Below are 565,231 nucleotides of genomic sequence, written 5' to 3' on the forward strand. Positions count from 1 at the left end.
GTTGTGGGAGGTGCCATCCCTGGGTTTGTGGTCCTGGGTTCTATAAGAAAGCAGGTTGAGCAAGCCAGTAAGTAGCACTCCTCCATGGTCTCTGCATCAGCTCCTGCCCCCAGGTTGTTGTCCTGTGTAGTTCCTGTCCTGACTTCCTTCAGAGATGGACTACAATATGGAAATAGAAGCCAAACGAAGCCTTTGTTATTCTGCTGACCTTTCCTGTCACCTGGGTACCCACCTGGTCCCATTAAGAGACAAGCTCCACTCACCCCCAATCTCCCCCTACCTTCCCGCCTAGGCAAGCTAATCTCATGCTTTCTCTCCTCCCTCTCTGTCTGTTCTTCTGAAGAGGCAGTCTCTGCTTCTCCCCCTCTCTTTCCTCTTCCTCTGTTTCCCTGTCTGTCTCTTACCCACTGAGGTCTCAGGTCACCAGTGCCATGAAGGATAACACCCTTCCTCCCCAACTTGCTTTTTGGTCATGGTGTTTTATCTCAGCTGTAGAAACCCTAGGACAATGTTTAACAATAATAAAAGTTCTATTTTTAGAAAGATTGAGAACTTTCTTTCCTTCTTCCTTTCTTGGCAAGGTTTTACTATATACGTCGGGCTGGGCTTGAGACTTCGCTTTTGTCTCAGCTTCCTGAATACTGGAATTACAGGTGTGTGCCACCCTCCCACCAAAAGATTTGTTTGCCTTAACATCAAGGCTGAAAACCATGACAAAGAACTTACTTGTTTGGGAACTTACTGTTTTTCAACTATGAGAAATGATTTGAAAAGGAAAATTAGGCATTGTTTTGTTGTTTTGCTTTTGTTTTTGTTTTCTTCCCACCCTGTCTTGTGTCTTGGTCCTAGAGGTCAGATGGTCAGTTTGTGTACGAATATTTACAGCTGTTTCCTTTTCCTTTCTTCTCCCACATCTGTTTGCAGTCAGTCCATGGGGGAATGCACAGGCCTCAGCCTTCTGACACTGTCCAGCATTTGGGATCCTGCCTCAGCTGAGAGGGAGGCTGAGTACAGGGATCCGTGATGCAACAGCCACCTGAGCGCTGGGGGCTGAGTCTCTAATGATAATCTCCACTATCTGCAGCCACTGAGAGCTGGGACCCGAGACTCTGATCAGCTCCATTGTGTGACCTCAGATGCGCACCTTTCCTCTCTCTGGGCCTCTGTTTACAAAGTGGGAGAATTGGGTCACAGTAGGTGTCCCCAGACAGTTGACCTGAGTGTGATTTGGCCCAGCATGGCTGACCACATAGTTTCTATGGCGGTAACAGAGATGGGCAGGTGGAGGATAGGTAGACATTCTTTAGTCCCCACCTCCCCTGCACACCCACCACTTCCTGTTCCCCTGCTGTGGAGCTTTGGGTCAGATCTCCAAAGTGTCCCAGCGCCCTGTTAGGCTGCAGCAGCAGAAGGGAGTTCAGTGCCCTCGGCATTACTCTTTCTGCCTTCGGGTAACAAAATGCTTCACATCATTACATTTTTTTAAAAGACTTTAATTGTTATTTTTAACTATGTGTATGTACGAATATGGCTGTGTGCCGTGTGCGTTTGCATAGCAGCGCAGGTATCATCAGAAGCTAGAGTGAAGAATCACCGGAACTGAAGTTACAGGTTAAACTAGCTGCCTGATAAAGACTGTTGGGGACCAAACTTGGGTCCTCTGGAAGAGCGATACATGCTCTCAACTATGGAGCCGTCCCATCAGCCCTACTTACTACGTTTTAGGGCCAGGGGTATTGTCCCTGATCAATGCTTTTGTTGACGCTTTTGTTTTGATGCTCCCATAGGGAGGCGACTCCAGCTCTAGCCACGGGTGCAGGAGCTTTCATTACCCCCCTCCCCGCACCTCTCCCCACACCCCTAGTTCACTGCTCCACTAAGTAGCTCTCTATTCCCCCTTGGCAAGTTAGTGGCACCTTCCTTCAGCTCCCAGACAGATTTCTTGTGACTTTGAAGTAAGTACAGTCCACTCTCCACCCTGTAAACCTGCCACTTCCCTGGTACGAGGCTTTGGGCCTCATCAGCCCGTGGAGAGTCCCATTAAGAACTGAATTCCCATTCCGGTTCCGGCACCTGCCTGACTGCTCCAGTGTGGTCAGGCTGACATGGGTTTCACAGAAATGAGAACTGGTGGAATGTTCCAGAAGCCCCACCTGGCTGGGAAGCCCCTACAGCAGATGCAAAGCAGTCAGATTGACCTCACACAGCTCAGGCAAGCAGCAAGCAGCGCTTCTGCTGTGTTCACAGAGCAAGGAAGCGAGGAAGCCTAGACACCAGCCCGACTGCTAATAACCCAACTTGCGGGGAGTCTAATCTTGTGACTGAAGGCACGCGTGCCAAGGAAGGGCCCTGCTTCCTGAAACACACCATAGCAATTCACTTCCTGAAAACACAAAGAGAGCCACTGGCTGGGAGGCCTGCCAACGGAAGTCCTCTGGGTAAAGGACAGTGTTGAGGGGTTAAATAAAACGCAAGTGCTTCTGAGAGTCGCCAAGAAAATGTTCTGGTGGCAAAAGATACAGGAGCGTTTTTGCTAACAAAGCCAAGCAAATCCCTGTGGAGGGCATTACACTGTAAAGAGCCTTGGAGAGATGAGTGTGTTAGTCCATGCTGCAATCCCAGCTCTTGGGAGGTTGAAGCAGGAGAATTGCCGAGTCTAAAGCCAACCAGTACTCCCACCCCCAAAGTCTTGAAAAATGGGCCGGATTCAACAGAAGGAGCTGGGGTTGGGAGGAGCATGCTAGCAGGAGAAAAACTTGATCAAGGGCCAGCAAAAGAACAACTGTAGATGTGCTGGTAGAGCCAGAATTAACCGGTTTTCCTAGGGCAGGAGAAATGTACACGTGGGAGAATAAGAAGGCCAGCATGTACAGGCTCCAGGTATAACGCTGTCACTTGGTTGACAGTGTATGCCTGTAATATCAGCAGAGGCTGCGGCAGGATTGTGAGTTCAAGACCGGCCTGGGACACGGAGAAGACCCTGTCTTAAACTTTGCAAAGTGAGGAAGGGTGAGCTTCCAGATAACCCAGAGGAGCTCACTAGGGTAGAGCCGATCTTCAGATCATGGTGAAGGTGGGGAGAAAATCCAGGAGGATCCTGGGGAATCTGAGGGGAATCCTGAAGAGAATTAACTTCTAAGCAAGTCCAGTGGAAGAGAGAAGAGAAAGGACACAGACGACCCGAGGAAGAAGTGGAAGTGGGGATTGCCTGGATGCAGACGTGAATAGAGACAGGTCCCAGACGCTGAATGGGGCAGTTCTGAGAATGAGGGACATTGGGAACACAGGCGGGGCACTGCACAGATTTGGCTAGGCTCTTGTATTGGTGGCTTCTCTCAGCAATGTGACAAAATGTCTGATAAAAGCAATGAAGAAAGGCAATGTTTATTTTGGCTCTCTGAGTGTATAGTCCATCGTGGCCAGGAGGGTGTGTTAGCAGGAGCCTCGTCAGGAAGCAGAGAGATAAATGCCGGGGCTTGCTTTCTTCTTAGTTAATCTGGGAGCCCAGCCCACCCACGGAAGAGAGCAGCCCACACACCTAGTGGGTCCTCCTGCTTCAGTTAAACATCTCTGGAAAACCCTCGGACCTGCCCAGAGCTTTGTCTCAATTCTTAGTCACATCAGACAGATGGTTAAGAGGAGCCATTCCAGGTATATTATGTGTGAGCACGAACAGATCCATCAGGATTATAACCCAAGAGCTCTGGGGGAAGCTTAGGGCATCTCGCCACTGGCTGGAAGCTCTTGGCAACAGTCAGCAGAAACAGACTCGAGAGATACACTCATGCTCAGGATTCCGAAAGCATAGTCAGGCAGGTAAGTCACATCTTAAATGAGATTAGGAGAAAACATGGGGAACAGAGAGAGCAGAGGCCAGACCCTGGAAAGGGCTCCATTCAACAGGCAGGGGGAAAGGGAGGCAGCAGTCGCAGGAGCCTTCAGAAGAGCCTTAGAGGGGCTGGAGAGTTGCCTCGGTGGTTAAGAGCTCTTGCTGCTCTTCCATAGGACCCGAGCTGGGTTTCCAGCACTGACACCATTGTCTGTAACTCCAGTTTCAGGAGATTTGACACCCAAGACATGCCATGATACACACACACACATGCAGGCAGTCCTACATACTTAAAATTTTGTAAATGGTTAGTAAATTTTAAAAACAAAAACCCAAAGAGTTCTGGTAGGACAAGGAAGCCAGTTGCTTCAGGAGGCTTCAAAGAAGAAGGAGAAGGGCTGGGGAGGCCCACAGCACAGCTGCCTGCTGAAGCCACAGATAGTGCTGCTCGCCTGGGCTCCCTTGATGCCCTATAGAGAATGGTTTGGCTAGGTGGCAGGCCCGGCGGGGACTGAGGAATGGAGATGCCTGTCTTCCATGCCCACTTTGCCAGTTGAGTGGCTGGAGAGTGTATCATTGTGGCCCTCACATTTGCCTTCTTATGTGGTATTCAGGAACCCTACCAGGTAGGTCCCTCGAGACTGACCTGGATGCTTTGTGACTTTGAACTACACATGTCACCCCTGCCTTTCCCAAAGTCACCTTTTTGGCTCTCCAGTCCCCTTCTCTTCCTGGATTCAGCCTCTTAGCGCCTCTGTTGTGCCCTTGTATCTCGACTCCCTCCCTTCTGACTTCAACAACTCAGTTCCTACAACAACTCAGAGACCTGCGGTTTAGTGGCTATTTGTCTGCTCCCCCAGACTATCCCAGTCCCCCTCTAGTTGGGTGGGGCCACATGGCCTACTCAGTTAATGGACTCTGAGAAAAAGCACATCACTCCAGGCTGCAGCATCAAACACCAAGAGCACACAGCTCTCTAACTCTCACCTTTTCCAGGGAGCAGGAAGCTGCTGGTTAAGCTGGACCTACAAAATGAGAACTGCTTCGATCATGGAGCCTGAAGGGGTCTGGAGAGCTGCCTGACCAATGTAAAAATACTCGGAAAAGAGAAATCAGTGTTGTGCAGACCGCAAACACTTGGTGGGCCGTTTGTTACTGCAGCAGAGCCCACCATCATCCTAACTACTATACTCCCTAAGACAGCAGCAACCCAGACACTTCCCTGGGAAGGGAGAAGCTCTTTTGAGTTTCTACATCAGTTTCCCCAATCTCTCCATTGCTGGCTTACTAGAATATGAAGTTGCACCCGTATCTTCTGTTTTTCTTTTCGTCTCCACGCGTTCACTTCCCCAACACAGGTAGACTTTCAATAAATATTCGTGCAGTGAATCAGTGAATGAGGAAATGAACAATGAGTGGATTTCACTTGTCGGGGTGGGGGCAGATGTCAACGGAGCAGTGCGTTGTGGGAGAAAATGAGTGGGTCCCTAGAAAAGCGTCCTGGAGGTTAATAGAGCAAACCTGTAGAAGGTAAACCTTCGGGGAAGACACACAGCACCAGCTGAGAGGCGGCCACAGGGAGGGTGTGTAGGTGCGTGGCGCCTCCTTTAGCGAAGAATGCTCAAGGGTCTTTTCTTGAAGGGAAGCATGGTTGGTTCAGGTGGAGAGGTTTGGGGTAAGAGCTCAAATGTCCCAGTCAGCTTTCATCACCGACAAAACACCTGAGGCGATGAACTTAGAAAGGAGAAAGGTTTGTTTTGACTCATGGTTTTAGAGGTTCCAGTCCATGGTCACTTGGTCCCATTGCTTCTGGGCCTACGGAGAAGTAGGAACGTGGTGGGGAGTGTGGTGCAGCAGAGCTGGGAAGCCAAGAAGACTGAGTAGGGGGTCACACCTTCAGTGACCCCACTTCCTCTCACTAGGCCCCACATCCTAAAGGATGCACCACCCAGAATGGCACATGACCGAGTTTTTTGTGTGGGCTCTTTGAGGAACATTTACGACCCAAACCATAACAGCAAGGTACAGAGGGAGGGAAGCTAAGCCTGTTCACGAAGAGCTAGACCCAGGGTTAATTCCTGAGGATCGAGGTCTGAAAAGAAAAAGAACCTGCCCTGACCAGACCAGCAGTTGAAAAGCAGGTGGAGGCCTTTGCTGGAGCTGGGATGGCAGGAGGGAGAGTCCCCGGCTGAGAGGGAGAGTCCAGCAAGCGGAAGTAGACCCAGGGAGCGTTCTGAAAGGTCCTACCATTTTAACAAGAGTGGTGGCTGTGTGAGCTATTTCTGGCTTGCTAGTCTTTGCTGAAGTGCTGGGTCTAGTGTTAAACTCATTTCAGGAAGGTAAGGTATCTTCCTTGTGTGTGTGCATACCACACACACTAAAGCGTACGTTCTATCAGTGGGCTCCAGTCCTAGCTGGAAACGGGATTCTGCTGGGGTAGAGGTGGGTTGGGAGAAGGAGACCAACGTGTGAACTTCCAGTGGGGTACAGAAAAGGCGGCCCTGGAAAAGATGCACGGCACTTCAAACAAACGACTTTTGTTTCTGTCTATGTAAAGTAAAATGCTGAGCGGCAACCAAATATTTAAACAAGGGATGGATGGGTGGTGTGATAGGGTGAAAGGTCAACTCTGAATGGTTGCCTGGGGTTGGTGCTCCCTGTCTTCCCTGGATACTGGCTGGAAGGCAGTGTCCACATGACACTTATGTGTCCTGGAGCCAAATGAACGCAGCTAGGGAGAACCATAAACCTGGACCTGGACATTCCTGCAGCCTGAGCTGGGCCAATGGCTACTCTGAGGGACAGACAGTCTGATCAGGCAGACTGCGCTCCTTCCCCCAGTCCCTGTGATCCAGTCTTCTGCAGGGGGAATCCATAGGCATTTGCTAGGTGGCAGCTGTTGTTTAATTTGTCTTCCTCCCTCCGCTGGAATGGTTGGGGACTCAAGTTCATCAGAACAGTCTAAGGAGTTTCGTCTTGTTTTTCCACTGTGGTTAAAAAAAAAGAAAAAGAAAAATTCCCATTTCCATTACTTCCCAGTGGGCTCAAGGGGTTCACTATCCTTAAAAAGGAGTCCTGGAAGGGTGAGGCCCTTGCCACTCCCTGGCAACCACCAATCTGCTCTCCGTCTGTGGATTGGCCTATTGTGAATATTTCACCATCAGTAGGTGTGACTTGTGCCTTTCGTGTCTTACTCCACGGTTCCCCAGGGTCACCCAAGTCACAGCAGGCGTTCACTCCCGCTGATGGCTGGTTAGCGTTGCCTTGTGTGGGCCGATCCCATTTCACCCACTCGGCAGCTGACAGATACACAAGTTGTTTCCACTTTGGGAGCTATCGGAAATCATGCTGTCATGAATATTCATGAGCCTGTTTTTTTCTTTAATTAAACTGTTCCGAGTTTTTTGGATGTAGACCTAAGAGTGAAATTTGTTAGGTCAGATGGCAATGTTATGTTTGACTTAAAGGGAATAATTGGTACCTTTTTAAATAATGTAAGGGTGGAGGGTTCTTTTGGGGGCTGCTTAGCATGTGTGTATTCATTTATGTGTGTGTGTGTTGTGTAGGTCAGAGGTCAACATCAGAATCATTCCTCAAAAGCTGCATACCTTAGCAGGGTGGTGGTGGCGCACGCCTTTAATCCCAGCACTCGGGAGGCAGAGGCAGGCAGATCTCTGTGAGTTCGAGGCCAGCCTGGTCTACAAAGGGAGTTCCAGGACAGGCTCCAAAGCTACAGAGAAACCCTGTCTCAAAAAAACCAAAAAAAAAAAAAAAGCTGCATACCTTGATTTTTTTTTGAGGCAAGGTCTCTTGTTGGGGTCTGGGGCTCTCCAATCAGGTTATGCTGCCTGACCACCGAGACCCAGGGAGCTGCCTGTGTCTGCTTCCCTGCTGGGACTCTATGTGTGCCCCATGCCTAGCTAGCGATATGGATGCTAGGGAAGCAATGCAGGTCTTCACGATTGCTTAGCTAGCCCTTTGCTGCCTGAACTACCTCTCAGTGCATTTTACAGGCATTATTTTACAGGCATTTGTGAGTTATCTCATGTGGGTCCTGGAATTTGAACCCTGGTCCTCATGATGGAGCAGCAAGTGCCCTTTAACCACTAAGCCATACTTCCTCTCTCTCAAGTGGAACAGTTGCTTAGCACTGGCCATAGTTAAGTTAAGGGCAGTTTCTGGTGAGACAAAAAAACATGCTCTAGTTATGCGTGGGCAGGAGGGCTCCGGACAGATGGATTTCAAGAGTAGGGAACTTGACACCCTCTTCCTGGGCTACGAAAATGGCTTTTGCATATGGCTCTGCTGACCTCTGAGATGGCCGTAAAAGGCAAAGATCTCGGTGCTGGATTAATTGGGGGATTTCTAGAAGCCAAAATAAAACAAGAGTTCCAAAAATGAAATGCAGAAGTTCAACCAAACCTGTGACGCCAGATGGTTTGAAATAAAGCACGCGCGTGCTCAGTCATTTTCTTCCGGCTCTGGTTTTGTGACGATCTCGTCTCAGTCTCCGACCTGATTGTGAGTGAGACAGCTCTAGGTTCCTTGATGCTTTCCATGTACGTTCAGAATATAAACCAGAATTAGTTCTCAGCCCAAAGAGAGCAAGTGTCATAGCAGAGCCCCCCGTGGTCTCAGCACAGAGAGAGCATCATAGCAGAGTCCCGTGGTGGAATTCTAACTGGCCGCAGCCCTTTCCTTTGCACAGACACCATCAAAAAACGTGGGTTTCTCCTCAGCTCTCTGACTTTCTTCCTTGATCCAGTTGAACTGCCATTTCTCGGGGGGGGGGGGGGGTCAGAGGAACACAGACTGCATGATTTCATTGGTACATATTCAACTGGAGTAGCCAGAAACCAACCAATAGTGACTGATAGGGGAAGTGGCAGGAGCCCAGAGGTCGACTGGGAAGGGACAATGGAGAGTTTGGGTGTGGTCGGAATGTTCTGTGTTACCAGAGCGTGTGAGTTACAAAGGCAAATGTATTTGCCACAGAGTACATCAGTCACACCTCAGCCCTAGTGAAATCCTGAGTTTAGAAGAGCTGCTGGCGTTCTCAGAGCTTCAGTCTGCCTAGCTGTAGGGTGGGAATGCTAACACCGTATTCCCTAAGGCAGTGGTGGGAGACTGAATGCTGAGGTCATGCGTGGTCCTGAGGCTGTGCTATGTTGCCAACCCTTGTGCACGGCAGCGGTTATCTTTACAGTTTCTCTGCGAAAGGCAGGCTTCGGCTGTCAAGCCTTGTTCCTCCTACCTCCGTTTTGCAGGGTCTCTCCTCCCTCTATGGTGTGACTCTCTCTCCACCCTCAAGTCAGTTCCCCTCTGTAATGGCTTTGATCCCTAGCACCCCAAACTTCCCACTGCTCACATATCCTAAGAGGACCAAAGTCTTCGCTGAGCTGGTCCTGAGACGTCGTTCCAACCCTGTTCTCGCTGATAGTAGCATGGCTGTTATTATTATCTAAAAATAGACCCCGTGCTTGTCACACTTGGCCAGTGGGGCCTTTGAATGTCTATACAGTTGAATGTATCAGGCCCTACTTGGTAGGTCTTGGATGTTTCACAAACACTTGCCCCTTAGGGGGCGGCACGCAGGGTCTCATCATGTAGCCCAGGCTGACCTACACTTAGCATCGTGTGTAGGCCCCCTGAGTTCAGTGTGCCACTATGCCCAACTCATCTGTCCTTTGCAAAGTCCGTACACTTTTAAACCGAAGTTGCATATAAATGCAGTAAAATACACAATTTTTTTCTTTAATAAAATTTATGGGTTCCTCTACAGCAGAAATGGGGAAGTGGAATAAGTCTATTCAAAGCGGATGTCTGTAAAGCGAATCTCATAGCACATCCTTTCTGATGCAGGCTTGTTGTTACAACCTTACTCCCAGGTTTTCCAAATCCAGCAGAAATACTTCGTTCCTGTTTGGGCCTTCATAGCTGCCTCCTTTCTTAAGTAGGTGTTCCTTTCTAGGTCCAAGCTGGTTAAAGACTCGTGTGTTTTCGCAGCCTTCTTGCCCTCAGTAACCATAGAGATGCATCCAGCCACGGGCAGGGCAGTCATTAAATAGTTGGCCTTCACCCAGATCTTGTTTTTTTGCAGCATTGAGCATCTCAAAGGAGATTGTCTCCAGGATTTCTTCCTCCTTTATGAAGCGCCTTGACCACAACAGTATTTTCTTGAAGTCTGCATGTTTGTGCACTGGCACTCTGTGTCTAAGAGTGGGAGGAGCTTTCCTGTGGCCTGGTGCAAGATCCACGGATCCTTTTCAAGTCGGTGTTTCTGCAGACCCCAGAGATGTGGAAGCATTTCTTTTGAATAACCTAAAACCAGGTCCAGCCGCCAGATGCAGGCTGCAGATGCTCCCATGGCCCCCTGCTCTGAGGTACAGCATCCCTCGGTGGCCATGGCACTGGCTTTCAATTAAAAAACACAAATCTTAAGCACACAGTTTGATTGATTTTTTTTTGTTTGTTTGTTTGCAGCACTAGGGGTGTTGTCAGGTAAACGTTCTACCACTGAGCTACACCCCCAGCCCCAGTTTGGTTAGTTTTGGCAAACTTAGATGCCAGTGTAAGCTGCATTCTGACCAAGGCAGAGGGATGTGTCCTCCCCTAGACGGGTCCCTGGTGCCTCGTAGCATGCCGGCAGAATCATCGCACAGGCTCCTTGGAGAAACACCATGGTGATCTCCAGGGCTTGTTGACCACCCTTGAACTCATGCTCTGCCTTGGTCAATCTCCAGCTACCAGTGTGGAATTTGAGTTGGAACTGGGCAGAAAGACAGTGAGTCTCTTGAGCCAGGACAATTGGGACCATACTGTGCCCCACCCAAGTTCTTCTCTGCTGTCCCGTTCTCCCCAGGCAGCTACTGTTTCTTCCGGATGGAAAGACGTAGTAGCATACATGGGGGCCCTACGTTATCCATTGGTACCCATGGGGAATTTGTTCCAGGGTCCTCTGTGTGATATCTGTAGATGTTCAAGTCCTTTACACAAATTGATAAATATCCTCACAGAACCTGCACACATCCTCCTGAGTGGCAGCCTTCTCTATATTAGTCAACATCAACATGTGTGGTCACAGCAATTGTTTAGGAATGACAACAAAAAATTCGGTACAGTTCAGTACAGATACAAGATATTTTGATTTTGTTTTTATTTTGGAAACAAAGTATTATTTTGTAGCCAAATTGGCCTTGGATGTGTGAATCCCTCTGCTTCTCAAACCCTGGGATTACAGGCAGGTATTATATGCTTGACCCCAGACACAACTTTTTTTAAAAGACGTTTTTGCTGGTCACTCCTGGCCCCTCTGTCCAGTGACCTGCTGCCCCACACTAAGACGGGCCAGTCCAGTCTTAATGTCGCTTGGGCCATCTCTGGTTGCCCTGGTGTCGTAACGTCTCTGCTGTGAGAAGGGTGGTTTGGCAGCTCCAGCTGGCGTTTTCCTAGGTTGCTGCAGGCTTGAGACAGCCCTGTCTTCTGAAGGCTCAGCATGCCACTCTGCTGACTGGGGTGTCTTCAAGCACTGGTCCCCCAGATCTCAGGAAGGCTGCTCATTTTGGCAGTCACATCTTTCAGAGGTTTCTCAAGACACTTTTCATAGAGCAGTGGATATTCAAGGGGAACTAAATTTGAAGCCGGTATAAAAGCTTTCCCTATAACATATGTGGTGTGAAACATAATCTGTCCGTCCTTAGCCTTTTGGGATTTTCATGGATTTCTGGTTCACGAGACTGAACTTTTTGTTTTGTTTTGTTTTGTTTTTCGAGACAGGGTTTCTCTGTGGCTTTGGAGCCTGTCCTGAAATTAGCTTTTGTAGACTAAGCTGGCCTCAAATTTACAGAGATCTGCCTGCCTCTGCCCCCCGAGTGCTGGGATTAAAGGCGTGCGCCACCACCACCCTACTGAGATTGAACTGTTTTATACACACTGGCTGTAGCATTCAAAACAATGTAGCATACAAAAAGGCATAAAAAGTGCTTTTGCGGAAGTTGGTTGGATCTATGAATGCAAAATTCATAAAATCTAAGGGCCGAGCAGATTCCTTGTCTGATTCTTTCATTCAGCATGGTTTATGGTTCATGTTGCTGGTTGTGTGTCATCCATTCTTTTTTGTTACTGAGTAATATTATATTTATGAAAATATTGTAATTTATTTGGCTTTCTGGGACTGTTCCCAGTGCTGTAAAACAAACTGTCAAAATATTCTTGGGCAAGTCTCAGTAGAGACATTAAGTGTTTCTTTCCCCTGGGTCAGTTCCTGCTACTATAATGGCTGGATCTGAGAGAGGTGTGTGTGTGTGTGTGTGTGTGTGTGTGTGTGTGTGTGACTTTATGAGAAAATTGCTAGGCCAAATTCCACAGGACTGTACCATTTTGTACTTTTACTAGCTGCAGGTGAGTATTCTGTTTGCTCCATATCCTTTGCCCTCAAAGGATCTTCGTGTGGTGGTCCATTTATGCCGCCACTAGAACAAACACATCACAGTCAGATCGGTTTATAATGAACACAAGTTTATTGGCTCACAGTTCTGGGAACTAGCAAGTCCAATATCAAGGCAACAGTACCTGGCGAGAGTCTTCTCTTGGTATCATAAGCCTCACATGGTAGAAGAGGAGAGAGAAGAATGGAGCATGAGCACGGGAGGGTGTGAGCCCACAGAGATGAGGAATCCACTCTGCGATCATCACATTGGCCAGTTCTTCCCATCGCTGCCCAACCAGCTCTTATGGGCCCCACCTCTCAATAGTCTCCCGTGGCAATTAAGTTTCAAGGAGGAGGCAAACTTTTGAATCCCGCCACTTTGCTTTGAGGAAGAGTCCATTGGGTGACCTTGGTTTTGGAGCCCGTGGGCGGGAGTCACTGTTGGTCTCCAAATGTTGATGGCTATTATTTATAGAGCACACATTAAATGTCTGGCTTTGTCTTTAGAGCTTTAGAAATATCATCCTGCTTGAGCCTCACAATAATGCTATGAAATATTAATGTGTTATGTTTTAACAACTGAAATTAATAGAGCTAAAGAAAACTAGGTAGAGGTTATGTAACTTTCTGAGGTCATACACTTAAGAGGTGTCAAAAGCCAGGGGTGAAGACAGGCAGTTTGGCTCATTAGTTTAACCACAGAGCTATACAGCACCCCCCCCCCCCCCACACACACACAAATTCTGTCTACAAAGTTAACTGGCCCTGCCATTGTTAATCCCTAATCTCATCATTCTTTTCATTCAGATACACTTTTCTTTATCTCTCCTGCCTTCATCTCGTGGATTCATACCCCCTCCAAAAATGAGCTGAGGTGTTGTAGAATATCTTTTTAAAGTGTGTGACTTTTGTTTATGCTGCATTTGTGTAACTCTGTGAAGCTGTGATTCTTTGCCTGTCTGAAACACCTGATGGCCTAATAAAGAGCTGAACAGCAGGAACAATAATAGGTAGGGCTAGCAGGTAGAGCAGAGAGTATAAATAGGAGACATTGGGATGGAAAGAAGAAAGAACAATAAACAACAACAACAAGAGGAAGACATCAGAGGTCAGCCATTCAGCTGCACAGCAAGCCATGGAGAAAGAAGTAAAGAAAGGTATACAGAAATAAAGAAAGACAAAAGCCCAGAGGCCAAAGGTAGACAGGTTAACATAAGAAAAGCTGGCAAGAAAGAAGCCAAGCTAAGGCTGAGCATCCATAACTAAGAATAAACCTGTGTGTGATTTATTTGGGAGCTGGGTGGTGGGTCCCTTAAAAATCCAAAAGAACAAAAACAACAACAAAAACAACACTCATTTTGGCGTTTCAACGTGAGGCTTGAATATCCATCTAGAGCCTGAGAAAGCTGGAGAAAAAGAATATGGCTCCTTTAAGAGTTTGTGTCTGCTGGTGAGCCCTTGAGCAGTCAGTTTGTTAAGTAGGAACAAAAAATGAAGTAAAAATGCCTGCCCTAATGTAAGCATCAGCATTCTAGAGCTCCTGGAAGGTTCAGTGCAGTTCCTGGTCACGAACCTCCGGGCTGTAAGCTTTCGGTCTGGCTTTCAGGACCCGACCTGAGAGTAGGCGGAGCCAGCTGCTAGAGCACAAGGAGGATCCAGGTGTAGCTTAACAGTCTAATGTTAGCTGGTGAGGTCAAAAAAGGTTAAAAGATACGCAGTGAAAGAGATCCAGATGGAAGAAAAAAACCAAACCTCTAAACAGGTTCCAGTGTGTTTTACAATGTATGAAGGCGTAAGAAAGAAAGAAGATGGGTATAGGCAGAAATAGAAATAAATAGATTAAAAATAATAAGTAAATTCTTTAAAGGGACAGTAAAAGTAATGTAAAAGAAAAAAAGCCATGTAAAGATGGGAAGCACAGGGAGTCTGGATCCTGTGTTGATTTTGAATTTTTTGATGGCTGAAAAGTGAAGGACAGCTGCTAAGAGACCTGGGATTGAAAGAGGAACTGTGGAAATAAACCAGCCTAGATATTTTAAGAATGCCTTAAGTTTAAAAAAGTTAAAAGATGTATTTGTTAAATGGAAATCAAAAACGCTTTGGAGAAGAGGTTTTGCTTTTGTTTCCATAAGAAACAAGGCTGTGGGTTCGTTCCACATAGATATGGATCTGGTTTGATCAGGGGAAACCGCCTGAAACTTGACAGGTGGTATCTATCAACAAAGGTTATAACTGGTCTCCCCAGGACTTGGCCAATATCTCAAATTTTCTCTCTGGCACCCTAAAAATACTTTGCCTACATTCAGCAAGAAGCAGTCTAGAGAAGACAATGTCTACCTTCCCAGTGAATAGGGGGTGTGGGTGGTCTTTGACTATTTTGTGGGTCATGGAAGTTTGTTATATTTAGGGGAATATAGGATAAAAAGACAACTATTAACCTCAGATTTTGGTATATGGTACAAATTCAAAGTCAGTTTTGTTACACTGTGTATATGTTTCTCCTCTTGTTTAAAGGATTTTGTATATTGATACAAATTTAAGGTTATTTTTGTTACAACATATTGTATATATGTTCTCCTCCTGTTTAAGGTATTGTACCTATGTAGTTCATTTAAAAAGTATGGTAAAATTCTAGTTTTTGAAAACTATTATTAAGAATTATTTAGGATAATCAAGAAACACAGGTCAGTAGTTAGCAATCTATAACAATCAAATTTGTAGCTATGCTAGGTATGTTTTCTAGATCATATAGAGATAGATTTTAGATAGATAGGATGGTCTTCAAATCCTTCAAAGACCTATAGGATGTGGTGTTTAAAATGTTTTGTTAATTTAAAGTTTTTCATGACAGTGAGACACATCTGCTTCTGGCAGAGCCAATTTACTCTCAGAGAAGATAGAGTTTGAAGAAACTCCTTATAGAGCTTTCTTTGTGGCAAGGTTAGCCACTGAGCAAAGAAGCTGCTCTTGCCTTTGACTGCTGACTATGTACTATGCAGACTAGACATGGCAGGAACCACAGGAAAGTGACTGCTGCAATCTTTGCCCAAAACAAGGCAGGTTGGTCCTTCAGGGTTCCTGCTTCACAAAAGAAACTGCCAGACATTCTTCAGGACACAGAGGAAAGTGACTGACAAACTGCCAATATAGGTGGAACAGTCTTTCAAATTTCCTGCTTCATGGAAAAGTCTGCCAGATACTATGGGCCTGTAGGCTGAAGATAGATGCCCCAATGTTACAAAGGAACTCTGGGTGACTGTTTAAGTAGTCAGATGTCTCTGTCAATTCTAGAGTTTTTTGGGAGTTGTCTTGGAAGTTGTTTGCAATGCACTTTTTGTTTATTTAAATAATATTCTATTCTTCTTTGGTGGAGTTGAAGACTAGACAGTTATAGTTGCATTTTTCCTTAGACATGACAGAAAGTAAGTTAGGTATAAAATTTTGGATTTACTAAGATAGGATAGATTATAGAGTAATTTCCTTAAATTTATCAGACACAAATTAACTGAAATTCAGTACACTGTGAATGTAATCTTTACTCCATAATTGTTCTTATTGTGTACAGTCTTACTATGTTAAAAGCTAAAACTTCACTCTGTTTAGAAAGAAAAAAAGGGGAAATGTTGGGGACTATGATTTTTAAGGTGTGTGACTTTTGTTTCTGCTGTATTTGCTTAACTCTGTGAAGCTGTGATTCTTTGCCTGTCTAAAAAAACTGAGGGTCCTAATAAGGAGATGAACGGCCAATAGCAAGGCAGAAGCAAGGATAGGTGAGACTGGCAGGCAGAGAGAATAAATAGAAGGAGAAATCTGGAAGGAAAGCAAGAAAGAGGAACAAAACAAGGAAGAGGAGGACATCAGGGGCCAACCACCCAGCTACACAGCAAGCCACAGAGAAATAAGTAAAGGTATACAGAAATAAAGAAAGATCAAAGCCCAGAAGATAAAGGTAGACAGGTTAACATAAGAAAAGCTGGCAAGAAACAAGCCAAGCTAAGTTTGGTCATTCGTAACTAAGAATAAAACCTTTGGGAACTAGGTGGTGGGCCCCTCAAAAAGCCAAAAAAGCAAAACACACATGCACGCAAAAACTGGTAATGATGGTGGCACATACTTTTAAACCTTAAGAAGCTGAGACTCAAGGATCACAAGTTCAAGACCAGCCTCGACTACACGGCAAGTCCTGCATTCAAAACAAAAAGTATGCAGTGTTTGCATTTCCTTTTGTGTTTCTGTTATCACTGCCCCACAGCTGCTGCCCTTTAGATTTGTGGAGTCGGGAAGAGCAGGGTCACATTGTGTTTATCTTCCTATCCTTGACAATTTATTGAGCTAAATTCAGTGTTTTTCTAAACATAAGAGAAGCAAAATCACCAAAGTCCTTCAATGGGGGCTATTTCATAGAAAGATAATTCAAGACAAATTGCATGTGTTTTTCTCCTTGGAGAGAGGAAGGCAAAGTCAACAATACAGATACCCCACTACCACCACCACCACCACCAATGATCAAACCAAGAACCTCATGCATTTTAGGCAAGCAATGTTATCATCAAAGGGGCATCCCCAGCCCACCCTTTCCTCATGTAGTATTGAGTGAAAATGGACAAGATGTCTTAGGGACCCCAAGGTTTGTCCCTGAAAGTGAGAAGACAGTCTTCATTTGCCAATGAGAGGCCCTTATCTCTTGCCTGGTTATGTCTCCCCAAGGTATCTGCTTGTTTTATCTGCTCTTACCTCACTGGTAGTTTCTAGCTAGCAAGCCTGCTGCCTCATAATCAGTTATGTTTTCCCATCCAGAAGAGGTAGAAAAAGCACATAATTTGTGGGGCTGTGCAGAATAAAACTATAATGCTTATGAAGAAGCCTAAGAGGGTGAGCCTGGAGAGATGGCTCGGAGATTAAGATCACTTCTTCAAAATCACGAGGATCAGAGTTCAGATCCCAGTACCCACACAAGCTGAGTGTCCCTTGCAAAGGTCCAGAACTCCAACTCTGAGCAGTGGAGAGACACAAGGGTTGCTGATGCTTGCTGGATTCCAGCCTCGCTGAGAAAACACGAGCCCCATGTTCAGGGAGAGACCCTGTCTCAAAGGAAAAGGTGGGGAGTAACAGAGGAAACCCTGTGACACTCTCTGGTCTCTTCACAGTCACAGTTACACACATGCACAGATACATGTGTGCCTGAAATAAAGCTTTAAAAAATAATTCTAAGGAACAAGAGGGTGTTAAGTCTTTTGTGAGGCACACAATGGCAGAGATCACACGCTCTTGGCTGCGGTCTTTAAAGAAGACAGAACCCTCCCAGCTGTCCTCCAGTTTCTGAAGATCTGCCTGCTTCTGCCTCCAGAGGGCTGGGATTAACATTGTACCACCATTGACCTCAACGATTCTTCTTTCCTTTCTCCATTCCTCTCTTTTCTTTTCTGTTATGGTTTTTTGAGACAGGGCTTCACTGTTGTGTAGCCCTGGCTGTCCTGTATCTCACTCTGTAGAACAGGCTGGCCTCCAGAGTGCTGGGATTAATGTGGCCCCACCACACCTGGCTTCAATGATCCTTAGCCCAAAAACGGAGAAGGAAAGCATCTAGTGTTCTGTGGCATGTTTCCGGTGGGTCCCTGGCATCTGTGGTGAGATACAGTGCATCCTCCAGAGAGGCACTGTTGTCTCTCAGCCCCAGGCATGTGATGGCATGAAGGAATACAGTCTTTGTGGAAGATATCTAAGATAAGGTCATTAGCCACAACGAGACGACTGGCAGCCACTACAATACGACCGGTATCCTTATAAAAGGGGAAAATTGAACAGATACGCATGAAGATGATGGATACATTCACCCACGTGTATGTGCACGCACACACACAGAATGCCATGTAAACAGGTCGAAATTGGAACAATACACCCGGAAGCCAGTAAGTACCAACGACAGCTGGCAAACCTGCAGAAGTTAAGAGTGACACAAACAGAAAACAATACTGCCCTACCCCCTGGTCTGAGACGTCTACCCTCTACAGCTGCGAAATAAATTTCAGTGGCTTGAGCCCCAGTTTACGTGCCTGCCTTCTGGTTGTGCAGCAAACTCACATCACCATCCCTACCAAGCCTCTCCTGTTACTCCTCTGACCTCCTGACACAGCTGAAAGTCCAGGTGTCCCAAAAGGATTGGAACCGAGATGGATGGGATCAGGGCAATGCCAGTTGTGTTTTTCATGTTACAGGAAACAGTGGAGCGCAGACAACACAGAGGCCTCTTTCAGATTCCAGGAATCGACGATCACTCCTGTCCTTGTCTCAACCCCAATTTAAAAGCCATTAACAGCAAGGGGCAAGTCCCACACTTGGTGCAATGTTAAAGCCCAGGAGTGCGGGCAAATTGGCAGGTGCCTGAATCCACCTCCTCCTCTCAGCTCAGGGCGACGCGAGTCTGCTTTCTTTTTGCCTCTAAGGCGCCAGCTCAGGCAGGCTAGTCCGGGAGGAAAGGCTTCCCTGGATGCCAGGCTGCGGAGCCACCGGGGGAAAATGCAAGCGGACGTGTGCCCGGTGCCTGGGGTCAGAAAGGGAGGAGGGCCGCTTTGTGAGGAAACAATTTGCAGAGCCGGCTAAAGTGGGAGTCGGGCGGGCCGTCCGGACTCAGGCACGCATGCACCCCGCGGTAGGGCAGCCGAACAGGACCAGCGCCCCGGAGCGCACCCCGACACGGCCGCCGAAGCCAGGCTCCCGAGCCGCAGCCGTGACTCGGGATGACGCAACCGCGGCGGGTTGCATCAGCCCGCACCCTCGCGCTCAGCCCGCCCCATCGTCGCCCTGCTCCGAGCGCTGATTGGGCCACGTTGGGCACTGACCTCTGTCTCAGCCAATGGGCTGCAGCCACAGAGAGCGCTGTTTGTCGGGCCCTGGTGCGCAGCTCCCATAAAAGGTACCCGAGACGGGGGCGCGCGTCCCAAAGACGCCAAGTGTCGTTGTGCAGCCTCCGACGGCCTCGTCGCCTCCCGCTCGGCATCCTTGAGCGCAGCCGAGCCGCAGACGCCGCAGGCATGGAACCCGAGCCGCAGCCCGAGCCACAGCCCGAACAGGTCACGCTGCTGGTGAAGAGCCCCAACCAGCGCCATCGCGACTTGGAACTGAGCGGCGACCGCAGTTGGAGTGTGAGCCACCTTAAGGCCCACCTGAGCCGAGTCTACCCCGAGCGTCCGGTGAGTGGGGGGTACCGTGGTGCCACGCCCGGCGGGGCTGCCTGAACTCACTTGTCACGCACTGCAGGGCGCAGGGCTCCTTCCTGCCTGACCGTCTCCGGTACCCCTCTGCTTGCCCCAGGATCTGTCATCTCTTCCGGGCCTCCACCCCTCCGCGCCTGCTTCCTGCTAGCTCCTTGTCACTTTGCCTCCCTGTATCTCCTCACTCCCGAGGATGTCACACGTCAGCTCCACGTCCCTATACCTCTTCCTCGTCCTCCCAGGTAGCACACAGCCTTCGCCAAGTCAGGGAGACAGTAATTTGACCTTGGATGAGTCATTTCCCCATCTAAGCCACAGTGACACCCCCCACCCCAAAGACAACTCGGTGACTAGGTGTTCCCAATTCGACTTGCATCCATAAGAAATGTGAATGCTGCCAAACAAGACTTCTGGGTGCAGCGAGGACAGAAGAGTGCTTGTGCCAGCTTGGGACAGAGGGCGGGGGTGCGTGCCCAGTCACCAACTTCTGAAGGTCCGCGCCCAGACGCTAGACGTGGCTTTTCTCCTGCCACCTTCCGTTGGCTGCCCCTTCCTGTAGCTCAGCGTTCTAGAGGCTTTCCTTAGTCCGGGGGAGGAGCCCCCTTAACTTTCTAGCAAAGGGTGATTGAGAAAGGAAGCCCTGGAGTCGCCCCGAGTCTGGTTTGACGACTTCCGTGGGTCAGTTAGGAGGCTTTCTTTTTTAGTTGACACATCTGTCAACAGCTCCCTTAGCCCCGCCCACCCCTCCGGTCCCTGCCACGTGACGGAGACTGTGCTGGACCTTCCTGTATTTACTTTGTACTCTGATGTTATGTAAGTGTCCACGAGTGCAGTTCTGGATCAAACGGGAGAGGGCAATCGGGTGGCTGTAGACGGGGACTTGGAGCGGTTGGTTGCCTTCGAGCTCCAACCGGCGGTGGTGACGCGTGGGTTTCAGTTTTTGTTCCGTACTGTGGGGAATGTAGACCAGACTTTTCCCTTTGAGTTGTTAGGAACTTTCTTACTCTGGATGTAAGCTTCCAGTCCCATGCCCTCTGGAATTTGTCTGGGCGGTCTGTAATATCTCCAAGGCTGTTTCCACGAGACCAGGTGTCCTTGTTGGGAGGTGGCAGTTAGGCACGTATGATGCTCGTGGGATCTCTGGTTGCATCATTTGTAGAACGCTGTGTTTTGAGGCTTGTTTTTCTCAGGCAAGGAACATTGGGCCTCTTGGATTTGAAAACCTAAGGGGGTAAATACAGGTCTCCTGGGTATACCAATCTGTGCCTTAAAAATTACCAGGAATGGGGTACCGGGAAGTGCAGCGGGGCACTTCTGTACTGCAGTATTGGGAAGGCCAACACAGGGGGGTCATGGCCTCCTGGGCTATACTAGTGAGCGCCTCTCTCAGAAATTAAGGGAGAAAGCATGCTCATAATTTCTGGAGTAGTGCTGCCGTCGGGTGGGAACCCCGACTTTATAGTCATTATTTGCTTAGCATTTTATTTTCAAATTGGCCTTGAGGACAGAGTGTCAGTTTGAACCTTTAAAGGAAGAGAACAGTTCACATACACAGGCAACTGTGGTTTGGTTCAGCCTTTGCTGGTGGTTGGCTTCACATTTAGAAGAATATTTTGCAAATTGACATGTATAGCATTTACCAGCAAAGCAAGTCAGAGCAAAGCAAACACAACTTCCAGTACGGTTTTTGTTTTAGGTACAGTGTCAGAAAGCCCTTATAGATGCTGATTAGTAAATGCAGATTGTTTTGGTTTTGAGGCAAGGCTTCTTAGCCCAGACAGCCTGAGTTGTTCTGTATCTGAGGCTAGCCTTCATCTTGATCTTTCTGCCACTACTTCCCAAGTACTGGGCTTATAGGCATGTACCACCATGCCTAGGTGGGTACAGTTTTCCTGGTCTTTTGGGGGGCAGTATTTTGAGATAAGAGCTGTCTAAGTACATACTTTTGTAAGTATGGTTAAAGAGAAATTTAAAAATAGAATTTAGAAATGAGAATCATATAAAAGTGTGTGAACTCTTGTCTTTGATGTCACTGGTGTGGAGGAGAACATGGCTTGGAATCTTGGTCCTAGCAGTAGGCCACCTCAGGTGCTATGGGCGAAGACTGACCATAGGTACACTGAGTTTTCACTGGAGCCAAACCAGGTTTTAAAGTTTGTTGCTGTTGAGGCCCTAAATGCAGTTTGTGTTTTTTTTGTAGCAGGAAGCAAGTCTCCTGCTGAGTAAGAAGTAAGGGGTGTGACCACAGTTCTTATGGACTACGGGATCATTTGCCTCACGAATTTATTTACATATATATTTGAGATTAAAATTAATTACGTTCTAATAAAAGTTTTGCATATGAGAACTTAAAAAAGTCTTGTGTGGTGTTGCAGCAAACGCTGGGATCTGTGCTGACTTTGCTTTTCCTTCTGTTGTGCTCAGCGCCCAGAGGACCAGAGGTTAATTTATTCCGGGAAGCTGCTGTTGGATCACCAGTGTCTCCGAGACTTGCTTCCAAAGGTACTTTGTGGCACTTAGCATCAGCTTTGGGGTGTTGTCAAGCACTCGCGGGTTGAGTCCCGTTCCTAAGGTGTCTCTTATTACACTCTGCAGCAGGAAAAGCGACATGTTTTGCATCTGGTATGCAATGTGAAGAGTCCCTCAAAAATGCCAGAAGCCAGCACAAAGGTACGTGACCCTTTTGTGATAATAACTATTTGTGTCTTCGATTCTCATGGGAGGGAGAAAGGAAGTTGAGTGAAACTTGAGAGATGTTCTAGTGTTCCCCGCCCCGTCCTAGCAGGACTTAGATAGAGGCTGTGTTCTCAGCGCAGTGAAGGCTGGGTGTAGGGGCAGAATACCTGCTGTGTGCAAAAGCAAAGTCACACCTCTGGCCTGAGGTCACTGTGTGTCCCTGAGGTCACTGTGTGTCCGGAATACAGCACCAGGACGGCTCTTGAAAGTGGGGTTTACAGAAATGAGCACATTTCTCTAAGGAACATTTTGCTTTTGTTTTTTGAGATAGGATTTCTCTATGTAGCCATGGCTGACCTGGAACTCACTCTGTAGACCGGGCTGTCCTGGAACTCACAGAGCTCCACATGCCTCTGCCTCCCGAGCTGGGATTAATGGCGTGTGTCCCTGCAGCCAAGCTAGAAACATTACTTTTTATAAAGAGTATTTTATATTTCCTGTAGAAATTTCTGTCATGATTATTTGGACAGGAAAAAGCCACAGTCTTCCTTGTATCTTCTCTAAAGACTTAAATTTGACAAACTCATTTGTGTTTCCACTCCACGATGCTTGCTTAAGTATACACTAAAATCTTCTAGTGTGTTAATGGACTTCCATTTGCATTCCAGTTGCATTTCCTGCAACATCTGAATATCACATATGCTGCCTCGTTGTATGTATCATCTCGTGGGTCCCATTTAACTTCGAGGCTTTGTGGTTTAGCACTGTACATCATCAGGAAGCTTTCTCACCAATGACAATTGAGTTTGGAAGATTTTCCTGAGACTACAGTAGTTATTCTTAGGGAAACAGAAATGTGAATAATCCTTTTATTTTTAGTGCATATGTGTGTGTAGATATTAGATATTGGTATCTATATAGAGAGGTGTTTTTGCCGGGGCTTGAACCCAGGGCCTCATGAAGGCAAGGCGAGAGCTCTACCGCTGAGCTGCATTCAGCCCTAGTATCTGTATGTTGAAAATCATTGCAATGAACAAATAGAGATTTTCTTTGCATTACATTGTACTTAATGTGTGCAGTTGAGGGCGGGGATCAGGATAGGCACTGGTAGCAAGGCAGCTCTCTTCTCTTGATTGCACACAGTTGCATCAGGCCCTGTGCTCTGACCTTTGTGTTACTCAGGGCGCTGAATCCACAGAGCAGCCAGCGAACACTAATCAGGCACAGCATCCTGGGGATTCCTCAAGCGATGGTCTAAGGCAAAGGGAAGTTCTTCGAAACCTTTCTCCCTCTGGATGGGAGAACATCTCCCGGTGAGTGTTGATGAAGAACGTGATTGTGCTCCATTTGTGTCAGGATGAGGTGTGTTCGCACAGGTGCAGTCGGAGCTTCAGGATGTACAAGATGGCTTCATCTTAAAGGCCTCATGGGTCCGTTTTTCTTAATATTAGTCTCTCAATATATATTTTAGAAAGTAGGCCCATGAAATGAAAACACAGGCCTTTTAGCCCCTAAATTGCTGTGCTTCCCAATGGCTGCCACCTCCCTGCAGCCCTATCCTTATGACTTCTTAAGTGACCCTGCTCAAATGACAGAATTGATGGCAAGATTGAAAGATAAAAGTGAAGCAAAGTGCCAGGTGGTGGTGGCGCACGCTTTTAATCCCAGCACTTGGGGCAGAGACAGGCAGTGTGAGTTCGAGGCCAGCCTGGTCTACAGAGTGAGTTCTGGGACAGGCTCCAAAGCTACAGAGAAACCCTGTCTCAAAAAACGAAAACAAAAAACAAAAAGATGGAGCAGAGTTTAAAAATGAAGTGAAAATACACCAGTGTCGCGCCCCACCTCGTCCAGCAAGGAAAAACGCAACACCCGGAGCTCTTCTTGCAGCAGTTTTCAGGACTTTATTCACTTTCTCACTTTTCCTCTCCGGGCAAACCTCTCCCAGCCATTAAGTAGGCATGGGCTGCCAACCCCGAACTACCAGGTGGGCACTGCCCATAGGCCCACACATATGCAAGCAGCTGATGATCATTGCATGATTAGGCATAAGTCAGACTTTAGCCATCTCAGGAGTTGATTATACATCTCCATCAGGTGTGACACCATGCAGCTCGCTACACACCAGTTGTTTTATTTTTTTCTCTTGGAGAATTTCCTTTCGTAAATGAAGTAAGTAGTAAGTTTTTTGAGGTACGTTGCTAGATTTAGGGATAGGAGGGGAGTCCTGATAAGCTAAACTCCAGGTCGGGAACCTTCTGGCCCTAAGGAAGATGCTTTATTGTTCTGGACATCTTGTTTGGGATGTCTTTTTAGGAACAGAAGCATTTATCGCTTCGCCATTTTTATTTTTTCTGTTGTATTGATTTATCGCTATTCAATTTTTATCAGTTGTGTTGAGGTTTCTTGACTCCTACCCAACAAGGCATGTAACAGTTATGGAAGGGGGGCTTCCTCCCCTCGTGTGTATAAGAAGCACACAGCCCTGAGCCTCTCATGTGCTTGCTTTGGGCAAGGGAAGGCTGTTGCATGCCGGAAGAAGCGAGTCTGGCATGGCACAAACCATGTCTAAAAGTCAGGGCCTGCCTGATCTTTTAGCTCAGGAGCTTGTGCGAGTCCCTGACTTTCTGAGCTGCACTGGGCTTTCTGTAATTAGGGTGGACTCTCTCTACAAGGTTGTCAGGTAGTTATCCAGCTGTGTGGGATACCAGGTGACCAGTCAGCACACAGGGAGGGTGTCACCTGCGCTCACTGGGGTCAGGGAAGAGGAACGATCTTTCTCAGGAAGGGCTTGGGGATATGGCCGGGATACTCCCCTGTAAAGCCTGATCAGTGGTTCCAGTCCTGGGTTAGACTCATGAGGAAGAGCATCAGCCTGTCTGCATGGCTGTGCAGCTCTCCCTTGCCAACATGATGGGAACCAGAGCGGGCAGGGCTCTTGTTTCCCATGGGATCTGGTGAACCACCGCGGGAACCTGTCTTCAGGGCTGCTGTGCTCGGTGTCCAGGGTGCACCATACAGTTGGCATGGTGGGAGCCGTCCTGTCTCTCTGACTTTAACTGCTGATTATAACTTATTATTTAGCTCTTTATCCCAAACCCACTCAAAATGCCCTTCTGTTTGAATCTGCATACAGGCCTGAAGCTGTCCAGCAGGCATTCCAAGGTCTCGGGCCTGGCTTCTCCGGCTACACAACCTATGGGTGGCTGCAGCTCTCCTGGTTTCAGCAGATCTATGCAAGACAGTACTACATGCAATAGTGAGTCCCGCTGTGCTGGGTGTGGCCAGGGCTCCTTGGGATGGAGAGAAATCCCATCTGTGCTATAAAGTGCCGAAGGGAGAGAGGGCAGTGGCTTTCTGTCTGCCAGAGTCCTGTTCTTTGTGGTCTGGTGTAGTAGAGTGGAAACAACAGCTTCCTGATTTGTGTATTGATGTAGAATTAGTTCCAGATAAGCTTTTTGCCATGTGGCTCCTCTCAGACATTCTAAAGACATTTGTTTCATAGACATGGTGCTCAGTACCTTTAGTGGCTCTTAGTTCCTCACTTGAATCCCAGCATCTGGGAGCCAGAGGCAGGTAGGTTTCTGTGAGTTCGAGGCCACCCTGGTCTACATAACAAGTTCCAGGCCAGCCAGAGATCAGAGATATATAATGAGTTTCAAAATGTGTGTGCGTGCGCACACACACTAACACACACACACATAATCTAAAAAAGATTCTTCTCTAAAATGAAGACAAGCTAGGCATATGCGTTCCTAGTAATACTGTTAGCCGTGGAAGCCCCACAGGGCCGAGAGCACCCTTTGCTTACGACGCCCTGCCTTCAGCAGTGTCTGTTTCTGTTGTTTTTGTTTTAGCTTGGCTGCCACTGCTGCATCAGGAGCTTTTGTCCCAACACCAAGGGCACAAGAAATACCTGTGGTCTCTACACCGGCTCCAGCTCCTATTCACAATCAGTTTCCGGCAGAAAACCAGCCAGCCAATCAGAATGCAGCTGCTCAAGTGGTCGTTAATCCTGGAGCCAACCAGAACTTGCGGATGAATGCGCAGGGTGGCCCTCTTGTGGAAGAAGATGACGAGATTAACAGAGACTGGCTGGACTGGACCTACTCGGCAGCCACCTTTTCTGTTTTCCTCAGCATTCTCTACTTCTACTCCTCGCTGAGCAGGTTCCTCATGGTCATGGGCGCCACCGTGGTTATGTACCTGTAAGCAGGCTGTTCTTTCTTCTCCTTACTGAAAACGACACTGTATTGTGGCTTGAGTACAGGCGTCTTGTTTCAGTCTGTGGTCCTAGAAGGAGGTTTACTTCAATCCTGTCGTTCTGGCATTTCCAGTGCGAGGAGTCCATGGCTTGGCTATGTGTCAGTCAGAGTGCAGAAACCCCATGTTAGTGCCAGAGGAATAGTCTTATTCTCCAATAAGTGGATAAATGACCTTTCAGGCTGGTGGGCTTGGGAGGCACAGGACAGAGCCACACTGCAGCACAAGAGGGACAGGACAGAGTGGTGTTTATCAGGCTGTGGCCGCTTTGCAGGACAAAGGTCAGACAGTGACTGTTGTCACAGCCATGAAAGGCCAGTGACCCTTTACACAGCTGCTGCTTGCTTCAGCTGTTCTTGTGTAGAGCAATGGCTGCCAACTGGAGATAACTCTGCATCCTCTCCCGGGGGACATTGGCAGTGTCTGGAGGATGTCACAGCTAGAGGGCTGGTCTGTGGTTGAGTGAGTGGCAGCAAGGGCTGCTTCTACGTTTCCGGCAGTGTACAGGAGAGTTGACACTGTGAGGATCCGGCCCGTGAAAGCTTGGCCTACAGGAAAGGTCTCTGGTTACAATGGATGGAAGGAAGTTTTTTTTTTATAGTTAAAACGGGTTTTTATTTTAAGTTTTAAAAAGGTAAGAAGTACAACAAACAATATGTTGTCTTGAAAGTTGAACTTTGTTAGATTTTCCAATTAGAGTCTTTTATCAAATATTTTTGTAGTTCTTAGAATCAAATATTTATGTGAACAAACTTAGATTATTATTACATTATGTATATATTACATTATATATGTGTGTATAGTTTTATGCACGAATGCATTTCCACTTCTGTCAAGTTTGGTTTGTTTTCATTCCTGTGGTGCCAGGTGTAGGACCCTGGTCCTCCTCCATCCAGGCAAGCAAGCACACTTTCTTATAGTCTCAGCTTGTTCCTTTTTTTTTTTTTTTTTTAATTTTGAGACAGGGTCTTGCTGACCATACTGGCATCGAGCTCACTCTGTAGCCAAGGCAGGCTTTGAACTTTGAATCCTTCTGTAACCTCAGGATGACTAGGCTCATGCACTGCATGCTGGCTCTGTCGAGGTTTGCAAGGGCCAGGTTTAGTTCCTATTAACAAGCATTTTTAACACACACTGCATGCCAGCTGTTAACTTATTGCTGGTGAATAAAAGGCAGCTCCTCCCTTTAAGGACCAGAGGCCTGAGAAAATGTAGGAGACAACAAGCCGACTGAGGTGGCATCGCACGAGCTTCGGTGCCTTAGCCTCTCGCGTGGCTGCCACGTGGCTTAACTGGGGGTATCTATCTGTGCTTTCCTCAAAGGCATCACGTCGGGTGGTTTCCCTTCAGACAGAGGCCAGCTCAGAACTTCCCGGGTGATGGTCCTCCTCCTCAGGAAGCTGCAAACCAGGACCCCAACAATAACCTCCAGGTACAGGACTCCCTACCCTGCCACACTCCCCAGTCCTTTCAGACTCACGGTCTGCCATGTTTTAAGGCTAAGTATTTCATGGTTTCAAAAATAAATTATTCTTACAGCATCTATTTTTAAGACTTTGACTATTCTATATAGGCATATGGCAGCTGGAATTTTTGCATATGTTATGATCGGGGATCAGGGTGTTGGCCCACGTTTTGAGAATAAGAGCTTTGTGACAGTGCATTGAACTATGGAAAGTGCTGATGATAGTCATTCTGATCGATTAGGTACATAAGCACATCTCAGAATAGACTTCCTGAAGAGTAATGTAGAAGCAGAATCTTCATGAGGCATATTAGTGCATAACCCTAAAGGATAGACTTTCTAACAAAAATTGCCTCTGTAGTCTGGCTACACTGACCATGGCCTTGGTTGGTTTTCTAGCCCAGGGCGCTGACCAGATTGGAGGACTGGTTAGTGTGTGGCCAAGTTCATTACTGTTTGACAGTAGCAAAAGGTCAGGGTTCTTCTGTCAAGAGCAGTTTCAGCTGCAGATGTGCTGTAGACACCGAGGGGTGCCTCCTGCCACAAAGGGCTCATCCCCCAGGACCGGTTGGCCTGCCAGGCTTTGCCCTGACCTGTCCTCAGGATAGTGCCCTCTGGACCCTAATTGGTTTCCCCGTTGTGGTTTTGCCTGTAGGAAGGCACAGATCCTGAGACGGAAGACCCCAACCGCCTCCCCGCAGACCGTGGCGTGCTGGACCCTGCGCAGGCCAGCCCATCGTTTATGAGCACCGCGTGGCTAGTCTTCAAGACTTTCTTTGCCTCGCTGCTTCCTGAAGGCCCGCCAGCTATACCAAACTGATGGTACTTGTGCTGTTGCTGGCGGCTTTGACAGCTTGGACTGGATCGTCTGGCTCCAGCTCATTGTCCTCACCTGGCGTGACTCAGCAGAGTCATTGACAACCCACAGGGTGGCGGTGTGCTTTTGTGCCAAGCAGAAGCACAAACTAAGACATGAAGCCGTGACACAAACTAAACAGGGCCCCTCATGTCTTTATTCTGAAGAGCTTTAATGTATACTGTATGTAGTTTCATAGGCACTGTAAGCAGAAGGCCCGGGTCGCATGTTCTGCCTGAGCACCTCCCAGATGTGTGTGCATGTGTGCTGTACATGGAAGTCATAGATGTGTGTGCATGTGTGCTGTACATGGAAGTCATAGATGCAGAAGTGGTTCTGCTGGTTCGATTTGATTCCTGTTGGAATGTTCAAATTACACTAAGTGTACTACTTTATATAATCAGTGAATTGCTAGACATGTTAGCAGGACTTTTCTAGGAGAGACTTATGTATAATTGCTTTTTAAAATGCAGTGCTTTACTTTAAACCGAGGGCGACTTGGCAGAGGAGAAACCTTTGCTGGGTTTTCTGTTCAATAATAAAGTTTTGCTATGAATGACTGTGGCAGAGACTCCCATTGTCCTGGCAGTTTGCTGTGTCCCTTGTCACTGGAGAATCAAGAGTTCAGCTGCTGATTCTTAAATAACCCCAATACTTCTTCTCCTAAAGGGCTGTTTGTACCAGTGAGGGAGGAGAAGAGGCTACGGAAGCTCCTGTTAACGAGGGCCGTGCCTGTGTATGTCCACATTTCCTACCTATATATCACTGGCTTATGTAGGAACCCACCAAGGTTACCCCCAAATTCAAGGCCAGTGGCGTTAAGTGCCGGGCCTGGTTATTACTTCCCCTGGAAACCTCAATTTCAGTTGAGAAAGGAATAGAATTTCTCATTCACCTACCCTGGTTCCTCATGAGTACTTAGAGGCTGTGTTTGCCCTGAAAACAGTCCTTATGTCTGGGTAGCTATAGTCAGAGCCTGCCAAGCCAAGTCTCATCTTGGAAGTGCGTGAGTTACAATGCATCGTGGTTTCTGGATGGGAAAGAGATGGGTTGTGATGGCAGGAATACCAAGGAGTTGAGCTGGGGTTTTTTGGTGTGAGCCCACTAAGATTTGGATTCAGTGCTCTGGCAAAAGGCGTGAGGAAGGGCCCAAAACTGGCCTCTACCAAATAAACAGAAATGCTGGGGCTGCCTTAGTATATTACAGAGGAAGGGACCCAAAACATATAAACTTACAGTGTTAGGACTTTTCAAGTATTACTCCATCATCAAAGGGAAGTGATAAGTATAAAATGTCCCATGCCCGTGGTCCTCAACTCTGATAAATTGCCCTTTTTCTCGTGCAAATTCCCTGTGATTGGCTGACAGAGGTAGAGACCACAGATGGGCTTCAAAGATAGTTCTGCATGAGATATACGCAGCACCTGGAAAAGGGCAGCTTGCAGCATTCTGTGCTTTCTGAGACATCCAAAGAGCAGTGGTACAGGGAACTCTTCCCTCTGGGCAGAACGTTGTGATGGCATCGTTTGCTTATGGAGAGAAATCTAGAACCACATAATCAGTGTATACTGATTAGACCATGTTCATAATTATACTGTGGTGTATACTGATTATACTACGGTGTGTGCCGATTTATGAATCTGCATATACTGCTTATGGGTTGTGGCCAGCGGTTTAGCTGGGACTTGGGAGAAACAAGATTGAGAAGCTGGTCAAGAGGCTTTGGGGAAAGGCATGTAGGTAGACCTCTGAACAGACCAAGATCCAAAGGTATTCCCTGTGAATTCTCACTAAGGGGTGGATAGGACCCATTTGTAGATAGCAGCCTGTCTCCTTCCCTTGCCACACACATCCTTGACCCATAGGCTCATGGATAAAGTGTCAGGGTGACAGGGATGAGGTCTTGTAAAGCCCAGCTCTACGGGACAGTACGTGCTACAGTCTGCGAGCCAGGAACTAGGCTGGAGATTTAAACACAAAGACACACGGAGTCATCCTTGATACAAGAATGCCAACTTTATTGTGCTCCAGGGAAGCTTATGCAGGGATCCTTAACTGATAGCTTTTCCCCAGCTCTTGGGATTTTCAGCTGTAAAACCCACCAGAATTCACTCCCCTGTCATCAGGAACTCATGAGGATCTCGTGCTCAGAGCAGGTGCAGGCACAGGAGAACAAGCTGTTTTGCTCAGTTCACTCCAGCAGGCAAAGGGTCTGAGGCAGGCAAAGAAAGTCAAGGGGCCAGGAGTCTGCAGCCCCCAACAAGGTCTGGCCTAAGATTCAGCAGCATGGACTTCCACTCATGACGAACCTGCTTGTAGCATAAGACATTAATAGTTGTACTTTATGTCCCAGTATGTAAGCCACAAGTTCTTGGGGAGCACAGTGGTCATTTCCAGGGACTGCGCATCCCCTGCTGGGGAGAAGATCTGCGTGTTCCCACTGCATGAGGAAGAACTGTCATTCTCGATGGAAGTGTGATTTTTTTTTTTGCGTTTTTTTGGAGGTTGAGGGTGAACTGAAAAGGTGCCAAGTTGACAGAAGTAAACTACAATGCTCCAACCCAGCCTGACTGAGTTAGGTTCTCTAAACATACACATAGTGTGGTCTGACTTGCTGTACCTTCAAGAAATCAAGGTAACCAAGGCCCCACTCAATCAGCTCACAGACCTGAGGTCTGTCTCCTCAGAGAGAAGTTAGGTGCAGCCTTAGCTCCTGCCTGAGGTCCAGCCAAGATCACATGAGCCCATGGCACCAATACATACACATCCCAGCTGCTTCCACCTCTCTGGCAGAACGTGGGCTACTACAGACTCTCAGCTCCTTGTCCCTGTGTGTCATGTTGGCCAAAATGGGTTACTTGGGCGGGCTAGCACTCTTGTTGAGTCAGGGGCTTCTTCCCTTGCTGTGTCTGAGAACAAAGCATGTGAGGTATCTCTAGCAAAGTCCGAGATTTCCCAGTCTAGGAGAGGGCTGGGATCTGTAGAAAGAGGCAGGCCTCATCCCAAAGGATTTGAGGAGTCCAGAAGTGATGGGATTTTAATGGTGATGACACCCTGTATGTCAGGTTGGGTGGCTGTAGAGGAGGCATGTCAATCAGCCTGTGACAAAATACCCAAGGAACCCCAGCTTTGCAGAAGAAAATTCTTTGGCTTCAGGGGTTGAAGATCACAGTTGCTTAGCTCCGTTGTCTCCAGGCCTATGGTGAAATGGGAAAGAATGGCAGAGGGTGTGGGGGGCAGAAATGCTCACTTTGTGGAGTCCCAAGAAGTGGAGAGAGAGATGGGGGCAGGGAATCGGGGGGAGGAAGAGGGTGTTATTAGAATGAAGAGAGAAGAGGGACAGAGGGAGGGAGGAAGAAAGGGAGGAGTAGAGAGAGAGGGAGGGAGGAATGGGGGAGGGAAGAGAAAAAGAAGAGAGAAAATAGAAAGAGGCCAAGGATAAAATATATCCAGCCACCAAAGGTTCACTGCTCTGGGATCAGCTTCCTCCACGCAAGTCCACCTCCTAAAGTTCATGCCACCACGCAGACGCCAGGAAGCTCAGTCCACCAGCAAGGCCAGTGCCCTCATGAGTCAGTCACTCCCCAAGGACTCAACTCTAAACACATCTGCACTGGGGACCAAGCCTTCAAGGTAAGCCTTTTGGTGAGGCACTTAGGAACCAAATGTAATATTTGACCTTTCTGGTGTGTACCCTGTATGCATTGAAAAAGTGTGTGCTCCTGAGGACAGAGGTGCTTACCAATGTCAAGGCGTGGGAGGCCATCTTACAACTGGCTGACCAGAGCGTAACCATGTGTACAGTGTTACTACTCAGTGGGCAGCACTGGCAAACCCACTTGGGGTTTACATCTTGGTAGGTCAATAGAGATTGCACTAGGGTGCAAATGCATATAAAATGTCAAGAGTTAAGGGGAAAATCATGGAAGAGGAATTATGGGTTAGTGAATAGTTGTGGCTTATTGGCTAAAGTTCCAGTGTCTGTCTCCAGCGGGGCAACATGGCCTCTCTCTTATTCTTACTCCACCTTTCTTTCTCCCAGCATTCACTTTAGTTTTCCCCGCCTACCTAAGCTCTGCCCTATCAACAGGCTGAGGCAGTTTCTTTATTCATTAACCAATAACATAGAGAGAAGGACCTCCCACATCACATGTATCCATCCATTGGGATGCTTGCTGTGGGGCTGCCTGTGTACTAATGGGTACGGGTATTTCACAGTCAGATGTCTCTGGGTATCTATGTATAGGTGACATGTGCAGATCTGCACATGCACACACAGGTACATGAGGCTACATGCATGCAAATGTCTATCAGGACAGGTATGGGGGCAAAGTACATCAGGTGTGTGCATGTCTTAAGTGGCTGCTGTTAACAGAGCCATAGGGGTGGCAAGTAGAGTAATTTTCTCCCAACATTCAGTATTACAGTAAGGGATTAGGCTGGGCTGGAAGCCAGGATGGCCTGCCACCAGCGGGCAGAAAATGCCTAGGTGGATGCTGATGCAGCCAGTCCCAACCCTTTTCTTGGGTCTCCATTAGGCAAGATCAGGTTGGAGCCTGATGCCAAAATTTTGGCATCTTTCTGCCTTATCACCATCTCTCCTGACCTCTTTCATGCCTCTACCTTATCCAGTGACCCCTGGCCCAGGGCTTAGAAAGCAGACTGTTTGTTACATAGTGGATTAGTACCCAGAGGTAACCCAGGACCCTTTGGGATCCCAGGAAGTGTGCTCCTGACCGGGCCAACATGAATTCCTGAAGTGCCAATGCCCAGACGTCCAGGAGCAGGGCTGGCCTGGTTCTTCTGGCTCCTGCACAGTTTGGACTCGGTTGGGAGATCTGTACTGGGCACTGTGGAGCCATCTGCCACTCTTGTTTCAGGCCTGGGCCCCGATCAGAACGTCGCCAGACCCAGCCTTGGCCCTGGCTTGTGTGGGGTGGGTCCCTCTGGGGCTTCATGGTAGGGCTTATGCATGGGCAGAAACATCCCAAGACCAGTCTGTTGGTTGCAGCAGTGATCAGCAGGAAGCTCTGGTCTCCTTCAGTTTAGGAAGTTTTCTGAACCTCTGCTCTGTGACGAGCTAGCCTTCCATGATGGGTGGGTTGTCTATGGGAGGCTCTCAATGTCTCACTGATGCATGGGCACTGTGGGCAGGTGCCCCCCTTCCAGTCAGAAAGGATAGTTGTACACACTGGGGAAAGGGCAGTGAGCTGTGGTCCAAGCCCTCATCCTTCCCATTCTCACTCCCTTTGAAAGGAAGACCCTAAGGGTCCAAGAGATTCCACAGCTGCCAGGCATGTAGCTGTTGAGTGGCCGAAGCTGGGCTCCCATAAGACTCCATGCCATCTGGTAATTCTGCTGTTTATTTAAAGACCCTTCACGTCTGTGGCCTTCTGTGTCTATGCTCAAATGTGGAGGAGATGGCAGACCTGTGGGTCTCAAGGGTAACAATAGCCTTGCTCAAGTTTTCCAACTTAATAATTTTGGTGTCTGTCCTTTCAGGAAATTCTCTACAGATAGCACCTGCACACCCAGGGCTGAGAGTGAAATCACGTGGTCCTTACCAGAAGGAAGCAGAGGGAGATCTGACACACGGCCCAGAAAAAGACAGGGTGAGAGATCACAGAGGTTAAGATGAGTGGTGTGTGTAGTTGGAGCTGGGGGCCTCTTCCCACAGCCAGGCTCCTGGCTGCCTGGCTAGCTTATACCCCGAAATAACAACACACAAATTGTATTCATTTAAACACTGCCTGGCCCATTAGCTCTAGCTTCTTACTGGCTAATTCTTACATCTTGATTACACATTTCTATTAATGTGTGTAGCACCCCAAGGTGCACTTACCGGGAAGATTCTAGCCTACGTCCATCCTGGGTCGGAGCTTCATCGCATCTGCCCCAGAGAGCAGCGGCCTGGCATCTGAGCTCACTTACTCTTCCTCCTAGCATTCTGTTCTGTTTACTCCACCCACCTAAAGGCTGGCCTATCAAATGGGTCAAGGCAGTTTCTTTATTAGCCAATGACCTTCCTCCATTAGTTGTGGCCACTCACCAAGGAGCTCTGGCAGCCACCAGGTGAAGGGCAAGACCAGGAATGGATCAGTCCATGCCCAGTGCCTCCAGAAAGCTGGCCCAGTTTGCCCTCAGTCCCAGCCCCATGCTATCGGCTATAGACTTAAAATATGTTAAAATGCATACACTCTGACCTCATAACCGCATGCTTCTGTCATTCTACGCACTGAGTAGGAATAATTTGTTATAGCAACCAAAGGAATCTCTTACTCGCTCCTGCAAGAGCTTGTCAGAATACAATAGCAAAACCATAACTTCAGATAGTAGGACTCAGAATAGCTTATGTGGCATGAGATCACTTTTGCAAAAGGCACTCACAAGCACACATGCGTGTGTGTATGCATACACACACAATACTGGGTGAGAAAACCATCTATTACTGTTTACTCAATATAGGTCTTCCTGGCAAAGGCCTGCTTACAAGGACAGACGGCCTCACTGGCAAACTGTTGAGACATTATAGACATTCACTTGGGAGCTCATTTGATACAATGGAATACTGCGAAAGAATAAATAATCAAAAAGAAAAGGATATTATTAAGGAGTAGGAGGGAGGGGCTAGAGAGATGGTTCACCTGTTAAGAGAACTGGCTGGTTTTTTTGTTTTTGTTTTTTTTTTATTTTCGAGACAGGGTTTCTCTGTAGCTTTTGGTCCTGTCCTGGAACTAGCGCAGGCTGACCTCGAACTCACAGAGATCTGCCTACCTCTGCCTCCCGAGTGCTGGGATTAAAGGCGTGCGCCACCACCGCCCAGCTTAGAACTGGCTGGTTTTTTTTCAGAGGACCTGGATTCAGTTCCCAGCACCCACCCACATGGCAGCTCACAACTATCTGTATATCCAGTTCCAGGGGATCCAACACTCGTACACAGACGCATAAGCAGGCAAAACACTAATAATAAAATACAAATAAATAAGTAAATAGATAATTTCTAAAAAGAGTAGAAGGAATTCTGCAAATATGCAAATAATAAATCTGAATGTTGCTACTGAGCAGAACACTACACAATCATAAAACAAGTCTCCTTTCTGCACTCACTGTCTTAGTCTTGGTTACTTTTCTATTTCTGTGACCAAGGAAACTTAAAAAGAAGGAATTTAACTGGGGGTTCACAGTTCTAGAGAGTTAGAGCCTATGACCTTCATGGTGGGGCGTATTGCAACAGGCAGGCGGACATAGCAGCAGCTGAGAGCTTACGTATTATTGATCCACAGGCATGAAGCAGAGGGGTTGGGGGGAGAGACAGAGAAAGCTAACTGGGAACGACATGGACTTTTGAAACCTCAAAGCCCACCCAGTGACACACCTCCTCCCAGAAGGCCACACCTCCTAATCCTTCCCAAATAGTTTCACCAATTGGAAGCTAATCATTCAACTATGGGGGCCTCTCACTCAAACCACATTCTTATAGAGAGATTGTGACGATATGATAAGGAAATAAAAGAGTTTCTAGGGACTTGAAAGTCACTCCTATGGGGCACAGGGCAGCCTGGTCACACATGGGGCCTGGGCCACACACGGCAGGCAGCATCAGGTCCTAGGAAAAGCTATAAAGTGACACCACCCAGGGAGGACCAGCATTAGATAAGACCACTGGGTGTCCCTGAGACCAGGACTCACCTGTTCCCCTTTTGCCAAGACCCCTAGACAAATGTCAGCCAATCATGGTCCTAAACCCTGGAAGTCCGCTCACCCCAACCTCTACTATGATAAAACCTCAATCCTATCCCAACTGGGCTTGGCACTCTCTGCTCTCAACCTTTGCTTTGGACAGATAGAGGCTCCAAGCTTAAGCTTTAATAAAGGCTCTTTGATTTTATATATGAGTGTGAACTATAGGGTGGGTTTTGCAGGACCCTGCAATCTGGGCATAACAGCTCCATAGTTGGGTAGTGCTCTTTCAGAGGACTGAGTCCAGTTCCCAGCATCTACACCAGGGGGCTCACAACTGCCTGTAACTCTAGCTCTAGCCCTTTTCTTGCCTCCATTAGCAACTTCACTTACACGTATCTTTCACACACACCCCAACACACTCAAGAACACATAATAAAAAATACATCTGTGGTGAAGTGCTGGTGAAGGCAGGGACCAGGACTCAGCCTTCTCTGATGGCTGTCGTGTGAATTTCCAACTAACCAGTGACATTACTGAGTGCAGAGGTCAGAGACTCAGGGTCTCACCTACCACTCAGTCCTTTCCACTCTGATGTAATACATACCAGCCACCTTGAGAGCCCCGATGGCAAGAGGCTGGAATAAAGTAACACGAAAGAGGTCAGCTTTGAGCATTAACTAGACAGCATTCTGCTGTAATTTGCATAATCTAACTTTTAGTGGCTGATAATCGGCTTGCAAAATGCCTGGGAAGCTCACGATTGACTGCCTCAATTGACCAGGCTCCTGCTGCGCTCCCCGGTCTTGCCGGACATCAAGCCTGAGACCCGGGGGCTTGAGCTGTGACAATGACCTGAAGCATGGGTGTCCCTAAGTCACTGACCCTCTGTCGGAATGCTGGTATCTCCTTCAGCCTTCGTTACAAACAGGAGGCCACAGCTCCAGGGTGTCCTTGCAGGCAGGAGTGAGGTCTTCCTGTCCTAGCTGGCTAACCCCTTGTCCTGTTACTCTTAGTTCCAGTCTCCTGCTGCTAGCGAACACCATGTACTGGAGACACTGTCAAGAAAACAGGTTTGGTTTGGCTCATATCCGGGTCTAAAGGCAAGGCGCTTGTCTGCTGACAGAGTCCCGAGGCAACGCAGGAACAAGGAGCACATGAGCGTGTGTGTGTATACAAATATGTAGGGCCTCATCATGACCACAGCCACCTCTCCCGTCTCTCCTCTTCACTCTGTGTGTGTGTGTGTGTGTGTGTGTGTGTGCACGTGCACGCCCGTGTGTGTCAGAGTCCAGCCACAGATGTCTTCCTCAGTTGCTTTGCACTTTCGTTTTTTACCTGTAGTTCCTCAACTCGGCTAGCCCAGCCAGTCCAGTGAGCCCCAGGGATCCAGCTGTTCCCACCTCCCCAGTGCTGGGATTACAAATCCATACTGCTACCCTTGGCTGTTCCCACCCCACCCCCTTTATTTGTATGTATGTGTGGGGGTGCTTTGCCTTCATGGATATCTACCACATGCATGCAGTACTCCTGGAGGCCAGAAGAGGGCACCAGATCCTCCTGGGAATGAGTTCCTGTTAGTTGTAAGGCCCCGTGTGGGTGCGGGGAATTGAACACCTGTCCTAAGGAAGAGCGACCAGTGCTCTTAACCACCGAGGCACCGCTCCAGCGCCACTAGCTGTCACACCTGAATTCTGACTTAGCGACCTCCCCAGGCTCCTCTCTTTCTTCTTCTAAAGCCACCAGGATTCAGTCATATGGGTTCTATAATACTGATGAGTAGATTCTGCGAAGCCCCACCTTGCTGTCTTAAGAGTCCATGCTGGGGGTTAGACCCTAACATGGTTTCAGAGGGAACAGACTTTATTCAAACCTCTATGGCTATCCCTGTAAGATATTCATGACTCCCAGCAGACCTCATTAAGACAGTCTCCTAGAATGGGACTTCAAACATCACCCACTTCAGGATACTACTACTTTTAATCCAAGCTCCTTCCAGTAATGGGGCACAGGCCTGGCATCCCAGGTCACTGGAACAAAGCTCCACCCCCATAAACAATGGCATCCTTTTTTCCCCATTGTCCTGGTTTATTTTCCTCCTGATACCTGTTCTTCCTCCTCCTGATGCCCACTCTTCTTCCTCCCTGACACCCGCTCTCCCTTCTCCCTGATTCCCATTCTCCCTCCTCCCTGATGCCTGCTCTCCCTCCTCCCTGACACCCGCTCTTCATCCTCCCTGATGCCTGCTCTCCCTTCTCCCTGATTCCCACGCTCCCTCCTCTCTGACATCGCTCTCCCTTCTCCCTGATTCCCACTCTCCCTCCTCCCTGATACCTGCTCTCCCTCCCTCCTGATGCCCATTCTCCCTGATGCCTGCTCTCCCTCCTCCCTAATGCCCGCTGACACGATTTAGAGCACAGAGCAAGTTGCTGTACTCTCAGCCCAGGTATCTTTTTAACTCTAAAAAATGTTTATTTATTTATCATGATTATTTCTAATGTTTTAAATTTATTTTGTGACCGCTTTGTATATGTACTAAGGCATTCTGATTACTTTGCCCACACACTGTCTCTTACCCTTCTACGAGCCCTACCAACCCCCTACCTCCTTCCTAAGTCCCTTCCTAGGAACGTGTCTTCTTTATCTATGAGATATGCTTTAACCAAGGCCATCTGCTGAGTATTGATTTGAAGTTCATCAGGGGACTCTGGTAGTTGTTGTGCCCAGATTAAGACCACCAGAGACGCCCAGACTGTAGTAAGCAAGGTTTAATCAGCATAATACAAACATGTTTGGAACTCATCTCCATCCCCATTACAGTGAGGTAGAGAGAGGAGTTGTATCTCCTCTGTGGGGTAAGCTTTTAAAGGCATAACTACAAAGAGAATCTTTGAAACTGCTTTGGCACGGGTACAAGGACTTTTGCTCCCTCCCATTTTGCTAAGTCAGCTTTCTCCTTGTTCTTAGAGCAAGGCCACTGTTCTTGAGTTAGGCCATCTTTATCAGCCTGTACCAGGCGGCTGGCTGGGCTGAGCTAAGTGATCTTGTGCTCGGAATCTTCCTGGTGGGAGAGGGGAAGGCCACTATCTTCCTGGAAAAACATTCTGCTAGGAAATTTCTTCTCGTCCCTTTGAGAATAAGGGGTGAGGGTCCCACAGTAGACTCACTGCTGTGGGAAGACAACTTAGACAACAACTCCCTGCCTCCCAGATTCTATCATAGCCAGAAGTTCAGGCAGGGATGAGGACCCCGAGCCTCTTCCTTATCCAAAATCTGACTATCGACAGGCCCGTTCTCATATAGATCTAATGCAGGCAGCCCCAGCTGGTTTGCGCTTTGATTACAATTGTGTCTTAGAAGATGGCATTTTGTAGTGCCCCTCCTTATTCCAGCTCTTACACTTTCTTCTGTCCCCATCCCTCAGTGTTATCTGAACTTTAGGTGGATGTCATGAATGCCTTGTTTGGGGCTAAGCAATCAGCCATCACTACCAACGCTTTAAGGAGCGATCGTCTCTGTATTCGTTATTACCCACTGCAAAGGGGATTCTCTGACGAAGGGTGAAAGTGACATTTGTCAGCTGGCCTTGTGACCTTGTCAGCTCTCTTGTCAGTCAGTGAGGTGTCCTGGGCTTGGAAGATTCCCAAGGGAATCCTGCATGGGCTTTGAAGTGATGCAGAAGCCTTTGAGTCATTCATGCTCCTGTAAGTAAACCCCTTCCTCCTCCCCAACACATTGGTTCCATAGTCTAGACTTGGGTAGAATCGTTTCTTTGGCCCTATCAAGCGGGAATAGACATCTTCTCACATCTTCCCAGGGAAAGTCCTGTAACATCATAGCTGATGCTGTGGCTGCAGCTGTCTGGTGCTGATCCTGAAGGACCCCTGGTGAGAATCAGCAGGACTAACCTCAGGGGAGAGGAGTAAGGGCCCTGGGGACCCAGCAGGAGTCCCAGACTACTGCAGGTGACCATGATGTCAAGGGAGCCATTGTGCAGACCCTGAACCTTGTGTTCAAAGGTCACAAGAAAGCTAAATAAACAGCTGAAGTAGGGATGTTTGATTCAGCTTGGTTTATTTTATTTTATTTTTGCTTTGTTTTAGTTTTGGTTTTTCGACCCTCAGCTGCCATGCCTGACCCTCAGTTTTAAGAACGGAGACAGTCTCCCAAGCTTGAAAGGTGGGCTTTTATGGGTTTGTCTGGTTTGTTTTGTTTTTAATCCATTACCCTCCCCCACCATACTGCTTCCCTGGTGTGAGGCCCTTGCACTAGAGTGTGGATGTTATCTCTCTGTATAGTCCGGTGACCGCTAGTACCCTACTAGGGCTACCCTGGGTCATTGTCCTCTGTTGCCCTGGAGTTGAACACAAGGAGTTGAACACAAACAACAGCTAGGACAATAGCCCCAGGAAGTCCTCATGATCCTAACACTGGAGGCCCCTGTGTGGTGTGGGTGGGATACCCAGGAAGGGATTTCTGGGCTAAAGGCTTCCTTCCACTCACCCACTCTCTCAGCTGACGGGGGAGGGGGGCTCACCATGACTGTGGGTTTGAACCTTGAGGTCAGTGTGCCCAGAAAGCTTAGCTTGCTCCTGCTCCTGAGCAGGTTTGAACCCTTGACGCTGGAATGACTCGAGGCAATGTCAAGTGAATCTGCTCTTGCCTTCCATTTCTTATGAGCTCTTCTGCCCTAGTACCTGCATCCCTGGCTCCTTCCCAGGGGCTGTGAGCGGCAGCAATTGGTGAGACGGTCCCAGTGAAAACATGACAGTTGTTGGCCCCTGTGGATCAGATGTCATCTGTTGTAACTTTTGGAAAGCTAACACACCCACAGGACTTGAAATTTAAACATTCCAGAGGCTGTCTGTTGGGCTCTTCACAGAGGCCTGCCCTTTGGTCCTTCCTGTAGAGCAGAAAGCAGGGAAGGCCACATCTTCCCATTTGACAGAGGAAACTGAAGCTCTCAGTGGCCACACAGACCCTGTCGCTAGTGCCTCTAATCGCCCGGTTTTTGGTGTCAGAGACTTTCGGAGGCCAGTGCTGGAGAGGATGTGGCAGTATGTGATCAGAAGACTCTGCTAATGTCGCAGCCTTGCCTGTCCCCAGGGAAAGCTGGATGGGAATGTGAGGGGGTGTGGGAAGCCTATCTCACTGCCCACAGGGTCAGAGACCTTTTGCCCCGTGGCTGCTCATGGAAGATGAGGATGACTGTCTCTGGCCCTTTATAGACGACTGCAGAATGCGACCTTTGGGGTTTAAAGCCCTGGATTGTCCCTCCGCTGTGCCACCTGGAGGAATCTTCCTGAGCTCAGACTATTGGATGGGATGGAGAATCAGAAGTAATAACGACCCACAGGGTGATCATGAGAATGGAATGAGACACGCCTGAGGAGGGAGTTACCATGCTTGCCAGTTCACGCCCAGCCTAACCAGCATTTACTACAGGAGCCTACTGTGTGGGGACACAGCTCAGCTATGGTCTCAGATGCACATGCTGAGCACTTAGTAGGGGCTTTTTAGCCAGATCTCTCAGAGCAGTGGGGGGCAGGGGGTTATGCAGTCAGCATCCTCGTGACTGCCTGGATCTGAGGAGTGGAAACAGGACCTCTGCATGTGAACCTCAGGGTCCAGGAGAAGATGAGCTGTCGTGTTTCCCATTTCCGCGTCCTGGACCTGCTTACAGTGGGTGGTTAGGAATATTTATCCACTGAATAAATATGCAGAGGTGCTAAAAGCTTGTTACAAACACCTCTACCAAATAAGTTTGTTTTGGAATGGAAGAATTAACAAATGAATTGATCTCTTTTTTTTAAAAAAAAAGATTATTTTTAAATTTGTGTGTGTCTGTGTATTTATCTGTGTGTGTCCATGTGTGTATATCTGTATATCTGACTCTACCACACAAGTGTATGTCTATGTCCATGTATGTCTGTGTGTGTATCTGTGAGCATGTCTGTGCATGTGTGTGTATCTGTGTGTGTATTTATTTGTCCCCATGTGTGTGTCCCCGTGTCCTAAACTTGCTCCACAGCCTCCAAACAGCCATGAGCATCTAATCATCCTGACTACCACACGTGTGTCAAGATTCAAGCATGTGCCATAGCAACAGGTTTTATGCAGTCCTGGGAATCAAACCCTGAGCTACATTTGCAGACTCCCACCATATAGATAGTGGTTTTTTTGAGGCAGGATTTCTCTGTGTAGCCCTGGTTGTCCTGGAACTTGTTCTGTAGACGAGACAGGTCTGGCATTCACAGAGATTCACCTACCTCTGCCTCCCAAGTGCTGGGATTAAAGGCGTGTGCCACCACCCAGCTCCCATTTTATAGGTTTAAAAAATATGATGGAGATGAAATTTTCAGAAGGTACTGGTACTCATCCAAGGTGAACGATGCTGTGCCGAGTGACTGGCAAAGGAGGGAGGGTGGCCAGGGTGGGCCCTGACCAGAAGAAACAAAGCTGCAATTGCTGAGGTCTGGTCACTCTCATCCCTCACTGTAGCTGGTAGGCGCCTGCTACTGTCCCACAGCATGTGGAACAGAGTTTAAATGGGCAGGCAGGCAGACACTGAACCATGGATTCCTTGGCGTAGGCCCCTTAATGCTATGTTCCACTGGGCATAGACTTCTTCTTTGCCTCGTAGGGCTCTTTGGGGTTTCTAGGACAGTTGGCATGGGCCTGGGTCTGGTGATGTTCCCTCTTGTTCTTTCTCTGGCACCTGGAGCTAAGGACATGAAAGCCTCACAGCCCTAGTGATTGAGAATCCAGAAGATGTTGATCCCAGGAATGGTAATGGTGAGGATATCTTGAGTGGAGACCAGCATGGGGGCCTAGGGTATGCTCTAACCCCTCTGGGATGGGTAGTGGGGGTTCTCAAAACCCTTAAAGATGTGGACCCAGGACCTGAATGCCTAGAAAAAGCTGTCACCAACTGCCATGTGACCTGTGCCAGCTCCCCTCCCTCTCTGGGCCTTATCCTTTTCCTCAAGACTATCAGGGTATAAGGAACTGAACTCCAAGTTCACTCACTGGAGCATCCCAAAGAGCAGGCTATACAAGCGTCTGGGGGGTGGAAGGTGGTGTGAGGTACTGAGGTACACTTTGAGTAGTCCAGGAAGCTACTGCCACACTCCCACAGGTTCTTGATCTTTCAGAAGACAGTAAAGGAGAGAGAGATTGGGACTCAGGTCCCTACCAGGCAAGAAGCCCATCTGCCTCTTTGACGTGCAGCAGCAAACCTCCAGCTTAGGTCACTGTGGACAGCAGGCTCCAGCAAGAGCTTGAAGCCACTATTTAATGGCCACTGTGTTCTGGCTTCTCTATTTATGATAAGTGAGAGACAAAGTTTAGATGAACTTATCTGAGGCTGGAGGGGGATAAATGAAAGGAAGTATTATCATAGGAGGGTGCGGGTGCTCAAGGGCGGATGAGCAAAGGGTAGGGAGCCCTGGTCAAAGACCCAGAGCTGACCCCAGAGGAGGTCAGAGGTGCTAGGCAGGAAAGAGGTGGACCCTTGAAGCCAGAAAACCGCTGCTTCCTGGAAGCTCACGGGGGCTGGGCAAACACATATATAGGCGTGCAGGCTGTCCAGCCAGGCCACTGGCCACTGCTGCCGGGGCATCATGCTAGCTGTCACGCTCCTGAGCCTGGCCCTGCTAGGAAATGCCTGTGCTTGCTCTACCAGCACCTCGTATGAGGCGGGCATTGTGTGCCGCATCACCAAGTCTGCCCTTCTGGTGTGTAAGTGCCTGCCTATCTCTGTCCTGTAGGGACGTCTGCTGGGATCAGAAGCCAGTACTGGAGTAGGGCTGTACCCTGGCAGCTTGGGGGTGAGGGCAGAGAGGGACGGGGAGAAGAGAGGGAGAAGGAAAGGGATGAGCTGTGACGAGGGCTCGCCTTTCTCCTCTGACTGCACACTCAAGATCAAAGTTGTTGGTCCCTGCTAGACTTCAAGGAGCCAAATGCATGGTTTTCTGAGGACCCTGAGTCAGTCTGCAGTCGAGAGAACCTGGGGGAATCAGGTTCGGGGCAAAGCTGGGGATTATGTGTCCTTGGTGATAGTAGGCCAACTATGGCCAGAGTCAGGCACCTGTCCTCAACTGCCGTGTGACCTCAGCTCTCCTGTGTTCTCTGGGACTCAGCCTGGTGAGGATGTAGGGAGCTTAAGTTGTGTTCTCTACACAGAATATTCCATATTAATCGTATTGGGAGCCAGGGGTCTGGGACCGCTGGAGCTAGACCAGAATCACGCAGCTCCTACATGTTGGGAAGTCTAGCCCTGGGGTAAGAACAGGATCTGGGAAAAAGTTCTGTGTTTCCTGAGTACTGCCCCACCTCAGTTCCCACCCAGAGGCCTGTCTCGGGGACATGGGCCTCTCCCAGAGAGGCCAGACAGTGGTCTGGGCTCAGCTGATGGGAGGTGAGGCGTGCCCAGCTCGCAGCCCTTCACTCAGCTCTCCTTCCAGTGAACCAGGAGACAGCCAAGGTCCTCCAGACAGCCTTCCAGAGGGCCTCCTACCCAGACATCAAGGGGGAGAGGTCCATGATGCTCCTTGGCCGAGTCACGTATGGTCTGAACAAGTGAGTGGCGGGGCTGGGGCTGAAGGGGAAGGACTTGGGACACCCTGTGGACCCAGGGAGGAAAAACGGCACGATTGATGATGCTCCGACCTGATGTGCCCTCCCCTGCTTTCAATTTGTCCAAGTGTAGGGGATCCCAGAGCAACTGGCTTGAACTCACCTCCACAGCAGCCCCTGTGGGAGTCGGGCCTCGAAAACCTCTTTCAGCTGGGCTAGAGGGATAAGGCAGAGAGATAGCACACTGAGGTTTCTTGGCCAGACTGTTCTGACTTGACTGGGATCATAGTCAGGCCCGAGATCAGGCTGTGGACTTGATTTTTTTTTTAACAATCTTTTCTCATTTTACATACCAATCCCAGTTCCCCCTACCTCCCCTCCTTCCTCTCTTCCCACCTTCCCTCCACGTCCCCCCCCTTGCAACCCACTCCTCAGAGAGGGTAAGGATTTCCATGGGGAGTCAACAAAGTCTGACACATCACTTTGAGGCAGGACCAAGGCCCTCACCCCTCACTCTATTTAGGCTGAGCAAGGTATCCCTCCATAGAGAATGGGCTCCAAAAAGCCAGTTCATACACTAGGGATAAATCCTGGTCCCACTGCCAGTGGCCCCACAGACTGCTCAAGCCACACAACTGTCAAAAAGCAGCAGTTAGGTGCCACGAAGGAGGTGGCAGTGCCTTAACCGAATGTGCGTTGTTAGGCCCAAGGGCCTCTTCCGTCCTTGTCAAGGGGAGTGCTAACCTTCTCTCCTTCCATACAACTCAGTCCTGATGCTTTTTAAGCTGTGTTTTACATTTTCATGATTGCATCTCCCTAAGAGCCCCCCTTTAACAAATAAGAAAAAGCAGACAGGGGTTAGGCTACACACACTGCAGCAGGCACAACTGAGCCGTAAGCTCAGCTCCTCGGACTCAGCTTTCAATGTGTCTAAGGCCCCAAACCTAGGAAGACACTGTTCTTGGACCTTATCTTTATTTTAAAACCAACCAACGTTCTCTTCCCCAGACCCCTAAAACAGACCCAGTACAATGATCAGTCCTATGCTGGAACAGGAACCTGCCCCTCTTTAGAGCCACTAGGGGGTGCTGGCCGTGCTGGAATGACACTCTGAGGACACCTACAGGTGGAATGAGAGGGACACAGAGGCAGGCAGGGCTCTGTTTGACCTGGAGTGTCAGTTTGTCTTTCTGTATAATGAGGACAATGACACCCGTGTCCTGTGTCACAGCAAGCAGTGTCCTGGGAATTGTTAAAAGAGGTACAACCTTACCTGGGCGGTGGTGGCACATGCCTTTAATACCAGCACTCAAGAGGCTGAGGCAGGATAATCTCTGTGAATTGGAGGTCACCCTGGTCTACATTGCAAGTTCCAGGACAGCCAGGGCTACACAAAGAAACCCTGTTGAGAGAGACAGAGACAGACGACAGACAGACAGACAGGCAGAGAGAGGCTTTAACACATTAGCTGCAGTCTAGACCAGATTGCCCGAGAATAGATTTCATTTCTATGTAAGTGTTGCCCACACAAGCAAGGCTAGATAATGGGGGATCGGGGACTAGGGATTGGCTGTGGCTGAAATCACTGTGTTCAATGGGATTCTTCACCCTGTTGTCTGTGAAGGGAGCAGAATAAAATGTAATGGGGAAGGAAAGGTCTGGGGAGATGGCTCAGTTTGTAAAATGCCTACCACACACGGAAGAGGATGAGTTCAGATCTCCAGCACCCATGGAAAAAGCGAATACAGGGGCATGGCATGCACCTGTGTCTTAGTTAGGGATACCATTGCTAAGACGAAACACAATGACCAAAAGCACTTGGGGAGGAAAGGGTTTATTTTGCTTAATTTCCACATAATAGTCCATTAATGAAGAAAGTCAGGGCAGGAACCTAGAGGCAGGAGCTGATGCAGAAGCCATGGAGGGGTGCTGCTTACAGACTTGCTCCTCATGACTTGCTCAGCCTGCTTTCTAATAGAATCCAGGACCACCAGCCCAAGGATAGCATCACCCACAATGGCCTGGGCCCTCCCTCATCAATCACTAATTAAGAAAATGCCCTATGGGCTTACATACAGTCTTTTTGTTTGTTTGTTTTGTTTTTCTAGACAGGGTTTCTTTGCATAGCCTTGGCTGCAATCTTATGGAGGCATTTTCTCAGTTGAGGCTCCCTTCTCTCTGATGACTCTAGCCTGTGTTAAGTTAGCATAAAACTATCCAACACAACCTGTCAGAAAGATCCCTGGAGCTCACTGGCCAACTAGTCTAGACAATTGGTGAGTTCCAGGTTTAGTGAGAGACCCTTGTCTTCTAAACAATGTTGAGAAGATACCTGACATTGATCTCTGGTTTCCGCATATGCATATACATATGCATGCACCCACGCGAACACACACACCAGATGTGGTGGCACACACTTGGAATCCCAGTACTGGGGAACTGAAGACAGGAAGATCCCTGAGGCACAGTGGCTGGCCAGCCTAACCTAGGTGGTAAGTCCAAGGCCAGTGAGAGACTCTGTCGAAAACCAACAAACAAAAAAGGCAGATGGCACCAGAGGTTGTCCTCCGGCCTCCACATTCATACGCATGTCCACATGAACCTGAATACACAGGAACACACAGAGAGACACACACACTCTCTCTGTGTCTCTGTCTCTGTCTCTGTCTCTCTCTCTCTCTCTCTCTCTCACACACACACACACACACACACACCAGAGAGAGAAAAAAAAAATAACAAAAGGCCAAGCAGTAATACCTGGCTTTTCACTGCTAACATCTATCCCAGAGGTCTGTATAATGCAGGCTTTGAGGTAGGGCAGGCCTAACATGAAATTGCAGCTCCACAGAAGCCTCTGAAGTCACGCAAACTCTCTGGGCCACTCTACTTCAGATCGGCACTGCCGCAGTGACCATGTCCTGGCGTGGCTATGAGGATGAAGCCAGGACACACGCACAGATACTCGACAGTTCTTCCCCTCAGAGCACACTTCACATCTGTGGCAGTAGGTGGTTCACAAGGTCTCCCCAACAAGGACAAGGTCCCCCTCATCCATTCACTAGTGTTACCTCCAGGAAGCTTCTGTGTCATTTCTTACTTGCTATCATAATAAGCAGTGTACATTTGGTGGCTTTAAGCTTATCTTGCAGTTGTAGGACAGGTGTCATTGAGCTAGGTTTGAAGTGCTGGCATGAGCGTTTCTGAGGTCATAAGGACGTGCGGTACTCTGCCCTGTGCAGTTTCTAGAGGCCACCCCAGCCTAGGCTTCTGACACCTCGCTCTCTAAGAACATCAGGGCTGCATCCTTGCCCATCTTCCCTGGTCACATGTCTGCTCTTGCCTCCCCTTCCCACTGTCTAACAGTGGGACTTGTGATTAACTTACATCCACCCGGGAGACTTAGAGTCCTTCACACTTTAATGTCCCCACACCTGCATGATCCCCTCTGTGGATTAGGACGTAATTTTTGAGTGGGGGTCTTTTTCCAGTCTTATACCCTCCCCAGCCTCTTAGGCAAAGTGAGGAGCACCTTTGGGTGCTTTTCTGGAGACCCAGGTTCCTGGGAGTTGACTCCAGGGTGCATTTAGCACCAGGACAGTAGGACGGGGCAGGGCCTATTGAGCTTGTGGCGAGGCAGGGACAGCCCCTTCCTGCCCACAGTGCCCCTCCTTACTATCATCTATCTTCATAGCATCCAGATCAGCCACCTGGCCATTGCCAGCAGCCAGGTTGAGCTGGTGGAGGCCAGATCTGTTGATGTCTCCATTCAGAATGCCTCCGCGACCTTCAAGGGGACCCTGAACTACGGCTACAAGGGCGCCTGGGGGTGAGCATTCCCAGTAGCTGTTGAACCACTTGCTGGCTTCTCTGTGACAATAAAGGAGCACAGGGACATTTTAGTGAGGGTGTTGGGCCCTGGTTTTTTGCAGGTTGAACATTGAGCAGTCCGTCGACTTTGAGATTGAGTCGGCCATCGACCTCCAGATCAACACACAGCTGAGTATGCTGGCTCCTCTGGGAAGGTGGGAGGGACCAGGCTCAGGGATGGACAACCAAAGAGATGGGTGCTCTGAGGCCTCTGGAGGGACAAGCTGGGAAAGCTTGCGGGACAGGAAGCCCAGAGCTGGCCCAGCTTCTGGCTCCCTGACTGCCCATGGGTGCTGGCCGGGTAGCCCAGGCTGCCTTCATGGGTGTTGGGTTCTCTGCAGCCTGTGATTCTGGCAGTGTGAGGACTAATGCCCCCGACTGCTCCATCTCCTTCCATAAGCTGCTCCTGCACCTCCAAGGCGAGCGCGAGTAAGTCACCATCTCCGGGAACCCCTTCTTATTCCCCAGTGCTGTCAGTGCGTCCCCTCCTCAGAGATGTCATTTCCAGTCCCTTCCCATTAGTGGGCCCTTAAAACTCAACAACAGCCACAGCTCCATTGCTGAGAATGCTTTATGGGATAAAGAGCGTTCTAAGCTCATTGCACAGAGAGGATCGCAAGGTTCAGAGAAGCCCAATCAATAACAAGTGTGGATAACGGAGGGGAGCTGGTGTCTGGGCACTGGAGAGAGCCATCTCTCAGCCCTTCAGCAAATGGGTTCATGCATGGATGCAGACTCCAGCATGCCCACATGCAGGGAAGGTAAAGGTGTGATAGACAGGAAGTGGGCCCTCCAGGGAAAGCCTACTCTAGCAGTGGGGTTGACACTTGGGTTCCAGGCCTTCTGAGTCCAGTGTTCTCCTCTGTGAAGTGGGGATGCTCATGTCTACTTCCTGAGCTCTCTTGGAGGACTCCGAGGGCAGGGCAGCCCTGGATGCTGCTCAGCATACAGTAGGTGCCCAAAGCATGCACGTAACTACGTGGAGACTCACTGTAATGGTTGGTCCCCTCAGGCCTGGGTGGATCAAGCAGCTGTTCACAAATATCATCTCCTTCACCCTGAAGCTGGTCCTGAAGGCACAGGTAGGTGAAGCCAGACCAGTGTTGAGCCTGGGAACCTGCCTCCCGACTCATTCCCAGTGCATCCGCTCAGACACAGCTAGAAAGAGGTACTGCCTGCCTCTTCTCTGGCCTCTTCGCCTGCCTGATAAACAGCTTGAGCTGTCTACTCCAGGTCTGCAAGGAAATCAACGTCATATCCAACATCATGGCTGACTTTGTCCAGACCAGGGCTGGTGAGTTCTGTCCTCGTGGTTTATTGTGGGGCATCGGGACAGACACTCCTTTATGTGACTTTTGTTGTCCTGAGGGGCACTTCCTTTTGGAGGTGCAACTTTTTAAGCTGACCTTGTGTAAGACACTGAATCTCTGAGACTCAGTTTCCCTGTTGGTAATAGAGAGGTGATAACAGCATCTTACCCCACAGGGTAGCAAGGAAATTGACTGAAAAACAAATGGGAATTCAAAAAATACAAGACAACAGCTGGGCCGTTGCCAATGCTTATTGTCACAATTAGATTTATCAGCCTCCCGTTCTCCCAAGGCTAAGCGCAGCAGCAACTACGCATTCAGCAGAAAATAATGAATGGTGAGAAGGAGATCTCACCGAGGGGATTGCAATCTCACCTTACCTTCCCACCAGGCCTAGAGCCATGGGGGAGCTCCCACGAGGCTGTATAACATGGAAGGAACCATTGGAACTGTGGTGTCCTGTAAGGACATTCCTATGTCACTGGAAGGAACACAGAGAGAGGACTGGATACTGTAAGGATTGGGCAGTCCTGTCCTGTCTGGTACCAACAGACAGAGAGCCACGGTTAGTGACCTACTTCTCACCAACAGTCGGCTTCTAGCTAAGCAGTCCTCCTAGCCCTGTTTTACTAACGATGACTGGTTTATAAGCCAACAGGACACTCCCCACACTCCAAGCAAGAAATGGAGGAGAGGATTCGAACAGCTGGTCCTTTAGCAATTGATCACTGGGCCTGGCCACGCAGTCCTTGCTCCCTGAATAAGGGCAATAAATGCAGCGAAGCTCCAGGTCAAGTGGGGACCTCTGAAGGATGAGTTAGGAGGGGAGACCTCCACACAGCCCCAGGTGTCCTGGGCAGCATCCTAGCCTTCTGTCCAGGATGCAGAGTAGCCACACAGTGTGGGTGGGCCGGCTGCCTTCCCCACCACGGGGCAAACCTGGATTAGGAGCCTTCCTGCTTCTGTGAAACACGGGATGGTCCTGTCCGTCAGGGAGAAGTGGAGGTGGGACAGAGACACAGAGCTCAGCTGGGCTGGGAGGCCAGGGTTCCATACTGACTAGCGGGGACCAGTGGCTATAGAGCCCCTGGGGACTGCAGATGCATCAGTGGTTTTTGTCAGCTGTAGCCCCCTCTAGGATGTGGGAGAAGATTAAGAAGAAAGATTAGAATCGTTCACAGTGTTGCAAGCTAGCTCGCTCACACGTTGGCACAAATGAATTAAATGAACACAGCCCTGAAACAGGTGCCATCCTCAGAGGTGAGGACAAGGGTCCCTAAGAGGGTTAGGTCATCATCAGCTGTTGCCACGCCCAGTTTGAGTTTGGGGTTACAGCCTGCGCCTGAACTCTGAACCCTTCTGCCCCAAGGCCTTCCTCAGCGTGAAGCTGCCCAGACAGATAGTCGCTGAGAGAAAAGAGTAGAATAGGGTCCACCCTTGGTTCTGGGACTGTTCCACAGAGGGGAGCTTCTCTCTGAAGCACTTAGGAGCAAAGAACCCCTTAACCAGGGCCAGCCCCATCCACAGGTCCATCTGACCCCTGCTTCCCCACAGCCAACATCCTCTCAGATGGAGACATCGGGGTGGACATTTCCTTGACGAGATCACCCGTCATCACGGCCACCTACCTTGAGTCCCATCATAAGGTAGGCACATTAAAGGGGGCAGGACTTCTCCTGTTGTACTCTTGGGTCCATGTGCCCCATACCCTGATCAGCACTGACTCCATTGCAAAATGTTTATTTGCCTTCTGGCCTTCCAAACACTAGCCACTGCCCCCATAGGATCTGACGAAAACCCTGGGCTCCTATGACCTGAGACATGGGTCGTACTATTATAACAGAGACCCAAGAGAACAGCTTGACGCTCACAGCTAATCAGCCTCCTCGGGGAGCGGCCTGGGGGTTCTGGCCGATGCAGATGTGTCTGGCCGATGTGTCGGTGTGCACAACACAGCTATATTGTGACTGAATACTACACCCACTCTTTTAACACCCTATGGGTGTGAAAGATGGTCACCTAGCTGAGAAGGTCATTCCATGGAACTGTGAACCTGACTAAGGCCTGGGTGTTACAGAACTCTGAGAAAGTGACCAAAAGGAACACCTCAGGAGGGTGTGGATGCCCATGAAGACCCTCCACCACATGTGGTTGGCTGTTGTCAGTGGGCACGAACTGCTAGTGGCTCGTCTTCCTCACTCTGTTGGCTGGGGCTAGTGGCCATGGACTGTCAGCTCCCTGAAGGCACAGGGGTGGTAGCCAGGGTAGGAACATAGAGACCACGGTCCAGCTGCTCTGACTATCATCTTTGGTGGAGTGCCAGCCTGGGAAGTGGTGACCAAGCCCACCTGACACCTCACCCTGTGCTATGAGCCTATCGGGCACTTTAGCTGCAGTCACTGAGTGCAGGTGTTCCTCAGTTTCCCCATCTGTCTTCGACTAGACGCTTTGCCTTCCAAAGCTCCGCTCTACTCCCTGAGCCCGGCTCCTGAGCCTGGCAGGGCTCAGGAGAAGAGCACCAAGTATACCAGTTTCTTCCAGGGCCATTTCATCTACAAGAACATCTCCGAGGTGCGCCCCCTCCCTTCCTTCTCGCCCACGCTGCTGGGGGACACCCGAATGCTCTACTTCTGGTTCTCTGAGCAAGTCCTTGACTCCCTAGCCAAAGTCGCCTTCCAGGATGGTCGTCTCCAACTCAACCTGGCAGAGGCAGAGCTCAGGGTAAGGGGCAGGTTGGACAGCTGGGACAACCATGTGTGTGAGGGTCTATATGCATTCATCCCCACCCAGGGTTGGGGAGAGCCTAAAGGGAACTTTGGGTATCGGTCAGAGGAGCCATGAACCACCGAAGCTACAGCCATAATATATATTCTAGCATTTTTTGGTGCCCACTATGTGTGGTGTAAAAGAGTCACTGATCAATGAGACAGTAGACAGGCAGATGTAATTACAGATATTTTTGGCACATTGTGGTTATGCAAATTACCTGCTGTTAGCATCGCTGCTGCTGCCATTTTTGTTGCACTGGCTGCAGGTGAGCAGGGTTGCCGCTCTGTGTATGCAAAAGCGTTCAGCCAAAAATAAGAAATCCAAAGAAGCCCGAGAGGATAGGTAGCTTATCCTCGACAGCTCAAGAGGTGACTCACAAGCCAGCACCTTCCACGGCTGCTTAGCTGGCTTACAGCCCACACCTGCCTGTGAATTAATGGGGCGGGGGGGGGGGGACTGGGCTCTTACAGGGAAGACAGCAAGGCCCTGCAGCCTGGGTGTCACAAGCCTCCAGCTAGGTCAGGATTTCTTATACTATACCCTTCCCTGATCTAATCTGGGGGTTGAGTTTCAGGAGGGGTCCAATCCAGGACGTTGCACCCCAACTCTGAAGTGTCTTTCTGAGGAGTAACCCCACCCTCAATCACCTTTCTCTTGTAGGCAGTGCTAGAGACTTGGCACTTCAACCCTAACCGGGAAATTGTTCCGGAGGTAAGTTCTTGTTACTTGGGGTTTGGCTTATGCACCCCGATCCTGCCCCTACTTCAGGAGCTCCCCTATCCCCAACCAGTCTCAGCAATGGGGACACACATATGAGCAAGGACAAGCTCCTGGGTGTCCAGTCTGAGCTAAGGCTGTCTACCTATCATCTCATTTGGAACTTCATAGAGCCCTGAGAGCCCGACACTGTTCTGAGCGCCATTCTCCCACTGGACAGCCTAGTGAATGACAGGGCAGCCTGCGAGCCATGATGACTCTAAAGATTATACCCCGTACCCCTGCTCCATACCGAGTCCACAGGGTGGAGGGTGGAGGGTGGAACCCAGGATTAGCTCCAGGCTCTCTCAGGGGGCCTGGACATTAGGCTGTGACTACTCACTACTGACTCTGGACCCAGCCTCAGAGTGTGCTCTCTGAACAGCACAGCTTTCCCTCTGCTGAGCGGTGATGTCTAATAAACCCGTTTCTCAAGGCAAGGCCCTAATCTTGAAGGGACCAAAGCCCTGTCTGGGTAAACTCCTCCAGCCTTCTCATGGACTCACTCCCCACCTGTTGGAGGGAGGCCACTTGTTCGTTCTGGCCGCCCAGAACTGAAATAATCACACAGAAACTGTAATAATTAAATCACTGTTTGGCCCATTAGCTCTAACTTCTTATTGGCTAACTCTTACATATTAATCTAACCCATTTCTATTAATCTGTGTATCGCTATGTAGCAGTGGCTTACTGGGTAAAGTTCTGTCCTGCTCCGGTGGGGCTACATGGCTTCTCCCTGACTCCACCCTTCTTTCTCCCAGCATTCAGTTTAGTTTTCCCCACCTAGCTAAGTTCTGCCCTGCTATAGGTCCAAAGCAGTTTCTTTATTCATTAATGGTAATCACAGCGTGCATACTGAGGGAAATCCCACTTCATCCACCCGCTGTGGTGGTTGCTTGGGTATTTTCACACCACCCTAAATTTTCCAGGTGCTCTCCCAGCTTCCCGCCCCCTCCCTTTCCACAAACTCAGTAACTCTCTGTAACTGCTTCTCCCAGAGTGGCCCCAACAGAGCTCCCTTCTGCTGCTGTCCCAACTCACCCCCTCCTGCTCCACCTTGGGTGTCTTCCAGGCCTAGCAGTGACAGCCCTTCCTTTCTGAAATTCCTGTCTTTCGTTCCCAGCCTAGGCTGCTTCTTCCTTCCAGAGATGCAACTCAGAACACAGGCAAACCTCTGATTTGTCCTCCCTCATCCCCACCCCAAGCGCCATCATGACATCCACGCTACTGTAGAGTTAGTCTGTCCACTTCTCTTGGTTCCCATTTCCAACCCCGGGCCCAGCTACTGTGGGGGTCTCTGCAACCTCAACAGGAACAGGCTGCAGAGAGATGAGCCTCGGGAGGCAAGAAGACAGTTCAGTTCAACACAACTCAGTAGCCATTGTTGGTACAAACTTCTGGAGTCTGTCCCTGAGGGTTTATTTTAGGCATCTTCAAGAGTAGCACAATCTAGTGGAAACTATTCTGCTGCTAATTAACTCAATTCCACGCGCACAACAAAGCATACATAAATCTCCTTGAGCGAAGTAAGTTAAACCCAGGCCAGAAGAGGCTTGGTTCTGTAAATTGAGGGGGAAAGCACGATGCGGTACGTATTTATGTTAAATGTTCAGCTCAGGAAGTCCTGCGCCTTGCCAGACAGAATCACAAATGCATCCTTCAGTCCTGGCTTTCATGGATTGCGCTTTGCTCTGTTTACTTCCGGTGTGGCTACTATCGTCGCTGCTGTTGTCTGAGGACAGGGCTTCACCATATGGAAGACTCGTGCTAGCCTCAAATTTTGCATGTAGCCGAGGCTGCTCTCCGGTTTTTGACCTTGCTGTCGCTGGGATTGCAAGTGTTCACCACCATGCTTGGGCCCTCCTCGTCTGCACCTCTACGCCACTTGAACCTCCATGTGGTTTCCTCCATGTGGTTTCCTTTGGCGAGGGTAGTCTCAGTATTTCTCCCACAGACAGGAAATGGCTTGCTCCCAGCTGTACACCTTACCAATTTCAGAGAACACCAAAGCTCAGGGACGCGCACCTCAGTGCCATACCCTCTACGGTGTCCCGGGGCTTCGCTGCGTACAGCTTCACCACTCAGCTGAGTCCCAGCTTCACTTCTCAGCTGGGTCCCCGGAAAGCCTGTCTCCAGAACCTAGGATTGAGTTCAGCTTTGTGTTAGGTAAAGCTTCTTATTTGGGGCACTCACTGGCCTAGTGGAGCATTTGGGAGAAGCTGCTGGCCCAGTCCCATTGGCTGCCGGTTCTGCAGCTCTGCTCAGCAGACCTGCCCCCTGCCTTCCTTGCGTGAGCAAAGCTCCACCCACAGGGCCTTTGCCGGCTCTTCCGTCCCCCCTCCCTCCCTCCCCCACCTGATTCTTTTCTGTCTATGGGGTGGGCCTCTCCCACCTCCTGGTCTAAGTCAGATCCTTTGTCCAAGACTCTTGTACCCTGGGCCTGGTCCCTCTCCCCTTTCACATACTCTAATTGTAATTGTATGCTTCGTTTGGGGATTCTAGAACGAGTGCTGGGCTTTGCTGGTAGAGACCCGGTGTGTTTGGCTCTCTGCTTGAATCCAGTTCCTGATCAGAGCTGAAGTTAGTAAGGTTCCCACAAATATCATTAGAAACAACAGCAAGCTGTTAAAATCTCTCCCTCCCTCTCTCTCTTTCTCTCTTTCTCTCTCTCTGTCTCTGTCTCTCTGTGTCTCTCTCTGTCTCTCTCTGTCTCTGTCTCTCTCTCTGTCTCTCTCTCTCTCTCTCTCTCTCTCTCTCTCTCTCTCTCTCTCGTGTGTGTGTGTGTGTGTGTGTGTGTGTGTGTGTGTGTGTTGTGTTTTCTAGACAGGGTTTCCCTGTGTAGCTCTGACTGTCCTGGAACTCGTTCTGTAGACCAGGCTGGCCTCTAACTCAGACTCACCTGCCTCTGCCTTCTGAGTGCTGGGATTACGAGCATGTGCCACCATATCAGGCTTAAAAAAAGGCAACCCTCCCCCCCCCAAAAACACCTCTTTATTCTTGTCGTCACCTCTACTGGGTCCCCAGTAGGACCAGCTCTCGGCTCTGTATGTTGGCGATCTTATTTATTCCCCACTGTTGTCACCCCTATTTCACAGATCAGGAAAAGTGAGGCCCACAAAGCTAAGTGACTGTGTCCCTCTCATGCCCCTGGAGGTGGCAGAGAAGCAGCAGTATTTTCTGTCCCCCATACAGATAACAAAACCGAGAGCCTGAGGAGGGGCAAAAGTCTTAACTTACTCTAATTTTTAATGTAAACTTACTTCCATGTATGTGAGTGTTTTCCCTGCATGTTTGTATGTCTGCCACATATGTGCCTGGTGCCCACAGATTTCAGAAGAGGGAGTGAGATCCCCTGGAATGGAATTACAGACTGATGTGAGCCCATGTAGGTGCTAGGAATCAGGTCAGGGTCCTCTGGAAGAGCAGCCAGCTCTTAACTGCTGAGCTGGTCTCTCCAGGCAAACGCTAATGTCTTGCCGTGTTACTGTTAAGTGAGTATTGAGGTGCAGCTCAGAGCCTGAGCCACTGCCCCAAGCTGTTTATACTCACCCGGGACTCCAGCCAGTCTGATCCCTCCAGCCTCTGAGGGCAGTAGCCACAGCCCTTCTGATGGTTTCTTCTGTTCCATGGGATCCCCGTCTCTCCACAGCTGTTCAGTGGCTTCCTCACTAGCCCCGGCCGAGTCACCGTCCACTGCCCGAGGAGGCCCACAATCTCCTGCCAGAACAAAGGTGTCGTGGTCAGTTCTCCTGTAGTGATGGAATTTATCTTCCCACACAAGGATGGGCAAGATTCCGTAGCTCACACTTTTGAAGAGGTGAGATGGGTGCAGGGGTTTGGAGCACCGGCCCTCGTCTAAATCTATCGATTCTTTCCACCACCTCTGCCGGGATTCACTGTTTCCTACCCATGGCTCATGTTCATCGAAACTGTGGGACCTGAGCCAGGAGGTGTTCGACAAGATGTTCCGGCTTTACTGGTCCTCCCCTAAGCGGAGCACTGGCACACAGATATTTGTCATTTAGATCTCAGACTGTCACCATCTGCCTCTGTCCACATCCTCTCAGATCATATGGATTTCCACTTTCCCATGTTGTGGGTTTTAGGAAAAAAGCATAGTGTGTGTACATGCTGGCCTTGTCGCTGAGATTCCCATATAAGGCCAGGGTGGCACCACAATCAAGGACACACTGGCATTTCTCCTTATATCACAGCCACATAAAACAAGGCCAGGACTGGTGACCAAGCCCCCTCTGAGTGGCTACATTTCATAAACTCAGAAACGTGAGCGTGGATGCTAGGATAGTTGTAATGAAGGCGCTGAGGGTTAGTCTGGTTTCCTCAGTGTTTTCTAGTAGCTCAGTCTCTAAAGATAGCAGGCAGGATGTCTACTCCTATAATCTCACTGTTGGAAGGCTAGGCTAGGACTGTGCATTAAAGATAATCCTGGGCTAACAGGGGACCCTGACTGGGAAAAAAAACACACCCCCAAATCAAAAAATACCCCCCCCCCAATCCTAAAGGCAAAAGTAGTGAAGCCCATCACAGAAATGCTGACATTTGAAAGAAGAAGCTCAATGACACACAGGCCCAGGGCCCAGGACCGCACCCCATCTCCATGGAGACAGATGGTTTCCTTCTGACAAGTTCCTCAAAAACAGCAACAAACTAACTCCTTAGTTATATGCTTTAATCTTATAAAAGTACTTCAATTAGGCCAAAGAGACGACTCAGTTCAGTTCTTGGGACCCACACAGTGGAAGGAGAAAATCAGCGGGTGGGGGTTACTCTCTGGCCTGCCACGTTCATAATGTCCTACACACGGACGAACACGCACCAAATAAACAAAAACGAGATGAAATTTTAAACGTTTGGTGCACTTGTGCACACATACACACACGCAGACACACAGACATGGACACAAACACACACACACACAGACATACAGAGAAATACACACACACAAAGACACACAGAGAAATATGCACACACACAGACATGCACACAGACATACACAGACATGCACACACACAGGCACACAGAGAAATATGCGCACACACACATAGACTGACAGACATACATACAGATACACAGAGACACACAGAAATACACACACAGCGACACAGAGAAATACGCACACAGAGACACACACAGACACACAGAGAAATAAACACACATGCATTTCCAACTCACTCCTTGTTCTTAATGCTGGAGCTCCTGACCAAGGGAACCTTCCTGGAGATGCAGCTATCCAGGGTCCTGGATCTCCAGAGTGTGAAAATGCAAACACATTGGCTGCTTGCAGAGGATGCCTCAGTTCTCCTGAAGGATGGCTATGCTTTGGAGGTGGGGGATGGAAGCGGTTTGCGAAAGTCTTGGTGATTGGTCATTTCAGACCTACCAGGAAGAAGCAGTTGGGTGTGTGAACAGGACCAGGGTCCTACATCCAAAGCCACAGGTGCTGGGCAACTTTCTTCAGTTTTGCCTTTTCAATCCCCTCCTCTGCTGTGGAACTCAGGATCTGTGCGTCCTTGGCAGATGCTCCCTGACAGAACTCCTCCAGCCTTATCCCCACCCCACCCCAGCCCCGCTTCATCTGTGTTTATGTGGTACATTCATATGTATGTGCTCCTGTGTGTACACGTGTGTGCACACCCAGATGCTGGAGGTGACACTGGGTATTTTCTCTACAGCTCTGCGCCATTTTCTTCCTTTTCTTTTGGTGGTTTGTTTTGGTTTTTTTGAGAAAAGAGTCATACTATATGGCTCTGGCTGGCCTAGAACCCAGAGATCTGCCTGCCTCTGTCTCCAGAGCACTAGAGTTAAAAGTGTATGCCACCACACCTGGCTTGTATCTTATTTTTTTGAAGCAGGGTCTCTCACTGAATCTAGAGCTTGCAAAGATAGCAGGCCCCAGAGATTCTCTTAGCTCTGTCCTCCCAGGTGCTGGGATTAAAGGCGCATGCTACCACCACCCAGCTCCAGGCCCTGCTTTGAATGTGGGAGCTAAGGATCAAACTCTGCTCCTCATGTTTGCTCTCCAAGCACTTCACCAACTGAGTCACCTCCCCAACAGCATCCCCAACTTTTTGTTTTGTTTTGTTTTTAGAGACAGGGTTTCTCTGTTGCTTTGGAGCCTGTCCTGGAACTAGCTCTTGTAGACCAGGCTGGCCTCAACCTCACAGAGACCTGCCTGCCTCTGCCTCCTGAGTGCTGGGGATTAAAGTCATGTGTCACCACCTCCTGGCTTTTTCCTGTTTTGTTTTGTTTTTTTAAATGCCATTGCTTTTATAGGATGTATTTGATGCAAAAATGTCTCATATTGCCATCTTAGTTAACTCTCTATAATAGTTTCTTTTAGTTCTTCTCTTTGAAGTCCTTTTCTGCTCTCCAGACACCACAGAGGCTATTGCTGGCTTTTTATCCTGTAAATTTATGTTTTCTTTCGTCATTCATGTTTGTGTTTTATCTCCATATGCAGTGCTGAGGATGGAATCTGGGGCAGGCCAGGCAAGCCGTCTATCACTAAGCTATGTTTCCAGCCTTCCATTAGTTTTCAGAAGACCAGCGGCTCAGCCTGCTCCCATTGTTCCTCAGGACCCCTGCTCCTCATGCCTCTCTGTGCAGGGCAGAGAGTAGAGAGCTCTGCTTCCAGGAGGGTCTGACTCAGAGCTTCTTCTTTCTCTCCCCAGGATATTGTTGCTACCGTTCAGGCCTCCTACTCCAAGAAAAAGCTCTCCTTAAGCCTTGTGGATTTTCAGTATGTCTTCTGGCTCAGGGGAAAAGGGTGGACTCAGCAAGCATGTCTTGACCCTGTGATGTCAAGCCCAGGGCTAGGACCTGGGTGGGGTGGTGGGGGTCTGTGGCTGGTTCCTTTGAGAACTTAGGAGCCCTCCCTAGTGTCAGCATCGGAAGGAAGAAGAATCACTGTGGAGAGAGGGCCTGGCCTGGCCTGGCCCGTGAGAAGGCTGGGTGGCTGGGAGGCAAATAGAGAGCGAGGGTTCTGAAGGGTAGAGGCCTTGGACATAAGAGAGGAGCACAGAGAAAGGAAGATGCTGTGGTTCCAGTCCGAAGCAGGACTAGATTTCCACCCCCTCCTTTTCTCTTTGTGTCTGTGGTTGGGTGCTGAGGATGAAGCTGGAGGCCTTGGTGTGCTAAGCAAGTGTTCCACAGATGAGTTATGCTTCACGCCATTGCTTTTTTGAGACAGGATCTTGTTGTATATCCCAGGCTGTCTAGGAAAGAGTGCTACGATATGGGTATATGTCAACATGTTCTACTAATATGAAGTCGTTCTAACTTTCCGTTTCCTCCTCCTTTCTCTTGTTTCAGGATTAAACCAAAGACTACCTCCAACATGGCTGAGGTAGGTAGTCTTGGAAGAAATAAGTTCTGGAGGAAAGCAGGTGGAGGATGTAAAAAAAAAAAATGGGCAATATAACTCTTCTGGGTCTCTTGTGTAACTTTTCTCCTGCTCTCTGCCAGAAGGAACATTGTTTTTACAGAAATGGGATTGATCAGGGGAGACTTAAATTAGAAGGCAGGGGAATGCTGGATAGGTAGCCTCTCCTGGAGGCCAGTTTCCCTTCTGTGGAATGGGATAACAGCCACAGCCTAGAAGGGGCCTCTGGGAAGGAGCCAAGTGTCTGGGTTCAGATGTACATTCTTATGGGCTGTGAATGAGTGCATGTTGAGGCTTTGTGGCCATCTGCCTCATGGTCACTTCTGTGATCTGAAGAGCATTCACCGTGGGCCTCTGATCGACAGAGCTCCAAGTCCATCCAGAACTTCCTGCAGTTGGTGGTCTCTACAGTAGGCGTCCCCGAGGTCATGTCTCGTAAGTGTGGGGCCCAGGAAAGGAGGGGTGGGTGTCTGGCTTTACCTTGTTCCCACTTCTAGATTGTTCATTGCAGAGAGCCCTCCCAAACAGAGCCTGAAGTACTTCTCTCAAACCATTGGGTGTCCGCAGTCTCTTCCCAGGTGGCACTGTGTAATGCGATCAGATCCACAGACCCCTGATTCTGGCTCTCACTGACAGCATTGTCTCTGCCTCCTCACTGTTGGCTAAATCCACTTTAGGAACCCAGTTCTCAGCCAGGTGTGTTGGTGCACACCTTTAATCTCAGCGCTTGGAAGGTAGAAGCATGTAGATCTTCTTGGGCTTGAGGTCAGCCTGGTCTGAATAATGAGTCCCAGGACACTCAGGACTATGTAGAGAGACCTTATCTCAAAAGAGCAAAAGATAAAACAAAAATAAGAACACAGGTCTCCCAGTGGCAACTGGATATTTCAGGGAAAAAAAAAATCCTGACAGCTGGAGGTAGCCACTTAGTGGGAGCCCAGGGTAAACCTCAGTTTCCCTTCCTATAAAATGAGATTTACTGATCCCCAGATTACCTGCAAACCCTGACATTGTAAGATCTCTGTTCATTTGTAGTGACTCCAGTGGTAGCCTCTCACACAGGGGTGTGTAGAAGGCACCTTAAAGGAGGCCCTGTGAGAAACTGTGTTCTCGTCCACACAAGGAGGCATAGTCGGCTACACGCTCACTCTGAATATCTGCTGATCTACACGTCTTTGGTAGACACAGAAAGAAGAGAAACTATGTGTCTGGTCTCTTTCTCAGCCTCAGTTTCCCCCACCAATATGGTTATGCTAAAGCTATAGGAACACTGGATATGATGGTGCAGGCCTGTCGTGACATCTATCTGGGAGGCCGAGGCAGGAGGAGGATTGCAAAAGGAGCAAACCCCTGTCTGAGTTATGGAGCAAGTTCAGGCATTGCCTGAGCAACTTAGTGTGACCTAGGAGAGAGAGGGAGACCAGTACTGTGAGGCCCCAGGTTCAATCCCAGTACTCTAGAAACTAGAAAATAAATGAATCACAGACAGTGGAATAGATGGAGAGATTTTCTGTGTGGCTGCAAAGTACTGAGAAGCTCCGGGTATGAGGAGTGACGACTAGGGAGAGGCATCTGCAGCAGGGTGACTGAGAGGGGCTCACAGAACACCATCAGTGCCAGCCTTTCCCTCTGGGGCTACCTAGATGCTCCAACCTGGGCCTGGGGCTGGGTCCTGCTTCCCCAAAAGAGCTGACTTGGCTCCCTCCCCTGCCTAGGGCTGGAGGTGGCCTTGACAACCCTCATAAACAGCAAAGGCCTGGACCTTTTCGACATCATCAACCCTGAGATCATCACTCGTGATGTGCGTATGGAGTCGTCCATAGCCCCATCTCTTGGACAGACAGTCAGATAATGTTCACATTTGATTTCTATTGCTGGGATAAAACACTGGCCAAAAGCAGCTCGGAGGAGGAGAGCTTGATTCCAGTTTACAGCCCATCACAGGGGGACGTCAGGGCAGGGACTTGAGGCAGAAACCCTGGAGGGATGCTGTTTGCTGGGTCACTCAAGCCCATGCTTAGGTAACTGTTTTACATAGCCTGGAACTACCTACCCAGTGCTGAGCCAACTTACATCAATTAACCATCAAGACAGTGCCCCACCCCCTACCCAGACATGTCCACATGCTAACCTGATCTAGGCCAGTCCTGGGTGAGATTTCTCTCAGATGACTCTAGACTCAGAGTGTTTGGTAGCTACTAGAAAGCATCTCTCTCCTGGTGGCTCAGGAGCCAGCACAGCCTGCCCCTGTCTCCTGCAGGGCTTCCTGCTGCTGCAGATGGACTTCGGCTTCCCAGAGCACCTGCTGGTGGACTTCCTGCAGAGCCTGAGCTAGGAGGCGTGGCGGGGCTGGGATCAGAAGCGTGTGCCCAGCTTACAATGGGACCAGAACATCCGAATGCTGGCATCTCTCGTGTGTGGCTCAGAGAGGGCAAGGAGATGGGGACTGGATCCCTGCTTCCCCAGTTATTAAGGCTGCTGCCATTAAATGCTCTGTGCAGGATCTGAGAATGTCCTTCTTGGGAAGAGGAACAAGGGGGCAGAGGATGGGAGGGACATATCTTACCAATTATGCCCATGTGTCGAGCCAATCTGTGACAATGCCCTGTGGTAGGTGCCCCTGCTTGCAGCTCTCCAGAGCCAGCCTCTGTGGAGTATGTTGACATCGCCCCCACCCTCTAGCAACTACTTTCCTAGCTCACATGGTGTGCGTGCACTGCGTGTACCACCCTTGATTCAGACTGGAAGCCCGAGGGACACCAAGTGGCCAAGGCATATATAACACACCCATCCATTTCCACAGCATCAAGGCGCATACTCCATCTGGATACGGGGTAGGGAAGGAAACATGCTGGCGGATGTGAGGAGTTCAGAGCCTGGCTGGGCAGAATGCCACAATGACAGACTTGTCACATTGATACCCCGGGGTGCCACAAAGGTAGGAGGGACCCCACCCGAGATATCATCAGGGTCCGAAGAGGAAGCACTCCATTCTAGCCGGTGTCCACTCCTCCTACAGGGTACAAAGAAAGTTCTGATTGGCTAAGCACTCAAGCCCTGACTGAGTTACTTTGTAGCAGGCTTTCATACCAGGGAAGATCACACCCAGGGTGGAAGCCATACCTGAACATACACCTTCATCTTCTAGGAGTCAGGGACAGAGAGGCTACTTAAGTCACATCTTAAGGGCTGAGCAGGAATTTAACTAAGGAGCCACATGAAAAAGGGTGCTAGAGCCAGAGGGGTCATGAGGGGTCTAGAAGCATTCATTCACTCCCTAACTTAGCGACAGACACAGCAATCGCTTCGTTCCCTGGCCTCATCATTGTTGTCATGCTGATTGCTCTGCAGAAGCCTACGACTGGACTTAGATCCCTGGGCACATGCGTCCCAAAGCCACACGCTGGTCAGGGAAGAGAATCTCCCATCATGGCCCCCCCCACCCCCCCAAGTATGAGGGTTGACAACCTTTTGTTCCCCACCATCAAAGCTCCCATGCTCTTCTCTGACTAGCTTCCTTCCTGAGTCCAAATGGAGCTCCTGACTCATCCCCTGTGCCATGTGGTTCCCACACGGCAGGGTGGGGGAGGTGGAAAGCCAAGTGGATGGGAGAATCCAAGGTGGTAGGGAGCAAAGGCCTTTGCAGAGGTCTGGCTTCCCACAGAAGAGGAAGATAGGGCCTCCGGATAGGTAAATCAATTCAACTTTAATGCCAAAGAGAAGGTTCCCTGGGCAGACTTCTAGCCTCCCCATCCTCCCTGCCCCTAAGCTCTAGTACAGAGGGTTCTTCCATCTCCATCGTGGAAGGTTTTCTCTGGGCATGGCCACTACCCTGACCCAGGGGGATGGTTTGTCCTACCGTCTCACACCCCTCAGAACACACATATTGAAAAGTGGAGCCTTTGGGAAGCAATTGGCCACTTAAGAGAGATTTGTGCATTTTTCAAGAGTCTCGGCTGAAGGGTCATGTGCTCCTGATCAATCGGGAATGGACTGGTGACCCCCAGAACAGACCGTTAGAAAGCTGGGCCACCCTTGTCTTCTGTCCCCTGCATTTGTGCCTCTTATGCCTGTTTTTTTTCTACAGGGAGTTGATGTAGTGTGATACCCTTTCTGATACCACAGTCTAAGACAACTGTGCTCAACCTGTGGGTCATGATCATCGGGAAATGCATATTTCCAATGGTCTTTGGAACTGAGACACTGCTCAGTAGCAAGCTGCAATTACGTAGGAGCAACAAAATAATTTTATGGCTGGGGGTCACCACAGCATGAGGAACTGTGTTAAAGGGTCACGGCATTAGGAAGGTTGAGAATCACTGGTCTTTCCAGCCTCTAGAAAATGCTATGAAGTTTACGGTGAGACAAGTAAACTTGACTTCTTGAGAATGCATGTGTGTATGCACTTGTGACTCGATGTGTGTGGGTGTGTATGTGTGTTTGTACCTGCATGTAGAGGGAATTCCAGGCTTTACAACGTTGTCCTCTAGGGCAGAAACACCAGTTAGAAGCCAGTGAAACAAACTTCTCCCTTAAGGGGCTCCCAAAAGCCTAAGGCCTTCCCTTAAAGCCATGGAGCAAAACCAGGAGAGCTTGCCACCTAGGCAGATCCCCTCCCCTGCTCAGAACTCCTTGCATTGCTAAGGGCATTTTGAAAAGTCCCTTAGAATGTCACTCTTGCAAGCCCCACCCTTGCTGGAACCCTGGAAAGCATCCTTGAGCCATGGGGGCAGATGTAGCCCCCAGTATCCTCTGTCATTGCCGAACAAGTCTCCAGGTCTGTTCTGGGGGCTGGGGGCCACTTACAGCTCACCAAAAGGTGCCAAGAGATCATGTAGCAGTATCAATGGTAGCCTAGAGAGCAGATGCTTGTCAGAGCAGAAGAAAACAGCCAGACTTTCTCACAAAACTACCCCCTCACCCCACGCCCAGTCCAGAAGCTCTGCATGGGCTGACCGCTAAAGATCTGAACAGCAGTGGCCCAGGCTGGACCCAAGGGACCCTTCTTACCTCCTTGGTGTGTGGGGACCCATTTGCCTTACAGTCACCCGAGGAATATTTTTTTTAAAAGAAGTATTATATATATTTATGCCAGAAGAGGGCATCAGATCCCACTAGAGATGGTTGGGTGCCACTATGTGGTTGCTGGGAATTGAACTCAGGATCTCTGGAGGAGCAGCCAGTGCTCTTAACCTCTGAGCCATCTCTCCAACCCCCCCAAGAAATACTTTTATCTGTAAGTCTCCAGTAAACTGTATTCTGTCCACGCTTGGGTCTGTTCACCTTTCTCCATTTTCCTATCACCTTGGGCCAGTTCTCATATACAGAATATAGCCATGTAAGTTTCGCCACAGAAGGACCGTGTACACTTTGGCCAAAGGAATCTGGTATTGATGGAGGTCTCAGGCTATTGGTTGGAGTGTTGCGAGAACTCTTTCCCTGGGGAGATATGAACAACACCTATCCCTTCCTCCTGAACTCCCAACACAAACCAAAGTCCTGTTTTGTCACATTCACCATGCAGAACCGACGAGTTTATTGGGTTTACTTACAGAGCACTGGTGACCCCAAAGCGGCACTGCAAAAGTCTTTACCCAGGATGGACGATGGCTTCCCCATAGCTGCACAGAAAAAGCCTTCTCTCCTAGTTCTCCCCAGTCTTTCCCCTTTTAGAGACCTCAAGCAATTAGGGTAGAATTTCCTGCAAGTGGCTGGGAGGAGTGACCAGAATCTCAGGTAAAGGTTCAATGACCTTCCCTGTATCTTTCTGGTCTCATAAAGATGGCAGCACTTTGGCTCATAGGATAAAGGCTTATAACACAAGCGGAACAGAGGGAGTCTGGGAAAACAGTTTTTCCCAAACCCTCCTTAGTAGACCTCGTTCCACAGTAGTGGAAAGGGTACTAGGTTCAAGATCCAGTTCTCACATGACCTCTCTGGATCTTCTCCTTGTGGTTAACAAGATGTTAATCTCTGTCCTGCCCCGCCCCCCCCATGGGGCTTTGTGGGTTTAAGTGCATCTAAATACGGCCTGAGTTTGTCTCTCTGGGTCGCGGCTAATTGTCTGTGTCCATGACACCCCTCTGTCAGCACGGAAAGGTAACAGGGAACGGCTGGAGAAATAGGAGCTGCGTCCTACTGTTGATGGTAGTTCCTTTCACACACACAGCAGACATCCTGCCATGTACCACAGGTCGGGACAACCTCTCCCATCTGACAACAGGAAACAGAGGCTCACTAAAATCAAGGCGTTAGAGGTACACCAGGCAGGGGTGGGAAAGTTGGGAGTGACATCCAGGTAATCACTGAAAAATAACGATACCTGCTCTGCCCATCAAACACTTTTCTACATTTCTGGCTTGGAAGGGAGGAGGTTAGAGGTCACAAGAATTCAAGACCCAAAGGAGGAGCTAGAAATAGAAGGGCTTCTTAAGTTTCAGGTACAGGTTACACTTGCTGTAACTTCTGGTCCTCCATTCTCACGGAGGAATGGGAAGGTGCTACTGTCATTGTCTGCCACCAGGCAGGTACCAGAGCTGAGACTCAGGAGTTAGGGTTTTTGGTCTGCGGCAGTGGTTCTCAACCTATGGGTCGCGACCCCTTTCGCAGGGGTTATATATATATATATATGATATCCTACATATCATATATTTACATGTGATTCATAACAGTAGCAAAATTACAGTTATAAAATAGCAATGAAAATAATTTTATGGTGGGGTCACTACAACATGAGGAACTCACTGTCTTCAAGGGTCGCAGCCTTAGGAAGGTTGAGAACCACTGGCCTTGGGTGATGTAGCAAGCACTAAAAAAGGACTTGAGCCTGAGGGGTTAGGGTCATGGTTGTTCTCCTGACCCTGCCGTCAGTGTTCACTTGACATCCTTGTCTGGCCACTCCTCCTCAGAACAGGACAAGAGGCAGGGCAGGAGAATCTGGATGGAGGGGGGAGGGCCTTGGACTTCCCACAAGTCAGGGCACCCTGACTTCTCTTAGGACTGGAGAGGGAGGGGGAGTGGGGGGAGTGGAAAGGAAATGGGAGGATGGGAGGAGGTGGAAATATTTAATAAATAAAACATAAAAAAACAATATTAATAAAAAAATATAAAAAGAGAGGCAGGGCAGGATGTAGAACTTGGAACAGAGCAAAGGCCAGCAGCTTTCCAGCACGGACCCTGGCCCTGTAATCCCTTCCTCACAGCCCACCTCTTCCCATCCCCCCCTCCGCTCTGCTCCCCAGCTTTCTTCTGTGGATTAATTAAGCAACCCTTGCATCTTTGACTTGGGGCTCTTCAAGGCCTGGCGGACACAGCTGGAGACCTTGCTTGTCCAGGCCAGGTCTCCCGTGATGAATAGCTGTCATCCTGCAGCGCACTGGAGCCAGAAGTCAGGACTCTGGACCCAACTCCACGAAGTTTTGCTCAGTGGCTTCTCTTGCCTTCCTCCTTTAAAGTCTCAGGGAGGCGAGGAAAGGACTGTGCGGGTCCTGCGGCGCCCTGGCCCCACCCACAGCCCGGCAGATGCCCACCTTACCCCGTCTTGCTGGCAGGCACAGTGGCACGCCCCAGCATCTCAGCGGCGATTGCCAAGCTGCGGCGGTTTCCGGGCACCCTCCCCGAGTGCTTCGGGACTGGCACTTTTAATCCACGTGATTTCTCGGCAGCCGCGGCGGGTTCCATGAACTGGCGAACAGCGCTAAGAGGCCACTTTCAGTTTCGCACAGAGCGCGGTGGAGCAGGCGTCGAGTTGGTGAGTTACCTGCCCAGATGGGGGCGCGGATGGAGATTATGGGTTCGGATTCCTTGCCAAGAGGGAGGAGGGGGTGCCAGAGACCCGGTGGGGGACACATGGACAGATGCGTGGGTGGGCACTGGTGGCTTAGCAAAATGCAGTCAGTCATTGCAGTTTGGGGGCAATAGAAAGTGACAAATTGGGGAGTCACTCAGTCTGGGGAATATGCTATATGTCTGTACGCCCCTTCTCCAGGGCTACACCCGGCATCCACTGGAACCATCCTTCCTTGCTTTTTTTTTTTCCTTTTCAATTTCCATTGCTTTATTAATAATCACAGAAGTCCACCTGTTTGTTACGATTCCGAAATTTCAGCCTAAAATAAAACAAAACAAAAATGAAAATCCTTTCTTAATACATTTGTAGAATAGAGTTTGGCTGAGCCATAAAAGCTTGCCGTAAAAGCCTCCTGTCATTCTCCAACAGTCGCCAACCTCAGGTTTCCCCATCAGCTATGTTTTCTGACGAATGTCCGATAGAGAATCTCAACAGAAATAGCTCAGAGTGTCCAAAAAGACAGGAATCTTTTTTTAAAAAATAGAATATTCCATTAAAAAAAACCCTCAACTATTATTTAAGGTCTTCATCTCTTTTTTAATGATCACTAAAACTTACCAGGTGCAAGAGTAGGTCTTGGTAGTCTTTTGTTCCTGGTCTGCCACATTGCCATGTGGGTTTCACTCAGAAAAGTTGGAGTTGGGAGTTGCGGAAGTGGCCACTTGGGAGGGTCCTGCAGAGCCCCCGGTCTTCCGTACTGTTTGCATGTCTTGTTGGGATTCTTTTAAAAAGATGGTGTGGGGGGCTTTGCGTGTAAAAGGTATTTTGAAAATTGACTCCCGTGATTGGGAAAAAGGCCAGGGAATGGCAAAGATGGGTGTGTGTAGCCGAGCCATACCCAGAGCTTCCTCTTTCCCCGTCACTTTCTTTCTCTCTAAGGGACAAGGAAACCTGGAAAACCACCGGGTTCTAGCTCGGTGGTAGATCAGACCCTGTGTTGAGTCCTGGGCACCACGGAAATAACGCAGGAAGCCTGATCTCCCATCAGAGAACAGAGCAGCGTGATAGCTGATGATTGGGGTTCATAAGCCCCCCCCTCCCCCGTACTTCCTTCAGCTCAGTCCCCAGAGTTTACTCCTGGGGGCTCTCAGCCCTGTGCCCTTGCTGAGTGATCATGAGCTAACAGTTGCGTCTCTGGGAAGTTTGATTTCCCATCTATAATACAGGCATAATGGATAGTTCAAAATTTGTCCCATGGATTGACCAAGCAAAAGTAGAAATAGTGCTTGGCCCCAAGAACAAGGAACCTTGGGTCCTGATGGGACAATTCCAGAAGCTTAGGAAATGCCACAGTCTGCTTAGCCCAGGGTCGGCCTGCTTTCAGAAGCTAAGTGTGATCAGGTCTAGAACTTGGATGGGACCATCTGCTTAGGCTTGACCCCTGACTAGCTGGAGATCAGCAGGGCCTGACCAGTGTCCTTGCACCCCAGCACACCTCCCTCCTTCCTCTGAAGAGAACCCAGCAAAATGTCTTCTCCCCTCTGTTATGCTGTGTGTTGGGTCCCCTAAGGAAGACATGAAGTCCTGACTTCCACGGCCTCTGAATGTGACCTTATTTGGGCAGAAGGTGGCTGCAGAGAGTTAAGATGAGGTTGTAGGTTAGGCCCAGTGTGACTACTGCCTGGTCATAGAAAAGATCAGCATGTCAAAACAGACACCTTGGGGTGGGCGGTCACGGTGGGGAGGCCAAGACTGCAGCCACAAGCTGAGAAAAAAAAAATTCCAGCAACCGCCCCAACTGGAAGAAGGAGGGCTCCTTTCTAATGCCTGCGGAAGGGCCTCTGCCCACTCCTGGGTGCAAACGTGCAATCTGCAGCCAGCCGAGAGCAAAGCACTGCTCTTTCCATCAGTGCTTGATGGGGCTTGGTTACCACGTCATCTCAGCATCTCACCTGTATCACCAGCAGAGAACTGGGCAAGTGCAGACACTTAACGAAATTTTAGGGGAGGGGTGTGGCTCAAGAGTTTGCCTGGCTTGCAGAAGAGTTGGGTTCTCTGCTTGCCACAGATGACAAACAAAAACAAGTCTTTGTAGGTGTTTTCAGGATGCAAAACATGGTCTCTTTTCACCAGATCTGTTTCTGTGAGTGCGGGCTGACAGCCTCCACCCTGTTTGGCTGGGACTAATTCTGCAGAAGAAACATAAGTTAGAAGCAAAAGAGAACAGATCTTCCTGGCTGCTGGGGCAAGGGGCTCAGAGAGCAGGAGCAGGATCTGTGGAGTTTACAGGCCCTCAGAGCACCTGCGTAAAACAGGCAGAAGGGGAGGCAAGTGTCCCTGACTGCTTGTGGAACTTGTCACCCTTAAACGGATGTGATTGTAAAGCTGGCACGTTAGCTCCAGTTTCTAGGTCCCTGGAAGCTGGTAGAGTTGACGTGGCCCCCAATCTTCTCATTATGGGAACCCCGAGTCTTCCATTCTGAGGATCTCAGAAATGGGGGCAGAGGATTCAGTTTTTCTGGTCACCTCTGACTGCAGATTCTTCCTCCTCTCTGTCATCGTCTCAAACCAAGACTTGGACAGACCCGGTTCTCTGGGTTGGGAGACCAGAGGAGACCTGATTTAACTGGTTCTTCCTGTTGGTGCTGCTTCCAATACCTCTTCTGTAACTCCTCCCAGGGGAATCTTTTTCCACAGAAGCTTTGGCCACCCTCTGTCTGGCACTGATGATGGGGTGAAAGGGAATTAATTACATGGAGCTGATAGACACAGGCCCTCTAGCACCAGGTTTTTCCATGTGTGTATCATATTGTATTTTTTATTTTTAAAACAATCTTATCTTACACACCAATCCCAGTTCCCTCTCCCTCCCATCCTCCCGCACCACCCACCTTCTCTCCACCCCACCCCCATCCACTCCTCAGAGAGGGTGAGGCCTCCCATGGGTAGTCAACAAAGTCTGTCTCATCACTTAAGGCAGAGCCAAGGCCCTCCCCACTATATCTAGGCTGAGCAAGGTATCCCTAGTTTATGCCCTAGGGATAAATCCTAGGGAAATCCCCAGGAATCCACAAGGATGACCCCAGCTAAGACCCTAAGCAAGAGTGCCCTTAACTGCCCTTCCCGTATAATCAGATTGATGACTACCTTAATTGCCATCATGGAACCTTCATCCAGTAACTGATGGGGAAGCAGATGCAGAAAACCACAGCTGAGCACTGGGCCAAACTCCGCGAGTCCAGTCATAGAGAGGGAGGAGCAATAATATGAGCAAAGGGCCAAGACCGTGATGGGGAAACCCACACTAACAGCTGACCCGAGCAAGTGGGAAATCACGGACTCCTGACTAACAAGTGGGGAACCTGAATAAGACCTAACTAGGCCCTCCGAGTGTGAGTGACAGTTGTGTGGAATGGGCAGTTTGTGGGGCCGCTAGCAGTGTATCCATACTTTAATGGACTCAGATTTTAAAAAAAATGAGATATCAGTTGTTAAACTAAATAATACGAACAACTTGGTGACACACACCCAGTATTTAGGAGGCTGAGGCGGAAGCTTTAACAGAGGTAAGGCCGAGCCTGTCCTATGCAGTGAGATCCTGTCTCCAACTTTTTTTTTAAATAAGTAATTTAATTTAATTAAGTAACAAATACATTCATAGGTAAAAATCCAGTGACCCAGATACTTTCTTTGAAGACAGTTGGTGTCACTGGTTTCTATGATGCCTTCTTCCAGAGTCTAATTGGGCTTTTGCAGACAGGTGCATCCAGGGTTTCCCTGCACAGTCAGCTTCATTAAATAGACTTTAGATTATACACCTATATAATATACAAATACACAGACATGTACGTATGTGATTCCACACCTGTGCACACATGTACACACCTGTACACACCTGTATTCCCTCTCTCATAATGATAGTGTACTGTATGGAGTGTGCACACGGTTTTTTTTTTATTCATTTAATGTGATAAGTAATCTTTATTTCCTCTCTATATACTTTTTATTTTGGTGCTAGGGACAAATGCAGGGCCTTGGGCATGGCAAAGGAGTGATTTTCCACTGAGTCCCGTTTCCAGCCCTCTTTATGGCTGTATGCTCTTTGCGAATAGAGAGCCCTATTTCTGCAACTATATCCTGTACTTTGACCATATCTACATAATAAATGCATAAAATAATATGATTATGGTGTATATGTCTATTATTTTAGGCAGCTATATAAAAATCCAGGGTCCACAAATGAAGAAAAACATTCAATATTTGTCTTTCCGAGTTCATCTTGTGCTCACTTAATCTGGTGCTTTCCAGTATTGTCTATTTTCTTGCAAACACCATCACTTGCTTTTCTTTTTTGGTGAACAAAATACCATTTTGTATGTGTATGTGTGTATGTTTGTTGGGCCTGTGTGTGTGTCTGTGTGTGTACGTGTGCATGCCACATTTTCTTTATCCATTCTTTCGTTGATGGAACACCCAGGCTGACTCTACAGCTTGCCTCTTGTGATGCGGTGCACTAAACACAGATATGCAAGCATCTCTGGGGTGTGTGGATTGGGAGTCCTTGAGGTATACAGGAAGTGGTAGGAAGTGGTACAGCTGGGTCATACAGTAACTCTATTTTTAGGGTTTCTTTGAAGTGCCTCTGTATTAATCTTTATGCTGGCTAAACTAATTTACACTCCCAGCCACTATACATGTATATATTTTTGTATGTATATGTTGATATATTCCTTTATTCTTGAAACCACTCAATGCTTTCTGATTGACAGTCATTCTGTCTGGGATGAGAGGGGATTCATTGCTGTTTCAGTTTGAATTCTGACGGCTAAGGAAGTGAACCTTTTTACGTCCACTTGTCTTTTATCCTTCAGCTTCTGAAACTGATCGTCTTGTTTGGTTTTCTAGTATTTAGGGTTTTTAGATTTTTGAGTTCTTTACATGTTCTATTAATCACCTGCCACATGTACAAGTGAGAAAGCTTGTCTCCTGTTCTGTTAGTTCTGGTTTGTTTGTTTTTACTTGTTTCTTTGGCTGCACGGAAGCTTTTATTTCATATGGTTCTATTTCTCAGTTCCTGATGTTGTTTCCCATGCTATCGGGATTCCTTTCAGAAGATCTTTGCCTAAAGCTGTCTCTTAAAGTGTTTGGTTGTGTTTTCTCTAATCTTTTCAGAGGTCAGGTCTTACATTAAAGTCTTTGTTCCAATTTTAATTTATTTTTGCGCGAGAGAAGAGAGAACTATCCAGAGAGCTATCAGGGAGCTGTTGTTGTATGGGTTCCTTTCTATATCCCTCCATTCATTTCAATCACTGGTGTGTGTGTGTGTGTGTGTGTGTGTGTGTGTGTGTGTGTGTGTATACCAGCACCATACTGTTTTTGTTACTGTGGCTCTGTAGTATATATTAAAATCAAGTATATGCCTTTAGCTCATTCTTTTTGCTCAGGATAACTTTGGCTTTTGTTCTTCCAAAATTGTATATATATATAAGTTCTGTGAAGAATGTTAAAAGAATTCTGATGAGGATTGAATTGACTGTATAGATTATTCCCAGTAATATTGCCATTTTCCAGTATTAATTCTACCATTCCATGAGCATAGAGGTCTTTGATTTCTTTTTTTGGTATTTTAAAATTATCAGTGTAGACGTCTTCATTCCACTGTCTTGGTTAGATTTGTTCTAAAGTTTTATCTTTAAAGCTATTGTGAATACGACTTTTTAAAATTTCTTTCTCAGTGTGTTCATTATTGAATACAAAATCGACTGGCTTCTGTGGCATTTGCATCCTGCCACCACCTCGTCCAGTATTTGTCAGTTCTAAGAGTTCTCTGGTGCATTTGGTAGGACTCCTATGCCGGAGACCCTGTCATCTTCAGATTGGGATAATTTTACTTCTTCTTTCTCATTTGCATCCTTTTTTCTTTCTCTTCTGCTACTGTTCCAGCTAAAATTTTCAGTACGATATAGATTAAGTGTGGAGAAAGTGGACACCCTATTCTGTTCCTGGTTTTAGCAGCAATAGTTCGGATTTGTCATACAATGTTGGCTGTAGGTTTGTCATATCTAGTCTTTATTATGCTCAGATACATTACTTGTCTTCCTAACTTCTTCAGTGTTTTGATTTTTGGGTTTTTTTTTTTTTGTCATGAAGTGATGTTAGATCTGTTAAAAAGCCTTTTCTCTGTGTATTGATAGAATCCTGCAATTCTGTCCTTGAGACTATGGCATTTGTTGATTGTCTTTGTTGAACCGTCACTGCATATTTGAGTGAAGACAGTTTGATCATGGTGAATGTTCTCTTTGATGTGTCTCTAACTGTGGTTTGCTTGTATTTGTTGAGAAATTTTGCACCTATGTTCGTTAGAGAGATTAGCCCATAATTTTCTTCTTTGTTCTGTGCAGTAAACGTTGCTGGTTTTTAAACAAAATTCTTTTAGCTCTTTTGGGGAGAGGGGGTCCACCACCCAGCTCCCAAATTATCACATTATTCTTACTTACTTATGAATGCCCAACCTTAGCTTGACTAATTTCTAGCCAGCTTTTCTTAAATTAATCTTTTAAGTTTAATTATCTTTTGCCTCTGGACTTTTATCTTTATCTATTTCTGTGTTTCTTTGCTTCTTACTCTGTGGCTTGCTGTGTAGCTGGGTGGCTTGTTCCTGATGTCCTTCTCTTCTCTTTCTTGCTTCTCTATCTTTTCTCCTCCGAATTCTCCTTCTATTTATCCTCCCTGCCTATCAGCCCCATCTATCCTTTCTCCTGCCTTGATATTGGCCATTTAGCTCTTTATTAGACCAGTCACGTGTTTTAGGCAGGCACAGTAACGCAGCTTCACAGAGTTAAAGAATGCAGCATGAAAGAATGCAACACATCTTTGCATCATTAGATGCTCCACAGCATAAACAAATGTAACGCATCTTAAAATAATATTCTACAACAGTTCCGTGTTTATAGAGATTTGGTACTCAAGTATTACTGACTTTTGGTTTTATATTTCAAAACAGGGTCTAAGGTTTCTGTTTGTTTGTTTCTTTTTTGTTTGGGTACTGGGAATTGAATATAGGTCCTCATCTATGCTAGATAGGTTCTCTACTGCTGATCTACAGCCCAACCTCATGCATTATTTTGTTTTGATGTGTGTGTGTGTGTGTCTGTGTGTCTTTTTTGTCTGTTTGTGTGTGTGTTGATACTGGCTTTTGAAAATGAGTTGAAAGTGTGCTTCCCTTTGCTGTTTTATGGAGTATTTTGAGGAGTGTTGATGTTTGTCCTTCTTTAAAGGTCTAGTGGACTCCAGCAGTAAATCCCTCTTAGTCTGTGGGGTTTTTTTCAGTTGAGCAACTTTAAAAAATATTTTATTTCATACTTTCTTTGTGTATTTAATTTTTATGACTCTTTGGTGGACAGACTATTTTTATTGTTGTTATAATTTTGTGTGTGCATGCATGTGCAAACACATGCACCCATGTCCATACCACATGAGCACAGGTGCCCTTGGGATCCAGAAGAAGCCATGAGATCTCTTAGAGCTAGGGTTCCAGGCAGTTGTGAGACACCCCGTAGGGTGCTGGGAGCTGAACTAAATTCCTCAAGTGTCCTCTGTACTGTTTGTATGGTGTTTGTAAATTCCTTCAGTGTCTGCTGCCCCAAGGTTTTCTTTGTATTTCTCCATCAATTTTGAAGGCTAGCTTTGCAGGATATAATAATCTGGGTTGGTAGTAATTGTCTTACAAAGCTTGAACTACATCTGTCCATGTCCTCCTGGCTTTTAGAGTTTCTGTCCAGGAATCTGCTGCTGTTCTCGTTGTCTGAATTTTTATATAGCTTGATGATGTTCTCTGTGGCTTTCAATGTGTTAATTTTTGTTGCTGTTGTTGTTTTGGTTTTGGTCTCTCCGCTCACTGTTTTAACTATGCTTTGATGTGGGGAGGTTTCTCTACCTGAATGAACATTTAGATTTCTAGATTTTCTGCTTTGACTTTTCTGCACATATTTTCTTTCTTTTTTAAAAAAATCCTTTATTTATTACAATTATGTGTGCATATGTTGCATGTGTGAGTGCTTGTCATAGCATGTATGTAGCATGCATGTCATAGCATGTGTAGCATGCATGTGTGTAACATGCATGTCATAGCATGTATGTAGAGGTCAGAGGACAGCTTGGTGGAATTGGTTCTTTCCTTCTACATTAAGTGGATTTTTGAGAATCAAACTCAGATCATCAGAATAGAACTGTGCAGCAAGAGCCTCTCAGCCATCTTGTTGGCTCTATTTTCTTTTAAAATATTTTATTAGCCTATAAGTAATTATACATAATAATAAGTCTTATTAGGATATATCATACACTTAAATAATATATTCGGGTCATATACATACACTCACTTTATCTTTTATCTCCCTTCCACCCATTAATTACTTTCCTCTTCCCAATTAGCCCTTCTACGTGTGTGTGTGTGTGTGTGTGTGTGTGTGTGTGTGTCCTGGTGAGTTTCATTAGGGTTGTTTGCAGGAGCGCTGTGATGGCTGATACACAGCAGTACTTATCAGTGCCTATGCCTCTGAAGAAAGTGTCTTCCCCACCCCACCACCCTCAGCACCAATGAGGGCTGGGGCCACATCAGCACCAATCCTCCACCCCCTACTTCCTCTCACACTCGCCATCTCTTCTTTCACAATACACACTAAGCCTTCCAGCGCAAGTATAGATGCCCTATTTATGGTTGGGCCCTCAGCATCTGCTTATTCTCAGTGCTTTGACAGGTGAATGAGTCTCTGCAGTCACCACTGACCACTGGGGGGAAAAAGAGTTCCTTTGACCCAAGCTGACAGCAGCATTAATCTGACTCTGGGCTTTCATCTGGACTCTTGTTCCGTCCCCAGCTTCTAGAATGTTCCATTTTTTAATGAGTGTATTTCCTATGTTCTTAGATTGTGAATCTAATTTTTTAATTGCTGAAAAGCCTGAGGCGGTTTGTATTTGAGTGAAAGGCTGGCTATAACCTTCTCGTGAGAGACACATGTAACATTTGAGAGAAGAAAGGCAGGGGACTGTGAACCCTGGTGAATGGAGGTTGGGAGAAGGAGGCAAAGCCAATGGCAAAAATGAGAGGCAGGGAGGGGAAGAGGGATGAAGAGAAGGAGGAGGAGGAGGAGAAAGAAGGGGAGGAGGAGGAGGAGGAGGAGGAGGAGGAGGAGGAGGAGGAGGAGGAAGAGGAGGAGGAGGAGGAGGAAGAGGAGGAGGAGGAGGAGGAGGAAGATGAGGAGGAGGAGGAGGAGGAAGATGAGGAGGAGGAGGAGGAGGAAGAGGAGGAGGAAGAGGAGGAGGAAGAGGAGGAGGAGGAAGAGGAGGAGGAGGAAGAGGAGGAAGAAGAGGAGGAAGAAGAGGAGGAGGAGGAAGAGGAGGAGGAAGAAGAGGAGGAGGAGGAAGAAGGGGGAGGAGAAAGAGGAGGAAGAGGAGGAGGAGGAGGAGGAGGAGGAGGAGGAAGACTGTCAAGTTGGCTTTTGTGCTCATAACTGCTTCTGCTCTGTGGATTTTTTGCATGTGACTTTACTCAGGAGCAGAATCCTGGGCAGTGTAACCACCCCTCCCGCATGAGTTTCAGAACCCTGTGGGGGAGACTGTGCCTCCTCAGAGTGCTAGTGGGGGGGGGTGGCTTGGTAACATCCAGACACACACGTGACTGCTGACAGAGCTCCACTCCAGTCCGTGCTGGGATTGCTTCCGCAGGCTCATTCTTTTTCTTTTTTCTTATTTTATTTGTAGTTTTTCACAACAGGGTTTCTTTATGTAGCTCTGGCGGTCCTGGAATTCACTTTGTAGACCAGGCTGGCCTTGAACTCAACAGAGGTACACCTGCCTCTGCCTCCAGAGTGTTGTAATTAAAGCCCATTCTTAAGATAGACTTCTCAAGGTAGAGGTTGGCCTTTATTTGAAAATGTTTGAAACCAAGTTGCTAAATCCTGAAGATTGTATCAGTGGAGGGCTGCTGTGAGCCGCCCAGAGGTCCATCACATGGGCAGAGGGGTGGAGCCAAACCCATCCCTGTCAGCCTTAGTGGTCTCTGGGTCTTGTGCTGGGAAAGAAACCACCAGCTGTTTTATGTCCTCTCACTGTGATGGGCGGGTCAGCGATCCTCTAGCTAAGGCCTCATCCAAGTGGTGTCTTCCCAGTGAGCTTAGGAGGCTCATAAAGAAAAGAATTGTTCTCTTTTCAGTTCCTGTGTCCCATACCCTTATTAGTCACGGAGAAACTTCTCGGCCAGGTGTCAGGGCCTCTGTGAAGCACAGCATTCAGAAGACTTAGCTCAGTCATCAGACTGGTCAGACCTCAGGTCAGAGCTGGGATCAGCAGCAACACCCACTCCATTTACAATGCTTCTGGCTTTTTTTTTTTTTAATTACTTCAGTCCCCGGTGAATAATACTTTTAAAAAATAAAGTTAAAAGTGAGATGCTTCCCAGAACCTGGAGAAGTGGTGCTCTGGCTGTCGTATATGGTAGTCTTAGTATAAGATATGGGTTAAAAAAAAAAAAAACTCTAGGAAATTGCACACATCCTTGAAGGCAGACTATGGGGATGAGCCTGCTAGTTATTTCTGCAATTCATAGAACTTTCCAAATGATCGCGGCTATGCCTGTGGGCAGAAAGTAAAGTAAATCTGCTGAAACAATCATTTAGTTTTAAGAGAAGATCATTGTGTTTCCATCTGGGCACGGTTCCAGGTTCATGGTTCATCCCAGGCTTATGTGCTATTATTTATTTTTTAATGATGCTAGAGATTGAACCTGGAGCTGGCTGGCATGCCTGCAGGTGTAGACTATGTGTGCTTTTATACCGCATAGCTCATTTGGTGGGGGCATTCTAAAGATATGGCTGTGTCTATCCGTAATCCATCACCTTCACACCCAGAATGCCATAACATTGTAACAATCTTATTGTGTATGTCTGGCTTGCTCAAACATGGCTGCAGGAATCTCCCTAGGCCAGAATCAGGTGCCTGCATTTATTTGGACTACTGTGACAAGGTGCCATAGCCCGGGTGGCTTTATATGCTGCAAAAATGTATTTATCACTGTCCAAGAGGCAATGGTTGCGATGTCCAAAGTCTACGGTTGCAATGCCAACATGGTGTGTTCGAGGAGTCCCTTCCCTGGGCTGCAGACTGCCCACGTATTCTTTTGTATGCTTGTATTGGGGAAAGAGCATTGTAGAGCACACCGAGCATTTCAATAAGGAACAAATCCTACTCCTCAGCACCTCCTTGTGAACTAATTGCCTCCCCCATATCCACCCCAAACCACTGGGGCCTGAGGTTTCAACATAATGACTTGGGGGATGACAGAAATAGTGCGTCCGTAGTCACGTGTGCTCTAGCTGTTTGGTACTGCCTTGCTCTCTGCCAAGGTGGGCGGTGAGGTCCAAGAATGGACATGACCCTAGATGTAAAAGTGAGCAAGCGATCCTGCAGGTGAACCTCACCTGAGAATTTACTCCTTCTCTCTCATCTGAACTGTTTCTTGCTCTCTGCCTAACCTCCCACACCAGGACTGGATTCTTCTGGTCAAACTAACTCCCCACCCTGGGAGATAAGGAGGGGATTTCCAAATTCTAGTTTCGTTTTTGTTTGTGTATGGCATTCTGGGCCCTGGCTGCAGAATAGAACTTGACAGAACCACCCTGTGGGGACCCAAAGTGTGAAAGAAGAGAGGCTAAGGCAGGCATCTCCCTTGGAGACAATTTCTGCTGCCCATATGACCTTCCAGTCCCCGGGGCCTTTGGAGCCACACAGAAGGTTGGCATAACCAGGACCTGGATTGCTGGAGGAAGATGCTAGGTATCGGGACAAGGAGTCAGTCTCGTCACTCCTGCCGTGCAGAACTGATGCCATCCTCACCTGTAATGGTTCTGAGATGTGTCGGTGTAGCGGCCACCTGGGAACTTTCCACTGCTTGAACTCCACCCTTGAGACTGTGCTGACTGACAGCTCGCCCTGCCCCCATGTAATTCGAAGGTGCAGACAAGTATAGGTCTCTGGTCTGGAGGGACCAGGGAGACGGTAACAGCACCCAGACACGTGTGGTGTCTCTCTGACCCCAGCCACTTCCTCTGCATGGTGGGCCCAAGAACTGGGGCTGAGTTCTTAGCTCCAGGGCTCTCTGCTGTGCCAATCAGGCTGAAACCAGGACCCTGGTCCCAAAGGAAGGTCCATCTGGATTCCCTAGGGGTCTCAGTGGAGAGTCTGATCCCCGAGGAGGAAGCAGCTGAATGGCATGTGCTGAGCTGGAAGCCAGATTCCCAGGGCTTCATTGATGGAAATGGTAGGTTGTGGCCCAGGGCTGGCGTGATGCAGAGCCTTTTTCTAGATGGCAATAGCCATACAGAGGGCTGTGAGGTGAGAAATGTCCCTTGCTTGTAGCTCTGAGGCTCAAGCCCAAGAGGTTCCCTTCTTTGGTGATGGGGCTTCCATTCCCTCCTCAGTAAAGTGCCATGATCTTACAAGTTTTGTTTTTGTGTGTATATGTGTCTGTGTGCATGCATACGCATGTGTGTGTGTATGTGTGTGTGTGTGTGTGTGTGTGTTTGGTTGTTTGGTTTTGGTTTTATTTATATAGTGTATTACTATGTAGTTAAGATTATTCTTTCTCCCTCCCTCTCTTCCCGCCTCCTTTCCTCCCACGCCCTAAGAACTGAACCCAAGGCCTCGTGTATCCTAGGCAAGCACTCAATAGCAGCTATACCTCCAGCCCTGTCTTCAAACTCATTTTTCTGCCTCGGGCTCCTTGCCTGGCTCGAGGTAATGTTTCTACAGGGAACGTTCTCACACCTACACTCTACCAAAGTGTATGGAGCGAAAGGTGTGTCTTACCTGCTCTTCATGCCTCTGTGGATAAAGGGAAAGAATTGCTGGCATCCCCCACTCCAGACACACAAGGCACACTTCACCATAGGGACCACGAAGGGGGGAAATGGTAGGTTGCAGCCCAGGCCTGGCCTCACTATTGCAATAGCGCCTTCCCCTCTCAGGACCTCACTTTCCGACCTATGCACCTTACTGCCAGGGCACTTCCAGCTCTGTCAGCCTTTGATTCTTCAGTCTCCACAGCATTAGCCACCCTTGGGGAAGGTGGAAGCCCTGGGTTCTCTGTCTTTGCTCTCTGTGGTCTGAGCTTGATGTCAAGAGTTCTGAGGGGACTGGCCGGCCTCTGTGGTGTGAGTTCGTGTGACTTGTCTACCCAAGCTTGAGAAACTAACCCCAGCAACACTTACTCTGCTGAGGTACTTCTGTCCAAGTGACCGTAGCCGTGACTAGAGGTGGCTTTTTGGCCACCCCAGATCCACATTCTTCCTGTTCCTGAGTTAGTGTTCGATTCCCTTTTATTTCTACCCTTGAGTCACCACAGGGTCAGAGCTTCTCATCTTGAGCCTCCTAGCTGGCCCTTAGCAGAAGGAAGGAAGATAGAAACACCCTTAATCAAATGAGGACACAAGGTCCTGTGTTTCCCAACCCCGCAACTCATGCACCCTTACACAACCCTGGGGCCTGGGGCAAGAGAGGAGCCAGTGGGGCAGTAGCCAGAAGCCTGCGGTGCACACTTATCCCCTCTCACATCCCCCTTTCCTTCTTTGAACCCAGCACTGGGCTGGGCATGGGGTGATGCAGAGGAAATAACAGCAATGATAAACAGTTATTCTCGTACAACAGGGTGTCAGACTGGGCAGACCTCACAGCAGCCTGACCAAGGGCCTGGAATTGTGACCCAATGATAGGCACCACTGCCCACGCCTGCCACATTCATGGCACTGGGCTACTGACATTTGAATCTGTCTTCAGCTTAGCTGATGGTCTCACCTCCCTGGAGAGGCCTGATGCCTTGCCTTCCCTTAACGAGACCGTCACAGAAGCAGTGACTGGCAGGGATGTCCCCAAGACTGTGTCTTCTCCTGGCATCCCGATATAGAGTCAGGCCTTCTCACGAACCACTCTTTTGTCTCTTCTGTGACTACCCCATCCTGTTTGCCTGACCTCTTAATAAACAACCCCATAAAGACTGCTTCTAGGAATCTGACCTAGGACATCCCCAGTTTGCAGACTGAGACTCCAGGAAGCTGAGTAACCCATGGAGTCACACAGATGGTGCCTAAGATACAAAATTCCAGGCCAGTATCAAATGATCAAATTGTGTACTGTAACATGTATAATCAAAATAGTAACTGAAAGATTATTGTGATATTCATAAGAAATAGCAAATACCACCATATGAGAAAAGGACACGGTCAAGTAGGCCGCATGAAATATGAAGTCCTTAAGTGACTCAGCCTTCCAAGAGCCAGGCGTGGGCCCATGCCTATGATCTCAGCCAAGAAGGCTGAGGCAGGAGGATCTTGAGTGTGAGGATAGCCTGGCCTTTTTAATGAGAATGCCTCAAACAAAACAAAACTAAACTAAATAAATAAAAGAAAAAGCAAAAGTTCAAGAAAATATCACACACAACTTGTACTATAATAATTTAAAAATTTTGAGAAAATGAGAAATTACTTAAAAGAGAAATTGCTAGACATTAGTTAAAAATGAGTGGAAAACAATTAATACAATGAGAAACATTTTAAAAAAGATTTGTGTGTGTATTGTGTTGTGTGTATGTATGTGTGTCTGAGTGGTACACACACATCCTGATAAGAGGGTGCCGAATCAACAGAAACTGGGGTTACAGGTGATTGTGAGCCACCTGCAGCGGGTGCTGGGAATTGACCCTGGGTCCTCTGAAAGAGAAACCAGTGCTCTTAACCACTGAACCATCTCTCCAACCCTACAATGAAAACCACTTTAAAGTTATCAAGTTAGCTTTTGAAAGTGTGCCTATAATCCAGGTACTCAGGAGGCCAAGGCAAGAGCATCATGAGGCCAAAAAGATCCTGTCTCAAAACAAACTCTAAAAAGATGACTTGGGCCGGTCGGTGGTAGTGCACACCTTTAATCCCAGCACTCGGGAGGCAGAGACAGGTGGATCTCTGTGAGTCCGAGGCCAGCCTGGTCTACAGGAGCTAGTTCCAGGACAGGCTCCAAAGCTACACAGGGAAACCCTGTCTCCAAAAACAAAAACAAACAAAAGAGATGGCTTTGTCATTTTGGAAGGATTTTTTGCTTGTTGGAGTCAGGCAGAATGGAAGCTAGGTATGGTGGCATAGATCATCAGGTGACAAATAGGGGTGCCAAGTTTAGGCAAAGGCTGTGGAGAACACCAGATTCTGGAGTGTACTTGGATAATTAAACCACGTGGGCTGTGAGGCTTGCCGCTTCCCTTACCTGAAGGAGGGAGCATGGTGGACTGGTTTAGAAGGGTGGGCATGAGCATGGTCTGGGACCTGGAAATATTGAAACCCGTAGAAGGCATCAAAATGAGTGTGAGGACTCTCCGTTCATTTGCTGGCAGGACACCAAGGCTGATCCCACGGCTTGGATGTTTCAATGAGCACAGATGTGTGACTGTCTCTGTGGTGTGTTGGTTAGTGTCCTTTGAATAGATGCACGGGAGTGGTATCACCTCCCTGCTGGTTACCATGGTTGCTACATCACTCTACACTCGCACAGCAGGTAATCAGCTTCCCTGTCACTGTACATATGGCTGTCTGTTTGCTGATGATAGCCATTCTGACTAGGGCCAGACAGAATCTCAGTGTAGGTTTTTGTTGTTGTTGTTGTTGTTTTTAAAGATGTATTTATGTGCGTCGTTTTTCTTCTTTTTCTTTCTTTCTTTCTTTCTTTTGCCTGCATGTATGCTTCTCTGAGGGTTCTAGATACTCTGGAACTGGAGTTACAGACGGTTGTGAGCTGCCATGCAGGTGTTGGGAATTGGACCCCGGTCTTCTGGAAGACCTACTGGTGTTCTTAATCACTGAGCTGTCTGTCCAGTCCTCAGTGTAGGGTTTTGTTTTGTTTTGGTTTTTGGTTTGTTTTGTTTTTCTTTTTTGTCTTTTTGTTTTTTGAGACTGGGTCACTCTGTATGGCCCTGACTGTCCTGGAACTCACCCTGTAGAGCACGCGGGCCTCAAACTCCGAGAGATCCACCTGCCTCTGCCTCTGCTGGGATTAAAGGTGTGTGCCACCTGACTTCGGTGTAATTTTTTTTTTAATTGAGAAATGCACCTTTATTGCCATGCAGACTCTCAAGCAACAAAAACACTCATTATAGGAGCATGAAAGAAATCAGAAGACCCAGAGCTGTCTACCTCACTCAACATGATGTTTTCTAGATCTATCCATTTGCCTGCAAATTTCAAGATGTCATTTTTTTTCTCTGTGTATACTCCATTGTGTAATTGTACCACATCGTCTTTATCCATTCTTCAGTTGAGGGGCATTTAGGTTGTTTCCAGGTTCTGGCAATGACAAATAATGCTGCTATGAACATAGTTGAGCACATATCCTTGTGGCACGATTGAGCATCCTTTGGGTATATACTCAAAAGTGGTATTGCTGGGTCTTGAGGAAGGTTGTTTCCTAATTTTCCTTGTGTAGTTTCAATTAGCATTTCTCTGCTGGTTAAGGATGTTGAACAGTTTTTCACGTGCTTATTGGACATCTGAACTTCATCTCTTGGTCAAAGTTCATGATAGACTCAATAAATTACCTTCATGAGAAATAAACAATTTTGAATAGAATATTGAGAATTAAAAGAGGTAACCCCATAGGGTATTTGCGTAGAGTCCAGCAAATATTCACCATACTGTTTATGCACACTTGCCAACCTCATTTCCAAAGAAAATGCAGTGTATTTTGTCTCTCTCTTTCACACACACACACACACACACACACACACACACACACACACACACGTTACAAGTAAAATAAAGTGTTTTCTCTATTGAATTATTTTTTGGTTTAAATAGTCATTCCTAGTCAGTCCAAATTCTTATCTTCACCACTGCCTACATATTTCCATTTTAGGATGTCAGTGTTTAGTGGACTTTCATTTTTTATAAGCATCAGCAATCATTTCCTGTGCTTACCATCATTCCCGTCTTTATGCATTCTTTTGTTTCTGTGTGTTGTTTGTCCTTTGTCCTGGAACTCACTATGTAGACCAGGCTGTACTCGAACTCATAGAGATCCACCTGCTTCCGCCTCATGAGTGCTCGGATTAAAGGGGTCAGTCACCACTCCTGGCTGATTTCCTAGTTTTTTTAAAGTTGATGATTATATGATTTTAAAGTCAAGATGTACATATTAAAATGTATATGATTTCAGGGCTGACTATCTAGTATTGGATAATGGATAACCAGTTGTGGGGTTCATCCCTAATTCACTCTGTCATACTTAGGGTTTTATTGTTGTGAAGAGACACAATGACCACAACAACTCTTATGAAGAAGCTGGGACTGGTTTACAATTCAGAGGTTTAGGCCATTAGCATCATGGCAGGAAACATGATGGCATATAAGCAGACATGGTGCTGGAGAGGTAGCTGAGAGTTCTACATCTGGATCCATAGGCAGCAGGAAGAAAGAGTGACAGTGGGCCTGGCTTGATCATTTGAAACTTTAAAGCCCACCCCCAGTGACACACTTCCTCAAACAAGGCCACACCTCCTCCAACAAGGCCCCGCCCACTAATAATGCTACTCCCTATGAGCCTATGGAGGCATTTTCATTCAAACCACCAGACTCCACTCTCGGCATTTCTTCATTGCCCACAGGTCTTTGTCTATGTCCCTGTGAGATTCCCCACTTCCATGTTGTCATGTCTGTTGGTGCCGTAACTTGTTTAGGTCTTGTTTAGCAGTCATGTTGTCGAGGTATCACGGGTGTCATTTCTAGGGGACACAGTCTCTTACAGTCTTTCTTCCCCTCTTAGTCACTGCTCTACTGCTGTGAGGACACACTGTAAGCAAGGCAATTCTTACAAAGGAAAGCATTTAATTGGAGGCTTGTTTACAGTTCTAGAGGGTTAGTCCACGGTTATCATGATGGGAAGTGGGCCAGCATGCCACTGTAGCTGGAGTTGAAAACCTATGTCCTGATCTACTGGGTGGGTGGGGACTGGGGTTGGTATAGGCTTTTGAAACCTCAAAGCCCACCCCCAATGTCACACACACCCCAACAACAATGCACCTTGCAATCCTTTTAAAACAATTCCACTAACTGGGAACCAAACACTCAAGCTCTTCTCATTCAAACCACCACAGCCTTCTTATACACACACACACACACACACACACACACACACACACACACTAGTGTATCTCACAGCGACAGAGCTACAAAGCACAGGCTAAGAGGAAGAGCATTTGGCTAAGGAATTATATCCTTGACCTCCAGCCAAGGCACATGTGTAGGTAGTCAGGTGTGAACCAAAGTACATAAAGGTGAAGCTGGGGACTGGGAGGGGCCACCAGGCTTTTATGGCATCCTCCAAAAGAAAAAGGAACCCCAGACTCACCCATCAACGGAGGACAGGTAAGTTTATTTCTCAGCCATCCACTTCAGGGAGTAGCACTAACCCTTGGGGTCTATGGCCATGTGACTTGGGAGTGTGGTAATTTACTTGTAATAATAATTTACAGAGCTTTTCCCTGGAGCTCTTTTAATAGCCCTCTATTCACAAATATAAAACACACCCAAACATGTGTTTGCTTTCCCCTAAATACTGTCATTGCTTGTCCTTGGCTGTATTATGGGTGTAGCTCCAGGGGATCTGATACCCTCTTCTGATATCCAAGAGCACCCCATGTGCATGTGCACGCGCGCACGTACACACACACACACACACATATGTACCACATACATGTAAATAAAAAGCAAAATAAATTTTTAGTAGTTGTTCTTTACTTGGCTGTGTGGCAAATCCCATTGATTAGTGAGTTTTAAGTAAACATGAAGCTCATTTGGATTCTACTCCATTCCTTTGGTCAATTTTTTCTGTTTTTAACCCAAGTTCCTTACAGTGGCAGCCACTATAGAAGATATTTAACTGTGTTTAAAAGCTTTCCCCACATAACTGCCTGCCTATCCGTGAAACGGTCTTTTGATAAAATTGCCTTCAGTTTTTCTGTTTTGTGTGTTCCCGTGCATTGACCCCGGGTCTTGTGTTTGCTAAATACATGCGTACGTGCTGTACACTGAACTGCCGCTGAGCGCTTAACTACCCAGCTCTAACTGAAAATGCCTGCTGCTGTTGTATTTACATCCTATAGCCACACATCTGTTTGCTTTTTTTTTTTTATCCAAATGACTCTTCTTGCCCTCTCATCAAGGACTCTGGGGTGTCCTGATGGACTTCAAGCGGCATTGCCTTCTGCCTGATCTCACTGTAGAGATTTTTTTCCCTTCTGCTTTCTGTGGTTACAGGCAGGTGTGTCTTAGACTGTGATTGTAACAGAATATCACAGTCTGGGTCTCAACTGTTGCTCACACTCTCGGAAGCTGGAAAGACCCAGATCTGAGAGCCAGCACATCTGTTGTCTGGCGATGGCTCCCAGCCACCTGCTATGTTTCCATGGGGGAGAAAGAGACAGTGGCTTCCTGCATCTTCTTATAGGGACACTGGAAGCTCCACCTCACAGCATCGGTGCATCTGAGTAGCCCCATCTCTGAGCCTGCCCGCTGGTGTTTCCATGGCACCACGTGCACTCGGGAGAACATTAACTTGGTACCACAGTAAGATGTACTACCATGCTCAGGCTTCACCGCCTGCTCTTCTTTTAGACAGGGTCTACGCAGCCCAGGCCGATCTTGAACTCACTCTGTAACTGAGGATAGTCTTGAACTCCTGACCCTGCTGCGTTCACCTTGCAAGTGCTAGATTACACACGCCCATGCATCACCATGCCCAGCCCTTTCTGAAGATTAAAAATGAGAAAGTACAGCTTTAAAGTAATGAGAAAGAGTACAAAGCTGACCTCCTGGGGACTTTGTGAGAGAGGGCGGAGGCTGGCGATTGTGGTGAGGATTATTCCACTGTTGTGCAAATCAATGAGCCGGATTTAGCTGTGGAATCGTTATGACACCCAGGCTCTGAGTTTAGGAGGACGTGTGTGTGTGTGTGTGTGTGTGTGTGTGTGTACATCCTCCGTTCTTGATCCGGGAGGATGGCACCAGGAAGGCTGTGCCAACTCTAGCAACATATAGAAACTTGGTTGGGAAGAACTCAATTGGTTTGTGAGGGTGGAGGACTTCTGTGGGCCGTGTCCTCAGAGATATCTCTCAGGCAGGGGCAGGGGCAGGGGCAGGGGCAGGAACCAGAGTTCTTGACATAGCAGTGTTCCTCTCGGCCCTGGAAGAGGAGGAGAGCATCATGTCTTCTCTCCCTTTAGCACCTGCACTATGGAAACAGGACACAAACTGAAGGGCTTCAGACAAGGCCCAGACACTCCAGAGAGCCTCTGTGTGGGAATGCTGGACCATCTATCATGATCCAAGAAGCCAGGTAGGTGTTTTTTTTCCTCTCCTCTCTTTTCCTTTCTCCTCCCGTCCATTCCTCCTCATCCGTCCTATGGCCACGACTGTCAACCCCCACACCCCTGTGCCACCAGTCAGCTGTACCCTTTCGCTGCCATACATGGTAACCAGGAGTGGCCTACAAGTTCTAGTGGTGTGGGCAGTCTAGACTCTAGAGTGCCAAAGATCTCTGGGCAGGTCTGACAGACATAGCACTTATAGCTCCACGCCCTGAGAACTAGAGCATCAGAAGCCAGAGACTTAGAATTCTATGTATTCTGGGTAGAGGCTTTGACTCTGGGCTTGGTCACTGGGTGCTAGGCAGGATCTGATGGGCTGTTCTTGCACTGATGAGGGCACCTACCATGGAATCAGAAATTTGGCTGTGTTCATAAAGCATAGCACAAGGAGGAGAGGTTAGCTAGTCTTAATGGGAGGTCACTGTGGGGGCGCTCTCTCTAACATCCAGGAGGAAACTGTGGCCCATGTTTTTCACCCTGTTCATACTGCCATCAGGAGGGAAGGTTTTGCCATTTCACAGGTCTCAGGTTGGGGTGCTTGCCATGTCCATGCCAATAACACACGTTCACCCAAGATTGCCTCCACTCCCCACAACAGACAGAGAAGACCCTAGCTCAAAGTCACACTGTGAGTGTATCAGCCCGGTCCCGCTGCGGTAACAAATAGCTTGCCCCAAAACAGCGTTTTCCCCCTTCCTTTCTGGCTGTTGTGAATGGAGGGGAGCTCTGGCCCACAAAATTGTCCTTTGGCCCACACTCAGGTTAAAGGAGTAGCCATGATCTGAAAAGGCACAGGGTGAGTCACATACTGGCTCGTGAAACATCTGCACAAATGTGACCTGTGTAATTTTTAACAGTTTACCAGATAAACAGAGCTTCACAGCCACACCCAAATGCAAAGGATGGTTCCTTATTGATACCATCAAGGGCCCAGAAAGGGGGAAGCAGGGTGTCTGTAAATGTCCCCGAGACCTACCACAGAGAATTAGTATTAAACTGTGCCAGAAATTATCTCCTAGCTCTGGGCCGTGAATCATTTTGCCAAAACCATGTCCCAGAGGTTGTTTCCACAGAAGTCACAATGTCTCTTATGCTGAGATGTGCCCCATCTGCCAGCGTTGGTTGTTTAAAGAGTTTGTTTTGCCTTATGGCAAAACAAAGGCTCCATGTCAGGCTGACGTGAGGACACGGATAAGGAACTGCCCAGCATCATCTGTCCAGACCTCCTTCTCGCCCTGGGCGATTCTTTCCCAAGCAGTGTAGCTGCCGGACAGCCTAGCCCAGTAAGGAAGCCATGCCCTTGTTCTCGGGACATCCTTTGAACAAAATCACACAAAGCTCTTATCTCATGCTACCCAAGGCTCTAAGGCTTTAGAAGTTCACTGGCCTGGGAACCAAAAAAAAATCTTTGTTCTGATCCTGCCTCTGTCACGAACTTGGTATGTGACCTTGGGTGCTTCCTTCTCTCTTCCTTGGCCTGAATCTCCTCCAGAGACAATGGTCCCTGCCTAAGGATCATGTATGTGAGCACATTACGTGACTTGTAAGCTCTGGGGCAAGTCTTAGATGTCTGATGGAGGAGAGGAGCCTGGAAGGAGCCTCCACTGAGTACCCAGGATATTCAATGGGGGTAGCAAGGCCAGGTCCCGGGTGGGCCTCCCACTCTTTCTAGAGTTAGAGGTGTTAGCTCTGCAAATTGAGGGTTAGCTAATCTATGATAATATACTCAGAGAATACCATGCCTAACACAGTATGTACTTCATTAGTGTTGATGGAGAAATATACCCCATTTTATTCCATCATATAGACCACCATTTAATTAGCTCATCCTCCAACTGTTTGCGATTCATGTTGCTTCTGACTTTTAATTATTATTAATAATCGTGCCATGAACCATTTTATAATTTAAAAAGTTGTGTATCCATGATGGCTTCCAACTCATATGGATTTACTAGATAGAAACCATGGCTCATTATTTTAGGCTTCTGCTTTGTGAATGCCCTTTGGTGATGTGGGATTCCCCTTTGTATGCTGTGAATACGGTTGGTTAATGAATAAAAAAAAAACTGACTTGGCCTGATAGGGTAGAACAGAGATAGGTGGGGAAAACTAAACTAAATGCAGGGAGAAGGAGAGCAGATTCAGAGAGAAGCCGTGTAGCCCCACCAGAGACAGACGCTGGTTGAAATCTTGCCGGTAAGTCACAGCCACATGGTGATACACGGATTACTAGAAATGGGTTAAATTAAGGTGTACGAGTTAGCCAATAAGAAGTTAGAGCTAATGGGCTGAGCAGCGTTTTAAATAATATAGTTTCTGTGTGGTTATTTTGGTTCTGGGCTGCCAGGACAAACAAGCGGCCTCCTTACTACACTTGCCATCTATGGGAACTCTTCCTGGCAGGCTCTTTGAAGCTTCCATCTAAAGGTGGAGAGCGGGCTGGAGAGATGGCTCAGCAGTTAAGAGTTCTTGCTGCTTTTCTAGAAGTCCCAGGGTTAGATCCCAACACCCACAGCATGTAGCTAGGAACTGCTTGTAATTCCAGGGAACACAGTGACCTCTTCTGGACTATACAGGTCACATAGACACATACACATAAATATAAATTAAAACTCCATCTTTGGAAAGAGAGAACTAGCTGAGAGAGAGAGAGACAGAGACAGAGACAGAGAGACAGAGAGAGAACGCAGATGGTTTGTAGTAGCTAAGACCCGGGTCCACTTTATGCAGAACTTCTTGAGTGACAGGATTTTGAACCACATAAAAATGTACTTCTCAGGCACATAATAGAGGGCTAAAGGCACAGAGTCCAGGGAAGCTGAGCAATTTCACTCACGTGTTCCTCAGCACTGACCTTGACCCCATTACCCAACAGGACTGCCCAAGGTCTAGGCATCCTGTTAACATTCCAGCCACCAGAAAGAAGCAAAGGAAAGCAGATAACATTCCTCTTGCATCCCACTGACCAACCCCACCCACATCATGTGGCTGTGTCTAACTATTAAGGAGCCTGGGGGGTCGAGTCTATTCTGGATAATCAGGGAACAGTTGGGAGTTATAGTTCTAAGAAAGAACAGTATTAGTAGGTGGCTAGACGTCTCTGTCGTGAGATGAACCCAGACTGAAGCAGCACAGGTGGCCCATGGAAACAGCATCCTCAGAGCCTGGTATACTTCGAAGAACTGGTAAACTGTTCTGCTTAGCATCTGTGTGTGTGTGTGTGTGTGTGTGTGTGTTTATAGATCAGGGGAGGGTACAGAAGCAGACCTGTCTCTGAAGCTGATTGTGAGCAGACACATCAGGCTACTTTCTGTTGCTATGATACAATACACTGACGATAGCGAAAGCTGCTCAAGAGTACAGTCCATTATTACTTGGGAGGTCAGGGCGGCAAGAGTGTGATGCCCAAGGGTAGAGTCCATTACACTGGGAGGTCAGGGCAACAGGAGTGTGATGCCCAAGGGTAGAGTCCATTACACTGGGAGGTCAGGGGGCAGGAGTGTGATGCCCAAGGGTAGAGTCCATTACACTGGGAGGTCAGGGGGGCAGGAGTGTGATGCCCAAGGGTAGAGTCCATTACACTGGGAGGTCAGGGCGGCAGGAGTGTGATGCCCAAGGGTAGAGTCCATTACTGGGAGGTCAGGGCAACAGGAGTGTGATGCCCAAGGGCCCAGTCCATTACACTGGGAGGTCAGGGCAACAGAAGTGTGATTCCCAAGGGTCCAGTCCATTACATTGGGAGGTCAGGACGGCAGGAGTGTGATGCTGTTGGTCTTATCCACGATCAGCAAGCAGAGTGATTAACGCCAGTGCTCGGTTCCCTCCCTGCCCTCTAGACAGTCCAGCATTCCCTGCCCAGGGAATTATTCCATCCACATCAAGATGGGGCCTCCCATATCAATTCATGTAGTGCAGACAATCCTCCACATGTATAGCCAGAGGCCCATCTTCCAGATTGATAGTTAACAGAAATCACCATAGACCACATACCCCAGCCTGCCTGCCCCCCACTCACCCACCCCCAAGCTCACCCGTTTCCCCTCATCTCCACAGGGCCAGCCTCTGATGGACTCTGAGAGTCTCCGACTGAACACTGAGAACCTGTGGACCAGGCTTGTGAGTCTGCTGAGTAAAAACTCAGAATGGCTGAGCGCCAAGGTTAGGTTCTACCTCCCTACCGTGGACCCGGATGGCAGCAAGGCCCTTGACCCCGAGAGCATTGATGTTCAGCTCAGGAGGCTGCACACCCAGAGCCTGGCCACCTGGGAGTCTTTCATCCATAGTCTGTGCATGGAGCTTGACGTGCCTCTAGAGCTGGAGGTACCACTGCGGAGCATCTGGGGCCCAAAAGATGGTAAGGGTCCACACGGGAGGTGCGAGGCTGCCAGCACAGCCTTGTGACCCGCAGAGCTTCAGCCTCCCCGTCCCTGCCCCCACTGACCCATCTGGTCACACAGAGAGGACATAGAATAGCCGTACATTCCTAGTGCCTGCAGTGACCAAGAGACTTCCTTCTGCGGTGCAGTCAGAAGACCTCAGTGCCTACTAATAAGCAGGGAGGTTGACTATCCCATTTGGTACCATCTTGAGCGTCGCACTGAGGAGGAGCATGAGATACTGAGCATGAGTCCTTGGATAGAAAGTGAGACCCCCACCCGTGAGCTCTATTAGTGTGGAGGCGGGGACACATACTCACATACGCATGAACAGACAGCTCACACAGGCATGTGAGCACGTACACACATATATGTGTGCAGACATGCATCCTCACTGAGATGCACATGTGCACATATACATGTACACTTCTGCATGTTGTTGCATGCAGAGTGTACCACCTGCTTCCCTGAAAGATGACTGGGTGTCAATTTTTAATCTATGGAACCTATGGCTGCTCCCAGAACAGATACCACTCAGAGCTATCCGGGCAACCTATATCCTCTTGACACTGTATCCTCTGTATCTATCCTGCATCCCCGGTGACATGTGTTCTGCTCTGCTTTACAGAATCCTCTAAGCAGTTAGGAGCTGGTGAGGACAGCCATCCTGAACCCCCGCTTCACCATGGTGAGATCTGGGGTTAGGGTTCAGGGTGCCAACTGTTATGCTCAGTCTTCACCTTAAGCTAGTGGCAGCTAGTGGCCACCATTTCGTCTGCGGCACATGGACTGAGCCCCGCTTCCTCCCTCTCTGTGACTTTGAAGGCCTGCCCCCACTGCCTTTTACCAGGAATCTAATTTGGGTCCCCAGGAGAGACTCTGAGTGTGGCTAGCCTCAGCCTTCTAGATCCCCTGTCAGGTATTACCCAGAGAGCCTGTTCTCATGTCCTTGCCCCCTTGTGGAATTCTAGGAAGGCAGGTATCATGTCATGGTGTTGATGTGTATTCTCAAGGACCAGTTACAGGCTCAAACAGGAAACTGAAAGATTCTCAGAGCCTGGCCCTTCCCTGGTGGGCATGGCACTTAGAATGCCCTGCTGTGGGCCTGCTTGCTTTATCCTGGCCCCGAGCCTGAAGCTTCTGGTGAAACCATGGAAATGGCCTTCTCATAATTCCCAGGTGTCCCATACTTCTCTTCCTGGGCCGACGTGTGGAATAGAGCACCCCAAAGCTGCTGCCTGGGTTCCCCTTCTCTCCCCTATGCCCTCATTCCTCTCTTTCCAGGTGTCAAGCGCCCTTTTCAGAGCTATGGGTCCTCACCCCGCCGGAAGCACTGCAGGAAGCAGCAGCTAGGTGAGTTATGGGAGTAGAGACCCCTACATAAGACTGGGTTTCCCTGAGGTTGATCACAGACATGTGCTGGGCCTTGTTCCTGGCTGAAAAGCTTCTGAGGTCCAGGGGCTTGTTTTCCAAAACTCCAGGAGAGATACTGAAGGTCCTGAATGAGCAGAGGAGGAGACAGGGTACCTCAAGGGACAGATTTGTCACCTAGGCTCTTCCAGACAGTCCTCAAGGTTATGGGAAAATCAGGTGGTAACCAGTGTAACCTCAGGCCTGGGCCTTCAGTGGCCATGTTGGAGGGTGAGTGAGGATGGAGGTGATGAAGGTGCCTTGGCGAACCCCCAGATAGGAGCTCCTTGGAGACACAGAGTATCTAGGGTAGTCATGGGGAAGAGGAGAGGGGAAACTTCCTTCATCCTCTGCCAGTAGTCCAGAATAATCCTTGGCCCAACCCTCACATGCATATATACTTTACCAACTATGGGCATAACTAGAAAATTTATGTCTTTGCAAAACAGACCACTACTGCAGTCCTTTCTGGGGCAGAGGTGGGGGCTGCATCTTCCCAATGACCCAGGAAGGAAGGAAGTAACACTTGGCATAGCAGAAGCCCAGTTCCCATGGTCTAATTGACTAGTAGAAAGCCTGTCGTTTGTTGGTGCCCACTCTCAAAGGAAGGATGCAGGTGCCTTTGCCATCTTAGAGCTGGTCCCCATAGATGTTGCAAAGCAAGCAACCTCCCCCGGTTTACTGAAAACGGCATCACCTGTATTGCCCTGGAAGAGAGAGTTGTGACCCAAGGGCCCATACCCACCTCCCTGAGTAAGAGGCTTCGGAGCCCATGCTGCTCTGCAGCCCATTCCCTCTGGAGCTATGTGTGACCTAAGATCATCCATTGTGCCCTTAACGATTGCCCCAATACCCCCAATAGATGGGACTAAAGACAGTAGCAGCCTGATCAAGGGGTCCCAGGACGTGTATCGAGTGTGAGAACTCCTGCCTTCATGCCACTGCCGTGCCCCTTGCAGAGCTCGCTGAGAAGTATCTGAAGCTCCTGAAGACCTCTGCCCAGCAGTACCATGGCGGTGAATGCCCAGGAGCAAGGCGTACTCATGCCTCCCCACAAGTCTACATCCCCCCAATTCTACAGTGGAGCCGGGGTACAGCACCCTTGGACGTTCAGGAGGGAACCACTAAAGAAGACCCCGAGGCCACAGATGACACTGACGTGAGCTTCCAGGATCTCTTCAATTTCAAGGCCCCCAAGGGACCTCGAGTGACAGTCCTGCTGGGAAAGGCTGGGATGGGCAAGACCACGCTGGCACGTCGGCTCTGCTGGAGGTGGGCTAACGGTCAGCTGGACTGCTTCCGGGCTCTGTTCCTTTTTGAGTTCCGCCAGCTCAACATGATCACACATTCGCTGACACTGCCCCAGCTCCTTTTTAATCAGTACCTGAGCCCCGAGTCAGACCCTGACGCTGTTTTTCAGTACCTGGAGGAGAATGCCCATCAAGTCCTGCTGATCTTTGATGGGCTGGACGAGACCCTCCATGCTAGTTCCCCGGGTGCTGACAACACAGGCTCGGCCCTCGCCCTCTTCTCCGACCTCTGCCGTGGGACCCTCCTGCCAGGCTGCTGGGTGCTGGCCACCTCTCGTCCTGGGAAACTGCCTGCCTGTGTGCCCACAGAGGCCGCAATGGTGTACATGTGGGGCTTTGATGGGCAGCGGATAGAGAAGTACGTCAGCCACTTCTTCAGTGACCTGCTGTTACAGGAGCTGGCCCTGGCGGAAATGAGAGCCAATGAGCGCCTCCGGGGAATGTGTGCAGTACCTGCACTGTGCAGGGTGGCCTGCTTCTGCCTCGGCCGCCTGCTTCCTAGAAGCCCTCCAGGGCAGTCCACGGCTCTCCTGCCCACCGTAACCCAGTTGTTCCTGCAGATGGTGGAAACATTTAGCCCCCATGGGACTCTGCCTGCCACATCCTTGTTGGGCCTTGGAAAGGTGGCCCTTAGTAGACTGGACATTGGGAAGGTCATTTTCTCTGTGGAAAAAGACATTAGTCCTTCCCTGATGGCTTTTGGAGCTGCCCACAGCCTCCTGACCTCCTTCTGTATTCGTACCAGCCATGAGCACCAAGAAATAGGCTATGCCTTTGCCCACCTTAGCCTGCAAGAGTTCTTTGCCGCTCTGTATCTGATGGCCAGTGACACGGTAGACAAAGAAACGCTCACCTACTATGTCACACTCAATTCCCACTGGGTGCTGCGGACCAAAGCTAGGCTGGGCCTCTCCGACCATCTCTCTACCTTCCTGGCAGGCCTGGCATCCCACAACTGCCGGGCATTCCTTTGCCACCTGGCTCAACAAGAGGAAGCCTGGGTGAGCTCCAGGCAGGCTGCTGTTGTTCAGGTGCTGAGGAAGCTGGCTAGCCGGAAGCTTACAGGACCAAAGATGATAGAACTGTATCACTGTGTGGCTGAGACCCAGGATCTGGAGCTGGCGCAGTTCACTGCCCAAAACCTCCCCGTCCAGCTCTCCTTCCACAATCTCCCACTGACCCGTGCAGACCTGGCTGCACTGGCCAACATTTTGGAGCACAGGGTTGCCCCCATTCACCTGGATTTTGATGGCTGCCCGCTGGAGCCCCATTGCCCAGAGGCTCTGGTAGGATGTGGGCAAGTTGAGAATCTCAGGTGAGTCAAATTAGAAGAGAGGCAGGGGAGGGCGGGGAGGGCACTGTGCTTTTAGAAAGCGGGAGGTCAACCAGTCGGCCAGAGAGACTGGATTCAAGTGTTGACCATCCGAAAAGCATGCTCTATCATCATTTAGTGTGTAACATGGTGGGGCAGCCATGCACCTTGACCCAGCCCCTGGAGTCCAGGTGCCTGTGGCTTCCTGACTCTCACGTCTCTCTGGCAGTCAGGGACTGGAGTGCTGGATCTGGGCTACGTTGCTCAAGGCTGCTTGGCCTTGAACAAGTTATATGTTACCTCCCTCGAGGGTGTTTCTCCATACGTGCAGTGAGTATTCAAGTCAGACAGGCTTCTCAACCTGGCACCTGGTCCAGAACCGAGGCTCCGTTTCTATCGGTTAGAAAGAGCAAAGGTGTAGTCCCAGTGTGAGCCTCTCCAGATACAGCGGGGGAAGTCCTGTTGGAGTCATGGACAAGTCAGAAGTAGGTGGTTCAAGTGGGTGGTAGTTTGCTCTGCCCCATGTGGCCATGCAGGGACCCTGGTCCTTGCTCCAGCATCCCTCAGACATCCTAGCTATAGGATCAGTGCTGAGCCATGGGTGTCTTTGTGCCCTGACTTGGAGGAAGGGAAAAGGTGACTTTAGAGGAATGTTTAAAGGTCACCGTGGAAGTGGAACACGTCCCTTCCAGTCACGTTGCATCGCTGAGAACCTAGCCACACAGCCACTCCGGGCTGCAAGGGAAGCTGGAAATGTCACTGCTGGCTGGTGAACTACTTCCAGCTAGAGCGCCATTTCTTGTTCTCCCCCTTGACATCAACACCAGGTTTCATTTACAAACTTGTTATCAGTGTCAATATACTGAAAACACCTCACAGATTTTAGTATATTATTAGCATTGTAACAAGGCAGTCCAGCCTACTGAGTTACAGTTTTATCACTTAAAATCCTTTTTAGACCGATTTGCGAAGTGAAATCGTACCTCTGCTAAAGTCTCTGCCCATTTTGATCGTTAGCACTTCATTGCTGCTTCTGGTTCTAAGGGAGTGTCTTGAGTCTGGGTAGATAGCTCGGTGTCTGCAAGGGCTTGCTGTAAAAGCAACAGGACCTGAGTTCAAGTCCCCAGCGCTTATGTAAAAAGTAAGCATAGCCTCTCATGCCTGTAGCAGAAGAGGTGAGGGACAGAGACAGGTGGATCCCCAGAGCTCACTGTCAGCCAGTCCAACCTAAGCTAGAGTGAGTTTCAGGACTAGTGGGAGAAAAACAAACAAACGGAAAAGTGATAAAGACCTCTGGCCGCTACGTGAGCAGTAAGCTTGCACGCATGCATGATCCTTGCTTGTCATGATTTAAACTCTATGTGACTGTATTTCTACGGATGAAGGGGAGAACCGATTTGGCAGATAAAGAAGCCATTGCTGTGAGCTGTACTTCTTGCTACCCCAGCAGCTACAATGATAACTCGTGCTACTATGATGCCCCATCTCTCCCCATGGACACTGCCAGTGGTGTATTGCCAGTTTCTAAGCCCTGCCTGCCCCGCACTGACTCATTTTGCTTCTTTCCTGCAGCTTTAAAAGCAGAAAGTGTGGGGACGCCTTTGCAGAAGCCCTGGGCAGGAGCTTGCCTACTATGGGGAGCCTGAAGATACTAGGGTGAGCCAAGGCTTGCAAGCGAGATACGCGAGGAAGGATATCTGGCATACTTTTCCCTGCTTAGTCCTGCACAGACAGATTCCTGGCCAGCCCCCTTCTCTGCCCCCATTCCTCTGCCGTCTTTGTTTGCCCTGTAGGTTAACAAGAAGTAAGATCACAGCCCAAGGCATCAGGCACCTGGTACAGGCTTTGCCCCTCTGTTTCCAGCTGGAGGAGGTCAGGTGAGTGGCCTCTAAAAGGGCTCTTTTGCTTTGGGGAAGGGCCACTTTCCAGCTTTTAGGACACCCTTGGGGCCTGCATATTCATTCCATCCAGGATGACCAGAGAGTGAGAGCCATCAGTCTAAGAATGAGGTGGGTCAGATCTGTAAGAATGCCTCTGAGATTCCAGCGGTGCACATATTTGGGACCACCTTGGAGGATCATGAGTTTTGGGCTCCCTCCCCTCATTCTGTGGCCCTAGGAAAAGGGATTACAGTATCTAGGCAGAAGGCAGGTACCGTGGGGAACACATAAATGCATACAATGTACGACTTCACATTCTGCACTTGGGTACACACTCGAGCTCAAGGGTGTGTCACATACCTATTCATAGATGAGTACATGTGTGTGGCACCCACAGGCACACTGAGACTCAGCACACACTGACTGAGCATATCTGCACAATATACCTCTTGCTTGTGTCTGGAATTGTTTCAGAGAAAGGTGGAACCGGGGACCCTCTGCTACAGTCTTTTTTTTTTTTTAAAAAAATACTTCCTTTTAATTTTATTCATTTCTTTTTGAGATTATAGTATAATTACATCATTTCTCTCTTCCCTTTCTGTAGTGATGAGGCGAGCAGGCCTGCTTTTCGTCCCGCCCAGCTCCTGCCCGGCTATCTTTACACCCGAAATAACAGCACACAAATTGTATTCATTTAAACACTGCCTGGCCCATTAGCTCTAGCCTCTTACTGGCTAACTCTCACATCTTGGTAACCCATTTCTATTAATGTATGTAGCACCACGAGGTGGTGGCTTACTGGGAAGATTCTAATCTACGTCCATCTTGGGCCGGAGCTTCATCACATCTGCCTCACTGCCTTCTTCCTCCCAGCATTCTGTTCTGTCTACTCCACCTACCTATGTTCTGACCTATCAGGCCAAGCAGTTTTCTTTATTAATTAACCAATGAAAGCAACAGATAGATAGATGACCCACCTACATCACCTTTCCTCCCTCCAAGCCCTCCTATATACCTCTCCTTGATCTCTTTCAGATTCATGGCCTCTTTTTTCATTGTTATTGCATCCATATACATAAATGTATATACATACATATTCCTAAATATAACCCTCTCTGCCTGTAAATGTTACTTGTTGCTTGTATGTATGTTTCCAGGGCCAGCCATTTGGTATTGGATAACCAACTGGGAAGACTGTTTCTCCCACTCTTAGCATTCAGTTGCCTATAGTTATTTGTGTAGGGTAGAGGTGTCACGGACTTTCTCCCATCCACGTTAACCTGTGTGTTAATGCTGTCCTGGTTAGGCTCATGTTTAGGCAGTCATATTGGTGAATCTGTATGAGTATAGCTTCTAACATTGCTAGGAGACACAATCTCAGCAAAATCCTTGGTCTTCTACAGCCTTATACAGCTCCTTCCTGAAGTTCAGAAAGGCAACCCCTGAATCTAAGCAGGCTGGCCCAGGAAGAAGTATAGAATACAACACTTACAGACTGGAACACAAGCTGGCCAGTCTCTGCTGTTCCCTCTGATGCCTTTGTTCAGTGGTCACTATGGTTTGAATGAAGATTTAAACCATTGATCTTATCAAAACTCTCTCTTTTGGTTATTGAGTGGCCTTAATCTTGGCACCCATCACCCATTTATTTATTTATTTTCAATGTCCCCTGTTGCTCTCAATCATTCTCATACCATTTATCCATCTGCCCCTCCAGCTGGGATTTCAGAAAGAGATAGTGAGGTTGGAGCGGTTGTCCTGGATTCTGGGGAGCTGTGGCCAGAGCTGACACCAGGAGTAGAGTCTTTAGTCCCCCAGAGAGACTTCAGTAGTCCCCTAGGATGTTGGCGAACTCAGGACTCAGGCACACTGTACACCTAAGGCCTGGATCACCATATCTCACTTTATAAGCCCACCGCCTGGGGCTTCCTAGCGCCCATCCTCCTCCCCCCCCTCCCCGCCACCTGAGGGATTAGGTCTTGGTCTCTCTGCAGCTTGCACGACAACCAGCTGAAGGACCCAGAGGTGGTGAGCCTTGTGGAGCTGCTCCCTTGCCTACCAAAGCTCCAGAAACTTGAGTAAGTGATCTCGACCCTCAGCCAATCCCTTTTCCTGGGCCAAGTCACTCTTTCCTTTGTCGACCATGTCAAGGGCATCCAGCTCTGACACTTTGCCACGATTGTGCAGCCTGAGCAGAAACAGCGTCTCCGTGTCAGCACTGCTGTCCGCGGTGAAGGTGGCCGTCACGTGTCCTACTGTCAGAAAGCTGCAGGTCGGGTGAGCAGATTTTCAAGGTCTTGGGAAAAAAGGAAAGGGACAGAGGGAGCGAGGGATGGGAAAAGAGGAGGTCCCCCTAGCTTACAAGATCTGTGTGTGCATGCCAGAATCAGCTTAATTCAGAGTGTGGCTTGGGTCTGGCGCTTTATTAATAGCAATTGGGTGGAAAGGTGCTTGGACGGATGGATGAACAACATTGCGGAGCCAAATGAATAGTTAGGGCCCTGTCGCTCTCCGTGGTACTGAAACAGTATTACCTCATTGGCTCACAGGTTAGACGTCAGGCTTCTTAATCTGAATACAAATGTAATTCTCATTTTTAAAAGCTCTCAGAGGACATGGTGATACACGGTGGCAATACCAGGACTCAGGAGGATTAGGAGTCCAAGGCTAGCCTCAACTACTAGTGAATTCAGGGCCAGCCTGGTTTACATGATACCTTGTCTTAAAAAAAAAAAAGAACCAAAACAAAACTAAACAAAGACCCCTCCAACATCATCTTTCTGACCTTTCAAAAGCAGACTGGCGGGTGGCAGAGAACTTAGAACCTGTGCTAAGGCACTCTTTCGCATTCCCTGGTTTCTCTGTGGGCCAGGAAATAAACTTTCCCTGGATGGTTGGGGCGGGGGTGGATGACAGCTGGGCAGTGGTGACTTCCTGTTCCTAGATATCATGGCTTTGTGTCTGACCCTCTAGGAAGTCCGACTTCATCTTCTTTCTGTCCCCGATCACAGAGACAGCTGTGCAGCAATCAGGGTAAGTAACCCAGGAGACATGGCCCCAGCTAGTCCTGAGAAGGTGAGGGTGGGAACCTAGAGCGGAAGTGGAAAGACTCTCCCTACTGCCGCGTGAATTCCTGCTCAGGGCTGGCAAGGCAGTGCTCCCCCTCCCTCCCATGTGTCTGGAGTACATCTGACCCCTGGCTAGAGAGCATGCCCAGGGTCTCAGAGTGAGCCAGGCCTGTAGGGAGAAGGTGAAGAAACTGAAGCTGAAACATTCTTCAAACTGGAGAAGTTAGTGAGCCACACCTTAGAGCTGCCTGGGGAATGGAAGGACCGAATGTGTCTAACATGTTCCAGACACTGGCCCGCCACCAGCGTTCAGATGCTGGCCACACGTGGATCTCCACATGCTCCCCCCCCCCCACTGGGTGGGTGAAGACATGTAAGGTTCTCCCTCTGGGGGAACACTCCTCCCAAGTTCCCCACACTCCTCCCTGACTATCCCAGCTTCAATCTCCCCATCTGCACCATGAGCCAGTTGTGCCACTGTTCCTCCCTACACCCCTCCAGATGTCTAAATCTCTGACACCCAGTGTAGCCATTGCCAGCCACTGTGACAATGGAAATGAAGTAACTTCAGTCTATCAGTTGCATGTACCACCCTCCCAGGGCTCAATAATGGCCACAGGTCCCTCCCGTGGCAGATGACACAGCGGGAGAACAGTTCTGTTATTGTAAAAGGGTTCTGTAGACATTTCAAATCTCTAAGTTATGGAAATGGCCCAAGATTCTCTGCAGTCCCTGGCACTCTCCTCTTCCTGTTTGAGAGTCTGGAAGCTCCCCTCTGCCTGGACCTGCCTGTCGCAGTGCGTGATCCCTGTCTTCTGAGCCAAAGATCACATCAAAGGGATGCTAGCGTGGCGACTTTAGGAAATAGAAACCAAAAAGTCTGATGGGTTATGTGACTTGCCAAAACCTGCACAGCCTCATATGGGAGAGAGCACATTGGAATGAAGACCTCAAGCCTTTTGCTACTGTGGCTTCTCCTTGAGTGCCTTCCAGCTCTGTCTTTGGGACTAACTCACCCTGGGAGGTGCTGCAGGCTCTTCAGACCCTAGATGTCAAGCAAAGAGGTTCAGTTCATCAGGTCTGGCTCCTGAGCCCAAGCTAGTATGTAATTTTTTCTTTATAGAGCATCAAGCCTACAGGACAAAGACAGCCTGAAGAAAGAAAGACAGAGCCTGGAACTCAGGTACCTCAGCAGGGCCCGCTGCCCTCAGAAAATGATAATGGAGGGATGGCCCTTTCCCAGGGGAAGGAGGATAGGCAGGGAGGAGCACAAGGAAAGCAGATGCAATGACAAAGAAAGGGCATGCATATGTCAACAAGAGCTCCAGCTGAATGGGCCCTTGCTATATGTGGGGCACTGTGCTCAGAGGTGGCTGGTACTTTGTGGAAAGTCTTTTAGGAACCTCATGAATGACATGTATTACTCTAGTTTGGTAGAGGAAGAAACTGAGTTACAGGCAGACGAAGTGCCTTGAATAAGATCACTCCTCTACTAGAGGTACACAGACCCCTAGGTCTGCACCCTCGGGACTTGTCTGACTCAGGACAGGAAGGACCAGAGTTTTCCCCTAAACTCCTCTCTTCCTATCCCAGGCTTCAGAGATGTCAGCTCAGGGTCCATGATGCAGAAACCCTTGTGGAGCTACTTCAGAAAGGTCCCTGCCTGGAAGAAGTGGAGTGAGTACCCTGGAAAGTGGGAGACCTGGGGCAGGAATTAGGGGAGCTTGGCAGAGCAGCCAAGGCCTCACCTTCATGTGGGGGATGTGGTGTGGGTGGCTGACTTCTCAAGAGTCCGGGGACATCCCCTGTCAGAAAACCTGTCAGAACACCTGTCAGAACATCTGTCAGAACATCTGTTCGAGCACCTGTCAGAACACCTGTCAGAACACCTGTCAGAACACCTGTCAGAACACCAGTCACCGTGTAGCACTGTCCTATGCCAAGTGCTGAGCTAGGAACTGTCAGACACGTGTGTTAGCGTCTCCTCATGGTGATGGAACCACGTTTTATAGAGCAGGAAATGAAGGCACAGAGGGAAATTCACTCAAGATCAAATGTAGGAAGCATCTGGTCTGAAGTTCTCAGCCCATCCTCGTGAGTCCTGCCACCACTTCCATGGCCATCAGTAGAGGGGGCACTTAGGATGACCAATTAATTCTTCACAGGCTAAAGAAGTTCCCATGATGCCTGGTTCCTGAGCGGGGCTTAAGAACTGGTGGTGATTATTTCTTAGTGATAGAAAGGGGGCCCCACCAACAATCCCAGGAAGTCCTCTAAGGGATGTGAGGCAGAATGGTGGGGTGCACCAGGTGGTGATGGTGCACACCTTTAATCCCAGCATTTGAATCTCTGAGTTCAAGGCCAGTTTGGTCTACAGAGCAAGTTACAGGACAACCAGGGATACACAGAGAAACCCTCTCCTGAAAAACCAAAAAAACAAAAAACTCACAAACAAACAAAAAAAATAGTGGGGTGCTGTGAAGTATTTAGGGGTGAGTTGGCTCACTTCAGGGTGTGCTACATAAGGGGCGGGTTACTTGAACGATCAACTCCTGATCTCTTACCTTGTTTCATTGGAAGACTCAGGACAAGATTTAAACATAGCGAATGAGGGCCAGTAAGACGCCTCAGCAGCTAAGCGCACCTGTCACCAAGCCTGGCCATCCGACTTCAAAGTCCAGGCCCCACATGATAGAAAGAGCAAATCAACCCCTGCAAGTTGTCCTTTCGCCTCCGTGTGCACGACCCCCACTACAAAATATAAACATAATTTAAAAAATGATTAAAAGATCTGGAGAGATGGTTTAGGGGCTGAGTGCCTGTTGCCCTCCCGGGGGACCTGACTTCAGTTTCCAGCACCCATGTTGGCAGTTCGCAATTTCATGTAACTCCAGTTCGAGGGATCTAGAACACCTTCACGCGCATGGCAGACACTCAGGTTTACAGAACAAAATTTAAAAAGAAGACATGGGATGTTTCTGGCCTGCTTGCCGTCACTGAACCTACCCCTCCCCAGTCCCTCACTTGCAACACAACCCTACCCCACCTAACTAGATGAGTAACACCTTCCCAGCCACCCTATTGCCAATCCAACTTAGATGGTCTCAAACCCGTCTCTTCTACAGGTTCTTCATCCACTTCCTCTGTTAGAACCTCTCACCTAGTGACCCCATTAGCTCTGGCTCATGGTTTTCCCACCTTCCACCATGGCAGGGTAGACTGTATTTCACCACTGCCCTTCACTCCCTCTCTCTTTACCCTCAGAGTAAATAAAGCCCAAATCCTCACATCCTGTGAGACCCAGAAAGCCTCCCCCAAACTCTCCAAACCCTTTACCCTACTACCCTAACTCAGTTTCCAATCTAAACACACTGGCTTCCCCTGGATGCTGATATGCGCTATGTCATGGGATCTTTGAATGTGCTGTTCCCACTACTAGGGACAATCTTTATAAATCTCTCCCCATCACTCACCTATAGAACTCCTGGAATTTCCAGCGAGTACTTAAATAAATCAAGAAAGCCTCCCCCCACCCCGGCCCTACACCAGGTCAGATATCCTGGAATTAGGGAGGTTATCACAAGAAGCAGTTATGCATATTGCAACGTACAGGAATAGGTACAGGTGGAACCTTCCAGTCAGGCTGTCTGGGTTGAGTCCAAGCCCACCCTTGAGCGGGTCCCTTAAGGACTCTGCCTTGCTTTACCCGGCAGGAAGATGAAGAAGATATGAGTCCCTGCTTCTTCATAGATTGTATGAAATGTGGCATACGTGTAGAAGCGCCACGTGTGGAGCTGGCGGCCTGTCCCCTTAAATTATTATAAAGTTCACTTATGGGAACGATGCTCCGACTGAAGCAAGAGGGAGGCTGTGCGTGTCTCCATGGTGCCTCTATCTTAGTCTTTCAGAGAACCATCTGGAAGACGAAGGCTGTCGACTTGTGGCAGAGGCTGCTTCCCAGCTGCGAATTGCCCAGAAACTGGAGTGAGTTGCACACCCCGCCGCTGGGTGACAAGAGGAACAATGGAGAGTCCCATCTGGTCCCTGCCTGCCCCTGTTCTCCACACCCACAGTCAGCAAGGATCTGCCCAGTGTCCCCTCTCTCCAGCTAAGTTGGCCTCTTGACTACACCTTGCTCTTGCCTCTGCCCTGAGCCACTAGTAGCCTCGCCATCTAACTCCTTGCACACAGACAGCATGTTGCATGTCCATGGCACATCTGGCCTGCATGCATGCCAGGTTGTCCTGGCCACAGATCTGGGAGGCAGGAGTCTTGCACTGGGCCAGAGCTAAGGTACTGAATGGGTGGGTACTCGGCCGCTGGGCCAAGACTCCGGGGGACAATGTAGTATGTTTGGTTAGGGTGTAGGCATAAGTTGTTGGAGTGGTGACCCAAGAAAGCAGGCTGTCTAATGGTGCAGGACGGGGGCAAAGATGGTGTCTAAGTGGGTTGTGTTATGCCTCCTGGTCGTTTGCGTTGAGTAAGGAGTAGTGATGTTGGGGAAAGTGATTTGGGCTTCAGCCTTCACTATGTCACTCCATAACTTTAAAATCCTGGGAAAGTAATTGAATGTCTCTGGGCCTCAGTTTCTCCATCTGTAAAATGGAATTAAATGAGACCATGCACACCTAAAACCCTTGGTACAGAGTCTGCTGGTCAGTCCTGCATGGTCAGCAGTTACTCTGCAAACCACAAAACCAAGGCTCAGAGAGAGGAGAACCAGGGGTAGTGCTATGGGTTAAGCCAGAGAACTTGAAGAATTCTTTGAGAGACCCTGCTTGGGGACCCATGACAGACAACAATTTTTAAGCCACAATGAGGGGGCAGGAGCTGTCTGCCTGCTGACACTGCCTCCCTCTCGTCTCCACAGCCTCAGTGACAATGGCCTCTCTAAGACTGGGGTGACCTATGTGTTGAGAGCCATGAGAACATGTGGGACCCTGAAGGAGATGCATATCAGGTGGGTGCCACACAGGGCATCGTCACTGCCCTTTAAACTCTGAGTTCAGGGCCAGGTCACCATACTTTCTGAAATTCCCCATATTATTTCTGGCCTCATACCTCAGGGACCCCCAAAAGGTGTTGCCTGAGCCCTGCCCAGCTAGCACAGCAGCACAGTCACCGCCAGTGCTGTGACGCTCCTCTCTGCAGCCGGTGGAGCCAGCTGGAAGTGGCAGGATCAGAAAATGAGGAAACAGCCCTCTAGCTCCTTGCTTCAGTTGGTACAAACTGTGCAGTGCCCACTGTGTCCCCAGCTCCTGTGGGATCAGGCTGGGCCCTGCCCCTTCCAGCTCCCATCAGTTCCTGCCCAGTTTCTCCTGAGAACAGTCTCCATGTGACATATCAGCCTCCTGTCCCTCTGGTCCAATCTCAGTTCTATCTCTACCAATGTGGGGACCAAGCATATGTGTAAATGGATAAAAGTGCAGCTCCCACCTTGTTGCAAGCCTCCTTCTTGGTTCTCAGTTGCCTGGAGGGTCTCTATTTTGTGCACACCTCCCCCAAAGGGCTGGAGGGAAACCAGATCTCTCACAAGGTAGATTAGGGTCCTCATTCACTGTGGCCACTGAGATGTACTGCGTGTCATGAGAGACAGCACCCATATTCTAAGTGCTCCAAGCATCAGAGGAAACCCCCACCCTACTCCACCTGGGCAGGCAGAAGGAGCATGCTACAGACTGAGGTACAAACCAGAGCTGGAAGAATCTGAAGTCTGTGTAGCAGGAAGGCCTCACACCTCAAAGTCTCAGAGAAAGTCACAGGAAGGGGCTTAGCTTGGACAGGTGTGGTGTCTTGGTGGTCCTACCTGGTCAAGGTAAGACAAGGACCATAATCCTGTCTCTTGCTCCTCTCTTGTCCACAGCCTGCTGACCAATACCGTGGTACTCATATTTTCCCGAGAGCCAAGGGAGCAAGAGGGGAGCTGCAAGACGTAAGGACCAGCATCCCTACATTCCTCTCTGGGATGGGGCTGTGCTTTCCCTGAACCAGGGCGACCTCGACAAGAACTCACAAAGTAGGGCTGGAGATGCATCTCAGATTGTAGTGTTTGTCTAATACTGCATGAGACCCTGGACTCAGTTCCCAGGGCTGTAGAAATGACCCACGGTGGTGCCTAAGACACACGAGACCCTGTCTCAAAAGTGAAAGGGAATTCACCAAGGGTCAGGCCTTCAGCAGCCTTGGCTGGAGACATGGCTCTGATGAGGAAGGAGCAGATTACTGGGAACTCAGTGATGTAGGATCTGGGTAGTATGCCAGGCCAGGCTGGGATAGTTAGACAATTATTCATGGGAAACTTGGTGGTTTAGCCTAAATATGGAGAGTAGCCTGGCCCGGAGCTCTGATTTGGCCAGAACTTCTGTCTTCCTTTGGCACAGGACCATTCAAAGAGATGTCTGTCTTCCTCCTTCAAGTGACTTCCAGGACATGGCTAGGGGCTTAGCTCTGTGTCATGTGTGACTCCCCACAAGCTATAGCACAGAGTCTGAGTCTGGAAGACTGGTAGGAGAAAAGTGCCATCTCTACCATCTCCGATGATGATAATGACAATGATATTAATGGTGACAGCAACCAGGGTGAATTGGGCATTTCCTTATGTGTGCGGCTAGTGTTAGACAGAGAGAGCTCATTCATGCCAAATGAGGCCAGTCCCAGGTCACACCAGGCTAAAGTCCCACTGACCCTGGTTGAGGGCAGAGAGTCAAAGCTAGACAGTGAGTTTGGCAAGACGCTCAGCCTGGCCTTGCTGTGTGTCCTCAGGGGAGCACCACTTACCAGCTTTGCATCTTCTGTGACCTCGGAGATGTCCGGGAGCTCTCGAAGAATCAGGTACAGTAATAATTCTCCTACCTTGTCCCCAAGCCTCAAACCTGTCTCACAGGGCTTGCTGTGTCAAGGAGTTATAGCCTGGCGACTTCCTGTTCCCTGCATATCCCACCCCTCAGCCACCTCCCACTGTCTAGGCAATCCCACCCCATAGCCTTCTAACCCTGGGTTGGGGAGACTGAACAAAGAAATGAAAGCAGTGAACTTCCAACCCCCAATTCTGGGCCTCAGCCTGGGCTCCTCAGCCCTGCATGTTCCCACCAATACCATCTTCCTTTTGTTTCTCTGCCTGCCTGCCTGTCCATCCGCCTGTCTGTCTGCCTGTCTGTCTGTCCGCCTGCCTGTCTGCCTGTCTCATTCAGAGGTGGTTTCTTTCTCTACAGCACTTAGTCTTATTTCTCATTTGACTTTTTGCTTTTCTGTCTCTGTCACTGTTTCTCTTTATCTGTGCCCCTCTGTCTCTCAGTGTCTCCATCTCCACTGCTATCTCTACTTGTCTATCTCTATATTTATTGTCTTTATGGCTATCTCTACTTATTTCTATCCCTTTCCCTCTCAGCCCCAGCCCCAGGCCTTTCTGTGCTGTTTCAGGCGGCTGTGTGTCGGTCCTCCTGTCCCTCTCCACGTCACAAACCACAACCCCTACCTGTGGGCTTCTCTGCCTGGCTCTGGGGCTGTGGGCAGCTTTCCCCTGTCCAATGTCTAGTGGTCACTGAAGAGCTGTGGTCTGGCTCCTTGCAGGCTGACACAATGTGGCTTCCTGGCCAAGCACGTAGAGAGGCTCTGCGGGGCGCTGAGAGCCAACTGCGAGCTCCACCACTTGGATCACCTTGAGTGAGTATCTGCATCCAGGGGGGGCTAGGCGGGGACAGTACAGGCTGCTCGGTGATAGAACATAGATGTCCTGTTCTGTTTCAAAGCATTAGGTCCTTAGTCTTCTTTCTCCACTGACGTTAGAGACCTCAGGGAGTGGGGGAGTGACTTTCCTTCCTGACGTCAGGGGTGGGTGGAGTGACTTTCCTTCCAAATATACATCCCACACCGGTACCCTTTGCAGCCATCCCAGAAGACCACAAATTTTGGAAAGAATACTGGGAAGAGGGATGTGGCCCATGTGTGATGTGCAAAGATTTAACCTAGTGCTTAGATTGGAGTTCCTGGTCCCAGAAGCAGCTGGGTGACGACACTGATAAGAAAGCAGAACTCACTCCATGGTCCACTAACCTCTTTTTCTTTTCCAGCCTATCAAACAACTCTCTGGGGGATGAAGGCGTGGCCCTGCTAGCCCAGCTGCTCCCAGGACTAGGCCCCCTGCAGTCCTTGAAGTAAGCCACTAACTATCCCCCAGGCCTCTGTGGGAGGGTTTGTTCTATGTCCAGTGACAATGTAACCCCGTAGTACATATGAAGCCCCTTCCTCCAGCACCACACAGGCAAATGCTTAACAAGGGCCCGACTGGGGCTCTGCTCACCCTGGCTGGACTGGGCAGAGCTCTGCCCTAGCTTCTGCTTCAGGTCTTCTCCAAGCAGACCCTGTGTCTCTCCGTGGGCTCCCACGGCGCCTGGGCTGTGCAGATGCATGCAGTACGAGGGGATCATGGGAAGCATGATAGACGCATGAGGATATTAAGCGATAAACTACTGACAGCAGTCATTCTAGTCCCTGGTTACAGAAAGAGGGCCGCTTGATGCAACTCCACCTAGGTGGACAGGGAGGATTCATGCTGGAGAAGACACCACACAGCGTGTCTAGAGAAGCCCAAGTATTCTGTTGACCTGATAGAGAGGTGGGAGGCACTCGGGGTGGGAGGAAGACCTTGGTGAACAAGATCCCCCACACTCTGCCTGCACTCAGCCACATTCCTGAGCTCTCAAAGGCCTCGGATGTTCTCGGCTCTCTCAGTACCCTCCTGTTCCCAAGCTTCCATGAACAGAAATAAGAGGATCTCGCGAATGAAGCTGAAGGCCCTGGGTTCTGGCTGCCTCTGCTGCCTGTGCTCTGTATGGCCTTGGGAAGTCACGGCAGAAGCTGAAGCTTCTGGGTGCCTCAGTAAATGCAGAAGGATCAGGTGTAGCCAGGCTGGAGTGGCGCACGCCTTTAATCCCAGCACTCAGGAGGCAGAGGCCGCTGGATCTCTGTGAGTTCGAGGCCAGCCTGATCTGCAGCGTGAGTTCCAGGACAGGCTCCAAAGCTGCACAGAGAAACCCCGTCTTGGAAAACAGAAACAAAACAAACAAAAAAGAATTGGGTGTAGTCTCCACCTGTGGCTGTAATGAAGGAGCACTGTGACCCAGGGCCTTTCTTGCTACAATACTATGTTACCAGGAGACTGGCTGATCCTGGAGGTAGGGGCACTGGGGGTGCTTACAGGCAGGAAAGGGGCCTTTCTTTCGCAGACAATGGCATGCAGATTGAGTTTGCTGGCAGATTCTTGCAGGTATTCTTCACAAGGTGACAAGGTACCTGTGAGGAAGACCCTGGGTCCCAGCAGGACCTTACATGGCAAATGAAAACCCCATGATAGGTGGACAGAGACTATGAGAGAAGAGAAATCTTTGTTCTTGCTTCAGGATGGCAGCCCCCTCCCCTGCTTTTAACCCTGAACCCTAGCCCCCCCCTTTATCTCTGGGTTCCAGTCTTAGCTCTGTCACCGACACAGCTTATCCCTGGAGCAAGCTCCTACCTGATCATCTCAGCTGTGTGGTGCAGTTGGAGGGTTACCCGCTGGTCATCAGGGTCTGCCATCTGCTAGCAAAGACACTCCCATCCCTAAGCTCTGATGTACAGAGAGCATGTCTGAGTCCTTGGTGGTTTCACCATTGTCTCCTGTGCGATCTCTAGCCTTAACAGGAACGGTGTGTCCCTGGATACTGTGTTTGGCTTGATCGCATGCATGTCTTCCGGGCAGTGGGTGTTCCACCTAGATGTCAGGTGAGCGGCTGCCCTGTCCCCTCTCATCTCCCTCCCATCATCAGTTCCTGCTGAGGCTCCTCTTTTACACGTCACCCTGTGTCATCCTCGGGGTCTTAGGTGCAGTGAGCTTGCGCTTGGAGTTCGTGGAATGAATGAATGAATGAATGAATGAGAGGGAGATTTCTCCACGTTCTCCTTGGAACAAAAGTCTTTCAACTCTCCCTTACTCTCCAGATTGTCCTAGATACTCCCAAGCAAGCTGGGAGCTGGCTGGTGGCCTTTGGGGCTCAGGGACTAGCCTAGCTGTGGCATCTCCACTACGACACTAGAAGGGAAGGCAGCAGCCACCTAGGTCTCTGAATCCCTCCATGTAGAAATCCTGTCGTCTTAGGAGCGCTTTGTCCCATTCATCCCTCCCCGAGAACCCTAAGAATAAAGGTGTGGTGGCAGGTGGGCAAAGCGGAGAAGCTTGGTGCGAGTTCTTGGACAGAGCCCCGGAGCCAGCCTCCTCTCCCAGTTCACCACAAGAGGGCGCTGAAATAACGGGCCACAAGTCCTGCAAAGGTCTTAGATAATCATAGCTGTCGTTTGATCCATTGTTATTATATTCCCTGGGTGTCGGGCCACTCCAGGTTCCTAAGCCCTTCAGGGAATGGGACCCTTCTGCTATTCCCAACCCACTGCTTCCTTTTCACTTCCAGCCTTGAGAATGACCACGTTCTCCTTCGAGGAGCTGGAACTAGCAGGTGAGGAGGGGAGATCTGGGCGATCTGGCTTGCCTGTGGCTCTGATTCCCGCTTTCTGTGGATGCCCCATCTCTATCCATGCCCAAGAATTGAACCCCGGGCCTGGTGTGGTCTCTGGGACAGCTGCACTGTCTAATCTGCAAGGCCCTGAGAAGCCTGGCTAGCTCTTTAAAATAAACCAATTTAGCACTTCTACAGGTGCTCCCAGCTGCTCCCTAGTGGCAACAGGCGTCAAGGCCTTGAGCCCTGGAAGCTGTCCTCAGAGACAGGTGGGGAGTAGGGAAGGGCCAGCTGGACAGTGACCTCACCAAGGCTAATGTGCCAGGCAATCTGAAGCCAGGCTAGGTCTAGGCTAGATGCTCTTGGTTCCCCAAACAGAGCAGAAGAATTGAGAAATAGGGAGGCTAATGTATGGTCCTGTCAAGTGAATGGTCAGGGGAAGCCCTCTATTCTGTCTCCGCTTACCGGCTTAGGGGTTGACCTGGATAGGTGTGACCTGCTGATTTTCCTCGTTCTAGCTTCCCTTTCTTGAGTCTCAGTTTCCCCACCTGAGTAATAAGGGACCTGACTGGGGTCAAATCCTCAGGTTCCCATCCAGGTGTTCTGCCTCCAGGTGTGAAAGTCCTGAGGGTGTGAGAGCCCCACAGGTGTGACTCAAGCTATCCTTTTGCTATGCTTTCCCCCCTCCAAGGGACGCACTAGCTGGCAGATGTGGACAAGAGCTCCCAGCTGGAGCCCCGTTACTGGCAGGCAGTCAGCGTTGCACCTCCAGGAGCTTCAGGTACTGTTTTCCACTTTTGTTCAGGGGTTAGGGAATGAGCAGAGCCGGGGGTCAGGGCTTCGAATTAAAGTAGAGGGAAGAGAGTTTGAGAGATGGGAAAGGAAAGAGGCATGGTACAGAGGCCAGCGCTGGGGGCTGCGGGGCCCCTCTGGGTCACCTCGGTGGAGCTAAGGCCTGACGATCTTTTTAGAGAAGATGTCATATCTGGGAAACACACTGGAAACCCAGCTGTCGCCTGCCCTGGCTTGCCATCTGCTTTTGAGACTTCCTTTTTAGAAAGAGGTTTACTTCATACCCTAGAAAAGTCTGGCCTGGGTAATTTCTAACTGTGCCACAGGGGGCTATAAAACCCTGCCGAGCCCTGGCATTCTCCTCCAAGAGATGCTTAAGCTGGCATCAACAGAGCTACTCACAGAAAAGTTGCCATGCCCGGGCGGGAGAGACAAGGAGCGAAAGCCAGGGTGAAGGCATGTTTGGAAGCACGGCAGTGTAGCTGAGAGCATGGCAGGAGAACCTGGGCAGGGCGTTTGTTTTATACTTAAAGAGAATAGGGAGCCCCTGAAGGTTTGAAGCAGTTGGAGAGGCCCCTTTAGATGGGCAGTGTTGAAAAACGAGACATGGACTGGAGAAACAAATCGACGGTTCAAAGCGTGTGCTGTTCTTACAGAGGGCCTGGGTCCAGTTCCCAGTGCCCCTGTGGCAGCTCACAACCATCTATAATTGCAGTTCTAGGGAATCTGACACACTCTTCCATGGGCCTCTAAGAGCACCAGGCATGCACTTGGTGCGTGTACATGCATACGGGCAAAACACATTTTAACAAATTAAAAAGATGAGGCACTTGGAGGGTGATGGAGGGCTGTGAGATGAAGGCTGGAAGCCAGCGGGCAGTAAGTGGTCCAAGCGAGTGAAGATGGCATCCGGGGTCAGGGAGGGTGGTGGGTGGAAAGGCCTTGCACCACATGGCTATAGGAGAGCTATAGGGAGTGTGCCCTGCAGGGTATAAGAGAGGAGCCTGAGGCCTGCAGTTCAGTATCTGTTGGAAGAAGGAAACAGGGGCCCTGTGTCCACTCTGATCCTCTACCCTGTCTCCTGTCCCTTTTCAGCCTTCAGGGGTGTCAACTGGAACCCCGGAGTCTTGCCTGCCTCTGTGCCGCTCTGGAGAAGTGCCCAGGGCCTCTGGAAGTCAAGTAAGTGGCAAGACAAATCCCTGAGGACACAGTGTAGGTGGCGTGCAGAAACCTGGGAGAGGGCTTGTAGGGGAGACTTGATGACTCTCCCCTGGCCTTCTTCCACCAGACCTGTCAGCCCCACTCCAGGAGTTATGAGACCCGCTGGTAGGAGGTCAGTCATTTCCCAGGAACCCTAGCCTCAAGTACTGAGATGCATGGGGTCTTGTACCAGAGCCCCACACAGGTCTCTCCCTCATTCTGCCTCCAGGGCTAAATCATCACCTTTGAGCCCTTTGTCCCTGAACTACCTCACCCACTTCAGAACAACCAGTTCTGTGAGCAGAGACCAACCCCATGACAAGGAGTTGCTCAGCCACTGGAAGCTGGCTGGGTTTTGAGTCCTTGGGCCTCAGTTTCTGCTTCTGTGGAACAGACAGTGATCCCTTTATTTGGGAGTCAGTGTTGTGATTCTTATATAAAAATAGCCTTTAAAAGACTCCAGGCTGGAGCCCCCTCAAGCCTACCCTTCCCTCCCACTGAACCATGGTGCTGTTTGTCACAGCCCTGTCCACTTCTTGCTCACTGTATGTCCCCTTTTTACTTTCTGATTGCTTAGTTTTTATCCAAGATGCTCAGGACTGGAAGTGTTTGAGATTTTGGAATTTTCTTTAGGGTTTGGAATGTTTGCATATGCAGAATGAGATACCTTGGCAAAAGGAATCAGCTCTAAACACAAAGTTCATTTGTTTCGGGTAAGCCCTATGCCATAACCCGAAAGTCATATCCAGTGTCTAAAGTGAGCCTGTACTTGGGGGCTGGGACCTGTCAGGACTGGAATTTTCCACTTGCAGTGTGATGTCAGTGCTCAAACTATGTCAAATTTTGGATCTTTCTGATTACTGCCACTCCGCCGCCGTTTGCAGTCTTAGGCCAGGTGCAGCCTACAGCCTCACCTGGCTCACACCTGCTTTCCTAGTTTGTGGCAGTCTCGTGCTCTGACTTCTGGCTCCACCGCAGATTGGTATCAGCCTTTGGACAGGGTAATCCACGTGGGCCCTCAGTGTATGTTTCCCAATCACTTCTCCGTAGTGAACACACCCAGAAGGAGAGGTTTGCATTGTTTGGCAGGATGGGATCTGGCCATGCGCAATCTCCCTGCATTTAGACGGTGTGGCTTTCCCTGAGGGTCACGTCATGAGTCATTAAAAACATTTTATTTCATTTTGCTCATGTGTTGTTTGCGGAGGGGTGGTAATGTATGTCCATGCTTCGGCATGCGTGTGGAGGTCAGAGGAGGCATTTCTGGAGTCGGTTCCCAGGAATTGATTTCAGGTTGTCAGGCTTGGCAGCAAGTGCCTTTACCCTCCGAGCCATCTCACAAGTCCTCGATTCACTTTTTAAAAGCTTATTAGATTTATTTTGTGAGCATATGTAGGTGTGCATGTCATGAAACTTGTATGGAAGTCGGAGGAACTCACAGTTATTGGTTCTTGCTTCCCACCGTGTAGATCCCAGGGAACCGTCTCAAATCACACTGGCCCTCAGTTCAGCTTTGAAAAACTCCTTTAGAACACTTTTAGACAATGTTTCAAAAAAGTTGCAGAGGAGTGCAGAGAGCTGGCATCTCTTGTTACATAGCGTGTTTGTCACAGTGAAGAAACACCTGTGACAGACAGCTGTTGACTCAAGCTTTAGCGCTCTTTCCATGGAGACAGATCTCTGCATTCTGGATAGCCGTGCACCGGCATTGCATTCAAGTGTTTCTTCTCAGCCTCCCGTCTTCCCGGAAGCTTGCGGTTCTTTCTTTGTTTTCCATGTCCTCCTTGGTTTTGAGGGCCCTAGGCGGGTATTTTGTAAGCTGTCTCCTGGTTGAGTTTGGCTGGTTTCTCCCCAGGTTAAACTAGGGTCTAGACTTGGGGGCATCCCCTAGCCTAACTACCCCACGGTATTTCTTTAGGGCATGCTCTCAGGCTTACACTGACGTTGACTACCGGGCCAAGGCTGTGTCTGCCACGCTTCCTCACTGTGAGGTTACTTTGTCATTTAAGTAGCTCTTTTGTCTTAGCCCCTCTCCTCCAGGAGTGATGGACTCATAACACACCCCACCCCCTCTCTGTATACTATAGCACACAGCTAAGCACAGTGGCACCTTCCCGCAATCCCAACACTCAAAACTGAGGCAGGAGTATCAGGAGTGTAAGGCCAGACTGGACCACACAGCTGGCTCCAGACCAGTTGGGATTACACAATGACACCCTGTCCCAAAACAAAACAACAAAAACTCCCATGCACACACATGTATGCATACATATATAAACACATGCATACATGCTCAATGATTTTGAAGTAGTTGTCAGACAGTTTATACTTTTTTGGGGGGCATTGAGACAGGTTTCTCTGTAGCTTTGGAGCCTGTCCTGGGACTAGCTCTTGTAGAACAGGCTGGCCTCGAACTCACAGAGATCTGCCTACCTCTGCCTCCCAAGTGCTGGGATTAAAGGTGCACACTGCCACTGCCTGGCTTGACACTTTATACTTTTATTTGTAAATATTTTGGTATGAAAAGCTATACATATTCTTTTATATTTATTTATTACTTACTTAAGTTTTTTTTAAAAGACAAAGTCTTCCTGTGTCGCTCTGGCTGGCCTGGAACTCACTTTGTAGACCAGGATGGCCTTGAAATCACTCTCAAATGCTAGGATTAAAGGCATGCTCCACCATGCTCTGTACTCTCATTTTTAATGTAACCACAAAAATATTATCAAACTTCAAATATTAACAATAATGTCCTGCAATCATCAACCACATTATCCAGTATATTCAGTGGCCCTGCCTGGGGTGTTTTTGCAGAGTGCTTGCATTTCCATGCCTTTGAACCTAGGCTGTCTGCAGCAGGATGCTGCAAACCCACCTAGATTTGTGCAGACAGGCTATACCAGGCATTCCTGTGGTGTCACAGCAATGTTTCCCAAAGCACTTCAGCACTGTGTACCTGTTAAGCACTCACTGAATACCAGGCCGTGGGTTACACAGGGCTTGGAGCTACAGGTCCTGCTCATGCTTTATAAGAAAGACAGGCAGAGTGGGGGTTCGGAGAATAAGTAGTATCTCGGGGTCCCCGCCCCCAACATCACTGTCTGTCCTGGGACTCCCTTAGAGATCAGGAAAGATGGTCAGTTGCCCTGCTGCAGGCCTACTTACTGGTGGACCAGTGATAAGTCGGAAGGAGTCATGTGTCTATTGCTTTAAAAGTGTGTAGAGACCCAGAGACCATGGAGCTGTGGACTAGGGATGTGGGGAAGCCCCACAAGGGAAGGTGCTGTGCAAAGGCCTTGCTCGGTGAAGGCCCCACCCAGATACTGCCTCGGATCCAGGCTAGATGGGGGCAGAAAGAGTGAGTCTGAGCCTGAAGCTGAGCTCCATTAGCTTAGCTCCATTAGAGGTACTCAGCTTCAGACCGCAGCCTGCTCCTGCCCCTCCACTCCTCACCCACACCAATGCTGTCCTACCCTCTCCTTCCAACCAGCTAATGAAAACAGCAGGACTGGGGCCAGTGGCCTTCAGGCACAACAGTCAAGGGATAGAGGAGAAAGTGCAGGATGGGTAAAGGGGGGGGGGAGGGGTGAAGGCAGGAGGGAAAAACAGCCTAAGGGGCTCTGGGGACAGCAAGTGACTCCTAGTGGAGGGCAATGGGATTCTCCAGATATTCAGGGCACACAGTGGCCCAAGGGTAGGTCTCCTGTGTGTGGTTCTGTGACTTTATCTGTACCTGCTGTGCGGTGATTGGTGGGTTTGGATGAGTCATAGAAACCCATGTTTCTCCAGTGGGACAACAGCCCCCAGTCCCATCTGCTTCCTCCCTGCTGGGGTGGAGGTAGCTGATGACCCTCTACTCACAATTCTGCTAGCCTGTGGAGTTTGTAGAGAGAGTCTCCTAGACCAGGAGTCCCTTGGAAACCTAAGATGTCCAACAGCTTGTGAAAGACGCACAGAATAAAGCAACTTCATTTGCTCCATGCAGTGCTTCCAAGATGTGTCTGACTTAACCCAGTCTTGAGAGGGGATCCTGTCAGCAGCATGCCTCGCCTCATCTCCTGAGGGCTCTGGCTGGAAAGCTATGCTGCCCACTTTCTAGAGGGTTCCCCCACCTCATTCAAATCGTTTGCTTCACAGCTTGTCCTGCAAGACCCTGTGTGATGAGAGCCTGAAGACCCTGCTGCAGTGTCTGCCCCAGCTGCCCCAGCTCAGCCTGCTGCAGTAAGTCCAGGCTTCCAGTCCTTTTGCCCGGCTGACCGTGTCCCCAGCTCCATGGGGCAGGGTTGTCCTTATTCCCTCCTCCTCTCCATTCTCCCATCCCTCACCTCTGAGACTCAGGTCACTCAGCATCACCCTGATTGTTTCCTGTGGACCTCAGTTTTGCATTCTGACAGTGGGGTTCATATTCCAGGTCTTGCTCTGGGTTTGTGCTCAAATAGGCCATGTGCTCAGAAGCTCATGAAGGATGGGAGGAGTGTGGCCAAGAGTCGGTCACGTGTCTGTTGCCTATGGGAAGGTCACCTACCCCTACGAAGGGCCTAAGCAGATGTAGGCCATGTATATGTCACATGCCATGTTTCTAAAGGTCACCCCTCTAACTCTGTCAAAGGGGAGGAATTTAAGCAGCATTCGTCAAAGTATTTAAAACTCTGTTTTCTAATTTCAGTGCAGACTGGTTAGAATTTAAAAAGGATTTACTTTAAATATGCTTCTAGAAGAGGGGGCTGGGGAGAAACATCCACAGCTGAGATGGAAAAAAAAATACAACAGGAAATTAAATCATAGCATTAATAGTGGCAGCAAGAGCACCGAGACTGAGCTCTGGACGTATCCGAGACTGCTTACATTGCCTCTGGACCTGTGCTTCTCTTCTGAGCCTATGGGTAGTGGGGAGGGGGGTGTGCAGATGTCAGATGGCCAGAGACAGGATGGTCAGACACACCGCATCTGTGTGATGATTTGCATCTGTCTCTGGGCCCTTGTTTGGCCTTTTACTCACCCTTGCTGCTGTTGACCAGGCACCGTCTGGGGTGCTATGGGCACGGGAATGAAATCAAATGACCAGGACTTTGCCTTCTTGGTGTTTGCCTCATAGTACAGTGAGCCAAGCAAGGAGCACAGAGACAGCGAATGATACAGCCAGGTGGCGTCAAGCAGGACCCAAGCCTTTTGGGAAGGCTGAGGCAGGAGGATCTCAAGTTCTTGGTTAGCCTGGCTACAGAGTGAAATCCACAGGGGAGAGGGAGAGAGAGAAGCCTAAACCAAACGATCAATATGTGACTATAACCAATAACAAGATACAAGATAGTCTTCTTTAGTAGGAAGTATCTGGAGAGGGGATACAGATGATAGCTGGCAATGGTAGGTGTCTCAGGGATTCTATTGCTGTGAAGAGACACCATGACCATGGCCACTCTTATAAGGAAAGCATTTAATTGGGGTGTCTTCCTTACAGTTTCAAGGCTCAATCCATTTTCACCATGATGGGGAGTATGACAGTGTGCGGGCAGTAGTCACTGAGAACCCTACATCTTGCAGGCAACAGGAAGTCAACTGAGACACTGGGAAGTGTCCTGAGCATAGGAAACCTCAAAGTCTGCCCCCACAGTGACACACTTTCTCCAACAAGGCCACACCCCCTGACAGTGCCACTCTGTATGAGATTCTGGAGACCAGTTACGTTTAGACTCCCACAGGAGGCGTGAGCAGGAAAGCTACAGGAAGGACAGCAGGAATCTGGCTTTGTGAGCTTGTGAAGGGCAGGGAACTGCATTCCAGGAAGGGATCAGCAAGTCTGCTGCCTGGAAGCACAGCTAGCTTGAGGGGTTACAGGAACAGCCTTGATCCGCAGGAGAGCAGAGTCTCTGGCTGGCAGGAAGAAGCCAGAAGATAACAGGAAGGAGTTGTCAGGGCTGGTCACGGGACCTGGGAGCCGGGGAGAGGCTTTGGGTTTTCACTCCCAAGAATTTGAAAGACAGATGAGTAGTTTGAATTTTCCAAAGCTAAGGTAGACTGCTGACTAGAGGAAAGACTCAGGGTCAAGAGCAGCAATGGAAAGAGAGGGAGCTGTGCCCCAGGCAAGATGTACCCACATCCAGGTGTTTGAGGCCCAAGTTTGCAGCTGGTGGTAATTTACCCCTTCGGGTATCACTAGGATGTCTGTCTCTCCTCACTTCTTGTGGCTTGTGATCTTTGTGGAAAGAATTCAACTGATCAAGCTGACTGGTCAGAACAGCTGAATTGGCGTATACAGGCTGCAATGGAGACACTCTGCCTCAAAGAATACTGTGGAAGATAGAGATCAAGGAAGATCCGTGATAGCAACCTTAGGATGCTCACACACACACACACACACACACACACACACACACACACACCTGTACCCACACACAACAGCATGCCCATATATGTGCATGAACAGCAGACACAGAAAAGAAGAAATAAATGTAAGGTGCTAGAGATGGCTCCATGGCTAAGAGAACTTCTTGCTCTTGTGAGTTTGATGGCTAACAACCACCTCTAACTCCAGCTCCAGAGGATCCGATGCCTTCTTCTACACTCTTTGGGTACGCTGCCTCTTCCATATACACAGGTAACATACACCCACACAGACACATATAAACACAAATAAATCTTTAAAAGAAAACTTAAACCGTAGCAATAATCTTGCATGACCAGGCAAGGTGCCTACTGGAGAGAAAAGAGTACCACAATTAGTCCCGTTTGCCCCATAAGGAGACTGAGACTCAGAGGCTTCCTCCAGGTCACACAGCAAAGAGAACTGGAACTCAAAGCCCTGTTATATTGCCCCCCTTGACTCCCTGTTGTCTTTTGTATTAACTTGCTGAGCTGGCAGCCAAGATGTACCCCTCTTCCTATCGCTCCAGCATAGCTGTTTTCTTGGCCAGTGACCCTGCTTGGCCCCGCCCGTTTCCTTTTCAGGCTGAACCACACTGTCCTATCTTCAAAAAGCCCCTTCCTGCTAGCCGACATCTTCAACCTGTGCCCACGGGTTCAGAAGGTCACTCTCAGGTGGGTATCGTGCTGGGAGCCCTAGGGCTAGTCTTGGAGGGTGAAGCCTGGTGTTTGGAGGGTGTGAGTGCCCAGAAGTACCCAAGCCAAAGTCTGGGGGCACCCTGGGGCAATGGCCAAGAGTGACTGAGTGTTTACTGTCACTACAGGTCCCTATGCGATGCTGCCCTGCACTTTGGCTCCAAGGAAGAGCAAGAGGGTATGTGCTTTAGGTAAGTCCCCTGAGCCATCCTGGACATCCAGGGAGATTAGGGACAAGCAGACCTAAATCCTAGGGCCAGAGGAGCATGCAGGATGCCTGCGGCCAAATGTGAGCTAGTTCCTCCAGCAGGGAGAATCAAAGGCCCAGTGAGGGCTGGGCTGGGCTGGGCCCAGAGACTAACAGAGAGTCTGTGTCCAAATAGACTAGGTCCACAGAAGGGGCTTCATGACCTGCTCACCGATCGGGCTATCCTACCCAGTGGCACCAGGGCCCCCAGGGGCCTTGGGCGAGCTGCTTACCCTTCTACTGTTGGCTTCCTCAGATACAATAGGGAGCTAAGGAACATGGGCAAACAGAATAGCAGAACATTGGCAAAGCTGCACAAGCCAATATCTAAGGCACCAGGCCTATACAGTGGCGAGTGACCCTGCCCTCTTGGCCCTGACAGTGCTGGAGGGCAAGAGGATAGTCTTTGAATGCAGAGGCAGCTGAATGCCACTCATTCCCTGTGGGACCCTGGAGCTACCCCTCTGGGTTGTCCCCTCTTCTGGGAAATGACAGTCAATGACTAGCCAGTACCTGCTGAGCGCTACAGTGAGGTCATAGAATGGGAAGAAGGGCGTGGACTCTGAGCTCTGATTGCTGACTGCTTCAGACCCAGGGGCAGAAACAGTCTTTCTGCGAAGGGTTAGATAGCAAATAATGAGGTCATGTGTGGTGGCACACACCTGTAATCCTAGCACGTGGGAGACTGAGGCGGGGAGAACCTGAGTTCAAGGCCACCCTGGGCTATGCAGAAAATTCATATCCTAAAAAAAAAAAAAGAATTTTTAAAAATTAAGGAAAGTAATAATGATTTTTTTCAAATTAGTAACAATGATTTTTTTCAAATTAGCTAGCAATTTTATAAATTCTCTGACTTAAGGGTTTGTTTTTTGTTTTGTTTTGTTGTTTTTTTATTTGTTTGTTTCTAAAGATGGCTGGCTGGCCATGGCCCTTTCATGCAACTGACTATGAGATTTCACTGTAAGGCCTTTTAAAACACAGATTTATTCTCCCTCTTCAGTCTGAATTTTCTTACTGAAGGGAGAGAGTCCAGTTACTGACTCTCCAGTTACTGGAGGTCTTTGCGCTTGAGTTCGAGTCTCCTGACCTTGGTCTGGAGTTTCTGACTGGCAGGTTTGGTGGGGACCCAGGATTCACGTTCCAAGTTCCCAAGTGATTCTGATGTAACTGGTTAGGGACCACACTGAGAAGCACCCTTCTCAGAGGGAGTCCATAGACACCAAAAGGGGCCTGCAGGGAGCTGTGGGTGACTGGTGTTCTCAAAGGGTCCCAGCTTTGGTAAGGACGCCTGGAGCTCAGGGGCTGAATGCAGGAAAAGTTGATCTAGAAGTGGTCTGAGTATCTGAATGCTTAATCTCTTTCTTGTCTCCGACTGGACCCCACAGCTTTCCAGGGTGCAGCCTTGGCCGGGAGCAGGTGGAGTCACTGTGTTGTGCACTGAGCAGCTGCAAAGGCCTCATCCAGCTTGAGTAAGTTGGGAGGAGGAGGAGGGAGTGGAGCACACCTGGATGGGGCTGGGCAGGTACAAGAGTTTCCTTAAGAGCAGGCATCCTGTGTGTCCCTCTTCAGCGCTCAGGACCAATTGTGGGGGGGAGGGGAGAGAGACGCTGGCTTTCATCTTTAAGTCTTCCCAGCCTGTGCTTCCTCTCCTCCCCTACTCCCACCATGGCCAAATTAGTCTCTTCTCTCATCCCTGTACGACAAACACTTAACTGAGGTGACTTAAGGAAGGGAGGGGTTTATTTAGACTTACGGGCTATTTGGTTGATTGGCTTGGGGGGTTTTAAGACAGAGTCACAGAGTCTAACGTAGCCCAGATTGGCCTCAAACTTTCTATGTAGCCAAGGATGGATGGAGAACTTGGATCCACCTGCCACCACCTTCAGGATGGTAGGATGACAGGTGGGCATTACTCCACCTGGCCTCAGCTCCTGGTTTGAGTGAGCTACGTTCCACCATGATGAAGAAGGCACAGTGGTGTGATGGAAGCATGAGGAAGCTTCTCTCCTCAGTCAAACCTCTCTGGAAATGCCCAGGGGTGCGACTCCTAGGTGACTCCAAATCCAGTCAGGTTGGCAGTAAAGATCGACCATCACATCCTGTAGCTTGGGCAGCTCTTCAGAGAAGGTGCCTGCAGCCCCTCAGCCTTGAGATGGCCCAGTACATCTAAGCCTGTAGGTAGATGTTAGGGAGCAGGGTGTCTAATAGGAGGCATATTCTCTTGCCTAGCAGGTGGTAAAAAGGACCAAATGGCTAGGCTGAAGAAGAACCTGGAGCCAGCCAGGGTGGGGACTTATGAAGTGGCATGCCTGTGGCTTGTGTTGAGTGCTCAAACAGCATAGCCCTCGTCCCCCAGAACGAAGACAGCAGCAGTGCACCATGGAGATTCTCCACATTGTAAATGCCTCGTGTGTTCTCGTTACTCTCTCAGAAGCCTAGGTCCTATGATTGTCCTGTGCACAGATAAGACATTCAGAGCCCAGAGTTCCAGAGCCTGGCCAGCATCACAGAGCTACTTACAGGTGGCGGTCCAACCGAGACTCACTGGGAAATAAAGGAGCCTTGTGAAAATAATAATAACATAGATAGTTTACATTTCTCTTGTGGCCAGATATATCATCTCAGCATTTTGGAGCTGAAGCAGGGGGATTCCAAGTTCCAAGCCAGCCTGGGCTCCTTAGCAAGTTTAAGGCATCACATAGTGAGACCCTATCTCAACTTCAAAAATTTTTCAGTGAAGGTGTCATCATCAAGAGGAGAACTGTGGCTGATTGAAAGCCTATGTTTTAGGAAAGAAGAATGTTTCGTGGTAGAGGGAAACTTGCCTTGTTTTAAAGACCATAAGAGCTGGCAGTGTAGCTTAGTGGTTAGAGCACTAGCCTAAACACAGCTCTAGGCTCACACTCCAGTGTTACAGAAATCAAATGCAAGTCATTCTATTAATTGACTTCGTGACACAAGGTGATTTTTAACATCTATCACACACATACGCTTGTTCACATACACTCCTTCATTTCACGCAATGAATATCCAGAGACCAGAAGGAAGGGGTTGTTGGATCTCCTGGAGCTGGAGTTATGAGTAGTTGGACCATCCTGTGCAGGTGCTAGGAACCAAGCTCTGGTCCTCTGCAAAAGCAACAAACACTCTTAACGGCTGGACCATCTCTGCAACCTCTATAAAGCAATTTTTAAAGGAACATTCTCAGAAAATTCCAAATAAACAAGTGTCAGGGCCATAGGACTGGAGAGATGATTGCTCAATAGTTGTAAACAGCACTTGCTGCTCTTGCAGAGAACCCAGATTCTGTTACCAGAACCCACATGGTAGCTGTCACTTAGCTGGAACTGCAGTTTCAGGGCATCTGGCCCCCCTGTAGACACCAAGCACACATGTAGTAGGCATACAGACATGGAAACAAACACCCATACACATAAAATAAAGAGAAAATAATCTTTTTTTTTAACTGTCAGAAATATAGTTCAGAAGACCATGGCTCCGTTTCTAAAGTTGTGACTGAGACCAGGGTTGCTATCAGGAGGGAGAAGGGAAGGTATTGAGGTAGTTTCTGGTGGTTTCTGGCGTCAGATTCCTAAACCGCAGGAGGGAATCTATGAGGTAATTATATCCTCCAAACATTTGTCCCTTCCTTGGATCATTCTTGTTGGGAAATTGCAGATTCTAGCTGGCCATGGGCAGGGGAAAACTCATCCGCTTTTTTCTAACTCACAAAAACCTGCTAGAGGAACCTGAGCCACAGATAACAGAGGAAGACACAGTAAACACAGGTTTACTGAGGTGCCCATAAGGGGGTCAGTGGCGGTTGTACAGCTGTCGGCGGCTATGCCCGCAGTGGGGTGATGGGCTTGGTAGCTCAGACCGGTGCTGGTGCTTCCCTTGTGGGGGGGCTGTTTTTGCCGAGGTGATGATAAGGAGCAGTGGCAGCCAATTCAGTGGCCTCGGGGACCATGAGGAGAAGGCGGAGCTAGAGCTTGGCTCACTAACATTGTCCCTTCCTTCTTGCAGCCTCAGGGACAACCTGCTGGGTGACAGTGGGCTCAGGTGCCTTCTGGAATGCCTGCCACAGTTACCCATCTCTGGGTGGCTCGAGTAAGTAAGAGCAGCCTCGAGACAGCCAGGGGACCCCCCCCCACGCATCGACAAGAGCCTTGTGGGTCCCTTTAGAGAACACCTCAAGAGAACTTGAAAACAGTCAGTGATGGGAAAGAGTGACGCTTACCTGGCCCTATCTCTCACAACCTCCTCTCTTATCCCCACCGAGGGCAGATCCTGTGTCAGACACTCAAGATAAGTTAGACCTTCCCCTCCGTCATGTACCCTGCACCGAGATAGCAACATTCCATCCCTACCAAGTGCTATGAGGCTGCAGCAGCCAGCTCCTGGTTGATCCCATTTCTGAAAACCCTCTGACGGCGTCTGTGGGACCCAAGTTTGGAAAAGGACTTGCAGCAAGGGAGAGTTCTCAGGAATCTTCCACTCTCTCACTCCATCGCCTCATACAGCCTGTTGCTAGGCAACTGAACTTGGTACTCTGGGAGTCCCTGGCCCTGCTAGGGATGGAGTTGCCTGATCAGACTCCTCAGTGTCTCACACCATAGAACTGCAGGCTTGCAGGCTCATTAGGGGCAGCTCTGAGGACTCAGGGCCAGGTACCCTTCTCTCTCTCTCTCTCTCTCTCTCTCTCTCTCTCTCTCTCTCTCTCTCTCTCTCCCTGGAGAATGAAATGGGAGGGGGAGTCAAGGGGCAGGAACCCAGCTGAGCTGAACTTCTCTCCTAGCCTCAGCCACAATGGCATCTCTCAGGAAGGGGTCCTGTGCCTGCTGGAGACCCTGCCTTCCTGCCCTCGTGTCTGTGAGGTCTCTGTGAGGTAAGCTGCCAACCACTGACTGATGGAGGAGTGCAAGACCCCCACATTGCAGCTTTATGTTGTGATTTTGAGTCTCCCTGATGGGTGCCACTAGGGTGGAGAAGGCCAGGTGTGCAGACTTATTCCTCATAGGCTGTGTGGCTAAGACCTGCCCTGCTTCCTGTGCCTCAGCCTGTCTCTTCTGCACCTACTCAGTGCCCTGGGTGCCCAGAGTGCAGGCTGATGCCTTCCTGCCCTCTTTTCTCACAGTCTGGACTCTGAGCAGGACTTCCGGATACGCATGTCCAAAGAGGAAGAAGCTGGGACAATACTGAGGTAATCCTAGTGGGGTGTTGAGCAGAAAAAAAAAAGGTAGGGATTCAGATCTTTGAGGAACCCATGCCTTCCTCACCGGTTCTCTCCTAAGATGAACTTCTGACAACCCAGGTTTGGTTTCCTGATGAACACTGATGTCTTTATTCCATCCCCAACATCACACAAACTACATTATACCATATTATACAATACACAAAGTACACACATGTACTAGTACACAAAATGCACACACCCTACACATACTATCACACATAGACTATACACACAAAATATACACTAATACATATACGCTCTCATAAACATACAGTGCATGAGAGAGCGCACGCGCGCACGCGCGCGCGCGCGCACGCACACACACATACACACACACACACACACACACACATACACGGCCTTTGCTCTCCATCTACCAGCACTCCCTGCCTGATGAGGTCCTTCCCGCACTGCTCACCATGGGCCCTGAGTCTAGCATTCTTTTCTCTTGCTGTTTCTCAGAGAAAATTCTCTCAACCCTTTAAGGCCAGCTTCTATGGCAGCCCCTCCTGGAGGCACGAGAAGCACCAGTGGCCCTGATATCAGAGTGAACCTTTTTGGGGTCCTGCAGCCCCTTTTCAGGGACAAAAGACTTAGCTTACCTGTAGGCAGTGGAGGGCAAGGCCATAACCGTTGCCCAGGCTCACCCTCCACACAGGGAGCCTGAACTACCCGGTTAGCCACAGAGTCAGGCATAGCAGGCAGGCTCCCTGTGCCCTACCCGTGTGGTAAACGCTCCACAGGGGACTGACTCCCAGCTCCTAAGGCAGTCCCAGCACCCGTCAGTTTGCATAGGCCTATGTCCTCTGGGAAGCATGGGAGGAGAGGCTGGCAGCATAAGCCTCAGGTTCTGCCCTGCTTTCTCCCCTCAGGCTATGCGAGTGCAGCTTCAGTCCAGAACACATATCCAGACTGGCTCCCAGCCTGAGCCAGGCCCAACAGCTGACAGAGCTCTGGTGAGTGACAGGCCCAGCCTGTGGGGACACTGAGAAGTGGGGCTCCCTGCCTGCCTGAGCCATACCAGTAACTGATCTCTGTCCCCAGGTTGACCAGGTGCCACTTGGACCTGCCACAGCTGACCAACCTCCTGAGTCTGGTGAATCGACCAGCAGGGTTGCTGGGCCTCAGGTACCCTCCTTCACCTGGGAGGGGGAGTGGGGAAGCTGAGGAAGATGGGGTCCCCACGGTCACAGCCTGGCCATTCCCTGTGCTCAAGAACCCACTTCTATGCCCCAGAGCCATCCCAGGCACACAGAGAAACTGTCCCTGAGGAGAGGAAGGCTATGCTTTGGGGTTTAAAAAAAATAAATCATGCTTTGTTTATAGTCAGTTGGCAGAGTGCTTGTCGAGCATATATGAAGTCCTGGGTTTCATCTCAAACACCACAAAGGAAATAATAATTAAAATCAATTTAAAAATAACCAAAAAAGTTCTGAAGGACGCCTAATGGAACACAAAAAAAATATGCTTATATTCTCACCATAATGTAAAAGTGTTCAGAAAAAGAACACACTAAAATGGAGAGAGAGAGTAATCTTTTTAAAACCCATATTCCATTTCCTGTGTTTGATAATTGTTCATTTTCTTCCTAATTTACTTCACATTCATTTAGCTAAAGTATTTTACAGTAAAACACAGACCTCATAAAAATACCTCTTCTAAACATCTCACCATGAATCTCTTTAAAAGCAAGGATTGGGAGCTGGAGATGGCTCAGTCAGTGAAATGCTTGCCTTGCCACACAAAGACCTGAGTTCAGCCCCAGAACTGAAAGCCCATGAAAGAAAGGAGGAGTGCAATCCCAACACTGAGGAGATGGAGATGGGGAGGACCTTTGGGGCTCCTTGGCCAGCCAGCCTAAGCCTACATGGCAAGCTTCAGCCCGTGAGACCCTGACTCTCATAACAAGATGGAGGGTCCTGAGGGACAACATCTGAGGTTGTCTGTCCCCTGACCTCCAAATGCAAGTATGCAGATGTGCAAATGCACTCACACACACGTGCAAATAGGCACACACTGGGATATGAGCACATATGCATGAGTTACTTTTCCTGTTGCTGTGATAAACGTGACCAAAGGCTGTAGTCAGAGACTACATTCATTGCCTGGCTGTCCAGACCCGGATAATAGCTTAGGCATATTCCTGGCTAACTCTTATATCTTAAATTAACCCATTTTTATTAATCTGTGTACCACCATGAGGCTGTGGCCTACAGTTAAGGTTCCGGCATTCTGGCGTCTTTCTCCTTCAGCCGTACAAGGTGTCTCTCTGACTCCACCTACTCTCTCTCTATAGATAGATAGATAGATAGATAGATAGATAGATAGATAGATAGATAGATAGATAGATATGTTCGGATTTCTTGCCTGGCTTTAATCTGTCCTGCCATAGGTAGAAGCAGTTTCTTTATTAGCCAATGGTAATAAAACATATTCACAGTAAACAGAGGGGAATCCCACATCAAAAGGGAACTCTGAAGAAAGAATCTATTTTGGGTACAGTTCCAGAGGGATAAGAGTTCATCATGAGCCGGGTGGTGGTGGTGGTGGCGTACGCCTTTAATTCCAGCACTCGGGAGGCAGAGGCAGGTGGATCTCTGTGAGTTTGAGGCCAGCCTGGTCTACAGAGTGAGTTCCAGGACAGCCAGGGCTACACAGAGAAACCCTGTCTCAAAAAACAAAATCAAAGCAAAAAAGAAAAAAAAAGACCCCATCATGGCAGGAACACATGGCAGCCAGCTGCAGATGTGGTAGTTCCAGGAGACAAAGATATCACATCTTTAACCACAAGTACAAAGCAGAGAATGAGAACTTGACCTGGGGTGAGGCTATGACTTCTCAAAGCCTACCTCCAATGACATCCTCTAACAAGGCCGTACCTCTTAAACTTTCCCAGACAGTCACAGCTGGAGACCAAGAGTTCAAACGCCTGAGTCTATGGGAAACATTTCTCAACATAGGAGCATAAACCCATATACACAAATAAATACGGATTGCAGTTCAGCCAGGACACCTAAGGAATCTACTGGCAATCCTTAGGGCCATACATTTTCTGGTTTAATATGAAATTCTCACATGGTCCTTACATGGAAGAGCTGGCTGTGGGGTCCATGTCCATACAGGCTCCTGGGCACTCCTGGCCCATGGCTCTGAGCTGTGACTACACATCACAGGCAGGACTGTGCTTGTTCATGTCCTCATGTGCCCTGGAGCTAACCACTTACTATCCTAAAGTGGTAGTTATGTCAAAAGGCTCCATGAGATGAGCTAACAAGTTTGTACCCCAAAACTTGGCTTCATGGGCAGCACTGCACATCACTATAGCCCAGAGAAAGGCACATGAGGGCTGATTATTCTCTTTACCATTTATTTATTTATTTATTTATTTATTTATTTATTTATTTATTTATTTATTTTGTATGCAGTATTCTGCCAGCATGTATCCCTGCAGGCCAGAAGAGGGCACCATATCTCATTACAGATGGTTGTGAGCCACCATGTAGTTGCTGGGAATTGAACTCAGGACCTCTGGAAGAGCAGCCAGTGCTCTTAACCTCTGAGCCATCTTTCCAGTCCTTTACCTTTTTTTTTTTAAGATTTAAGAATTCACATTTCTTAAAATTATAGTAAAATCAGCCATGAGTACTGTCGGGAGCCTGTAATTCCTGGATCAGGAGATCAGGGACAGCCTTGACTACCTAGAGTGTTTGAAGCTAGCCTGGTCTACATGAGACCCTGTCTCAAAGTAAATAGGTAGATAGAAAAATAGATAGATAGATAGATAGATAGATAGATAGATAGATAGATAGATAGACAGACAGACAGATAGATGATGGATGGATAGATAGGTAGATGGACGGATGGATGGATGGACGGACGGATGGGTAGGCAGGTAGGCAGACAGACAGACAGACAGATACAAAAAGTGAAATAACGAAAAAGGTAAAACTATAAAAGAAATTAACCACCATAACACACTTAAGTGTACAGCTCAGAAGTATTAAAGACTTTCACCCTGGCATCCTGCAAAGCTGAAGTTCTATCTCCAGTGAACAGTTCCTCACGTCCCACTTTCCCCAGCCTCTGGCATGAGCAATCCCTGAACCAGACTCCTCGAGTTCCGTCCTGTCCATAGAATCATGCTGTATTGACCCTTTTGTGACTGCGTGTTTCACAGAGCCTGCTGGAGATGTGAGAACTTCCGTTTCAGGCCAAGCCCAGCAGATGGGTCTCCACAGTTTACTCCTTCATCTGCTGATGGGCACTTGGGGTGCTTCCGGCTTCCAGCCCCGCGCTGTGAATGTGGGTGTGCAAATGTGACTCTGTCCCCGCGTTCAGTTCTTTCCTAGATCACCCAACTCATGCCTTAAAATAAAACTTTCCAGCCGGGCGGTGGTGGCGCACGCCTTTAATCCCAGCACTCGGGCGGATCTCTGTGAGTTCGAGACCAGCCTGGTCTACAAGAGCTAGTTCCAGGACAGGCTCCAAAACCACAGAGAAACCCTGTCTCGAAAAACCAAAAAAAATAAATAAATAAATAAAACTTTCCAAGCCCCAAAGTAACATTTTAAAACTTGGCAGAAAATCCAGACGAGCATAAAGGAAAACAATGTTTAAAAAAAATAATGCAACTGAACTGTAAAGCAGGAATGTTTTAAGTAGCTCTTTTCCATGCTACTCTATTCATTTGTGCATTTTGTACAAAGTTTAGAAAATGAGCCAGGCAGTGGTGGTGCATGCCTTTAAAATCCCAGCACTCAGGAGGCAGAGGCAGGCGGATCTCGGAGTTCAAAGCCAGCCTGGTCTACAAAGTGATTCTAGGACAGTCAGGGCTACACCAGGAAACCTTGTCTCAAGCAAACAAACAAAGTTTAGAAAATGTAAAAAACCAAAATCAAGGGCTGGAGAGATGGTTCATTGGTTAAGAGCACTGACTGCTCTTCCATGGGACCTGGGTTCAATTCCCAGCACCCACAGGGCACCTCCAGTTCTAGGAAACCCAGTGCCGTCACACAGACATTCATGTAAGCAAAACACCAATGCACATAAAATAAAGATAAATAAATCATTTTTAAAAAAGAAAAGAAGAGCCAGATGGTGGTGGTGCATGCCTTTAATCCCAGCACTCAGGAGGCAAAGGCAGGCGGGTCTCTGTGAGTTCGAGGCTAGCCTGGTCTACAAAGCAAGTGTCAGGACAGGCTTCAAAACTACTCTGAGAAACCCTGTCTCGAAAAACAAAACAAAAACAAAAAAAGAAAGAAAAGAAAATCAAAATAAAATCACTCATGAAAATTTCACTTTCTCACCAGTGCCCAGGATAGTCTACATTTTCCTTGCATCTCACTCCACCTCTTTCTTCATACACATCTTCCTTCCTTTAAATAAAAAAAATGGAGTTATAGTTAGGTATGCTTTGGTTTCATTACCTATACCACATAACAACTTGTGTTAAACCTGACAAATATTGTTTAAAAACAATACGCTCGGACCAGGGAGATGGGTGCAAACATGAGGGCCTGCATTCAGAGCTCCAGATCTGTGTAAAGCTGATCACAGTGGGCATCGGCAATCCCTGCATCCCTTCCTAAGGAGGGCGGGAGCTGGGAACAGTGGCGTTCCTGAACACTCTGCTCGGCTAGCCTGGCTTATGGAGTGGAGAACAGAGACCCTGTGTCAAATATAGACAATGAGGTTGAGTCCAGCCTGGCTTACAAAGCAAGACCATGTCTCAAAAAAAATTAATTAAAAAAGAATTTTTTAAAAACATTAATCTCCCTTTTAATGCAGATGACAATGGCAGAGCAGTGCAGTAGAAGCATACAGGGCCCATAACACATATGACTAAATGCATAAATTATTTTATGTTGTATTAGCATATGTTAATTATTATAACAATGGGTTTCATTATAACATGTTCACACGTGTTTAAAATGTTTTTTATTCCCAGCAACCACATGGTGGCTCACAACTATCTGTAATGAGGTTTGGTGCCCTCTTCTGGCCTGCAGGCATACACACAGACAGAACATTGTATACATAATAAATAAATAAATATTTTAAAAAAGAGATTTACTTTAAAATAAAATGTTTTTTATTATATCTATACCCCCATTATATGGGTTGTTTGTTTTGTTTTCTGAGACAAGATGTATATATCCCAGGATAACCTTTAACTCCTGATCCTCCTGTCTCCGGCACCTGAGTGGTGAGATTACAGGTGTGCACCACCACACCTGGTTTTTGTGGTGCCGGGAATGGAACCCAAGGCTGCATGTACTCTAAGTAGATACTATACCAACTGAGTACATCCTCAGTCCTGATTTTATAATTTAAAAATCTCTCTCTTCCACACACAGACACGTAGATACACATACAGACACATGTACACACAAATGCACACACAGACATACACACATACATAGACACACACACAGATGTACACACACAGGCACACACACAGATACACACACGTAGGCACACACAGACACATACATACAGATACACAAACAGACACACACATACACAGACACACACAGATACACACACATACACACACGCATACACACACACACACACACATAGACACACACAGACACACATAGACACACACACAGACGCACACACACATAGACACACACACAGACGCACACACACATAGACACACATACAGAAACATGCACACACACACATACACAGACACACACACAATCCTCCAGGCTCCCCATGGCACTATCCCTCCTCCAGGTGTTGCTCAGGTCTAGGTTGATGCTCACCTCAGGGGTCCTTGTTTGTATCCTTCCATGACAGGTTGGAAGAGCCCTGGGTGGGCCACATCAGCTTACCAGCTGTGATGGAAGTCTGTGCCCAGGCCTCAGGATGCCTCACTGAGTTAAGGTGAGATCAGGGAAGAGCCCCTGGGAATTCACCACTCTATGACTATTGCAGCCTTACCTTACCCTCAGTCCTCCAGACATTGGTGTTTTATCCCGTAGGTTAACAGCCTTGTCACTGGTAGAGACTTCTGGCTACGCCTAAAGAGCTATACACATTTATATACTATATACTTATTTGTATAGTCTTGTGCAGTAGGCAGGCCACATTGTCAGAGGAAGGAAACTCAGGATTCGAGGTCCAGGCAGGCATGGCTGAGGGTCCATGCTGGCTACCCAGAAGTGGCACTGGGGTGCAGTAAGATATTCAATGACGGGAGCAAGGTTTCGGTTGGATCACGTGTGGTAACGGGTTTCACCACGGTGCTGGCTGCTCTCGGCATCGTCTGCCATTTTTGAAGTGTCTTTGCCCTTGTTTGAGGCTGGAGGATCCATTGTACCATCCCAGTCAGAGAGCAGGCAGACTCAGACCTAGTCAACCTGCCCAAACAAGCGGCCATGCATCTCACCATACCTCTTCTTTCCCTCAGCCTCTCCGAGACCCAGCTGTGGCTCTGGCTGGAATTTCCTCACCAGGAAGACAATTCCGAGGTCATGGCAAACAGGTGGGACCCAGCAGCAGGAGCCTCCAGGGAGTGGCTGGTGGCAAGGCTCAGGAGGTGGCCCTGCTTGGGGCCAGTATTTCCCATAGCCCCTGCTCAGCATCTTGTGCTGTTTGGTCGCTCCACATCCTGGGAGGTCTGCTCCGTCACTCCCCATCCCGCTCCAACCCGACAGCCCCATTCCTTCTCAGCAGTTTTCAATTATCAAACACCACCTTGCCCTTTCTGGCCTCAGGCCCTTTGCACAGGCTCTTGCTTCTGTCCAGAATGTCTTTTCCTTGTCTTCTTCTTCCTTTTATATCTGGTTCTACTTTTTCATATTCCAAGTCTCATCTTAAATGCCCCATCTCAACCATAACTCCTGACAGCCAAGACTTGGCCAAGTCCTCCCCCTCTTCACCCTCATAGATGCCTAGATTGATGGCCTCTCAATTCAAATGTCATATTTTGGAAATTGAAATGTTCCCTCTTTTGAGTGGATACAGCTCTGCATGCATACATTCTGGGGACGTGGAGCATGGAACGTGACTGGATCTCAGCCCCAACTTATCTCCTTGTCTGTATGCCCACCCTTGTGTAGTCAATGATCTGCCTGGGCATGCCAGCTGGACCATCCTTCCCAGTGATGCTTGTAACTGGGTAGTAAACTCAAGACTTCCTTTAACTGACATGTGTTTACCATCTATCATGAGTGTGAAGGCAGGGACGGGACCCCCTGTGGAAACTGTGGCTTTTTCTCTCTACTTCCAGGTTGGCTCACTGTGACCTGGGAACTGACCACAGTCTTCTTATGAGACAGTTGATGGAGACATGTGCCAGACTGCAACAGCTCAGGTTGGCACTTCCAACACTAGAGGTGGCTTCAAGTTCATTGGTTACCCCAGTGTCTTCTTCACCCCATATTCTCACTTCCCTGGGAGTGGGACTCATACTTAGGCCAAGGGTCATAGACTCAGGGATACCCAGGAAAGCTCTTAGAGGGTCCTTCTCTCATGGGGATCCCCAAAGTGTGTCCAACCTGCAGTTTTCTGGAAGATTCTTGGCCCTTTGCAGCTTGTCTCAGGTTAACTTCAGTGACGATGACACCACCAAGTCCAGGCTGCTGCAGAACCTCCTGCTGTCTAGCTGTGAACTCAAAACCTTCCGGTATGTGGACTTGCATTTTCACTCAGGGCCCCTTGCCTGCTCACCTGACCTGATCCTAACCTCTGGGCCCAGAGGATGCTGCTCCTTCCCTGTGCTAGGTTCCCAGAGTCCTGGAGACGATGCTAAGGCTACAGGATCCTAAATGTGATCTTAGAGACACAGCCATACAACTAAAAAAGTATTCCCAGAGTCGGGCGGAGGTGGTGCATGCCTTTAATCCCAACACTTGGTAGGCAGGGGCAGGCAGATCTACAAGATCTAGTTCCAGGACAATTAGGACTGTTACACAGAAAAAAAGCAAAAAACAAAAACAACAAAAAACTGCAGACACTAATTGTGTCACTTGGTAAATGTGGTGTCTGCCATGCTCTTTCACTTGCAAAATTATTGTTTCTCTTTATGATTGGCACGTGTATTGTAGGAAGATCACTTCAGACTGTCGATAACCAGGATATCCAGACTTTCATCCACAAATTTTAGCATCCATTGGTATATCTTGCCTGAATTAATTATCAGAACGAAGACTACAAAATGGAGTTTAGTTGGGTTTGGTTTGATTTTGAGGCAGGGTCTCAATATGTAATCCAGACTAGCCTCGAACTCTCCACCCTGGTGTCCTAGCCTCTGACTGCTAAGGTTACTAGAATGAGCCCCCATGCCCAACTCAATTGGAGGCATTTGACGTTCAGTGCAACTTAGTACATCAAGAAACTCTTGGCTGGTGAGATGGGTTAGCAAGTAAAGGTTCTTGCTTCCAAGCCTGAGAACCTGAGTTTAGTCCCCAGAAGCCACATGGAGGAAGGAAAGAACCCCCCAAAATTGCCCTCTGACCTCCATATGCACACACCATGGCATGCGCATGCATACACACAGACACACCCGCACACCAAATAAATGAACAAAATCATAGTCTTTAAATAGTAGAGAACTTGGTATTCTTGGAGCCTCCCACTCTCAGGGGTTTTCCTTACTTTCCTATAATAATTTTTTATAAATAAATAAGTAGAATAACATGAAAAAATTTAAGCGGAGAGAAATTCTAAAACAAGTAAAAAAAACTCATGATCATGAACTGGAGCTTGGTGTTGTGGCTCATTCCCTTAATCCTAGCACTTGGGAGCAGCAGCGAGTGGATCTTTGTGACTTAAAGGCTAGCCTGGTCTACATGTGAGTTCAGGACAGTCAGGGCCACATTGGGAGACCCTGACTCAGAAAAGAAAATGAGAAGCAAACAAACAAACAAAGCCTCTTGGAGCTATCAGATTTTGACCCCGGAAGGTGCAGAGCTGGAAGGTGTCAGCTGGATATTCCCACAGCATCCAACCATGGCTAAGGGGGACTCGAGGACCCCCAGCTTCCGCCTCCAGCACATCTTGACTTAATTAGTTCAGGGCGGGGAGGTTTATGGAAGACAGGTGTCCCCTGCCCACTGTCCCCAAGCTCCACTCCCAGCTTCTGTCATCAGCTTCAGACCTCCCGGAGGCCTGGGCTCTGCCTGACCTGCCACTCTTTGGTCCCCAACAGACTGACCTTCAGCTGTGTAAGCACAGAGAGCCTGGTCCACCTGGCATCTGGTCTGGGATACTGCCACCATCTGGAAGAGCTGGAGTAAGTCGGGGTGGCTGGCGAGGACAGTGCTGGGAGGACAACCATGCCTCTGGGAGGGTGACAGAGATGCTTCCACCTGTCTCTGTTCTCCCCGACCAAGAGTAGCAGTCCCCAGACTGAACACCGTGTTCCTGAGCTTGCCTTTACCCTGGACTCATGGGGTGTCTCTGGCTAGATTTGTCTTTCTCCCTGGGTTGGGATGGCACATTTGTCAAAATGGGACTTGAATCCGCCTCTGCCTCAGCTGGTGGTGAGTGCCAGGGTGCAGAAAGCACAAAGGGACAGCACAGTCATCATAGCCTTGTATGTCCCTCAAGCTATACGAAGCCTTCACCTGGCATGTCCTTATCTGATACAGCTGTGACTGTCACCTCTCCTGTAGGAACCCTAGAGCTTGGCCCTTGGGGCCAGGAACGCCCTTGGGGTAGAGGCTCCACAGAAAGTCTAGACTATTATCCTCAGCTCCAGTCAGCCTCCCCAGGGTCAGGGGCCAAGGGCCAGGTAGGACAGTGCCTCTCCAGGGCCTGGGGAAAGGGGCTGTCCAGGGCACTTGCCTGAATGGAGCCTTCTGCTTTGTCTCTACAGTTTCTCTAACAACCATCTCTGTGAGGAGAACATAGAGCTACTGATGGGAGCCCTTCAGGGGACCTGCAGGCTAAAGAGGTTGCAGTAAGTGAGGGGAAGCTAATGCGGACGGGTGAGTGAGGAGGTTCATGGGAAAGGGATGAGTGAGGAGGTTCATTGGGAGGGGGTGAGTGAGGAGGTTCATGGGGAGGGGAGTGAGGAGGTCAGTTGGGAGGAGAGTTAGTGGGAATTAATGGGGGAATGAGTGGGGTCCATGCAGGGGAGTACATGAAACACACTCAGGATCCACTGTCTCCCCGTCTCCTCTCTGGATGTACCTTTGAGACTCTGGATGGCGTCCCCCACCTTTTATTCCCCTGCTGAGCTGAGCCTTATCAGGATGCTTGGTCTCTGGACACATAATCCCCAAACCAAAGCATCCTAGGCAGAACTTAGAGGCTTCCTTCTTTTAAAAAACAAAACAACAAAACCAAGACAACAAACTCCAGCATGCCTGGATCCAGGGGTCAGCTACTGGTCTGTGTTGTCCCACCCAGCACCTCCACATCTTTCTTTCCTCTTAGCGGAAGGAAGCACATTTCTCCCCGTGCTCAGTTGGAGACATTGCCTGAGCTCAGGTCACAGACCTGAATGAGAGCTAAGGCCTGCACTGTCCTCTGGACTTAGAGAGGGTGATGATTAAGATGCTGTTACAGAAGAGAGGACACAGATGCTAGGCAGAACCCTTTCTATGCTTCTGGCACCAGCACAGTGCTCCCTCCCCCTCCCTCCCTCCCTCTCCCCCTCCTTCCCTCCCTCCCTCCTACATCATGTGCACATGCCAGCATGCATGTTTGCACGGCCTTGGTGAACACCCAGAGATCAGAGAGCAACTTTAGGGAGTAGCTCTTTCTTTCCACCGTGGGATTCAGGGATCAGATTCAGGTCCTCAGTTTTGGCACCAAGCACCTTTACCTACTGAGCCACCCTGCCAGCCAACAGGTGTCTCTCAGTAACTCTACTTCTACTCTCCCTAGTAATTTGCAGTCATCAAGTTCACAGAGGTGCCAGGAACAGCCCAATCCAAAACGCAGTCCCATCCTGCATAGACCCAGCTTAGGCAATATCTTGTGAGCACATTTAACTTCATCTTCGGCTTTGAATCTGTTTTTCTGATGACCCAAAATACACCCTGGCTATAAAAAGCTCCATAATTTCAAAACTATGCAACAAAGAGAGTGAAATCCCCTGGAGATGAGCTCCTTCAGGAAACTTCCCGAAACAGTCAGTCTTGTGAACTGTTTGCCAGACTTTTCTCCACATATGTGCCGCACGTAGTTGAAAAACAGCCCGTCTTTCATCCCATAGCTATGACAGGCCCCTGGTCTATCTCTCTTAGCTCATCTAGGGGAACTCACTGAGGATGGGAGACATTAGGAAACCTTGGGCCACTAGGAAACCAAGCCCCACCCCACTTCTCCACCCCAGTCTTTCCACAGAGCTGTTGCTTGGACTTTCCCCAGCTGCTCACTGCTTTCTTAGTCTTCTGGAATCTTCCAGAAGCTTTATGAGAGGTTAAAGACCCAAGAAGATCACTCATTGGCTCATTCATCTGTGTGATCCCGAAGCCTTGGCCAGGGCTAGGGGTCGGTGATCCTGTAGGTTGGATCATCGTGCCCATCACCCTCAGTCTTAAGTCCCAGACACTCAGGCTGCTCCTTACTACTTCCTTCCTTGTTGTCTGGAAGAAGCAGATGGGTCCTCAGTGTACAGAAGCCAGATTGGTCAATTCCCTGTCTTCTGCCACTGACAGCTCCCCTCAAACTGAGCCAGCTTCTTCCAGCGGTCCTCACAGGATAGGGAGTGGACCCTGCGTAGAGTTGTGCCATCCAGGTACAGTGGACCCTGCTCAGAGCCACGCCATCCAGGTGTGGTGGATAGGCTCTACATGGACCCTGCTCAGAGCTACGCCATCCAGGTGTGGTGGATAGGCTCTACATGGACCCTGCTCAGAGCCACGCCATCCCCGTATGATGGATAGGCTCTAAGTGGACCCTGCTCAGAGCCACGCCATCCCGGTGTGGTGGATAGGCTCTACATGGACCCTGCTCAGAGCCACGCCATCCCCGTATGATGGATAGGCTCTAAGTGGACCCTGCTCAGAGCCACGCCATCCCCGTATGATGGATAGGCTCTAAGTGGACCCTGCTCAGAGCCACGCCATCCCCGTATGATGGATAGGCTCTAAGTGGACCCTGCTCAGAGCCACGCCATCCCGGTGCGGTAGATAGGCTCCTGACAGACTTGCCTGTCTTCGTGGGCTGAGGTTTTGTCAGTCTCAGCACTGATTACGTGTCCTTAAGAACCCTAGCTCTAGGAAATCAAGGCAGTTGGCCAAGTCCTGCTGCCACATTGCCATGCTGGTGCGGGCACGCTCTTCACCTCTCTAGGCTAAGTCTTCTCTCCAAGCTTTGATTTTCTGGGATTATGAGGATTAAGTGAAATGATGCATGGTACGTGCCGAGAGCAGAGGCTGCGGCATCCCCTCGGTAGAAGCCTGGCTAATACTGTCATTCTTCCCTTTGGGGCTCAGGCTGGAGGCCTTGGAATCACCAGCCAGTGGGTAACACATGGCTGGGGCCCTAGAAAGGGGTCCTGAGGTTTCAGGTTCTATTCTTGCTGCTGCTGCTGCTGCTGCTGCTTTCTCTTGTGACCCTGAGTACGCCCCCTTCCTCTCTGGGCCTCAGTGCTCCTCATCTGTAGAATGGAGATAGCAGTGTGCCCACCTTTCAGCATGGCCCCAGCCCAGTCTTTGGTCACTGTTATGTGATCTCTGTTATTGCTCAGTCTAAGCTTGTGGTGGAGAACACAGAGTCATTATTGGGCCATGTGACTCTAATCCTTGTACACTTTCTGGGTGCCCTTTTCTTTTCACACTTCACCTCGGAGGGCTGTGGGAGTGCTAAGTGCAGAGCCCTCACGAGTCCGTCAAGAAGGGGCTTCCGGCTGCATCCCAGGCATGCAAATTTCACCTGACCCCCTCTCTCTAGCCTCAGTCACGTTCCACTGGAAGTCTCCTCCCTGGCCTTGCTCATTCAAGGACTAAGTCACATGACCCTACTGCAGCACCTTAGGTGAGTAATCAGTGACCCCTGGGAAAGAGTGAGAGGACCACTGGTCAGCTCTGTCTGGAAATCCTGGGCACACCTCCTTTATAACCCGGGTTGACTCCTTCTGGGGTCCTCCCTGGGCTTTCATTGTCCTTGCCTCCTAGTGCCAGCAGCTTCCTCCTGGCTACAAAGGTGACCTGGCAAGGTGGGCTCACTTTGGGAGCCCCATAAAAGCCCTGCCCAATGCCTAGAACTCTCTGTAGATTTGTGTTAAGATGAGAGTCGTTTCTGTGCAGGTCCAGGTGCCGATTGTGTTTCCCATGAGCACCTCAGTGGTGACCGTTTTCAGGGCCAGAGGCCACGCTTTGTGAAGTGAGGGACACCACTCCCTGCCGAGCTGACAAGAGAATGCCACGGGCATTTGGTTCTGTCATAGGCCCACATGGCTCTGGCAGGGTCTGTGGTCAGCATGTGGCACATAGGATCCAAAATCAATCCACTGCAAGGCAGTTGGCTAAACGTCAACGTGAAGGAATAAACAACCCTGGGCAGTTTAGTTTACTTTGAGTTTAGCTTAGCTCTTGGCTCTCATACAAGCAAGACCAATCCAGATGCAGAAAAGGCAGAGGGGGTGATGGTGGTAGTGAGGGGTGGGGGTGGGGTGGGGCCTACTGCTGGTGGTGGTGATGGTGGTGGGGGTAGGTAGGGGGTGGGGTGAGAGCTACTGGTGGTGGTGGTGGTAGTGTCCATGATATCAGAGAAAGCCCCCTTTCGGTTAAGATGCCTTTAAGTGAGGAACCCACAAGAGCTTGCCATCCTGCCAGACTCCCCTGGGAACTCAGTTCATGGGGTCCAGGCAAACAAGGCCAAGCTGAGGATCGTAGTGTCTGCTGCAGGCCCAGGAGCTTTAAGCTTCACCACTTTGCCTGCCAGTCACTGTGAGACTCCGGCAATTCAGTTTTCTTACCCGGGACACTGAGAGCCGTCATTGCCACCAGCTCCCTTTCCTCCAAAGGCTTTTATGAGTGGCATATGAATTTCTGGACAGATACAAGTTCGGCAGTCTGAAGAGTTCTCCATACTGTGCCTGCAAAGCCCCTGTGCCCCTCGGGGGCCTGTATTATGTGTCTCCAGGCTGAGCAGGAATGGCATCATGTGATGATGGCTGATGTCTTCCCAACGCTCTTCAGAGCTGCCGACAGCGTGGAGGAGCTGGGGAAAGTTGCCTGCCCTTCCCCCAGATTCCAAACAACTTTGTCAGGATAAAATGATGGGGAAGAGGGGTGGGTATCTCTTCAAGTAAGCCCTTCACTTCTTAGTGTCCTCCTTCACACACTTCCACCCTGCCTAGGCAACTCCAGGGGAGAGCTTTGGACCCCCAAAGATGGCATGCAAGGTATCAGGAAAGATTTTAGGATGGCAGCAGGGAGACTACCCTAAACAGATACCATGAATTAGGAATCTCATCCAAACGCGAGATGATGAAACTCTCGTACGAGCTGAGGCCTTTCTCTGTGTGTCATAACCAGGAGGGCTATGGCAAGAGATGGGTGGCAAGCTGATGTTCCTTCATCTTTGTTTTCCTCCCCAAGCTTGAGACACGACCAGCTCGGAGACGCGGGTACCCAGAACTTAGCGGCCATCTTGCCAAGGCTTCCAGGGCTCAGGAAGTTAGAGTGAGTCACAGCCCTTCTGAAAAGAGCCCGCAGGGACAACAACACCATGCTCCTGGGAGATACTGGACCCTGACCCAGGCCAGCACTGGAAAGGGGACTCTCTCCCAGCCTTGTTGCTAGGGAGGGGGAGTTCGTGATCTCCTAGGCCCTGTTCTCTGGGTCTTTGTGTTTCATCAGGATGCAGGCATGGCTGCATCTCTAGTACAGATGTAGTGGGGAGGGATGCAGGAGGAGAGGGTCCAATAACCTTGCCTTCCACAGCCTCTCAGGGAACAGCATTGGCCCAGCGGGGGGAGTGCCGTTGGCAAAGTCTCTCATCCATTGCGGGTGCTTGGAGGAGATCATGTGAGTGTCCATCCAGGTGGGGTATCCCACAGGCCCGCTGGCCCCCTTGTCCCTTCAGAGCAGGGCCCAGTGGGGCTTCTGAGCAGGCTGCCCATACTCATTCCTTCACCCCTTTCTTCTTTCAGACTGGGCAACAATGCTCTGGGGGACCCCACGGCCCTGGGGCTGGCTCAGAGATTGCCCCCACAACTGAGGGTCCTGTGGTAAGTGTCTTCCTGCCAACTGTGCATACAGAGCAGTAGAGAGGGGACCCAGGAGAAGTGGGATCCAAGCAACCCATAGTTTGAGTAGCCTAGCCTGAGGTTGGAATGACCGCTTCTCTGCTGCCGCTTCCCAGTCCCCAGACTAAGATTAATGTTGACCTTACCCATTGTCGCTGTGAGCTCCTAGCCAAACTTCTGCCCCTTCTGAGTCTCAGTTTCCTCATTTGTAAAAGGATGTTACCAATCTAAGCTTTTCTACCTAAGAGCAAGTCTCTGATGGTGTTTGAATTAATGTTGGCAAAAGGCTACATGAAAAAGCTACAAGGGCATTGTTCCATCCTCTATAGGTCAAAACCAGGGCTTCCTGAGTTCCAGGCAGCCCTGGGGCTGTGATTCTTGTATGTACCATTTTCTAGGAAAGGTCTCAGACTAGAAACAGGATGGAAAGCTTTACTTCCTAATACACGAAGAAGCCAAGGCTTGGACTTAGCATCTCAGACCCCTAGGTTAGGGAGGGACCTTGGCATTCACTGGGTTCTTTGTGGGTAGGGACAGGGTCAAAGGCCAGCTAAGGTTGTTGCTACAGTCAGAGGCTTAGGGAAGGCTCCCAACCCCAGAGTTGGCTGCAGGCTCCTCTTACCTTTTCCTTTCCAGTCTGCCATCCAGCCATCTGGGTCCTGAGGGGGCCCTGTGCCTAGCCCAGGCCCTGGAGCAATGCCTACACATAGAAAAGTTCAGGTGAGGTGGGCCCTACCTGGGCTGAGAGACAGGTGGGGGGGGGGTCTGGGGCAGTTCTGACTCCTGTCTACCCTGCCCCACAGCTTGGCAGAGAATAACCTGGCCGGGTCTGTTCCACATTTCCGCAAGAGTCTTCCACTGCTCAAACAAATTGAGTAAGGAGCCTTCCCTGGTTGTCTGGAGCCCTGCAGGAGGGCCATTGATGAGATGGGACTTAGAGCTGGGGGTGGGGGAAAAGAGGATTTTCTTAACCTCCTGGCCCTGGCCAGGCCACTCTGGTCCCTCCTGTTCTCACTATGGGAAAGGGAGTCCTGCTAGCTGTGGCCCCTGTCTCAGAGGGCCATCACCATTTCATCCCAGCCTGATTTCCTGCAAAATTGATGACCAAGTTGCCAAGCACCTTGCCGCCAGCCTCATGCTCTGCCCAGCTCTGGAAGAAATCTTGTAAGTGCTTGCCAGGGCCCTGAGTTGTGAAGAGCAGCTGCCTCGGGGGCTGGCCCTGCCTACTGTGTGCTGGAGTTGGCCCTGCTACTGTGTCCTGGAGTTGCCCTTGCCTACTGTGTGCTGGAGCTGGCCCTGCCTACTGTGTGCTGAAGTTGGCCCTGCCTACTGTGTCCTGGAGTTGGCCTTGCCTACTGTGTGCTGGAGCTGGCCCTGCCTACTGTATGCTGGAGTTGGCCCTGCTACTGTGTCCTGGAGTTGGCCTTGCCTACTGTGTGCTGGAGCTGGCCCTGCCTACTGTGTGCTGGAGTTGGCCCTGCCTACTGTGTGCTGGAGTTGGCCCTGCCTACTGTGTGCTGGAGCTGGCCTTGCCTACTGTGTGCTGGAGTTGGCCCTGCCTCTCAGCTGGTTCTCCACTCTGGAGATGGGAAGCCCTATCTTGCCCCCCAGTCTTACCCCATGTACTCCAGCAACACAGGGCAGAGTCACTGGACTGCTCCTGCCAGTTTCTCTCCCTGTGTTGTGGGGAGGGTGTTGGGCCACATGATCTGCAAAGAGTTTTTGTCTTTGACTTTCCCTTTGGGGTGCTTCTCATGGTTTATGGAGACTCTACTTGTGAATAGCTATTGGTAATGCAGAAAGTAAAAGCTGGTAGACAGACAAACAGACACACAGACACACCAACACACCAGCTGTGACCTCTTTGGTCATCCCACTGCCTCAGACCTCAGACTCTGGCAGCACTGCGGAAAGTGTCAGACCTGACTACTGTGACTTGAGGCCCTGAGTGTTGAGCAGAAGAAAGTTCTAACTCCCAAAATACAGGGCACAGAGCGCAAGAGGACTTCTGGGTCTGTATCCTAACGAGTTTGGGAAGATTTGTTTTTTCTGTCTTGGGGATAGAACTCATGCATGTCAGGTGAGGATTATACATTGAGCTACACACTCAGTCCTCAGCGCTCTTAGTTCTCAATCCTCCTCCATATGCCACACGTCAGCACTTTGCTGACTTTGAACTCAGTTACCAGTGACTCTTCCCTTTTAACCAGTGGAAACAGAGTAAGGAACTGAGGACCCTGGGAAGGACCTGGGCCCCCGCTGGAAGCTCCATCCTCAGTAACGCTGTATTCAATCTCTTCAATACTTTCCCTTCCATCACATGGAGCTTCCACGGACCGTAGAGACATACGCTTCCATTGAAGATTAACTCCTTAAAGCAAAAACACTGTGGGGGAGGTTCAAAAAAATATGACACGCACTATCACGTGGGAAGCAGACATTGCAGCGAGGTGCTTGCTTGGCGTGCATTGTGTCATCTTGTGGGTTCTGAGGAACATGTTGCTCCGGAATTGGGATAGGGTGGGGCAGGTAGGGAGGAAGAACGACCTGTGCCCTGAGAATTCTTTAGGGGTAGGTGCTGAGGCGGCTGGCTGAGGAACCCCTCTTGTGCCTGATCCTGCTGGCACCTAGGGCTCCCCACTGCCTTCCTTTTACCTCAGTGCCCTCCTGCCTCTGAGCTTGCCCCTCCTCCACTCTGCAGGCTGTCCTGGAACTTCCTGGGTGATGAGGTGGCTGCTGAGTTGGCCCAGGTCCTGCCACAGATGGGGCAGCTCAAGAGAGTGGAGTATGACCCCCTTGGGTGGGGGGGTACAGAGGGGACCCCCATCCTAATAAGCCCAGGGATTACTGGGCTATCCCTTCCTCCCTAAAATCTATGCAGTATCTCTGGAGACTCTGGCTGATCCCAAGTCCCTGCCAATCTTAGTTCTTCCCATGCTCAAGATGTCAGCCTTTCTACTGCCCCACAGGGAGCCAGAGTCCACTGCTTGATGCTGGCAGTGTGGGAGGGGGTGGCCTTGGCTTGCCTGGGGTGGGACGTAGAGGAGGAAACCCCACCCCTAGCCTCATGCTTGCCTCTCTTTTCCTCTTCCCCTGCCCGTCAACTGCAAAGCTTGGAAAAGAACCGGATCACAGCATGCGGAGCCCAACTCCTGGCTCAAGGACTGGTCCAGGGCTCCCGTGTGCCAATCATTCGGTAATGAAGGGCTGGGCCTTGTGGTAGAAGACCACAGAGACCCTACAATTTGGATCAACCCCCTGTGGGGAGAGGGAGGGCCTGGGCGGAGAATAATCTAGGGAGACTTGGACTATCCCATTAGGAATTTGGCAGCCAGCAGACCTGAATCAAATCCCAGCTCTGCTGTTTGCCAACTGTGGTAACTTTGCGTCTATAACTTCAGGCCCCTGAATGTCAACTTCCCGACCTGGGAGGGTGGTAAGGACTAAAGAATGGATAGGGCGGAGCCCGGGACATGGCCAGCTCTCAGGGGGCAGCACCATGCTCAGGTGACTGCCTCCACTGGGTGGCATGGATGGAATGGCTATTCTGCTTTAGGCCTTGATCTTTAACCCTGTAGGTAGGTTAGGAGCAGAGCCCAGAGGATGAGGGAGCAGCTCTGGAGCTGAGGCCCATGTCTATGCCCACAGCCTCTGGAACAACCCCATTCCTGCCGAGGTGGCCCAGCGTCTACAGAGCCTGGAGCCCAGGTTGAACTTTGCCTTCTTTGACCAGCAGCCCCAGGCTCTTTGAGGAATCGATGGACCTCTCGAGACTCTTGGGACCAGCCCAGTGACAACCACATCGCCCACTAGGAAAAGGGGCTCAGGAGAAGAGCCTCAGTTGGTGCCCAGCATTCTATGAATGCCCCAGCGGGGGAAGAGTGCGTTTGTTTTATCACGATCCTTAGGGAGAACTTTCTTGGGAACTGAGAGCTTTGACTAAAAGAGGACCATACATCATACATGACATATGTTCCCAGTGGGACACTGGCACAATGAGAGTACTATGATGTCATATATGACAGGGAAGGCTTTGTATGTTGCACTATGACCAAGACACGGAAGGTCATACTCACGACAGAGTAGGTCATATATGTGGCATTACATGGAACTTATAGTGAGTGTGGTATCTGGTCAGTGGCTCTTAGCACCGTAAATGGTGGTGTATGTGAGCAGGGATCCACCTATGACATGTTGTCTATATCACATAACACTCAGCTTGCCAGGAGACCACAGGCAAGTCCAAGACCTAATTTATTACTATTTAAAAAACATAAAACTAGGCGAATAGTATAGGCCTCATAGCTGTTCAGGAATCTGAGGCAGAGGGGTTGCAAATCAAATTTAATACGCTCCTGTCTCAAAAGGTTAAAAAGGACTGGGATTCAGCTTAGTGGGAGAGTGCTTGCCTAGCATGTGTGAAAGCCTAAGCTGAATACTCAGTATCTTTTCTCTTTCTTTCTTTCTTTTTTTTTTTTTTTGGTTTGATTTTTCGAGACAGGGTTTCTCTGTAGCTTTGGAGCCTGTCCTGGAACTAGCTCTTGTAGACCAGGCTGGCCTCAAACTCACAGGGATCCACCTGCCTCTGCCACCTAAGTACTGGGATAAAAGGTGTGCACCACCACTGCACAGCTCAGTATTATTTCTTGAAAAGTATTTATAAGTGAATCTTGAGCAGCTAAGTGATAGCATTTCTGCCCTGGGCTGGGAGGGAGAGAACTGACTGGCTCAACAGCCTATAGTCAGGGCTCTGGGCATGCCGAGGACTCAGCATGAAGTCTCCTCCTGCCAGAGCTCGGTTCTCCCTTCTGTTCATTGGTAGCCCTCCCTTCCAAGGATTTTTCAGCCCAGGCTTAGGAGCTAGTTTGATCTTGGGACAGTTCAAACTCACCTGTTCTTTCCTGGTATAAGGAACAAAGCCAAACATAAGGGTCCAGGGATGGGTACTTTTAGGACATTAGGTAAGGCCACTGGGCCCACCCACTACCTCAGCAGGATTCTGAAACCCCTTGAAGCTCTGTGGTTTTTGTAACTTCCAAGAGGGGGAAAGATAGCCTTGTTACACTCCAAGTTAAACGATCAATAAATGCAGACAGTCCTCCTACCTGTGGCTGGTGTCTGATACGTGTCTCGCTACCCTGCTGCAGCCAGAAGTGCACCCCCCTCCCCCGCGCTGTGGACTGCAGAATTGGAGAGATGGCCCAGGTGCGCTAGGATGGGCAGGGGTGGAAGAAGTTACCAGTCATGTGACCACGGTAACTCACCATGCCTCACCCGGCACACGAGGCTGTTATCAAAGTTCAGGTGATAGAAATGGGTTTGTTTGACCGACATAATCCTTAAAACTCTTTTCTGGATTGATGATCAGTATTTAAATTTGGGGACTTGTATGTAAAAATCTCAACTCTGGCTTCTCAGGAGACGTTAAGAGCTGATTACATGACATCTCTCTTTCTCGTTTAGGGTTGAGTGCCATAAAGGGTGAAAAGATGTCAAAAAGGGTACAGAGACAGAATAGCCCCTACTCTGAGTGCGTGAGTCCCTCCTTCCACCACATTGTGAAAACCCAGGCCAGGAGGGTGCAGTTATATTTTGGTGCCACTAGAGGGCAGGCTGACCCACCAGTGATTTCCCTATGGCCCTCACCAGGAAGGCAATGGAACCCACAGGAGGTTAGTGGATGCCAGAGGCTGTTCCCATGTGACACTTGGGATGTCAGAGCATACTTGTGGCTTGCCAGAATGACTTGGCCCTTCACGTTGTCTCCGGCATCCCACCAGGCTGAGGAGAAAGTCCTCCGGCCAAGTGCCAAACACATATCTATCATACCAGGACAGAACACCCCTATTGAGCCAGAAACGGGGCACACCTGTTGCCACCCATCGCAATCATGGGCGGGAAGTTAGCGGGAGTAGAGGATTCACAAAGTTCACTAGGAAATCCTGGGTCTAAATTCTTGGGAAGCTGCCAGGTCAGCTAGCAGGAGTGTTGTCTGGCCCAGACTGAAGACAAGAGTCGTCAAATTTGACAAAGAGTCAGGAACATCCACCAAAAGCACCCGGGCAAGGGACATGCACAGGGTAGTTCCCAAGGACAAGGAGCCCAGAACACAGGACACTCTTTCCAGTTCACCCTTTTCCACTTGGCCTTTCCTCTCTGATTCTGCTCAAGTTCTAAACTCCAACCATCTCACAACAGTGGCTCCAGAACACACCACGGACGGCTGGCAATGCAGAGCTGGTTAGGTCCACCGCAAGTCGGGGTGCCAATTCCTTGTCCTTTTCCTTGAGAAACTTCTTTCCTACCGCCTACCTGCTTGGGAACCTTGGCAGGTTTCCGTCTAAAGCTAGTGGGGTCCAGTGTCCCTGGTGGCTTCTTCCCAGGGTAGGCTCAGTTTAAAAATGTAGAGAGAAACAAATGAAATCCAAAGAGGTGGTAGGCCCGCGAAAGGTGCTTTCTCTAAGAGGTAAGGATTGTGGCTCAGCCTGGGAGCACCCACGTCTGCCTGCAGGACTGGGATAGCCTCACGCTGCTGGTCACTTGCTCATCATCCTAGGTGTGCAGATGGAATCATAGCTACTCTTTCTGTCTCGGACCCGAGAAAGAAAGCCTTCCTGCTTTGTTGTCCTGTCCCCCAGCACACACAGCTGTCTGGGAGCCACTGTTTCAAACTGCCTTGGGGAAGTGATGAGAAAGCTCCCTAAACGGGTCCAGTTATAAAATACCTCTGTGTGCAACAAATGTGAAGGTCCAGCTTCAGCAAGCCTGGACCTGGTGTTCTGCATTTCTGAGAAGCCAAAAGAGAACCTGGGAATGGGAATTCAAGGAGCCTGCAGGTCCGGGTGTGCTGCAGACAAGGAAGTGAAGTGGTCCTCCACCCCTGATGGGTTCTGTTTTGACCAGCCAGAGCAGGCCTCATCCAGAGTTTACAGGAAAGACTTCTCAGTGGCCAGCTTGCTGAAGATGACCAGGCAGCCTAGGTCCTATGGCCTGGTCACCAGTAGGTCACACCTCCATCACCAGTGGGTGGAAAGTTATCAACAGTGGAAGAAAGCCCTCCTTTGTCTGCGGCCACACCACCCTACACGTTCCTGATCTTATCTGAGCTCGAGAAACTTTCCCTGTGACTCCAGCAACGCTACCCAGGCCAAAAAACAAACAAACAAAAAAAACCAAAAACCTCACTGAGCCCAGGTGATCTCAGACCCAGGAGACTGAGGTAGTGGTACACACATTATAATCACAGCTCCCTCTGTTCCCTCCCCTCCCACAGACCTGAGGCCCACCCAGGTCCTGGAAAGGGGATGCCTTTGACTCACGAGCATAGGGAAGGATGTGAGCAATCTGGGTTACTCTGAGCAGTTTGTCCAAACAACCAGCACCCAGGAAACAAAGCCTAGGAGCAAGTGCTGTGTCAGGCATCCCGCAGGGGCCTCTTAAGGGGCTCAGGCCTCCAACCGCACAGAAGATTCTTTGGGTTCCCAATGCAAGGCAAGTCTTCACCACCACTTTTCACCTTGCATCTTGCTTGCCGCGTATGATACTAACCCGTGGCAAACCCCTGACTTTTGTTTACCAACCTCTGCCCTTGGCTCTAAGGTAGCCTTATTGAGATATAAACCAACGCCTGACACTTGGGTTTATCGAGTAGTACAACTATTGATCATCATGACAAGATATTTGAGACCCGCGCCGACAAGGACTTCCTCTGGCTTGGGGTTTTGGCTCACAGCATGCTTGCTCCATTCCTACTGGATATTCCGGAAAGTAGAACATCACACCTCAAGGTGGTGAGAGGACAGAGACTTGGTAGAAAGCTATTGCACCACGGACAGAGGGAGAAGACACCCTCAAAGGCGTGACTTGGGTGACCTTCCTCAAAACCAGGCCCCCCCTCCTGAAGTTTCTATCACTTCCCAATAGGGAGTTATGTAGTACCTGGTCTTTATGATGGGCTTCCTTTGAGGCCACCTCTACCATAAAGTTTGAGTACTTTCTCCGGTTGAGCAATATTCCACCGTGTGGACTGTATACTGAACTTCCCCTTAACAACAGTTAATACATACGGAATCCTTCCCACATTTTGGCTCTTGTGAGTCATGCTGCTACAAACATTCATGCTCAACTCTTTGTGTAGATTTGCATTTTCATTTCTCTTGGGTAAGTCGGTACCTAGGAGAGGAATTGCTGTGACCCCTGCCCTTGACACTCTGTCCTCCACACCAGGGCCTAGTGACATCTCTCTCTCTCCCCTCCCCCACAGACACTCCAGTCACTTCAATCTTCTGGGCTTAAAAGAGTGCTGGTTTTAAATGGCATGGGTGAGTTGGGTCTCTATACTAATTGTCTTTAACCCTGGACTTTTCATTTCATATCTCTCTCTCTCTCTCTCTCTCTCTCTCTCTCTCTCTCTCTCTCTCTCTCTCTCTCTCTCGTCTGTCTGTCTACCTGGACCTGGCACTGCTCCCCAGAGACCAGCAGCGTGAGAAGACTATCCGCTCCCCACTTTCTACCCCAGTGTCTGAAGGGCAGTGAGATCAAGGAAGGCTTCCTGGAGGGAGTACAGCTGGAGTCAGCTTTAAGAGGTCCCGCAAGTTGTTTTGTCACAGAGCTGAGCAGAGGGCATCAAGGACTTTTGGTGCAAGAAGATTAAGGAGAATCTGGAGAAAGGCAGGATGCTCCCGGGACAGACAAGCAGAGAAAAAAGCTCTATGCCCTGGGGCTGCTTGGTGGGGGCCCCTCGAAGGCAGCAAAGTGACTCAGACTTAGAGGGAGTTCGTAGCTGCAGCGTGAGCCTCCACGTTAACCCTCATCTGTCTGGAACAGAAAACCTACAACCCAAGCGCCAGGCTTTAACCCTTACTCGGGCAGTCCGTGCACACCAGGACCAAGGGCTTTACCCATGCCTATGAGATCGCTGAACAGCCATGCCCCCACCTCCCCATGGAATCTGGTTAAAAGAGCTTTGGTCCTGATGTTCAGTGGTTAACGTGCTCGAAGGGTACAAAATACCACTGAGTGGCCACCAGCTGCCCAGTGACAGAATAGTCCCTTAAGAACTGGTGTCTCTTCTGGGTCAAAAGCGAACTGAACAGAGGAGAGGCATCGGCTCCGCGAAACTGCTCTCCCGTTGAGCCCAATCCCCACTCCAAACGTCTTTATCTCGTCTTTGTCACGGGAATATGTGTCATCTTCCCAGTCTCTGGCAGCAAGAAAACGCTATTGAAAGAAAATAAATAATAAAATAAAAAAAGAAGAAAAAACACTGCGATTCTAGTGCCGCCCCAACAGCTTGGGGAAGCAAGCCCTGGGCGTCTCCCCGAGGGCTCTGCGCTACACCCCACACTCTTTGGGGTGAAAGCCGCGGGCGGTGCCCCGGGGTCCAGGGAGCCTGGCGATCGCACCCCGGGTTCCCAAGTCTTCAGTCCAAGAGCAGCGCGCGGAGCTCCGCGGAGCCTGACGCCTAGAGCGGCGGGCCCGGGGTTGGAAGCGAACCCGCGGCGTCGCACCGAGTGGCAGCCTGCTGCGTCCAGGTCCTCGCGGGCCACCAGCCGGGAGCAGGACAGGCTCCCGTGCAGCCGGGAGAGCCGCCCCTCCAGGAAGCGCCCGCCTCGCGCCCGCTTCCCGCCCACATCCTCCCTCGACAGGAGGGAGGAGCCCGCGCCGCAACCGCGGCCCGAGGAGGGCCGGCCCCAGCCCAGGCGAGCGTACGAGTGGGCACGGCCGCGCGGGCAGCGCCCTGAGCCTGTCCCGCGTCGCCGCCCGGCCGACAGCACAGCGCGCGGGGATGCCCCGGCGGCCCGGAGCACGCTGAGGCTGCGGGACACGCGGTGAGTGGGGCCCGTGGCGGGCGCGGCGAGGGTGGGCCGGGTACTGCGCGCGCCCAAGTTCGGCCTGGGGCTCCTAGGGGAGCGGGTTCTGCCGGAGGGACTCCGACGTCCGTGGTCGCCGCCCCCTGCAGCACGCCCGGGTGACTCAGCTACCACCCGACCACGCGGGGGCGCTCGTCTGCGGGGGGTCGGTGGCTGGGTGGCCTCAGGGACACTGGCTAGCTGTTTGGGAGGGGGGACACTGTCTTCCTCCCTTAGATGTCTAAAGAGCGTCCGGGGGATGGCGCCCCATTGCCACCAGCACAACCGCAGGAGGCAGGAGGCAAGCGGGCCGCGGGACTCTAGAAGGGGGCACCCCTTGACCCCACCCTGACCCCAACCCGGCCCTGCTCAGATGGGCCCTAGGGCCGACTGCCTAGGCTCCAGCCGGTGAGAAAAGATGGGGAATAGTGCCGGGCAGCTTTCCAGAAGTCGGAGTGTGTTTGCAAACTAGTTTTTGCGCAAAAGCTGTCTGGCACCTGTGTGTTTCAAGGGTTGGAGGAGGAAGCGAGAAGCCCTTCTTCCTTCCTTCCCATCCCTGCAGCGATGCTCCTGGGAAAAATAAAGGAAACTAATGTTCTTCTTTCCTTCTCCCGTCCCCTCCCGAATCCTCACCCTAGCTTTGGTAGGCAAGCTAGTCTTTGGATAAGGGGCTACCTCAAAAGGGTGGCGGGAAGTGCCCAAGGTCACAGGTGCCATAGCAGTCCGGACTCAGTGGCCCTTCTAAGGGTCTGCCTTGCGCTCTGATTCTTCCTGCCCCATGCTATTCTGGGGAAGTAGCAAAGGTATAAAGGTCTTTGAGGATTAGCCCAGCTGCCCTTTGTTTTGTCTGACCGTAGATCTCCATCATGTCGGGGTGTGGAGCTGTCGCCCAGAGGTGGGAAGGGGTGTTATTCTGCCCTTTGAGGCACCTACAGCTTCTGTGGTTGGTAGGTAGCGATGTTGCTGGCAGGGTTCCAGCTGAGAAGCCCCTAGTCCGGGGCCAGGGTCCTGCCTTCCTGCCTAAGGAATGCTGGATCCCTCTGCCTTTTTCCAGGTTGCTGAGGCAATAGCATAACTTTCAGAATACAGCTTCCTCGCCTTGGAGAGCATGACCTGAGAGGGGACTTGGTGTGGGCTCGGCAAAGCGGAAGGGCCTGGTCATCCTGCCATCTTGACAGGGCAGCTGGAAAGGGTAACCATCCAGACATACGCTGTCCAGGAGAGACATGTAAGGTCTCCAGTGCTTGAGGGTTGAGCCAGGGCCAGAGGTGCCTCCTGGCTCCTAGTCCTGTGTTCTCTGACCTCTGGTCACCTGGCGGCGACTCCCCTGGTGAGCTCAAGAACACCGCTCTCTAAATTGGAAGAGAGTCCTTCTCCCACAGGAAGAGATGCATTTTGATTGTCATTTCTGGTGGCCTATGAACAGCTCCCCTCAGGGAGCTGTGAAAGACCTGGCCTTGAACACCTTGTTGTGACTGGAAGTGAGATGGTGGCCTCAACTGTGCACCTCCAGTTCATCTCCAGGCCCACTTGGAAACTGACTAGGCACCAACACGAAGGAGTGAATTTGTTGCCACCTGGCAGGGGGCCCAGTGAGCTCTGTCTGGGGCTGTCCCGAGATGGTGATCCAGCCTGCCGGAGTGGGAGGGCTCATCAGATGCATTTCTGCATGGAAAAACCAGGACAAAGACTCTGGGTGCTCAAGTGCTCCTGGCCTCTGGTGCTTCCTGCCTTCATGTCTTGACACACACACACCTTTAGGCCTGGGTGTTTATCCATCTGTGAGAGGTGGTAATAGCAGCACATTTGCAGAGCTGTAAGGGGCTAGGGCCAGGAAATGGCACAGGTGTTCTTACAAGTGGGGAACTCTTGCTGAGGGTCCCTGATTATATTTCAAACCCTCTCCCAACAGGTCTACATGAAGAAGAGGGTCAAAGTGGAACCTCAGTTTCTCTATCTGTATAATGGTGAGGTGTGCACCCTCTGTTCCCTATTCTTTCCAGATAATTGTGCATTTCCTTAAAGAGAGTTGTGAGGATCGATTTAGATGACAGAGGTGCTGTGTGCCAGCACTGTGACTGGTGCGGGAGGCACTTGGGAACTGCTGTCATCCCCATTGTTCTCGGGAATATTAGCACACTTGATTCACATAACTGCACTCAGGATCCCTTCTGGGATTTGGGGGGGGGGCGCTTAACCACCTCTCTATGCAGAGATAAGTCCTGGAATCCAGACATTGGTCCTTCCAGGCTGTTCTGGGAGCAGAGGCCTGGGTAAGAAGGTTTCGCCCTTCCAACGTGTGAAGAACACTATTTGAGGTGGCCCATTCCATGTGGGTTCCCTGCTCCCACCTGGAACTGGCCTCACTGGGCTCTGAGGCCTGAACAGAAGACAGAAAGGCACTCTCTGGTAATTGCACTCCTATCAAGAGAGAGAGCGCGAGCATCTTGGCCTGCTGAGAAGCTCCTGCCTTCCGCAGGAAGTATCTTACCCCTCCCCTTCCCGACAGGCTGGGGCCACAGAGGTAGGAGCAGAACACCTCTAGAAAACAGACATCCCCCGTTTGCAGCCAGCACATGGCTTCAGAAAGGTCAGTGTGGACTCTGTAGAAGCAGGAGGCTGGGTCACCCTGCCATCCAGACAAGACAGCTGGAGACGGAGACTATCCAATCATGTTCCACCCCTCGCCATCCAGGAGAGACAATTTAAGGTTCCCAGTGCTTGAAGACTGAACCAGGACTAGGGGTGCCTTCCGTGTCCCTTGCCCTCCTTTGCCTCCCGAATCCGACTTCTGTGGAGGTCAAGGAGACTCCTGTTTGGTGTGTCACCTGCAGCCACACTGTTGTCTCCTGGAATCTGAAAGGAAGAGACAGGAGGGAGAAGGCAGTATATCCCTGTCCCTTTACCTTACTTTGTTTTCCCCAGGGTGTTTGTCCTTTGTCTGCATCAGCTCCTTCCCTTCCCTTCCTCCAGTGAGCGCTGGGCAGGCTGCGCCTTCATACTTGCACAGTGCCTGCAACAGAGTCGGTGCCCAGGAAAATTCCCTGTGAGGAGTGGGAGTCTACCCTTCGTCCCAAATGAGGCCCTGAGTGTTAGGTGACAACCTGGAAGGATTGCGAGCTTGCCGCTCTTGAGTCCCTGGAGGGACACGGGTTTCACGGTCCTGTGTGCCAGGGATTTGATGTGGAGGAGGGGGTGTGGAAAGGTGTTTGTCAGAACAGGGCAGGGTTTCCTGGCACAGAAAGCTGGGAATTGTGGGTAGCCACTGGTACTGCTTGCTGCCATTGCCTGCCCACTAGTGGACTGAGGAATGCTGGGAAGTGGCCCCCACTCCCCACTTACCCTAGACCGTTTCTTAATCTCTCTGGCCTCAGTTCATTCATCAGCTCACTTGCTCCCCTCTTCCTTCCTATAATTGATTGGCTCATTGACCATTTGTTTGTATTGCTGAGCCTCAAGCATGCTCAGCCAACTGCCCTACCACTGAATTCTAGCCCCAGCCCCTGACCTCAATTTCTTTATCTAAGAAATGGGCAACCTAAGAGCAGACACACTCTCTCTCCTGCACACAGTTAGCTGTTCAGCTACTTAGCAGATGTGTCCCAGGCAGCTCCTCTGGGTCAGGGAGTACCCTATGTCAGTGGTGTAACTGTGGTCAAGGCAGGCTTTGCCCTTTGGGCTGGAGAACTTAGGAAGGACAGAGGGAATCTGTAGCCACACCCTCAAGACTCAAAGGAGACTTGGCTGTACCTCACTTCACAGTCAGAGAAACAGATGCAGAGGGGAGATTCACACTTAATCAGGCAGTGCCTAGTTGCCTATGACACACACACACACACACACACACACACACACACCGTGGGTGCGAGCACCATAATGGGGGCCCAAAAGTCGAGCCCAATCTCGGAGTGAAGCTCTCCATTAGTTAAGGTCCTGCCTCTGGCCAGACTTACTTCTGAGATCCCCTAAGTGCCCAGGGCACTCAGCAGCTTAGAGAACTCTGTGTCCATCCATCCCACAGCTTCCAGAGAGGCAGGAGAGAGGCATGGTACCCAAGCTGACTTTGTAGATGATGTGCAGAGACCTAGAAGGGAGGTGTGGTAAGAGAAGGGCCTGACAGGAAAGGCTACGGCAGTTTGCTACCTAATGACCACTTGGCCAGCCCCTGTAGTAACACCAGGAAAACCCTAGGTGGCTGAGCTGCACGTGGAGCCTGCGGGTGGCCTCCCCCAAGAGCTGGAGCTTAGGTGAGACTTAGCTAGCCTCCTTCCCAGGATGGCCTGGCCCGGTATAGGGCCCCAGGAGAGCATCAGAGCCAACCCCTGCCGCAGCCCTCGCCTGACTGTCTACATCTATATTTATCCCTATAATGGCCCGGTTGCCTGGCAGAGTGTGCTGTCTTTTAAGCACAGCACCCGGTGCCATAGCTAAAGTAGAAAGTGGTTTGTGTGCAGAGCTTCCCAACCCTGACGCCTTACCCAGAATGAGAGCCAGTCTACTCCTGGGGCTCCATGCCACTTGGCAGGAGCCACACTGCCACACTGTACAAGAAGGGTCCCTGAGAGTAGAACTCTTGGCTCTGAACCTCTCTGTCCCCAACAAGCAGGGATGTGGTGGTGGTGGAACTGAGGTTGGGGTTCTTACACGGCTGGAAGGTGAGAGACGCTTTTAGCCCAAAGTGTCAAAGAACTTACTACTCTAAAATCCCAGAGTTCAGTTAGGTGTGGTGACACACACCTTTGAGCTCAACTCTCAAGAGACAGAGGCAGGGTGGATCTCTGGAGTTCCAGGCCAGCATGAGTTAGACCAGCCAGAGTTGAATAGTGAGACACTGTCTCAAAAGACCAAAAGTGGGGCTGGAGAGATGGCTCAGCAGCTAAGAGCACCTGTTGCTCTTGCAGAAGACTTGGGTTCAGTTCCCAGCAGCTCAGAGCCATCCTTAATTGTAGTTCTACAGGATCTGATACATTTATTTGACCCCTGTGGATACCACATACACACACACACACATTGTGCACATATATATACATGCAGGCAAAACATCCATATACATAAATAAGTAAGAAAATGAAATTCCAGGCCCAAGAACTTTGTGAATCTGTGATCTTGGGCTTCTGTAAGTCCTTTTTTTCCTCTCCCAATCATGTTCTTTAATTTGTTCAGTTCCCATTCTATACATGTCAGTGTTGGGAACAGCAGAGATGAAAACAAGGCTGCATATGGTGGCATATACCTGTATTCCCAATCCTGGAGTAAACGGATTGCCAAAAGTTTACAGTCAGCCTTGTCTACACAGCAAGACCCACTGCAAAACTCCAAAACAGAGAAGAAAATGGTATCATTGGCTGCTCAAGCCAGTGGTTTCAATTTGGTGATATTGGACTGGTTCTCCTTAGTGACCGGGAGAGCAGCGAGGCCGTGAGGAGGGGTGTGTGGGTTACCGTGTCACCTCCCTTACCCCACCCCTGCTTAAACATTGTAGTGTACGTTCATAGTCATCCTGGTTTATATAGCAAGGCTCTGTCTCAAAACCAAGAGGGCTGAGTGTGTGGCATGGTGTCAGTGCACATGGGCCCTCAGTTTAGCCCCCAGCAACTCAAAAGAGAAAGAGAATCACCCCCAACATAGGATACCATGACAAAGCTGTGTGTCTGGGATAACAGCAGCTGGGTCCAGAAATGGGAGCAGCTGCTGTGAGCATCCTCATGTATGTCTTTTGGTGAACGCTCGTGTCGGAAGTTAGCTTGCAGGCCGTGGCGAATATTTCTCTTGAATGGTTTGCATCAAACACCACTGCCTCTTGCCAAGCTGTGATGTGTCAGCTTTCTACAAGTTTGACCATCCTAAGGATTGTGACGGGCCTGGTGCACAGTGATGTCGCTTTTGGCTTTACTGAGCTGAATGTAAAAAATAAAAGGAGTCAAGTGGAGAAGGAGAAAGTGCATTCCAGGCAGCTGGAATGCAGCTGCAATATTAGAGATACACAAGACAGTGTCCTTGGAGCGTACATGGTGAAGAGCACAGAATAGCCCTGGGGACGAGGGACAGGACCACAGGAGCCCTTCCCTGAGGACTAGGTGTTGTCCTGAGAGGGGAAGGGAGCCTCTGAGAGACTTTTATCATTGTGATTCAGAGCTCTCAGTGTGTCCTGGCATTTCTGTGAGTAAGAAAGCAGATGCAGGGGTCTGGGGATACGGCTCAGCCAGTATAGTGCTTACATGGCAAGCACCAGGACCGGAGTTCAGTTCCTAGAAACCATGTAACAGTAACACCAGCTGGGAAGCCAGATAGGTGAATCCATCCCTGGGGCTCAAGGACAGCCAGCCTAGTCTTACTTGGGACATTCCGGGCCAATAAGAAACCCTGATGAGCCCAGTGGTGGTGGTGCATGCCTTTAATCCCAGCACTTAGGAGGCAGAAGCCGGTGAATATCAGTGAGTTCGAGGCCAACCTGGGCTACATAGTAAGTTGCAGGATAGCCAGAGCTGTTACACAGAAAACCCCTCTCTTTAAAAACAAACAAAACAGAAACCTAAGGAATGACATCAGAGGTTGCCTTCTGTGAAGGTATGTTTAAGATGTGATTAACATTTAAATCAGGCTTGGGGCAAAGCCGATTACCCTCATGCATGGGCTCCATCCAGTTGATAGACAGCCTCAGCCAGAGACTGAACTCCCTACAAGATGTGTTCTTAGACCTCAAGACCACAACATAGAAAGACCCTTCTTGTTTCCAGCCCATGCTGCCCTCCAAACTTCAAGTTTACCCTTCTCATTTTCCTATGAGCAGATTCTTTAAAAAACAAAACAACACTCCTTAAAGATTTATTTTTATTTTATGCGCACCGTTTTGCCTGCATGTATGTCTGTGTGAGTCTGTCAGAAGCTCTGGAACTGGAGTTACAGACAAGTATGAGCTGCAGTGTGGGTACTGGGAACTGAACCTGGGTTTACCTAAAAGAACAACCATGCTCTTAGCCGCTGAGCCATCTCTCAACAGCCAGTCCTCTGCAACAGATTCCTTAAAACCAGCCACTAGCATCTCAGTTTCTTCGTAAAGTTCTGATGATGTCTTTGCTCTCTGTGTTCCTGGACTTTGTCATCGGGTCAGTGGGGTGACAATGCCCTTCAAGACCCATCCCAAACCTCCTGAGAGCCTTGAGAACGTAGCAGCCATCAGGGACAGTGGGTAAGGGTTGACTGACGGGTTAGTTGAGGGTTCTAGTTAGCAGAGAATTACTATCTAACCAGGCATGGTAGGGCTTATATGGAAACCAAGTGTCATGTCCGCTTAACTAGGCTACAAGCAGACCAAGCTAGAGCCATCCCCATGGTGTGGTATCAGCCTCAGGTGTCTGCCTCCTTACTCCCATCATGGTTGCTGGTGGGCAGCTTCAAGCTTCCTCTGGGGAGCGTGTTAGAAACCGCACCTGCCTGCCAAACCCATGGTTTGTGTGTACTTGGCCTCCTCCACCTTGCCTGCAGGGCTTGTTCATACACGGGTTGTTGGGTGCCTCCCTAGGGCTTCTGATGGAGCAGGTCTGGGTGGGGCTAGATGGTAAATTTCTGGTACTTTCTGGGAACCATGCATGGAGTAGGAAAGCCCCAAGCTTAAAGCTGCACTCCTTCGAAGATGGTACCCATTCAGATCCTGTGACTTCTGGGACATTTGGGGTCTCAAGACCAGAGTTAACTGGAAATCTCTAGGACTGTCCCCACGTCCCAGTCCTGTTATCTACTTCTTGGCCCCCACCCTCCACCCTTGGCGTAACTGTCATGGTGTGCTGTGCCCAAAGCAGAAAAAGATAATAGGGGACTATGTGTCTCAGCAAGTTTTAGTCCCTTGCCCTCTTTGGTCACACGTTCCCCTGTTTTTCAGTCTGCTGTCTCCACCCCAGAGATTAAGAACCACTGGTAATAGCAAGTTTGCTTTATCTTAATCCTCACAATGACCCGGGAACATACTTTATTGCCTTCTTTTTACAGAGGGCAAACTGAGCGAAGAGAGAGAGAAGTTAAGTAATATGCCTGAGGTCTCACAGAAGAGAAATGGCAGAAACAGTGGACACTACATCCTGAGTCTGTGCATTTAACCGCCACTGATACTGGCCAGAGGGCTAAGCGTCTATGCGACTGTCACTAGCAAGACTTTGTAATGCTTTGCTCCTTATAGTTTGCATTGAAAACAGAATTTTTCTTTTCATTTTCTAAATATCAGTTTGGACACACCATTGTATGGAGGTCAGAGGACACCCTCAGGTGATGATCCTCCCTTCTGCCTTGCGGGAGGCAAGGCCTTTCTGTTGTCTGCCACTGAATACACCCGGCTAGCTGGCCTGTGAGCTGCTGGAAATGCTCCAGGCTCTGCCCACCATCTCACCACGGAAACCCTGGGCTTACAATCACCGCTGCCACCCTTGACTTCACGTGGGCTCTGGCGATTCAAACTCAGGCCTCATGCTTGTGGAGTGAGCCCTTAAACCACTGAGCCATCTCCCCAGCCTTGGGCATGCTGTTTTGACAGTACCTAATCTTCCTACTAGGAGTCCTTATTGGTAGTTCCACAGGCCTCCTGTCCCTAGAGTGGCCACAACTGAGAATCTTGGGGCCGAGCTGCTGGGCCACTTTAGATCTGCCTTTGCCCACTTTCCACTCTGTGTCTGGGTCCTCAGAGCCTCCTGCAACCCATCATCTCCTGGGCCTGTTTCACTTGGTATCTCCTCTTATGACCACCTCAAAGTTGGGGTCCTGCCATCTGGCTCAGCTCCAGAGTCCCCTCAACTTCATCAGGCTCCTACACCCAGAGTCCGTAGGCCTTGGCTTCATCTATCCCTTGCTCCTTCTTGGGCCTCAGCTTCCTCCCTGTTATGTAGGACCCTTGTTTCTCTTTCTAATCTTTCAGAGGGTTATGAGAAGTGGCTTTCACTCTTTAGCGATGCAAACGAGCAACCTGCAGCTGGGTCCCTGGCTCTTCGTGCATTTAATGCTTTTGCTGGGTATTCACAATCTGCAGCTCTGCATTCGTGCTTGAGCGGGAGTCAGTATAGGTCCCCCTCCTTGAGAACTATCATTACGGAAGGATTGTGGCGGAGTATGTGAAACGGTTGTAGTGATCCGAAGGAAACAGAGTGGAGTAGACACAGATCACGCTGGCTCTGAGAATGTTGACAACCGGGACCCTTCACGAGCCGAGACGCCGTTCCGGGAAACAGGACAGCAAGTGCCAAAGGGCCCAGTACAGGCGAAAGGTGGGCAGGTTTGAAGTCAGAAGGGGAAGCCTGGGAAGCTTGGCAGAGAACCGGGGAGGATGGCATGAAGAGGCTCAACTTAGCCTGGCTCCCTCAGCCTGGGGTGGTGAGGGAGTTGTGTGATTTGGAAGGAGAAGACATTAACAGATTCTGTGGTAGCTTTTGACTTCCATGACTAAAGAGTCCCTCTGGCAGGGTAGGGGAGAGCTGCATGGGCTAGGCATTGCTGAGCAGGAGACTTTGCAGCTTGCCTGGCCATGGCAGGGGACATGGAGGAATGGGGCTGATGCTGGCCGCAAGTGGGACGAGGCTGCCCCATGGGACGTGGGAGAGGGGGGCAGGGAGTCGCCAGCCATGAATTAAGAGAGTTCTTGTCAAAGCCATAATACTGTAAGTGTGTAGCTTAGTTTTAATGTCTTCAAAGTCCATCCTTCTATCAAGAGCAAGATGCCTGGCCCTGGTGGCAATGGCTGCAATTCTGTATCATTCTTTCTGTTTAAATAGGGTCTCGCTGTATAGCCCAGGCTGAACTTGAACTCGCAATCCTCTTGTTTCTACTCCTGAGTGCTGTGCCACCACTACCTGCTCTTCAGCCTTGTTCCTGCAGCCCTAGGCTACAAGGAATGTTTGTTGAAGGAATGTGTGACCAGCGGCAGGTCATTTCCAAGTCATTTCGGTTTGCCTCAGTTAGCTCATCCGTAAACGGGACTACTGGTTTTGCATCCCTGACTCCAAGCTCTTTGCCAGGGGCCTGTGCCCACCTGCACCAGGTGTCAGGATCAACCTTGGAACAGGTTCTCACTGCCCGCACCCCCTCTTCCAGCCCCAAACCCCAAATTACCTGCAGATGGTGCTGTCCTGGAGCTTTTCCATCTTGCCCAATGCACTCACAGACCCAACCCCCCCCTTAATGACACCTTGCTGCCTTCTGCTGAGGGAGGGGAGGGGGCTGGCCCAACCAGGCTGTAGTTTCTTTTTCCATTGCGTCAGGCCTCAGGGTCCGGATCCCTGCCCCGCTGTGGCACTGGCACCAACGGCTACTCTGATCCCCTGCCTGTCCCAACCTCAGACACCATGTGCTCCCCGTTTCGGGGATCCAGGAGCTTCCTGCCAGAGGGTGAGTTGGAGATGGGAGCCCTGCCCCTGGTTGGGGAGGAGTCCACTTCCCCGCCCACCATTCATGGAGCTCTGTTTTTCTTCAGCGGGAGCTGGAGCTGACCCAGGTGGAGTTGTAGTGGGCTTCCCTGGACCAGGCCCTCCTGGCTATGCCCTCAGTTAGATATGGGATGTTAGTGCTGTAACAAAGGCAAGATTGTGGGTACGTGGCCAGGCCGGTGACTATCATGAGGGTGTGTCCTCAGAGTGGTCATGTGAGCATACAAATACCTTGGTATTTGTCCGTTTGAGCGTGTGCGTGTGTGCGTGCATGTGTATGTTGCATACATGTGAGCTCATGTATGCTGCACCAGAAAGTGTGCCTGACCCATTCTAGGTAGGAACAGAACTCTGGGCTGTAGGGGTCCATGGCTAGGATAATAAAATCCATTACAGAGGAGCCAATGTTGCAAATAAGAGGTGGGTGAAGCCCACGTGTCAGTGATGGGGGTGGGTAGGGTGACGCCGGAGGAGCTGAAGACCTAGGTTCTGTGTCCTTGATAAAATGGGGAGTGGGACCAGCTCATGGGCGCAGTCTTGCTATTCCTCCTACTTGGGAGACTGAGGCAGGGAATGGCAAATCCGAGGTCTGCGTAACTTACTGAGGCCACTGTCTCAATATGTATTTATTTGTTTGTTGGTCGGTTTTTTTTTTTTTTGACAAGGTTTCTTTGTGTAGCCCTGGCTGTCTTGGCACTCGCTCTTGGCACTCGGTCTCTGACCAGAGTGACCTCAAACTCAGAGGTCTGTCTGCCTCTGCTTCCTGAGTCTGTCTCAAAATTATAAAAAATGTTAAAAGAAAGAGGTGGGCAAAGACTAGTGATATAGTTCAGTAAAGCACTTAGCTTGCATATATGAAACCCCAGTTTCAAACTCCTATCAGTACAACATATATGCATGCATGCATACATACATACATAAAACAAGCTTGTCCCTGACTTGCCTGTTCTTGGTCCCAGGCTCCCTGGTCTCATGGGTTCCCAAACTGTTCCCACTTTGCCCTACTATTCCCTTCTGAGGCATAGGTAGATGGTCTCACAAACAGCCTCTGCTGCTTCCTAGATGGTGGCCCTGGTGGTGCCTGATCGGCTTCCACTTCCTGTTCTTCCATTTCCTGTCTGTAAAGTAGGGTGATGATCCTGCCCGTGCCCACCGCAGGCAGAGCAGGGGCCATGTGGACACCCTTGATGCCCACTAACCTGCTAAGGCTGTGCTCTCTATCCCCATCCGCTGGCTTACACCACAAGCGTGGCTCCTCAGCCATTTCTGCAGAAACTGATTTTTCCTGACAAGAATAAATCCTGCCAGCAAATTGCAGAGCTGTCCTGCTGCTTCGAGAAGTGCGACTGTAATGAGGGTCTAGGGACAGCTGTAGGAGGGGGGTGCTGAGGACTGGCTCCTTCACTCCCCACATCCCCTCCCTGCCAGGAGGTCCTGTGTGCAGTGTCCCGAAGGAAGTTGGTATTGGGGAGGGGCTGTGGGACAGCGGCTGCTGCTTCTTAACAAGACAGTCAGCTGTCTCAGACAAAGTGAGCGTTTGAGAAGACCAGAGGACAAATACTTTGGTACCCATAACTCCAGCATGCAGCAAACAGAAACAAGGAGTATAAATTCAAGGACAGCCTGGGCTACATAGTGAGATCCTACCTCAGAAGGAGAGGTGGGGCTGATGGTGCAGTGGGTGAAGTTACCACTGAGCACAAGACCTTCATTAGTTCAGTCCTGGGCTTATCCTCCCCTGGGAGGAGGGGACTGGTTTACAAGTTGTTCTCTGATCCCCATGTACCTAAGGATGCACACCTACCCATACCCCGCACAATAAACAGACGAATAGATACAAAAATTTAAAGGTCTGGGAGACGGCCTGTGTGCATGCGTGAGGACCAGAGTTCAGTTCCCCAATCGCCGTACAGAAGGCAGGCCTGATGATGCGCACATAGAATCCCAGTGCTTAGGGGGGCAGAGCAGGCAGAGCTCTGCAACTAGCTGACCAGCCAGTGTAGCCAGATAGCCAGTGAGTTCCACCCTCAATAAGAGACCCTGTCTCAAAAACTCAAGGAGGCGGCTAAGTAGGTAAGGGTGCTTGTCCTGTAAGTGTGCGGTTCCGAGGACTTGAGTTTGAGGACCCAGAGTCTGTGTTAAAAGATCAGGCATGACTGTGGGTGCCTATAGCCCCAACTTCAAGGTGCAGAGGGAGTTAGAGTCACAGAGTGTTACAGGAAGACACCTGGCATCTTGTTCTGGCCTCTGCCTGTGTGGCCACGGTACGCACCTCGCGTTCACGCACACGGCACACACAGCGAAGTGGAGAACTACTGAGGAAGCGCCAGTGTCAACCCCTGTCCTTCACAAATGTACAGGAAGTGAGGCACGCACATAGGGCAAACAAAATTATGCCAACCCTACTTCTGGCTTGCCACCACTCTCACTGTGAAGTCCAGCTACCCATAGGGAACTAGGCTTATACAGACCCTGTCCTACACCCTCACTGTGTTTCAGCTAGACCAGGCTAGGGGGCTCCGTAGGAACTCTAGCCCCAGAGTTGACCAGAACTAGAACGTGCTCAGCAGGCTGCTGGCAGGTCTCGGGGTGAAGTACATACTCAACAAACATAGAGGAAATACATGGGCCTCGGTTTCCTCGCCTGGAAAATGGGATAGTACTACTATGTACTCCACAAGACTGAGGTATGAAGCAGTGGGGGCCCATCATGTTCTAAGGCGCAAGGGCATAAGCCCCCTCCTGGGGGAGGTGCAGGTCAGTAACTGATTGAGCAGTGAGGGGACTGAATATCAGTGAAGCCTTTTGAGGTGTTTGGGAACTAGGGTTATCGCCCGTGTTAATGTGCATGCATTTGTGAGCTAGACTCTGCCCCTGGGAATCTCAAAGAACCAAGGTAAGACAGTGTGTTGGCAGATAGGAAGTAGGTCCAGAGAACTTTAGGTTCGTCTATAGGGCCAGTGACAAAGGGGGTCCCACAACTCCCTTACCCCGTGGAGCTAGTCCCTCCACTCCTTGTCCTCTGAGGGAAACAGGGCCACCGACAGTTGGCAGCATACACTGCTCAGCTGCCTGGGAGTGTCAGTTTTGTGCTGAATCAGCTCGAGCAGGACCAGGGTGGGGTAGGAGGATGTGTTTGTTTACTTATTTGGGCACGCACCCTTCATATATGCTCTAAAGCCTTCTGTATTCCAGTCATGAGCTTGGGCTAGAGGTGCGGGAGGGAACATAACAGGCAGCGAACAAGGTCCAGTTTGAGTAAGTTACCAGAAGCTCACTTCCTAGTGTCCAGAGCAACAGGGAAAACCCAAGCCATCATATACTCCACCTGATGCGTTGCTCAGGAGAAGCCCAGGTTTTCTGGCACAATGCATGTAGGATACCCGTGTCCACTATGATGTCCTGTGATCTTACATGGACAACATGGATCCATGCATGGTAAGGATGGACTAAGGCAAAGAACAGGTACCAAGGCAAACCATATACCTCTCGGAGACTCCTCATTCCTTCCGGTGGGTGTTTTGCATTCTCTCTCCAACAAGCCTTTGCCTGTGTCTTACACACACATCACCTGCCATCTCACCACCTACTTCTTTGTTTTAGTTGAAATGGAGGCTTGCCCTGTAACCCAGGCTAGCCCTGAACTCAAGAACCTCCGCCCCAGCCTCCTGCATGCAGGGATTACAGGCTTGTCCCGGTGTCCCCAGTCTATACCCAGCTCTTGAAGGGCAAATGCTGAGGTCTCCTGGTGATAGGTTAGCACGTGAAGAATATCCGTCCTCTCCTAATGCGTACTCTTCTTCTCCAGACTGCCAAGAACTGCTGCTGCTGCCGTCACCGACCCCCATGGCCTACATTCCAGATGGGGGTGCCCCCGCCCCAGGGGCCATCCCATTGGGCTCTCAGTGCTGTGTGTGCAAAGTGGAGCTGTCAGTGAGTGGCCAGAACCTGCTGGACCGGGACGTCACCTCCAAGTCTGACCCCTTCTGTGTCCTCTTTACCGAGGACAACGGCAGGTGGATGGAGGTGAGGCCAGCCGCGGTGTCTGTGATGGGCAAGGGCTGGCTGGGCGGCAGAGGGGGCACCTCCTGGATCCAGGGAATGCTGGGGTCCTGCCCTTGGGGCGGACGCTGGGGGTGGAAGACCACTTAGGGAACTGTCACTTTTCACAAGTAAACTTTAAGCATACTTAAAATATTACTTAAGCCAGGTGTGGCGGTACACACCTGTAATTCCAACACTGAAGCGGGAGGACTGCAAGTTCCAGGTCAGTCAGGCTACATAATAAGTAAGTTTCAGTTTCAAAAAACCTAAATATTTTCCTGGCTGGGTGTGGTACTGTGGGGGCACATGCCTTTAGTAGCAATACAAGCAAAGACAGGTGGGCCTCTGTGAGTTTCAGGCCAGCCAAGGCTACATAATAAGACCTTGTCTCCAAAAAAAAAATCCCCACCTATATATAGATATAGATTTATAGCTAGACTTCTATCTAAATTATCACCCACAGATATATAATTATCATATTTATTATATCCTAATAGTTTATATGGCTATAGTTAGGAAAAGTTTTATAGTTCTGTACGGACTTGCTTTCTGCAAGGAACCTTCCTCTTTTGTTTCTAACAATCACCCTTTTGGCTAGAAGCAAAGAGAAATAAGTTGTTCAAACTTGAGCCCCGGAGATAGACTCATGCCCAGCAATGCTACTCCTGCTGTGCGATCTCAGGTGAACCCCTGTCCCTTTCTGGTCCTGTCTCTTTATTGAAAGGGCTTTTCTCTTTCCCTTACCTACAGTGACTAGCTTCAGCATGGGGGCCTTCTGGGCTGGAAGCCTCTGGCCTGAGGGTTGGGAAAGGCTGTGGTTTAGGAAGATTACCGAGAAACTTGAACTGCTCACATACTAGCTTTGACACCTATTACAAAGGAAGTTATGATTGTCATTTGTCAGATTTAGATTAACTTGAGGAAGACAATCTGGAGGACTGTAGACCTGCCTGCCAAGGAGAATCCCTAATCCCAGCCCAGTGTCTCCTCTTCCATATCATTCTGCATGCATGCATAGTTCCAAGCGTATATACTAGCATTTTGTTTTGGGTAGCAGAAGCTAACCTAGAACTCCTGGTCCTTCTTCTTCCTCCTGAGTGCTGGGATGGCGGGTGTGTGGCCACACTGAGTTCCTGTTTGAGCTGAACGAGTGATTGGCGCTTACTGAACATGCTTCGGTTTCTGGGCCTCACAGATGTTGGCTTCTTGTAATGAAAAATACTTCTTTTAAAAGAAGTTGGGATTGCTGGCCAATTTACAGAAGGGGACAGCGGGGCTTGGAGTATGCAAGGTTCCTGTATTTCCAGTGTTTTGGTGGCATAGCCAACAGAGGGAGGTGTGACACCAGGTCAGTCCGGGGGTCAGGGTAGTCCAGGCCTGCAGGTACTAATCCCCTCTGAGATGTCTCCCCAACTCATGACACCCCCAATCTCTACTACCCCCAGATTGTCCACACAGGCTAAAAATAGTCTTAGTCAAGGCCTCTTCCGATCCCTGCTGCTCTTGCCCTTGGAAGCCTGGGTGGAAGGAAAAACCAACATAGCCTGGGTCTCAAAATAGACTCACTTGGGCTCTGCTGTGTGTGTTCTGAGGCCAGGAGGTGATTCCTGCCCAAACTACCATGTACCTACAGTGCCCAGCCCTGGCCCACCAAGGCTTTGGTGTCCAAAGGAGGTGGGCATGCTAGACTGGACAAGTCCAGAATTTTGTGCAAGTTACAAACTGAAGCCCTTGACCCGGCCTCCTTCTGTGATCTCCTTCCTCTCTTAGCACGCATGTACAGTGTGATTTTTGAGAAAAGGGTTTTCCCAAAGTAAAACATAGGAAAGCCACATGGTCAAAGGCCTTTGTTTTACAGAGGTAAAAGCAGGCCCAGATGGGGACAGGGATTTGTGCTCTGTCACTTACCCAGTCGGGGTTGTGGCCTGAGCTCTGTCCCTTGTCCCTGGGAATGGAAAGGCTCTGTAGAGTCAAGAGGGAGGTCCCTGGAATCAAGACTGGGCTCGGATCTTGCACCTGCCTCCCTTGAACTTAGCATCTCAGAGCTTTGGTGTTCTCATCTGTGAGCTGGGGCTCACAGGCTGTGAGCGCTGGCTAGAGGTGATCCGTAGGAAGGTTGACAGGCGCTAGCTAGAGAGGGAACCTGGCCGCCATGACTCTGCCTCCCGTTACCATGTCTCTCCGCCAGTATGACAGAACAGAGACGGCCATCAACAACCTCAACCCAGCCTTCTCCAAGAAGTTCGTGCTGGACTACCACTTCGAGGAGGTGCAGAAACTTAAGTTCGCCCTGTTCGACCAGGACAAGTCCAGCGCGCAGCTGGATGAGCATGACTTCCTGGGTCAGTTCTCCTGCAGCCTTGGCACGGTGAGCCTGGGGCTCCCAAGCGGAGTGGGGTACACACAGGCCTTGGAGTCAACCTCTGCCCTTGGGGTCGGACAGCCCTTAGACAGAATTTCCCATGCTCTCCTTTCCCTAACCAATCCTCCTGGCAGACTCTCCCATCTACCATACAGACATCCCAGGAGCCAACAGGCCCCAAAGTGGTGTAGCTCAGTGAGTCTGGGGCTGGGCAGAAAGCTTCCACGGAAGGAGTAACCAAACCCAGTGCCTGCCACCTGCACCCACAGAGAAGAGGGGGCAGTGTGATACATGGTGCCGTCCTGTTGTTGACCCATCCCCAAGAGCCCCTGCTGCCTCCCTGAACTCTCCTCCCTGTCTCTCCCATCCCAGATTGTCTCCAGCAAGAAGATCACCAGGCCTCTGCTGCTGCTGAATGACAAGCCTGCGGGGAAGGGCTTGATCACGGTATCTGCCCCCCTCCCTGCCCTTCACATCCCTTCTCTGTCTCCGCCACCCTCCCCCATCAATGGACTGCTTCTCCAGCAGATAATCACCAGCTTTGTTGGGAGTAAAAAGGCCCAACTTACAACTTAGCAACAGGTCTCTTAGCAACGGGCTTCTGGCTCTACAGATGATGCACTGGGGGTTGTCTGGCTGAGAGACTGTCAGAAGGCCCTATACGATGATACGATGATGCGGCTCAGGGCCAGGGGCCTTTTAATCATCGGGAGGAGGGGTGTCCAGAGCCTTCACAGTATCCCCCCAATACTAGTCCCTGAAGCTCCCCCGCCCCCGGGAAGCATTTAACAGGCTCCTGATGCATATAACACAGTCTCTCAGTGATTCCAGCAACGGCAATGGTTCCCCCAACACCTTGCAGTGATTCCAGCCATGGGCAGGCTCTTCCTGTGGATGGGCTTCTCTGTCCTCAGAGGCCTAGAAGGCAGGGCAAACCCCATCTCATAGATGAGGGAAATGAAGCCCAAGAGAAACGAGAGTTCCTCAAGCGAGATTTCCTCATCTGGCCTGTGATGTGCTGCCGAAAGCAGCTCATACTTCTGTGTGCGCTTGGGCCCCTCACTCCCACCCATGGCTCCCTACTGCCGGTGGAGTCTTTCCTTCAAGCTGTGAGAACCCTCAGTCCCTGCTTTGCTTCCCCGCCTCAATAATTTCTCCTTTCCCCAAGTTCAGGGTAAGCCAAATCCATAACATGTCTCAAAAACCCCCAAGATGGTTCCTAGGTTGTTGTTGCAGCCTGGAAGGCACCCCTCCGCAGCCCTGCCCATCCCCCTCAGAGCTCACAGTCAGCTCTCAGGGAAGCTTCCTGGCACTCAGATGCCAGCAGGGGGACCCCACTCAGTGTTTGTCCAGGATCCCTGTGGCCCCATGCTAGGCCTGGGTTCCTTCCTCTGGGAGATGGGATGATAGGCACCATCCTATAATCTAGGTGAAGAACAGGAAGGCAGAAAGGGCCCCAGGGCCTTGGTCTGTCGAGCAGGGGTGGTCAGTCTCAAGCAAGACTGTTCTCAGGTAAGCCCCCTTAGAGGCAGGACCATGAGTCCGTCGGTGGGGAGAGGCCACAGTGGACTTTCGCAGTTGCGCTGAGGTCTGTAGCTATGGAGACGACGTGAATAGATGATGATTAGTGTGCATCCCCCATCCTCCCCGGACCTCAGTGTACTCAGCTGTGTGTAGCTCTCAGGTTGGCGACCAAACTCGAGGCTTGTGCTCCCCGAGGAGGGCTGTGCTCCCTGAGGAGGGCTGTGCTCCCTGTGGAGGGCTGTGCTCCCTGGTGTGGAGCCTCTCCCCCTGGTTCGTGACCACCTCCCCTGACTAGTCCCCATATTATATGCCCCTCTCCTGAGCCAAGGGACTCACTCTCTGAATCTTCATAACCAGTCTGGATTGTTACCCCATTTTCCAGAAAATGGAAACCAAGGTGTAGAAGTCAAGGGGATGGTCCAGGCTCACCTAGCGCTCACGCTTGCTCCCCTCTGCCCTGCACCTAGCCCTGCAGAGATGGGTCCTGGCAGGGTGCAGAAGGGGAGGAGCAGACCCCACTCTCACAGCCCCAACCTTTCAGATCGCAGCCCAGGAACTGTCAGACAACCGCGTCATCACGCTGAGCCTGGCCGGCAGGAAGCTGGATAAGAAGGTAAGCCAGGGAGGGAGGCCTTCCAGCAATAGAAATTCTCCCACCGTGAGACAGCGCACTGCCATGGGGAAGGAGGAGAATTGTGACTGGACATCCTCTCGTTGTGGCCTCCTTTTCACAACTCCCCAACTCCGCTGTGGCCCTCCAGGGTCCAGATTCTTGCCCTTCACCCTCCTCTCCTTAGGCCACCTGGTTAGACCAGACCCTTTGCTTTCCTCGGCTTTATGAATTTTCTCCTTTTCCAGTGCTGAGGATGGGACCCAGGACCTCACATCTGCTAGCCTTGGGTACCCAGGTTAAACCACGCCCCCTCCGTCTCAGGCCCTTCATGGTCTCTTCCCTCCACCTGAGACCCTCTTTATTGAACACTGCCCTGGTGCCCCTCCTGTATCCTAACTGTCCTTCTATAGCCCCCTCCTTGAGCCCCCTCCAGACGTGACAGTGGCCTCCAGGTGCCTGTCTCCCGATGCACACTGTTGTCCTGTACATTCTTACTCGATTTTCACTCTGTCCCCTCCACTCCTGTGTAACTTCTTCAGAGTGCCATTCTTTTTAACTTACATGAATGGGTTTCTAGATGCCTTCATGCCCTTCGGTGACAGGCATTGTGGGTTTATTTATTACATTTGGAGGGGTCCACAGAGCTATGGAACACACGGTCCGAGAACAGCTTGCAGAGTGAGCTCTCCTCCGTCCACCATGTGAATTCTAGTCACCAGGCTTGATGGCAAGCGCCGTTTGCCAAACCGTGACACTAGCCTGCCCTGTAGTTTTAGGGCTGTGGTCTCTAATGTCCTTGTGCCTGGTCTTATGACAGGCATGGCCTTCTTGGAGCCCTGTGCTGCTGTAACTTCTCCACCTAAGGCGTGGTGTCTCTAGAACACAGAACCCTTGCCTCACTGTGGGGGTTTCTCATTTTTCAGGTGGTAGCACCAGGCCTCTGGCTGAACCCCAGAGAGGTTGGGGGAAGAGAAAGGGACAGACTGGCTGCACTGTAGCTCCCTCCAATCCCGAATCAGGGAGGTGGCTGGGCTACACTCCAGCCCCCCTGAATCTGCTAGGGCCATTCCTCTCACACATGTCCTGCTTCCCCCCAGGACCTCTTCGGGAAGTCAGACCCGTTTCTTGAATTTTACAAGCCAGGGGATGATGGCAAATGGATGCTAGTCCATAGGACAGAGGTAGGTAAAAGGAGCCGTTGGGGTTGGGGTGGGGGCATCTCAAGACTTTTTGATTCATCAAGCTGACAGTAGGGGGCGGCCTGTGCTGCCCCAGCCATGTAGATCCCACCAAAAGGACCTCAGGAACATTGGCTTCCAAAGTTGGAAGCAAGGCTAAGGGTTTGCCCATCTTCACATCCGTCTCTAGTGGGCGCTAATGAGTCTGTGCGCGTTCTGCTCCTCCCTGCCTCCCAGGTGATCAAGTACACTCTGGACCCTGTGTGGAAGCCCTTCACTGTGCCATTGGTGTCCTTGTGTGATGGGGACATGGAGAAGCCCATCCAGGTTAGTGACTCTGGGGCCATGTTCCCCACCCCGCCAGCCCCACTTTTGGTTCCACCCCAACGGGGCTCCTGGTATACATGTTGAAACTGGGAAGAGCCCCTTCTTATGAGAAGGTAGGGGCCCTAGGGTCAAGACCTGGATCTGCCTAACCCTCAGGACTTGGGTAGGATCCCCACCCCCAAGATCCCTGCTATGTAAGGACTGCAGAGTTGCTGGATAGCATTGCAGAGGGTCCTGGCCTGGCCAGAGGGGGAACAGATGCCAGGTGGGTAGCGTAACCAGCACAGCCTTCATCCTCGGGTAACTTCAACCTGCTTTCCCGGCAACCCTGGAAAGTTTCCTGTAGGAGGCAGCTCAGGAACCCCAGAGAGACCAGACGGCAGGAGGGAATGCCCACACAATAGACATGATGTTTGCTCGTGGGAGCAGGCTGAGAGCGCACCCTGGGACAGCTCTGGGGTGACCATGATGCACCTGTCCCAGGTTATGTGCTACGACTACGACAGTAACGGAGGCCACGACTTCATCGGCGAGTTCCAAACCTCTGTGCTGCAGATGAATGAGGCTCGGGATGGCGTCCCGGTAAGATGGGTGTATGTGCTGAGATCACCGGGTCCCAGCAGCAACTGCAGAGAAGTACAGGACGTTGACCCCAGCACGTACATGCTCCCCTTCTGCCTCTGTGACCTCCCTCTGTCTATGGGGTAGAGGTTCAGGGTGTGGGTGAAGCGAGAACAGCCCCCAAAACCTGGGCATCCAGAAAGTAGTCTGGAGGAGGCCACCCAGAGAACCACTCAGGGGAGGCATCTGACCCTGGGTCTAGATTGTAGAGGACATTCTGGGGCTCTGGGAGAATGGGGTCTTGAGATCCCCCAGCTGAGCTTCCCTTCCTTCCCACCGTGCCAGCTGGAGATGGAATGCATCAACCCCAAAAAGCAGAGGAAGAAGAAGAGCTACAAGAACTCGGGTGTCATTATCCTGAGATCATGCAAGGTGAGCTGAGGGTACACAGAAGCCCTGGTCTCCTTGTCTGAAGAATGGGTGTGTGGAAAGGCAGAGCATGCTGCGGCTTCGTCTCCTATTCCCTTCCTGTGCAGAGCCAGGAAGGGTGTGAGCTGATTTCCCAGGTGATTTTTCTAGCTGGGAACCACGCCTGCCTACCCTGGAGGCTTATCTCCGTACACTTGGGGCAGAGGCTGGGACTGAGCGCCTTGGCTTCTGGCATCAGTGAGGACCCTGGCAGCTATGGTTTCCCTGGTAGAAATGAGGTCATTAAGACTCAGAACACTGTGGTCAAGCCACGTTGGCAGACAGGACAGTAAGGAAGGCAGCGTGAGTGGACAAGTGTACCCGGCTCGGCCTGAGATGCAGGAGAACATGGCCTGCTGAGGCCTCCCCATCCTGGTCACATTCTAGCCCAGATTGTCACAGGGTCACGGGGGCCTTTGGTGGCAGCACCACAGACAGTGCCCTGTCAATGCCAAGCATGATTTTGGATCCATTTCCGAAACACCTGCCACTCAACATATTTTGGCGCCCGCCTGGCTGTTTCTTCCAGTCTAGCCCGATTCTAAGATGGTCTGCCTGTGCAGTCCAGGCTGGCCTCAAACTTGTCATCTTTCCAAGCGCAGGCCATGACAGGTGTGGGAGGGGCATGCCCCTTTAAAAATTTTTGCTTAATTGCATTTATCTTGGAGAGATCCCTGATGCCCCTGACCTGGAAACATGCTCTGCTGGCAGAGGCCTTGACAGCAGACATGGCATCTCCTAGCTGTTACCCTGCTCAGGAGGCCTTGGACGGGCATCTGCACTTGGAGTGTGTTAGCAAGGGAGGCAGCGAGGCTTCGGGGAGGTGGCTGCCCAGCGCCCAGTGAGTGTTGAATGCAGGCTTCCTCCATTGGATGACTGATTGGCAGGCGTGACTGGCTCTGGGAGCTGGTCCCTGCCTAGAATGGCACCCTTGCTCTGGGTTCCTCATCCGCTCATGGCCTTTACTAGAGAGGTCTGGAGTCTGTTGTGATCAGATCAGGCTCAGCTGCTGCCTCTGGCCTTCTGAGGCTCCAGGGCACAAGCACCAACTCCTACAGGGACATCCATAGCCCAACCAGGACCCACTGACTCACCATTTCTTCCAGATACACCGGAACTACTCTTTCCTGGACTACATCCTGGGAGGCTGCCAGCTCATGTTCACCGTAAGCCCCCTCCCTGTCACCAGCCTACCCATGGTCTTCCCTCAGGGCTCAGGCCTCTGCCACAGCATCAGGGTCGAGTGATAGACTTTAGTTAGGACTTCCTTGGGGCAAGGGATGCAACTGACTTCAGAGGAGAGGGCGTAGGGAGTGTGTCCTGGTTGGCGGGCTGAGTCAGGCTTGGCTGGGGGCAGAACGGGGACCCAGGCCCGTCCACTCCCCTCACCAACCCCTCCCCCAGGAGAAAGGTCAGCTCCTCCCACTGGCTCGGAGGGTTCCACTGTCCCTTTGCTCCTGCCTTCTCTTCCATTCACTCAGGCCACACCTCTGCTCCTGGCAGTTCTCTGCCCACCCCAGGGCTTTGCAGGGTTCCCTCTGTCGCCTTTGCCAACCTCCCCTGGTGCTTTCTGCCCTCTGACACATCTGGCATTCATTGTCTTGTCTGAAAGCATCTGAGGAATTTTCCACTCATCCGCTTTTGTCCCTCTCCTGGGCTGGAAGGGCCATGAACTTGAACCCTCTCTATTTTCCTTCTCCTCCTTCCTCAGCTTGTCCCATAGTCCCTGGCATATAGTGAGCACTGGACTGTCACTTGCTTATAAGGTGAAAGAAAGGCTCCTTTGCCTGTTTCTGTAGTGCAAGCTCCAAATGGCCTCACAGCCCAGTTCCTGCTCCTCACCCCAGGGGGCTGCCAGCCTTCCCTGCCATGGGCGGCACGGGAGCAGAAGAGTAACAACCAAACAGTTCGCAGGTCCCAGCCGTTATCCCAGAAGGTGTAGACTTTCTGTGTCCACTAGGCCCTCCTCGTCCCTGAGGCTGTGCTGGGGATCTGGAGTGGTTGGCCACACTGCTTGGCCATTTTCCCTCCTTCTGCAGGTTGGAATAGACTTCACAGCCTCCAATGGGAATCCCCTCGACCCTTCTTCTCTGCACTACATCAATCCCATGGGCACCAACGAATACCTGTCAGCCATCTGGGCGGTGGGACAGATCATCCAGGACTATGACAGGTACACTTGGAGATGACTCTGAAGGTCAGCTGGTGTCCCTTTAGACTGGGATGCTCAGCTTGTCTGAGCTAGAAGGGACCCAGGGATCTGCAAACCTAGAAATGGCAGGCAAGAGGCATATACGCAGTTATTGTCCCTTCCGGTCCCCCGGCAGACTTTGCCCATCGATTCCTGTACTTGCCTGCCAAGCCCGGGTTCAAACTGGACTCTTCCTATACGTGATGTACCCATTATCTAGTAAGCAGATGAGTTAGGATGGAAGATGAAGCTAAGTTGCTACAGTGCAGTTACTGCTTTCACAGCTGTTGGGTACTTGTGGGACAGAGGCAGGCTGACCTATGTAAGTTCAAGGTCAACTGGGTGCTACTGAAGTGAGTTTTAGGCCAGCCAGGGCTACATAGTGAGACCCTGGTTTTTGTTTGCTTGTTTGTTTTGTTTTGCTTTTTGAGAATGTTGTCTGAGTGAACATAGCCGAGGACTAGGGCCTAGATGGTCCAGTTTCAGGGTATCGGGCTTACAGGGTGGCTGTGCTTCCAGGCCACACACAACATGCAGAGTAAGGAAGGCTTCATGTTCAGTGGAAGACCCTGATACCCACCAGGTCACCCATGGCCTCCATTGGCCCCCAGGCTCAGCAGAACCCCAGGGGCGTGGCTGGGAATCTGCCTCCCTTTCACCACCTCCTTTAACTGGTTTCCCTGCTCTGTCCTGGGCTCCATCAGTTCTTGTTCTGCACAGCAGCCAGAGTGTCTTTGATATAAATGTTAAACAAGTAAACAAACAAGACACTGTCCTTGCCCGGAAGCTCATCAGAAGAATCATTGGGATTTGGAGACATCTGTTTACATGTGAGGCAGAAGTCATGGGAGCACCAAAGAGAGGCATTATGGGGTCTCAGGGACCTGTCAATGGCCCTTAAAGAGAAGTAGCCATTTTGGTTGGGCCTTGGAGGATGAGGAGGAGTTTGTTAAGGAAAACAGATTTAGGGAGGGCTACCTCAAATGGAGCATAGTGGCTGACGTTGAGACAGGGTGTCCCATAGGTGTGAGGAACTGTGAGAGGCCAGGTGTGGGCGTGGCTTTCAGGCACAGGAGGAAGGTGAAACCAGGCTCTGTGGCTAATGAAGGTAGGTCATGGTTATCATTTTAGGAGTACCCCCCCAACTGTCAACTAGGCTCTGGGGCTAATGAAGGTAGGTCATGGTTATCATTTTAGGAGTACCCCCCCCCAACTGTAAACTAGGCTCTGGGGCTAATGAAGGTAGGTCATGGTTATCATTTTAGGAGTACCCCCCCCAACTGTAAACTAGGCTCTGGGGCTAATGAAGGTAGGTCATGGTTATCATTTTAGGAGTACCCCCCCAACTGTAAACTAGGCTCTGGGGCTAATGAAGGTAGGTCATGGTTATCATTTTAGGAGTACCCCTCAACTATAAACAGGAAGTTGGAAGCACCCTTTTGCTTCCACTGTGATCTTAGGGTGCTTCTAGGACCACTGCTTAAAATTTAGCAATGTCTGCTGTGTCAAGCCATGTTCCACTGTCACCCAAAGGTGAACTTAGGCTTGGGCTTAGAAGGGAATAACTCTGGACAGGGAATTTCTACTCTCTGTTCCTGGAGTGTATAAGGTACACAAGACTGTGGACCAGAGGAGGAGGGTGTGGCGTGGGGGCGGGTGTGTGTGTGTGTGTGTGTGTGTGTGTGTGTGTGTGTCTGCCCAAATGTCTCACATGTTCTCTCTGTCTTCTCAGTGATAAGATGTTCCCTGCTCTGGGGTTTGGGGCCCAGTTACCTCCAGACTGGAAGGTGAGTGACATGAACGCTCCCTCCTTTGGTGGAGATGGGGCTGGGGCTGGGGCTGGGGCAGAATGGAGTGGAGGGCTCCGGGTTCTCTCTGCCGTGCACTTAGCCCAGACTACACCTGTGTCTTAGTCCTGCACCTCTGTGAGTGAGGCTAAGAACCCAGCAGAGGATGGTCTGGCACGCAAGGCAGAGAGAGGGGTAGACACGTGCTGCAGGGCCAAGATCCACTCTGGGTGAAATGGAGAGGCCAGGCACACAGAGTTGGTCAGGGCCGAGCTGGGGTGGAGAGGGGTGGAATGGGGGGAGCAGATCAGGGAGAAGTCACAGCACGGACATCAGGAAAGGCAAAAGGTCAGGGAGCAGTGCTTGTTGGCTCGTGGAGCGCTTTGCAGGCAACTCTACCTGATGGCTAGCTTCATTGTATTCTTACCCCAAGCTGCAGAGGTCAGCTGTGGTCCCTCTTTCACTGTGGAGGAGGCTGGCAAAGGGGATTCAGGGAGAATAGAGTACCCAGCGGTTTGAGTCACAGGGCAGGGAGAAGGGGCCCTCAGCCTCCCTGACTCCAGTGGATGGAAATAGTGGGAGACTTGGTTAGACATGGGGTGAGCAATAGAATTTACGAAGTACCAGGGAGAGAGGAGGGCCAAGGCAGGCAGGTCTTGGGTGCTGGAAAGGAGACAGAGGAGGAGAAAGAGAGCCTAGATGCCCATGGAGTGGCCTGGGTGGAGGGCAGATAAGGACCTCACATATGGCAGGAGGAAACTCTGGGTGGCTCAGCTTGGGAAGTCACTGAGAGCACAGGCCACAGAGCTGGAGAGCTTCTGCAGCCAGAGCCATAGAACACTATCCCATTTCACAGATGGAACAGCCAAGGCTCAGGGCTTTAATATGGCTTGCCTGAGGTTATCTTCACCCTGGGGGCCTGTGCTCCAGGTGGGCAGGTGGACTCTAGGATCATGCCCAAACCCGTTGCTTCCTAGAGGAGCAGCCTGTGGGGATGGCAGGCATGCCAGCTCAGCCAGTTCCCCTTCTAGTCTGCCCTGCTGTGCTACACACCTGTAGAACGAGCATGGCCTCCCATCGTCTCAGATCACCTCAGGGCTCACCTAGGGCAGCCGAGTGACTCTGGTTCTGACACAGGAACAGTGGGCATCCTAGCCCTGAACTGTGTGAATGCTTGCCCAGGGATCCAGGCTGGGGCTCTGGGCAAACACAGATGCCACAGTCGGGGAAGGAGGAGCCAGTGGCCAGGCCCAGCAAGAGCTTGTTGCTAGGACAACAGCCAGCTTCCAAAGAACTCAGCCGAATGAGATGTTTCTTGAGCAAAAGCCTTGGAAATGTCACAGGGTAATACCGGGGGGTGCTGGGCCTTGGTCAGGCTAAGCACCCAGTGGTGCTAACACAGTGGACTCTAAGCGGCCAGGCGCACTGCCTGAGTATACCAGACCTGGCCCTCCTGGGCCCTCATTCTGTCATTCTGCCACCTGACCCGTCCTATGAAGCTGCCTTGCTCTCTTCCTTTCCCGTGTGCCTTTTATCTTTGACTACTTCTCCTTGGCTCCTTCCTGCTACCGTGTCCCACCTGGTGCTCCTGCTCCCTGGGAGCCCTGGCCTACATCGTCCACACTCGCGTGGGGGGTTGGCTGTCTGCCCTGGCGCTGTCCTCACAGCACCCAGGCATTTACTCGTGCTGTCTGTGTGGAGGCACCTGGTTCTCTCCTGCCGTGCTAGTCCCTGGAATACAGTTGGTGTGAAGCCATTGTTTGTGACAGAGTGGCTCTGGGACCCAGCCTAGTGGCTCAGCAGGTGCTGGAGCAGACGTGGCTTGGCTCCAGAGCTTGAGAGGCCAGCTATTTTTTTTAAAAAAGATTTACTTTATTTTTAATTATGTATGCGTGTCAGAGGGGAAGTCTGTACATGTGATTGCAGAGGCCAAAGGCATTAGTTCATCTACAGCTGGAGTTATAGGTGTTTGTGAGCCCCTAGATATAGGTGCTGGGAACTGTACTCGGGTCCTCTGCAAGAGCAGAGTGTGCTCTTTACCTCTAAGCCCAGTCTCCGACCCCAGGCTGGGAGCCAGGACTTGTGACAGGGATGCAGGATCAGGCCTTGGGTTGCTGCATAACTTATGTGTGACCCACTCGGCCCCATTGCAAGGTCTGATTCCCTAGTTTAGCCATGAGTAGTGGTCAGCCAATCCCAGTTGTGTGAGGTGTGAGGTAGACTTCTGTTTAACACCTTGCCTGGTGCTGAGATTGGAAAAGCCTTCAATGCCCAAACAAGTGGCTCCCCAAATGGAAAGAGCGAACAGGGGTGTTCCTAGTGTTCCAGGGTCCCACTGCTGTTGGGGCCATCTCTGTCCCATTCAGGTCTCTTGGCAAGGGAGGTACACAGCATCCTGGACACCCGCAGCCCAGTGAATGAACTGGCATGTAAGGTCTCAGTTTCACCATTATGAAGTAAGGGAGGCAGATGTGGGATCAGTAACCTAGATATGGCAGAGTAAGGGAGTAAAACCCCAGAGGTGCTGTGGGCACTCCTTCAGCCAATCGCCTTTAAGAGACCATGCAAATAAGAGACCACATGCAAATAAGAGAGTGGGCTGGTATCTTAGAGGCTATTGGTTGGAGGTGTTCCCACAGCACAGAGGGGGCTGGCCTCGACGTGGGCAGGATGCTGCCTCTCAGCCTGTCTTCTGCTTTCTAGGTGTCCCATGAGTTTGCCATCAACTTCAACCCCACCAACCCTTTCTGCTCAGGTGAGTGTGGGCCCTGCCTGCAGAAGAAGTGGGCAGAGGGACGGGGACAGGATTCCAGTGTCTGTTCTTCCCATATCCTCCCTGTCCTGCTTACTCAGAGGGACAGGTGAGAGGAGTGTGGAGTCCTACAGTCCTAAGTTCAAGGACGACTGCCACCTGTGCCTGGCGAAGCTTTGTAGAAGTTGCTGCACCTCTCTGGGCCTAGAGAGGTGTGCTACCTGCTTAGCTCATTTCTCGGGTGCATGGGGAAATAGATGAGAATTGGGACAGGTAGCAGAGCAGTTTGTCGTCTAGGAAGGGCATCATTACACTCCTGCCTGCCCCTCTCCCCTGATGGCCAAAGATGAACGGTGGCCTGGCAGGGAGGGAACAGGAAGCGATGGAAGTTCAGCTCCACCCCTTCCCCACATGTTGCTCAAGACAGTTCAGAAACCGAGAGGAGAGAAGATGCTGGAGGGGATGAAAGGGTATCTTCTCCCTTTGGGGGATCCCAAGGCTGGACCAGGATGAACTCCACAGAGAAGGAAGTTCCCCATGTCACTAGGGCTGTAGCTATGATTTGGGAATAGAGGGTGTCCCTTGGCCATAAGTGATGGCCAGTTCTCCCTGGGCTCTGGTTTAGTACAAGTCCTCAAAGACATGCGTAAATTTAGGTTGGTCCATGTCATCCCTGGGCCAGGAGCATAGCATTGTGAAGTGTTGGCTGGTCATGATTGTAAGGAGCTGTTCAAGCCCATCCCCCACCAAAGCAGCTGCCAGGAATGTCCAGAGTGGACCTCCAGATAGTTCCCCGTGTCACCTGCTTGCCTGGCCCCTTTGTCATTCACCCACTAAGAGAGGCTCAGAAAGCTTAAACAGGTCACCCCAGGCCTACACTCAGGCCTGTCTGAGTTTCATAGCCAGGCACTCTAGGACCTTAGCCCTGCCCTTGAGAGTTTCCTGTTTCAAGACCACGCTGACCATGGCAGGGATGTTCTGGGGGAGCATGGAGTAGATGCTCTGTCAGCAGCAGGGTGAGGACGGGAGCCCAGAGGCACTGGGCTGACCCGGGTCATCTTCTGCAGGTGTGGATGGCATTGCCCAGGCGTACTCAGCTTGCCTGCCCCATATCCGCTTCTATGGTCCCACAAACTTCTCCCCTATCGTCAACCACGTGGCCCGGTTTGCAGCCCAGGCCACACAGCAGCAGACGGCAACGGTAAGTAGGCAGCAAGGGCGTGTGCACGCCAGGGTGAGGCTAGCAGTGGCTGGCACCCTGCCCAACAGGAGGGAGATCCGATTGGGATGTGTGCTCTTATCTTCCTGCCAGGATGGGGCTAGAGAGGAAGATGTTTCACTTCTCCTGGTTCCCTGGCCAGGTGAGATGCAGACTCTTTCTAGGTGGCTATCCATCTGGTCCTGTGGCTGAAGAAGCCCAGTGTGATGGGCCTTGCTTCCTGGAGCCCTGCTCGGGAAAGCAGTGCCATTGGAGCATTGCAGGAAGTCAGATTTGTGACCCCCTGCTCATCTCGTCCCTTCCCCCAGGGCCAGATGCCAGTGCTCCCACACGGGCTCTTCCCCACACTGCATGGCGACTCACTAGCACCGCATGGCCATCTCCTTTTGGTCTGACTCCGCCGTGCCATTCTTGCCTCTGTTGCAACTTAGCAGCCTCTTGGCCACGGGTTCCACACCTGTCGGTTCTAGATTCGGCCACGTGGGCCAGGGCTCTGTACACTCAATTCACTATAGACTCTAAGCCTGGCACAGTGCCTGGCGGGTGACAGGAACACAGTGCTCTGTAGATAGATGGGATTGGGTCTGTGAGACCATGCCGCTAGCCTATCCCAAAGGGAAGACTCTCCACCATGAAGGAGGGGCCCGCTGTGGGACTGTTCAGAGGAAGGAGGCACCTGTCACTGGGGAAGCAGAGGTTGGCTTTCCTGAAGTAGAAGCAGAGAGAAAAGGGAGGTAAGAGCCGAGAAGAGGACACAGGGCTGGCTCTGGGAAGAACTGGGACTGTCCTAACTGTCTTGGAGGCAGATAAGGCTCTGGGGAGGAAGCCTGTCTCAGTCATGTGCTCTGCGCCTCTTTCCATGCGCCTAGAGCAGATCAATGTCCTGTTTGTGCCACAGAGGGTCATGCCAGGCTGCCCAGGGAGGTCAGCATTTGATAATTCTGGAGTACCCCATGCAAGGCGTTGAATGAGTGGAGTACGGTAACCACGTCTCAGGAAAGCACAAAAGTGCTGAGGGAGGGACAGCCAAGAAGGGGCTAGTGGCCTGTACCATGCATTAGATGAGTCTCTCAGTTTAGCCCCATCTGTGGCAGCTGAGAACTCAGATTCCTGCTTCTCTTTAAGCCCATTTCCTCTGATACATTGGGGGTGCTGACCCCTGTGATGATGTAAGATGGGGTGACCAGAATGGACAGTAACTCTGTGAGGCCTGGCGGGGACATTGTTGTTGTTCTTTAGTTGCTGGGGGTTCTGAGATACAATAGCTTGGATAGGGCAGAATAGGGGCAGCCTTCAGCTTCACTACCCTCTTGTGAGGGTGCCAAGCTTGGTGCCAACAAGGCTACATGAGTCTTGGAAAGGAATGAAGACAGGCCTGCTTTCTTCTTTAGGAAAAACCATCTGGGCAGGGAACATGAGCACATTCCAGCACTGTGCCCGGCCTCTGCCTCCTGCCGTACCTGCTGCCAGCCAGGAGTCAGCTGGGCAGGAGGTGGGGTTTGGAGACGTGCGGCTTCATGACTGAGGGGCTCCAGGTCTGCTGGGGTCTTGTCCACTCCTCTTCACCTGTGAGAGGCTTACCTTTGTTTTGTGTCTGCGCTCAGACACCTGCTCTGGCCTCTCTGGAATCAGTCCCATTTGGTCTTACTTGCTATTGCAAGGCACCCTTGGCTTCCTGGGGTAAGCTGTTACCCCTCAGGCCTTGTGACTTCAGATGGTGCCTAAGCATCTCTAACTGAGAGAATAGGGCCCGGAGTCTCTACTGCTCCTCCCGCTCTGAGGCCCAGGAGTAGATGCAAACTTCTCCACCACTTGCCTCCACCCTCTCCACCAAAGGAGGTGAGTAGGGATGTGGGGTGGCTCGAGCTCAAGGGGAAAGAACCTAGTTCGAGCCTCATCTCCCCCCACTTCCTGGTTGTGCTACTAGGCAGGTTGCTGAAGCTCTCTGAGCTTTGGTTTTTCTCATCCAGCGCTTTCCTTCTGTAAGTACCATAGGGATTCAGTCAAATGCACCTGTGCATTGTTCAGCCTAGAGCCTGGCACACGCATGTGTTGGTTATGGGAATGTCTGAGGGCACTGCTCAGGCTAGCATTTGGTAATGCTGTGCACCTTGAGGCCCACGGCATTGGAAGTAACTGGTGGGCTAGCTGCTGCTTCTGTTTAGCCATGTTTTGGCGCTGGGGAAGCTGATGTGACGTCACCCCCGTTCCCTCACATCTGCACACACAGCACACCCACGTGCAGGAAATGCAGGGCAGGTGGTGGTGTCTCCAGCGGGCTTCGCTCTTCCATTCATTTGGTCCTCATGTCTTTTCTGGGCATTGCTGTGCAACCTCAAGGACACCTGGACAAGTGAGGTCCAGCTTATAGGCTAGCAGGAGTTAGCTGGGAGGCCACAGCAATGATGCAGTGTGGCCACGCCTCTGATGGCTGCAGTACAGGACCATCCAGATGGTCCTAACTGACAGCGGACACAGGAAAGGTTGGTGCTTAGAAGGAGATGTCCAGACTTAGACTTGAGAGACTCTTTAGAGTTAGCTTCCTGGGGTTATATCTGTGCATGTATACGTGTGTGTGTGTGTATAATGGCCCAGCAAGGGGAACAGCATGCGCAAAGGCATGTGTGTGCATATTGTGGATAGGAGACTGTGACAGCGCAGGCAAGGTTGAGAAGGCTGGCTGTCTCCCATAGGACCTTGGAAGCCATCAGGCACTCTGTGTGGTTTCCTCCTGAGGGCAATGGGGAGCCACTGGAGGGTAATGGGCAGGTTTGAGTGGCCTGAAAGTGGCCTCTGCTTTGGTCAGGAAGGCCTTGTCTTTTGTGGCCCATTCCTGGTTGCTGGCCTAGGCATCCAGTGTCGGATAGAGTACAGGCAGTAGCCAGCCCCCTAAGAATGTCTCTTACTCCCATCCAAGGGCCTTTGGCAGAAACTACCAGCCTCCCCAGGCTTTGCCTGGAACTGTTGTGGTCATGTCTGTTTTTCATGAACCCAGTCATCGGGGCATTAGGAGAAGCAGCTGTGCACAGTCCTGGCCCCGATGCATGCCTGGAATCTTTGAATGTACTGAGTTGGCTCGGGGACTCTCTTTGATGACATGCTGGAGGCCTGCATTGGATTCCAGGCCCCTGACATGCAGTGTGTGCTGGGTTGTCAGGGGCACCTAGGGTGCAGGGAAGGAGTGTGTGGAGGGACCTCCTGTGAAATCATCCCTGGCCGTGGGAGCAGAGGACACATTTACTTGGGACAGAGGATTCGACACTCTTCTGTGTGGCCAGGAAGGGGATTAGAAGGGACTGGCACAGTAGGGACACCAGGACTTCAGAGTCCCTTTCCACCACTTCTATCCATTCTCTCCCTCCACAACCCTTCTGATTTGCTCTGGGGACCTCTGGAGGTGGTAGTAGACCTCTGAAGCTCCCGTTTATGACCCTGGCTTTGTCCCGGCTGGCTTTGGCACCCAGGAATGAAGGTTTATAGCCAGGCTTCTGGTCTTTGCCCTAGGTTACTGTCCCAATCACTCACTCTCCAATCCCAGGTTAATGGGTGACAAGATAGCTTTTCCTGGCAGGCTCACAGTGCCCACCTACCAATGCAGTGTGTGGCGGAGGACAGCATGGAAGGAGCCCCAGCTTTGTGGTCAGGTAGATTTGGGCATACACCTAGAACCTGCCGGTTACCTGTTAAGGGGGCCGTAACAAGCCATTGAATCCCTCTGAGCCTTCTGGTGGTCTCTAAGCCAGACTCAGTTAGGTTGTCTGTTAACGGTCCTACGTTGTCGGGAACCTCTTACCCAGCCTACTGTACCCACAGTCTAGCAGGAGCCCAGGCCCTGCCTTTCTGCACTCAGATCCTTGGGGCACATGTCAGAGTTGGATGAGGCTTGATGACAAGTGCTACCTTTGACTGAGCAGCCAATCAGACCTTTGTCAGGCCTCTTCCTAAGTATCCCAAGACTATAGCCCTGAACTGCCTGGGAGGCAAGGTTAATGTGGATGAAAAGCCAGCTAGGGAAGAGACCCCGAAGCAGCCATTGGCAGCAGCAGGGAAAGGGTCTAGATGGACTGATAAAACCAGGCCTAGGGGCTGGCAGCCGCAGCTGTCTGCTGTGCTGTTCAGGCTACTATCTCCATGGCAACAACTATCCCCAGCCTGGGGATTGGTCTCTTAAAGGCACAGCAGTGGAGCTGGGGTGAGGAGGGCAGGGCCAGTGTCTGCACCAGCCCAACACACCCTGACCCGTAGTTTGTACTTTGGAACAGAAGAAGAAGCAGGCTTGTGTCATCTGTAAGCTGGTAGGTACGAAGGTGGCTCTGTGCCCACCTGGGTCACCTCTGCCTTCCCTGAGCATCATGGCTTTCCCTTCTGGTAATCAGGAGTCAGACTAGAGGACAGAAGTCCCCAGCAGTGAATCAGGATACTGTTCCTCTGTTTATCTCATGGGCAGGGCAGAACACTGTTAGGAAACAGGGCTCCAAGATGGCCAGGACAGGGCTGAGCAGAAAGGAAGGTACCAGCCAACTCCAAGTCCGAGGCCCATTGGTTGGATTGTCCTGTGAATTTTCAGAATGTCATCTGTCCTTTCCATACTAAGTCATCCTTTGTGTATTCTATTCTCAGATTACCCATGTTCACTATTTAATATATTCTTTTTCTTTCTTTTTCTTTTCTTTTCTTTTCTTTCTTTCTTTCTTTCTTTCTTTCTTTCTTTCTTTCTTTCTTTCTTTCTTTCTTTTTTTTTTTTTTGAGCCAGAGTTTTGCTGTAATTTTAGAGCCTGTCCTGGAACTAGCTCTTGTAGACCAGCTGGCCTCGAACTCACAGAGATCCACCTGCCTCTGCCTCTGCCTCCCGAGTGCTGGGATTAAAAGCATGTGCCACCACTTCCTGGCTTTAATATATTCTAACTGAAATCATTTATAAAAACACACCTCGCTATATGAAAGTTTGGTGTCACCATAAACAGAAGGTAGCAGGGAGACTCAGAGCAAACTGTACAATGGTGTCAGGGTCTGCCTGGAGCCCATGCTGCCTAAAGCCCTGAGCGTCTTACCCTCTGTCGAAGAGGGTCTGTGAAAGCCAGAGGCCTAAGACATCAGTCTGCCCCAAGGCTGCCTCCTGGGCACTGTGTATAGAACAGGGTGACTGCTTTACACCTGCTCCTCCTGACCCAGTTCCAGCAATACTACAACCTCAACGTGACCCTGATCCACATCCCAGAAGTGATGGCCCAAATAACCTGTGCTTAGCCCCTGCGGGTGTCTCCATCCGTGCTAAGTATTGAGTTAACAGAGTACACGTATTCCTGCCCAGAAAGACAAGAGGAGGGAGGCCAGCCCCAGAGGCTTGTAGGCTAGCATGTGTTCCTTTGCAAGCCTGGGCCTGCCGGGCAGCTGACAGGCCAGCTCTGAGCAGTAATTCTCAGCTTAGAGATGATGAAACTGAAGTGCAGCGGATTAAGCCTCAGTGGCCCGGAGCTATACTGCATAGCAACTGGCAAAGGGTCAGAGCAGGGAGTGTCCCACTGAGTGGGTCATTTGCCTTCTTCAGGCCTCGGGGATTCGGAAAGGAGGGGTGCCGGGGCCTCACTCATCACCTGGCTGACTCTTCCTTACAGCAGTACTTCATCCTCCTCATCATCACTGACGGGGTCATCAGCGACATGGAGGAGACACGGCATGCCGTGGTGCAGGCCTCCAAGCTGCCCATGTCCATCATTATCGTGGGGGTGGGCAACGCTGACTTCGCAGCCATGGAATTTCTGGATGGGGACAACCGGAGACTGCGCTCACACACAGGCGAGGAGGCCGCCCGCGACATCGTGCAGTTTGTGCCCTTCCGAGAGTTCCGCAATGTGAGTGTGGGCTCCCGGGCTGGGAAGGGCAGTGGCAGGGTCCGCCACAGAGCTCATGGTCCATGACAGGTCAGCCTCAGGTTCCTCCCCCTATACTGTTGGCTTCTGAGGGCCCATGATGAGCCAGGTGCTACTGTGTCACCCTTGGCCCAGAGGAGGCCATTGTGACACTCATTTCCACAAACCAAAGGAACCCAGGAGTGGAACCTAATTCCCATTATGGCTCTAGGCAGTGTCCTGGGTAAGAACTAGCCTGATGGACAGACCACTGTGGCCTGGTGAGGTGAGAGCCAAGGCCCAGAGCTGGGGCTTCCTGCGCTTTTTTCAACCAGCCCTTATTCTGCAGGTGGGAAGCCCCTCCTCCTGTTAGCTTGGCTTTCTTTTCCAAAATATGGGGGAGATTTAGTGATAGTGGTGGTAGTCAGCCTCTTCCTGAAAGTGGCGCTGGCCTTATTCAGATGACCCGTGAGGAGGCCAGGGCTGGCAGAAGGCTCTTGAGATGCTTTGTCTTTTGGTTGGATCTTTGGGTGACATTGCGCAAGGCCAGCCTAGGTTCTAACTGGGACGGATAATGCATCACATGGTGTTGGGTATGCCATGATCTTACTGAGCCTCAGTCCCCTCAGCTAAAGCCTGAGAACCAGGCTCAGCAAGTGGTGGCCCAGTGGTCATCATACATCTGCCTAGGATGACTGTGTGCCTTTCTCTGGCTTCCTAGGACAAATGTGGGGCATAGGTCAACCGTTGCTATATGGGGCAGTGACTGGACATTGGCTGTGCCTGGCTGCTCAGTAGTGGCCATTCAGTGCTGCTTCCCATAGTCGAAATGCTTCCAGCTGAGTAGAAACGAGACTGGGGCGAACCATTTCTTTCCCCTAAATTCATCCTCTGAGGTCTTTCCCCAAACACCTCCAGCCTGTGAAGGAAGAGCACTTCCTCAGTGAGGAAGTCACTGCTAGTGGTGGGGTTAGTCTGGGCTGCGCCTAGGGCCACTCATTTCAGATGGCCCTGACCCTCAGCCCTAAGGTTCTCCTCGACCCCCTGCTATCACAGCTCTAGGGCACAGCTCTAGCGAATCTCCCAACTTCTGCTCCTTAATCCTCCTCCTCTTTCCTTTTTTCTCCCCACCTGGACTCCACAGGCAGCAAAAGAAACTCTGGCCAAAGCGGTGTTGGCGGAGCTGCCTCAGCAAGTAGTGCAGTATTTCAAGCATAAAAACCTACCCCCCACCAACTCGGAGCCTGCCTGAGCCCATGCCCAGCAGCAGCATGCCAGCTGAGCCCCCAGCCTCCCCCAGGAACATGCACGTTCACCCTGCTTCCTCGTGGGTGGCCTTTTCTACCAGTCCACATTTTTATTTTTTACAACCGGACCTCCACCCCCAACTTCCCCCAGCCCAGCTGGGCTTCCTTTGTCAGAGTCAACTGATGATGCTTCCAGGACAAACCGGCTTCCTCTCCCCACCCTCCTGCCACTCCAAGTATTGAATGTACTTTGTATAATTTTAGTGGGATTATTGTTATTAAAGAGAATAAAATTTTTACAATCATAACTGGCTTTCCCTAAGTCACCAGCTGCGATGAGGAACTTGTCCCTAGCACACCTTGTATGGTGGCCTCCTCTGGTTCTACACTGTGAATGTGTTCCACTTGTTACACTCAGGTACCAGAGGAGTATCAGATGTCGCCTTCAGCCTCTTCCGTAGTGAGGGTCAGTGGGCATGCACCCATCTAGAAAAGGAAGCCCTCCCTCTTCAAGAGTCAGTGTCATACTGCTACATGGGGACATGCATTCCCTGTCAGCAGTAGCGATCCGATGAGACTGGCACAGGACATGGCACTGCACACACGGTACAGACGTGGGGAGACACCACACAGCACCTGTCCTCTTGAGAAGTTCTAGCCTTTTGACAGGCTGATGTGACTGTAGTAGAGATGTCTCTACCGAGCACCATGTTTCTAGCTCCCTGTACCAGCACTGTTCACGGACCTTTTACAGCCCAACCATGACCCTGCAGAAACAGAAACACACCGTACCTACTAGACAGGTGGATGTGGATGGAAGTGTGGCTGACCTGGGCATGTGTATTCTACTACACCCAGCATCTCCCTTAGCTCTGCAAGGGGCTTTCCCACTCAAGCTGCTAATGACCTTACCCTGACACGAAAGGCAGGTGTCTCTGCCTTCTCCCCAGCCAGGCCTTCCTAGCTACTGGAACTGGGCAGCACTAGGCAGGTCCCAATCTCGGAAGCCATGGTGTACTTGGTGGGAGGAACAAACTTCTGTGGCCACCAGATGCTCGTTTGTTTTGAGACAGGGTCTCACTATGTAGCTCAGGCTGTCCGGGAACTCATTGTGTAAACCAGGCTGGCCTTGAACTCACAAAGATCATTCTACTTCTGTCTCCTGGAAGCTAGGACTAAAGATGTGTGCCACCACACCCAGCTACTAACTGCTCATTTACCTCTGGCTTGGCCAACTAGGGAGTCTAGTGGTTTTAGCTCCCAGAGCTGTGTACTGAACAAGCTAAAGTCTCACGAGAACACAGGAAGCCAGCCTTCAGGCATACATAAAAATTTTGGTTCTGTCACACAGCAGGCAGGCAGTCGCTGGGCCTCTGGGAGGTTGGGGTTCCTCTATAGAGTGTATAGAAGGGCTGGCTTCAAAGTGCTTTTCCAGAATGAAAACCGTAGGTCTAGCAGCTTCAGTGGGGTCGCAGAAGCAGACTAGCAGTCTCCCATGAGGCCTTTCTGTGTCTCCGCCACAGCTGGGGCCAGGGCTGCCTGTTAAAGCTGTTCCAATTCCCTCTGAAACCATTCCTCTAGCAGGTGAGGGAACAATGCCAGCCCACAGCAGAGTCCTTAAGGTGTGACTTCAGAGGTGTTGACAAGACTCCAGCTGAGCACCAAGCACCAAAAGTACCTGCATTCCCTTCTAGCGTGTCTAAGTTGACTGGGCATGCCAGGATGCTAGGAAACCACCCAAGTCCAACCAGATGACTGCACTGCTACTGAGCGACTTGTTTTCCTGAAGGGGCCTAAGATGACAGCTTAGTCACATACCCACAGCAAGGACATTAGAGCCAGGGAACCCGGTGTGCCTAAGAAATTAACATTTAGCTAACTGGAGTAACGAACGCAGAAGCTGGTGGAGCTGGCAACCAGATCTGACCCTTCCAACATGTTACAACTGGAGACTGCCAGAGTCATGCAAAACTATGCTGCACACTGATACCCTCTGGACCCCTCCCCAGGCACGAGAGGCATCTAATCTAGATAATCAGTTATCCCATAGGAAGCTGGTGAAGGGCCTTGTCCGCCTCTATGCTGTTCACTGTGGCTTATCTGTGGAGGGTGGAAAGAGGCTGCTCTCAAGCTTTTCTCTTAGGTGAGGAGGCCAACAGGGGGAGAATTCAGGAGCTGGGAAGTAATAAGGACTGAAGACAAACTCTGATAAGGCTCCTGAGGAGAGGGTGTTCCTGGGGATACCTCAGCCTGAGGAACGAGCTTTCTACCCGGTCCTGGGACCTCTGGAAGCTGTACAGGCAGGGAGTCAGCTACCTGTCGAGGTCCAGTCACATGAGGTGACTCAGACTTCAAGTCTCTTTCCCCCATTCCAAGTGGGCAGCAGGCCTCAGGACAAACGACAGGAAGTGACTGCAGTACAGTACCACTGCAAGTCGGACAGCAACCGAGCACTGCGGGCCCTCCAAGTGGTCTCAGAACTAAGAACTGTGCCCCCTGATAGAATGTACAAGGCTTAGAGAAACCAACCATGTTTCATACTTTCTTACCTAACTGTAAAATCCCTATTCAGGCGCAGTACATCTGGTGGGCCTGGTCCCTAGACCCTCCTCAGAAGCTCAAGTCCTGACTGTAAAATGGCCTGTTTGCACAGAAGCTACTCATGCCCTCACGTACACTTTCAGTCATTCCTAGCTTACTTACATCAACTCAGGACACCTACTGCAATGTAATATTCTAGACGTTGTTACACTCTCTCGCTTAGGGAATGAGAAAAGGATGCACATGTTCTGTGCGGAGGGAATCATCTGGTTCCCGGGTGAGGCCTGCCAGGGCACAAGGCTGACTGTCCTGAAGGCTAAAGTGAGGTTTCCTTCCACATCTGCTCATTCTGTTCTTCTGTGGAGCCCACTGTTGGTCTGCCCTGGCTGCTTCCCGTTGGTTGGCCTGCTTTGCCACAGAACTGGTGTTTCAATTATAGCTTCTACACCATTAGGCACAATGAACTACTGTAAAAAAAAAAAAAAGCCACCGGTGTGACTCAAGCTTGCCTGAGACACCAAAAGCAGAGGCCAGTCTACAGTAGGCCACAGTGGCACTCATCAGTAATCCCAGCATTCAGGAAGCCAGCTAGGGCTACACGGCAGACTGGGAAAAGAAACCTGGGTCTGTAGACCGTGCAGCGCAGCCAGCTGCAAACGATGGGGGAGCTGGAAGCATGAGATGTGGTACGGAGCGACAGCTTGCTCCGACAGGTTTGAAAATTGAAGTTAGGGGACAGTTTTAAACCTCACAGCCCTGTCACCTTTTCTCAACATCAATAGCGACCATGAGACACTCGGTGGCCTCTGAGAAATCAAGCCACACGAAACTGATGACTTTGATGTCTTGGTCTGCATCCTGAAATGGTTCAGGGTTCTGTGGGTGCAAGAACACGCTGCAGGAGTCACAGGAACAAAGAGGCAGAAGGTGCTTGCAGTTTTACCTAAACGTCTTCTCAGGATGGAGCTGACGCTCCCGCACTGACAGAAAAGATTAGCACTGGGAGGCTCTGCAAAGGGTGGCAGCAATCACAGGCACCCACGATGGGTGAAGGAAAACCACCATCTGCTGGTGGGCACCAGTGTCAATACACTGAAAGGGGAAAGGAAGGGCTGGATGAGATCCAGGGCCCTCTCTGCCCACGTTAAAACTGAGGAGCTTCCTCTGCCTGCCAGTATGTCAGTGCCAACACATTCGGTGTCTCACTCGTCTCACACCCATAGGAAGGAAGAAACAATGGATACTGGAACCAGGGACTGAGAACTCGGGCTCATTCTGGAGCAGGCGCACAGACCGTCAGATGTATCTGTCTTCCAACCTGAGTCCTGCACACCTCTCCCTCCTCCATGAGACAGAATCAGACAAGACCTGTGGCTCATGGTCCAGGAGCTGTTGTTGGGGAAGCCGGGGACAGTGTGGGGCAGAGGCGGGGGGAGGTGGAGGCGTGGATAAAGGAAAAGCACTGAGGCAGCATCTCAGGCTGGAAATACCTTCACCGTCAAAAGCTGCAGCGCTGTATGTGCAAACAGCGGGGCCTTGGTGGAGTAGAGGACAGCCGTAACAGGCACGTCCCACTAGTTTGCAGCAGGATTCCAGAAACAGCGAGGCATTAGTCATCTCTTTAACACGGCTATCAGCAGTTATAGTTTCTGGCTATGATTCAGTAAATTTGCTTCTCTAATGTTTAGAATCTTAAACTAAATTCTTTATTTCAAAAACAAAATCAAAACAGTTTTCCAGGGAGAGAAGGTGGGCAGAAGATGGACATGTCATCCTTACCAGCTCCTTCCTACCTCCGCAGGCTGGAGAGGGGGGAATAACAACATGGAAGAACATCACCTCAAGGGCTGTGGTTGACTCATGGCCTTGTGGGTGTGGTTTGCAATCTTTAGTCACATAACATCCAGGAAGGGTCAGACCTAGGGCAGAACTCAGGTCAGCAGCTAATCTGCCCTTCTCTATGCCACACACAACATGGCAGAACCAAGCAGCCCCTTCACCTACAATAGTGTATCAAGATAATGCTTCCTGTGCTACTAGGAAAGGAGAAAAACAAGAAAACAAGGTACGGTGAACCCTTGCACCACCAGTGGCATTTCTGAGACTTGCCTGAACCCCAACTCCTATCGCTGGGACAGGTTTGGTCATCTGCACTGGAGCACAAAGAGAAACCAAGCAGAGTCTGAGCCACAAGCAGACTCTGGCACAATTCTAGGTTAGGTTAGAATGTCACATGTGCACAGGAAGCAGGTGAAGAAGTTTTCTGAGGGAGGTGATGCTGAGTCAGAACAGGCATTTAACCCTCTGGGGAGACGCTCCCTATGGTGATGTCAGGAGCTAGGGTGCTTCGAGGAAGGTGTTGGTTCGGAAGATGGAGGAGACGATCTTCCCTGTAGCGTTGATGGTGCCTTCGCTGTCTGAACTGGACTCGGAGTCACTGCTCCCGGAGTAGGCACCCAGGCCCGGGAGGATGCCGATGCAGACAGCAGCGGATGGGCAGTGGATGGAGGGGCCGCTCAGAGAAGAGCTTCCAAGAGACACGCAGGACGGAGCTTCTGCAAAAGGGAGGGCAGGAAGTCAGTCATAGCGCTCCCTAATGGTGAAGGGTCATCCCCAGGTCCTGGACACCGTGCCAGGGTTTTCTACAAAGAGCCCCGATGCTGCAGAACAACTCTGCAGTCATAGGAGGCTCTAGACATCTTTGGGCTACAGGTGAGGAAGCTGACAGAGAAGAGAAAACACAGAGTTGGGACTCAGAGTCTGCCCACACTCTCTTGCCACCCACCAGTTCTGAGGCTGAGGAACAGACTATATAGAGTCACCTATCTTAGTCTGATGTCTTCAGCGATGCTGTGGCCCTCAACTGGAAGCTAGATTAAGAGACCAACTGTGGGCGGTACAAACAACACTGCCATACATAGAGAGCAGTCTACTGACTAGCAGGAATCAGCCATACAGTTTTGCTCTTTATGGAGCATTTTCCCAGGATGGGGAGATGGGTACCTCAAAAACTGATTTATCACTTTTGTACTGAGAATCACTGAAGAAAAAATTTATTTTTTTTACTTATTTATTTAACATTATTTTATGTGCATTGGTGTGACGGTATCAGATCCCTTAGAACTGAAGTAACAGATAGCTGTAAGCTGTCATATGGGTGCAGGGAACTGAACCTGGGTTCTTTAGAAGAGCAACCAGGATTCTTAACCACTGAGCCACCTCTTCAGCCCAGAAACATTTTAAAGCCAGGTACAATATCACCATGTATCTGGGCTCTTCTTTCCAGAATATGCATAGTGATTCTGCTATTCTAATGACAAAGGCCTGGATCTACAACATGCAGAACTTGACAATTACAGAGAACGTTAGGGGTCTGGAGAGACGGCTAAGATTAAAAAGCACATATTGTATTCTCGAAGAGGACCTGAGTTCAGTTCCCAGCACTCAAAAGCAAAACAATCCTACATTGAGAATGGCGCTCCATTCTTTCTTCCCTGTTTCCAGCCTCATGCAGTCACTGTAACAACTGTATGTAGGGCTTCTCCCTGCTGACTGATGAGGGAAGTCAAGTAAGCTGGTAAGTACACAGACTAGAGTATAAAACACTAGACCTGCGCCCGAAGATTCTGGACTCAAGTGAAGCCAAAGCTCACTGGAGCAGAAGGCCAGTAAGCAGCACCCTCCATGGCCTCCAAATCAGCTCCTGCCTCCGAGTTCCTGCCCTCACTGCTTTTGATGATGAACTGATATGTGGAAGTATAAATCAAATAAACCCTTTCCTCCCCAAGTTGCTTTTGGTCATGGTGTTTCATCACAGCAATAGAAACCCTAAAAGATAGTAATGCACGCCTATTATCCCAGTAGTTGGGAAGTAGAGGCAGGAATATTAGAGGCTAAAGATTATCCTTAGCTACATAGTAAGTCTGAGGCCAGCTTGGTCTACATGAGACCTTGCCTTAAAATAAAAAAAAAAATAAAAATAAAGGACACAGATAATACAAGTAGTTCACAGAACAATGAAACGTGAGTTTTAAACACAGGAAAAGAAACAATTATTAGGAAGGAATGTGTGAGTAACAGCTCAAGACAATTTGACAATGACCTCCAAACTTAACCAACTATTGTGGATCATGGTCCTCAGAACAAAATAACCACTATCTTCCTCAGATCATCTGTAGCTTCTTGCAAGAGACGATTCCAATCAGGCCTGCTGACTGTTGACATTCCCTCAGAGGAGGAGAGGATAGGGAGGATCATTGGACCTGGGCACAGTGCCAAGGCTTTCCCTGAAGAAGCCCCAACACAACAAAACAACCCAGATAACCAGAGGGCAACTGTGGTTATCCTTGTGTTACAAAAGGAGATCCCAGCCCCCGTCTCAGCCATCTATAACTCTGCCCTAGTCACACCTGGGGTAGAGTACAGGGGTATCGTGTAAGGAGATAGAGCACACAGGCTGGGGAGGGTAGCTGAGGAGAGCCCCCTCCATGCAGCTAAGGGAAGCAAGCCACCATCCATGCTAGGTGAGGACTCCTCAGAATGGCTGCTGCTCTGGGGATCTCCCAGGCTCCTGCAGTAACCTCTCACCCGTGCTCTGTAGCCCAATAACATGGATTCTCCAGGGTGAATGCTGGTGGACTCTTACTTTTAAGAAAGGGGCAGATGTTTATATCTCTACAGGGAAGGACTTCTCACAACATCGATGGTGTTTCCGGAAACTGTCCACAGCAGCAAAAGGAGGTGTTTACAGAGGCTGTGCTGTCAGTGTCTGCCAACCTGGGACAAGCTGAATCACCTGAGAGGGAACCTCACCTGAGGCACTGTGGGCATTTTCTTAATTAATGATAGATGCAGGAGGGCCAAGTCCAGTTTAGGCAGTACCACCCCTGGGCAAGTGGCCCTAGGTTGTATAAGAAAACAGGCAGAGCAGGTCATGGCCATCCAGCCAGTAAGTAGTATTCCTCCATGGCTCCTGCTGAGTTCCTGCCCTGACTTCCTATAGTGATGGACTGTGAACTGGAAGTATACAATAAACCTTCTCCTACCCCCAGGTTGTTTTGCTTGGGGGTTTATCACAGCAACAGAGAAGCAAAGGAGGCCAGCAGGTAAGTGGCTGAGAATAAAGGTGCTGGGGCTGGGGCTGCAGCTCAGCATACTCACAGAGACTGCTGCCCGAGTATGCACAAGGCTCTGGGTTCCATTAACAGGACTGTGGGGGAAGAGGGAAGGAAACAAGTCTGTCCTCAATGGAAATGAATGGTCTCCAAGATGGACTCAATGGAAAAGGAGAGAAGCAGAACACAATGTAATTTAGGGAGAATCAGAAACATGCCCATGCACAAATACAACAAAGCCAAAAAACCAAAACCACGAACAACTGGTGGCAGTGTGTGGCTTAGGAAGACACCGGCGTCGACCGAGCCGTGGAGACTTACTTTTCCGACTGTACTCTTCTTATCCCTTTCTAAATTATTACCTCATTTAGACATTGTTTTTAAAAGGCAAATAAAAAATCCAAAGAGCATTTCAATCAAAGCAGAATATCCCATCAATGCTATAACCCTCCAGGATATCCTTCCAATAAAGGAGGGGGAATGCAGAAGCCTCAATGCCTGCTGAAGGGGCAGGACGTTTGTCTATACTCCCACTGAATAGAGGACCCTTGAAAGGGGTGCCCGCCCCACCACTACCCTGACACACACCCTGGTATGGCACGAAGTAGGCCAGAAGTTCCCTTGCAGATGGCTAATTTGGGGGAGGGTGGAGTAATGGTAAAAATCTGATCGTTTTAATATTTGGGACATTACAATAAGTTGTATAATTCATTCCTTGAGCGTTTGTTGTATTATTATGCGCCACACAGAACGCTTTCAAAGCTGAGAATAAAAGAATCCAGTTCAGAGTGCCTAGGAGGGCTGGAGCTGCCTGTGGAAGGATGGAGCCGAGCAGAGCTGCAACAGGAATCTGGACTGTTGTGACACTGGAGTCGCTTAAGTGAAAGGACAGACCCTCCAATTATCTAGGAAGTATCAAGAGAGAAAAGAGACTGCAACTCTGACAAATTTCATTCCAAAAGCAGTTAACTGCCCAGAGAGAACAAAATGGTGCCCTCTGATCTCACCATTTGGGGACGTTTCCTGCCAACGCCTGCCTCTGCCGGACCACATTGTCATATCGAGTTAGCAGAGAAAATGATGAATAAAGAATGTTCTTGGAATGCAGGCAGATGGAGAGAGTACAGAGGCCACCTTGCATGTTTGTTGGCTCTGCATGAGATAATTTTCAGTGGGAGAGCTCGGTTTCTGTCAGGGTCGGAGTCACCTTCTGTAGGACCAAGGCAAAGCCTGCCCCAGCAGAGGACAAGATTGAAGCAAGCTTCAAGGACAGTAGGTCGCTTCTGGGGTCCTTTCTCCTAGCAAAGGAAGGTTATTTCTCGTCTAGCTTGTACAAGAATCAGGAATAGGAAGAAGGCACTTAGAATGACAAATATAACTGCGTATACATACAGAGAACAGGCCTGGATGGAGACACAAAAATGTACACTGGTGTTTCCCGTGGAAATCAAAGGGATGGAAGAGGGTGTGGGAGAAAGAGACAGACTGATATTTTTAAAGGTACAGGTACCATCCCCGGTACTGTGGAGAAACAACTGAGTAAGCATCCACTATCTGAGAAAGAAATAAACGTAAGCCCTGTTTTTATAGATGGCCAACTGAATTGGATTTAGAACCCTCAATCCCACAGGTGGAACTAAAAACAAACTCTTGAATTCCTCATCCAGGCCCAAGAACACTCCCTTTTACTTATAATTTCCTGCTACCTAATACAGAGGCAGATTTCATCACATAAAAAGTCACTGTCTTCAAGGAAAATAGAGTCCTGAATACCATTCTAGGCTCAATCCAATCCAACCACTAGCAGAAGCTTGGTATTGTCTCCCACAGGTGAAATAAGAAACCTGACATTTGGCAAGAGAGAGAAAAACCTGTGGTGAGCAGAGGTCACCTGACCAGGGTTTATAAGCACTCCCGGGAGAACACGACTGTTACTTATCAGCTCCACTGGTTCACTACACACTACTTTTGTAGGGCAGCTGTCACATTCGTGGTAGGAATTCCTGCTTAATATAAAACGGTTTGGCAAATTAGATTAATTTAAGGCTGGCTTAAAGACACATAATGCACCCTTCACAAAAGATGCAGTGAGTCCTGTCCTTCCTATAGTTCTCGTCTACAATGAGGGAAAGGAAGAAATTAAGGGACCACACCCACCTTGAGCCTTGTCATCTGGGCCAGGGTCTGGTTTCAGTCTTTTCACACTATTGCCACTCTCTGAGCTGTAACAGAAAACATGGTGATTTGAGCTATGTTGACCGAGGGAATGGGAGCAGCAGAGATACTTATGAGAGTCTGGGCTGTCTCAAGGCTGTGATGACTGAAATGAAAAGATAACATTTCACTTCCAAGCCTCTGCCCAAACATAAAATCTACCTTCTGAAAAATCCAATGACACAGCATGCCAATTTTGGCTTTCTGTTATCTTTACCATTCAACTTGGGTAGAACCACGGATGGAGTTCAAGAGCATTTACACATTTTCACAATGACAAAACTTAAATTATTAAAGGAAACATTTCTGATGACATGTAGAGTCACCCAAAAGATTTTCACTAAAAGAGTAGATAAAGAATACGTTTCAGCGGAGAAAGACATTATACTGAAGAGATGGTGATGTAAGTTTAAACGTATATCTCATATATATGGGCCATAGTCTAATTTGTGGCATGAAACACAACAGTCCTGGGCAATAGTAGAACACAGAAGAGAGTGAATGTAGCATGAGATCTGATGGTCCCTCTGGTGGGAGGAGGGTTATGCTGGGGAGATTGTACCCACGGCCTCTCAATAGTAGGTAAGTGCTTAGCACAGAACTGCAGTCCCAGCCCAAGGGCTTCTGTTTGCATCATTTTTTTTTTTATTTTTCATTTTTCGAGACAGGGTTTCTCTGTAGCTTTTTTGGTTCCTGTCCTGGAACTAGCTCTTGTAGACCAGGCTGGCCTCGAACTCACAGAGATCCGCCTGCCTCTGCCTCCCGAGTGCTGGGATTAAAGGCATGCGCCACCACCGCCCGGCTTGTTTGTATCATTTTTAAGAAGGTAAGATAGCTATTCATATGCTTGCCTGGTAAATTTCAAGGCCCTATCACTAAAAGGGTACAAATAAGTATATATAATAGAAAGAAAAAATATTTTAAGGCCTTATTCATTTCTCCTCCTAAAAGCAAGACAATAAGGAAAAATATTTTAAAAAGTAAAAGGGAGGATGGGGATGAAGCTCAGTCAGGTAGACTGTAACCAATGCCCTGGGAAAGCTATGGGTTCAATCCCCAAACAGCATAAACTGGGCATGCTGGCACATCTGTAATCCCAGTTCTTAGGTGGAACAGGAGGGTCAGAAGTCCAAGGCCATCTTTGGCTATACACTGAGTTTGAAATCAGATTGGAATATATACACCTTGCTCTATAAGTAATAAACAAATGAATACAGATAAATAAGTAAATATAAATGAAATTTAAAAAGTACAAAAGACAGCACTAAGATGTTAGAAATTATATTTTAAGATCTGAATAAATATAGACTACACAAACTAGTAAAAAACAGATTGAGTACATTTTGAAACAATCATTTAAAGGTGCTTATCTAAAAAAACTTAAAAAAAAGAAAAACATACTCCAAAAAACTTAATACCCAAAAAGATTAAAAGTGGAAGCATGGATCAACAGAGAATCAAGGCAAATACTAGCATGAAAAAGGCTGGGTGGTGGCTATTCCTCACTGTCAACTTGACTACATCTGGGACTAACTAAAACCCTGGGGTTTTATCACTGTTCTACTGCTGTGAAGAGACACCATGACTAAAGCATTTAACTCAGGCCTTGCTCGCAGTTTCAGAGGTTTCCTTCATTATCATCAATCATGGCAGGGCATGTAAGAGAAAGACAGACAAAGACAGAAAAACAATTTTCTTTAAAATCACTTAGAACATTAATACCAGGAACAGGTGACAGCCTAAAGTCCTACCAAAAGAATTAGGATTTCCAGGGACAGTGGAGCACACCTGTAATACCAGCACTCAGGAGATGAGGTAGGAATAGTGAGTAGCCTGGTCTATACAATAAATTCCAGGCCACCCAGGGCTACACAAACAAAAACAAAAACAAACAAACAAAAAAAACCCCCAAAACTATGATATATAAACCACAATACTACAATATAATTAAGTTAGAAATTAGTAAGGAAAAAATAAAGACAGAATTTCATAGCCTCTAAGATACTAGGATTATAAGGGTTAGTAGTGTGTGTATGGGGAGGGTTACATTAGAACCAAGTATGGAAAAGTTACCTCAATATTGAAAATTTTAAATGTTTCAATATTATTTCTGAGACAAAGAAGAAATTGCAGTGGCAATTTTAAATACACAGTAGGAATTATAAAACTACTTGATGAGAGCTGAAAGAAGTAAACAGAATTGAGTGCCTCTAATTGAAAAGACTGAAAATAAATGAGTGTGGGTATCCCACAGGACTTTATAACAATAAGTATAAGAAAAAACTGAAAAACAGCAAAAATGATCTCTTTAAAGATAAGAAGCAGGTTTGTTTTTGTTTTGTGATACTTCACACATCTGGAGGCTTCCAGATTTTCACCAGGGATCTGAATTGTACATGCACCTTCTAACAACGATGACTCTCACGCTTTAAATTTATTAAACCAGAATTAGCATGAAGCCCAGGACAAACTCTCAGGTTATTTTGAATAAACTAGGGCAGGGGAGATCAGAAACTCCTGCCCCAAGAGGCTAATGTGTCACCTTGCTACAAAAGCAACATTAAATGATATACTTTGAAAACCCAAGAGAGTCTCTATACAGATTAACAGATAAGCTAACAGAGCCCTTCCTAAATATGATATAAAGACTAATCAAGGGAGACAGTTGAAATACCCACTTGGCAACAGCAAGAGTACCCAGGAGGTAACTGCCCACCTGGAGAGCTCATCAAACTGGTCCAGGTCTGATTCCTGAGAGCCAATGAGCTTTGAAAAGCTTATATAGGATGTTAAAAGATTCATGGCTTTTTAAGGTTCCTTCTTAGACCACTGATCCTCCCCCTATGCTGCTGTACCATGATGACATTTTTACATGTGCTCAGTGTTCCTAGGAACATCTGCAGCAGATAGATGTTGTGCCAAACCGCAAGACTGCATCAATACACTCCATTCAAAACATGTGGCTGGTTGCCAATACACCATATTGATTTTCCTAATAGACTGCACTTAACATCGTTTCACCCACAGTCTGGTTGGTCAAGCTGATTCAATCATTCTGGTGCCATTTCTGAATTTGAAAAGGGAAGAGCCAATATGACAAAGAACTCATCAGAATCTGTGGTAGTGCTTGTACCCCCGCATCAGTCAAAATGAGCTGTAGCCAGGTCTATAACCCTGTCACAGCTGCCGCATTCTCTCAATGCTTTCGCAGCAGCTGTTCTCTGGCTGCTTTCTCCCTCGCCTGCCTGCCTGCCTGTCAGAGCCCTGGTGCCCTAGCCCGTCAGCATCTTTCTAAGCCCTTTTCTAACTCCTCCTCCATGCTGTCACAGCTCACCAGCAGCACTCCTGAAGCACTTGCTGCCTCATATGCCTAGAAATACAAAAGCTCAAACACCGCACTCTTGCTTACTGTATGACCGTGGACAAAAGTTTTTCATCTACCAAGTAGTCTTTCCATCTGTAAAATCACTAGAGGAAACGTGACATGCAGCAGATGCTCAATGAAGAAGCACTACATGGCAGTGAATGAGTGATCCAGTCAGTCTAGGGTCAAAGGCTACAGGGGCTCTAAATCTGGAAGGGGGGCGAAATGCAAGCACACTGACAGTTTTGTCACAGCAGCATGCTGGATTTGCACTGGCTCCCATTACCAGCGGCATTTCAGAGGATGGGGCCAGAGGGAGATTTACACCGTGTTCACACTGGCTGACCTCTTATGCTTCACAGCTCCTGCCAACAGCTTCGCCTGGGAGAACTTGCTCTTGGTTTCTATGGGTTTCACAGCCAGCTTCTTCTCTACTTCTTTATTTTCTGCAGAAATTCCAACCTTGTTGAGATTACTGTGAGTTACAAGTTAAGGATCAGATTCAACAAAAGAAATATACAAAGCAAAGGTAGATATAGAGAACAAACATACCCCAAAATCCCCTTGGCAGAACTTAATGAGACCTTCCTGCCTTGACAAGGCCTAAACCACCAGATCCTGAGTGTATGTGCACAAATGTGTACATGAATGCAGGCATGTCTGTGTCACTGCATGCATGTGTGGAGGACAGGAAAACCCCAGGATTTGGTTTTGAGACTTGTTTCATTAAGTAATCTCCTGCCTCATACTCCTGAATGTGGCTAGCCTGCCTAGGCTTTTGGGCTCTTGTGTTACATCTGCAAAAACCTCATTTAAAATCTTCTTAGTAGAAGTACTCTAAGGTACCAGCAGAACAAGCGGTCCTCACGTCTCACAACTAAATGCCACTGATAGTCATGAAGCCATTCTGCAAAACTCAATTTTGCTCTTGGGAGATGAGACTTATTTCTAAGGAAGTCATACATAATTTTTCAATTTCCTTTATATTCCTAAAGATCTTTGTTTTATGGCTGGCAAGATGACTAAGGAGTAAAGGCACAATCCCTAGAACTCACATGGCAGAAGGGAGAATAGACTCCTACAAGCTGTCCTCTAGCTTTCCACATGTACCCACACACATGTGTGTGTGCACACACACACATACACACGGGGGGAGGGAGGAGGCAGGCAGGCAGGCAGACTGGAACTGATGATGCAGGACTCTTCTACAGCTACTTGAGAGAGTTAAGCTCTACCCTGGGTTACAGACTAATCAAGCCAGCCTGGGAAAGTTAGAAAGATCCTGTCTCTGACTAAAAAGTAGAATAAAAAGGCTGGAATGTCACTTAGTGGTAGAGAGATCATCTAGCATATGCAAGGTCCTAGGTTCACCCCCCAGTACCACAAACATGAAGAAAAGGCCTAAGAAGAGCACTTGTCAGTCCATGTCACTGCTAGCTCACAAGGTCTGTCACCCTGCTGCTCTCCCCACTAGCACCAGGCTCCTTCCAGTCTATGCTCTTCTTCAAAGTTACTAAGCAAGTTGCTAGGATGCAGGAGTGCCTTGCTGGACAACAGTGACATCTAGTGCCCAAGAAATCTAAGAAGCAGCCTTAGAAAAATGGAGAGCTACATATCAGACATAGGTCATCCGGCTAGGCGGCAAATGTCTTTATTGACTGAGCTACTTTAACAGTCCTAAATCTTTATTTTCTTAAAATTATGTTTAAGTGCATACACGTGTACACACACACCACGCACACATAACACACACACACACACACACACACACACACAATGCACATTTCCAGGCAGTGAACAGCAGTCAGAGGGTAACTTTCAGTAGTCAGTTCTCTCTTTCTACCATATGGATCTCAGGAATCAAACTTGGGCCATCAAGCTTTAACCACTGAGCTCATCCTGTCAGTCCTAAAAGTTCATTTTTATAATTTTTCATTTTTATAAAAGAAACAAAAGAAAACCCTTAATTTTCCTAGGATTAAAATGTCAAAACCATTAGCACATTGTGGTTTTTAATCTGTAACTCTGTCACTAAGGCTCAGAAGATCAAAAAGAAAAAGAACAAAACCTACTCAATAACACACATCTCAAAATTTTCAGTCTTTATTAGATGAGACACTCTGTGTGTATGGGGACGGGGCACGCACATATATGTGGAGGCCAGGAGAGAACAGCAGTTATCTTTCTCTACCATTTTCCACCTTGCTCCTTTGAGATAGGGTCTCTCACTGAATGTCGTCTCATGCCAAAGGTAGTTTTAGCCAGATTGGCTGGCCAGCAAGCCCAGGTATTCTCTGGTCTCACTCTTCCAAGACAGCCATACCTGTTTTGTTTCACATGGGTGTTGGGGAGTAGAACTCAAGCCTTCGTCCCTGTACAGCAAGCACATAGTACACCACCCAGTGAACCATTTCCCCAGGCCCAGATAGGGCCTTTTAAAAAAAAGTTTATTTTATTTCATGTGTATTGTTTGTTTGTCTGCATATATGTATGTGCACCACATGTGTACAGCATCTGTGGAGACCAGAAGAGGGCGTCAGATCCCCTGGAACTGGAAACAGATGATTGTGAACTGTCACATGGGTGCTGGAAACGGAACTTGGGTCCTCTGCAAGAGCAAGACAACAACTGAACCATCTCTCCATCTTCCAGATTTTTAATTATACAATTTTAGATATGCATAATTTGTTAAAAACTAGCATAATCTGAGTGGGATCAACTAGAGTACTACAATTTACATAAAACAAATCATAGCTCATTTGTATTCACAAGTGTTGCATTATAAAATATACCATGTTAAAGAGCAAAGCCAAGAGTCAGCATCTAATATAGAGTGTCCATAAATAAATATCTAATCCCTCCAATCCTGTCTTCCCGTATCTGGTTACTTGGGTGTTTGGGATCAGATATCTGCAACAAAGGGCCTGCTTTTCTTCAGTTTTGTAAGATATCTATCAAAACCTGCCCAGTTTCCATCTAAAGCCAACACCCTGAAGTCTTTCCAGCTCTCTACTCCAGTGTCATCGCAGAAAGTTCCTGGTTCTTTCCTTGAAGTTGAAAATGAAAGAGTATTTTATATTCCTAGCACTCTCTCTAGAATGTTCCTCTGGTGGACATTTATCTGTTAGTCTATCAACCTAAAACAAAACAATTTATGTGGAAAGTATACCACTACTTCCTTAGAGGATAAAAGCCTGGTGTCTGAAACATGACACAAAAAGATCTGCCCATCTTCACAAATGTGTCAACTCATAATAGTATTCTAGAGTCCTCAGGGTAGAGGTGGAGATTCAGAAGAGTCAATCTTAGGTTTATAGTTCAAACTGAGGGGTAACTTTGTATCAACTCCCACAGCCTCAGACAATACCTAAATGCTACTAACAGAACTAAGACTGGCAGCCAGTACTTATGCTCCCAGTTCTGACTGACTTTAGGCCCAGTGCATCTGCCCACATTTCCTCCTACAGGTTAACTCTTTAATGAACTTACTGTACACTCTCTGCAGGAAAACGCTAGCATAAATATAAAATCTTATCATCAAGATGGGCATAGTGGCTCACACCTTTAAGCACTGGGGAGACAGAAGCAGATAGACTTCTGTGTGTTAGGAGCCAGTCTGGTCTATATGGTGAATTCCAAGCCAGCTAGACTGCACACTGACAATGTCCTACCATCAATTATCAATTCACAGATAATTGAACTTACACACTTGAAAAAGACAAATAAGCTTCCGTACTGGAGGGGAAAAGTTAGAACGGCCTACCAATAGCTCCTACAGGTTATTCACGCATTTACTACAGTCCAGGCACTGGGAAAAATTAGTCATTCTGGTTGTGATAGAATTTATTTTACATTCTAGAAGTGAAAAGATAAAATGAGCCAAAGCAAACAAATGAAAATTTCCCCTATTTAAAACAAAATTATGGGGCTTGGGACAGAGCATGTGCTTAGAATGTATAAATGCCTGGATGCCACTTCAAGCACCACCAAATGGGATTACAGACGGTAATCAGAAGCTGCAACTATACAGGTTCACAGGAAGAGGAGTGTAGAACTGAGACCTCAGCCATGAAATGCTAACTGTGGGCAATCTGAAGGAAGAACATCTCAGATTAAAGAAATTATGAATTTGAGGCCTTGAAATGGAATCCATATGATGAAAGAGAAACCTAGGGGCCAGAGGCTAGGGTACAGTGGACATGAAGAGTAGTTACGGAGCACAGAGGCAGGTGATCTGCTCCAAGTCATGGAGAGTCTTGTGGAGTCTGACTAAAGAATGCTGAAGGAAGCCAGGCATGGCGGTGCACATCTTTAGTCCTAGCACTCAGAAGGCAAGGCAGATCTCTCTGAGTTCTTTGCAGCCAGGTCTACAAAGTGAGTTCTAGGTCAGTCACAGCTACATAGTGAGATCTTGTCTCAAAAGAGAGAGAAAAAAAAAAGGTTGGGGATAAGAGTAGAAATGGAAACCAATTAGTTGTGACCCTAGCAATACAGGAAGTCCAGAGTGGAAAGAGAGATGGCAAGATTAAGACAGGTCTGAGTACACTTGGTAAGTCGTTTTGGCAATTGTAGAGTAGAGAAGACCGGGAAGAAAAAAAAAAAAAGAAAAGAAAAAACAAACAAAAACTCTACTGTGGCATGAACTGAGAGTTCATCATCAGCTAAGTTAGATTTGGAGGTGCCCATTAAGACATTCAAAGGCATATGGTATACGTAATCCCAGCACTCAAGACCCAGGAGGAACACAAGTTTGAGGCCATCTCAGGAAAAGGGGGAAAAAGTTGGATAAGTAGATGCTTCCAACAAGGTAATATTAAGTCAAAAAAAAAAAAAAAAGAATGATCTTCGTTGTTCCCTGACCCCACTGTAGGAATAGTTCTCAGGGTATGGGAGGGCTGCCTACCTTTGCTAAAAACAGAAGACTAAGAGGAATCTTTCTAAACACGCCTTTTTAGGTCTGGGGAGATGCTTAAGAGTAAAAGCACTGTTTGGCAAGCACGAGGACCCAAGTTCAAATCCCCAGCACTCATGTAAACTCCAGGCATGGTGCAGACAAGCAGACCCTAGGTATTTACTGGCCTGCCAGCTTAGCTAGTGCAGCAGGACTCAGGTTCAGAGAGCGGTCCCATCTCAAGGGAACAGAGCAGGACACTGGACGTGATCGTCTTTGGTTTCAGTAGGTATGTACTGTACACACACAGGCATATAAAAGGCCATAAACATGCCCTTTTAAATCTCAGGAGGCAATTTCTCCCCAGAGAGGCTGGCTACATCGTCCATCTGTCTAAGCCTAATCCTACAAGGCAAGAATATCCTGCTACAGACTATGAGAATTTATGCCTGGTTGATCCTGGAAAATGTGGACTTCTGATCACAACAGACGTGCACATGCAGCAGGCCCACTGACCACAGCCAGTCAGCCATCAGTCATAGGACATCAGTGCTGACACTTTCTATCTGTGAGGACAGCGAGTCATCTCTCTCCAAGCACAAAGGATATTCTGTACTCCTTCAGCTCCTCCAGTTCTTCTTCTCGTCGCTGCTTTTCTATCAGTTCCTGCTGACGAGAAACCTCATCAAGGAAGTTGGTCTCATCTTCATCTAAACCTCTTACCATATTTTCTGAGGAAACAATTGAATAAGGGATACTGAGAAGACTAAGAGAAAAACGGTCATCTTTGACTTTTCCTTTCCTACATTAAAAGAAAAAGATTATTATGGTGTGTGTGCACGCGTGCCATGGTACACACATGAAGGCCAGGGGACAGCCCTCAGGAGTCAACTCTCTCCTTCCAGCTGTGGGACCCAGGGATCAACTGGCACAGCTAGCACTTGTACCACTGGCAACACTGCCCCTTTCCTTTTTAAATAAGCAGCAGATTCTTCAGACAATTAAAAGAAATAACTGTTGGGGGCTGGAGAGATGGCTCAGAGGTTAAGAGCACTGACTGCTCTTCCAGAGGTCCTGAGTTCAATCCCCAGCAACCACATGGTGGCTCACAGCCGTCTGTAATGACATCTGGTGCCCTCTTCTGGCCAGCAAGCATGCAGACAAACAGAACACTGTATACATAATAAATAAATCTTAAAAATAAATAAACAAATAAACAAATAAATAAATAAATAAATGGATACCTTTGTAAAAAAAAAAAAGAAATAACTGTTAAACACCATGGCTTTTCTTTTTATAAATAGCATGGCATAAAGTCAAAGCATTTCTCCCATTACTAGATATTAGCACAGAATTCAAATGGTATCTTAAACTCTAAGTAAAAATGTTCAATGTGGTTTAGAAGGCAGAAGATGGTCTTTTTTCTACTGGACAAGCTTCTGAAGGCTGGATGATTAAGATAATTCTTTTGCTAGTAATAAAGACAGTTTCATGAGGTCAAAGTACATCAGAAGGCCCAGTGAATCCCTCAGAATGTGAACTGTATGAAGCTTACTGAATTTGAACTGTTCCTCATACTCCTGCTGCTTCCTGTCTTTCTGCTCCTGGAGCCGTTCATACAGAGACCGGGGGTCATAAGCCTCCTCTGGACATTCTGAAAGGAAGATGCATAAAGGAGACACAGAATTTAGGCTGTTTCATATTATTTTGGAATCACAAAGAGCTGGAAAAATAGCTAAGTCTCTATATTGTCTGAAGGTGAAAATATCAAAAATAGCAAAGTCTACAGCATCTTTTGCCCCTCACTCAGAAAGCGGCAGGTGGTTTGCAAAGGCAGCTATTAATGTCACACTGCTAACTGGATGAGCAGCTGGTCAAACCTATTAGCAGCATCCTCAGTTCAAACTGTGCCTCCTCCGCCTGTGACAATGGAAGAGACTTAGCAGACTCTCCTGGAAGGCACTGTGGAGGGGAGAAGAGGGCAAACATGGAGTACTCTAGTCCTGCTGTGGAGACTTCACATGGGTAACTTCACCCTGTCCCTAAACTCTAACAAGGACAATTAGCACCTTCTTGGCAGAGTTTTATGAGGATTAAAGAATTAAATGAGGAGCTGGAGAATTGGTTCAGCAGTTAAGAGCACTGGCTGCTCTTCCAGAGGACCTCGGTTCAATTCCCAGCACCCACATGGTAGCTCACAATTGCTAACTCCAGTTCCAGGGGACCCAGCATCTTCATCCAGACATATATGTAGGCAAAACACCAATGCACATAAAAACAAACAAACAAATCGTTAGAAAAAAGTTAAATGAGTGTCCAGCTCTAGGTCTATATACCTTGTGGATCTTCTGGTTTTCGAACCTTTTCCCACTCTTCTTGCCTCCTTTTGCGCCGCTCATCTAGCTCTGCCTCGGACACAAACCTCTTTTTGATGACAAGGTTACCATCATCTCCTCCATCCATAATGGAACAGTCTGCAGGGGGAAAAATCTACAATATTTTGAAGAATTACAACTAAAATTCTGAAGAGAAGGGCTGGGGGTATAGCTTAGTTGGTGGAGTGCTTGCCTATTATGCATGAAGTGTAGGGTTAAGACAGCCCCCTTAGGGGGCGGGGTTTGCCTCGGGCGAATGCCTGCCAATAAATGGGCGTGGGGGAGGCGGCTCGGCCCTTTTTCCTTCCTACCTCCTGTTCTACGCTGGAACTTCGGTTCTGTAAGTTTATCATTAAAGTGGTAAATATTCTTTAATATCTGCATTGCATTTATTTACGCCGATACAATGAAGCCCTGGGCTTAATCCTAACACCTCATGTCCTGGGTGTAGTGGAACACGTCTGTACTCCTCATGTCCTGGTGTAGTGGAACACGTCTGTACTCCTCATGTCCTGGTGTAGTGGAACACGTCTGTACTCCTCATGTCCTGGTGTAGTGGAACACGTCTGTACTCCTCATGTCCTGGTGTAGTGGAACACGTCTGTACTCCTCATGTCCTGGTGTAGTGGAACACGTCTGTACTCCTCATGTCCTGGTGTAGTGGAACACGTCTGTACTCCTCATGTCCTGGTGTAGTGGAACACGTCTGTACTCCTCATGTCCTGGTGTAGTGGAACACGTCTGTACTCCTCATGTCCTGGTGTAGTGGAACACGTCTGTACTCCTCATGTCCTGGTGTAGTGGAACACGTCTGTACTCCTCATGTCCTAGGTGTAGTGGAACACGTCTGTACTCCTCATGTCCTGGTGTAGTGGAACACGTCTGTACTCCTCACGTACTGGGTATAGTAATACATGTCTGTACTCCTTGCACATGAGACGTGCAGTTTTTTAGGTAGAGGCTATCCTGGCTTACCAGGCAGAAAACATCTGTGTTTTCCAGTCTGTGAGCAGTTCTGGAATCACTCTTTTGCCACAGTGTTCCACAATGTGTCACAGTGAAGGTCTTTCTCTGTGCCACTACTCCGGACAAAGGTGGGCACCCACCTGTTCTCAGCACCCACCCTCCTTTCTAGCTGTAGTATTTGTCACCACGCCCTCTTTCAGCTGCTACTTCAAGAGCACAACACTACCTTGGTCTGCCTGTTCTTACCTCCAACACAGATTCTAACGGAGAATCTCAGGGCCTCAAGGAGTCTTAGTCAAGTCCAGTCTGTACAGCAGGGAGGTGACAGACCTAGGCACAAAAACCATGAGGGTAAGGAGTAAGACCAGAAGACCAGGCTCCCCTAACTCTCAGCTCAACATTCTCTGCTGTCTACCCTGCCCTTCCTCCCTGTAAATTAGTGGCCACATCTGTGACACTCAGGACTCTGACTTCAGGTTTCTCTCTCTCTCTTTTTTTGTTTTGTTTTTTTGAGACAGGGTTTCTCTGTGCAGTCCTGGCTGTCCTAGAACTTGCTCTGTAAACCAGGCTGGCCTCAAACTCAGAGGTGTGCCAGCCTCTGCCTCCTAAGTGCTGGGACTAAAAGCGTGCACCACTGAACAGGCAACAGCAGGTCTTTTAGACTCCTACAACACAAGCCCTTTATGCATATTCTGGTGTAGACTATATCACACTTCCTTTCTACTCTTTCCTGAACTCTTTGGAGAAGGAAATAAAGATAGGAAAGTCTTATTCCTTTTCAAAGTCAACATTTTAAAACTGGGATGTAGCTCAGTGGTACAGAACTTGCCTAGCATGTGCACGCCTTGGTTTTTTCTTTTCCTTGAGGGATTATGGTAATTAACCATCTACTCTGACATGTTTTGTGTTAATACGACACAACTGTCTACCAAAGATGCACAAACTCAACCCAGTGTCTATTCCAAGATGACCTTTGACAACAACCAAATAATAGTTCACTGGAAAATAAGTCTGGGCCCAAAGAGATGACGCAATAATTAAGAGTACTGACTGCTGTTCCAGAGGTTCAGGGTTCAATTCCCAGGCTCTACATTTTGGCTTACAACTGTCTGTTCCAGGGGATCTGACACCTTCTTATGGCTTTTTTGAGAATCAGGTATACATGTAGAACACAGACATATACGTAGGCAAACACCCATACATATAAAATAAATAAAAACTTAGAAACTAAGTCTACTGCTATGGTATAATTCTTTTGTATACTGTAAAAATTTGTGCCAGGCAGTGGTGGTGCATGTTTTTAATCCCAGCACTCGGGAAGCAGAGGCAGGCCTGGTCTATAAGAGCTAGTTCTAAGACAGGCTTCAAAACTACAGAGAAACCCTGTCTTGGGAAAAAAAAAAAAGATTTGTCATTTGTATTTGTATTGATTTAATAAAACACTGATTGGCCAATAGCCAGGCATGAGGTATAGGTGGGACTGCAGAGGAGGCAAGATGAGAAGGCCTTACTAATAAAAGGTACCAAGCCACATGGCTAAACATAGACAAGAATTATGGGTTAATTTAAATTGTAAGAGCTAGTTAATAAGCCTGAGCTAATAGGCCAATCAATTTACATATTAATATAAATCTCTGTGTGCTTCTTTGGGACAGTATGGCTGGGCTGCAAGACCGGGCAGGACAAAAATTTCCATCTACACTCTGAAAACAGCAACAATTTTGCAGCTTTTACCACGTGTTATACGCTTTTGATGTGCATTACCAAATTTATATGCACACAGAACCTATGAGAAATACTCTCTTTATAGATAAAAGTTGAAGCCCAAGTTCTGTCATTTCTTCAAAGTATACACACAGCACACAATAGAGCTGAGAATCAGATCCAAGCCTGACATCTTTTTATATTCTAATGTATGGGGTGGCACATGATTGTAACCCCAATACTCAAGAAGACTGAGGCAGGAGGATCATGAGTTTAAGATGAGCCTGGAATACACAGCAAGGCCAGCCTGAGCTATCTAAGGACCTGTCACAAAAAATTTTTTTTTTCTCATCGTTACCTACTTCATCATACTCTTCCCCAGAAACCACATAATCTCGGTTAAAACAAAGACATGGTGGACATGCTGACCAATACCTGTAATCTCAACACTCAAAGGTAAGGGCAGAAAGATGGGCTAGAGGTCAATCTGAGACCTTGTTTCAAAAAACTAAGGGCTGGTATCTTAGTTACAATTCTATTGTTGTGAAACAAACAAACAAACAAACAAAAAACCAAAACACCATGATCAAACAACTGATAGAAAAGGTTTTCATTTGGGACACAAGATTCCTGAGGGTGAGAGGGCATGGCCATTAGGACAGGGACCATGGCAACAGGCAGGCAGCAATGGTGCTGAGGCAGCAGCTAGAGAACTTACATCTCGAAGCACAAGAACAAGGCAGAAAGAGAGCTAACTGGGAATGGAGAGGGGCTTTTAAAACCTCAATGCTCAATCCTGGTCACCCACCTCCTAATCCTTCCCAAACAGTTACCAACTGGGGACCAAGCGTTAAAATATATGAGTCTGTGGAAACCATTCTCAAACCACCGCAGCTGGGAATGCAGCTCAGTGTACTAGGCGCTAGGTTCATTCATCGGCATTGGGGGACATGAGAAAGAAGGGCATGTTCATTTCATTTTTTCTATATCAAATCTGAGTGCTGAGAACGCAATGTTTTTGTTTAGTAAAGATAAAAATTGGAATCTGGGCAATAAATCCAAACATTCAAAACAGGAGAAATCATCTCAGCTTGAATCCTACTGTTGGGGTTTAGTTCGATGCAAAAATGAGAATTGTGAAAATTACTAGAAAGAAAACTGAGTCAGCTGAGGGAAACTTTGACCCCCACCTGGCCCACAATGCAGCTTTTTCTGATGCAGCAGCACTCAAAGCCTCCACTCAGATGCTTAGGACAATAGCAGGACTGCCCTGTCTCTGTGACGTTACAAATTTCCTCAAGCTTTTCGGAGCAATCTCTTAGGAAACAAGAGCCAAAAGCTTACAAAATGTCCCCAGCAGAGACTGTCCCAGCAGGCACTGGTGGAATGGGAGTCATGCTGGGCCCTGGCTTCCCTCTGCTTCCCCCTCTCTACTGTTTGCTGTGGCTCCCCTCCCCACCCTGTATTAGCTGACTACTTTCCCCCCTGCTCCTGTTTCCTAGAGAGTAACTCACCACAGAAATGGTTCTTCCAGCCTTCACTTGGCATCAGAATCCATCACACACACCAAGGAAAGAAGCAGCAATTCCTATTTTCAACCTTCAAGGTGGGCTACTGCACACCCTTTCCAGGCAGCCAACTCCCTCTCAACCTTACAGTCTTGCTCTAAAATCTATTCTATGAGTTCCACACATAAATTTAACCCATCAAGATGAATCTTTCAACAGGACAATGCTTCAATTATAGGAAGGTAACTCCTATTCTCCCCTTACCTTGCTACTTTTCCAAGGCAAATGCCCAGTATTTTAATCCTACAAGACAGACAGTGAACTTGCCTGGCCTGGTGGCACATATGCCTGTAATCCCAGCACTTGAGGCAGATACAAGATCAAGAGTTCAAGGCCAGGCTAGGATACGTGAGTCGTAGCTCAAAATCCAGGTTAGTCAAATGCCTCAGAGAGTAAAGGTGTCTGCTGCCAAGCCTGATGACCTGAGTTCAATTCCTAAAATCCATAGGGTGGAACAAAAATTGGGCTCCACGTGAGTGTGTGTACACAGACACACATTAAAAAAATAATGAATGAGTAGCCAAATTCTACATACTCTGTATAATAGTCAGAATATTTCTTCTCCAAAAGAACATTCAGCTCTCTCAAGGATTACAACCGTCTTACAGTCAATAACTACAACCACGTAGGTTGGGTGTGGTAGCTCACACCTGTAATTCCAGCACTGGGGGGCTGAAGCAGGAAGATCATAAGTTCCAGGTTTAATACTGCAAGGCAAGCCACTTAAGTTTAGACAGTTTTCAATATAACCTACTCAATTCCAACCAATCAACAGCAAGAGCCTTCTGCTGTGCTCTTCTTATCAAAGTGACACAGGCAATGACAAAGACCATGGACTCTGACAGCAGGAGACTTAAGTTCAAACCTTGGCTCTGCCAGGATGAGAACCTGGGATGACACTGAGTCAGTCACTGAACTCCGTTGAGCCTTGACGTCCTTATCTCCATGTCACACTCACCAAAGGTGACACATAAAGTCTGGGTGGGAAAACCAGACAACTCATGCAAAGACCTCTGGCACATTTCAAGATGATTTGAAAGGTTTCCTGTTACCAAAAAGAATTGTGTCAAGCTCTGGGCAAGGCACAATAGTGAGAGAAACTGTGTGTACTCAAGAATGGGAAGAAATTAGTCATAAACAAATATGACCTTTACATGGAAAAGGAGCTCCATCAAACCGAGAAAACATGGAACTTTAATGTGCACAGATCCAATTCTCTCCACATGTAAGCTTTTGCTATTTGTCCAACACTAGACTAGACTTTATGAAGTACACAAAAAGAAGTTAAGGTCAATAATCTTGCACTTAAACTGTATAATATGGTATATAATAAACCACCAACGTGAAGAATACAGGGCACAATTAGGTACTTCAGGACACATATGAATGGATGGTTTCCCAGGCTCAAGCCTTGGACATGCATCTTGATTCTTTTCCATTCTTTATACCCTTATATCCCACTTGTCACCTAGTTCTGTTTTTACCTCATAATAATCTCATCTCAATCCATTCTATCCTTTATATGGGAGGTGGGCCCCTTCCTTTCTAATTCTTTTCCAGGGCTCCATCTTGCATGGACTACTTTCCAAGTATTCCATAGGTCGTTTCTATTCTAGCCTCCTTTCAATTCATTCTTCCCATTATCAATCTAATGGCTCTTCTAAAAGGTAAACTTGCCTGTTACTACTGTCCGCCTGAAATGCGGACACCATTCATCATATCATTACCACCAGCCCCATACACACCAGCATGAAAATAAAATGTTAAATGACATTGCCACAAATAACTCCTGTGGGTGAAATTACCTTGTAGTGGAAAAGCACTTATATCAGAGTAGAGTCCATTTTCATTTGTGTGATCCCCTCAACTATCTCACCTCCCCATCTTCCTAACTTAATTACAATAATCCCTGCACATAGGGCACAGAGCACTCTGTACATCTCCCAACCCGTCTTCTCTCCAAACTTTGCCCAGGCTGTTGCCTCTACCCTGCTTTATCTTTGAACCTCACGTGAACTTCTCTGCTCAGATCAGAATGAAGATCCCCACCTCTAAGAAGCTTCCCGTGTCCTTCTAGAGTAGTGGATGCATATTTCTTTCCAGAGTCCCTACCATATACACTTAAAACTCTAGATAGCACCCATTAACTATGCTTTACCACTGCTGACCGTTCCAACAGCTCGTTACCCACTGCCTATCAGCACAGTGTGGAGCAAGTCAGGTGTATAATAAATATTTTCTGAATAAACCAACCACTAGGAGGAGCTAAAGGATCTGAGCATGGAAAAAAATGCATTCGACAAATATTCCCAAATACTGTTCAATGTTAACGTAGGCAACAGTGGCCATTACTCAAGGACTTACTGCAGTTCAGTGTCTCAAGGAATTCTGCTCAAATATCAGTCAACTTTGAACAACAGGAAACACAAAACCAAAACTGCTGAAACAACTTTCTTTGTTACACAATTGAGACATTTTAAAAAAAATAACTCTTGCTAGCTTCCTTTTACTCAGTGGTTTTCAACCTGTGGGTTATCTCCCCTTTGGCAAACTTGTCTCCAAAAATATTTACATTATAGTTCCTAACAGTAGCAAAATTACAGTTATAAAGTGGTAACAAAAATCATTTTATGGTGGGGGGATTACCAGAATTTGAGGAACTGTATTAAAAGGCTGCACCATTAGGAAGGTTGAGAACCACTGCATCTGATTAAAAATACTTGTATTGAGCCCAGTGAGATGGCTTAGTGGGTAGAAGAGCTCGATGTGCAAGCCTGGTAACCTGAGCTTGACTCCTGGAGCTGTCTCCTGACCACCACACAAGTTCAATGGCATCTGCGTCCTTACACTCACACATGTCTCTCTCCCTTTCTCTCCCCTCCACACACAATTAATTGACAATATTTAAAGTTTCTTTTTTTTTTTTAAATAAAAAGCTTGCACTGAGAAATGGACCTTTTTCTTCAGATTTCACACTAGCCATTGATTCTGCAGTATGGAAGTGGTCCATACCCACACTGTCCTGACCCTCTGCTGAACTACAGAATTTAGGGATTTAGACTACACTGACTTCTAATTCCTATTCTTTAGCCAAATTTCCACAAGTTATACTTTCCCCCTTTTGCTTGCTAAAATAAATAAAGGTAAAATACAAGCAGACAAGAGCCCAGGATTATGGAGACCTAACTATCAAGATCAACATAGGAATGCAGAGGATTTACTGGAAGGGCTTATTTTGTTGAGCCTTCTGTATTTAGTTTTAGGAATACTAAATAAACCTTTAATGTCAGTGTGCACTCAGAAGGCAGAAGGATCTCTGTGAGTTCCAGGTTAGCCTTGTCTACATGATGAATTATTCTAGGACCGTCAAGGCTATCCAGTGAGACCCTATCTCAAGGAAAAAGAGACTGACTGATTAAATATGGTCAACTTTCCTTACTCAGCTTTTGTTTTTCAAGGTAATTGAAGTTAAACTATGAAATTAAATATTTTTCCCAGTGCGGATTAAACCTAGAACATCTTACAAGCTAGGCAAGTGCACCACCACTGAACTACAGACTCAGCCCAACATTATTTATAAAAGAAATATTCAATGTTCTTCAATATGGATTTTGTAAAAAACCAAAATCACTTTGTTTAATCTTTTAAAAAAAAATAGAGGATTGAAATATTTGAGGCCAACCTGGTTTGTTATATAGTGAGACTTCTATCTCCAAAAACAGCCATGCCTTACAAATTTGTTTAACAGCCAAAAAACAAAGATGTCTCAAGGCAGGGTAACTGTTACACACTGCACTACTGTGTTTCTACTGGAGACATATTTAATTTCCAGGCTGGGGAGACAAAATAGGTGGTGTCTTAAATAGCATATTCTGCAAGTTCTAAAATACACAACTGCTATCCTAGAACCGAAAAATTAGTCTGTTTAACTAGTGCCATGATGCAAGTTAATGAGATTTATTTTCCTATGGAATTAAATTTTGTGATGGCAGACTAAGTTTACAACTGGCTGACCAATCACACCCTTCTAAAATTAAACCCTGCATGTAGAAATATACTCAGGGAGCCAGGCAGTGGTGGCGCACGCCTTTAATCTTAGCACTCAGGAGGCAGAGGCCGGCGGATCCCTGTGAGTTCGAGGCCAGCCTGGTCTATAAGAGCTAGTCCCAGGGCAGGCTCCAAAACTTCGGAGAAACCTTGTCTCAAAAAGCCCCCCCTCCCCCAAAAAAAGAAAGGAAAGAAAAAAAAAAGAAATAAATATACTCAGGGAATCAGAATTCTGTCTTATAAGGCTTTAGTTAAGGTAGCAAAAATAAGCCAACCCATTTTCTTTTGTCAGTTGACTGCTTTCCATAACATGTTAGTCTTCCTATGCCTCAAAACATCAAGGAGATAGAGGAGATGACTCGGTGGCTGGGAGCATTTGTGCGGTCATCAGGACCACAGTTTGGATCCCATCTTTCAAGTAACAAGCTTCATGAATCAGGCATACTCATACTCATATATCATACTTATGCTGTATGATTCAAGCTCTGACAGGGTGGAGACAAAAGGGCTAGCTGAGATTTGCTGGTTTGCAACCAATCTGCAAACACCTGAAGTCCCAGGTTCAGAGAGACTCTGCCTCAAAGGAATAGACAAGAAAGCAACAGATGATACCCAGAACACTCTTGTACCCTTCACGTTCATGGAAAGACAAGAATGAGGGCCTGAGCGAGCATGTGTGTACATGCTTTTTTTTTTTTTTTAAAGAAAAACACACGGTGGATCTAAGAGCAAGTTACTTGCAGAGACAGCCCAACTAAACTGCTGAAAAGACTACTCTCTGGCCAGAAGACCAAGCAATAGTAATTTAGATCAGGCCAACTTTTCCTTATTATAAAACTTCTTTAGAGAATGACAATTACTTAACAAAGAACTCTGCTAATACCTATTACTGGACAAACCAATCAGTGGGGAAGTAACACCAATCTTCTAACATCTAAGCTTATAATATACTACAGTAGCAAGAGATCTAATGAGTCAAAATGAGATTACAGCATAAGCATTTTAATCTATATTTAAGATATATATTATACAGGGCAGTTTGTAATAAATTTTGAGGCAAAGAAACGTGCAATTATATGTCAAATATTTAATGTAGTTACATATGCACACAGAATCTTTCAGCAGCACAAGGTCGCAATCTCCTCTTATATACATCTAATTCATCTCCTTACACTCAAGGAAAAAGGAAAACTAATGGAATATTTGCCCTTTAGCTGGTGTTCAGCACTCTACTTCACACTTAACTCTCAGAATAAAAACAATCCCATGTGTGAGTCTCATTTTTCATGATTTAGCTACATGCAAAGCGACCGCTCCTCTGGAACTCAGGGAAATCAAAACACCAGTACCTTTTGGTCCTGACACCCCAGCCCAGCCCCACCTCCCACATTGGGAAGAAGACACAACTACATTAAAACTTTTCAGCATTAGTCTTCAACATGGTGCCTTTCTAAGAAATGGTCAAGGGTAGCTTTTTTTTTTCTAAACTATTTTGGCATCTGGGTTGTCTTTAGACCAAAGCCAACCCCATCTTCTGCACACCCATCCTTAAAACTACAATCAAACTAAAAAAAGGAATTGGCCTGTGCGATACTAATGGCAAAAGCTAACCAAGTCAGCTTTTAAGGGTTGTTTTGTGTTTTGTTTTGTTTTGTTTGAGACAGAGTCTCACTATGTAACTTTGGCTGGCTTGGAACTTGATAAACAATACAAACTGGCTTCAAACTCAGAGATCTCCCTATCTCTGAATAAAGCCCACCACTCTCCGTGCAAGCCGGCTTTTTCCTAATGGAAGATCTTCTCAAGGCACTAATGTAACAAATGTGGCACACAACAACGTAAGGAGAAGTAGGACACAGTTACTGCCATAGGAGAAGCTAAGCACTAGGTATTCCCCTCCCCTTTGCTGCTTTGAGACAGGGTTTCTCTGTGCAGCCCTGGTTGTCCTGGAACTCATTCTGTAGAACAAGCTGGTCTCGAACTCTCAGATCCGCCTGCCTCTGCCTCCTGAGTACTGGGATCAAAGGAGTGAGCCACCATGCCGAGCTTAAGCACTAAGCTCTCAGGCAGACTAGAATGAGGTACCAGGGAAGCCTAACTCAGAGCTGCTGTGACACTGAGTAGTGAAAATACTGAACATTTTACGTAGAATAGCATCTTTCACTTAAGAGGAAATCACAAACTTCTCATTCCAATATGAGATCCAGTCAGTGAAAAAGGATTTCATCTCTGGAGAAGATGGACTAAATATTATTACCTGTCCTCTACTTTATACTTAAAACACTGGGAATGCAATAATAATAATAATAGGGGCTGAAAGATGAAAGATGGTTCAATGGATAAAATGTTTGTCAAGTAAGCATGAAAATTAAAGTTTGAAGCTCCAGAACCCCCATAAACGCAGGACACTCCTACAATCCCAATGCTCCTTCCTGGATATATGAAGCAGAGACAGGAAAATCCCCGGGAGCTATGGGCCAGCAAGCCAGATAAATGCAGTAGTAAACAACTAGAGACCACGTAGCCAACAAGATGGAAGTCAAGGTCAGGAGAGATGGCTCAGCAGTTAATAGTGCGTGCTGCTGCTTTTCCACAGGATGAGTTCAGTTCCAGGCACAACACAGGCTCATGATTGTTATAACACGAGCACTAGGGGATCTCATGCCCCCTCTTCTGGCTTTCCTCATGCACCTGCACACACATGGTACACATACATACATAACTATACACACATACACACAAATCTAAAATAAATCTTAGAATCAAAATAAAAGGTAGAAGGACCAACACTCAAAGTTGCCCTTTAACATGCAATGTGGCGTGTAAATCAACACATACACAAATACATGTACACACATACATATCAAACACATCACATACAAAAGTAAACTAAACAATAGTTAAATCAAAAAGACAAAAATAAGCCGGGTGGTGGTGGCTCACACCTTTAATCCCAGCACTCAGGAGGCAGAGGCAGGCAGATCTCTGTGAGTTCGAGGCCAGCCTGGTCTACAAGAGCTAGTTCCAGGACAGGAACCAAAAAGCTACAGAGAAACCCTGCCTCGAAAACCAAAAAAAAAAAAAAAAAAAAAAAAAAAAAATGGCAAAGACTTTGGACAAAATCTGTAAGGTGAAAACCAGAAATTAAATCCAAGACTCAAGTAGTTCCTTCAGTCTGAGGATTTCTCTGACCTCAATGACTGACTACAGTCGTACTGTGATGAGGCAACAGAACAGCCAAAGCCTGCTCCTGGGTCTGTTGATAACCATTTCCCGCCCCATCTTAATCCGGTACCCAAAGAACTACACCTTGAAAGGAAAGGGAAAGAGGAAAGAAAACAGCAAGAGAAACAGATCCATGGGAATTAAATACACGAATCACACAACAAACATGCTTATAATATTTAAAATAAAAATCATGCGGGGCGGTGATGGCGCACACCTTTAATCCCAGCACTTAGGAGACAGAGGCAGGCGGATCTCTGTGAGTTCGAGGCCAGCCTGGTGTACAGAGCAAGTTCCAGGACAGGCTCCAAAGCTACACAGAAAAACCCTGTCTTGAAAGCTCCCCCCCCCCCCCCCCCGCCAAAATCAAGCCTTGAAATGAATAACAAAAAAATATGGAACTTTCTTTAAAGTAACAAAACAAAAACTTCAGGAACTAAAAACAGCAATAGGGCTGGAGAGGTGGCTCAGCGGTCAAGAGCACTGACTGCTCTTCCAGAGGTCCTGAGTTCAATTCCCAGCAACCATATTGTGGCTTACAAGCACCTGTTATGAGGTCTGGTACCATCTTCCAGCCTGCAAGGACACATGCAGGCAGAACACTGTATACATAATACATAAGTAAATCTTTAAAAACTGCAATAATGGAATTTAGTGTGTAAGAGGGGCACAGTCGTGCACTCTTTTATTCCCAGCGGGAGGGAGGGGCAGGCAGGGGAATCTCTGAGTGTCTGGCCCGCTTGGTTTATATAGCCAGTTACAGGACAGCTTGGACTGAATAACGAGACCCTGTTTCAAAAACCAAAAACAAACAAACAAAACAAATGAAAAGGATACTAGTGCTTAGCAAAAGTGTAGGAACAGAAGAGACTCAATGAAGAAATTACCCCTCTAGAAGGAGAATCAGGCAGAAAGATCTTGAGTTCTGGGCCAGCCCGGGGGCAACAGAGCAAGAGACCCTGACTTTAAAAAAAAAGCAAACAAAGACTGCTTCATGGGGATATAGGGTGAAAATGACTAGAACTTTACAGACTAAGTAAGGTCAAAGGCCTACTTAACACTGCCAGATGTAAAAGCATACACCTGTAATTTCAACACTTGACAGATAAAAATCAGGAGATCAAGATCATTTTTTCCATCCATTTCAAATCCAAGCCTGGGTACATGACTGTCTAAAAACAACAATCAAAAAAGTCAAATACGTTCTTTGGTTCTAAAACTGGGGGGAAAAAAAAGCCAAATAGGAAGACAAGTGAAAGTACACAACTCGCAGTTTGAAACATTATACCTGAAAACACAAAACAAAGGCAAACAGTCTTAAGAGCACTTCTGGGTGAAAGTGATCACACTTAAGAGTGAAGACAAGTATGTCAAAAAGATGAACACACTAAAACTGCTTAAGCTTACTGCCCTAAAGGCACGTTACACTGTAACCAAGCTTACAGTTGAACCATGCTGTTAAATTACTTCACTGTCAAAATATGGGTGGCTTTCAATTTCTGAGGCAGAAGACTGCCTCTAAGCAAACTTTCAGATCCCTGGATGGTCACAATGAAGGGTGACAGCCAGGTAAATGGTTTTCACATAATTCTTCCGTTTTAGAAACCAGAATTTTGGCCAGGCGGTGGTGGCGCCAGCACTAGGGAGGCAGAGACAGGTGGATCTCTGTGAGTTCAAGGCCAGCCTGGTCTACTACAAGAGCTAGTTTCAGGACAGCCAGGACAGTTACACAGAGCAACCCTGTCTTGAAAAAACAAAAACAAACAAAAAAGAAACCAGAATTTCCTCTTAAAGGCATTAAGACTTCAACTTCAAACGGTAATTGGGCTGTCCTACTTTCAAACACGTAGGCATTATTCACAGCTCATCTTAGGATCAAATCGAAATACACTAGCTGCCTTTATTTCAACTCAATCCCTTCTAACATGGAGAGCTAACCAGATTCCTTTCAAATATTTCAGAAGCAGTATCCTCCAAACCATTTTATTAGTTTGTTCGTTTATCCTGCTTTGGTTCCTGACAGTCTTGATGTAGGCCAGGCTAGACACCAACTGACAGACCCCCAACCCCGACCCTCCTCCCCCAACCTCCATGGACATTGGATTTCAGGATTGCCATGTTGAGCTCCTCCAAATGGTGTTTCTGGGGACACATCAATAAATCAATTAATGTAACCAACGAAACCTGTCTCACAGGTTTACATACAAGAAGTCGCCGTAAATCCTAAACCACAGATTCATATTAGCCTTTCGTGGCTCCTACTCTATAGACTTAACCAATCAGACTAAGGGGTGAGGTACAAGACCTGTATTTTAAAATCGTGTTTTCCTCTAAGAAGCACTTCCACGAACAATAGGTCGCCCCTTCCCTCTCCGTGGACTGACATTCCAAAGGGCACCGACTCTCAAATAAGACATCCCAACTATCGGTCGTAGTTCTAATAGGCACACCGCCTTGTTTCCTATCCGAAGAGAATGTGCGGGGCACAGCGATTGGGACATGGCAACAACACCTAACAAATGTGCTTCCCATCCCGCAACTACACTCTGGGATTCAACGACTCTCAATCGGGCATGCCACGTTTTCTAAGGAGCGTGGAGCGGTTCCGAGTGCAACACAGGAGGCTGCTTACTTGAGGCCTGGATAACTTCAGCCAGCAGAAAAGGGCTGAAAGCAGCAAGAGGCCCGGCGAGCAAGAGAGAGAGAGGGTCGGAACCTCCCACCTCGATCCCCACGCCGCCCGCAGGCTCTCGCGGCTCCGCTCAGGGTGGCCACCGCAAACTCCCAGCCCAGGAGCCTCAGGATACCGGGCACGGGCAAGAACGCGGACTGAAGACGAGTCTGGGCCCTAACCCTAACTCCGGCCGTAGTTCACCCTCGCCTCGGCTAAGAAGCCTGGTTTCGCCTCCCGGCGCAGACCCAGGCCACACTCACCTCCCAGAGCGCGGGAGGAGAGTCTCCCTCACCTCCGTGGCGTCTAACTCAAACCGCCGCCGCCAAGGCCGCTCGCTCTTAAAAAAATAGGTCAGAAAGCCTGAAAGAACAACGGTTTAAAGCAAGCGAGCAGACTTTGCTTTTGTATTCCTTTTGACCCTTCGGGGCTTCCTCTTCCTCACCGCCACAACAAATTTCCTCCCCGCTTCCGGCGGCGCAGACCAATCAACGGCGGCCTCCCGCCCCCGAGCGCCTCGTGGAAATCCGGTGCTCCAACACCGGATGGAGAGATTTGATTGGGCCGTTCGCCCTTCGGCAAGGAGATTAGCCGGTTCATTCCAGGGTGGCGGGCCGAACCGCGGGCTCACGTGACACGTGCCGTGGGCGATGATTGGCTCCCGGAGAGAGATGGCTTGCCACCGAGGAAGGGGCGTTTCCTAGGGGACTGAGGGAGGGCCCGGGCGGTGCGAAGCGGGGGTGGGCCCTGCGCGTAATGGCTGTGCCGTGTCCTCGCGTCCATCTTTACCGCTCTCTTGGACCTGTCACAAAGGAGTCGCGCCGCTGTCGCTGTTCCCTCCCTCCGGTGGGCCCGGGAGCTAGTGGAAGTCAGTGCCACAGCCCAACCTCGCTGCTCTGGGAAGGCCTTGGGGGACGTGGCCGGGAAGGGAGCCTACAGGCTAGGGACGTCTGTGAGGGAAGGGAGCAGCCGCTAGAGCCTGGGTCGGAGAGAGCGGACTGGGGCCGCGGCCAGCTCCGGGCAGGGGTCTGGGAGAGGGTGGCGCTTGGCAGAGCCTGGGAAGCAGCCGGCACGTTCTCCGCCGAGGCCCGCGCTGGAGGCGCCTGAAGCCGTTCCTGGAAGAGGGTGTTTCCCTTTGGGGGAGATCTTGCCTGGAGGAGGTCCTGGGGTCACCCTTCCGACGAGACTGCGGCTAAGCGGGCCCAGGTGAGAGGCAGGTACCCCCTGGGGAGGCTCCCGACGTGGGGGGAACGCTCCGTCCAGACTGCTCAGAGCGGAAGGGGTCGAGGGGCGCACGCCGTGGGCGGGGGATCCCTTTTAGGGAGTTTGCGTTTCAGCGGGGAGCAGACTTCCCCTGGGGAGGTCTGGTGGTGCCAGGGGTGGAGGATTCGACGTGGTGGAGAGAGGCTGAGGAGAGTTCCACGCCGTACCGAGAGGCTGGAGGCAGAAGCCAGACCTAGCGGATTCTCCTGTTCTCGAGGCCTGAGCTAAAATTTGGGTAAAAGCCCGGGGAGGCAAGATTTCTGGGCAGCTCTTTCCATTGGAAAGCCTGAGTTCGGGATAGTAAGCGGAAACGGGAATAGGCAGGGCTCTTCCCTCTCTCTGGAGACTGACCAGGTGTCCTAGACGAAGGATTCTGCTGCCTCTGGGCTCAGCGCCAGAGTGGGACGCGGGAGTCGTCCACCAGCACCCCCAGCGAGCCTCCAGATTTGGCATCGCTTCCTGCCTGCTGTCTGCCTCGCTCTCCCCGTTCTCACAGGAGACCTAGGTAGAGTTGCCGGGCTGAACCGCTGAGGAAGTCTTGTGTAGACGTCTGAGTGAGGCTGTGTCCCCTGGAGTGTTGTACTTTGAACTTTTCAAAGTTGGCAGTGTCTGTTATCGCCTGGAGTAGTGTCCCGTAGTCTCCCAGGTCCCTCACTTATCATCTGCTTGCCCTTGGTTGAAGTGACTTAACAGCTTAAATAATCAACGCTGTGTGTGAAAGTCTGGTAATGCAGACGGATTGCTGTTGCGAAATAAAGTGTTTTCTAATCTGTAAGATAGTTGATGTGAGAGATTAGCATAAATGCAGGTGCCGACTTCCTACAGTGCTCTGAGAACCACACCTTACTGAATGCTTCAAGGGTTACAGCTTCTTAGGTGATGTTAGTCTAAATCCTGATTTCAAGCCCTGCTTCCTTGACATGAAGAGGTTTCCAGGTTTTGTTTGCGGAGTTTTAATTTACTTCCAACTTCTCTTGGTGCTGGTAGGAGCTAGCACTTCCTTCGGGAAGTTTTTCTCCAAGAAATTTGTTCTCGATATTGTAGGCCCACTTCTTGTCTGTATTCCTGGCCTTAGGATGGCTACAGGTAGTTAACGCTCTGCTGGCTCCCTGGATTGTAATTTGTAAATAAGCCTGTGGTTTGCCTTCCACGAATTCTGCCTGTGGTACCCACGGAGTATAGATTACAAGGCACTTCTTTTGATTTTTCACTTTCTGTAGAGTTTGCACTTCTTGGGATGATAACTTGCTTTGTAGATCCCTGTTATTATGGGTTACAATAAGATAAGAGCCTATGTCAGTACGTGACACTTCACTAACCTTGGTTTTAGTGGTACTTGTTAGAGCTGTTTTGTTAGGGCCGGTGTCCCAGAATTTAGGAATTTATTTGTGTTTTGTTGTTGTTGTTGCCTTTTAAAAATAGGCTTTAAAAGAAAAGTTGGCCTGGATTTCCTGCCTTTAATCTCACATTTCACATTTGCTGTTTTGTTTTGTTTACTGTGGTGACTTTGTGAGCATCCTGATTTCCCAGATACATAGTGTGTGGGGCTTCTGCTTAAATATCTTTGTAAGTTCTGCTTTTTGCTTTTTTTTTTTTTACAGGACTTTCATTTTTTTTCTAGACTCAATGTTTTTAAGCTATTGATTATATAAAGTATTCCGTCATGGCCTATGTAGATTTTTATGCTTAGTCAGCTAAATAGCTTCTTTTAGTATCAAGGGGAACAAAAAGCTTTAGCATTGTACATAATAGTGTGTTTTTCTGTACTGAATAGGGAACAAGCAATTCTCTCAGCTCTGAAGTATGATTAGCAAGGTTAGTAACAGTAGCTGTGTTTCTGAAGTGTACTTACAACAATCTGTTTAAACTCATGGAGATTAAATTCGTGTTCAAGGATTATATAATATTTTTTGATAAAATGAATTTTTTTTTTGAGACAAGGTCTTACTACGTATTCTTAAACTGACCTGAAACCGGTGGTCCTCCTGCCTAAGCCTCCTGAGTGCTGGGATTGCAGGTGTGTACCATACCTAGGTTTGTTTTTTGGTTTGGGGTTTTTTTGGGTTTTTTTTTTTTTTTTGAGACAAGGTCTCCTTATGTAACTCTGGCTGGCCTGGAACTCAAAAAGATCACCTGCCTCTGCCTCCAGAGTGCTGGGATTAAAGGTGTGCAATACCTTATCCAGTGAAATTGAATTTATGATGGAGAATCACCTTGAAGGTTTTAGAATACAACTTTCTTTGATACTCTAAAATCTGTGCAGCTTTAAAATATTATTAAGAATCGCTTAGAAAATTTGGTAAACAAATTTTAAAAGGATTTTATTTTTAATGTTTGTAATTATGTGTATGTGGAAGGTATGAGGGTGCCTCTGGAGCTACAGGTGCTGATCCTCTGGAGTTTTATTAGGCAATTGTGAGCCTGTCGCTGCTAGGAACAAAACTTGGGTGCTCTTAGGCACTGAACTATCTCTCCAGGCCTATTAGGAATTCTTGAAAATGGTGATCTCTATTACAAAATAGTAAATGGGAATTTTTCTGTATTTTAGGGTCAGATCCTTGTAAAGTAAAACTTAATATTCATCATGAGATTCTAAGTGTAAGGCGGGCACCACCAATGACCAACTGAACCAGTAATCAATTAATCAATTTCAGTCATTTGGGGGGGGGGGTGGTGCTGCTGCTGCTGCTGCTTCTTCTTCTTCTTCCTCCTCCTCCTCTTCCTCCTCCTCCTCCTCCTTCTCCTCTTCCTTCCTCCTTCTCCTCTTCCTCCTCCTCTTCTTCTCCTCTTCCTCCTCCTCTTCTCCTCCTTTTCCTCTTCCTTCCTCCTTCTCCTTCCTCTTCTTCCTTCCTTCTCCTCTTCTTCCTCCTTCCTCCTCCTCCTTGCTTTTGGCATTTTCAAGGCATTTGCCATTGAGTTGGATGGATTTTTTTTTCTGGTATTCAAATTTAAAAATTGAAAAGCTGAATAGTCAGGAAGTAGTGAATGCCAAAACCTGGGCCACAGCCCTTAGGAAATTTTTAGTGGAGCAAAAGAGTGTGTATTTTCCTCCTAGAGCTGGAGTTACAGGCACTGGTGAGCCAAGCAACATGGGTGCTGGGGCTTCTGCAAGAGCAGTGTGTGATCTGCTGCGGAGCCACCTCTCCACACCCTGCTTACCTGCCTTTTTTGTCTGAGCTTTTGAGAAATAGAAAATATTTAAATAGCAAAAAGTTGATGTAAGAATTCAGTAAGGAATGACTTCTGCATGAAGCTTTCCCCCTGCTTGAAATTAGAGCATCCAGGCATAATTTCACAGGTCCTGTACACTTCAATTAGAAGGTTTAACATTTCTTACTCAGCAAGTGTATTATTACTCTGCAGTTTATGTTTCAGAGTTGGTTTTTTTCTTACTTCTACCTCCTAAAGAATTGTTTCCTCTCCTTTGTTCACTGAATGCAGTATTCTCAAAATATGACCCCAACTCCACCCTTCCTCACGAGAAATAGAGCTCCTTTATTCAGTCCTTACTGCTTTGTCATTGTTCGTAGCTACAGATGTCTATGAATTTCATATTAATAACCTTCCAAGTCAAGTTTTTTTGGGGGGGTGTTGTTGGGGTTTTTGTTTGTTTGTTTGTTTTTGGTTTTTTGAGACAGGGTTTCTCTGTGTAACAGTGTGGGCTGTCCTGGAACTTGTTTTGTAGACCAGGCTGGCCTCAAACTCACTGAGATCCGCCTGTCTCTGCTTCCGAAGTGCTGGGTGTGCACCACCATTGCCGGGCTCCAAGTCTGTTTTTAAGGCTCGCTAAGATACTGTATTTGTTACCTCAGACTAAAGCAATTAGAATTTACTGCAATTGGACTGGGGATATGATTCAGTGGGCAAAAGCATTTGCCATAGAAACTTGAGGACCTAAATTCAACTCTCCATAGCCCATATAAAGCCATGTGAAGTGGGGTGAATCTATAATCCCAGTGCTCTTACGTGGAGGTAGGAGGCAGAATTGGTAGGATTTCCAGAAGCTGGCAAACTTGGTGTTCATGGCAAAATAAGAGACTGCCTCAAACAAGATAAGAGGCAAGGACCAAGGCCTAAGGTTGTCCTGATGTCCACATATATTCTGTGGCGCATGTGCCTCTAATCACATGTGAACATTAACACAGATTTTTTTTTCAAAAGATTTTTATTGTAGTCTCTAGTACCTTTTTTCCCTTAGGTGGTCTGTCCTGGGACATTTGGCACCAATAGAAAACTTCTCACCTATCAGGTATATAATGTGGATTCCTACAGAGGATTCCTTCAGAAAGGATATTGGGGTACAACATCTTTTGTCTCAAAAATAATTTGATTTTCCATTGGATTTCTGATCCTTGTTGTTTTCATTAAACTTCAATTTAATTTTTAAACTCTGTTAACCTTTCACTGTGTGGTTTCTAATTTCTGAATTTTTTAAAAATTTATTTTTTGCTGGGTGGTGGTGGTGCACGCCTTTAATCCCAGCACTTGGGAGGCAGAGGCAGGCGGGTCTCTGTGAGTTCGAGGCCACCCTGGTCTACAAGAGCTAGTTCCAGAACAGGCTCCAAAGTTACAACGAAACCTTGTCTCAAAAAACCAAAATAAAAAATTTATTTTTGTTCTCTGAGTGTGCATATATGTGTGGGGATCAGAGAACGACTTTGTTTTCTCTTTCCACTCTTACATGGATTCCAGGGATTGAATTCAGGTGACCAGGCCTGTGTGGGAAAGTGTGCATCTTTAGCCACTGAGCCACCATCTCACTGTTCTGCACGGGGATCCTGTGTGAGAGTGTTGCAATGTAGTTGCTAATGCTGTTTTATAGTCTTCTAAGAACTTGCCTGTACAGAGATACTTCAGTGTGATTAAGTTCCTTTTCAACTAGAAAACTAGTGGGACCAACAGTCTATCCATAGGCTTTGTTAGGGTGGTAAGTGTATTGTGTATTGCTGTCCTTCGTCCCTAACCCCGGCTCCCTTTGACAAGAGTATACAGACATTTTTCATCTTTGTTCAATACCTGGTATATTGAATGGTGACATCACAATTTTTAAAACTTTAAACATTTTGTAAATGTTTTCTGTTTTTTTAAATATTTTACCACTTTCTAGTTTTATAAATTTTAGAATAAATTCACCTAGGTATTTATGACTCCACCTATTAGATCTGCTGGGTATACAACTGTGTGTACAGTCAGGTGTTTTAGACACTATTTTAAACAGGTATTATTATAAAAATTTTTGCCACTTGTGCCAGTTATATCTTTATTTACTTTTCTTAATAGCATTGAGGTTTTTTTCAATAAAAATGTTTTTCCTTAAAACTTTGGATAGGCCGGGCGATGGTGGCGCATGCCTTTAATCCCAGCACTCGGGAGGCAGAGGCAGGTGGATCTCTGTGAGTTCGAGACCAGCCTGGTCTACAGAGCTAGTTCCAGGACAGGCTCCAAAGCCACAGAGAAACCCTGTCTCGAAAAAAAAAGAAAAAGAAAAAAAAACTTTGGATAAAATAGCAATGTTCTTCCTATTATTAGGTCTTCTGTGGTGAAACCTTCAAGTAATCAAGAATATTAAATTTGAGCCGGGCACTGGTAGGTAGCACATGCCTTTAATCTCAGCTCTTGGGAGGCAGAGGGAGGCAGATCTTTGTTTGAGGCCAGCCTGAGCTACAGAGTAAATTCTAGAACAGACTCCAAATCTACACAGAGACACCCTGTCTCTAAAAACCAAAAAGAAAAGAATATTAAATTTGTTTTTCTTCCTTCTTCTGCAGCCATCATTAGCACTTACCTCAGCTTTCACTTGGAATTTCCTTTTTGCATTTAAGGCAGATTTTTTTCATCCTTAAGACTTAATCGAAGGATATTTCCTGTTTGTTTTCTCTATTCTGAAAAGTCCTTGCTCTAGTCAAGACCTAAATTTTATTTTTATTATTTATTTAAATGTTCTTTTGCCTGTGTATATGTGTGTAGTGTGCATGCATATGTGTATTATGTATTGCCATGTATCTGGCCATGTGTGTTTGCACATGCGTGTGGAAACCAGAGGTTGACATTGTCTTAATTATTTAAGGCAGAGTCTCTGGCTGAGCCCAGAGCTCATCTCTTCAGCTTGTCTAGCTAGCCAGCTTGCTGTGGGGATCCCATCCACCTCCCAAGTGCTGGTGGTCCGCCCTGCCTGCCCAGCATTTATGTGGGTCTTCGGAATTCAACTCCAGTCTTCACAACAAGGTTTCTACCCATTGAGCCACCTTCCCAGCCAATTTGTTGTTTTTTTATTCATTTTTTGATTTTTCAAGATAAGGTGTCTCTTGGTAGCCCTGGCTATCCTAGAACTCGCTCTAGAGACCAAGCTGACCTCAAACTCAGAGATCTGCCTGCCTCTGCCTCCCAAGTGCTGGGATTAAAGGCGTGCACCACTACACCCAGCCAGTTTTCTTTTCTTTCTTTTTTTTTTTTTTTTTTTTTTTTTGGTTTTTCGAGACAGGGTTTCTTTGTGGTTTTGGAGCCTGTCCTGGAACTAGCTCTTGTAGACCAGGCTGGTCTCGAACTCACAGAGATCCGCCTGCCTCTGCCTCCCGAGTGCTGGGATTAAAGGCGTGCGCCACCACCGCCCGGCTTTCTTTCTTTTTTATTTATTTATTTATTTATTTATTTTGGCAGTTTTCTTTTTTAACTCATGTTTTGCATGCTAAAAGGTTTTGTCCTTTTTCCTTTGTGATGGGTCAGGCCAGGATTGTGCTCTATCATTCTTTCTGCCATAGTCTCACCCTTCTCATACAAGTTTTTGACACCAAATGTTACTGCCATTGGATTAGACACTTTCCATATTTTAGCTGAAAAATTTTCCAGGTACTCCTTCAATTCAACCAGAGAGATGACCTGCTTTTCTCCAAAGATGTCCTTTCTTAAATCAACCTCAGCACACAAGAGAAGAATCATCTCGTGCATGTCCCAGCCTCTTGAAGGTTACAGTCTATGGGATAATAGTCCCCTGTGTAACCCAAGCCTCAGATGCTCTCATCAGCACTACTGCTGACATAGTTTTGGATACTTGAGTGACATATAAAAGTACTTTATCGAGGCTGCCTTTCCCATTGGGTGTAAAGTGAAATTCCAACAAAATTCAATCTACAGCTCTTGATATTCAAGGGAGATTGGCTCCCCAGGTCTCCTATAGATACCAGAATTTATAAATATTAAAACTCCCCTATCTAAGATGACATAATGTTTGCATATAGCCTACATGTCCCCTCCTCTCTACTTTAAGCCATGTCCATATTACTTATAATACCTCATAAAATACATATGCTGCATAAATAGTTGTTAATCACATATTGTTTAGGGAATAATAGCCCATGAGCAACCTATATATTTGAAAATCACATTTGATTGTTAGATTTAATTGTCAGTTCAATATAACCTAGAACCACTCCAGTGTCAATGAGGGATTGTCCAGATCAAGTAAGGTCAGTGGGAATGACTATAGGGTAGTGACTTTGTTATGTTGATTGACTTATGTGGGAAGACCCAGCCTAAAAGTGGGTGACACCATTCCCGGGGCTTGGGGGAGCTGATCATGCTATCCATGCATCATTGCTCTATGCTCCTGGTTATCGATGTCTCTGTGACGTCCTTACTATGATGAACTCCAGCCTGTGAGCCTAAAGAAACCCCCCTCACGGTTTGCTTTTGTTGGGGTCCTTTTTATCACAGCAACAGAAAAGAAATTCAATCCTTTTCAAATGTCTATAGTTAGTGGAAACTGTGGAGAAGGAGGACTATTTCAGACTTCCCTTTTCGCCTCCAACAACATAACAAATGCTCTAGAGCTTTAATACTTTAAGTAATTTTTTTTTAAAAAAATCTTTAGGAGACCTGGAGAAATAGCCCAGTGGTTAAGAGCATCATTGATTGCTCTTGCAGAGGCTATGGGTTCAATTCCCAGCGCCCCCTTAGTGGCTCACAGCCATCTGGAACTCCAGTTCTAAGGGATCTGACTCCTTCTGGGCACAGACACATGCAGGCAAAATACCCTTACACGTAAAACAAAGCAATAAAAAACAAAAACTTTGGGTACTTTCTATTTCAACTGGCATGTGTGGTCTTAAAATATATCTGCACTTATCTTATTGCAGTACTAAATTTGTTTTCCTCCGTCTAACCTCAATAATTAAAGAAATTATGCTCTTTGGGTATCCTAAAAGATTTTCAAAGGAAACTTATTTCTGTGTAATGTATCCTGTATTTTTCTTTTCTTTCTCTGTGGTGTCTGCAAGTGCCCTACTGGAGATGTACCCTATCTTGATAGGTTCTGAAGACACAGATATTTGTTCAACAAAACTCAGCATTGAAATAGTATAAATTTAGCTCCTAAAAATATTGAGGTTTGACTAGTGATAGATGTGCTGAATTATTGGGGGTTTTCTAAAGTATGTAGTTTTCTTCAAAACATTCTTAAAAATGTAGTGTGGTGGATATGATGATGGACAAATTTGTGGTAAAGCAAACACAAAACGTTACTGGTAGACTATGTGGTAAGTATATAGGTGCTGTTTACAGTGCACTAGTCCCCCTTTGCTGTATGCTTGAAAGTGTTCGTCATAAAATAAGATGTTGCCAGAAGCCATTGCTTGAGACACACTATACTGAGAGAATCTAAAAACATCTTCTAATGAGAGAAAATTGCTGAAGCAGCATACAATATGGCCTTTCATGCTGCTTGGTTTAGCCTTGAGGGGTGAAGGGCTGGAAAACATCCTGTGTCTTGTAACACTGTTTTGGAATGGTAGGGTAAAGATCACATTAGTTGGCATTTTGTTTTCTGTCCTTATGATCATTCATTTAACCAGCATCTCCATTCTGGACAGTATTGGAAAAGTTCTTTCTGTCGTGTGCTTAATAACTAAATGCAAGCAAATATTTGAAAAGATGAATCACTAATTCCTGGACCATTTGTTAGAGAGGGTTAGACCAGCTGGCCAAAACTTCTGTGGTGAGCTGGCTTTGAGGGTAGAGTCTTATGTTTCTTACTGACTGTGGGACAGAACCTCACTGAATTAACACGAAATTTACGATTTATTAAGATCTACTGAGCTTGTTGGGTTTTTTCTCCTCATAGGAATATTGAATACCTTAACTATATAAATGTAATAAAAAATCTTCACTTTAAAGATATGCATTTAGAAATGCCATATTGTCTATAATTATCGTCTTGCAGCAAAATGGTATAAAATGGTATAATGTCATTAAGATGGTTAGAAAAATATACTAAGCATTGATACTCAGTGATAAGAAGCCTCTCTGATTCAGTTGAGCATTGCCCAGTCACAATTATAATAGTTGTGCATACTTAAATGACCAGGGTTTTGTCCTTATTTTTTGTTTATGTTTGGTCTTAAAATTGACTTTTTGAGCTAATGGTGAAAAGGTAATGTTGTCCGGGTGGTGGTGATGCACGCCTTTAATCCCACCACTTGGGAGGCAGATGCAGGAGGATGTCTGTGAGTTCGAGGTCAGCCTGATCTATAAGAGCTAGTTCCAAGACAGTCTCCAAAACTACAGAGAAACTCTGTCTTGAAAAACCGAAAAGAAAAAAAAAAAGATAATGTTGAAGTTTATAGGTATTAAAAGTGTATTGCTTTTATATAAACTGTAGTTTTCTCAAACTCTGGGTAATGTACCCATAAGCAGGATACCATCTACTTTTTTTTTTTTTTTTTTGGTTTTTCGAGACAGGGTTTCTCTGTAGCTTTGGTGCCTGTCCTGGAACTAGCTCTTGTAGACCAGGCTGGCCTCGAACTCACAGAGATCCGCCTGCCTTTGCCTCCCAAGTGCTGGGATTAAAGGCCTGCGCCACCACCGCCCGGCTACCATCTACTTTCTTAGTGATGTTTTACAGGGTAGATCTGATGAAAAGTACTATATGGAGCTGTTTTTATTGTTTTTCACTAATTAAAGTGTTTTATTATGAAATTTTTATACATTCATATTGGAGCCCTCCTTCACCCCCACTATTTTGTAGGTATGACTATTTCTTAATGGTTATTTTGGCTGTCATCTCCAAGCATTTAAAAATAATCTTTATTTTTCTGGAAGGAATATTGATATATTTGACCTCACAAGAACCACTACTTAGTATTTTAGTCTGCCCCATAATTCTTTCAGTAGATGCCAGGTTCTGTGCCAGGAACTAACAGTGATTTCCAGACTTGGCTGGCATCAGAATCACCTAGGGAGCTTTTCAGTAGTCACAGGCGTGGGCCACATCCTAGAAATATGAATTCTGACTCTTTGGAGTTACTGTGAGGTAAGAATTATTACTGTCTTCCTCTTTGTAAAGTGTATCATGGTCAGATTCATTAGAGTGCCTGCCAGTAAACAGAACAGAGCTGGGACTTGTACCCAGGCCTGTCTGTGATGTCCATGTACTGTGCTTTTGCTTCAAGTGGCCTCTGGTATCCTGTGCAAAAGCTGTAGCTGGAAATACTGTCCTGAAGCAGTGGTCCTTGGCAATGGAACACATACTGCCTCTTTCCTTTAGAGACAAAACAAAGTTGTTTGAAGTGTAATTTAGTCACGGCTTCTTTCCAATGAAAGCATGTCATGGTAGCTCCCACTTCTAAGGATGAAGCTATGCATTTGTAGTACTGAATGAAGCTGAAGGAGTTTATACATTGTACATATGTGTGCCATGTCTGTAAGCCTAAAGAATATGGCCATTTCACAAACTCTTTAAAGATAGTTTTTTTTATATGCCTTTTCTTTGTATGTTTTTGCTCTAATTTTTTCTTTATGTTTCATGAGTGATCTTCTGCGTAACCTTTCGTAGCTTCTACCACCTACACCACACCTGGTCATTATAGCTTTTTGTTTAAAAAAAAAAAGAAGTCTCTAGTGGGCATAGTGCTGTGCAATTGGGAGGCAATGACAGGAGGCTCTCTGTGAGTTCGAGGCCAGCCTGAATTCCAGAACAGCTAGAGCTACATAGTGAAATCCTGTCTAGATAAAACAAAACAAAATTAATTAAAGCAAAGGAAGAAAAAGTCTCTCTATTGTTAAAATAATTAAAAACTTTAAAAAATCTGTTTAACTAGGCTGGTAGCATTATGCCAATAGTCATAGCTACTTGGGGAACTGAGACGGAGAATCATACAAGTCAGGAATTCAGTGCCAAACTGGGTCTGGACAGCTTAGTGAGATTATTTATAAACAAACCACACCACCCTCCCCCATAAAATACACTCCATAGAGAAATTCCTAAGAAATTTATAGTGGACACCGTTTTCTGGATTATTGAAGTCAGTGACCCAAAATGCATTTGACTTCAATTCAGAAATAAAAAAAAAACTTTTAATTTTTCCCTTCTTACTTCAAACTTAGTCAGGCTTTAAAAATTCTTGCATGTATGTAGTGTCTTCAAATCACTTTAAAATTATACTAAATAAAAAAATCTACATTAAGGAATTAATTATTCTAAACATATACAAGCCGTAGGAAAATAATTTTAGATAGGATGAAGTCTGAAGTTGTTGAGACCCAACAAGTTGCCTTCTTCATGGGTACTTTTAACATTGTTTTTTTCTCTTTTTAAAGATAGATTTATTATCTATGTTAAATGTGTTTACTTGCATGAGTTTTTGTACACCATATTGCTTGCAGGAACCCTTGGAAACCAGATTCGCTGGAACTGGACTTGTAAGTGGTTGTGAACAGCCTTGTGGATTATTGGACAGGAAGGGCCAAAACATGAGCTCACACATATGACAGTGTCGTGCTATATAACCCATGCTGGCTTTTAAAACTCACATGTCTTTATTCCCAACACATGGGGTTGCAGAGTCAGGCAGATCTTGAGTTCTATGAATTTGAAGCCAGCCTAATTTCAGGACAGTTACAGAGAAACCCTGTCTCAAAAACCAAAAAACAAACAAAAACCTCACAATCCTCTTGCCTCAGCCTCCTAAGTGCTAGAAGTGCAGTCACGTGCTTGCTACTAGGCCTGGCTTAGAGCGTGTATTTTTAAATGTCACTTGGTCTCTTTCAGAAATCGGCTTAATTTATAAAACCCCTTTAACTTAGTGAAGTTATCTCTGGTTTCTTTCTCCTTTGTTAAGCATTGAAAACTTTTGATTATCTACTCTCGAGAGGGAATTTTACCCTGGCCTTCATAGTAATAGGAATATAATACAGCTTTTGTGAGTTTAGGGTATGTTTTATGTTTTAAAAAAAACCTATTTCCAGCTGAGTCCTTTTATCATTTTCTTACCTATATATTCAGTTACATCCTTGTAAGTATGTATGTGTATGTATACGTGTGAGTGTGTGTGTGTGTGTTTGTGTAGGTAAACATTCTGGCCTTCTCTACAAGCTGCCGTGAGGTTCTGTTGGGTCTGCCCACCTTTCTGAATGATACACCTTCTCCTTTTTTCTGACTCTCTGAACACTGGCCAGAGTTAGTGCTTTCTGGTACTTTAAGTTTTCTTAGTCTTTCTCAAACTCAGAGTCTCTCTTCCCACCGTGTAGTTACTCTCCATTTCAGTATAACTCATATGGCATGGATATTTTTCCTTCTCCATTCTTTTCTCCCCAACGTAGCCACTGAGATTTACAGGTTGCCTGCCTTAGGTTTTTTCTATTAAACTCTAATAAAATTGTCCTCAAACCTTAAAGAAAAAATTCTCATCTCCAGTTTTTGTTTGTTTTTTGTTGGTTTTTTTTGGGGGGGGGGGGGGAGTGTTACTTTATTTTGTTTTTCTGAGACACAGTTTCTCTGTGTGGTCCTGGCTGTTCTGGAACTCACTCTGGAGACCAGGCTGGCTTCGAACTCAGTGATCCACCTGCCTCTGCTCCTAAATGCTGGGATTAAAGGTGTGCGCCACCACACCTGGCCTATTGTTGGAGTTTTTTATTGTTTTGGTTTTAGTTTTACTTATCATTTTTTCTATCACCTACTTCCAAGACTTCATTCCAGAACCTAGTCACACGTTTTCAGATCAATGAAGAGCTGTTTCCATTATGTATGATGGTCAGCACATTGTGTGGGATGAGACTAGCCATCCATGGAGTGCAAGGACTTTGCCTTCCCTGTTTTTAGCCTCCTAGTCTCAGCCTAATGTTTGGCAGAAGGTGCTCGGACTCTTTCAGTGATTTTACTCTTAACTTTGTAGCAACAGACTAATCATTGTGAAGAACATAATTTTTCTTCATGAATTCACAATTTTTCTAAACAGTCTTCCTTATGTAACAGAAAAACTTTGTGTGTAACCATTTGCATGATTTCTATAAATTTTCCCTCCCTCTTCCCCTTCCCCACCTCCCTCACTCTGTTCCTCTCCCTCCCTCCACTCCATCCCTCCCCTCCCCTCCTCTCTATGGGTGGGTGGTACATGTACATATGTCCTCTGTGGATATGTAGAGGCCAGAACAGAATATGGAATGTCTTCCTCTATTGCTCTCTGCCTTACTGTCTTGAAGTAGAATCTTTTACTGAACTGGAGGCTGACCATTTTAGCTAGATGAGTTACTTGGGATCTACAAGGATCCAGTTCCCAATGCTAAGTTTACAAGCACATACTGCCATGCCATCTTTTATGGGGGTGCTGGTGTTTTGAACTTGGATCCTCATGCTTGTAGAGTGAGCCATTTCCCCAGCCCTGATTTCTGTTAAATTCTTGAGTGATCCTCCTTTGGGAAATCAGTGTAGCTTCCTTCACTCTTTTATTATTAGATAGGAGTTATGATATTTGTATCATAACTTTTTCATCAATAGACATCTGTAATTAGATATTTTATTTGAAACATTAAATTTTCCCATATGTTTAAATAAAGGACATGATTTTTTTTTTTTTAATCACAGAAGGAGCCTTTGAAAATGTAGCACACTACTGGGCGGTGGTGGCGCATGCCTTTAATCATAGCTTTCAGGAGGTAGAAGCAGGCCGATCTCTGTGAGTTCAAGGCCAGCCTTGGTCTCCAGTACAAGTTCCAGGATAGGCTCCAGAGCTACACAGAGAAACCCTGTCTCACCCCACCCCCCCAAAATGTTGCATAAGTTTGTCAGATGTATTTCTATAGGGATAGGAACTACATATATGGTTTTTAAACATTGAGTAGAAGTCCTGTGGCTTACAAGGATATGGTTTAGCAATCAATCAGTTTTAAATTTAATGAATGATAGAAAGGAGTTATTGGTGCTGGTGAGATGACTCAGTGGTTGAAAGCATTTTCTGTGCAAGTGTGATAATCTGATTCGTTCCCCAGGACCCACATGGTAGGAGAGAACTGACTTCTGAACATTGTCCCATGGCCTTCTTATATGTGCTGTGGTGGGCACTTTTTTACACCCACATATATCACATGCATACAAAACAATCATGTTTATTTTTTAATTTAAAAGGAATTGTTGATCTGTTATCCAAAGATATCTTTATAATGGGAACCTATAAAAATAACCAAGGTGATATTTCATTGTAATCTGAATGCTATTAAAACCACACTAGCAAAATTTGAGTAATTGGGTAACCACGATCTTCTGTTAATTTCCTTTCTCTTTTCCTCTCTTGTAGAACTGCCAGTGCATGGCCAGCATTCCTGGTGGTTGATAATGTTGGAAGTCAGCTGTCCGACCTTCTTCAGCACGCAGTTGTTAAAAATGAATAGAATGCGAGTTCAACTCCACATCATGGAAACAGTACCTGGGAAATTGAAAACTATCTAAATGATTGTCTTTGGTTGGGCTGTGTTCTTAGCAAGCAGAAGCCTTGGCCAGGGTCTGCTGTTGACTCTTGAGGAGCACATAGCCCACCTGTTGGGGACTACAGGTGCCACTACTACTATGGGTAATTCCTGTATCTGCCGAGATGACAGTGGAGCAGAAGACAGTGTTGACACCCACCAGCAGCAGGCTGAAAACAGTGCAGTCCCTACTGCTGACATTAGGAGCCAACCTCGGGACCCTGTTCGGCCTCCAAGGAGAGGCCGAGGACCACATGAACCAAGGAGAAAGAAACAAAATGTGGATGGGTTAGTGCTGGATACACTGGCGGTAATACGGACTCTTGTAGATAAGTAAGTATCTGACTTACTGTCGCCACCAGTGTCATGGAAAGTGTTCTGCCAGGAACCACCACTTTTGGACTCCTTCCATTCATTTAAGTTCTGTTTGCAAAGCCTTGTGCTCCTAGGCCAAGAGAGAATGCTTATTTCTCCTCTGGCAGAGTAAATAAGGTTGGATGTTTTTACTTGCTGTCATCTTCTCCTGTCTGGAAAAGTTTGAATGCTTCTGTACAGAAAACTCTTACTGAAAACATGATCTTTATAAGGGTGAGTGAGTTTGTGTTACTTGCTGAAGTAGGAAATGAGAAAATGCTTTCTTGAAGATCCATTACTGTGCTTGCCAATCTGTTCTGCTGATCATATATTCAAGATAAGTAGTCTTACCAAGAATATGGCTACGTGTAACTTCTCTCTCTCTCTCTCTCTCTCTCTCTCTCTCTCTCTCTCTCTCTCTCTCTCTCCTCTCTCTCTCTCTCTCTCCTTTCTTATTTCTTATTTAGCCTGTTAGAGCCATTTGAAGAAATTGTAAGTTGAAACTGCAGGGCACACCTGGGCCTGTGTTCTCTTTCTCCTGCTTTGTCTAAAAACAAAATCTAAGTTTGAATGGCAGTGAAATTAAAGGATATTGTTCAAATTGAAAAAAGTTCAAAGTTATTTAGTAAGTGCCTAAGTTAGACCACGAAGGGCCTAGATTCAGATTCTAGCTCATTACTAACTTTATCACATTGAGCAAGGTACTTCTCTAATCTTTTTTAATTATTATTCTTTGGCTGGAGAGATGGCTCAGTGGTTAAGAGTGCTGACTGTTCTTCCAAAGGACCCAGGTTCAAATCCCAGCACCCACATGGCAGCTCACAACTGTCTGTAACTCCAGTTCTAGGGGATCTGGCACCTTCACACAGATATGCATGTAGGCAAAACACAAATGCACATTAAATAAATCTTTTTTTTTTTGATTGTTTGAGACAGGGTTTCCCTGTGTAACAGTCCTACCTGTCCTGGAACTAGCTCTTGTAGATCAGGCTTACCTCCAACTCACAGGGGTTCACCTGCCTCTGCCTCCCAAGTGCTGGGATTAAAGGTGCGCATCACCATGGCCCGGCAAATAAATCTTTTTTAAAAAATTCAGTAATATTAGAAAAATAGAAAAAGAAGTGCTCAAAAGACAGCAGTCATTTTCAGTTTTTGCTTTAGGCCCTGCTAGAAAATTTCTAAGTATTTAATAATCACACAAATAAAAGCATTTTTGCTTAATTCTTTAAAAAAATGATAAAGAAAAAACACTGTGCACCTAAAATATACAAACAAATCCTTAGAGCCATATTAGAGTCTTCCACACAGTGCTGAGTTAATTTGTTGATCTACAAGAATAATAATTTGTGGGGGGGGGCGGTTAGGGATATTAGTTCAAGTTAGAACACTTGACTAATATCCATTAAGCTCTTAACTAGATTCAACACACACAAAAGAATATTTCTTTTAAAAGTTATCCTTCATATTATATAACTATAATGGAAAATTATCCTTTCCAAACAAGGAAGTAAACCACAACAATGTTAATTAAGCAATTGAGAAACAGGTGCAGAGTAGGTTTGCTGTATTTTAAAGGCAAGTGTAAAGGATATAGGAGCAAGCTTTAGTTCCAAGTTCCAAGCAAGCATTACAAATTTTAAGTCTTCTTGTTAATCAAGCTCATAATAATTCACATAGGAGAAGCAAGTGTGCCTTTAATCCCAGCAGAGGTAAGCAAATCTCTTTAATCCCAGCAAGGGCAGGCAGATCTCAGAATTTGAGTTCCAGACAACCGAGGCTACACAGAGAAACTCTATCTCCAAAAAAAAGGGGGGAGGGAGTCAAGTACTAATGCTTGAGTAACAAGGTGACTTCTACTTAAATTTGTCTCTATAGAATAATAAGTATAATTTCTGAGACTAGAAAAGTAAATCAGGTCTTAAGCTTGCAATCCTCTTGCCTTGCCTCCAGAGTACCTGGGATTACAGAGATAACCCAGCTTTATAGTTTAATTATTATTGTGTGTGATGTATGTATGTGTATGTGTGCGCGCACGTGCGCACCAAGCCTTGTGAGTGCAGGCACACGCTTGCCGTGGGTGTGTAGGTCAGAGAACAACCCGGATGTCTGTCCTCACCCTCTGCCTGTTTGAAACCTGCCTCTTTTGTTGTGAGCTGGCCTGCAGACTTAGAGGACTTCTGTCTCTGCCTGTCATCTCTGGGATTGCTGCACCAGACTCTTATGTGGGTACTGGGGACTCAAACTCAGGTCCTCACACTTGTGCTTTATCTGCAGAGCCATCTCCCCAGAAATCAAGTTCCTGACTTGATTTCAGAAGATACTAAAGGGTAATTTTATAACTTGGTTCTTGAGGTTGTCAAGATGAAATGTCAAGAACTAGAAAGGACAGGACAAAGGGATGTAGCAAGAATATATCTAAATCTGTTACAGATGTAGATGTGGCAGTTACCAAATAGACTCTTGGTTAGATTTTCTTGTTTGCTTAGGAAGAAATGCAGCTGGTGTGAGAAGACAGCAGGTGCCCAGTGCCATGGCAGAGAGGCTGTGGAGCAAAGTTTTTATGCTGTTTTTTTCTAGTTCTCCAAACTTTATTTTGAAATAAATGGCCTAATCGCAGCATGCCTTTATACTTGGCCTTCTTCTTGTTGTGGATGCCTGATTTTAATCCTTTGTGTTTGTTCTTCAGTTCTGGAAATTCTCAGCTATTACATCTTTGAATATTTCAGGTATTCAAAGTGAATCCTTCAGTATTTTTCCCTGTATGTATATGCCTCTGCCCCCTTTTTGAGTCAAGGTCTCTCAAACTCAGGATTTTCTCCCCACCTCAGCCTCCTGAATGGCAGAGTACAGGCATGTTCTCTTCAGATTCACCCAGTTTCTCTTTCTGGCATATCCGAATTCCATTTTCTTTTCTTTTTCATGTCTGCTTCTTGGTTTTTGTTTGGCCATTTTGTTTTCATGTACTTCTTATAGTTGTTGTTCCTGCAAATCAGCTTATTTTAAAATCATTTTTAAAATCTTTGCTTATTTTGAATAGTGGCTCAGATTGTTATGATCTTCATGCTAGGGTTTTGAAATTTTTTAAAATATTTATTTATTTATTATGTATAAAATATTCTGTCTGTGTGTATGCCTGCAGGCCAGAAGAGGGCACCAGACTTCATTACAGGTGGTTGTGAGCCACCATGTGGTTGCTGGGAATTGAACTCAGGACCTTTGGAAGACCAGGCAATGCTCTTAACCACTGAGCCAATTCTCCAGCCTGGGTTTTGGATTTTTCTAAACATGTTTGGAAGTTTAATTTACAGACTCCTTTTTCCCCTTTCTCTCTGAGACAAGGTCTCACTGTGTAGGTGGGGCAGGCCACAGTGTGAGGTCTTCCCACTTCAGCCTCTTAAACTGCTCAGTTACAGGCATGTGCCATCATACCCAGCTGCAGATTTCCTCCTGCGTTTTTCCTCACTATGCCATGCTAATATGCTCCCCCAGTCTCCAAGTAAACCAAATTAAAATCGGTAGTTCTGGGTTTCCAATTCTGTAAAAAGATAAGGCCTGTAACATGAATTTTATTTTGCCTTCTAAAAAAAAAAATTGTCACTGGAGACTTTACAGCACTTGTATCTCTAATTATCCTTCTGCTTTCTTAACTCCTTTCCCTGAGAGGGATCCATGCTCCAGATTACTTTGTGCAGCTTTCCTGTCCTACCATAGAAGAAGCAAGCTGAGCATCCTCAGTCCTCTGTCCATTTCACAGCCTACAGCTCGGTAATCCTCTGGCACACCATCTATCAGAAATATCTGCTGTTTCTGCCTCATTGGACATGTATCTCCTTTGACAGAGGAATGTGTTTGTGTCCTTTATGTATCTCCACATAGACAAGCAATATTTCTTTACCTTTTTGGCTGCTGGCTCTGTTGCATTTTATTATTTTTCTCTGAATTTTATTTTTTTCATCACCCCCCTCCACATATCAGTAGGTAATCATACTAGTGTTCCAGTTTCAAGCTTACATTTACTTGCATCTATATCAGAAGAATGTCTATAGAGAGGGGTTGGGGTGGGTTTTAAAAAGTACATTATCAATTTAATTATAGAAAACGTTTTTAAAAATTTTTTTCTCATTATTATGTTTGAGACCTGTATTGCTATATGTAAATCTATGCCTACTTCTGGCTGCTACAGAGAATTCCTTTGTATGCTTGAAAGTCCTTTTTGTTTTGTTTTTAGAGACAGGGTTTCTCTTTGTAGCCCTGGCTGTTATGGAACTCCCTTTTTAGATCAGGCTGTCCTTGAACTCACAGAAATCTACCTGCCTCTGTCTTCCAAGTGCTGGGATTAAAGGTGTGCGCCACCACTACCCAACTGACAAAATAAGTACCATATTTTGTCATGTATTTTCATATGGTAATAGTTACTTAGGCAAATACAAAATTCTTATTGCAAATACCCTGTGATAAATAGCAAAAATATACGCTTATGTGTAGACCTATGTAACTTTCTCTAAAGATGTTAGGTATGTGCATATTTGACTTTATTATTGATATACTGTCCTTTGGGAATGTGTGCAATAGTTATATTTTTAAGTGTTTTTTTTTATTTTGAGACAAGAACTCCTATCTCAACCTCCTGAGTACTGAGATTACAGGCATGTGCTACTGTGCCCCACCTAAAACATTTATTTATGTTCGTGGTGGGAGGCATGGGTGCTCCTGGGGTATGGTGTATATGTGGAAGACAGAGGATAACTTTTGGAAGTCTCCTACTATAAGACGGGGGTAGAACCCAGGTCATCAGGTTTGCTCAGCAGACACCTTCACCCTCTGAGTCATCTCACTGGCCCTCAAACACTTTTTAAATAATTAACCCACCTTGTGAAAAGACACAGGTTTGCCAAGTAACAAGCACCTAATGAACATCTGAGATAAATGTAGTAATCTCCTTATCTCAAAGTTGTTCTGAGGATTAAATGACTGAAGACGATAGTTTTTATGTTTGTTTGCTTGTTTTTTCCATAGTAGGAAACAGAAACCCAGGGCTGACGAGATGGCTCAGTGAGTAAACTGCTTGCTGCACAGCATGAGGACCATTACCTGGCAAGCTGAGCACGCTGAGTTCTGGATCCCCAGCACCTGGGTAGAAGCTGGGTGCATCTATAGCCCTGGCACTGGGAGAGTGGAGACAGGTGGATCCCAGGGGTGCTCACTGGCCATCAGTCTAGCTGAAATGGTGAGCTTCAGGTTCACTGAGAGACACTGTCTCGAAAAGTAAGGTGGTGAGTGATGGAGCATGACATCAGTCTCTGCCTCCCCACGTGCACGCGCACACGAACACACGTATCTGCACATACACCCACACAAAAAAACCAGAAATCCGAAACTTATAAACAAAAGGTGAATCCTTAAGCAATTTAAGTTATCATTGTTTGGTGGAAAATGTTTCAACACTGATGCTCCCCTAAAACACCTCTCTAGAATGCCTGGGGTGACAGTGTGAAAACCCATTGAGACATCTAATTCCATGTTAGAGAGCTATCTACATTATTAAATAATTCCTCTTGCTTTCGTTTTTGGATTCGTCTGTTAACATTTTATGAAGTTTAAACAAACAGTGATTTTTTTTTTTTTAGAATAAGTCTTGTAAGTGTAATATATCTGTAGGCCCTTGATACCTAAGTCCTCGGTGGAATTACCACCTCCCATCCTAACAGCTGTTCAAGGTAAGTGTGAGGAAGATGCTGATGACCTTTCTGGCATGTGTCAGCTGCCACTGGGCCTTGAGAAATAAAGCTGAGAACTCTTGTCCCTAGTTTTAGTATGTGATCTGCTTTTCCCTCAGGTCACATAGTGGGGTTGTGTGTCCCTACCTGCTGCTTTTTCTTGGGCGCCATCCCATGACTGGAAGCGAGCACCTATGGCCTACGTTTGTTCTTACAGTCGTCTCTTTCGTCTCTTGCCTAACATCCACTCATGTTGATTTCTTGTCTCTGTTTTGGCCCCATATTTCCAGTTTGAATTTTATTTGGAATTAAATTCAAGTCTAATGTCTGGAATATTTGTTTTTCAGTGATCAGGAACCTCCCTACTCAATGATTACATTACATGAAATGGCAGAAACAGGTATTTTAAAGTTTTTATTTTTAATGCTTCCTATTAAAAATATTGAAAAATGTATGACTACCTTTTTAAAGATAAAAGATTGTAAAAATGCCATATGTAACATAGAAAAGGTTCTGGGTGTATGGAAGTCTCCTGTAAAAGTGTAATAAGGACTATACATTGCATCCTCAATATTGAGCTACTCGTCTCCATGATGACTGTGTCTCATTTGATTGAGATTTAAAACTTTAGTGGTGCGTCTTTGTACTTGTCCTATTGTTTGTCTTTCAGTATCCTAAGTATTATTCTAAAATCGAGCCAAGTGCTGAGTTTACATAGTTCAGTCCTGTTCAACAAGTGAGTCGCTTAAAACTATTTTAATCATAATCTGAGAATCAAGCCTATAGCTTAATTTTTCTCCAATTAAAAATGCCCTTGAGTCACAAGATACCTGTAACAGGGTTTTGGCTCCATTGTGGCAACTAGGGATTTATGATAGTACCCAGGTCAGCTTTTCTGGCTTCTTAAAGCCACTGCATAAAGGCCAAAAACGTTGCTTTGTTGATGTAAAGTCCTTTTGTATGTTCTCATGTTTTCAAAATAGTGACTCCTTTATATAATCTTCTTGGTTTGCCCTTAGATGAAGGATGGTTGGATGTTGTCCAGTCTTTAATTAGAGTTATTCCATTGGAAGATCCATTGGGACCAGCTGTTATAACCTTGTTACTAGACGAATGTCCATTGCCCACTAAAGTAAGTTAAACTAATCTTCATGGAATTGTCATCTGTGCCATCTGTACACAGCATGAATAATCACAGAAGCATTTGATAGACTTTATATACTTGAAGTCTATATTACTGGGTAGGAGTAAGAAAATTTTTATTATTAATGAAGTGCTATATCCTCTTTCAGTAGTTTTAGTTCAGCATTTTTTTTTAATGTTTAAAGTAGAAAGATTTGTCTAAAAACTAGAAGAAAATAAGCTGAATTTATCTGCCTCTGAGAAACTTCCTCATAACCAAGATTTTCTATTAAGAGGAAAAGTACAGTACCAAAAGCTCTTCTGAGTCTTACTTAAGCACATTAGAGGTTTGCATAGCCCGGCTCATAATCTAACTAGGACACAAATGTTAAATTTTCATTGCTTTGGCCTTTACCTTCTACAGACTGCCTCCATGTACGCGTTTTGTTTTGTTTGAGACAGGGTATTATGTAGCCTTTACAGGCCTAAAACTCACTTTGTAGACCAGACTGGCCTCAAACTTAGAAATTTGCCTGCGTGTTGAGATTAAAGGCATGCACCACCGTGCCTATGCATACTTTTAAAAATTTGGATTCTGATATATTTTATTTGTGTGTTGAAGCCTCAGACACTTGAGTAGGAAAACATGAAAAGGAATGTCTTTAGCCTAGTCATTGTCAGACTGGTCATTGCCTATGCTAAATTTTCTGTTTTTAATTTGCCTCAAAAGTTGGTAGGGGGAAAAAAGTTGGTGGGATTTGTTCTTGCCTGATAGAGCCTTTTGTAAACCCAAGCATTGTAGTACATCCCTATAATTTTAACACTCAGCAGGTAGAAGTAGGAATTTAGGAGTCCAAGGAAAGCCTTGATGCCTTGGTTATACAATAGGTTTAAGGACGGCTTGGACTACCTGAGACCCTCTCTTTAAAAAATAAGTACCCCAGCCTGGCGGTGGTGGCACATGCCTTTAATCCCAGCATTCAGGAGGCAGAAGTAGGTGGATTTCTGAGTTCGAGATCAGCCTGATCTGCAGAGCAAATTCTAGGACAGGCTCCAAAGCTACACAAAGTGAGGTGGCTCATGCCTGTAATTTCAGCATTTGGAAATCTGGCATAGGGATTACATGACCTCAAGGCTAGCCTGGACTATATTGGGAATTACAGGCCAGCCTGGGCTAGACTACTGTGAGCCCTTGTCTTGGGGGAAAAAGTAATTTTTTATTTAAACATCACTAGGTCATAATTATTTTTGGTTTTATGTTTTTGGATTTGTTGTTTTAAGTCAGGGTCTTACTATGTGTGTTTGGTTTCTTTTTGAGACAGTGTCTTGCTCTGTAATATAGGCCGGTCTTGGGTAGCCCAGTTTAGCCTTGATGCTACAATTTTCATGCCTCAGCCTCCAGAGTCCCAAGATTTTAGGTATGTTCCACCATGACCGAGTTACTGTAATTAATCATATTAACATTTAAATGGGTTTAGTCTGGTTAATGATTCAAGAGTATGTATATTGTAAAGTGGATGTGGTAATTCATACCTGTAATTCCAGCGCTCGGGAAGTTGAGGCAGGAAGATTACCACAAGTTCAAGACCATCCTGGGCTATAGTGAGTTTCAGGATAGCCTTGGTATATATAGCTATATGTATGACCGTATATACCAAGACTCCATCTCAAAAAACAAAAGAATAAAAAAAACATGTATTGTCTATAACTGCTACATTTTGGATAAAATGAAAATATGGCATTTAGAAAACTTAATTAAGGTTGATCAGATATTTCCCATCAATAATGATACCATTGGAGTCATTTTATAATTTTATGTGATCATTCCAAGTTCATTGAATACCTTTTTATGGTTTTGTTTCTAGGAATTCCCATGGGAAAATAATGTACAGAGTATATATTCATCAAATCTATTTGTAACTTTTTTATAGGATGCACTCCAGAAATTGACTGAAATTCTCAATTTAAATGGAGAAGTAGCATGCCAGGACTCAGGCCACCCTGCCAAACATAGGAACACATCTGCAGTCCTTGGCTGCTTGGCTGAGAAACTAGCAGGTAACTCTAGCACACGCCACCCAAGAACCTTACTTGCTTGACATTGAGACATCTGTGCTGCAGACCTTTGGGCCATCTTTTGTAGCAGAAGGAAGCTGTGTGTGGTGGCTCACATCTGTAACCATAGCACTGTGAGACAAAGGGCTGAGAGCTCAAGCCTCCCCTGTCTAGTTAGAGGCTAACCAGACCTCTGGGAGACCTTAAACAAAAAACAAAAAAGGAATGAACAGAAATGAAATAAAAGGAAGAAAATTACTCAAAAAACAGTTAAATGTAATCTAATTTAGCTTTATTTTTTTCAGAGAAATTTAAGATAAATTTGTCATTTTTTGCTTAAGACAGGGAAAAGGCAAAATATAGTATAACAAATAAATATTATATACATTTATAGTAATGAATATTACCAATTTTAGGAATATTAACAGCAAATTGCATGAGAATATTTCAGCCAGTTACTTTATATATGTTGGAAGAAATAATGGATTGAAAATCAGAACACATGGGTGCTGGTCTAGACTATCATGGCTCTCTTTTTGGTGGACTCAGTTGCTAAGCTGTGAAATGGGGATGGTAGTAGGAACAGCCTGGGAGAGGAGGCCTGGGGAGTGTGCATCAGAGAACAGAACTGAAGCAAAATAATTTTTGTTATTAGTTACTGGTTTAAAATAGCATGGTACTTTTAATTATATCCAGTGTTTGCTGTGTTTGTCTAGGTCCTGCAAGCATAGGTTTACTTAGCCCAGGAATACTGGAATATTTGTTACAGTGTCTGGTAAGTAAGACATCAAAGATAATTATTCTCATCATACAGATTGTCTGTTTTTCTGAAATCACCAGCATAGTTCCTGGTGCAGAGGATAGGGTGAGTTATAAATTTTATGTGCGGGTGTTTGTTTATCACCTCCTATGATTAGAGACAGAAAGGAGAGAAAGAGGTGGGAATTTATTACAAGCAAATAATAATTGAATTGGTCTAGTTTTAAATTTAGTCATAAGATAGCTTCTAGGACTTCTTGTGTGTTCTTACAGTTTACACAATAGTAATGGAGAATACCACCCCACCAGTCCACCACACCTCCCCACACACAGTGGAAACAGAATTACATGGCATTCCAACAGCAGGCCTGGTTCCCAGTGTATAACAATCTCTAGTCCTGCCCACCCTTCCCTTTACAGTTAAAATGCCATTGGTGGAATGATGAATGTATCGCCCATGAAGCTGGTGGTTTGTTGAAGCTCTGTCTCCCTATTGTTCATAGCTCTTGACTGCAGTATTGACTAGCCTGTGTTTTTAAGTTATATTTGCAAGCCTAGTGAGCCTTGGTCTTTTAAAAAATCTTTATCCTAAAAGAATTCATTTGTTGGTGCCTACAAATTAAGTGATTAAAATAACCCTTATACAGCTCTGAGTCATTTTCCTTCACAAAGCTCACTATAATGTAAAGAAATAGAACCATTCAGACAGCAGTTAAATTACAGTTTATGACAGGATATGATTGAGGGCAAAATTACTTCCTCCAGACTGAGTGCTGTAAGAGTTCTGAGAAGGTGAAGGGATGGGTGGGTGGGGTGTGATAGGGTGACAAGGGGCCTGTAGTAATCGTGGAAGACAGACTTCCTGATGTGGTGGGGCTTAGCTAGCTCATGAGAAGGTTAAGATTAGGAACTCACAGTGAGTTTCCAGGCTAAAGCAGCACAGCAGAAGCCAAGTGAGGGTTATCTGATCAGAGAAGACAATGTTCAGAGGGAGGAGGATGTGAATTGGAAGATTTGGGACTGGAAAAACCAGGCAAGAGAGTTAAGGAAGTGGCAAAGATAAAGATGCTGAAGAGGCTTTATAGCAGGGAAAACAGTGCTTCTGTAAACTGCGCTAAACTGGCTATGTAGGCCTCTCTTTAGGTGGGTGATGTAAATTCAAATATAAGTTAAGTACACTTCTTATCTCTCCTGTCAGCAGCAGCAACTGTAGAATTCCCTGCAGGAACTAGATTAAAACTAAGATACTGCCAGGTGTGGTGCTGCACGCCTTTAATCCTAGCGCTAGGGGACTGAGGCAGGAGGATCTCCATGAGTTTGAGGCCAGCCTGGTCTACAGAGCGAGTTCCAGGACAACCAGGGCTACATAAAAGACCCTGTCTCACATACAAAAACTTAAGATGTTAATTGATAATATCATTATTTATAGTTCTAGAACTGGTATTTCTTTGTGGTTCCTAAAGGTCATTTTTAGCTATAATTCTGCTTTTCTTTTGGGCTTATTTTAATGAGTATAAGTATGAACATTATTTTAGTTAACAAAGCCATAGTGCAAATACTACTAAGTCTAATAGCATAATGCATTTAATAAGATACTGCTGAAATGTCCATATCTATAAATTAACCCAATGATTTTTGAAAAATCGATTAAGAGATTCTATCTTAGTCTCCATTAGCCAAGTGGACAATTGAAAGTTTGAATGAGGGAGACTTTTCTGCTTTTCCAAATATATAATCTGGCCTGTATTAAGGAATATGAAGTTGATGCCTTACTGCCTCTGTAGGGGTGACTTTTGTTTTTATCTTTTGTTGTCTTTCAGAAGTTACACTCCCACCCTACAGTCATGCTTTTTGCACTGATTGCACTGGAAAAGTTTGCCCAGACAAGTAGGTATAGTGACTTCTTGCACTAATGATCTTTGTTGGTTGTAAAAAATGAGCCTACACTTTAAACTCCATCAAATGTACATACATTCTGGTTAGAAAACCATCAAAGTATATCAAAAACAAAAACAAAGATTTTTCTCAGCTAAGATTCTAAGCATGGTGACTATAATTTTATAGCTAAAACTTCAGTGATAAGGGGATGGCAAGATGCTGCAACAGTTAAGAGCGTTTGCTTTGCAGTCATGAAGACCTAAGTTTGGATCCCAGTGCTCATTAACAAACCTGCCACCTCATGCATACCTCTGGGGTGAACAAAGACAAAACAATTGCTGAGGCTTGCTGGCTTCCAGCCCAGTCACAAAAATTCAAGCCCCCAATTCAAGGAGTGATCCTGCCTCAAAAGAAATGGTGGAGCGTGTAGACCAGGATACCCAGTGCCGTCTCTCTTCTGGCTTCCATGCATGCCTCGCACGTGTGCATATATTCACACAGACAAACACATACATAAACCACACACAGAGAATTTAAAGGAATAATTGCAGTGGCATGATGAGACTGGAGAGATGGTTCAGCAATTAAGAGCATTTGATGCTTTGCCAGAGGATTGGAGTTTGGTTCCCAGCACCAACATTGTTGGGCAGCTCACAGCCACCTGTAGCTCCACTCCAGGGAATCTGAAACCCTTTTCTAATCTCTACAGGCACTCAGACACACATGACATACACATTCACAGACTCTTATGGATATACATGAATAAAAAGTAAATCTTAAACTGTGTGCTAAGGTACATGCCTTTAATCACAGCACTTAGGGCACAGAGATAGGCGGCTCTCCATTAGAGGCCAGCCTTGTCTACATAGGGAGTTCCAGGACAACCAGAGCTACATAGAGAGACCCTATTTCAAAGAACCAAAATAATAATAATAATAAATAATAACCAAATAAATATTTTAAAAGAGTGATGAAAATGTAGAAAGTAGCAACAGCTTTTTGCTTGTGTCATCCCTAGAGGGAAGTGTTAATGAAAACTGTTCTAGTCTCCAAATTCTGTATTGTCTCCCCTCATTCCTTACCACCACTAATCTGCCCAGTATATCCTCCTCCTCTGCCATTGTTATTTAAAGATCTCATCCTTCTAAACAGGTGAAAATAAATTGACTATCTCTGAATCCAGTATTAGTGACCGACTGGTCACCTTGGAGTTGTGGGCTGATGATCCTGATTATCTGAAACGTCAAGTTGGCTTCTGTGCCCAGTGGAGCTTAGACAATCTCTGTGAGTGGGGGTTGTCCTTTATTAAAATGTTTCTGCTTCTATATATTGATATTTTCATTTTATTTATGTTGCATTGGGGGTGGATGTGCACATACGTAGCGGTTAAAGGATAAATTTCAGGAGTTGGTTCTGTTTTTCCACCATGCGGGTTCCATGTCATCAAGCAACTGCCTGTGCCTGCTGGGCCATCTCACCAGTCAAAATTTGTTTACGTTTCTAAACCCCTTTCTTCAGTAGGATCAGTAGCCTTCCTTTTGCTGTAATGAGTGGGAGTTCTTAATAAGCGTCTCTACTGCAGGTTGGATATACTCTAATAGAGAAGTATCCTAGGCACCTTTCAGATGAGAGTTAAGTGGAACGCTTCTCGTTTAGCACTCTCTGGGTCACAGACCTTTTCTGACAGCAGCTGAATCAGATGCCTTAATTAGATAGCTCTGTCTAAGAACTTGCCAGCACACACTTTCCTCACTGCCCACCAACTAGGTCCAGCTAACTCCATCTCTGGGCCTGTTCACACATGTGCTTTCTTCTGTGTCTTTCCTTGTATATGTGCATGTGTGTGTTTTATTGTCGTGTGATGGAATATGTGATATGAACCACCTAATGGGAAGAATTACTTATTTTCGTTCATAGTTTCAGAGATTTCAGTTTACCATGGCAGGAAGGTGGGAAGAACAGCCCAGTCAGGGAGGCCAGGAAACAAAAAGACAATTTAATGCTAAGGATGGGTTCTAGAACCTATTCATGCTAGGAAAGCTTTCTGCCACCGAACTATAGCCCCAGCCCTTTTACCTTCTTTGTATTCTTCTCCTTATCTCAGGTGGCCTCCTCAAACCCAAATTAATTCTTTCTTATACAGTGGCAGTTTTTTTTTTAACTTTTTCTCCTCCAAAGGCTACTAGAATAAAGCCAAATTGCTGTACCATTGCCTGTCTCTATTGTTAGCACATAACCTCTAATTCTTGCTCTAACATGGAGTACAGTCTATATAGTGCTAGTTAAAGGTAATTCTGAGTAAATGCAATTTGGAAGATGGGAATGATTGTATTGCTATAATTTTAGCATTTGAGAGGCAAAGGCAGGAGAAATGAGTTCAAAGTCATCCTCAGCTACATCGTAAATTTAAACCCAACCTGAGCCACATTAGACCCTGCCTCTAAAAAACAAAACTAAACAAAACAAAAAGCCACTATCCCAAGCATTACACACTTAATCCTGCACTTGGGAGATAGAGACAGGTAGATCTCTGTCAGTTTATAAGTTCTAGGCCAGTCAGGGCTACACAGTGAGACCTGTAATTTGGATTTTGTTTCATGCAGTCTATAGGTACAGAGACTGGAAACACCACGCTTGCAGTACCACCTTTTCTGGCCTTTGCTAATTAGTTCATGTAACAGCACAGCTAAGATGCTAGGTCCAACCAGTTCTCCTCTCTTTGACAACTCGAGATGACAGTTTTCCCTTTCTTCCAAACCATTACAGTCTGCCCTAGGAAACATGACCACCTTTTCTTTTGCAGTTTTAAAAGAAGGTAGACAACTAACCTACGAGAAAGTGGACTTGAGAAACATCAGGGCCATGCTGAACAGCAATGATGTCAGCGAGTACTTGAAGATCTCACCTCACGGCTTGGAGGTAACGCTTTCACAGACCTTTTGAGGGCCAAAACTACTTTCCCCCATTTTTTATGCCCTGCTTCAGAACAATGGTTAACAGAACAGGTAGAGGCTTTTCTTCTATCTGAAGAGTGGCTAGAGGTAGAAGTGGTAGGGATAGAGATTGCTTTGGGATGCCGCTCACTAGTTACAGCCCACAGAGCTGCATCCATTGTAGCGCTACAGTGCTTGTTGACTGGTTCACATATGTCTGAACTGTTTGTTTGTGGGACTCAATTCCTAAGTAAGTGTTCTACTACTGAGTTACAGCCCTAGCTAAATATGTTTTTAAACACTTCAAAATATTTTATCTCATGTATATGGATATTATGCCTGCATATATGTCTGTGTACCATTTCCCTGCCTGGTGCCTGTGGATGCCAGAAGTCATCGGATGCCCTGGATCTGGAGTTCAGAAGTTTGTGAGCCACCATGTGGGTGCTGGGACTCACATGGTCAGTGATCCTAACTGCTGAGCCATCTCTCTTAGCTCTATATCTGTTTTTTTTGTTTTTTTGTTTTGTTTTGTTTTGTTTTGATTTTCAAGACAGAGTTTCTCCGTAGCTTTTGGTTCCTATCCTGGAACTAGCTCTATATCTGTTTTTAATCTTTGTCATTTTATTCAACTAAAAGTAAGAAGACAGATGTTTCCCAAAGAAGCCTCTCCTTCTGCAAATGCCCACATAACCAATTGTGCTAGACCTGGTGCTTCCCTTTCTTGTGTTGAATATTGCCAATTTTATACTGCAGGTGATAGAAGAGCTGATTATATACAGGAAAATACCAAGGACGAGGCATTTCAGAATTGAAGTACAAGTTGAACAGTGGTTGCCAAATCCCTTTTGTCATTTTGTCTTTGAATTCTATGTAGATACCCTGTCTTTACCTTTCTCCTTCTTCATCTGATGAAGACAATGTTTGCATCTATAAAGATGCTGATCTTCAGCAAGCTCTCTAAGTACTGAAAAACAAAACCAGTAGCTTTAACTACTTGCAGCTGCAGCTATCTTTGAAGCCCTAGAAGTCACTCAGTTTGATGCTTTTTAAAATTACTGAAGATGGACAGTGGAGAGCATTGATAAGGAAAACTCTGTCCCGTCTTTCAGTTACTGATGGATTGATTTGTTCTCCTTGGTTCTGCCAGGCTCGCTGTGATGCCTCCTCCTTTGAGAGTGTCCGCTGCACTTTTTGTGTGGACACTGGGGTGTGGTACTACGAAGTAACAGTGATCACTTCTGGTGTCATGCAGATTGGCTGGGCTACTCGAGACAGCAAGTTTCTAAACCACGTGAGTACCAGGGGAATGCAAATGAAACAGCGGCAGCTTGCTTTTCCAGTGGACAGGTGGATATGTTTATCTTCAGACAGGTTTGCTCAGTAGCTAGGTGGTGCCAGACTCCTAACAGAGGCTTGCTGTGCTGAAGTAGAACTAGGAAACAAGCGGAGATGCCTCTCAGCCTCTGGGCTTTTCTCTTTTTTTGCTTGTTTGTTTGGTTTTGTTTCTGTTTTTCAAGACAGGGTTTCTCTGTGTAACAGCCTGGAACTCGTTTTGTAGACCAGGCTAGCCTCGAACTCACAGAGATCGGCTTGCCTCTTTCTCACGAGTGCTGGAATTAAAGGCGTGCGCCACCACCACTCGACTAGAAATATGTCTTTATGGCTCTCCTATACTCCCAGCCATATTTGGGGCCCAGTTATCGAACTGTAACAGGGGACATCTATTATTCCATTTTGTTTTGTGTTATTTTTGAGATGGTGTTTCTCTGTATAGCCCTGACTGTCCTGGAACTTGCTGACCTTAAACTCAGAAATCCACCTGCCTCTGCCTTCTGAGTCCTAGTTGTAAAAGTGTACACCACCACAGCCTGGTTGGCAATGGATGATTTTTACCTTGAGATTAAATTTTGGAAACCTTGTAGGGTTTGGAAACCTTATAAGGTTGCCAGAGAGATGATTCAGTAGTTAAGAGTGCTTTCTGCTCATCCCAGAGGACCTGAATTTGGTTCCTAGTACCCACGTGAAGATACTAACAACCACTTGTAAATCCAGCTTCAGGAGATCCAGCAACCCTTTCTGGCCTCTTTGGGTGCCCACATACATATTGCACACACACACTAACATACACATAATAAAAAAATAAAAATGCATCTTTAAATAAAGGAATCTTTGTCTGGTCAGTGGACCAAGTTCAAGGCTTTTGTTGGTATTGGGGATTACAATGGCCATGTTGGTCTTGATGTTAAATGCTCCAACCAGGTCACCGTTGCCCTCCAAGGGGCCATCACCCTAGCCAAGCTTTCCATTATCCTGTGTGGAGATGCTACAAGATCATCAAGCCCCACATCATCCCACACAAGATGGTAGGCCACTGTGGCTCTGTGCTGGTGTGCCTCATCTGGGGCAGAGGCACTGGCATTCTATCTGCTCCTGTGCCCAAGAAGCTGCTACTGACAGCCTGTTTTGATAACAGCTGCACATCAGCCAGGGGCTGTACTGCCCCCCTGGGCAACTTTGCCACCTTTGATGCCATCTCATAGCTAACCAATCCCTGATCTCATCAAGTCTCCTTATCAGGAATTCACTGGCCATCTTGTGAAAATGCATACCAGAGTCTGCATTCAGAGGACTTGAGTTTTTGTACCAGAAAGATAAAGTGAATTAAGTGTAGGGGGAAAAAAGGTTATTTGAAATCAATTCAGCTTTGTCCAAGATTATTTTGTAAAACTCCTAGACTAGAAAGAGAATAGTTGTAAGAAGAGGGCTAATGGGCAAGGCGGGGTTAGCTGGACTCTTGCATTATGTGGACTGCAGTCTACTGCTGTTTATTTGGGAACCTGTCATATTTGAAAACCTGGGATTTTTTTGAGCTGCTGTGTAGTCAAAAGTTCCTAGGTCTGAAAAATAATTCTATTGTTGTGTGATGATTTTTACTCTTTTGGCTTTTTGAGTACCTCTCAGCTCCCAAGTAAATTACATACGGAGGCTTATTCTTAGTTATGAATGCCCTGCCTTAGCTTGGCTTGTTTCTTGCCAGCTTTTCTTAAATTATCCCAACCACTTTTTGCCTCTGCCCCCCCCCTCTCTTACTTTCCTCCTTGCTCTGTGGCTGGCAGTGTAGCTGGGTGGTTGCCCCCCGGTGTCCTCCTCTCTTTGTTCTCTGTCCTCTCAGATTCCTCCTATTTATTCTCTCTGCCTGCCAGTCCCGTCTATCCTTGCTCCTGCCTCTCTATTAACCATTCGTCTCTTTATTAAGACCATTAGAAAGGCACAGTAACACAACTTCACAAAGTTAAATAAATGCAGCATAAATAAAAGTCACATACCTGAAAATAATATTCCCCAACACATTGTCTAGTTTCTAACATCAGTTTGTCAAATATATGGATACTGGTTGCCTGTTCCAAATAAATGTCCTAAAAGTAGCTTTCTTTTTTAACATTGAAAAATAATCTTGAGCCATATGTGGTGGCTCATGCCATTAATCCCAGCACTGGCAGAGACAGGCGGATCTCTGAGTTTAAGACCAGTTTAGTCTACAGAGTGAGTTCCAAGACGGCCAGGGCTACACAGAGAAACCCTGTCTTGAAAAAACAAACAATGAGCGGGCAGTAGTGGCACAGGCCTTAAATCCTAACATTTAGGAGACAGAGGCAGGTGGATCTCTGTGAGTTCGAGGCCAGTCTTGTCTACAAAGCAAGTGCCAGGACAGGCTCCAAAGAAAGAAAGATAAAACAAACAATAACAGCACTAATTTTGAGCTGGCATGCCAATCCAAGTCTCCCAGCCTGACAAGACCCTGTCTCAGAAAGTCAGTGTCTTTAGTCTTGTCGTCTGATTTCTACAACCTCTTCCACCTTTTTTTAGGTATCTTTTTTGTTTTCTTTTCACAGTTTCCATTTCAAAAATGAGAAAAATTGGAACTGAGAAAAGGAAATAAAGAATAAGACCAATGCCAGGCAGTTGTGGCACACACCTTTAATCCCAGCACTCGGGAGGCAGAGGCAGTCTGATCTCTGTGAGTTCGAGGCCAGCCTGGTCTCTAAAAAGCAAGTTCTAGCACAGCCAGGACTGTAACATAGAGAAACTTTGTCTCAAAAAGCCAATAAAAGAAAAAAGAAAAAGCCTAGGACTAATTCCTATTTTACAACAGATTTTTACTTTCTTTCTAAAAATGAGGAGAATCTGCAAGGATTGTCCTGTCTCCTCATTTGAAAGTGATAAAGCAGGCCAGAAATAAAGAAATCAGGGATTCTCAGTAGTCCTCATTGTCCGCTAAATAAAGGTACCTTTTCTATATATTTTTCTATTGGAATTTTCTAGTAGTCATACTAACAACAATAACACTTATTTTTTTTAATGATCAGTAAAGCTTGTGGCTAAAACTGTTTCTGTCCTAGAGGTGTAGATACTTGACACCTCAAATTAAGACTAAAAATTTTTAGTTTCTTGCCCTCTACTTTGTAACAGGCTTTTGGCTTTTTAGATTCATTCTCTCCCCCCCCCCCCCCCCCCCGCCGTGTGTTTGTATGTGAATGCACACTCATGCTTGTGTATTTGGAGGCCAGAGGAAGACATCAGACCTCCTGCAGCTACAGTTAAAGTCAGTTGTGAGTCATCCAACATGGTTGCTAGAAACCAAACTCAGATCCTCTGCAAGAGAAAGAATGCTTTTAACCTCTGAGCCACAATTTTGACTTTTTTTTTAAAGCAACAATTATTTTTCCTGATCCAAGAACTAACTCAGCTAGAATCGCAGTTAGAAATCTGTTGAAGTCAGACAGAAAGTCTTTCTTCAAATGTAAGCTTTTTGTTACCATGACATTATTCTGATGATCATTCATCTTTTCACTTGTATAGACAGCCTGCAGTTTTATGGCAATAAATTATTGTGCAGCTAACACCTGTTTATAAAGATTTGAGGTCTTTATAGCACCTTTATTGTAACTCTTCTGCATGGGTTTCAGTCTCAAGCAAATAAAGTATTGGGCTCAGATATGGAACATTAAAATGAGAAACTTTAAGATAGTTCTTTGGTCACCTACAGGATAGTTTGTCTTGTTTTGTGTTATTTTTGATGGAACATTTTGAGGACTAACAGTACAGTTTGATTTATCTAAAATATCTTTTTCCTTCTTATGAGCATCCAACAGGATAAGTCTTTCATACACTCTCCCATTTAAAAATGAAGAAAAACCATGATGGCGCACGCCTGTAATCCCAGCACTCAGAAGACAGAGGCAGGCGGATCTCTGAGTTTCAGGCCAGCCTGGTCTACAGAGTCAGTTCCAGGACAGTCAGGGCCACACAGAGAAACCCTGTCTCAGAGAGAGGTGGGGGGAAAGAAAAAGGAAAAGCAATGACTTGGAAGCCTGTTGGGAGCTTCCAGACTCTAAAATAGTAGAAAATAGACTGGGGGGCAATGCCGAAATCTAGAAAAGGGAAGTTAAACGGTTAGTATTAGGGGAGGCTGTTCTGTCTAGAATGCAGCAACACTGTTGTCACAAATAAGCCCTACCCATCCCCCTGGGGTAATGGAGGGAGTCTGATGGGAAGGACCTGCCAGAGCCTAGTGAATCTTAGTCTGCTTGCAGAGCAAGAATCAGGACACTATCTCCTAAGATGCTGAATAATAGAAAGGTTTAGGGATGTTTCATAACAAGAAAAAAAATGGCTTTCCTCTTACAATGGGAAGGATTCATACTATTCTATCAGTGATAAGCGATAATAAACATTTTTTTAATTGCTTCTATTGCTATAATATACATGACTAAGAAACAAGAAATTTAAGAATACAAGAATATCAAGCTAGCTACCCTATTCTCCTAGGGATCTAACATTGCCAATGAAAACCAATGTTAATCCTACTAGAAATGTTTTTAAGATGAAAGAACTTACTCTAAGATGTAAGTTCATTAACATCTACTTCTTAGCTCTGCAGAAGTTGATATATGACTAAAATTGAATCAGAGTTTCCCCTTGTCCTGTAGCTTCACCCAGAGGATCTTGCCAGGTGATGGCTTGATCAAATGTTCTGTCAAAGACTTCCTAGGTCATAGAAAGTAAAGATGGATGGGGCCAGTGAGATGGCTCAGCAGTGAAAGGCTCTTGCTGCCAGTTCTAAAGACTTGAGTTCAGTCCCGGAACCCACTTGATGGAAAGTGAGAACTAACATACACACACACACACACACACACACACACACACACACACGCGCGCGCACACTTAAAAAAAGAAAATAAAGGTAGCGAAATTGTTTTCATTTGCCTGTTTCCAGCACTCAAATTTAGTGGTTTTGTTTGTTTTGTTTCGGTTGATTTTTTTTTTTGGAGCTGAGGTCTAAGTTCCCCGGGCCTCTTTCTTGCTCAGTGTGTAGATTTTTACTTACTGATTTGTTGCATCTCAGGAAGGGTTAGCAAGTTGTTGCTTGTAGCATGCTGAATTTCTGCTCTGCAAAACAATTAGGTCAAGTTCATCTAACTTTTCATTTATTTGTTTATTTATTTTTGGTTTTTCGAGGGGATTTCTCTATGCAACTTTGGAGCCTGTCCTAGAACTCATTCTGTAGACCAGGCTGGCCTTGAACTCTCAAAGAACCACCTGCCTCCATCTCCCAAGTGATGGGATTAAAAGCATGTATCCAGCTTAACTTTTTTTATGAGTACTGGGATTAAAGACACCACCACACCGGGCTACTTAACTTTTCAATGTTCTGCATAGTGCACATCAAGTACTAATTCTAATTCAGATATTCATTATATTATAGTTAGGCAGTTTGTCAGAACTCTCTCCTGTCTATATTCTGACTATACTCTTTATCACATAGAACAAACAGGCTAGTGGGAACTGAGGTTTGTGTTTAATCATGTTTCATTCCCTTTAACTCTGTTCCTCACCATTGGTGCTTAAGGATGACAGTTGTTTGACTTGCTTCTGTCTCCTCCACTTCTTTCATACTTCTATTTCTAATTATTTCTTCCCTTTGAAAACTGTTCTTATGTGGACTGGAGTTTGGTTCCTAGCACCCTTGTTAGGTAACCTATAACCAACTATATGCAGGGAATCTGAGGCCCCCTTCTGACCTCTACAGGTATGCATGCATACATACATGCATATATACACACATACACAAATAAAAATGAATTTTTAAAAAATATTTTTGTTACAATTGACTTATTTTTTTAGACAGGAGCAGTATGCATGCTCCATGACATGCGTGTGAAGGTTGGAGGACAACTTCCTGGAGACTGTTCTCTCCTCACATTTTAGGTTCCAGAGAGCAAACTCAAGTTGCCAGGCTTGACAACCAGTGCCTTTATTCACTGAACCATCTCCCTGTCCCTGTTTATTTTTCTTGTTTGTTTGTTTATGGGCAAGCACTGAAAACAAGATCTCACTCACAACCACTTCTGGGCAGCACACTTGTGCAAGTGAGGTGAGGGCCTTCTCTCCCAGTAGGGGTAAAATGAGGGCAGGTATCAGAGTCAGCAGGATATCCAAGAGGAGCCCCAGTGAGAGCCCATTATCAGTAATCTAGCAGAAGCCAGAGGCCTGGAACCAGACCAATGACTATTAGCAATGAACTCTTAAAGTGAAGATGAATGGGCTAAAGGGTCAGCTGTGACTCACAGAGGAACATGACAGCTGCCACAATGGTACTCTTTTTGTCTTGTTTGGTTTCGTTTGATTTGGTTTTGGGTTTTAAATTTTGCTTTGTTTTTAGTGGTGAGATTGCAAGGCAAAGGATAGATGCAAGGGGATGGGAGATAAATAGGATCAGGTGCATGATGTAAAATCGACAAAGAATCAGTAAAAGTTAAAATAATAATAATAATAAAAATAAAGATCACACTCACCCTTTTCGTTTGTGAGACAAGGTCTCATGAACCCTCCTAGCCCTGCCTCTGCCTCCTAAGTCCTGGTATTTATAGGTGTGCCTGCTCCCATTCACCCTTATATATTAATTCTGGGCAATAATTGAAAGGTAACAAGCAAAGCCTGGCAGTGGTGGCACAAACCTTTAATCCCACCACTTGGAGGCAGAGGCAGGTGGATCTCTGTGAGTTTGAGGCCAGCCTGGTCTGCAGAGCAAGTTCCAGGACAGGCTCCAAAGCTACAGAGAAACCCTGGGGGGGGGGGGGGGAGAAAAGGTAGCAAGGTAGCAAGTAATAAAAGAAATTGATTGTTGAGAACCTTTAAAATTTTCAAATCGGACTGTTATCAAAATAGTTTTGAGCTAAGTACTCATTATTTTACATTCATAAAAAAGGATGTGGGCATTTTTTTAATCTACCACATTCAGGAAAGTTTGCTTGGCCACAGGCAAGTAGCAAGTCTACAGATCTTGTAAGTTTAAATTCAAACTAAAATTTGCTTTTCTTAGAACTAGTCTACAAGGAAGCTGACTACCCTTCAGGAGGCTGTTTCCTTTTTCAGGAATGGTCTAAGAACTAACCTGACTACAGATGTGAGAGTGCCTGCAGCAAAGGAAGCACTGGGCCGATCTGTGTTGGTGGAACTGGTATTTGTTTACTTGGAACTAGGCTTCTCTGTTAATTTGATATCTTCCAGGTACCATAGGCTTTCTCTTCATCCAGAAAAGCTTAGGATGCTACCTACTAGGTCTCCCCATGTTAGACTAGGTAGAGTCTTGTTAATGTTCTGGGCCTTGTCTCTCTTCAGGAAGGATACGGCATTGGGGACGATGAGTATTCCTGTGCCTATGATGGCTGCCGGCAGCTGATTTGGTACAATGCCAGAAGCAAGCCTCATTTGCACCCATGCTGGAAGGAAGGTATTCATTCTTCACCTTGAATTTGTCACCTGGGTTAGGACAGCTAGTTTTCAGCAGGCATTCACTGTGGTAGGCTTTAAATATCTTCATAGGAGACTTAGAGTCAGTATCACTGTCATGACTGTGAAAAGTATTCCCTTATAGACTTTACCTGTTGTGGCAACCCTTCTGAAGCAAAACCATTTCAGAATATTAAATTCTTAGGAGCTGTAGAAATGGCTCACGTGTAGAAACATGTGCTGCTTTTCCAGAAGATCTGAGGTCATTTCCAACACCCTGCCTGTAACTCCAGCTCCAGGAGAATCTAATACTTTCTAGGATCCATGGAGGCCCTAGGTTCAATCTCTAGCACTGAGATATCTGGGTACAGTGGTATAACCAGTAATCCCCAGGACTCATGAGATAGAGGCAATAGAATCAAAAGCTCAAGATTATTCTCAGCTACATACCAAATTCAAGGCCAGAAGAACACAAAGCATGATTGGCTTATCATGGTGGGATGTACCTATAATCTTAACATTCAGGAGGCTGAAGCAGGAGGATTTCACATTTGAGACCATCTTAGGCTACATAGCCAGTTTGAGACTAGATAAGGCCGCATATAAAGATCCTGTCTCAGAAAATCCAAAAACAAACAATAAAACAATGTTTAATGCTTTCAGTATTTTATTATAAACTAGAACAAAAAATGAGATCTCACTTTAAAAGAATGTATGCTTCAAAACAAAGACATTTTTTGTAGTTGTTATCTAGGGCATTTTAAATCTTGCCCGAGAGACAAATCAGCACATAATTTTATCTTACCCAGCATGTACATTTTTTTTCACTTTTTAGCCTCTTGAAATTGGGATGCATCTTATACAGTTGATGACTTGTCATGGTTTAGTGGAAGCACAGGAAACAAAGATAAGCATGTTGAATATGGCAGCTTAGTACAGGGCCATTGAGGCTCTTGAAGGATCTGGGTAGCACAAGCCTAACAGTGTTTGGTTTATCTTCCAGGCGACACAGTAGGGTTTCTGTTAGACTTGAATGAAAAGCAAATGATCTTCTTTCTAAATGGCAACCAGCTGCCTCCTGAGAAGCAAGTCTTTTCATCCACCGTGTAAGTAGCTCTTTTCAGTCAAAGATTGAGTAGATTCATGAAATGTACTTTTCTCAAGAATAAAAAAAAAAACAAAAAAAAACCCTTTGTTCATTTATCTAAGCAATTATGAGAAATGGATTTTTTTTTAATTATTTAGAGCTCCTTTTGATATGTCCTCCGTGTCCAAGAGTTTGATACAGAAAGATAAAGGTGTCTCCCCTGGCTCACAGGCCTGTCCTGCTTCCCTTCTCCCAGAATGACTGACTCACTCTGACTTTCTCAAAGTGACTCTGTATATGAACTTGGTCTTATGAATTCTGTTGACCTCTGTGCTCATTTTTATTTGTAGATCTGGATTTTTTGCTGCAGCTAGTTTCATGTCATATCAACAATGTGAGTTCAATTTTGGAGCAAAACCATTCAAATACCCACCATCTATGAAATTTAGCACTTTTAATGATTACGCCTTCCTAACAGCCGAAGAAAAGATCATTTTGCCAAGGTAAGAGTCTGCCCAGGCTCTTTCCAGACTGTCTTGTGCTTCTCAAGGAAATCATAACAGCTTATGGGAGATTTTTTTCAGCATTGAACAAGTAACTTTGAACAAATAATCTCACTGAAAAGGTTAACTTTCTGAGAAATATAGATTAGTAAAACAGATCCTAGGAAGTTACATATAAACAAGTACTGACCAGAAGGTAGTGTAAAATTTATTTGAAAACAAAAATTAAAAGCTTTGTTGACAAAAGCAGGTGGTTTCACAAGAGCTCTCACTATCAAACTGTAAATGATAGCTTCATTATTATTTAAAGCAGCGGTTCTCAATCTGGGCATCAAATGATCCTTTTATAGGGGTTACCTAACACCCATAAAACATAGGTATTTCCATGACAGTTCATAACAATAGCAAAATTACAGATATGAAGTAGCATTGAAAATAATTTTATAGTTGAGGGTCATCACAACATGAACTGTGTTAAAGGGTCGAAGCTTTAGGAAGGTTGAAAACCACTGATTTAAAGTATTATAGAGCCCAAAGAAAAAGAAGGAACATGTCCACATTCTTTTTATGAGTTAAATAATGTTGATGTAAAAGTCAGAAAAGGACTTACGGTATGGTGGCTCCTACTTTTAATCTCACCACTGGAGAGGCAGAGGTAGGAAAATCATTGTGAGGTTGAAGCTACCATGGTCTCAGAAAAGAGAGAGCCTATCTCAAAAAGAAAAAAAAAGAATAAATAAAATAAAAATCAGAAAAATAGAACACATTCACACACATACACAAAAGTGCCAACTAACTTCACTGGAATATCTGTATAAAAATCCTTAATATTGGAAAATCAGTACATCTATTAACAGACTTGATTTATTGAAAGCCACTTCTTGGGGTGTAAACTGCATAACAAACATGCCAATGCTGTTCTACAGCCATGAGCACACAAAAAGCCGTCTGAGGTAACATTGCCCTTATTTGACAGAAACTGACATTGGCCTTATCTCCTGAATGAATGCCTGCTTATCTTCCTTATAAAATGATTGTAGCCTGTTCCTTCAGCTAGGGAGATAGTCCAGCTGCTTCCTGGTAATTACTGCTTATTGAAGCCTGTTACACAGTGTGAGCCAAAGTTTATCATTTTTTTAAACAGGGCAGCTATCTGGGTCAGTATGAGGCAGGGGACTCATATTACTAGTGTTATATCAATAAGATAGTCTCTCAGCAGTCAAGGAGACTATACTGGCCAGGACATAGCTTGTGTTAAACCATATGCAATAACCATAAATGTAACTGTAATAATGCAGTGAAATCCTGGCTTCTGTTTTGAAGCACAACATAGCTGTAAGCAGCCTCTTTCTTTACCTTACACCACATCTCAGTGACCCAGCAGTTTCAGGCGAATAGAACATGTCTCAGTAGGGGCAGCAAAGCCTTGGCAGTACTCTAAGAACACAAAGACCACTTAGTGTATTCAGGCATCTGAGGTTTTTGTCCCTTAGAGCTTCTGTGCAATTTGTCTTGATGCTACAGAGATTATGAACTTTAGTTGCTCTCGGTGAAAATCTGAGGTGACACCTCCCTCCTGACATACCTCAGTCCTTTGTTTGCCTGCTTTTCCTGGAATGAGATTCATCATTCACCTGAAGGGCACAGCTGATCCATCTATGAGTTCCCCTGCTTCTTCAGGGTTAAACTTCCCAGAATAGGGGTGGAAAGTCATCTTTTATGGCCAGTTTATGCTTATCAGCTTGGCAACTGAATATTCATATAACACTCAGAGTTTCTCCTATCTTGAATAAGAACAACAGGTTACAAGTTAAGTCAGTTTCATTCTGAATCTAGACTTTGTTGTCTCTGACAATGACACAAAGTTTTTGACACAGGCTTTGCCGTGCAGACCTATACTCCGAGCTACTACAGAAGCTGAAATAGGAGGATTGCAACTACCACCTGGAATTTTGTTGTTTATATTATGTTTATTCTCTATTCTCCTCGTGTATTTTATTAACCTCTTGATTATGCTAAATTTAAATACATACAAAATAGTAAAAGAATCGCATAGTGAAGCCCTTGCTTTTCCTGTGCTCTTCCCACATCATCTGTTAGTAACCCCATCTCCATTCCAGCTTCTGTCACTACTCACTGTTCAGATAAGGCTCGTTTCCCCCCTGCCCTCACATGTCTACTAAGATTTGCTTCATGAGGCCCTCCTTGACTGCCATTCTAACCCCTATGTCTCTCAGACCTGTAAGCATTCTTTTTCCCTTTTCCCAGTTTATTTTCTGTCATGCTATTCATCAGCATTTAACATAGTTTTTAGTTGTCTCCCCCACTGCCAATATAGAGCATGGGCTCCATAGAAACAGTTACTTCTTTTTGTATTTGTGGTTGCTATTTTTTTCACCCTGTATGCTCTAGAGCCCAGGCTTCCCAAATGCTGATTCTAGCTGTGTGCCACCATGCCTAGCTAAGGATACTTATTTGATCTCCTGCTCACTGCTGCGCTGAATTGTCATGATTTGGGTTAGTGACAGGCACATAGCAAGCCCATAAGTGAACTTGAGGAGAGCAGTTCTTCCTGTCTGCTTTCCTGTCCATGCTGAATGGAAGTGTACTGGAAGAGTTCAAATCTAAGGTGTCTAAACTTGCAGGGAGTTTACATGTCATAAATCCCTTGTGCGAAAACTGTGTGTGTTTTCCCTGGGAAAGGTGTGTGCTTTTCACCAAATTTTCAATATATGTTACTTAAACCATTGAAATTTGCTGGTAAAAGAACACTGGACTTAGACCAAAGGATTTAAATTTGGTTTGGTTTGGTTTTGTTTTTCAAGACAAGGTTTCTCTGTATGTTATAGTCCTAGCTCTTGTAGACCAGAGTGGCCTCGAACACACAGAGGCCACTCACTACCTGCCTCTACCTCCCGAGTGCTGGGATTAAAAGGCGTGTGCCTCCACTGCCCAGCCAAATTTGATTTCTGTTTATTAAGTTTTATGTAAATCATCTCATATAACTTTAAATTTTTTACCTGTAAAATGACGCTCTAGCCTCCTTCACTCTGCTAAGGCTGAGATGTGTGAAAACTTTACTGAACAAAAATTGTGGAGTATATTTTCCCTGGGTAAGGCTTTTTGTGAGTATTTCATGTGGCCCATGCTGACTCCTTGTTAACAAAATGAATTTCCTATTGCTTTATCTGCTCAGGCACAGGCGCCTTGCTCTGCTGAAACAAGTCAGTATTCGAGAGAACTGCTGTTCACTCTGTTGTGATGAGGTAGCAGACACACAGCTGAAGCCGTGTGGACACAGGTGAGAGGAGCTGCTTCATGGATCTTTCACACATCACATTCAGCAACATTTCATACGGCTCTTGAGTGACTTCTGGGGTTTTAGCAGATCCATAGCTGTTCTCCAGGGTTCTTAGATTATCAGGACTATAGTGAACTGAGTGAGGAATTAAATTGCCAAGGACAAGCTATTTGATATGAAAGTTATTCAGATAAACACACACACAAATAGATTGGGTGGCGAGGGAGAGGGTGTTCAAGATAGGGTTTCTTTGTGTAGCTTTGGCTGTCCTGGAACTTGCTTTGTAGACCAGGCTGACCTTGAACTCACAGAGATCCACCTGCCTAATCCCTAATCCAAATACCGGGATTAAAGACATCTGCTACTAAACCTGGTTTAAGTTTTTTATGTAATTTTGGCTTTACAAAATGTGAAAGGGTAATGTTGTCTATGAGCTTCTTGGGACATCACTTAGAGGTTACTTCCTCACCAGCGTTTTACACTCCTAACCATTAAAAAAGTGCAGCTCCCATGCCATCTTAGCCAATCAGCTCTGTAAAAAGAATTTCCAGGACACCTGGATCCTGAAGGACAGTGTCTTAGCATCACCAGAGCAACAAATGAGCCGGTCTTTCCTGAAAAGGTCATCCTGACTAATATTAGGAAGATGTGAGTAGTATACTCAGCCTGTGGGCAGCACTCATGCTGACAATACATGCTTCTTGTGTCCATCACAATTCGACACCTGGTGTTTTTGACAAATCTGTAGTAACCTTATTGCCCGGATGTCTTGACCCTAGAATTATGGACCACAGTTTGCTGTCACAGGAGTGACTCAGCCTGGATCGTGGACCAGGGTCTTCTGAAGCATGTTGTTACCTAATAGGCTGTTAGAATGTATGCACTGTGTTTCTTTTCACCCTTAGCTATGAAGTTTCTCTGCTGTTGCCCAGAATTTCTAAGATTGAATACCTTTGCAGGATTTAGTTATCAGGGCCTTACAGGCAGATACAGAATTTAAAGGTCTGATACCCTTTTCCATCTTTGTTTCCAAATAGAAGGATCTGATCTTCATCTGTGAGCCCTTTGACCCTTCCTATGTTTTTGTTGTTGTTGTTGTTGTTGTTATTATTATTATTATTTTGGTTTGGTTTTGGTTTTTCGAGGCAGGGTTTTTCTGTAGCTTTGGAGCCTGTCCTGCAACTAGTTCTTGTAAACCAGGCTGGCCTCAAACTCACAGAGATCCACCTGCCTCTGCCTCCCGAGTGCTGGGATTAAAGGCATGAGCCACCACCGCACAGCAAACACAGTTTTTTTGTTTCAGTTTTTGAGACAGGGTTTCTCTGTCGTTTTGGAATCTTCCTGGAGCTAGCTCTTGTAGACCAGGCTGGCCTCGAACTCAGAGACCTGCCTGTTTCTGCCTCCCAAGCGCTGGGATTAAACACAACTAAGGACTCATTGATGAGGACTAGTGTGTAAAGACTTAGAACTAATTACCCTGAATATGTGGTCATAGCTTCTACAACAGAGTTGGTAAATTTAAAAGAGTTACAAGAATACTATATCTTAAGAGTTTTTTGAGGGTGATGGTGAAGAAAAGAAATCAGGATAAAATAAATGACGAGACCTAGAAGAGGCTGAAAATGAAATCACTCCTCTTGTTGTAGCAAATGGTGTGATTATGGAGTCGGCCTTTGCCTTCCTCCCAAAGGCACTAAACCTGGATAGTCTTTTATAATTTTCAGGGCAGAGTAGTTCAAACCTATCTAAACTTCTCTCAATCACAGGTAAAATAAATCTACTACTATTTTTACAAAATCTGCAGGGCAAACACACTAAAAATCAAAAAAGAAAATACATGATGGCTCACAACCACCTACAGTTCCAGAAGATCCCATGCCTTCTGACCTCTGAGGGTACCAGTTGTTGTAATAGGAGCAGCAGGGCTGCTTCCCCAGCACCCCGGCCGCCTGCTAGCTTATGCCCGAAATAACAACACGCAAACTGTATTCATTTAAACACTGCTTGGCCCATTTCTCTCTAGCCTCTTCTCGGCTAAATCTCACACCTGGACTAGCCCATTTCTTATAATCTGTGTAGCCCACGAGGTGCGCTTACCGGGACGATTCTAGCCTAGTCCATCCTGGGTCGGAGCTTCATCGCGTGTTCTCAGAGAGCAGAGCTATCCCTGCATCTGCCCAGGAGGGGGGAGCATGGCGTCTCTGCTCCAGAGAGCAGCTGTTGAGTCTGAGCTCACTTCCTCTTCCTCCCAGCATTCTGTTCTGTTTACTCCTCCCACCTATGTTTTAACCTATGAGGACCAAGCAGTTTCTTTATTGCTTAACCAATGAAATCAACAGATTGATATATGACACTCCCACATCAACTAGTGGTACACAGAAATATGGACATACAAGTGAAACACAAAAAAATAAGTAAATCAAAAAAAATTAATAAATTAAGAATAGATAAAAATTTTCTTAGATAATCTGAAATATGTTTTTTTGGCTAAATGCTAATTTAGCACTTTTTAATGTTAATGTTTGGGCAGTGCAAGGGTAGAACTCAGACCCTCACACGTGCTGAGCAGGTGCTATACCACTGAGCAACGTCTAACATCTTTCTTTATTTCTTCTTTCTTTTGAAAATTATGTTTGTTTTTGAGATGAGGTCTTGCTGTAGAGCCCAAGATGCTCTGCCTCAGCTTCACAAGTGCTGGCACTGTAGATATGACCACACACTAACTAGCATCTTTTTAATGGTGACATGATGGAAGCATTCTAAGATGGTGGGGACAAGACAAAGACACTGTTGCTACTACTTAGATTTACCACATAATCCAGCACCTCTTCTTGCTCTGTGCATAAGTACCAACCTGTTTGTAGATCCATTTGAAAGTACTTTTTATATTGGCTTGGGAAACAAGCAGAAACTAAGAATGCAGCCAAGAAGTGTGTCATGCTTCTATAACGAAAAGCTAGAAGGGCTGGAGCTCTAAAGGGTCCAGGTCCAATTTCCAGCTCCCACATGGAAGCTCATAACCATATGTAACTCTAGTTCCAGGGGATCCAATGCCTTCTTCTGGCCTCTGCAGGTGCCGCACACAGTACACATACACAAAACATTTTTGCTTAATTTTTTTTATTGAGCTATACATTTTTCTCTGCTTCCCTCCCTTTCTCTCCCCTCCCACACAAAATGTTTTTAAAAACTGAAAATCTAGGGGCTAGAGATGGTTCAATGATTAAGGGCACTAGCTGCTCTTCAGAGGTCCTGAGTTCAATTCCCTACAACCATATAGTGGTTCACAACCATCTGTAATGAGATCTAGTACCCTCTTCGGGCCTTCAGGCAGACATACAGGCAGAACACTGTATGCGCAATGAATGAATGAATGAATGAATGAATGAATCTTTAAAAAAAGAAACAAACTGAAAATCTAACTGTAATCATGGTGCATGCCTTTAATTCCAGCACTTGGGAAGCAGAAGCAGGCCGATCTCTGAGTTTGAGGCCAGCCAGGGCTGTTAGACAGAGAAACTCTCGCTTGCCTCGCCCAGTCTTGATATGAGGGTTTTTGCCTAGTCTTATTTTAACTTCTTAGGCCTTGTTCAGTTGATAGCCCTAGGAGGCCTGCTTTTTTCGTTTTGGTTTTTGGCTTTTAGTTTTTTTTGGAAGGGAAATGGAGGAGCATTAGTTCTAGGGGAGAGGAAAGATTGGGGAAGGGACTGGGAGGGACGGAGGGAGAGCAAACTGCAGTCAGAATGTACTATATGAGAGAAAAATTAAAATAAACTGAAAATCTAATATATACTAAAAGCATTTATTAGTCATAATAATTAGTCACATGTTATTATATAATAAGGTCACATCTGTGATGGAAGAAGTAAATATTACTGGGATAAATGACTAGCTGATAGGGGATAAATAGCATATATCCCTAAACATACACACACACATAGCACACACAAACGTGTGTGTTTGTGTAATTTGTACATATAGATTTTCTTGAGAAAGATGAGCTTTTATTTAATCCACAGAGGAGAAAGATGGAGGATCAAAAATAGGAGGGAGATTTAATTTTTATTTATAAATTATCTTCATGTTATTTTCCAAACTATGCATGATTGCATGATATGTACACTTTCTCCAACAGATTTGTTAACATTTCAGACTTAGCCAGCAGGTAGAGTTTGACCTTTTAAAGCATTAATTTAACTGGCATTTGTATCTTTTCCTTTAGCGACCTGTGCATGGATTGTGCCTTGCAACTGGAGACCTGCCCATTGTGTCGTAAAGAAATAGTGTCTAGAATCAGACAGATTTCTCATATTTCATGACACATATGAAGAGATACCTTGGACATATTTCTACTCGATTCCAACAATGTTGAAATGGAAAGAAAAAAAAAACACACGAACATCTCTTACCAGTTGTACGCACATTGAAACTTATAGCCATGGCCAGATTTTATGCTAAAATTGGTAGTTTGTCAAAGACAAATTCTCTTAGAATCTAATCCAACTTGCCAGCCCTGAATTTCTTTTGAGGCCTAGGAGGCCAGATGTCAGCAGCTGGGCCTGTGGTACTTCCATGAAAAACAGCAGGTGACAAGGGTCTCCTGAATGCTGAAGCCACGCCGGAATTCATGTTGGGTTCATTTGGTTGTTTACATGAGGTGTTTGCGTCTTAGTCCACAGTTTTTATTTTGGGGTGAAGTCATTTTGGAGAAATAATTGACAGCGTGTCTGGGTTAAGCATCATTGATCAGAGAAACCCCGGTGTGTTAAGCATGGATATTGCACTGCAAGACTTGAATCTATAAACGTAGCATCACACAGGTCATTACTTCAAGCAACATGGAGATGCGGAAAGAAGGTGCACAGACTGTAGGAAAAAACAAAACAAACAAACAAGAAAAAAACCCAAATTTGTTTTATATTTTAGTGATCCCAAAGAACATTCTAGTTTTTTTAAACTACAGAAAATTGGTGATATTTTCACATTCATGGTGTTTCTATCCAGTTTCAGTACCCACATTTTGTGAGGAAAAATGTTTTACCAATGCAGGAGGAACTCTTAACCCAATTGCAATGTTAGACTGGAAAAAATTTGGTAGTTAGTGTATCTTTGAGGTACCATCAAATCAGGTTTTTTTTTATTTTTAAAAAATTTTTAATCAGTATTGTTTTTGGAAATCATATACTTTGAAACGCTTGAATTAATAGTCTCTAGAGGACAGTCTGAGAACACATACCCTGTTGTTTAAATAAATACATGTTTTTGAGTAGCAAGTTCAATCATGAATTGTTGACTCTGTCTTCATCAAGTGTTTTTATCCCTCTCAGGGTCGCTGGTGAAGGCCTCAAGAGCTTGCTTTTTTTTTTCTCTGAGAAAATTGGAAGGTAGAATTGTAAATTTTTTAAGACTTATTTCATAATGGTGTACCTCAGCAACTGCCTTTCAATTTATGCCAAGTCCTTACTGAGTTTATACTTGAACAGTAGATGTCTTCTAAGTTTTACGGTGTCTTAAATTCACTGCACATTCTTTTTCTTCCTTTTCCCTCTTTCTTGTTTGTAGTTCATTAAACCTGTCCTACCACGGAGGTGACTGCCTTCCTGGCTGTACTTGCTGGGGTGCTGGATTTTTCCATGTCTCACTGGTCTTCCATAAATCCAAATATATATATATATATAAGTCTATATACAGATAGAGTTATGTGTCCTCCTTCAGCTTGTGGTGAATGCAGTAATTTGCATTGAAGAATAAAGTATCTGTTGCATTTTTTACTCTAACACGTCCCAGCTCTCATTGGTGTCTTCTCCTAAAGCTCCTACTCTCAGGGTAGGAGAGAACCAAGTGTAAGAACTAAGGAAGAAAGTCAGACCTGTGATACCAGCACTCACAAGGCTGAGACTGGAAGATTCACAGGAGTTTGCAGGCAGCCCAGACTGCTCCACAGTGAGTTCTAGTTAGGGCTGGATAGCACTGGATCATTAGGTCAGGGGTAGAATACTGCTTGGCACGTGTTCCTTCCCTGGAACCTCAAAGGAAAAGAAAACTAAGAATTAAGTTTAGCCAGGCATGGTGCATGCCTTTTGTTCCAGCACCTGGGAGGCAGAGACAGACCAGTCTAGGAGTTCCAGGCCAGCCAGGACTACATAGTAAGGTCTTGTTAATTACATATCCATCAGGTAGCTCTTCATTGATAGGCTTCAATAGGTGCTGGCACTGTGCCTGTGTGGCTTCTCAGATATCCACTTACGGGGCAGCAGCAGGAAGAAGCAGTGTAATTTCTGTGTACTGTGATGATTTTATAGTGCCATGAAGGATAAGAATATGCTACCCAGAAGTACATAATTATGGGGAGAATGCGGCAGAACAACTTTAGATATTTGGGTATCATGGGTAAGGGAAGTTGTCAGAAGAAAACTAAGGGAGACATAAGGATGTAGCCAGGCAGCGGGATGAGGACAGACTTCTAGGAGTAGGTATCTAAGTGGGCATAGCACTGTGTAAAAGTCCTCACTAAGAAGGAAAGCTGGTGCAGGGGAGATAGGACGTGGTGGGAATAGTGTGCTCTGCCACAGGAACTGTGCATGAAGCCCATGGTAAGGAGTTTGTATTTCCTCCTAAATACAACAAAAAGGCAATTGTTTTATTAAGCTTGGAAGTGCCTGGATAGTGTTTTTAGAGAATGGTTCTGCCCTCTGTTTGGGAATAGAAGAGTAAGTGGGGCGGAGCTAGGGGAGCAGAAAATCTAATACAACAGGGGCTAAGGGATTGAGGAACCTGCCAGCTTTCTAGAAGTTTCCCCTTGAACTTTGTTCCTAAGGTGGCCTGCTTTTCCAATTTTTAACTTTGAGATTATAGAACAGAAGAGCTTCAGTAGGGAATTGATTAACCATTTGGAGTAGAAGCACATTTATCGTGGAGTCACTTTTAAAAGATACATACTGCATATAGAAGAGAAAGAAATGGATTGGTAAGCCACATGCAGACTCAGTCACTAAGTCAGAGGGAGAAAAGAACTTGTTAGGGCATTTCCACAGTGATTCATTGGGGGAAATCTAGAGTTTCAGCCAGAAAAAAATAGTGAATTGCCATCTTCTTTTGAATGATGTAAAACAGGAAAATATCATGGTGCCATTTGCAGAGTTCCAGAAATAATGATTGTGCCACAGAAATTGAAACCATGTTGGTCAGCAATAGAAAATGATTTTTATGATTTGAACCATCTTTAATATGTATCCTTGAAAACAAACCAGCTTTTTCCAGTGTTGTCCACTCTTTTATCTTGTGCTACTGCTTAGTCACTTAGGAAATATATGTGTAATTTTTTAATAAATATATGTATTTATTAAAATATATATAAATGCTTTTGGGGCAGGATCTCACTGTGTACCTTCCACTGGTCTGGCCTAGGACCAGCTGTGTAGACCAGTCTGGCATGGAACTCAGAGATCCTGCTGCCTCTGCCTCCCAGTGCTGGAATTAACAGTCTTGTGCCACCCCCCTGGACAGGAATAGTTTTTGTGTGTGTATGTTTTTTGTTGGGTTTGGTTTGGTTTGGTTGTTTTTTGTTTTTTGTTTGTTTTTTTTTTTTTTGACAGGGTATATTACCATGTAGCTTTGGATGTCCTAGAACTCACTATGTAGACCAGACTGACCGAGGTCATCAAGCTTAGAGATCTGCCTGCCTCTGCCTCCCAGGTGCTGGGACTAAAGGTGTGTGCCACTACACCCAACAGAAATAGTTTTAATGTAGCTAGTTATGGTGGCTGATACCTTTAATGCCAGCATTTTACGGGCAGGTGGTTTGCTAGGAATTTGAAGGTAGCCTAGATTACATTGTGAGTTCCAGGTCAGCCTGGGCTATAGAGTAAGAGCCCATGGCTATACAAGAGGACTCAGGTTTGATTTGCGTGGTATTGGTGTCTCACAACCATCTATAACTCCACTTCCAAGCGATCCAACACCTTCCGGCATCAGCCAACAGGCATGCATGTGGTGCAAAGACATATATGCAAGCAAAATATTCATACACGTAGAATAAATGTTTGAAAGGGTTTTTGCTTTGTTTTCTTTTGACGTTTTTTCCTAATGAAAAAGTGCTGGTAAGATGATCATTCATCAGGCAAAGGCACTTGGCACCAAGCTAATGACCTGAGTTTGATCCCTGGCCTCCATATTGTAGAAGGAGAGAACCAACTCCTGCAAGTTGTCCTGACCTCATGCACTGTGCACTGCCATGTGTATGCATACATATACAAATAAACTGTATTATTTTTTCAAATTAAAAGAAAACATGTATTTTTGTTTTCTGTTTTTTGTTTTAGACAAAGTCTCACTATGTAACCCTGACAGACCTTGAACTCAAAGAGGTCCCAGCTTTTTTTTTTTTTTTTAAAGAAGAGGATGTCAAATCTCAGAGCTAGAGTGAAATGCAGTGAACAGAACTGCCTAGTACGGGTGCTGGGGACTGAACTCTGGAAGAGCACGAGGTACTCAACCTATGAGTCATCTATCGAGCCTGAAAGACTTTATTTTATGCCAGGAGATATCGATGCATGTCTTTAATCCCAACACTTGGAAGGCAGAGGCCGGTGGATCTCTGAGTTCAAAGCCAGCCTGGTCTACAGAGGGAGTTACAGAACTCCCAGGGCTGCACAAAGAAACCACCGAGTGTTTTGCTCAAAGCTTTTGCTTCCTTGCAATATTTGTGTGTGTTGGGGGGGGACTGTTTGTTGTTGTGTTGTTTTTGTTTTTTGACAGATCTCTTATAGTCCTGGCTGGTCTAGAACTCCCTGTATAGACCAAACTGGCCTCAAACAGAGGCCTGCCTGCCTCCGCCTCCCAAGTGATGGAATTAGTGATATGCTTCCCCATGCCCAACAGGAACACTTGCTCTACAGCCGAATTGCTGTTGTGTGAGAAAACCCAAACATCTCCAGAAAGCCTACCTGCTCACCGCCCAACTCCTATCCATGGCCCACCACTAGGTTGCTCCCTACCTGAGCTCTCTGAGAGGCTTCTCAGACTCCACTGCGACCCTACCAGATGACTCCAAATGGAACAAAGGCGAGTTGTCCTTGCCAAGCCTTCCCAAAACACAGATTAATGAGTGAAATATTTGTTTTAGTCCACTAGGTTTCTTGGGGAGGAGGGGTTGTAAGTAGCAATAGGTAACTAGCAGGGGCAAAATTCCATTCCTTTCCTGTTTTGTTTCATGAAACAGCAGGTCAGTTCATGTAGCACAGAAGGAAGTGGAATATAGAGAAAGTGTGTAATAAAATCTTAAGAGAGTTTGCTCTGAACTGTCTGACCAGTGCTTGACCGTATCGAGACTTTTTCTGTTCCACCAGCCAGCTCCCAAATAATGACAGAGGCTTATTATGAAAGCTCGGCCTTAGCTTAGGTTTGTCCCACTAACATAACTTAACCCATTTATATTAAGTACATTTTGCGTCATGACTTTTTAACCTTATTTCTGCACTACTCGTCCTGCTTCCTCCTTGTATCTCATCTCTGAAGCGCCTAGATTCCTTCTCCTCTTTCTCTGTCTGCCCAGAAATCCCACCTAGTCCTCCTGCCTAGCTATTGGCCATTCAGCTCTTTATTAAACCAGCCACAACAATATATTTCACACAGTCTACAAATATCCCACAACAGCTTGATGGAACATCATTTTTAGATGCTTGTCATCCTAAATATGCTTTTCAGAGCTGTGACAAATACCGACCAAAACTAATTTGGGGAAAGAGAGGGTTTGTTGTAGTCCATCATTGAGAGGAATTGGGACAGGAACTCTGCAGGATCCCGAAGGCAGGAACTGAAGTAGAGACAAAGGCCGCATATGGTTTGTTCTCCATAGCTCGCTCAGCTTCCTTATATAGCCCACACCTGCCCAAAGGTGGCACCACCCGCAGGGAACTGGGCCCCATTAAGTCAAGAAAATTATCCACAAGCAAAGTCGGGGCTATAATGGCACACACCTTTAATCCCAGCACTTTAGGCAGGCAGATCACTGAGTTCAAGGCCAGCCTGGTGTACAGAATGAGTTCCAGGACAACCAGGACTACACACGGAAACCCTGTCTCTAAATATATATATATAAAATAAAAATGCAATGGCAGTTCCCATCTTCCCAGGAGACTCAGATCAATTTGACAGAAGCCAACCAGCAAGCACATTTGTCTTCACCTGTTGCTAACCAGAGTACTCTGGAGACTGAACTCACAGTGTGTTTGAAGTCTTGATTCCAGATGCTGTAAGATCCGTTGACACCCGTTTTTGTATTCAAAAATGTCTACTGATTAATTCAGTTTAGCCATGTGACCCTCAGTTCATTCCCTAAGTTTTCTAGTTATATACTACACTTTTGGCTAAAAGAGAAACTTAGTGAGCCACTGAGATAAATCCATTCTAACCAGGGCATGGTGGCGCACACTATTAAATCTGAGTGAGGAGGATCTCATCAGTTTGAGGCCATCCTGATCTACATAGTGAGCGCCTGGCTAACCCAGGCTACATACTGAGATCCTGTCTCAAAAATAATAGTAATATGGAGTCCCAGTAAAGCCGCTTTCACCATATGAAAGTTTTTGAGGGGACTTTTCCCAGAGCAAAGTTATGTAATTCCTGATTACTTCAAGTTGTTGTCAACTTTTTTTGTACTGCATAATTATCCAAGAAACCATTTAATGTCTAATAATTTGTTGTTTCTCGTTTTCTTGTGTTTATTGAGACAGAAGTCTCACTAGGTAAGCGGGCAGCAAACTGTAGCTGAAGCAGGTCTTGAAAGTCTTGAACCTCTTGCCTCCACCTTCCAAATGCTGGGACTACATACTCATGCACGCCCTGCTCTTGCTTTTGATTTGAAGATTACAAGTTAAATTACATCTACTTAATGCCATAGAATCTTCCATGTTTCCAAGAAGTAACTTTCGGATAAATCAGACGTCTGTATTATCTAGGACAAAATATGAGCGACTGACTTTCGAGCAATTTTTTGTTTTGTTTTTCGAGACAGGAACTCGCTCTGTAGACTAGACTGGCCTAGAACTCAGAGATCCACCCGCCTCTGCCTCCCGAGTGGTGGAAATAAAGGTGTGCGCCACCACCACCCGGCCAACTACATAATCTTTACAACCCCTAAATTACAAGTGAAGAAATTGAGGCTCTTGGCTCCCACTGCTTCATCTGCAGGCCTGGAACTGCAAGCGTTGGCACACAGCGCGCCACCATTTTGCAGACCTCTGCTTGAGTCCCGAGAACCTGAGGCTGTGATTGGCTGCTGAAGCCGCGGGGGTAACCATGGTGACAGGAGGCGGGGCTGCGGCGGACCGCGGGCCCTAACAGACTGTAGCGGGGGTGTCCCCGCGAGAGGCCGGCGGGCGCGGGGCCCAGCCGGGAGCCTCAGCCCTGGCCTCGCGCGATCGCCGGGCGGGGCGCGGGCGCGGCCTCCTGCGGGGCCTTGATGCGGTTGAGGCGGCGCGGGCCAGAGCGGAGCCGGGCCCTGAGGCGGGCACGGTAGGAGGCTGCGGCGGGGCCGCAGGCCCGGGCCGGTGACGGGGGCGCCCCGACGATGGACGCCATCGAAGAAGAGAGCTTCGCGCTGTCCTTGTGAGTGACGCCTGCTGGGTCGGGCGCGGGCCAGGCGGGCCGGGCAGGCCGGGGCCGGGGCTCCGCTTCAGCGGGGCGTTTCCCCACCCGCGGCATCCGCGGGGCTGTGTCACCGTTTACCAGCGCTTCCATCACAATCCTCTGGCCTCAATCTTGGCCGTCAGTAAAACCTAGAGGGCTTGAGCTGCCCAGGGCTGGCGGCGGCCTCACCGCCGTCTCAGGCCACTCCTGATCCAGTTACCCTCTGGGCCCGTGCACCTCCGGTGGTCACCCTCACCTGCAGATACACCTGTCTGGCGTTAAGAGCCAGTATGCGGTGAGTAGATCCCGCGGAAGTCAGAGGATGTGCCACGCCAGCCTCAGCTCCCCACATCCATATTGTTTGCTGCTTTTGTGATCGCCTTACCTAGGGTTCGGGCGCGGATGTTTTTCTGTATTTAGAATTTCTAGACTAGACAGTAATCCTTGACTGCTGAAATTGAGTGCCGTGAGGTTCATCTTGCAATTCTTTTTATGCACGTTGGAAATTTTACATTATAAACGCTTTGTTGTTGTGATTGCCTAGTATGCTCAAGCAAGACCTTGGGTTCAATCTCCACAGAAAACATAAATTCAACTTCAAAAATAATTATTTGGGCCGGCACCTATTCCTCATGTGTTTTTCAGCTCCTCCGCCTCAGATGCAGAATTTGATGCTGTAGTTGGGTGTTTGGAAGACATTATTATGGGTAAGTTTCTACACCACTAAGCGATCCCTCTAGTCCCTTAATTCTTATGTAGATAGACCCTTGCATTAGAACAATATTTTAAATGTATTCGTTTATGGTGATTGGGGGTGTGTGTGTGGGGGGGGTGTTCCTAGGTCACTGCGTACAAGTGGCGGTCAGAGGACAACTTTGTAGAGTTGATTCTCTCCTTCCGCCATGATGTGGGTTTTGAGGGTTGAAGTCGGGTTGTCAGGCTTGTCTAGCAGTGCCCTTAGCCCCTGAACCACCTCAACAGCCCAAACCTTTGCTTATAAGAGCATGCAAAGAAATACATTTGAGGAGTTAATTTTTAAAACACAGAACATCCAGGTACACCAAAATTTTAACACAGCACAACATAATAGTAAGCTAGCCATACTAAGACTTGTTGTCTTAATGGGCCTCAGTCAACGGTTTGTGTGTAGCAGGGTAAAGGTTGTGATATGGGCCTCAGTCATGTATGTAGCAGACTGGGAGCTGGGGTCTCTGCACCCCGCTCCAGGGCCTAGTGAGTTTAGCTGGATTGAGAAGGGACAGGAGGTGGATGGCCCACCATCTGTTGTAGAGGGGTGGATGTGGTCCCCAAGCCTTGTGTGCTGGAGGTTGGTACCCAGTATGGTAGGTGATGGGAGCACTAAGAGTTGGGGCCTGGTAGGAGGTGGGTGGACATGCTTGCTGCCATGGCCTAGATCTTGTGGGACTTTGGTCAGTTCTCCATAGGAGGTTGTTATGGAAGAGTAAGCCCAGCCCCTTCCAGCTTTCAGGCTTCCTGTCTTGCTGTGTGAACTTTGTGGTGTCATCAGCCAGAGCTGGTGGCATGCTAGGGGGACTTTCAGCCTCTAGACCTGTGGGGTAAATAAATATCCTTTCCTTATCAAAAACAATTGTCTTAGAAACAAGTAGGGTCAGCGGGTAGAGGCTCTCACCAGCAGGCCTGACAATGCTAGTTCAATCCCCGGGATCTACAAAATAGAACTGGCTCCCAAAGGCTGTCTTCAGATATCCACACACAGGCTGTAGCAGGCACGTGCCTATGCGCAAACTAAATAAATAGAAATATAGTTAAAAATAAGAAAGCCGAAACCTGGTATATGGCACGCCTCTATAATCTCAGCAGAGGCAGGCAGAGGCAAGAGGTTTGGGGGAGTTCAGGTCCTGGCTTTCTTCAGTAATGGCCATTGATTGATTCAAGGCCTCAGAGGAGACAAATTCAGAAGATCAGTCACCTGGTAGGTAGGACAGAGCTCTTGGCAAGACTTCAGGTAATACTGGCTGACTTTATCTTACATAGGCAACAAGAGCGATTTTGAGTCATTTTGAGCTTTAACATTTCCTTTCTTTCTTTCTTTCTTTTTTTTTTTGTTTTTTTGAGACAGGGTTTTTCTGTGGCTTTGGAGTCTGTCCTGGAACTTGCTCTTGTAGACCAGGCTGGCCTCGAACTCACAGAGATCCTTCTGCCTCTGCTCCCGAGTGCTGGGATTAAAGGCGTGCACCACCACTGCCCGGCGAGCTTTAACATTTTCATGCAGAATAGAACATAACTCATAACCCTATGCAACACTTGACTAAGAAAAAACAAGGTGTCAAATCTCCTTAGATCACTTTATTTTCTTTTTTAGTTGCTATTGCCTTTAGTTTTCGTTGTTATTGTTGTTGTTTTTGAGACAGGATTTCTCTGTGTAGCCCTGGCTGTTCTTGAACTAACTCCGTACACTAGGCTAGCCTTCAACTCAGAGATTCATTTACCTGGGATTAAAGGTATGAGCCACTACAGATGACTTGGATCCCTCTGTTTTCTTGATGTGTTTTTTGTTTGGTTCTGTGTTGAGAGCATTGTTTTTAGGGTCTCATGTACAGGCCAGCCTTGCTCTTCCCTCCTCCTGCCTCCCTGGTGCTAGGGTTGCAGGCAGGAGCCAATGTACCCTCCTATTTCCTATTTCCTTGCACTCTTGGTTCCTATTTCTGGATACCTTTAGGCATATGTCTATTCTACTAAGTAACCAGAAAGTAGTAATAAATCCAAAACTGAAGAAAACTAGGAAGGAACTAAGTTGGACAAAGTTTTCATAGTTTATCAATTTTTCCCACAATTAAGAGAAGACCCTGTTGTCTGAATTTTGGTGTGTGTCTTAACCCAGATTAGTCTGGAAAACTAGTGACAACACTTTTGAACCTTCACATCCCATGTCTCAGCAGAAGCAAACTCCCGAGGAGTTTTGAGTTGTTTTGCCCACCGTGGATATCCTTCTATTGTGGAGAAATGGGCTTCTTTAGGTCTGGGTCACTTTTGAAGGTTTCCCTGTTATAGAAAGGCTAGTCAGTTCCATTGTCAGAATCCCTACACCCTGACCTCAAGTGTTTGCTCTAAATCTGTACCTGGACTCTCCTGAATTCCACCCTGTGAGCCCCTGTGACGGACAGACAGTTGAGGAGATTAGGGTCTGCAGAAATAAGGCTACTTATCTAAGATCACACAGAGTTTACTGCTGAGGTAGGGTTTGACCTCTCTTAGGCCCCAGCCTTTAACCCACTGTATGGTCTTCACTACTGCTTCTAAAATGATAGTAAAATGGGAGAAGGGGAGCAGCAAAATGGCTTTCAAGCCTACAGTCCAGGTTCAGTCTGAGGAGAGTCAACACCCAATCTCTAGGTGGGTGTCATGGCACATGCCATCAATTCCAGTACTCAGGAGGCAGGGCAAGTGGATTGTTGTGAGTTCCAGGCCAGTCAGGACTACTCAGTGAGAGCTACTCAGTGAGACCCTGTTTCAAAATAAATATGTAGCTTAAATTTTTTTTAAAAAAAAATTTAGGGCTGGAGAGATGGCTCAGAGGTTAGGAGCACTAGCTGCATTTCCAGAGGTCCTGAGTTCAATTCCCAGCAACCACATGGTGGCTCACAACCATCTATAATGAGATCTGGTGCCCTCTTCTGACATGAAAGCAGAACATTGTATATATAATAAATGAATAAATCTTTTAAATAAAATAAAAATTTTAAAAAATGAGGGCCAATGAGATGGCAACACGTGCTGCCAAGCCTGATGACCTGAGTTCAATTCCCAAGACTAGTGGTGGGCAGTAGAAGGGAAGAGCCTTCTCCTACAGGTTTTTCTCTGACCTCCTCCCTTACACCATGAAATGCCTATGCACATGCACACATAAAAATAAATAAATAAAAATGTCACTTAATAGTAAAAAATTTAAATAGGAGAGATAGAGCTTCTTGCCATTAAAGTCTCCCAATTTGAGAACTGACCTTTTGTGTTCACAATAAATTTATGTGTGAAAGAGAGTTCTTGGTGAGCATTTAGTGTGAGGGGCATTCACAAGTTATTCTGTTTGGATATATTAGGGCATATACCTCTTTTTTATTTTTTAAAATATTTATTTTTGTTTATGTATATGAGTGTTCTGTCTGTATAGTCCTCTGCTCAACAGAGGAGGGCATTGGACCCCATTATAGATGGTTGTAAGCCACCATGTGGTTGCTGGGAATTGAACTCAGGACCTCTGGAAGAAGTTAAGAGGTTAAGAGACATTCTTCCTAACTACTGAGCCATCTCTCCAGCACGGTTTTTTTGTTTTGTTTTGTTTTTGTTTTTTGTTTATCTAGACAGGGTTTGTGTAGTCATGGCTACCCTGGAACTCGCTCTGTAGCCTAGGCTGGCTTAGAACTCAGAGATTTGCCTGCCTCTGCCACCCAAGTGCTGGGATTAAAGGTGTGTGCCAATACTGCCCAGCTTTGATTGTGGATAATTTTCTTGATTTGTGACCTCAGCACCCAGAGTCAGGTGGATGGCTACAAATTCAAGACCAGCCTGTCTACATAGTGAATTCCAGGCCAGCCAAGAATATATATCTGTGGAGACTTTATCTCAGAAAGCTAAAAAAATAAAATATTGCAAAGCAATGTGAGCACACTTTCAAGCCAGCAAATTGCATATTTTGAAAAGGTTGAAGTTTTAAATTTTAGGTATACCTTATTAAATTTTTAATTAGATTTTGTATTTATTTATTATTTTATTATATTTCTGAGTGTTTTGCTTGAATGGATATGTGTCTGATGCCTGTGGGGGGCAGACAAGGGCATCAGACCTCTTGGGACCCGAGTTTGGCTGTGAGCTGCAATGTGGCTGCTGGAAAAGCAGCTGTAGCCTTGCACCTCATTACAAAGAATGAACTTCCCTGTGTCAGATGACGAGTTCCAGTTACTGCAGAGGAACTTCATGGACAAGTACTACCAGGAGTTTGAAGACACAGAAGAGAATAAACTCACCTATACCCCCATTTTTAATGAATATGTAAGTAGATCTGTCTCTCCTACCAGAAGATTAGAGCTTCTTTAAAATTTGAACTTAGATCCATTATGTATAATTAATATATATCTTCAAGAAGCTTGAATTAGTATCAACAGGTGTTATAAAGCTTGGTGGAACATGTAAATCAGCACTAAGGAGGCTGAGACAGGAGGATGGCTGCAAGCTATAAGCTTGCCTGGGCTACCTAGTGAATTTTAAGTCAGCTTAGATTGTTTAGCAAGATTATTTCTTAAAAAAAAAAAAAAGTTGGAATTGGTTTACTCTTTACATAAGCGTGCTGATTACATCCGGATTAGATCATTTCCTTTTGCCGGATCCTGGAGCTATTTTCTAAAAGGCACTCATGAAGTATTTGATGAGCTTGCAACTTCTTGACTAAAACAAATTTGCCTTTACCATAATCTTGTCTCCAGTTGGGATACTTTGCATTTGTGTGCTGTGAAAAATAAGCCAGCAAGAGGCGGAGAACTGATTCCATAGAAATTGTCCTTTGAAGCCGGGCGGTGGTGGCGCACGCCTTTAATCCCAGCACTCGGGAGGCAGAGGCAGGCGGATCTCTGGGAGTTCGAGGCCAGCCTGGTCTACAAGAGTTCCAGGACAGGAACCAAAGCTACAGAGAAACCCTGTCTCGAAAACCAGAAAAAAAAGAAAAAAAGAAATTGTCCTTTGATGTCCACATGCACACTGTAGCACATGCATGCCCCCTCACACATACATCATACACCCAGTAATGATAATAAATTAAATTAAAAAAACACGGGGCTGGACAGATGGCTTCCAGAGGACTGCAGATTGATTCCAACAGCTCATCCAGTGGCTAACAACTACCTATAACTCTAGTTCTAGAAGATCCGACACCTTCCTCTGGCTTCTGCAGCCGTTTGCACTGATATCAAATATGCAGTCACATCACACACATACGCACACACGTTCACATGCACACATGATCTCAAGTGATGACTGCCAAGGACAGATCTAGGCTCTGCAAAGTTTCCCTTCTTCCCAGAGGGCCCACAAATTGCTGTTTCCACCGTTGCAGATTTCCCTGGTAGAGAAGTACATTGAAGAGCAGCTGCTGGAGCGTATCCCAGGCTTCAACATGGCGGCTTTCACAACCACACTGCAGTGAGTTGAGCTCTCTGATTCTGTGCTCCCCCTCTTCCTCCTGAGACTGAAGAAAACCCACTCTCCTTTTCTTCACTGAGACTTCTGGGTGGCTGGGCCCTGAGTGGGAGGCCCTCTACGCCTTTGCAAGGCTTTTTTTTTCTTTTTTTTTTTTGTTTTGTTTTTTGTTTTTTTAAAAATATTTATTATTTATACAATATTCTGTCTGTGTATATGTCTGCAGGCCAGAAGAGGGCACCAGACCCCATTACAGATGGTTGTGAGCCACCATGTGGTTGCTGGGAATTGAACTCAGGACCTTTGGAAGAGCAGGCAGTGCTCTTAACCTCTGAGCCATCTCTCCAGCCCGCAAGGCATTTTTTTTAAAGAGATTAATTTATTCATTTTTGAAATTATGTGTATGTGTGTGAGCCTGCATGAGTTTATGTGCACCATGTGTGTGCAGGAGCATACAGAAGCCAGAAGAGGGTTTTAGATCCTCTAGAGCTGGAAATTCAGGCAATTGTGAGTGACCACATGCATCCCAGGAACAATCCTGGGTCTTCTGCAAGAGCAGCAAGGTGCTGTTAACCACTGAGCCATCTCTCCTGCCCCTACTATCCATCTATCTATCTATCTATCTATCTATCTATCTATCTATCTATCTATCTATCTATCTATCTATCTATCTATCTATTTATCTAGGGTTTTTGTTTGTTTGCTTTGAGACAGGGTCTTTTATAGCCAAGGCTGATTACAAGCCTCATCCTTCTGCCTCCGCCCAGGTGCTGACAGGCATGCCCCACTGTGCCTGACTTGTGTACCTGTCTTCCTGTTGATTCACAAAGCCAACCCTCTGTCCTTTTCAGACACCATAAGGATGAAGTGGCTGGTGACATCTTTGACATGCTGCTCACATTCACGGACTTTCTGGCTTTCAAGGAGATGTTCCTGTACTACAGAGCGGTAAGTTATGAGTGCTCCCCTACTTAGCCTCAGCAAGCCACGCAGAGATCAAGAGGTAGAGCTGCAGACAGCCTGCCCTGTGCCTATCTATTAGCTTTTGAGGAATAAATAGAAGCTGCTGCTCCATGCCAACCAGGACCTCTCTATGTCTTGATGAAACTCAGTGTTCCCAACAAAGAGTAAATCTCATTCTGTCACTTTACTGTGCAGACTCCTTTAAATAAGAAAAAAACAGTTTCAAGCAATGAGCAGCTGCCATACTTGCTTGTGTGTGTACTGAGACAGAGTCTTGCTGTATAGCCTGGAATTTGCTATGTAGACCAAGCCGGCCAAACTCAGAGGTCCTCCTGCCTCAAGTCTTCTAAGTACTAGAATTAAATTAAAGGCATGGCGCTATGCCCATTCCCACTTAGTCTTTTATTTCTTTTTTAAAACAGGGTTTCTGTGTATTCCTGGTTGTCCTAGAACTCACTCTGTAGACCAGGCTGACCTTGACTTCAGAGATCCACCTCCCTCTACCTCCCAAATGCTGGAATTAAAGGTGTGCACCACCACTACCCAGCTAGTCAATGATTTATAAACTTTATTATTTTTTTTAAATATTTATTTATTTATTATGTATACAATATTCTGTCTGTGTGTATGACCGCAGGCCAGAAGAGGGCACCAGACCCCATTACAGATGGTTGTGAGCCACCATGTGGTTGCTGGGAATTGAACTCAGGACCTTTGGAAGAGCAGGCAATGCTCTTAACCTCTGAGCCATCTCTCCAGCCCCACTTTATTATTTTTTTATGTATATAAGTGTCTGCCTGTATGTATGTCAGCGCACCACATGTATACCTGGTGCCTATGGAAATCAGAAGATGGGGTAGGATCCCTGGGACTGGGACTTAGTTATGTGCTAAGATGGTGGGAATCAAATCCAGGTCCTCTGGAAGAGCAGCCAGTGCTTTTTACCACCAAACCATATCTCCAGCCCCAAGAAAGTCTCCCCCCCCCCAAGGATATCTAAGGCCATAATTAAGAAAAACTGGAAATAACCTGTTGCCTTGTCCCTCCCTGTGTGTTCCTTGGGAGCTCACACACCTACCCTGCTGTCCCTACTTCCTAACCCTGGTGACTCCTGGGTTAGGGAAGCTCTTTCCATTGCTGACACCTTGAAGTTCTCTGCTTCTACCTGTAGGAAAAGGAAGGCCGAGGACTGGACTTAAGCAGTGGCTTGGTCGTGACTTCTCTGTGCAAGTCGTCTTCTACAGCAGCTTCCCAGAACAACCTGCGGCACTAGGTTCCACCTGCAGACGTGGGTGTGACCACTGTGAGGTCACCAGCCCAGCCAGCTCAGAAATGGAAAGACCACTGTGCCACAGCCCTTCATTCCTATGAAGTATTGAGTCCTGGGAAACATGACTGACCCTCCTGGCCGTTGTCCAGAAACAACTTGTAGTCAGTAACCTCATGTTCATCCTCCTGTCCCAATGCAGTCCCCTCCAGGGCCTTCGCCAGCAGTGTGGTAGTGTAGTGTATCAGCAGTGTGGACAACACACCATCGTGAGCCCTTCATCCCAGCAGGCTTTACACGAGTCCTTGTGCACCCACAACTGTTTTTACATGGGTCATTCTGTCCTCATTGTCAGTGGGGTTTTCGTTTGGGAGTGTTTATCTAGGGAGTTACTGGGGCCAGCTGCCTGTCTGGGCTTCTGAATCTCCTGTGATCACAGCTTGAGCGGCTGCAGGAATCGACTAAGAGAGATGTCCTCTACCCACAAGTGAAAAGGAGCTCCCCATCTTACATTAGCAGTCCTTTGAGCAGCAAATGCTGCTGCTCTTGCTGTAGTCCTATTGTTTCTCTTAAGTCTCTAAGCATTATTTTCAAGAAACATATTTTTATAGATGAAAACTCAGGCTAACCTAGTGAGTATGATCTTGGAATGCCCAAGATCAACCACTTAAAAGATCAAAGTATTATATGCTGTGTGCTTTTTAGTTGTGAGTGCAAATCTGCTTTCTGATTAGTGCCCCTCTTGGGCACCATTGCAAGCAGGCTGTATGCTAGAAATAGGTTGCAGCTGTCAGGACAGCATGCTAGGTGTGCCCATGCATGCTTGTCTGCAGTCCCATCACAATAGTGTGCTTGCACATGCTTGTCTGCAGTCCCGTCACGACAGTGTGCTAAATGTTTGTGCATGCTTGTCTGCAGTCCCGTCACGACAGTGTGCTAAATGTTTGTGCATGCTTGTCTGCAGTCCCGTCACGACAGTGTGCTAAATGTTTGTGCATGCTTGTCTGCAGTCCCGTCACGACAGTGTGCTAAATGTTTGTGCATGCTTGTCTGCAGTCCCTTCATGACAGTGTGCTAAATGTTTGTGCATGCTTGTCTGCAGTCCCTTCATGACAGTGTGGTAGTTGTGCTTGCGCATGCTTGTTTGCAGTCCCGTCACGACAGTGTGCTAAATGTTTGCGCATGCTTGTCTGCAGTCCCGTCATGACAGTGTGCTAAGTGTGCTTGCGCATGCTTGTCTGCAGTCCACTGTGTATGCCAGTGAGCTGGTTTTCTGTTGAGAGAGTAGGGACTCTGCAGTTTGTTCCCAACAATCTCTCCTGCCAAGTTGATGCTCCCCCGATCCAGCTCAGCCTGGGGGGAGAGGCAGTGCAGTAGACAGTTTTTGTGGTCACCTGTCATCTTTGGTTTACTGTCACCAACCAGAAAACGTATGTCACATCTCTAGAAAGAAGAAAACAGTTTGATTCCTAATGTATGCTTTTGGCTTTAACTTTTATAGTAAAAATAAGAATCCACACTGACTTTCCATGTGACCATTCTGACTTTACAGGATGTAAACCAAGCGCTGTGTTTTTTCTGTACAATGTGTCACTTAGTGCTTTTGTAAAACGAGTAAAATTTGAGGTATTTGGCAAGAGTAATCATTCTACGTGCATTGTCCACTTTAATGTAACTACTGTCATCCGGTTATTGTTGCTTTGGTCTTCTGACATCAAAGGCCCTTGTGGAGCCAGCTCTGTAAATGTCACCATGTCTCAGGCTAGCTTTCCCTTCCTGTTCCTTTTGGGAGCAGAAGTGCTCACCGCAGGCAGCGTGCTGAAAGCACTTGCTAAGGTTTGTTGGCCAGCCTGCCTGGTTGAAAAAAGCAATTGAACAAATAGGCAAATTACTGAAGGTCTCGGTGGTTAAGAGCACTTGCTGTTCTTACAGAGGACCCTGGTTTGTTCCACATGGCAGCTCACACTAAGTCCAGATTGAGGTAATCCAATGACCTCTTCTGGCCTCCTCAGGCACCCATATGGTACACATACATACATGTAGGCAAACACTCACATATGAAATGAAATAAAAAATAATAAATCTTAAAAAAAAAAGGAAGATCTAGAAGGCAAGCAGACTGCAAGCTTGCTGGTTTTGTGTCTTGGTCCACGAACTTGGGCTGATGCTGGGTCTGACTGAGGGCAGGGAAGCTCACAGTCTGGCCCATTCTAGCCCAGCATGGGAGGCTGTCTTCTTCCTCACTCATCCACAGGGAAGTGGTGCCTCCCTGAGCAGCAGAACCTAGAATGTCTCCCCTACATAGGCTGTGTTGGGCTATGAGATACCCGATAGGACAGTGAACTCTCTGACTTACTAGGATTTCACTTTTCTCTAAGCCTCAAATGGGCAGCTCCTCCTTCAACCAAGCTTTCCTTAGGGCTTTTTCTTGGGACAGGGGGACCTCATTAACACTGGAAAGTGAAGTGGACACTGTGAATCTGTAGAGTAACCATGACAACAAGTGTGAGTTGGGACTGAGAGCCAGACTTGATCCTCCTGTAACACAGTAACAAAGCCCCAAGTACTTGATTCTAATTATATCTTAATTGTTGCTGGTTTTTTCTTAAAGGACCAAAAAGTCAATTCTTAATAAACAGCTAAGGCCAAGAATAACACCTTTCCAAACAGACAATTTTTATTTAAATTGTAAAAAATAGTAATTCCAAACAAGAGTCTCCACCAACCCCGTGACAACTCACCAGAGAAGGCCCTGCTTCTTCCTCCCCCTCCTTGAAGTACCCTGTGCCTAATCAACAGCCCGGGGCAGCACCCTGCACTGCTGCTAGCTTTTCCAAAGAGGGAGAACAGGGCAAGGCTCACCACCATTGGAAATTGCCTGAGACCAACTGAAAGAGTCCAGTCTGAAATCCCAACTGTTCCTATGAAAGTCCCTCTACTGGTGACACGTTGGCTTGGGGCGGGAGCAGGGAAGCTGGGACCAGAACAGCCTGTGGGCTCACTTAGCTTCTCCGATAACAAAGACAATCTGTCGCTTGTTAGGCTTATACTGTGGCAGGTTGGAGGCTGAAGGTCTGTTAGTGCATTTAGTGCTGGGTGAGAAGGGTGGCCCAGCCTGGGATACTGAAGTCCTCTGGTGGCAAGGCAGAGCCATGAGAGCCCACATCCCCCGTCACTTTCTGCTGAATAAGGGGGGTGGGGAGGATGTCCCCACTGCTGGTTCTTGGCAGCCCTTCTGTGCCTGCTTGGGCCTGTTCCTCGGGGGTACTGGAGAGCTTGAGTCTAGTAAGATTGGGGGTGACCCTGTGCTAAGACCCAGCCGCAGCTCAGGCCATAGCATGGCTGGTCTAAGAGTAGCCCCCGGCCATCTGACTTGTAGCCGCGTTGCTGCCCACTCCTCGCCAGGCCTGGAAGCTGAAGAAAGCACTCACTCCATAGGCAATCATCACCAGGCAAGCAAAAAACTGGCAGGAAAGAAGAAAAGAGGCCAAGATGGTCAGTCAGAGAGAGCAAGGGAACCATATGGAGTCAGCAACAGCAGACCAAGTGGTCTGTCTCCTTAGGTGGACTTGGGGATAAATCTTGGGTCAATCAGAACCATTTGTTCTGGCAGCCACACTCCTTATGCCCAGCTACACACACCACACAGCTGGCATTATGTTCCAAGGGTCCGGGCAACGGAACCACACAGGCCAGACATGTCAGGTGGTACCAGGGGCGACCAAGAGTGTCCAACTGCTCAGTGTAACAGTGACTATGGGGTAACTTCACACACTTCACAGGGACTTAATGTCCACAGGAAACATTCAGGGCTGGGGCAGGTGGATCTCTGTGAGTTTGAGGCCAGCCTGGTCTATAAGAGCTAGTTCCAGGATAGGAACCAAAGCTACAGAGAAAACTTGTCTCAAAAAAAATAAAAAACAAAAACCATTCATGGCTAGGGCTCAGAAGTAGAGTGTTTGCCCAGCCTCACAAGGCCCTGTGAGGTTCTAGGCCCAGAATTGAAAACATAATAACAGTAACAATACTCAAAAGGAGTTTCCTGAACCAGTTCATACTCTGTATGCTGACCTGTGTTTTCTGCAGCTTAGACTCAGTTCCCAAGAGTGAGCTCACTAAATTTTTTTTTTGGGGGGGGGTGGGTTTTGAGACAGGGATTCTCTATAGCTTTGGAGCCTGTCCTGGAACTTGCTCTTGTAGACCAGGCTGGCCTCGAACTCGCAGAGATCTATCTGCTTCCGCCTCCCAAGTGCTGGGATTAAAGGCATGCGCCACCAGCGCCCAGTGAGTTCACTAATTTTAAAACCTCTCTTAACCGGGAAGAGGGAAGACACCAAGGGCTGCCCTGTCCTGGACATGACCACAACTCCGATTTCCTTGTCTGAAAAAGAACCAATGGGCTCCAACTCTAGGGCAATGTACAGGGCCTTGTGGGCAGAGTGCGAATGGCCGTCTGACACAGCCCGAGTCTAGACTTTCTGTAAGAGAATACAAGTCAAAACTGCAGACAGAACGTAGTGATTAACAGCCACCCCAGGTGACGTGAAGCAAAACGAGTGTGGCTCAGCAGAGGCTCAGCAATGATCCCAGGTGTCCAGGTCCCTAAGGAAAACTGAGTGACACTGAGCGTCCGGGAACCTGTGAGCACACAGGCCTGGGCTGGTGGATCCCCTGCAGAAGGCTGGAGCCTCAGCCTCGGGAGCATACTTACAGAGGCAGCCGAGCGCTGGTTATACGGCCGGGAGCCCTTCAGGGACGTCAGATCGACTGCTGAGGCACAAGTGATAAAGGCGGTAATATAGAGAACCGTGGCGGCGACGAAGAAGACCATCAACTGTGGGGCAAGGGAAAGCAGCCGTAAAACATCCACAGGGAGTATCCCCACCCCAGGACAGTGCCAGGCTACCAGGCCACTCCTCTGCCATGGTAACAAGCCACTCACCTCTAACCAGCTAAAGAAAAGCAGGCCACTCAATACATGGCACGCAGCCATAGCCACACCCTCCTGTGACCACATCAGCACTTGGCCTTGCAGCTGGCCCTAGGATAAAGTCTCACATCCCTCTCACCACCAATGCGAAAAATCCACGACTCCCTTTGGCATTATCCTCAACATAACACCAAGGAGACTGGGCATGAGTCTCACTGGTAAAGCATTTATCCCGCCTTTGTGAGGTCCTGAGTTTGACCCCTAGCACCATCAAAACAACAAACAAAATACCTCCCCTTGAGGCTGATGCTGGACAGTGGTAGCTCCCCAGGACCAGGTACGTGTGAGGTTTCTGGAACCTTCCTCGCCCAGTTCACTAGTCTACCTTGCCTGGCCCTTTCAAGGATTGGTGGTCTCTATACCAGAGTTGCGGGATCATCACCCAGCTCCTCTCCCAGCTCAGCCCTCCCTGCCTGGCACAGAAACAGAACCCAGCTGGCCTCCTTCATGGAGCGCTGTACTGGAACCCCATTCTGGCCTCAGAGACAAGTCTCCTGCCGTGTAGGATTCTTCCTTTGGGGCCCAGGGATATTCAGAGGGAGTCTGACCCTTAGTCAGGAGTCCAGCCGCCACCACCTCAATCCCAAATCATGTCCCCAAGTACAGTGACCACTGCATACCCTGCCAGGCTCTGGCCAGTGATACAAGATCTAACAAACCCATTCTGTCTCAGCATGACTCACGTTTCCTCTGGTTAAACAGGCATTGAATTGTACACAATCGCCGCCTAGTCCCAGCCTCGCTTGCCTTACAATCATGTGCCTCTGTGCTCACTGAAAGCCTCAGACCCAGCTGCATGGGTGTTCCGGGTTCCAGAAAGAAAAAAAAACGAACCATTTTCTGTGTCTGGCCAGGGTGCTTCCTCCAGTCAGAGGAGACCGGCCTGAGATAAACCTGAGGCACCCATCCTCTCCAGGGCTGCAAGGCCTCCTGTAGACACTCTGTCCACCCTCAAAAAGGTACAGTATCTGCAAGGGCATCTTGCAGACCCACTCAACAGCCCCTTGCTGCTGGTCCCTTCCCAGGGCAAAGTAGGGCATCTACTTAGATCATAAATGTGTCTTTCCACCCCAGCTCTTCAGGTAGTGAAGAGACAAGAGGATCACGACCAGCCCCCCTCCACTTCACATTTATGGAAGGTCAAGGATCACTCACAGGCAAGAGGGCTTAGCCTGGAGCCAGACTCACCACCAATGGCCAGGGCACCATGTACAACTTCATGTGCAGCTGAAACAGGTAGATGATGAAGAAGACGATTGTCAACAGCCAGAGGAAGACAGCGACAAACATGACCCAGCCATAGGCAGGGTACAGGTGGTACGGCGTATCAGCAATCAGGGCCCATACCAACAAACCCAGCACCTGTGGAAAAAACAGGGGCGTCTCAGAGCCCCATAGCTCTGGCCGGAGGCCCAGGCCTCCTTTCTTGGGCTGCTATCAAGATGGCTCAAACAGTAAAATGCTTGCCACAAGCCTGGCAACCCAAGCTCGGTGCCTACAGCTCGAGGGCGTAAGGAGAGAACTGGCTACCAAAAGTTGCCCACTGACCTCCACTCACGTGTTGAAAAAGCTTTTTTCAAAGAAACCTTGACTTGCCTCCTGCTGTACACCTCTGTGCTGGGGATCTTGTCTGGCCGCTCCTCTGCTTCCTCAATCACCGCTGTGCTGTGACAGAAGGCCCTTCCAAGTCCCCAGACACTGCTATCCATGTGGGAACAGTGTCTCCCATAGAGTGTGTGTTCTTTTACACCACTGCTCACAACAACAGTACAGGACCTCCGCTTTGTAACAAACAAGGGCACGGAAGCCAATACCTGTAACCCCAACACCGGAGGAAAATACAGGAGACTTGAGTTCAAGGCCAACATCTACCTAGTGAGTTATAGGCCAGCCTGAGACATGTGAACCCAGCTCAAAACAAAACCTCTGTCTAAAAAGGGGGGTGGGGAGCTTTGAGAAGGCTCAGCTGGAAACTGTAGCTGAGCTCACCTCCAGAACCCACAGTGGAAGGGGAGTGCTCACTCATTCCCAAAGGTTGTCCTCTGGGGGGCCGATGAGATGGATAAATTTGCCTACTGGCAGATAAATTTGCCTACTGCCAGGCTTGAAGGCCTAGGGTAAACCCTCAGCTTCCAGGCTCACACACACGTATACACTAAAATGTTAAAGTTTAAAAACTTTGGGGGTTGTTCTTTTGATTTTGTTTTGTTTTTGTTTTTGAGACAGGACCTTATTCTATATCCTTGGCTGGCCTGGAACTCACCAATTTCCTCCTGCCACTGCCTCCTGAATGCTGGGGTTAAGGGTATAAGCTACCAGGCCTGGCTTTAAATAAACTTTTAAATGAAAAAAGGGAGGCAGAGGCAGGTGAATCCCTGTGAGTTCGAGGCCAGCTTGGTCTACAAGAGCGAGTTCCAGGACAGCTAGGACTATTACACAGGGAAACCCTGTCTCTCAAAGCCAAAAAGAAAGGAAAGAAAAAAAGAAAGAAAGAAAGAAAGACAGACAGACAGACAGAAAGAAAGAAAGAAAGAAAGAAAGAAAGAAAGAAAGAAAGAAAGAAAGAAAGAAAGAAGAAAAGAGCGTGAGAGATGGCCTGGGGGGTAAAGGTACTTGCCACCAAGCCTATGTTTGAATCCTGGGACCCACATGGTAGAGAGAACCAACCCTTGCAAGTTGTCATCTGATACAAGCATGTGTACATAAGTGTGTGCACATACGATAAATAGTGTGTGCACATAAGATAAATAAATAACTGTAATAAAAATTAGTCTCTGGACAAAGAAAAAAAATCCCATTCCCAGGACAACCTCCACACCAATGGGAACAGTTTCTGTGTGCTTTTCTTGGCTCAGTAGAGCAGAGACTGTCTCCAGGGTTCTGAGTCCTCCAGCCTAATGCTCCTCCCTCTCCACCGGCCCTAACTCCCAGTTGTCTCCCCTACAGGTGTTGCCATCCGGCCTCACAAAAGAAGGTTGAGCGACTGCCCGTTACACTGTTCCCCCGTAGCAAGATAGCTGGACATCCCTGACTGTGCATGCTGAAGCTAACAGAATGGACTTTGTTGAAAACCTGTTTTCCTTCCCGCCTGTGTAACTTTCCCCTCACAGCTGGTCTGGGCTTCTCACCTCATTTGATTTCTTTTTGTTTTGTTTTAGTGTTTTTTTTTACTTGTTTGTTTGTTTTACAGTCTCGAACTCACAGAGACCTACCTGCCTCTGCCTCCCCGAATGCTGGATTAAAGGTGTGCCACCACCACCGAGCCTAATTAATTTATTTTTATTTTATGTGCGTGCATTCGCCTGCATGTCTATCAGTGTGAAGGTGTTAGATCACCTGAAACTGGAGTTACAGGTGTTATGAGCTGCCATGTGGGTGCTGGGAGTTGAAAATGGGCCCTCTGGAAGAGCAGCCAACGCTCTTAACCGCCAAGCCATCTCTCCAGCCCCCTTCATTTATAATAGTGCAGGGACCACACCCACCTCAGACAGCTCCTCAAAGATGGAAGTTCAGTTTTACCCAGGAGCCTGTGTTTCCTTCCCCTGGAGTCCCTGCATAGGCACCAAACCCAGAGAGGTCCACACACAGACTTTTTGTAGGGCGCAGTCCAAGGAGCCTGGGGGAGGCCCAAGGGAAGTATCACGCCATGGCTGTCCTCGGCCTCCCCAGCCCCTTTGCTGGCCGAGGATCTCTAGGTTGGGGAACACGCACTCCTGTCTGGAACTCTGGGTATAGAAGTCTACTGTGGCTCTGGAGAAAGAGGCTCCTTTGCTAAGACACAGGAGAGTTGTTCCTCCTTCTGCTTGCACACATGGAAACTAGTGGCTCCGGTCCAAGGGCGAGACCACTTTTGGTCAGATATTAGGAGCAACACTGTACTCTGGAGGCTGGTCTTTGGGAACAAGTCCCTGCCCCTGGCTATCCACTTTGCTGACAGGCCACTTGCAAGTTCCCAGGCACCTAAAGAGAGGTCCTCACCAGAGAGATCAGGACCCAAAGGGGGGGCCCTGCCAGCCACCTCCTTCTAAAACACCCCACCAAAGATTCATCTCAGGGAAGTTTCTTTTTGGTTTGGAATACGCATTTGCAGGATAAGGGCAGATTCTGCTCTCCCAGCTGGTGTGAGCCCCAGACACCCCATGTCACAGAGCATCCTCCCATCTGTTCTTGCTTCTGACCCTCACAAGCAGGCCCGGGTGTTGGCCCCTGTGCCCACTTTACAGCAAGAAGAGGGACAGAGTAGCAGGGCCTTCCTAGCCTGTGGTCACTTGTCAAACTGACAAAGCCCTCGTTGAACTAGGGAGAGAGCTCAGTAGCCGAAGGCACTTGCCACTAAGTCCGACGACCTGAGTTAGCTCTTCAGAACCCACATGGTGGGGGAGAACTGACCCCTGAAGTTGTCCTCTGACCTCCACATACGCACTTTGGTGTGCCCATGCATGCCCCCCCACACACACACACTCAGGACAAGATATCTTGGACTAGGCTCCACACACCTTCTTCCCTCTCTTCCTTCCTGTTTCTCCCCCAACCCTGTTTCTCTCTTTCTTGGCAAGCTCTCATTAGTCCAGAGAGACCTTGAACCCCTACTTCTGCTTCCCAAGTACTGATATCACAAGCATGTGGCACCTCACCTAGCCCCCACACACCCTTTACCCCCCAACCCCAAATCACTGTGCCTGAAACAGACACACTAGAAAGGCCACAAAGCCCCAGAGCTGGGTGAGGTCTTTTCCATCAGGAGAATGGAGACTCCTTGGAATACCAGCTCAGGCAGCTTCCCGGGTAAGAAGCAGGAAGGTGAGCCTGCTAGGGCTGTCCGCTCTTATATGAAGTAGGTTCCAGGTCCCTCACCCTGCCGCTGGGTTGTCTGGTTCCTACTATCTGAAAGGAAGTTAGAGAAGGCATCCGAGTCACAATCGAGAAAAGGCCATGTTTACACGCGTGCCCTCTTCTCTCCAAGCCATCTTGCCAGGTTCCCACAAGTACTCAGGAGACATACCAAGCACTGTAGGTAAAGGGTGGGTGAGCCTGGGACCCCACTCTGCCTTGACAGAGCTGTGACAAAGGAGTTGCTGGGGGGGGGGGAATGGATAAAGCAAAATATGTCAGCCCCTACCAAGGGCAGGGATGTAGGAACCCACGAGTCCCCACCCTGTCCGACTCCACCCCTCTTTTCCAGATCAGCAAACATGTTAGAGATAAAGCAGTAGATAGGTAGGAGAATTTGTGAACCTTTGGGCTGTTGTGCCTGGCCCCGAGCCCAGGCAGCAGACTTGGTTTCTGCCCTAGAACGAGGAAGGTCCATTCCTCTTTTAGAACCCAACAAACTGGTTTCTCGTAAGCCATCAGCCTGGGTATTTCACTGACCCCTCCACTGATGTGGGTGGTCCTGCCAGGGAGGTTCCAGAAGCTGCAGGACCCCCTGGGACTCACTGAAACGCCACCTGGGTGCAGATCCCACTCTACTGGAAGCACCAGAAGCCTTGCCGCAGCATGGGCTCCACTCTTCAGGGATAGCAAAAAGCAGCAGGTTGCTGGGAGCAGAGAATCAAGAGTCCCCAGTTCTACTCCCTGACCCTGTGACCTCTCCCAGAACTCTGGGTCCAGCACAGGTCTCCCGTAGCTCAGATGTCCCTCTAGCGTAACCTGTCCCTGGGTGCCTCTCTTCACAACCCTCTACTGCGACACTTCTGTGTCAGGGTACCCCACCCTCAGGGTGCTCCCAGACCAGCAAGCTGTGCCAGATCAAAAACATAAACTGCTCAAATACGCACGCTCACAGGGTAGGTGTGTGGGAACCAATGCAGGGGGGAAGGGGCACCAGAAGGAAGATCAGTTGTAGATATCGGGCAGAGGAATTCCCCACTGGCAAAGTAACCTGTGATAAGGTTTAGGGAAGTGAAAGGGGGGACAAAGAGAATCACGGGGGACTCCAGAAGAGAATGCGATTCTACCTCTGGCAGTCTGGGTCACCTTGACCTCTGTGTCCATCTACCCCCTACTTTCTAGACAGTGTCAGACTCAAGCCAAGTTACCGTGTGCCCTTGGGAGACTCACACAAGCTTTCTGTCCTCATCTGGGGCCACAAAGGAGTTTTCTATTGGGTGAGAGGTTCAGGGACAACAATGCCTACCCTGATGCTGGGCAGGTGGACTCTGGGGCCATAGCAGGGGTGGGAGGGGGCGTGTGGTTATGTGGTTTAGTTAAACCACAGGAAAGCGAGGGCAGAGCGAGGGAGCTTCCAGTAAGGGAAGCAACTAGACCTGGAGGTTGACACTAGGTCCCAAGGGCTGAGCGAAGCTTCTGGAACAGGAAAGCATGTTACTGGTGGACACGCAACCCTGGGGAACTAAGGCTGCTGAGCGGCACTATGCACGCTAGACAAGGGCTCTGTCCAGAGCCACTCCCATCAGAGCTGCTGAGTCTTGAGGGAATGTTAGAAATTGCTTGCTTGTTTTTAATTATGCGGCATCTCTAGTGTTTAAATGTTAGCAATTAAGCCAAATGTTTTAGGAAGAGCAAAGACCAATCTTCCGGAGGTGATGAGTGGTGCTAAGTTTTCCACAGGCCTCAGTGGCTGCTCCTTACTGCACTTCCAGGAAACTGAGGCGCAGGGTGGCTGCAAGACCCTTCTTGGGGTCCCCCCTCACTTAGGGCACAGCTAGGCAGCTGAGGACATGCAGAACTTGGCCTAGACTGGCCTGGCCTAGCCCAACCTCCACCCCCATCCTGGCCCTTCTCCCTACACTGAAAGGGACTTTATGGGGACAAAAAGTCACCCATTGTGTCCCAGGAGACAAAGGGGAAAGAGACAGAGGCTCCAGGCGCCTGGGCAGGCCACACCACTACCACACACCACCCCCTCTGTGTCAAAGGAGGGCTGGGGGAGGCACCTTGGAATTCCTGCCCTGGATATGAAGCATTCTAGAACGCGGGGGCCATTCAAATCCCAAGGAAGACCAGGAACCACCCAGCTGTCCCCCTCTGTATCTGAAGCAGACACACAAGGAATTCCACGGAGTCACTCAGCCAGGGCACACTCTCCCGGGGCCAGTTCTGTGCCAGGCGGTTCCAGGTGCACAGAAGGCAGCAGGGTCGTGGGCAGCTGGGCCTGGCCTGCAGGAGCCCGCCTGGGCCTTGACTAGCACTGTGGGATTCCAGATGCAGCCTTCTCTATGCCACCTGCCATTGGCAAGTCCTAGATCTAAAAGAGAGTGTTTAAAATCTGGAGGTACAAAGGTATACACACACACACACACACACACACACACACACGCCAATGGCTGAGTCATATGGACCTGAAATATATTCAACTACATGATCATCCTTGAGAGGTAGAGGCAGGAGGATTGCCACAAGTCTGAAGCCAGCCGGGATTTCACAAGACCCTGTCCTGTCTCAATAATAACAGCAATAATAATAAATAATTAAATGTATTGTTGTTATTATTATTTAGTAGGAAAATCTGCCCAACATGAACTCAGACTACTGCTCTCTGCAAGAGGCTCTCTGAAGGTCTCCTTCTGGTCCCATTCAGGTATGCGAGGCAGGTGCAGGATTTGTGACTCCCACCCTCCCTCTGTCTCTTCTGACTCCCCAGCAAGAGGCAATGTGCCCAAAAGAGTTTCAGAAATTCACAGCACCCAGTCTATGTCGCACTCCTCCCTCTTCCCCAGGGAGTTGCATAATACCCGTCTGGGTCTTCCAACACTAGAATCCGGCCAGCCATGAGGGCATCTTAGGGAGTTCTCATTCTGCTTGAGAAGGCCCAGGTAGAGCCCTTGTACATACTGCCAGGGATAGACTTCCTTTCTTGTAGTACTGACTCCTGGGAGGTAGGGACATTGTCTTGGTAACTAGTGCCTGGAGGAACTGTCACTGCTGGGAATGCCAGAGCTCTGGAGCTAGCACAGCCTGTGAATCTCTCAGCCTGGTGAAGTCTATACAGATGGGCAAGGCCTTCCTCTTTTCCTGGGGGTGGCCCGAGCATATCTCTCTGGACTCCATTCCCAGGAGGGGCTGGTGGCAGGCACACTCCACACACCCCAGGCTGACAGAGTTCATCTGGTGTCAGATCCCACCCAGCCCTGCCATAGCTGAGCTTCAGAGCCTGCCTGAGACCAGGTCCCGCCTAACCTTCGGCCCAGTCCTCCCTCGGAGACCCTGGTGTGCCACCCTGCCTCTCCTCCCTGAGCAAACAGGAGGCACTGACCCTGCCCAGCAGCAAAAGCCGGAGCCCCATACTGTCAGACCCAGGGCTGGGTCAGCGGCTGCCAAGGAAAACAGGCCCCCACCTAGGCTCACAGCAACCACAAAGACAGCGGTCAACATAGTCCAGCCACCGCAGCCCGATGGCAATTGCCGACCACACAGGATGACTCTGCAAATGTGAGCTGGTCCCTTCCTGAAGCAGAGGTCACTTTCTGCTTATAGACGACTTGGGAAAACCCCCAGGTAGTCCTGAACTCACTGTGTGAATCTGAGGGTAGAGCCTTCCCTCTCTGACCCTGACATCTACACCCCTCACAGCTTTTGACATAGCCACAAATTATGTATAATTCCCAACCTAATAACATTTTCATTTCTTTAGAAAGTTTTTTTTCCCTGGTTTTTCAAGACAGGGTTTCTCTGTTTAACAATCCTGGCTGCCCTGGAACTCACTTTGTAGACCAGGCTGGACTTGAACTCAGATCTGCCTGTCTCTGCCACCAGAGTATGGGATTAAAGGTGCCACCACCAACCAGGGGAAAAAAATTCTTAATGGTTGTTCATTGGTTAATTTTGGTTTTTAGAGACAGGATCCTATTACTTAGCCCAAGATGGTTGGTACGCCCTGTGTAGCCCAGGATGGCCTTGAACTTACTAATCTCCTTCCTTAGGCTCCTGACCGCTGGGACCACAGGCATGTGCCAACATGCTCCACTTGCTATATAATTTTTAAATAAGTATTACAGGGCTGGCAATATGGCTCTGGGTAAAGGTGCCTGTAACCCACTCTCATGACCTGAGCTTCAGACTTGAGACCCACGTTGTAAAAAGAGAACCAACACCCACAAGTTGTCCTCCAGCTTCTTGATTCATAGAGTAGCTTGCCTATGACTTCACACACACACACACACACACACACACACACACACACACACACAGCAATCTTTAATTTAAATAATAATTCATTTTATTTAGATAGTTTTTGTTTTTTGAAACAGGGCTCACTATGTAGTCTTGTGTGGCCTGGAGATCACTATGTAGGCCAAGCTGGCTTCAAACTCACAGAGATCCGCCTGCCTCTGCCTCCTGAGTGCAGTGTTGGGTGGGATTAAAGTAGTAGGCCCCATGCTTGGTGCAATTTATAAATTATAAAATTTTTTCCTAAAAGCGTGTTGCTACAATGATGACTGCTAATCTCTTGTTGTGTTAACTGATAAACCAAGCTTTACCACAGCTGAGTCTGTGCAGAGAACTCCCTAGGGCTCAGCCCAGCCTCAGAATGGGTCCTTGTGGGAAAAGGTGACTACTGTAGGGTAGTCCACTGGACAAGTGTCGAGGCCGTCTCCTCAGCATGCTCTCCGGCTACGATGAATGCAGATGGCCAAGCTCAACACAGACCTTATTAATGACATTGAACTGTGGAAAGGTCTCAGCTTGACTCAATTTTCAGACACCAGAAAGAAATAAAGGCGGAGGGGACAGAATGTCCCCACACACGGACCTGCCACCTCTGCCTATCAGATTGGAGTGCGTCCAGAGTGTGTCATATCACCAGCCAGGGTGACCACGGGGCAGGCACCTACTGGAGAGGACACAGCTGTGACCTCCATGGAAGACACTCTCCATCACACTCCCAGGTGCAGGGGTGGTGACACAGGCCTGTCTTCTCAACTGCAAGAGCAGTTAAGGCTAGAGGGTCCTAGTTCAGGTCCGTCCTAAACTACACAGTGAGTTCAAGGCCAGCCTGGGCAGCTTAGGGACACCGTATCTCAAGACTGAAAAGAGTAAAAAGAAGGCTGGGTGTGTGTTAAAATGCAACACAACAAACACGGAGTGTGAAAACTGCAGGTGGACAGCCCGATCGCTACCTTTCGCAGCCTGGGTGGGGTGGGGTGCACACACACTGCGCATACCGTCTGACTCTGGGATCCCTGGGGCTCCACTTACAGAAAATGCCACACAGACACCAGTGGCACATGCAAAGTCACGCACGACAGAGGCGTGGAAATAACAAAGGAATGGGAATTCAGGTGTGTCAGGGCCCAGCTGCTCCACGAGTTGCTACAGTCAGGGGAGTGTGCTCTCTGCTATGAAGAGACCTGGAGCCTACACCTCTTAGCTATGCTCCTGAGCCCCTATTTTAGAAATAAAGACTCTAGGCTGGGCAGTGGTGCGCACGCCTTTAATCCCAGCACTCGGGAGGCAGAGACAGGCTGATCTTTGTGAATTCGAGGCCAGCCTGGTCTACAGAGTGAACTCCAGGACAGACAAGGCTACACAGAAAAACCCTGTCTCGGAAAAACAGAAAGGAAACAAAACAAAATGCAATGGTTGGCTGGCCTGTAGAAAAATTGAGACGTAGCCAAATGAACGAAGGCCACAATGACACTGTAACCGCACCACAGAAGCTACAGAGACATTGCATCACAGCGACCCACACACAACAGACACACTGTAACTCCACGGCTGGTGTTCTAATGCTACACTCATTTTACTGTCTGTGCACATAGGCATACACACGGGCATTCTCGTGCCACGGAGCCCTTAGAGAGGTCGGAGGGCAAACCGCCAGTCAGTCTGCTTTTCTACCACGTGGGCCGCCAGACTTGGAACAAGCTTTTGCCTGTTGTGCCATCTCACCTCTCCCTCCCTCCCACCCATCAGTGTTCTTTACATGCATAAAAAAGGGACTGAAAATATCCTAAAACAGTTGCCCTCATAGGGGGAGGGGCTGGATCCAAGAACAACTTTAGCTCTGGCGGCACAGGGTCTATGCAGCCCAGGCTGCTGGCCTTGAGCTGCCTTGGGTTCCTTCAGTCTCCTGAATGCTGGGTTCCACACACACACACACACACACACACACACACACACACACACCCCTACCTGGCTAGCATTCCCAAAGTTGTCACACTCTTGCCCACCAGCAAGGAGGAGTGTGGCAGGAATTAACCACACAGAGCACTGTGGCTTCATCACGGGAACGTGCAGGCTCCACTCAGACTACCAAACAACCTCAGGTCAATCAGTACTAAGGGTGCCCCCAGTACTGTCACCCCAACTCCACCTGCCACTGCTCGCATCTGCTCAGCAACACAGCAGGCCCTTCTCAGAAGTCAGAACTCTTGGGCCTTGTCCTATCCCTTCATGGAGAAAAAAGCCTGCCTGCTGGGACTGCCAGTCAGCCAAAATCACCAAGAAGAGCTTCCTCATGTCCCCAAGAGTGGAAGGATGAAGGAAGCCTTGAGCACTGAGCTCCTTGTCCCTAGAAACAGTTAAACTTGCCAAAGGGCCCTAGCATCTAGGGCCCAGTGAATCCTGACTTCACTCTGCCACGTGGTGGGCACTACTTCTCCACCATCACTGTTTTACAGACAAGGGTATAGGGAAGTGGTGAATTAAGAGGTTCCCTAGTATCCCAAATTGAAGAAGGCAGAATCTGAATTTGAACCCCAAGACCTCAGCTTCCACGTCTACTATCAGTCAGTGTTTTCAATGATACCCTGGAGCACTATGGTGGCAGAGGAAGTCTCTAATCTGTTTGTTTACTTAAAAACAGACCCTTATGGCTGCTCCCAATCCCAGGAGGAAGGCCAGGAAGTGCTCACTGCCCACGTCCCCATTCCCTCAAGGCATTCATCAGCTAGTCCCCAGCGTCTAGTCCTGAGCACCAGGGCTTAATCCACCATCTCACCTAAATCCCCTTCACTCCCCTCTCTCCTAAAACAGGGTCTACTTAGCTCAGGCTGGCCCCAAATCCGTGATCCGAGGAGCACCAGAGTTATAAACCTCGCTAGAACCTTCTTCTGAAATCCCATCCATCTAGACACTCTTAAGAGCTCACCTCTGCCAGGAAGCCCTCCCCAAAAGCCTGGGCAGAGTCTTCCTTCCTGAAGTAGTTGTCCTTCTCTGGGAACCCTCTAGGAACCCAGACTCCCAAATAAAGGCAACAGGAAACATAGCTGGAGCCAGGCCTCAGATGGCCAGATCTGAGTGCAAATCCTACCTGTGTGCAGCAGCCTGGCCGAATGCCACTTCCCCACCCCACCCCCTTGTGACTTTGCTCAAGTGCCTCTGTGCTTATCACCGAGTCCCAGGTAGGACCATTCTTTGTCCCAAAACTGGAGTTGGGGGGGGTGTTAAAATTAGCAAAAAGATGGGCACTTCATCCCCACGTTTTTCAATTTTTCTAAAGTGGTTAGGGTGTACCATGGGCACCTCCTGGCCACGCACACAGCATCCTTCCACTCGCTTGCCACACAAAGAGCGGTAGCACACAGCACTCTGGTGCTTCATGACTAGAAGAGTTGTCTCTAGGTCACCTTTGCATGCCTATTTAGAAGCGAGCTATGAAGATTCGTGTTTCTCCTTTTGCTTACATTACTAGGAAGCTCAGGCATGAAGATTTTACACTTGTAGGCTTCTCCAAACCATCAGGTTTTAGAAATACACTAACTCTTCTGTTTTAACCATTAATAGCGCCATCTGATATTCTGGGGCTAGAGGGGGATGGGATAAGGTTACAGAGTATAAAGACCATCAGTTATCTGTACACTGAGGCAGGTTCACAGATGAAGAACAATGTTTTGCTCAAGTAGCTTGGACTTCCTCCTCACCCACCTTTCCAGCAGTGCAGGACACCTTGGGGTACAGAGCAACCTGGGGAGCAAGGAGCACCATCTCCTTAGTTACTGCCCCCTCCAAACAGCCTTCTCTGATCCCCAGAGGCAGGCACTAGGCAGGGAGCCTCTCCCACGTCCTCTAAAGTGCCACACCCACATACTACAAGAGCAAAGCAAAATATTAGAAGTCAGAAAAACCACTCCCAGAAGGTGAGTGATTAGAAAGAAGTCTCCGAGCCTGTTTTTATCTGTTGAGAGGAGAAAAATCCAGCCAGACGTAGTGGCACACGCATTTAATTCCAGCACTCAGGAGGCAGAGGCCGGTGGATCTCTGTGAGTTCTCAAGGCCAACCTGGTCTACGAGTGAGTTCCAGGACACAGAGAAATTGTGTTCTGAAAAACAAAACAACAACAAAAAAGATGCCTAGCCAAAAGGTCTAGGCTAGCCTCCAGTGTGCTATTGTGGCTTCCCAGTAGATATGGTGCCTGTCTCTGCCCCTCCCCCATCTGGGCCCCAGCGGAATAGTAGGTTGCCACAGAAACATCTGAGGGAACAGTGTCTCAGACAAACAGACTGGTACAGTCTCCAAGTGAGGTCTGTGGACCCAATATAGGGAAGGAGCTAGGCAGTAAAAGGTACCTATCACTCTCCACCCCCCTCCCCATGTCTCAATGCTCCCAAACCTCCAAGGGTCACCAACACAACCAAGACCCCAGTTCTGGTCCTAAACGCCTAAGATGTAGACCAGATGCTTGCTGATGCTTCAACTGCTTAGCCTGTGAGCTACTCTCCCGACCTCCACTCAACTCTGCCACCTGCAGTTCCTCCACCATTCCCTGCACTACCCCAGGCTCCCATTCCAGGGATGACCTGCTGGAAAGCAGCCCTCTAGTTCCCAGGGAAGCCTTCTAGACTAGACCTGTCCCCTCTTTGTTCCTTCCACAAGCCACCACTTAGCTCCTCTCAGGCTAGTCCAAAGCTGACCCTCAGGGGTGAGGTTAAAAGAGTCCAAATAGAAACCCCTGGCATGGTGGTGCCAGGGAATAATTGAAACCCTTGGAAAGATGTAGTTCAAAGCTAGCTTCGGCTACACGAGGAGTTTGAAGGCAGCTTCAGCTACAGAGAGAATTCAAGACCAATCCGGACTATATGCGACCCTGTCTCAAAACAAATACAAAACTGAATAAAAGAAACCAAACAAACAAATCACCAAGAGCCCAACACTCCCGGGTTGACAATGTCTTCTGTTGAAGATTTGAACTGGTCCCATCATGCCACCCCTCTCCAAAGTCATCAAAACCAAACAATATCCAAAAAGCATTCCGGGAGAATGTTTTTTTTTAACGCAAGTTTCTTGTTGCACTTCCGGAGATTCAAAGAGCAATTTCACATTTTTTCCGGCGGGTGGCCCGGGAATCTGAATTTTAAACAAACCCAGGCAGGAGATAGGGGAGGATGGAGAAGATGGGTGAGGGCTCACAAGGAAGATCAGAAATCCGAAACCAAGGCAGAGGCCCCAGGTGGAGGTGGCTGCTCCCCTGGAGAGTAGGCAAGACCTAATCTCTGCAGAGGGCCTCTGGACACCCCGGCCTGGCCCTGGGTGTGCCTCCTAATCTCACTTCCAGAACCACCCTATCCCTCTGCCAGTGGACCTCGATTTTTGGAGACCGCTCCCCAGGGGCAGTCACAGGCCTCCAGACCCTCACAGCAGTGTACCGTGAAAAGACCGCTTACACCTCAGATTGCACCCGGTGGGAAGGGGCAATCCTTGAGTCCGTAGTTGGGGTCTGCACAGAGATCCCGAGGTGGCAGGCATGTGACTTCTGACCTCCCGCGAATCTCCACAGCCCAGAGCAGGAGATTCGACCCGCAGGCTCTGGGCAAGTGCCCCGGAGAGAGCGCACGCGTCGGGGCCACCAATGCGCTGTCCTTCTCTGTCCCGGATGGCCGTCCGGCTGCCTCACTGGCCGGCTGGAGCCGGTGGGCAGTGGACTTTGCTCGGCCGAGAAGGCCTGGGCCGGGTCCCAGAGGAAAGGGGGCAGGGCAGAAGGAAAGGAACAGACTGGCGGACAGTTGTGCGCGGCGATCTCAGCTGCGGCTTCACCGCAGGAACCACCAGGTAGGGCGTGGGGTCCCCTCCACAGAAGTCTTACTGCGCTCTCAGGGATACCACACGGGCGCCCTGAGGTGCGAGGTTCCTGGCGATCTCGAGGGACGCGTCCTGGGGGGTCCCTGGAGAATACCCCATCCCGTCACCGAGCTACCCGGCTCACCAGCTGCAGTAGCGCAAGCACCCCGAGGGCGGAGCGCACGAAGCCCAGGTCCGGGCGCAGCGCAGACACCGACGCTCCCACGCCCTGCGCGGGGCTGCTGGTTCTCGTGCTAACTTTCGACGGGAACTCGGCCATGGCGTTCGGGAGCCCACGATGCTCCGGCCGCGCTCCCGGCGCTGCTCCGGGGCTGCAACTGCGGCTCCCGCTGCGGGCTCTGCGTGGGATCCCTGGGCAGATCCGACAGGTGCGCAACGCCCCGCCCCGCGACGCCCCAGGCCTCACCCCTCTCTGAGACCCCGCCCCTTAACCCTCGGCTCGCCGCCGGACAGTGATCTTCAAGTCCCCTTACGCACACCCATCTACCCGCGACCGACAGAAGCGACCTCGCTCTTTCCCACGTAGTCCTAGGGTGTTGTGTGTCCTTGGGCAACCCGCTGCGCCCCCTTAGGAGGAAAGCGGGTCGTTGTGAATCAGCGTCCGGGAAAGGTCTACCCAGACTAGGGGTACACAGTGGAGAACCGTCCTTTCTAGGCTGCAGGCTGGTTCCTTTCTAAACAGATAAAGCAAACCAGGGAAGTGACTCACACCTGTAATCTCAGCACTCAGGAGGAGTGGAGGAGAGGGGATCACGGAAAATTCAAGTCTAACCTGGCTGTATAATGAATTCCAGGCTTGTCTAGGCTACATGGTGAGACCCTGTCTCTAAACAAACTAACCAACTAAATAACTACTAACACTACCTAAGGCAGAGAGGAATAGGATTAATCCCAGCACTGAGAGGTCAGGAGATCACTTCAGGATTATCTTGGGTTACAGTGTGCACTTCAGGAGAGCCTGGGATACACAGTATCTTGTCAAACAAGAACAAAGTCTAGTCTATTTGCACACACTAATCCCAGATACTAGGGCCCTAAGGCAAGAGTATAGAAAGTTCAGGCCCTGCTTAGGCTAGTAGAGTAAACTCAAAGCTAGGCTGGGCAACTTCCTGGGCTGCTGTTTCAAAGTCTTATTTTTTTTTTCCAAGACAGGGTTTTTCTGCATAGAAGAGAACTTGCTCTGTAGACCAGGCTGGCCTCCAACTCGTAGAGATTCACCTGCCTCTGCCTCCCAAGTGCTGGGATTAAAGGTGTACATCAAATTTTTAAAATACGGAAAAGATTAGGGGTGGAGCTACACGGCAGAATGCTTTCCCTAGTGTGGTGCTGCCGCCACAAGTCCCTGGGTTCGATCCTCAGCACTGCTTGTCGGAACTGACTATCTAGGACTTAGAGATGGCTGGACCGTGGCTCCTTCTCTGTCCTAGAGGGTGTGCTGGTGCTCACTCTGAAGAACTATTTGAGGAGAGCAAATGAGATGTCTGTGGAAACCTGCGACTGTGTCAGGGAGGGTTGCCCTGGAGATGAGAGGTGATGTTGGATTTCACTGCTGTGGTGTGCACAGACACACCTGCTCACATTCTTCACCATTGACAGCTAGACCAGCTCCTCTTGGGTCCCACTGTCTATGTGGGTGGGACAAGCAGTAGGAGATAAGTGATAGACCGGGGGGGGGGGGATAAATTCAGATAGAGACAGCTGATGCCGTGACTGAATCAAACAAGGACGAGACAGAGTGGCCAGGAGGAGGTTTTTAGATAGGATGGCAGTCTTTTTTTTTAATTAATTAATTATTTAGTTAATTTTTGCATACCAATCTCAGTTCCCCCTCCCTCTTCTCCTCCCCCTCTCTCCACCTTCCCCCACTGCTCCTCAGAGAGGATAAGGTCTCTGCTGGGAAGTCAACTAAGTCGACCGTCACCTCATTGAGGCAGGACCAAGCCCCTGCTCCCCCTGTGCCTAGGCTGAGCAAGGTGTCTCTCCATAGAGAACAGGTTCCAAAAAGTCAGTTCATGCATTAGGGTTAGATCCTGGTCCCACCGCCAGTGGCCCTACATACTGCCCAAACCACACCTTTGTCACCTGCATTCAGGAGGTCTAGTTCAGTCCTATGCAGTTTCCCCATGGGATGACTGTCTTAATTAGGGTTTCTATTGCTGTGATGAACGCCATGACCAAAGCAACTTGGGAAGGGTTTATTTCGCTTATGTTTCTACATCACTGTTCATCTTTGAAGGAAGCCAGGACAGGATCTCAAACAGGGCAGGAACCTGGAGGCAGAAGCTGATGCAGAGGCTGTGGAGGGGTGCTGCTTACTGGCTTGCTCTCTCTGGTTTGCTTATCCTGCTTTCTTATAGAACTCAGCAACCAGCCCAGGTATAGTAGCACCCACAGTGGGCTGGGCCCCCTCCCCCATCCATCACTAAGAAAATGCCCTACAGGCTTTCCTATAGCCAAATCTTATGAAGTCATTTTCTCAACCCAGGGTCCCTCATCTCAGATGACTATAGCTTGTATCGAGCTGACATAAGATTAGTCAGCACAACGACCAAAAAAGACCTGTTTCTTGAAATCAGTGAGACTTGAAGAGGCCCCAGTAGGAGGAGACCTTGGAAGGATTTAGGTGAGGAGCTTAGTCTGTGCAAGGACCTGGTGGGATAACCAAGCTAGGCCGTTGGAGAAAGCAGGTCCCCGGGGGGACTGGAACAGAGCACATGAGGGTGCCCTGTGGGTAGGGCCCAGATCATAGAGGCTGTGTAGCTTACTGTGCTTACACAAAGACAGTGTCCTACATGCTGGGATTACAGATGAGCCATCAGTGGGATTCTGGTACCCTACCTAGCTCTCTCTGTCTGTCTCTGTCTCTGTCTGTCTCTGTCTCTCTGTCTGTCTCTCTCTCTCTCTCTCTCTTTCTCTCTCTCTCTCTCTCTCTCTCTCTGTTTTTTGGAAGGATATAGTCATGAGCCATCAAATCATATGGACCTTAACTATTTGTTCTATCGCCAGTCACTTAACCATTTGCAAAGATCCATTTTCTTTTTTCTCTTCTTCTCTCCTCTTCTTTCCTCACCTCTCCTCTTCTTTTCTCTTCTTTAAGACAAAGATTCGTGTAGCCCAAGCTAGCCCTGAGCTTGATATGTGGTCAAGGATGAATTTCTGGCCTGCTTCTACCTCCCAAGTGCTGGGATTACAAACACTGGTTTATGCTGTGCAGAGGATAGGACCCAGGGCCTTGAACTTGCTAAACAAGTACTCTAACACACTATGCCCAACACACTACACCAGTGACCCTTTAATTTCTTGAAAATTTGTTTGGAACAGTGGTTCTCAATCTTCCTATTGAGAACCTTTAAAACAGAGCCTCATGTCGTGGTGACCCCCCAACCATAACATTATTTTGTTCATAGCTGTAATTTTGCCACTGTTATTAATTATAATGCAAACATCTGGCATGCAGGAAATCTGATGTGCGATCTCTGAAGGGGTCGCAGCCCACAGGCTGAGGTTCTAGTTTGGTTCCAGTTTGAAGGTTCTAGTAGCAGAGTGCAGCTGCACAGAGACCCACAAGGGGAGGGCAGTCCTTAGGGGATGGTTGTTCTCTTCCACTGAGTGGGCAGTGGGGACATTCATGGAGCCCTGAGGGAAGAAGGGGGCACCTGCCCAGCCAGCCACATCAACTGAGTCTACCCTGGAGACCACTGGCAGACCACATTTCTTTCTTTCTTTCTCTCTCTCTCTCTCTTTCTTTTCTTTCTCTTTGTTTTTTTCTCAAGGCAGAGTTCCTCTGTATGGCCTTGGCACACTTTATTCCTTTTGATTTTTTTGAGTAAAGAGTGTCTTGTAAGATTGCCCAGGTTGGCCTCAAATGTGCAGCAGATTAAATCCTCTTCTCTCTATTTCTGGGAGTGCTACCACACCTGGAGGTTTCTTTCTTCTTTCCTTCATTTCCTTCCCAGACACTCAAGTCCATCTAGCTTTGAACTCACTATGTAGTTGAGCCCTATCCTTTTTTTTTGCCTTTTTTTTTTCTTTTTGGTTTTTTGAGATAGGGTTTCTCTGAAGCTTTGGAGCCTGTTCTGGCCTCGAACTCACAGAGATCCACCTGTCTCTGCGAGTGCTGGGATTAAAGGTAGGTGCCACCACTGCTTAGTTCTAAACTGGTGTGGTGGTGCAAGCCTGTAGTCTCCACCTGGGGTCAGGAGTTCAAGGTCCTTCTCACTAGCCTAGTGAGACCCTGTCTCAAAAAGACAAGACAGGAGGTTTTTAAGATCTTGGGACTTTGACAGAATGTCTGGGTAATGTTGGCTTAACCCTTTACCCACTCAAACCCTTCTCCCTAGTGCACTGGGACCCTTGGGTGCACTCATGCATGTGCACACACACACACTCACACACACACCCCATCTAAAGCAGCTACTCTGCAAATGAAAAGTACATTTCAGTACTACGAGACTGGAACCCAGAGAGCAGTCCAAGCTCAGAACAAAGCTGGACTGCGCCCTTAATTTTATTATGACACAGAGAACAATAAGGGGCTTGTTTATGAAGCCGATTCTAAAACAGTAGTGTGTTTTTGTTTTGCCGTTGGTTTTGCATTCTGTCGTTTTGGTTAATCCCACTTTCATTCCTTTCAAATGGCATCGTGGAGCAGGCTGGGTCAACTGCAGCCACCTCCATCAGAAGACGTGGGAGGGGGACCTGCGTGAGGCTGGAACCAGCTGCCCACCCGGGGCCACACCGAGGCAGTGACGTTCTGGATGGTTGGAATACATAGCAGGACAGACAGACAACTGGGGGTGGGGAGCCAGCTCAACCCCCTTTCCAGGGGTGGCCAGCCACTTGATCCCCGTGCAGAACTGAACAGGGTTCTATTCTGGCAAAGCTCTGGGCCTGTTAGGGTGGGAGAGACACTGGGATTCTTCACAGAGCAGTTGGACCTCAGTCCAGGGACCAGGCCAAATCCTGGAAGGCCTGGATTCCCAACTACATGATAGACCAAGGCAGAGGAGCAACCTAAGTTCCAGGCCAGCCTGGCCTATATGGAAAGACGTTGTCTCAAAAGGAAAAAAAAAAAGCCAGGTGTTGGTGGTGTACTCCTTTAATCCCAGCACTCACGAGGCAGAGACAGGAGGATCTCTGTGAGTTCGAGACCAGCCTGGTCTACAGAGTTAGTTCCAGAACAGGCTCCAAAGCGACAGAGAAACCCTGTCTTGAAAAACCTAAATAAATAAATAAATGCATAAATACATAAATAAAGTCAACAGGCCCAGGGACAGTGGCCCATGCCTTTGGTTCCAGTGGTCAGGTGGCAGAGGCAGGTTGAGCTTGAGGTTGTCAACCTGGTCTACATAGTGAGTTAGAGGGCAGTCTCTGCTACCTAGAGAGATCCTCAGAAAACAAACTTATAACATCAACGAAACCCTAATTAATTGGTTAATTAAAATAGAAAAACGATTTTTAAAAAATCAGCAAGGGCTGGGAATATGACTCAGTGGGTAAGAGCACTGTCTGTGCTCGTGTAAGGAGCGAGATTCGCATCCAGATAAAAAGCTAGGGAATTGTGGCTTCAACACTTGCAGGTGGAGACAGGCAGATCCCTAGATCTCTCTGGCCTAGCCCAGAAACAGGCTTCTGGTTCAGCGAGAGATCTGGTCTTAAAGCAACAAGGAAGAGAGCGACAGTAAAAGAAACCTATGTCCTGCTCTGGGCTCCCCGCATGCGCCATGGTGGGGTCACCTGCACCATCCAGTGTCTGTACTATACACCAGGTACACACAACTTTTGTACAAGAAACTAAGCCCGGCTGTGGTGGCGGTCTTTAATCCCAGCACTAGGGAGGCAGAGGCAGGCGGATCTCTGTGAGTTCGAGGTCAGCCTGATCTACAAGAGCGAGTTCCAGGACAGGCTCCAAAACTACAGAGAAACCTTGTCTCGAAAAACAACAACAAAAACCCCAAAAAGCCAAGAAACTAATAGCTTTGAGAGGTGCTGTGAGGAAAAAAAAAACACAAAGCAGGTCACCAAAGGATACTAACACTATAATGAATAATTCTAAGAAATTTACAGGACGCCTGTGGGTTTCTTTCTAGGCTTCCAGTTCGTACATACCACAGACGGACCACACTGTTATCTCCTTCTGTGCCGATGCTGCGAGGCGTGCTCTTTCCAGTTTAATTATTAATTAAAAATTCATCTATTTGCATGTTTTATTTGCCGGTCACAGCTCCCTCTGCAGGCAGGCCCGCCTCTGCCCTTTCATAAATGTCTGCCAAGACTTGGATGAATTTTCTCAGATCTTTTTCTGCTTTTTTAAGTTTTCACTGACGTGTATATGTAGAAATATAGACACTTGAGTGTGTTTATTTAGAAACCTTTTTTTTTTACTTTAACAAAATTGGAGTTATTATACATATTAAAAATTTTAAACTATTAGTATTTATTTTCTGTGTTTTGCCTGAGAATACGTGTGTGCACATGCATGTAGTGCCTGAGGCGGCCAGACGAGGGCATTGGGTTCCCAGAAACTAGATTTCCGGATGGTTGTGAGCGGGCGTGTGACCCCTGGGACCCAGCCCCAGACCCTCTGTAGGAGCAGTGTTCTTAGTTACTTGCGTGCGCGCGCAGCGCGTGTTCACGTTCGATCGCGTGGCACGGCACGTGTCTGGAGGTCAGAGAACAGCCTCGGGTGTTTGGTCTCGCCTTTCACCTTAAGGTTCTGCGGCTGCTGAGTGTTCCAGGCTAGCTGTCCCCAAAGCTTCTAGGCATTCTCCTGCCTCTCTTCCCCTCTCACTGCGGGGACGCTGGGATCGCCGACACAGGCTTCTCTGTTCAGCTTTACGTCCACTCTGGGTTTTAAACCTCAGCTCTCCACACTTGCGCATCAAATGTTTTTAACCCACTGAGCTGAGTCCCCAGCACCACCACAGTGAAATTTGGAGAGGAGAGGCGCTACACTCTCTTTGACCCGCTGCCCTTGGGTGGCTAGCTAGTCCTTTTCTCGCCCTACCACAGGCTGACACTGACTTCCAGCCAGGCTGGTTAACCTTAAACTCACTAAGTAACTGAGGATGACCTTGAATTCGGGATCCTCCTTTCTTCACCTCTCAACACCTAGGATTACGGGTCTGTGTCGTATCACATCTGCCTTATTGCTTGACAATTTTTTTCTCGAGACAGGGTTTCTCTGTGTAGCGTTGGAGCCTGTCCTGGAACTCACTCTGTAGACCAGGCTGGCCTCGAGTGAGTGCTGGGATTAAAGGCCTGAGTCCCCCACCCCCACCCCAGGGTTTGACGTTTTAAATTGAGAAACAATTCCAGTTACTTTTTTGAGAGACGAGGTTTCCTTACGTAGCCCAGGCTGGCCTAGAAATTTCAATCCTCCTGCTTCAGTATCCCAAGTGCTAAAATGAAATATGCACCATCACACTTTGAATATCTTAAACATCCATTTACAAACAAAAAATAGAAAAAAAACCCAGTAAGGGTGTGGCTAAGTTGGTAGAATGTTTGCACGCAGGCACCGCTGTGAGTCTTCCAAACCCTCAGCGGATTAGACATTCAGGTTCAAGGTCATCGTCAGCTACACTTCGATTTTGAGGTCATCCTGGACTATGTGAGACCTTGTTTAAAAACAAAAAGAAACAAAAGAAATTACATACAAAGCCTACAACACAACAACCCAAACCAGAAACCAAACGACAAAACTCCATAAACACCAGAGCTGGAAGGGCTCTTATTCACTGGTGGGGGAAATAGCAAGGAGGTGAGCTTGGCAGTCTTTCCTTGAAAGAATTAAGACTAAACCAGGCGTGTTGGCTTATATTCCTGTTTACAGTCGCGGAGTTCAGAAGGCTGAGGCAGGAGGACAGTGAGGTGGGTTAAGCCAAGCTACATAGCAGGATCCTGGTCCAAAGTCAACCAACCAACCAGTCACACAAACAAGGAAACCGAGTGGGTTTAAACTCCTGGGTTTGTAGTCATTTGTTACAGCGGCAATAAGACACCTCCACTGGGTGACTGTCCAGCCTTGTGAATGCTTCTGGCACCCGGGCCATCTGCTCAGACGCCCTGTCACCTTCCCCCAAACTCTCCTACAGACTGTCGACCGCCTTGCGGCTCAGCCCCAGGTCGAGGAAAAAGGACTGAGGACACCTTCAGGTCTTTGGTCTCGGAGGGTTTCCGAGGACGTATGACAATTCTCTGCGGCTGGCTATCCTCTGCCCTGCCGCCCTCTTGAGAAGTCACCGCTCCCGGTGACTAGCCAGGTGTCGTCTAGAATTCAGGTACTCGTCCTTGTGTTTACGTCTAAAGTTCTTTTCTCTAGAACTTAAGAGAAACAGGTTTTCCGTGTTGTATCCAGTGAAAACAACTTCGTGGCAGTTTGAGAAGAGGAGGAGCCTTGGCAACTGGGTGTGTGCTCGTGTTTTGTTTACTTAGCTTTTTGGTGGGGTTTTGTTATTGTTGTTTATTTATTTATTTTTTGAGATGGTGTCTAATTCCATAGCCCGGGCTGCTATGGATCTCGAGGCAATTCTGCTTTACATCACTGGGAGCTAGAACTACAGGTGAGGGCCACCGCCCTGCTACCGGTGGTTTTTAACCCTGTGTGGGCCGGACTGTAGAAGTCGTACAGAGCGGAAGAGACCCTGGTTGAAGGTACCAAAGTAGTTCATGTGGCAGCCGGGGGTGAAGGCGACAGTGTAGATATAAACAGGAATAAAAAATATATGGGAAAAATTAGTGTCACAGAGTGCCGACAACTAATATGAACAAGAAAAGCTGATGCAAACGTGTCAGGATGGCCGAGCGGTCTAAGGCGCTGCGTTCAGGTCGCAGTCTCCCCTGGAGGCGTGGGTTCGAATCCCACTTCTGACAAGAATAACCTTTTTTTTTCCTGTAACCCTCTCCGAAAATCGGAAGCGAAGGTGGAAACGATATTTCCACTGACTGAAGCAGAGTGGGAATTTATTATTTTTTTCCTTCTCCTGAATTCGTTTTACACTTTCAAATCAAAGAAATATGTATTAAGATAGTTTTACAAAGTATACGGTGGCATTTAGCAAAACGAAGACGAGACTATTATAAAAAGTTCACAATTGATTTATTATGAATTGTGAACAAAGAAAAAAACCACGAATTTGTCAGAAGTGGGATTCGAACCCACGCCTCCAGGGGAGACTGCGACCTGAACGCAGCGCCTTAGACCGCTCGGCCATCCTGACAACCGAAAGCTCGCTTTGCGTCAAGCCTTTTTGTAAGATTCTCAATGTGCGCATGCGTACTGAGTAGCAGTTTACGTCTGTTCCTCCGTACGGGGCGGAGCGAGTGCCCTGTGCAGTACGGCTAAGTGGCCAGAGGAGGGCGCTCGCCTCCCGCTGGAAAATCCGAACGATACCAGATCTGCTGTTGTTCTATTCTGATTGGTGCAGAAGCTTTGTTTTCTGCCGATCTATCAGCGCTTTGTATTTTTCTTCTTCTTCTTCTTCCTCCTCCTCCTCCTCCTCCTCCTCCTCCTCCTCCTCCTCCTCCTCCTCCTCCTCCTCCTCCTCCTCCTCCTCCTCCTCCTCCTCCTCCTCCTCCTCCTCCTCCTCCTCCTCCTCCTCCTCCTCCTCGTGTCTCTTTGGCACGTGGCAATCAATTCCATGTACACAGTACTTAACCTCTGCTTCCCAGACCCGGTGACGTCTGAAAGTCCAGGCTCTGTTGCTCAACTGTAGTCAAAACCGCAGCTTCCCATTTGCAGAGAAACTGGTTTGTTTCAGAATCTAGTTTAGATGAAGCTTGCGGAGGTACTGTCTGATCCTGGTTCTGGCCGTGTCCCCAGTGCCCACATAGTGCCTAGCACACAATAGGTGTGCAGGACAGACCTTCTCCCCTACCCCCGCGCCGTCTTGTGTACGGTGATTTTGTGACTCATCATCACCTTCTGGTTCCTTCTTGCCCCCTTCTTCCCAAACCTCAAACTTGCTCACGGACACCAGAAAATCTCAGCCCCGAGGGTGCCGTTCCCCACCGGATTTCCAAAGGCGTAAGAGCGCCTTCCTCCTCCCGGGATCTCAGACGTCTGGGGCTCTAGGCTCCTCGGCGGGCCCAGATGCACAGGCAGGGAGACTGGAGGCCTTACTGATATGCTGTGGTTCTCTCTGTGCTGACGGTCTGGAAGAGGATCTGAAATGAGTTCTTTTTGGAGTTCTTTCCGGTCAAGCCCGGAAGACGTGATTACTTAGATTCTGTTGGACTCTTGGAGCCCTCACATCTGTCTGAGATTGTGTAGAGAGGCCCGAGGAAGAAAACAGTTTCGCCGCCCCTGCCTCGGGATCCTTGGGGCTTGGGATGTGTAATCAGAGACCCTGGTTATTATTCCAGACTTGACCAGACTCTCATGCCCTTTTCCCTGTCCCCAAAGTCCCTCCAGAATCGGTTTGCAATGCCTTTCCTGAAATGCAGAGTGCCCCGACAATGTAACCAAACCTAGTTAACAAATATTTATGGAGCACTTGATGTGTGCCAGATTCTTCTGGATTCTGTGAATAAAACTGGATGCCCTCACCCAAGGATGCTTCATGGGAGGAAGGTTCGACCTTAGACGGATTAGCTCAAGGATGGAAGAGTGTGTTTGAGAGTCTGAAGCGGGAGAAAAGATATACAGTGTCCTCTTGGGCATACCCATGCAGCGAACTTTTCCATTTGTTTTCAATAAATTTATTTATTCATTTTTTGTATGTGTGCATGTGTGTAAAGAGATCAGAAGACAACCTTTGTGGCTCACCTTCACATGGGCTCAAACCCAGGCTGTCAGGCTTACACTGAGCCATCTTACCGTTTCCTTTGTTTTTTGTGGTTTTATTTATTTATTTTTTGGTTTGTTTTTGTTTTTTTTTTTTTTCCAGACAGGGCCTCTCTATGTAGCTCAGGCAGGCCTTGAGACTCAAAATTCTCTCTTCCACGTGCTGGGTTAGCAGGGGTCTAATTTGTTCTTCTGTAGCTATGATAAACAACCACGACCAAAAGCAACTTGGTGGGGGGAGTGTTATTTTATCTAAACAATCCTTCACTGAGAGAAGCCAGGGCAGGAACTTGAAGCAGAAACCACAGAGGAAGGGCTCTGGCTCCCAGGTTCTAGATCAGCTGTCTTTCTTAGACAGATCAGGCCTATATAGGAACAGTACTGTCCACAGCAGGCTGGGCCTTCACACATCAAATTAGTGATAGGTCAATCTTACCTGAGTTCAATTCCTGGAGCCCATGTAAAGGTGGAAGGAAGGAACCAACTTCTTTAATCTGTCCTTCACACACACACACACACACACACACACACACACACACCAATAATAATAAATAAGAATCGTTATGTGATGGAGGTAATCCTTCAATTGAGGTCCCCTCTTCCCAGGCGTGCCAGGTTGAGACCCAAAGCCAATCATCACAAGAGCTGTGCCCCACAAGGCCCTGCTTCCGTGGCTGAGAGCATAAGGGAATCTGCCTCTCAAGCCTATTTCATCAGTGTGGGATGCACTGCCTATCGCCCTGCGGGCCCTAGGCAGATCTCTACCCCAACATCCACACCAGCCTTCTCAAGTCAGCAGGCAAGGCTTCCACTTCTCCTTTAAACGTGACCATTGCACTGGTTCCCACACTGACCAGTAAGACAGAGAGTCAGTTAGTTAGTGTGCGGGGGATGGGGCCCCAGGATCCTACCCGAGCTGTGCGGCGCAAAGGTGATGTTTGTTTAATCATCTCTGTTTCCTATGTGCGTGTGATTGTGGGGCGTACGTGTGGACACAATCATGGCAGCCAGAGAATGAGCTCAGTCAGGGCTGCTCCTCAGGCACGGCCGTCTGTGTTTTGAGACAGGGTCTTTAACTAGGAAATGAGATTTGCCAGTTAGGCTGTGCTGGCTGGTGGGTGAGCCCCCCTCCCCACCAGGGATCCTCCTGTCTCCACCTCCCCAGGGCAGAGATTACAAGCATGCATGGCCACCATGACATCACACGCATCATGACGTACAGCAAGTCTCCACAATAGTAATGATAAAATTTAACAAACGAACACACAAGTGATTGGGAGCCATGCCTGGTGGTGTATGCCTTTAAAGCCACCATTCAGGAGACAGAGGCCAGTTGGTCTGTGTGAGTTCTGGTCTACATAGTGAGTTCTAGGCTTTCCAAGGCTAGACAGTGAGATCATGTATCCAACCAAAACCCAATCAAAAACAGTGATTAAGAATGGTTAGGGGCTTTTACAAATAGTGGGTAGAGAAGGCCTGGTAAGGTTTCAGTGAGCTCAAAACGAGAGACACAAAATCAGTGTTGGTGGGGAGGGCAGTGACATTCTAGATGGGGGACAATGTTGAGGAGGAGGGCTGGCATGCCAAGGCAGCGCCAAGGTCAGTGAGACTCTGGAATCAGGGTGAAGGAGGCTTAGGTTTGTGTTACACCAGGCTGGATCGTAGGAAAAAGGACTTTAGCTTTTTCTGTTACAGATGATGAACACCAGAGTGTTCTAGGTGGGATGTGATGGGTCCTGACGGCCCTATGAAGCGATTCCTTAGCTGTACTTGGAGAAATAGGTGGGAGTTAGAGAGGAACCTGGGAAACTTGGCTGGAAAGGTCAGACATGTTGAAGGATGGATAACCCGGGGATGACATCAGGATACAGAGAGAGGCTGCCTGACCTGTGTGGAGTCAGGGTACAGACAGACTGCCACAGGAAGCCACCAGGACCACAGAGGGGCCAAGTTCTCGCCCCACCTTGAGGCAGGTGCTTACAGCAGACATGAAGCTGCTCTTTTAACCGCATTGCTCAAGGTCCCCCTTGGTCCTGGATCACCTCATCTCCAATATCCCTGGCTTTCCTGAGGGTGCATCCCTTCAGACAGAGAAGGCAGGTCCAGAGCACAGGTGGCCTGTGACCGCCACCTCCCCAGCCTGTCAGGTTCAGCCACATCTCCCACCACCACCGCTGCTACCTCTTAGGTGACCACTTTCTGGTCCAGAGGAGGCTTCTCACAGGCTCATCCCAACCTGAACTCCCTAAAGCCAACAGTGTCTCCTTCTCCCCTGATGGACACCCTGAACAGCCACAGCAGCCTGAAGGAGGGACAGACCTCAGCTCTCCCTCCTGATTGTCCAGCTTGGGGGAGGAAAGTCCCCCGGCTGACCTGGAAAGTCCACCAGCAGTAGGGGAAGTCCCCGTGTGGCTCCTGAGGTGCTGGGCTCTGGTCACCGATGGAGCCAAGTGGTCACACAGGGAGATCTAAAAAGTAGACTCCTAACATTCCCATGACGGAGTCTTGTCACACCCTCTTCCAGGGGAAAGGGTGGTAGGAAGTCAGCTTCTAGCAAACGCCTTCTTTTTCCCCACTGCGTACCTCGCGGTCCTAACAGCACCACAGTGATGTATATATCCTTATTCGACAGAGGAAAGGAACAAAGCTCCGAGAGGCACTTAACTCGCTGATAGACAGACAGCTAATAAATGTGCCTAACTTACCTGCATCAAACCTCCCTCCTGCGGGCTTGGGGCTGGAGAGACGGCTCAGTGCTTGCTGTTATTTATTCCAGAGGACCTGAGTTCTGTTCCTAACACCCACACCTGCAGCGCAGCTTCGGGGGATCCCACACCCTTTTCTGGCCTCTAAGGGCACCTACATGTACATATATAGGAGGGGGGGGTTCTCTAGGAGTACTCTCTAGGATAGGTGTCTTAGGCAGCCTCTTCAAGGCCTTAACTGCTGAGCCATCTCTCCAGCCCCTCCAGTTTTATAATTAACACTGAGATGCAGAAACAGATTTTTTTTTGAGGTTTTTCAAAACAGGGTTTCTTTGTAGCTTTGGAGCCTGTCCTAGAACTAGCTCTTGTAGACTAGGCTGGCCTCAAACTCACAGAGATCCACCTGCCTATGCCTCTGAGTGCTGGGATTAAAGGCGTGCGCCACCACCGCCCAGCTGAAACAAATTTTCTTTAGTTTAACAACGCTGTCTTTAAATTTTTTTTGACAGAGATCTCATTCTGTAATTCAGGCTGGCCCCCAATTCATGGCAATCCTCCTGCCTCAGTCCCAGTACGCTGAGATTATATGTGTGAACCACCAGACCCCTGAGTCTTTACCCTCCAGTTCTATTGTACGTCTTGACTCTGCCTTGTCCTGGTCTCATCCCATTGCCTCCTTAGGAGGGAGAAGAAAATGTCAAGCTAGGAGAGCTTGTTGAGTCGGATGCAGGTCAGACCTGGAAGGGCTGCTTTTAGCATTGTTTTCATTATTGGAGAAGACTAAAAGAATGGGTAGGTTTTTCCCAGCCCGGCCATCCGAGAGGTACAGCCAAGTTTTTGTGTTCCAAACTGTGCTTTCCTTGGCCGCAGGAGAAGGGCAGACGCCAGGGATGAACTTGTGCCAAGGCTCCGGACTGGCATCTCGGCCACCGTGGGGAAGCAGGATACCCCAGCGGGCAGGAAGTGTGACAATGAAGTGGATGAGGTAGGCAGAGTCTTTGAGGCAAGAGGTGAGGCCTACAGACCCAAAAAGAGGAACATGGGATGTACTCACTCATATTTGGTTTCTAGCCATAAATAAAGGACATTGAGTTTATAATTCACATTCCTAGAGAAGCTAAATAAGAAGGTGAATCCAAAGACAAACATATAGGCATCCTCCTGAATATTAACCTTCATCAGGCGATGAAATGAGACAGAGACAGAGACCCACATTGGAGTACCGGACAGAAATCTCAAGTTCCAAATCAAGAGCAGAAGGAGAGGGAGCACGAGCAAGGAACTCAGGACTGCGAGGGGTGCACCCACACACTGAGACAATGGGGATGTTTTATCGGGAACTCACCAAGGCCAGTTGGCCTGGATCTGAAAAAGCATGGGATAAAACCGGACTAGATGAACATAGCAGACAATGAGGACTACTGAGAACTCAAGAACAATGGCAGTGGGTTTTTGATCCTACTGCACATACTGGCTTTGGGGGAGCCTAGGCAGTTTGGATGCTCACCTTACTAGATCTAGATAGAGGTGGGCGGTCCTTGGGCTTCCCACAGGTCAGGGAACCCTGATTGCTCTTCGAGCTGATAAGGGAGGGGGACTTGATCGGGGGAGGGGGAGGGAAATGGGAGGTGGTGGCGGGGAGGAGGCAGAAATCCTTAAATAAATAAATTAATTTAAAAAAAAAAAAGAGGTGAGGCCTATCAAAGACCTCCGAGCTTACCTGCCACCTCACAAACTCTCTGTGGCCCAGTTTTCCACTTTAAATAGGTCATGTGGACCACGAGTGTTTCTCTGTGACCAGAATGGTATCAAAGCCAGGAGTTTACTTTCAGATTCTCTGGAATGCTTAGCATGGCCTGGAAGCCTTTGATCACCCTAGAAATAGATGCCCAGAACAATGGAGACTCTCTTGTTTGCCACCCTGCAGGGCAGGAGCATGGGGCCAGTTTTAGCCAGAAGCATCAGGACCAGTGAGAGCCTGTGGGCTGGGTATATGGGGCTCACACCTGCCTCTGCTGGATGTGGGCTCCGTGACCTTAGGGGGAAGAGACTCGGCCCTACCTTACCCACCTTTAAAGGTGGATAAGTTAGGACAAGCTGGGCACTGGGTGGCCCGGCACAGAGTGCTGCCTGTGAGGGGAACTCCAGTAACACAAACAAGGCTGCCCTTCTCACCTGGTGAATACCGCGGTCAGAGAGACTTTCTATAGTGCTACCTACCCAGCCCCATCTGAGGCACCCCGAAACCTGTCTAGCGTCTCTCCTGCCTCCTTCTCATCTCCAAACCCTCCCCCTCCTTGTCCCTCCCCTTTCCATTTCCCACCTCCTTCTCTTCCCCTTCCTCTCTTATTTCTCCTTCTTTTCCATGTTTTCCTTCCTTTGCCTTTCCTTTCCCTCACTTCCTTCTTAGTGCTGAGGATCAAACCAGGGCCTTGGTAAATGCTCTGTCAGAGAAGCACACCACCTGAATCTCACTTTTTAGCCAAGAAGGGCAACCGACTCATGATCCTCTTGCCTCAGCCTCCTGAGTCCTAGGCCTGTGCCTCCACACTCACCGGCTTCCCTCTTTTCTGATCTCCCATACACAAAGTGTGTTTGCCCCTTGTGGCCTGTCTCGAGCCATTGTTTCTCAGATCACACAGGACAGGTTCTGAAAGTCATCTCTCCCGTGCCAGTTCAAATGTGTCTTTGTTGTGCCCTGCCTAACGTGGTTCTACCCTCTTCTCATTCACTATCCAGCTTCCTTGATCCGGGTCTAATTTATTTGTTGATTATGTTTCTTTCCCACCAGGCTCAGCGATGGGAAGCCAGGGAAATTGCATGGGCTCTTTACCAGGAAGTGCTGGCCTAGAGGCTTGGACAGGACAAAGAGATTAACAGGCAGGTGGATGGGTTGATGGGTGGACAAATGGGTAGACAGACAACAGACAGACAGACAGACAATGAATGGGCACAGCCCAGTAAGTTGAGGGCCACTCTGCTGTTGTCCTTCTCTTAGATCCTTTATTCCTGAGCCCTGCTGCCCAACCCTCCCCATCCACACACCAGTCCTTCCCCTTTCCAGGCTGGGAACCTCTAGCCTTCCTGTTTATATCAATTTGTTTTATTTATTTATATATGTTCAAGGGCTATTAAAAACTAACATGTTATTTATGAGTACTGTTTTGTTTTCCCCTCCAGACTCTCTTGAAGGCTCATGCACTCTGTCTCTCTGGTCTAGCATATTTAATTTTTTTAATTTATTTGTGTGTGTGTGTGTGCGTGTGTGTGTGTTTGTGACAAATATGCCACATGTGTGCAGCCCTCACAGCAGCCAGAAGAGGGTGTTGGGTCCCCTGGAGCCTACTGTGGGTGCTGGGAGAGAACTGGCTCCTCTGAAAGAGCGGGGATCTACAGAGCCCCCTTCCTAGCCCCTGCAGTGGGCTTTTCTTTCTTCAGAGCTTTCTCGGGAGGCTGTGTCCTTAGCGTGTGGCATGGGACATGTCTAAGTCTAGACAGAGACAACATGGTTACACTACATGGGAAGGAGCCTTCTGTTCCCAGCTGCCACATCTCTGCCACCCCCGCCTCTTAGGTTATGTAAAAGCAGCTGTAGAGAATGGAAGTTGGAAAGAGAGACTTGGTCTGACTTTAGGCAGGACCGGGTTTATTCCCGGGGAGCGGGCATTTCCTGTCACTCACATGTGCAAATGGCTAAAAGGCCTACCAAAGATGGGGAGTGCCCCCTTATAGGGGCGGAACAGACTTATGTTGTCTGCAAGGGAAGTTGGGAAGTGTAGTCTTTTGGCAGGAAACTATCTTTGCTCTTGCCTCTAACCCCTATGCTGTCTTTGGTTCTGCTCAATCTACTTTTAGGCCTTCCTTTGCACAAAGACTGTGGTTATCTATTTTCATTAGCATGTGCAGTGCAAGTTGTCTTAGTTAGGGTTTCTATTGCTGTGATGAAACACCATGACCAAAAGCAAGTTGGGAAGGAAAGGGTTTATTTGGCTTACACTTCACTATCATTGTTCATCATTGAAGGAAGTCAGGACAGGAACTCAAACAGGGCAGGAACCTGGAGGCAGGAGCTGATGCAGAGGCCAGGGGAGGGTGTTGCTTACTGGCGAGTTCCTCATGGCTTGTTCAGCCTGCTTTCTTATAGAACCAAGTACCACCAAACCAGGTTGGCACCACCCACAATGGGCTGGGCCTTCCCCTATCAATCACTAATTATGACGGCCTCTTCTCCCTCCTTTCAGACAGCTCTGGCTTGTGTCAAGTCAAACTAGACAGAATACTAGTCACATCCTTTTGAAAATTCTGCCATACCAGAGTACTTCACCCATTTCTGCTTCTACTTTCAGTGTTGCTATGGGGAGGAAAAGGTTGTTGCCTCTATGGCGGGTGTTTTATTTCTTCTGGACAGTGCTGGGTTATCTGGATCACCCACTTAAAATGTCAGGAAACGAGAGATAAGATCCCCCTGTCAATGGGGATCACCAGAGATGCAGAGAGGAGAAGAAGGAGGCAGCATCGGAGAAGCCTGCGGTGTGTGCTCAGAGAAAGGGAAGACACTTCAGGTGGGGACCCCAGAGTGATCAAAAGCCCTGGGGTAGGGACAAAGAACAGCAGAGTGTCAGGAGATCCCCGGATGGCCAGAGAAGCCTGAGAGTCGAGATGGGGCTTGCCCTTCCTCTGGGGAGCCGCGGTTCTGGGGATACAGAGACCTTATCCCTTCGCACTTTGCATGTGTATCATGAGGTCCCCGGGCAGGCAGCTGCTCCCTCAGCCGTTCAGAGTTCTAGACCTAACAAGCTTGGGTCCAGTGTCACCAGCTCTCAGAGGTCCAACCCCGTCTAAGCAGAACTTCTGAGGAGAGAGAGGGGCTGAGGCTCTGGGAGGGAGAAAGCAGGAACCAGTTGCACAAACCCTTTCCAGTGGGCTCTGAGCCTTCGAGGACCTGACCATTTCCTCTTTAACCCACCATCGACACAGGAGTCCCTGGGCTGGCATAGAGTGGGATTCGATCCTGTGGGGAACATTCAAAGAGCCGAATGAGTAGAACGGGAGCTCTCCCTCTCAACAGCCAGACCTTAACTGGGGACAGTCCAGTCCCAAGATGCAATCCCAAGACAGGAACACAGAGACCCAGTCTTCAGCTGTGAACGCACGTGAAAGAGTCTGAATTGAAGTGTTCTCATCCGCTCAGCCAGAACTTTCCTAGGATGCCTACAAGGTCCCAGGGGATGGGGGAAGTCCCAGCGAGCACTGCCATGTGTGTGTGGGGGGGGGGGGGCGGTCTATGGTGGGAACATCTGTAGCCAGGGCTGTAAACGGAGGTTTCTCTGTCTCACCCCATTCCCGCAATCACTTTTGAATAATCACTCAGAGGCTTAATATTAGTTACAGAATGTTTGGCCGATAATTTTGGCTTATTGCTAACTAACTCTCACACTTAAATGAACCCATTTCTATTAATCTTTTATTATCAACCAATGAGAACAACACTATTCACAGCATACAGAAGGATCATCTCATGCACAGGGCATCACAGAAACAGCGCATATACACTGAACGGCCTGGTTCATTATCCTGGAGGCCAGGGAAGGCTTCTGATGCTGTGTGTGTGTGTGTGTGTGTGTGTGTGTGTGCGCACATGCATGTGTGTAGGGTAGGACAGTGAACCTGCAGGAATACACTGGATGTAGTGATTCATGTCTGTGGGCCCAGCTACTCAGAGGGTGAGGTGGTGAGATTGTTCTAGTTCAGGAGTTCAAAACAACTCTGAGAAACCAAGCAAGACCAAAAAAAGAAAACAAGAAAGAAAAAAAAAGCTGGGTCTATAATCCCAGCACTGGAGATGCTTGAGAAGGCAGGAGGACCTCAAGTTGGAGACTTGCCTAAGCACTATACTATATATAATATGATATAGCAAGACCTTGCTCAAAGAAACAAAACCAACAACAAAAGAAGCTGAAAAAATATTTGGATTTTGGGACAGCTTGTTGCTTTTTTTTAAAATTGTTTAACTTTATTCATATTCATGCTTTGGTCTGAAAATGTCAGATCCCCTGGAACTAGAGTTACAGGTTAGTTGTCAGCTGCCACGTAGCCATGTGCCATGTGGATGCTGTGAATTGAACTCAGGACCTCTGGTCAAGCAGTCAGTGCTTTTCACTGCTGAGCTATCTCTCCAGCCCCCATCTGTTGCTTTTCTCAGGATGACTGGGGAGATGTTTGGGAGTCCTAGGAAGAAAATGAGAATCATCGTGGCTGCAGCCAGGGTATGAGGCTAGCCGCTGGCAGGACTGCAGGCTGGGCAGGCTCTGGTGAGGCACTCTGGGATGTCCCTGCCTGGCACGGGATAAGACAAGCATGGGTTTGGACACCAGCCTGGAGCCCAGCAAGCAACCGGAGAGGACAGTTACCTGCAGAAATGACTATCACTTGCCAAAAGCTAGGGAGATGGGACTTTGGCACCTGCAGCCTGTTCTCCTTTCCCTCTTTCCATGTAAGGGCATGCAATTCTTCCTCCCAGAGAATAACTCACCGCTCTGGCTTCTGTCTTATTTCCTTCCTTGGGGGCGGGGTGGGGGCGGAGGGAGTAGAGGCTGGAGGCTTTCACTTTCCTTTTAGACTGTCACCACAAGGGGACTTGAATTTCCCTTTTCTTCTCTCTCTCTCCCTCTTTCTGAGATTTTAAAAACATTTTATTTTTAATTGTGTGCATGTGTGTTTGTGTACATGAGAGAAGGTGCCCCAGGAGGCCAGAGGTATAGGATTTCCCTGGAGCGGAAGTTATAGGCAAATGTAAGGCCCCTGGTTATGGGTGCTTGGAACTGGGCTAGGGTCCTCTGCAAAGGCAGCATCTACTCTTAACTGAGGAGCCACCTCTCTATCCTCCCTTCCCTCCCTTCTTTTCCTTCTGATGATGATGATGATGATGATGATGATGATGATGATGATGATTGAGGTAGGGTTTCTCTGTAACTTTGGAACCTGTCCTGGAACTTGCTCTGTAGACGCAAACCAGGCTGGCCTCAGATTCACAGAGATCCAACTGTCTCTGCCTCTTGAGTGCTGAGATGAAAGGAATCTGCCACCACCACCAGGCTCCCCTCTGGATTTTATTGGGGACGGGGGTTGGTGTAGCCTTGGCATAGAACTTACTATGTAGACCAGGTTGAATTCATAGAGAGCCTGACACAGCGTCTTACTTCGTAGACCAGGCTAGCCTAGATCTCATGATCGCATCTACGTCCCAAGTACTGAGACGGTAAGTGTGTGCCACCCAGCATGCCTGGCAAGGTTTGAATTTTGTAAGCATCCATGTCTCTTCTCTTTCTGTCGGTCTTTCCCCCTTTCTGGTCAGAGATCCTGCCATGGGACACCAGAGGCATGTGGAGGGATGAGCATCCTTGTGTTAAAGGAAACTCCAGCTGTTATAAATCAGCTTTGTAATTAGCAAAACTTGGTCAGTGATTGGCACACAGTGCAGCAAGCAATGCGGAACCCGACGTGGCGCTGCTCTGAGCCAGATGGCGGTCAACATCTGGCCTAGACCACAGGTTCCCCAGGCACTGAGCAGCAGCTGCATGCCCTATGCGGCTGGCTGGCATCCTTTGAAAGCATCCAGGCAGGGAAAGTGCCCTTGTTCCACCTTACAAATGAGGAAACTGAGGGTGGGAGAAGTCGGGCTCTAGCCTATTGTCTTTGTCTCCCTCCCTTGGGGAGGGCACACTGTGACTCACATGGTAAGTATATAAACAGTGTTGATTCTTTCCCATAGGGCAGTTAGCCGATGGCTTTGCTTGTGCCCGGGCAGGTAAAGTGTTTGGATCCTAACCTTTTATGATCCACAGCAGGGACGTGACTCAAACATTCCTACAGGACAGACTTGAGATCCTGGAAAGTCCCAACTGCCCAACTAGCAGCTCCCAAGTCACTGGGTACAGAGCCATCCGCTAGGGGATGGTCCCAGGGGATTCCCCTGCGGGCAGAGGGGGCTTCCAGCTACCAGGATTGTGTTGGCTAATATCGGCTAATATAGGGTTAGGGTTAGATCAGTTAGATAAACTCTACAGTCACCTTGGAGACTGTACAGGTACATCTATGAAGGAGTTTGTAGATTACATTAATCGAAGCAGTAAGACCGATTCCAAATGAGGGTGGTACCGTGCCAAGCCGGAATAAAAAAGAGCCAGCTAGTCTGGCACTCCTCCCTCTACTTCCTGACCTGGGAAACAGAAACTAACCCCCTGGCTTTCCTATAAAGGGTTAAAGGGAACAAGGGAAGTTTCCTCTTTAAAGTATAAACAGGTTTTAGAGCAAGCCCTCCTCTGCTTCTGGTCTCAGGTTCTGGGGTCACTCTTCCTGAGGTCCACTTATGGCTTTGTCTTCTCAGCAGAGGCCTGCCAGCTGGAAGACAGAGCTTGACCTCTGGGTTTAAAGGGCCAGGCCGGTTACCTAACATCAACTGGTAAAGGACACATTTGGGGTGGGGGTGGGGATCTCTCTTCCGGCTAGCATTTATCCAAGATCAAAGCATGGGCTCGAAGATGCATCCTGTTCTGGGAAAAAAACCCTTTGCTTATCAGCTGCACACTTTTAAATTTGCAGATTGGGGGTAAGAGTGTGAAGCCAGCCCTGACAAGCCAGAGTGAGGGGACAGCGCCCCTTGGCTTTAGAAATACCAAGCTATCTGAATTCCTGGTGGGTGGGCTTGCCCTGCTTCCAATGCACCCACGCACCCTTCTGCAGAAGTACCGCGTTTTGCTTTGCTGAAGTGCCTTGGATTATATGGTCATTTCCCTAAGATGTCCCTAGGCCCATTTTATTAAAACACTGACTATGTATGCAAGGTGACCAGCTACCTCACACTCCCGCCGCCATGGCATGGTGTGACTGTACCCTTGAACTTATATAAGTCCTAATAAGCCCTCCCTTCCTTAAATTGCTTTTGTTAGATACTTTGCTACAGAGTCAAAACAAGCTGAGAAAAACCTCACTTCTAGAGCCCCAGGGAAGGGGAAGCCGGGGCAAGAGCCCAGTGTGTACCCAAAGCCATCGCCCATGTCATTCAGAGTAGCAAGCCCCAACCTGGCACCCTGAATTCATTTGGTACTGGCTGCGACATGCTGGAAGCTGAGACTGCCAAGGTGGACCTGGCCCAAGGTCTTCCTGGAAATGATCCTAGCCCCATGGGGAGCGAGGTCAAACTGGACGATACAGAGTGTCCTGGAATTCTGTTTCTGTGTGTGCTTTTACTGGGGATACAGCAAGGAAGGCTCTTGGGTCAAGACAAAAATGTTTTGCTTGGAGGAGAAGGAAGGACAACACTGTGACAGAAAAAGGAACAAGACATGAGGCTCAGAGGCAGGGGTTTGCCCAGTTTGTGAGAGGCAGTAGGATGTCCATCCGATGGGGGGCCTTGCTGCTGCACACAGGGTTTGAATCCTGGCCTTGTGCCTCAGGACTGTGGGCTTTTGCAAGCATCTTAACAGTCTGGCACCCCAAATGGATGGAAATAGAAAACACTATCCTGAGTGAGGTATCCCAGACCCAAAAAGTTGAACATGGGATGTACTCACTCATAATTGGTTTCTAGCCATAAATAAGGGTCACAGAGACTACAATTGGTGAACCTAAAGAAACTAAATAAGAAGGTGAACCCAAGGAAAAACATATAGTTATCCTCTTGGCTATGGGAAGTAGACAAAATTGCCGGGGAGAAAATTGGGATCTTGGAGGTGGTGTGGGATGGGGATAAGGGGAGACGGGGAGAGAAAAGTTAGAAGGGAAGGAGGAGGGGAACTAGGGGAAACAGGAGGATTGGGATAAAGGAAGGCTGGATAGGGGAGCACGGAAGCACAATTCTTAGTTAAGGGACCCACTTTAGGATTGGCAAGAGACTTGACCCTAGAGTGACTCCCAGGAGCCCATGGTGATGTCCCCAGTTAGTCCCTTGGGCAGCTGAGGATAGGCAACCTGAAATGACCCTATCCTATAGCAATACTGACAAATATCTTGCATACCACCATAGAACCTTCATCTGGTGATGGATGGAGATAGAGACAGAGACCCACACTGGAGCACTGGTCTGAGCTCCCAAGGTCCCAATGAGGAGAGGAAGGAGGGAGAAGATGAGCAAGGAAGTCAGGACCACGAGGGGTGCACCCACCCACTGAGACAAGGGGGCTGATCTAGTGGGAGCTCACCAAGGCCAGCTGGACTGTGACTGAAAAAGCATGGGATAAAACAGGACTCTCTGAACATGGCGAACAATGAGGGCTGATGAGAAGCCAAGGACAATGGCACGGGGTTTTGACCCTACTTCATGTTCTGGCTTTGTGGGAGCCTAGCCAGTTTGGTTGTTCACCTTCCTAGACATGGACGGAGGGGGGAGGACCTTGGACTTTCCACAGGGCAGGGAACCCTGACTGCTCTATGGACTGGAGAGGGAGGGGGAGAGGAGTTTGGGGGAAGGGGAGAAGGGTGGGAGAAGGGGGAGGGAAATGGGAGGCTGGGAGGAGGCGGATACTTTTTTTCCCTTTTCTCAATAAAAAAAAATTAAAAAAAAAACAGTCTGGCACCCCCATTCCTTCTCCAGAAAACAGACAGAAGACCGATACTCACCACCAAAGGTGTTCAAGAGAATTCAATACTTCCACGAACAGGCTTGGAGAGAGATTAATTATATGAGTATCTTATATGTAGAAAAATACTTTTATGTGATTTTTGGGCTTTGATGCATCTGAAATATGAATACATTTTTCAATATTGAAATTGGCTTGTTTCTTCTCTCTCTCTCTCTCTCTCTCTCTCTCTCTCTCTCTCTCTCTCTCTCTCTCTTTTGTTCTTTTCCCAAGACAGGGTTTCTCTGTAGCTTTGGAGCCTGTCCTGGAACTCTCTCTGTAGACCAGGCTGGCTTCGAACTCACAGAGATCTCTCTGCCTCTGCCTTCCGAGTGCTAGGATAAAAGGCTTGCATCATTCCTGCCTGGCTGCTGCTGCTGCTGCTGCTGCTTCTTCTTCTTCTTCTCCTTCTTCTTCTTCTTCTTCTTCTTCTTCTTCTTCTTCTTCTTCTTCTTCTTCTTCTTCTTCTTCTTCTTCTTCTTCCTCTTCCTCTTCCTCCTCCTCCTCCTCCTCTTCCTCCTCCTCTCCTCCTACTCCTCTCCCACCTCCTCCTCCTTTTTCTTTTCCTCCTTCTTCTTCTGGACTATTTTGCTATGTATTCCTGGAACCTAGTTGGCCTCAAATTCAGAGACCTGCCTGCCTCTGTCTTCCAAGTGGTGGACTAAAGGAATGCACACACACCTGTCAGGATAGGTTAATTTGGCTAGTGGAATAATTGTTAACAGGTAATGTATTTTGTTGTAAAAATGATATAAAATTAGAGTTATTTTTTCTTCTTACTGTTATTATTATTAGTGTGTGTATGTGTGTGTGTTTGTTTGCTATGCGTTGTGTGGGCCATGGTGTGTATGTGGAGGTCAGAGGACAACTTTGTGGAATTGGTTCTCTTCTTCCACGGTTAAGTGGGTTTAAAAGACTGGATTTAGGGCTCAGTGCCTTTACCCACTGTCCCCAAATTAGCTATCTTAGTATATACTTTAGTGTGTTTGCACACTGTAGAGTTAGCAAAAGAGAAATAGCTTCGTTCACAGAAAGGCAATGTTGACTTGGGGTCTTGGTTTTTTGTCGCTCAACTCCATTTGCTCACTGCAGAACGTGTTCTTAGCACATACGCAACGCAACTCTGATAGACAAAACCACCAAATGCAATTAGAAGTTTTGTTCCTATCTTTAGTTTTCAGACATGTTTTTAATGAAACACACTGGCTATAGGTGTGTGTATTTAGAGTCTTCAACATTCTGTGGCAAATTCTACATCAACGGCACACCGAGGAGCTTGCCATTTTTGCAGTTGGAGAAAGATGTCTCAATCCTTCCTCACGTATAACAGGACGTCTGCACCCCCTCTCTGTCTGAACACATCTTCCATTTTTTTCCCTGTTTCCTTGGTGTGTTGAGACTTGTTCCCAACTGTTAGGAGCCTTGGTCTGTAGCTGAACTATGTTTTTTTTGTATGTTGAAAGCGTGATGCAATGTCCTCTCCTCCCGGTGTGTTCTGTGTGCTTCTGAAGGGCTTGGGTAAACTTGAATGCAAACCTTTACTAGGAGACTAATACTTTATTTATTTACTTTTAACCTGTTGAACTTTATTATATTATTATTATTATTATATGTGTATGTACATGCTCACATGTACATGATAGCATATATACAGACATCAGAGGACATGAGTCAGCTGTCTCCTCTTACCATATGGGTCCTAAAGAAGGCACTCAGGTCATCGGACTTGGTGGCAAGCACTTTCGCATGGTAAGTCATTTCTCGGGCCCTTCTTTATTTAAAATTTAGTTTTTATTTTGTATGTATTGTTTGTTTGCCACCATGTATGTCTGTGCACCACATGCATGCCTGGTCCATCCAGAGGCCAGAAGAGAGTGTTGTGGTTCCTAAAACAGTAAATACAATATTTGTGAACTGCCCTGTGGGTGCTGGGAGCCAAACCTAGGTCGTCTACCAGAGCAAGTGCTCTCAACCGCTGAGCCATCTCTCCAGCTCCAAAACATATTTAAAGGGAATTTCTGCACATGGTTTGTCTTAATCACCTGTGTCCTTCCTTTTACTTAAAACTCTGAAGCTTAATTTAAACTCATCAGTTGTCCTTTTAACTGGAGCACCTGGCAGACCTAGAAACAGCTGCGGTTTCCTCTTCCCTTTGGGCCCTGTTTCCCTTTAGGAACTAGAGTGAACCATGCTGCTCAGGTGCAGTCTATCTGGATATGAGACAGCTTCTAAAAGAAAAGCAAGTTTCTACAAACCCGGCATCTGTGATGCTTTCTCTGTGGGCCAAACTATCTACCTGTGTGTGTATTTTAATACAGGGTCTCTCTTTGTGGCCCTGGCTGGCCTGGAACTCACTCTGAGACCAGTCTGGCTTTGAACTCACAGAGATCCACTTGTCTCTGCCTCCTAATGCAGGGATTAAAGGTACCATCACACCTGATTTATAGTATTTACTTTTGGCTATCCTTCCTAAGACTAGACGTTTTGAAGATTTAGGCCTCTCACGTGGTTTATGAGTGTTTCTGTGCTGCACACGGAGTCTTCATCTCAACGTGTATTCGTTAGCATTTCAGTAGAGATTACAAGATAACTGATCCCAAATTTCATAGGTTTTCATTTTGACACACTGTAGGAAGATTATCACTTAATTAAGATTGCTATAGAAGCTGGGCATGGTGGCAAACACCTTTAATCCCAGCTCTTGAAAGGAAGAGGCAGGAGGATCTCTATGAACTAGAAAGGTCAGCCTGGTCTACATGGTGAATTCCAGGATAGCCAGGACTACATAGACTCTATGTAGCTCTCGATGAAAGACCCTGTCTAAAAACAGACAGACAGACAGACAAATCAAAACACCCCTCCCCAATTATCATTATTATTTATTTATTTTGTATGTTGTGGTGGTTTAAATGTGAATGGTCCCCATGGGCTCATGTATTTGAATGTTTGGTTCCATTTGGTAGAATTGTTTAGGAGGTGTGGCCTTGTTAGAGAAGGCTGTCACTAGAGGTAGGCTTTGAGGTTTCCAAAACCCACGACAGGTTTGGCACAAGGCTTGGCCGAGACATCTTTCTAGCCCAATAGTGTTTGGTTTTGCTTTATTTTTTTTCCCCCACGAGACTTAAAAATACTGGTGGGTGAGAAATTGAATGTAGAGGCTGGAGAGATGATTCAGTGTGGAGATCATCTATTGTTCTTGCTGAGGACTGCATTTTGGTTCCAAACACTTGCACTGAACAGCTCACAATCACCTGTAACTCCAGCTCTAGGGGATCTAACACCCTCTTCTGGTCCCCAGGGATACCCACATGTGCACATACAAATACACAAGTAAAAATAAAACAATTATTTTTAAAGATCAGATGTGTCTCGGTTAGGGTTTCTCGTGCTGTGAAGAGACAAGAAGACCACGACAACTCTTATAAAGGAAGACATTCAATTGAGTGGCTGACATTCGGTCCATTATCAGCATGGTGGGACATAACAGCATGCAGGCAGACATGGTGCTGGAAAGGAGCTGAGAGTCCTTCATCTTGCAGGCGACAGGAAGTGAACTATGACACTGGGTGGCATCTTGAGCATGTATGAGACCTCAAAGCCCGTCTCCACAGTGACACACTTCCTTTAACAAGGCCACGCCTACATCAACAAGGCCACACCTCCTAGCAGTGCCACTCCCTTTGGGGCCATTTTCTTTCAAACCACCACAGGATGTAACTCATTCTTTCAAAAACTCAAAATGTAAGTGATGGATGCCCGGATTATGCTTAAGATTTGATTTTTCTTCTCCACCATCCATAAACTATTTCATCAACTGTGGGAAATTGCAGGACTGCTGAGAAAGATGATATCAGGTGTTTACTATAAAAGCCCACAGTGAGCAGGTGCGCATGGGCTGTGGGAGGGTAGATTTGTGTATTGGCATTGTATAGTGATGGCTGTCCTGACATTTTGAAGCTTAAATGTATCCTCTACCGGATGCTCTTGGATCTTTCTGTACTTACCTGAGAAAATTAATTTCTTTACCATGAATTTAGACTATGTCTTAAAATAAAACAAGAGAGAACTAGTACCTCTCCACGATTCTAGAAAACCTACAGTTTGGAAATTAATAAATCAAGATTCACTAATAAAAAAATGTTGGTGTTCCTCTATTGTGGCACTAATATAAAACTAAAACCTAGCCGGGCGATGGTGGCGCACGCCTTTAATCCCAGCACTCGGGAGGCAGAGGCAGGCGGATCTCTGTGAGTTCGAGACCAGCCTGGTCTACAGAGCTAGTTCCAGGACAGGCTCCAAAGCCACAGAGAAACCCTGTCTCGAAAAACCAAAAAAAAAAAAAAAAACTAAAACCGAAATCCCATGTCTAACACAGGACATCCTTAAAGATATTGTTCTGCTCTTTAACTTTCCTTTTAACAATTGTGTGTATGTGTGTGCCTGCATGAGTTTGTGTGCCCCGCAATATGCAGGTGCTCACAGAGGCCAGAAGAGGGCGCTGGGTCCCCTGGAACTAGAGTTGTAGGAGGTTGTGTGTGGCCCCGGGTGGGTACTGGGAACTGAACGTAAGCCCCTTGGTGGAACAGTAAGTGCTCTTTAACCAACAAACCATTTCTCTAGAACCTGTTGACTCCTAGAACTGGACGAATAGTTGTAAGCTGTCATGGGGTAATAGGAATCAAACCCTGGTCTTCTAGAAGAGCAACCTGTACTCTTAACTGCTGAACCACCTCTTCAGCCTGATTTGTATTTATTTGCTTGCAGTGTGTGTGTGTGTGTGTGTGTGTGTGTGTGTGTGTGTGTGTAGTAACCCAGGCAGGTAGTGAACTCATGAACTCCCGCCTTCCTCTTTGGCTTTGGCATTTTTCTGCTGACCTCCACCACAGCTAGCTTCCACAGATTCTTATCACACGATTGCATGTTGTATATGAGATTAACAGGGGTGTGTGCTCCTAAGATGGAATCTGTTCATATAGCATCAAAGACTCACCATACACAAATTTATCCCACATAACTTGTCTTGTAGAGCAGAAGAACATGGCACACAGCCACACTTCCATCCTGCACCCTTAGAAAGGCTGTGCCCAGTGGCATGGTGTGGCACACTGCTTAAGGTGCGGGAGTAGGAGAGTATGTGTGCCTACAGACCCAGGACCTGTCCATTCTGGGGGAAGGCGTGATGTACACAAACCCCCCAATGGAAAGGAAGAAGATGGCTCATTCTCTGGGTTCCAGCAGGGCTCCTCAGTAGCTTACAATTTTCACCGCAGTGGTATTTTACCTCTTTAGTTTGGTCTATTCCTGAGTGTTTGTTTCTTTAGGCTACGAACAGAGGCATCATTCTACCAGTTTTCTTTCCTTGTAAGTTGTTGGTCTATAGGAAAGATACTTATCTTTGTAGCTTGACTTCCTAACCTGATGAAAGTTTGCCAGACGTAGGTATTTTCTTTGAAGCTGTCAGGGTAATTCCCCTACAGAATCAGCGGTTTGCAGATGGGGACAGACGGACTTCTTCACTTCCTATCTGTAAACCCTTTTATTTCTTTCCGATTGATCCGACTAATACTTGAAGTACCATATTAAATAAGAGGAGTGAGAGGGGCTTCTCTGTCTGACTCCTGATCTTAGAAAAAAAAGAAAAAAAATTGCTTCTGGGTCGTGCCCAGTCATGAGTGCTGGCTACAGTTTCCATGAATGCTGCCTTGATCAAGCCGAGGTGTGTTCTTCTGGTTCCTAGTTTATTCAGGGCTTTTATTATGAAGAGATGTAGGATTTTGTTGGCCTTTTCCACACTTACACAAATGATTGTGCCTCTTCTGTCCCTACATGTTATTCATGTGTGTCTAGCCAGAACAGCGCATGCTAGCCGGCTATGGAAAGAACCCTGGGCCAAGCGATGAATGTCCGGGGCTTTCTTTCTTCCCCTCATTTAGCCTTTCCCTACTTCCCTTTTCTGCTTCCCTTCCAGAAGGATGTCATTTCTTGACCTAGTTTTAGGCAGTGCCCCTTGTCTGGATACTATGAGCTGGGGCTTCCCTGGGCCCAGCATCGCTGCCTGTCCAGCATGGTTCTTTCCAAGGGTTATCCACACACTTCCAAGACCAGTGACTACTGTAAATTGTGTGAGATAGAGAGCACAGAAGTCTTCGTTCCTCAGAACAACCCGGCAGCAGCAAGGGTCACACTCACTGCTAGCTGGTAGAGAGACCAGATAGCTGTATCTCTGCGACTTGGGTCCTTAGCACACAGGTTACACCCTACAGGCTCTAACATACCAGACATGGTTACGCCACACTGAAAACCCAAATCAGCATCCATTCAATGCACCAAATTGTACAAGGGGCAGGGGAAGTGTGGAGGGCTGCTGGGTTTCCAAAGGGGCTCAGACAAATGCACTCAGGATTTTACAGTGGGTCTTGCTTTAGGGACCCAGGCTGGAGCACAATGTCCACTCTGGACAAAGTCCTGAAATGTGCGTTGTTTTACCCTGGTCTCATCACCAGTCACTGTGGAGATGGTCTGGCACTCACCAAACCACCTTCCTCTTTGCACCCCTTCCTAGACTCTTGTGCATGGACGGAAGGTCACGTGACTGAATGCGATCAGGGCAGATGGCCTCAGCTTCCAGTCCTGGATCAGAAGAGCCATCCATGATCTGGAGCACAACACAGCACACACAAAACCAAGCTGTTTTCCTGCCCTGTCTCAGCAGATGAGAACAGGAAAGCCACTTTAGACTCAGCCCCTGGAAGAACCTGCGCTTGGCTAGAAACACCCGCTTCAGGTTTCCTGTGAAAATAAGCCCGGCATCTGACTGGGAGGCGGGTGGATTGGGGAAATGTGATAAGGGTGGGGACAACCCTAAGGATGAAGGGACTCTCTAGTCTGGACCAGCAGTTGGCATGGCTGATCAGTTCTTCCCTAGCTCTGCTCGGTTGCACCAGGGCAAGCACAAAGCTGGTGGGGAGAGGGGTCTTCACTGGGGTCTTGGATTCTCTGGGAGACAGCAGGAGAAACAGGAGTAGGAGATATCAGGCATGAGCATGCGCATTGAGGGTATAGGCAACTGCTGCTTGCAGCAGGGAGACTGAAGTAAGGACCACGGCAGGGAGACAGGTCAAGGGACCAATGCAGTTCCTTGGGGCTGGATAGCTGGAGTCCAATGGACGGTGAGATGGGGATGAGTGATTGTGGAGTATTTGAAGTTGAGATCACGTTGGAGCCGTTGCCAGTGCAGACATGGTCGAGGGCCTGACCGTGGGCAGGAGAGGCAGAGGAGGTGAGACACAAGTTCTTTGGAAGAGAGGGGACCGTGGAACGGAGAGAAACGATAATTAAAGGTGTGACCATGAACTGGCAGCTATTATGGTCACCAAGGAAGAAAGTTGGTGTAGAGGGGAGAGTGCGTTGAATACATAGCAGCAAAGCAAGGGCTTTCAGGGAGGAGCCGCGAAGAGCCGGTGGGGGGGGAGGGCTCTCCTAGCCCCAGCCCTGTAGGGGACCGCTGCGCAGGAACAGCAGCCACCTCACAGAAGGCTACGGAAAAGCAGAATCCTTAGAGAGCAAGTTCAGAGCCAAAGCCAAAGAATAAGAAGCCAAACACAGCGCAGCGTGCCTGCATCTCCCGCACTCAGGGAGAACAAGGCGGGAAAATGGTAGGTCTGAGACCAAAGAGAGCGACATAAAGCCTGAAAGGGAGGAAAGAGTGAGTGAAAAGACGCAGGGAGAAGGAACGCACACAGAGGGACGCCCCAGCATTGTGGAAGAGCTGTCAGTGAGGAAAATCTGGAAACATGAAGATGCCCAGTGCTGAGGGGATTCAGGGACAACAGGGGAGCCCACAGCAGGATTGGGCTGTGAAAGTCTAATGGTAGAGCACCGGGGATCACCAGGACAGCCAAAGAGCAGGTGTGAACATTCTCTCCAAAAACAAAAAAAAAAGTGAAACACAACGCAGCAACACAAAACAATGCTGAGTGTAATTTGTAAAGCTACCAAATTACAAGCATATACTTAGGGAAGAATCCCCAGTGACTTCAGGGTCCTGGTTTTGTGGTTACACACAGAAAAAGGGAGGGGCAGCGGGTGAAGCAGGCCAGCTTTGGTCGTATCAAAAATATTTAACTTCCCAATGATCAAAAAAAGAAACGTAAATGATGAACCAGCATACAGTAAAATGCTATCTCCCGCTTAGCCTGGGCAGTGGGTCCTAAAGCTCTCACCTCTAAGTTAGAAAGATTTGTAGATTTAAACGATAAGGCCAGGCTGGTGGGGGACGCTTGTAGTCCCAGCACTTGAGAGTCTGGAGGAAAAAGATTGTTAAATGAAAGTTATACACTGCGGGACTCTTCCTCAGAACAGAAGAAGAAATTAAATGGAAAAAAAAAATAAAGGAAAGGAAGGGGCAGAGAATAGAAGGAAAAAAAATGAAAGGGAAGAGAAAAAGTCAGGCGAGAGAATTACAGCCCAGCACAGCAGTCAAGACACCCCAGTCAGTCTGAGAGTCTAAAGCCAAGTCCACACAGTGAAGGCATCTGACTTCTGACAAGTGTGCCAAAGCAATTTAATGAGGGAAACAGTCTTTTCAGTAAGCGATTCTGAGACTGGAGAGGTGGATCTCGTTAAGAGCACTTGCTGCTCTCGTAGAGGACCTGGATTCAGTTCCCAGCACCACATGGTGCCTCTCAACCACCTATAACTCTAGGTCCAGGGGATCCAACACTTTCTTCTGCCCTCCCTCCTCTTCTGCACATGGGCGGTACACAAACATACACCCAGGCACACTCAGATACAAGTTAAGTAAAGTAAATACATGTTTAAAAAACAAATTTCGAAAAAAATAGTTCTAAAAGCTGGGTATACAGACATGTATACATATTATCAACCCAGATGGGTTAAAGGGCTGACCAGAGGAGCTAACACTATAAAATGCCTAGAAGAAAACATGGGAGCTGGTGCTATGTCTTGTTTATAGGAAACCTGCATGGTGATGGATTTGGCAATGGTTTGGTATGCCATGCAAGCACAGGAACCAAATAAATAGAATTAGAGGGTATCACAATTGGGATTCCCAGCAAGCAAAGAGATAGTACAAAGACTGGAAGGAACCTCTTTCTGATAGCTTGCATGATGGAAATCTAATATCCACATCAAACTTCTTCAAAATGGGCAAAGGACACAGATACATTTTTTTTTCTGTTGAAGAAGGTGAACAAATTCCCAATAAGCACATAATAAGATGCTCAATGCCGGTAATCAAAAACCACTGGACACTCCTTCAAACCCTTTATGCTGTCCATAATCAAGACAGCCAAGGAGGAGTAATAGCAAGTTAGAACTGTCATGCTTACTGGAGGGGATGGAAAAGGCAGGTTTCCCTGGAAACAGTTCTGCAGGTCCTCAAGAAGTCAAATATGGTTAACCTTGAAATATCATCCCTTCCTATATCTAACCCCCAAAGAATCAAAAATATGCTCATATGGAAACTTGTATGTGATATTCAGTATTCATACAACAGTTCCCAGATGACACAACTCCTGTCTGTCCACTGAAGAAAAAGAAATGTGGTATGCCCATAAAAGGAATATTATTCAGCAATAAAAACAAAGAAATGCTGATATGAACTGTAGTACAGATGAGTTCTGAAAGCATTATATTAAAAGAAAGAAGTCAGACTCAAAAAAAGTCCCATATTTTATGATCCTATTTTACATGAAATGCCCATAAAAGGGAAACTAGACATGGTGGTGCACATTTTATTTGTTTGTTTGTTTTTCCGAGACAGGGTTTCTCTGAGTTGCTTTGGAGTCTGGCTTGGAACTGGCACTGGATATGTGGAATTTATTGGAATGACTTACAGGCTGTCGTCCAACAACGGCTAGCTGTGAACGGAAAGCTCAAGAACCTAGTTGTTGCTCAGTCCCACGGCGCTGGGTGTCTCAGCTGGCCCTCAGCATACACTGGAATCCCAAAGAAATAGACTCCAGTGTCAGTGAAGGAATGGGTGTCCTGACAGGGCGAGGGAAGGCAGGCAAATCCGAACACACCCACTTCCTTCTTCGTTGTCCTCAGACAGACTTCCAGTAGAAGGTGTGGCCCAGATTAAAGGTGTGTCTTCCAGCCTCAAGATCTGGATCAAAAGCATGCTGTCTTCTTGCCGCAAGATCCGGATTATAGGTGTGCCCCCCATTTCTAGATTGCAGTTCATTCTGGGTATAGACAAGGTGACAGCCAAGAATAGTCGTCACACTCCATCTCAGAGGAGAGGGTGAAGAACAGACAAAACAGACTGTTTGTTGCCAAGGGTGGAGGATAGAGAGAGACTGTGTTTTCTTTCTGGAGTGATGACGAATGTCTTAGAATTAGAGAGTGGTACATCAAAAACCACTGAATTTTATGCTGCAAAAGGATGAATTTAGGAGTTTATAAATTAAATCTCAAGGTGGGAGAGATGGTTCAGTGGGTGACACACCTGCCACCAAGCCTAAGGATCTGAGTTCAATCCCCAAGACTGACAACTGTGGAAGGAGAGAATTGACTGTAGGAGATTGACCTCTGAGCTCCACACAGACGGGGACACACACACACACACACACACACACTCACTCACACTAGACATGTTTTTTCAAAACCAAATACCTATGATCTGGAGAGATTGATCAATAGTTGGAAGTACTTACTTCTCTTCCAGAGGACCTGAGTTCAGTTCCCAGTACCCATGTTATCAGATAGCTCATAACTACCTATAACCCCAGCTCTGGGGATCCAGTATTTCTCACTTCTGTGGGCACCCGCGCTAAAGCGCTTACATAAGGACATGCATGCATACCACAATTAAAAGTAAGAATAAGGAGATTGTGTAGATGACTCAGTGGTTAAGAGCTCTAGCTTCTCTTCCGGGGGTCCTGAGTTCAATTCTCAGCAACCACATGGTGGCTCACAACCATCTGTAATGAGATTTGGTGCTTTCTTCTGGCCTGTAGGAATACATGCAGGCAGAACACTATAATAATGATAGATAGATAGATAGATAGATAGATAGATAGATAGATAGATAGATAGATAGATCTTAAAAAATAAATCTTAAAACAAACAAAAAACATATATCAATTTTTTTAAAAACCTGGCGCCAAATCTAGGCGTATTAGAGTGACCTTGGCAGATGCTTCTCACCGCTTCCCTGAGCCTCAGTTTCTCTTGGGGGTCAGGGTGCGGTATTCAGGTGGACCTCTGGCTGAGCTGGGCTCCACATGCGGCTTGTTACTGTCACCATCGCTGCTGTTCTGATCTGACCTCAGCCTGTGGCAGCGAACAGTTTAGGGGGCCGTAGGACTTAGTGTCCGAACTGCACACTCAGACGCTGCTGCTTCTAGTCTCCCTTTCTTCTTCTGAGCCACATGAACAATGCTAGCCCTTTCAACAGAATGTTGCAGGAGAAATGATGAGATAATGGATGTAAAGCAAGGGCAAGCTTAGTCTGGCACTGGTAAGTATCCAGTAAGTATCCTTTTTTTTGTTAACCAGCATCTGTTACTGTAACACAAACCAGGTAAGCAGTTTATAAAGAAGAAAGGTTTGGTTCAGCTCACCATTTTGGATGTTTTGGCTCTGTTTGGCCTGGTTGCTTTGGGCCTGTGCTGAGACATCACATACTGGTGGGAGTGTGTGCTGCACAACCCGCCCACCTCCCATCAATCAGGTCTTGCCTCTTGAGGGTGGAGTATGTTGTAGAGAGCTGCCAGTGGCTGGAGACCGAGCACATGAACACAGGGACCTTTGGAGAATATTCTAGATCCAAAACAGCTAGAATTACTATTAAATATTGTTATGGTAATGGCATTTTGGGGCCAGTTAGCTTCAAAAGGCTTTCACTTCTCCATCCCACCCATCTTTTTATCCTAGAGTTTCCTGTCTGCTTCATTCTCCTGGTTTGGCCTGTGTGGTGTTTAGGCTTAGCTTCAATGCTTTCAAGTTTGCCTTCTCACTGGCTCTTATTGCTCTTCTGCTCACAGGGCCTCAGCTTGGCCAGAACCTGGCTTTGCTCCTGTCTCTTTGCAAAGTGTGCCTTCCTTCCCTGCTCTTGAATCAAACTGGGAAGCACATCTCCTCCCAGCCAAGGAGAGGCACATGATGGGGAGGGAGGCTCAAGACAGAGCTCCCTCACAGTCCCCTGCATGCATGGGGACCCTCACCTGGGGCACCCCCGGCTCAACTGAAATGAGGAAGTTCCTGCGGCTGCCCAGGTCAGAGAGTTTCTTTCTGAGTCGCAATCAAAGCAAAAGCCCAGACACCCTACTTCTAGGAATTATCTACCACACATCTTCCCCCTGGAAATTCGCTCAAGAAACATTGGACATTTTTATGTAAAGGCACAAGATTAGAAAACCCCCAATTTGTCTACCAGTGGGACAATGACCACGGGCCTGTGTACACAGCAGAGAACCATGGGACTATGAGAGACAATGGGGCACAGGGGACTGCAGCCAAGGTGTATTTTAGGTGACGAAAAGCAAGGTGCATGTTTATCGACTCTTCCTCCTTTCATTTCTCCCCTCCTTCCTCTCTACTCCCTTCCTCTTTTCTTTCCTTTCTTCTTTCCCTCCTTCCTTGTTCCCTCTCTCCTTCCCTCCTCTCTTCCCTCTTATTCCCCCTTCCTTCTTCTTTTGGTGGGTGTATGTATGTGTGTGTGGGCATACATGTGTGTACATGTACCTGTGGAAGCTGAAAGTCATGTCAGGTGAGTTCTGTTAATCATTATCCATCTTATTTTTTAAAATGTAATTGGTCTTGGTTTTTAAGACAGGGTTTTCTGTATAACAACCCTTACTGTTTTGGAACTCACTTTATAGTGAGGTTGGCCTCGAAGTCACAGAGATCCTCCTGCCTCTGCCTCCTGAGTATTTAATCCTGGGATTAAAGGTGTGCACCGCCATGCCCAGCCTTAGATATAATTTTTAATTTTTAGATAATGTGCATGTTTATGTGTGGGTATATGCATGTGAGTGCAGTGTCCCAAAAGGCCAGAAGAGGGCATCTGATCTCCTGGACCTGGAGTTACATGTGGTTATGAGTGACCTGGTATGAATGCTGGGAACTGAGCTCAGGTCCCCCTGCAACAGAGCTGAGCCATTGTCTCTCTAGCCCTCTCCTTATTTTTGGAGTTATGGTCTATCACTGAACCTGGAATTTATGGATTTCCCTAGATTGTACCAGCTGGCCAGCAAGCTCCAAGGAGCCTCCCGTCTCTATGTCCCCAGCCACTGTAGTTGGTTTTTACTTGGGCATTAGGGGGTTTGAACTTAGGTCCTTATGTTTGTGCATAAGCATTTTACTAAGCTATCTCCCCAAACCCCTCTCCCCTGTCTCTCTGGAGTCTTGCTATAATTCCCAGGCAGATCCTTAACCCCTAGGGTTCAAGCAATCCTCCTGCCTCAGGCTCCTAAGCACCTGGGGTGACAGGTATGTGCCACCAGGTTCTGATTTACAGTTTTGACATTGTTATTGTTTGTTTTTAAGATAGAATGTCCCTTGCTGCCTTGGAAATCAATATGTAGACCAGACTGACCTCAAAGTCACAGAGATCCACCTGTCGTTGTCTCTTCTGTGCTGGGATTAAAGACGTGTGCCACCACAACCCACTCCTGCTTTAAGTTTTTAATAAATAAAAATTAATTCAGGGGTCTGAAGAGATGACTCAGTGCTTAAGAGCACCAAGTGCTCTTTCAGAGTTGGGTTCAAGTCCTAGCAAACACATGGCAGTTCACAACTGTTTGTAACTCCAAGGTCTGACACCCTAACACACATACACACACACACACACACACACACACACACACACACACACACATGCGCGCGCGCAGCAAAACACCAATGCAAATAAAATAAAAATAAGTCAAACAGTGGTGGCACACGCCTTTAATCCCGGTACTCAGGAGGCAGAGGCAGGTGGATCTCTGTGAGTTTGAATCCAGCCTGGTTTAACACGGTGAGTTCCAGGACAGGCTCCAAAGTAACAGAGAAACTCTGTCTTGAAAAAGAAAGAAAGAAACAAACAAACAAAAATAGTTCAGATCTTGGAATGGTGGCACACGACTATAATCCCAATACTCTGGAGGCAGAGACAGGAGGATCAATGCAAGTTTGAGGTCAATCTGGTCTACATAGTCTCTAGTCTGCTTAGGCCAACTCAGGCTACGTAGTAAGACACTTTCTTCAAAACAAACAAATATTAATTTAAACAAAGAAAGGGAGGTTGGGACAAGATGATTGTCTACGAGACTCTATGCCTTTCACGGTACAAAGTGAGACAGCGTGACTACCAGGAGGAGGAAAGGCCGGCCCCTTCATCATTAGCGCCCCATCCCTATCCCTACTGCCACTCTAGGTCCTGGGGCTTCACCATCTGCAGCCCCAAGAATTCCCCTGCTTCCCTTGAAAGCTCATCACCATGCCTGGTGCTCTGACTGGGCATCAGGGCTCCTTTAACTCCCTATCTGCCCCTCCTCCAGTGAGGGAGGCCAAGAGCCCTGGTAGTACAGAGGTCGCCAGGTTGCAGGTATGCCCAGAGCAGGGGGAAGGGACACTAAGCTCAAAGGCTGGGCCAGGATGAGATCCTTGGGGCCTGCCAAGTCTCTGGGGATCCAGGTGTTCTCCAGGGGAAGACCCCCCGGCCCACCATGGAGGCCCTGGGCCCTAAGAGGCCCTTAAGAAAGCCCCAAGGCTTACTTGCTTACGGTGCTCTTGTGGTAGCCGTTGGCTCACAGAGGAGTTTCACAAGCAAAAATAATTCTCGGGCCGGTGATATGGCTCAGAGGGCAGAGGTGCTTGCTGCCAAACATGATGACTAGAGATTAATTCCCAGAATCTACATGATGAAAGCCTAGCTCCTGCTCCCATCTCCCCAATAAGTAAATAAATAGTTACAAAAGTCTTTTAAAGAAATATTGCTTGTCTGAGGCAGGAGGATCACTTGAGTTCAGAAGTTTGAGATCGGTTTGGACAACATAATGAGACTCTTACACACACACACACACACACACACACACACACACACACACACACACACCTTTCTTTTTGGTGTGAACTGTGGTGAAACATACCTTTAATCCCAGCGCTCAGGAGACAGAGGCAGGAGAATGGCTGCAAACTAGAGGCCAGCCTGGCTTCACAGCAAGCCCCTGCCTCAAAACAAAAACATAAAACAGCTCTTTGTTTTTTTCACTTGTTTTTGACACAGGGTCTTATCATGTAGCCCAGGCTATCTTCAAACTCTTGATCCTTCTGCCTCAGCTTCCCAAGTGCTGGGATTATAGGTGTGTACCACCAAGCTTAATCAGATACACGTTCAGTGGTCAAGTGTTCTGTTTGTTAGATCAGTTCAGCACGTGACCAAGTCCCACCACTGTTAGCAACTTTATCTTGCCATTTTGGCTTTGCTTCCCCCCTAGACACACATGTGCACATTCACATATGCATCTCATACACATACATACCTTGCACATGCATCTATGCCTATAAATACACATACACAATGCTCTATACATATCAATATATGTACACACGTATGCATTAGATACCACAGCCATCGGTGTCATATACAAGACCATCTCTTACACATGCTGAAGTCTTCAATGCATGAAGCAAACTTCTCTAAGACACAATAGCATCTAATACGAGGCTGTATTCAAACTTTCCCACTTATTTATGGAAAGTTTTGGCATTAGGTTTTTTTGGTGTGGTTTTTCTTTTCTTTTCTTCTTTTTTTTTTTTTGAGGCAGGGTCTAGATCTAGCCCATGCTTCCCTAGAACTCACCGTATAGCCCAGCCTGGCGTCAAACTCATGGTGATCCTTCTGTCTCACACCCAGATGTTGAGATTGTAAGTGAGTTACCATGCCAGGCGTCAGGAGGTCTTTGTTAGAAGTCGGTATCAGGTATGGGCTCTTGCCTGCTGCCTTGTTGGAGGCAGGGTTTCTTGCTCATCGCTTCCTGAGTCTGCGTAGCTTTCAGGGATCCTCCTGGCTCCACTTCCCATCTCGTCTTGGAGCCCTGGGATTACAGGCCTGTGTCTGCCGTTTGTGGGCCCGGGGAGCCAAAACTCAGGCCTTCATGCACACAAAACAGGCACCTTGTCCACTGAACCATCTCTGCAACCCCGGCTTTGCATTCTAGGGTCATTGATGGGTCTCAAACTCACAGGGCTCCTCCTGTCTCAGCCTTCTGAGTGCTAGAATTACAGGTATATGCCATCATGATCAGCCCTAATTTTTGAAGCGTGTGTGTGTGTGTGTGTGTGTGTGTGTGTGTGTGTGTGTAAAATCTGAGACAGATTTGAAAGTCTGAAGGTCCTCTGGGGTTTGGCAAATTGCTTTTGTGGGGTAACTTATTTTCTTCCAGCTTTTATTGTTATTTTGTTAAAGACGAGAACTCACCATACAGCCCGGATTATTTTGAACTCACGGGCCTATGCAACCCTTTTCTCTACCCTCCTCAGCAGCTGAGAATACACGTGTGAGAATACAACCACATTCAATGCCTGTGTTTTCCCTAACTAAGAATTAGTACCGGAAGCTCGGTTTACCTTGGGGAGGGCCGCATTTCTGGCATGCATTGCACAACATGTAGTTAGTACTTCAAACCGCGTGGTGCACGCTCCGCGGCACTAAGGTGTGTTCAGATGTTTGCGACTCTGGCTGCCATCTGTTTTGCCGAATGTTATGTGACAAGTCTCACAGGGAGATGTAACCTACACAGCCACTCACTCCAGGTAGGGAGTCCAGACACAGGCCAAAAGTACGGATACCGCTAAGGTCCAACTCGGTGAACAATGAGTTTTTTGGGAGGTTGCTTACAGGAATATAGGTGAGGGGTTACTTACAGGAGTAAAAATGATTCAAAGACAGCAGCACCACCAAAGCCCACCCCAGCATGGGTCACAGCTCACGGAGTTGGGAACCTGGAGCCCAGAGCTCAGCAGGTTGAAGGACTGGGAATGGTAAGAGATCAGCTCTCCAGGGCTTGTATGACAGTCTCGCGCCGGCTTCTCTTGGGCCACATTCCAGGACACTTGGAGAGTGTGACGTTCTGAGTAGGTGGGCTGACCAAAGAAGTGACCTTTCAGATGGCTCTGACGTCTGAGTAGGAGTTTCTTCAGTAGAGAAGTAGGAGAGTGTAAACAGAGTCAGGGTCAGGCCACAGACCTCTTTGAGGAACTGTCGGTGTCACGTGATCTCTCTGACTGTGTGTGGAGAGTGGTTTTGAAAAGGTAGCCCTGAATGTCGTAGCCAGGAGTCTGGGTTCAGTCCTCAGGTGATTGGGGGACCCCAGTAGGGTTTTAACGTCAGAAAGGGCCACACGGCCCTTCCTTTGAGTCTGTCCACTCCCGCTGGCCACGCATGGGGAGGGAAATCTGTTGGTGTCCACGTAGGTGGTGCAGTTGGACAGGACTGGGGATGAGGGACTGTTTCTAAAGCAAGTAGAATCAGTGGGATGGGGCAAGAGGGGGAGATGAAGTGGGCGAGAAAAGCCCGAGAAGATGCTGGTTCTATGCAAGTTGAGGAGCAGCCCGCTCTGAACTGGGGGAGGCTGAGGCGTCTGAGAAGGCCTAGAAAAGTCAGGTTATGGGGCCAAAAGCCTGACCCAAAGGGCTCATGGACCTCCACCCTGCAACACTCCATCTTTGTCTAGGAGGCCCCAATAGTCTGTCCTTGTCTGCTGTCCATGTGCCAACAGCCACTGAGGTGGGCAGCGGGGCTTTGTCCGACTCCCAGTCTCTGCCAGGAGAAGTTTCTCCCCAAGACCCCTACTGGCATGACTGAGGTCATAGGGCAAACAGCCCCTGGAGATCACCACTGAGGGGACTTCACAGGTCTCTGGGGACCCGTAATTTCAGTCCCCTCTGAGTACTTCCCCGCCTTTGGATCCTCCCGTCTGGGGAAGTAGGACTTCTTCTTTTAGGGGATGAATATTAGGCTCGGCGGTGACTAAGAGATGTCTGAACCAGTGGGTGGAGAGAGTGTTTAAATATCAGGCCTCCTTGTCCTCTGGTCATTAGACACCTGTCAAGGATAGATTCAGCATGGCCAGCCTGCGGACTCTGCTCCTCGTAACTCTCGTTCTTCTCGCTGTGGTCATTCAGACGCCTGATGCAGGTGAGGCTGGGGAGCAGAAGAGCGGACCCTAGAATGTCGGGAAACAGTCTCAGAGTGGTTCTGCCATCGAGTCTTGTGACTTTGGGCTAGCTCTGGCACTCTCCTGGGCTAGCGCTATGACTTCTAAATGGGTAATACCGTGTAAAAACTGGTATTACCCATTTATAAACTGGATAGTCAGGAAGGATTGTATTAGGATCTGCCCCAGTTGGTTTGGTGGTTGTAGTATGCAAGGCCTAGGGACCCTATTGCCTAGGGTGTTTCTTAAGCGGATACAAGGCCTACAAGGTATCAGGTTTGAGTTGGGGAAGGCAGAGACTCACTTCGAAAGCTGTCCCTGCCCTCACAACACCCAAGGTTTGCTCTGCAGCCTGTGGTCGACACAGGGTCCTGACCCCTCTTTCCCCTCGCACTATCAACACTCCTGCTTTGGGCAGGGCAAGAGAAGGGTCTCCGTCTGGAATGAGGCAACTACAACCAGACAATTGTTGCTCACAGACAGCCTCCATATAACAAAGTCCTATGGAATTGGTATTCTTCTACGGGCCTCGGAGATGACAAATGATTAGGGCCATTCAGGGGCAGAGTGGGACTTGACCCAGGTCTGCATTGTGACTGTCATCTGTCTGAGCCTTGATTCCGATGCTGCTACAGTCTCACTGTGTGTGACCTTCCATGCTTGCCTTCCGCTCTGCGCCTCACCAGGGCACAGAGACGAGGAAGATGCTTCTAATTCTGCACTGCACACATGAGGGTTGGTGGGTCTGGAGTAGGGTTGAGCAACCGCCAAGCTCCTGGGAAGCTGGTACTGGTGTCCACACACTAAGCCAAGGTGAGCACTGGGGCTTCCTTTGGCTCAGAGGTGCAGGACCCCATTTAGAAGCCGGTTGATGTTCAGCTGTTCTGAATCCACTTCCTGGAGCTGGCTGTCCCAGAGTGTAGACACTGGGCCCTGAGTGACAGCTCTGAATGAGGCCTAGAAAAGATATTTATCTGGGTGGGATAGAACCTTTCCCTATACGTCAGTCTGCGATCAGGGCTGGGGCTGGCCTCTCTGCACTCCAACTAACATGCCCTGGGTACCCCTCCACCAGCTCCCTACGGTACCAACATGGAAGACAGCATCTGCTGCCAGGACTACATGCGTCACCCCCTGCCAGCACGTGTAGTGAAGGAGTACTTCTGGACCTCCAAGTCCTGCCGCAAGCCTGGCGTTGTGTGAGTAGGGAGCTGGGCCACAGGGCGCGGGAGGAGGGGCCTGGCAGATGTGGTCCAAGAGTGGGCAGGATGTAGCAAGTTCCAATGCAAGGAGGCTTGGCAGGATGGGATGGTTCCGCCAGGCTCGGGTGTTCTGAATTCCAAAATGATGGTACCATTCAACAGATAGTATTGGACGTCTGTAACGTGACAAAGCTGAGAATGGCTGCTGAATCAATGGGTACCACCCCAGCGTGGTACGCACACGTGGGCAGTAGTAGCCACGGGCGATTAGTGATGGGAAGCAGCGTGGGTACCGGGTACAAGCAGCATGCCCAGAGTCGCTCCCTGCTGAGACAGTCTGTGCCCTCCTAGCCTCCTGGAATTCTTCCAGGTAACCCTTTTGGCCAGAGACATACGACGACGTGCCGACATCTAGAGATGGCTGCCTGTGTGCCCGGGCTATTCCGAGCACTGCGTATGTGACTCACTGAGTCTTGGAAGCGATGCTACAAGGAGGTTAGCCTATTTCATAGGTGAGACCCAAGCTCAGCAAAGGGAAGGGATCCAGGATCAGCAAAGAGAAAAGGACCCAGGTTTAGGAGAGGGAAGAGGACTTAGGCTCAGCAGGGGGAACAGAAAGCAGGCTCAGTTAAGAACTTTACTTGCCGGGTGGTGGTGGCGCACGCCTTTAATCCCAGCACTCGGGAGGCAGAGGCAGGCGGATCTCTGTGAGTTCGAGGTCAGCCTGGTCTACAAGAGCTAGTTCCAGGACAGGAACCAAAAGCTACAGAGAAACCCTGTCTCAAAAAATCCAAAAAAAAAAAAAAAAAAGAAAAAGAACTTTACTTGCCTTGGGACAGGGTTTCCCAGGCTGTAGCAGGAGCTCCTGTATTCCTGGGAGAAGTTTCCTCTTGTGATTCTCCCCTTGGCACCCCAGCTTTCACCACATGGCAGGAAGTCTGCTCTTTTTCTGTGGTAGCCCCCCTGGATGCTTCTAACCCCCTAGAGCCAGTTTCCAGCCACATCACCTATTGGACAGTTCTTGGATTTGGGGTCACGATCCCACCCCTTGGGCTCTGTATCTTCTCTCCCTCATCCCACAACCGACTCCATCTCTTAGAGATGTCTGCTGGAGAAGGACAAAGAAGGGCGGAGCAGGAGCCCTCCAAAGGTTCTGGCTCCTTCAGCCCTGAGTCTGTTTCCCATCACTTCAGCAGAGCCATAGCCCAATCTCCCGAGTGCAGAACAGTTCTGTGCTAAGCATAAGGCACATAACCCTTAGCTAGAAGCAGCCCTGTGCAGCAATCCCAGTCTGTCTGGTTCCCTTGCACACTGAGGAGGTGGCATGAGCTTAAGGGTCCCTTTAGCATCACAGGGCAGCAAATGGAAGCCACAGGGCTCTGGCCTGTAATATAAGAGATGCTCAGGGAAGAACAAACCCTACTGATCCTTGGTCTATGAGCCCAAAGGGAGTCTAGAAAGAATACGGCTTGACAGGTGGGGAGATGGGCGTGCAGGGAGGGACCAGCCTTGCGTAAGATGCCCAAGAAGTCACACTCAGGCTGGCTGTGGTGGCCCACAGCTTTAATCCCAGCATTCAGGAGACAGAGGCAGGTGGATCTCTGTGAATTCAAGGCCAACCTGGTCTACATAGTGAGTTCTAGGACAGCTGGGGCTACACAGAGAAACCCTATCTAAAAAAAGGAAGGAAGGAAGGAAGCTCAGTGTTGCTATTGTCCTTAGACGCTGTTCATTAGTGGTCTATGATGCAAAGTTCAGGGATGTGGGGAGTCAGCAGCTCTCAGCTGTAAGGCAGGACTATCGGGATGCAGCTATGGAACCGGAGCAGAGATCCCAGCACCGGCCAGCCTGTACCCTCCTTGCCCACTACAGCTTCAGTGCCCAGGCCTGGTCTGGTACTTGCTGCAACTAAGCAGGGCAGAAGCCGTGGGCCACACTTGTTAGAAAGGGGGAAAAGGTGGGTTTTAGCCCACAGCTCAAGGTGCAGGCCTTCAGGCAGGGAAATCGAGGCAGCAGGAGCTGGAAGCAGCTGGTCACATCTTGTCCATAGTCAGGAACAGAGAGGAATGCAAATGCTTAGCATGTATCGCCACATCTGCTGCCCTGGACCGGCCTCATCCACAGTTCAGAGGGGTTTTCTCCTAGCACTTAAAAATAAGATATCGCCGTAGGCGTGCCCAGAGGTCTCGGAGGTCATCCTAGATGAGTCAAATGACAGTAACTTTTCCATCACCACGGGGCAAACCTATTTCTCCCCGAGATGCTCTAGGACTCTCAAAGAGGCCTGGAGGGGATTTCTTCAAAGTCACAGTCCAGCCCCCACCCCAGACATATTTTACTCCTTATATTTGGTCAAATTTCTTTAAAACATGGAGTTATTGCAATAATCAAGGAAGCCATTGTAAAAGAGTTTGAGGAAAGTGCTCAGTCAGTAAAGTTCGTATCCTTAGCACTCATGCAAAAGAGCCAAACAAGGCAGGCTGTGCCTGTAATCCAGTGGTGGGGAGGTGAAGACAGGACTATCCTGGGCTTTGTGGGCCAGCTTGTCTGTTTGAACTGGAACTTCAAGTTCAGTAAACTGCATTTAAAAATAAGATGGAGAGAGAGTGAGGGAGACACTATGTTAACCTCTGGTCTCTACGCATCTGTGTGCATGCATGTGCGTGTGCGCGCTCACACACACACACACACACCAAAACCAATGTAATGTAAAGTGTTGGGGCCATCTTCTGACACAATGACATAGCGCCTACTATGTATCCCAACAGCTTCATTGAAATCTCACGTAGCTAGGCAGGACTGTCACCCCATCTTACAGAGGTGGAAACCTGATCCCAAAGAAGTTACCTGACTTGTGAACAAGGAGCAAAACTAGAATCCATTCCAGATAGGCTGCTCCCAAGTCCATACTTCTGTCCAGTAGCCTACTAATGCTATCACTTACTCCCTGGTATCTCTTCCAGTTTGATAACCATCAAGAACCGGGACATCTGTGCTGACCCCAGGATGCACTGGGTGAAGAGACTTCTCCATAAGCTGACCTAGTGAGGAGGGCCTGATGACCATGGGCTTGGCCACTCCCGCTGCCATTTATGCAAGAAAGCTGCCAACGACACTGCCCTCACTCACCTCCGTGTCCTGGACTGTCACCCTGTCAGGCCTCTGGTCCCCTCCACCTCCCCTGCAGCCCCTCTAACCCATCCTCGTCACAAGGCAGCTGAGAGAGCACGTTCAGGCCAGCCCTTTCCCAGAATCCCCTCCCATTGCTTTAGATGAGGCCACACCCTTGCTTTGGTGCCCTGGTCCTGCAGACCTGGCTGCCTTCCCTCTCCCCAGCCTAGGGAAGACCCAAATGCTTTGGGTCTGTGCTGCTCAGGTTCACTGCCTGGAAGGTTGCTGATACTCAGAACGCTATTCCTCTACTTGCACTGGCCCAGTGCCAATGGCCTTCAAGGCTTCAATCAATCCTGGCGGGCACCACCAGTTCTTCAGACTTCTGTGGTCTCTGCCTGCTCTCTGTAGAACTCTCAGGGTTTCAGGATGGTCCACCAGGCCCGGGGGTTAGGCTGAGGTTCCCACCAAAGCTCCTCTTGTCTCTTGGTCTCCAGCGTGGGGCAGGGAACACAGGAGCATGGGACAGGGAGCACGGGGCATGGAACGCGGTGCACACAGGCAGGCTCAGAATCAGAATTCTGAAAGGAGCTGCAGACTCCATCAGTAAAAGTCATATTTCCCCACCCCTGGGTACAGGGCAGTCTCCTGTCACCACAGAGCCTCGGGCTGTTAGAAGGCGGCTATGTAAGTCAACCGTGCAACCCTAACTTTACCAAGAATCACCTTCCGTACCCTCTTTAACCATTTCTTCCTCACCCTGCTTCTCTTGACTGCTTGACTGAATTGCTGGTCCTCAAATTCATGCTATGGTGTTAGTGACTGCCATGGCTTGGTATTATAAGCTCTAGTGATATTTATATAGGAAAAGAGGATAAATATTTATATAGGAAAAGAGGCCAAATAGATGAACTGGAGAGTCTTAGGAACTGGGGTCAGGGAAGGCCATGCGTTCTCATCCCCAGAAAGCAGCTGGGTATGGTGACTGCAGTGGGTGGCATAGAAAAGCTGAAGAGTTTAGTTGGGAATTATTTTTGGGTGGTTGGGGCAAGCTAGGACACAGATTTAGGATTCATTTGTGCTTCCCTGGGGACAGCAGTGTCCTGGGGGAGGGGATAAATCTGCTTGCTCCTCTGGAGGGAAAGTGGCTTGGCTTAGCCGAGTGGCTTGATTGTGTGACCCTGAGAACCTTGCTTCACCTTTCTGACCCTCAGCTGACAGATGGGACTGTGGAGGGTTAGATCCAAACCATGGGGACAGACACTGCCAGCCACAGCTGTGCCCACGGCTCATGTCCCTCCAGAACCCAGCAGGAACATCTGCCAACCAGGAGCACCGTTAGTGCTAATCTGCCCGCTGCCCATGGGAGCCTCAAGTGCCCTGAGACCCACCCGCCTCCTCTCCTACTTCTGGGAAAATAAATGTTTACCAACAGTGTCTGCCTTGGTCCCTCGTCATCTGTGTCACCGGGAAATAGGATGGGACACCATGACCTGTGCCACTTACTGGAGAAGATGACATTCAAATATAAAGAGACTTGTATAAGGTTACCCTATGGGTGGATACAAGGCTTGGGACGCAGCTACATAAATACCAAGAAAAAAGCCAGGCATTTGTCCCCAAGCTCCCACTGACCTGGCTTGGCCATGCATAAGATCACTGCTTGTCCCCAGGTCCAGAGCTAGGTATAGAATGTTCATTCGATAGAAGAATTATTTCTCATATAGGTGTATCAAACATTCTGATCAATGGACAGCCTCCAGGTGGATATCCAGGGACCTAGGGCCTTCCTTCTCCTGGATATGCCCTCCTCCAGGGTCTGAACCCCTCTGTGGAAGGGAAGGGAGGTTTGTGGGATGGTGGGAAAGAGTCTGCCCCCATCTTGCCATGTGTCCTTGGCAGGACTCAGTCACATTGTCGTCCTGACTGCACGGGAAGCTGGGAAACAGGAAGAGGTTGGGTGGGGCTGGGCTGGTGTTGGGCTCCTCAGTTCTTCACAGACCCAGCCTCTTTCTTGGGTCCTCACACTGTCTTAGGGTTTCTGTTGCTGTGAGGGGACACCACAACTCTTAATAAGGAAACACTTAGTTGGTTCTGGCTTACAGTTCAAAGGTTTCGTCCATTAGTGTCAAGGGGGGAAGCAGGGTAGCATGAGGCAGACATGGTGCTGGAGAGGTAGCTGGTAGTTCTACATCTGGATAGGCAGGTAGCAGGAAGAGGGCAACACATTGGGCGTGGCTTGAGCATCTGAAACCTCAAAACCCACCCCAAATGACATAGTTCCTCCAACAAGGCCACGCTTTCTAAAATCACTCCTTATGAGTCTATGGGGACATTTTCATTCAAACCACCACGTTCCACTCCTTGGTCCCCATAGATTTATAGCTGTATCACAACGCAAAATGCATTTAGTTAACTTAAAAATCGTCATAGTTTTTAACAGTCTTCACACTATCTAAAAATCTAAATTTGAAGTCTCTCTCTCTCTCTTTTCTTTTTTGAGACAGGGTTTCTCTGTAGTTTTGGAGCCTGTTCTAGAACTAGCTTTTTGTTTGTTTTTATTGTTTTTTAAAATTTGGTTGATTCTTACTGAGCTCTACATTTTTCTCTGCTCCCCTCCCTGCCTCTTCCCTCCCCTCCAACCCCAAGGTCCCCATGCTCCCAATTTACTCAAGAGATCTTGTCTTCTGTTAACTTCCTATGTAGATTAGATCTATGTATGTCTCTCTCAATGTAGTCCTCATTGTTGTCTGGGTTCTCTGGAATGTGATTTGTGGACTGGTTTTCTTTGATTTATGTTTAAAAATCACTTATGAGTGCGTATATGTGATAATTGTCTTTCTGGGTCTGGGTTACCTCACTCAAAATGATGTTTTCTAACTCCATCCATTTGCCTGCAAAATTCAAGCTGTCATTGTTTTTTTCTGCTGTGTAGTACTCCATTGTGTAAATGTACCATATTTTCCTTATCTGTTCTTCAGTTGAGGGGCATTTAGATTGTTTCCAGGTTCTGGCTATGACAAACAATGCTGCTATGAACATGGTTGAGCACATGTCCTTGTGGCACGATTGAGCATCCTTTGGATATATACCCAAAAGTGGTATAATCGGGTCTTGAGGAACGTTATTTCCTAATTTTCTGAGAAATTGCAACACTGACATCCAAAGGGGCTGTACCAGCTTGCATTCCCACCAGCAATGCACAAGTGTTCCCTTTTCCCCACAACCTCTCCAGCATAAGTTGACATCAGTGTTTTTGATCATGGCCATTCTTACAGGTGTAAGATGGAATCTCAGAGTTGTTTTGATTTGCATTTCTCTGATGACTAAGGATATTGAGCATTTCCTTAAGTGTCTTTCAGCCATTTTAGATTCCTCTGTTGAGAGTTCTCTGTTTAGGTCTGTACTCCATTTTTTTTATTATTTGATTATTTGTTCATTTGATGACCAATTTCTTAAGTTCTTTGTATATTTTGGAGATCAGACTCTCTGTCTGATTTGAGGTTGGTGAAGATCGTTTCCCATTCTGTAGGCTGTCATTTTGTCTTGTTGACCGTGTCCTTTACTTTACAGAAGCTTTCTAGAACTAGCTCTTATAGACCAGGCTGGCCTCAAACTCACAGAGATCCACCTGCCTCTACCTCTCGAGTCCTGGGATTAAAGGCGTGCACCACCACCACCCAGCTCAAAGTCTCTTGTTAGACTCAAACAATCTCTTAATTATAATGCCCTGTAAAATCCAAATAAAAATAGATTATATACTTCCAACATGTAATGGCACAGAATATATATTTTCATTCAAAAATGGAGGAAAGGGAGCATAGTGAGAAAGGCTATAGAACCAGACCAAAAACAAGCTGGGCAAACTCCAGACTCTGCATCTCCATGTGTGATGTCAAAACACTCTTCAGATCTTCAGCTCCTTTCAGCTTTGTTAACAGAACACACTTTTTTCTCCAGGTCTGGTTCCAGCCCTGTTAGCAGCTCTCCTCTGCAGGTATTCAACTCCGGCATCTCTAACATCTTGTGTTCGCCAATGAAATCCAGGCTTCAGCTTCACACAAGGGCCTTTCTTGGTCTCCATGCAGGGACACCTCTGACATATTCCTGGCCTCAATGGCTTTCCTTAGTCAAAGACAAAGATTCCATAACCCCTTTCTTGTATCCTTGACTCTAAAACCAGAACCACATGCCCCAAACTGCTTGCTGGGGCTGCAACATGGCCCCCTCATTCAAATACATTTTCACTGGCTTTCTGCTTCCCATAGTTTCCTTCACTGTCTAAGCTTGACTGTCCTGAAACTGGATCTGTAGACCAGGCTGGCCTCAGACCCGGAGATCTGCCTGCCTCTGACTCTGGAGTGCTGGTATTAAAGGTGCGCATCACCACCCCTAGCTCTAAACTTTTCTTTAGTTCCTTTTCACAAGTTGGAAGCTTAGCTGGGTGGGATCTTGCACTGAGGTCACCACTCCCTTTTTTCCATTTAACATCAGGATTTTCTTCAATCTGTTTATCTCCTTGAACACAGGACTTGGCTCCATCCCATTTCCTGGTGTCCCCTTTCTCCTTAACTGTACATTTTGCATTTTTCCTTGCTCAGTTTGCTTGTTTTCATTATAGACCTGCATATGAGTGAATACTAATAACCACATGACAGAGTCTATACTAAACTGTTTTGAAATTTCCTCTGCTAGCTCAATTAACCAAAACTCTTCAATTTAGCCTCAGACAGATTTTTCTAGACATGGAGAAACAACCACATTTTTTAGCCAAAATATCACAAGAATGGTCTCTACGCCACATGCTACAATACTAATATTCTTCTCTGAGACTCTTGAACCAGGCCCCCACAGTTCATATCATCCTTAGCATCACTGTCTTCCATGCTCCTACTAGGATGACCCATTAAGCCCTACTTAAAGCACTCAAAAGCTTTTCTAATTCAAAGTTTCAAAGTTCAGATTCATCCAACAAAACCATTATCAGGCCTGTTGCAACAATATCCCAGGTCCTGGTACCAACTTCTGTCTTGGTTAGGAATTTTATTGCTATGAAGACACACCACAACCATGGCAACTCTTATAAAGGAAAACATTTAATTGGAGAGTTCAGAGGTTTAGTTCATTATTGTCATGGTGGGAAGCAAGGTTGCATGCAGGCAGACGTGGTGCTGGAGAGGTAGCTGAGAGTTCTACATCTGGACAGGCAGGCAGCAGGATGAGACTGAGACACTGGGTGTTGCTTGAGGATCTGAGACCTCAAAACCCACCCCTAGGGATACACTTCCTCCAATAAGACCACACCTCCAATAATATCACATGATAAGAGTCTATGGGTGTCATTTTCATTCAAACCACCACACACACACACATACACACACACACACAGAGAGAGAGAGAGAGAAAGAGAGAGAGAGAGAGAGAGAGAGAGAGAGAGAGAGAGAGAGAGAAAGAGAGAGAGAAGAGAGAGAGAGAGAGAGAGAGAGAGAGAGAGAGAGAGAGAGAGAGAGAGAGATGCACACACATACCTTACACTGCACAGGCAACAAAGAAGAACCTTTCAAGCACAATGACTTTTCTTTTGATTTCTTGAGTGTAAGCACCAACCACAGGCTTCCTGAAAGGCTCTAGAAAGCCCAAGGTTGGCAGACATGGCTCTAGCAGGTCTTCCCCCACCCCATTCCCTCTTCCTTCCTAAACTGTTAGATTACAGTCCTAAATTTAGCCACTTCCTTCTCCTGAGGCTCACCACCAACGACCAGCTATCAAAGTATTGTAGCCCAGCAATCAAAAGCCCCCTTTGGTTCATGTAATTAACATGGCCAATTAAAGGAAAACAACTCATCTTAACATGGAGTTTCCCCCTTTCCCTTTATAAACTGCCATTTGCCTATGGGCCAATGTCTGTCTCCTCTCTGTTCAGAGGGAATCCTTTGTCCCTCCAGGACAAATATCCCTTACTCCTCCCTTTTTCCTTTTCCTGTCTCTTTTTGTTCCCTGTCTCCTGTCTTTGTCTGTTATTCCCTGCCCTTATTCCCACTGGGACAAATACATCTCCTGTGCTGAGAACGTGGTCTCAGGGTGTTTTGTACCGACTCCAGTCCCTTCATATGCTATCAGCAAGGGTTCCCTTCATGTCTGCTTTGCTGGACTCTGCAGGCAGTAGCTGCAGATGCAGGGCATTTGCCTCCATGCAGCATCTGGAAGGGTTCACATCAACGATTCAGGCAGATGCAGGGCTTCTGAGGGTGTACCAAGGTGCTCTGCCCTGGAGCCTCAGTTCCCTCTGTGTGAGCAAGGAGGAAACCAGAATGCATCAGTCAGAATCTGACAAGAAGATCCCGGCCACCAACCCAGTAACAAAATAGATGAGGTGTCAGCAGTGACAGGAATGGAGCTCCACTCTGGTGCCTACAGCAGTCTGTAGGGTTCTTCTCAGAGACCAGTTCACCCAGGTGAACTCAGGTGCCTTTGTCACAGAAAAGGGTTCCAGGACAAGTCAATGTGAAGCAGACTTGACATTTACTCAAAGGTGGTTTTTAATGGATTTTGAAGCAGGGGTTAATAGAGAGGAACTCAGGAGTGATGGAGGTGGGTCTTGTATCTTATCTGTTGCTTTCATTGGTTAACTAATAAAGAAAACTGCTTGGCCTGATAGGACAGAAAATTAGGTAGGCGGAGTAGACAGAACAGAATGCTGGGAGAAAGAAGCCGAGTCAGTCAGTCGCCATGATTCTCCCACCGGACACAGAAGCAGGTTAAGATCTTCCCTGGTAAGACACCTCATGGTGTTACAGGGATACTAGAAATGGGTTAGATCAATATGTAAGAGCTAGCCAATAAGAGGCTGGAACTAATGGGCCAGGCAGTGTTCAACAGAATACAGTTTCTGTGTAATTATTTCGGGTATAAAGCTAGCCGTGCGGGCGGCCGGGTGCCAGGAACCTAGCCTGCCGCTCGTATTACAACACAGGAGGAAAGATGAAGCTGATTGCATGAGCTGGGGGCATCTCAAAGGCAGTCCTGCCATGCTGTCTTTCACTATCTACCCACCTGATGAATTCTGAGGCTTTGTCCTTGAAAGTTTGCCAAGGAATCCAGATGAGATCCCAGAGTGGTTCCTGAGGGGCATCCAGCAGGACCACAATTGATAAGTCTCCTCTCCATCACCGTGAACAAAGGTAATGTCTGGGATTTCCCAAGGACGTCTGGGAGAGGAAAAGACACTTCCCCAGGTCATAGGCAATCAGGCCTCATGCCTGTTTGCTGCTGAGCTACCATACAATGTCAGAAAGAGATACTGTTTCTATGTTGGCTCCTGGTGACAGTGTTAATTGTGTTGGTTAGAGGCTTCAACTAGACTCTAGATGGAGGGGCTCCTTCCCCTTCCTATGACTGCTCATAGTCTTCCCTGCCTTCTTTCCTGCCTCAAAAGAACTTGAAGAGACCCTTTTCCACAGAAGATACTCAAGTGGCCAAGAAAACATGAAAATATGCCTAACACCACCAATCACTGGAAAAATGAGAAGAAAACCTACAGAAAATACAACAGGAAACCCAAAGACATCAAGTATTGGCAAGGATGTGAACTTTGAACTCCTGGGTACAGATGCAGTTATCAAAAGGCAGACATTATCCAAGTGCCCACCAGCAGGGGAGTAGATCTGCACAGCCTTGGCAGAATATTACGCAGCACTTAAAGAGGGAAATTCTGACACATGCATGACTTTTGAGGACGTTATACTAAGGGCAATGAAACGATCCAGTTACAAAGGGGTGACTACTGCATTTTTCTGTTTGTAAGGGGATTTTTGTTGCTGTTCATTCTTTTTTTGACACCCCTCACCCATCCCCTCCCCTGGTAGTGATTGAACCAAGGACCTCATTCTTGCAAGGTGTGTGAGCTCCACAGACCTAGATCGCCCTAAGAAGAGGCAAAAGCTCAAGAAGTGCTTAAGATCCTGGCAGAAATTAATGAAATAAATATAAGGAATCAATGAAGCAAAGAATTGGTTCTTTAAAAAGACAAGATGGGCAAACCCTCGGCCAATTAACCAGAAGAAAGGTGGGAAAGCCCCAAATGTACAAAGTCAGAGAAGAGAAAGGAGGCGTTACATGACAGAGGAGATCAGAAAACCATAAGGACGTGTTTTAAGATTTAAAGTGGAAGATCTGACTGAAGCGTCTGACCTTCCAAAGTAGTGGTCCTCAAACTTCCTAACTCTGTGACCCTTTAAGTGGAAGACCACTTCCTCTTGTGGTGGTACTCAGTCATAGAATTATTACATTGCTACTTCATAACTGCAATTGTGCTACTACTATGAATCATAATTAAAATATCTCATATGCAGAAGGTTTTATATGCAATCCCCATGAAAGGGTTGTTTGAACCCCAGAGGGGTTATGACTCATAGTTGAAGACCACTGTTCTAGATGATTATGACTGTGGCGGCTTGAAAGAAAGCAGCCCCCATAGGCCCAAAGTCTCACTTACAACATCGGGGCAACCAACTTTTGCTAAGGCCTAGAGTATCTGACAGACCATTTTCAGAGGTAGGAAAATTCAAAAGACTATTCTACCCTGCCTTGGCAAGGTTTGGCAGTTGTTTTTGCTTGGATCCTGCTTATCCAGTTTGGACAGAGTGCATACTGTCAATAGTCAAGGCAGGGACAGTTCTTAGCCCAGTGGCCAGTTTTGCTGAGAAGAAAACAATCTCCAAGTTGAGTGTTTTTGGTGCCAAAGATTCTCTTGGGAATAGATTGGTGCTGCTAGGAGCAATCATGTCTCATGTCAACAGAATTCTGAGTTATTTAAATGCCATATTCAGAAGTTTTTTTTTGAAATGGTTGAAGATTACCTATCTATGTGGAGTACAATCTCTAGACAACCTGGCCAGCCTAACTATAACTGTGATAAACAAGGGTGGCTATTGATTTGTAATTCTTAATGCCTATATAACTTAAAGACTAAGGTTTTATGTTATAAAATTAAACAATCTTTAAGCAGATGTGCAACAGATGAGGACAATGACTTCAAATTTTAAACAATATATATAAGTATCTGTAGTAGGACTGAGACCACTCATTTGTTCCTGGCTGCGCAGACCTGAAATAATCACTTAGAAACTATATTACTTGCAATACTGTTTGGCCAATAGCTTAAGCATATTTCTGGCTTACTCTTATATCTTAAATTAACCCATTTCAGTCAGGTGGTGGTGGCGCACGCCTTTAATCACAGCACTCAGAAGGCAGAGGCAGGCGGATCTCTGTGAGTTTTAGGCCAGCCTGGTCTACAAGAGCTAGCTCCAGGTCAGGCTCCAAAAAGCTACAGAGAAACCCTGTCTTGAAAAAAAAATTTAACCCATTTCTATTATTTTATATTTTATCATGAGGCTCATGGCCTACTGGCAAGGTTCCAACTGGCTGCTCGTGTCTTTTTCCTCTGGCAGCCACATGGTGTCTCTCTGACTCCTCCTTCTTTCTCCTAGCATTCAGTTTAGTTTTTCTCACCTATCTCTATTCTGCCATGTGCAGGTCCAAGACAGCTTCTTTTTTTTTGTTTTTTGTTTTTCGAGACAGGGTTTCTCTGTGGTTTTGGAGCCTGTCCTGGAACTAGCTTTTGTAGACCAGGCTGGTCTCGAACTCACAGAGATCCACCTGCCTCTGCCTCCCGAGTGCTGGGATTAAAGGCATGCGCCACCACCGCCCGGCTTCAAGACAGCTTCTTTACTCAGTAACCAATAAAAGCAACACAGATACAGAAGAACTTTCCACACCAAGTATCTTGATTAGAGGCATAAATTTATAAAGCAATATGATAAATAAATAGAAATGTATACTAAAATTGCATCAATATACAAAATATCTTAAGCAGAGGTAGAAACATGCACCCATACAATATGACAAAATTACTTTGCATAGGTGCACAAATATTGTAAACAGACTAGAACCTATACCAATATAACTAATAGTTTACAAGTAGATACACTAATCTACATATTATCCCATTCCATACATTCCCCCATTTTTTTCAAAAGAGATCCCTGAGCCTACTCCATTTCCACCTCCAACCCTATATAACTTATAACCAACTCCTAACAGATGATAACTGTCCCTTACCCTGAAGACCATTTCTGTTGTGAGAGGACATGCCGTTTTCTAGAATTACTTCCAATTGTCATGGGGGTGATGTAATTTCTATGGAATCCTATAAAAACTAAAATGATGGTTGAGTCTCAAAACTGTCTAGTACAATTGTAGATAGTCTCTAAATAGTTCAAAGGTTTTTTTCTGAAGTTGTTATTTGAAGTTCTGACCAGAATGCTGAATTCCCACAACAAGCTACATCCACAGAACACAGGCAATAGATAATCCCACACTAGAACCCCCCCCCAAAAAAAGGAAAACACACACACAATACCACCACCACCAGCAACCAAACCAAAACTAACAGGAACTAACAACTACGGGTCATTAACATCTGTTAATATCAATGGTCTCAATTCACCTATAAAAAGACACAGGCTAACAGAACGGATACAAAATAGGATCCATCCTGCTGCTGCATACAAGAAACATTTCTCAACTTCAAAGACAGACATTACCTCAGAGTAAAGGGTTGGGAAAATATTTTCAATCATCCATCAAGATGAAGTCTCAATTCTGAATATCTATGCCCTAAATTCAAGGGCACCCTCATTTGTAAAAGAAATATTACTAAAACAAATCACACATTAAACCCTAACACTAACAGTGGGATGCTGTGGGACAGTGGAAGGGAGTATAGGTAGTGTGGCCAGAAGTGGAGAATTCTGGAAAGAGGAAAGACTCAATCTACAGTCATAACCCAGAAGTAGAGGAAGCAAGATGAGAATGCCTCACTGATAAAAGGTATCAAGCCATGTGACTAACACAGACAAGAATTATGGGTTAATGTAGGATGTTAATAAGAAGAGTTAATAAGGGCTGGAGAGATGGCTCAGTGGTTAAGAGCATTGCCTGTCCTTCCAAAGGTCCTGAGTTCAATTCCCAGCAACCACATGGTGGCTCACAACCATCTGTAAAGAGGTCTGGCGCCCTCTTCTGGCCTTCAGACATACAGACAGAATATTGTATACATAATAAATAAATAAATTATATAAAAAAAGAAGAATTAATAAGAAGCCTGAGCTAATAGACCAAGCAGTTTGTGATTAATGTTGACCTCTGTGTGTTCCTTTGGGACTGAATGGCTGCAGGATCTGGTGGGACAGAAACCTCTGTCAACAAACGGTGCCAATGAGGGGCCAGAGAGATGGCTCAGCGGTTAAGAGCATTGTGTGCTCTTCCAAAGGACCGGAGTTCAATTCCCAGCAATCACATGGTGACTCACAACCATCTGTAATGAGGTCTGGTGTCCTCTTCTAGCCTGAAGGCATATATGCAAACAGAATATTGTATCCATAATGAATAAATAAATTTTTTTAAAAAACAATGGTGCCAACGTGGACAGCTAAATCCACTTAAAACCTGAGAGAATTTGGGAAGTAATTCTAGACCCAAAAGAACACAGTTAAACACAGCTTCTTGGTAGCAGCATTTTCTATTTGCTAGAGGCAAGCTTGTCTCATTTAAGAGAGGCTTCCTGACTCAGCTTTAGCTGCAAAAATTTTGTAAACCTTTTAAGAGGCCCCCACCACAAAACATTTAAATGGTGTTTATGAGTAGCCAACAGCATGCTTCTTGGTAGCAGCAGGGACTTTGAAACTCCATAAAGTTGTGGCAATAAACATGGTCCTGGCCAGTACCTCTGACATGAAGCTAGACTCTCAGAAATCTAAGGAACGCGGTGGATCCACTTGTCAAAACTGTGGCTTTAATCCTAGCCATATCACTTAGCAAATTAAAGACTCGTGTGGTCAGAAAAAGAAATACACAGTAAAGATAGATTCAGACAAATAAAACCTCTAAATGGTTTAGACTGTGTTTAAAAAATATATGTAGGCTTGGGAAAGAAAAGAAAAAGGATAAAGTTCTTAAAATACGAAAGAAAGTAGTGAGCTGGAGAGATGGCTCAGTGGTTAAGAGCATTGCCTGCTCTTCCAAAGGTCCTGAGTTCAATTCCCGGCAACCACATGGTGGCTCACAACCATCTGTAATGAGGTCTGGTACCCTCTTCTGGCCTGCAGACATACACACAGACAGAATATTGTACACATAATAAATAAATATTAAAGAAAAAGAAAAACAGCTTTAAAAAAAAGAAAGAAAGTAGTTAATTCCAACACTTGGGAGGCAGAGGCAGGTGGATCTCTGTGAGTTCAAGGACAGCCTGGTCTACAGAGTGAGTGCCAGGAACAGCTAAAGGTACACAGAGAAACCTAGTCTCAAAAAGAAAAAGAAAAGAAATAGAGTTTAAAGAAAGCCATGTAAAGGTGGAAAATACACAGAGAGTCTGGATACTGTATTTTATTGTATTGTCTTTGAATTGTTTGAATGCTGAGGAAGGAGCAACAGCTGCTAAAAGACATTTGATTATAAATGCTGCTGGTTTAATCCAACATATATATTTTGAAAATGCCTTGACTTTAAGATATAAGTGAAAAGATAGGATACTTTGGAGAAGAGGTTTTGCTTTTGTTTTCATAGGAAACGAGAGGCTGTGCATTCATTCTGGGCTAAGAAAAATCAGATTTGATCAAGGAAGACCCCCTGAAAAATCTCTGATAAAAGCAGATCGCTCAGATGTCTGAGTTCTATATCCAGAACAGTTTCAAGACTGCTGGCTGAGATGATCAAGCTTCACAGGATACTCCAGTCAGGACTTGATCATAATTCTCAATTTTCTTTATGTCCCCATAAGATTATCAGCACCCCCAATGAGCAGGAAGTAGCCCAGAAAGTTATGCCTGCATTCCCCAAAAATAAATTATGGATATTTTCCTTTGTTTAGAGTGTTGGTAATAAATTGTTATGGATAATGGTCAGAGAGAAAGCTAAAGAAATGAGATTAGATTCAGAGTTATTGTTTTAGAAATAAAAAAAAATAGATTGCTGTGGGACAATAATCTTGTATCCTGTAAAGATTCATCAGTTGTATTGTTCTAATAAAATACTGATTGGCCAGTAGCCAGGCAGAAAGTATAGGCAGGGCAACCATGCAGGAAGTAGAGGTAGGCTGATGAGAACAGGAGAATTCTGGGAAGAGGAAAGAGTCAGTCTGCAGTCGTCACAGAGGAAGCCAGACACAGAGGAAGCAAGATAAGAACACACCTACAAACACCTAATTTTTGACAAAGAAGCTAAAATTATACAATGGAAAAAAGAAATGATCTTCAACAAACGATGCTGGTTTAACTGGATGTTGGCATGTAGAAGAACACAAATGCATCCATATCTATCCCCATGCACAAAACTCAGGTCCAAACAGATCAAAGACCTCAACATAAATCCAGCCACACTGAACCTCATAGAGGAGAAAGTAGAAAGCAGACTTGAGCACATTAGCACAAGAGACTATTTCCTGAATATATCACCAATAACACAGACACTGAGATTGATAATTAACCAATGGGACCTCCTGAAACTGAGAAGCTTCTGTAAGGCAAAGGACACAGTCAACAAGACAAATCAGCAGCATATAGGATGGAAAAAGATCTTCACCAACCCCACATCTGACAGAGGGCTGATCTCCAAAATATATAAAGAATTCAAGAAAATAGACATCAAAATACCAAATAATCCAACTAAAAATGGAGTACAACAGAGGAATTCCTCGACAGAAGAATTTCAGATGGCTGAAAGGCACTTAAATTGCTCAGCATCCTTAGCCATCAGGGAAATGCAAACCAAAATTACTCTGAGATACCATCTTAAACCTGCCAAAATGGCTAAGATCAAGAGCAGTGTTCATGTTGGAGGGGATGTGGAGTAATGGGAACACTCCTTCAGTGCTGGTGGGAGTATGTAGTAATAAGAGCGGCGGGGCTGCATCCCCAGCACCCCGGCCGCCTGCTAGTTTATGCCCGAAATAACAACACGCAAACTGTATTCATTTAAACACTGCTTGGCCCATTTCTATCTAGCCTCTTCTAGGCTAATTCTCACATATTAATTTAGCCCATTTCTAATCATCTGTGTTGTACCCCAAGGTGCGCTTACCGGGAAGATTCTAGCCTACGTCCATCCTGGGTAGGAGCTGAATCGTGTCTGTCTACCCAGGAGAGGAGAGGATGGCGTCTCTGAGCTCACTTCCTCTTCCTCCCAGCATTCTGTTCTGTTTACTCCACCCACCTATGTTCTAAGCTATGAGCCCAAGCAGTTTGTTTATTACTTAGCCAATGAAATGAACAGATTGATATATGACACTCCCACATCAGGAGTACAAACTTATACAGCCACTTTGGAAATCAGTAAGGCAGTTTCTCAGAAAATTGACAATCACTTTACCTCAAAACCCAGAAATAGGGGCTGGATAGATGGCTCATCTGATGGACGCAGATGCAGAGATCCACAGCTAAGCACTGGGATAAACTCCTGGAGTCCAGTCATAGAGAGGGAGGAGTGATAATATGAACAAAGGGGTCAAGTCCCTGGTGGAGACACCCACAGAAACAGCTGACCCGAGCTAGTGGGAGCTGACTGACTCTGAACTGAGAGCTGAGTAACCTGCATTGGACCAAACTAGGCACTCTGAATGTGGATGACATTTATGTGGCTTGGGCAGTTTGTGTGGCAACTGGTCGTGGAACCAACATTTATCCTTAGTGCATGAACTGACTTTTTGGAGTCCATTCCCTATGGAGGGATACCTTGTTCAGCCTAGATACAGGGAGGAAAGCTGGTCCTGCATCAACTGATGTGGCAGACTTTGTTGATTCCCCATGGGAGGCCTCACCGTCTCGGAAGAATGGATGGGTAGTGGGGCAGGGGGAAAGTGGAGCATGAGAAGAGGGGAGGGAGAGGAAACTGGGATTGGTATGTAAAATAAAAAAGATTGTTCAAAAAATTAAATTAAAAGCAAGCAACAAACAAATAAAAAGAAACCATCAACTTTAGCTGGGTGTGGGGATTTATGCCTTTAATTCCAGTGCTCAGGAAGCAGAGGTAGGTAGATCTCTGAGTTCAAGGTCAGCCAGGTCTACTGAGTAAGTTCCAAAGGAGACAGACCTACACAGAGAATACTCTATTGAAAAACTAAATAGAAACAAATAACTACCAGGCATGGTGGCACATGTCTTTAATCTCAGTACTCAGGAGGCAGAGACAGGCAGTTTTCTGAGTTTGAGGCCAGCCTAGTCTACATTGTGACTCACAAGTCAGTCAAAGCTTCATAGGAAGACCCTACCTCAAAATAAATAAATAAATAAAAATAAAGAGAAAATCCAGCTAGAAAGAAGGTATGGAACTAAAAAGAGAGCTCCCAACATAACTACAAGGGGTAAAGGAGGGCCAGTGAGAGGGCTGAGAAGGTAAAGGTGCTTCCTGCACAAACGTGGTGATGTGTAGAACCTGTGAACTTGTGTAAGGGTGGAAGGCAATAACTGGTCTGTCCTCAGACCTCCACATATAAGCTGCGGCATCTCCACCCAAGCACATGCAGGTACAACAGTAACCAATTAACAATTTTTCAAAATTATAAAAAATCATTAAGGTATTTTTAAAGATTTATTATTTTTATTTATGCATGTGTGTGTGTGTGTGTGTGTGTGTGCCTGTGTGGGTTGATGTGCACCACATTTATTCAGCACCCATAGGGAACTGGAGCTACAGGCTGTTATGGTTTAAGTAAAATGCTGCAGGTTCCCCAAGGGGAGCAGTGGTAGAAACGCCCAGTCCAGCATGGTGGAAGTCCATTCACCACCTCTGCAAGCTGTGCATATTGCTCCAGTTCCAGGCATACAGCGGGTCTATGTTGAGCCATTAAGTAGCTTGTAACACGCTGCTTACAAACCCCATTTAAGTGCTTGATAGCTGAATCACATCAGAGTTTGTGCTGGCAGCATGGCCCAGGAAGACACATTTCAAAATGGCATGGTTTTTTTTTTTTTCTGCTATCGCTGAATCAGGAAGACCTCTCTTAAAGGGACTGTGGCATGTGGTTTTGGCTTTAGAGTCAAGGATATGAAAAAGGGGTTATGGATGCTCCCTTTATGGCTAAGGAAAGCTGCTGAGGCCAGGCATGAGTCAGTGGTGTCTCTGTACGGAGATCCAGAGAGGCCATTGAGTGAAGCTGTGAAGGTGAAACCTGGATCACCTCGGAGACCTCAAGATGTTGGAGATGCCAGGGTTGTGGGATACCTGCTGAGGAGAGCTGCTAACAGGGAGTGGAACCAGTCCACAAGAGAAGTGTGTTGCTGTCAACAAAGCCGAAAAGATTCAGAAGCAAAGCAGCCACGCACATGTTACAGTGGCCATGAAGGCTTGGTCAGGATCCTCCTCCCCCTTTGCTGAGCAGTGAGCCTTCCAGCACCCTCCTCCCGCCTGTCCTCATGGTCTAGCTTCTGCTCTTACCTTGGGTTTTCTGGGAAGCAGGAGGAAAGTTTGTAGTCATCTGACACTAGCCACTGTGACACAAGTCTCCTGTCACAGACTTGTCCAGAGAGGTACATGTCCTGTGCTTGGACCGTCAGTTGGTTATCTGTGTGTGAAACAACATGCAAATCAGGTTTTGAAAATAATGATCTCAGATTTCCTAAACTGAAATGGAAACAACTTGATTTTTATTTCTTGTAGCCCAGGCTGGCCTTGAACTTACAGAGATCTGCCTGCCTCTGCCTCCCGAGTGCTGGGATTAAAAACTGCGCCACCACCACCCAGCTGGGTGGGTTTATTCTTAGAACTGCATGCTGTAGACGTGCTCCGGGGTGCACACAGGACTCAGTCCCCAGACACTCTTTTCCTTCACGTCCTAACAGCAGTGGCTCCGTCCATTCCTGCTGTTGCTCTGCACACATATTGGAATTAGCAAGGTCTTTACAAGCTTGAGTAATGATAAGTCATTGTTTTCTTTGCTTAAAAAAGAAAAGAAAGAAAATGAAAACGAAATTAAATAGTTCTGTTGGGAATGATTGCTGTTTCTGTTGGCCTCACGGGGCAGGGGGGGCGGAAGGGGGACAGCTGCTGTCTTTGTCTCTTCCTGGAAGCCTGCCTCCACGAAATAGTGTCTTGCATGTGAGGAAGACTACTTTTACACCGTGCAGATCTTCGTGGTTTTCATTTTGAGCCATGTTCAGCAGCAGCGTTTGGATGACAATGTTCTGTGGTCCCTCCCCTCCCCCTGTATTCGACAGGGCTCCCGCAGACACACACACACACACACACACACACACACACACATGCACACACGCACCCCAGCCTGTAGCAGCAGAAGTGGCTTCATCATTCTGTTTTCTATGGCAGAAACCCTGGGTTTTGTTTTGTTTGCTTGTTTCTGAAGTGGTAACATGCACAAAGCTGCGCTGTGGCTGTGCAGGAGGCCTGGGCCTGGGATATAGTGGGGCCCTTTCTCTTTCCACCAAACAAGTGTGGACCTCTCTATATCTGCACCCTTTCCAACTTTTGCATTTGATTTTAAAGTCAGTATACTGCAGGGAGGCGGGGGGCTGGATGCAAAATAGAGACTGTATTAAACTATACTGGAAATTAAGATGTAATAAAATGGTTTGACATAGAAAAAGGAGAGAAAGATGCCATTTCTCAGAGTGATGTGACTTTGTTGTATTTAGCTAGATGTTTACTGGGAGGCAATCAGGTGTGAGTTGGGGTTACTGTAAACAAAAGTTCTAAGAAGTTCCTTGTGGTCTTTTGGGCAAAGGAAGGCTTTTTTTTTTCTTTCCAAATGACAGGGTTTAGATGGGCACCTAGTGGCCTAAAATATGCTTTCTATTTTTGTGTACGACAGGGTCTTGCTATGCATCCAAGGCTAGTCTTGGACTCCTCTGCATCATCCTCTTAAGGGCTGAGATTATTAGTGTGAACCACCACACACCCACTCCACCTCCTGTGGTCTTCGGTTTAGAATTCTGTAGACACTTGGTGTTTTGTCTTGAGTTTTTCTATGAGCTGAGACTCTGTGTCCTGTATGCCTGTGTTCACTAAAGCCAGGAACCTGAACACCATTGGCGTTCATGCTTCTCAAAGCTTGTTACAGCTCCGAGGGATGGTTCCCACTCTTCCCAGGTTTCCACTTTAATAAAGGATTAGGGATGGCACTTCGTCCACTGTTGAAGAAAAACCATTAAGAGTTCGTCGGTATGGTGCTGAGACTGTGATTTTAAGGAGAAAAAATATGTGACAAACTCTCATCTGTGGATTGAAAGTAGCTTCACCTAAGAGCACAGCCAATTTGATGCCTCGAATTCAATTTTATATTTATACTTGAGTTTATCTGCACTTGCTTGCTAGATAGAGAAGCAGCGGGCTTATGGACGGGACATGTAGCTTCATTTCCCTAGATCTTTCTTACCATAGGCTTTCTTACCTTGAAGCACCGTATAAGCATAACATAGAAATGAAACGCTGCCCTTTTCCTAAGCACCCACAGTGAAGGTGAATGCCACACCTCCCAAGGGTTTTAGAATCAGGCTATTTGTTCTTCTTATCAGGAAAGCTGTTACATCATACCCATGGCTAAGATCCCACAGATAATGGTTTTGGAGACCTTCAGGGAATTCTGATGTCTTCTTATAGTGTTTCTTTTTTTGGGGGGGACAGGGGGACTCCACCCCCTCTATCTGCAAATCCAGTCTCTCTCTGGATCCTGGGTCTGTGGTTTCCCTGAGAATTCAGTAGGCTCTCAGAGGTCTCTCAGAGATAGGACCCCATTTCTTCAGTGTCCCCCACACTCACCATCTCTCCACGCAGTGGTCAGTCTCCTCTCACTAACTCCACAGCCTCGCGCCCCATCATATTGTCTATGGCTAACATAGGCTAACATAGGTGCTATGCAGACTTCCCTTCCACGTCCCTGAAACTGCATGACAATTTTACCAATGCATCTTCATGCTTACTATGGCAACAGTGTTCAATATCTGTAATGAGGCAGTAACAATGACCTTCTATGTTGCCTGCCGTTTGGGGTAACATTGCATGGTCCTGGGTTTTGGCTCAGCGGGTAAGACGCATGCGTAGCACGTCCACAGTCCTGGGCGCAACCTCTCACATAAAAACCTGGGGCCTGGTGGAATATGCCTCGTATTTTAACACTCGTGAGAGAGAGGCAGGAGGCTCTAGAGTTCAAAGGTCGCCCGGGCTATATAGCAATCTGCTCCCCAACTCAGACAATACCTGCTGTGTAACGATAGGGAATAACATTCACATTTTATGCAAGTAAATCAATAAGAGAGGTGCAAATAAGAATAGGCCATGAGGTGATTCATAGGCACGGGGCAGCCAAGGGCCTCCTGAACATCTAAGTCTAGGGACTGAGCTGGAGGAAGGGGTTGGGGAGTGTGGCTGTATCCTCCTGATTGGCTGGATGGAGTAAGAAGAAACGAGGGTGGGCTGGGAGCCTGAAAAGCCCCACACACACACACCAGGTCCCCACCAGGTGGCCTCAGGGTCACCCTCAGTGTGACTAGAGGAAACTCCCTTCCTCATGCTGCACAATTTCACATTGCTTCCCTGGTCATTCCTTCACTCAAAGTCCCTCCCCCTCACCCCCTAGCTCCTGTCATTTCTTGGCTGTGGTCCAGCTGCAGCCTCCCTAGAGCCCCTTCCTCAGGGCCACTGGCATAGACATCCCGCTTGTTACAAAGGGGCCTGCACCTTCATCTGGGTTAGGCTCTTCCTTGCCTGGAGAGTTGGTTCGAACAGTGCCCATAAGCCTGGTGTCACTGCACACTTGGGATAGGCAGACGGAGGATTTCAAACTCAAGGCTAGCCTGGATTAGATAGCAAGTTCTAGACCAGCCTGGACGACACAAGAGAAAGATGAATGAACAAATCAACAAACAAGCAAGCCTGCCTGTATGCATTTGGTAGGGCTAGGGCATGCCCCAAAGTCTGTGAGTTGCAAGACAATAGTACTTAATAGTACTTCTGCGATGAAGTCAATTCATCAGCCGGCCAATTTATCTATTCCATCAAGAGGAAAAGTGCGAGCAGCCTGCTTCTGTGTGCCTCCCAGTACTACTCAAGCCAGTGTCTTGCCTTGAATGTGTATTTTGGGTCTCATCCAACATGCTGGTTAAAGTTCTGGTTTATAGGAAGCACACAGGATACGGGAAAATTAGATGATTCATAAGGAAGTAACTTGATAAGTTAGAATGAGAACATTGTACAAACATAGTCTTGACTCTGAAAGGTCGATGTCATAAAAATAAAAACACGCACGTGATCACCGCGGTCTAACAGAAAGTAACTGTGTGCAATGCACACACCTAGCTGGTCGCCTAATTCAACAAACAAAAGCGGGAGTTGCCAACCGTGACTCAAGCTTGGATATTCCCAGAGCTAGTGAAGCTGAGGCAGGTGGATTTTGAGTTCAAGGCCTCCTTGGGCTATGTATTAAGACCTTGTGAAAGAGAAAGGGAAGGGGGGAGGGAGGGAAGGGAGAAGGAAAGGTGAAAACCAGCTGGAGAGAAGGCTCAGCAGTTAAATCACTTACTGCTCCTGCAGAGGGTGCGGTTTCAGTTCCCAGCACCCACCTCACACATCTCCCTGCTGCCTGCCACTCCCTCTCCCTAGGATCTCATGCTCTTTCCTGGCCTCAGCAGGTTCTGCACACAGGTGGCACACACACACACACACACACACACACACACACTCAAGCATGCACTTAAGTAAAAATTAATCCTAAAATAAATAAAGAAGAAAGATTTTAAAAAAAACAAGAAAAAGATTTGAGGTAGGGAAGGAGAAATAAGCCTACATTTGGGGCAAATCTGAACTGGGTATCGGATGGCACAGAAGAGCTACTATTAATTCTGTGAGGCAGAACAATTATAATTGTATCACACGAATGAGGATGGAGGTGCACACTGGTCTATTAGGAGCAAAATGTCAAGCTTCCAGACTTTATTTTACAATTGTTTGGCCAAGAAAAAAAAATGAAACAAGTATGAAAAATGTTGAGCATTGAATCTTGGAGGTTAAAATATAAAAACCCCTGGTGCCATTCTTCCGTTTTGTTTGAAACTTTTCAAAGAATGGCTGAGGAGCTAAGTCTCCTTTGCTTATCTTTGGGCTAAGAATTTATTTCGCTCTCCTTTCTTTCTCTTCTCCTCCTCCTCCTTCTGGGTCTCATGTATCACAGGTTGTGCAGCTGATGATCTTGAATTCTGATCCTCCTGCCTCAACCTCCCAAGTACGGGGATTAGGGTTGTGAACCAGCACACCTGGGTTTTGGGTTGGTTTGTGTGTGTGTGTGTGTGTGTGTGTGTGTGTGTGTGTGTGTGTGTGTTTGTGGTTCTGGTGATGGAACCTAGAGCTTTTCAGACAAGCACTTTACTAAATGAGCTGCACCTCAGCCCCATCCCTTCCTTTCTTTCTTTATTTACTTTTACAGTCTAGGGATGGAACCCAGGCCCTCACATAGGCCAGCCAAATGCCCTAACACTGAGCTACACCCAGTTGGTCTTACTGCTTTCTTACTTCCTGTCTCAGCCCCACAGCCTGAGAGTCGTTGGGAGGCCTGGTGTCTCCCTCCTGATACTGAGCTGGGGCCAAGGATTGTTTGCTCCTGAGTCTCTTTGTCTTACCACAGTTCCAGACACACGCAAGGGCTTTGCAAATACCACTGCTCTTTCATGCCGGGCACCAAGAACGTCTTTAGCTTCATTCACTCCCCAGAGACTTGCTGGGGTGGCCATTAGTGTCCCATTGTACAGATGGGGATACTGCACCCTGCCCTAGTGAGACTTTTAGGAAGGGCAGAGCTGAGCTTGCACTGGGTCAGGTGGGCCAGAAAGCCTGGCTACTGTATCCAAACTGCATCTCTGCAGTTACTCCTTGATGCCTGGGTGAGATGGGTGCCAAAAATCATCTATAAGTGAGAAGCTGAACCCACAGGGAGCACAGGCTGTCTCTGGAACTGAGCAAGTTAGAGTAAAGCTGTTTTTGTCTTTTCACCCAAAAATGTGAACATTCAGACACTTGCTTGTTAAATGGTTCCTTGCCGAGGGATGGAGACTCACGCCCAAGAGACAGCCAGCTGGGCCAAGCCACCTTCTTCTCTTCCTGTCTTCAGCTACCCCATCATAAAGTGAGCCACCACGGTGATAGATGTCAGTCTCACTCCCTGGGCTGGTTGCCGTGACTACACGGGTTAGTCATGAAGAGCCCTTAAGTTTTGTGGTATTGGGGTTTCTGCATGCTAGGTGAGCGCTGTGCAGCTGAGCTGAGCTGACCTCCAGCACCATGGGAAACCTCATTAGAAAGTGCCTGGCTCATGGTAAGTTAGTAACTCCTCCCCAGTTTTACAGAGCGAGCACCGCGCAGTATTCCAGAGCCAGGTCCTCTTCCCTGCCTCCAAATTCTCCTCCAGAGCACACCCTCAAGTCGGGGACTCCAGGTTTCCATTTCCCACATCCTTCTCCTTTAAAAATGCAAGTGCTGTTTTCCCATAGTGCTCCCTGGTCCCCCCCCCCTTTTCTTCTCTCCTTTTCCCTCTGCTCTCTCTCCTCTCACCTCCTTTTCTCCTATCTTCTGCTCTTAACATAACATAACAAAAAGGAGGCTAGGCCTCTGGGTTTTTTGTTTTTGTTTTTGTTTTTTTTTTTTTTGGTGTTTATTTAGCCAGACTGACCTGGAAGTAACTATGTAGCCCAGGCTAGCTTTGAACTTCAGGCAATCCTCCCATGGCCCCTTCAATGTTGGGATTCCAAGTATGAGCTACCATACCTGACCTGGGCCTCCATTTTTATCAAGCCTTGTTAAGTCTCTCCAGCTGTAAAATGAGGCTTCCTAGCTTCTTATCTGACCAGGTAAGGGCAGGTCATTTGGGCCCCAGTGGACATTGACCCTTGCCAGGGAAGCCGTCCCCAACTCTAAGTATCCAGCTGCCCCACACCCACCCGAGGGCAGCAGGAGAGAAGAGAGGTCCCGTCTTGTGGCAGCTGCAGCCTCTCCGCCTGGCCAAGTCTGGACCAGAGGCTGGCTATGATCCAGCTGGCTCCATAGCTTGGGACACTTTTCTAGACAAACTGGTTTTTCCCCTGGCTGGCATCCCAAAAAGAGTAGCGCAATTCGCTTCTGGCCCCAGACCGAGAAAGCTCTAGAAGCTGACTGTTCTAGACTCCCAGGAGTGTACCCCCTGTCTTAGGGGAGCCTGCTGTGAAAGTAGGAAGTAGGTTATGTGCGGTACCCCAAGTCTTGCTGCTAGGTCTTGCCTGGCCTCTGCGAGAAAGCTTCTAGAAGATCAGAGCCCTATTAGCTAGACTCGCCTTGTACAGTGGCGGGAGGCGGGACTTCTCCAAGGCTCTGCGCTGGGGTCCAGGGAGAGCCAATAGGCCCAGGCTCCGATAATAAGTTCGTGGTTGTGCTGTCCTGGATGCCAGAAGAAAGCAGAGCTGGCAAAGGGTAGGGGAAAAGGCAAGAGAGAACAAACTGAGGAGGCCTGGGTTCCCTCCATGTCCTAAGCAGTCCCCGACTCTGTGGTCTCCTCGGTTGGTCCTGATACGTTTATTCTGCACAGTGAAGCTCTGTATGGTTTGGAATGGTCCCTCCCCTCTCGGGCCCTCAGTTTCCCTCTCTGTCCACAGGAGGCAGGACTGAATCATTCTTGCAGCAAACTCTGTTTGCCAGGCTCTGTGGTGAGCCGTGTAGATGCACTGGCGGTGCGGAGGGTCTAAGGAGTGAGGGCTGGGGGTTCTGCACCACACGGTCAAAAGGCCCCGACTACCTCGTGATAAGAAAGGGCTTGTCAGATCCGCCATGGCGGGCCCAGCGCTCTGCATGTCCCTGGCTCAGAGTTCCATTTAGACCAGACCTAGGTTATCCAGGGACGGTGCCCCAGTGACCCCCTGGGTTTTCACCGCGCCGCTCCCGAAGCAGAGCTCGCGAAAGGTTCCTTGGCAACCTGGGAGGAATCCAGCCGCAACCACAGGCTCTTCCTTTCCCCTCCCACCGCCTCCTACTGCGGGCGCCGGGGGCGGAGGCTGCCAGCCCATTATAAAAAGCTACCGAAGCTGGTGGCGGAGGGACTCGGAGCTGCGACGCTGCCCAGCATCCGAGCCCACCGGATTCCTACACTCCAGCCATGGTTCCCTCGCCTCTCGCGTGGCTGCTGCGCCTGGCCGCGTTCTACCATCTATGCACCCCGCTGGCGGGTGAGTGGGTACCTGGGGAAGAAGGGAGGAGTGTGTTGGGGTGCAGACTGCATTTCTCTGGTGGGGGGGGGGAGTCGGCCCCCGCGAGTCCGGTCTTTCCAGTGGCTACTGGGGCGGGAGTGGGGGCACAAGGTGTGTGGGGAAGAGAGTGAGGGTTGGGAGAAGCTGAGCAGTTTCCTGACTGGTGGACTAGGTTAGTTCTCCCTACTGAGGTTAACTACCTAGCCTGTCTACGCCCTGGCCAGAGGCCAAAGAAGAGACCAGACTTCCCTTTGCCCTCTTTTTCAACGCCCTTAAGAGTAGTTCCGGTCAAGGTCACCAGAGGCTTGCCACTGTTGGGGCGTACAGATCGTCCCTCTGTCTGTGCCCCATCATCCTGGCCACCTCCTCCAAACCCAGATTAGATAATATTTTATCTCCACGGACCTGCCTACTGGACTCCACTACCCGACAGTACGAGGTATAGACATACTTAGGGACATAGGGAAGATGGAGACCTAGAGATGGTTAGAGAACCAGCTCACAAGCCAGGAAAGGGTGATGCCTTTGGCAGATTGGTACTCAGAGAAGGTTATTCTTTGCCTTGGGGCACACAGTGAAACTGGGAGAATGTGAACCAACCCCCAGCTTCCAGACTATCTCCATGGAACTAAATCACCAGTGCCACAAGGAGCTGGCGATGAGTGGGTGGGGAGTGGGGGTGGTGAAATAAAATTGTGCCTGGCTTTCTGCTGTCTGAGCTCTGGCCACAGGCCTGGGATATCTGGGGACAGTGAGCACTGGGAAGTGGGAATCGGATGGACGATGGTTTGCCATCACCTTGCTGTGTGTCCCTGACCTGGGTCTTGACTTCTCTGGTCTCAACTGCTACACCTGTCAGTGCAGCTACTGCCTGGCTGGGGAGAAGGCTTCAGTGTCTAGGGAGGCATTTTGGGAGGTGTGCATGGTGGTAATGGGGTATCACTTTTCCTAAGCTCGTGGGGAAATCCTAGGCAAAGCTGGACAGGAGACCCTGAATGTTTGAGGTCTGAGGACCTTAATCACATCTGCTGGCTTTGCTAGGAGATGGTGGGCATGATGCAACCCTGGTGAGCCTCAGCTCCTTCTCCCCTAGATGAGGTTTTCAGCTAGGTCCACCCTGGAGCTCCCCAGCAGGGGGGGTCTCGGGCTTTCGGGCTGCTGCACGGCTGGTGCAGGGCATCTGCGTCAGTCCCCAAATGTGGGTCTGCAGGGCTGTGCCAGCCCATCGCTCTGGGCTTTATGTAACGAACCTGCAAACCAACAAGGCTGCTGCTCCCCAGCACTGACGCATCCCCTCCCACTCAAGTCTCGGCAAGAAAGAGAAAAGATCTGTTTTCAGCTGTTACAGCCTGCTTCCCCCACCCTCCGTGGGGGTGGAGGGGGGTAGGGGCGAACAGCCTCAGGGTCAGACCCAGGGCCCTGTGGGTTTAATCAAGAGCTCCCCCACTTCTCTGTGGGTGAAGGTTTTATGTGCCGCTAAGCACTTCTGCGTGCATCTTGTCCATTCATTTGGCACACACGAGCAGGACACCTGCTGTTTGACAGGCTCATTTCTGGGTGCTGGGACCATAGCCCTGAATAAAGAGCCAACGAGCCCAGCTGAAGTTTGACTGCAGTACACAAAAATAAACCAATGAGCCATTCTGTCTATTAGAAAGAAAAAGCATTGCAGGGGGGGGGGGACTTAACTTGTTTTGTTTGCTTGTTTCTTTTTTGTTTCTGAGACAGGGTCTTTCCATGTAGACCAGGCTGATCTCACATTCATGCTCTTCCTGTCTCGGCCTCCTGGGAGAGGGCTGGGGTAGGAAATGCGTTGCTCCTTGCCTATCATGTTGGCATTAACAAAGGAAAGAAGTTTAGGGAACAGGTGAGCTTGCTCTAGGGTGATAGTCCTTGCAGGTGATATTTGGCAATTTCCAGAGGCATTTTTAAATTATTATTACAGACATCCCAATATTTTTGCTCCTGGCATAGAGTCCACAGCATCAGCTTCCACAATAAAGAGTGAGCAGGTTCAAATTGTGAACAGCATGGCCTTTGAGAAAAGCTTCCCCAAGGGCAGAATGCACCCGCCATTAAAAAACGTGTAGTCTCAAGTCACTCCATACTGTCATGTTCATTTTAAAGGTGAGAAAATTAAGGACCCAGATGAGTAAAGGCTCAAGTCCTCTCCATTGGTGCACCCAGGATCCAGCATCCTTAAGGGAAACCTAGACATATTTCTTCCAGGAAGCCTCCCCTGATTACTGACGTTTGAAAGTTATCTCACATTCCTGTAAATCCTAGTATGTTTGTGTCTGGCCAGAACGTTCAATCCTTTACCAGGACTAAACCAGCTCTGCCACGAAGTAGACTGTGTTCTGGGCAAGGGACTGAACCGCTCAGATCTTCAGCTTCTGAATCTATAAGAAGAGGATAACAACCTGCCCTCTGCAGGGGCTGGGGGCTAATAGAAGCCAATAACACAGGATCTGATGCTAGGTGCAAGCAGAGAGGTCCTCATCCCCATCCTCTTACCTGCCTGTGGATCTGGGACCCTTCTGAAGAAAGAGACGGACCCCATTTACCTGCCCACCCCCAGCAATGCCTCACAGCACCCAGCTCAGGGCCCCCACAAGAGGGAGGAGCCAGCATTTGTTGGTTGCCTCAGTAAACAGCGATCATTACAAACAGCCTCAGCATCTGTAGTTCAAAGCACTCAGGGTGAAAGACCAGAGGGCTGTGTATAGACTGAGACATAATTCAAGCCAGTGCTGACTGATTCAGGAAATGGATGGATGGATGGATGGATGGATGGATGGATGGATGGATGGATATGGATGGATGGATGGATGGATGGACGGACGGATGGATGGATATGGATAGATGGATGGATGGATGGATGGATGGATGGATGGATGGAGGTGGATGGATGGTGGATGGATGGATGGATGGATGGATATGGATAGATGGATGGATGGATGGACGGACGGATGTATGGATATGGATAGATGGATGGATGGATGGATGGAGGTGGATGGATGGTGGATGGATGGATGGATGGATATGGATGGATGGATGGATGGATGGATAGATGGATGGATGGTGGATGGATGGATGGATGGATGGACGGATGGATGGATATGGATAGATGGATGGATGGGTGGATGGATGGATGGATGGATATGGATGGATGGATAGATGGATGGATGGATAGATGGATGGATGGATAGATATGGATGGATGGATATGGATGGATGGATGGATGGTGGATGGATGGATGGATGGATGGGTAGATGGATGGATATGGATAGATGGATGGATGGATATGGATGGATGGATGGATGGATGGATGGATGGATGGATATGGATGGATGGATGGATGGATATGGATGGATGGATGGATGGATATGGATGGATGGATATGGATGGATGGATGGATGGATATGGATGGATGGATGGATGGATGGGTGGATGGGTGGATGGATGGATATGGATGGATGGATATGGATGGATGGATATGGATGGATGGATGGATGGATGGATGGGTGGGTGGATGGATGGATATGGATGGATGGATGGATGGATGGATGGATGGATATGGATGGATGGATGGATGGATGGGTGGATGGGTGGATGGATGGATATGGATGGATGGATGGATGGATGGGTGGATGGATGGATGGATATGGATGGATGGATATGGATGGATGGATGGATGGATGGATATGGATGGATGGATATGGATGGATGGATGGATGGATGGATATGGATAGATGGATGGATGGGTGGATGGATGGATATGGATGGATGGATGGATGGGTGGATGGATGGATGGATATGGATGGATGGATATGGATGGATGGATGGATGGATGGATGGATAGATGGATATGGATGGATGGATATGGATGGATGAATGGATGGGTGGATGGATGGATGGTGGATGGATGGATGGATGGATGGTGGATGGATGGATGGATATGGATGGATGGATGGATATGGATGGATGGATGGATATGGATGGATGGATAGATATGGATGGATGGATGGATAGATATGGATGGATGGATGGATAGATATGGATGGATGGATGGATGGATAGATATGGATGATGGATGGATGTATATGGATGGATGGATATGGATGGATGGATATGGATGGATGGATGGATGGATGGATGACTGGTGAGTGGATTGGTGGCAGGCAGTGGGTGAAATCGATGGGGAGGCTGGGACTTTGAAAGAGTGACAGATGGACAGGTAGGTGGGTGAGTAGGGTGGGTAGATGGATGGATGAGGATGATGGGAATGAGTAGAAGCAGCGAGGAGGACAGAGGAAGTAGGAGGATGACGGATGAATAAGTAAGTGGGTGCATAGACGGATGGGTGGACTGGTGGGCGGATATATCTAAAGCAGCGACAAGGAGATTGAGATATTACCTTATTGTATGAATATTACTGAGTACCCGTGTTGTGTTCAGTGCAGAGATAAACGGTGACGGTCTCTGAGTCCCTGAAAACTCGTTTGGAGGACAGTTAGATGGCTAGCCACACAGGAGCACAACCTCCTCTTCTAGGAATGAGAACTTTGTTCTGAAGAAAGGAAAGGCCTCCCTGAGTCAGTTACATAGCTGTCCTGGTAGATCCCAGCCAAGTGGCTCATGGCAGAGGCTGACTTTGTGGCTCTGCCAGCTGGGCTGGTGGCAATGGTCTTTTCTATCCTAATCTGGGGTCCTCCCTGTCACAATCCTCCCTTTCCTCCTCCTATTGCAGGTCACCTCAGGGCTTTCTCAGACCCATGCAGGAGTGGCCACCAAGCTATGGTCACAGGGACTTGGGGGCAGGGACATGCAACATGCAGCTAAATTATTCTTGGGTCTACTGGGGATGGAGGAGAGTTACAAATCTGTACTATAATTTGGGTAGGGGGTTGTTTGTGTATGTGTCTGTGTGTGTGTGTAGGCCAGAGATCAACCCCCGTGTTGTTCCTCAGGAATTACCCACTATCCACCTTGTTTTTGAGACAGTCTCTTCCCTGGGGTCTGGAGCTCACTGATTCGTCTCTACTGCCTAGCCAGTGAGCCCCAGCCATCTGCTTGTCTTTGCTTCTCCAGTGCTGGGATTACAAGCACACACTGCCCTGCCTGGTTTTCTACACGACTTCTGGGGCATCGAACCCGGGTTCTCGTGTTTGTGTGGCAAACACTTTACCTACTGAACCACTTCCCCAGGCCTAAACTGTGGCTTTCACATCCTGGTTCTCGGGGAGAAAGGACAGTACTGTGACTCAGCCAGTGAGTTCAGGAGCTCCTAGCCCTGGCTTTTGATGACCCAGCTCACATCCACAGCCCAGGCTTTCTTTCCCACAATGTGCAGTGAGTGGCCCATGGCCCAGGAGCTATGTGGAGGTGAGTTAGTTAGGAAGTCCGGGTGTGTACTTGCCTTTGGCTAGTTCTTTTTTAGGGGTTGTGCAGAGGGCAGCCAGTCTCATGCATACCAGGCAGGCACTGTATCCCCGGGCTTCGCCTCCAGTCTCCTGTGTCCATTCTTGGCAAGATGGAGTGTGTTTGCACAACTGTGTGTGTAAGTGTTTGTGCACAAGTTTTAGTGGAATCTGGGGAACAGCTAGGCTCCCAGGTCATAAAGACCAAGCCAGATCAGCATGCTCACTCCCCACACTGCTTCTTCGGGAATCTTGGGTTCTAGATGTTCAACATGACCTTTACTCGGATCTAGAACCCTAACTCTTCCTCGTTTTTCTCCCCATTTTCCATGAGTATACACGGGGAAGATGACAGGACACACTGCTGGGCATTGAGGACAGTGGTTCTCAACCTGTGGGTCGTGACCCCTTTGGGGGGTGTCTAACGACCCTTTCACAGGGGTCTCATAAGACCATCCGCATATTAGATATTTACATTACGATTCATAATAGTAGCAAAATTACAGTTGTGAAGTAGCAATGACAGTGATTTTATGGTTGGGGTCCCCATGACGCAAGGAGCTGTATTAAGGGGTTGCAACATTAGGAAGATTGAGAACCACTGATTTAGAAGGGGTTTGAAATAGAATGCAAAAAAAAAAATGTCAAGTGTTTGTTTATATCAGATAATTGGGTTTATCCATTAACAGAAACCCCAAACCCCTGTCCAGGGGCTTTTGCTGCACAGCTATCTGCATGCCCTTGACCCCTATTCTGCCCCTGCCTTTTCTCCTGAACTTATCCCAAACTCATTCTGCAAAGCACAGGGGCACCTGCTCAGCAGACCCCCACCCCCTCATTTCCAGGCAGGTAAGCTTACCTGCTTCACGTACCTGATTCCTGTGTGAGGAGGAGAAGTAAGTCTAATACATGCTTTATTATGCCAAAGGCAGTGATGGGCAGTTCAGGGAAGGCCACGGGCCAGGGACCAGGACTGGGCAGGGCCACTCCCTCGCCGTGCAGGCCAGGTAACCATAGGCAGGTCTGTGTCTCGCTTAGAGTCCTCTCCCCTGCTATGACTTCATTTTAAAAATTAGCCCTTCCAGGCTGGGCACCATGGCCCACACCTTTAATCCCAGCACTCCGGAGGTAGAGACAAGTGGATATTGGTGAGGTAGAGGCCAGCCTGGTCTAATTAATGAGTGAAGGACAGCCAGAGCTATGTAGAAAGACCCTGTCTGTAAAAAAAAAAAAAATTAAATTAAATGCTTCCTGAATGCCAAGCAAAAGGAACTTTTTGAATAAAGCTTTGTTTTTATAAGTCCAAAACAACCACAGAGCAGACTCTTGCTGTCTAGCAGGTTATCAGGGGTGAGTCAGATGTGGGTCAAGGGCTTTGGGTTGTGCGCATAGGGAGAGGCTGAAATGGGGTGAGATACCAGATACCCAAGGGTCCTACTGACTGGGGGCCTCTGTGGACTCAGGTCAACACCTCGGCGTGACGAAATGTAACATCACATGCCACAAGATGACCTCACAAATCCCTCTGGCTCTGCTCATCCACTACCGGCCGAATCAGGAATCCTGCGGCAAGCGCGCCATCATGTACGTATTACCTATCACTCGGGTCTTCAGACGGCCCTGGGACTTCCCAACCCTCTCCTGCCTGCCTCACCCTGGGCTTCCTGCCAAAGGCCTTGGCAAGTGCGCCCTTGCTGCAGGCCCACAAGCTACCTCACTGACCTTATGATCAGTGGCAAACAACAGAGGTGAGGAATGCCCACTGTGGTCCAGGGCAGTATCCAGGGTGGTGCTTCCTTTCAGCCCTCAGCCCGTTAGATCCCATGGGGCAGTTGAGTGAGGTAGTCTACCAGAGGCAGGATCCAGGCTCCAGCAGGTCAACCAGAGGCCCTGATCACTTCCTACCTCCACGCCTCAATTTCCTCATCTGGAAGATGGGTGGCAGGAGGGGAAGAGGAGGTGGGGGTGGCCGAGCCCTTGGAAGGCACATGGATGGCTGTTACCAAGCGGCAAAAGACCAGAGCCTTCAGGACCACTGGGGAGGAAACAGGCCCAGTCAGTAATCATTTTCTACCTGGCCAGTTTGGTCCCTTGTTCTGTCTGGGGCACACGGTGAGTTTTGCCCATTTGCTCAGTCTGAATCTTCCCTAGGACTGATGGAGGCCCCTGAGCAACCTTAGCAGTGCAGGAAATGCCCAGAGTCCTTCTTAACTCGGGCTCTGCTAGCGGAAGTCCAGTACTTCCTGTCCCCTAGACAGCTCCCCCAAGGAATGAGGTTCAAAATGCCTTCCTGCCTGCCCTCTCTGCTTCCCCACCACGGATTGCTTTTTTTTCAGATACCCCCCAAATAGTTGCTTCTGTCTTCTGAGGAAAGTGGAAGAGGGGTACATGGCACCCTTGCAGTTGGGCACACTTCTTTGTCTGTCCACCTCATCTTCCTGCTGGTTAAATGTGGTTAGCCTGGCGGCTGCAATGCATACAAGCTGTATGACCGGCAGAGGCTGTAGCATGGACCGGTAATCAGCTCTGAGCTGCTGTTGGGGCAAAGCAGCCATACACAGCCTCACAGGAGGCCACAGATTTAGACCACACTCAAGATCCCAGTGAGGATCCTGAACAGCTTTGGCTCTGAAAAGTTGCTTCAGCCTGAGGACAAAACCTAGAAGAGGAAGTTGGGGGCCAGAGGGCAGCCATCACCATGGGACAGGGAGCTCACGCACAGGATCTTTCTAGAGTGAGGAAACCCGCCTTGTCACATAGCTGGTGTCAGAGAACACCTATGGCATCCCCAGATCAAAGTCCAGAGCTGCTGGCCTTTATGGTAGTGATGTGGTTATTAATGCTGTAATTGTTATGATGCTTGCTCTGTTTTTCGCTACGTTCCTTACCCTTTATTTTGCTTAGCAATAACACAGAAGTAGGGTTCCCATTTGCCTGGGACTTTCCTGGTTTTGAAAGGGGAAGTCCCTCAGGCTGAAAATGCCTGTTCCGAGGTGGTGGCGGTCCCCTCCAGACCACAGACATTCATGTCTCTTCCAAGGGCTAGGAGACATAGGGGATGGAGTGGCCCAATGCCTCACACTAGTAAGTCAGGACAGCTTGCCTGCTGGGCATGTGAGCAATGCCCCACACCACTCCAGTCTGGCTGTCTAGAATCTGGGCATCACCAGCCACTGTCTTCCTTATAGCTTGGAGACGAAACAGCACAGACACTTCTGTGCTGATCCAAAGGAGACATGGGTCCAAGACGCCATCAAGCACCTTGACCGCCGGGCCACTACTCAGCCTCAGAGCAGTGCCAAGTTTGAGAAGTTGGTCAATGTGACACCTGGGATCACCCTGGCCGCCAGGGGACTGTCCCCATCTGCACTGGCAGAGCCTGAAGTCACAGTGGAAGGCCTTACTTTGGAGCTGACTACTATTGCCCAAGAGGCCCAGAGGCCCATGGGGACTTCCCAGGAGCCGCCAGCAGCAGTGACTGGATCTTCTCCCTCTACTTCCAAGGCTCAGGATGCAGGGCTTTCAGCCAGGCCTCAAACTACTGGGATTTTTGAGGAGTCTGCTGTCTCTACCACCATTTGGCAGAGTTCTGCTGTCTACCAATCTGAATCTAGGCTCAGGGCTGAGGAGAAGGCTACTGAGCCCCCATCCACTACAGCCCCATCTACCCAGGCACCCACCATTTCCCATTCAACCCCGGAGGAGAATGTTGGGTCTGAAAGCCAGCCCCCATGGGTCCAGGAACAGAGCCCCAGTACAGAGAAGCCTCTAGGGCCTGAGGAAACAAATCAAGCTCATACTGATGATTTCCAGGAGAGGGGGCCTGGCAACATAGTCCATTCCTCAGTGGCCCCTGTCTCCTCTGAAGGGACCCCCAGCCGGGAGCTGGTGACTTCAGGCAGTTGGCCTCCCAAGGCAGAGGAGCCCATTCATGCCACTGCAGACCCCCAGAAACTGAGCGTACTTATCACTCCTGTCCCTGACACCCAGGAAGCCACCCGGAGGCAGGCAGTAGGGCTGCTGGCCTTCCTGGGCCTGCTCTTCTGTCTAGGGGTGGCCATGTTTGCCTACCAGAGTCTCCAGGGCTGTCCCCGCAAAATGGCAGGAGAGATGGTGGAAGGCCTCCGCTATGTCCCCCGTAGCTGCGGCAGTAACTCGTATGTCCTGGTGCCAGTGTGAGTTGCCTGCCTGCCTGTGTCCATTGTTCGATTCAGACAGCTGTCTGGGGACCCCCATCCTCATACCCACCTTCACCCAAGATGAGGCAGTGGGAATGGGGAGGCTGGGTCCTCCAGGAGCCACGTGCTCCAAGCCCCCAGTTGAGGCCCTGGAGGCCACCTTTTGCCATCACCCCCTTATCAGAGACAGCCAGTGACCTTCCAGCTCACCTATATTTGAAAGACTCCTCTGCTGCTGGATGGTTGGAGGGGCCCTTGACACCCCAACCCTAGTGAACAATTATTTATTGAATTCCCAGGCCCCGTGACACCTGTCTCCTGTGAGCACCGTAGTCCACCCATCTCAAGCAGCAGGTCAGGCCCATTTGCCTGTCCCTCTGACCTCTTCACATCCTGGGCTTGCTGCACTCGCCAGCCCCTCCCCCTCCCTGGCCAGCTGCGGTGCTATCTCTCCTATCTCTCCCTGTCCCCTGTACAGAGCACACTACCGTCACCACCATCACCACCACCAATGCCCTGTTGTGTCCCTTCTTGCATGAGGTTACCGCTGTGTCTCCTGGAGCTCTCTGGGAAGGGAGATGAGCTAGCGTGGGGTTTTGCTGCACTCCTCCCCAGGCTGTGCAGTGACAGCATGCTGCATCTGAAGGTTGGGTTAGACCCCACTCAGCGATCTGCAGAACAAGGTGCCCCATCTGTAACAGAAGAGAAGCGTGGCCCAGAGATGGCAATACCCCATGGCCCTGACGTCGTCACTTCCTCTGAGATCCTTGTCCCCATCCCTGGATGCAGCCCCCAGCCCTTCTCCACGCTGACAGTCACTGCCATCCCACTGGACTGACACCTTTGCACCCTGTGACTCTGAGGACGGGCAAGGGTGACTTGAGGGTTCAGGTCGTACCCTGTGGGCCCCTACATGGAGGCTGAGTTGGGGACCTGCAGAACAGAGGCCAACTCAGAAGGTCCCTCTGTGTCCTCACTAGGCACCCCTACTCCACGCACCAAGATGACAGCCACAGGTCCGCCCTGCCTGAAAGACAAGCCACAGAAGAGGATGACGAGCCCTTGGGAGGCAGAGGATCCAGGGTAAGCACCAGGAGCGGCCACACACCTGACTTAAGTTTAGGGACTTGAGCGTGTATGTGCCCAGCCCTCATGGTTAGGAGGCTGGGTCCTCTCTCAGCTCTGAAAGCACAGTTCACACCAAGGTCTCACCTTTGCCCCACTACAGGCAGGGCCAGAACTCCCATAACATTCTCCAAGAGTCCTGTGAAAATTTCTGGAAGGGACTCTGCCCTGGGCACAAAGTGACTGCTAAAGCCTCCAGCATGTCCAGCATAGAACAGTTGGGCAATACCTATACTCCAATAGCTGGAGCTGGACCTGCAGACCTTGCCCCCGCCAGGGTCCTTGGTGGCAGCTCTCCCAACCCTACTCCTAATAGCCCCAATCCTCCGCCTTCGGAGCCTCCCGTGGGCAGGTTTCACCTAGAAGTGACTCACTCCTTGGTAGGTGGAAACTCAGGACAGTTGGCTCTGTTCCAGAGTGAGGAAACCAGCCCCTCGATGACCCTCCCTCCTGGAAAGTTTGTGGGAGGCTCTGGTCTGGCGCTGTGGGCTGGAGGAACAGCAGCCTGTGTGCACTTTGTCCTGGCTCCTTCAGTGTGGAGCCTTCAAGGGTTGGGGCGCCCACTTCCCTATTGAGAAAGCTGCTGGGGCGTGTGTCCCCTTGTTAGACTTTGTGGGTTCTCCCCAACAGGATGTGTTGCTAAGACAATCTGGGGAGGACTTCGGAAGGAGTTGGTCAATCCTTTGGCTTTTTCAAGCATCATTACCAATGTCTGTGCCATTTTGTATTTTACTAATAAAATATAAAAGTCTTGTGAATCAAATAAGAATGCTTTTCTCTGGGGCAGGCCCAGGGAGGGCCAGGAAGGGGACAATGGCGGGAGGGGGGGGATAGGAGACTGGGCAAATTCTGAGACCCTGTCTCTAGCTCATTTGTACCAGGGCAGGAATTTTACAGAAGGCAGTGCAGATGGGAATAAGGAGAACTGGGCCCTGGGCTAGCTCGGGGCTGCCTTGCTGTGCAACGGTGAACCAATGTCTTCACCTCTCTGGGCCTCTATGCATGTGGGTATATCTGGCCTGTTGGTCTAATAAGATTCAGGATCCCTGTGGGTACTACTCAGAGTCCCAGGAACCACCACCTAAGTACCCCTGATATTGCTGCCTCTCGCCTGGTGTCCACATTTTCCTCTACAGTGTCTGCTTATCCCTGGTTCATTTGAAGATGAGAGAGGGACCGGCTCTTCTAAAGAAACCAGGAAACTCATTTGTAGGACCCCACTGTGAGCTGTCGAACACACTGAGAACAGCACAGGGTCAAGTCCAGCAGCCTATTGCTATCGTTCGTGAACTCACAGATGGACATCTTTTAAAGCAGGATCCTTCCTCTCTTCATTTTATATATTTATTTACTTATTTTTCCTTTTTGGAGTAGTGCTAAAGACCCAGGGCCTCAAGCCTGCTAAGCAAGTGAGGTGCTCCTGATCTTTTTCCAGTTTTGAGACATCATCTGGCTGGCCTTGAACTCATTCTGTAGCTCAGGCAGGTCTTATACTCCTCCCGCCTCAACCTCTTTGTTGAGCAGCTAGGATGACATATTCTGCTGTTATTAAATATTAGGGCATGTTTCCGTCAATAACATCTTAGACTCAGTGTCTGTCTATAATTAGAGGAAGCATAGGGCTGGAGAGGTAGCTAAGCAATCATGAGCGCTTGCTACTCTTGTAGAAGGCGCAGGTTTGGTTCCCAGCTTTCCCACCAAACAACTCACAGGGGATGTGACACTCTCTCCTGGCCTCCACAGGCACCTAACATACACATTGATTTTTCTATAGTCTCTCAATGACCCGAAGCATCCGACACCACCGGACTGTGTTCCCCGCGGGTGACAGGTGGGGGTTAAGAGTGGGACTTAGAGCCTGTGCATCCGCTATCCTTTGCATGTCAATCGTCCCCCACTCTCTGCGCTCCAGGTTTTCTGGGCTCCATCAGTTGCTGGCTGCCATCGTCATTCTCTTGGTTTTCCTATGGTTAGAATGTTTTTCCTGGTGCTCCCGTGTCTATCAAAAACACAGCAATGAAAGGCAGACCATGACTTCGCTTCCCTCACTTCTGGGGCCTCCCTCCTACCCATTTGCATCAGGAGCAGGGACTTGCAGTTCCTGAAGGATGGGGGCTGCCTCCCCCACCCCTCCCTGCAAGCCACAGTTAGCTCTCCCACTGTGGCGGGAGCTCTTCAGACCTTCATCCTACTGACCTGATTCCCACAGCCAAGAAGGAACCACTACAGCCTGTCGTCCCAGGCTCTTCCCACCCTGCAGGATGTGGCCACGGGCTTTCAGTTGGCATTGCTGCAGGTACTGGTAACATCCTATGAAGGTTCAGGAAGAGGAAGGGAGTGGAGAAACTTGGATCCTGGTTCAGGGCTCCCCAGGGGCTTTGCAGTGCTGCGGCCTCTCATTTTTATTTTCAGTTAGCAAGCTAGACTCAGCCAAAGCAATTCCTACCACCGACGCCAAGTTTGAAAGGGCAGTTATTCTAAAAACCCCCATGCAATCATGCTAATAGCGACCATTCTTTCTTCATGGTTTCCACATGCCAGGCTGGGTGCCAAACTCTTTCCAGCAGTGAGCTTTACCATGCAAGTAAAGTTTGCCAAGGACGTGTGAACTCGGCCTGAGGGTGCAGCTCAGCAGTAGAGTACCTGACCCTGTGTGCCATCCCTAGGGCAAGATATGGAGATGTGTGACTTGCTCCAGTCCACAGGTACTGCAGAGCTGGCACGTGACCAAACCTTTCTCCAAACCTCGAGGAGTATGTATTAGGCTTTGAGGATTTTCACTTTGGATGGTGAGACCAGCTCACCCTGTTTGGCCCAGGCTGGCTTTGATGCTCTCTCCCCTGGCCTCTCCCTATTTAACTGCCCTGCAAAAAGTCCAGCAGGCATAGAGGAGCAGAGCCACCTGCCGAACGGAGCCTGGATAGTCCACCCTCCCCCTCCCTCTTCCAAGTGCTGGGATGTGTGCCACCATGCCCGACTTGGCACTGTTTCTGAAAACATGAGCCCCAGATTCATAAATGTGCAAAGTCCTGAGGTCCCTCAGACCTCCTGCATTCACCCCCTAGGGGTGAGGGCCTGGGACTTTAGCCATTAAGCTGCACCCCCTCTTCTTCCTTCCCCTCCTTCTCACACTTAGACTTCGTTACATGGCCAGAGTTTTAGAGCCCACCTCAGCAGGTGCCCCCATCCCTGCAGAGCATCAGGAACACTAGACAGTAGCCAGCCTCACCTCTCCCACATTAGGACCTTACATTCACTTTCGTCTGTGGCTCCGATGTGCATTGCACAGAAGGGCGAGGCCAGACCAAAAAAAAAAAACACATAAATAAATACCTGGGAATTTCCAACTTTGAGCTGAATAATAGATGTTTGGGGAAGGGTTGTGTGTGTGTGAGTGTGTGTATGAGTGAGTGTGTGTGCACGTGTGTACTAGCAAGCAAGCGTGCACATGTAGAGTATATATGTTCAAGTGTGGTATGTGCATGCATACAGCTCCTCTGAGCGGTGGGGACTCAGGACTCAAAGGTCCATGCACATGTGCTCAGTAAAAAAAAAGGTTTCAACTCCAAGGACTTGAAAACCTATTTCCAGGATGGCTTGCCTGAACCAGCAGCCACGTTCAGTAGCTAGGACCTCCGAGGGACCTCTGTAATGTCAATACACTGCAGTCAGTGCAGCCACCACAGCCAGAGAACTCCAGAGCGGATGCCCTTCCTCGACCTCCAGGGGACTCTGCTGCCCCTAGGGAGCAGAACAGAACTGTCTCTAACAAGACAGGGACGCTGTGTAACCTGGGGCTTGCTGACTGTGTGACTCTGGCCGAGTTACTTAACCTCCCTGTACCTTGTTCTTCTCCCATATAAAAAAGGAATCATAACTAGAGTGAAAACAGTCATAACATAATCCTCACCAAACATCTAAGGAAAGTGATGTGTCCCAGTGGGTTCCCAGGAAGTAAACAGGACCCCTGATCCACGTTTCCAAATGGTTTGACTCCTCCCACACACAAACACACTTTTAAGATATGATCTTGAGGGCTGAAGAGATGGCTCAGTGGTTAAAATCCTTGCTGCTCTTCCCAAGAAGCTGAGTTCAGCTCTCCCACCCACAGCAGGCCGTGCGGAACTGCTTGTGACAATAGTTCTAGGGGATCTGATGCCCTCTTCTGGCTTCCACAGGCACCATATCATGTACGCATACTCATACATCATGTATGCATACTCATACATACTCATACATCATGTACGCATACTCATACATCATGTATGCATACTCATACATACTCATACATCATGTATGCATACTCATACATACTCATACATCATGTACGCATACTCATACATACTCATACATCATGTACGCATACTCATACATACTCATACATCATGTACGCATACTCATACATACTCTTACATCATGTATGCATACTCATACATACTCATACATCATGTATGCATACTCTTACATACTCATACATCATGTATGCATACTCATACATACTCATACATCATGTACGCATACTCATACATACTCATACATCATGTATGCATACTCATACATCATGTATGCATACTCATACATACTCATACATCATGTATGCATACTCATACATACTCAAACATCATGTATGCATACTCATACATACTCTTACATCATGTATGCATACTCAGACACAGACATACACATAACAAATAAATAATGAAAAAAGACAAGGTCTCACATAGACCTGATGGGCTTTGAACTCACCATGTAGCCAAGGGTGACCATGAATCCCTAATCTTTCTGCCTCTTCCTCCCGACTACTGGGATTGCCACCATGCCTAATTGGGGGGGATGGGGGACAGGATATCATCTGTTACCCAGGCTGACCTCAAACTATTGGGCACAGGATCCTCTCAACCCCAGCCTCCCAAGTATCCAGGAATACACAGTGTTATTGGGTATTCAAATAAGAGCATAGAATCACAGTGACCATAAATAAATACAGACTTCCCAGTCTTCAGTCAAGTAAAGAAATATGTCATCAGAGCCAGACATTGCTCATATTTGCTTGTGCCTGTAATCCCATCACTAGAGAGGCAGAGGCAGGGGGATTGTGGAGAGTTCAAGGCCAGCCAGGGCTATAGTTGTGAGACCTGTCTCAAGAAAAGGAAGAGGAGGAAGAAGCAGCAGAGGAGAATAAAGGAAAAAACATTATGGTATTATGAAGCAGATGAGAATAATCTGTAATTTGGGGCTGGTGAGATGGCTCGGTGGTTGGGAGCCCTGGCTGCTCTTCCAGAGGTCCTGGGTTTGGTTTCCAGCAACCACATGGTGATTCATAAGCATCTTGACCTCCATTTCCAGACTTTCAGAAAATCAGACGCCATCTTCTGGCCTCCTCGGGCACTGCAGGCACGTGGATACACATCCATACACATAAAACAAAAATACATAAAATGTCAAACAAAAAAGAAAGAAAATAATCTGCAATTTGCAGTATTTCCCCCTAAACTGTTTCTTGCTATTCAAGTTGATAGGGGTTTTCTCCTCTATTGTTTTGAACTTAGTGAAGTAAAATTATTGAATCACAAATGATTCAAACCTGACTATTAAGATGCTTGGACGGAAAGGGAAGTTTTTAAGTTCTCAGGTCCTTGGAGACTGGGATTGTTATGGATGTTTTTGGCTTGCTGCCGCTCAGGCACATGACCTGGCACTCCTCTTGGACTGGTGGGGCTGAGCCAGCAGCTCTGGTGGGAGAGATGGGAGGAGGGTGTGGATCTGTCTGTAGGGGCTGATTAGATGGGCACTCATCAGAGCCTCTGTGGCACACAGAGCAAATGGGGTCTTAAGTGAGTTCATGCTATGGACATGGCTGTGGGCGTGACAACGACCCTAATGCCTCAGCTCCAGGTGAGACTCAGAAGGACGGCAAAGCCTTCCTTGGGTCCAAGTGAAAGTGCTGACCGAGTGTGCAGAAAATGCCTCCGAAGCTTTTTCTCCCCCGACTCCCACAGCTGCTCCTCTGCAGAGCCTGCTCCCGCTGTGATCAGCAAAACCAGCCTCCTTGTCCAGCTGTGTGCAATCACCCTGCCTCTTCGTTTATCTGTCTGTAACAGCTCTGCCTCCCTGTTCGAGGGTACATATGAGCAGACCGAGTGTCTGGAGTGCTGGGGCTTCTCCGTCAGATGTTTCTGTCATTTCCTCATCGACTCTAGTTAGGGTTCTGGGACAGAAGCCTTGCAGAAAGAGGCACGGTACCACTGACTCAGCCCAGGAAGGACCTGGGTCCCCGAGCACATGAGACATGGAGCTTCTGGCTCTGGAAAGAGCCCAGCTGATCCACATAAACATTCAGGGTTAGAACAAATAAACCTTTTTGGTTTTAATCTGGGAGGGTTGGAGGTTACTCATGAGTCAGCATTATCAGTCCATCCAGTTGGCTCTGATACCACTGAGAAAAGACAAGCTCTGCTTGGAGGGAGGCTGGGCATGATGCCCTTCGAAGGCTGGAGCACTTATGATTCAGACACAGACTTCCCAGCTGGCCTTGAACTTGCTAAATAGCAGAGGGTGACCTTGAACTCCTGAACCTCTTATCTCCAGGTTCCAAGTGCCAGGAATACAGGCGCACACCACCATAACCAGCTAAATATGGTCTCTTAATGGGCATAAATATGCTGCCCACATGCTGGTTCCTTCCCACCCTCATTGAAAATGGCACGGGCATCTGCACGGGCCTTCAGCTGCCTTTGACTCTCATCAAATGTGTTCTAGTGACCTGGCTGAGAACACAAGACAAGGGAGTAAACAGAGAGAAAGCTAACACCATCAGGTCCAGCTCTACCAACTGCTCTGGTTGATCTAATGCTTTTCAAGGGTATTCTTAGTCCAAAAGTGGAAACCTGAGCTCTCTGCATCTCGGGGTGCATTTCCACAGTGCTGAGGACTGACAAAGGCACTTTCAGTATCCGTGCCCTACAAAGATCCCATTGGTCAGCTGAGCCCCAGGTTCCTGCAGCCTTGGCCCTGTCATGATGGCTATTCTTAGTTGTCAACCTGACTACACCTGGGATTAACTGAAAACCCAAGCTGGGCACACCTGTGAGGGGTTTTTCTTGACTGGATCATCTGAGGATGGAGCACCCGTCATCTATCTGGGCCACACCAGGCATGGCAGCTCATATAAAGGATGCAGAAGGAAGAAGCTGTGGAAATCCAGGCTAACCATTCTTGTTAACTGAAGTGTCAACCCAGAGCATGGTTTGTGTACTTACAAGCTTGCCTTGAGAAAGTCTTGGGGCTATGTTGGGATCCAAAACACCCAGTGTAGTAGCTGGCCAGCTAATACTTTCTATTGGCCTAAACCCACTCCAAGCAATCTTGTCTGGTGAATACCCCACAACTCTGATGAAAGGATTTTAAGGCTCAGAGGAGCCACAATGCTAGAGTGAATACTTGTGTAAAACCCAATCCTCCACAATGGGAAGGCCCAGGAGACACACCCTTCACTAATCCTATGAGATGCAAAATGGTGAGAAGGACAATAGCATATTCGAAGGGCGTGGTTGTCCCCCTTTCCTTTTGCCAGACCTTAGGGTCAGAGATGCTATTGGATGATTGAATTCCATGGGTTTAACTGGGCCCCAAAGTAGCAGAGGCCGGGTGGCAGCACTGAGTGCCAAAGGCAGGATGATTATGGTTATTGTAATGGACCGCATAGGCAAAGCAATGTCCGTAATGACCTGACCTGTAACAAGCAGCACACAAAAAGTGCTAATCATGAGTGGCTAATCATTCATGGTGTTCCCATGCATGAAATAAATAAGAAACCTGCTGCGTTTTTGCTTGATCTGTGTAAGTGGGGGATAAATCTTGAACAAATGAAAGAAAGACTACACTGGATCATGGCAAAAGAGAATCTTGGTCTGTGGGTTGGTTTTCAGTTTTCAGACCCAGAACCCCGTGAATGAAGGGAAGCCAGGTTCCCCTGAGGAAGGACCTTGATAAAATAGCCAAGAGTTTTACTGTCAGCCTTTTAGTCATTCAGGACCGATGGTCTTTTACACAAGTAACTGTACAATGGGGGAAAGGAAACAATCAGACTTTCTGGGTCTGTTGGATGCTGGTTCTGAATTTATTCTAATTTCAGGAGACCCCAAGAAACATGTGGCCCTCCAGTTAAAGTAGGAGCTTACAGAGGTCAGGTGATTAAAGGAGTTTTGGCTGAAGTCCGACTCCCAGTAGGTGTCAGTGGGTCACAGAACTCATTCTGTGATTATTTCTCCGGGATCAGAAAGTATAATTGGGATAGATATACTTAGAAATTAGCAGAATTTCCACTCCGGTTTCCTGACCTGTGGAGTGAGGCTTATTATGCCTAGAAAGTTAAATGGAAGCCTTTGGAGTTCTCTTTACCAGGGAAAATAGGGAACCCCAAACAGCATCACATCCTGGAGATCAGTGAAGACTTGAAAGACTTGAAGACGGTGGTTCCCACATCTCCCTCTAACTTTCCATTTGGCCTGAGCTGGAGACAAACGAATGACAGAGGATCACAGCTGACTACTGCAGACTTTAATCCATCACCCCAGTGAGCCACTAGGAAAATTTTTGCCTCCAGTTCCAGAGATCTTAAATTCTGCTAAATTTTGATTCCAGAGTGGGGAGTGCTACCGCCTGGAGACAGAACAAACATTCTACTGAACTAGAAGCTCAGACTTCCCACTGGCCACTTTGGGCCTTAAGCCAACAGGCTAAGGAAGGGATAACAGTGTCGGGGGGGGGGGGGAGTGTTATAGATGCAAATTACCATGGGGAAATTGGGTTGCTTTTCAATGGGGATGAAGAAAATTACATCTGAAGTGCAGGAGATGTGCTAGGGCATCTTTTGAAGTTATTACATCACGTGGTTAAACCGCAACCGCCCAATACAGTTCGGATGACAAAGGGCACAGGCCCTTCAGAAACGAAGGTATGAATCGCTCCTCTAGGAAAAGAACCAAGACCTGGGGAGGTGCTTGTTGAGGGTGGAGGATGTACAGAATGGATAGTAGAGGAGGGTAGACATAAATACCAACTAAGGCCACGTGACCAGCTGCAGAACCGAGGATCAAATTGACATGCATGTTTCTGTAGTGTTGTGTTAGGCATGTGTATGTGCAGATGTTTGTTTTCTTTTCTTGATTGCTTTATCATGTGATGTAACATCAATTGAGGCACTATCAGTGGTTATCCTATTTAAGTTATGAGACGCTAAAAGAATGTCCCTCAAGCAACATTGCGACCTGTTCTAAAATGCATAGAGTGTTTGTGGTTGTACGTGGGGTAGTTACATTCTATTAGGCATAATTAGGGCCTGACTATTGTTTTCATTTGGAAATTAGGCATGACCTAAGGAGATGCGAGTGTATGTCAAAGGTGGACTTGTGATGGCTGTTCTTGGTCAGTGTGACTACATACATCTTGAACTAACTAGAAACCCACACAGCTGGGTTTCCTGTGAGGGATTTTTCTTGGTCTGATCACTTGAGGTAGGAATCTGGTCCACACCTTCTCATGGCACCCCATATACAGGACATGGAAGAAGCAAACATTGTACTTTGCTTGCTTGCCCTTGCTCTCACTAGCAAGTCCATTCTTTCACTGGCATTAGAGCCTACTTCTTTGGGATTGCAACTGAGGACCAACCGAGACCTCCAACCCTGTGGCCAGAGCAGCTACGGGTTCCTGGGACTTTCCTTTGAGAGACAGCCATTGTTGGACCAGCTGGACCACAGCCTGTAAGTCGTTTTCATTGTTGTTGTTTTGAGACAGGATTTCTCTGTGAAACAGTCCTGGCTGTCCTGGAACTCACTGTGTAGACCAGGCTGGCCTCGAACTCACAAAGATCTGCCTGCCTCTGCCTTCCAAGTACTGGGATTAAAGGCATGCGCCACCACCAACCAGCCACAAATCTTCTAATGTATCCTCTTTGTATGTATACAGATCTTTCTATGAGTTCCCTTCCTCTACAGAACCCTGACTGGTATGCCTACCTACCCTTTGCTCACACACTTTGTAGCTCCTCTTGCCTGGGATCAGCTTGCCCATCTTCGTTCCCCTACTCACCCCCAGTCACTTTCAAGCCTAGCTTGGGTGTCACTTTTTTCAAAGGCCTTTTCTTTGTTTCTTTTTTAAAGTTTTTATTGATTCTTTGTGGATTTCACATCATGCATCCAGATCCCAATCATCTCCTTGTCTTCTCACTTCTGTCCTCTGTCCTTGCAACCTCCTCCGAAACAAAACAAAATTTAAAAGCAAAAACAAACAAACAAACAACAACATGCAACTAAAAAAAAATCTGGGCATGGAAGCTGTAGTGTGGTCCAGGGAGTCACACAGTGTACCCTTTAGTCTATACATCTTTACTTGTAAGTGCTCATAGCAATGAGTCGTTGGTCTGGTTCAGTGCCTCTGGCTTCTGCTACGATATCAATACTGAGCCCTCACTGGGACTCCTCTTGGATATCCTGTTGTTGCCTTGTGTCCTGGAGATCCTGTAGCTTTGGATCTGCAGGTTCGGCCCCTTCCCATGCTCCAGCAGTTCACAGATAAGGTGGGTGTTGGCTAATTCATAGCCCTGGTTCTGCGCCTGGGTGGTAGATTGGTTGGTCAGCCTGTCAGTTTTCCCTCATGATCACCATTGGGGCAAACTCTCCAGTACTGGCCCACTCAGTTTGCTCACCCAGTGCAGCGGGCAGCAAGGAGCAAGGCCAGTTCTCCTGCTCTCCTGCCCTCAGGTCCCGCTCATGCAGGCACACTCACACCACCAGGGTCAGCGCTGTTTTGCCCAAGCAAGATGCAAGGCCCACTCTCCTGATTACTGCAGTAGGTGAGGGGCGGAGCCATCTCTTCCCTTCTCAGGTCCCAGAGTAGGCCAGCTCTCCTGCTGGCTGCAGGTGGCAAGGGGGAGGGGAGAGGGCATATTTCCCTTACCCATGGCCACAAAGACAGGGCCAGTTCTCCCACTCTTATGGCCTGGGGGCCAGCTCTCCCTCCTGCCACCGGCGGCGACAGTCTGGGAGGTTATCTTTGCCTCACCCACTCCAACACATGGCAGGTGATCTCCCAAGCTGATCCTAGGCACTGGATTACCTGAACCTCCATCAACAGGGTCAGCTCAGCTCTATTGTGCCAATCAGGCGAAGTTTAGGACCTGATCATTCGAGTGCTGCAACCCGAAAGGGTAAGACCATCTCTCCCACCCTCATGACCCCAGAATCAGTCCCCAGCCCCCCTCCTGCCCCCGCTTGCAGTAGGTGGCAAGAAACCAGGGGTGAGGGAGGAGCCCTCGCTCTACCTCATCAAAGTGACAGTTTCCCTCTGTGTTTCCAGCTGAAGCTGCTGCTTCCCTGTGAATGACAATATATATATGCCGGGTGGTGGTGGTGCATGCCTTTAATCCCATCAGATCTCTGTGAGTTCAAGGCCAGCCTAGTCTACAAGAGCTAGTTCCGGGACAGGCACCAAAGCTACAGAGAAACCTTGTCTCAAGAAACCAAAAGAAAGGGCTGGAGAGATGGCTCAGTGGTTAAGAGCATTGCCTGCTCTTCCAAAGGTCCTGAGTTCAATTCCCAGCAACCATATGGTGGCTCACAACCATCTGTAATGAGGTCTGGTACCCTCTTCTGCCCTGCAGGCATACAAGCAAACAGAATAATGTATACCTAATAAATAAATAAATATTTAAAAAAAAGAAACCGGAAGAGAGAGAGAGAGAGAGAGAGAGAGAGAGAGAGAGAGAGAGAGAAAGAAAAGAAAAGGACACGATCCGTCCTATGTAGAGCAAAGGAGAACATCTATTATAGATAGATGGGAGAGCATAGCCAGAGGCAGGAACATCTGGGAGAGTACAGAGCAGGCATGACTAGACAGAGCTGTGCCATGTGAGGGGTTGGGGGAGGGGAGAAGGGAGAGGGAAACCAGGTGCAACAACTAGGAGGCCCAAAAGAGAGTAGATGAAAGGGCCCAGTAATCAAAATGGTTTGGATTATATAGGGAAGGGCAGCCCAGCCCCTGGCCTGGAGAAGTTTAGGGTTAGGGAGCAGGGTATGCCAACCAGGAGGGCCCTGTAACTGATAGGGACTGAGGATGCAGGGAGAACCTGGCGGTTAGGTCCACTTTGGTCTGTTAAATAGGCACCCCAGCCTTTTGTCCCAGGTTTGAAACACTGTACTTCTGTAAGCTCCCTGGGGGAGGGGTTCTGGCCCCCCTCTCTGTGGCAGTCCGTAGATACTGGAAATAGTGACAGGAGGAAGAGACAGAGCCCCACCTGTGTCCCTTGGCACTCTCTAGCCTGATGTCTGTGCTGTACCCCTGATAACCAGTCTGTCTGAGGGGAGCTGCGTATCTGGTGCCTCCACGAGGCATGAGGCGTTGGTGACTGCCAGTGCAACGCACCCACGTCCCTGGTGACTGGTGAGCCTCCATCCACCATCACATCCTGTCAGGATATTGCTCCTCAGGCCCAGCCAGGACTCTCAGGAAGCCTGGGCTTGGACGGTGCCCTGTATGTCCTCCAGCCTCCTTAGACCAGTGGCTAGTGGAGGAGCCCAGCAGGCCTGAGCTCTGGGCAATCTGAGAACCTAAACTTATCCCTAACCAGTTTCCTGGTCCATATGGCGCTCTGCTGTATGCAAGGGACCTCTTTCCAGTGGCCCCTGTATTACCATGACCACCATCAGATACCTAGGGTTAGAGTGCCATCCACACGGCCCAAGGTTCTTGTTCCTAGATATGATGGCTAAGAAGGGGGTGAGAGGAAGAGCCATTGTCAGTTACCAGAGGTGCTGATCTCACTGACTTCTTCTGAGAGGTGCGCTTAAGCAAAAGCCACGGACTTCCGTGTGTGGAGGTGTTGCTGTTGCTGCTGCTACTGTTGTTAAGGGCAACCAGAATCTCATGCGTGCTAACCGCCAAGTCAGATCCCCATCCCTGCTGCGAGCCTTCCAACACATGTTCTCACATAACTCCTGTTCGCGAAAGAGTTCGTGCTTAAAGGAGCTACCTTTCCCAGAGAAGGTTCCGGATGTATCCAAAGTCACCCAGGTCGTGAGTGTCTGAGCCAGCGCTCTGCCTCTCGAAAGCTCAGCTTGCTTCTGTCATCTGTGCTGTGCTTACTATGTAGAATAACAGTCATGGGAAGAAAGATGTAAGTGCCCATCAACACAAAGGGTTAGTGAGCAGTGCTGGGGAGGTGAGGCAAAGACACAATGTGATGCTGTTTGTGCAAAATTAAGTATGCTCTCAGAATTCCACATAGTCAACCTATACCCCAGGGTCCACACACAAAAAAAAATCAACCAGCCATGGGCCCCAAATATCAGGTTTATAACCAGGTGTGGCGGCACACACCTTTAATCCCAATAGTAGAGTCGGACAGGGCTCTGTGAGATCAAGGCCAGCCTGGGCTGCAGAATGAGTTCTAGGCCAGCCAGTTCTATTTAGTCAGACCCTGTCTTAAAGAAAGAACAAACAAACATTATCAGGGCTGGGGATGTAGCTCCATGCTAGAATGCTTGTCCTTTGTGCACACGGCCCTGAGTTCTGTCTCCGGAAAGAATTATATCTCTGTTGAACACATAGGACTTTTTTTCCCTTATTATGTATCATTCCCCCAGCAGTCCTGGGCGGATGCCATTCACACAGTGCTTACATAACAGCAGACAGTATGAGTGATCGTCTAAAGAGGAGTGTATGGAGGATGAGCAGTGAGGCTAGGCAGATACTGTGTCATTTCACAGTAGGGACTCGAGCATCCTTAGATCTTGGTCTCCGCAGTGAGCCCTGGGTCCATCCCCCTGAGGTACCGAGAAATAACTGGACACTAAGGGTGTACATAGTGCTTAGAAAAGCACAAAGGAACGTGTGGGGCCAGCAGATGCTGGACTCTGCTCTCCCTAGTACATGGGGATGTGACTGGAGAAGAACCTGACATTCAGGGACATGGCTACCACATCTGAGCGCCTGGGAGGACACATGGGCATGGCTCACAGTGCTGGTGCCTGTCTGGCCTGGTTCCCCTGCTTGGTCTGATTTCTCATACTCCTGAGCAACCTGGAGCAGCATGCTGAAACCACCCTTCTGCTCATTAAGTTACTCTACCCCCTCCTTCTTATTCTACGACTCCTTCGCCATCTCCTTCCTCACTGTATGCTGTTTTTCGGTGTTTTGTTTGACTTGTTCTGTTTGTGTTTGAACCTCGGGCCTCATATATATCCAGCAAAGGATATACTACTCGTTCACATTCCCATCTCTCTTCTAAAAATACTTCAGTTGTTTCTTTTATGTATTTGGATATTTCGCCTGCATGTATGTCTGTGTACCACTAGTGTGCCTGCAGCAGCCAGAAGTAGGTAGGTGTCAGATCCCTTGGAACTGGAGTTACAGACAGCTGTGAGCCACCACATGTGTGTGGGGACTTGAACTCAGGTCCTCTAAAAGAGCAGCCAGTGCTCTTAACCGCTGAGCTATCTCCCCAGCAGCAGCTCTCCGGTATTACTTTTACTTTTGTATTTTGAGACAGGGTCTCACTATGTATTCCAGGCTGGCCTTAAACTTGTGATCCTCCTGCCTCAGCCTCCCAAATAGCTGGATTATAGGCCTGTACCACCAGGATTTGCCTATAAATCCTTAAAGACTCACCTAAGAGCCCTGTGGTGCTAGTGGGGCACACTTTTAATCCCAGCACTCAGGAGGCAGAGGCAGGCAAATCTCTGAGTTCAAGGGCCAACCTGGTCTACAGAGCTAGTTCCAGAATGGCCAAGGCTACACAGAGAGGAAGGAGCCCCACCCACCCATTCCTGGGGAGAGAAGACGTAAAAAATCTGGCTGGGGTGGGGTGGGGGGAGGAGGGCGAGGGGAGTAGAGAGGATGAATGGGGCTGACGTCCATCTTCCCTAAGTAATCTGTAAAGTCATTGCAGCCTCCAGTTTTCTGTGGAGGTGGATTAAGATCTGCTGGTTTCATTTAAAAATAGAAGCAGCGGCACTCAGCTGAGAGCTGGAAGGAGCCCAGGCATGGCAGAAAGGTGGGACTGTGCAGCAAGCAAGACAGGGAGGAAGCTGCTGCCCCTGCTGGCTGGGGCAGAGGCTGTGGGGTGCCAGCTTCTCTGGAAAGAGGTCTTCAGGGTCACGTTTCCTGGGTCTGGATGGACCCTGCTCAGAAGGGTCCCTTCCCAATCCTGCCTGCTAAGGAAAGGAATGAAGTGGTTGGGGCCATCAAGTCACCAAGTGTTGATGGGGCTTGGCCCCTCTCCCTGATGGCCTTTGGCTCTGGCTGGGATTGGATAAAGTTGCAGGGGGAATTCTTCAACACAAATCTTTCAACCAGGCCGGATCTAGACTCCACCTCCTAGACCTGGGTGCCTAGCGCTAGCCCTGGTGCTGAACCAAGAGGAATTGAATGAGCAGGAAAGAGCCCCTAGCAGCCCAAATAAACAAGCTACAGCAGACTTCTGACTTACCAATGAATTCCTTTCTTTGCACCCATCATTTGGGCCTTGAACTGTTCTTACCAAGAACTTACCTTGGGAATAATCTGACAGCTGGAATATGTGCTCCTTGGGAAGAGCTGGCCCTTAGCGATGGGCAGAAAGAACGGACTTACACGTTGGAGGGGAGTTCAGTATCCTGAGGCCCAGACATCAGAGATGTTGAGACAGGCTCATCATCATGAGTGAGGGCTTGTCTAAAAGCATATGCACTCTGCCTCAGGAGGGACACCAGGCTAGCCTGGTGCTCTCTCTTGCTCTCTTTCTGTCTCTCTCCCCTTTCCCTTCTCTCTCTCAGCTGACTTTGGGTCAGGGGATAAACAGCACTGAACAAAAGACACATTTCGACCCAGTGGGAACGTGGTTAGGGTGCAGCTGGGAAACCGGCGGCAAGCAGCAGACCTGAGAACTCAGGAGTCCATAGCAAAATGCCAGTAGACATGCTGCCAAGGAGGTGTGGGATGCCAGCTGAAACACGGCACCTCATGGAGCATCCGAACAAGGATCCTGAGGTTGTGCAGAGGTCTTTGGACTGTTCTTCCTGGAGAGAGTGTGTCCAGCACGTGAGGTCAGTGAGGAGGCCAGAGTAGGAAGACTTGAGAAGGCCGGAAGTGGCCCAGGAGGGCTGTGGGCTTGTTCCCTGAGTGAACACAGAGCCTCAGGGAATTCCCAAGCACAGGAGTTCTGTGACTTTGGAGCTACTGTGCTGTGGACAGAGTTCAGAGCAAATATGGCAGAAGAGGCCAGGAGGTGGATGAAGGAATCCAGAGGAGAGAGAATGGATCCTGAGGCTCTGAAAGCCACACCGAGCTCTCCAGCAGATGGAATGTAGGGAGAGAGGAAGAGGCGGTAAGACAGCACCCAGGCTCCTGGCCCATGCAACCGGAAGGAAGGGGCTGGTGGAGAATGGGGGTGTGTGGAATAGGAGTGGGGGTGAGGGAAGAAGGAACTCAGTTTTGGACATGGGGGTTGAAGATGCCTATTCGGTGTGTTGAGTAGGAAGCTGGATATTTGAGCCTGCAGTTTGTGAAAGTCGGAGTCACGGGCATATAGATGGCATTTAAAATCAGGAACACGCTCCATTTGCCAGTTATAGTCACAAAAGGCACCGTAGATTTCTGATGTCATTGCTATTATTAATTTCATCTTGCAGATGTAGAAACTAAGTCTCAGAGGGAGGTGACTTGGAGCCCAAAGTGCCGCCACCCATTATATGGTAGGCTGGAGTCCCAGCCAGGTACCTAACATAACATTTGCTCCTAACCCCACTGCAGCCTGGGGCGCTGGCTTTGCATCTTCCAATGTGTTATGCTCAAGGAGTAGACAGATTTGGAGGCCTCCTCCAGGACTGAAAGGGACGGTCCCAGCCACAAAGAGGTGGAGGGACACAGGGAGCCTGCGTTGTCAGCTTTATTAACCCTGTGACAAGTACCCAGGGCAGCAGGTCCCAGGAGGAAGGACTTGGCTTATGTTTTTAGTGTATTCACTCAGGGCTGCGTTGAGTCAGAAAAGCGTGACAGAGGAACACAGTGGAGCAAGGTTGTTTGTCACAATGAGGTCAGAACACAGAGGAAGGAAGTGATCCAGAATATTTTTACAAGGCACAACCCCCCCCCCCAGTGATCTTCTTCCTTTATGTATGCCCCGTTTTCTCACAGCCCATTTAGTGCGAATTCATCCGTGGATAAACCAAAGAAAGATTCAGCACCCTCGTGAGCTAATCACCTTTCTTTTTAATTTTTTAAAAATTACTATAAAAAAATGATTGTGCCTGTGTGTGCCATGTGCCACCATGGGCCTGTGTAGGTCAGAGAACAGCTTGCTGGAATTCATTCTCATCTTCTACCATGTGGGTTGCTAGGATCAAACTCAGGGCGCATCAGGCTTGGCAACAAGTGCCTTTAGCCACTGAGCCAAATTGCCATGTTTGTTTATTTTATTTTATGTGTATGAATGTTTTTCCTGGGTGTGTATGTGTATAACATATATATTCCTGGTACCCAGAAGGAAATGTCTGGCCCCCTGGAACTGGAGTTACAGGTGGTTGTTGTGAGCTAATGTGTGGATGCTGGGAACCAATCCCGGGGTCCTCTAGAAGAGCAGTAAATGCTCTCAACGACTGAGCCATCTCTCCAGCATGAATATATAAGCCTTCATATATCCAAACCACAACCACACAGAGCCATTTATGGCTACTTTTGGGAGGAATGATTCTCTATTTAATCCTGGCTTTCCTGGAGCTTACTATGTAGACCAGGCTAGCATCGAACTCACAGAGATCCACCTGTCTTCACTTCCTAGCTGCTGAGATTAAAGGCGTGTGTCACCACCCCAAGAAATGGTTGCTTTTTGAGAGAGGACAGCTTCTCACTTTGTAACCTAAGCTGGTCTCAAGATTCCAATCCTCCTTCCTCAGTCTCCCCAAGACTGGGATTATAGGCATACATCACCGTACCTGTTCCACTGATAGTCCTTAGTGAGACAGTCCATTGTGAAAGTGGGCTTGTGCAAAAGTCACCAGGTATGCAGGCTAGACGGCAGTAGAAGAAAGTTCCCAGGAGGAAGTGGGCCCCGTGGGCTATGTTGTGTGGGTGGTAGGGAGGAGAATGAGGTGGCGGAGTGAGGAGGAGGTGAGGCTGACTGGCTGAGCAGAGCCTCCGTCTGATGAGGTGCGGGGGCTGGAGGCCAAGAATGAGTCAAGGGCAAAGCTTCAGGCTGCAGGGGGATGATAGGGAGGTAAGGATGCTGCTGGTTTGAGCAGAAAAGGGAAAGCTGATTGCAATGGGAACTTGGTCCTGAGGCTGAGCAAATCTGGAGAGGGTGATGCTCTGCATTCCAGGAGCATATCCATTATCGGGACTTCACAGAGCTGGCAGACTACAGGACAAAGGGTTGAGAGATTTCAGACAGACAAACGAGAGAGCCAGAAGGAGCAGGGGCCCAGCGGTCAGTGTCTGGAGTTATAGGTGTAGATTAAGGAAGTGTATGTCCAGAGTACAGACGCTTGGAGAAGGTGACTTAAGGAGGGGCATGGGGTACTTGGAATAAAAGCAAAGTCTAGAGCAGAGGCCTGGGCATGCTCCAGCCACTTGCTGGCCCTGTGCTCCAGGGTAAGTTCCTAAATCTCTCTGCAAGGTCCCGTTCTCTCATCTGAAAATACAGAGGATCCTGTAGCTACCCTGAGGACTACTTAACCACAAGCTATTATTGCTGAGATCCTACTGGCCCATTGTGGGAATACAGGAATAGTCCTGAGGAAGGAGCCCCAGGGAGCCCCAGGGAATCCCGTCCAACATCCCAGAGGGATGGAGTACCAGGAAAGGAGTGGGCTCTCAGTAGGAGCTGGGAACAAGAAGGTTCACATACTCACCTCAGCTCATTCACCGTGGTGGAGTGTCCAGCATCACGCCCATGGTGCAGGCAGAAAGGTGAGGGTTACAAAAATGTCCTTGGCTATACCTATACGGACAGATGGAAGAGACAGAGGACCCAGGAATGGCGGCGATGCTGATCCCAGGATGTCTGCTGAGTGGCTACACATCCTTGGAGGAGTAGTCTCGGAAGACTTAGAGGCCCGTGGAGAGCCGCTTCCCTCTAATTCCACTGTCAGGGAACGATGACCTCACAGCTGCATGGAGAGGAAGTCTTAGCGGGAAAGGTGGACCGCACAAAGGAGAAGGCAATGCCGTCAGCGAAAGAAGAAGTAAAAAGGCATCGAGAAGGGCGTGGGTCAAGCAGAGTCCTTCATGAAGCAGAAGGATGGGTGGGTATTGTTATCAGTCACTGCTGTGGCCACGGTTTATTTCCCCTCACCTGCTCCTGGAAGATTTTCCTGCCGGAAGTTGAGTTAACACTAAAGCTATGGCCCCTCTGGATGAAGGCAGGTTGTGTGGTCCCAGCTAACACAGAAGCCATTCAGCTTGTCAGGCACGGCCACAACCCACAGGAAGCTGTGAACTAGGCAAAGGCTCATGTCTACACTCTAACTACCCTGAATATGCCCCATCTCCTCACGTAAGAGGCATTTAGCTCAATTCTCATCCTCATTGAGGACAGAGGGACTCCAGAGACTCATGAGTAGTGGAACACACCAAAGAAGTAAGTTAGACCCCATATGGGGGCTCACACCTAGGATCCCAATACTTGGGAAGCTGGGGCAGGAGAATTGTGACTTCAAGGCCAGCAGAGCTACATTAGTGAAACTCTGTCTAATAACAACAACAATAATAATAATTTGTTAAACTGGGCATGGTGTTGCATCCCTCTAGTCCTGGTACTCAGGAAGCTAAGGCTAGACAGAGGGTTATGAGTTTGAGACAGACTGAACTACATAGGAAAATAAATACTTGTTCTGACATGAAGGAGCTGAGCATGAATTTGCCCACTGGTAAGTGGCCATGCATGTGTCTGTACATCTGTCTATATGGTCATCTCTCCGTCCATCTGCACACCCATCCATCCTCATATCCACCCATCCAGTCACTGACCCATCCATCCGTCATCCACTCACCCGTCCATCCAACCACATGCCTCTCCTATTCATTAGCAGACACGCTTTGCTGAGCACCTGCTAGGTTCCATGCTAGTCTCCCAGCCCCCTCCGTATCTCTGCCTATTCTATACCCTGAGTATAAATGTCCCTTCCCACTGCTAGGACTTCCACCTGCAAAGACGTATAAATTGCCACTTCTCCACAATGCCTATCTCACCTGCAGTACCCTCCCACTTTCCGGGGAACCTCCCCAGGAGCAGGGAGTGGGCTGCCTGGGCCTGAGGGCACAGCCAGGGACTGTCTCTGCTGCTCTGCCACTCCTCTCATCAGGAGGTGACAGCTCAGAGTCTTCTGTTCCTGCTGCCCTGACTGCTTCCCTAAAAGAACAGGGAATTTGGGTCTTCTGGAGAAAAGATCTGAGTGGGCCGTAGAACAGGGGCCTTGAACCCACAGGGCTGGGGAGTTTCCAAGGCCCGGCTATGTCCCGGGCAACAGAATTATTGATTGCAACATAGTCATCCCTTCCTGTGTTCTAGCACAGAGCAGCCTGTGCTGGCCTCTACCACACGAGGCTGGGCAGGAGCCAGGGCGAAGAGGGGCCTGGAAGTGATGTGCAGTGTGGCTTGGAGCAGATCAGCAGACAGCTGCTTTCCACCTCCTCCTCAAGCTGGGCTCCTGTCGCCAGGGCACAATCTCCTACCTCCTGGTTCACAGACTAGCCCAGACTTAACTGAGATGCCACCAGGCATAGGCACTCTTCTCTGTGGCCATCAGGGTATGCACCCTCCCCAGCCACTCTCTCAGAAGCACTGGAAGTCTGGCCTGGGGAGCAAGGGCCCAGTAGACAAGCCAAAGGCAAAGCCCCTGCTCAGCTATGGCAGCAGCTGCGGGACTCCACGGGGAACAGAACTGCTAGGATGAGGCCTACCGAAGGGAGACACCCATCTTTGCCACTTCTACCGTCTTTAGTAGGCTCCTGGAAACAGTCTAGACTTCCCTCTACAGAGGGTAAAATTGAGACTCAGAGAGCATTTGTGGGATGCCCCAGCTCACACAATGAAGCAGCGGTGGAGGACCCCGCCCGCAAGGAAGTTTGATCAAAGTAGAGGAGGAAGGTCCAGACCTCAGACCTGTGGCAGCACAGCCTCCTGCAGTGGGGAGCAGCGCCTGCCTGGACTTTCTCCTCTTGACCCCAGGAGTGTCTGAGCACCGTTCCGGGGAGGCTGGTGTCACAGGGGTGTCTGTGCATCTTTCCGGGGGGTCTGGTGTCACAGGGGTGCAATGCGCGCCGTACCCCGGGGTCTGATGTCACAGACGGTGGCTGCTGCTGCTGTCCCATCCCTAGCATCACTTCTAACAGCAGTTCAGTGATAATACGAGGCCAGACCTGACCGTCTGAGAGGGGCTGAGAAGGCATGGGGTATTATTGCAAACTGCCTCTGGTCACTTGCAGGCCCAAAACTCACGTCAGAATCAAAGCCACGGCACCTGCAGGTCTTGGGAGGCCTCGACCTGGGAAGGCCTTAGTCTGGGAGACTGTCCGCATTCAGTGATGCTGTGACCATCTGCAGGCTAGAAGGAAAATGAAGGAGATATGGAAAGGGAAAGGGACCCCCACCCTGGGTTTGTTTCTCGCTGGCTGAGAGCCAAGAGTTCCAACACAAATTGCTGGGTGGAGCTGCAGCGTGGCTCAATTAGTTGTCTGCTGGAATATTATACATGCAGAACACCTGCACACATAAAAATAAGTAAAATTTAAAGATAAAAAACACCCACCAGCCAAGGCCATGCAAGCCTTATCTGTGTGATGGTGGGATACGCTAAGTTACACTGCATTGTGGGATACCCTAAATTACACAGAATTGTGGGATACCCTAGGTTACACTGCATTGTGGGATACCCTAGGTTACACTGCATTGTGGGATACCCTAAATTACACAGAATTGTGGGATACCCTAGGTTACACTGCATTGTGGGATACCCTGGTTACACAGCAAGGTGGTGGCCTTCCCTTTTATTTTTTGATAGGTCCTCGCTAATACCCATGAACTCTAGTAGCCCAGGCAGGCCTCAAAACTGAAACCTCCTTCTCAACCTCCCAAGTAACTTGGATGCCAGGCCTAAGTTACTAGGCCTGATTATTTTTCTCAATAAACCCTGATTTTGCTTCATAGTGACTGGTCCTGAAATTCTTCTCTGGGAACCGAGGTGTCGGCCTCGGGCTATGCTGGACGTTCCACATAATTCTAAAAAGTGTGCTTGGGGCCTGAGAAAACTGACCAGGGTTCCAAGGCAGCCTCTGGCGTGAGGCTTCCATCGAGGCGGGCATCGCCATCCATCAGGCTCTTCATTCCTCTTAAGCAGAGGCAACCGGGCTTCCCAATCCCCTCAAGCACACATGTGAATCCACAGTGATTAAAACACCATTCGGCTTAGCCCCCTGGGGTCAGGGCCAGCCTTGGCAAAGACGGGAAGACACAGTTGCTCAGCCTCACCTGAGCCTCTGGCTTCCTCAGACTAGGATGGAGTTAGGCCTTTTCTACAGAGTGGCACTGTAACCTCTCACCCTTCCGTGGGCCTTCTGGACCCCGCAGCCCTGACTGGCATAGCCCCTGAGAGCTCTGTTGATCCTCCATCCTGCCTCTGGGGCACCAGGCACGAAGGAAGTTCACCAGCGCTAGAACAAGGGTTGGAATGAGTTGAAGCTGAGGCCCTGGGTTCTGCTAATAGAGGAACCAAGAAATGTCCCCTTTGAAAAGAGAGAAGTATGTCACTGCTGTGGCCCCTGACACACCGACTCCCACCGCTGTCCTGAGTGGAAGGTCCATTCTCTGGAAAGCCGCAAACATTCCTAAGCTGGACTTCTACTGAATTATCTCAAATTCTTTGAATTTCTCTAGTCTGCAAGGATTGAAGGAGGGGACAGGAGGCGGGGAATGACCTCCAAGGAGGTTAAATAGGTCACATCAACACTGGGCACAGAGACAAGCAGAGGGACCCTTGAAGATCTTCACCTGCACTTCTGGCATGATGATGTCACTCCGGACGCTGCTCCTGGCTGCCCTGCTTCTGGGGACGTTTCTGCAGCATGCCAGTGCTGGTGAGAGCTGGTCATAGATGGGAGAGGGCAGGGAAGGGGCCTCTCGACCACACAGACCACAGCAGAAACACAAGCTGTGCCATTTATACCCTGTCTGTTCTTCCAAAGGTCACAAGGGCTGGCGTCAAGAGCATTGGGAGGACAATAATGGTGCTGGAGATGGGATGGTGGGGATGGGATTGGTGGTGTTGGGCACCTGACCTGGACACCTACCTGGTGAAGAGCCATGGGCAGCACATCTTATCCAGAGACATTAGGACATAGTGGTCTTGATTGAGGGCTTATGATGCAGAATGAACGATTCTCAGAACTGCTATCAGTTTTCCATTAACGGTCTCCACGTATCACCAGGAAACAACATAAAGGCGGAGAACTGGTTCCAAGAATGTACGAAAAGAGATTTTTATATTTAGTTTAGAAAGGGAAGTTGAAATAAGGTTCCTAGACACAGACAGCTGTGCATGCAATCGCACACAGATGAACGTGCAAACGTGCAAACACAGAGAGCCTATGCTATGCTAGCACAGCTACCCCTCACCATGGTAACGCACACACACACAAACACACCAAGACAAGACAGAACATAGACAAAGAGAGGCACACGCAGTTATCCATAGTCCTTAGGTTCACACAGGCACACGTGGGGCTACTCCATGGGTCCTCAGGCACACAAGAAGACCCTTGGGACACCTGCTTCCATTGTTCTTCTAGCTCGAGCCACGAACGTAGGCCAAGAGTGCTGCCTGAAGTACTTCAAGGGGGCCATCCCCATCAGGAGAGTGGTGACGTGGTACAGGACCTCAGCTGAGTGTCGAAGAGATGCTATTGTGTGAGTCCCCCTTGCTCCCACTCTTACACCTCAGGGGGTGGCGTAGAGCATCTAGGAAGACCATTGGGAAGGACACAGCTCTGGGAACTCAGGGGGAACTCTTACACCCCACACAGTTGAGAAGGGTTCTCTCTGACCTCTGAGTTCAGGTCGATGCTGGTGCGGCTGGTTGTGGAGCTCTGGAAGGCCTTGCTGTTTTCACACCCACTGGCTTCTCCTGTGTAGGTTTGTGACTGTCCAGGGCAAGAACATCTGTTCAGACCCCAAAGACAAACATGTGAAGAAGGCCCTCAGATACCTCAGAAGCCTGAAGCCATAGCCTGTGACCGTCCCCCACCCCCCGGCAGCATTTGGAGACCCAAGTGTTGGTGTCCACGATCTCCACCCAAAGCTGCCTGCATCCAGGGGAGGCCTGAAGAGCACTAGAGAAGCCATGGAGTGGGAGTCCCTGTCCCCTTTTATGGACTCAAGTTACAGGCTCCAAAAACTCCCATTAAAGCCCTCCTCCTTTAGTCTGGGTCGGTGTGTTCTGTCTCCACGGTGCAGAACCCTTTCCACTTTGGCCAGTCACACTGGAAGCATCCTCACCGGACAGTTGGTGCTGCTCTGCCCAGGTCAGAAAGGGTTAACTGGGGCTGAGGGAGAGACGCAGTCCCACACAAGTAAGAGGTGGAAGCATGGGGACCCCTCTGTCCATGCCTAGTTCAGAGCTGGAGCCACAACAGGCTGTGGGAAGAGTTAGGGTCTTGGTATTCCAGGTCATCTTTGCCTATCCAGCATGCCTTTCTTTCTGGGTCAGATTATACAGCACAAGCCAAGATCTTGTCTTCCCTGGATTCTGCCAGGCTGAAGGCCGTCTGATCTGGGCTGCATTAGTGAGTTACCTGGAAGAAGGTTTTTAACATGTTGCTTCCATCTTGTGGCCAGTTTTGGCACTGCATAATAAATGCCAAGGGGGCAGGAATAAGATCAACATTTTAACAATCTGGAGGCTGGTGGCCATGAAATGGCTTCCTAAGGAACCCAAGATTTCTCCTACCATAGTGGGCTTTTCTTTCTTGAAGACCAAGAGTGTCCCACAGTCCTCGGCTTAGTCCTTGTGAAAAAATAACCTCGTGATCCAGGGGCTAGAGAAGGGATGACCAGTTTGGCAAAGAGGAGGCCCTACTGACGGAGGAAGAGCAAGAACTGGGGCCTGAAGGCCTGTATCCTGTAGTCCAAAACCCAGATGCCCTCAGGGTATGCTCGGTTCCGCTCGCTTGGCGTTCCTTTGCTGTTGAAGTCTTCAGAGGTAACCCTTTGGGTAAACTCAGATGGGAAGGGCAGACCACAGAGACCTTTGAGAGGTGACAGATTTCCTGTGGACCCTGGAGGGAATACAGGGATTGTCTCTAGGCCACTGGGCAGGGAATGTGTGGGGGCCACAACGGACAACAAAATCAGCGTTCTGAACCCAAGTGGTCAGGAGAGGGAGGGTGAAGGTGTGTGGCAAAGTGCCACCACAGTCCTGGGGCATTGTGAGGAACTGTGGCTGGGAGACTCTCGTGACTAATGAGAGAGGAACAGGACGGGAAGGGCGAGTGGACAGTGGGGAGGGGCGAGGCGTACTTTGCTCCTTCTGACTTGAATGTGCCTCCTCTGTTCATTTCTGAAATACAGGTTCCTTTCAGTGCTCACTGCCAATACCACCACCCACATGTGGCCTTCCAAAGTCTCCTTAGTTTTGTAGGACACTCCCAGACCAACATACATATGCCTAATCTTGACCAAATGTCACCTGTCATTTGGGGGGGCATAGATTCCCCCAATAAGTTTATTAGTCTCTGGTAGCTTGGGTCAGCTAACTCAGTAAATGAATTATTTATATAGCGAACATTGGATGATATATTTTGTCAGCCGTGACTGCATGGATTCCTAAAGAAACACCTATGGGGAAAGGAATTGCCAGAGAATCTTACACCAGGACTTGAAGCACCGCTGAAGATGTGGAAATTGAAATTAGGTAGTTTCCCAATTTGCCAGTAGGGGGCGCACTGGCACTATACTAGAGGGTCAAGACTAACGGGGGAGGGGGGATGCACCTAGATTGAAGCTACAGAAGGTCCCTAGGCAGGGGTGTCCTGTCAGAGTTAGCAGGAATGGGGGGGAAGGAGGACACACAAGTGCTTGGAAGGCCACCAAGAGCACCGGGCCGTGCTTCTACTTCCTTCATCTGTGATTGTCTATTTGACATCCGCTTATCATAAGGCCACAAATACCAAACAGTGTTTAGATATCCATGATCCAGCTTTTGTAAGGTTTTAAAATTCATTATAAGTTAAGCATGTTGGCTCAAGCTTGTAATCCCAGTACCTGGGAGGTAGAGGCAATAGGATCAGGAGTTCAAAGCCAGCTTCTGTAGTTTAGTAAATTTGAGGATAGCCTGGAGTGTATGAGAACCTGTCTCAAAAAACAAAACAAAATAGGAATCATAAAGCCAGCGGCAGTGGAGCACAGCCAACTGAGGCAGGAGGATTGCTTGCGCCCAAGAGCAGCTGGGAAATGTATCGAGAACCCCTTTGTCTTAGTTCTTTTTCTGTACTGCTATGGTAAAAACACAATGACTAATACTAATAAGAGCCACATCTTTTTGTTTTGATTTTTGAAACAGGATTTCTCTGTGTAGGCTGTTCTAGAACTCACTCTGTAGACCAGGCTGACCTCGAACTCTGAGATCCGCCTGCCTCTGCCTCCCGAGAGCTAGGATTAAAGCACCACCACAGCCAGGCTCTGAGGTCTTTCTGAAGACCTCCATCAGGATTCTTAACTTTTCCACAAAAAAAAAACAAAAAACTTTCAGAGTAAGTCAGTATGAAGCAGATTTGGTATTTATCAAGAAGTGGCTTAGTGATTAAGAGCACTGGCTGCTCTTTCAAAGGACCCCAGTTTGATTCCCAGCACCCACCCAGCGGCCCACATCTGTCTGTAACTCCAGTCTCCAGAGTTTCAGAAGCCTTCTTCTGGCCTCCAAAGGTACCAGGCATGCACATGGTACACAGACATACATGTAGATAAAACACCCATACAGAGAAAATAAGGCGGGAAGAAAGGTACTTAGGGAATGGGCAGGAAAACACTTGAGATGTCGTGTGTCCCCAGAGTTAGCAAGAGCCGTGTGGGTACAGCCTTAGAGACTTCTGAAGTCAAACCCTCCAAGGTCTCTAGGATTTTCCCTCTCCCCCTCCCTCCTCCCCTCCTTCCTCCCTTCCTCCCTTTAGACTGGGTGTTACTATGTAGCCCTGGCTGTCCTAGAACTCAGACATCTACTTGCCTATGCCTTTGGAGTACTGGGATGAAAGGCATGAGCCATCGTGCTAAACTGGGGAAATTTCAAAATGAGATCACAGTGTGGTTTCTTGGGTGCCCTGGAGCATGGTCCAGGCTGAGGAGATAAAGACACAGATCCCAGGGATTAAAGAAGGCCTTACTATCCTAGGTCACAAGGGAGATAATACATGTTTTGACTACAAAAGAAATTCACAATCATATTTGTGAGATTCTCAAAGATGCGCCTTTCCCGCTGTAAACCCGTCAGGACTTAAAGGTCACACACGCTTTGGCCTTCAGCAAGGCTCGCGCTGTTCTAACAGCCGCGTTTGAATCATCTCTATTAAAAGAAAGTAGTTCCTGGCAAGTTTTGTTAGCCCTGCTGACATTCTGGGACTCTCGGCAGGCAAAGTCTTCAACCAGACTCGGGTGCGGGGATCCTTTTCCTTGCCACATCCTCCACACGCCCCGCCTCTCTCCTGCCTCCAGTCTCTGCCACGACCTAGCTGTGGGCTCTCAGACCCTTGCTTCCCCTCCCTCCCACTTCTCCACAACAACGAACTTGGACCTCCACTGACCTCTTGAGGGTGGATCTTGTTAAGTCCCTGCCTTCCTGCCTCTCATGCTGCCCTTACATAAACCCTGCTGTGGCCCTGTGGTCCCTTTGCCAGGATGTGGGCATTCCCTATCTACATTGGTTGGTTGGTTTGTCAACGCCATACAATCTAGATTGATCTGAGAAGAGGGAGCTCAACTGAGGAAATGCCTCCCTCTGATTAGCCTGCAGGCAGGTCTATGGGACCTTTTGATTAGTGATTGACATGCCCACGGTGGGCAGGACCACCCTGGGGCAGGTGGTCCTAGGCTGTAGAAGGCTGAGCAAGCCATCGGGTACAGCCTGGAAGCGGTGTTTTTCTATGGCCACTTAGTCATTTTCTGCCTCCAGGTTCCTGCCTTATTTTCTCTCCATGGTGAACTACGGCTTGAGATACACAGGCCAATAAACCCTTTCCTCTCCAAGCTGATTTAGATCACCACGTCTATCACAGCAATAGGGACTAGGACACCAGCAATGCTGTTCTTCAAAGCCAACACAGCCACTGCAGCGATGAAATACTCAGGACTTTGTCTACACGTGAGACCTGCTGGCATGCTGAAGTTAGGAAGATGCAAGTTTGAGGGAAGCCTAGAGTACACGTAAAACTTCAATGAGGGAAAAAAGTCGGGCAACAGTGGCACACGCCTTTAATCTCAGCACTTCAGAGGCAGAGGCAGGCGGATCTTTTGAGTTCAAGGCCAGCCTGGTCTACAAGAGCTAGTTCCAGGACAACAGCTAGGGCTGTTACACAGAGAAACCCTTTCACACACACACACACACACACCACCAAACAAACAAAAAAGAAAACAGCAACAACAAAAGATTTCAATGGGTTCCATCGGCATGCATGTGCACACCTGCTCGTCCATCCACAGATGAATGGGAGGGAGGGACTTCTGAGCACTTTGGAGCCTGTGGCTTCTGAACGTCACAGGGTCTGCCGACGTAACGGACTCCTGCCACAGGCCACCAGCTGTCAGGCCCCTAGAAAGGAACACATGGGATGAAGCCCGAAGTCCCTGAGGGCCAGGGGGCAGCTTCCCTCCCTGGAGTGAAGGAATCCCTGCCAGGAGAGCATCACTGTCCCCTCCCGACATATGTCACCATGGCAAGACAGCAAAGGAAGCAGGAGGGAAGGCTGTAAGCACAATCCAGAGTGTTCTAGACTGTTTTAGCTAACTCATGGGGTTCTATAGGGGGCGGTGGGTTGATTGTGTGAGGTCGTAGAGTCCCCTATGTACTCCAGGCCCACTTGGAACTCAGTCCTGCCTCAGCCGCCTGATTGCCAGGGTTACATACGTGAACAACACCCGACCACAACATGCCTTTAAAGTAAGGGCTGCGTGCCCGAGTCTGGCTGCAGCAGGGTTCAGGTCCCAAAGAGGAAGTGTGGAATCAGTGAGGGAAGGAGACTAACGCCATCTGAGGGTGAATCAGAGTGACTGCCCGTTTATTGAAAATAGGCCGCAGCTTTGGACGCTGAAATTGCCCTAAAGTTTAACCACAAGCAGTACTGAAAGCAGACTTAGTGATCCTGGGGTGAAAGCGGCCATTAACGTCATCACAGGCCTTTTTCTGGAAGCAAAAAACCACTACGTTTAGCAAGACTGTAAACGCCTCTGGTGCTCTTAAGTTTCAGTAAACCCCGCCAGGTGCCCTCTTACGATTCCTCTTACACGGTGTCTGCCTCTGTGGTCAGGAGGTGTCAGACACTGAGTCCTGAGAAACAAACCCAAGAGCAATTTTCATTCCTCAAGGGGCTTGGTGCAGCGTTCGTACCATGTAGCACAGCAAGCATTGAGCTATCTCCTAATTGCATTCTTGTGTGCCTTAGTCTTATGATATGGGCCTGCTCCCCTCATAAGTTCCCACCGGGGAGGGTCCTGAGGGCTTACTCTTTTTCTATTATACCATAGCATTCTGAGTCCTTCAGAGTATACTCCTGTATATGGCAGAGATGGATCAAACCAGTCTAATTGCTTAACAGAATCTGCTCCTCACCCTCATGGGGCAGACCAGATCTTGCCATTCATCCAGTAAACCACTAATCCTGGACAGTATTCTATACTCAACTCTTGACCTTAATGGCCTCAGGCTCTGAATCTGCGCCCATTGTTTCTCTTGATTGTGTTTTTCATCCCTGGGACCAGGTAGGCCCAGCTAGTAAATCCTTAACTTTTCTATTCTTGGCTTGATCAGGGGGGCACAATGGGGAGTCTTGTGTGGGAGTAGGCAGAGTTATCACGCTACACGGTTCCACAGTGGCGGGGATGTTTTCTAAAGAATTATTTTGTTTTAAAGAGACTACCACTGTATGTGTTCTCATCCTTCACCAAAGCCCACAAAATTTCCCAAAGGAAGAGGCATAAGGAACTCCCACAACACATAGTAAGAACCATAAAAATGAAAGTAAATTGGTGGCGGAGAGCTGTGGCAGCAATGTCGAAATGCCAGGACTTTGTCAAGCGGCAGCAGCTGCCATGCGGGCCAGGTGGGTTGAGAATCGACGAGGCCTCTTTGACAATGCATGGTACACTGTGTACAGGGTTCCCAGGAACTAAGGATGGTTTTGAATAAAACTATTATTTTCCATGTGAAACATCACCACCTTTTAAAAATAAAAATCTATAGATTGATTTTTTTCTTTTTCCTTTCTTTTTTTTTTCTTTTGAGACAGAGTTTCTCTCTATATTCCTGACTGTTCCAGCTGTTCCAGAACTCACTATGTAGACTGTACTTACACTTGTCTAGAGCTCAGAGATCCACCCGCCTCTCCGCCTCCTTTGTGCTGGGATTAAAGCCATGGGCCACCATGATGGGCCTCTCTCTCTCTCTCTCTCTCTCTCTCTCTCGCTCTCGCTCTCGCTCTCGCTCTCTCACTCTCTTGCTCCCCCTTTCTTCTTGTCTTTTGTAGATGACATTTTTCTTTGAAGATTTTTGTGTATGTGTGTGTCAGTTTGTGTCACTGCCAAGAGGCCAGAAGGTGTCAGATCCCCTGAAGCTGGATTCGCAGGTTGTTGTGAGCCACCTGACCTGGGTGCTAGGAACTGAACTCAGTCCTCAGGAAAAGCACTGAGTTCTTAGCTTCTGAGTTCTCTCTCCAGACCTACAGATCAACTCTCAATTGATCTGTATAATTATTAAATATACTCAATTTCTGGATAATTATTAAATTGCATCTCTAAGTAATTGTTTTGATATTTTGTGGGTTTTTTTCTTTCCATTTCAATTTGGGTTTTTATTGCCTACTTCTACATAGCTCTTGTTGATTTCCCAAGGCTTTTAAGTTTTAAAATTTTAGGTTGGAGAGATGGCTCAGCAGTTAAGAACACCAGCCACTCTTCCACACGGTTTCAGTTCCCTGCACCCACACGGCCGCTAACCATCATCTGTAACTCCAGTTCCAGGGGATCCCATGCCCTCTCATAACCTCTATGGGTACTGCATACACATGGTGCACATTTATAGACGCTGACAGAAACACATTTCAAAAAAATTTAATTGCTAAGTGACTCATAAAATTGTATATGCATGTATGTATGTATGCAGGTGTAGCAGGAGTCCCCCCAGTATGACATTCCAATACAAGTAATTTGGGCTGATTCATTCTATTCCATTTCAGCATTCTCTTCTCCCTTGTGACATTTCCAGCACCCAGAACTGTCTGTCCTCGGGCAACCTTTGCCCGTGAGCATCTTCATCACGTCTCCCTACGCCTTTTCCAGTTCCTGTCTTGCTCTCATATTTTATATAGTTATCTCATTTTTAGCAGAAATTTTGCCCAGGGTCAGTGAGATGCCCAGCAGGTAATGGCACTTGCCACCAAGCCTAACAACTCCCTAGGCTTGATCTTGGAAACCACCTATTAAAGGAGAGACCCAGCTCCAAGTTGTCCTCTGAGATCCTCACACAAACTGTGACAAGCACATGCGTTCACACATAAAGAAGTGAAAAAAAATACGGTTTTTGTCAGTATTCACCTGCTCTGTGGGGACTTTCTCCATATTACTGCTATTGCTTGCTACCTTTATTTCTTAACTTTCATTTTTCAGATAGACTCTTGCTATGTACCCAGACTGGCCTTGAGCCCTCTGCCTCCTGCCTTTGCTTCCTGCCTGCTGGGGTTTCCGGGCTGTGTGGACTCTGTGTATCTGCTGTGCTGGCCCATACATGGGACAGTCCCCGAAGGTCTGTGACTGGGGGTTCAGGACTTTGTTCTGGCCTAGTGGAACTTTTCTTAAGGGCCAGTGTTTACATTTCCTCAGTTATATAAAGGAAATATCCCAAAATGCAAAGCATATGCATGTGTTAGGTACATTAATCAATCATAAAATTCTAGATCCCAGGCCAGGTCATGGTGGCGCACGTCTTTAATCCCAGCACTTGGGAGGCAGAGGCAGGTGGATCTCTGTGAGTTTGAGGCCAGCCTGGGCTACAAGAGCTAGTTCCGGGACAGACTCCAAAGCTACAGAGAAATCCTGTCTTGAAAAAACAAAACAAAACAAAACCAAAAAAAAAAACTAGATCCCTCTCCCCAGCTCAAGGGAGACAACTATGAACGGCTGGAGCCAGGGGTTAGGTGTGCTGAGCTTGTTAGAGGCCTTGGGTTGACTACTCCACCACTACAAAAATAAACAGCCTTGCTAGTGGATGTGGTGGCAGGAGGACTCCTTTGGAGATTAGTGTGAGCTACAAGGTGAGTTCCAGGCCAGCCTAGGCTTTTTTTCTTTTCTTTTTTTTTTTTTTAAAGATTTATTTATTTATTATGTATACAGTATTCTCAGTATTCTGTCTACAGGCCAGAAGAGGGCGCCAGATCTCATTACAGGTGGCTGTGAACCACCATGTGGTTGCTGGGAATTGAACTCAGGACCTTTGGAAGAGCAGGCAGTGCTCTTAACCACTGAGCCATCTCTCCAGCCCGCCTAGGCTATTTGTATGAGACCCAGCATTCAACTAACCAACCAGCCAACTTTCCTGCTTCCCTAAACACCCACTTCCCATCTCATCTCCATCCAGAACATGCCTGGTCCTGGGTGTGCTCAACAGTCTTCTGGAACTTTTTTTGTTTGTTTGTTTTTGTTTTTGTTTTTTCGAGACAGGCTTTCTCTGTAGCTTTGAAGCCTGTCCTGTAACTAGCTCTTGTAGACCAGGCTGGCCTCAAACTCACAGAGATCTGCTGGCCTCTGCCTCCCAAGTGTTGGGATTAAAGGTGTGCGCCATCACTGGCATTGGGCTTGTTTTTTGACATAGTTTCATTTTGTAGCCTAGCCTGGCCTAGAACTTTTGACTAGGCTAGCTTCAAACTTTCAGTCTTTGTGCCTCAACCTCCCGAGTGCAGGTGTTCACTGCAATGCCCGGTTGGGGGAATTTTTTTAGCTTGTTTTCTGCTGTGTGAAAAATTTTCTCTAGTTCAGAATACTTTAGAATCATCTGGGAAAGCCTTGCAAAGCACTGCTGCCCCAGGCCCACTCCAGAAGATTCTAATTTAACTGGTCCTTGTTAGTAAAATTCAGGCATAGGAGGTTGTCTTTTATTTTTGGAAGCTGCCAGTAGTTCTAATGTTCAGCAGGTGTTGAACTGTTCAAGCTAATCCTGCTATGTTCCCAGCTGGCCACACCTCCACCCTTAGCTGGTAGGGCTTCTGCTTAGCCTTCCCCATCTCCATCCCCACATACTAGGTGAAGCAACACTGTTCCCTATTAGCAGAGAGCTCTCAGCCAGGTGCTTCCAGCCATGGCCGGCTTCCCTGTAAACCCCTCCCAACCAGAAGCACCTGCAATGCTCGAGTACCTTCAACTCAGCAGCCTGCCTCACTCATTCCCCCTCCACACCTCAGCTCCAAGCCCCCTTAAGTCCCAGCTGTCACCAAAGTCCAGGGAAGACGTGGCTTGTCTCTGCTGCCTGTGCCAATGCCAAGCGGATGATTTCATCACGAGGGGTGACTTGACACCATACTACCAGATTCTAAGCCAGAAACCTTAGAGAGTTAAGAAGTCAGGCAGTGGAGGTGTTCGCCTTTAATCGCAGCACTTGGGAGGCAGAGACAGGCGGATCTGTGATTTCACGGCCAGCCTGGAATATAGAGTGAGTTCCAAGACAGGCTCCAAAGCAACACAGAAAAACCCTATCTTAAAAAACAAAAAACAAAAAAACAAAACAAAAAAGCACTTAGCTGCTTTTGCAGAGGACCTAGGTTTGATTCCCAGCACATACAATGGCTCACAGCTCTAAATCCAGTCCCTGGGATCTGATACCCTCTTCTGGCCTCCATGGGCACTGAACAAACCTGGTGCATAGACATATACACAAAAAAATGGAAAAAAAAACAAATTTTAAGACCAGTTTTGGCATGATGGCACAATTCTTGCAATGCTAATATTTGGGAGACTGAGGAGGATCACTGTGAGTTCCAGGCTAGGGTAGCCAGACCTTGTTTCAGACAAGGGGAAGAGAGGAGGAAGGGGAGGGAGACGGAGGACAGCTTGGCCTACCGTAACCCAGTCTCAAAAGAAAACAAGGGCCAGTGAAATAGTTCAGTGGGTAAAGATTATGGCTGCCAGGCCTGATGACCTGAACTTGATCCCTGGGACCCACGTGATGGAAGAACCAGCCCCTCCGGCCCCCATGTGTGCACCATGGCTTGTATGCCCTCACACACATAAACAAATCATTACAAAGGCTCCCAGGCCCGCGCCTGTATTCACGGAAACTCAGGCTGAATTCTGTGACAGCTGACAGTTTTTGGATTCTAAGCTTACAAACGGCTGAACTTCCCCTTAGGCAGGCATCACAGAATCAAGACTCTGCTCAGCGACAAACTGTGCTCCACCAGCCCTCAGTGTCCGGCTGTGATCTGGGCAGGGGCGCTCTCCGCCATCCCAGGACTGCCACCGGGGCCTTTCCTCTCTGCCAGCCTTCGCTGGAAATCAACAAGCAGGGTCTCAAGGGCTTGTGGCATTTACTAAGCTCACAAGGAAGCTCTTACCCAGGAGCTCCTCCTTGCGGCGAGCCCTGACCAGCAGGGAATAACACCACGACTCGAGGATCCTTCTTCAATCACAGTTTATTGAAGCGCTGCTTGGTTGAGGGAGAGCTGAAGGTGAGGGGCCCCGACCACGGCAGGAGGTGTGCTTATATGCAGGGTGTAGGCGTGTCTAGCTGGCCTACTACACAAGGCTATACAGGATTGGACGGCTGGCGTTGCTAGGCAGATTAGCAGGCAAAAGAATGCAAAACAGCACAGTAGCGCTGATGTGAAAAACAACTTAGGGCATCGCCCTGAGTGGAAGCCGGCGCCATCTTGTAATGGCGGACGGTTGTCACAGTTCCCCCTTTTTGTTTTTATAAAAAGAAACAAAAAAGGACTTACTCCCGTTCTGGTCTCCGCCTCATGATGCGTGGACCGATCAAAGGAGGCCGTAGCCAGCCAACACTCCTTCTCCAGTGCAATGGGTGCAAACCCCTGAAGGTGCAAAGGCAGTGTAAGACTGACAGAGCAATAGCATGGTCCCTCTGGGTGCAATGGCGTTAACGCCTCCAGGTGCAAGGGCACCACACTATGCATCCTTAAGTACCGCTATCCAAGCTTGAGGGGAACTGCCTGCATCCAGCGCTGCTAGTGCCTTAGCAATTGCCATCTTTTCCACCTGTCGCCTTCGAGAGATCCGGCACAGCAAAAACAACGCCAGAACAACGCCTGCAGCAAGCAGAACACCAAACATGCCAACTCCCACCCACTCTTTGAAGTAGGAAATAGTCTGTAGCAACCAATCAGTGTATCCTTTCAGGGTAATCATCTCGGCTCGAGTTTGATTAAGGTCAAGGATGCTTAGGATAAGATTTCTCTGCAAACTTTCAAGCTGTCTAGACCAATTTCCTGCAAGCAATTGTCCTAATGCTTTTGACTCATTAGCTTTAGCTAAATATGGTGTAACACATACTGCGGGAGTCTTATCCACGCAACTCATACTGATAACATTAAACAAAGTATACAGATTATTTTCTAGCAAATCTACTCGCTTATTCAAAAGCAAAATGCCAGAGGCCAGATGTTTGTTAATTGTTACCTGTACCGTTAAAGCAGAGGACGTTCGTTGAACCACCTCGTTAATAGTTAGAACAGTTTGAACTTGATTGGCCATAGCAATATCAGCTGTAACAGCAGCTGCTGCAGAAGCTACAATTGCAGTCACTATTGCTGCAGTAATACCAAAATCACGCTTCTCTCTTAGCAAGGTTACGATAGGAAACTTATTAGGATCAGCAACTACTGGCACAGGCACAAAAATAGGAATTCTCATTATTAAGGCCTTCTGGGATCCTCCATCCCAACATTAGAATGCTGTATGTCATTAGAACATTTATCATTCTCGCCGTGGGTCTTTGGCGCGTCTTTTATCTTTCTTGTGAGTCTTTCTGACACCCAGATGGGATCCGGACGTTCCTGCGGGAAAACACAAATAGCTCCCCTGGATCTCATTATAACTGGATCCGGTCCATACCATTTGTTATCAAGCACATCACGCCACATCACTTGTTGCTGTTCAGTAGAGGCCACAAAAGAATGACGGTCAGCGGCCGTCCTATTGTCTGCATCTCTAATTAAAAAATTTAAAGTAAATAAGGCATAAGCAATCCTTTCTTTAGGGGTTGCATGTTCTGCTATTCCCCCTTTTTGTTTTTGAAGCAATTCCTTGAGTGTGCGATTAGCACGCTCAATAATTCCTTGGCCCTGAGGGTTATAAGGCAATCCCGTTTTATGGGTGACTTGCAAACGAGTGCAGAAGCCTTGGAATCCCCGGGACGTATACGTTGGGCCATTATCAGTTTTTAGAAGTTGAGGTTTTCCCCAAGCTGCCCAAGCGTCCAGGCAATGGGTTTTTACATGAATCACCTTTTCTCCAGCCAGTGGTGAGGCAAAAATGACCCCAGAATAGGTGTCAATGGAAACATGTACATACTTGAGTTTTTCAAATTTAGGAATATGGGTTACATCCATTTGCCAGAGGGCAAGAGGTTTAAGACCTCTGGGATTGACCCCCACATGGGGGGGGGGGTGCAGAAACTGAACACATCCAGTGCATTGCGCAACAATTGTACGCGCTTGTTCATGTGAAATTGAAAATTTTAAGCGCAGGGTGTTAGCAGGAACATGATAAAGACGATGAAACTCTGATGCCTGAGAAACAGAATCATTTAAACATAGAAATGTAAGGCGTGTCGCCTTATCAACTAAGTCATTCATTACAGCCATAGGTCCAGGCAACAAGGAATGTGCTCTTATGTGGCCAATATAGAAGGAATAATTACGTTGCAAAATAACATTTCTAATCTGATTTAATATAGGAGCTGCCAAGCTATGCATTTGAACAATCGCAGCTGTTTCCAAATAAGCAACGGCATTAACTACATAATGCGAATCAGAAAAAATATTTATAGCACAGTTCGAAAAATCCTTGAAAACTTGTAGAACCACTAAACATTCCACCACTTGAGGTGTATCAGGTGCAAATTGGAATACTTGTGAATATTCATTAGCCAATTTTAATTGTATCTGTTGTTGAATATCTCTGTCCCATAGATTAATAGGAATCTGAACTACAAATGGTTAAAAGGTACCCTTCTGTTCTGGAGTCTGCCAATGTAGTGTTTTTGCACTAATTTCAGGCGTCTCTTGGTAACCCAGGCCCTGCAAAGATTGAGATGCCTCCTGGAGAGGCCAATACTTTGGCCATTCCTCCCGGCGCATAACACTCCTATCCGCACCTGTGTCAACAAGGCCTGAGAACTCTTTTCCCTCAATCTTCAAGGTTAGCATTGGCCTATTGCCCAGGTCCAAGGACAAACAGGCCAAGTCAACACCCGTTGAGCCAAAGCCTTGAAGTTCTCGTTGTTAGACTTAGCTGAAAAGTTCCCATGCATGGAAGGGACTATCAACAATTGTGCAATGCGATCTCCAGGGGCAATCGATATGATTCCAAAAGGAGAGTGACACATGACCTTGATTACCCCTTGATAGTCGGGATCTATCACTCCCGGCAAGATTATCAAACCTCTCATAGTATTAGAAGATCTCCCTAAAACTATTCCTACGGTGTTATTTTGAAGAGGTCCTGTCATGTCTGTGTCAAGTATTTGTATTCCCATGCTTTGAGGTAGTACCAGTTCATCTCTTCAGCAACGTTAATGTATAATTTGCTGAAGGGCCATATGTTTGGGCTGCTTGCACCAAATCTTTAAGCTGTTTATAGGAGATTGGTTCATGCCATCTATTATTTGTCTGAGGGTCTTCGAATACAGGGAAAGCAGAGGCCAGTCTTGACCAAGTAGATCCCCGAATGAAATGACATCCGGATCTCGATTCCTCATATGATGGCGGTTTCCGCCATCATATTAGATATCATATTAGATATCATACTAGATATCACATTAGATATATATGATATTATATTAACATGATACACATCATGATATATATGATACCATATCAATACAACAATATATATTAATATAATAATATGATACATATTATGATATATATGATATTATATTAATATGATACATATTACGATATATCTATCATATTAGATATCATATTAGAGCAAACTCATCTAATAGTGGGTAGAGCGGTGCACTCGGTTCTACCCTGGGTGTGTCGACATCTCTTTTCTCTTTGGACTTGTCCTTTTGTGTTTGTTTTTCTCCTTTTTTCTTTTTCCTTTGTTCCCCTTTTTCCTCATCATCCCCGCTGTCCGTCCCTGAGAGACTGTCCTGATATGCCGTTAATGCCCTTCGGCCTGCCTTGAGTGCTTCCACATTCTGATCATCCTTCAAACAAGACCGCATCAGCTTCCAAAATGGAAAAGTTCCTGCTTTGAGTGTACCTTCTTCTCTAGCTCTCATGAGGTCTTTCCCTAGCTTGTCCCAACTGGGGACGTTTAAGTCTCCTGAGACCAAAAACCACGGAGCCGTGCGATCAATGTCCTGTAGGACTTTCTTAAGAGTACCCTCACTGATCTTTAAGTCTCTCTGGCGTAAAATGGCTTGAGCTGAGTGTACAAAAGCCTCACAATGTGAGCTGTGCTTATTACCCATGACACTTAATTACCTACACAAGATTTATTCACAAGCACGCGCTGCCGTTTTATCTACAGCGGACTTATCTTCGCTTTAAGCACAGCAACAAAGGCACTCCTGCCCAGGCATATGGCAACGAAGCCAAAAACAACACATCATAACAAAATCACCATCAGAAGAAACAGCACAGCAAAGATAATAGGGTTGATTCCTGCAATCAACATACCTGGGGACTTACCGATATCGTCCGCTTCCCGTGTGAAGTTCTGAATCCTCTTTGACCCCTCACCGTGATGCCGCCACAGAGGGTCCCGGGGTTCGGCACCAGCTGCGGCGAGCCCTGACCAGCAGGGAATAACACCACGACTCGAGGATCCTTCTTCAATCACAGTTTATTGAAGCGCTGCTTGGTTGAGGGAGAGCTGAAGGTGAGGGGCCCCGACCACGGCAGGAGGTGTGCTTATATGCAGGGTGTAGGCGTGTCTAGCTGGCCTACTACACAAGGCTATACAGGATTGGACGGCTGGCGTTGCTAGGCAGATTAGCAGGCAAAAGAATGCAAAACAGCACAGTAGCGCTGATGTGAAAAACAACTTAGGGCATCGCCCTGAGTGGAAGCCGGCGCCATCTTGTAATGGCGGACGGTTGTCACACCTCCTCAAACCCAGAGGCCAAAATGTTTGTCCCTCACCTTGGCAACTGCAGAAGCGATCAACAGTCTGTGGCTGTCAGTTTTCGCTGCTGGGTGACAAACCAGTCAGCCACATACCCACTTATTATCTCAGTCATTGGCTCTGGCCAGAGAAAACATTTCTTGGTTTTGGTACTGGGAATCAAAACCAAGGCCCTGTGCATAGCAAGTGCTCTATCCACGGACCCAGGCATTACCTCGGGCGCAGGCTGTGCTCTCATTAGAAACCCTTTAAGTCCTCTTCCAAGATGACACAGTGCTGGCAGAACCTAGCTCCTTGTGGTTGTGGGGATGCAGCCCCCATTTTCTTGGGGGCTGTGCATTGGGGCACGCTGTTTACTTCTCAAAATTTCACAACTAGGGGTAGAAAGATGGCTCAGCAGTTAGGAGCACTGGCTGCTCTTCCAGAGGACCCGGGTTTAATTTCCAGCACCCACATGGCAGCTCGTAACTGTAACTCTAGTTCCAGGGGATCTGAAACATTCATGCCAGTGTTCACAAAAGAAAAAATTAAATTAAAAACAAACAACAAAACCCCTTCACAGCCAGCTTCTGCATGGGCAGTAAGACAAACGCTTTGTTTTCTAGACCTTTTAAAGGATCCTGGCCATGCTCACCCAGGATAATCTCCCTTGTAACTAACAGTAAGAGCGGCAGGGACTGTGAGTCTACCTACAGAGCCTTTCACTTTATTGGAGTTCTCCACTCAGGCCCAGAAGAGAAACTCCAATGTCATCCAGGTCTCGCTGTAATTGGAGGAGAGGCAACACAAGGCAAGGGTCACTTGGGCCAATGGAGATTCTGCTTCTTAAGCAGCAGGGACCAGCAGAAGCAAGCTAGGAGAATTAAGTTTCAAGAACAGGTTAACAGTGGCATTTTTATTTAAAACAGAAAAGACCACGCTCGATGGATTACAGGCGTGTGGATGGGCAGCAGGGAGAAAAAGGGGCCCCCTGTTCTGACATTTACTGTTGCTGGCCTGGCCTGCTTCTCCCCCCCTCTCCACCTGGACTCTCCTACAGGAAATGGAGACAGGCCCCACTCCCGTGTGACTTCCATAGTCCAAGTTGAATGTGGATGACTGTGGCAGACCCCACGCATATACACACATCACAAGCGACACATAGAAACATAGAAGTTTACTATCTATTGCTTAACAGAGATGACATCAAGACACAGATACAACACTACAGCAAAATGGGGTGAGGGAAGGGCAGAGGGACACAGATGGATCACAGCAACTGGGGAGTGACTTCTTTGGTGCCCCTGAGGCCCTTTGACAGCTGACCCATGGCTCCAAGAATTGCACACTGAAGATCAGTAGGTGGCGGCATCACTGAGAGGAGCCTGGAGCTTCTACAGCATTAATACTCAAGGGTCTAGCTTCAGGGGTGGAGAGGTCAGCACGGTCCCATCGGGAGCAGAGCTCCTTAGGGTATACCTTCTCCTAACACTATCAAGAGGCAGGTCCCTCACACCTTGGTCTTCAAGACATAGCAGCACCGCACAGCACCGCACCACCGCGGCTTCACTCTGCTGCAAGCCTTTCCCTGCAGATGTTCTCAGAGTGGGAGGAGGCAGTGGTGGGGCTGAGGGTCAGGAGTTGGCTGGAGGAGGAGGTGTGTGCCTGAGGTTCCTCCTAGGCATCCTGGAGATTGCTGTTGTTCAGAAGCACCTGTTCTCCAGGCTTGAAGGCTGGCATCCCAAGGTAGGGGCAGTTGGCGCATCGGAAAGCGTCTCCCAGGTAGCACTGTGGAGAGAGCGAGAGTCACCCAGAGAGGCTAAGGGCCTAAGGACATCTTAGTATGCCCACAGGTCTCTTGTTTTATGAAAAGTCAGTCAGTAAGGGTTCCAGTCAGGTGATATACACCTGTAACTGCTGTGCTTGGAAGGCTGAGACAAGTTTACAGCCTGCCTGAGCTACCGGGCAAGCCCCGTCTGAAGGAGGCGAGGGGACTGGTATCTCAGGCAGCCTTGAGGATCACTATAGGATCACAGCAACATCAGCCAAATCGCCGAGTTAACTACATCCCACACCAAGGAAGAGACTTGGGTAGCAAAATAAAGAAATAACATGGACACAGGCTCGAGAATGCTGACCCTTCTCAGGACAGCCTCTCTCCTCACAGGTATACACATGGCCTTTCACATTGGCCTATGAGAAAACCCGATACAAATCCCTTGAGTTCAGCCAGTCTGTGTCCTGATGTCACAGGAGTGGGCACATGATGGTGAGGGGCAGGTACGTACGTTTCCACAGGCTGACTTGGGCTGAGTAGCCTGCTCCTTTGACTTCTCTCTTTCCAGTTCTTCTGCAAGGCCACAGGTGCTGGGGGAAAACCAACGGCTGGTGAATAGACTTGCCACCTCTAACAGTGCTACATACATTTCTAGACTTTTCAGGTTAATGCTATGGAACCAGCAGGCTCGGGGTGAGGCTGCCGGGGAAGACAGCAAAGTTTCCAAACTCAAGAGCAGATGGAACTGAGATGCAGTTCTGCGGCAGAGCACGCACCTAGCATGTATAGGACCCTGGGCTTAATCCCCAACACCACAAACATACAAAGACAATAAACAGAAGAAAATCTGAATTTTCTCTTGCAATCCTCTCATTTGTAATGTTGGGAAACTGGAACACCTGGAGCCTGATGAGGGCTGCACGTGGTAGTCAGGCCTGAAATCCCAGCCCTGGAGAACAACTCCAAGTTTAAGGTCTGCCTCAACTATATTGAAAGACTATCTCAAAAAACAAATGAAAAATATAATAAAAACAACCAGTGGATGAATAAACAAGCCAGGCCTGCCCCACACTAGCACAAACACCAACATAAAGCTTCCACGTCAGGACAGAATGACACAGATACCTACAACTTCATCTCTCAGACCTCCAGAGCCACAGAAACGATACTGTTGGAGAATCAGCTCAACAGATAAACTACCACTCCCACTGCCCACTGAAACCTCAGGGTGCCAAAGGGCCGACAGCAGACATTGGAGGACTTCCCCTGAGCAATCCAGCCAACCTGAGTATAAGACACAGGGCGCTGGAAATCCGGGCCTCCAAACATCCACCTAGGCTGATAAAAGTGAACCAATCAATCCACCTAGATGCTCGGTTAACATGATCAGCGTGTTCTTGTTTGTGTTAAGAAGTTTTTGAGAGTCTTGTTATATAGTCCAAGCTAACTTTGAACTTACAACCCTGCCTCAGCCTCTTGCATGCTGGGATTCTAACTACGCACCACCACACCTGACTCTGTCCTTCACTTTTAAATTATGAAGGCTATGACCACCAAGCATCCTAGGAAATCCTCTAACAAGGGAACAGGAGGCCAACAAGAAGAAAAAGGCATCTTGGAAGGAACAGAAAAGGAGAAACTGCTCTTGCAGAGGACTCGAGTTTGGTTCCCTTCATGGGTACCAGTGTACAAAAACAAGTAACAAAAATAAAATAAAATAAAATAGCTGGGCGGTAGTGGCGCCCAGGAGACAGAGGCAGGTGAATCTCTAAGTTCAAGGCCAGCCTGGTCTACAGAGCTAGTTCCAGGAGAACCAAGGACAGAAACCCTGCTTTCAAAAATCAAAAACAAAATAAAATGAATAAATAAACAAACAAACAAACAACAAAAAAAAACACCCAGCAACATGAAAAGCAGAGCAGGGCATGATGGCACATACTTTTAATCTCACCACTGAGAGGCAAATGCAGAAGAAGCTCGGTGAGTTCGAAGCCAGTCTTGTCTACACAGTGAGTTCCAGGAGAGTAAGGGATATTGAGAGCCCCTGTCTCAAAAAGTCAGGGGAGGATATTAGCTTCTTAATATCCAAATGAAAAACAATGATCAACATATTGGGGGGAGGGCACAATAGCAAAGAGAAAACTATAAACTAAAATCATGATAGGAGGAAGAAAACAATAACTAAAGGTTTAGAAGATTGATAATCTCCCAGAAAGGAGAAAAAGGAAAAACCTGAAAAATGTAAACGAGGGGGAAAAATGACAGGACCAGCAAGATGTGGCTGAGCACACCTCTAAAGTCAACACTCAGTCTCTGTGATCCAAGACCACCCCGCTCTACAAAGCAAGTTCCAGGCCAGCTAGGGCTTCACAGTAAAACCCCCATTTCAAAAATAAGCAAACAAAAAGAACCAAAGAGGTTCAACATCTAAGTCACAAGCTACTCAGACAAAAACTCATAAACAAAATAAACACTTCGCCCAGGACCACAGACTTGGCTTTTTAAGACTGCAAAGATGCACTGGATGAGCCCGGCGGTGGTGGCGCACGCCTTTAATCCCAGCACTCGGGAGCAGAGGCAGGGGGATCTCTTGTGAGTTCAAGGCCAGCCTGGACTACAAGAGCTAGTTCCAGGACAGGCACCAAAGCTACAGAGAAACCCTGTCTCAAAAAAAAAAAAAAAAAAAAAAAAAAGGATGCACTGGGTGGTCAGTGCACAAGAGAGCAGATGACACCTGACACACGACAAACCACCCAAAATGGCATCAAGAAACAAGGGCCCCAAGGATCTCTTTACAAAATGGAGAAAGTGACCTTCTGGATCAAGGATTTAGGAAAGGATTTAGGGAAGCTGGCCTGTCTTTTTATCAGGGTCATCTGAAGACAGAAAACAGCAGGACAGTCTCTGAGAGCTTAAAATGACTTCTGACCTGGGAATTGGGAATACTATGATACTTTCTTTTTTCCTTTGGTTGTTTTGAGGCAGAGTTTCACTGTGGAAGCCTTGCTGGCCTGGAACTCTCTATGTAGATCACGGTAGCTGGAACTCAGAGAGATCTGCCTCCTACGGCCTCCTGAGTACTGGGATGCTCAGCTAGGATACTTCCGTTTCTTATTCTATCTAGTTCTCTATGCACCTCACATCTCACAGGAAAACCCGTTCTCAGGAGAAGAGGCACAGAAACAGATGACCACTGGAGAAGAAGCTGCAGCCCAGACCTGCCCCAGCACTCACCAGTTCTTACAGGCCTTCCTCTTTTTCCCTTCCCCACACGAAGGGGCCTTCAGGGAGGCTGGATCGGGCTTCTTTAAATCTTCTGGATCTAGCAGTTCATCTGAGTCAATGAGATCCTGGAGAGTGAACACAACACTTAAGAACACAGCCACGGCCGGGCGATGGTGGCGCACGCCTTTAATCCCAGCACTCGGGAGGCAGAGGCAGGCGGATCTCTGGGAGTTCGAGACCAGCCTGGTCTACAGAGCTAGTTCCAGGATAGGCTCCAAAGCCACAGAGAAACCCTGTCTCGAAAAACCAAAAAAAAAAAAAAAAAAAAAGAACACAGCCACAGTCTCTCTGATGAAAAGCTGAGGTAATCACAGGCCGAGAGCATGCACGTACAAGACAAAGTCAAAGCTACACCCACTGTGAACTATGCCATGTGCTGAAGAGGCCGAAGGTCCATGGGAAACTGCAAAAGGCCAGGAATAGCTGCAAAACTGGCTGATACTATGTAGAGAACGTGTGTGTATGTACATGTACACACACGTGTGTGCATAGTGAGGGTGGGAGCAGGTGAAATAAAGAGATATGCTGTATTTATTTCATCATATGGATAATCATGGGAGTAAAGTCAATAGAAGCAAAACATTTTCCATAAAATTTCAGAGGAATAAAAGCAAATAATTTATACATATAAAAAAAATCACATGCCGGGCGGTGGTGGCGCACGCCTTTAATCCCAGCACTCGGGAGGCAGAGACAGGCGGATCTTTGTGAGTTGGAGGCCAGCCTGGTCTACAAAAGCTAGTTCCAGGACAGGCTCCGAAGCTACAGAGAAACCCTGTCTCGAAAAACCAAAAAAAAAAAAAAAAAAACAAATCCCACATATATTTGTGTAACTTTTTTGTAAATGTGAAGAGTTGTATCTATTCTGAGAGCATCAGCCATGGTGTATTTTGCTCATCACTCTTGTCTCAATAGTAAAAGGGTGTTTAAACAATTTTCTTTCTTTCTCTTTCTTTCTTTTTCGTTTTTTAAGACAGGGTTTCTCTGTGTAGCCATAGCTGTTCTGGAACCAGGCTGGCCTCAAACTCAGCAATTCATCTGCCTCCACCTCCCAAGTTCTGGAATTAAAGATATTTGCCACCATGGCCCAGTTTAAAATTCTTATAGATATGACAGATCAAAGGTACGAACACTAAGTTCAAGTCAGTGAGCATTCAGTGACTTTCACTGAATTTTATTTAGCCAGTATTCGATTGCCTAGACAGAGGCCAATAAAATACCTCAGCTGCTAAATCCTCTCCTGGTTTAAGTCTACAAGAATCTTTACTATTTCATGTAAAGGGAAGACAAGAAAATCTGTAGGGGAAAATGCTCTTAAACACTGCAAAGATTTGTCATTCATATTTGATTTCATAAAACGCTGATTGGCCAACAGTCAGGCAGGAAGTGGGGCAACCAGACTAAGAATTCTGGGATGGGGAAAGGCAGAGAGAGCCAGTCGTAACACAGAAGGAGAAAAAGCAAGATGGGAATACCTTATTGAAAAAGGTACCAAGCCACGTGGCTAAACATAGGTAAGAATTATGGGTTAATTCAAACAGTTTATAGTTAATATAAGCCTTTGTGTGTTTCTTTGGGACTGAATGGTTGTGGGACTAGGCGGGACAGAAACTTCCATCTACATGGAAAAGATACTATAGAAATAAATTTAAAACGCTACTAATAAAAGATACCAAACTCAGGCACTGCTACGTGCTGTGCTTTAACACATTCACACTTACAAAGGCCACTCTCAGAGCTGGAGACATGGCTCAGTGGTTAAAGTTCTTGCTGCTCTAGCAGAGAATGTGGGTTTGGTTTCCAGTACCCACTCAGCAGCTAATAACTACCTGTAACTTGACTCTAGTTCCGGGGGATCTAATACCCTCTTCTGGGCTTCAAGGGTACCAGGCATGCATACCGTGTACATACATACAGACAAACACTCATACACACAAAATTAAAACAAAACAAAACAAAAATTTTAGGTCACTGTCACTACAGCTGTTCACACTCAATGTGAAGCCCGAGAGGGAGCAGTCAAGTGACTTTCAGGGCCAACTCACCATGTCATCCTCCATGTCATTGGCTGAGAGAGTCCAGAGCTTGGCAGCAGCAGGATCCACAACGGGCTTCACTGAGTCCAACATAAAAGAAAAAGAACTCTTTAAACAGTGAGATGCAAACTACAAGCAAGCCTTAGCATCCGTGGAGACTAGAAGAGAAAGAGGGACAGACAGAGGGGAGGCTCACACTCAGCTCCACACAGTCAAGTCTGCATTCGCTGCATGCCTGGTTTGTGCTTGCCAGTCCACCAGCGCCTCCATCACCTCACCTAAGCCTACTGAGAACTCTGTGAGCTGCCTGCCACCCTAGTTTTACAGCTGAGGGTAGATGAGGCTACAACCTCCATTCCATGCTGCCTTTTCCTTGTTACCTCACTTTACACCCCCGTAACATAGGTTTTGGCACGCCCCCTGTCTACAGCAGATAATTTAAGAATCAAATGAGAGAAGTATCAGCAACTTCAAAAATAGCAAAGATTTAGCCTCATGTGAGCCTGTTACATAAGAAAACAGACTCTAGGCTGCTGGTGGACAGGTGAGCCAGTGACAGAACATTGTGCATCTGGGTCAGGACACCAGAAACAATCTAAGAGCCTCAGGGCTGGGGGTTTAGAGGGGCACATCCTCAGTAAGGCCTTTAGAGTCCGTACACCAACAGGGGTCATCACTGCCACAGCCGGATGCTCTGAACGTCCACAAGGTCAACCGCTGACCTAAGTCCTCCCAACCTTCCAGGAACCATGAAATCAAAGGTCCAAATATTTCCTGAGACCAAGTTTAAGAACACAGGCCTCTAATTCCTGCCACTCAAAAGACAGAGAAGTGGGGACCAGAAATTGAGGTTAAAGTACTTCATAAAGATTGAGGCTAGCTGGGTAGGGGTGTGCACACCTTTAATCCTAGTACTTGAGAGGCAGAGGCAGAAGGATCTCTGTAAGTTCGAAGCCAGCCTGGTCTACAGAGTTAGTTCCAGGACAGTCGAGATTACACAAAGAAACCCTGTCTCAAAAAAATAGAAACAACAACATCAACAACAAAAAAGACTGGAGCTAGATAGCAGAAGAATGCAGTATGGATATGGATATGCCGCAAACATCTATTACATCTCTGCATTCCTCACAGCCAAGAAACAACTGAGACAAAAGAAAGCAATCACAGCAAGGATGAGAGACGAGCGATGCATGCACACAAACGTGATGTAACTTTTGAGCAGAAGAAACATGAGTTTTGTTTTTTTAGCATTTCAACAGGAGGCATCCTGAAGGATGTTCCATCAAAATCAAACCAACAACGCTGTGATTACAGCTGACAAAGACATTAAAATAGTATCTACAGGGGATGGTAGGAGCAAGGTACAATGATGCATATAAAAATGTCAAGACAAAAACATTTTTCTGTATGAATACATTGTGTATGAAAATGTTAACTCAAAAAGGCATGTTAAAAATGGCTGTTGCACATATAAAAAAATTAAACAATGTTTACAATTTTAAAATCCTTAAATATACAAAACATGCACAAATCAAACTAGCAAACAATCTTTAGAAATAAGTTCGTGACTTTACAGGCATAGGAAAAAAGCCCTAGCCAGGGGGTGGTGGCGCACGCCTTCAATCCTAGCGCTTGGGAGGCAGAGGCAGATGATCTCTCGGAATGAGTTCCAGGCCAGCAAGGTCTACAGAGCAAGTTCCAGGACAGTCAGGGATACATAGAGAAAGCCTATTTCATTCCCTCCCAGTCAAAAAAGAAAAAGGAAAAGAAAAAAGCCCTGGAAACTGAACGAGAGACCCTGTGCACCATCAGTACCATAATGATGTCTCCTGAGAATAAACCCATCCTCCCAGAGCCTGAAGCAGCAACTGAACAAGAGACTCAGGCCTCCAAGATGAGGGGGCCTCAGCGCAGTAGGAAACAGCTACATATTATTACAGGTTTGAATACTAATAAGTCTAAGATAAACGCACAGGAAACATTCTGCAATTGGCAAATGACAGAAATGAAAGGACTAATCTAAGAATATTTAGATCATGGTTCAGTTTCTAACATGATCCTCAGGCGCACCCACATAGGATGTCCCCAGGCTAGCCTTACCTGAAGAAGTCTTCTTGTTGGTTAAAAGCTTAAGCTGGCTGGAAGAGCCCACTTCAAAGTTTGGCTTCTTGCCAGTGATATGAACTGCGAGCAGGCTGTCACTGTGGTAGCCCAGGTGTTCCTGGGCAGACTGCACCTCCTCCGAGCTTAAGGACTCCCGTTGCAACTGCAATTGAAGATATCCATTGCATCAGTTCACGCTTCTCCAGCCACTGTCTTGCCAAGCCGGCCTTGTGGCCAGCCTGGACAACATCCAACAGTGAGTCTGTCTCAGAAAAGAACTTAAGGCCCTGAATAGCATTTTAAAAAATCAGAAATATAACAATAACAGTTATCATGGAATAACACCTCTCCAAAACCAAGGAAATACTAATATTTTTATGTTTAGCTTCTGGAGAAGAATATGGAAGTATAAATGCCTCTGCTTAACTCTACTCAATTGTCATAAACGCACAACACCCATCTGTAGTCTAGGGTCTAAGGAACAGTATTCCATCTAGGCCTAAGGGTTGTGTACTGAGACGGGGAGAAGCAGCAAACCTTCTGTTCCCCTGAAGCACAGCCACCACTGTTAAACAGTTCCAGGAAGACCAGTACCAGCCACTCAGAGTCTTCAGAAGGGATCTGCTCCCAAGGGCTTCTTCTTCAAGGCATCTCATATTTATCTCTCAGGTAGCAAGCTTCAAATTACCTTCTAATTCTGTGCAGCACCTCTAACCTTACTTGCCCCCAGCTATATGGACAAACTCCATCCCCCAAGGTTTACATACCTAACAAGGACAACTATCTCTACACACCTACCTCTTTAACTTCCACAAGGCCAGAAAGAGTCAGGGCGGAACACAGCTTAGAGGCGGTCTTCATTTTGTCATTGTTAACTGTCAAGGAAAACCCCCATTAATGGCGTCATAGTCAAAGCTGGGGAAAACTACTACAGGATTGCTTATCTCCAAGTGGTCCCTCTGGCTCGGGGGACAACATGCACATGCAAAGACTCGGCTGTGCTAAACATCCACCTTCTGAGTAAAGACATCCTTACCTACAGTTGTCTCCACTGGTTCTTTCAGAAAAAGGCATCCCCCTGGCCGAAGGATTCGGGCCATCTCAGCCAGAACCTCAGCACTGTGCACAGAGGTGCTTCCTGGGACTACACCCGACAGAATAACGTCAAAGCTGGATTCTTTATGGGCAGCTGAAAAGAATAAGAAACAGTTGCCTACCCGGGGAGCCACCACCCAACCCTCCCACAGACCTCCCACAGAGGGTACAGTATCACCCCAGGAGAATAAAGTCCCTGATAGCAGCAGAAGGGGGCTAAGACTCTGTTCTGCCCCGGATCGCACTAATTCCTCAACCTCCATAAGATTGGGGTAAGAAGTAAAAAAGGAGATTTTTAGAATGAGGAACAGCCACCAAAGAAAAGAACATGCAGAAATTACCGACAACATGCCCAAGTGTACTCAAAAAATGGGGTGACCAACAAAACTCAAGTATAAGGAAGAGAAGAAAAGGCAGGAGGCACTCACACTGCAGCAGCTGGCTGAGGTTCTCCGTGAACACTTGGCCCTCACTGCCAGTTAACCCTTGAAGATTATCCACCAGTTTTTTTAGGGCCTCCTCAGGAGATGACTTGTCCCAGAGCACTGCCACAAGCTGGCCAGGGGAGATCCCAAACTCTGCCATTCCTGCAGTGCAGCCAGACCTAAAAGGTACTGGCAAGAGAAATCAAGACAACAGTGGAATTTAATCCCCGGGTTATCATCAAGTATGATTAGAACCATAACCTACTTCTAACAACCTCCGGCTGAGGATGCGTTATAGCTTGGTGTAAACCCTAAGATTCTCACTAAATGAACCTTCAGTCTCAAGGTTTCATAATCCCAACATTCCCTGACATGACAGGTAGACAAGACGGATATAGCAACGTCAAGAAAAGGGGGTGAGAATCAAGTACAAAGGCTGGCGAGTCTGAGCTGACTATGAAACAAACAAGGCATTCATTAGGCAGAGGTGACTCACAGAGGAAGGCAATACACTGGCAGCTAGCCTAACCATAGTTATAGTTTTTAAAAAAGATATTTAAAATTTGCAAATTAAACACTTTTATTACTTATATTTCTTGACATTACTTATAAAAATTCAACTGCACCAAATCTACAGTGACCAACACTACTTTCAACATTTAACATTAGCCAGCCTCTTTGAAACACACCTTATACACACATTATCTCAAATGACCCTCAGAATAGCTGATATTAGGTTATTCCCAATGTACAGTTAAAGATCTGGGTCAGCCAACACTGTACACAATCAATATCGCGTGGGTAGAACAAAAGCTGGGACTCGAATCCAAACCTGTGTAACTATGAAAGCATCCCACCCAGGTTACCTTTCTCTTCCACCTGATATGCAAGTCTGCCCACTGTGAAGGAGGCCAAGGGATATCTGTCAGCTCCTCCTTCCTTAAACATTAATGCACCAAGTTTCCAGCTTCAAATACGGGAAACAAAGAAGCAGTGGCAGCAGACTCATGCTGAACACTTCTGACTTCTGCAGAGATGGCCAACTCTGTAAGGGGGACACCCCACACTCCCAGGCTGTACTTAGGTCACATGCCCTTACACTTCCCTTCTGTAAAAACATCCAGGGGCAGCAGATGCACCAGCTGGTAAAAACACTTGTGGCCAAGCTTGATGATCTGAGCTCAGTCTTCATGTACCACATGGAGAGAAAGAACCGACTTCTACAGGTTGTCCTGTGACCTCCACATGTGCAGGTGGGGTACAGATGGCCACACACACACAAAAATAAAACATAACTTATTTCATTTTCCTGTTACTTTTTTTTTTTGCGGGGTGGGGGAGGGTCTCATCTAGCCCAGGCAGGCCTTGAACTTCTGATCCTGCCTCCTCTAATTCCCAAGTACTCGGATTACAGGTATGCAACATCATGCTTGGTTTGAAAACTGTTCACCTTTGTATCTAAAAACTATGACCTTTAACCAGCGTCACCTTTGCTTACACAGTGCTTTGTCATTTTAGAAAATGCTACTAAGGGTTTTAATGTCTACAGCAAAATTGAAACCCTCAGCTGGCTAGATTCAACATCTGACGTCCACTCCAAAGTGACTCTCTCCCTATTGCACTCTCGCTCCACCACAGCTTTTGGCTAGTTTCTTCCTGCGAACACCAGCTCTGTGCTATCCTGACTCAGCACAAAGCCCAAGAGGACGCCACGTGGTTATCAGACAGGCAGGAGCCTTTGGTTCTTTAGTGTGGGATTTTAAATCCCTAAAAAGCACACCGTCAAGAATGAACAGCTTCTAACTGACACATGACTTTGAGAAAGAAACCTTGCAAATCTCTCAATTGGGTAACATGGGACCAATCTCACATTTAAGAGCCTGCAGGGAAGACAGGAGTACTTACTGCTAGGTAGCAAGTTATTAAAAATGAGTAGCCTGAACATCTGTCCACTACTTGTTTCCTTAGGGACAGGACTGTGGCAAGTCAGCCTTTCTGAGTCTCCTTGTCAATAAACAACCTCATGTTTTTACGACTGGTAAGAAACCCTGGAACAGCAAGCTATGTAAAGTGCTCAGCAGATGCTGATCCACAGAGCTCAATGAAATAATCCGCAGTTTGTCTTTGCTTCCAATAGTCTGGTAAAACCTCTTTCCTACAGATGCTTGTGAGGGAAGAACGCAAAGCTTCCTTTCCATCCTTAGAACCAGAGAGCCTCGCCTTTGACGTCCAGTACCAGTGGGACTGTGCCAGTAAGTTAGCGGAGTGTAAACAGAACATTCTTCTTCCCATAACAAGAGGGACCTCATGAGTAGATTAAACCTTAAACCTCCCCTCATCAATACACACACACACACCTACAGTTTTCAGTCAACCTTTCCTGGAAAGACAATTTTTTTTAAGCTGTTGAGCCTAAGTGTGACAATTTTGATCAGATTTTTTGTTAGTGTGGCAGATCTGTTTAAAAACAAAACCAGAACTATATATATAAAAAAATCTGGCGCCTAAGCCAGCATACTCAGGGGCTGTGACTCAGGGCTGTTTCACAACTTCAGAGCGGTGAAGTGGACGACAGCGTCACATAATTGACCTTGTTTGTTAGATGCTTCTCCAGCTGACAGCAGCCACCCAAGGCTTTCCAAAAATGTTCCTAGCAGCCCCGTGTGGTGGTGTTCACCTTTAGTACCAGAACTTCCTAGACAAAGGCAGGCAGATCTCTGGGAGTTCAAGGCCAGTCTGGTCTACATATCAAGTTCAGCTACGCAGTGAGACCCTGTTTTAAAAAAAGTTACCAGCAGGCAGTAAAACAAAAGCAAACATCTGACGACTGGAGATGGGCATATTTATCTTTAAGGCACCCAACAAGCAGATTCTTAGGCTTGTGGTCCCATTGAAGAGGGCTGGATATGATGCAATGCATTGTTGCAGGAGTCACTCATTAGGAATGGGGGGGTACAGTTCAGTGGTGTGTACCTTGCTAGTATGTATACGGTCCTGAGTTCAGACTTCAATACCACAAAATCAAACAAACACTAATTTAATAGCCGGAAATGGCACTTGCCTGTAATCCCAGCCCTCTTAGGATACTGAAGAGGGATCCCGAGTTCTGAGGACAGCCTGCACCCTCCAGTGAAACTAGTCTCAAGACGATTATCAGGACTCTGGGGACGGCTAGGTAACAAGCGAGCACAGGCCTTGAGTTGGAGTCCCAGAACCCACAGAAAAGCTGGATGTGTGGGCCATTGAGATGATTCAGTGGGTAAGGGCACTTGCTATACAAGCCTGACAACCTGAGTTCAATCCTCAGAACCCAAGGAAGTAGAGGATTAACTCCTGAAAGTTCTCCTAACTTCCATTCTACACATGTCAAACCAGCATAAAATAATACTAAATAGAATATATGTATTTTTTTAAAGCTTATTTGGCCGGGTAAGTAATCCAGCACCGGGGAGCTGGAGAAGGGCAGACTGGCCAGCCAGTCCAGCCTTAACTGGTGAGCTTCAGGCCACTAGAGACCCTGTCACAAGGGAGGTGGCCACAGTCTGATGAAAAACAAACTTGTCCTCTGGCCTCCACATAAATGCTCCCTCCAGGATCATGACAATAAATACACACTATTTGCTCCTTCCCAGGGGGAGCAGGGAGTCGCTCAGGTCCCCTCTGAAGACTGCAACCTGGACTCAGGTACGCCAAACGCTAAGAAGCAAGCCTCTCCCAAACTTACAAATGGTTTGTTAAAGCTAGATCCCTGGACCACAGGGTCAACTCTCCGGACAAAAGCCTGAATTCGTTTTATAAACAAGCATCCTAGATAAGTCGGAAATAAGTGCCAAGCTCAAAGGGACAACCTGTGACTCCAGGTTCTCCCCAGCTTTCGTGCTTTCCGCCAGATGCCCTGAAGGAGACCCAAGGTCACCACAGATGGCTAAGAGTAAACTGGCGATCTCGATGCCAGCTCCGGGTTTCAGGAGAAAAAGAGGCGGCAGAAGAGCCCCGGCGATAGGAATGCCGCCGCGGGAAGGGCCATGATGGTCACCGTGATCCCTCACACCGGCTTCCCCCAGGCAAGCCAATGACGGCGCGGGGAGCGGAAATGAGAGGACGGAGGATGAGAGTGGGCCCGAGGAGGCCCGTTAGGCCCGATCGGGTGCTCGAGCTGCCCAGAACGAGCTCACCTTCCTCCTACCCTGAATACCCGCTCCGCAGACGCCGGCTTCTAGTCTCCGGTCTCTCGCGGGAAGACGCGGCGCAGCACCCAGTCCTAGAAGGTAGACGCAGCCCCCCTCGCCTGACGGCGTGACGCTGCCCGGCACGTCGCCGCCGTCGGCGTGCGTGCCCACTTCCAAGATGGCGGCGACGGCAGCAGTGTCTGGCGTCCTCGGCCGGGTAGGCTGGAGGCTCCTGCAGCTGCGGTGCCTGCCCGGTGAGGTGACAACTGTGGCCGGGCGCGGGGGAGAACGGGGGAAGGAGAAGCTGCGCGAGCCTGGGCTTGGCATAGGGCGAGAAAGGCCATGGTGGGGGATAGCGAGGTAAAGGTGAAGGGCATCGGCGTGGAGCCCCTGGAGTCTCGAGTTGGGAAAAAACAAAATCACTTAGTGGGTTTCGATCTCCAGACTGGAGCTGTGAGGGGCAAAAGCAGCGGAGCAGGCCTGTCACCCCGGTTCCCCAGAGGTAATGGAGCTTCAGAGAGGGCTCGGTGTACCCAAGGTCACCGAGCTCGTCCGTTGCAGACGTGTTCTCAGTTCCGTTGCCATGGGCACTGGGCCAGCCTTGCTGGAGGGACAGATGGAACAAGAGCGTCCAGCCCGGTCTTTCCCCCAGAGTCAGTCATTGCCACACCACGTCACTAAGTTGGTGACATTCTCTAACTATCATTGCTGCCGAATGTTCAGTATTTTTACTTCCACGTTAATCCAGACTTTTACTTTAAAAAGAAAACATTGGACATTGTTATTAAGTGAAAAAGCAAAAATCACTGTCCATAAATAGAATATTTCCACACTAACACATTAACATAAGTATGCAACTAAAATTTCCGAGCTGCAGAGATTTCACAGCCATACTTTGGGAAACCCCTCACTTCATATTTTGTGTGTATTTGCTCTATTTTCTGTGCATATAACAAAATACTGATTTTATGCATGGTGTTCTATGTTTCTTTCCATATTATTGTTTTCAGTGACTTCCTTTTTGTCAATTTTATCCTAAGTTTCAGACAAGGTATGTTTAGTAAAAATAATACCAGGGTCCAAGAAACTCAATCTTGGGTATTTAATCAAGAAATTGTGTCCACAAAACATTGAAGTGTATTCGCAGCACCTTTATAATGGTTGGACCCTGAAAAGCCAAACATTCCTCTTTTGTAGTTGCTGGGAATTGAACTCAGGACCTCTGGAAGTGCAGCCAGTACCCTTAACCTCTGAGCCATCTCTCCAACCCCGTGCTTTTCTTTCTTATTACAATTTTCTTTTTAAAACGTGTAGTCCTGTCTCAATCTGAGCTATTTGGAAGACTGTCTCAAAATAATATAAGCTGATCTTTTGATATTTTGTGTGTACATGTTTAAAACAGGGTTTAACGAAGAGATTTTAATGTAGGCTTGAGCACAAGGGTTAAGAGAAAAAAGGCACTCAAAAAAAGACAGATCCAGGAACATGGGTTTTCAAAGAGTCACAGAAAGTAAAACATTCCCAAGTGTTCTTGTAGACTTCTCAAAGAGTTGCATAGGATGAGCTTTTTAAAATATACTGATCTGGGAAGCTAGAGAGATGGCCCAGCAGTTAAGAGTTCATACTGCTCTTGAGAAGGACCCAAGTTGGATTCCCAGCACACATATTGGACAGCTCACAACCACCTGTAACTCCAGCTCCAGGGCATCTCATGCCTTCTTCATCCCCACACACAAACTGACATATATATATATATATATATATATAAAAATTAAAAACTAAATAATGTCCTGGAGAGAAGGCTCAGTGGTTAAGAGCACTGGCAGGTCTTCCAGAGGACACAAGTTCAGTTTCTACCAATCATAGATCCAATATTCTCTTTTGGCCTCCATGGACACAGGCATTCACATGGTGCAGATACACACATGCAGGCAAAAGACTCATTAACAAAAAAAAGTAATATGTCTTTGAAAAAATTATACTAAGCAGGGCTTGGGAAATGGCTCATCATTAAGAGTGTGTGCTGTTTTTGCAGATACCCAGGGCTCACTTCCCAACCCCCTCCTCTCTCCTTGTGGTCATCAGGCAGACATGGGATACATATACATAGATGCAGGCAAAACACTCATACACATGATAAATCTTTAAAAATTAGCCAAACGGTGGTGGTGCACACCTTTAATCCAAGCTAGTCTCTAAATTTGAGGCCAGCCTGGTTTACAGAGCGAGTGCCAGGACATTCAGGTACACAGAGATACCCTGTCTTGACAAACAAACAAATTTTAAAATATATATGAAACAAAAGAAACTTCAGAGAAAAACATTAGAACATGTAGATTAAAGAAATCCAAGTACAAGCAAAAACTAACCTAGTGTGTGAGTTTCAGAACAGAGGTATGGGAGCTGAAAAGGTGAGAGGGAATTTTCTGGGGTGATAGTAATGTCGACATAGGATTCATGTTATACAGGTGTATTTCTTTACATCGCTCACAGAATGATATGTTTAAGATTTGTGTATTTCATCATATATAAACAGTTCATAAAGAGACAGTAATCAGTGAGTTCTAGTAATACATGGACTGAAATGTTGGAGATGCAGAACCCTTGAGATCTGCACTAAATAATCAGAAATATGCTGGTGAAGAGCATATCTGTAGAAACTGGAGTGGATATCCAGATGTTCGCAATTCCTTCAGCTTGTATTCTGATGATAAAGTGTTGAGGAAGAAAAAATTAGTAAGGATTTTTACACAGGAGACACTGCTGATATTTCCTAAAGTTAGAGTGCTTGAGTGTAAGAACCAGAATTCTGGTCTTTAGAACCCACATAAAACACACATGTGGTGGTACACGCCTTTAATCCAGCACTAAGGAGTCAGAGAGGCGTATTTCTAGGTGTTTGAGGCCAGCTTGGTCTACATGGTGAGTTCAGGCTAGCCTGGTCTCCATAGTGAGTTCAGGCTAGCCTGGTCTTCATAGTGAGTGTCATTCTAGTCAGGACTCCATAGTGAGATCTTGTCTCAGAAACAAAACAAACAGAAAAATAAAAACTGAAAGAAAGAAAAGAATCCCGGAAGTGGAGACCAGAGATCTCTAGTTCAAGCAGGCCAGCAAGACTAACCCTATCAGTAAGCTCTGATTTTGTTGCAGAGACCCTATCAATCACTAAAGTGGAAGAACAGATTGAGAATGATTCCCAAAACTGACCTCAAGCCTCGAAATACTTGTGCATGCTCACCTATGTACATACAAACAAGCACATGCTCACAATACACACAAACATGCACATGCATACAAAATACAAAAACATGATAAAGAAGGAAAAAAATGCCATGTAAACACTTGGAACGTAGGCTTGTTATGTACATAGTTATAGCATTTCACGTTTGAAGGGTACCTTAACATTGCCACGAACAAGTTGAGATTAACACTCTTAATCTGTGGGGTTTTAAAAGCTGAATATTATGGGGCCAGCAAGATGGTTCAATGGGTAAAGTGCTTGACACATAAACCTGGCAACCTGAGTTCCATTCCCAGAATAGATGTAAGGGTTAAAAAAGAAAACCAACTCCACAAAGGAACCCTCTGAGCTCTAAGCGTGTGTCATTGAATGACTATCCATGTACATCATGCACACACAGTAATAATTAAGACAATTATTTTAATCTGTATACTGAAGGAAATGTTTTATACAGCCATACAGCTGACCGGTGCTACAGACAGGCCAGTGAGACAGCTAGGTCTTCGGTTAACTGATTTACGTGTCTCGAGGCTTCTGTTTACAAGGTGTCTGTTGGGGACTCAACAGTGGAATGAGTGCCTGCAGAGCATTCCTACCGTGTACTTCCTCCTCACTTTTATCACCACTCTGGGTCTCAGACAGTGCTCCACGGTGAATGTCCCTGAACAACAGTCTTGTTTCTGTTTCAGTGGCCCGCTGCCGATCACCTCTGATGCCGCGTGCCCTCCACACTTCTGTGGGCTTGAGGTCTTCAGAAGAACAGAAGCAGCAGCCTCAGTCTTTTTCTCAGCAGCATTCTGAGACACCAGGGCCAGAAACACCCGGCTCAGAGTTTCCTCGTCAGCCCCCCAGGTAAGCATTAGTGTCCGGATCTACCCATTGCTGGCCACTTGGCATGCTTCAGAATGCAGCTTCCTCCTCACCAGCCCCTCCTTCTTCCTTCTATTCCCCTTCCCTCTTTCCTTTCTGGTAAGGTCTTGTGGAACTGGCGGGTCTTTAACTCTGCACCCCAGGCTGGTAGCCCTGATGGCCTTGAGCTCTGGGAATCCTCCAGCCCCAGTCTCCAAAGTGCTGGGATTGCAGGAGTCAGCTACTGTGCTTCGCTGCTTTCTGTTGTTTTTAGAAAATCTAAACACAGTGGAGAATACTTGAAGTCATACACAGAGATAACTCGTCTGACATAAAATTGCCTTTTAGAAGTTTCTATAAGCATTTTTTTTCTTTTAAGATGAGGTCTCTGTAGCCTAGGAAGATTGAGTTCAGCGATCTTCTGACTGAGTTTCCCAAGTGCTAGGATTATAGGTGTATGTATGCCTGTTCAACAGTAGATTCTTAGTGTCTTTTCACAGTTTGTGTTAAAAATAACGTAGTAGTGGTATAACGTTCTGGTAATGAATGAACCAAAATGTATTTAGCCTGTCTTATGATATTGAGACTCCATTGTTTGATAGGAGACATAATATGAAGAAACATGTATATCCTCTCTGTAGAGATGGGAACTTTGAAGAAGTAATCCCAATGACTAAAGTGTCTTAGCTAGGGTTTCTATTGCTATAAGAAAACACCATGAGCAAAAGCAAGTTGGAGGGTTTATTTGGCTTATGCTTCCACGTCGTAGTCTATCATGGAAGAAAGTCCTACTCCAACAGGGCAGGATCGTGGAGGCATGATGGCAGAGGCCATGGAGGAGTGTTTGCTTACTGGCTTGCTCCTCATGGCTTGCTCAGCCTTGTTCATTATAGAATCCAGGATCACCAGCCCAGGGATGGCACCACCCACAGTGGGCTAGGCCCTCCCCCATCAATCACTAGTTAAGAGCCTTCCTACAGCTAGAACTTATGAAGGCATTTCCTCAATTGAGGTCCTCCCCCCCACCCCCGCTCTAGCTTGTATCAAGTTGACATAAAACTGGCCAGCACTGGAGTCTGGAGGAGGATCACAGGTTCAAGGCTTGCCTGGGATGTAGAACTGTTAGGAGCATAGAGGCAAAAGATAAACACGTTTAAAATTTCATTGCCTGTGTAGGGCAGACTTAGCTTTTACAAGGTAATAATAACTACATTTCCATTAGATATGGGTTTTTTGTTTGTTTGGTTGTTTGGTTTTGAGACAGGGTCTCTCTGTGTAGTTCTGACCGTCCTAGAACTGGTTATATAGAGCAGGCTGGCCTCAAACTCACAGAGATCCTCCTGCCTCTGTCTCCCGAGTGCATCTACAGCAGATCTGTTTTTCTTGTGCTCTTAACCTCTGAGCCATCTCTCCAGCCCCACCACCGTCTGGCTTTTAAAGTACTCTTTTAAAAAAAATTGTGTGTGTTGTGTGTCTGTTGTGGTATGTGCACATGGGTGGGTACTGATGCCAAAAAGTGTGTGTCTGTCTGTGTCTATCTGTTTGTCTTTTGTGGTATGTGCACATGGGTGCTGGTGTGAAAAAGGTCAGAACTGGGCATCAGACCCCCTAGTGCAATGGTTCTCAACCTTCCTAATGCTGTGACCCTTTAATACAGTTCCTCATGTTGTGGTGACCCCCAACCATAAAATTACTTTCATTGCTATTTAGTAACTGTAATTTTGCTGCTGTTATTAATCATAATGTAAATATCTGTGTTTTCTGATGGTCTTAAGCAACCCCTGTGAAAGGGTCGCTCAGCCCTCAAAGGGTTGAGACCCACAGATGGAGAACTGCTGCTCTAGAGCTAAGTTACTGACAGTTGTGAGCTGCCCAGTGTGGGTTCTGGGAACCGAGCTCAGAAGCAGTAGTCAGTGCTCTTAACTGCTGAGATATTTTCCAGCCCTGTTATTTGATTGATCGATTGATTGATGATTGAGTGATTGATTTGAGACATGTTCTTGTGTACCTGAGACTGGCCTTAAACTCCAGGACTTCCTCCTGTCTCAACTTGCCATGTGCTGGGATTGCTGGCAGATATCTAGCTAAATACTTGCAACTCAATATTTTTTGAGGATTTATACCTATGAATAAAATAACCATTTTTCTTACTTTTTTGGAGTAACAGCCCAGTACAGACAGAAGAAAAACCTTTAAACACCATGTTTTAGCAGGAGTGGCCAACCTATGACTCTACAACATGACTATGTCATCTATAAATATGTTTAGCCATAGCCATAGCTCTCCTGGGGCATAGGTAGCCTATGGGCCCCAGGTTGGACCCACTTGTCTAAGGATGATAAGCAGAAACCTAGGCTGGGACAGGGCCATTGTCTTCTTATCATAAGAACTCAAATTCCTGGACACTTTCTTCCTGTGGGAGGAGGGCAAGGATGATAGGATTTGAACCTTGTTGGTATTAAAACATCCATACTAAGCAGAAGTAAAGCCCCTCCTAACATGCCTATAGGAGACCCATCCTTTGTTTCCTGCTGGGCTCGTTCTGATGCCAGGCTGTAGACAGTGAGGTGATGTGTGCTGGGCTCTGTATCAGGTACACAGACCAGAGTGGAGAGGAGGAAGAGGACCACGAGAGTGAGGAGCAGCTACAGCATCGCATCTTGACAGCAGCCCTGGAGTTTGTGCCTGCGCATGGCTGGACTGCAGAGGCCATTGCGGAAGGAGCCCAGGTGGGTAGAGGTGAGGTGGGGCAGCAGACCCAGGTGAACCCAGAGTCAGAACCACAGACGTTCTGCTTTCTTCCAGTCTTAGCTTCACAGTCACAGGATTGTCTGGGTTATCTTTGACTTTCTTCCCTATAGGATAGAAATGGGTTGCTATGTAGTACAGGCTGGCCTGGAACTCACATAGATATATATAGATAGAAGTTAGAGGAGGAGGGTCTTATCTTCTGTGATGTGGGTCTCAGTGATTGAATTCAGGTGGTCCAGCCTTGACAACCTGGGGCCTTTCTGTGCTAAGCCATCTTGATAGCTCCTTTTTTTCTTTTCTTTTTTTTTTAAATTTAGAGACAGGGTCTTACTGTGTAGCCTGGGCCAGTCTGGAACTCACTAAGTAGACGAGGCCAGCCTCAGACTTGCAGTGGCCCTGTTGTCTCTGCCTCCAAAATACTAGGATTGCATAATTAAGCAATGCAGCATAAACAAATGTAACACACCTTTACATAGTTAAAGTAATATTCTGCAGATAAACAAATGTAACACACCTTTACGTAGTTAAAGTAACATTCTGCAGCATAAACAAATGTAACACATCTTTGCCTAGTTAAAATAATATTCCACAACAATTTCCTTCTTTACATCTGAATATAATTCTTTTGTATATACTTAACAGAATTTCTTTATCCATCCATCTGTTAATGGGCATATCAGGACTAGATCCATATCCCGACTACTGAGAGTAATATAGCAATAAAAATAAATGTGTGATTTTCTCTGTGAACACTAACTTAGACTCCTTGAGGTATACACCATTGTGTAGTATAGCTAGATCACATGGCAGTTCCTTTTTAGTATTTTGGGAACTTCCATACTTATTTCCACAGTGCCTATATTAGTTTACATTGCCACCAGCAGTGTCTGAAGTCCCCACTGTCTTTATCGACGGGCACAGTGGCTCATGCCTGTAATCCCAGGTCTTGAGAGGCAGAGGCAGGGATATCACCACAAGGTTGAGGCCAGTGAACTACACAGTTCCAGGCCAGCTACAGTTTCATAGTGAAGTCCTCCCCAAATTTCTCTTGCATGTCCTTGACATCATTTCTTGTCACTTGTTTTCTTGAAGGGTAGGGTGGACTCTCAAAGCAATTTTTTGTTTGTTTGTTTTTAAAGTAGTCTGATGTTGGCTAGACTGGCCTCAGAGTTGTATATATCTGAGGTTGGCCTTGAACTCCAAACTACTGATCTTCCTGCATTCATCTTCCAAGAACTCATTTGTGCATGCCCAGCCCTCAAAGCAGTTTTGTTTTAAATAAAAATTTATTATTATTATTATTATTATGAGAGTGAGTATGTGTGTGTGTGTATGTGTATATATGTCACTTGGAGGGCATTGGATCTCTTGGAGCCAGAGGCAGAGGAGATAGACTGTGAGCCTAGCAGTGTGGGTGCTGGGAACTGAACTGGAGAAAAGAGCAAGCTCTCTTAACCACAAGGCATCTCCCCAGCCCTCAAAACTTCTCCAGTAGTTAAGAATATTTTTCAAGTATTTATTGATTGTCTGTGTTTTTCTCATTAGGACTTTGTGTTCAGTTCATTAATGTATTTACTGATTGCATGGTTTGTTTTTTGTTTAATTTTGGGGGGTTGTTTCATTTCGTCTTGTTTGTGCCAGCTTTGTGTTTATTGCCTCAGCTACACCCAGGCCTCGCAGAGGGGTTCTGCGGACTTGCTACCTATCTCCAGCTTCTTGCCTGGGAGCCTTGGTGCATGGCGCCTTGTCTTTCTGTCCTAGCTTCTGATGTTTGAGAGCACAGAATACATACCTTCTCGAGCCCAGGTCCAGAGGCTTGTCCTTGAAGAATTTAAGGTTTTCTTTCTCCTCTGCCTTGCGTGCTGGGATTGAGGGTCTGTGCTACCACACCTTGATCATCCAGACTGTAGTTGATGACTGCGACAGATTTGTAGGCAACTTAGAGTTTGATGAGCCAGGATTTTTTGCCGTTTGTCACGTCATCTTAGTGACATGTAGCTGTGACAGCCCTATCTTCCGATGTCCCAGCATTTCATCAGCGCCTCCTTGCCAAGAAGGCACCAGTCCCTCCTCGTAGCCATGGCTGAATTGGCGGTAGTGTTACTGCCCGCTCTGAGTGAAGGAGCTGGAGTTCTTTAGAGATGCTAAGTATTATCGGTTGCATGTCCTTAGCAAAGATTTCCTCGCAGACTGTCTCTTTACTCTGATGATTGTTTCCTTTGCTATACAAAGGCTTTTTAATTTGATAGAATCCTGTCTGTCAATTCTCTGATTGTCTCCTGTGTTGTTGGACCTTTTTAGAAAGTCCTTGCCTATGCCTGTGTCTCGAAGTGCCTTGTCTGTCTTCAATACCCAGTAAATATTATTCACTGTCCTGGACAGATGAAGCTGTATAGTAGTGAACTTTAAGGTGGATACATAGCTCCAGAGATTGGTCCATCCGCTGGCCTTAGGCTTAATGTTGTTAAGTTTGAGAGATGTTCTGATTCTATGTAGAAACTAGGGGCAGGGATATACTTCTTCTCGCACTTCACTATCTGGGCCTAGCATTTTGTCTTCTGTACTGTTTGGTTTGTTTCCATCCGTCCCTCCTCCAGGCTGGAGGTATCGAGCCTGTATAATGGTTCTGCACCAGAGGAGCAAGGAGAACTGCAGATGGCTGTTGGAGTATTGTAGCGTGTGTGAATGTGAGTGTATGCAAGAGCATAAAGCGCAGAGAATCCCACTTTATGTGGTGCCTTACACCTCTAACCCCAGCACGTGGGACTTTGAGGCAGGAGGACTGCTGCAAGTTTGAGGGCTGCCTGGGCTATGTATTGAGAGCCCATCAAGAGAAGGGCTAGGGGGGGCTGGAGAGATGGCTCAGAAGTTAAGAGCATTGCCTGCTCTTCCAAAGGTCCTGAGTTCAGTTCCCAGCAACCACATGGTGGCTCACAACCATCTGTAATGGAGTCTGGTGCCCTCTTCTGACCTGCAGGTGTACACACAGACAGAATATTGTATACATAATAAATAAATATTTGGAAAAAAAAGAGAAGGGCTAGGGAGGAAGGGAGGGTATGGGAGTAGCTCTGGGTTAGAGCATCTCGGTACTGGAGAGAGAACAAAAGATATCCTCTACAGCTAGCAATCAGCTATTATAGTGATTGCTATTGGGGTCCTGCGTCAAAAGTCAGAGGGAAGGGGCTGTGACACTGAGGAAGCAGAGAAGACTGTGTCAAGCACAGAAGCAGGATGGAAGTTGAGCATGGGGAAAAAATGAAGCACAAGAGACGGTGGAGATAATAGAAGGCGGCAGGCAAAATCAAAACCATGAGATTCCTAAGGCAAGAGTTGCAAGATCTGGAAAACGGGTGGAAGAACTGGCCTTACACATTATTGGAGAAGACAGCGTTGCGTTTTTTTCTTTTTCTCCCCCCCCCCGCCCCGTGTGTGTGTGTGTGTGTGTGTGTGTGTGTGTGTGTGTGTGTGTGAGAGAGAGAGAGAGAGAGAGAGAGAGAGAGAGAGAGAGAGAGAGAGAGACATGGTCTCTCCATATAGCCTGACTATCTTGGAATTCATTATGTAGACTAGACTAGTCTCAAACTCACTGGGTTTAGTTTCTAAACATTAAGGGAATTCCCACAGAATGGCTTTTGATTTCTTTTCAGAGTACATGTGATAGCTTGGGGAACATAAGGTTGGTAAGGAATAGGATGAAGCAGACATTTCTGGGAGAGGGAACAAATTGATAGAGATTTCACAAATGAGAGAGAAATTAATAGGATTGTTTGGAAAAATTGAACGAAACGGTACCCTCTGTTAATTGGCTTTTCCTCTTACCTTCTTTCATACCGAGTACATGATAACTATAGACCGCCGACTCAGTTTGTGGGTGAGAACTGTAAGCTTCAGTTTCCTGGTTTGTGAACTATAGCCACAACCTGTCCTGCTAGTACGCGGAGGCGGTGAGATGGCGTGTGTGATGTATGCAGCGGCCTGCAGTCATTCATGGCAGCACTGCTGCTCTCTCCTTCATGGCCCTGCTCGCCTACAGCAGAGAGGCAGTTCCCCTGCCCTGCAGGAGGAAGTCTTAGTAACATACTTTTCTTCCTTTCCTGCTGTCTGTTCCTGTTCCTGTCTCCAGTAGATGCTCAACAATATGGATCAGGAAAACAAAGGCCGTCTCTGACTTGTTTAGCTCCTCAGTGGTTCTAATGGAAGGAAGTGTGTTTAAACATCTGACAGGAGCTTGGGCTGTAGCTCGGTGGCCAAATGCTTGTTTACTGTGCACAGACCCTAGGTTTGATTCCCCACCCTACAAAAATAATTGAATGATTGAAAGACAGAAGCTATCAGGCCCACTGTGCTGGAGCTCTGGGTGAAGGGAGCATGTCAGGAAGAGAGTATTCTCTCTGAGCAGAGTTGGCTAGAGCCCCGGATTCAGTGCTACAGCTCAACTCTAACTGGCCTATGATAGAAAGGGGTATTTTGACCCTTGTAATGAAGGAAAGTCCAGAAGGAGCCTGGTCCAGTGTCACAGTCGGTGTTACTATGATGTGTTCACCAGGGGGGATCATCGCATGGTTCTTTTTGGGCTCCTTTGCAGCGGGCTCCCATGCGGGCTGAAGTGGAGCAGCAGTGCAGTAGAAAGAGGACTGTCCCTCCCGTGATGCTTAGTTTTTAGTTGCCAACTTTCCACAACCTAGAGTCACCTGAGAATCCTTGACTGAGAAATTGATCTAAATCAGGTTGGCCTGTGGGCATGCCTCTGGGGGATTGTCTGGATTATTAATTGAGGTGAAAGTGGATGGCACCATTTCATGAGATGAGCTCTTCACTGTAAGCGCAGAGAAAGCTCTCTGGGCACTAAGCAACATCAAACAAGCAACTAGGGTGGGTAGACTTGTCTCTCTCTGCTCTGGACTGTAGATGTGAAAAGACTAGCTACTTGAGTTCTTGTATATAAAACCTGGAATAGGAAGCCAAATAAACTCTTTCTTCCCATGTTGCTCTGGGTTTTTTTGTTTTGTTTGTTTGATTTTTTTTAAATATTTATTACGTATACAATATTCTATCTGCATGTATGCCTAAAGAGGGCACCAAACCTCATTACAGATGGTTGTGAGCCACCATGTGGTTGCTGGGAATTGAGCTCAGGACCTTCGGAAGAGCAGGCAATGCTCTTAACTGCTGAGCCATCTCTCCAGCCTCCATGTTTGATTGTTTTTTACAGACAGTGTTTCTCTGTGTAACCCAGCCTGTCCTGGAACTTGATCTGTAGACCAGGCTGGCCTCAAACTCAGAGACCCGCCTGTCTTTGCCTCCAGAGTGCTGGGGTATTGTCACAGCAACAAAAATGAAACTAGAACCTTTCCATACTAAGCAAAATTCCTAAGGTAGATTCCTGATTTCTGTATTTGGTCATGCACCTCCCCCCCAGCCAGGCACTGAACTCCAGCATGCAAACCTGGAGCCATGCTCTGCATAATCTAAAGGGCTCGGTGGTCCCTAAAATCACATGAGCTCAGAGCGAGAGCCAGGGATCTCCACTGAAAATCCAGTCCCTGTTAAGGAAAGAGGTGTTGTGATAATTGTGCTTTCAGCCCCAATATGCTTACTCACTTTTTCTGCTGTCTCTCCTATAGTCCTTGGGTCTCTCCAGCGCAGCAGCCAGCATGTTTGGGAGTGACGGCAGTGAGCTGATTCTGCACTTTGTTACCCAGTGCAATGCTCGCCTTACCCACATACTGGAAGAGGAGCAGAAGCTGGTGCAGTTGGGCCAGGCAGAGTAAGTCGCAGCATGGAGTGGGCCTCTTGCCCTAGCAATTGTCCCCCAGGATGCGGATACAAGAAACACCAAGAGAGCAGTGCTAATACCCCGCAGCTTAGATGGGTCTGCAATCAGCAGCCTGAGTGACAGTTTTCCTCAGGCGCTGCTGGGACTGAGTAGGCAGTGTTGCCCCTGCTTTTGAGCTAGTGACATACTGTTTTCTTTCCCTCTTCCAGGAAGAGGAAGACAGACCAGTTCCTGAGGGATGCAGTGGAAACCAGACTGAGAATGCTGATCCCCTACATTGAGCACTGGCCCCGGGTACACAGTCCATGTTAAAGTTCCAGAGCAACAGTAATGATATCCCACCCCCACCCCTTCACCATGTACACTGCTGAGAAGCTAGTTCATGAGTCTTTTCCATAGGGCCAGGAAAGCCTAGCACACTTGGCAGAGCTTGGTTACTGCTAGGGCGCACCATAGGGAGCGACTTCAAGATCCTGGACCTGTGAGTGACCATGCATACTAGTTCATATCACAGGTAGACCCAGTAGCCTGAGTGTGCCATCAGGTCTTCAAGGAGGAGCAGTCTTCCTTGAGCAAGGTCAGAACAGTCAGGAGCTTGTATCAGCCATCTTTACTCATTGAGTGTTGTTGTGTTTCAGGTCTTGAGTACTAGGCTTCTTGGTGTATTGCTAGGGTAATGCTTGCCAAAGGAGTATTCATTCCAAGGACTGCCTCCATTTTTCTCCTTTCTGAAGCATGTCACAGTGTGGCCTTTTTCTGAGTTAAAAATTACATCAGCAACGAGGATGACTCAAGCACCCAGTATCCTATGTCCAGCTGGAAGACTTGAGTGTGTGACCTTGGTCAGCCAGCTGACGGACTTTGACCACCTAGAGCTCATAAAGCCCGAGCAGAGCAGTACTGGGTGTCAGCTGCCTGCCTGAGTCAGCATACTGCTGCCTTCTGGGCCCTTTGCTAGTGAACACTTTCCTGCTAGTGAAGGACCTCTCGCCAGCCCAGAGGATTATAGAGTTGGTAAAGTGTCGAGAGCTTGTTCTGTCGGGCCTGGAGAAGCTGGTATTTGCTATAAGGGAGACTCAGAGAAGCTGGTATTTGCTAAGGGAGACTAGGAGAAGCTGGTATTTGCTAAGGGAGACTCTCAGATTGGTTCTGGCACTAGTGTCAACTGGGAAGATTTGTTTTTGTGGGAACAGGAATCTACTGTGACTGAATGAGGTACCCTTTCCATCCTTGCTTCCAGGACTCTTGTACAGGAGTGACCCCTTCAGCTGTCAGTATTCCCAGTTTCAAATGTTGGCCCGGAGACTCTAATTAGGTCATCTTAGGACAAAACCATGCCCCTGGCCCCATCACCTCTAGTCAGGGTTTCTTGCTGCTACATCCACCCATAATGGGTTTCAAAGAGCAAGAACTAGACTGTCCCCTGTGACACACCCCCCCCATGTGAGTCCTGTGTGTGCTGCCATTTCCTGCATGCAGTACCTCCTCTGTCATTTGTTCTTCAGGCCCTCAGCATCCTCCTGCTTCCTCACAACATCCCGCCCAGCCTGAACTTGCTCACCACCATGGTGGATGACATGTGGCACTATGCTGGGGACCAGTCCACTGATGTGAGTATTTTTTGTAGGCCCATAGCTTGCTAGCAAAGGCTTGGGCCAGGTGTTTCTTGAAGTTTGTAAAATTTCTTTGATGAAAAGTCTGGAAGGGCAGCAGTGTTATTCCCATCTCAGGAAGACAGGTCTTTGATGAGCCAGAGTGACATGTGGATCATTGTCATCTGGTGACCAGCATTTGAGCATGAACCATTGACTCTCCCTCCCACTTGTGGAGAGGGCACAGACCTTGGGGCCTTATGACAGGGCTGCTCTATCATAACCATTTCCCCACAGTCTCCTGAGACATAGATTCTGCAGCAGATTCCCCCGTGTCTTCATTTGCTGAGACTGACTTTGAGACACTGCTTTTCAAAGAAACTCCTCCCCCATCTTGACCCATTTTGCTGAGAGATCAATAAGCCTCTATAAGGAGGCACCAGGAAGAATATAACTTGTTAAATGCTTCCATATTTCTGGTGGGATATTAAAATATATATACACCTTCATAAAGGAAATTAAAATGTGATAGTACTTTGAGGTCTCAGGGATGGCAAGGTGCACAGATACATCCTCCCTCCATACTTGTAACGAAGTGCTTTAATAAACTTTCTCTGTGTGGGAATATACCACCAACAGAGATGGTGGAAAACAAAATTAGAGAGCAAAGAAATTAAAGGAATAAAGCACTGGGTAGCTGAGCTAGTCCTCTGAAGAGCAATTTCCAGAGCTGGCAGAAGTCACCGGGGACTCGAACTCTCAGCTTCATCCAGATGTTATAACCTGTCCCTGATCCTGCGCAGCCCTCCCCATGTGGTTTAGTCGTGACTGTTGGATTGTAGACCCTCCCCAGGACTCGGCACTTCACCAGTCAAATCACCTTGGCTGCTGGTTAAATCCTGGTTCCTAGTGTTTAATTCACACTCTCTAACTCTCAGCCTAGGAGGTTGGGACCAAGAGCTTACAGTTTTCATCTCACAGACAGCTTTGATGCCCAGCCAAGTTCAGAGCAGTAGTGGTGTCCAGAGGGCCATGTGTGTCAATGAGAGAGAGGGGAAATGAAGAGGGAGCCTGGGAGTCCCTGAGGTCTTAAGTGAGAAAAACCCAGGACTTCCTTTGCGCACAGAGCAGTGATTTCCTGCCTGCTGGGTGGGTCTCTCTGCAGTTTAACTGGTACACCCGCCGTGCGGTGCTGGCTGGCATCTACAACACAACAGAGCTGGTGATGATGCAGGACTCCTCCCCAGACTTTGAAGATACTTGGCGTTTCCTGGAAAACCGGATTAATGATGCAATGAACATGGGCCACACAGCTAAGCAGGTAGTTGGGGACTGGACATTTGGAAACCCTTTTCAGTAGGCACACCCTGTTGGCCGAAAACCACACGTGATCACCTGGCTGTTCTCTTGCTTCCTGTTCTTAACTGACAGTCCCAAAGGCCTTCCCAAAGAGGCTGGCAGTTTTTTCCTCATGCTAGCCCTTAAAAGTCTACTGTCTGCCAGGTGGTGGTGGTGCACGCCTTTAATTCCAGCACTCAGAGGCAAAAGCAGGTGGATCTCTGTGAGTTTGAGGCTGTCTGCTCTGTCTGTCTGTGCCCGAGTTGTCCGTAGGTTCTTTTCCAGTACATTAATCCATCTTGACTCCACTGTCGGGCTCGTAGGCTTCCTCAGTTGTCCTTTCTGTTTCCCCTTTGAGCTCACTCGGGCTTAACAGAATCTGACCCAGACCCCTCTTAGGTGAAGTCCACTGGAGAAGCACTGGTGCAAGGACTGATGGGTGCAGCGGTCACGGTAAGTCCTGCCCAGTTCACCACTGCCTGCCTCCCACTCCACTCTGGTCCTGGGCTGTTTGTAACATGTCACCAACCCAAATAGCTTTGGCTTGCAAGCTGCATAAAGCTGATCTCGGTTTAGTCTTGGTATCTTATTCTCAAATGAATACCCCACCCCGTCTTTGCTGGCATCAAGAAACAGTTGCTAGAGCTTGGTTGGAGAGGCAGTACAAACCTGTATTCCATCACTCATTATGCTGAGGCAGGAGGATAAAAAGTTCCAGGCCAGCTTGGCTATATGACAAGCTTTCTCAAAAAAGAAAAAAATCACTTCTGCCTCTGGGTCCCCAGAATGCTTGAATCTGTGTCATAATTGTACCTACTACTTTGAATAACCCAGGGATTCCCACTGTAGCCTTAGAGGTAAGACAAGCCTCACCACTCTCTCTGTTTCTGTCCCTGTGTTAGCTCAAGAACCTAACAGGTCTAAACCAGCGCCGATGAGAGAAAGGGGAACCCACGTACCTGGAAGGAGCAGCAGTACGTATGACGGGCTTTGACAAGATGCACCATCCATCAAACAAGATGTTAACGAGAACACAGGGAAGAACTTGGAGTTACGATGATAGCCACGAGGCCGGAAATCACAGTGCACTTGCTCCTGTTCTAATCTGGAATCAGGCCACTTCTTCAGTTCCTAATACCAGACCTGGCCCCCGATGCCTTTCTGCATTGCAACTGTGTGACTGAAAAATGAGACTTAAATCCAAGCTTTCAAGCCACAGAAACTTGGCATGACTCTGCCATGGTCTCAGGCATCTTTTTTTTTTTTTTTTTTTTTTTTTTTTTTTTGGTTTTTCGAGACAGGGTTTCTCTGTGGCTTTGGAGCCTGTCCTGGAACTAGCTCTGGTAGACCAGGCTGGTCTCGAACTCACAGAGATCCGCCTACCTCTGCCTCCCGAGTGCTGGGATTAAAGGTGTGCGCCACCACTGCCCGGCGGTCTCAGGCATCTTGATCATGCCTTGACCTTAGAACTGCTTTCTGGGAGCTGGGCATGGTAACCTATATTCTCACCACTCAGGGGACTGCCATAGCAGGATTGAGAGTTCAAAGCCAGGCTTGTCTCAAACAAAATCTCCTGAGAAAAGTTCTTAGGAGCTCACAGCCAGGGACAGAAACCACCACACAGCAGCAGCTCCTCCCCAGTGCAGGACAGACAGTGTGCTCACAGAGGTATTTGCTACTGACCATTGCTCGTCTGGGTCCCCTCAGAAAGCTGCCTCCCCTGAGACAGGTGCCTTCTGGACAGTCATGCTGAGCCTGGCCAGAAATGTGAGCCCAGGCCTGGCATCACAGACACCAGAATGTATCACAAGGTCACTAGTGTATTTAGAATCTGTAAAAATAATAAATATGTTTGAAACAATTTCCTGTTGTCCAGTTTCCATCTAGACAATGTTAAGTATCCTAGACCCCAGCAGTAGACAGTAGTGTGTGGAAGAGGCCTGAGTTCTGGCCTCGGCACTGCCTTATACCTTCAGGGTCACTGTGACAGCTCTGCATTCTGGACCTAAGTATTCTCTCAGTCAAACAAGGATAAAAACTCTCCCCAGGCCATGAGCTCCCTTGTCTACACTTGGTCTCTAAGGGCAGTCCTTCGCTTTCATAGTCCTCTATGCTGGCTGGGCTTCCTTTACCCCATGGTTAGCACTGTCTTCTGCTTTGTTCTCCTGTTTAAGTGAACTGATGAGGAAAGTCAAGCTTCAGGTTTTGTCTCATAGGCTTTCTGTTGGGCTCTTTCTGTACCTCTGATTTTTTTTTCTTTTTTTGCCTCTTGCCATCCCATAGAATTACTGCAGTAGCCATTACACTTTATCCTTTTTAGCATCCCTCTCTCTCAGCAGACAAACGTGATTCATGGCTCACTGGGATGGTGTGTGCTATGGAGCAGGCCTCCTCTATCGCAGGAAGAAATGTCACTCGTTTCAGCAAACTCTTCTCTGGTAACTGCTGCCCTGAGTATAGTTCCCTCAGGGTTCTGTTTAAGGGCCTCTTTTCTCAGTATGAGCAGCTGCCGCTTTTGTGAGGCCCATTTAAACTCCTCAGGTGCAACCACACAGATCTGTAGACGTGGAGAACATTGTATCTTCAGAAGAACATCGGACGAGCAAGAGTAGAAAGGAAGTGTGTGTATCATTGCTGAAGCATACTTTGGGGACCTTTGAGGCATCTCAGCGGGTGAGAGCACTAGCAATCAGGCCTGACACCCTAAGTTCAGTCCCAGGGACCCACCTGGTTGAAGGAGAGGATTGATTCCCACGTTGTCTTTTGATTCGACATACATCATGTGCTGACACCATCATGTACATACACATACATAGTAAAATACAGCGCTCTAGCTGAATGTGAGTGTGTGTGTGTGTCTGTGTGATAGTACTTCAACTGGCCTGAGAACTTCCTTTGTACAGGATCTAGCTGGTGGAGCACTTCCAGGGGTTCCTTTCTCTCCACCTTCCAGCTGAAAGCACTAAGACGGCAGCGCTGCATTGCTGTGCCCTGCATTGCTGTGCCCTGCATTGCCGTGCCCTGCTTCCCATGAGCTCTGAGGATTGGAACTTGGGTCCTCATTCTCGCACATAAATCGTTTTACACACTTGGGTCAGCCCTCTTGTTTATCTGTGTACAACTTCATTTTTAAAAAAGGGTTTCGTTGTATTCCTATTCGTTGCATTTTTAATTATTTTTATAATTTTTATTTTTAAAATTATGATATAGTCACATCATTTCCCCTTTCCCTTTCTTCCCACTCCTCCCATACACCTCTCAAACTCATGTCCTGTCTTGTTAGTTACTGTCACACATACACATTTCTAATACATAAATACAACCTGCTCAGGCCTTATAATGTTATTTATATGATCTCAGGGCATTTGATACTCTATTGGATAACCCACTGCAGGGCCCTTCCCTGAGGTAGGCTATTTCTCCCACTTGCAGCACCCCCGGGTCTATGTAGAGTTGAGCTCCCTCCCCCTTCCGTGTTAGAATGTCCATTGGTGTCATTGTTCGTGTCTCCTTTAGGCAGTCCTGTTGGTGGGACTTCATCATGTGTGGTGTTTCTAACTTTTCTAGGAGACTTTATCTCATGGCAAACTTAATGTTCCTCTGGCTCTTGCAAGCTTTCCACTCCCTCTTCCACAATGATCCCTGGGCTCAGATGTTGAATTAGTTGTAGATATAGTAGTTGAGACCGAGCACCCAACAATCTCTTGTTCTCTGCGGTTTTTTTTTTGTTTGTTTGGGGTTTTTTGTTTTGTTTTGTTTTTGTTTTTCGAGACAGGGTTTCTCTGTAGCTTTGGAGCCTGTCCTGGAACTAGCTCTCGTAGACCAGGCTGGTCTCGAACTCACAGAGATCCGCCTGCCTCTGCCTCCCGAGTGCTGGGATTAAAGGCGTGCACCACCACCACCAGGCTTGTTCTCTGCGTTTTAATTGGTTGTGGAAGGTTTTTGTTTGTTTTTTGGGGGAGGTTGTTTTGTTTTTTTGTGATGGTCTCCATCTTTTGCAAAGAGAAGTTTCTTTAATGAGGTGAGACCTACACGAATCTTCACATGGCCCCTCTGAGAACCTTCCAAGCCTTGATCCCTCTTTCAGAAACCAGCAGATGTTCCCTCAAACAAGTGTGTCAAATTTTCACATTAGTAAGTGAAGCCCTCACACACTAGTCAAATGTCTCCTCACTTCATAAAGTTTCAGAGACTTAGTTCCTTATCGTCATGGTGGGGCGCATGGCGGCATGCATGGTGCTGGAGAAGTAGCTGAAAGCTTTACAAACAGACCCAAGGACAGCAGGCAGAGTTTTTAAGATTATTTATGTATATGGATATTTTGCTTACATGCATGTCTGTGCACCATGTGTATACTTGGTGCCCTCAGATGCCCGAAGAGGGCCCGTTGGGTCGAGTTAAGACATTAGTTGCCATGTGGGTGCTGGGAATCCAATCCAAGTCCGTTATTTTTAGTAATTACAAATAGTACTGGCATGAATAACCTCGTACATGTAGTTTTGTGCTATATATCTTGGGGATTTCAAGAGCTTAGGGCCTGGTGCATTTTGGAGAGAGTAGTTAGAAAACGCAGGCCAGGAGAGTTCCGGCCTCCAGTCAGCGGGTGGCGCTGCGCGCACGTCTAACCGGAAGCGCAGAGGACCCCGCCGACAAATTGCTGGTGACCGCGCAGGCGCGCCGCGGGACCGGCGCGGGAGGCTGGCAGCAGGTCGCGATGCCGTACGCTAACCAGCCCACCGTGCGGATCACGGAACTCACCGAAGAGAACGTCAAGTTCATTATCGAGAACACGGACCTGGCGTAAGGCGACGAGGGGAGAAGCGGGCGGCCGGGTGCTAGGGCCTCCTGCGGGCCTGTGGCTTCAGGGCCGCTCACACTGCCTGACTTTCCTCCTGCAGGGTGGCCAATTCCATTCGGAGGGTCTTCATCGCCGAGGTGCCCATAATAGGTATGCGACCCTCCCTCGGGGCCCTGCCACCGGCCCTCTGCTCCAGGTAGGGGGGCTGAGAACACCGCGGTGTTGCCCGGTGGCCTGGGGCCGCCTAGACCAGCCTCGGTGCGTGCCGTGCTCAGCAGCCTGGCTTCCAGCACTGTTCCTTCTACCCCAAAGCAACAGAAATTAGGACCGAACACTGTTAAACAGCTGAGAGCTGCGGCCTCCTCATCCGTAGGGGGTAGACGATAGGAAGTCGTTAGCAGGTGATACCCGGGATTACCAAAGTCGAAAAGATAACGCGCCTTGACTTTTTAAGTCAGTGTTGGGGTACTAGTGGGTGTCTTTTGAAAATGTATGTTAATTGTACAAAATAATGGGTTTCGTCGTGACATTTTTGTGCACGCACGCGCACACACAGAGTATTTGGATTGTTATTCCTCAATCCTTTCCTTTTATTCCCCTCCTACTGGTCTCCACCACCCCCCCCCCGTCTTTCCTGATAGTACCTTGCTATACTTTCTTGTCTCTCCCTCTTTCTTCTTTAAAACGTTGTATTTATTTATGTATATTTGTATGTCCCTGGGCACAAGAGTGCCACAGTGCATGTGTGGAGGTCACAGTACAGTTTGTGGGTGGGATTCTTTTCTACCATATGGGTCCTAGGGATCTTGACAAGTAAGTGCCTTTACTCGGCTGATCCATCTCGCAGACCCTGAACCACTCCCCCCCCTTTTTTAAAGGACTTATTTATTATGTATACAGTGTTCTGTCTGCATGTATGCCTGCATACCATAAGTGGGCACCAGATTTCATAGATAGTTGTGAACCACCATGTGGTTGCCGGGAATTGAACTCAGGACCTCCGGAAGAACAGCCAATGCTCTTAACCTCTGAGCCATTTCTCCAACCCCAAATTCTCCCTTCTTAAAAGTTGAGATTCCACATGAGAGTTATGACTTCCTCCTGCAAATGACATACTTTTGTTCTTTATGGTTGAATGATGCCCAGTGTGCGTGCGTGTTTGTGCATATGTGTGTGTAATATTATATTTTCTTCATCTGTTCTGGTAGGTGTCTTTTTTAATGGATCTCTTATTTTCACTGCATGTGTAGATCATCTAAGTTCCAAGTAAGATGTAGAGACAAGACATGGACAAACACAAGGCAAAATATGACAGGTGTCTTCAGGGGGATCTGAACGGGTTTTAGAGGCTGGCAGTTTTCAGTTTTCAATGTGTGAGGATGGGCATGATGGGAGTTAGATTAAGGACATGGGAAAACCTGGATGTGGTCCTTGCTTGGGTTGAGGAAGTACTGCAGGATAGAGCAGGTTGCGCCCATCATTGACCTTTTTTCCTTAAGTCCACGCGAGTTATTTGAGAATTGGGCTCTAGCACCATTTGATTTCTGAATTTCATTGTTTACATGCAGGTGTTTGCTTATGAGTGACTAGATACATGTTTAAGTGAAGCCTCTAAGCACACAGTCCTATACTCTCAGCAATGAACTAGAAGGAATTGGGTTTTATTTTACTATTCCTTCCCTGTTGAAGACATTCAGTGACCATCCTCTAATGGGAAGTAACACTGAAATCCTAAATGGGTGATCGATCTGTTTATATCTAAAATGAGTATGGACCATGCGCAGTGTTAGTTCTAGGATGTTTTTCCTAACTTTTAAATTTTTAAATTATTTTAGTTATGTCTTTGTTTGTAGGTATTTGCAGGCAAAGGCAGGTGCCAGAGGAGGCCAGGGGTCTCAGATCCTCCTGGAGCTAGGGTTCCAGACAGTTGCAAGCCATCTGACATGGTTGCTGGGATCCTCTTAACCACTGAGCCATTCCTTCAACCCTGGTTTCCCCCGACTTTTAAATGCCCAAATAGCTTTTGTTCTTGGATTTGACATTAACACTGATAGCAAATTTGAAGTCCTCTTTAGGGAAATATTCAACTCCCTAAATATTCTTCTCCCACAGTATTTTCTAAGTGAGCATTTCTTTGTACAGTACCAGCAAGCCCTATATCCAATTCACTGGAGGCAGTTAGGTATGGGGTGTGTGTGTGTGTGTTTTATTTAAATTAGATGCCTGGAGTCACACAGTGATTCTTTTTTATTTATTTTTTATTTATTTTTGACACAGGGTTTCTCTATAGACCAGACTGGCCTCAAACTCACAGAGATCCGCCTGCCTCTGCCTTCTGAGTGCTGAGCACTGAGTAATACTTCAGTCTTGAAAACAGTGCTGTAGAGCCGGGCGGTGGTGGCGCACGCCTTTAATCCCAGCACTCAGGAGGCAGAGGCAGGCGGATCTCTGTGAGTTCGAGGCCAGCCTGGTCTACAAGAGCTAGTTCCAGGACAGGAACCAAAAAAGCTACAGAGAAACCCTGTCTCGAAAATCAAAAAAAAAAAAAAAAAAAGAAAGAAAAAAGAAAAAGAAAACAGTGCTGTAGGTCTGGATGCCAGAGGCTCAGGTGGTGATTAATCTCACTCGTGCTGTTTTGTTTGCTTCTTCAGCCATCGATTGGGTTCAGATTGATGCCAATTCCTCAGTCCTTCATGATGAGTTCATTGCTCACAGGCTTGGTGAGTTTGGGCATTGAGAAATGGAAGGGATTAAAGTGGGGTGCTTCCTGTCCCCAGCCCGAGGGACTTATTTGTAGGTTCCTGTGATGGCTTGGCCATTCTACGAAACACTTTTCTGTGTCTTGCAGGATTGATCCCCCTCACTAGTGATGACATTGTGGACAAACTGCAGTACTCCCGGGTATGTGTGTTGGGGGGTAGGCTGGAGGCACGGGAAGTGTGTGTGTGTAGAGGGTGCTGCTGGCTAGTTCTCCCAGGGATCTTTGTGGACATCTTCCTTCCAATAGCATTCCAGCTGTGCTGCTGACTGTAGCATAGCTTAGAAAACCATTATGGAAATGATGCTTTAATACTGTGCTCCTTGGTTCTGATAGGGCTTCAGAATGATTATGTTCTTAGCACATCCAGGCATCTCCTCAAAGATAGTTTTTTCACTTTTATGTATATTTTTTCTGCTTCTATCTATATATGTACATGGTGGTTAGGGTGCTGGAAAAAGTTAGAAAAGGCCACCAGAGTCCCCGGAACTAGAGTCACAGGCAGTTTTGAGCTACTGGATAAAGATTTTGGGACCTGAGCTGATGTCCTCTGCAAGAGCAGCAAGTGCTCTTAACAGCTGGGCCATCTCTCCAGCACCGCCAATCCCCCCACCTCCCATTTATTCTTCTTGTTTTTTTTTTAAGACAGGGTCTTACTGTGTAGCCTTGGCTGGCCTTGAACTTCCAGAGATCCACCTGCTTTGCCTCCTGAGTGCTGAGATTAAAGGCCTGTGCCACCATGCCTGTCTGGGAAATATCAATAAACACCCATTTAATTTTTTTCTCTGTAGTTAATGCTAATGTTTTGCTACATTTGCCTTATTTTTACCTAACCTTTTAGAAAATAAATTAAAAGCATCCTGACCCTTCTCTTCTTAATACTTGAACACACGGGCCAGGCAGTGGTGATACACACTTTTAATCCCAGCACTCGGGAGGCAGAGGCAGGTGGATCTCTGTGAGTTCGAGACCAGCCTGGTCTACAAGAGTTAGTTCCAGGACAGGATCCAAATATACAGAGAGACCCTGTCTCCAAAAGAATGGCAAGTGTTGATGATTAAGGAAGCTGGAAGGTGGGTATATGATAGGTGGCAATCAGTCCTCTGTTTTTCTATATGGGTGAAATTTTCCTTAAGAGATTTTGAAATAAAGATTTGCTGGATGTTGTGGCCCATGCCTGTAATCCTAGCACTTGAGAAGTGATAACGGGGATCAGTAGTTTAAGGTTCATCTTCAGCTACATAGTGAATTCCAGGCTAGCCTGGGCCACTGGAGGACTTTCTATTCCAAGTAGTCTGGATCTTGAGAGATGTTTTGTTTTTTTCAATTCTTCCCTTACTTACTGTATTTTCAGTAATTCCCCAGCTGGTCTGCAGAGTGCACTGCGTGTAGATAGTCCCATGACAACCCTGGTCCTCTGAAGCAGTCCTGCTTGGACACTGCTGTGTAAGCAGTGTGTCCCCTAGTGGTAGCCTGCAGCAATGGCCGTGGAAAGCAAGTGTGGTTGCCAGCTTGTAGACATGTTATCTATAAGCTGAGCAACTGAGAGGATGGTTCCCAGATGTCACAGCCCAGAAGAGGCCTGGGACTGTGGTCAGCCCCTTTTCACCAAGAAGAAACTGATAGAAGCTGGTTAGTAGAAGCAGGGAGTCCAGACTCCTTGTTCCTGTTGCCCTTCCTATCAGGACTGCACGTGCGAAGAGTTCTGCCCTGAGTGCTCCGTGGAATTCACTCTTGACGTGAGGTGCAATGAAGACCAGACTCGCCACGTTACCTCTCGGGATCTCATCTCCAACAGCCCTCGGGTTATTCCGGTCAGTGCCTTTGCTCTTCTCTCTCTGGCTCCAAGTCAGATGGATTGGAGTGGATCTTTATGAGAAGTGGTCATAAAGTCACCTGCCCTATGACCATCTACTTTAACTGCCACCTACAAGTGCTGGTCCCGGGTTTTGAACAGAGCAGTATTGGTTCCATGTTCCCTATGTTGTCCAAAGACTCTCTTAAAGGCCGTCAGACTGTTTGGACAACTGTGCCATCTCCTTCTCAGGCCTCCTTTCCCTGACTTGACAGATTACAGCTTGGATTTACTTGGAGACAGTTGCCAGGGGACTGAGAGGTGAGAGGCTAATGTTTACTTGTTTGGGATTCCTACAGGTGACATCCCGGAACCGGGATAACGACCCCAATGACTATGTGGAGCAGGATGGTAAGGGGGTGGGACAGGATGGTAAGGGGTGGCGCATGCATGCTGGTGGCCAGAGGAAACAGAGACCAGATCTATCCTCTTGGTGGGCTGCCTGGTCTCTTTAGACCCCTTTGCCCAGATATGGGTTTCTTCATGCAGTACTGCAGTCAGAAGTTGGAGAGCTGGCCTCTTTTGGATTCTGACTCACACTCCCCTCTCCCTGCAGACATCCTTATTGTCAAGCTGAGGAAGGGCCAGGAGCTGAGACTTCGAGCCTATGCCAAGAAGGGCTTTGGCAAGGAACATGCCAAGTGGAACCCTACTGCAGGGGTGGCTTTTGAATATGACCCAGACAACGCACTTAGGCACACAGTGTATCCCAAGCCCGAGGAATGGTATGTTGTGGGGGGAGGGGGTACCAGCGATGACTGTAATGAGAGATGCCGTAGGTAGGTGCTCTGCGGGCCCTGCTGAAAGCAGAAATAACCACTTGTGCTTCGCCCATGCTTGTCCTCAGGCCAAAGAGCGAGTACTCCGAGCTTGATGAGGATGAGTCTCAGGCTCCCTATGACCCCAATGGCAAGCCAGAGAGGTAAGGCCCAGTCCTGCTTGGAACTGTAATTGTAAGAATATAGATGGGAGAGGCTGTTAGGCAGTCACATGTCCAAGTCCCCCAACCCCCCATGTAACAGGAGAATTACCTTTCAAACTTACATTATACATTCTGAGTTGGTCCTCATTCCTCTCTAGCTACCATGAAGAAAGGGCCTTATTATTGCCCCATGCTATCTATTTCTGGCCTGTCTGTTCATGCTCAAGCCAGAGCAGAACTGACCATAGCCCTATCCTGAAGCAACTGGAGAGCTGTGGCCAGTGTCGTGTATGATTGATTTTTTTTCCCCTTTCCTGCTGTCTCCAATGTAGAAATGCACGTACAGTCATTTTAGAGTTTTTCAGCAATGCCTTTCCCCCCCCTCAAGACAAGGTTTCTCTGTGGAGCCCTTGCTGTCCTTGAACTTGCTCTTTAGACCAGGCTGACCTTGAACTCACAGAGATCTACCTCCCTCTGCCTCCCAAGTGCTAGGATTAAAGGCTTGTGTTTGCCACCACTGCCCAGCTCAATAGTGCCTTTTTGAAGCAGCTGTAGCTTCCCTGAGGAACTGCAAAGTGGATCTGGACCACTCTGCAGAAGAGGTTTTAGGTAAAGGGAAGTCAGCCCTGTCCCAAGATCAAGTGCCTCGCAGGAATGAAATCAAGTCTCACAGGCTAGAAGGGAAGCCTGCCTCACGAGGGCTCTCACCCTCCTCTTGTCCCTCAGGTTTTACTACAATGTGGAGTCCTGTGGCTCACTGCGTCCTGAAACCATTGTCCTCTCAGCCCTCTCTGGGTTAAAGAAGAAGCTGAGTGACTTACAGACTCAGCTAAGTCATGAGATCCAGAGTGACGTGCTCACCATAAACTAGCCACAGCTCACCCGCTGCAGAAGACTAGGTTCAAGGTGACCACTGGACTTCAGGTCTTGAGAAGCTTTCTGGTTTCAAGGCTCTGGACTGCAGTTGCTCAAGCTTCCCGGAGAGATTGCCAGGGTTCTGCTGGCATTAGGCAAGGCAGTTTTTCACTAGGCATTTAGCATCCCTGGCCTACCTTGTTGATCACTGTGGTATTCCTCAGAACCCCAGACATCCCTTCCAACCTGTTTCCTAGCTCACTAGCAATAGGGGCCCTATTGCTTCCTAGTCGAGAGCTACTGACTTAGATATCTGGTCAGTCCAGCTGTTTAAATCTCTGTCCAGAGAGAGGAGCTTTCACAGCCTACTTGGCTTCTGGTGTTGGGACTGAGTATTAGGACCTTCACTGAAGCAGGCCGTGGCCTTTCAAGTCTTCCCAGGGTCAGGGTCCGGGCCAGCTTACTGGTGTCCCTAAGCTGAGATGTCATCCTTTGGGACTAGTATTAGATCCTGGCCATCCTCTCTGTCCACAGGTGAACTTGCTGTTTTATTCTCTGACCTGACTTTGGGGCGGGGGTGGGGGGGAGGGCATGACAGGCCCTCCCACATTTCCTTTCTCTTCAGTGAAGTTCAGGCCCTGCCCTAAGCAGGTCTCCAGATAGGAACAAACCTGCCCACCATGGTTTTCAGGCAGCCTGGGGAGAAGCCCACACCAGCACAGAAAGGAAAGGATATTTATTGATCAACAGTAGTTGTCTTTTTACAAGTTTTTATTTTTGGCAATAAAGAGCACAACATAATCTCCTTCATGCGTCATCGTGCCACTAACTGCGCCAGCTCTGCCTCCCTCCCGAGGATTTGAGCCCATTTCTTCTGCAGACAAGCTGACCTCTGGGTGGTCATTACCTGGGTCACTTGCCTGCTCTAGGGCCCCTCTGGGAGGGGCCTCCTTATCCTGCCACAAATGTGAACAGCGGTTATTTACAAGGTCTGTTCCCACAAATCAGAACCCTAAAGTATTAAAAAACAAACACGCAACAAAAGGTTTGATGTGAATAGAAAGATAGCCCTTCTGCACGGTAGTCAATAAATACCAGCACTAGAAAATCGATTGCTTTAATTGCATTTCAGCAGGGAGCCTCAGCACCTTGTCGGGAGATGGGAAGGTCTTGGTTTTGGAATCTGGCCTGGGGTGGCTGGCCCAGGGCAAGGGACTCCCCTTGCTGCAGCATTATACCCCCACTCAGTAAAGGGGGGCAGCAGGGTGCTCCCCACAGCAGTTCTGCAGCCTTCCAGGCTGGCCCCAGCCATTCTCTACTGCTGAGGTAACGGGCGCCCTGCCCGAAGACATCTTCAGCCCACTGAGCAGGAAGGAGCCAGTGCAGAAAGTGCATTTTAAAACCGGATGCCACCTCTGCTTCAAACTCCTAAGTGCAAGGCTACCACATGGTACAGTCAAGTTTGGGTCCTTCCTGTGTCACTGTTGGCCCAGAGGACAGATGCTACCTGCTGTCTTGGCGCTTGGGCTTCTGAGGAAGAGCCCGCAGACAGCACCAGTTTGATTGCTCCCCTCCTCTGACCCTGGCAGCTTAAACAGTCTCGGCAGCAGGAGAGTTTTTTTCAATGAGGACAGGAACAGCTGCCCTCATACTCAAAAACAGCTTTGACCACACCTGGTCTTGGAATTAAAAATGGGTATGTGTTGGGGAGGGATAAAGGGACGCCTCATTAATACAGAATATGTCATAAGCCATATATATTAAAACCATTAACAGTATATAGTCCCACGGTGGCTCCAGCCCCTCATGCTCAGGTGGTGTGGCCAGCCATGTGCTGAGGTCCAGCCTCACCCTGGAGGGCAAGGAGGGACAGCTTGCTCTCTTCAGGCTCTTGGCCAACAGCTCCTTAAGGCTGTCCATGGGCTGCTGCAGTTAGCCTTCCAACGGGTGACCCAGCAGTCAGTGCGCCCACCAGTCCAGCTGTCACTGGGAAGGAGTCTGGGTCTCATTGCTGTCCTCCTGGCTGGGCTGTGGCTTAAGCAGGATGAATCTGTTCAGGAGGTCTGTTTCTGAGCTGGCCTGGGCTGCCCCATACCCTTCACCTGTGGTCAGAAATCCAGGCTCAGAATTTGAATCCAGGACCAAAGACCCTTGCCCAGGAGGCCTCCACAGGGACGAGACACAATGACTCACCGTAGCTAGAGGCTTCAGCAATGTTCTGAGAGCCTGTGATATGGTGCCAGTATGCACTGCGGGGCAGCATCGTGGTGGGTGTGCAGGGGTATGAGTAGTGTTCGGTGCCCTTGTTCAGCAGCTATGGCACAGAGAAGGGGTCCCCTGTGTTAGTTCCGGGAACAGGGCTGCCAGCCCAGGGCCCTGCCCGACTCACCTGTGCACAGGCTGGTGGAGATTAGCTGGCATGTCTGTCCCACCTCCCAGTGCCCCTGCAACAATAGCCACTGCCTCACCCTCACGTTCTTCTCCATTTCCAGCAGGACCCGCTTGTGCTGCTCAGCGATTGCCAGGGTGGCACTGTGAACCCGCTGGTAAATCTGCTCCCCTTCCTGTGTCTGAAAGGTGTAGAGTCCTTCCCCAGCGTCACACATCCTAAGGACACAGAAAGCAAGGTGGGCAAGGTGTCAGGAACTGCACTGCGTGGGTATGCGAGTTCTGTATGCCAGCTGTGGCTGTACCAAGACCTCCAGGGACAGGGTGGCTGTGGTCTAGGACCTGGGCCACAGTATACATGAGCTGAGCGGTTACCACAGACACAGTGGAGGTTTGACTAATTAATTAACCAGTGCACTAATTCACACTAATTCACCAGCGCAGCTTTTCTGCTACCCTCTGCTCTGCACAGTGAACAGCTTCCTCGGGTTTTACAGAAGGGGAAACCAAAGCATCCAGCCTAAGAGTAGCGCAGCCAAGATTACACAGGGTGGTGCACAGCTAAAGTCTAGCAGGCTGGTGAAGTCCCAGCAGGCTAGGCCCTTTTTTAGTCCCCTGTAGGAAACTGGTACTGAGGCCACAATCACAAAGCTCAAGTGTGCGCTGGCAGCAGTGACTGAGCCAGGGAGATGTGTTTGGTGTGCAGCTTCACTAGACCTGTCTGTTGTAGCTAATGGCTTCTTTAGGCCCTGAGTTCCTTGTCTGCAAAACTGAAGCCTTCTATCCCCCTCTGGGTTGCGATGCTGATACCATGCAGAAAGCAGCCTCCATGTGGCCATGTGATATAGGAAGGGAGGAAAGACGATACTACCTGCCCGCCTCAAAGGTAAAACGTGTGGCATCTCGGCCGTAACGGCGCAGGGAGCAGAGGGGCCACGAGACAAGTTTCACGCGGGGGTTGTGTATGTCCCAGAGGTAGATGTTCTCGTGGGTAATCTGCAGCTTGCACTCGCCGTATACGTCCAGGTTCGGGCAGGGCAGCAGGAAGACATTGAAGCGATCTGCGGTGGCAGAGGGTGATGAGGGCAGCAGCACTAACCGAGGGCGCCACCTCCCACCCCACCTGGAGACCCAGCGCCAGCCTCACCTGTCTGCTCACACTGTACTCCTGGGGCCAGGAGGTCTGGCTCTCCCAGACTGATGTCGTTGAGCCGTGACCCCAGACATTCCACTGATAGCGTCTTGTACCATTCCTCTGCCTCCAGCTCTAGAGAGAAATCGCACTTCACAGTTCTGCCAGCTCAGAGCCCCCAGCAGCCCACCCAGTCTGCCTTGGTTTAAACCATTGCACTTTGCAGGGAGGGCAGGGCCTTACCTGCCTGCCAGCCTTAGTCTGGGGATCAACTCCACCAGGGACACACCCCTCCCACCCTTCCTGCCAGGATTGGCCCTACTCTGTTATCCACTGCTTGAACTGTTACCAGCCCCAGAAGACCAGTTGGAACCTGCCGCCCTGAGGCCTCACCTGAGTCACAGGTGAAAGTACGAGCCGAGTCATCCGTGAATATGATAGCCACTGCCTGCCTCTTGGTCTCCTTGGGGAGCCGTGTGACACACTTGACGTTGCTGATCTCAGTCACCTGAGAGGACATCCCAAGAGGCTTAGCCCGGCTGGGGTACTTCACCCTGCCTCCCGTAGCTGTGCCCCCCAGGAAGGTACGCCCGGACCTCAAGACTCAGCAAGTCATCTTTGCTCACAGGTAGGGGAAGCTAGGGCCCAGGCCCCTAACCTTGGGGCAGCCTCGGAGGCACACTGACTTCTCATCGGGGTACTTCTCCAGCCGCTGGGGCCCCTTGCTGGAAGATTTCCGGAATACCAGCCAGCACCTCCGGTAAATCTGTGGGGAAAGAACAAAGGTCAGGTCGCTGCTGGACCATATCCCACAACAACACTGCCCTGGAGTTAACCCAGCCTCCTGAGGGGCAGTACCACATCCCTCCCTGGATCCTACCTAGCCTAGAGAAAACCTGGAGAGGGTAACTGCCCAACAGCAGCTACCAGAGGGGCAGTCCACCCCAAATGACCAAGGCGGGTGTTCGTGATCAGCTCTGGAGCTGTTCTATGACCCCCCGTGTGCTGAACATGACTGATGTAATGGAGGAGCATTTGTGGGGTGCTTCCTAGCCAGTCAGTGTTGAGGTTACTCCTGAGGCCAGTTCTGTTGTCGCCTCTGTTTCAGAAACAGACAGGTGGATCATGAAGAAGGCAAGAAAGAAGGGCCTAACAAGTGGCGGAGCTCCTGTTAAGATGGCATTGCCAGAGACACACCCATCACCACAGGACAGATAGATCTGGCCACCATACAGGGTCTCCCAGGGACGGGAAGTGGCCCTTACACACAGCCAGCTCTGCATCACCATGGCTCTGTTCTTGGGCCCAGACAAGGCTCTCTGGTGTGAGGGGCATCACTCTTGCCCCCAAGATTTTCCCTCACCACCAGGGTGCACCAGGGAGTTCCCATGGGGACCAGAGGCCCACAGAGAATAAGGGGCAGAGCTTAGAACTAGCTATGCACACACAACACAGGATCTTGCCTGTCCCAACCACTAATGCCCTATGCTACTGAGATTCTCTAGAGCTTCATAAACTCCCAAGGAGGTGACTTCTCCAGAGAGAAGCTGGCCTGTCAGACACCATGAAAGGCTGCCCCAGCACCTCCATAAATTGCCCATCTGACCTCTCCTTGCAGGGCCCCTCCCTCCCTCCTACCACAGGCTCTCTTTAGCCAGTCTGTGATAGATTTACCAGCTCCTGCCAGTAGGCTTCAAGCCTGGCAGGCTTATTCCCCAGGCATCCCTGTACCACTGTCAGTGCAAACAAGAGAGTCTTAAAGGGGGCCTGGGCTGAGTAGAGGAGGGGAGGAGGCCACTGGTCCAGCTACCTCCTCTGTCTACACCAGGCCTTTGGCAGGCAGGTCACAGAACAAAATGGATCTAGACAGTCCCTCTTGCTGGAACTCCCTAGAGCTGGGCCACTTCAAATTCCTGTCTGGAACGCTGGAAGTGTGTCTGCCACTGCACCCCTGTCTCTAGCTCAGCCCTGCTCTGTCCACTTGAGCCTTTTTAAGCAGAGACCATGTATACCATATTCTCACACTCCTTGCTTAGACCTGCTAGCAATTACTGACATCTACGCTGAGCAGGTGAGTGGCCACGTGAGGGACAGGGTGGTCAGGAAGATGGGCAGCCGGATGAATGGACAGATAAATGAATGGATGTGAGCTACCCAAGCACCCCTACCTCCAGCAGGCAGCAACATAAGAGTAGAGGCCTGCCCCCCCCCAGCACCCTGGTTGCCTGGTTACAGGATACACACTCACACAACCCCAGGGAGCCATGCACTCAAGAGCTCTCCTCACTTCTCCCAGGGCTTTGATCAGCTTTTCCTAAGCACTTTGCCAGGCTCTACTCTGCTGAGGGCGGGAGGGAAGGAGGGAGGCCCTGGCAGGTAGGTGGGGAGGACGGGCTTTAGCCTTTTCTCTTTCCTTTCAGGACCCCCAGCCCACCCCTGCTCTCAGGAGACTGAGACAGGAACACCACCTGGGGCAACTGCAAGGTGCTGCCTCTCCAGGGTAAGCTCAGGTCTGTGGAGAGCAGAAGCCCCTGGGTAGAGTAGACACCAGTGTGGGCCAGGCCACACCCCGCCTGCCAGTTCTTTCCCCTGGTCTATCCGCTCTCTGCTTGCAGCCTGGGAATTCCCCCCCCCCTCCAGTGAACAGGGCTGACGCTGACCCTACCTGCCTGCCCTGTAGCCAGTGCTTTCCTGGCAAGCCTCGCTCAGGACAGAGCCTCAGCTCCGCTGGCCCCTGGGGACTTGCTGCATCTAAGCGTGGGAATAAGGAATGGTGGCAGGAGTGAGGTCCTTGTTCTCTGGGCCTCGGGGCCTGGCCTCAGCCTTGCTCTTTGTCTGAGAGGAAAGAGCAGGGTCTCTACCAGGCTTGGGCCAGTGAGACTTCAAACAGGCCCAGCCACCCTGCCTCAAAGCCCTGATGGCCCCGTCGATGGCAGTGGGCTACTGGGCATTTTCTGAACATGAGACACCCCAGAAGGACAGAAGGAACAAGAATCACCCCCCTCCAAGGTGGCCCTGGGCATCTCCTCACCCTCGGACTAGCCCAGGAAGCCTTGAGTCTAACCCATCAAGGTAGCAGGGAGGGACAGGAGTCTTGAGAAAAATAGACTTGAGTCACCTGTCACCAGGGCTTGCTTTCCTGCTGGGAAGAGACTCTCATTGGAAGTAGGGGGTGGGCAGGGAAGCAGAGGCAAAGGGACCCTAGGGTCCTACTCATGCCTCTGGGAGATTTTCCCCACCCAGCTAGAAACCTGTATGGGCTGAGTAGGGGTATGTGCCCCTCTAAGCCTCACCTCAGGGCCACAGCCAACAATGCCAACAACTCCAAAGAAAGCAGCCTATCCCAGAGCAAGGGCCATTTCACCCACAGATCAGGAAGTGTCAGCCTCTGCCCCGCCCCCATGCCCCTACCCCTACCTCCTAACAAGCCACTCCCCTTCCCTAACACTTCTTTAGCACCCAAAACAACCACCTAAAATATGAGTCTAGGCTCAGAACAAGTTGAGAAGCGGGTGCATGGTGGCGGCGGGTGGGGGGTAGAGAGGTCACTTTAAAGAAAAGAGGCTAGGAGAGGTGGGGAGGAAGGGAGGAAAGGGGGTGGGGAGCAAGGGGAGGAGGTCCAGGAGCCAAAGCTCTGCCAGCTTCTCTTTCCAGTCACTCCTGCTACCCGGTGGTGGCTGCCAACCTCCGCTGCTTCCACCGCCACTGCTGTGGCCACAACTTCAACAATAGCAGGGATGCCTCTGCCAGACTGTCAGCTACCACTACTGGTCCAGTGGCTGGGATGCCAGCCAGCCCAGCTGGGGCAAGAGATGCAGTAGGCAGAGGCTGGCCGGGTACATGCCAGCCAGCCAGTGTTGAGAAGCCTCGAACCACAATCACACAGTACCCAGTGCTGGCGGGGCCCCCACACACCATGTCTCCAGACCCGTCCTCGGTACTGTTTATTGACAAGGGCCCCCGCCAGGGTGGCTCACCCCGAGCTTCCTGCTCTTCATCTTCACATAGCCTTGCTTGACGATGTCGTTGAAATTGGTCGCCATGGTTGCCCCTCCGCCTTTGGGGTGCCGGCTGGGCTGAGGCCGGGAGGGGTGCCCAGGTGATAAGCCCAGGTGTCTTGGTCTTCCCTGATCACCTGTTCAAGACACTCCTCACCTCCCCCGCCTCAGCATTGTTCTAGCAGCTGCTTCGCCCAGCTCCTGCTGGAAACCCAAATGACAGGGAGATTAGAGCCAGTGACATCTTTCTCTTCCCCTGGCTGTCTCGTTCTTTTTTTCCTTCCTCTTCCCACACTCCTCCCTCCCTCTGCCCGCCTGCCCGCCCGCCCTTCCTCCTTCCCTTCCTCCCCACCCCAGGACGGCAGAACCATTCAGGAAAAGCGAGGTGGAGGCAGAGCAGGAAAATGGTCCAGCCCAGTCCCCTCCCTCAAGGCTGGGGCTGGCAGTTAACCCCTTCCTGGGCTGGCTGGCTGGCTCCCGTTCTGCTTGCTGTGGAGGCGATGGCAAAAAAAGAGGGGAGGTAGCTGGCTCTGGAGGAGCCTGGCCCCTCAGCTTGGCAGCATCTGGCCATCCTGATAAAACTTTGGGGCAGACTTAAAGGAACTTGCCAGAGCACCAGTCTCCTGGGTGCTGGAATCCCAGCAGAGAACTTACAGAAACTGGCCCAGGGTCCTTTATCTACAAAAGCCTGCACTTCCAGGTTAAAGACAGTACACTTTTGGTTTCCCAGACCCCAAGCCCTCTGCCTGCCACACTATACCTGGTTCTCCCCCGCCCTGGTGAGAGGCTGGGAGTCACCAGCTCAAGCCATTCAGATCCTGCTCCTGGTCCCTGGACTCTTGGGCAGCTCTGCTGGGTGCTGGCGTCCCCTGGGTAGGAGGGCAGAGTCCAGGGGGTGGGGCCCCGGATAAGTCTGAGGAATGTGTGGGACTGTAGGCTGTGGCCTCTAAGGAAGTAGACACTTACCCTGGCCCTGAGCTAGGAGGAGTAGGCCAGCCTGAGGGTGGGGACATGGCCCCGCCAGGCCACTTGGTCTAGCCAAGCCAAGCAGTGTTATGTCCTGAGCATGGTCAGGCATTAATTATAGGAAGGATGACGGGGGCATGGGCTGTAGCCTAGGCAATGCAGGAAAAATGGGAACAGCAGGGGGAGATTTGGGATCAGTTAACACAGACTCGGGCAATCTCAGCAATGACCCAATCTAACACCTTCATATTATACACTGGAAAAAGAAAGTTGCCCAGAGAGAATAAGCCACCAGCAAGCACAGGACACAGCCAAAGAGGAATGAGGACGCTCCTGAGTGGAACGTTGTCCTGTAGCCCCCTTTGGCTGCCTGCCACCACGTAAGCTTTCTCTGTCATGAAGCCTCAGGAGTCAGGGCTATGCTAGCAACATGGCTCCCCGCATCTCCAGAAATACTGGGTGGCAATGCAGTAGCATTTCTGGAGTTAGCTGGACATCTGTGTCTCCAGGATAGGCCCTAGGGCAAGCGCGAATCTCAATCCGCCAGCATCTTGGCATTAATTAATCTCTTGGAGGCCTGTCTATTGCGTCCCTAACGAGCAGCAGATGGGACACCCCAGTGGGCACAGGCAAACAAGAGGTGGAACAGAGCGATCACCTCTCTCCTGTGCACAGGGACAGCCCCCTTGGCCCTTTACATCCTCTCTCCCAGCTCCCATGTCCAGGATGCTCCCACGGCAAGTGCTCTGCCTCTCCCGGGGCTAGTCCTCGCCAGCCCTGGGCTTGGGCAGGGGGGTCATTTTCCCAGCTCTGTCTCCACCGCCTGCCTCTGGGGTTGTCTTGTCCCAAGAACAAGCACTGGCTCTATGGAGTTCCCTCTAAGATGACTATCAAGCTAAGCCGGCCCCTGGCAGGCAGTCCACACACAGCACTCAAGGCCGGTTTCCCAAGCAGCCTACAAGAAGCCACAGGCTCAGGTGGCCCAGACAACCAGGAATATGACTGTAATTCCTCGGTTTCACATTGGTTGTTTTTGTGTATTTTTTTTCTAAAGGACATGGGCAGGATGTGGTGATGTATGCCTGTAATCCCAATGCTAAGGAGGCAGAAGCAGGAGGAATGCCAAAGGTCCAAAGCCAATCTTTCTACTCTGAGGAAGTGAAGCCAGGAGGTACCCATGCTCCAGACCCTCCTGCCCAGGCCAGGCCATAACCCCACTACAAACCAGCCTCCATATGCCCAGTGCCGGCCACTCCCTGTTGGGTCCGTCAACCATCTCCCCTATACAACCCATGGCCACCAAGGTCTCAGAGCTTCCTGCTGAGTCTGTCCACAGAACACCCAGCCCTAGAACCACTGAAAAGCAACATTATGGGGAGCGTATGACCGGCCAGCCTGCTCTGACCTCTGATCTCATTCCGTCCCCACTGAGGTTGTAGGAGCAAATACTGACCCAGCGCCCCAAATGGAGTACAAAGAGGGTTGGGAAGGTGAGGATGGAGAAGGGAACACCAAGAGAGGGATCCCTGCCAAGAGGGAGTATACGGTCTTAAACAGAAAGCCATTACTAACCTGCCCACAGAAGGTCCCTCAAAGGCTCAATAGACAAGAACTAGGGGCAGTGAGAAAGCCCCTGCCCCTCCATGGCTACCACCAGCCTCTCACGGGCCTGCAGAGACAGATACCTCCAACTGTGAGAGGACCTGAGCTATACCACCCTCCGCTTTAGGATGAAGCCCTTGAGACTGTGCACATACCTAGATGGCTAAGCTGGGTTTCCAGTAGCCATTCTCATGATTCTAGGGGCAACCCTCCCCACCCCTCTCCTCTATCCTGGAATCAATGTGGCTGGCTATTCTTGGAGAGACAGTAGCTGCCCTGGGCCAGGCCACCACAAAGAGCCAGGCTGGACAGTACACTGCTGCCCTCCCCAGGAAGAGCAGCATCCCCTCCTGGGGCCCTTCCTACCCACCTGCCTCTCCCTCTCAGAATCCTGCCTGGAGGCTTTGGCTCCAGAACAGACAAGGAGGCTCTACCAGTGCTGCCTGCCTGGCCATGCTGCCCCGCCTCTGACAGATCAGATCTACGGATCGGCCCTATCTGGACACAATCTCACTGTCAGCAGTCTGTTTCCACCTCGCAGCACAGACACCTGCAATCAGGTGTCTCCTGCAGGGAGAACTCTCCCCACTACTTTCCCCGCTGCCCCATTCATCTGTGGTTGCTATCTGGGGCCAGCAGGGTGCGCTCCCACAGATTCCCATGCCCCAGAAGGTCCTGTCCAAGGAGAGCCACAAAGACAGACCAAACACTAAACTGGGCAGAGGAACATAAGGGAGACAGGGCATCTGAACACTCATGGCCCCCGGGAACGTGGTCCAGTGCCCCACACCGATGCTATCTGTTTCCCCTGGTGCCCTGCCACTTCTCAATATGTAAATGCCTTCTCAGGGCAGCTCCCTACCTCTAACACACTACCCTCCCATGGTTTCAAGTCTGCCTCATTCAGATCTCGGCTGAAAGTCCGCCTCCTCCTAAAGGCTCTCCTGACACCCTGGCCTTGCTAATTAGCTGTCTCACAGCACCCAGTGTTACGGTCTATCACGCGTCACTATGAGATTTTTCTTGTTCCTTCATCTGTCACTTGGTCATGTAGAGACACCTACTATGACAGCTCCCCAATGTCCAAGCCTTTTCAACCTAGCTATAGCTCCATCCCAGTGACCAGGACACTGATAGAGGACAGAGTAGGTGCCCAATCTAGGGAGGGACACTACTTTAAATCTATGATTGTCCCCATCCTTTCCTCCCTCACCACCACTATTTAGCTCTCCTTCATGAGTGTGCGAGCAGGCTCTCACTTCTCTGCATCTCCGTGCCAACCAGCAGGACCAGCGAAGTCCAAGAGACCAGGAGGACCAGTGGGTTCTATGCTCCACTGTTTGGTTCAAAGCTGCCTCAGGGTACTTGTGCTGCTGCTGACACCGTCTCTGAGCTTGGCTAGGGGCCCCACCTTAGTTGGGGTTGTTGGATGAGGTCACATCCAGCCTGTTGTCCTGCCCAGGAAGACCCAGCACCCAAGCACACAGAAAAAGCTACTGTGAGAGGGACAAAGCTTCCAGGATCCACCTGGGATGCCTACACGGCAGCCACATTTCCCTGAAAAAGGCCGGCAAAGAATGTGCAGAAAGCACAGCCCTGGCGGCTGCTGGAATGTGCTGGAGCTGACACCCGGCCCCCGAGCTGACACCCGGCCCCTGAGCTGCCCTGGCTTATCAAAGCCCTCCATCCCAGCCCTCCATCCAAGTGCTTGGTAACTGTTTTGCTCCCACAGCTCCAGGCAGGCAGGTTGCACAGAGCTCCTGTCTGCCCAAGGTTCTGCTCCTGTCCCTTTTCAGTGACAGAAAGCTGGCTCCAAGGTGGGCAGAATCCCAGAGACAGAGGAGGAAGATTTTAGGGCAAGAGACTGCTGGCCCGGAGGACTGCAATCAATAGGAAAGCCACTTGCAGGTCCGGTAGGCAGTAGGGAGAAGTCTCTTGGAATTTGGGGAGCAGGAAGGCGAGAAAGGCTGCTTCCGGAAAGAAGCTAAGGAAGCCAGGGATCAGGGTTTCTCTGATGGAATACGTGGTAGGGCAGGTGAGGGAAGGTCCAGACCTGGGATTCCCAGAGATGGGAGCTGGGTGGGGGACAGCTCAGGGAGTTTCAGGGTCCCGCTGGATTCGAGGGGTGCGTCTGAGCCCTCCTCCCTTAAATCAAGACACTCTCGTGGCTGGGAGAGTCCGCAGGTTCCTGAGGTGACCGAGGGCGCCCCAGGGTGAGAGTCGCTCACAGCTTGGTGCGGCCTAGGGACCCCCTCCCCGTCTCACACTCCCCCATTTACCTGGGCGCCGAGGACCGAGCTGGGGACTCTGACTCCGCGGGTCGCAGGGCGGGCTCATGCCCGCGTTTAGGCGCAGCCCGGCGGTGGTGGCGGGATGGTGGCGCACGACTCGGGCTGGAGACTGGAGTGTGGTGCAGCCGCCAGATCCGGATCCAGCGGAGACTCGAGAGGTAGCCGGTTCGGCTGATCCCGCGACGCCACGCCCCTTGAGGCCACGCCCCGCGACGCCCTGGCGCCACACCACGCCCCACCGCCACACCCCCGCCCATCACTGGCGTTGTGTCACGCCCCTTCCCGGAGCCACGCCCCACCCGAGAGATCCGCCCAGTCCCGGAGCTCCGGCAACGCCGTATTCCTCCGAACTGCAGGACATATTTCAACCCTCAGCTCACTGCTAGTACCAACTCAGTTATACCAACTCTTCTCTGTATTTCACAGCCCAAACTCACGTTTCCCCGCATCTTCTGGAGGTGAACCCCACAACAACTCCCAGTTTTTGAACCTCACCAACTTGAAGAGTCAATACCCTGCTAATGCCCAGACCTGCCCAGGACTCGCTCCGCTTCACCATCACCAACCGCACACTCAACTGTACTCACCTGCTCCCTCTGCAAGCCTGGGCAGACTACATTATCATACTTTATTTTTTACTTACTAGATTTCTTGAAACTAGGTCATGTGTGTGCGTGCATGCGTTCGTGCGTGCGTGCGTGTGTGTGTGTGTGTGTGTGTGTGTGTGTATGTGTGTGTGTGTGTATTCATGAGTAGAGGCCAGAGTCTGATACTGGGTGTCTTCCAGATAGCTAGTGAGAGCCCTGCAATTTAGGTACACTGGTTGTCCGTGAGGCTTTGGGATCTATCTCAGCCCCACAGTGCTGGGTTACAAACTTGCCTGGACATGGGTGCTGGGAACTCACACTGAGCCATCTCCCCAGTCCAGGCTCTTGCTATGTAGCCTAGGTTGTTATTGAACCTATTACAATCTTTCTGCCTCTATTTCTGGATACGGGGCTTACCTCTGCCACCAGGCCAGGCTGCATCTATACACTTTGGGATCCGCGGATTTGAGAGCATTTCTCAACCAGAAGTGTGGGTGTTCTCATGAAACAAGTTCCATCCCCGACATGTGAAATCAGAATTTGTGGGAGTTGCAGGCAGAAATCTGTTAGATCTCTCCAGGTACTTCCGTCAAATGTTGACACCTGAGGACCCCTATTTTAGGCCGTAAGTACAAGGCCAAACAAAAGGCTAAAGCTGATTGACTGAAACCCTGAGAAATAAAAATGCCCAAGTTTGACCCTTGTCTCTGAAGGATTAGCCTAGTGCATGAAGAAACCAGGAATCCAGCACCAATGCATGGAGTCCATCTGCCGGCCTCCAGGATACCAGAGACACACAGTGAACTCCTAGAATCATTTTCTGTCCTCTGAAAACGTCCCAGGGTTGTCACTGAAATGCATATCACGTGCAAGGGAGGCCATAGGGCTACAGGACAAGGAGGTGGCTTTCTCTTTCCTCACCACTAAGCTGGACCCCCTGACCTTCCCATGACCTTCTGACCTTCCCATGACCTCATGACTTCCCATGCATCTTCCAAACTTGATCCCACCTGCTTTACTGCAAACAGCAGCTCATAAAGTCCTCAGGCCTCAAGTCACACAGTGAACTGCTTTCATCCCCAGACACTTGGAGGAGTTACCCGGCCACAAAGAAAACATGAATTTCAGCAATAAAGAGACCTTTCAGCCTGGGCTGGTGGCACATGCCTATAATCGCAGGCTGAGGCAGGAGGCTGATGAGTTCAAGGATGGTCTGGAAGTCTGAAAGACTTAGTGAGACTCTGCCTCAAAAGAAGAAAAGCAAAGAGAGTTGGGGTGAGGGTATAATATAGCTCAGTGGTGGAGGATCTGCCCTAGGTTCAGTCCCTTGAATTTCAAAAGAAATCATCATCGCAATATAATGCAATTTAAGAAGCATCTTCTCTAAGTGGGATTCCTGAACTTCATTCTCTCGTTCTCAAAACTTTTACCCAATCTACCCTCTCCACCTACTGTGCTACCTAATCTAATTGCCATATATATATATATTGAGACAGGGTTCCTGGCCATCCTGGAACTCATTCTGTAGAGCAGGCTGGCCTCAAACTAAGAGATCTGCCTGCCTCTGCCTCCTATTAAAGGCAACCACTGCAGAGTTTTCTCTCTCTTTTGAGACAGGGTTTCTCTGTGTAGCCCAGCTATCCTGGAGCTGGCTCTGTAGACCAGGCTGGCCTTGACCTCACAGAGATCTGCTTTCTAACTCTCAAGTGCTATCATACCCAGATTTTTTTTAAATCAAACTTTTGCCTTTACACTTCTTATTTGGCTGTTTGTAAATCCACACTCAGGTAGGTGCAGAGGCAATCTGAGTCCCTTGCAAGGCCACAGTACAGGATATTGGCCCCTCGAAGTCACCATAGGGAATGTTTCTAACCCTGCAAAGGTGTCCCCTGCTCCCGTCCCTTCTTTAGCCATACCCAGTTCCTTTCTCTCCTCTGTAAGCCCTGGCAGACACCTCCAAGTTCCCCATTTCTACACTTGTTAGAAGACTTCCCAGACGTCAATTGTTCACACAGTGACTTTTTTAAAGGTGGTGCTGGAGACGGAACTAGGACCTCTCTCTGGCAGGCCAGCGTCCTATCACTGAGCTACAACCCAGCCCTATTTTAATTTTCTATTTTAAGACAGGCTCTTGAAAGTTATCCAGACAGGCCTGGAACTTACGACGTAGTCTAGACCAGCCTTAAATTTGTCATCCTGCCTCAGCCTCTGGAACAGCTGGACTTATCAGCTACATGCCCCAAAAGCCCATCCTTCTTAGTAATGTTTGGCAGTTTATGCAGGTCATAGCAGGAATCAGTAGTTTGGTTTTGTGCTGGTTCTATAGCGTTCCTACATTTTGCTGTATGGGCATACTGCCTTCTGTTTATTCATGCACCCCTTCAAGGACATCTGGGTGGTCTCCAGGTTTTCTGCTACGCACGTTGTGTATTGGTTTCTGTGCAAACCCATGTCATCCCTCTGGGGCAAATGCTACAGACATAATCGCTGAACTGTGTAGTTCCTGCACCTTGCCTCTAATTTCTCATTGCCAGACTTTTCTCTAGAATGTTCTAGAATGTTCTAGAATGGGTATGTTCTTTAACTCTCCCAACAGCAACGAAGGGATGATTTTCCTATGCTCTCGAACATTTGATGCTTTTCAGTTTGGGGGGCTTTCTGATAAATGTGAAGTGATGTCCCATTGTGGATTTCACGTGTATTCCCCCAGGCCTGTGGCACGGAATACATTTTCAGGTGATAACTTGTTATTTGTCTACTTTCTTGCTGTCTTTTCCAAGTCCTAGTTTATTTACTGTTTGCTGTTGATTTGGAAGGTGGTTTTTTTGGGGGGGTTGTTTTTTTTGTTTGTTTGGTTGGTTGGTTTTTTTACATATTGTAAGGACCGGGCCTCTTTTGAATATGTGATCTGCAAATATTTTCTCTGTATCTGTAGTTTCTCTTTTTCTCTACTAATGTATTCTCTTTCTTCCTTACCTTTTTGGTCTTAAAACAAAGGATTTATTTTTTCATGTGTTCGTATGTCTGTGTGAGTGAATGGCACAAGTTCAGATGCCTACGGAGACCAAAAGAGAGCACTGGATCCCTTAGAGCTGGAGTTCCAGGAGGTTGTGGGTACTGGGAGCCAAATTCAGGTCCCCTGGAGAAACAACAAGAGCTCTGAACCATTGAACTATCTCTCAGCCCCTCCTTCCTCCCTCCCTCCCTTCGTTCTTTACTCTCTCCATTTATTCATTTCTGTGCTAAGGAACAAACCCAGGGATTTCTACCATCTACATGGAGTCTCACAGCTATAACTCCAATTCCAGGGGATCCAGCACTCTCTTCTGGCCTCTGAAGGATATTTTATGCACATGGTGCATCTGGTGGTTTGAAACAAAACAGCCCCCCCCCCCGAAAAAGTGGCACTATTAGGAGGTCTAGCCTTTTGGAGTAGATGCTGCCTTGTTGGAGGAAGTATGTAACTGTGGGAGGTTGGCTTTGGGGGCTCATTTATACTCAAGCTATGCCCGGATGAAGATGCCGCTCTTTCTCCGCTCTCAGCTCCTTCTCCAGCACCATGTCTACCTACATGCCGCCATGTGATATGGACTAAACCTCGGAAACTGTAAGCCATCCCAAGGAAATGTTTTCCTTTATAAGAGTTGCTGTGGCCAGGCAGTGGTGGCGCACGCCTTTAATCCCAGCACTTGGGTGGCAGAGACAGGTGAATGTCTGTGAGCTCAAGGGAAGCCTGGTCTACAGAGCGAGTTTCAGGACAATCTCCAAGCTACAGAGAGACAGCAACTCTGTCTCAAACCCCACCCCAAAACCAAAATAGTTGCTGTGGTCATGTTGTGTTTTCACAAACCTAAGAAATAAACAATAGAAAACCTAAGTAAGACAGTGCACATACACACACATAGGTGAAACTTTTGCAGTTTCCAGTTGCTCACTGGAGCATTTTCTGATGTCCACTTCAGTTTCTTTCCTTACTAGAGAATTCTGACAATTCTGTCATCTCAGTATTGGAATTTATTGATTGCATTTAAAAAACTCAGTCTTGATTCTCTGCCTAGGTTCTCTCAGGGAGTGTGAATGTTCCATCTTATGAGATTCCAGGTACATTTAAGTCTTCCGTGTTAGCTGGCCTTCCCTGCTGTGCTCCAGCAGGGTGACTATGTCCCGGGTGGAGCGATAGGTGGGAACAGGAGCACAACTTCTTCACTTGGCTATGTGGACACTCTGCAGATTCTTGTCGCTCGTCACTGTAGGGCAGGGGCGGCATAGTTTCACTGACGGCCCTGTGGGGGATGAATTCTTATCCCTGGGTCACATGAAAGTCTCCACTATTGCTATACTTCCTCAGTTAACCTCCAAAAGGGAGGGATTGGGACAGTTCAAAACTGCTCTGCCAGGCCAGACAGCTCCACATTGAAACCTAGTTCTGCAGCAGGAAGACCTCATTATTAGCTGGTAAAAATTTTGGGTGCTTTATAATAATAGCCTAGCAAGTATGAAAAACTATAGGGTCCCCACTCTAATAAGAGTGGAGATTCAGCTACAGATTCTTTTCCTGTGCTTTTTGACTAGAGTAAGGTGATATTAACTGAAACTTTTTGTCTAGTGAGGATGCCTCTCTCCTGGTACTTAGATTAGAGACAAAGGCTTTCTGTGTCTGCTGTCTGTTTGTTACTGCCCTTATCTGGGCTTCCAGCACTGCTGGGCTGTTGCTATCTTCAGCTCCACATGACGTACAGAGGACAGAATGAAAAGCCAGGGATTCCCGGTTGAGCTGTTTCCTAGGCTGTGAGCCTTCTCTCTGCCTTTCAGCATCTTCCCGGGTGTGTTCACAGGTCACTTCTGGGGTTGTTAGTTGCACTTAGAGGGAGGTGTAATGGAAACACCGGGTTGTTCCACCTTCCCAGAAACAGTTGACACACACACACACACACTCACACACACACACACACACACACTCACACACACACACACACACACACACACACACACACACACACACACACACAAGGCGAACACCATTCCTGATCTTCCCTTAAACCGAACAATTGGTGTCTATTAAATCTTAGGTCTGATGGTGCTAGATTGAGTGTGTGTGCATGTGGGTGTGTGCACATACACTCACACACGTGTGCAGCAGTAGTAGTCATTGATGTATACCTGACATGTAATAAACTTACATATTTCAACCGTGTTGGATTCTGATAGGGATACACTCATGAAGCTATCGACATTCAACACAGTGAACATCCCCCTTCCTTGGAGCCCTCCTCCAGCACTCCCCTTGCCTTGCCAAGCCCCAAGCATCCATATGTGAGTTTGCAATACTGATTACAAAGCTGGAGGGGTGGTCCATGGTTATAGTCAGGAGTTAAAGGCCAGCCCCAGCTGTGTAGCAAGGCCAAGGTCAATCTGAGCTCCCCGTGAATTCAACAGCATAGGTAACTATTTCTAAATAATTATGCAGAGTGAACATGAAGAAAGCAATTCCAAAAAAAAAGATCAACAGAATAACTTCATATACATGCTCACACACAGGCATACACATACACAAACATATGTGTCACAGTATGACCTATATGGTCTATACATGTACAGTGCATATCCCATATGGAACTGCTTTGTTCCTAGCCTATCTAAAATTCAGCATTCATAAACAGCTGTTCTGAGAAATCTTCCCAGAGGGAAGTGAGATGGCTTCCTAAATAAAGGCACTTGTCAAGATTGACAGCCTGAGTTTTCTCCCTGGGACCCACACAGTAGAAGGAGGGAACAACCCTGTAAATTATTCTCGAACCTCTACATATGTGCTGTGGCATATCTCCCCTCCCCCAAGGAATAAGTAAATGTTAAAACATTTAAACCTTATCCAGACACGATAGTGCACACCTTTCATCTTAGCAGAAGGGAGGCAGAGGCAGGTTTATCTCTGTGAGTTCCAGGACAGCCAGGGCTACATAGTGAGACCCTGGCTCAAAAGAAAAGAAAATCATCTCCCCAAGGTCCACTCCCAGAATCTGAACTCTGAAGCTGCACGCCCTAAATGGTCTTTCAACACTAAGGGACAGGAGGGGGTTCAATGATGGAGGGTGGTGAGGGTGACTAAGGAAAGACATCAAAGGAAACTAGAGGGTGTGTCCCAGCCTCAGCCTGATCGTCCTCTGCTTACAAAGCAAGTCTTTTCCCGTCTCAGAACCCCAGGTCCTCTGGTTTACAATCACAGCTGAGATCAGGACTGGCTCTGAATCCAGGGGTGAGATTGCTAACAGCCCCAGTGCTGAGTAGGGGAGAATGGTGTCTGCTCATAGGAGGATGGGCAATGCCCAGTGTCTGCCGGGCTGGGGGCTGGGGCAGCTAGCAGTGTGCTGAGCTAATGGGCCCGGGTTGTAGGAAGCTCACTGGAGCCACTCAGCCCCAAATGCCCCTCATGGAGGTCTACCTGCCCTACCAGACTGATCAACTTTATTGTATAATACTTTCACTCCTGCCTCATTTCCCTTCAGGGCCTACAGGACACCTCTCCTCTCTAGCTTCCCTGGTCCACTTTGGCTGGAAGAGACCCTAGAGCCTGCAGTTAGAAAACAGTGCCTGGGGGCTGAGACAGTGGAAATGATACACTCAACTTTGTGCCTGTATTCCTGCCCGAGTTCATGGGGAAAGAGCTCTTACGGTCGCATGGGAAACGGTGCTTGGGAATCCAGAAGAACCCAGTAGACAAGAGTTGGGCTCAAGCACATGGGGCCGGGAAGTCAGGGTGTGGTTCCACCGTTGGGAGACTTCTCTTGTGCATTGGTGTTTTTCCTGCATGTATGTCTGTGTGTGGGTGTCAGAACCCCTGGAACTAGAGTTACAGACAGTTGAGAGCTGCCATGTGGATGCTAGGAACTGAACCTGGGGCCTCTGGAAGAGAAGCCAGTGCTCTTAACTACTGGGCCGCCTCACCAGCCCCGATTTATTTTACTTTTTCATCATGTACCTGTATGTGTCTATCTGTGTCAGTGTAAGTGTTGGGTCCCCTGGAGCTGGAGTAACAGGTGTTCCGAGGCCCAATGTGTGTCCTGGGACCGAACCCTGGTCTGCTGGAGAGGAATGAAGAGCGCTTAACCTTTGACCCATCTCCCCATCCCTCTGTTTTTAGTTAAGTTTTGTTTGAAACAGAGGCTCATTATATAGCTATAGTAGGTGGGGAACTTGCTATTTAGACCAGGGTGACTTTGAACTTGGGTCAGTTACTTGCCTTTGCTGAGTGCTGGGATTACAGGTATGTACCCTGATGTCCAGCTGAAACGGATTATTTTCCCTGAACAAATGCAATTATTCCTCCTGCTTCCTGTCATGGGTTATTTGGGGGTGGGGTGGGGATCGTGCCCAGTGAGGGATTCCATACCAGATTCCGCTCAGCTTTGTGTGCAGTAGACAGACCACACAGGGCCTCAGCCAGGCATTGTGCAGAGAGAGTGTGGGGAGGGTTTGTGTGTGGTGGCAGGGGCATCAGCCCTGGGCTCTTGCATGTGTCTTTGAGAAGGAGGAGATGTTCAGACCCAACCCAGCTATGTCTTATAATGAACACCATCTGAGCTCAGAGGGGGTTCTTGCCCTGCTGTGGGAGCACAAATGTCAACAAACAGCAATCACAGGAGCGTGCAGGGCCTGAGTGTGGGGAGGGCGGCTGATACAGGAGCGTGCGGTGTCCAGGTGTGCAGAGGGCAGCTGTTACAGGAGCGTGCGGTGTCCAGGTGTGCAGAGGGCAGCTGTTACAGGAGCGTGCGGTGTTCAGGTGTGAGGAGGGCGGCTGATACAGGAGCGTGCGGTGTCCAGGTGTGCGGAGGGCGGCTGATACAGGAGCGTGCGGTGTCCAGGTGTGCGGAGGGCGGCTGATACAGGAGCGTGCGGTGTCCAGGTGTGAGGAGGGCGGCTGATACAGGAGCGTGCGGTGTCCAGGTGTGAGGAGGGCGGCTGATACAGGAGCGTGCGGTGTCCAGGTGTGAGGAGGGCGGCTGATACAGGAGCGTGCGGTGTCCAGGTGTGAGGAGGGCGGCTGATACAGGAGCGTGCGGTGTCCAGGTGTGAGGAGGGCGGCTGATACAGGAGCGTGTGGTGTCCAGGTGTGAGGAGGGCGGCTGATACAGGAGCGTGGGGTGCCTGGGTGTGTGAAGGGCAGCTTCGTTTTTATCATTTCAATTCTCTCTGGGCTTTTTTGAGATTTTTTTCCCCCTTCAGGAAGGCATAGCCTTTCTTCGAAACTGACCCTTCAGGTCCTTGACTTCACTCCACTCCACATTTGTGCCCTCTTAGCAGCTACCAGAGAATCTTTGCCCACCTCACAGCAGTAAATATCCCCAAGTTCCGGACACTCGGGCCATGTAGAGTTTTGCCAGATCCAAGCAGCTCCCGTTATTTACTCAGGGTCTTCCTTACGTCTGCTGCTTCCTCCTCCCTCCTCCCCCTGCTTCTCTTTGAGTGCTTAGGCAAGCTTCTACCTTTGAGGCTTGTCCTCAGCCTCTTTTGCTGCCTAAAACCAATGTGTCTCTCTCTATTCTTTCCCCCATCCTCTCCTCTCTCTTCTTTTCCTTCTTCTCTTCCTCCTCTTCCACTTCAAAACTATCTTTGCTGTTTGTTTTTGGAACAGGGTCTCTCTGTGTAGCCTTGGCTGGTCTGGAACTCACAGTGTAGCCTAAGCAGTTTTAAACTCAGAATAATCTTCCCATTGCTGGGAGGACAGACACGAGCCACCACACTGGGTTATTATATCTTCTTCATTTCTTTTTATTTTAGTGTGTGTGGACCAATTTATCACAGCATATATGTGGACGTAAGAAGACAACTTATAGGGTTCAGTTCTCTTTTTCGTCCTTGAGGGTTCCGGGATCTTCTGGCTTGGTGACAAGCCCCTTTAGCCACTGAGCCAGCCCCACCCCCAGTTCATTTTACTTGGTTTTTTTTTTTGGTTTTGTTTTGCTTTTTTTGTTTTGTTAAAGGATTTTGTATATTTTAATTTTATGTGGCTAGGTGTTTTGCCTGCATGTGTGTAAGTGCATCATGTGTGTGCCGTGCCTGAGAAGGCTGGAAGAGAGCACTAGATCCGTGGGAACTGGACTTCCAGAGCATCCAAATGGTGCTCACAACCAGCTGTAACCCTGATTTCAGAGGATCTGACACTACCCCCCCCACCCCCCTGCCTCTGTCGGCCCCAGGCATGTTTGTGATGCATATACAGACATACCTACAGGCAAAACACTCATATGCATAAAATAAAACTAAAAAGCCCGCAGCAACAGCTAGGGAAGGGTGAACTTTAGGCCCCACCTGCCCAAGACCTTCTCCTTGAACACAGTCAGGAGATGGGGAGAAAAGGAAGAGAGAAAACCAGGTGTGGTGGTGATGGCCTTTAGTCTCTGTTAACAAGAAGGCTGAGGCAGGAGGATTATGAACTTGAAGCTAGTCTAAGCTACATAAAGAACTGAGGACTAGCTTATGGAACTTAGCCCAGACCATGCCTTTAAAAAAACCTCACTATATAGACCAGACTGGCTTCCAACTCAGAGAAATCTGCTGCCTCTGTCTCCTGAAGGCTGGGATTAAAGGTATGTACCACCATGCCTGGCAAGACGATATTTTACCCTCCACCCCACCCCCACCCTTTCTTTTTAAGAACTGGGGCTATAGCACCGTAAAGACTTGCCAAACACAAGGTCCTGGATCCAAACCCCAGTACTGCCAAGGACAAAACAAGAGATCAGTATATATCTTCCCTGTGCTCTGACCTGGTGCTCCACAGAAGCATGGACCTGGCTTCCTGGGAACTCCAGCTCTAACCAAACAGGCAGCACCGGTCCCATTTCACACAGAGAAACTGAGGCCCAAGAGTAGAAGAATCTGCCCAAAGGGAGATGGCTCAGTCAGTAAAGTACGAGGACCTGCATGGTATCCCTGGGACCCATGTAAAAAAGGCCAAGCTGTGTGGTGTCACACGCTTTTCATCCTGGAGCTGGGGGAGGGGGGAGCAAAGACACGCAGCTCCCTGGGGCTTGCTGGCCAGCCTAGACTGCCTACCGAGCTGTAGGCAAATGAGGCACCCTGTCTCAACAAACAAGATGGACAGTGTTCTTGTGGAAAGGTACCTGAGTTTGACCTCAGGCCTACACATGTGCTCAGGCACATTTACACCTCCACACATGAAAACACACTCACACACATCACATCACACATTGCACACACACACACACATACCGCACACACCACACACTTACTTACAAATATGCCTAAGACAAAGTAGTTGCTCAGAATGTGAACTGATGACCATGGAGATTGTTTCTTTTCTTTTTTCTTTTTTCTTTTTTTTTGTTTTTTGTTTTTCGAGACAGGGTTTCTCTGTGGTTTTGAAGCCTGTCCTGGAACTAGCTCTTGTAGACCAGGCTGGTCTCGAACTCACAGAGATCCGCCTGCTTCTGCCTCCCAAGTGCTGGGATTAAAGGCGTGCACCACCACCGCCCGGCCTGGAGATTGTTTCTTGGGGTCTTAACATAACCTTGCCTACACATGGGGTTACTCCTACAAGGTTTTTATGCCCTTCCAACAGCCCAGCTCTACTCTCAGGCAAAGAGCAGGCTTGGCCACACCCAAGAGATGAAACCGGGTGGGCACTTTGGAAATCTCCAGCTCCCAGCAGCCCAGCACAGCCACTGGCCTGGTGAATTCTTTTAAGCAAGGCTGGTGTGTGCTGTGAATGGCCAGTGTCTCTGAGATCCCAGGTTCCTCTGCACAGGCACACTGACATTCTTGTCCCTTGGCCAGTTAAGATGAAGCCCCTTGTGTTTCCCAACCCCAGCTGACAGTGATAGAAGCCAGCCTCCCCAGGAAACTTTACATCAAAGGAGATGGACCAGGAGGGGTGGAGAGGAAAGAGGAGGGCCCCTAGCTGCTTCTGTTTCCTTCCTCTAGGGATGCTGGTGAGGGGCCACTTCCTATTTCTGATGAGCCAGGGGAGCAGTCCTCAGGAAGGAGGCTCAAGACAACAGCCCAGCCCCCCTCTAGCCACATTCCTCACAGCTAGTATCCAAGGTCACTGTCTTGAGCATGCGTGGAGCAGAATGGCAGGTAAGACAAGCTGTTTTGGGGTGAGCACGCCCATCAGCAGTGAAGAGAGACTCCTCGTCCTCCCGGACTCACCAATCCAATGAACACCTGAGCACCTGTTATAGGGCAGGTGTGCTGGGCACTAGCGATCCACCAGCATAACACATGTTCTTTCACAGTCCAGGGCAAGAGACAAGCCTTGATCCAAGCACCCATTACTTGCAGGTAGGACTCTAAGAAGGGTGGAAGAGAACAATGATCTGCAGTGTTGACCAAGATCGAGGCAGGCCAGACTTGCGATCAGTGAGCCAGGTGAAAAGGAGATGGCTCTGGCATGAAGGAGCAGCACATGCAAGGCCCTGGGTCACAGGCAAGCACGGCCTGCTTCATAACATGGGAGGAAGCCAGAGGGAAGCGTGGAGTTTGGTGGGCCTGGCCACACAGGCTCTCAAAGGCCGGTTTACTTCTTCATCAGAAGAGTAATAGATGGCTAAACAAGGTGGGAAGAGGAAAGGACTCCACTGACATCTTGAAAAACACCCCTGGGGCTGCTTGTAGAGAATACATAGAGGGGCCTGCACGTAATGGAGAAGTCAGGAAGTGAAGGCTAGCCTTAGGAAAAGAGGTATGGGGCCAACACAGCAGGAAGACCCGAGACTCTTCAGCAAGACCAGCATATCTGACCACAGACTCTGGTTCCAGGAAGCCAGAGATTAAAAAGAGGTCAGAAAAGCAATGACCTCAGGACTCCACTGCAGTTCCGGTCCCCCACCTCTACCCCAGAGATCCTCCCTGTAATGTAAGCCTTTGCAAGTCTGACTTGCCCCTCCGGCCTTCCTCCTCCTCCTCTTTTAAAAAGGCAGCATTGTGAGTGTCCGAGTGCCCCAGAGGACACTGACACCCACTTCTCCACCCCTCCCCAGGTCTTTATACATTGGTAAACAACACCACAGTGAGTACTTGTGCGGCTGAATATTTGCACCCACGCCTATAGATTGCATGTGCTCACACATGTCCGGGGGGGGGGTAATGCCCAAAAGTGAAAGGTCTTTGTTCTTGATGCATTTTGCCAGACTGCCTTGTTGCCATCTAAGGATAGACATCACTGGTGTAGGAAAGCTTTCCAAGGCCTAAGGTCAAAGCCCTTGTACCTTTAATATACATTCCTGAATTATATAAAAAACAAACAAAAAACCAAACACACGTTGCCCAAAGGTCACTGTGATGTCTCTGGGTCACTTTATTTGTACTCCCACTGATGTGCCATTTCATACGTCCCTTGGATGATGGTTGGACGGATGAAGGGAAAAGGATGTGTGTTCAGTTCACAAGTGAGTCTTATGAACCCAGGGATTCGGGAGCACCCAGCAGTGCCTGCAAAGGTCTGTCCCCACTAGTTAGCAATTAGATGGGAACCTAGAGGGCTGTAGTATAGTGTGTGTGTGAGATTTTGATGGCATCTGGCAGGACATGGCGGGACCTGGAGACAAATGAGAAGGGAGGTCATATACCAGCCTTCCGTAGGAATAGCCTATCATCAAGAAGCAGAGAACTACCTTTGGGACCCAGCCTGTGGCCATTTTCGGAGACAGCACTGTCCCTTGGCAATAAATCCAGCTATGTAATTTGTGTGGCCCTGTGCAAAACCACCCCAATACAAGTCATTAATAATTCTAGGGTGGCAGAGACAGAGCATTAAGCCACATAAGGGGGGGGGCTCCAGAAGTGCAAGATAGCACCCAACACAGGCTGTCTGCATGCCCACCTTGTCTGCTACGTGCCTTCTCTCCCAGTGGCCATTGGTCATGGGTTATTCCAGCCTGACCCAGTCCAGTCCCGACCCCCTGCTGCCCAGCTGCGGGTAAGGATGATGGACAGAATACATGGTGGTGGTTGGAGCAGTAGATGCAGCCCGAGTGGGGCTAGAGTGTGGGGGCCCCATACACTAGAGACCTGGAGGACAAGTGTGTACAGAACAAGGCTGGGAAGTACAGTGTGTGTGTGTGTGTGTGTGAGAGAGAGAGAGAGAGAGAGAGAGAGAGAGAGAGAGAGAGAGAGAGAGAGAGAGAGAGAGAAAGAGAAATCGATTAGAGGTTCTCTGCAGAGCCAGCAGAAGGATGCTGGGACCAACCCAAAGCTGCCTTGCACATTTGTTGTTTAGCAGGCTCTTGGCTCAGTCCTCAGACTCAACCTACCCTTGGACCTATGAGAAACAGAGGTACAGAGAGGGGAAAGGGGGCAGAATGGATGCTCTGCCTCCCACTCGCTCTCCTCTTTCACCTCTTAGCCCACCAGCCAGAGATGGCAGGGGAAGGGAGCAAGTACCTGGAGTGGGTGTAGCCTGGCCATCAGTGTGGCTGGGGAGGACTCAGGGTCCTTAGTCAGCTCATTCCACGGGGGCCTCTGCTTCTCCTGCCTTCATGAGGCTTCACTAGGTCTGGGAGAGTGTGGGGGGCAGTGTCCTGGCCTCCCAGGGATGTCCCACCTTCTTTGATGGGGTCAGCCCCAGCCAGCTAGCATCCAGAGCCAAAGCTAGCACCATGGCCATGGCCCCCAGCTGTGCATCCTTGGCGCCTTGGCCGCCGTTCTGAAGCACTGCGTGGCAGACTTTCCACTCTACCAGGGTGTGCTCATCCATAAAAAAATTAATGGTCCCTGCGAATAAAGAGGCACAACAGCAGAGGAAGGCTTTTTAGACAATCAATTAAAAGCCTAGAAGAGAGATTATCTCATTGAAATATCAATTTTTAATAGCCCTGCATCTTTGAGTTTCCTCTAAAAAAAAAAACTTTGCCCAGGCCCATTAGCTTGCTTGCTTCTGACTTTGACTCCTGCTGCCTTGACAGAGTGGGCACTCCTCGTAGCTGGGCCTGAGCAGAACAGAAGTGCTGGCTCACTCGTTCAATGCTCACTCGCTCGCTCGCTCGCTCACTCGCTCACTAACTCACCCACCCATCCTGAGCAGTGAGTTCAGCTGTGCTGGGTAACCTAGTGAGCCAAGAGAAGGAATCACGGGTGAGTGAGGGACCTGGAGGGCAGCACCAGCCAGGTGACCATGTCAGCAGTCACAGAAGGTGGACCCATCTGGAATAATGATTATCAAGAAACAGAAGGGAGGAGCCATGGAAGACAGGAGAGGGAATCTCCGGGTGGCTGGAGGAGCCAGGGAAACACCTGTCACTCCCTTGTCCTTGGGCAGTGACATTTGAAATGAGACTAGAAGCGTGTAAGGATGGAAAGAAGGCTCCAGGCAGAAAGAATAACACGTCTGGTGGCCCCAAGGCAGGAAGGGGCTTGGGGTCCTACAGGAATGGAAAGGAGGCCGGAGACAGGAACGACAAACAAACGAGAGGTTGTGGGGGGAGCAGGGAACCTGGGAAAGAACACCATGAGCATCATGGCCCTGCAGTTGAGAAGGGGTGTGTGGAACGTTCAGCTGCCCCACAAGCCTCTGGGACAGCAGTGTGCACACATCTGCTCTGGAGAGTAGCCCCAGTTCAGGCTGTGCTTCCGAGCTGCTACAACATTCGGGAGGCTGCAAGGCCTTGGCCTGAGTTCCTCACCTTCAAGGTGGGAGAACAACTTTGATTGTCCCCCTGGGCTCTCAGGGGTGTGGCAGCTGACCCAGGCAAACTGCTCCACCCAGCGCCTCCTCTTCTGCCCATCTTCTCTTGGCAGCCTCTTCAGTTTACCCCCCAGGGACTCTGGGATCAGATAAGCTCTGTCTGATGAAGGGTTCCCACCAGCCAAGTTCCCAAGCAGATAGCTACACCCCCAAGCTTCGGTGCCCCAGCCGGCAAAGGGGATCAGGAACAGTAAAGACTGCTCACTGCGGTTGTTCCAATCCATCCCCTCATGAAACTAACCACCAGACACCTGAGTGACTATCAGGTTGGGAGTCTGAGATGGCGCTGAGTGGGAGAGAGTGGGAGGACCTGGGTGTGGGGTGGTCCCTGCCCCTGGACAAGACTCCAACCCCAATATGGACACATACATGTGTTCCCTTTCTGGATAACTGGCTTCTCACCCAAACAGGACAAAGGTGGAGGCCTGACACGTGTCTCTTCTCATTTCCCATAGGCATACGTGGAAACCGGGGCTCAGAGAGGTGGTGTTTCTTGCTTAGTTAGCAGTTAGCCAATGCTCATCTTCTTAGTTGCTCCCTTTCCAGTTAATAACTTTATTCGCCCCATCTGTGTGTGTGCATGCATATGCACATGTGTGTCTGTGTGTGTCTGTGTGTGCATTCCTGCGTGTGTACATGGAGACCAAAGGTCAACAACATCAGGCATCATCCAGTCATCTTATTTTTAAAGACAGCATCTCTCACTGAACTAAGAGCTCACTGTGAGCAAGCTATGAGGAGCAAGGCAGGAAGCAGCCCCCTCTTGGGCTCTGCATCAGCTCCTGCCTCTGGGTTCCTGCCCTGTTTGAGTTCCTGTCCTGACTTCCTTTGGCGAGAAACAATATGAAAGTGTAAGCCCAACAAGCCCGTCCCGCCCCCCCCCCCCCCCCCCCCCCGTTGCTTTGGTTGTCCTGTTTCATCACAGCAACAGTGACACTAATGTCTTAGGGTCCCTTCCTTCTTTGCGGTGCTGAAGATGGAACTCAGGGTCTTGCAGGAGCTGAGCAAATTTTCTACCATTGAGCTCCATCCTCTTGAGGTACCTGAATGTAGGATCAGGGGCTGTTGGAAGGAGCTATGATTCCCAGGACAGACCTGCAGGGTCAGGGATAACCTCGCCAGATCTCAGCTTCTAGGTAAGGAAGATCCTAGCTTGACATTCCTAAATAAGGATGGAATGAGGCTTCGGATGAGAAAGGGCTCTGCAGAGGACCCAAATCCCTGTGGTAGCTGTGGTGGCAGCCTTAGCTTGGGCCTCCCCTCCCCCATACTTGCCTCCCTTCCCCAACAAGTTAACCAGCAACTACTCAGAATCAGGCTTCAGAATCAGTGGCCGGCCCCTCCCCTCTGTGGTCTCATTTTTTTCCCCCACCTCCCAGGCAGCTGAGAAGATTAACATTCAACAGCACAGGTGGAAAGGAGGAGCATGATTCTAAAACCTCCCACTCCTCTGCTGGGGTGACAGGCAGGACCCCTCTTCCTTAGAGGTTGAAATCCAGTCCAAGCCCTGTGGAGCAGTCTGGCATCCAGTATCCAGACTGACCTGGTCAGGGATGCTCTGGCCCACAAGGCAAGCTCAGAGACGGTGTTTGGGCATTCAGCAGGGGACGGGCAAAGAGGGACCCCCCCCGGAAGGAGGTTTGTCTTGATTGTGGCTGAGTGCCAGGGTGATAAAAACACTCAGAACATGTGCTCAGGGCAAGAGTGGGTGCCCGGTTTGTGGGTGGAAACTTGTATAGCGGAGGACAGCCGTGGCTAGTTCTTGGGTGGAGAGGGAAACCTGTTTGTGGGAACCAGAGGCTTCTGTTTACAGCCCACCAGGCCTCTCCTTTGGGAGGACAAGGCACCACAGAGATTACCCAGTACAGCGGGGGTGGGAGGGCAGGACTGGAGGAGGGCTGGAAGGCCTTTCCAGGGAGCCCCTACTCCCTTGAGAGGCACCTGCCTGGGGCCAGGGAGGCAGCTGGCATCTCACAACCCTGCAATTAGTAGATAAAGTCAGCAGTCTTCTGCTGATGGTGGCAGTGGGGGCAGCAGGCTGAGCTGCAGCTGGCTCCTGAGGGCTACCTCTGCCTCTAGTCCCCACCCGAGGCCTTGGACAGGTTGGCTGGCAGGAATGGCTGTCAACCTCCTAGGTGGGCAAGGCACTAGGATCTTGGGTGGCTGGGCAGAGCAGTGGAGGACAGCAGAAAGAACATGGGCCGTGGTCTTACAGGAGGTGGGCTTGGCCAGCCCATGGTCGAGCTCCCCTTTGTACAGAGAAACTAAAGCTTATCACGGGCCATGTCATGTAAACCTGGAGGGCTCCAGTGAGAACGGCTTTCCTGGAGAGACAAGACCTGATAAAGGCTCCTTGGGTTAAGGATCTTGGCTAGACAGCAAGGACAGACTCTTGGGTCCCCAGCCCTCAGTCCCAATGCGGAGTGAGGAGTTAGACCTTGTTCCAGCCTATCTGGGAATTCCAAGGCCTGGAATGAGAGGCGCTCAGTCCCTGGGCTGCCTGCTCTCTCCAAAAGTCTTGGATGCCCCCTCCCTAGACAAGTAGCTGGGGTGGGCCAGGATCTGGCTTCAGCCTTCTGTCACCTGGCCCTCCATTTTCCTCCACTCTTTTTATAATACCCCTCCGCCATTTAAGATAGGGTCTCACTGTGTAGCTGTGGCTATCCTGGAACTCACTATGTAGACCAGGCTTGCCTTGATCTCAGAGGTCTGCTTGCCTCTACTTCTGAGGGCTGGGGTTAAAGGTGAGCATCACTACACCTGGTTTATCCTAACTTTCTCTATTCCTCATTCATTCCTCCTTCCTACTATCCCAGGACACTGGGCTGCTGGCTGGTGGGGCAGGGGGTAGCAGACAAAGCACCATTCACACTAAGAGAGAAATGGGTAGGCTGAGGCTGAGGAGGGCTGTTGAGGGAGGGTAATCCTGGGTGGGGCCGGGGCAAGGGAGGTGAGTGCTTCAGGCAGGCTCAGAAAGGCCAGATATGCAGAGAAGTAGGTGAACCCACAGGCTCCATGTCCTGGATGGGGAGCATGGGCAGGCTCAGCATTCAGGCTGCCTGGCTTGGGATGGGGCCATGGTGACAAGGCTGTGGTTGTGGGATAAGCACCTGTTCCCCCCAGAGCCTGGATCTCGGCATAAATGGGACAGTGATAGTGGTACCAGTCTCACCAGCTGGTTGGAAAGACTGGTGAAGAGCTGCTGTGAAACTGGGCTGTCACCCTTCCAGTGACCCAAGCATGTAAGTGACGTGTGTGTACTTGGCATGGCTGTACCTCACACTGCCTGCCTTCTGTCTCTCCCCTGCATTTGTCTAAAAGGGATCCTGCCCCAAATGCCTCCCAAAGTAGGTAAGAGCTAAGGCTGCAGGGGCTGGTGGGAACTGGGGTGCCTCTCATCTCCTGAGAGCCTCTGCGGCCACGTGGGAGCTGTGGCCACGTGGGAGCAGGGACTGTGCGGTCAGAGGTGCTGACGGCTCAGGAGAGGGAAACCCACATTTTGACGGGCAAATTTCCCAGGACTAATATTAGCAGAGCATTAAAGATTTTCCTTAAGGCACCATGTGAGCCGAAAGCTAATGCTTCTGTGGGCCATGACCCCTAGGTGACTTTGACTGAAAGTAGCCGTGACCCAAGGAAGCGCTGTGAGAAGAGCCCAGCCCCCATCCTCCACATCCCCCAGATGCTCCTCGGCTTCCCTTTCCCAGCCCTGATCCTCTGTTGGCTGCCCCTCTCCAAGCAAGTCTGGTGGGAAGATAGGCACGGCGAGGAGGCCCCTGCTCCACACTATCTCTCTGGAGGTGCCAGGGAGTCTGGGGGAGCCAGGGCTCTGCTCTGTGTCTGGAAATAGCAGCTGCCAGTGGAGGCCTGGCTTCTAGCTCCTAGGGGTCAAAGGGCAGCATTCCCAGTCTTTCCTTGGGCCCATTTCCTGTTTGAGAGAGGAAGAAGAAAGATCCCTGGCAGGAGAGGGTCCTTTCCTGTTGGGCTGGATCCTGGGGACAGCTTTCTGGGGGTGTGTGAGGTAGGGTGGGGATGGGGGTACAGCTGCCTTTTTCCCCTTCACCTGGGAGCCCAGGAGGAGACCTGGAACTTCTGACACCCCACCAACACCATCAGTTAGGCCTGGTGAGGACAAAGACTCAGGCTTTGAGCTCTGACTCCCAGCTGGGGTCCCTCGGCAGCCTCATTCCTTCCTTGGTCCCCGAGGCTCACAGCACCTCTGAATCCCAGCAGTGTGGCCTCCAGGGACCTTCCTGACCAGATCACACAGAGATAAAGTGTTTACTGCAGCTCTCCACTCTTAACAGGGAGCCTTTTTATGAGCTCAATTTAACTTCTCTTGGTGCTAGGCTGAGCCCTAGCCCTCTTGCATACCCCTGAGTACAGGAGGCTCACCATCTGCCCATGGACGCAACCCAACCCTGACTTATGCAGATTCCCTCTGACTTTGGGAAATTTAAGGGTCTGAGGCTGTGGCTCCAATACCGATTTTCTTCATATTCTATATAAATCTGCTAATTAATTTTAGAAATTAGATGTCAAAAAATAAAATTACCATCTGGGTGTGGTAGTACATGCCTATAGCCCTAGTATTCGGAGACTGAGGAAGGGGAGCTGAGTTCAAGGACAGTCTGGGCCGCATAGCTCCAGGCTAGCCAGACCCTACTTCAAATAAACAACCAAAACAAGGCTTCCTATTTCCTTTGAGGAAACCTCCCCCAAGCAGCTAATCCCACAGCAACCGTCACCCTGCTAGCAAATCCTCCTGCCCAAGGTAAATCTCCAAGAATTTTTAAAGTAGTTTTTTAGTTACAAAATTTATTATTATTAGTGTGCACCTGTAGAGGTCAGAAGACCTTTTTCTCTTTTGGTTTTTCGAAACAGTGTTTCTCTTTGGAGCCCCATCTGTCCTGGAAAGAGTTCTGTAGACCAGGCCTTGAACTCAGAGCTCCACGTGCCTCTGCCTCCCGGGTGTTGGGAGGCACCACCACCTGGCTGAGGTCAGAGGACTTTAAAGGGCTCTCATTCCCTCCTTCCATCTTTATGTGGGTTCTAAGGATGGAGCCCAGGTTCTCAGGCTTGCCCAGTGTTTTCCCAGCGAACCACAGAACACTAATCTACAGGTGGAAACCCTGAGGATCACAGAGGTGAAGGATGTCCCCGAGGCTGCAATCAGTAAAGGGAAGAGCAGAGATTGAACCCGCGAGGTCGTGGAACTGAGGCCCCTTCCTGTGCACATCAGACAGGCACCACACTTCCTTCTTTCCTGGACCCCAGATCGGTCAGCCACTAGGGTACTCATTCGTTCATGCAACAATCCTGGACTTCAGTTCAGTGTTAGGTGCTGGTCATGTGGACCCTCCTGCAGTTTCAGGACTCCGCCTTGAGAGCTTGAACGCCATTTATTACAAAAGCCTGAGTTCATGGTATCTTATTATGAATAGCCCCTCCAAGACAACCAAGCCTCCCTCAACATGTTCCATCCCTGCACGAAGTCCTATTCAGGTGGGGTCTTAAGAACTGAGCGCTGGGCTATCCTGTGTTTATAAAATCGAATGGGTCCAAGCAACACCAGGCATATATACAATATACGTATCCAACAGGATCCCTATCAGTGGGGTGTGAGTGGGTGAGATTACAGCCTTCCTGGGAAAGAAGGAGGTGGTCCACAGCAGGGGGATGGGACCCAGGGGAGTGCAGAGAGCTTGGCCAGCTGCACAATTTGGTTTGAGTGGATGCTCAGCTGGGCAACTGTGGCATCGGGCCAGTCCTGTTCCACCCTGGATGTTCTAGGCCACCTGGATTTGCAGGTCCTCATCCTCGTCGAGGTCACTGGCTCCATCTCCGGCTTCCTCAGTGCCAAATCGGGTACTACGGATCTTCCCAAAAAGGGGGGCGTTTTGCTGCTGCCTTCGGAGCCTGAGGGGTGGGAGTGACAGGTCAGAGCAGGAATCACAGAGCATCTGTGCTGGTAGTGGCTCCACCCTTTCCAGCTACAATGCACTCAGATGGGGGGACTGCTATTGCCACCCCAATTTATGCACAAGGACAGAGGCACAAAGAAGTTAAATGACTTGCCTAAAGTCACTCAGACAGGAGATAGTGGGGTTGTCCTCTGAGCTGCAGTGCCAGCTCTCGTGTAGATGGCAGACTCAGAGGTGACCGGGATGGGGTTGGTCCCTCATAGGGATCCAAGAGACCAAGGAATAGGGTGTGGAGCGCACTACGCTCCTAGTGTCTGCTCAGCCCTAGTTCCTCACGGTACAATTTCCAAACGCAAAATGTGCTAGACAAACTTCATCCATACGATGAGGAGAAGGAGGTGGAGGAAACACACTGCCCCCAACAAGGCAGTTGCTCCGCGCATCTTACTGGAAGGCATGAATTATTAACGAGGCAGGGAGGGGCGAGAGTGCGGCTCCATTACTGCACAGTGATTTAGTGTGCTGTCCCGGAACATTAAAGCAAGAAAAGTTACAAACTAAAATGAGGCAGCAATCCTGGGTGGCCCTGCCCACCCCCGGCAGAGGTGCTGGGGAGGCTGAGCAGAGCCAGGCTGCCCATTTTGGGAGTTTATGGCTCCCTAGGAATGTGGCTGAGACTTCTAGAAAGCCCCAGGCTGTGAGTGACCTGCTGGGGTGTGTATGTACAGGGCTGGACCATGCGGACTGGGCATGCAATAAGCCCAGATCAGTGCCTGGGCCCTATATAAATTTCAGGTGTCACTCCAGGCTATGGGGAAACCGAGACTCCGATTATGCCACATAATCATGAGGCCTGGCTCCAAAACTTCTCCCAACCACAAGCTCTCAGCACACAGTAGCATTAGGTAGATGCTCAATAAACCCATTGCTGACCATCAGGAGATTCCACTAGGCCACCCACTATTGGGCAGTCACAAAGGGCTTTCCTTTGTCTTCTAGTACTGAGGGGGAAGGATCGGGCCCCTTTGTTGCCTCACAGTAGGTTCTTGACACAATTTCTATCTAGCCCACACGTAAGTCCCCTTCCAGGAGAGGCAATGAGAGTGGCCAATCAGTGCCAAGAGCGACTCAGTATTTGTTGGTCCAGATGCTCCCCCCCAATCCTCATGCAGTCCAGGCTAACCTCCAATTCCCTATGTAGCAGAGGATGACCGCCAATGTCTCTATCTTGAGTGCTGGCATCACACCCGTGGAAGCCCAGGTTAAGTTTATGTGGCGCTGGGAATCAAACCCAGATGTAGAATATTTGCAGCAAGCTGCCAAGCTACACCCCACCCCCCCAGTCAGGTGCAAATGACACCACAGCCTCTGTTGGCGCGGGTGCTTTTTAAAGATTCAATAAGCCCTCTTCACTTCCACAGTGACTGGTCTCCATTTTACAGTGGGGAGAGCTGACCCACAAGGGTTCAGTGTCCTAAGATCACCCAGTGTTTCCCCTACCCAAGAATGCTGGTTGCAGGACCTGGGTTGCAGGACCACAGGTAAGAAGGCGGGTATGGGTGTGGCCACACTAGCCACATGCTTTGGGGCTTCTTAGCTCTGATTCTGGAGGGCTCTGCCTGAAGTGCTTTGACACGTCCAGGTGGTCCTAGAAGTGAAGTATACGAAGGAGGCAGGATTTCGAGTGTTGGGACAGGGCGTGGGGACAGGAAAGGGGACGGTGTGCCAGGTGGGTGGATCTAAGCACCTCTCCACTTCCTTCAGGGCCGACAGTTCCTGCTATAGCTGAGGGACTTGGCCTGTCACTCTCTGTCATTTCCTGCCCTTCAACCTTTCATATTCCTGCTGACCCTGGGGTCACTCATCCCTAAGACCCCGGCGCATGCTGCTTCCTGCCAAGGACTCCCAGTATCACTGGCCCTGCCCAGAGCCCGGCCTCCTTGGCAGCTGGCCCATAGCCCAGCCTCCTTGGCAGCCCTCCATGAACTCACACCACCGGCTGGCCCACCCGAGGGAGACAATTCCAGAGCCTACAGATGGGCTGTCTTCCTGCAGCCACTCCCCACCAGCTTCCTGGCCCTGGCCTTTCCTGTTCAGAGAGGACAGGATTCAGGCCCCAGGAGCTCTTCCTTCTTGGTCTTCCCCTTTGGCTTTCTTGAGAGTTCTGGCCCTTGCCCTGTGCACTAGGGTCCCTGTGCATGTAGGGTCTTCCCCGCCTTTCCCCGCCTTGCAAAGCACCCCTGCCCACCTGGACTGTAGGTGTTCCAGCTGCACCTGCAGGTTCTCGCTCTGCTCTGTCTGCTCGTCCAGGGACCGCTGCAGCTTCCGTGCCTGGTTGTGGGCCTCATCCAGCTGGGTCGAGCAGGACAGAGAACAGGAGGATCAGCTTGGGCAGACGCTGCCCGGCTGCTCAGTCACGTCCCCTGTTCTCTGTGCCCAGTTTCCAGCTCTTGTTCCTGAGGCTCCCTAGGACTACTTCCATTCTGTTTTCCATCACTGTGGGCTGCCTGCCTCCAAATCTACCCAGCATGCATCAGTCTAACCAGCACCTATTCAACTGCCCAGCCACATAGCCCCTCCCCCTACTTACCTGCTTCTCATCAGATGCCTTTCATGCCCTGTCCATTCACCGAGCCAGTCATCAATCTGTTTGTATACCCCTCATCACCCAGCAGCCACCTGTTCCTCTAGCTCATTTATCCGTCCGTCTAATCCTCCTGCCTTCCACCTAACCATCCACACCGCCATTCACCTCACCTCACCCACTATCCTTCCCCTCCACCTGCCGTCATCTGCTCCCCGCCTTAGGTGCCAGGCCCCCCATATACAGCAGCACAGGTGAGCATGCGTCCCGCTCCTCTCAGGGCTGCCGGTACTTGCCTCATCCTCAGCCTGGGCCAGCTCTTTCTTGAGCTCCTCCACCCGCAGCCGCAGCTTCTTTACCTCCGTCTCGTGCTGCTCCACACGCCGGTTGGCGTGTGCCAGCTCTGCCACCTTCTCCTGGAACTGTTTTTTGAGCTTGCCATGCATATGTTTCAGATCTGCCAGCTCCTGCAGGGGTGGGAAGGCTCAGGTCACATGCCCACTCGGGGAGGCCCGGGGGTCAGTCAGGTGGGGGAGGGGGCCTGGCGTCTCCTCTAGAGGAATGTCACACTTTAAAGCTCAGTGATCAACTGGGGGCTGGCAGTGCCATCTAGTGAGGTCAGAAGGCTGGGTGGGTGACTCAGTGGCTCTACTTGGATGTATAACTGTAGTGAGCCAGGAAGGTGTCCAGTGGGCTGGGGAGCTTCAGGTCAGGGTCTGCGGAAGCAGCGAGGTCTACAGTCTTGGTCACAAGCCTATGTTAAACTTCTAAGTCTGGGATGAGCCAGACTGTGGAGTAACTATGTGGCACGGGAAGAGAGCTGAGGTCAGAGTGGGACAGCCAGGTAGAGAGATGGCCACCCCGCTCTGGGGAGTCTCATTCCCATCTACAGAAGGAGGGGCGTTCAGCCCTGTCTTTACTCTCTCCTTCACCAGCTCCAGCAGGGCCTGGTGGTCTGTCACCGCCTTCCACCTGGCAGTTGCCCACCCCACTCTGCTTACTGCTCTCACAACACAGCCCACAGTTCCTGCTTCCTCTACCTGGGCCCCCTTGTCACACCCGTCCAGTCGGGAGTCCCCATTTCTTCCGTGACTCCCCAGTTCTCGCTCTACCCTCGGAAAGTCAGTTCACTACCAGTTACCTCCTGTTTCTCCTGGAGACTTCAGCTCAAACTCAATGGCTCCGCCCCCACCCCCGAAGTCTTTAGGAATAGGCCTAACCACATATGATGAGAGCAATATGTCCTTCTAAGCCACCAGATTCATGGAGCAGGTAGACACACCTGTCTGTCCACTGCTGTCACTATCAGACAGCAGGTGTTCAGTCCATGTAGCCACCATAATTACCAGTGGCTTAATCTTATAGTAGTTGTTTAATAAATGCAATTATAGGTTGAATATCTTTTATCTAAAGTACCTAGGCTCAAAAATATTTCAGTTTTCGTTGAATTTTCTCTGTAGGCAAGGATGACTCTGAACTTCTGATCTTCCTGCCTCTACCTCCTGGATACTGGGACAACATCACACTACATTACATGGAGCTGCGGATGAGACCCAGGGCTCTGTGCATGCTTGGCAAATACTCTACCAAACTTTATCTTCAACCTAGATTCCAGAATTTTTGGACTTTTGGGGTATTCACATATATATCATGAGATCTCTTGGGGACAGGACCTGGGTCTAAACATAGAATCCATTAGTTTCGTGAATGTCATCAGGGCCTGATTGCAATTTTCTGTAGCGTTTTTATTGCCCTCGCATTTTGACTGGGACCTACCACACCTAAGTGTGAAATTTTCTGCTCTTTTGAGGCATCCTGTTGATGCCCAAAGTTGGGGGTGTCTGGTTTGGGGACCAAGGAGGCTCAGCCTGTACTGTAGTTATCCACATGCAGGACATACAATAAATGTGTTAATTAGCTGGATGGAGGTCCTGGGCATCACCCTCAGCCCCACCTTGTTCTTCTCGAAGAGAGCGGCCTGGCTGGCTCTCAGGTCACAGTCCAGGGCACTGGCATTCTGCCGCCGTCTGCGGGCCAAGGCCTCCTCCAGGTCTCCAACCTGTGCACGCAGCTTCTTGTTCTCCCTCTCTAGGCCCAGCTTCTCCGTCTCCAGCCTCTCTCTGCGGCCCCACTCGGCTGCATTTTCTGCCTGAAGCCTTTCCATCTGCAACAGCGAGGGATGCAGTGAGACTCCTGGGGGATAGGGGTGGAGAGACAAGCTAGATGTACCCCCCCAATCCTGCAGCCAAAAATGGCACCAGGAAGCAGATCCAGCTGCAGCAGCTATAATTACGCTGGGCTTTTTTTTTTCATCATGTTCAGGATGTGGGGGCGCTTCTGGGTTTTGTTTGGGAAAGGGGGTGCCTCCTGCAGGCTAGGCCCCTGGAGTGTGGCTGGCCCCTCACAGCACAGCACAGGCTTCTGTCTGTTTTCCACAGATTGCTCAATAGGTCCCCTGAACCCCTGAGTCCCAGGCACTGCCCCTCCCTCCTGCCAGCCACTCACCTCACCCCTCAGCTCAGCCATCTTGCGATCCATGCTAGAGCGTGCGCCCAGCTCATCCTCTAGGTCTTCAGACATGCGGCCCAGTTCATCCTGGTGTGTCTCCTTGAGGATGCTGAGCTGCAAAGACATCGCCCAGCCTGGTCATGAGGACCACCAGGATAGAGCCCAGAGGCAATGCTGGATGAAGGTGAGTACCAGCCAGGGTAATGGGGGCCCCAGGGGACCAGAGCAGGCTGAATCTGGCCACTCGGTATTTCAGATGTCTGTCCCCTCCTACCTCATCACAATCTGGCCTTTTGGTACCTGCACATGACTTGGTCAGTTCACTGTCCATCATGGGGATCAAGAGTGAACTTTAACAAAGTCAATTCAACCCTACACACACACACCAAAGCCCCTCTGAGCGTTTTCTCAGTCCCTTTAGATAGACCGCCAACTCCTGTGTTCTCACAAAGACATACAACATCATGTTCCTGTGTGCTCCTCCCATCCACCTGGCCTCGTCCCACTGCCCACAACTGCAAGCCTAGGGAACTTGCTTGCCTTCCCCATGGCTCTCAACGCACACTGGTGGCTCTAAACACCAGTGTGCATGTGTAGACATAAGAACCGCTGTGGGCACTTCTCCAAGCTCTGCTTCCCACAAGCACACAGTGAGCCTCTACAACAATGCTGTGGAAGGAAGCCAGGCACAAGAGAATTTCTCTGCTCGACTGTACATTGGTGCTCCATTTGTGTCCTTCTGCAACTATATTTGGTAGTCTGAATAGTGTGGGGCCAGGTTCCTGGACCCCAAAAGAAGAAGGGAGAGTCAAGTAGGCAGGGAGGGGCCTGGGACTCTTTTAGGAGCTTGAAGAGATTCCCAGGGAAGACCAGGTCTGGACAATTTTCCTATGCAATTCTCTGCTCTTTGACCTCTGTGATCCCAGAGGATCCGGCAAGGCTTTCCCAGGATGGCTGCGCCCCCTGGTGGCCATACCCAATCTGTACAAGAGGCAGACGTGGCAGCCAACTTCCCAAACTCAAGGGCCTCACTGCTAAGATAGGAAGGTGAGGACACAGCCCCTTTGACCACAAGGAGCTTCAATTTCACTTGACATACATTCACTTGACATACATACATCTGACACCTCCATTCTGACAAACCCTCTGAAATCCTACCTCTGACACGATTCTCCACCCACACGAGCCTTCTTTGTGTCCAGCAGATACACTGGTGTCTGCCTATTTCAGGACTGCCGCTGTGAGCACCCAGATCCCCTATCTTCTCACAATGAGAAGCCCCTTTAGGTCTCGGTCTCACTCCAAATAGCGTCTTGTAGGGAGTGCAGCAAGGATGTTGAGACAGGGGCTCACTCTGTCTCAAATTGGCCTTGAACTCAAGGCAATCCTCCTGTCTCAGTGTCCCACATGGTAGGATTACAGGTGTGACTTGCAACTCCTGGCTCAGATGTCATCTTATAGAGACCCTCCTCGGCCTCTTCATGCCATCTCCTTCATGTTATTTTCCCCCCACCCAAGACAGGGTTTCTCTGTGTAGCCCTGACTGTCCTGGAACTCAGAGATCCTCCTGCTTCTGCGTTCAAGTGCTGGCATTAAAGGCATGTACCACCACTGCCTGGCTCTTCATGCTGTTTTGGTGCCTTCTCAACACACACAGACCTCAGCTGATAGGCTACCAGCATCTCCCTGCCTGCTCTGGTGCTGGTCCTCAGAACCATGGCCAAGTGAAGAGATTCCACCCTAACCTGTCCCCAAGACTAGAACTCGCCAGCATGCAGCTGCCACCACCAGGAGGCCCCCTCCCTCCCAATAGCCTCCAGCCTTACTTGCTTGAGCATCTCCTGCTTGGTCTTGCTTAGCTCCTCATATTTGATCTTCCACTGGCTAAGCTCCCCCTCCAGCTTCTCGATGCTTCTGCTCAGGGCCAGTTTGTCCCTGGGGAGAGGAACAGGCAAGCACACGGACTTTATTAGACTCCTTTTGTTTTGACTTCATTTTTCAGGGGGTGTATTAGTTTGATTTGGTTGTTGTTTAAATGGTAGACTGTATTCTCCTACATTCTGCAGCTAGAAGTCCAAGATGAGGTGTGGGCAGGGGAGGCAGTCGGGAAGACGCCGCTATTTCATCTTCTCCCCAGCTTCTGCCAGTTACTGGTCCCTTTGGCTTTCCTTAGCCAAAGATGCAATGATACCCACAGAGGCATTATTCTGACTATCATCACAGGGCATGCTTTCTTCCTTCCTCCCCTCCCTCCCCCGACCCATGGAACCCCATGGAACCCCAGGCCTGGTGAGTACTCTACCACTGAGTTGGTTCCCTCTTCCCAAGCCCTTATTTTGATTTTTTTTTCAAAAGTAAAATCATATGTGTGAACCAAGTATATAATCTATACGCTTATTTCCTGGTCATCATGGCTGCAGAATATTCATGAGCATCCGATCATACCCTCTAGGTGCTGTCATCCGAGTTACTGATGAGCTACACATTCTAAATCCACTGGTCAGCTAAGTGCTCTGTCCATCCACCCACTCTCCTACTCCTCCAGTCTCTCTTGGTTCCTTCTCTCTGCAGATGGCTCCCTTTCCTCTCCCCTCACCCCTTCCTCTAGCCGGCCTCTGAACCTGACTGAGCCAGGACTCCGGCCATAACCTACTCCTTGTCCATCCACTTCTGATTCTCAGATTCCTGGCTTTCAAGGTCACCTGTTCATTGAGGACCCCTGCCTTTTACCTTTAGCCCAGATTTGCTGGGGCCTCCAGACCCATCCATCCACTCACAAATTGCTACCTTCCTGTGCCAAACAAAACTCCTCTAAAACCGACTTCCCAATTTCCTTTCCCATTCCTGCTTTCCTTGAGCCTGCTACCCTCTCTGTCACCAGAAGTTTGAGGTCACCAGAGACTACACAGCAAGCTCAAGGTCAGCTGGGGCTCATGTACTGAGGCTCTACTTTATAAACAAAGGATGAGAGATGGAGAGATGGTTTGGAGGTAAAAGTACTTGCTGGTCTTATGGAGGACCCAGATTTGGTTCCCAGCATCCAAAATGGAAGTTTACAACCATGTATAATTCCAGTTCCAGGGATTCCAATACCCTATCCTGGTACCCATGGGCACCGGACAGTCACATGGTACACATACATACAAATCACTCACACACATAATTTGTTTTTTGAGACAGGGTTCCCTGTGTAACTAACTGCCCTGGATGTCCTAGAATTTACTCTGTAGACCAGGCTGGTCGCCAACTCACAGAGATCTCCCTGCCTCTGACTCTCTGGTGTTGGCATTAAAGGTGTGTGCCGCCGCCACCACCCAGCAAAGAAGGCACACATAAAATAAATTTTTAAAAAATCTTGATTAAAAAATGAAAAAGTCACAGTAGTGGTGGATTCACTCACTACTCTAAAATCTTAGATTGTGGAGCTAGAGATTTAGCTCAATGGTAGAGTGCTTGCCTCCCAAGTCCAAAGCTCTCTGGCTGGGTTCTTTTCTCATCTGGCAGGGGCTGGAGAGGGGGATGGGGCAGGGATTGGGCATGGGCGGGGGTGGGGTGGGGGTGGGGAATGACAAAAAGACCAAACAAAACAAGAACAACAAAAACAGAAACCCAAGCAACCCCAAAAACCAAAAACCCCCAAACCACCCCAAGGTAACTAAAACCCGAGCTTGTGCCTCAGTAGATTTCATGTAATCGCCTGGGATCCCAGGGTGCCCAGCCCCAGGCCCCACCTTCCCCTCAGGACTCACTCTCGTTCCTTGAGCAGCACCTTCTGAGATTCGTCCAGCCGCAGCCGCAGGGCAGTCAGCTTGGAGGCATCCTCCTCTGTACTGGCTGTGTCCTCCCAGGGCAGGCGGTTGCGATCCTGGCGGCCTGAGCTAGCCCGAGAGCCCCCAGCCGCCACACTGCAGGTATCCCAGCAGCCCTCAGGCTCCTCTGCTCTGCTCTTCAGCAGGCTCTCTACCAGGTCCAGCTCCTGTGGGGACCAAGGTAGGGACTGCACCTGGCCCAGGGCCTCGCCCTGGCCACCATCCTCATGGCCATCTCTGGCCCTGCTCTGGAAGGAGCTTGCTAAATGACCTGGGACAGGTGACATAGGACCTCTGGGCCCTGGTTTCTTTTGCTGCTTACTTCCTTCTCCTTCTGTGGGCCTCTTCCTTCACATCTTGGAAGTACACTGCCAGCCCCCAGAATTTCCTATATCCTGGGAGGGCCCCCTGTCGCCCCAAGTATGCAATCATTGGGTGAACTAGTTGGAACAGATGCTGAAGTGGGGATTTCTACTAGGGCTTAGGATTCCAATTCAGGGGCAAACATGGTCACAGGGAGATTGGTGGCTCCAAGAACTTCTGAAGGACTGACCTCCCACCCTACTGACTTCAGGTCGTCCTGGTGGGGCACTCTGGTTGCCACCTGGGACAGATGGAAATACCAGGAAGGAGGATCACAGAATAGAGTGCCTGGGCTGGTGTGCAAACACACACTGCAGACCTGAGGCTCCCTACACTGTCCCTAGAGACTCAGGGGCTGTGAGGACAACCAAACCATAAGAGGGCAAGAAGAGGACGAGGCCCTGGCAGCTAGGTTAGAGAATGTCTTCAAATACCAGGCCACAGGGAGAGGGCTAGGCCAGAGAGGAGGGTGTCAGCTAAGAGTCTCATTGCTAGGATCTGGTCTCCCGGGGACCAAAGCCCATGCCTTGCCTGTGTGGCCTGCCCTGGTACCATTATCCTGTCCCAGCCATACTACGTGTTACCACTCACTATCAGGAGCAAAGCCAGCAGCTGGAGAAGCAGCACAGACCTTGCTTAGTTCTGCATCTTCCTGTCTCAGGGACTGCTGTAGCGACTAAGGAGATAATGCATCTATAGGCATGAAGTTAAGGGTATAGATACCACTACTCCCCAGGCTCAGCAGGCCATGACCACCAACTACCTACTATGGATTCTGGCACTTCCCACAGCTGATGTGAATGCCTCCTATCAGTCTGGGCTTAACTAACTTCTTTGGGGAAAGCTTTTCTGACGCCCCTCCCAAAGGCCTGGCTCAGGACCAGAGAGCCAGCTCTACTACTAATCTAAGCCAAGTCCATGGATCTCTCCTGTGCTTGGTGTGGAAGATTCTTTGATTTTGATGACATCTAAGGTGTGGGGGGATGGGGGGCAGACCGCCAGAACTTGGAGCTCTCCAAGGCAAGATGATCTTTACCTGCCCTCTCCACTACCACCACGTGGGGCTGACGGACTCCCCACTGGAAACCAGATCCTTACTAGTTCTTTTTCATTGCTCCCTCCCACCTGTGCCCCTGTGCAAGGCTGGCCCAAATGCCAGCCTTCTTCTAAGCCATGTAGTTGGGCGCACCTGGCTACCAGGCGGCCTTTCCGCCCCGATGTCGCGCACAGGTTCATTCTCGCGCTCAGGCTCCGGGCCATCGTGTGTCTTGTCCACTGCACCACGTGCTCCCCGCAGCCGGGCCAGCTCGCGGCCGCGCGCCTCGCACTCGCCCTGGGCCTCCTGGCGCTCGCGGCGCGCGCCCGCCAACTCCTTGGTGAGCGTGTCCAGGCGCTGGCGCAGTTGGCGCACCTCCTCGCGCGCACGGTTGCGCTCGGCGCGCACCTTGCTCCACTTCTCGCGCCAGTTCGCTGTGCAGTCGGACCACCAGCGCATCGTTTTCTCCATTTGCGCGGCTCGTGCGCGCGCCTCCTCCAGCTCCCGCAGCCGCAGCTCCTCGCGGCTCTCCCAGTCGCCGTCGGCCAGCAAGGCGGGCGCGGGCAGGGGTAGCGCGGGTGGCGGCCCCGGTGATGGCGTGCCGCTGGGCGGCGTGGGTGGCAGCGAGTCGGCAGGGCCCATGCGATCGGGGGAAGGGCTGCCCAGGATGGTAAGCAGGCTGCTCTTGGACAGCTGCGGGGATTCCGCCAGTCGCGGGCTCGGGCCGTGGCTCATAGTGAGGCTGGGCGGGCCTTGGGTGCGAACTCGTCAAGGACGATGCGGGACAAGAGACCTACATGATACCACTGTGTGTGATGGACGTCGCGACTCAGCCGCGACCCACTGCTCCCTAGGATACCCGTCTCGGACGCCTCTTCAGACCTGAGAGAGAACACAACCATTATTGGGCTGTGACCCCCACTGACAGTCACCCAATCAGCCAGCCCTGTGCAGGCTCAGGGGAAGAAGTGGGCAGTACCGGCAGAAGCAGGAAGAGGGAGGTGTGTTCCAGGGCAGCCCCAAGGAGGCTACCCTTCAGCCACTTTCTCCCTGGCTCCAATTCCCCTCATCCCTTCAAGGTGGTTGATCCGAACCCTTGATTTGTTGTCTGAGCTTCATGTAAGCCACTGGGCCTTTCTGGGCTTCCGCTTCTCCTCTATGGGGGCAGGGTTCAGGGTAAAGAAACCCAGGATACCTTCATCAGAGTGCGCTTCAGGTTCACCTGGAGCCTTGCTTAACAATTAGCCCGGAGTGTTTGGCAGGTATACAGCAGAGACTACATTTCAGGAGTTCATGTTTGGGGCTTGGGAATATTCAAGTAACCTCTGGGCAGGTCCAAGTCTCTGTCTCCCCAGCCCCTCCATGAGACGCCATTAACAAGCCCTCTCCTACTGAGCTATGGCCCCAAGCCTGTGTCACCCTCATTCCTTAAGGTTCCATACATATCTCAACCCCAAAGGCACTGTATGGACAGTCACCAGACAGCCACAAGGACCCAGGCTCTCGTTCCTGACAGGCTGTGTACCCTTCCTTTCTGACTCAGTGTCTTGGCCTGTGTGATGAGTTGGTAGCTTTGGCGCCCACAAGCATCTAGACGTTTCTGCACACACAGACACATCTGTGAACATACGAGCAACCCCAGCCACACAAAACAGGGATAAGTGACACATACAGTCAGAGGCGGACCTACGGGCACACAGCCATACGCATAGATACAGATACACATGTATACATATACCAGCACGCTAATGGACCCCCAAAAATACACTCTTAAGGGAAATCTCAACACACACTCCTTCCCCGTTTTCCTGGCCCAGTTCCACTAGAACAGCCCTAAGAGAAACAATACGAGCATCTGCAGGGGAGAGGAGAGGAGGGAGTTGGCAGGAAGCCCAAGCACAGTGATGAAGTTCAGTCTTCCCACAACCCTACAGTAGAAGTGTGGCAGTGGGGGCTGCTGCCACATCCACGGCCTAGAAGCTGCCAGGCCTGGCATAGGGCTCTGCTTGGCTGAGAGAGGCCTCCAACTGGCTCCTTCCAGAAATTCTAAGCCCCTGGCACAGGAGCAGGGCAGACATCATCCAGGCCCCTAATGGCTTCCAGGCTGGGGCCTCCAAAGTCAGCCCTGGCCTCTGGGGTGCACGGTGGGGGGAAGGTAGGAACGGTGGGGCAGGGAGAAGGCTGTGAACACCTTCTGCCTTTCTCCTCAGGCCCAGAACAGGTACGCACATGCACGGGGGAAGAGGTGGAGCACACCCACCCCACCCCCACAAGCACACCTGTGCAGACCCCTGTGCAGCTGGCCTCCGCCTAGCAACACTTCCCCACCCCACCCCCTACTCACATAACAGCCTTGGAAACACTCAAGGAGCTGTGGAAACCCAGGTACACAGAGGCCCTGCTCATGCCTCATGCTATAGATAGGCAGGCAGGGCCCAGCTGCCTGTCACTTGCCCCTCCCTCCCCAGGGTCGGTGCCTTTTTCCTGTGGTGACATTAAGGGGGGTGGCTCCTGATTACCTTCGGCTGCCACTGCACTGCACTCCGAGGAGCAGCTCAGGGTGGGGGCAGCGCCCACAGGCTCAGAGAGTGCCTGTCTACATCCCTTCCAAAGCCAGCCAGCCCACGCTTCCAACCTGGATGCCATTAGGAAATGTCCTGATATGCCCTGTCCCATCCCGCAGCCATACCTGGCCAAAGACCCCTTCTAGCACTGCCTGCCACTCCGTAGGGACATCCGTGCCACTTACAACTTGGTACTTGCCTCAAGTTGGCTAGTGGGATGGAAGATGTGGAGCTGTATTATATGGCCTTGCATCTGAGCCGAGCAGCAGAGCTAAGCAGGTCTTGGAGCTCCTGAACCCCAGCCATAACTCAGTCCCTGCCTGCTCCAGGAAGCAAGGACACTTTGACTGGACACTCACTGAAGGCCACAGGTTCAGCGCTCTCCATGGAGAGTGGCCACTGTCTTCTTTTTGTTCACAGACTCATTGGGAACCTCTCTCCCTCTTCTTGTCTATATCTGCAAACTCCCACATATCCCTCAGGACCCATCTGTATCACTTCCTCGTCTTTCCTAATCTCTGGGTATTTCATGCCAGTTTTCCTGAACCCCAACTGCCTTGTTTTGGGGAATGAACATACTGTGATGCTCTCAAAGGCTTCTTGGTCTTGTTGGCTATCTGAACAGAGCCGAGCCGGGAAGGATGCTAAGTGAATGTTTCCTGAGCTCAGGGAAGATGGACAAAGCTCCTATTAAGGGATCAGACAGTTTGGGAGAGTTGTATCATCCCATAAATCAGAAGTCGGTTTTCGGCCCATTGCTAATACAAGTAGGTGCCTAAGCCCATCCGTGGTCAAGGAGTCACACCTCTGAGCTCTTGCCCGAGGAAGTCTCTTTGATTGGGGGGAGCAGGGAGATACTCAACTTTGTATTCCGTCCTCAGTGTTTGGTTGGTTCTCTCAGTACCCGTGGAGAAGAATGAGCAAAAACACTAAGACCTGGACGGGGGCCAGCTGATGGGCTGGGGTACCCAGGGACCTCTCCACAACTCAGACTCCTCCCACGTCCTCTTAGAATCTTTCAGGTGGACTCTGGGCTAAGCCTAGGGCCACAGGCCTAGCTGTGGGTAGGGATCAGAGCCCAGTAGGAAACCACAGGGGGACTGCCTGATTGGATAAGTGCAGGGCCCAAGGCTGGTCAGCCCACAGACTGTCGGATATTGAGAGAGCCCAGCATACAGTTGCTGGACCTCCTGGAGAGAAACGGAGGAGTGGGAAGAGGGGGGAGAGCTAGGTCTCCATGCTGGAACAGAGCCCAGGTAGCACAATATTGAACTAAAGAGTCACAAAAAATATCCTAAGTCACAAATTCCAACATTTCCCTTACAGCAGGGTCAACCGAGGCCTAGATGGACAGTTACTTGCCTGCCACAGCACAGCATCCTAGTAGTAAACGGAGGAGGAAAAGTGGAATTGGATGCCTCTGAGGCTGGGTCATGACTACCTGAGGAGCACCACCTCCCTGGGAGCACCTACTGGGGGGGATCTTCAGACATGAGGCCCACCAAACAAATGCGGCTTGGATAAGGGAAAGTGAAAGCCTTCGTGGGCACCGACATCCAGCAACTCTTGGGATGGCACAGTCGTGTACAACAGACGTTAATCCTAGCTTCGCTATCGATATGCCGTGTGGAACGTGCAGGTCCCTGGTCTCTGGGCCTGTTTCCTTATGTATAGAATCGAGAGGCACCAACATGATTCTTAAGACCTCCAGCAGGTATGCAGACTCCGCGCCAATAAGAACCAATCCAACTCCCACAAAAGCTCAGGGTCGAATAAGGGACATATCTCACTTACACAGACTGAAGCCGCGGGATGGGGAAGAGGCATGCAGACTTCACTCCGGCACTGCCAGGGTAGTGGGCTGCTGCGGCCCCTCCCTTCTCTTAGCCCCGAGCCCTTGCTCCACCTGTCCCCGTTACTTCCCGAAGTTAGTTTTCTGCTTTCCAGGGCCCTGTGTAGCCTCAGTCCCTACTTGGTCGCCCCTTCGCGGGCCACTAGCCCCGCTCCCCCTAGCGGCTGGCGGGGGTGCGGGGGTCCGGTCCTGCAAGGCAGGTCCCGCCCACCCCACCGCGCGGCTTCCATTGGCAGTGCCGAGGGTCTGGGAGTGAAACCGGGCTCTGATTGGCCAGTGCCACCCGTCCGTCCGGCACTCGCCATGGTGACCACGTTGGGTCCCCCGGGAGAGTTCCACATTCCGCCCCCGCCCGCCGCCCCTCCCGGCCCGGCCGGCATTCCACGGGCGCCCCCTCCCCCACTGTCCGGCCTCGGGACCTGGCCCCCGCCGGGGCGGGGGCGGGTTGGGGGACCCCTAAGAGGGGACTAGAAAGTTGGGCTCAGAGTTTGGGGTTCGTCGGGCCCCGCCCCGGCTCCTGTCCCGGCAGCAAAGCTCGTCCCGCGCGTGAGAGGCTCCGGGCCGCAGCAAATCCCCGGCCGCCGTGACCTCCCGCCCCACGATCCCCTCTCACCTCGGGTCCCGGACGTCCGAGGTGCCGCGCAGGGTGGAGAGGGCGCGGGGCTGGCTGCAGCGGCCGTCGGGAGGGCCGGGGGAGGGCCGCCGAGTCTCCTCCTCCCGCCGGGGGAGGGGAAGGGGAGCGGGCGGGGGCCCCGTGTGGGGCGCGGCCTGCGGCGGGCTGGGGCCAGGCCGCGGGACCCCCGCTGGCTCACCCAAGCGCGGGATCTTTCACGCATCTTCCACGACCTCGGCTTTCCCGCCAATCAGGGACAGGAGTGGGCACCACGGGCCCACGTGGAGCGTCACCAAGTCCTCACTTTGGTTAACTGCATTCTTCCCAGTGCCAGCGTTGTCAACGACTGGACCTGGGCCAAAGAGTCCATGTCCTCAACGGGCCTCAATTTCCCTTATTTGTACAACCAGAGTGACCTCAGGCCTATAACGGAGCGTGATGGGGACTCACACTGTGGAGTTTTTCCCTCTGTGCGATGGTGCCTGGCAGAGCCCTCCTACCCCCTGTGCACAGCCCTTGGGGTCGCTACCTCTCTCCTGGGGGTAGAGTGTCTGTAGCCTTGTCAAGAGAAGAGGAAGATCAGGCTGTGTCTCTCCACCACATCCTGGTGCGAGGTCTTTCTGTCTTACATAGAGGACCAAAAGTCACAGAAATGTCCTAGCAGCTAGGCCACATTGATGATTGTCTAGAAAAGATAAAGACTGTGAAGATAAATGAGTCATACCTTTTGATTAAAAATGTTTCAATTCAAAGACAAGGTCTCCTGAGTAAATTGGGAGCATAGGAACCTTAGGAGAAGGTTGAAGGAGAGGGGAGGGGCAGGGAGGGGAGCAGAGAAAAATGTAGAACACACTAAAAATCAATAAAATAAAATAAAAAATAAAAAATATTGGGTATTTAATAAAATGTGCTGTTAACGCTTAAAGAATGTTTCAATTCTTATTGTGGTCATGTGCTTAATAGTTTGTGAAGAACGAATCAAGTATGAGTGTTGAAGACGGTTTTTTTTAGGAAGTTGGGCAGGAGCAGCCTTCCTAGCTGATTGGCTGTAAGAATTTTTTTTCCCCCAAAAAACCATCAGGGCTAGCCAGGTATGGTGGTGCACACCTTTAATCCCAACACTTGGGACCTTTAATCCCAGCATCTGTGAGTTCGAGGCCAGCCTGTGCTACCTATATAGTGAGTTACAAGACAGCCAGGGCTATTGTAGAGAAACCTATCTTACAAAACAGACAAGGGCTGCCTCGGAAACAAGGATCACTTTGAATCCTTTTCCTCCCTAAGAGCACCATGTGTGTATCTGGTGCCCTCGGAGGTCAGAAGATGGGGTCAGATCCCCTGAAATGAGTTACGGATAGTTGTGAGCCACCAGGAGGGTGCTGGGAACCAAACTGGGGCCCTCTGAAGCAGCATCACGTGCTCTTAACCTCTGAGCCAGCTCCTCAGCATCTTCTGAGAGTTCAGTACTTGTTTTTGAAGGCAGTCACTTCCCCCATAGACCACTCACTCTGTGGTCTTCTGCTCCCTTTTCTGCTTCGCCTCCACCGACTTCGTGAAATCCCACAGATTTTGCAAGTTCTGTAGTTTCACTTGTCACTTGCTGTGTGGGTAGTGTGTGGCGGACGCTCAACAGCAGCTGTAATCTGCGGGAGACGTGTTTGGGTGGGAATGCTTGTGTTTAGCGTCAACAGATTACCAGCCTGCAGGGGCGGGGGGTGCCCTCTGCTTCCCGTCCAAGTGCAACTTGGGAGAGCCACACCTTGAAAACTCAGAGCAAGGATGTCTCTTTTTTTTTTTTTTTTTTTTTTGGTTTTTCGAGACAGGGTTTCTCTGTGGTTTTGGAGCCTGTCCTGGAACTAGCTCTAGAGGGGGGAAAATGAAAAGTCAGATTGGCTTTTGGCTCAGGTAGGATCTCACAGTAGTGAGCTGTCCCTTTGAGACAGGATGTCCCAGCGGTGACTGCCCTGAATCAAGAGCTCTTTCCCTAGTGTTTGGAGGTGATAAATGGTGGGAGGCTGATGGTGTATTTCATCACAACTGAGCCCTCTCTCTTTGGAGAAGAAGTGCTGAATACCGCCCTGGGGTGTGTGTGTGTGTGTGTGTGTTTTGCATAGGGTGTGTGAGGGGAGCCACTCACTCATGAAAAGCTAGTATATGCTAGCCATAGGCTGGACAGCCCCCACCAGTTACCTAGCTGCACAGCTATCCTGTATACTGGGTGTCATGTCACGGTGAACCCAGTGAATATCAGAAACAATGGTTGGCTTAGGTTCACCCTGGAAGTCACAGAGCCCATATCTCTCAGTTCGGTCACGGTCACCTCTCCAGGCATCTCTGGTGAAATACCAATCTGATTTTAGCCTCCCCCACCAGGGGGACAGGACATGAGGTTCTGTCTTTTAGACTCAAGATACTGGAAACTGATAATGGCCTGTACTATCCCTTCTATACCCCTGCTGTTATCTTTGCCATTGACTTTTTTTTTGAGTCATTTTACTTTTTAGAATGTAAGTATATTTTAAGGAAATGCTTCATATTATTAGAGTAAATAAAAGAACCGTGTATAAGTTGCTATAAATAGAAGAAAATCCATTAAAATGAATAGCATTCAAACAAAAGAATACTCTTAAAATCTAGCTAGAAAGCTGTATGTGGTGGCATATGCCCGGAACTAGCTCTTGTAGACCAGGCTGGCCTTGAACTGCCTCCCGAGTGCTGGGATTAAAGGCGTGTGCCACCACCGGCCCGGCTGTGGCATATGCCTTTAATCCCAACACTCAGGAGGCAGAAGCAGACAAGTCTCTGAGTTCAAGACCAGCCCAGTCTACATAGTAAGTTTCAAGCCAGCCAAAGGTTACATAGTAAGACCCTATCTCAACAAAATGAAATAAATAAAATTTAGCTAGAAACATTCTCTTTGTCCAAAAAGATTGTTTGTTCAACCGTGTGCACTGGCGGTGTTAACAGCAGTCAGGAAGCAGCAGGAAACCCTGACCATCATAGGTGAATAGGTAGAAAAACTGTGCCTATACACAGTGAAGTATTATTAAACATCTTAAAAGGATAGTTTTTCCAAAGGTTATATAGCCCAGGCTGGCTTCGAACCTTTGATTTTACTGCCTATTCACCCGAGGGCAGGAAACAGGCTCCTGTAGTTCACTTTGGCCTTAGTCTTGGTACACAGCTAATGACAACCTTGAATTCCTGGTCCTCCTGCCTTGGCCTCCCGAATGCTGGCATCACAGGCACATGCCATCAGCTCCATCTGATATAACATGACTGACTCTCGATAGTGGGCACTGCGGAGTCAGCCAGTCAGAGAAGGACACACCCACTGGGAGATCCTGGTTATAAGAGCCTTACAGTAGCTGCACTTATAGAGACACATTAGAGTGTTTCAGCCAGGCGTGGTGTTGGCACACCCTGCACTCGTGGTGTTGGCACACCTTTAATCCCAGCACTCGGGAGGCAGAGGCAGGTGGATCACTGTGAGTTCGAGGCCAGCCTGATCCACAGAGCAAGTTCCAGGACAGCTAAACTGTTACACAGAGATACCCTGTCTCAAATTAATTAATTAATTAATTAATTTAAAAAAAGAAAAGAGCACTCGGGAGGCAGAGGCAGGCGGATCTCTGTGAGTTCGAGACCAGCCTGATCTACAAGAGCTAGTTCCAGGACAGGCTCCAAAACCACAGAGAAACCCTGTCTCGAAAAACCAAAAAAAAAAAAAGAAAGAAAAAGAAAAAGAAAAAAGAAAAGAAAAGAAAGAGTGATCGCCAGGCCTTTGGGTCTGGTGAAAGGGGCATTGTCTTTGGGAAAACCAAAAAGGCTTGGGGATAGACAATGGTGTTGGCTGCACGACAGTGTATTACTTCATGTTGCAGAACTCTATAGCTATAAATGGATAAAATAGCAAATTTTGTCATATATATATATGTATATGTTACCACAGTTAAACTTTTAAATTGAGATTTCTTTCTTTCTTTTTTTGAGAGACCAGTGCTCATTCACTCTGTGGCTGAGTCTGGCTTTGAACTGAAGGCCTCCTGTGGCGCCCTCCTGAGTGCTGGAGTTACAGGTATGTGCCCACCACCAAGCTCAGCTCAGGGATCTTGCTTTCTGTGTTTAATAAAAGAGTGAAAAAATATGGGGTGGGGGAGGGAATATATGTCTGGGTTAGAAAACCTAAACCCCAGCAGGCACAGAGGTAGTCCCAGCTACTCCAGAAGGCTGACTGGAGCCCAGAACTCCTGGGCTGTGGTGTGCTATGGAGATTGGGTGTCCCCACCAAGCGCTGCCTCAATATGGCTACTGCCAGGTTGCTTTAGGAAGGGGAACTGACCCAAATCAGGAGGAACACAGCAGGTCAGAATGTCTATGCTCATCAGAAAGAGGCTAAAGACATTTTGTCTCTGATTGGAGGCTTCTGATCATCACCTAGAGTGGGGGAGATTTGGAATGCAAATGACTCAGTCATGGTGTTAACCACCTGTTCTGTCCAGGCAGGCTCACGGTCCTTCACAGATCCCCCATGGGGGGAGGCCCTTGTCAAGGGATGGCGAAGACCTCGTGCCCCTCTGAGGGAGGCACCGATTTGTCTCTTCATGCTGCAGACTCCGCAATGGTTTGGGAGGAGCAGGAGCGTCACAGCTGGTGCAGAGCAGACATGCCATGAATGTGGCTGGCATGGACAGAGCTGGGCAGGAGTAGGAATTGGCTGGAGGGCAGATCAAGAAGGCAACAGGGAGCCGTTCCTGGCGTCTGAACACGAGAGTGTCTGAAGGTGAGCTCTAACGTGTTGTATGCAGGGGTAACAAGCATCCCAAGCTGAGGCAAGAACAGTGAGGTAGGAAACAGAGGGACTATGGGGACCTGGGATCAGAGCTCTATCTATGCCTTCAGGGCAACTGCTCACTGGGGAGCAGGAAGGAGTTGGCCGTTCAGTTCTGTCTTGGAGGCAGCCAGAGAGACCGCTGATATGAAAGGCCAGTAGGTGAATGTCTGGTTATAATGGCCAAAAACCAAAACAAAACAAAAAGCTAAAGCAAGGGGACAAGGGAGCTAGGGGTGTGGTTCAGTGTGCAGATACTTGCCCTGCGTGCACAAGGTCCTGAGGCTGAGGCCAAGCACCACAAAAGACAATAACAAGACAAAAAAAAAAAAAAACCCAACATCCAAAAAGGGTAAATGCTTATCTAAGTCACCCAGTGGGAGTGTGGCCAAGGAGTTGAGACACAGTTGTAGCAGGGTTCCTGCAAAACCTTTGATGGCATCTGGCGGGGGGGAGGGGGAGAGGCGGTGCCCCTTTTCCCTCTGAGCCCACTGCACCCACTGTGAGCTGTGCTGAGTCAACACTCGAAGGAGCTGGTTTGGGTGGCAGAGAGGAGGGACACTGTGCTGGGACCTCTCTGCTTTCTCCCTTTGGCTGGATCTCTATCTTCCCCTCCATCCCCAGAAGTAGAAGGGCATGTTGTTGTGTCATGGTTTCCCCGGGAATTTGGATAGACTGGGTAAGGGACAGCATCTCTACTCTCCATCCCTGAATCACTTCCTCATCTCTTTAGGGCTCTGTAGAGAACAAGGCTGGTGTTATAGGGTAGGATTGTGAGAGTTCTGGCTAACGGAGAGGCTGGTCAGCTTCGCTTCCCCTGCTGCTCTGGCCATACTTTCTGAGCTCTGCCCTGGGCTACCTGGAGCTGGGTCTTTATCCTCTCTAGGCAATCATCTCAGCACCTGTAACACTCGTCGGTCTTACTGTTGATATGTCCCCACCCCAAGATATTACTACCAGCACCTCCATCTTACAGAGGGGATATTGAAGCTCAGTCAGTTTAAAGACATTACCCCCACTCTCCTAGCCCATGGGAGGCTTGGAACTTGAACCCAGCATTTCCCAGCTTTAGATCTCTGGATCGATCCCACGGGTTGTCATGCAGTCATAGGCCATTTTCCCCTTTCTATAAATGGGGAAACTGAGACTCAGGGAGGAGCCATAGCTTGCCCAAGGTTGCAGAGCTGCCAGCCAGCATCTCGAACCCTCCACGTTACCATGCTGCCCTTCCCGGCACATCTTTGGAGTTCCAGCCCACTCCTACCCCACTCCCCTCCCAGGAAGTACGGGAGGGGCCCCAGAGTGAGCTCAAGAAGACCTTGGTTTGGCCAACAGCTCAGAGGAAACAGAGGCTGCTACCACGAAAGGAGAAGTGAGGCGTGAGCATAGGGCGAAGTGAGACCAGAGAAGCGAGGGGACAAGGAGCTGAGGTGAACAGAGAAGCCACAGCTCTCTGCTCCCCCAACTTCCTTTTCTCCCTGCAGACACTGGAAGGCTGAATCAAGACAGCTGTGAGGACCTGACTGCAGCAGCTGCCACAGGTTAGTCCCCTAGACCCCTCCACCTTCCCACCGGTTGGTTCCCATCCGCAGATCCCACGAGCCCCTTCCCAGGTGTACAGGCCTCAGGACATCACAGGCGTCTTGAGCTAGGGATCTGCCTCCTTCTAATTCTAAAGAAACCCTTGCTTTCAGAAGTAGCTGCTGGAGTCAAGGCATGGCTGCTTTGGGGCCTAGCTTTCTGGGACCCCAGTTTCTCATCTATAAAGCCCTGTAACATGAGTCTTAGGTGACAGAGTGTGGACCGTTAGATGCTCTGCTTCTGTGTCCGGCAAATGGGAACTGGTGAAGTTCCTGAGCAGCCTGGACACAGTGTCTCCGAGAAAGTCGACGCCCTGGTGTTTTGCTGTGGCTTTCCTTGCCCAGCTGTGGCACCTGCTCATAGTGACATCTCTGTGGGCTGTGGTTTGCTGACCCACACTGGCATATTTCTGACCCAGGCCAGAGGCAGCTAGAGGAAGCCAGAATCAGGGTCCCTTCCTGTGTTTGGCAGGGGTGTGAGGGAGCATGTATATAGGAACATTGTGCTGGGCGTGCCCTGGTGCTGCTGGTGGGGTGCGTGATCTGTGATCTGTTCTGGGGAGGAAACGGGCTCCCAAGCCTCAGGCACAGATGCCTTCCTGCCCAAGGCCTTTAGTTAGAGAACCAGACAGAATTCCCACAAGTAAGGATTCTGGAAGGGGTTATTTGAGTTCTTCCGGGGAAGTAGGTTGCTTTAGCCACATTTTACACATGAGAAACTTGGAGGGTCATTGAGGCCAAGTTCTTTTTTTGTTTTTGTTTTTTGTTTTTTGTTTTTTGAGACATGATTTCTCTGTAGTTTTGGAGCCTGTCCTAGAACTAGCTCTTGTAGACTAGGCTGGTCTCGAACCCACAGAGAGCTGCCTGCCTCTGCCTCTTGAGTGCTGGGATTAAAGGTGTGTGCCACCGCCTGGCTAAGCCCAAGTTCTTAACCCAGTGTCACACAGCCTGGGCACTGGATAGTGGAGCTGCTTATTAAATCCAGGGCTTTCTAAGATCTTTCCTTTGTTCACAGATATCTTAATCTCCCCGTTGACCTAAAATAAGTCTTGTCTACTTCCACTTGACTCTCCAGCCACCTTTGGGAAGCTGGTGCTGGTGCTGGCTTTAGAGCCTGGAGCCCAGGTTTGGGTCCTAGCTTAGGTACCAGGCTGCCACTGAACCCCAAGCAAACCTTTTGCTTTCATGGCGTATGTTGTCTTGCAGTCATCTAGAAAGTCAGGACATGGTTTTCTGTTTCTCAGGGGGCTTCAAGTGATGAGTTACAGGGTTGGAAACCTGATGGCTGAGGGGACAGGGTGGTGGTGCATGGGGTCCTGCTCAGCAGGGCCAGGAAAGGTACCTGGAGGTTACAGTAAAGGTAGTGGTTTACCCTGGGAGTGAGGTAGAAACCACAACTTCTGTCTGTTTGGGAGGGAGGACTTCTGCTCTGGCCTTGATTTTTCCTAGATTCAGTTTGTCAGTATTTCACTGGATATTTTTGCATTAATGATCATGATGGAGACTGATATGTAATTCTCCTTTTTGATACTTTGTGTGGGATTAGTATCAGGGTAACTGTAACATCATAAAATGGATATGTTTGTACTTTTGGGGGGGGGGGTTGAGACAGGGTTTCTCTGTGATTTTGGAGCCTGTCCTGGAACTAGCTCTTATAGACCAGGCTGGTCTCGAACTCACAGAGATCCGCCTCTGCCTCCCGAGTGCTGGGATTAAAGGCGTGCGCCACCACTGCCCGGCTTTTTTTCTGGCCTTGATTTTTATACACGGAGTCAGGCTGCTCCTCTCCCTCTGTGTCTGCTTGGGAGGTATAGCTAAGGCCTGGATACCAAGCCTCAGGGCCCAGCCCCTCAAGGTTGAATACTTCTGCCCACTGGGTTTCAGTTTCTCTGCTTATAGTTCTGTCAGCTGAGGTCTTCTGCACTACCAGGTCCTGGCTGTCTCAATGGAAACAGCTCATATTGTCCCTTCCAGAGCCTCCTCAGTCTTCCCAAAGCTTGCTCCGCATCTCTTCTCTTAGATCTCAAGACGGTAAGTGAATCATGTCATCTAGCAACCTAGCTCAATTCCTCTCTTAAAACTGGCTGATATATTAATATAGTATTAGGGGAAACTGTGGGCTAGGAATGCAGCTCAGTTTGTAGAGTGCTTTGCCTAACATTTTACTAAGCCTAGATTTGATTCTCCGCACCACAAAAACCCAGGTTTAGGGGTGCATGCCGGTGATCTCAGAACTTGGGAAGTGGAGGCAGGAGGATACTGGGATGGTGACCAGCCTCGGCTACACAGTGAGTTTGAGGCTAGCTATGCAGTGTGTGACCCTGCCTCAAAACCCAAACCAAAACAAATCAAAAGATTAAAAATGATGCTTCTACGTCACAAAATAAAAGGCCATGTGATATTAAAAAAATAAATATCAGACTAGAAACTATTTGTGTTTATGTAATAGACAGGGGCTGATTTTCCTGTTACAGAAACTTCTTATAAAGCGATAGGTACATTGTACCCCAGTGTGCAAATGGTGAACCTGCACATGTTGGGGTGACACACACACACAGTGACAACTCTTTTTTGTTTCTGGCAGCACTGGGGATGGGACCCAGGGCCTGGTTGTGCTCAGCAAGTGCTCTACCACTGAACAACTCCCTAGCCTGGCTGCTTGTTTGTAAAGGCAAAAGACTAGAACCAGCCAGAGCGTTTAGAATCCCTGCCCCGTTAAATGTTAGTCACAGAGGGCTGTGAGCTAAATCCTGACTCATCCCTAAGATAGCATTAGCACATGCAGTTGGAGAGGTGGCTTCCCTGGATACAGCAGTAGCAGACTGTCCCAGATGTGTTTTCAAGAGAAAGAGCGGAAGGCAGACTAGTACGGCCCAGGCGCCACTTTGTAACGTTGATGGCAGAAGTCTTATCTGTCTACATTTGTTTAAAGAAACATCAGAAGCTAGCTTGAACAGACTCCAAGAAAGGGAGTCTCCTGCAGGCCACAGAGTAGCTGGGCTTGCAGAGAGAAGGACTGCTTTGTGTTTTACAGCTTTTTGTGGTTATTTCTTTACTTGCTGTTTATATTTGAAAGATGGAAATGTCTAAGCTGTCCAGATAACTACGAACAGAGACGTGCTTGCAAAAAAAAATTATGCAGAAAAATTCTGTGTGTTCTTCACCCAGTTTTGTCCTATAGGGATACCTATAGTGTAATCTGTAGCTCAAGAAATTCACATTAGTGCGGTTCTCAGAGATCACCACCTCAGTTTGTGTTTGCTTGCACACCAGTACAGCATAGGTGGGATCAAGTTCTATGCAGTTTTTCAAATGTAAACTCCCGGAGCAGTCAACAAACACAGTGACAGCACAAACTGCTCCATCCCCATGTGGGTCCTCGCTTTCTGGGACCCTTTCTGTTCCTAGACACACAGGAGCCCTCCCTTGCCCGTGGCAACCACTGATCTCATCTGTGTCTCTGTAATTATCATTTCAAGCATGTTCTGCTAGTCACATCACAAGTCTTAACATTTTGAGATTTTTTTTTTGTATACTCAGTTGAATTCCTTTGAGATATATCTAAGTATATAGTTTCTTGGGTTTTTTTTTTTTGTTGTTTGTTTGTTTCGTTTTGTTTTGTCTTTGACTGATACAGGACTTACTAGGTAGACCAGGCTGTCCCAGAACTCACAAAGATTCACCTACTTCCGCCTCAAGTGATGGGATTAATGGCATGTGCCACCATACCTGGCCAGTATATAGATTTTTTTAAAGAAATACATTTCTCTGAATTGCTGAGATTTTGTGGTACGGCTGTGTTACAGTTGTACGTCATGTGTATGAGTGGGATGCACACATGCTATTGAAATGTCCATATCAAAGGACAATGCCATGGATTTTATTCTCTCCAACCTTTACTTGGGTTGCAGGCACTGAATTCATGTCACCAGGCTTTTGTGGCAAGTGCCCTTACCCACTGAGCCATCTTGCTGGAGCCTATTATTTTTATGAAAGATTTTCATTTGTTTCTGTGTGTAAGAGTTTGCCTATGCATGCACACAGAGGCCAAAAAAGATGGGGGCATCCTGCATCCTCCTTAACTGTTCCTCTTAGGCAGAGCCTCTTGAACCTGACGTTTATGCCTCGGTTAGGCTGGAAACCAGCAAATCTCAGACATCTCCCTGCCTCTCTCCACTTGGCACTGGGGTACAGGTGCTTGTGGGGAACAGTGGCTTGTTACATGGGAGCTGGGAGCTGGATCCCAGGCCTAATGATTGTAGGGCAAACAATCTTAACTGTGCAGCCATCTTTCCATCTGTAGGCTAAATCCTTCCTTCTTTCCTTCCTTCCTTCCTTCCTTCCTTCCTTCCGTTCTTCCTTCCTCTCTCCTTTCCTCCTTCCTTCCGTTCTTCCTTCCTTTCTTTCTTCTTTTCTTCCTTTCTTTCCCTTTCTCTCTTTTTCTTTTTGTAGTACTGAATATTGAATCCAAGGCCTCACATATGCTAGGCAAATGTTCCACCACTGAGCAATATTCTGTGGTTCTTTTTATTTTTGTAATCTTTAGAATTTTATTTATTTGGTTTTTTGAGACCTGGTTTCTCTGTAGCTTTGGTTCCTATCCTGGAACTAGCTCTTGTAGCCCAGGCTGGCCTTGAACTCACAGAGATCCACCTGCCTCTGCCTCCCGAGTGCTGGGATTAAAGGCATGCACCACCACTACCCGGCTGGAATTTATTTTATTTATTGTCTTTGGGTTTCTGTTGCTGTGACAAATCCTCATGACCAAAAGCAACCTGAGAAGGAAAGGGTTTATTCCAGCTTATAGTTCACAGTCTATCATGAAGGGAAATTAGGGCAGGGTCTCAAGGCAGGAACCAGGAAGCAGGAACTGAAACAGAGGCCATGGAGAAATGTTTCTTTCTGGCTTGTTTTTCATGGCTTGCTCAGCCTGAGTTCTTTCTTTTTTTCTTTTTTTTGGTTTTTCGAGACAGGGTTTCTCTGTAGCTTTGGTGCCTGTCCTGGAACTAGCTCTTGTAGACCAGGCTGGCCTCAAACTCCCAGAAATCCACCTGCTTCTGCCTCCTGAGTGCTGGGATTAAAGGCGTGCACCACCACCGCCTGGCTCTTTCTTTCTTTTTAAACTTAAAAAAATTAAGTGTATTGATGCTTTGCTCACTTGTATATTTATTCAGCTTGTATGTGCCCGATGCTGAGGGAGGCCAGAAAAGGGTGTTAAGGTCCCCTCGAACTGAAATTACGGATGGTTGTTAGCTACTATGTGGGTTCTGGGAATTGAACCCACCCAGGTCCTCTGGAAGAACACTTGGTACTGCTGAGCTGTATCTCCAGCCCTTAGTCTGCTTTCCTATAGCACCTAGGACCACCAACCCTGGGGTGGCACCGCCCACAGGGAGCTGGAAACTCTCATATCCATCAGCAAAGGAAATGCCACGCAGGTCAGTCTGGCAGGATGATTTTCTCAGTTGAGGTTCCTTCTTCCCAAATGACTTTAGCCAGCACATTAATTAATTATGCACAAAAGTGTGCATACATGTGGACATGTGCGTGGCTTTATTTTTTAACATTTATTTATTTTGTGTGTGTGTGTGTGTGTGTGTGTGTGTGTGTGTGTGTGTGTATGCACGCGAGAGCTCGCGCTCATACTCCTCCACAGCATGTATGTGAGGTCAAGGCATAACCTTTGGGAGTGGGCTTTCTTCTTCCACCCTGCACTCTGCAGAAGGAATTCAGGCCTGAGCAAAATGCTGTGTAGTTGCTTTTTGTTTTGTTTTGCTTTGCTGTCAACGTGACGTAAGTTAGAAGCATTTTAGGAAGAAGAAATGCCTGTTGAAGAATTGTCTCCATCACACTGCCCTGTGGGGCACTGGCTTGACTAACGATGAGAGGAGAGGCCCAGTGTGGGTGGTGCCCCTGTCTGGCAGGTGGTCCTGGGTTCTATGAGAAAGCAGGCTGGGAAAGTCACGAGGAGCAAGTCAGTAGGCATGTTCCTTCATGGCTTCTGCTCCAGCTCCTGCCCTGACTTCCCTTCCTGGTGGAATGTGAGCTGTAAGCTGAAATGCCCCCAACCAGATGCTTTTGGTCATGATGTTTATCACGCAGCTGGTGCTCTTACCGTCTGAGCATATCACTGGCCCTATCTTTTAAAAAATTCTTTCCTTAATAGCTTTGATTAATTCCTGAAGTAATTTAGTGAAAAGTAAGTCCCACTGATCAGGTTAGGCACATTCTAAACAGACGATCACAGAAATAGACTGTGTATACTGTGTATAATGGCGTGAAAGATTGATCGCTTTGCTTAGTTTGGCTAAACTGTTTTTCTTTCCGAATTTCCATCCTTTGGGGCTCATGTTTGCATTCTTCTGAATGAAGTCACAACGCAGATATACATTTTGGGAAGCATCAAGGTCTGGTGCTACGATGTGTCGAAAGCAGGAAGCAGCACAGGTGGCCTCCAGTCATGGCTGTCTTCATCCTGTTTGCTTGGCAAAAGGACCAAGCAAAATTCTTCAGATTCATTCAAACACATGGAATTTTTGCCGTATTGTTTTATTCTTCATTCAAGATTTTTATGTCAGGGCTGGAGAGATGGTTAAGAGGTTAAGAACACTGACTATTCTTTCAGAGGTCCTGAGTTCAATTCCCAGAAACCACATGGGTAGCTCACAACTGTCTATAATAAGATCTGGTGCCCTCTTCTGGTCTGCAAGGATACATGCAGGCAGAATACTGTATACATAATAAATAAATCTTTTTTTAAATTGTTTTTATTGAGCTATATATTTTTCTCTGCTCCCCTTCCTTCCTCCCCCCTCCCCTTCTACTCTCTCCCATGGTCCCCATGCTCCCAATTTACTCAGGAGATCTTATCTTTTTCTACATCCCATGTAGATTAGATCCATGTATGTCTCTGAGTGTCTTCTTTGTTGTCTGGGTTCTCTGGGATTGTGAATTGTAGGCTGGTTTTTCTTTGCTTTATGTCTAAATGCCACTTATGAGACAGTACATATGATGTTTGTCTTTCTGAGTCTGGATTACCTCACTCAATATGATGTTTTCTAGATCCATCCATTTGCCCACAAATTTCAAAATGTCATTATTTTTCCTCACCATGTAGTTCTTCATTGTGTAAATGTACCACATCTTCTTTGTCCTTCATAAGTAAATCTTTTTTTTAAAGACTTATTTATTTATTATATATACAACATTCTGCCTCCATGTATGCCCACATGCCAGAGGAGGGTGCCAGATCTCAGTATAGATGGTTGTGAGCCACCATATGGTTGCTGGGAATTGAACTCAGGACCTCTGAAAGAGCAGCCAGTGCTCTTAACCGCTGAGCCATCTCTCCAGCCCCCATAAGTAAATCTTTTAAGAAAAGATTTTTATATCAAATAGGTTCTTGGCTTAAATGAATAATGTTACCATATCACTAAAAAAAGTGGTAAAGCCAGGCATGGTAACCATGCCTTTAATCCCAGCATTCCTGAGGCAGAGGCAGGGGGCTCTCTGTGAGTTCGAGGCCAGCCTGGTCTACACCATGAGTTCCAGGACAACCAGAGCTACATAGTGAGACCCTGTATCAAAAACAAAACAAATTTACTTTTACAGTTATTCATCTATCTATCTATCTATCTATCTATCTATCTATCTATCTATCTATCTATCTATCTATCCTCTCTCAATGAGGCAGGGGCTCTCAATCAAACCCAGAGCTAACCAATGTGGTTAATCTAGGCAGCATGCTCTGGGGATCCCCTGTCTTTTGAGGCTGGAATAACAGATGATCACTTTGCTCACCCAGTATTTACATGGGTTTTGGGGATCCAAACTCAATTCCCTTGTTTCTGTGGCAAGGGCTTACCCACTAGGCTTTTTCCTCTCTACCCACTGGCTAGCTCCCTGACTAAATCCTTGTGTTTAGCTTCATCTTCCATGCCCCTCTTCAGAGGCCCCTGATGCCTCCCGTTCTCAAGTGCTTCCAAGGCCATGAGCCTTGAACTAGCTGGTGTCTCCTTGCTCCCATAGATCTCCCATGAGCCCCTCCTCTGCCCATTGCAATAATAGATAAAATGGACAAACTGATTTCCCAGGCAGCCACTTGCTCGGGGTCACTAGAAAGTTTCAGCTGTCATCCTCCTCCCCATTTTCTGTCTTGTAGCTTTGTGCTTATCTTTGTTTGTTTTTCCAGACAAGGGTTTCTCTGCGTAGCCCTGCTGTCCTGGAATTCTTTATAGACCAGGCTGGCCTTGAACTCAGAGATTTGCCTGTCTCTGCCTGGGATTAAAGGTGTGCATCATCATGCCTTTTGCTTTGAGCTTATTTTATCTGTTTAGTCTCCTTTTGGAAGGGTTTTTGGGGTAGACATAATATTACTGTATTTAGGTAGAAGTTCATTCATCTATTCCCCTCTTTTCTTTAGGAGCTGGGGATTGAACCAGAGCCTTGGACTCACTCAGCAAGGTTCGTCAACATGGAGAGAAACTTGGGAATGTGGGAAGACCCCTATTTGTACAGTTAGTGACATGATGGGTCAGGATTATGCCTTGCTTACTTTTAGCAGTACCCCACCCCCACCCACTGAGGCTGGGGAACCCCCAGGGAGACTCTCAGGCTGAGTAGCTATACTCAGTGGGCCAGACTTCCTGGAGTCAGGGACACTTGGCTTTAGCGATCTTCAAGCAAAGACAGAGTCTTTGACCTCAGCCTGGGTTTCCTTACCTAAATACAGGAGTTGGAGAAGCAGCGAAGAAGCTGACGATCCTGGATTAGAGATGTAGTTTGGTTGGCAGAGTGCTTGCCTGGCTTACATGGGGCCTGTGTTTAATCCTCAGTACTGTTGGGTACTGTGATGAGCTATGCCATCTCTCTCAGCTACATAGCACGTTTGAGGCCAGCCTGGGCTACAGAAGATCCTATCTCAACAACAGCAACAACAACAAAGAAGAAAAAAGGAGAAGGAGGAGGAGGAAAAGGAGAAGAAGAAAAGAAGAAAGCCGGGGGTGGGGGTGGGGTGGGAGTATTTACAGAAATATCTAGAAGGTAGAGGTACTGACCGTGGTCTCCCCTCTCCAAGGCCAAGAGGATACCAGCAGAGGATATGGATACACACGTGTCCCTTTTCGTCTGCCTGTGCCTTCTGGCTGCTCAAAGTATCCCAGCAGGTAGGTGATAACCTCCTGGGGGAGGAGTGCCCAGAAGCTGGCTCAAGGCCTGAGTCCCACTATCCACAGAAACAATATCAGAGCTACTGACCTTGATGAAGCACCTGGAGCGGCCCAGAGGCCGGACCATGCCTTCCAGAGTGAAGTGAGTCTGCCATACACACATACAGCTAGTGGTGACTGAGTACCCACTGTGTGAGTACCCACTCGCTGTGGCCTGGAATTTTAGCAAAGGCTCGCCTCGGCCCTTCCAGAGTTTATTGAGGCCCCTTGATGAAGTGTTACCAGTCAAATAGGTCCTTGCATTTCCTAGGTAGGGACTCTAAGACTTGGGCTGAGGACATGGGTTACAGGTTGCGGGCAGGGAGTAGAGATGGAATGTGGGAGGGCTGGGTGGGGGTGGGGCCCTCCCCCCCCAGGCTGTCTCCAGCTCCTCCCCCACTACCGCCCAGTCCCAGGCATATCCATCGGCTGGAGCAGATGCTGCTCAACGCCAGCTTCTGCGGGCACAACCTGACGCTGCAGACAGACGCCATCCAGTCCCTGGTCTTCAAGCTGGGTTGCAGCTTTCCTGGCCTCTCCCTGTCCAGTGCCACCCTGCCAAATGTCCCCCAGGTCAGAGGCAGCCAGGGAAGTCCTGCAGGGGCTTACGGTCAAGATTTTCCCCCACGGCCTGGGTCCCCAGTCCCCTGTTCATGCTCTGTCCTGATCTGCTGGGAGCTGCCTCTTCTGCTTTGCTGTCTGGAGAGCAGAAAGAGGAGGTACCCCAGGACCCCCAACTTCAGGCTCTTTATCCTGATTTTGCTTGGAGGCAGGTGGAGGGCCAGTCCCTAGGGCTGGTAGGACTCTGGTGTTCACGGGGCCAGATGCGTGGTTGGTGCCCGGGTGGTTCTGTTCTCAGGGAATGCAGATGGGTGGGGAGGTCTGGGAGGAGAGGGTGCTGTCGAAAAGTGGGGCTCAGGTGAGGTCTGGAAATGTTTAATGGGGTGGGAGCCCAAAGGTGTTGGGACTGCATCTGTGGTCTCTGATCAGTAGGCCTCAGCCCATCTGCTGCCATCCACAGGCCTGGGCCCCACATGGCATGCAATTTCCTGCTGAGCTGACCAAGGAAGCCTGTGTAGCCTCCCAGCCTGCCAGGCTCCGACTCATCTGCGTCTACTTCTTCACGGCAGAGCTCTTCCAGGTCAGCAGAAGGTGGCCATGGACGCCTCTGTGTCACAGGTTGGCCTGTCACTGTGCAACTCTAGGCGGTCACTGCCACTCTGGGACCCGCTTTCCCTACCTGCTTTAGGGAGAGACAAAAGCTACTTAAGGAAAGAAGAATGGGTTTCGAGGGTGGAGTCCATCGTGGTGGGCAGGAGTGCACAGGCCTAATCTATTCCAGAAGATCCCTCACTAGCCTGCGCGGAGGCTTGACTCAAGGCAATCTGAGGTCTTTTCAAACATAATCTATAGTCGCCTTCCCAGGGAGGTGGGCTTGCAGTCTGCAAGTGAGACCCAAGACCTTAGTGCATCAATGTCTGTGCTGAGACGGGAGACAGACAGAAGGGAAGAGGGACTGAGATGAGAATTTTGATCTCACACAGGATCTCTTTGATCCCCCCGCCACTGACCCCTTTTCTATGGCCTTTCCAGGATGACAGTAACTCATCCCTGCTTAATAACTATGTCCTGGGGGCCAAGCTGGATAACATGACTGTGAACAACCTTCAGAATCCCGTCAACATCAGCTTCTGGCACAACCGAAGTCTGGTACTGTTGGGCCCAGCCTCTGAAGCTTTCCCGTCAGCCCCAGTTTGGCCAAACTGAAACTGTGGCACCATATGGGGAAACAACTTTAAATCTGTTCTTTGAAAATTTCTGTAAAGAAACGAGAAAGAATTTCGTCGTGATTTGCTTTCAGTGGCTAGAGCTAGAGAGTCAGCTTAAGCACTAAAGGGGATGTATACGTCCCTGTCAATATACGTCCCTGTCAATGGAATGCCCAGGAGAGTTCCGCCTTCAGCTATGGCTGGATCCAGGCATGGACCTAAAACTGTTAGAGCTCAGTCTTCTCGAGTCTCAGCCATGTTTTCACGCCTTGGTTTTCATTCCTATGGTGAGATGGGATGGATGCTGAAGATACCGGGTTCACATCCGTTCTTCTAGGAAGGTTCTTCCTCACCAGTGCAAACCATGGCTCCCAAAGGTTTGACTGACTCGTGTGTCTGTGGCTGAACCAGGCGGTGTCCAGGATGAGATGTGTGGATTTGCTAGGCTGGGTCACATGGGGTGGAGGTAGCGCTGGTGCTGATGCTGGAACAGGAAAGTGTAGCACAAGTCCTCCTCCTCCTCATCCTGCTGCTGCTGTTTCTGGGTCCCTGTCTGTCCTGTGAAGAACCAAAGTGCTATTTTCTGGCTCCGCCTGCCTTGATCTGGGCAGGAAGGCTGGCATTGCCAACTTCACAGCAACCTTCCCTTTCACCTTCAGAGATTTGCCGTTGTCTTTCCCTTTGGAATGAGTGTCCAGTTCCACTTCCACTCAATCCCTGCATCCCTAAGGCCTCCCTTCCCTCTGTCCCTCCTCTTCTGCTTTCCATAGTGTGTCTGTGTCACACCCCTTACGTCCATCATAGGGCTTGGCTGCCAATGAGTCTCCCATCATCATGGGTCTGGGAGGAGGTAGCAAACAGTGGTTTGTAGAAGATCTGCCACAGGAAGAGCCAGCACTGCCCCCCCTCCCCGAATGCTGAATGGCCTTTTTTGCTTCTGCCAACCTTGGGACTTGGATATGTATAGTCCATTTCACAGATGAAATTTCACAGAGAGGCTTGCCCATTTGTCCAGGACACTGAGAACTCACCGTGAAGGTGGGGCTGGTATCTAGGATTGTTAAAGCCCAGCCAGCACCCACAAAATGTTGACAGGGTGTAGTTGAACCTCTCTTGGGCTCCAGGACCCCAGCCCCTCATATGGGATCTCATCCTGCACCCCTAGACTGATTCCCGCGTCTCATTTCAGGAAGGGTACACTGTGACCTGTGTTTTCTGGAAGGAGGGAGCTAGCCAGCACAGCTGGGGGGCCTGGAGCCCCGAGGGCTGCTATACAGAGCAGCCTTCACCCTCTCAGGTCCTCTGTCGCTGCAACCACCTCACCTACTTCGCAGTTCTCATGGTATGCCGCCATTCGCCACCAGCCAGGGGGACGGGAGCTGCAGGAGCCCCTGGTGGGTGGGTACAGGTCAGCCCAGCCCTCCCAGGCTTGAGTCACACAAGTCAGCCTAGGGACCCGCTTTCCTTTAAAGGTTTGTAGGCTTCAGGCACGATTTGATCCAGGGGCTAAATCATACCAAGACAGGATTCAATCTCTGTCCCTCAACTCTGCACTCTGTCCTGGCTTTGCCCTCAGCTATGATGCCCTAGGGGATAATACAGCTGCCAGCGCCTTCAGGCTCATGCCTTGCTGGCTTTTAGACCAACGGACTCAAGAGCCTCCCTTACCCAGTCTTGATCCAGGCTTGGTGGGTGCCCAGCTGTGTGTATAGACTGGGATAAGTGTGCTTTCGGGAGGTGGTGGGTGACAAAAGCCACAGTGCAGGCTATGGCTTCATTCAAGGAAGGGCTGGGCTGGGCTGTGGGGAAGGGACTTGGAACTGAGGTCTAGGAGACTTCTCTGGCGGAGCCCAGAGAGAGCGGGGCATTTCCATGCTTCAGGCCCTCAGCCCCCTTTGCCCTATAGCAACTCTCTGGAGATCCAGTGCCCGCTGAGCTACGGGTGCCTCTTGAGTACATCTCCTTGGTGGGTTGCAGCATCTCTGTCGTGGCCTCGCTGCTCACCATACTACTGTACGCCCACTCCAGGTAATCCTCGCCCGCTCAGCGCACCTACTTCCGCTGCGCGTCTTCCTTCGTGTCCCCGCTTCCTGGGGTAGGCGGGGCTACTCAGGGCAGGGCCGCAGGACATAGCCAACCTAACAGCGTGGCAGCTATTGGGTCGCTCCCCATTAGCTTCAGTTTCCCCATCCATGTGCATCTGTGAGCCAGGCCCTGCCGCCGACAGGGCATGTTCCACCCACAGGAAGCAAAGTGACTCTGTCACACGCATCCACATGAACCTGCATGGCTCTGTTCTGCTCCTGAACGTCACCTTCCTTCTGAGCTCCCAGATGGCCCTGCCTACAGTGCCCAGGTCAGTGTGCACGGTGCTGGCCGCCACCCTCCACTATGCGCTGCTCAGCTGCCTTACCTGGATGGCCATCGAAGGCTTCAACCTCTACCTTCTCCTGGGGCGTGTCTACAATGTCTACATCCACCGATACTTGCTCAAGCTCTGCGTGCTGGGCTGGGGTAAGGGACATCTATCTACTTGCCTCTGAATCTTTCAGAGCACAGGGTGCTAACCCCAAGTCCCCCTGCCTGTCAAGGCAACCACCGTGTGACCATGAGCCGCCATCCCTGTCAACCCCCTCAACGCCATTTTCAATACTACTAAGTACTCGCTACAGTCTCTAACTCCATCTCCATCAATGACATCACTTCCACCGCCACCTCCACCCCTAGCAACACCATTGCCCCTGCGTGCCCTCACCGCCGGATCTTCTTCTGTTTCCAATACTGTCATTTCTACTATTGTGACTTCATCACCTCCACCCCCTGTGTGTCCTCACCTCTGGGTCTGCTTCTGTTTCCAACACTGTTGTTTCTACTCTTGTGACTTCACCTCCACTCTGCACTGCCGTCACCCCCAGTCCTCTATCCCCACCCCCACCCCCACCATGTCCCTGCCCACACCTGCCTTTATCTCCATTTCCAGTACCCCATTTCCTTCATCCTCATCACCTTCCTCACCTTCACTGCACCCCACCACCCTCCCCTTACTCTTCTTTACTGTAGCAGTACCATCACAGACATCTCCATGACCTCAATAACCTCTAGTTATGATCTCTATTTCCTCTCAAGTTCCCCAGCCACCCCCACCTCCTGTTAGCTCCCTGCCACCTCCCAGGTGACCACCACCACTGCTGCCACTCAGCCCTGGAACCTCACTGATACCATCTTGGAGATGAGGGTCTTCCAAGACCTCTAAGCTGGCTCCAGGGCTGCAGCTCAGCACAGTGGCATGACCCCACCCCCACCCAGTCAGCAGGCCCAAGGACTGGAGCCAGCTCATTTTGGGGCTTCCTGTCTCTGTCTCGTCCTCCAGGCTTTCCAGCTCTCTTGGTGCTGCTGCTTCTGGTGATCAAGAGCTCAGTGTATGGACCCCACGTGATCTCTTTCTCCAAAAGCCAGGAAAATGTCACAAGCTTCCAGAATGTATCCATGTGAGTACCTGGTGAGGTAGAGGGGCTGTGCAGGCCTGGGATCTCTAAGGTGACGTAATGGCTGAGGGGCAAAGAGCCATGATTTGGACGCAGGGGTGATTCCAGTGTCCAAAGGCCTGCCTTCCAGGTTGATAATTAATACTGATCCACACAGTGTCTGTCTGTCTGTCTGTCTGTCTGTCTGTCTGTCTGTCTGTCTATCTATCTATCTACTTACCTATCATCTACTTTTCTATCTACCTTCATCTGTCTGCATCTCTAAACTGAAATGACTCTCCAAACACAGCCTGGTCATATAGCAGGGATGCTGGAGTAGTGAACAGTGGTAGAACCTTGTGCTAGAATATTCTGTGGCAGCAAAAGCGAAGGATGCATAATGCTGCTTACCCACATGCATGACTCTTGCAAATGATGTTCAAGGACACTGTGACTCCAGCATCAGGGCCCCAGGAGGGGATATCTAGATACGTGATTGTGATAGGCACCCAGACTCAGGTCCCAGACCAAGGGGCTTCAAGTTCAGCCCTGGCCCCAGCCAGCGTATGCTCCTAAGCAGAAGTCTTAACTGTAGGATGGAGATGGTTAGGTGCCTGCTTCTGGTCTGTTATGAGGATTGCCTGGGACCACCCGTGCTGACCATGGGGCATGCTCTGCCCGAAGCAAATATTAGCACCTCTTTTGAAGTGTCCTAGGCCCAGGTCAGGGCCCAGCAGGCACCCCCAGGTTCGGTGTCCTCTGTGGGATTTTCCTACTGCTCTTCTGCTCCCCAGCTCTTTCATGCTAGAGCAGCTACCCAGCAAACCGTGGGTACTTCTTAGCTTCACGTACTGCTTAGCTTAGGTGGGGAAGCGTCTAGGGAGGTGCGTCCCATTACACAGAGATAGTGGCAAGATGGCAGCGGTTGGGTGGAGTGGAAGAGGAAGCTTCTAGAAGGAGAGCCGCGACCTGCGATCTACAAGACATTGATCAGGTTGGCATGGAGGAGGTGAGGCAGCAGGATGAGGGAAGGGGACTCAGGAAGTGGATAGAGGTGTTGGATGATCCCGTCATGGTGGCTGATGGGAAGCTGGGCCCAGGGTTTTGGCATATGAACTATCAGGCAAGTTACAATCCCTGGAACAGCAAGACCAGGCAGGCAAGGGTAGAGTCAGCCCCAAGGCTCAGGTGCACTTAGCATCCTGCAGGTCTTGGGGTCCTGCTAATCCTGACCTTTCCCCCTGTCCTGCAGGTGCTGGGTGCGCAGTCCCGTGGTACACAGGGTCCTGGTTATGGGCTATGGTGGCCTCACATCTCTGTTTAACCTGCTGGTGCTGGCCTGGGCTCTGAGGATTTTGTGCAGGTTACGGGCACCGGATAAGGCGCTGAGCTCCTGGGCCTACCGGGACACCGTCATGGTGCTGGGCCTCACGGTGCTCCTGGGCACCACCTGGGCCCTGGCCTTCTTCTCCTTTGGTGTCTTCCTGCTGCCGCAGATCTTCCTTTTCACCATCTTCAACTCACTCTATGGTAGGGCTGCAGGAGTTCACAGGGTGGCAGGCACTGGGAGGGGGCTAGTCACTGAGGGTCTCTAGATCAAGGGGTGGATGATGGCTGAGCCCACAGCTCCATTTAAGCTGACCTGGGGACTTATCTGCCCAGAGGAGAGCGTTGCTTTTGAACTGCACGAAGGTGACCTCGGGGTCTGTCCCTTTATCCCCCAATGACAGGAGATTGTTGGTTCTGGTGCCGTTCTCACTGACCAGCCTGTCTTGCAGGTTTCTTCCTCTTCCTGTGGTTCTGTTCGCAAAGGCATCGCTCAGACGCCGAAGCCAAGGCAGAGATGGAGGCAATCAGCTCCTCCCAGATGACACATTAACCCAGCTCCCGGCCTGCAGCCTCAGCCTCTCCTGCTTCCAGCAGCCCACAGCCTTGGCTCATTGTGGGATGCTGGTGGGCAGGTTGTGGAACACCAGAGTCCACTGTACCCTCAAGGGATCCCTTTCACCTCCCAGAATTACCTAGGGAAGAAGGCAGCGTGTCCTGGTCCTTCATGCCTGGGTGCAACTCCATTGGCCAGGCTATGGTCTGCGAGCCGGGAGGTTACACCAGACTGGATCACACTGCACCCTGCTCAGCACTTCCAGAAACAGCACTGTGGCCTGTTTCCGGGGCCATTCTTCCTTTTGCCAGTCCCAAGTAATGATGACTGCAAGTTTCCATCTTTCCAAAGGTCAAGAAATCCAGCCCTTCCCTCTCCTTAACCCACACAGGGTTTGTAGAACAGCAGCCAAGACCAGGCTTCTGTGTATTTCCCTGAAGCAGAGCCCGCTGGGCTTGAGGGATCTAGCTGCTAGCCCACTGTGTAGGACTGGATTCTCCTGGTGGGCATGAGGATGTGTGTGTTCAAAATCTACAAACTGCCTAGCGGTGGTGGCGCATGCCTTTAATCCCAGCACTCGGGAGGCAGAGGCAGGCGGATCTCTGTGAGTTCTAGGCCAGCCTGGTCTACAAGAGCTAGTGCCAGGACAGGCTCCAAAGCTACAGAGAAACCCTGTCTCGAAAAACTAAAAAAAAAAAAAAAAAAAAAATCTGCAGACTCTGCCCACAATGGGAGAGCATCTGAGCTGCCAGTCAGACCAGGTGGGAGACAGTGCTTTCCCCAGGATGGACAGTAGGGGGCGCTGTTGGCTTATGGCATTGGCTCCAAAATTGCCCCTGGAAATGCAGCGGTTACCTAAGGGTCTGAGGACCCATCGACCAGTAGGAGAGTCTGGGACCTACAACACCATTGGCTTTCACACATCCATTGTCCCTTTCTCTGTGCAGTCCAACAAGGTCATGTTTGGGGGTTTGGGCCCAGGCGTTTCTGGCACCTGAACAGCTGCTTGGGGTAGACACCAGACATACCATGTTCTTGAACCACAGAAAGGGAATCAGAACTGGATGCTGTCCTCCTGGACATTTTTGGGTAATCATGTCTCCATCATCCAGGGGGTCCTCTGGGTGTTTCTGGGTAATCGTGTCTCCATCATCCAGGAGGTCCTCTGGGTGTTTCTGGGTAATCATGTACTTAGCCCTCCACTGGCTGGGGAGTGTACAGACTCTGGGCAAGGCTGCCTGGGATCAGATGCCAGGTCTGTGGCTGTGGGCAAGTTGTTCAGCCTCTTTGTGCCTTAGTTTCCCCCACTACAGCAGGGACAACAGTAGTAACTGTTTGGAAGAGTCAGTAAAAGAAAATCCACTTAAGTCTACATGAGGCCTCAATAAGTGGTCACTTGCTATTACTAGATTTATATTATCATTTTTATTCTAATTATTTCTCTCTGTGTGTGGTGTATGTGCACCCACGTATACAGGTGCAACATCCTTGCACATATGTCCTGGAACCAGAGCAGGATATTGGGTGCCCTGTTCTCTGACTCTGCCTTATTCCCTTGAGACAGGGTTTCTCAGTGATCACGGAGCCAGGCTGACTGCCAGCAACCCCAGCAATCCTCTACTTTCACCCAACCCCCCCCCACACACACACCAGCATTGGGGTTTCAGGCTCATGTGACATACTTGACTTTTTACATAGGCGATGGGATCTGAACTCAGGATCTCATGCCTGTGCACAAATGCTCCTATGTCCTAAACCATCTCTTCAAAGCCCCCGTTATTGTTAACAGCTTCAACTGAGGGAAGCTGTTTAGGTCCCAGGCCTGGCACTGTTGGACTCACAGCTCCTCCTTAGGCATATCCTTCCATCTTGTGGCTTCCTTCTCCACTTTTCTTGAAGAAGGACCTTGCTCACCCCCTCTGGCCCCTATTGTACCAATAACGTTCTCTACACTCTACGACTCCAGGCCGGCCATGTCTCCACCCAAGTTTCTGAGTCCTCCACTGGTCCATTTATCACATCTTTAATGAAACCTCCCCATTTGCACCACAGGGAAGTCCTCTTTCCCACTCCGGCTCCAGGCTGGATCCTCCACCAGACCCCCCATGGTTAGTCCAGCGTGGAGATCCTTGGGTTTGGTCTCCACGTTCATGAGGAATCTGTGGACAACTGGATGGGTGGGAGAGGTGACCCAGGTGAAACGGGGGCCTTGCTTGAGCCAAGGACCTGGCCTCTCAGAACCAGTAAACCCAGAGCCGGAAGGAGGACATGGTCACAATGTCAGCCCTAGCCTGTGGCTCTGCACCCCACTAAGGTCCAGGCTCTGGGGTAGCACTTCATGGAACTACGCCAGTGGTGGTGGGAAGTTGGGTCAGCCAGAGGAGTTATGGGCCACCAGGTCTGCTCTAGCTGTCCTTAGTGTTCCCAGCAGACGCAGCCTAGGTGGTGGACCAACTTCTGGGCTTCAGATGGGCAGGAAGGCAGGAGGGTCTGGGATGGAGTTTGGGGATGCTACTCAGAGAAAGACTCTGAGGAAGGGCTGACAGTGGGCGTGGGCTCAGGAAGGCCCGGGGCTATTGGGCACCGTTATTTCATCAGGCATGAGCATGGGTGAATGGTGGCTACTGAAGAGAGAATTCCAGATAATGCAAAGGAATTTTAGTTTTGAAGACACGCTCACACTAAGAAGTTAACTCGTCTATCTGAAATTCAAATTCCGCCTCATGTCCCATATATCTATTTTTATTTTTGCTAAATCCAACCTTAATTAAAAAGTATTGGCTCAGGAGTCTGGGCTGTGGGCTCTTCATCTTTCTGATCACCCTAACCAACACCAACTGAGCAGCCCCTCTGCCCATCAAATGAGCCCACTCAGCCCATTCAGCGTGTCCTTCCACCAGCAGAACCGCTAAGGGGTCCCACTGCCTCATCAGCCCTGGCTCAGAACCAGCGCCCCTCTGAACGGAGCCTCCTTCAGGCCTCTTTGCCTCCCCAGAAGCTAGAGGGAACATCCCACCCTGCCGCCTCAGCATGTTCTCTCCACAGCTGGAAGCACTCCACACTCTCCTCCTCCTCACTCCCAAACTACCAGTGGACTTTGGGAGCACAGGGAGGTCTGACCTGCCATCTCTCTCCAGCCCAGCATCCCTTCCTCAATCTTGTCACACCAAACAACTTTCATTTTCCCAGAGAGCATCCTTCTCATCTTCGAAGCTGGCCTTTTTCTGGAATATTCTCCCCGATGGCTTTTGCTTGTGGAATGACGGCTCCACATCTTTAGCATCTCAATTCGGTCCACCCCCGGCCCCCTCCAGCCCGGGCAGAGAGACCCCTGACCTCCAGTCTGGATGGAGCTTTCTTTCCACACTCCCTTCCCCACAGCAGAAGTCTTTTCTCCTGTCTTGCAGCTAACTGTCCCTGTCTGGCTCAGCTGCCAGACGGAGAGCATTTGGAGACAGGTGCTGTGTCTCATTTGCTCATTCAGCCATCATATAATGGTTTAGCACTTATATTTTGGGCATTGCACTAGTTGCTAGGGATATATAAATGAACAAGTCATCACATTCTAGTGTGGGGGTGGCCTACAAGAAGCAGTTTAGCAAACGGATATAAAATATGACAGCTGGTAACGTGCACTGTGAAGAAACATAAAAGAAGTGAGAAGTGGGGGCTGAAACCCTGGTTTCATCAGGTGGGTGCTGGGGTATTGGGCTTGGGGTACAGGAGAGGATCAGTGAGTGGACCCCAACTGGTCATTGTTGGGGCAAGGTTTCTCTCTCTCTCTCTCTCTCTCTCTCTCTCTCTCTCTCTCTCTCTCTCTTCCTTCCTTCCTTTCTCTTTCCTTCCTTCCTTCTTTTAATAATTTATTATTTGTATGTTATACACATTGGTGTTTTGGCTGCATGTATGTCTGTGTGAGGATGTTGGATCCCCTGGAACTGGAATCACAGACTGTGAGCTGTCATGTGGGTGCTGGGAATTGAACTGGGATCCTCTGGAAGAGCAATCAGCGCTCTTAACCTCTGAACTTCTGAACCATCTTTCCAGCCCCAAGGGACAGGATTTCTTAAAGCATTTTTCCCATGTAGTGGTAGTGAACTTTGGGGAACCTCAGGGTAGGGAGGTTGGGAAGCTGAGTCTCCTCTGAAATTAAGCTCCCAGGGAGCTGGGGTGGTTCTGGGTTGGAAAAACCTCTGTAAGAGATTGGTAATGGTCTCAACCTGGAGGAAAACATCCCTAGGTTATGTCAGGAGGATTTTATCTGTGAGTAATATCAAATCAAAAGCTTCTAAATTTATCTTCCTAAATCACAAGAGGTGAGCCACCGTGAGGGGCAGGCCACAGAAGGGAAAAGAAGAGCAATGGAATACTGAGAGGCCATGGGAGATGCTGAAAGAAAGAAAAGCTTCAATGACAGGAAGTGTACATAAGTAAGACAAGTAAAAATGGGGGGGGGGAGGAGGAAGAGGAAGAAGAAGGAGAAGAAGAAGGAGAAGAAGAAGAAGGAGAAGAAGAAGAAGAAGAAGAAGAAGGAGAAGGAGAAGGAGAAGGAGAAGAAGAAGAAGGAGAAGAAGAAGGGAAGGGAGAGGAGCAACAGAAACCCCGTCTCAAAAAACCAAAAAAAAAAATCTATTTTGCTTTTTATTTGTTTTATTTATTTATTTTCTTTTCAAGACAGGGTATCTCTGTGTCTTAGAAACATGTCCTGGAACTAGCTCTTGTAGTCCAGGGTAGCCTCGAACTCAGAGGTCTACCTGCCTCTGCCTCTCGAGTGCTGAGATTAAAGGCGTATACCACCACCCCCCGGCTAATTCTAAAATCTAAAATTCAAGAGACAATCCATAAGGGAATGAAGGTGTGAGCTGGGAACTGTTTACACGGTGACAGAGCCACTGCATGAAATATGGGAAGAGTGACAGAGGCCCAGAGAGCAGAATCAGAAAACCTCACAGTGGAGTCCAGAAGCGGAAAGCAGAGGAATGAAATGAACACAACAGTTAGAGGTTTTCCAGAAGCGATGAGAAGCAGACCCGCAGAACCAGGAGTACGGCGCGTCTCAAGCAGCACATGTGAAAATGAAGTCGTGTTTTACACATCTGGAGAAGTGAGGAGAGCAGTCACTGAGAAAGGACAGGACAGACAGCGTGCAAGGCTGAGCTTCTGCTTAGCAACCACGGGCTGGGAGACCGCAACTACGCCCCACAGAGTACCCGAAGGAAAATCCGTTTCTTCTAACATTTAAATGTCCATAAAAGCTGAGAGCAATCTAACGGCGTTTTAGGAAGAGCGTATTTCAACGTGGAAAGGGATTCCAGAATATCACGCTGAGACACAAGAAGGAACGGTGAGCATAGGACACTGGGTGTAACACGGTCCCTTACATTCACGGGTGTGAAATAGTGTCTTCGTTTGTGATGTTAAAGACAGACAGATCTGAAACACCAGAGAATAGCGTGGAAGTCAAGAGAGGAAAGAGTGCTGCGCCTGTCAGAAGTCCTCGGTGGGTTGTCGAGACGTTGATATTAGTGCTGTGGTTTGTGTAGGATTTAAGTGTGGTTGATGCTGGCAGAAAGGGCTAGTGGAAGGTGACTTGGAGACCTGGCCTTGACAGAGATTCATATGGCATATGGCATCCATGGGCCCAGATGATTCCCAAGAGAGTGGGCTCAAACTCACTATGGAGGTCAGGCTGGCCTTTTCTTTTCTTTCTCTTTTTTCCTTTTTGTTTATTTGCTTGTTTTTTGAGACAGGGTTTTTCTGTGTAGCCCTGGCTGTCCTGGAGCTCGATGTGTAGACCAGGATGGTCGCAAACTCAGAGACTTGCCTGCCTCTGCCTCCTGAGTGTTGCCATTACAGGTGTGCACTGTCATGCCCAGCTTGGCCTAGAACTTCTGATCCTTCTGCCTCCTCCCATGCTAGGATCACAGGCAGGTGTCAGCGCGACCAGACAGGTAATCTGTAAAAAAAAAAAAAAACATACAGAAAAAGTAAGGATACTAAGATTAAATGCAGAAAGAAGACACATGGATTCCGTGTTCCCAAGAGACACAGCTTGAGGGAAAGGGCTTGGGAAGAAAACAAGCAAAAGGAAGTCAAGGCCACCAGGAGACAACATCTTACACAAATTGACACAATCTAACACTATTAAATGTTGTCAAGGGTATAGTCAACAGTAAGAGGGTAAGGGACTCAGGCACTTGGTATAGACAAACATGTGACTATTCAGAGTTTGGGTCCAAAGCCACCAGTGAATGAAGATGCCAGTAATTCATGAGACAAAGTGATGGGGGAGAAAGAGTCTTGTGGGTGGAAGACAAGGGCTTCACTCAGATTCAACCTTGCCAGGGGCCATGGGTGTAATGTACGTGGGTCTCTGGAGAGACTATTCTTGGCCGTCCCAGAGGAGCTGGGATAGTCATTCCTGCAGTCCCATTGTGGGCCACCCACTGCCAGCTGTTTACGTGTAACATTCAAGAAAGATCCTTGATCAGGAGGTCATGTGACCAGCAGTGTTTGATATTTTCCATTGTCCTTCTCAGGCAGGACTGATTTTATCAGTGAGACAAAACAGAAATAACAAGCAGGTTTAACTTGGCGCAGTGGTGCAGGCTGTAATCCCAGCACTTGGGAGGCTGGGAAGAGGAAGATCATGAGTTCCAGGCCAGCCTAAGCTACATAGGCCTTAAAACTAACAAAACATAAGAAGGCAACAACAAAGAAGAATATATATATATATATACATATATATATATACACACACACACACAGAGACACACACAGACACACACACAGACACACACACACACACACACACAGACACACACACACACACACACACACACACACACACATATATATATATATATATATATGAACAATTAAAACCAGGCCAGGTGTGGTGGCACATGCCTTTGATCTCAGCACTTTGGAGGCTGAGGCAGGTGGATCTGTGAGTTCTAGGCCAGCTAAGTCTACATAGTGAGTTCCAGGACAGCCAAGGCTGTATAGTAAGACCCTTTCTCAAAACCACACTCATAAAACTCCTCAAACAAATAAACAAAACCCAAATGAAACCCAGACAGGCTTGCTGGTGATAGAAGCCCGTTTATTAACTCTATGCCCTGGCACAAGCTCGTTCTGGCTACTCCACTCCCAGGGTCCCAGCAGGATGCTCACAGTCCCACGAAAGGCCCTAACAGCATTCATGGTGATTGCAGAATGTGGGACACAAGCCACCTGCCCAAGAATGTGAGTGCCCACCACACAGGGAAACGTTATAAACCCGTGAATGCTGATCGCCACAGCTCCACTCACTGCGGGAAAGAGCTGAAGAGCAAACAGTCCTCGGGGACACAGCCCCGTGCCCTTTAAACCAAGTCAGTGTCACGGAAGCACACACACTGTGCTAAGAGAGTTATCTAGGCAAAGCAAGGCAAGAAGGGCACAGAGTTCTGGGTGACAGAGAAACCCTGGGAATTTATGGTCTAGTTGCAGGTGGAGGAGGAGGCTGCTGCTTTTCCTTCCTTCCTTCCTTCCTTCCTTCCTTCCTTCCTTCCTTCCTTCCTTCCTTCCTTCCTTCCTTCCTTCCTTCCTTCCTCCCTCCCTCCCTCCCTCCCTCCCTCCTTCCCTCTTTCCTTCTTTCCTTCCTTCCTTTCTGCCCCCACCCTTCCTCTCTCTCCTTCCTTTATTTCTTGTGGTGCTCAGGATCCTTGTGTGTGAAGTGTAAGTACTAGAACCCCAGCCCTTCACAGAGATTTTGAGAAATGGGGAAAGATAGTACAGGAAATTGCTGTCTTTAAAAGAGAATTGTTATTAATTTTCAAAATTATGTGAAGATCTATGCGTGGTCATGGACATGTGCGTGCAGTTGCCTGTGGAGGCCAGGAGAGGGCAGCAGATCCTCTGGGTTTGGCTTTAACAGGGGTTGTGAGCCGTCGAAGTGCATGCTGGGAATGAAACTCAGGTCCCTTGAAAGAGCCCCATCACTCTTAACTCCTGAGTCATTTCCAGCTCTAGACATCTCTACTTTCGAGAATTCAAGCCTTTCTTCCTCTGGGCTCCATTTTCTTCCTTCAAGGAAAGACTTTCCGTGTCTCAGATTGTCTATAAATATTTTATCAGCTCATTTGCTTTTCACAATAGACTTGTGAAATAAATTGTCTATATCACCAGCTCACAGGAGGAGACAAGCACGCAGAGAGGCACGGTAGCTTACCCCAGGCCACACAGTTCCTTAGCCTGGTGCAGACTCTGCTTGCTTATTGGAATGGCGAGGGTCCCAGGCAACCATCTCCACCGAGGTTGTAGATGTGTGCTCACACCAGCGTAACCAGAAGGCTCTTCTTAATAATACTGCCGGGCTGAGAAAGTGCGGGCATGGATCCTAGGCAGCCTGTGCTGAAATCTAGGCTGGCACCTGGCTGCATCGGCTTGGCCAGCCTCTGTCTCCTGGGGACTCTGTTTTCATAACTGCATCATTGAGGTGGCTCTGATTGATGCTTCAGGATGGTGTGGAAGAGAGAAAGATGTGAGGCACCTGGACCACTTCCCCACGTGGTAAGTCTTTGGCTATGTCGCTTAGACTGCTGGGCACCTGTCTCTGACATCCCTGGCAGCTCTCCTCCGGCATCCTTCAAGAGCTCCTAGCCAGGAGTGGGTCCTTCTGGGTGTGATGGGTTAGTGGGACCAGTGCCGTGTACTCTGCAGCTGCAGGGCATTGGTGCCTTTGATGTTCCTTTGATGGAGCCTCCTCTTGGATACAGTCTTCTCTGTGACTCCATTACCAGCGTCCAGCTGGCTGAGACACCAGGGCTGTCAAGCCAGGCTCCGGAGCTGTCATTCCCACAGTGACCACCAGGAGCCAGTATTGGCCATTTCTGCCTTTCTTGGTGCCCCAGCAGCTGAGGGACTGTCACTTAGGGTAAAGGAAATGCATCCAGCATTGCCATCTGCCGGGTGGGCAATATCCAGCTAGAGCGCATTTGGGGTTCTGGCTTTATTTAATTTCTGTTCAAGGAGAAAAGTGGAGTGTCCGTTTGTCCTGACACTTGTCCATTCCTTTGCCGTCCATGTATCTGTCTATCCATCCATGCATGACTCCGTTACCTTCCATTTGCTCAGCTGCCCACTCTTTATTTATCCATTCATTGCCTTCCACTCACTATCCACCTGCTCTCTCTCCCACTCCTCCATCCGTCTGTCTGTCCTAATGTATGTCATCTTCCTGCCCAGCGTGGGACTTTATGCATACATCCATTGATCCATCGCACCCTGTCCAGCTGCCACCTCTGTCTCTCAGACAGAGAGAACCTCAGCTGAACCAGGTCTTGTTCGGTCGTGGGGTACCCATGAGGGAAGTAGACGTGGAAATCGAGTGATGCGGGGGTCTGATGGTAGAACTTGGTAGAGGGATAAACTGAAGATCTTTGTCTGAGGTGCTCTTTACTCCCTGTCAAGGAGCGCATTCCGGTAGTGAGTGGAGACAGTAGACCTGCTGCAGGGAGGGGTGACTGTCCTTGATTGACCTTAAGTAGACAGGAGCTGCTACTGCCTTCCAGACTACATCATGCTGACCTTGAGTGAAGATGGCAGCAGGGGTGAGATCAAGGTTTGGGGTGCCTAGATGTGTGCGATGGGCCACAAAACTGATGGGGTCCCAAGGCGGAGAGGTAAACAGGTGGTGTGTATGGTGTTCTTTTCCTTCATGGTAAACAGTGACTCTAAAAAGTACATGTTCTTGTCTGTCTGTGTCTGCCTGTTCATCTATTATCTATCTATCTATCTATCTATCTATCTATCTATCTATCTATCTATCTATCTATCTATCTATCCATCATCTATCATCTATCTATCTATTATCTATCTCTCTTTCATATATCTATCATCTCTCTCTCTCTCTCTATCTCTCTCTCTCTATCTATCTGCCTCTATCTATCTATCTATCTATCATCTATCTATCTGCCTCTATCTATTATCTATCTCTCTATCATCTATCTATATATATATCTATCATCTATCTATCTATCATCTATCTATCTATTATCTATCTATCTATCTATCTATCTATCTATCTATCATCTATCATCTATCTCTATATATCTATCTGCCTCTATCTATTATCTATCTATCTATCTATCTATCTATCTATCTATCTATCTATCTATCTATCTATCATCTATCTTCATTCTCATTTGCTCCCTCCATACCACCCTCTGCTCTTGAGATCCTTTCTGCCCATTCAGAGAACTTCAGGAGCCCATCGGCCAACCAGAACAGTCCCCACCCAGGACCTTGGCACTTGTCCCCTGCTCTGAAGGGGTTTCCTCTCAGAGAACTTCATGACGATTTTGTGTCCACAGGAGGAGATGTGACAGGCATAAGGTTGGTTCCCGGTGGAAGTTTCCTTTTTATCCAGTCCCTGATGAGGGCCCCTGTGAGGTGGTTGACTGCCGGCTTTAGGTTTGTCCCCACAAAAGTCGAGCCTGGTTTAGCCCAGAGTTACTGGGCCCTCAACCCTCTTGGTCACCGCACAGCTCAAGTGAGATCCCATGGCTGGATGCTGAGCCACACTCCTGAAAGAGGCCAGGGAGAAGCTTAGGTCTTGCACACAGAAGTGTGGGGTGACTTGGACAAAAGGGTTAGCTATGCAGAAATGCCACCATTGTGGGTACTTATCCTCTGAACTGACGCCAGTTAAACACAGGACAGGAGATGAATGTGAGCTCAGATATAGCTCCTGTGAGGCCACGCTACTGACTGAGACAGACACAGGGCAGAAGCCACTGTGATAAGTAATGGGGTGGGAGGACAGGAGAGAAAGCGATGCCTGGGTCATTCCTGGCGTTTTAACATTGGACAATGACAAGTGTTCACAGCAGCTGAAGAAACCGAAGGCTGAAGAGCGGAATTCATCTTTCCCCTCCACTCAACCCCAGACTTTATCCCTGTGATGCCCCAGCCTTCTGACAAGCACCACCGAATCACTGAACTCTGGACTGCAAGAATGCCAGCCCAAGCTGTGCATTGTATGGTCCAGTGAGGAGGCACCTGGGAATGACACCTTGGAACTCAACCGCAGTCATTGTGGGGACAGGCTTTAGCAAGGACACTTGGCTACAACCTGCGTGGCAATTTCAATATCTGCATTGCCCTGCCAGGCTGGGGACTATATCAGAATCACAACCGCTTGCAACGAGAGCCAAACAAATACCACCAACGAACTTCAGGGAAGGACATAGAGATATAGTCGCAGGATGGGGCAGCCATTTCAGGAGGGGGTGGAGAAGTGGGGCAGGGGTTGGAGCTAGCAGGATCCCATAGGCAAAGCAGTCAAGTAACACCTCTGGCAGGTTAGATGGAGGGCTGGCCCTTCCCTGGAGGACTGTAGATGCCCCTTTGACTCTATCTGGCAGATGATAACAACAGGGGCCTGGCTCCCCAAGGAGCTGTGAAGCCTGGCCTTTCAGTGGACACAAAGGGTCCCCAGCTCTGCCCCTGTCCCCATAGCCTCCTGGTCACCAGATTCTCATTTGGACATCTTTAGCCGTTCAAATGGTGCTCACTCTGCAGGTCTGATCCTCAGAACCCACATAAATGTGGGGGACAAGAACTGCCTCTGACCCACGCACACGTGCTGTGCCAAATCCTGATCACCCCCGGCCCACACACATCGTGCACAAAACATACACAACATTAATAGAATAAATTTAAAAGCAATGGCAACACACAGACCCCCAGAGCCACCCACAGGGGGAATGCTTCTATGGATGCCTCAGCTGGGGGCCTTCAGAGAGCCAAGCCCAACCAACCTGTGGGAAAACAGGCAAGGGACCAGTCTCCCAAAACAGGCAAGGAGGAGTTTGGACGGAGACTGACAATCGAGGTCACCTCAGTTTAGACACTACTTGTTCCCGGAAGGGCCATTTCCATCTGGGTAAATGTCAATCCCTCTCTGGTGTGATATCCACTCCCATTACAGTGCTCATTACAGCTAAAATGGAAGGCTGGATAAGTGTACTCAGGGCCGGGAGAAAAGAAATACAACCTAAAGAACCCTAAATGACCCACAGCCTCCGCCTCTTTTGTGGGAATGAAAATTTGAGTATGAAAAAATACTTTAGCATTGAGGGGGGAAAACACTTCAGCAATTAATGCTGAATCACATAGAAGCTGAATCTCTAGGGGGCTGGTTAATGGTTAAGGTTGTTTGCTCTTCTTCCAGAGAATCTGAATTTAGTTCCTCATATCCAGGTTGGGTAGTTCCCAGCTGCCTGTAACTCCAGCTCCAGGGAGGGGCTCTGGTGCCCTCTTCTGGCTTCTGCGGGATCCTGCACTCACAGGGCATACAGATTCCTACAGACAAACGCACATTAAAAACAAACAAACAAAACTAAATCTAAAGAAAGAAACAAGAAACGAGAAGATGGATCTGCATGAAGGGTTAAAAAGATGTGCCTTTAATCAAGTTTCCTAAGTTCCTCACGTGACTTTATGTCTCCAGCTGGAAATGTCTGCTGCATTTGAAGGTTCTGTTCAGGCTGTGATCCCGGCCTGCCCCTCAAACTGTGCTGTCGCCAAGGAGTACAATTGTCCCATGACCACACTTTCTGAAGCAATGCCATTCAGGGTCCTCACTGTCTCAGCTTCAGTGAAAGATTGAGTTTATGGTCCCCATGACCCAGCTCAGGCTGACCTTGAACTTGTTATGAAGCTGAGGCAGGCTTTGAACTCATCCCCTCAGCCTCCATCTCTCAAATGAAAGGATTACAGGCATGCCCTACTATGCTCTATTTATTCTTTTTTTTCTTTCTTTTTTTTTTTGTTTTTTTTCTTTTTCTTTTTCTTTTTCTTTTTTCTATTTTTCTTTTTTCTTCTTTTTCTTTTTCCTTTTTTTCTATTTATTCTTTTTTTGTGTGTGTGTGGGGGGGTTAGTTAGTTTGTTTTGGTTGGTTGGTTTTTCAAGACAAGGTTTCACTGTGTAGCCCTGGCTGTCCTGGAACTCACTCTGTAGACCAGGCTTGGCCTCAAACTCATGGAGATTCTCCTGCTCTGCCTCCAGAGAGCTGGGAGTTAGTTAGAGAATATCCAGAGTACATATACAGTTTAACAAAAATGACCAGCACCACCCCAGTGAAGAAAGAGAGCTTGGTACCACCGACCAGCCTCTGCCCTGCTGCCCTAATGCCCTTGAAGCAGAGCGGAGACTGTTCTGGCCCTTGGAAAAATCCCCTAGGTTTTATTTTAACTTCCCCACCTGTGTCTACATTCCTAAACTATGCAGTATGGTTTTGCCTGCTGGAGAAGTCTCCTTTTCACCCCTCTCCCTCCCTTCCTCCCTCCCTTCCTCCTTCCTTCCCTTCCTCCCTCCGTCCCTTCTTTCTTCCCTCTTTCTTACTCCACTGAGACCGAAATTTAGGGCCTTTTGCCCCCTAGGAAGTGCTGCCATCCGGGCTCTACCAGAGTCCTCTTTAGAAAGTTTCTGCTTTTAAGCTTCTCTCTTCCCAGGTGTGTCCAGTTGACAACCAAGACTAAGCACCACACAGAAAGACAGACAGACAGACACACAGACAGATACATTAATAAAAAACACGATGAAGCCAGGTGGAGTGGTAACACACACCTTTAATCTCAGGCAGAGGTGGGTGGATCTCTAAATTCAAGGTCAGCCTGGTCTACAGACTGATTTCCAGGAAAGTCAGAGCGTCACAGAAAAATCCTGTCTTGAACAACAACAACAAACACAAAATAACAACAAACCCCCAAACCAACCCCCCTAAAACCCTGACAAGTGTTCTGCACATGTGGTTCTTTTGGGGGTATTTTATGTGCTCAGTATATCCTGAGGAGTGACCAAGCTGATCTTGTTGTCCCAGTTTTTGATGGCTTCTTTTTACATTGTCCATGTTGGACCTCAAAACAGTTCCGTGTGTGCATTTGTGTGCACATGTGCATGTGTGTTGGTTCTGGGGATCAAACCCAGGGCCTTGCCCATGCTAAGCAAGCTCCCTACCCCCCAGCATCACCCCCCAGTGCCTAGGACAGGGTGACAGCTGTGGTTGTTGTAGTAGGAGCAGCGGGGCTGTGTCCCCGCCACCCAGCCGCCCGCACAGCTAGCTTTACCCGAAATAATTACAGGGAAACTGTATTCTTTTAAACACTGCTTGGCCCATTAGTTCCAGCCTCTTATTGACTAGCTCTTACATATTGATCTAACCCATTTCTAATATCCCTGTAACACCACGAGGTGTCTTACCAGGGAAGATCTTAGCCTGCGTCTGTGTCCGGTAGGAGAATCATGGCGACTCTTTGACTCAGCTTCTTTCTCCCAGCATTCTGTTCTGTTTACTCCGCCTACCTAATTTTATGCCCTATTAAAGGGCCAAGGCAGTTTCTTTATTTAACCAATGAAACAACAGATAGAAAGATGACCCTCCTCCATCATGTGGTGACAGCCAGCCTCCTTATCTCACAGCTGATCTCAAGGGAAAGTTCTTGACAGTTCACCTGAAAGTATAATGTTTGATGAGGTGTCTGGGGCTTTCTTTCTTCTTCTTTTTTTCATTAACAAAAATCAGATTTAGGAAGTTCCCTTCTGTTTCTTTTTGGTTGAGGTTTTTTTGTTTTTCCGGTCTTGAATGGGTAGCCCCAGCACTTAAGCAGAAAGAGAACTGTGAGTTAAGACCAGCCTGGGATGCAGAATAAGGTCCAGTCTCAACAAACCCTAGAAGTAAAAAGCAAGAATAGGTTTCAGATTCCAACCCGCAGCTTTCTTGGATTATATTGCAATGATTCCTTGGATTTCCCACCTTGATCTGTTTCTGCCATGGCCACAGTCATTTTCCTATCTTGTCTTGGTTGGATGGAACTCCATAAGACCTTGTCTTCTCATTGGGACCTAGAGTTAGTTTGCTAATATTTTATTAAGAACTTTTGCATCAGAGGGGGAAAGAGGGAGGGAAGAGAGAGAAGGAGGGAGGGAGGGCACTGTAACTTTTTTCTGTTTCTTGTTGAGTTTGAGGGTCTATATTATGTTTACCTCAGAAAAAGACTTTGAGTCTTCACAAGGGTTTGGAAAAGCTTGGAGCTGTTAGTTCTCCTGGGTATGCTGGGTAAGGTTCGCCAGTGAAGTTGCCAGGAGTGGTGAGTGTAGTTTGCTGGTGAAGTTGCCCGCATGTGACTTTGCATTGTGGGAAGGTTTGTGAATCCGGATACAAGTTCTTCAGGGACTAGGACCTTTCAGGTTTCTAGCTCTTCTTTGAAAGTTTGTGTTGACATTTTATCTACTTATTTTGTGCGCACGTGTGTTTGTGTATGGGCGTGGCCCTGGTATCATGGCGACAACTTCAGGAAGCTGGTTCTCTTTCCACCATGTGGGTTCCAGGCCCTGAACTCAGGTTGCGAGGCTTAGAGACAGGCACCGTCACCTGCTGGGCCATCTCAACAGCCCTCTGGTGATCTTTGATTGATTTCTAACTTGATGACCTCATGCCAGGGGAAGAGTGTGGGTAACTGAAGTCCTTAGAAACCTATTGGGATTTGTTTTATAACAAAGAATATGAGTCATGTTTATAAATGTACTGGGGGTGCTTAAAAACTTGTATCTCCAAATCGTACCCTCTGATCTGTATTGTTTATTCAGTCTAGTTTATTGGATCCTTCAAGTCTTCTGTAGCATGTTGTATTCTTTCTAACAATTTAAAAGGTGTCTTCAAATCTATCATATCTATTGATTATGCCGTGTAGTCATTTGCACATGATAGAACTCTAATATTGTGATGTCCTTTTAGTAAAACTAACTTCTGCTATTAATTTTTTAAAAATGATTTATTTATTTGCATTGGTGTTTGCCTACATGTATGTCTGTATAAAAGGGTGTTGGATCCCCTGGAACTGGAATTACAGACAGTTGTGAGCTGCCACATGGGTGCTGGGAATTGAACCCAGGTCCTCTGGAAGAGCAGCCAGTGCTCATAAGCACTGAGCCATCTCTCCAGCCCCCTTTATTACTGTTTTACTATTATCTTTACCTCTAGTAAAGCTTTTCGCCTAATGTTTCCTCTCAATAGAAATACCTGTATCAGCCCGGTGTTGGTGGCACATGCCTTTATTTAATCCCAGCACTTGGGAGGCAGAGGCAGGCAGATCTCTGTGAGTTCGAGGCCAGCCTGGCCTACAGAGTGAATTTCAGGCCAGCCAGGGCTGCACAGAGAAACCCTGTCTTGAAAAACAAACACAAAACAAACAAAAAAGAAATACCTGTGTCAGCTTCCTTTCTAAAGGCTGATTTATTTACTTTTATTTATGTGTGTGTGTGTGTGCTGGTGCCCACAGAGGCCAGAGGAAGCATCAGATGCCCTGGAGTTGGAGTTGCGAGATTTTGTGAAACTTCCCATATGGGTGCTGGGAACCCAAAGTGAACTCTCTGGAAAGACTTCAAGGGCTCTTAACCACTGAGCCATCTCTCCAGCTCAGCTTTCTTTTTTATTAGTATTTTTATCCTCTAGCTTTAAATCATTTGTCTCTTTTTATGTTCTAGAACTCTCTGTCTTTTTTTTTTTCATAATTGTCTCCATCCAGTCAGAAATAAGTTTTCTCCAATTCGGTCCATTTATATTTCATATAAACATGAATATAATATACACTTTCTGTGTTATGACTCTCACTCATCCTTTCCCCCTTCTTGGCCTCTACATGTTACTTGTGTGTGTTTTATCGCTGTATTTGCTTTGTAAATTTGGAATGACAGTTCTGTTTCTGGTCTTTATTGCATCCTTTTCTGTCTAAAGTGCTTGGTGATAAACAGCCTGGCTTTCCTGACTCGTGGGCTGCCCTCACGTGGATGGTCCGCTTTACGACTCCTCTCCCTTGCTGGCCCTGGACTTGATGTCTGTCTTGCTCATCTAGTAAGTGCCCAAACCTAAGCCCACGTGTGCGCATCTGTGGGTGTCCTTGACACTAAAGTGACACTTCAGTGGCTTCGTTGAGGTCCCTCGTCAGACTCAGCGTTCATGTTCTCTAACCCCCTTCTAGATCTTTAGCATTGTTTTCTAAGTCCACAGAAAGAGGAGGCCCTCCATTTCCAGAAATGGAAATCTCACAGTTAGTTTTACATTCCTGGAGCTTGAGGCTCCAAAAGGATCCATTCATCAAGTGGTCATCTTGTGTTGGCATTCCATAAGGGAAAATCCTGTCAGTGTAGCACTGTTCTCTCCCTACCTTGAGCCGGTAGCTTGTTGCCTGGCTTCCATGTGCAGTGGCCAGCACGCTATGCTTCCTGATATGATGTGAATGGTGTGAGTTAACATGGATGTAAGTGTGCATGGATGTGAGTTTGCATGGATGTGAGTTTGCATGGATGTGAGTTTGCATGGATGTGAGTTAACATGGATGTAAGTGTGCATGGATGTGAGTTTGCATGGATGTAAGTTTGCATGGATGTGAGTTAACATGGATATGAGTTTGCATGGATGTGAGTTTGCATGGATGTGAGTTAACATGGATGTGAGTTTGCATGGATGTGAGTTAACATGGATGTGAGTTAGCATGGATGTGAGTTTGCATGGATGTGAGTTTGCATGGATGTAAGTGTGCATGGATGTGAGTTAACATGGATGTGAGTTAACATGGATGTGAGTTTGCATGGATGTAAGTGTGCATGGATGTGAGTTTGCATGGATGTGAGTTTGCATGGATGTGAGTTTGCATGGATGTGAGTTTGCATGGATGTGAGTTTGCATGGATGTGAGTTTGCATGGATGTGAGTTTGCATGGATGTGAGTTTGCATGGATGTGAGTTTGCATGGATGTAAGTGTGCATGGATGTGAGTTTGCATGGATGTGAGTTTGCATGGATGTGAGTTTGCATGGATGTGAGTTTGCATGGATGTGAGTTAGCATGGATGTGAGTTAGCATGGATGTGAGTTAACATGGATGTGAGTTAACATGGATGTGAGTTTGCATGGATGTGAGTTTGCATGGATGTGAGTTAACATGGATATGAGTTTGCATGGATGTGAGTTTGCATGGATGTGAGTTTGCATGGATGTGAGTTTGCATGGATGTGAGTTAGCATGGATGTGAGTTTGCATGGATGTGAGTTTGCATGGATGTAAGTGTGCATGGATGTGAGTTAACATGGATGTGAGTTAACATGGATGTGAGTTTGCATGGATGTGAGTTTGCATGGATGTGAGTTTGCATGGATGTGAGTTTGCATGGATGTGAGCTAACATGGATGTAAGTGTCCATGGATGTGAGTTTGCATGGATGTGAGTTTGCATGGATGTGAGTTTGCATGGATGTGAGTTAACATGGATGTGAGTTTGCATGGATGTGAGTTAACATGGATGTGAGTTTGCATGGATGTGAGTTTGCATGGATGTGAGTTAGCATGGATGTGAGTTTGCATGGATGTGAGTTTGCATGGATGTGAGTTTGCATGGATGTGAGTTAACATGGATGTGAGTTTGCATGGATGTGAGTTAACATGGATGTGAGTTTGCATGGATGTGAGTTTGCATGGATGTGAGCTAACATGGATGTAAGTGTCCATGGATGTGAGTTTGCATGGATGTGAGTTTGCATGGATGTGAGTTTGCATGGATGTGAGTTAACATGGATGTGAGTTTGCATGGATGTGAGTTAACATGGATGTGAGTTTGCATGGATGTGAGTTTGCATGGATGTGAGTTAGCATGGATGTGAGTTTGCATGGATGTGAGTTTGCATGGATGTGAGTTTGCATGGATGTGAGTTTGCATGGATGTGAGTTAACATGGATGTGAGTTTGCATGGATGTGAGTTTGCATGGATGTGAGTTAACATGGATGTGAGTTTGCATGGATGTGAGTTTGCATGGATGTGAGTTAACATGGATGTGAGTTTGCATGGATGTGAGTTAACATGGATGTGAGTTTGCATGGATGTGAGTTAACATGGATGTGAGTTTGCATGGATGTAAGTGTGCATGGATGTGAGTTAACATGGATGTGAGTTTGCATGGATGTGAGTTTGCATGGATGTGAGTTTGCATGGATGTGAGTTTGCATGGATGTGAGTTTGCATGGATGTGAGTTTGCATGGATGTGAGTTAACATGGATGTGAGTTTGCATGGATGTGAGTTTGCATGGATGTGAGTTAACATGGATGTTGCTGGGAAGTGGTGGCATACACCTTTAATCCCAGCACTCAGGAGGCAGAGGCAGGCAGATCTCTGTGAGTTCAAGACCAACCTGGTCTACAAGAGCTAATTCCAGGACAGGCTCCAAAACCACAGTGAAACTCTGTCTCAAAAAACCAAAACCCAAAGCAACCAAACAAACAAAAACAACCCCCCCCCCCAAAAAAAGCCTCCATGGATGTGAGTTATCATGGAAGTAAATTAACATGGATGTGAGTTAACATGGAAGTGAGTTAACATGGATGTGAGTTTGCATGGCAAGTGGGGAGCTGAGGGGGCTCCTAGGGAGGCAGGACAGTGGATCACAGCGACCTCTCCTGTGTCTACTTGTTCCCAGACAATTGCTCTGAAGTCCTCCTGCCTCTTCTCCCATGGTTTATGAACTGAGAGCAGTGTGCTGATGGGCTCTGAGCTTGAACTTCGAAGTCAGGTTGGTCTGGCGGGGATCTCAGTTCTCCTGCTTGCTGGCAGTATAACCTGGGACCTTCCGTGCTGCCTTCCAGATCAGCAGCAAGGAGATAGTCGAGCAGGAACTAGCTCAGAAGGCTGAAGGGTGCACGAGGCGATCTGCCTTTCCGGAGGTGCTGCTGTAGAACTAGTGTTACAAAACATATTTGAGAGATGTTTGGAGGCTGGAGAGATGACTAAGCGGTTAAGAACACTGGCTGCTCTTCAGAGGTCCTGGGTTCAATTCCAAGCTGCCACGTGGTGGCTCACAACTATCTGATGCCTTCTTCTGGCATGCAGTCATACAAGCAGACAGAACATTCATGGTTAAATCAATCATCAATCAATCAATCAACCACATAAAAAAGAAGCTATTCTGGTTAATGTCATTGTGTCCCTCGAGGTCAGCTGGAACTGGGTGACCATCACTCATTTTCTTCTTGCAAGCTTCACCTGAAAGATCAGAAACTGAGATCCAGAGAGGACACAGATGCAGCTAGGCCACCCAGCAGAAACCCAGGGACGTGAGAGTCCTAGGTTTACTTCTGTTCCCATGATGCTGTGCAGCTATGGCCTAGTCTGGCTGTCCTGGGCCTCTGTTTCCCCACTGGTCAACCAAGAGGAAGGGCTGATCATCCCAGCTTCCAACTCCACCCAACCCCTGGGGTCTGTGTGGGAAGGTCGGTGGGATCGTGGTTGCCAGGACGACCCTTACGGGGCTGTGGCATGTGTGATGAGGAGGTCCAGCCTCAGCTCCGCTGCACCAGGGGACTTAATGTAGGTGTTCCCAGCTTGCATTGGAGCATCTCACAGGGAGTGGCACCTTGAGACCCATTGCTCCCTCAGAGCTGGGCAGCCTCTGGCAGGTACACCTCCCTCTCTGGGTTTCTGGGCTCTTCCAGGTCCTGAGTTCATCAAGACACTGGGAACCGGCTTCTACCTGGGCCTCCCACCAGTCTCTGCCCTTTCTAGGCTCAGGTTCTGTTCAGGGAAATATGCCTGAGGAAGTGTAAATAAATCTCAAGAGTTCCACCAGGCAAAATGCTGCAGTCCCTGGAGACTGGCCCTCGTCTCCCGCTCCTTCTCTCATTTGGGAATGCAGAGGAAGACATATCGAGTATGGGTACTTGGGACAAAGGTCCCTAGCTACCTAGCTACCTGACCCCTCTGGGCCTCATAATTGTCAAAGTTATGTTCCTTCCCTCCGCTGGTAGCCACAGGTTCCTGGAGCTTATTCACCCACAGCTTGGTTCAGGATAAATGCTTAAGAAGGGAAAGTAACCTCTCCTCACCATACCTCTACCAGACCCATGACTGGAGTCCATTCCTGGAACTAGAGGGCCTTGACTTGGGAGCTTCTACCCAGAGCCTGCCCTGCCTCCAGACCAAGGACCAAATTAATTACGTAGGGCTCCCAGGCTATCGGCAGGTAATTGCTTTATTAGTAAAATACAAAAACTTTAATGAGCAATTAATTAGTAAGGGGTAATTGCTAGAGCCACTCATTTCTCTCAGTGGGACCAATTTTATCAATCACCTAAGGAAGGCTGATGTCATGATTTGCATCCCTCGAGAGCCTATGGGAGACGAAAGGCCAAGGACTGTCTCTCTAGGAGACCCACTGGAGACCAGGCGGTGTGCTCCATGAATCTGCCCCTCCCAGTCCATCTAGAAAGGCACTGTCCAGATGGAGGACTGAGCCTCAGAGAGCTTCTCCCCTTCTCCAGGGTCATACAACTAAGAGGAATGAGGAACTAATACAGC

General features: G+C 48.3%; 17 protein-coding genes, 1 long non-coding RNA gene, 3 other non-coding genes and 1 pseudogene across 44 annotated transcripts; 13 read left to right on the forward strand and 9 right to left on the reverse strand.

Annotated features, from left to right (window-relative positions):
* Positions 1 to 9,707: 9,707 nt before the first annotated feature.
* On the reverse strand, positions 9,708 to 10,221 carry LOC142853094 (protein FAM162A pseudogene; annotated as a pseudogene).
* An 8,945-nt stretch (positions 10,222 to 19,166) lies between these two features.
* Herpud1 (homocysteine inducible ER protein with ubiquitin like domain 1) lies at positions 19,167 to 29,289 on the forward strand. Its single transcript, XM_075976932.1, has 8 exons — positions 19,167 to 19,447; positions 21,893 to 21,970; positions 22,064 to 22,138; positions 23,327 to 23,457; positions 25,278 to 25,400; positions 25,999 to 26,349; positions 27,728 to 27,836; positions 28,525 to 29,289. Exons 1-8 carry the CDS (start codon positions 19,289 to 19,291, stop codon positions 28,687 to 28,689), a joined length of 1,191 nt encoding a protein of 396 aa, XP_075833047.1. The 5' UTR covers positions 19,167 to 19,288; the 3' UTR covers positions 28,690 to 29,289.
* A 14,720-nt stretch (positions 29,290 to 44,009) lies between these two features.
* Positions 44,010 to 63,589, forward strand: Cetp (cholesteryl ester transfer protein). The gene is made up of 16 exons (XM_075976933.1): positions 44,010 to 44,145; positions 44,871 to 44,985; positions 48,674 to 48,808; positions 48,912 to 48,982; positions 49,191 to 49,278; positions 49,862 to 49,931; positions 50,083 to 50,143; positions 51,714 to 51,805; positions 52,701 to 52,880; positions 53,589 to 53,639; positions 57,334 to 57,501; positions 60,377 to 60,444; positions 61,017 to 61,050; positions 61,452 to 61,521; positions 62,802 to 62,887; positions 63,347 to 63,589. The coding sequence occupies exons 1-16, from the start codon at positions 44,028 to 44,030 to the stop codon at positions 63,419 to 63,421; spliced, it is 1,482 nt and encodes a 493-aa protein (XP_075833048.1). The 5' UTR covers positions 44,010 to 44,027; the 3' UTR covers positions 63,422 to 63,589.
* LOC142853233 (U6atac minor spliceosomal RNA) lies at positions 45,623 to 45,748 on the reverse strand. The gene has a single exon (XR_012911151.1). It is a non-coding gene; the product is annotated as a U6atac minor spliceosomal RNA (small nuclear RNA).
* LOC142852298 (uncharacterized) lies at positions 53,987 to 68,699 on the reverse strand. The gene is made up of 3 exons (XR_012910950.1): positions 68,621 to 68,699; positions 57,234 to 59,081; positions 53,987 to 55,823 (listed from the first exon to the last, which is right to left on the reverse strand). It is a non-coding gene; the product is annotated as an uncharacterized LOC142852298 (long non-coding RNA).
* Positions 68,700 to 68,757: 58 nt separating this feature from the next.
* Positions 68,758 to 148,960, forward strand: Nlrc5 (NLR family CARD domain containing 5). Of its 2 annotated transcripts, XM_075976934.1 has the most exons (48): positions 68,758 to 68,836; positions 89,181 to 89,293; positions 93,378 to 93,678; positions 94,329 to 94,388; positions 94,985 to 95,053; positions 96,070 to 97,735; positions 99,305 to 99,388; positions 99,526 to 99,609; positions 101,607 to 101,690; positions 101,800 to 101,889; positions 102,586 to 102,645; positions 103,804 to 103,863; positions 104,274 to 104,357; positions 106,581 to 106,664; positions 107,551 to 107,640; positions 108,544 to 108,612; positions 109,443 to 109,511; positions 110,250 to 110,342; positions 110,750 to 110,833; positions 112,350 to 112,439; positions 113,123 to 113,167; positions 113,859 to 113,948; positions 115,055 to 115,138; positions 119,297 to 119,380; positions 122,102 to 122,191; positions 122,341 to 122,403; positions 123,845 to 123,928; positions 126,486 to 126,569; positions 127,258 to 127,347; positions 127,597 to 127,662; positions 128,568 to 128,651; positions 128,740 to 128,823; positions 134,503 to 134,589; positions 135,116 to 135,190; positions 135,938 to 136,021; positions 136,241 to 136,333; positions 137,858 to 137,941; positions 138,527 to 138,610; positions 141,556 to 141,639; positions 143,208 to 143,291; positions 143,553 to 143,636; positions 143,762 to 143,839; positions 144,494 to 144,577; positions 144,661 to 144,732; positions 144,938 to 145,021; positions 146,559 to 146,642; positions 146,970 to 147,053; positions 147,506 to 148,960. In XM_075976934.1, exons 3-48 carry the CDS (start codon positions 93,390 to 93,392, stop codon positions 147,606 to 147,608), a joined length of 5,505 nt encoding a protein of 1,834 aa, XP_075833049.1. In that variant the 5' UTR covers positions 68,758 to 68,836; positions 89,181 to 89,293; positions 93,378 to 93,389; the 3' UTR covers positions 147,609 to 148,960. The 2 variants fall into 2 exon arrangements, 1 of the variants encoding a protein (XP_075833049.1); XR_012910951.1 differs by lacking the exons at positions 127,597 to 127,662; positions 128,568 to 128,651; positions 128,740 to 128,823; ... (14 more) ...; positions 146,970 to 147,053; positions 147,506 to 148,960 and having other exon boundaries at positions 122,341 to 122,390; positions 127,258 to 127,311.
* A 4,587-nt stretch (positions 148,961 to 153,547) lies between these two features.
* On the forward strand, positions 153,548 to 190,539 carry Cpne2 (copine 2). Of its 2 annotated transcripts, none has more exons than XM_075976937.1 (16): positions 153,548 to 153,687; positions 167,920 to 168,137; positions 170,344 to 170,523; positions 170,890 to 170,964; positions 172,583 to 172,654; positions 173,752 to 173,835; positions 174,070 to 174,159; positions 174,643 to 174,741; positions 175,066 to 175,152; positions 176,295 to 176,354; positions 177,228 to 177,361; positions 179,112 to 179,166; positions 181,870 to 181,921; positions 182,986 to 183,119; positions 188,753 to 188,989; positions 190,131 to 190,539. In XM_075976937.1, the coding sequence occupies exons 2-16, from the start codon at positions 167,958 to 167,960 to the stop codon at positions 190,236 to 190,238; spliced, it is 1,647 nt and encodes a 548-aa protein (XP_075833052.1). In that variant the 5' UTR covers positions 153,548 to 153,687; positions 167,920 to 167,957; the 3' UTR covers positions 190,239 to 190,539. The 2 variants fall into 2 exon arrangements, with proteins under 2 accessions (XP_075833052.1, XP_075833051.1); XM_075976936.1 differs by lacking the exon at positions 153,548 to 153,687 and adding an exon at positions 164,058 to 164,073 and having other exon boundaries at positions 188,756 to 188,989; positions 190,131 to 190,380.
* Positions 190,540 to 194,441: 3,902 nt separating this feature from the next.
* On the reverse strand, positions 194,442 to 225,388 carry Psme3ip1 (proteasome activator subunit 3 interacting protein 1). 2 transcript variants are annotated; one of them, XM_075976939.1, is made up of 8 exons: positions 225,177 to 225,388; positions 211,945 to 212,028; positions 210,694 to 210,847; positions 209,913 to 210,011; positions 208,966 to 209,088; positions 203,813 to 203,942; positions 200,046 to 200,110; positions 194,442 to 195,329 (listed from the first exon to the last, which is right to left on the reverse strand). In XM_075976939.1, exons 3-8 carry the CDS (start codon positions 210,818 to 210,820, stop codon positions 195,112 to 195,114), a joined length of 762 nt encoding a protein of 253 aa, XP_075833054.1. In that variant the 5' UTR covers positions 210,821 to 210,847; positions 211,945 to 212,028; positions 225,177 to 225,388; the 3' UTR covers positions 194,442 to 195,111. The 2 variants fall into 2 exon arrangements, with proteins under 2 accessions (XP_075833054.1, XP_075833053.1); XM_075976938.1 differs by having other exon boundaries at positions 210,694 to 210,831; positions 225,177 to 225,387.
* Positions 225,389 to 225,635: 247 nt separating this feature from the next.
* On the forward strand, positions 225,636 to 275,188 carry Rspry1 (ring finger and SPRY domain containing 1). 2 transcript variants are annotated; one of them, XM_075976941.1, is made up of 15 exons: positions 225,636 to 226,119; positions 240,738 to 241,239; positions 247,325 to 247,377; positions 247,997 to 248,109; positions 250,031 to 250,157; positions 250,871 to 250,929; positions 252,734 to 252,800; positions 253,944 to 254,075; positions 255,595 to 255,710; positions 256,875 to 257,018; positions 264,410 to 264,521; positions 265,524 to 265,626; positions 265,958 to 266,110; positions 269,307 to 269,411; positions 273,634 to 275,188. In XM_075976941.1, exons 2-15 carry the CDS (start codon positions 240,890 to 240,892, stop codon positions 273,728 to 273,730), a joined length of 1,731 nt encoding a protein of 576 aa, XP_075833056.1. In that variant the 5' UTR covers positions 225,636 to 226,119; positions 240,738 to 240,889; the 3' UTR covers positions 273,731 to 275,188. The 2 variants fall into 2 exon arrangements, with proteins under 2 accessions (XP_075833056.1, XP_075833057.1); XM_075976942.1 differs by having other exon boundaries at positions 225,640 to 225,781; positions 273,634 to 274,284.
* A 5,544-nt stretch (positions 275,189 to 280,732) lies between these two features.
* On the forward strand, positions 280,733 to 291,533 carry Arl2bp (ARF like GTPase 2 binding protein). Of its 2 annotated transcripts, XM_075976944.1 has the most exons (7): positions 280,734 to 281,018; positions 281,685 to 281,746; positions 285,961 to 286,067; positions 287,125 to 287,210; positions 288,059 to 288,155; positions 289,342 to 289,458; positions 289,492 to 291,533. In XM_075976944.1, the coding sequence occupies exons 1-6, from the start codon at positions 280,981 to 280,983 to the stop codon at positions 289,441 to 289,443; spliced, it is 492 nt and encodes a 163-aa protein (XP_075833059.1). In that variant the 5' UTR covers positions 280,734 to 280,980; the 3' UTR covers positions 289,444 to 289,458; positions 289,492 to 291,533. The 2 variants fall into 2 exon arrangements, with proteins under 2 accessions (XP_075833060.1, XP_075833059.1); XM_075976945.1 differs by having other exon boundaries at positions 280,733 to 281,018; positions 289,342 to 291,533.
* Positions 291,534 to 292,089: 556 nt separating this feature from the next.
* On the reverse strand, positions 292,090 to 309,906 carry Pllp (plasmolipin). Its single transcript, XM_075976943.1, has 4 exons — positions 309,532 to 309,906; positions 295,616 to 295,789; positions 294,149 to 294,271; positions 292,090 to 292,901 (listed from the first exon to the last, which is right to left on the reverse strand). Exons 1-4 carry the CDS (start codon positions 309,664 to 309,666, stop codon positions 292,785 to 292,787), a joined length of 549 nt encoding a protein of 182 aa, XP_075833058.1. The 5' UTR covers positions 309,667 to 309,906; the 3' UTR covers positions 292,090 to 292,784.
* An 8,292-nt stretch (positions 309,907 to 318,198) lies between these two features.
* Positions 318,199 to 318,281, forward strand: Trnal-cag (transfer RNA leucine (anticodon CAG)). The gene has a single exon. It is a non-coding gene; the product is annotated as a tRNA-Leu (tRNA).
* Positions 318,282 to 318,545: 264 nt separating this feature from the next.
* On the reverse strand, positions 318,546 to 318,628 carry Trnal-cag (transfer RNA leucine (anticodon CAG)). Its single transcript has one exon. It is a non-coding gene; the product is annotated as a tRNA-Leu (tRNA).
* Positions 318,629 to 343,617: 24,989 nt separating this feature from the next.
* Positions 343,618 to 357,422, forward strand: Ccl22 (C-C motif chemokine ligand 22). 2 transcript variants are annotated; one of them, XM_075977915.1, is made up of 3 exons: positions 343,618 to 343,690; positions 352,757 to 352,880; positions 355,847 to 357,422. In XM_075977915.1, exons 1-3 carry the CDS (start codon positions 343,657 to 343,659, stop codon positions 355,926 to 355,928), a joined length of 240 nt encoding a protein of 79 aa, XP_075834030.1. In that variant the 5' UTR covers positions 343,618 to 343,656; the 3' UTR covers positions 355,929 to 357,422. The 2 variants fall into 2 exon arrangements, with proteins under 2 accessions (XP_075834030.1, XP_075834029.1); XM_075977914.1 differs by lacking the exon at positions 343,618 to 343,690 and adding an exon at positions 351,541 to 351,662.
* A 22,178-nt stretch (positions 357,423 to 379,600) lies between these two features.
* Positions 379,601 to 391,761, forward strand: Cx3cl1 (C-X3-C motif chemokine ligand 1). Its single transcript, XM_075976946.1, has 3 exons — positions 379,601 to 380,245; positions 387,153 to 387,273; positions 388,878 to 391,761. The coding sequence occupies exons 1-3, from the start codon at positions 380,176 to 380,178 to the stop codon at positions 389,866 to 389,868; spliced, it is 1,182 nt and encodes a 393-aa protein (XP_075833061.1). The 5' UTR covers positions 379,601 to 380,175; the 3' UTR covers positions 389,869 to 391,761.
* Positions 391,762 to 413,986: 22,225 nt separating this feature from the next.
* Positions 413,987 to 415,422, forward strand: Ccl17 (C-C motif chemokine ligand 17). The gene is made up of 3 exons (XM_075977916.1): positions 413,987 to 414,098; positions 414,810 to 414,927; positions 415,153 to 415,422. Exons 1-3 carry the CDS (start codon positions 414,026 to 414,028, stop codon positions 415,244 to 415,246), a joined length of 285 nt encoding a protein of 94 aa, XP_075834031.1. The 5' UTR covers positions 413,987 to 414,025; the 3' UTR covers positions 415,247 to 415,422.
* Positions 415,423 to 431,446: 16,024 nt separating this feature from the next.
* Positions 431,447 to 445,586, reverse strand: Ciapin1 (cytokine induced apoptosis inhibitor 1). The gene is made up of 9 exons (XM_075976949.1): positions 445,460 to 445,586; positions 441,288 to 441,473; positions 440,801 to 440,953; positions 440,563 to 440,639; positions 439,762 to 439,927; positions 437,671 to 437,741; positions 435,575 to 435,690; positions 432,852 to 432,930; positions 431,447 to 432,351 (listed from the first exon to the last, which is right to left on the reverse strand). Exons 2-9 carry the CDS (start codon positions 441,442 to 441,444, stop codon positions 432,241 to 432,243), a joined length of 930 nt encoding a protein of 309 aa, XP_075833064.1. The 5' UTR covers positions 441,445 to 441,473; positions 445,460 to 445,586; the 3' UTR covers positions 431,447 to 432,240.
* Coq9 (coenzyme Q9) lies at positions 445,567 to 462,864 on the forward strand. The gene is made up of 9 exons (XM_075976947.1): positions 445,567 to 445,707; positions 449,384 to 449,546; positions 452,137 to 452,272; positions 457,922 to 458,064; positions 458,283 to 458,367; positions 459,579 to 459,683; positions 460,831 to 460,986; positions 461,403 to 461,456; positions 461,906 to 462,864. Exons 1-9 carry the CDS (start codon positions 445,632 to 445,634, stop codon positions 461,939 to 461,941), a joined length of 954 nt encoding a protein of 317 aa, XP_075833062.1. The 5' UTR covers positions 445,567 to 445,631; the 3' UTR covers positions 461,942 to 462,864.
* Positions 462,865 to 465,646: 2,782 nt separating this feature from the next.
* Positions 465,647 to 472,999, forward strand: Polr2c (RNA polymerase II subunit C). The gene is made up of 9 exons (XM_075976952.1): positions 465,647 to 465,803; positions 465,902 to 465,951; positions 468,453 to 468,521; positions 468,650 to 468,702; positions 470,245 to 470,373; positions 470,714 to 470,765; positions 470,971 to 471,139; positions 471,262 to 471,336; positions 472,063 to 472,999. The coding sequence occupies exons 1-9, from the start codon at positions 465,718 to 465,720 to the stop codon at positions 472,205 to 472,207; spliced, it is 828 nt and encodes a 275-aa protein (XP_075833067.1). The 5' UTR covers positions 465,647 to 465,717; the 3' UTR covers positions 472,208 to 472,999.
* On the reverse strand, positions 472,913 to 484,786 carry Dok4 (docking protein 4). 2 transcript variants are annotated; one of them, XM_075976950.1, is made up of 9 exons: positions 484,557 to 484,786; positions 479,689 to 479,913; positions 476,370 to 476,477; positions 476,105 to 476,219; positions 475,727 to 475,846; positions 475,451 to 475,640; positions 474,660 to 474,798; positions 474,385 to 474,505; positions 472,913 to 474,293 (listed from the first exon to the last, which is right to left on the reverse strand). In XM_075976950.1, the coding sequence occupies exons 2-9, from the start codon at positions 479,752 to 479,754 to the stop codon at positions 474,175 to 474,177; spliced, it is 978 nt and encodes a 325-aa protein (XP_075833065.1). In that variant the 5' UTR covers positions 479,755 to 479,913; positions 484,557 to 484,786; the 3' UTR covers positions 472,913 to 474,174. The 2 variants fall into 2 exon arrangements, with proteins under 2 accessions (XP_075833065.1, XP_075833066.1); XM_075976951.1 differs by lacking the exon at positions 484,557 to 484,786 and having other exon boundaries at positions 479,689 to 480,078.
* Positions 484,787 to 505,239: 20,453 nt separating this feature from the next.
* Ccdc102a (coiled-coil domain containing 102A) lies at positions 505,240 to 521,203 on the reverse strand. 4 transcript variants are annotated; one of them, XM_075976955.1, is made up of 10 exons: positions 521,110 to 521,166; positions 517,060 to 517,236; positions 516,234 to 516,962; positions 514,622 to 514,848; positions 512,699 to 512,807; positions 510,870 to 510,986; positions 510,319 to 510,528; positions 508,661 to 508,831; positions 508,029 to 508,132; positions 505,240 to 505,775 (listed from the first exon to the last, which is right to left on the reverse strand). In XM_075976955.1, the coding sequence occupies exons 3-10, from the start codon at positions 516,813 to 516,815 to the stop codon at positions 505,646 to 505,648; spliced, it is 1,650 nt and encodes a 549-aa protein (XP_075833070.1). In that variant the 5' UTR covers positions 516,816 to 516,962; positions 517,060 to 517,236; positions 521,110 to 521,166; the 3' UTR covers positions 505,240 to 505,645. The 4 variants fall into 4 exon arrangements, with proteins under 4 accessions (XP_075833070.1, XP_075833068.1, XP_075833069.1 ...); XM_075976953.1 differs by lacking the exon at positions 517,060 to 517,236 and having other exon boundaries at positions 521,110 to 521,203; XM_075976954.1 differs by lacking the exons at positions 517,060 to 517,236; positions 521,110 to 521,166 and adding an exon at positions 520,439 to 520,639.
* Positions 521,204 to 525,631: 4,428 nt separating this feature from the next.
* On the forward strand, positions 525,632 to 546,621 carry Adgrg5 (adhesion G protein-coupled receptor G5). Of its 14 annotated transcripts, XM_075976966.1 has the most exons (15): positions 525,632 to 525,892; positions 527,425 to 527,481; positions 529,451 to 529,551; positions 535,943 to 535,983; positions 536,403 to 536,684; positions 536,754 to 536,829; positions 537,137 to 537,299; positions 537,748 to 537,867; positions 538,320 to 538,436; positions 539,685 to 539,837; positions 540,402 to 540,523; positions 540,723 to 541,009; positions 541,866 to 541,983; positions 543,212 to 543,489; positions 543,738 to 546,621. In XM_075976966.1, the coding sequence occupies exons 5-15, from the start codon at positions 536,621 to 536,623 to the stop codon at positions 543,836 to 543,838; spliced, it is 1,599 nt and encodes a 532-aa protein (XP_075833081.1). In that variant the 5' UTR covers positions 525,632 to 525,892; positions 527,425 to 527,481; positions 529,451 to 529,551; positions 535,943 to 535,983; positions 536,403 to 536,620; the 3' UTR covers positions 543,839 to 546,621. The 14 variants fall into 14 exon arrangements, with proteins under 14 accessions (XP_075833081.1, XP_075833074.1, XP_075833080.1 ...); XM_075976959.1 differs by lacking the exon at positions 529,451 to 529,551; XM_075976965.1 differs by lacking the exon at positions 525,632 to 525,892 and having other exon boundaries at positions 527,282 to 527,481; positions 536,252 to 536,684.
* Positions 546,622 to 565,231: the final 18,610 nt, after the last annotated feature.

This window comes from Microtus pennsylvanicus, chromosome 6, assembly GCF_037038515.1.
Source record: "Microtus pennsylvanicus isolate mMicPen1 chromosome 6, mMicPen1.hap1, whole genome shotgun sequence".
Classification (NCBI taxonomy): domain Eukaryota; kingdom Metazoa; phylum Chordata; class Mammalia; order Rodentia; family Cricetidae; genus Microtus; species Microtus pennsylvanicus.

Coding starts and splice junctions, on each gene's coding strand:
- Polr2c (XM_075976952.1), top strand. CDS start 465,718: ATGCCGTACGCTAACCAGCCCACCGTGCGGATCACGGAACTCACCGAA. Junction 471,140..471,261: donor TATCCCAAGCCCGAGGAATG/GTATGTTGTGGG, acceptor GCTTGTCCTCAG/GCCAAAGAGCGAGTACTCCG. Junction 471,337..472,062: donor CCCAATGGCAAGCCAGAGAG/GTAAGGCCCAGT, acceptor CTTGTCCCTCAG/GTTTTACTACAATGTGGAGT.
- Rspry1 (XM_075976941.1), top strand. CDS start 240,890: ATGATTGTCTTTGGTTGGGCTGTGTTCTTAGCAAGCAGAAGCCTTGGC. Junction 250,930..252,733: donor AATATTTGTTACAGTGTCTG/GTAAGTAAGACA, acceptor GTTGTCTTTCAG/AAGTTACACTCCCACCCTAC. Junction 252,801..253,943: donor GGAAAAGTTTGCCCAGACAA/GTAGGTATAGTG, acceptor CCTTCTAAACAG/GTGAAAATAAATTGACTATC.
- Coq9 (XM_075976947.1), top strand. CDS start 445,632: ATGGCGGCGACGGCAGCAGTGTCTGGCGTCCTCGGCCGGGTAGGCTGG. Junction 452,273..457,921: donor CCATTGCGGAAGGAGCCCAG/GTGGGTAGAGGT, acceptor TCTCTCCTATAG/TCCTTGGGTCTCTCCAGCGC. Junction 459,684..460,830: donor CTGGGGACCAGTCCACTGAT/GTGAGTATTTTT, acceptor GTCTCTCTGCAG/TTTAACTGGTACACCCGCCG.
- Nlrc5 (XM_075976934.1), top strand. CDS start 93,390: ATGGACTCTGAGAGTCTCCGACTGAACACTGAGAACCTGTGGACCAGG. Junction 103,864..104,273: donor AGACAGAGCCTGGAACTCAG/GTACCTCAGCAG, acceptor TTCCTATCCCAG/GCTTCAGAGATGTCAGCTCA. Junction 146,643..146,969: donor GGGCAGCTCAAGAGAGTGGA/GTATGACCCCCT, acceptor TCAACTGCAAAG/CTTGGAAAAGAACCGGATCA.
- Ccl17 (XM_075977916.1), top strand. CDS start 414,026: ATGATGATGTCACTCCGGACGCTGCTCCTGGCTGCCCTGCTTCTGGGG. Junction 414,099..414,809: donor TCTGCAGCATGCCAGTGCTG/GTGAGAGCTGGT, acceptor TTGTTCTTCTAG/CTCGAGCCACGAACGTAGGC. Junction 414,928..415,152: donor TGTCGAAGAGATGCTATTGT/GTGAGTCCCCCT, acceptor TCTCCTGTGTAG/GTTTGTGACTGTCCAGGGCA.
- Cx3cl1 (XM_075976946.1), top strand. CDS start 380,176: ATGGTTCCCTCGCCTCTCGCGTGGCTGCTGCGCCTGGCCGCGTTCTAC. Junction 380,246..387,152: donor TCTATGCACCCCGCTGGCGG/GTGAGTGGGTAC, acceptor CTGTGGACTCAG/GTCAACACCTCGGCGTGACG. Junction 387,274..388,877: donor TGCGGCAAGCGCGCCATCAT/GTACGTATTACC, acceptor TCTTCCTTATAG/CTTGGAGACGAAACAGCACA.
- Cpne2 (XM_075976937.1), top strand. CDS start 167,958: ATGGCCTACATTCCAGATGGGGGTGCCCCCGCCCCAGGGGCCATCCCA. Junction 173,836..174,069: donor TGCTAGTCCATAGGACAGAG/GTAGGTAAAAGG, acceptor CCTGCCTCCCAG/GTGATCAAGTACACTCTGGA. Junction 183,120..188,752: donor CACAGCAGCAGACGGCAACG/GTAAGTAGGCAG, acceptor TCTTCCTTACAG/CAGTACTTCATCCTCCTCAT.
- Arl2bp (XM_075976945.1), top strand. CDS start 280,981: ATGGACGCCATCGAAGAAGAGAGCTTCGCGCTGTCCTT. Junction 281,747..285,960: donor TTTGGAAGACATTATTATGG/GTAAGTTTCTAC, acceptor TCCCTGTGTCAG/ATGACGAGTTCCAGTTACTG. Junction 287,211..288,058: donor GCTTTCACAACCACACTGCA/GTGAGTTGAGCT, acceptor TGTCCTTTTCAG/ACACCATAAGGATGAAGTGG.
- Pllp (XM_075976943.1), bottom strand. CDS start 309,666: ATGGCCGAGTTCCCGTCGAAAGTTAGCACGAGAACCAGCAGCCCCGCG. Junction 295,790..309,531: donor TGCTTGCGCTACTGCAGCTG/GTGAGCCGGGTA, acceptor TTTTTTCCACAG/GTGCTGGGTTTGTTGGTATG. Junction 292,902..294,148: donor ACCAGCGCTCGGCTGCCTCT/GTAAGTATGCTC, acceptor CTTTCCTGCCAG/TTTTTTGCTTGCCTGGTGAT.
- Ccdc102a (XM_075976953.1), bottom strand. CDS start 516,815: ATGAGCCACGGCCCGAGCCCGCGACTGGCGGAATCCCCGCAGCTGTCC. Junction 508,832..510,318: donor CTCTCTTCGAGAAGAACAAG/GTGGGGCTGAGG, acceptor CCACCCCTGCAG/GAGCTGGCAGATCTGAAACA. Junction 508,133..508,660: donor TGGCCCAGGCTGAGGATGAG/GCAAGTACCGGC, acceptor TGCTCGACCCAG/CTGGATGAGGCCCACAACCA.
- Ccl22 (XM_075977914.1), top strand. CDS start 351,590: ATGGCCAGCCTGCGGACTCTGCTCCTCGTAACTCTCGTTCTTCTCGCT. Junction 351,663..352,756: donor CATTCAGACGCCTGATGCAG/GTGAGGCTGGGG, acceptor CCCCTCCACCAG/CTCCCTACGGTACCAACATG. Junction 352,881..355,846: donor TGCCGCAAGCCTGGCGTTGT/GTGAGTAGGGAG, acceptor TATCTCTTCCAG/TTTGATAACCATCAAGAACC.
- Herpud1 (XM_075976932.1), top strand. CDS start 19,289: ATGGAACCCGAGCCGCAGCCCGAGCCACAGCCCGAACAGGTCACGCTG. Junction 25,401..25,998: donor AGACAGTACTACATGCAATA/GTGAGTCCCGCT, acceptor TTTTTGTTTTAG/CTTGGCTGCCACTGCTGCAT. Junction 26,350..27,727: donor GCCACCGTGGTTATGTACCT/GTAAGCAGGCTG, acceptor CTTTCCTCAAAG/GCATCACGTCGGGTGGTTTC.
- Psme3ip1 (XM_075976939.1), bottom strand. CDS start 210,820: ATGGATGGAGGAGATGATGGTAACCTTGTCATCAAAAAGAGGTTTGTG. Junction 209,089..209,912: donor TGAGGAACAGTTCAAATTCA/GTAAGCTTCATA, acceptor TTGTTTCCTCAG/AAAATATGGTAAGAGGTTTA. Junction 200,111..203,812: donor GGAGCTGTGAAGCATAAGAG/GTCAGCCAGTGT, acceptor TTTCTGTTACAG/CTCAGAGAGTGGCAATAGTG.
- Cetp (XM_075976933.1), top strand. CDS start 44,028: ATGCTAGCTGTCACGCTCCTGAGCCTGGCCCTGCTAGGAAATGCCTGT. Junction 51,806..52,700: donor ACCTTGAGTCCCATCATAAG/GTAGGCACATTA, acceptor AGTTTCTTCCAG/GGCCATTTCATCTACAAGAA. Junction 53,640..57,333: donor ACCGGGAAATTGTTCCGGAG/GTAAGTTCTTGT, acceptor GTCTCTCCACAG/CTGTTCAGTGGCTTCCTCAC.
- Dok4 (XM_075976950.1), bottom strand. CDS start 479,754: ATGGCGACCAATTTCAACGACATCGTCAAGCAAGGCTATGTGAAGATG. Junction 476,478..479,688: donor TGAAGAGCAGGAAGCTCGGG/GTGAGCCACCCT, acceptor CTTTCCCCACAG/ATTTACCGGAGGTGCTGGCT. Junction 474,506..474,659: donor AAATGGAGAAGAACGTGAGG/GTGAGGCAGTGG, acceptor TCTGTGCCATAG/CTGCTGAACAAGGGCACCGA.
- Ciapin1 (XM_075976949.1), bottom strand. CDS start 441,444: ATGGCAGAGTTTGGGATCTCCCCTGGCCAGCTTGTGGCAGTGCTCTGG. Junction 440,954..441,287: donor CCTCAGCCAGCTGCTGCAGT/GTGAGTGCCTCC, acceptor TATTCTTTTCAG/CTGCCCATAAAGAATCCAGC. Junction 439,928..440,562: donor GCCTTGTGGAAGTTAAAGAG/GTAGGTGTGTAG, acceptor CTTCAATTGCAG/TTGCAACGGGAGTCCTTAAG.
- Adgrg5 (XM_075976966.1), top strand. CDS start 536,621: ATGGATACACACGTGTCCCTTTTCGTCTGCCTGTGCCTTCTGGCTGCT. Junction 538,437..539,684: donor TCTGGCACAACCGAAGTCTG/GTACTGTTGGGC, acceptor GTCTCATTTCAG/GAAGGGTACACTGTGACCTG. Junction 543,490..543,737: donor CATCTTCAACTCACTCTATG/GTAGGGCTGCAG, acceptor CCTGTCTTGCAG/GTTTCTTCCTCTTCCTGTGG.